Raw genomic sequence first — 440,129 nt, 5'->3', positions numbered from 1 at the left:
TGATGCTAGTACCTTGTCATCAGGGCCAGCCGGGATACGCTTAGATGGGGGTCGTCGATTTAGGAGGGTGTACGGTAAGGCGTGAGGTTTGGAGATGGAGGCGGAGGGTATAGAGACGCCCTCTATGGCCAGTTCCGCTGCTAAAAACAAAATGGAGCAGAAAAGAGCAAAACGCCAGCCAAAGATGCAAAGATGACTCTACGCATTCCAAGAGTCAATGCATGGACTGGCATTGGCACATGGACAGTGCCTGTGAATGTGCTTCCGCGCAGACCACCCCCCCTCCCACCTCCCTCCGCATAGTCATAGTAGCAGCAGCATAGCTTGCTAAGCAGTAGTCCTGAGGATGAAGAACGGTTGAAACTCGCAGCCATCCTCTTTGGGCGCAAGCGAAACGTTTCCTCTCGCTGCTATCTTGGATGTAAGATGAAACTTGTAATCATATGTTTCTATTTCTATCCTTCTCGGTCACGCCGTCGCCGGCGAAGCAGCCATTGAAGCCTCTTAGCAGTACTACTCCCAATTTCAATTCCTTTGGTCCACAGCATCAGCAAATAACCGAGGATGTGAAGCACGGAGTAGAAGGTGCCGTTATTATGGTGCAAGCAGGCGGGATGCCCCTCGAACGGAGCAGATAGAGAGAACAGACGGAAGCAATAACGGACAGCTGCCCCTCTACTCTCTCGGGGCCACTCTTCACTAAGAAGGGATGAAATCAGACAATGCCCTTGAGCCTGGTTTGGCGCACAGTAGCTGGGACGAGACCGTGTACTCCGGAGCGCTAAGAAGCCCCGGGAGCGTCTACCATTTGGTGTCTAGCGTTGCTGTGGCTCCAATTGCACAGGTCCTTTTGCAAAATCCACTGCGAGCCCACTCGGCGCCGGCGTTCTACCTGTACACTTGTACGCAGATATGCCCCAAATGACTGTTAGCATATCGCTCGCGCACTCGGCCGCCGCATTGCCAGTATCTGGGTACCTGAGTGCTGAGGCCGGTCCTTAGATTAGGATGCACAATGAGGCTCGGCGTGTATCTGGTAAAGCCGGCGACATGTCATCCGCTACGGGCTGAAATTTCCCAGCTAGTCATCTCGGCCGAACAATCTGGCGCATCTGCCGTTATCAGATTTCACTAACCCGTTCGTCAAGCTCAAGCACGGAGGAAAGAGTCCTCGAAATTGCGAGTACGCTCGAGTCCGCGGCCCTTGAGTATGTAAGAGCACGTTTGAAGGGCGCCGCCCCTCGAAGAATTGCATTGTCAAACCAGCCCAAACCCTGTGCTCCGGGGAGGGGCATCGTGAGACCGACGAGTGACGCAAATGAGAGACGACCAAAGTACAACACCACCCACCAGCGCATGTGAGCAGCAGCCTCGCACTCACCAACACCCAAATTGGTCGTCGAAATGCCAGTTGGAATGGAATAAACGACTGATTGACGAGCTGTACTTGGTGTCTTGTGGGGAGCGGGCGCGGGGCGGGCTTGTTGGTCTGACCTGTTTGCTGCGTGATGGATGGTGAGTGGGTGAGCAAGGCGTGTGTGTGTGTGTCGTAGGAATTTCGTCCGGTGCCGGGAAATTTTTTGCATCGGCAAAAGAAAGTGTGCCCCTCTATTTCGCAAAATTCCCTGCCTCTACTACGCCCGATATCTTCTTCGCGAGCTGAGAAGCTATTCTTGGAGTCTGGACGCTGGAATAGGGGCATTCCATCACTGGACACCGCTTATAAGCCGGAGCTGCCATGATTGTCAGGGCCAAGAGCGGGTAACCAATTTGTCGGGAACCGTGCTCCCTAGCGACAGCAGCACAAAGCATGATTGATGGAGCGTGCTCCGTCGAGACGGAATAGATTTGGGCCACTCTATACGTGCGACGCTGGGCATGGAGGACGACCGTTTAGGAAAAAGCCACCAACCGCGAGCCCGGATATACCCTGTTGTTTGGTGCTAGCGGACTAGTGCCATGGCAGTCGCTGGCTAATCGCAGTGCTTCTCCGCAGTCTTTGGAATTCGTGCTGTTGGTTCACAGATGTTGCCATATGGAACTTTTTAGCTGGCTTCTGCCAACGCTTCCAAGATGAGATCACGCTGGCGCCTTAGTTTATCTAGACTACTGTGTACTACTGTGGTGTGCTGTAGATCTTTGTTGCTGTTGGCAGCTGCGCTGTAGAAAGGCGGTCACGGAGACGTCGCGGGCGGCGCTGCGCTTGGCTGGTGCCCGCGTTTAGCTCTTGCCGCCACTCCCCGCTGTGCACTGCTTGCTGGCTCCATGCACTAGGTAGACACGGTACTTGCTGCTGCCACTGCTTGCAGTGCCAATGGCGCTGTACTGACAAGGTTCATTCTACTTGCTGCTGCAGCTGCTGCGCTGCCCATCCCGCCAAGACAGGTGTCCATGCGCCCTTTCCCTCTGGAGCTAAAAGAAACGCAACCCAAAGTCATGCCCTTCAAACCACTTACATCATCTGGCAGAAAGCCACACAGAGCTAGGCCTAGGGCTGGCATGTCGATGGCCGCGACAGCGATCAACAGGAGAGCGTCGATACCGTTAAGATAGCCGGCTTGCTGATCAGCCAATCCATGCGCGCATCTTCTGCGGTCGACTTTTATCCGTGACCGTGGCCGCCGATCGCTCACTGTGTGATGCGCCGCGAGGTGCACGTGTGAGCAGATTCGGCAGTGTCTGGACGACTCGTGCAGCTGCTGCCCGTACCAGTGCAGACCTCGCGACTCCGCCAAGCAGGCAGCCCGTGAAGATGAAGCGACTAAGAAAAAAAAAGAGAAGAAAAGAAAACAATGCCGATTGCTCGCACCAATGTTTTAGTTGCGGCAATCGCTGGATGCCGAGTGGAACTGCTTGAGATGCAGTAAAATGAAGGACCGTCGCGGCGCTGGAGACGGTATCAGAACGGAGCCAAAAGTGTGGCACAACCGCCGGCCAGGAGGTGTCATTGGACGAGCCGCAAACGCTCAGCACAGCGACGACGGTCGGCAACGGCGCATCAGATCAGCCGGGCGACATCATCTGATCTGAGACCGCATCGGCCGGTGGCGAGATGCTCATCCTTCCAAGATAGCCGCGACCTGTGAAACCCCGTGGAACAGGCCACCGCGTGTTTCTGAACTTACTCGCGGGTGTGTAAGTGCGCTGCGCATGTCACCGCGCCGACTGAGGGGCCGTGGAGGAAACGGAGCGCCTCCGTTAAGCATACACATACAGTACAGCAAGCCTTCCAGGAGGTACGTACCGCCACAGGCACAAGTGCCAACATGCCGCATGTGGACCACGATGCACCCCTCTCCCCCACTGCGCCACCAGGTACCATCTGCTGCTGTTCTGCTGGAACCAGTACCTTTCGACGCTCGCTCGCTTCGATGTTCTGCCCAGAGTCACCCTTGTTGTTGTTGCTTGGCGAAAGCTCGGCATCAAGGGCAGCCTCTGTATGTCCAGGCACCTTGTATAGCAGTATGCGAGCATCTCTAGCATCTCTAGTATCTCTGCATTTCCTGTTTACTGACCTGTGTTGATTGCCTGATGTCAGCCGGTGTGCAAAGGTGCTTGTACTCGCCTGGTATTGCAGGCGTGCGTCGAACAGGACAGGGAACCGGGGTTTTGCAGCAAGCTCGCCAGATTGCCTATTGATGCACATCTGTCCGTCTTGCCACCAACAGAATTTGCTCTTCTGGAAACATGCTGTGGTGCTGCGTCCAAGCATTGGCTGCTCATTTCCCCCTAGTCTCTGAATTCATGCGAAAGCCACGCGAGACACCGAGCCTCGAAACAGGTTGTGGAATGACTGTTTAGGAACGCTAATGTTTGCTGTTGCTGCTGCTAACAATGCTAGCCGTCTTTTTTTCGCTTTTTCTTTCTCTTATTTTTTCCTCTTATTATTCTTAATTAAGAAAAATTTTTGCCCCTTGTCTCTTCCTCTCGGCCGCAGGTTTCGTATGATGCTAAGAACCCAATTGTGCGTGCTAGGCGCTAGACATCTATTGCCTAGGCTCTCTTTCGCAGTATCACTGGCATCTCGGAGAAAATCGTGCGCCCTCTTCACATTCACATGGAGGCTGTGGCGGGCCAGGGGACTCTTGGTGCTAGTTCAGCCAAAGTACCCCCTACAGACTGAGTCTCAGAAAACGTTGGTACGGCTTTATGATTGGCCAGTTGACTCCAGGGAGCGCGGGCGATTAGTATTCCAATGTGCGACGAGGTGTACCGTTGATCAAGTAAAGCCCAAAATTAAGCTCCCTGAGCTGCACATGTATGTGCTCGCGCTGCTCTCCACCGGGCGACTGTCTTGCTTCAACTCTCACCGTCCCTCATCAGCTGCCCGGTGCTAGCAATGGAAATCGTGGCATCGTGACCGGATTGGGCCAACAGGTGGCGGCTCCGGCGTGTCGATCACCGACGGCTCCACCAAACAAAGCGCGTATCGGCCCTTGCCCTCCAAGACATGCAGCTAACTCGACTTCTGCCCAAAACTTGGTGTGTCGCTAGCACCACCCGTCCTGTCAGCTCTCAGTGGCCTCGCTGCCAAACCCAATTGTCCACGGAAGAAGCTGTGTGCCGTGCCAGTTCAAACGGTAGGGGTCAGACGGAGCCTGCGAAAACAGTGGTCGACTCCCGGAAGAGGGCCCCAATCGGACATCATCGACTCTGCAAAAACAGATGGCGGTTTCAAAAGCGGCACTCACATTTAATTCAGGATCAAGATGCCTCCGAATAGTCGCTGCCTACTACTCCACGCTTGTTGCGGCTCCTTCGGATTGCCGTTCTTCCTCGGTGTCGATTTTGACAATAATCAATGCAGATACGTCCTACGGAGTACTCCGTAGGATTGCGGACCGCATCAGCTTCTCTGACCCCATTGGTGCCCAGTCCAGCATCGGTAGTAACATTCTTGTTGATTACCCTACAAGGAGCGTTGCAACCATATCATTCCCAGTGCTGCTAGAGAGCACATGAGTGGGCCGGCTCAAAGCTGCAGTCGCATCGTGAACTTGCTTCAGTCGGGGTATTAGAAGATTAGTCGACGCCGTTTTCCCTTTTCTGGCATGCTGGCAGCACGGGATGGCAGGCAGTGATCTCATTGCCTAGGCAGACGAATGCTACGCTCCGCTCGGCATCACGATAATGGAAAAAGCCTCGTCCTTCCCCAGGCCCAAGATTATTGTGCTACTGCCAAGGGCGAACCTTATCATCAAGACTATTGAACTGCATGTAAAGCGTGCTCCGAAGAACCGCCATCATCCGCCCAGGCCGAGGCGCCAGGAACGCACGAGCTTTTAGCATTGCAAAGCGGAGCGGCCATGGCAGGTATCCATTCGCTTTACCCGCATCGTACCTGTGTACGATGGCGTTATCGCTTGGTGGGGCATGTGAAAGGAAAAGAGAAGCCAAGGTCGATAGCAAAGGAGAGAAGAAAAATTTTTCTTCTATAATCCATCCAGCTAGTAAAGTGACAGGTGATAAGGGCCGCAGCGACAGGTCCAGCTCGTGTGTACGATAACGCAACAGCAGTTGTCAGGGGAGTAGCCCACCTTTGGTTTGTTAACGCATGTGCTATGTGCCACCTGGCGCGCATAACATTAGTAGTGCTAGCAAGATTTTACTTGTTCCAGTAAAAGGCGGTGCGGTTTTCACGGGACAACTCGCTAGAAAAGATGAGTGCTGCGTAGAAATCCAGCCTACTTGAGGTCGTCCAAGTCTAAATCTCAGCATGCTCCAAAAGTTCCCTTTTGGCGAGAGTAAAAAATAGGTGGCGTTAGATGCGATCCTGCCTTTGGGCGAATGGCGCTTGATGCCGAGAGATCTTCCCGCATTATAACAAGTTGATCATCTCAGGTGATCTTTCTGCCTGACCTCCCACATTCCGGGGCTTTTTGCTTCTTACTTAATCAAATCGATTGGCTCAAGGGAGCCGGTGCCTGAGGTGCTGGCTCTTTCCCGGAGGCTTATGTAAGTCTAGCCTTCTCGAGACGAGGTCGTCTTCATCAGCTACCTGCAACTACACACCGCTTGATCTGGAGAAAGCTGTCAAGCTGCAATAGAATAAAATGTGGAATTCGGATCGCTCATCTAACTCTTGGCGACCTAGATTCGAGCCAAATGCCGGAGGTGTCCCTGAATAGGGATAGTATCACGATCTGTGCGGGCATCATATGGGCTCTTAGCTCTGTTTTGAATCAGCGGGTGAGAAGGCGGCCAATTGACGACGACACCATCACCGATTAACCGGCTAGACTTCCTCCCGATAGCCCGCGCAGCAGAGTAAACAGCGAGGCGAGATGCGGCCTCCGCGGCCATCTTACATCTGCTACCCTATCTGTGATTAGAAGGGAGAGAGTCAGAGCGATGCGAAATGGTAATTTACAGTTCGTGCCGGTACCTAATAATTCACATGGCCAGCATTCCCTGCAGACTCGAAAAGGGAATTCCCACATCTGACCGTGGAGTCCTGCGAGAGCCTAGGATTGATGCGCCAGCGAAGCAGACAAATCCCGCCACCCGCCACGCCCAACCCCAGATCTACCAGCATACAGGTACGAGTAGTACGAGGTATCCCGAGCTACTGCGCACGGCATTTGGCTGCCAGGCTGCCATAGCTACTGTACATGCGTACTCGTATGCCATTCGCGATGGGTCTATCTAGCTATGTACAAGCAAAGAGCCAGGACGTGGGACTATCGTTACTCCCCGATTGGCTGAGGCGAGAGAGCCGACCAGGAGTACAACGTTGCAGCAATGCCTCGATATCTCTTGTGCCTGCTGCCCCATATCCACCCTCCCTCACTCAGGACGGCGACGAACTCATCCAGCAATTATAGTAGCTTCATCTTTAGCTCTACAGAGCTCTCGCGCCTCAAGCGGACGCTAATTGCCCAGCATTGTGGCTTCGAGTCAAAATGTCTCATCCAGGCTTTGCCTTTGACACGTCCGAAGGCACCGAAGGATTAGCAGGGAGGCGGCTTATCAACCGAAGTACAAGTCGCTCCCTGTGTCGCGAAAAACCTTTTTTTTATGTGTGTATTTAAACGCGTACAAGTGCCCCCATATGGCTCGTACCTTTCCCTAGCCGCCCTATTAGAGCCTTTTTGGAAGAATTTCCTGTACGGAGGACTGACTGATTCGTCCTAGTACAGACAACGGGGCCTTGAAAACTGGACCTCGTTTTCCGGGGTTGATATCCAGCCTTGTGATTGGTGTTTGATTCTACTCCCCAGGGACTCAACCCGCGGCTTGGCAAGCTCGCGGCCAGGGCGTGCGCGGAACAAAAGAGCTAAAAGAATCACTCCGATGATGAGCCGGGAAATAGCGGGGAACGGCCATATTGCAGGCGGACGTTGGCGAAATGGACCGTCTCGAGGTTCCCCAGACTGACAAGACATTTCCTGCTGTCGGCTGACATGCTTCCCCGCAAAGACGGGTCGCTGGTCAACTGGCGTGCCATCAAGTTCTGCTTGATCCCTATGCTGGTTTTCGAGACGTAATTGCAGAGCTTTGTCGCGTGGCGCACGCTGCCGAATTCGGCATTCTCCTTTGTGAGAGGCGCGTGCTAAGAAATGATTACTGCAGGCACATGCCAATCCAGCGCTTACCTACAGGTAGTTGTCAATTCGAATCCCATGAGCTTTTATGGGATCAGCGGTATTCAACGGAGCAAAATAAGAAGCTTATTTACCGAATATACGATTTCTCATCATTAGGCCATATGCCTTGAGCTGTCTCTGAGCCAAGCGGGCAGTTACGCTATTTTGTCAATGGGAGTCGTCCCACATGCAGAGACATGGTAATGGGCCGTCCGTCCCAAGAGCAATTTGCGGCCCGATGAATCTCGCAGCCGCTTCTTGCTGAACCAACGTCGTGAACTGGTCAACACGTGGAATCCCCATGGGGTTTGATTTCAATGTGTCACAAACTCACTGCCAATTCGTCTCGGCTCCTACGTGGCGGTAGAGCTAGTACCGAGTGGTCATTCGAATGCAACGCAGGTATCTTGCCACAAAAGTTCCCAGTCTCAACTGGAAGATGGCCAAAGCTCTACCTTATGCGACATACTATGAAATACTATTTACACGGCGCCGCTTGCCCAAGCCTTCGAGTGGGCTGCCAAGACGAATTAGGTTCCAGTGCAGCAGACTTGATCGCATATCAGGGTCTGCATACATGTACATGCGCTGAAGAATTTCGGTGACGAGCCTGATGCAATGATGCATCACTCGCTGTACCTTTTCTACTTGCATCTCCACTATTAGGCTCTCGCGAAAAGATCAAAAATTCTCAGCAAAGTGAGTGGTTATGGACTGTGTGATGCCGTCCAATTCTATATGCATGAAAGTCTGCAAGCGAACAAGTCACCCCCCCAAGTCCTGCCTCGCCCTTGTCCACGCGCCATCTAGCGAACATGACATGCCACCTGTTGATCGCCGCCGACCAGGACTATCGCCGTTGATAACCTCAGCCACGCGGAGTTGGACAGGAAAACGGGCGCATGGGTGGCATCTGGCTATAACTGCAGCAGTGACCGCCCTTCTCTGCCACCACAATTTGGCCCTGGCATATTATGCAGGTGCAGCATCCTCCATTCTTAGCCATATATAGTTACTCCATGTGTACTGCACCACTATTTGATCTGCCCGCATGTTTAGACGCAGGACCGGATGGCTCAGATTCGTCGGCTGGCACTTTACCAAGACCTTAGCTGGCCTTGGTTTCGATTTTAGCAGACGTCAAAAATTCAGCAGTCATTTGGCTAAGCAGTTGAGCACAAAGTTGTGCCGAGAGTAACCATATGCAGCCAAGCACGCAATCGGCATGTTTCTACACAGGCCCCCAAGGCGGTCTCTTCTAGAGGAAATGGATCCTCACGAGGTATCACAAAAGACAGTGATGGTGTCGGGGCATTATACAGTAGAGCGTCAAAAAAATGGAACATGCAAGTAGCAGAAATTTATAACTACTGGAGCCACCGGGCCCTGCTAGTGGTATGAGTCGGCGGCAATATTCCCACCGTGCCCCTACTCAAGACCTCAAACTCGAAAGGTGGATGAGTTTTGAACTACATCCACTTGCACACTGGTTTCCGAAATGAATGATTATGCATGGGAAGTGGGCATACAGCGTCGCATTTTTCGCTGTTTTCCCTCAGTTTACGGCTGCATTGGAACGATAGGCTAAAGACCCAGGCTGCAGAAATGGAGCCAGAGATACGGTCAGGTGCGTTTTAAACGGCCTTTACGGAGTACGCCGTGCATGCTCCTCCAGCTTCCCCACATGAAAGCCTCTGCATGCTTTGGCCAGGTTGTTTATTTGCGGGTTTATTTTTATTTTATCCTCTCTTTTCTATCAATTTTGCTTCTCAAATTCGGAGTTCTGACAATGCCGCAGTGCAACTAGCAACTTTACGAGCAATCCAATCATGCCACTTTTTCATCGTGTAGATGGAACTAAGCAAGATAAGGTGGCATAGATTGCATGATACGTTTGATCTTCTCTTTTTGACTGCGTTTATATGAAGACAATAGATGATGTCCCATCCCTCCTCATATCACATCTAGCTGTTCTCATCTACTAATAGAGCGGAGCTACTAACATGTCGATAGCTCGCGGCATGTCTCAGCCTAGAGGATAATCAACAATGGGTGACGGCATACTAGTACTATTCACATAGCGTGTCTCCCCGGTATTTGGCAGACTACTACGACTACTTCGTACAAGTATGTATGTAGCGACAGCCGCTGATGGCTTGCGTCTGCACCCCGGACCTTGGCTGTCGAGGTAACATTTCCTTTTATGCGACATGGAACGCTACATTCGAGCTGTCGACTGGGGTGGCACTGCAGCCGTAAAATACCCCTTGAGGAAGGTATGAAGCCCGTTCCATGTCAAAGTGGTAACATATCCTACCCACGTCGACTCGAATTGAGGCAGTCAATTTACATTTCCTTGACTGACGTACTCAATTTAACAGAGTAGCATGTAAGGAAAATGTTCTGCAGCTTTCAAAGTGTGGCTAGTTATTCCCACCATCCTGGCACTGGAGCCCTCCTCTGTCGTGGTACCCTCTGGATAGAGCCACTGGCCTTTGCCTGATAGGGCCCTTGCATGAAGTTCTGCAAGGTAGGCATGCGGATGTGGGATTCACAGCCGCAGTTCCCGAAGCCCTTTGGAGGGTGGTAATAGGGCCAGATACTGCTCCTCCTCCTTCATGTCTATCGCTTACACGATCCAGTCGCACCGCACCTTCATCTTCGGCAAGGCATGTCTTTCGATCTTGCCACTGAGCTAGCCACTGAGACACAATACCGCTCGTAAACTTCCCCAGGAACCGAGGCACCCTTTGTTTAAACCAGTGGCTCGGACGACTCCCGACTCCTCAGCATTGTCCATTCGCGGTGTGCTCATGCGTTGCACTGAATGTGGGGATACCTGGTTTGCCTTACCCTGCGATCGCTTGACGGCTCAATTGCTGATCGCTGTTTTCTTATCTCCACCTTTATTCCCTAGAATTTAGCTGGGAGAGATTTTTCAGACCGGATACAAAGCTACAAGTTGAGTATGAAGAAAACAGAACTGAGCTGCAAAGAGCAGAGAATAGGGAGTCATCGCGATAGGGGCAGAGCTCTAAAGCGGCTGCCTGAAGCCAAACAGCTTGGCGGCGGGTCTTGAGTAGTGAGCGATAGGGCCCCGTGCTGTCTCTTTTCGTCCTCTTTTGCGCTGCCTGCTGAGCCGTTGATTCCTCAAAGAGTCCGGGGCCCGGAGTTGACCTTGCCCCAGCGGTAAATAGGTAACGATCGTCGATAGGCGCCCCTCTCTCTCTTCCCCTCCAAAGAAGAGCTATGACAACAAGGGAAATAGGGTTCTGGTCTTGCCAAAGGGTCCTTTTACCATTGCCTTATCACAGCTGGACGTCGGCGCGTTGCCACAAATAGCATGGGTGCAGCTCTGCGCATGCACCGAACACTACTTTCGTGCTTTGGAGGGAAAAACGAACTTTTGCCGCTGCTCCACCCTCCCTCGTCCCTCCCATAGAGATTGGGGAGGGGGCATGGCGGCGGCTAGGCAGGATTGCAGTAGCCCGGCCGGGCGAACACATGTATGAGAGCGAATTTGGAGGCGAGCGCGGGGTTTCGCTGTTATTTTTTGGTCTCTGGCGAAAGCGCTAAGAGAGGCTGCCGAGAAAACAACTTGGGCTGAGACCAATGTCCTTTTGCGGCCTTCGCCATTCTTTTTGTTTACTTGGTCTCCCTTGGTGGTGAGATATTTTTTTCCCTTTATCTCTCCACTTTCTACCTTCTCACCTTTCGGCTTATCTACCGCCTTGATGACGAGGTTACTACGTGTGAGTGTTTGTTTATTTTGCATGCTACTTCAAGCCACAATTAGAACAATGAGTGGATATTGTTCAGATGGAGAAGAAACTGTCTTGGAGCAAATTGGGAGAAGAAAAGAGGCTTAATGCCGAGCTAAGTGTCACAGGGTGCCTTTTTTGTTGTAAAAGAGGAGATGGAAACACAAAACAGGTGAGTGGATTTCAGCGTATCGGTGCTGTTTCGATGCTGCTGCTACGGTATCATCCCATCTTCTTCTTTTCCAAATACGAAGACGCAATATGTAGTTCGTACCCACGCAAACACGACGCTAGGATCGTGATAAGGGAGATTGCGCATTTGTCTTTTCGACTTAAGGTTGTTTTCTTCCGTCATTTCTATCAACGAGTAAATCCCGCTATACATGCCTGCTATCTTTTATCTATCTCTCTCACCCTGTAATTGCCCATCATAGTTTATCATGGCTGAGGGTATGAAGTAGAATTGCAAAAGGTCCTTAAGCGAGACATGCCGCTTTTGTTCTTTTCCTTTTGTTTCCATGCAGAGCAGAGAGGCTAGACTAGGATGGATGCTAGGACAATTGATTGAAGGGTCTAGAACAGTACACATATATTAGTAGGAGAAAAAAAAAATGAAAATAAGAAAAAATGAAAAAATAAAAAGAAAAGAAAGTAGGCGTGGGAGGAGATGTACGACAGGGTAGCAAAAGCGGCTTTTTTTTTTGTCAACCACTCATGATATGATTCGATTGATAATTTTCCCGGCGAGCGGCTAATCTGCATCGTGGGGCCTGATCCTGATCCTTCTGCTGTGCGAAGGAGTCGATGCGTCTTCTAGAACATGAAGGTGAAGAAGATGAAGGTGAGGAGGGAAATGTTGGAAGTATGTTCCCATAGGTAGCCACACTTTGACGTTCTCTTCGAGGGTTGCCCGAAAATCAACAACGTGGGAGTGATGTATTCAGAGTGATGTATTCAGAGTGATATAATTCCAAATATTTTCCCATGTGCCATTAAAAGACCACAGCTATATTTCGACAAGTCGGGCGAGAATTACTCCTTTCGTTACCGAATATACCACTGCATTGATACTCTAAATAGCACATGGTGTTAACAACCAAACAGGAACACCCGCTTTATCTAGCTAAAGACATCTCATCGCAACGATTCGCCATTGGTTGACTAGGTTGTAAGCATATTCTGTCACATTTTTCGATAAAGACTTGGACTGTTTTCTCCGAATGGATGCATAGTTGGGCGGTTAATCTGCAGAGTGCAAGTAGGCAGCATTACGACACAAGTGCATTCAACCATGTTAGCAATGTCTGCCTCTTCAGCTTGTCCCAAGGTCACGGTAGTGGGCTGCATTGTACGATATGAAAGTTGAAATAATAAAATATTAACTGCGGTACGGGGGATATCAACTAGGGTTAAGCGTCATTCCCATCCGTCTATGTAGAGGAACCTCAGGTTCAAGAAAAATTATCCACATCTCGGGACTGGTAAATAAAATAGCATTATGGGTCAAATGGTGTACACAAGCGGAGCCTTCGGATGTGCTCTGCTTTCAATACACTTGAGCACATGAATGGTCTCCTTCATCTCAGGGTGCCTGGAGGCTCTTCTCTTTCCTTTGAACTAACATAACCAACTTGTACAACGCTCATCTCATATATCACATTATATTTACAACAAAAGAGCAGCAATGGCGCCGGCGATCAGGGCAACCATGGCAGGGGCGCGGAATCCAGCGGCTCCATTCAGAACGGGAGGCTGGCCGGATTGGGCAGGCTGAGAAGGAGCAGCGCCGCTAGGGGCGACGACGGTTGTCAAGCCACCGGTAGGAAGGGGACCAGAGCCCGGGGTGATGACTGGAGAACCGGCAGCCGGAGTAGAAACAGCGTGCTGAGGCGGCGGCGGTGGGTAGTAGGCGGACTGAGCTGGGCTGGTGACGACAGGGGCAGTGGCTGACGAAGCTGCGTTGGTCAAGACGGGAGTCGAAGCAATGCCGGAGGGAGTGGGGACCGCAGCAGCAGCACAGGTGGCGCATGAGGGGATCGCAACGGGAGCCGTCTGGGTGACGATGGGGGTGACAACAATGACGTTGGGCGTCGTCTGAGGGTTGGAGCATGAGTCCTTGCCCTGGGAACAGGTGTAAGTGTTGGGCAGCGTGAAGGTAGCAGTGATCTCGGGAGCCGGTGGCACGCTGGGGAAAGCAGTAGGACTGGAGTCCTCAACCGGGCACCAAGTTGTGTAGGCAGTAACAACCTCGGTCGTGACGTGGCCAACAGGGCAGTTGGTGACGCTGGGTGGGCAAGAGGTGATGGTATACACGTTCGTCGTGGTGAAAGTCGAGGTGTAAGTCGGAGCGGCAGTGGTAGCATATGCGGGCGCGGTGGTGGTGTCCTGTTGGGTGGCGGCAGCCGAGCTGATCTCAGAGATAACGGTGGTGCTGCCATGTGGGACGCTGTAGGTAACAGTGCCATTGGCAAACCGGTGAGAGGAGGTCGTGGCCTTGTATCCGGTGGTGGCCGGTGCAGTGGTGGTGATGGCTTCGGACGTGGTAGTGGCTGCAGATGTGGAGGCGCGCACAGAGGTGCTGGTAGCGGCGGAAGTGGTGGTTGACACAGCAGAGGTGGTTGTTTGGCCAGCAGCAGCACAATCACCCTTAAGACCAGATGGGACAGAGTCAGCGCCCTTGCCGATAGGGATCAGGTTGGTACCGCAGTCCTCGTTTTTGGCGACGTGAATGTTTTGGTTGTCCCAGTCAAAGACCACATAAGCAGCTCTCAAAAAGGTGTCACCGAGAACGGGGAAGTTGTCGTCCTGAGAAACACCAAGCTTGCAGATGCCCAGGTCAGGCTGCTGCCAGATGAAATCCTTGTAGTCAACGCTGACAACGGCATCGCCAAACTTGAAGTTGACTGATCCAGGGGTGTCGATGATATCGCAGGGCACCAAGTAGTCGCCAGAGCTAGCCTCGATGTGAGCCGAAGGGAAAGCTGCGAGGATCTTTGTAAAGAGGGAGCCAGGAAGGGTGCTGACAGTGTAGCCGCTGTCGATGAGCACTGGCTGGCCGTTGGGCTGGTTGAAGACTTCAACGTCTTTTCCATCCTCGGTGGTAATGGTCATACCATCCATGTAGATCCAGTAACGAGTATAACCATCCGGAGACGAGGCGGCGGGAATGATGGGTCGCTTCACCAGGGGACCGGAAAACTTCTTGGTGTCGATACCACCATAGATGACGGAGCCTCGGTCGCTGCCAAGGCCTCGGATATCAAGACTGAAAGCTCTGCTGTTGATGAAGCCCTGCTTAGCCAAGTTGTCGATGACCAGAGGGTAAGAATTAGTCCAGCCGCTCAAGCTAGGACCAGCACCGAGGATACCAATAGAGGCAAATTCACTGTCAGTCCCAACACCGAAGACCTGCTGGTTGATTCTGGATGCTGTATTGCTAGTTAGCAAATATTGATTTTTCCTGAGTACTAATCGTTCCCATCAAAAGCTCTTCTCCTAGTAGTCTTGCTCGAAGTAGGCGCATATGATGGATTAAACAGGCCGCCTTTGACTCTTTCTCTCATATGATAATTCTTTCCAAACATGGCAAAAGAAAAATGGGAATCAGTGCATAAACTCACCGCCAAGCTGGACATAGTCGTAGCCGTAGACGAAATCAACATAGCCAGTGCCGTACTTGATACCTCCTTTGGTCTTGGTGTCGACAAAAGTCTTGGATTCGTTGTATCGGCCAAAGCTCTGGCAAAAGGTTGGGTCGGTAGCCTTGCTGCACTCGGGGTTGACCCATAGCTCGGAAGAGCCTGTATCGAAATTGACGCTCACTGCCTGCGGTGGGGTGCCGATTTCGAGTTCAATGCTGTAAAAATAACCAGTCTCCTGAGACGTTAAATCGGCGATGGCCTGGCGCCTGTGCAGGTGCTTGGAACGGGCACCCTTGGCAGCAGTAATGGAATATCGCATAATGCCGCCCTCCTCGACGTTCTTGTTGTCGTCGAGGAATTCGAGGGCCTGAGCCGCAAGCGGCCATGCCGCGAGCGCATAAAGAGTGGAACGCATGCTGTGATAGTATGCAAAGCAATGCCGGCGTAAAGAATGACCGGCAAAGAAACTGTATTAGAAGCCAAAAAAGAATGAAAGACTGAAAACCAGTTGGTCAAGAAAGGGAGTGACGTGGGTGAGAAGAAGGGAGACCTCTGAAGTAGAGGGAGCTGGCTTAGGGAGCAGCATTATGTATAATTAAAGCAGTTCCCTGTCTGCGCTTGTGTGGATAACCTGGTTCACCTTGAAGAGCGAACAGCAGCCCAAGCTACCCATGGCCATCGCGTGGGTCCCCATGCACGGATGGCTGCTTCAGCGAGCAAAACGGCCACAGGGTTGCGCCAGTACGACGGCTCTGCTTGAGTCTGTTTGGCCAAGCCGCCGGCAGTGGGTAATGGGAGCACAGAGGAAATGAAGACGACCAGGGGAAGGCGGAGAGCTCCCGCCTTTCCACCTCCTCGTTGTGGCGATAGACTAAAGAGGCGCTTGAGCGTAGCACCAGACCGAGAGGCCTCAGCTTTTTTTGCAGCTCCAATCGGCCGAGTCTTTGCTGCAGAACACGGAGGGCTCGGTAGCAGTGGATTGGCCATCTTTCTACGCTAAAGCGCCAAGCCGTGGACCTGCATTGCATGCTTGGATCATGCGCGGTGTTGCTCGTATATGCTTCTGCTTCGTATGTAAAGAAGCGGTTCAACTCCTTTTCGTGCCATTCTCAGCATCTCATCTCTTGGCCAGACCTTCAGCTTCACCGTCATTTCTCCTTGGTAGATAGAAGCAGGTGATGGCAGGCTGACAGGCTTGCTGCTCTCAAGGCTACCGAAAGAAGAGGGGGAAAATATGCTTCTTAGGGCCTTGGCGACGATCCTGAAATCAAGGAAAGATGAATGGCCCAATTATGTTCCTCCGCTAATCCCCTCTCGCATCGGTCGATATACCCGTCGATCCTTCTTGTCATTGAGGCTGTGACCACTACGCCAATTGGCGGGATGCGCAGTTAAACTCCAAGCCCATCACCCGTTCTGGCAAAGACGAGCGCCTCGTGTGGAGGAAACGAGAGAAAGCAACGCTTCGGTAGCGTTGATTGAACACGATGGGTCAGGCTAAACAATTGGGATGTGAGGACTGGAGACAGGGATCCGATATAAAGGGGGTCTGAGCTGAACACTAACAGCCGTCCGTTAATATCGCAGGGTTTCGCGTAGGAGAGCAGACGAAACGAAACAGATGGGCCGCCAAGATAAATGCGGGTGCATCCGACAGCTGAGCGGCTCTCCTGGATATTGCCGTCTGAATACGATGATGATAATCAAGCAATGAGATGAAGATGATGAATCTGCGCTGATGGTTTCTCTGCCAATGGCCGTGTTGCGGCGACAACAATGATGAGGGCAAGATGAAGAGGGGATCCGCCATGTTTCGGTTCCTGCATTAGACCAACACGCTTATCGCTTAGTTTGGGTGCTTAGTGCCCCTTTTTAGTCCTTAGCACGACTGCGCGCTGCAGGGGTGCCTAACTCTTCTGTGGTACGAGCCTGTGATTGCTGTAGAGGCCCTGTAAAGGCGCTGATACGGCGCTGATAAGGTATGCGCTGATGGGCTTGCCGCCTTTGCTTTGTAAACCACCTACGTATATCAGTCACATCATAGATCTAATCGTAAGATTGACGTCTTCATTTTATCAAATGAGCTACCCTCAGTGAGCAAATTGGCTTTAGAACACCCTCAATTACTTGTCCCTGCGGCGTCAATGGATTCAGTACGCCAAACACTCCATAAATAGATATAGGGAGGCAGCCTGTTAATCGTAGAAGCAGAGCAAAATGTGGGGTATGGAGTTACAGTGCCAGGAGTAATTTACCGTTTTAAGGTTACATGATCTGGTACAACGCTTGGCCTAGGTGTAACAGCTAAGATTGCATCGTTCCTAAGCAATTTACTTTAGCTGTAAGATTAAATCTAGAATACTGTACAGCGCGCATGGCCTGTTAGGTGCTACTTGCTGGATAAACCAGTAGTAATTAGGTACTCGCAGGAGGATTGGCACGGGCCATCTTGGTGCACGTAGCTACATTCTCCGTTCGCTTATACGCGATCCAAATCAGAGCATACAAACCGAGATAGTCGTACGTGATAAATAACCGAGCTGCCCCGACATAGTTGAGACTTATTCTGTGCACCAGTGCAGCCGCCTTTAGCCACCTTGATCTGTTTCACTCTGTAATACTGTACTGTACTTCAGCTGGGTGGATAATATAACTCATCTTGTGATTAAACATGGTCGTTCTGCTCCTCAGATTGTGCATATCTAGGGTATAGAGATAACATGTATAGAACAAGGTAGAAAATTAACTTTGCATCTTGCCGAGAGATGTTTAATGAAATCTTGGGCGTGTTAAGCGAGTAAAGTTAATATTAATCGCGAAATACATGGCTCTACAGGCTGGCTTACTTTTAGATGCATCGCATACTACCATATTTATACTTGGAGCCTGATACGTGTGGAACATGACATACAGCTCAACCCTGCACATGACTCTGCGTGTTAACTCGAAGGACATGTTTTATTTCTTTTTCTTTTGTTTCCTTCTCAAAAGATCAAAAATGGATAGGTTTGTGAAAGCTGCAAGACCAAGCAAGCTTGCACCGAATGTGACTTTTTAGGGTAGCCAGCTCTACAAGCGCTGATCTTATGCAGATGTCAGCTTGGATTCTCTGCTTTCTATTGCCTGCTAGATAAATGCGATAACTATGACTGTTATCTTATGGAAGAAAAAGGAATTGAAGAAAGGAAAAGACCTGTTTCCTTGTTTCAAATAAGCTATTTGAGAATAATATATTTCTCGTACAGTCCTCGCGCAGTCTACAAAGGTACTGGAGCATTGAGCCCGCTGTTAGATTGCATACACGTATTTAGATGCGGACAAGAAGGCCAAGCTTTTGCGGATGTACCCGTAAGCTATTCCGATCCCGTACACTTAAACCCATATTGGGTAATTTGAGCGTCACATCCTTTGCAGTGTTGGACTAGGTATTTGTTACGTATGATATAATGCGTCGCGCGGGGCGCTGTTATGTTTACTCTTTGGTGCGATTGGGCCTCCAAAGTAAGAACTGTATAGTGTGCTGACAGGCGTCTCACCAGCTACACGCAAAGCAAAGCTTTGAATGATGTCCTGGACAGTAAGAGATACTATGATTTTATCGAACCTACAGCGTACTTATATACTCTTCCATTTGTCTTATAGAGGGCTGATCTGAGGTGGAACGCCAGGGGTTTTCAGAGCCGAGGTACAAAGTACAAGCTATCAAGCTGAAAGAAAGTTATTGCTGTCTAGGTAGGTAGTCATCGAGCGGACCCAGCTTCTTCCCGGTTTTCCGTGTTATCGCAACGCGTTATCGAAGTTTACATTCATTCGGATGAATTGCAATGCCGAGGACGTCTTTGATTTGAAACCAGCAAAAATGCATCTGTCGTAATCGAAAACGAATAGTAGTCGTTTTATCAAGATGCGTGGCAACTTTCTTGTCGCTATTACGCAGTTCACAGTATTAGATAATCGGGAGGATTTAAAGTATTAGACCGATCCGCTAGGCGAATGCGAGTCCGACTTGTGAAGAACGAAAACCACAATCAAGATGAGTAATCGAGCAATGAGCCGTGTATGCCATCATTTCAAGTAGTTGAAGAAGACCAAGAAAATGACGAACATTATACTCGCGCTCGGATTTCATAGAGACGGGCGAATTATGAGTTGCGAGTTGCGAATTGCGACGCAACTACCTGGTTGACCTGATTGAGTGGGGACCATGGCATCGGCTTTATAAGGCGCATTGGTTCCTCGCTAAAAAAGAAAGATTCTGTCCGGACAGATTTCACTTCAAATCACAGTAACAATTCGACTCTTTGCTCTCTGTGAACGACTTCACACGATAACTAGAAAAATGTTTGGACTGTTTGGCACCCAATTTTCTCCCGAAAAGGATATTCCTTCGCAGGAAGGAAAAGTAATTGTTGTTACTGGAGGGTTAGTCCCGCGCCCTAATTTCTCACCTGACATTCTTCTTTTCCATTTTAGCTGCACCAGGATTGAGCCTCGACTGACACAAATGGGTGAACAGCAACGCTGGAATTGGCAAAGAGACTATTCTGCAACTATGCAAGCATTCACCGAAAAAGGTCTTTCTGGCCACCCGGAATGAGACAAAGGCGAAGGAAGCCATTGAATCCATCAACTCCCAGCTATCTCAGCCTGCCGACATTGTGTTTGTGCCACTCAATCTCAGCAGCCTGGCTTCAGTTGCCGCCGCTGCAGACACACTCAACCAGAGCACTGACCGAATCGATCTACTCTTTCTAAATGCTGGAATCATGAACCTGCCGCCAACCCAAACTGAGGACGGTTTCGACATTCAGCTTGGTACTAATCATGTTGGCCACTTTCTCCTCACCAAGCGGCTGCTCCCTCTGCTCAAGCAAACTGTAACCAAGTACAACCCTGACGTACGAATTTTATCCATCTCATCCATGGCTAACCTAGCGGCACCGTCACTCGATACCATCATTTCTGAAGACCTATGGAAAAAGGGAGGATGGACGTCATACAGCTCCTCCAAGGCCGCCAACATCCTTTTCGCTGCCGAGTTGGCCAAGCGACATCCCGAGATTACCTCCATGTCTATCCATCCTGGTATGATCAAGACGGATCTGTATAGCGACACTTTTGAAGGCAGTGCCTTCATGAGATATGGAATGGCATTAGTTGGTCCCCTGGTTTACCACGATGTGCCATATGGTGCTTTGACTCAGCTCTGGACTTCTACCGCAGAGAAGAGCAAAGTCCAGCAGGGTGGCTTTTATTCGCCGGTGGGAAAGCTGCAGAAGGGAAATTCATGGGCTAATAATGCTGATGCGCAGAAGAGGCTGTGGGAATGGACGGAGGAGAAGTTGAAGGAAAAGGGGTACTAAAAGGGCCTTTTTTCTCTTTATGTGTGTTATGCTTATGATTTTTCGTCTACGACTTTGTCAATTGCTTGCATTTGTGGCGGGTATGGCTTGCGGTATGCTAATGGTCGATTTGTTGTTTTCGTATTGTCTCACTCTTCAAGTACACGAAGTTATCGGAAATAGGCAATTGGTATATAATAGATGCAATAATAACCTCCTGTTAAAATCGAGATTAATTGATATCTCTGTGAAATCTCTCGGCCGAGTCTGACGTCTCGCGCATTTGCAAATCGCCGCGCTTATTGTTCTTGGCACTGCAGATTAATATACAGTGGGAATGATTGGCCGAATCTTTGTCCGATCTCGCCGAAAATGGCATTATTCGGAGTAACAACAGCGTCAGATCCACATATGGATATAATAGTGCGTGTGTCCTGTAAGATTCATTCATCCATCTTCAAGCAGACGATTTTTTTTTTAAATGTCATTTTTAGAGCTTGAACACTTTTATTTATAGAATTTCTGGTAATATGACTTTCCCTGACGCCATCACGGGAGGATGCCTCTGCGGTTCAATCCGTTACTCAATATCTGCGTCCAGTGAGGCGCCATGGCCGCCTCAGGTATGATGCCGAATATCATTTTGAAGTTTGAAGGAGCGCAGCTTAACATTTCTTTCATACTTTCTCTCAATCAAGTCATCGGCCTGTCAATGTACGTCTTACCTAATTCCTTCACCTCGAAGCATGTCAAGTTAATCACTCAATAGGCACAATGTGTCGCAAATGGACATCGTCCCTCATTGCTCAATTCATCATCGCTTTGCCGGCGCAGCTGAGTCCGCCATTTCACACGCAGGGAACGTATGACGAGTATGAATCATCACCTGGTCGTTATCGAGGATTTTGTAAGCGATGTGGGACATCGTTGGTTTGGCGGTCAGCAGACGATGGCAGCACTGTCGATGTGTTTCTGGGGACTGTGGACGAGAGATGGCTTGTCCATGAGGATGATGGCAAGGTTGGACAGGCACTGGGGCGGCCCAATGGAACGCAGTTTTGGATGGAGAATGCGATCCCGGGCGTGACTGATCTCATGAAGGGAGGAAACGAGTTTCTTAGAGAAGGTGAAGATGGGTGGGAGAGAAAGAAAGAGTTAAAAGAATAGAACTTTGAGGATATAGACAAAAGCAAAACTTGTATATAGATCGGTTTAAAGCGAAGAATTTGCTATGTCATTGTAAGCATATGATACTATGAAGGACTATATGCTTACGAGCGGTAATCACTAGATATAGAGATATGGGCTTGGTCAGACATTACGCATTAGATGCAACGCCTGGAGTGGTCTGGTGCGAAAAGAGAGCAGACAAATTCCATCAAATATGTTGAGAGCCGAGGTGCATGTCCATAGCTTGGTCACATGAATGAAGCTGCAAGTCAGCCACACTGTTAGGACCTGCTATAAAGTCCTATTGGAAATTGAAGAATGAAATACCTGGCTCCCTATATGAATGGGTAAAGATGATGCCGTAGCAACTAGCTCGATGTTAACTGAAACTTTCCTCTAAATGTAACCCTACAATACAACCTTTTGTTATACCAACCTTTCTTCCTATCTCTCTCGACTTTTAACCCTATTTTTACTAGTTCGTTGTACGGCATGCGTAGCATGAGAGGCCTAGACCTATCTGACAAACAAGGTAGCATTTAGCCTTAATTAACGAATCAAGCATGGTCAGTACGCTAATTGTAATTTCCCTACCAACCAACATGCAGTGAGTCACTAACACGCAAAGTACAAATCGTTCCAATCAGATATCTTTGTAATAACATTGAGGATTTATGGGTACTAGTTATATAACGCCAAATATCCGAATTTGAATGCGCCCCTGCATTGGAGAGCCATCTACCCTTATTGTAGGATCCCATCGTGCCGCGACAGCCGGAGTTAATTGACAGCCTCGTGCACTTTTGTAAAAATTGGCCAGTGACTGGCAATTTAATTGTTCTCTGTCGCAGATATGAGCAGCTATAAGAGTATTGGCATCGGGTTGTAGCAATATCTGCATATATTTAGGAAGCAGCCTATCGGATAGCTTGACCGCTGCCCTGCTATGAGAGTCTTGGAACCTCATAACCTCCTATCTATCTCACTAATATTTCCTTCCTAGAGCGTATCTCATCTACAAAGGACTATGCGTTTAATCTCAGCACTCGCGCCGCTTGTATGCGGACTCTTCCAAATGGCCTTTGGTCGGGGCACTAGTTATGATTTGGCTATCACGACAGTTTTTACGCAGCCTCCGGAATGCACCAGTGGATTGACAGAGGTGGCAACAAATACATTTATTGCGCAAAACATTATCAATCCAGTACCGGATTTGACTTTGACATCATGTTACCCAAGTCAATTTTACCAAAGTGCAATGGCTACTGCGTCGCTCCCCCCGTTTAGCCAATTGGTCTGTCCATATAGATGGGAAGTTATCCCTCTCAACTCAACTTACGCTATTTGCTGTCCGCAGTAAGTAAACTTCATATCGTGCAAAGGTCATTTGCTAATAACCCTATCAATAGTGGCTTTACACCGACACCGCTACAGATTCATGCGCAGCGCCCCGGCCTTGGTGCCATGTGTATTTCTTGGATAGGGCCGGATTTTTATATGGATGTTACGAGCTATGACAAGACAGCTCTGGCTACAACAATCTATGCAACACACACTGGCCAAGATGATATCGCGGTATGGGCAACTGCGTTTGACGGGTTTTTAGCGACTCCTGTTACAATACCGACTGGGTATGGCCCCCTAGACGAGAGTTCATTCTCTACTCCAGCTACTCCAGCTACTCCAGCTACTCCAGCTACTCCAGCCGAAAGCACGCCAGCCCCTTCTCTTACTTCGAATAAGGCCACGCTATCTTCTGCCACTGCTTCGAGCAAGAACACATCTTCTACAACTACCTCGGGCGCAAACCCGATCTCAACCAACTCAATTCTGACAATGATAATAATGGCGGTGGCGATGGTGGCGGCAGCTGTGAGCTGAAGAAAGTGTCAAGTGAACAAGTGTGTGATAGAATAGTCCAAATTGACCGAAATGAGCCACTTTCGGCGGCACCACCGACTTCTTAATAAGATCTCGATGTCCCAACCCTTCATCCAACATGTGACAGCCAAGAGAAAAGCCATTTCTCTATTTCTTACCCCGCGTCTCCCTAGCTCTTGAGCTTCTCGCAGAATCTGGGGATCGCGGACCGCCACGGCGTAGCGCGGATTGTGGCGGGGCCCATCCGGACCGAAGCTGGAGTCGTCACGGCGGACTGACAAGAGCCCGGCATCGGATAGTACGAGTGTGGAAGATGGTTAAATATATGAAGGGCCGCTCATTGTTGCTTTTAAGACCTCGGCTATAAACTCCTTAAACCGAAGACTTGACACTCACGCTTGTGTGTGTTCCTTGCAGTAGCCCTACAGATGGATCCCTTGGAGCACTTTAGCACCGCTATGGACGGATTGTCCGATAGCAGCTCTCTTAGCCCAGAACCGCATTCGTCTTCGAAGCAACCAGTACGAAGAGCGAGTAAGGCATGTCTTGCATGCAGAGCCAGAAAGGTCAGATGCGATGTGACGATACGATCACCATGTGGCAACTGTCAGTGGAATGGACAGCAGTGTGTTACACATGCCCGTCGAGCCAGGAGGTATGTATTATGGAGTTGAATGAGAAGAATAAAGAACATCTATTAACAATGCTTAGACGGAGAAAGAGACAAACACAAAGCACAACCTCGACTGAATTGAATACCATCAAGGAGTCTGTCATGAAGGATGGCGGATGTGACTTGCTGGAAGAGTTTGCAATCGATACCTCAGAAGCACCCATTTCCATGGAAGACTTGGAGCTACTAAGAGCAGACATTGAATCCGACAAATCCCCACAAGATTCGCCATTAGAAGATGTTCAAACTTTTGATCTACCAAAGTATGTCAGGCCATTGACAAGTCTACCGCCAGACGATATGACCTACCTACATAACGAAGGCGCCTTTGATCTTCCAGACGGCACACTTCAGACCACCCTACTCCGCGCTTTCTTTGAATACGTACATCCATATGTGCCGACTCTTGACTTGGATGGCTTTCTACACGCTATAGAAACACATGATGGGTCGGCAGGCCAGGTTAGCTTGCTGTTGCTTCAGGCTGTCCTGGCGGCCGGAACCGCACATGTAGAGCTGGATCATCTCAGAAATGCTGGATACCAGACGCGAAAGCAGGCCCGTACAGCTTTCATGAAGAGAGTTAGGGTAAGTTTTGTAATAAGCCTGAGTCATTTACACTGTTCAGTTACTGACACATGATTTGTTCAACAGCTTTTATACAAGTACAACTGCGAGTTGGATCAAATGGTCCTCACACAGTCTCTGTTACTCATCACCTCATGGCAGGATGCCTCTGATGAGCATGGAAAGACATGGTTCTGGATCGACGCCGCCGTTTCTCACGCTTTCGCAGCAGGACTGCACCTCGAGCCATCAGTAAACAAGCCCAACCTATCAAAGCGCAAACAGAGGCTGCGTCGACGCGTCTGGTGGTGCTGCTTCATCCGTGACCGTCTCCTATCGCTAGGCATGAAGCGTCTCCCACGAATCAAAGACGGCGACTTCCAAGTCTCCATGCTTGAAGAGGCCGACTTCCAACCGGAGCAGATTCGGAGCGACGACGACCACGCCAAGTTCGAGGCCATGTGCGTCTACGTCAAAAGCCGCAAGAAGCGCGCTGAGCTGGCACGCATGTGCGTCGCACAAGCGACTCTCTGCAGGTCGATGAGCTTCCTTTCCAGCAGCATGTACATTGCGCCCCACGACAACTTTTCCAACTTTTCTGAGACACGCAAGATAACGGCAGAGGGCGAGCAGAAATTCACCACGTATATGCGGGACCTGCTGGAGTGGAGAGACGGCTTGCCGGAGAGTGTCTCATATAGGCCCATCTCGAACAGCGACATAGGCAAGGATGGAAATACTAGCATATCATTGGACCGCGCTGTGCTACACATGATTTATTACACAGCAGTGCTGTGCCTTTATCGCTCTAGGTATATGGCACTGATTAACGACGCGAGTGCATCTACCATGGAGAAGGAGATGTGCAAGATTCACATGCAGCATTCGGCCAAGAGGATCGAAGAAATCTCCAAGAACATTTACGACCATGGCCTCGATCGACTACTCCCCAGCATGGCAGCAAACATTGCAGTCTCCGCCGCAAGTGTGTACATGCTGGAGCAAAAGGGCCAGCTTCAAGGCTGTGCAACGGAGCAGGGCTACCGTCAGAGCATGAAGCTAATGCAGTCCATGCATGATACATATGCAGGTGCTGATTTGGCCAGAGCCTCCCTGGAATGGGATGAGGAGAAGGAGGAAGAACAAGAGGCAGAGACCAATAAGGCAGAGGAGGATTATCTCGTGGTTGACCAAGATTGGCTGAAGGACATGGAGGCTGCGACATGCTGGTATGTGGCTGAGCCTTTCCGTGCGGATAGCTTTTTACAACATCCGGCAGAGGGACTGGATGTGTTTAACGAGTTTTTTGTTTGTTAAGAGGATTCTATGGGATTTATGAAGTCATTTTTTGGAGTACTGGCTAATGTTTACTGCTAATGAAGGTAAACTTGGGATCATTGCAATAATCATTTAATATACACCAGAGTTAATCTCTCGTCTTTTACAATCATATCTGAGATCTAAATGTGACCCAGGTGTATCTACCTCTTGCAATCCTTGCTTCTTCTTGCATCATCCGTTCCTGATAATTAAATTGCTGCGATATCGGGTCCCCTATCCGATGATCAATCCGCTCCGTCCTCCGTGCTACTCCGTTATCTCGACCCTCATGGAAGGCAAGAGTAAGTCATACGTGTCCATCACGGCGCATATTACGAAGTAGTTTCGGATAACCTCACAAGCAAAAATGTGGATCTCAACTCCAGTACTGGGGAAAGCCGGTTTCACATACTCATGTGAGTTGAGGTAAAAGGAGAAAGCAATGATGTGATAAGCCAACAACAGAACGCCTCCTTCTTGCTGCTATCCGAATTTCTCAGAAAATTGCCCAATTAGGCAACCGACGAACTACGCTCCGTTTTGCGCCACACGGCTTGTGCTCTATTATACAAATTAAGTGAAAGCCTGAGACACTATCTTAAATGGCTGTCCTTAGCTCCCGCTTGCGCTAAACTTTAGACATTGCCATCCTTGCCTACCACGCATTTGCTTTCCGATAGTGCCCTCTTACCCCACAGAGATGAGATGTATCGCCTCACCCGCGATACGACTTCATTGGCTGTGAGACATCTCGGACCGCCATCATCTGCAGCTGGACGTGCGGTCCGGTCGTATTTGAGTGGCGGGGTGAAATCGATCTGGGGTCAGGAGTGGAGAGCTGGAGTGAGGGGGGGGAGAAAGACCTATCTGGGAATGACTTGTGGCTTGCTTAGGTATGTTTGGTAATGTCCTTCTATTAACGATAGGAGTATGTTTCTGAGAAGCATGAGAGTGAGACAACTTCGTGTACCATGCTAGCACAACACTCTTGGCATTAGTGGCTTGCTGTTTTGTTACGGACCGCTTGCAGTCTTCTGCGGGGTGAGTTGGTTGATTCCGAAGACGGATTCGTAAGAGAGAGCCACTTGGACTTACATAAAGTGGCTTGCAGGACGCCCATTTCTATGCTCGAAGAATAGTCCTCCTACAAAATCTCCTTTCGTATCTGTCCTTAGTAGCAAGCGTTTTCACATACTATATACGATATACCATACACTATCTCACAATGGCGCCTTCAGCTGATTCAACGGCCAACGGCGTCCAGACCTTGGACTTCCAGGGCAACTTTGTCCAAATCATCAACGGCAAGAGTGCGCCAACAGCAAAAACCCGCCAGGGAATTAACCCAGCTACTCTCAAGGCGAAACCCGATGTCCCTGTAGCGACTCAGGAGGACCTCGACCGGGCAGTCGAAGCTGGCAAGGCGGCATTCAAGAAGTGGCGCAAGGTCCCCTATGAGGAGCGCAAGGCCGCCGTATTGGCATACGCAGATGCCATTGAGAAGTACCAGACCGAGTTCCGAGATTTACTCATCTCAGAACAAGGAAAGCCGGTAAGAATCCCTTATTACATAGGACTGGTTTTGTAAAACTTCTTAAGCAATCTTGCTAATTATGTGTTTTATAGATCCCTCAAGCAGATGTCGAGACAGGTGCGGCGATTGCATGGTTCAGAGGCATGGCCTCCATCGAGCTCCCCGAGGATATCATCGAGGACAATGAGAAGCACACAATTTTCACTAGATATACGCCTTTGGGTGTCGCTGCCGCCATCGTTCCCTGGAACTTCCCTCTCTTGGTAGCAGCTGGAAAAATGGCACCCGCTATCCTAACAGGAAACGTCGTCATCCTCAAGCCATCGTAAGCCGTGCCCATAATATTATAGCACTTTCAACTCTTGTCGTTCTAACATGTGTTTAGTCCTTTCACTCCCTACGGCGGTCTGAAGCTCGTTGAGTTGGCGCAGCAGTTCTTCCCTCCTGGTGTTGTTCAGTCTCTTAGCGGAGACGATAACCTTGGCCCTTGGATCACTAGCCACCCTGGCATCGACAAAATCAGCTTCACAGGCTCAACACACACAGGAAAATTGGTTATGCAGAGTGCGTCCAAGACTCTAAAGAGAGTTACTCTTGAGCTGTAAGTCTTCTGGTTCACAAGTCCTAGTCTTGGTAGGAACATAGTCTAACAGCATTGATAGTGGTGGCAATGACGCGTCCATCGTTTTCCCTGATGTGGATGTTGACAGTGTAGCAGAAAAGGCTGCTCTCTACGCCTTTGTAAACTCTGGACAGGTCTGCTTAAACATGAAGCGCATCTACGTCCACGAGTCCATCTACGAACAGTTCCGTGACGCCATGGTCAAGCACATCAAGGCCTATACCGTAGGCGACGGATCCCAGACCGGTGTCAGCCACGGTCCTGTTCAAAACTCGATGCAGTACGAGCGTGTCAAGACTTACTTTGACGATATCGAGAAGCAAGGCTGGAAGGTCGCTGTTGGCGGCAAGGTTGAGCCTTTAGCAAATGGCTACTACATTACCCCCACGGTTATTGACCGACCTCCTGAGAATTCACGAATTGTCGTGGAGGAACCTTTCGGTGAGAGAAAGAAAAGAAGACCAAACAGAGAGTATGATGCTAATAGTATTCGATTAATTAGGCCCCATCGTTCCTCTTCTCTCATGGAGCACCGAGGAAGAAGTCCTCGACCGCGCAAACAACTCAACCATGGGTCTCGGCGCCTCAGTCTGGTCCAAAGATGTTAAGAAGGCCGAGCAGTTCGGTCGCGATCTCGAAGCCGGAACCGTCTGGATCAACGGCCACTTTGAGATCAACCCGCTGGTGCCATTTGGCGGACACAAGGAGAGTGGCATCGGTTGCGAGTGGGGAGCCAACGGGATGAAGGAGTACTGCAACGTGCAGTCCATGTTTGTGAACAAATGAAGTAGACGGAGAGGCTCTCGGGTGATACATCTCTGATAATGAATATACCCTCATTCGATAGCAAATGATAGTACGCTACTAAATATATGCTCATGAACCATGAAAAAGACTCGTTCAGGCAGACTGGTTTTGACTGAAGCTGATGACTTGATACGCGTATTTCAGGATGCGCTGGTTAGGATTGCTTGGACGGATACTAAGGTGTCAGCAGAGCTAAGCGAACGACAGCTGTATTCTTTCTCAGCGAGTCAGCAACTCAAAGCTACTATCACGAGCCGCGTTCATACTACATAATGGCATACAAAGCGTGCGCAAGAGGGAACAATGGTGAGATTAATAGATTCGCTCTTATATTAATGGCATACTGCTATCTCCACAACTGTCAAATATACAAACCAAGCAGTCGCCCATTTTTTGTCTCCCAAATAAATCGTGTGCATAATTCATACTGCTAAATCAACAAGTAGCTGCCATGTCGTTTCGTCATTCGCTATAAATCAGATAAAAGCAGAGGCGTTTCTCATAAAGGTACGCCGTTACCAAGAAAAGCAACGTTTGGATCGGAATTCGCATCGGGAGCTAAGCCCGTAAAACCATCATTATTCTCGAGGCCCATTTGAGTATTAAGTGGGCTTAGAAACGTATCGGTGGATAAAGGAGGTGGTGTTAATGCTGTCTCGTTCAATGCCGACATGGCTACATAATCGACCATGAGCCACAAGGCAGATTCCAATTTCGGATCGACTTCTGGAGTTTGCGAGTCCACAAGGGCGGCGAGGGAATGATAGTTGGCATCGAATAGCATTAATTGAAGATGCTTAAGTAGCAGGTGGGATGTTAATAAGTTGAGAATATACGGGGCAGTACGGATTAAAGGATAGACTCACCATTTTCGAAGCATGGTCCCATCTCCTCCCTGTCCTTTCTAGTATTTGAATCGCCTTCTGGTAGTGGTTAAGTGTTTCTGGGTCCGTCACCTGCCCCTTCTCTTGGTCGATATGGATAGCTAAAGAGAGAATGCCACCAGCAAGGATGGAGGCATATGCGTAAAAGGAGGACTGGACGTGGCAGCCAGATGTAATGGCGTCCTCCACTAAGCTGGATATTGATCGGGCATGACTGCAGCTGATTTGGAATGAACGAGTTAAAAATTTTGGTGGCACCTTACAGTTTGATTTCTGGAGCCTCATCCGGAGAAGGAATGGATGATTAAGGAGACAGTGGGCAGTGTGAAATACAATGCGCGCAAACACGACATGTTCGAGTGACTGGAAATCCAAGGTACCATCTGGCCTGCGATACTGCTCTACGATTTGAGGAATAGGAATCGTCTCCACTTGAAGATGATGGTCGATTAGAAGTAGAAAGGTGTTTAGTAGTGTAAAATCGGACCTAGGATCCCACGGTGGCATTTCGTCCATCTCGCGCCCGTGCAAGACATATCGACAACATCGGCCCAGTGCTGTTGCAGCGAGGATCGTCTGCGTAAAAGTGCCGTTGACTGATGCTTCCGTCTCGGATTTCCAGTTGATAAGCTGATGCAATGTGGGTGTCTTCTTCCAGATGCCCCTTCTGAGTGTCTCCTCATCACTAGGCAGTTGGACATGAATATCCTCCTCGGCAATGGCGGGCGGGCGGCTTTGGCCGACTGAGACCAGTTTATCGAGAAGGTATATTGACCAAAAGGCTCTCCGATGTTCTTCCTGCTCAATTGGTGACAGAGTATTTTTCGGTTCCTTCATGAGCTGTAAGTCTTGCGCAATGCGGATAGCAAGGCCAATCTTTAACCATCCCGAACTGGTACGGCCACCTATATGAAATAAAGTTATTAAGATCAAGGTTCCCTTCTCCTTTCTTAAAATATGGCTTACATGTAAAATCGACCACTCCGAGGATATTGCTAGCTTGGGCAACCTGTAACGTCGGATTGTTCTCGACCGTTAGATGCTCATGTAGGATGGCCAGCCAAGCTTCTCTAGCATATGCCTCGGTGGCTTCGCGTATGGAACCCTGGAAATAATCGGAATCTGAGAATTTAAGGGCCGAGGCTAAAATTGCGAAGAGCAAGCACTTTGGTATAAGGCCGTAGTTAACCCTCTCTCGGAAGCTCTGCTCGTGAAAATATGAATATGGCTGGTTGTGGACGTGGAGGAAATATGCGTCGATGAGGTGAGCCATGACAGCGGGAGGCGGTGCGGTGGTAAATCTCCTACAGGAGAAGTTAGCCCATACTGTATTTCCAAAGTAGGAAATGATATTCCCATCGGTTCATGTCACGGTGACTGTAGCGAACATACATTGTACTTGATATATCGGGAACGGTGTCTGCACTTTCGGGGACGGAGGGTGGATATTGATGCTGAGGAGGCGATGGCTCTGTGAACTTTGGCGAGACTTCCTGGAAGCCAGTGGCAGCCGCAAGATCTGGGAAAGCAACCGATCCATTCTGATTCTCGCCATTCCTTTAAACGGTGTATTATGGTTAGCACCATATACTATTTGAGATGTGGCTGTCGTTCGGTGACTTGAAATGGGGAAATCGATAAGGGGTGACAAACAGAAAGCCAATCAAGCCTTGGCTGTGTAGTTGCGCCAGTTGCGATTCGATGGTGTTGATCCTATTAAGGAGTTCCGGCTATATATCCCATGATTAGGACGCAACTCCTTTACCAGAATGAATTTTCAAGGGGCCATAGCTCACATCAACAACGCCGGTGCGAGGGAAGAGAGAAGACGGTGATTTGCCCTTTGCTGCGCCATTGTTCGCAGCGACTGAAGCTGAGCTCGGGGGGTTTGTGGCCGAATAGGGTTCATAGTGACAGACGCGATCGACTCGTCGACAGTTCATGCATCTGGGCCGCTCGCCGGAACATCTAGTCTTGCGATGCCTGAAGAAGAAGAATCACACACAAAAGTCAGCCTCTGATGTATTTCCATCTTGCTCATCGAACATCCCCAGCGCCCAGCGAGAGCTGGACTGGAGACGTGTTGGTTGGTGGGTTGCGCGCACCGGCAATTCGTGCAGGCCTGGCGGATGCGGCGGATGGTGTTGACAGTTGGCGGTGGCCGCGATCGGCCATCGGACCGTTCCCATGAAGCATCGGCTGCTGTTCCGTCGGACGAGGACATGGTGTCGCCGCATGCCTCAGATTACGGAGGCGAAAAAAACCATGAATAGCGAAGTCGAGATGAGATGCAGCACGAAGAATGCTGGAATAAAAGAATGAGCGGGGTACATAATAGGTAGCGTGTGTGCATAACTGCATAATTGGCAGGCGAAGACAAGTATCGGTTACAGACCGTTTGCAGCAGGGTACCTGCCAGGGGCAGTGTCAGGCTGTCTGAGGGCTGCTGGCCAGAGTGCACAGCGCACTATTAGCGAGCAGCTGACGCAAGACCTCACTGTACCTTTAGCGCCGCTCGCTAGTACTCAGTACCTCTGAGCTGATGGCTCCTGGCCTGGATCACTAATACCCAGAGCAGCCTTTAGCGGCCTCTAGTTGCGATGGGCGCTCCCCATGGGGATTTACTCCTATTGTTATACCGCGTTTCGTCTATTATTGGATCGCTGGCTGTTAAAAATAGCTTTTGATAGCTTTGTAGCCTCGTATCGTATCGTATCGTATCGTGACTCTTCTCAGTGACTGAAAATTTTCTCCATCATCGCTCAGCGGAATAGATATTGAGGGCTGATTAGTGAACTGCAGTTCGCCATCAAGCCTATCGATTGCCTCCAGGTCAGCAACGCTTGCGCTCTGTAAATGCTACTTAACAATGACTCGGTTTGTTCCGCTGACAAACCACTAATTGCTGATATATATCCGTAGTCCGTATAGATGTCGATGTGCTGATGACATACCTGTAATAGTGTCGTATATACCCCCGTACAGTCAGCGAATTAAACCGCTGGAAAGGAGTAGGTATTCCGCTGGCCTCTGCGCAGACCTGGTTTTCTTATTCCGATTCCTAGGCTGGATTGTTGGTCGTTTTCTCGTGTTGCTGTTATCCCTCTTCTTGCATGGCATGGGACAGCATGTCATCATTGAAGGAGCGTCTTCAAATGCCCATATGGAATAAGATGCCTGTACTCTCACCCTTGTCGACTTGCTTTAGTATGAGCCACTTTGACTGTTGAGCAATCAGATGGCTCATATCGCCTCTTGAGGTCCGCTCATCGAACAGGCAGCGAGATTCTTGAAGCACCAGGAACTTCTAAATCGGGTAATACAGGCCAATACAGATGTAGCTAATCTGCATGAACTCTAACTGTCCATTAGTTGCATCTGAAGAGAATATCTCGGCGCCAGGTTCAGTTAGACAGGCATGTCTTCAGCCTAATTGACGAACCCCAATGCGAATCTTCCATCGAACCTCTATGCCGCAGATTTAGCGACGGCTTGATGGACTTGGGGACGTGATGGGCTGAACAGATGATTTATGATGATTTATGATTCAAACTCCATTTTGGAGTGTACCCTGCGATATATTAGCTTATATCCTTAAAGAAGGTATGACGCTCAGAGCCAACAGCGGCATCTTAATTTGGACAAGGGCTGCCATCCGCTTACCATCTGACATGCGCCGCGCCGTTTGGAACTTGGACTCTGAAATGCTTGAATCGCAAAAAGATGCCATTATTCAGTCTTAGGATGAAGGGAAGATATGCCGGGGTAGCAGCCGAAGGCCCCGGTACAGATCGTCAATCGTTAATCTCGCCTAGCGGACCCTGCCCAGGCTTCGCAGATAGGTAGGCGCCTCAGGGCACACCATCCTTCGAACGCGAGCCTCTGCGCGTATCATCTTGGAGATGCAATCATCAGAGAGCTCCGTTAGATGAACTCAGACATTGTTTGCCTCTTGCAGATGCGTGATTGCTGTGATGCCATTGTACCCCTCTATACTGGGTAGGACGATGGACCGGTCCGCAGAGCGGTCCGCGTGGGGCAGCGCATCCGCGGCGTATTGCCTGTGAATAGTCAACAACATGTACAATGTAGCTCCAAGAATTGACAACTTGCAGTGGTGAATGAAGAAGCTTGAAATATGCGCGGTTATAACTCCAGAGGTCCTCAGTCTCAAGCCTGCGAACTTGAGGTAGTGAGTGCAATATGGACCGCTACATGTAACCAGCGACCAGTTCCGGGCGAACGAGTCATTGGAGATGAGACGTTACACGAGACCAGGTGAAAGATTCCATGATGATGCGAGAAGATGGTAAGAGTGCGGAGAACTGAGCGAGAATAAAAATGAATTAATAACCGCTGGCTATCTTCACTTGAATTGGTAGCTCAGCCGACAATATAAATGGCCCCACATTCGAGTCAGTATACTATATTTATATCGAGAGATGTAGACACCAAATGATGAGACTTAGACTAGGTACATGTAGTTAAGCAGCTACCAAATATCTGCAAACAATTCGCGCTCTGCGCTCAATTTTATAGACTCTATAGCAATCTCTACAATCTCATAGCTGCTTATTGAACTGACAGTTACTCATAAAAAAATAAGGAAGTAAAAGAAAAATCCATTAGACCTTAAACTTCCTTGGGTCCAAGTTGCCAACGCTCGCACTCTTAGCTTCGCCATCCAAAATGTACTCTGACATCAGCTTTCCCGTCGCTGGGCCGTTTTGGATTCCCCAGCAGGTATGGCCAGCTGCAACCCATAAGCCGGGCGTGACCGTGGGCCCTATGAGAGGGCCGCTCTCCTGTCCAAAGCGTATATGTCGTGGCAGGTAGCAGGCTTGTTTGGCTTTGATTGGCGCAGTGGCCAGCACAGGGCTCACGGTGGCAAAATATGAGATGATGTCGTCGCAGTAGGCTTCGTTAAATTGAACCTGATCAGCAGTTTCTGGTAGTGGTACGTCGCTGTCGGGCTCACCTGTTGCAGGTTTAATACACCATCTTCCATCTATGGAAAGCGTGCTGTTCTTGGGCGACTTACCACATGCATATGCTTCACCAAACGGTCGAGCATAGATCTCAGGATCTACCCTGCCTTTATGCTGCCTCTTCTGCCCCATCTTTTCTCGATGTTCGGGAATAAAGTCTGAGGGTAGCTCAATGTCTGTGAATACAGCATAAGGCGTGACGTTGACATCGTAGACAACGCTATGAGCTCTTAGGCCTTCGACCTTTGAGCGAGGGAGTACTCGACCGGTCCACGGCCCAGCCGCAACAACAATATCGGTCACATCCGTAATCTTGTTGGTTTCATCTGTTGTCCGGTCTAAATACTCGACCCCTTGCACGCCTACCTTTGAGGTAATGAGTCTCGTAACCTTTGCGTTTGGTTTGATAGTGACGCCGGCCTTCTGAGCTAGCTCTGCAATTGAAGTCGTGAAGTGGTAAGGATGCACCTGAGCAGTCTCGCTAGCTCCCGGTGACCCCATTTCAGCCCATCCTCTAACCACCTCTCGGTCTATCCAATCGAGATCCGCAGGTAGCTCCTCGTCCTGGAGCAGTTCTTTGGCAGCTTCATCTTGCTTGGGAAGCTTCTCCCACGCTTTACCATTCTCATCTGCGGATCTTTGGAGCTCATTCAGCTTCTTCTTCGTCACAACTGCCTCAATGCTGCCGCATTTTAGTCTGCGATAGCCCCAGCGATTGGCTCCGTCGTGCTCAGCGGCAAGCTCTGAATGCAATCTGTATGATAGCGGAACGATGCTTGCTGGATACGCCCAGAGCCCAAGAAGACCACCAGCCTTACCCGAGGCACCAGAAGCCACTGATGGAGCGGCCTCTAGAAGCGTGATGGTGTGCGAAGCAGGGCTGAACTTGGGGTGGCGGGTCAAGTAATAGGCGGTGGTGCAGCCGATGATGCCGCCTCCTAGAGAGCTGCGGTATTAGCTATGCCGTTACAAGCTCACTAGCAAGTGTCGAACCCCTCTAAATGGGTACGAAGTATTATTATGAAGAGCAGCGCCTGTGTCTGGATGTGGCGCTGGCTTGGATGAAATGGTACATAAGCAAGAGAACAAGGAGATACATACCGACAATGACTATGTTTCTCTTTTCCTCCATGGCTGGCTACGAATCACTGCTACTTATGCCGATGTTACGCAAATGCAAACGGGAGCTCAGTTGGAGCTGTAGAGCGCACATTGAACTGCACTGGTGGGTCTGCCGGACCATGACGTAAGCCATTCTCAGCTCACATGGATGTGTAGAGAGCAGTTGAGATAAACAACAACTCGTTACAATATACCAGATGTACCGAGATGCTATGTTACGATTTTTTATTCAGTATTCTAAAGCGCCGGAAATTAATTATAAAGGTGTTAGTATCGTGTCTGGCATCATCCGGATCCTTTATAGGATTTCCCCAGCAAGAGAACCAATCAGCTGAGACCGCCAAGTTTTAGAAAGATGGTTTGTCTCTTAAACAATCTTGAAAGCTTACAGTCATAAGCCATTTAGGTTCTTGCTGATCGATTTTCTCTTTCACACCTTCTAAAAAAGGACAACCTTAATAATATAGTTCAATTTTGCGCCAGGGCAAGGGTCTTCGTGGGGCACCGAGAAGTATGTAGATATGAGTCTATCGCGGCACTTATAACCTAATACTACCCGTGCTTTAAGCTACTTGAACCCTTAATCGAATCGCAATGCCACTATAACTAATTTAGATGGCCCATAGGTAGGTGAATGATCCACAGGCAACAGGGGCCTGGACTTGAAATGACCTGATTTCTCGTTTTCGACTGGGTCGGTTACGCGCGTCACTATGATTCAGAGGCGCCCGGAAAAGACTTTTTAATTTCATAGTGGCAAATCATTGTGCTACAAACAAGCCATCAGCTAGAATGGCTTTGTAGATAGATTGGAACTCTCTTTGCTTCAAAGCGCAACTAACGCAATTGAGTATTGTGAGGGGCCAGTGGCTTACACGGAACGCGGGGAACTCATATTGCCCAGATTCACTCTTCAAAAGGATTGGAAATTATTATGTTTAAGCATTGATACTCGAAGCTATGTAAATAAGAATAGAAATAATAAAATATAGAATTAATTCCGTTTTGTAAGAGTTTAATGCGAAGTTGAAAAAAAAAAATATCTTGGCTCTGTGCGCTCCATTGCAAACTTGTCCCAAGTAATACCTAGGAAGGACTTGAAGAGACCAGTGGTTCTTTAGTAATGAGCAATTTGGACTCTTTTCAGTAAAAAATAGAAATGAAAAATGAAACATGAAAAACTTATAACCTCCTACCCAATAAGATACGAAACTGTCAATGGAAAGCCCCATTCACAACTTTCACATGAGTAAACTCTCCTGGGGAGCCTGCCTTGCACCGCATCCAGAACAGAATTTATCCCCAACTTGGCAAGCATAACCGCATTGCGTACAATATCGAGTTTTTGACTCTTGAGAAGCAAGTCCTTGTGCACTCTTTGGCCTCGCCTCCTGTGCTGGAGATGATGACAAGTAATACGCCGGGGGCGGCTGTGGAGAAGGGGCTCTGAACTGCCCTGGCTGCTGCATATTGGGCGGAGCGCTCGCTGACGCCATCATATAAGCTGGTTGCCCAGGCGCTGTCGTCAAATAGCCACCGTCTTGTGCTTGAATTGGCATCGGGTTATTGTACAACTGCTGCTGCTGTGGCGGAGGCGAGACAACCGCAGCGGCCTGGGCCTGTTGGGCAGCCTGTTGTTCTTCGGCAGACTTCTTCAGGGCTTCCTCGATGGCGCGCTGTGTTCGGCGTTCTTGTTCTTCTTCCTCGCGTCTGCGAGCATCGACCTGGTACTGTATCTCCATCTCACGCTGAGTGCTCATCATATTCTGTCTTTGGACTTCGCGCTTGGCGGCTACGCTGGATGCACCAACGAGCACGGCGGCGCCGAGGATGGGTCTTCGTCGACGTGGGAACATTATTATGGCTTGGATAAGAAGTTGTACTTGATATTAAAAGGAGGACTTGATTGTTTAATCTGAAATAGGGGACTCGATCTCTTGGGAGGGCATTATTTGAGCTTCTTATAGCTGGAACAACCCCTCAACGCCTCTGTGTATCGACACTTAGAGTTCAAGCCACTCAGTCGATAATATGAATCTATTGGGCCTCGGCTTTGGCCGGGCGAGGCAGTGACAGTTCGCTGGTCCCATTCTCCCCCACTCAATCATGGTTAATTATGTTTGTTGAAAAGTCCATGGAGTTGATACTAATGTTTCTTCCCCTTGGGGTCCGCGGCTAAGAAGCCATATCGGGCTGAGCTGACAACAATAGCAAAGCCACCGCCATAATGAGGCTGGTGGGCTTTTAGATCGTCAAAGATCGAAAACCAAAAGCTAATGCGGCGTTCTAAATAATGCCGAATCTTTAAAAGTTGCATGTGATATGGTATCGTGCAGAATGAGGGCGAGGATTGTGACTTGTTGGATGATGAGCTTTTCAGAGGTGGTAAAACAAAAGTGGTTCTTATATTCAGCTGCTGGGTTAATGTATACTCTAGAGAGAAGAAGTATATTGCTATTGCCAATGTTTCTACTACTAATATCAGCGTGTTGTATTCCCCCGTCTTCAAATTTGATGTGGAAATCACTGCTTCTAATCCTAGCAACTGCTTGCATTTACATGCAGCCAATGGTGCAAATAATTAGTTCTATATTCATGATAGTACTGATTAATAAAAGCCAAGTATTTTATGTCGGTAGAAAATTACTACAACAGGCGTTTCACAAGACTCTCACAGGGTTAGATCTAAACATTGAAGTTTATAAGACACAATAAGATAATTACGCAGGGCAAAGTTGCATAAATAAGGTATGATGACGGCTAATCTGAATGACTGCTGATCTGGTATAATGTCATCAAACGTTACATACTCGTCTATTTACAATCCACCTATTTTTCTCCATTTGTCCACTGCACGCAATCAATACAAGTTTATGACGCGGGCGCAGGCTTCTTAATCTCCTCAAGGATCTTGCTCTGGAACTTCTCAGGCTCAGTGGTGCTGGCCCATCGGTCAACAACCTTGCCATCACGGCCGATGAGGAACTTCTCAAAGTTCCACTTGACTCTCTCCAGACCAAGCAGGCCAGGCTTCTCGTGCTTCAGCCACTTGTATAGAGGGTGCGCATCGTCGCCGTTGACGTTGATCTTGCCAAAGACGGGGAAGGTAACCTTCTGGTCGAGAGAGCAGAAGTTCTGGATCTCTTCGTTGGAGCCGGGCTCTTGGCCGCCGAACTGGTTGCAGGGGAAGCCAATGATGGTGAAGTCGTCGGGGTGCTCCTTCTTGATCTCTTGGTAGACGGACTCGAGGTTCTTGTATTGGTAGGTGAAGCCGCACTTGGAAGCAGTGTTGACGACTAGAACGACCTTGCCCTTGAACTCGGACAGAGGAATTTCTTTTTCGGTGGCTAAATGGCGATGCGCAAAAATGCGCTCGTTAGCAGAAAGCTCCAATGCGTAGGGACATGTATGCCCAGATGGCGCAAGGCTGGATGGGGAGAATAGAGGGGTTGCATGTGAAACTTACCATCAAAGGCCTTGAACTCGAAGAAGTTGGTAGCGGAAGCCATGGCGGAAAACTGTCTGCGATGTGAAGATGTGTTCAGACGGTGGATGTGATGGCGATGCAAAGTCAGGGTTTCGCCGCGCTGGGCTACTGCAGAATATATAAAGCGACTCCTCTTCAAGTCATTCCACCGGTGACGTTTTGCGCTTAAGAGTGGCACTCGGCTTAGTGCTTCAAAACGGCTGGCGTCCCAGCTCCGGAGTTTCGGACCCAGCAGCCCCCGGAGTTTCGGACCAAGCAGCGCCTGGATTCGTGCGAGAGACGCGCCTGAGAATTTGGAATTTACTGGAGGGGTCATTTCTTCCGGCGGGGCAAAAACGGGCTTTGGGGGGGCAAAAGCGAGAGGTGGAAGCAAAAAAAAAAATAGAGGTTCGTTTCCTCAGCCTTACGGACCTCCGAGCCGAGGCCCAAGACTGGAGTTAGTTCATCACGTCGTTTGCGCTGAAGAATCTCAAATACGATTGTCTGTCGGATCGGAGCACTGAATTTGTCCGCTGAAAGACGATATCGAAGGCCCCGCATAAAATGATCTGACGACTCTTCATTTTCTTCCAAGCCAGGCCATCAATTTGTTCAGCAATGATGAACACTGGCATGACGCAGTGGCCGTCAAGAAACGTTTATGTCATCTTTGGCACCTTGGATAGCCGAGAAGGCTAACAGAAGCTTGACCGCTAGAAAGAGTTCCACAGGGGACTGTTTAGCGCCGCAAGTCAGGCACGGTGCGCTGTGGCGGTCACAAGTCAAGTAAGCTTGTGGGGGGCGCATCTACAATAGCCGCCCGCTGGATCTCATCGATTTAGCTCAGCCAGTGCTTCTAGAAAGCGATGGCGGAAAGAAGTTTGGGAGGTTTGGTCGTCTTTCCGATTGTAGCAAATGCTATTGTTGGAAAAGCATATCGCAGAAGTCCTGGCTCTTCGAGGTACTCGGTAGAAGGGTGATTTATGACTTGCCAGCATGCTGCGATGGACACCATAAACTTACTAGAAGTAGCTGACTGCCATTTTCTTTTTACGGGGCATTTTCGCTTTTATTGCTCACATCTAGAGCATCTACCCGTCCATTCCCCCAATCCAAACCTTCGTCCATGAAGATGGACTCAGTGACCTTCCATAAAGCTATCGCACAAGCTGTGGCCTCGGGCAGAGAGCGCAGTCAAGGCCTACTGGAAATAGGCTGCTAATATGGAGAAAATCAACCAGAAGGGATACAGTTTATAACCGCAAAAGTATCATCTATCATAACGATAATTTATGACTGATGTGGCTGAGCGTTACTGCAAATTTCGATACATAGGCGGCCTCTTTGAGATGTGTGGCCAGATCATCAGCGTGGTTCATAGCCACCAACGCACATCTACCTACACTTACTATCACTATCATCACCCTAATGATCGTCTTGTTTTAATAAGACTGCTTCTATACTGCTTTTAACATTTCTATTGCGTCTATTTGATCTGCTTGATCTACTACAGCCACTACTACTTTTTACCGCTACTACAGCTACTATCGCAATACAGCTACTATCGCTATTACAGCCCCAGCCACTATCACTAACAGCTACCGCTACTACAGCTAAACTGGCCTATAGATTTCACACTAGTCCGGCCCGATCCGTATATATTGCCATAGCTCACAGCATCCCTTGCGTCGTCAATCATCTAAACTTTCTACAAACATCTTCAGTAAATTCTTGTTCAACCCTGGCCTTCTCCTCGCTTGTGCGCAATCTTTTTATCTCCTTTTCTCCTGCATATGCTAATGCAAGAAGCGTATCACGAGTGGGAGTTTCTTTGCGTTGGTTGTACCTCGAGCAAATTATTGGTGTGTTGTTAGTTCGCTTTCCCTAGCTGCCTTGTCGGTAACCAATAGCTGCGCCGTATTCTGAGCCTCACGGCGCGTAATTCTGCCTTACATGTTGGGGCATTATTCGGCGGCAAAAAGGAAGAATCAGATCCTATATATAAAGGAAGGGCCATGTCTTGAGCAATGTTGGGCCTATTTGTAAACTAGACACCTCTGAATATGTAAAAAGTCGAATTTCAGCGCATATCATCATGAAAATACTGCTTATTGCTTGCCTCTTCAGTCTTCTCACTCCCGTACATGCAGATGGCTGGGATGATTTCTCGAACAACCTTGCAACCGACCTTGCACCCTTCTTGGCCCTCTTCGGCGAGCAAACCACGAAGCAATATCTTAGCGAAAGCATAACTTTGCTTGACTATTATATATTCTCGATAGCTCCGTTAGGAATTCTAACAGCCGTTATTTCTGCGATTCGAGTTTGCGGAAGCCCTTCGCTGCGTGCCTTTATCGGAAGAGCCCAAGAGGGAGGCGGTGACGCTGAGGCAGAATTATGTTCCTCGACGAGCCGTGACGTATGTGAGCTCTACAACAATGGTGGCATCGCGCGAGTTTTTGGCCGCCCAAAGATTCTTGAGGTCGTATATGATCCGTCCAAAAGTGCTGATGAGACAGCGGGGATATATCCGTGTCGTGAATTCGTCAGAAGACGTCCAGACGAATGGACTAGACATGATAAGTCTATTGCAGATGCGTCTGTCGCCGATGAGTCTGTCTTGGACGTGTCTGTCTTGGATGAGTCTGTCTTGGATATATCTGTGGCTGATGAGTCTGTCGCCAACATCTTTGCCCCAAATCTTTCTTTGAACATCGGCATCAAGCGACAGTCTACTGTCATGTCCTGGATAGTCGCCGTATCTGGCACAGTCTTGCAGGTTGGCGTCTTGGCCTTTGCTGTCGTTGTCACATACTGCCTAAAATGGGAGAAGGACGGCAAGCGTCCGGATTCATACGCTTGCCCGATGGCCATTGTTGGAACTCTCGTTGAATGGGGCGGTATGTTTCTTTGCGCATATCTTGTAGGTCAAACCAGCCGCAAACAAGTCTTTCATAGAAATCAACAAACCCTCGGCAAACAATCGACTTCATCCATATACTGGGTACAACCTGGAGGACAAGTACTTGGAGATCAAGTCTTTGATCCCTTCTGCTACAGCGATCACGACCAGCCTCTACTACAGTATGTCTCATCATGGAAGAAGCCATCCAGAAGCTCAGACTCGGAACTTGTATTGTGGGTTGCTGTCGGTACTACTGTCACCGGCTTTGTGATTCAGTTTATTGGGCTACGGGGCATCCACTCTGCGATATCTGTGGCTCAGCTTGGAGCGATGATGGTGATGAGTGTTGTTCGTTCTGCGCTCCGAATGCAGCGGTTAAAACCGAATGACAACTTTCTTCGCAGGTGCCCGGACGAGGTTGTTGGACACGAACTTGACTGGCTTGCTATGCATATTGGCCGAGAAGATGCTCCACTAGACTCTCCGCGTCCACGCCGTCTTCTTTGGAGATTCTGCGGTCCACGCGATGACACATATACCGTTATGAAGGAACTTCCATCCTTGACTAACGATCTAGATGTCGCTGGCAAATTACTAGCTTATCGGACTCGCCTCGCACAACTCACTCAGTCACAAACCGCATGGGCCGCAACCTCTTCGCAGCATTTTGACTCAGGGATGGTTGAAGTCCGAGAGATCTCTCAGCGTCTGGCTTTAGCCATTGAATTTATTGTCAACACAATTTGCTCAAAAAACACCAAATTCCAAGAAGAATGGAGAGGTCACACATCCATGTTCTGGAGCTTTGCCTGTGACGTTGCCTCTATTGCGCCAGGTGAATCATGCAAAAGTATAAGCCAGCACAACTTGTACTTGCAATTAGCGCGAGGAAGCTTAGAAAGCCCTTGGAGACTTCAGAATAAACTAGAGTTGGAAGGGCTTTTGGGGCTATGGGTTTGGTCACTGAAGTCCGACCCTGAGGTTGAGAAGTTGCAAGACCGGCTTACGATATCTCGGGCTACTGAAATCCCAATTCGGCGCATCGTTTCATCTAAGAAAAACATCAGGGGTGCTGGTCTGAACATATGGCTCGGCAATGAGATGCCTAGTTTCGATGTGATCTCAGTTAGCCCTGCCTCTAAGCGCTGCGACCCAAGCGCCATACAATATCAAGGCAGGGAAACGCGATTATTCGGCTGGTATGCAACAGAGCCATCGCAACGTCATGGCTCTGTCCCATTCGAAGTCTTATCAGCTTCTACAGATAGCTCTCTATTATCATTATGCGCCCAGGAAGTGTTCGGGTCATTCCTCGTGAGCATTTTTGACACCATGGATGTCGTCGAGGATATCGATATCCAAGAGGCACCATATGTCCGTCTTGAGAGTAAATTAGTATCTGAAATTATACAATTGTTCACCGATACGCGTCTAGGGTCAAGGGAAGATGCGCTATTGTGTGTCTTGCCTCCGATAATATCTCGACTCAAGATGCCCTCTACAGAAGATATTCTGGCCACAGCGAAGAGAAGAGCGAACGAGCATCGAAGACGCGGCGAGTGGTATAAAGCAGAGGTAATGCTGAAGTGGGCATGGGAGACTTGCACCAAGTCTCAGTCTCATACAAGAGATAATAACTCCCAAAATCAAGCAGACGAACTAGTGCAACAAGCAGCAATTGCACTGGGCGAGCTTTACCGGTGGGCCATGACTGTCAGTGATATGAAAAAATTTAGCTCTGATGGCATTAAATGGCTCTTGGACAGGAAAGGCCCTGAGCAAGGAATTTCTGCGGCTGTTGGAAAAATTATAGATCGTTATATTGACATTCAAAACCGGGTTGACCGCCATGATATTAATACCAGCGACGACGACAACGGCCTAACTTCAACACTGGTCCGCCTCACTCTACCCTCAAGACTCTCGATGACAACAGAAGAAAAGAGCAATGCTCTCTGTTCAGCGGCCGCGCTTGGTTGGGCAGAGGCGGTTCTTGCGCTGCTTGAACTGGGTGCACAACCAGACTCAAAGGACGAGGGCAAATATTCAAGAACAGCACTTTGTCTAGCCGCGGGATGTAATAACATCAACGCTGTAAAGGAATTGTTATTTTGGGGGGCATCTCCAACTTTGGTAGATGAACACGGAAAAACGCCTCTATTACACGCCTCGGAGGTAGGTCACGTTATCGTGACCAAAATACTGTTAGACGATCAACGTGTTGAGCCAGACGGCAAAGACGCATGGGGGGAGACATCGATTATGTTGGCGGCGTGGAACGGGCATGAAGAAATTGCCCAACTGTTGTTAAATACTGGCAAGGTTGCTGATCTAAATTCCCCTCTGCGCTACGCGGCGGAGAAAGGGCACGAGGCGATAGTTCAAATGCTACTTAAAGGCGACCAGATTAACCTGAACACACGGAACTATAAGAGAAAGACCCCTCTAATATTGGCGGCGGAGAAAGGGCATAAGCCAGTTGTTCAACTGCTGCTTAATACCGGCAAGGTTGATGTAGATGCTGAGGATAGTGACGGGAAGACCGCGCTGTTGTATGCGGAGGAGAATAGGCATCGAGATATCGTCGAGCTGCTGCAAAAGCACCTTTCACCGCCCAATTGAGGGGCAAAATAATAGGAATAACTTCTACTACCTTTATTACCTCTACAAAGCGTGGCATCTCGGAACAAGGCACAGCTAGAAGAAATGCAACGCGCCCTCAAGGAACTCCAATCGGCATCTTAAAATAGACGGAACCAATTTCGTGAGGGCGATGCTCGTTGAGACTCGTGAAAGGACCGCCACAGTGACACCTGGGGAAATTCCTGTGATCGTCCTGGCCAGCATCAGGGCATATATTGCTGACGAGAGGCGAGGGACAACAGACGTGAACACTTCACTAATAAAGATCACCGGCTCCAGGAATACGCCACCAAATATGCAAGAGCCACGCCGTTCCGTGCCGGCAGATATAACACTCAAGCTTATCAACAGCGAAATTACAACATTAAGACTATAGAATGAAGCACTACGAACGGCTATTGAAGCCTTTATGATATTTGAACACGATAAAGAGGAAGATTATATAGACTTGGAAGATCTAGATACATTCTCAGACTCAGATTGTCGCTCTATTACAGCAGAGGAGACGATTTACGTCTCGAAAAGCTGAAAGGCCGATATGTACTTTTATAATATGACTTTTTTTTAATAAATTGACGTTCTTATTCCCATATATGTGTTTTTTCTTTTTATAGTCCCTCTATAAAGCTTATAAGTGGATGTAGATGATGGTTGTAAGCTTAAGCGTACTAAAGAGTAACAGACCCACGATTGGATGACTATGTCAACTTAAAGTTTGTGAGATATGTATTCTCCTCGTGGCCGAGATTAATATCAAACAATGAGCAGCCTGTTTTTAATCAAATTCCAGCAGTCATATCCACATCATAAAACTCCTTCATCGGCTACTAACGCTTTGGAATCGGAGTTGTACCACTATGGACGCAAAGCCATAAGTAAATTTCCATTTCCATCTCCTCGTGAATCAACCAACCAATTAATTTGAAGACATTACAGTCGACGGTTACACATATTGAATCTTCATAGACTCCGATGAAAGATTGGATATCATTTGCCTTCGCTATATTCGCAGTCGTCTGGTTTTCAATCATGTTAGCCATTCGCCCGATGCAAATAATTAGCCATCAAAATTGGTGGTTTATTGCCTTTTCTATCGGGCTGCTATTCAAAATAGCTGGCCGCATAGATCACTTGCCGTCAACGAATAATACCCCTGAACTTTCCATCCTCATCTATTTCTTTATTGCCACCAGGTCAATTTTCCTAGGCGCTAGCCTATCTCATTGGCTGGCCACATCTCGAGTTTATGATGGTGATTAATATTAGGCCCATACCCAGTACGTATAAGCAACCTGGTAACTAATTTGGGATTTTCATTATACTGTACACATCAATCGCACGGTTGAATAAATTTATTGATAAATATCGATATCATGTCAGCTGCAGTCGTAATTCCACTCTCATCAAGGCTGAGGGGTGCTCATTGATAGCGGGGTCCCGCCCCACCAAAGCTCATACCTCCAGTTGACCTCACGAAAGCTGGCTTTCAGCTCATCTTCACTCTTCCAACGTCATATTTTCATCCTCCATCTATGCTCATTCCTTGTTCCAACTCCCTCACTCGGCCCTTCACATTCAATCCCCATGCCTCCAATCCAACAAGCCTCTAACCCACTCCCCAGGATCATAACCTACTACCAAACTCACCATGATTCCGCCGGCAGACCCATCTCTGTCTTACCACTACTCACCCAGCCAGGTATCTCATTAACTCACGTCATCTTAGCCGCCATTCATCTCAATGAAGATCCCAATCACATCACACTCAACGATCATCCTCCTCATCATCCTCGCTTCGAAACGCTATGGGCTGAGATGCGGATTCTTCAGGCCTCTGGAGTGAAAGTTCTGGGCATGCTCGGCGGAGCGGCTAAAGGGTCATATACACGATTAGATGGCTCTAGCGAGCAATTCGAACGATACTACGTTCCTCTTCGTGACATAATCCGTGCACGAGGTCTCGATGGCCTGGATCTAGACGTTGAAGAGGAAATGTCATTGGGCGGTATCATCAACCTCATTGATCGTTTAAGGAGTGATTTCGGCAAAGGCTTTCTTATCACTATGGCTCCCGTCGCCGCCGCCCTCCTTGACCATAGAAGTAATCTTAGTGGTTTCGACTACGAGGCCCTAGAAGTTATGCGCGGCAAGGAAATCGCATGGTACAATACTCAATTCTACTCTGGCTGGGGCGATATGAACAATCCCATCATGTATGAAATGATTCTCCGTAAAGGTTGGCCTGCCGAAAAAGTTGTGGTTGGCCTCATTACAAATCCAGAAAATGGCAATGGCTTTGTGATGTGGGAATTTCTCTCAAACGTCTTGGCTCTGCTTCGAGGACGTCATGAGCGCTTCGGCGGAGTCATGGGGTGGGAGTACTTTAATAGCCTTCCCGGTGGAAGGGAGAGGCCCTGGGAATGGGCGAGACAGATGACGTCTATTTTGAGAAACGATGTTCCCTTACCGAGCACCAATCCCCCGCCAATCAATGAGGCAACGAAGCCGGTGCTGGAGGCCGACCCTGATGCTCCCAACAATAAGCCGATCCAAGTTCCTGGCCAATTCGATTACTACTCAGATGAATCAGACGCATAAGGAAGGGATCTAACTTACATACTTTGCACTGGTCATATTTAATAATGATGTAAAAGGGAGAATACGAAAAGCTGGGTATACAGATTGCTGGTGGATATCTATGATACGTCGTAGCCCAGAGAGTGGTTGCGGCGGTAGAGGAAATGAACAAAATGAGTTTTTATTAGAGCACCATACATACATCTATAGCATTGAGCAGCTAGTGTAAAGATATGACTCTTCATCCTCCTCAGTCATTTAGATAGATAATTGGCACTCTTAAGTGATATAACATGCTGGTGCATATAGATGCCGAAAGTTACAAAAAGAAAGCATAGAAACGACCGATACTACTTAGGCGCAGGCCATCCAAGGGCTGCACTGAGCCTCAATGGTGAAGTTGTTGTATACTGGATAGCTGCCCTGTACGGCAGAAATGATGGGATCGAAAAAGTCTGAGTTGAAGCGAGCTGTTTCACATGCCGAGCATGGGCCGCTGAGGAAGCCATCATATTTGGTGGCGTATGAAAGATAGCCGACAACGTTCCGGTTTGATAGATCTGTAGCTCTGATTGTGAAGGCCTCGGGCATGACGACCCAGCTAGGCGCAGTAATGTTGGTTCCGTTGATACCAGGGATGGCGGGGTTCTGGTTGAACCACAAACTCTTGAGGCCAACATCACGAAGGGCCTTGATGAGAAGGAGTGTCATATGGGTGTCATCATCAATCTTGACACCCGCACACTCGACGTTGATGGTATAACCCTGCCCCTTGATGGGACCTCCAACACAGTTACCAGTGGTCTGATCCCAGACAAAGCTATTGATGAAAGCTCCCCAAGAGTTTTGCCAGTTAATGAAACGGGGGCTGACAGTAGAATAGACAGCGAGCTGTCCTGTATGAGGAGTAGAAGTTGGCACAGGCTGGCCGCCGCTGCTCGGAGTTGGGACAGCTGTGTGAGGTGGCTCAGAGAAAAAGGTTGTAGAAGGGGCTGCCGAAGACGTAGTCAGAGTCGAAGTCTGAGAGCCCATATCAGCTGGGCGAGGGGGAGGATGGTTGTCCCGATTGCAAACAAAGGCGCTCCAGCAGATGGCATCGTGGTTGATAGTTTTGTTGATGGCAGCGCTGACAGGACGACCACGATAAGCCCAGCAGTTGAGCATTTGGCCGCCTTCTTTAGTAGTGACGGCGCTTCCAGCTTTGAAGCCGTCAGGAGTGCCGTCTTCAATGTACGCGGTCCAGACATCACCATTGGGCATAGTGGCAGTTGCGCCTGTAGGAATCCAGGGATACCAGCCTTCTTTGAAAGGGACCTCAACAGCCATATCAGGAGCTTCAGGGTACTTGTAGGCTGAGTTGGGCCATTCGATTTCCTGGTACCAGTTCATCTGGCGAGAAGTAGACCACTCTGAATGATCAGGATTGTCTCCAATGCCACAGTCACAGAGGATGAGGTCCTCATTGTGGAATTGTTGAGCGCTGGCAGCCTTGAAAAGGCCAATAGCGCCGACGAGGCCGGTGGCGAGCTTTGGGATGACCATTATCGATGAGTTCGTCAAGACAAATGAACAGTGGTCGTACAAAGAAGGGTTGGCGAACTGTAAGTTGGCTGGGGACTAGACGAGCGTTTTCTGAACGTGAAGCTTGAGCGAGTGGTCGCGGATTGTGAAAAGAAGGTGGAGGAGATGAAAAAGAAGATATAGAGGTAGAAGATGCCTGGGTGTTTTCTCCCTCCAGAATAGACAGGAAAGTCTATTTCACCGCCAGTAGTCATCATTATAATGACTTGAGGAAGTTGAGGAAGCATCTTGGGCTATGAAGGCAAGAAGTGTGTTGAGGAGACCCCAGTGTAGAAAGAAAGAGTGTCTCGAGGCGGCAAAAACGAGCCGGTGACGTAAAATTTGAGATCATTTTAGCAGGTGAAGGCATCTTGATGCTTTCCAAAGCCATATTTGTGCATAGTAGAGGCGGTCAAAGATGCTACTACAGAGGGAAGGCGGCAGCCCAGCTCAAGATGGGTTCACCGCTCATGCTAGCCACGTACTTTATACTGTCGTACCTGATAAAAAGTGAAGAAATTATTGGAGGCTTTGAATCTAGCCACTGAATTGAATCACAAGTTTGAAAGCGATCAAATCATTTGTTGGGACATGTGCACATAGAATCAATAGGGTAGGGTAGGCATATTGTATGCCTTCGTAGCACAGGCTTTGGGAACAAGAGATAGTAATTCTAGAGTAATAAGTAGCTGAGAGATCAAAAACTGCCGTCCATATCGCTATTATCGCTGGGAAAAGTTGGTTTGGCAGGTAGTAATATGCTACTAATTTTATATGAAGGTAGTATAAAAGACGAACTCAACAGAGATACGGCTAAGTAGCCTACGGAATACTGAGGTAGGTAGGAAAAGTCAGGTGAGAATGAAAAGAAGGTAAAAGGCGGCCTCGTGCAAAGATTAGAAACTGAGGCTTAGCCAGACATCGTTTCGTAATTAAGCAGTGTGACACCCATCAAATTTTCTCACAGCGTGCAATATTATACGTTTTTGTCGTGGAGTGATCGTGAGTACATAAGCAAGTTGTCTATCTAGATGCCGCGCGCCTAAGGTACTGAACACGTGCGGCTCACAGCCAGCACGCCGCGGAACAAACGCCATGGTATCATCGCGTCTTCACCGTAAGGTCGATAAGCTATGCATCGAGGCTGCGCATTTACGTGTTCACCTCTCCTCTTGTGGCGCAACTTCATGATTTATCGGATGGCTTCTTTTGCCACGACCAACACTGTCAGCAGCATTGATTGGCCAGTAACCTCCGCCACTGGGACCGACCCGGGCGACTGAAGACCGATCAGCAGCCAAATCCCAGAACTCCGAAGCCGGTTCTCACTTAAGTAAAAGAAATTTATCATTCGCAAGAAACGAGCTAGGAAGAGGAGGGGGTAAATTATTTTCCAGAACAAGATTCACTGACAATTAGCAGGTATTGACTCAGATAGATGAAACTACCTACGAAAAGTAGATCAACATAGTGAGAGAACCAATAGCGCCAAGCGGGAAACAAAAAAAAATATATAGGGAATCTTACAGCTATAGACATAGTTAGTTTACTATTTCTACTGGCTCTACTGGCTCTACTGGCTCTACTGGCTCTACTGGCTCTACTGGCTCTACTGGCTCTACTATCTCTACTGTTTCTACCGGCTCTACTATCTCTACTGTTTCTACCATCATTAAGAATAGCTTTTAATATACTTTTAACATAGATAATCGATTTATATGGAAACGGCCGATCTTGGAGTTTGCGAGTATGAAATCTCGAAAAGTTAATTATTGCCTCAGAATTAGTTTTGGATTATCTCCAGCCTTGCTCTCCCCGCCCACAAAGTCCACATCCAGATGCCAACCACTATAAGAACGTCAAAAAAGCTGAAAACAAGACTGCCTCCAAATATGAGACTATGGTAAGTCCACGCATTCTTCTCATCCAGATGAATGACCTGGCACACTATTGCCCACGGGAGAACATATAGCAAGTTGCTTGCTAAGCTTTGATACAAATACCACTTCGGCCTTGTAGCTAGCAAAATAGTCGCAAGTTGTGTTGACATTGCGTAAAAGATATAGCACCAGTCAATTGTTCGCCACATATGGGCAGTGACATCAGCTACTTCGCTTGATCCACTAATATAAAGTGCAAACGGCCGGGCACCGAAGGCCGAGAGAAATATTGCCATAGGAACCTCGATTATTAGGGCTATCACAAGTGATCGTAGCGCAGGGTTGATGAGGCTGTAGATTTCTTTCCAGCTTGCTCTTGGCCTTCTGTTATGGATCCCATTGAGTTGTCGCCACTGTCCCCATTTATGGCCGATAAATTGGAGAGATGTTGCTTCGAGTGCCTGCACAGGAACCATAACCAAGCCCCAACGAATGGTGTTGAAAACGCCCCAAGCAGTGGCATACACCGATCCTAATGCAATAACAGTGGTGACGAGCCAAAGATATAGCGCGTTTCTAATGGCTGATTCGGTGAAACAGATGAGCCCAGGCTTTAGCAAAATCCGTAGTCCTCGAATGCTTGGAGAAGTAGATGCATGACTCTCCATTGAACGACCTTCGAGAGGATCTTGATGCTGTTTCCGGATGGCAGAGAAGCTCACAAAATAAAGAAAATAAGCCAGTCCCACAAATGCAGCTGTCAAATTACAGGCCAATTGAATGATGCCCTGCATATTGACAGTCGGTTGGAAAGAGCCGACATGGTAGCGAGAGATGATTAATAGGTCCAGAATAATATTAACAGCAAACTTGACTGAGCTGATAACCAAAGGGACATCAGGCTTATCCAAGGATCTTGTCGCTGAAGCAACGGCAGTCTCAATCGCACCGCTCAAGACCGTAAAGGAAGTGATGCGCACATAAGTCAAGCTCGCAGCACGCACTTCTTCCGGCACAAAGCTGTCGGCAAACCTTGGCGCAGCGCCGAGGAAGATTATACTCAAGATGAATCCCAGCAGAGTCTGGAATGCGATCAAAGTGTGTGTTAATTGCAGGCGTTCAGCAAGATTCCGGGATGCCTTATCCCCAATGATCACCCAGGCGGCTCTTGGAAGGCCCTCGTTGACAGCCTCAGAGGCAGTGTTCATATATGTATAGGCGTCTGTCGTAACCACCATTGAAGAATCGATATCAGCCACCCAGAGTTTCGACAGCGTCCCATAAAGGGCGGGGAGGATAAACGCTGCCACGTTGAAGACAAGCGATCCAAAATAGCGATCGCGATGCAGCGTTAGCTTCCAGGATCGTTTCTGTTCATCGATATTAATAGCTCCAGAATTGAAGACCGCCGAAGAGTTTAGAGCATCGGTCTCTTGACCTTCAGGAGTGCTGTCCCGACTATCGGTACCCATCTCTTTTCCAGACACTATTCAGCCTCACTGTATAACACTCGTATATATCGATCGTCAAGGCCAACGTAAGACAAGGCGAAGTATTGATCCAGGGTAAAACTGTATTCTAGCACACAATCATCCTAAATATACATCCTACTTTCTTCCCTCTTTATATTCCAGAGTATAGAGTAGGCCGCGCGGGGTAACACGATGAGCAGTTGCACCACCAACATATTGAGTTTCTTGGCATCTTCTTGCCGGCTTGAGATTGATTGGATACACAGCAGTAGAGCGTCTATATCCGGTTGTAGGCCGCCCACGCGAATCTGCGGAAACCATCCTATTGCGGCCTAGATTCTCTTTTAATACCACCACCCGCGTCAATTCTAGTTAGCCATTGACTTTATTTTACCTAATGATCAGTGTTTCATTTCGCTTAGCGAACTTCTTGTTAGATCTACTCAATTCTGAAGATGCTGTAAGTGCGCATTTGTGTAAACTCGAATCCAGCCTATGTTTACACCACTCTCATTATATAGCAGAAAAAAGAGGCTATTAGCTCACAACACGCAGCCACAAGAATAGTCTTCATCGTTATAAACGCATATTTGTCAAGTTCTAAAGAAAGCATCCCATTAACTTCTTTATATGCTCTCAAGGCTCTCCGGAGACCAAACATCTGCAGAATCTCCATCACGCGGTAATTCATCTTCTTCGAAGCCAATTCTCAACAAAGTGCTTCTGTCAACGAGATTTCTCTCCAACAAATATGAAGTTTTTGGCTTCCCAGATGTTGCCATACTCATGACTGCTAATAGTGTTTGTTTCCTTTTGTGTATTTTCGGTGAGGTGATTGATAAAACGCTGGCATCTGCATGGGCATTTTCGATCAAATACTTGACCACATCAAGATCACAGCGATTAGAAACTAGAGCTGCTCCTAAGGCGCTTCCATACTTACCATACTCCAGGATAGCATTTACATCAGCCTTGTTTTCAATCAACAAACGACAAACGCCAAGATTGCCCGCATAAGCTGCAGCCGCAAGGGCACTGCCATATTCGCCACATTTCAGTGAGGCATTAACATCTGCTCCGTGTTTGATCAGCAGTTGACAGACTTTCCGTGTCGAAGCCGCTGCCAGAGCGCTGCCGTATCTCCCACCTCTCAGAGATGCATTAACATCCACACCACGGTCAATTAGCAGAAGACATAGCTGCTCGCTGCCTCCATGAGCTGCCGCCGTTAAAGCACTGCCAAATATTCCGTTCTCGCTATAAAAGTCCACATTCGCACCATGGTTAAGTACATACTTGGCTACTTCAACATTTCCATCAGCTGCGGCACTTTCAAATGGATATGCGGAAGAGCATCTCGGGCCACACGGCAGGTTAAGATCCGCCCCGGCTTCTCGTAAGACCTCTATGTACTCAGTCCCCTTCCCTTTAGTTATGCTAGAGCAGACAGCTGAAGCACCTATCAGTGGAAGATTTGGATCTGCGCCTTTACCGAGGAGGAATTTGACTGTTTCGATAGAACCAAAGTTCACTGCGGCGCACAGTGCACTCTGGCTACGTGACGAGGTATCGAGCTGTCTGTTCACGTTTGAACCAAGCTCTATGAACTTACAGCACAAGTTCACCTGACCATAATATGCAGCCAACGAGAGCAAATCCATTTGATGCCGGTTGGTTTGCATAACATCTATGCCAGGAATCCAATAATCTTTCAGTAAATTGCAGAAACCCAGAATACATATTCCGAAAACTGGATTTTTGATAGGTTCAAAGTTACTACCAGGATAAATCATTCTGGGTACGTATCCTTTATCTGAGAAGTAGCGATACTGGTATCGATCTTGGAACCAGCGTCGGTACTGCTGACTGCTTTGATTAGGAGACTTATCTATTCCTAGGAATTTTTGCAGCAGATTTGATACTTCCGCTTCGAAAGGTTGAGTATTTTCGAGCGCCAAAACGTGAAGGTCCCAGTGATGTCTTATGTAATATTCAATTCCTTCTTTGTTATGAAAAACAGTTTCGTCTTGTTCGGCCTCCAACATTTTTTGGCTTGTATAGCCCTCTATTAGGCATAACAGGCAGATTTTTGCAACCAAGGAGTGAGCACACTCAATATCCCATCGATGTACTTCTTCGAAATACTCAATGACAGACGCATGGGGAAATTTCCATTGATCCAATTTTGAGTCTTTGATAACCAAATGACTGCATAGTTCAAGAAGAGTCTCCTCAGTAATCTTCGGGTCCTCATGGAGGAATGTTCCGCCAGGCTCAGCTGAGAGCCGAACTGCATCGAGAATTTCTTTGGTTCTCAGAGGTCGTCGGGCACACATGATCCACTTGACAGCGCGTTCCAGTGTTTCCCGGTCTCCGTCCTCAATGCTCTGAAATATTTCCGCATAAGCATTATTTAAAGTTTTAGGGAGCTTTCCAAGTCGAAGCTCGAGCTGATTTGCTTGACGAAGCTTTGAGAGCTGATCCATCTGTAAGTAGGCCCATCTAAACCTGTCCTCTGGTTAGTGTAATGTCATCAATAACGTTTCTTCAGATTAAAATAACTTACATCCCATTGCTTTTAGCGCAGAGAATATCTTTCACCTTGTTTTTAAGATCTTGAGAAATAGAAATCCATCTGCCCATCTTTTCTATTTCTCCAATCTTTTGCTCCACAAATTTCCGTATATCTTCCTCATTGTCAGAAGCGTCAATCTCAATTATGTTACCAACGGAGAGCCAATTCGCAATATCTTGCTCTCTGCGGCTTGAAATGAAAAATTTAACGGGGTTCTTCGCGTGTTTCACTAGCTCGACCAGAATCTCAATAAGCTGCCATCGCTCTTCTGGGTTGCACTCATCTAAACCGTCGAGAACAAGCGTAGTACTAGAGTAAAGATTGACGGATTCATATAATTGGTCTTTGCAAGTTTGAATGCCCAGCTTGACGCCATTTTTCCTACTTTCGCGATAAATCTGAAGAAGCTTCCTTTGCATTGAATTTGGATAATGAGGCGATGTAGAAAGCTGCCGGACGTAGCTGCGGAGAACTGAGATAGGCTCACTGAGATCCTCAATACCTCTTTCACAATAAAAGTAGGCGAACCCTTGAGTCTTTCTCCAATCAGGCGCATAAGATTCCGCGTGATGGGCAATAAATTGATCAATAACTGCAGAAGCAAGAAACGACTTCCCCATTCCCACTGCGCATAGTTAAATAAGGTCAGTGCAACCTATCGTTTTCATCAGCTCTAATTTGATGCTTACCAGTTCCTTGAAGCCATAAGATGGTTGAATTGCCAGCGCGCATCCATTGTTGAAACTTGTCATGGCTTAGTAGCCACTGACCTGTTTCTGGTGTTCGCATTTCGATTTTCTTCCGGTGCTGTTCTCCAAATTTGACGTCGCTAATGTAATCAAGAGCCTCTAGCATTTCTCTTATTTCCATATCCGCCAAAAGCTGTCGTACTCTGTCATCAGTTTGACCAGTTGACTCGTGAAGCTTTAGAAGAAGTTTTGTGTGGCTTTCATCTACATTGATGCTGCGTGCTATTTCGCAGCACTCGGCTATCTTCACCAGATCTGTTTGGAGTTGCATCAGCTCCGCCAGAAGCGACTTGGCTTGTCCAGGATTAGCTATCTCATTGAGTATCTCGAGAAACTCTTTTTTAATATGCCGGGCAGCATACGCAAGTAAGTCCAAGGACTTGGCATACACTGCAATAAGCCCATCCTCTAAATTGCGAAGTAATTCTGGGGCAGTATTCTCTTCCGTAAATACGGTCTCATATACTTTCCCACGCTGCAGAATGCCGATGACCTTTTCAACACAACCTAGTGCTGCGGTAGTCTCTCCAACACCGGTTACTGAAAGCTTTCATTTGTCAGCTTAGCTGTGAATGCGGGAAAGTTTTTCGGGCAGCATACTAATAAAAACGTTTTTATAATCGGCCAAATAATACCAGCTGTAGGAGAGGCGAACTGAGCTGCAACATCACCAATCATTGTAAGATAAGCTACAACAGATGCTGCCAAATCCCCTAGAGATATCTGCATCTCTTCTATCGCAATCTTCTGAGGCTTGTCTCGGTGTTTTGACTCTAGGGCTTCGACCATTGCTATAAGACTATCGCTCCATAATCGATCGCCTTTATCCTCATATTGCGATAGTAAGCCCAAATCTAGTAAAGCCTCGATCCATTGTCTTGTATCTGGAGTTACGACTTCTAGTGCTTTTGTCCACAGGCTAGATTTTGAAGCCTTTGCTAGACTTTCATTATCGGTAGACTTGCTTTGCTCAATCCCGATAACGGACATTTGCGCTGTTGCCTTAGAGTCGACCTTGGTAGTGATATCTGAGGGAAAACTCATGGACGATCCAGACAAAACAGGGCGATCAACCATGGATGGTGCCGTAGAAGATACTGCCTCTACGTCTGTCTGGCCATGGCTACGAAGCTTGACCTTGGCTTTGATACGGGACACCAAGCTGGGCTTATGTCGTGTCCCATCTGGCTCCTCATCGTCATGCTGTTTACGACCCATAATCCACGTATCGTTAGGAAAGGCAGGTCAGCTGTCAGTGACGGTGATCTTTGTGTTATTTTTGTGGCAGCACTTCAATAACACTGAGGGGTCAGGTACTGGCTCTCAGCCCATGTCCAGGCGTCTGTCAGGCGTACAGCGTCTCTTACTGGTCTAACAGCGCATAGCCACACCAGGCAGGCTGCGGCTGCAACAATAGATACTCTATTCCAATAGTTTCTTAAAAATTTTAACCCATAGTTTCTTGACGGCATTGACAGTGTGTCACTATATTTTCATGCCAGTGCGCTGCCAAAATAGCTGGTGCTTGCCAGTGTCTATGAGATGCTTCAACGTAGAGGCGGGAGATGCTCTACCCCGTATAAGATACATTTTGACCGGTCCCATACAACAAAGACGCTAAGGCGAGTTGGTGGAGTGGTCTAACACGTGCGACTCAAGATAATATCTTGATCCTTTAACAGGATTTCGCATCTCGCAAGAGGCGTGGGTTCGAATCCCACACTCGTCAGTCTTTCTTTTTTTTTCTTTCTTTTATCCTTTATACCTACGTATAACAAATAATAATCTTTTTTCGTTATTGGTTTTACTTTCATAATATGAATGGGAACCCATTTATTTATTATTCATACTCTGATGCACCAAGTTGCTTTCTCTTCTCCTACCTAGTAAAAAGACCAAAGCATAGCCTTTTTTTAATTGAGCATATAAGCGCGAGAACTACATACTGTGGTTTTCTTACAACTAGTATCCTGTCAAACATTCCATATCATCTGTGGCACAAAATAGCTGGCGGCTGTAAAGGAAAAATTGGGATAGGCAGTAGAGGTGGTAGAGGTGGTAGAGGTAGTAGAGGATAATTGATACAGTAGACGTAGTAGAACCAGCAGAACCAGCAGAACCAGCAGAACCAGCAGAACCAGCAGAACCAGCAGAACCAGCAGAACCAGCAGAACCAGTAGAACCAGTAGAACCAGTAAAATCAATAGACGCTATACTGGTATATATCACTGTAACAAAATAGAGAGACGGTTGGCCGTGAAAGCTAAGAAGTTAGCAAGGGGCAAATAAGACACTACATTATATAACCAAGAGCAGGTAATTAAAGTTAACAAGAATCGTTTACCCTCCGCTCGCACTCAGTGAATTTACGATGGCGCATAGGCAAAGTCTGGGACTACACATAATCCACTCTTAGTACGCCCAAAAGATTCTATATTGCTCAGTCGACCTTTTCAACAAGCCGCTGCAAGTCCATATCAAGGACGAACCTAAGAATCATTACATGATTAAGAATGTTAAAACAATTGTTTTCAAAAACGCCATGATGCTATCCTAACGCCCATTATCAGCGAATCCTGCCATGCTTCCCTTGCGCCTCAAGTCGCCTGCCTTAAGCTTCCGCACAACTTGATACGACCGATCCAATTCGTTCTCAACAGTACACCGTATCTTGAGCGCTGCCACCGCTGGCCACACGCTCCTCTCACCTCTTAATATCCAATAATTTAAAGTATCTTGAGTAGGTGTCTCGAGCAAGCGCACAAAGTCACTAGCTGTGACTTCGGGGACAAGCGTCATAGATGCCGCAGGCACCTGCTCATCTATCAAGAAGCGACGGATACTCGCCGGTACAAGGCGAAGCGAATCGAGCTGCCGTAAGCGGTGCCTTATTTCAAGTCCTACCATACGAACGAGGAAAGCCGAAAGCTGGGTTGTCTTGCTTCGAGTCTCCAACAGAGACGGCCCATGCATGTCAGATTGTAAAAAGGGAATCAGATAAGGTCTGGCTTGGCTGACAATGAAATGGTTCACGTTGAACAGCTCAGCAATTCGTCGAAGAGGAGAGTCGCGATCTGTGTAAGAAGCATGTGTCCAATGGCGGAAGTCGGTCGTGTTTGCCGGAGCCCAAGGAACAATGTTACCGTGAGCATCCTTACACAGAATAGTGACTTTGGAATGACCATATAAAGATGGTGAAGATGCATTCGAGGCGACAGCAGCCGTCCAAATCAACTATTATCAGTAGAATTAGTACAGAAACAGGAAAATTCGCAGTATCTATTCGACATACCACATTCGGCGCGGTGATGTAGTTCAGGAGAGTTGGAACACCAGCCCCCTGGCCATCAGTTGCCACGGTTATATTCAGCACTCTTTTGCTGCGATTATACGCCTCTTCGAATGTTAAATCGCCAACATTTGCTCTCACGCATTCTTCAAGGACGGTAACATCCAAGAAGTATCCCTCCCTCGAGAACCGCCGAATTCTCCGCATCAGAGTGTTCCATCTTGAACCCAATGATTGTTGAGCAGGAATTTGGCCGTCCTCATTTCTTCCCTTGGATGCAAAGGCGCTGAGATCAATGCCATCGCCTCGCAGAACTCCGGGGAGCTCTTCTTCGGTATGTATAGCCACTAACGCAGCGATCAACGCACCAGTCGCCGTTCCAGTGATGATTCGCGGCAAAAGGCCTCTAAGGAACAGGGCTTTGACCACTCCAAGATGGCAAAGACCAAAGATGGCACCGCCTTGAAGGACCAAAGTACTCCGTCCAAACGCCTGTCTCGTATCGTGGATGAAGTCCAACTTCATCTGATTTGTTAATGCTTTTTCATGAGCATACAGGCCAGATGCAGCACTCGTTGGAAGAGTACTTATGTCCTCCACCGATTCGGCCACTTGGGCAATATATTCTTCAATCAGGTATTTTGTCCCTGAAAAAGATCGATTATATAGTTTCGGCACGGAAATATTCCCGAGGTTGCGGACAAGACCCGAGCGAAGCAAGTTGACGAGCTGCTCATAGTTGTTTTCTTCTCGTGCGATTATTAAGGAGTCTAGGCGTTCTGTTATAAGCGCCCAATCGTAATATTTAGATGTTGGATTGTTCCTCCTATGAATGCGACCATGGTCAGTAAAAGTTTCCTTCAACTCCAATGCGCAGAGAGGCCAATGCCATACCACAGGTCAAGTCCTAGCAAGTTGTCGAGATGAAGCGCCGCCTCCTCCCAATCTTCAAACGTCTCTGCATTGCGCAGCAGCTCAAGCCACAGCTTGACGGGATTCTTTCGCGTATACCAGCTCAAGAGCTTCTTCAAGGGCGTCAGAAAGATGAGCATTGCGATAGGGAGCAACAATGAGAACGCCGTTACCTTGCGCCAGAATGTAGCCACGTCCACCACCACTCTCCATATAGACAGCACTAGCCCCATGATTGCCGAGGAACGCTTTCACGCGCAACGTCAGACCATTTCACGAGGAACGCTGCGCTGTCACTCCGTATCTGTCGGTACACGTTGCACGGTGGGTCGGTCGGTTCAGTTCACGGCGCGCCGAGTGGGAGGCCAAGCCGGCATCGTCGAGTCAACGCCGGCGGTAATGAGGTTGAAGTTGGAGCGCGTAGTACAGAGGTCTTCGGACAATGGCGTTGTTTGACTGTTCTATGAATCGGCGCAGGCGCGTTTTTGCTGCTTTGGTTGCGGTTGTCTGGTCAAACTAAAGCAAGCCCTGGGCAGCGCCACGACAATTGATTACATTGCCGGCTGGTCTTTTGCCGGTTGCCCACGGCCTGGCCGCTAAATTAAAGAGATGAGCATGTGATGGGATTGTTGAGAAGGGTATGAGATCACCCCGGGGTAGTGCACCACAGCGCCACATTTCTGGCTTAGCGCTGCTGGACACATGGCACGCTTCATGGATAGGCAGCGGATAACGTGCATTAGCATGAGGTGCCATGTGCATTAACGATATACTGCTCCATGCATCAATCGCATGCACTAAAACAGCGGTTGAAGCTTGATTTCAGTGTTTAATTCTTGGTAGCCTCCTCTGTTTAGCATCTACATGAGTATCCAAGTAAGAATACCACATCTCGAGATAAGTCCGAGAGAAAATTCCACAGCAGTCTCTTATGAAAGTGGAGGCATCGCAGGGGCCACATAATACTGTCTCAACGTTTTTGCCGGCACCGTCTTTGCCACCATCAGGTGCCTGATCACAGCAATGTTGGGAGCCGTCGTTTTGCCTAGTTTTATAATATGGAGCAAGCGAATCGACCAATGGGCCAGTTTCTGAACGTGAGATCATTCGATCTAGTCATGTTGATGCGTTACCATCAATAGGATTAGTTTGAAGGACACAAAGAATGGCAGTTAGATGCGTACAACTACACCAATGTGCAGAAAACAAGCAATTGTGACCGGAACTCGTATTTGTATCTTTTTTTGTCGCAGTGTCAATTGCCATGTAAATTAAGTTATATAAGAAAAAAGGCCCAATGAAGCCACAAGCAGTTGTTCCATCTTCTCCGGCTGCGAATCTCCCTATTAAACGTCTCAGTCATCGTCATCATCAATAACGTTTCGCCGCCTGCCCGATCTGCCAGAAGTCTCCGGTTCCACCTCATCTCCTTCCGCATCCTCGTCATCTTCAGGTTCTTTGGTTCGTTGCCTTTTAGATCTTGGGGCTTCGTCCTCGTCATCATCGTCCAAGATGTCCTCCTCTTCGTCTTCATCAGCGCCACTCTCAACCTCCTCATCACTGCCCACCAAAAAGCCATCGTCCAAGTCGTAGTCCTCATGTCGCGAGACACCCTGAGGAAGGTCATCGTCAGAGTCATATTCTGGACGCCGTCTCTTCGGTCGCGCAGAGCCAGGAGCTCCTCTCTTTCGGGCTGCGCCTGAACGGGCACCCTCCAAGCCGCCAATCGACAGGCCACCACGGCCAGATCGTCCCAGTCCACCGTCCATTTTAGCTACGGCATTCTCGCGCTTTCGCTGAGCCTTCATCCGCTCCTTCTCTGCCATCTCGGCTTGCTTCTTCTGTAACTCAGGGTCCACAGTCGTTTTGATAATCATGCCGCTGCTAGCAGACGACTTGCTAGCCAAAGCCATTCTCTCTGCCAGGACAGACAGGGCATTATCTCCCACAGCTTTGTTTGGTCTGACAGTGAACTGCTCTGTCAAGTGGCCCACCGTCATTAACAGATTGCTGCTTAATTCAGCGGCCGCAGCGTAGTAATGGCCGTCTTTTAGTTCATCGTAAGGCTGTCCCTTGCCTGGAGCCAGCGCTTTCTTCTGGATTTCATATTGTTCGCCACCAATGGAAATCGTAACAGAACCATCGCTCCACCGGTAAATATTCGTATTGCTCTTCAATTCGTTTGTGCTAACATCTCTGCGAACTCGCACAACGTGTTTTGGGTGCTCTGCCTTGGCGTTCTCAAGGTCGAACTCGGACGGCCGAAATGATTCTTCCTCGTATGGCTCGGGGAGGAATTTGACGAATTTTGGGACGCGCAGTATCCGAAGCTGGTATATCAGTTAGCTGTTTGGCCACCCAGAGACATGCACACCGATCCAAGGCACTTACCGCGTCATCAGATGGTTTTGGGACACGATGGCGATATGCCTGCACAGCCATGACGATTCTATCTTTTGTTTCATGTCGCGACTGGCTCCCATCGTAGTCTCGTGGCTCAGCCTCATCGTAAGCTCCTGGATCTGAGGCGAGTTCATCGTCGTCTAGAATGCGCCCCTGGGGCGAGGCATCTCCTTCGTCACCCTCATCTCCAAAAAGGTCATCGCCGCCCTCATCGATGGCATCGAGGGGATCCTCCGAATCAGACATTTTATCTTATTTCGAGAAGCTGTTGCCCAAAAAAGTTGTTTCTAGTGATTCTTGGGTGCAGAAGAGAGCACCGGGGTACCAATGGGTCGAATAGCGGATGGGCGATGATGAAATAGGACTGCGAGGCTGCGGCTTCGAAATCTGCTGCGCGAGGCACGCTGGAAGAGCGCGGTTCACAATTGACTGAAGCTCAGCGCCTGTGGCTGGTGAGGCTGCACCAGCCACACTTTGCGATTTATGCGCTTAGCTCTGCTTAGTCATGAAGTCTGCGGCAGAAAGTTGTGCGGATATCTCATCCAATTGGGCGTAAGGCTGGCCTAGAGTAAAATGCTGGTTGGGCTAATGCTAGGTAATAGGGTAGCAGCGCAGCATCCTGCATGCGAAGAGTTATGAGTCGATGAGAGAGGATGATACTCCTATTAAAACATGTGAAAAAGAGTATTTTTAGAAGAAGAGCAGTTGTCAAAATAAGGAATTAACCTTATTTGATAGATAGCTCAATCTCAGTCTCAATCATTACATACGGAGTTGGTTTGCAAATATAAATGCCACCTAACATACCGTAGTAAAAAAGGCTATCCTCTCAATATTTCATCAACAACTGCTGATAATCGGGTTCAACCTGGCAAAATCGCCGCTAATAGTAAAAATGTAGGCTCCAATCAGCCGCTAATGGCTGACCTGAAACCTCCACACGCCCAAGCTATTGCTAGCCAAGGGGGAAAGGCGAGATTGTGCCTTGCCCTCGCCTCATTACTCGATCCAAAATGCACTAATTCCCCGTGTCAATACGCCGCACTTCGTACTTCGTACTTTGTTATAGCGCCCGCCAGTCAACTGCTACTAAGTGCTACCTGTTAATAACGGCCTCGTCGTCACGTATTACTAGTCTAAAACTTAACCCGTCGGCGCGGCTTGGATATCTTAGCTTTTAACAACTCACTCAAAGATAATCTCTCCTTTTTTAAGCCTCCGAATTGGCCACTTTTCAAGCCCAGCAGCAGCCCAGCAAGGCAGACTGCACCAAGTCCATCCTATCTGCAGCTCTCTGGACCGGCTATCCTGCACCCCTATTTTTTTCTCTGCATAGGATCCCGTGACAAGGCTGGAGCCACCCTGACCAAGGTCCATCTGTTTACTGCACCCACCATTTTCACCCCGCCTTTTTACAATGTCCAACCTCTTTTCTGGGATGTAAGTGCTGCAGTTTGACTCTGGCTGTTGTTTTTTATTCTTGCTTTTTTGCTTTTCGTCCATTTTATCCTCCAATTTGTTGTTCAGGTACGTTCCTTGGAAATCGCAGCTGCTGCATCCCCTTCTTGGAAAACTGCCCGATTAGGCTTCATTGAGGGGAGGGGTCCTGAAACAGGCATCCCCAGCGGTGAGGGGCAAGTGTCTCGAGCAGCCTGTCCATATACCTAGGATGGCACCGTTGCCATTGAACGCTATCCACGGTAGAACCTCAGAGGGAAATCTTATCGCAAGAAAGCTTCAATGCTTGGGCTTCTCCGGATTGCTTGGGACCGTTCAATGAGGCCAGGAAGTCGAGCTGGGCACCCCGGACGGGAGAAGCTCCCAAGGGGCCACTTTTAGGCATTATCGATATCTGGGAGACAGCGCTCATTACTTGAGCCATGCTGCAACGGTATTGCTGGCGGATGCTGTATACGGAGCTTTTCTCATGGTGATAGCAGCCATGCAGTGAATGGCACTTGGCAGCTGCACTTGAAAACGCTCCTAAATCGACATGGCCTGGATGCGTCTCGCGTGCCTTATATACTCCCAAGCAGAGGAAAGGCTGCAAGACCAATCTCCACCCCTGATGCCGATTCATCATATTTCCTATTTTGTTACCCCTTTCCCACTCACCACTCACCTTTTCTATTTATAAAAGCCGTACACACACCAGCCATTCCCTGCACGCTTCGGCATCTGTATCAACTTAAACTTCATGTGAGACGCTAAGGAGATTTAAGCGAAGCTCACGCGTCTCTCTTGACCTCTGCTCTGCTAATTTGCCCATCGCGCTGACACATCACTGTCGACTTCTCGTTGATTAAGACTATAATTTACGTCTTTCCACTAACATAATCCCCTAGCAACGCTCGTTTCCGAGGCGGGCCTAAAAGCCCATCCCCATCACAAAGTTCCCAGGGCCCCCTGCCACATCCCTCATCCGACGTCGCCTCATCTCCCAAGATATCTTCAGCAAGGCTACCTGAGAGGACTCCCTCTTTTCCCATCTCAACCTCTTCTTCTCAGCCTAGTGGGATGGCCCAATCAGACGCGATGGCTACTGGCGATGATGTTATCAACTCTTACCACCTTCCGCGGCCGCTTCCGCTGTGGCTCAACTCTAACTGCGCGAAGCATATCGTCAAGGGAAACTTTATGACACTGAGCGCGCGACCAAAGACAGTTGAGCAAGGCGAGTGGGTAGCTCATCAGGGTTAGTAAACTTTATTAGTATCCATTACCATTTTCACGGTGCTCACTAACATTGCACAGTTGTCGAACACTATCGTAACCTCTGGAACTTTGTTCAGGTGGTTCACGCCAAGGAGGAGACGGGAAATACCATCTGCAACCCGACATCATGTCCTCGAATGTCTGCGGGAGCGTAAGTAGTTTAAATTCCTGCCCACCCTCAATCCGAGTGCTTCCACTCACTTCAATTGTTAGAAACCACTCTTTCACCTGGCTCAATAGCCGACGTGAGCCAGTCGAATTACCAGCTCATGAGTACATGACCCTTATGCAGCGATGGATCGCGGGCAAGATTGATGATACCGCCATCTTCCCAACTGATCCTTCTGGCGTCTCTTATTCTCACAACCCCGCCATGTCTTCTACTCCGCTGTCTCAGCTCACTAACCCTGGAGAGGGCGACTGGCCTGGCAAGCGATCTGGATTCCCAGAAAAGTTCATTGACATTTGTCAGATGATATTCCGCCAAATGTTCCGAGTGTATGCTCATCTCTACTGGGCACACTTTTCAGAACCTTACTATCACCTCAACTTGGAGAAGCAGTTGAATAGCTGCTTCTCACACTTCCTGCTAACAGCCACGGCGCTGGATATGCTAGGCAAGCAGGACCTGGAGCCGATGCAGCCTCTGATCGATCTCTGGGCAGCTAACGGGACTTTCCCTCCGGAGTCAAAGGTTTATGAGTTTGCTAACCTTCAAGCTGGCGAGCGATTGATTCAACTTGCGGGCGTTGTTCCGTAAAGGATTTTCTTTGGCATTTTGTTATATGTGTTTTTTTTTCCTGTTTGATCTATGTGCCGTTAAAAGACAGAAGAGGATATGGCCTTACTTTTGGGTACATGTAGTCACAAAATAATAGCTGTTTTGAGCGCTGAAGCGATCATCATAAACCATTCAAATTGTACGAGTAAAAATAGGCATAGGATTGGTGTAACAAGAATCATGGGAGCAGTATCGGATCCCAACATCAGTGAATCCCCTTTTGTATATATTAAGCCACTATTATAACCCTCTTCTATAGACAAGTAACATGCACAAGACAAATCCATATTCAGTTACACACTCATACTTGAACAAAGATTCATTCTACTCGATATCATGCAACTTGCTTGAAACATGGGATTCGTCAAAGCCTTCAAGACGCAATACTCCGTAGTACATCACGAATAGCATCGACACAAGGTCGTACACGCAAGGAATGCATTTAACTCAATGCAAATGCGTAACAGTATTCACCCTCAGCCATTCTTAAATAAGGTGATTTCTGTAACATTGTTTACTTGATATATCTCTTTATAAGAAATGGCCAACCGGGAGAAGAATAGTTACCTTTGCCAGAAGATCATATCGATTGGAGTTATATATACGGTACGGTATTTCTTGAGAGCTATCCTTGCTAATTCAAACGACGATAGCTATGTCTAAAGAATATAGAGGCCCTGAGAAATGCATTGAGAGAATTACTGATATACTGTTCAGAAAGTGTATGACATCCAGTATAGAGAAACACGATCCCATTAGCTCAGTAGGATAGTACAAGAGACCGATTGCAGACAGAATAAAAATAATATCTCTGACCAGATATGCTGTTTATGGTATTAAGATCCAATTTTATAAAATTAATTGCCGAAATAAGCCAGAGATGGCATCAATTGTAATAAGAAAACTTGACAAGTTGAGCGCCATCAAAGTCAAATACCAGGATATAACCATATCTTTTGACATATATACTGCAGATTTGGATGTTTCTTTCACTCTATAGAGACGTTAAACCCATGAAACCTTATAAACGTTTTTTCTATTCTCTGGTGCTCGCCTCGTAAATCACGGAAAATGATCTCTCAGATCCATCAAGAGCATCTTCAAATTGTAACGAACCTTTTTGTTTCATTAACAAAGAGAAAATAATGAGAAAACCTCCACTCTTCAGGTCAATAATATCCAAATTTAAACTACAATATGCTTATTTCTCCTTGAGTTCTCACATTCATGAATACACCAGAACTTGTACTACAAGCCGTTTTTATGGGCCATGAGGAATGAGTGAAAATGACGAACATCTCCTATACAAACCTCTGATTGGAGCACTTCCCCATGGAGCCCACAAGCATATATCTCAAGCCAATATATCAGATATTATATATCTCGTCCTTGAAGCCTCCTGCTGCCCTATAGATCTCTCCGGATGTCAAACACCCTTATCCACTATCGAATAAACTATCTATGCAAAGCCCTATCCGAGATTCACAAAAACCAATGCACTTCAATTTATCCGGTAGATCCAGTGGCAAAATTCAACACAAGAGCTAGCCAAAAAAACCAAGAAACGGGGGACACACGCACAAAAAAAAAAAACTTTCCTAATGGGCCAAGAGTTACGCAGACCCATTCGCCATCAAAGTGGCTCGAGCAGAAAAACAACCCGGCAAAAAGCACCTAATCTTGGTCCCCTCATGCAGCATCTGTCAAATATCATACGCACAAACAGACGAGGGTGCTGCTGCAGCATAAGAAAGAGAAAGAAAGAGCCGGGCCATCTGCAGCCGGGGCCCTGCAATGCCGGGTCCTCCAGTGGCGATTCGAGACGGGTCTCCTCCTCCTCCTTCCCCCATCTCGACTAATAGCCTTCCAGTTCTCCTCACATAATACATGGAGCTATTCGCAAACGTACATTGAACTATCCTGGGGCTCCTTGCTTGAGCAATGGCACACTCGAGCTTCCCACTGGCCAAGCTGAAACCATAATGCTGTCTTGCCTCGGTTTCGAGAGGACAAGGCCGTCGTTAGAAGATAGGTTGCAGGTTGATTGCCTGTTGAAAAAGTGGGAGTATCAGACCCTTGCCTTGTTTTTGCAGTAAGAAAATCCTCCTCCGAGGCATCTATCACATCTCCTTCCTCTCGAAGCCGCACTCGTCCGGATAGACCGCGGTACCCTTTGCCCAGCTGCAGAAGCCGTCATGGTCAACAAGTGGAGTCTTTCTTGGTTAATCCTAGAATGTAAGCCCGTCACCTTGCACTACTACCGACCAACGTGCATACAAGAGCTCGTACGCTCCAGACTGCCGCTTGTTGATGGTTGATGGATATATCGATATCGCCACTAAATCCACTTCGCACTGCCCATCGCCGTACATGATTACTGGTTTCAGATGGGCGGCATGATCATTTTCCTTGGCCATAAATAGACGATTATCTCTCCGTGGCGCGGGCAATCCGACTTACTAAACGCTCAGGTGAGAGGCGTGTTAATCCCTTCCCTCTCTTTGGTATAGCCTTCACGTAGGTGGACAAATGAAAAATTCGCCTTGCCCTACGCTATTTTTTCTACTTGTTATTTTATTTTCAGCTTTTAAACGCGCCAGGCAATAATTTCATGCAAGCTACTATTTTAGCACCTCGTCCAAGTTCTTTTAAGCTCACGCCCGCCGGGGACTACATCCGGCAAAGCTGAAAGAGGTTTGGGAAGTTCTTCACCGCCAGTATCATCCGCTCTAAACTCTGCTTCTTTGTAATTCACGGGCGATACCGGAAAGCTTTGGGAAAGGCAAGCAAAAACAGAAAAAAAGGAAAAAAGGAAAAAAATTCAAGTCTTCGGCAAAAGCGGGAACTGTTGCCGCAAGCGCACTTGTAACGACGATGGTCCAGATCAAGTGGTAGCAGCGCCTAGCAAGGACAAAGAGAGGCATCGGATGCCATGCATCCTTACGGAGTCAATGCTCCCCTACCCAGGCTCATACATACGTACTTGTACAGAACAGTGGTAGTATGTACATATGCAATTCGTATACGTGCCGGGTTGTCTCTCTGCGGAGCGCCGCAGGTAAAAGGAGAGCGGCGGCGATAGGTGGTGGGCGATGCTCCGGAGATGCAGTCCTCCCCCATGCCAACCCTAGTACATCAGACAAAGACGTCTAAACGTCCACTGACTGGCTATGCTGCGATCCAACCCCGGCTTCCCGCCGCCTGCGTGCAGCAGAGGCATGCAGCTGCCTGTGAGAGAGAGGCCAGGAGTTTGAGCCTCAGGCGTGCCAGGCTTGTCCAGAAAGTGCTCGCAGGCCGTGTTCAACAGTATCGCGTGTTTTCCCAGTGAGACATGGAGCTCTGTAGTGCGGAGTATGTACTCCGTACAAACAGATCCCCAATGCTCTTCCATACGAGTGTTGCTAGCAGCAGTCCCAGTAGTAGCACCATACTACTCGTACTTGTAAGTGCCGTTGACCGAAGATCATGAGTGAGACATTGATATATCAGTTCATATGACGAAGGATTGCCTTTTGACATGTGCCCATATGTGCCGTCGGAGGTGTGCCGCCTGCCGATTTCTTTCCGCCTTCTCCCAGCTTTTTGATCACACCGACTTCTCCCTCATGAGATCTTGGTACGACAGGCCACCTGCTTGCTTGATAACTTGCAGTATGTATCCATGACTCTCGTAATACTTGTTTGGAAGTTCCGTCTTCTTTGGATGAAGCAAAAAAGGGCTTCTACGCATGTTCCGCGTAGCGATCTAATATCTGTCGAGTCCATGATTGGGGGAAGCTCGTAGTTCAGTATCCATCAAGATCCATCAAGTTGATTCACCGCCGTCGATTTAGCTCACGCACTATCAGCCCTTGTGCAGACATGTTTCAGAATGATTATCCACACAAAGCTTAAAGGCGGTGATGCGAAGAGCTCAGGAGCAAGGTTGATCCTAGAGCTCGTAGCTTGAGCGTCTCTCGCCCACGTGCGTCTTCTTCGTCTTATCTTCTTTTCTTCGTTTGCTTTCCACTTCTCCAGGGTAGGGTCTACAGGCAGGACCCCCGGTCTCCATACGTATTAGCAAAAGCTCCGTCCGGGTCGCGATCCCCGTAGGCAGAGGGATGGGGCTCTCCGGCGAACGGCGCTCGGTGACTCATCTCCCTAGGGTTCCGCTTGTCTCCCGTGATGCGGACAGTGAGCGCAAAATTCGTGCTTCTGCGTCGGCGATGCGAGGAAAGATGAGATGCCCGCTTATTCTCTGCCCCTGGCTGTTCATATTCTAGCTTGGCCGGCACTGTCTCAGCGGCTCTTTCATATGCACATAAGTGCTGCTATGCTTATCATTTCTCTTCGGTAGCAAGTGTTTGGTGGTTTAGGTAAAGGCGTTCGCATCGAGGTCTTCATCTGATCGCCGCTTAGAGTGGAGCTTTGGCCGATACACTTGATCGGATGTAATCGCAATCCAGCTGCTACTAGGTAGTTTAGCTGTAGTAATTGCATTCGTCGCCTCAAAACCACGCTTCAATACTGATACCATCCATGCTCAACAGAGACTGGATTTCTCTCTGTGCCTGGCTAACAAGGCACTAATACCTTTAACCGCAGACTACTTGAGTGGAGTAGTGTTTATACTTTGCAAGACAAGAACGGAACGGCGCATAATACATAACACAAGTAGTGTTGAGGGAGACAGTGTATCAGATATCCATCCCGGAGTAGCTGGTATCAGGGATCAAAAGCAACAATCTCAAAAGTATGGTGGCTCATAACCATAAAATACGTCACTGAGCTTTTTTTTTTAACGTTTTATATCCAACGGTAGTAGAATCTTCCAAAGGACGAGTCCTGTTAGATGCCAACCAGTATAGGACATTTGCTTAATACGGTGTCCCTACAAGTAGCACTTCGTACTGTTGAGCTATAAACGTAGCTCTTACGTATGGGACCGTACTAGCAAACGGAACGCTAACGGTAGAGACAGGTACCCGTTTTGTGCTCCGTCCTTGGTGGGTGCTCGCGATGCTGACCGCACATTCGTAGCGTGCATGATAACCCCAGCTCAGCTGGGACTTTAGCGCACAATCATGAGGGCCATATCATCCCCGGGCTCTGGAATAGCTTCAGAAAGACATACCGGCAGCGTTTCTTTCGATATTTTTGGCCTCTAGCTTGCGCCAAGGAATGAAGCTGGCCCACCAATTGCTAGCCAGCGAGTCAAGACCATCTTGACTGGACTTGATATCGACGGACGACTCTAAGCCGAAGGGACTTCTGCGCAGACCGCTTGTGATCACCGCGAGCAAATTCATCAAGCTACACATACGTACGAGCTACTAGCAGACCATCTTCGCCTAGCACAAGCACTACCAGTCTGTTAGGGCTTGGCTTTCCTGCAAGGGTGACGAGTGTAGTCATTAGTAAACAGACAGACAATGTTGAGCGACGAAGCCGGCTGAGGACAGTTAGCCGTTGGTTGGGCGCTGCCGCCAATACTACCACTGGAGGAAATAGCTCTGAATGGTCAGAAGGGGAGAAAAGAGCAGAAAAAAAAATAAAAAAAATCTTCAGCCGAGCCAACCGCAGTGGATGATGGCGCCATAGACGCAAGTACGTGCTGGCCCTCCCCCACGAGTCAAACTGCTATCACGAGATAAGGAGGGCCGAGGAAAAACAGAGGGTCCTCTGGAATACCCGTCGTATCTCCTCAGCCAAGAATGAGCTGCCAAGTTGGGTACTCAGTCAAGCCTGAATTTTCGTATCCTTTTTCCCATTTGAACTTGGGGCTCGGGCTTGGGCAAATGGTGTCGAACCAACATTTGCAGGTATGTATCCACAGGAGGCGCAGTCAGAGCCTTGATGAGGGAGGTACTCTGTACATCCAACTCTGTTGATCTCCATTGGCCTTGGTCCTTGGCCCCGTGCAGAGAAGATACACAGATACGTAGTTGGACATAAGATTGGGATTTATGAATTGCATAACCGCGGCACGGGCTGAACATCAAGCCGGCTTTGTTGTCTCGCTAGAGACCGTCCAGGTGGCAGTCAATCATGCAATCGTCTATGACTGAGACATGATCCAGACAAAAAATCTCGTCTGGCACCACCGGGGAGACTTTCCCTTGTACAGCCGCAGACAGTGGGCGATATTGGGCCGGATGGCAGCCAAGGCTAAACCCCAAGTTCGCCCTCAGTCCCGGTTGAGGTTACTGGCAACAAGGCCTGAAAGACGCACCGCTGCAGTTGAAAAATGACCAGCAAACCAGATTCGAATGGAGCCAGGACGCTGTTCTGGTACGTCTTTGAAGCCACAGTCTCAATGCTCAGTGTCAAATCCGGTGAACTTGGCCATATTGATTGGTTGGCGACGCATGCACTTAGGGTCTTGTTAATTGGCCGTTCTTGACGCTTCCCACAGAACACAGCAGCTCCCCCGAGGGATTATCCAGACGGATATGATTATCTCGTCCCCCGAGACCAGGTATGGAGGCGTCCTGTCCTTCGTAACTTCGTGGAGGGCTGAAGATGCATCGGCTTGACGGCCTAAGGGGTGAGAAAGTAGTGTCGTCGATGCCTAACGAAGACGGACGCGCACGCGTCATGAGTAACCAAACAGATCGAGTGTGATAGGCGCAGCAAGAAAAACACACCGACAAAACAGACAGCGGAGAATGGTGCAAGTTGTCGGCGGGCCATGGCCGCTTCATATGCGGCCATGGCACAGTGGAGCACCAGGCGCCTCTTTGGTTGGAGGTCTTTAGGTCGACGACGCCAAAGAGAGACCAAGGCCCGTGTTAAAAATATGCACCAGCCACGAGAGCCCACTGCGAGGCAGCATGGCGCATGATGATGAGCAGGACAAGGACGAGCGAGAGCCAGAATCGTATGCTCAGTTGGAGAAGATGGGGCACAATCGATAAGCGATTATCTAATCCTTTCCACTGCGTGTCAGTGTTGTCCCCGTCCTGTTGGTGAGCTGCATTGCTAGGTAGGTATGCTCCTGTACATACATACTACCTCGCAACCCAGCAAAAGTTGTAATACTAGTACTACTAGTAGTACGCCATGTCCGTGTATTGATGGCTGCAATTGCCTGATACGTAGTGCAGGATGCGAGGCAGCGTGAAAAAGGCAAAGCGGATGACATTATCGTGTGCTCGATATTGGCTGCCCAGCTCCGGGACATCCATTAGCCTTCCAGCTCGATCCTTACTAATCCGAGTCAGTACTTGACGGTCGGCGCAAGGCAGTATGGGTGTGAAGTACCTACCTCACGTAATCAGAGGTCAGGTGCTGCGGCGCTGGCTATTCTGGCAGCCCATTACTGGTCTACTGTACGACGGGCCCAGTGGGTCTCTGCGCTCGTACCTCATCAGCTAAATTGGGCCAAGAGGTACATGCCCTACTTGTCAGCCCACCCCGTCGCCCTTCCTCGCGTCTTTCAGGTGGGCTGTCGCAGTGCATGAGGTCCAAACCACATCAGGCATGAGTGGCCTAGGCCAAACGCTGCGTCTCGCCTGATGGGTGCCATGACACCTCCCAAGCAGCCCCGGTATTTGCCTATCGATTTGATGGCCTGTGACGATACGATACGACCGATAGAGGGAGAGAGGGGGAGGGGGTTGAGAGAAACCGTGGAGAAGTGAGGGGATATGATGGCCAGACAGAGCGCGCGGCCACATCACGATGACCAAGCGACGCCGACGCCAGTGGAATAGAGGGCCGCTCCGCTGTGACTGGCCGGATTCGAGGCCATCTACTCCATCGAAGCTCTGCCAGTGGTTCACAGGCCACTACTTTGCACGCCAAAGAAGCAGGCGTTTCGCACCGTCGCCCTTAGTAGAGCGCACACTACTGGCCCGTCCCGAGCTTTTGAGTGGTCACAAGTCAGCGGGTATGGCGTCCACCCGCTGTCCGGGTCGTGCGGGAGCGAACAACGCCGTCCATTGCTCTCTTGAGTCTTGGGGAGCAGCTCATTTCTTTGGGGAAGGGGGTCGTCTGAGAGAGTTGGGTCGCAGGAGCTTGATGCCCAATCTGCCAACCTTTTCTCGGCGGCGCGAGACTAGCATGCGGGCGCCTCCCATTCGCTCTGTCTTGGATCTCATCCCGTCGTTGAGCCTATCCATCTTGGATTCTGCCTCCCGGCGTTGCGGATGGCACCCGTCATGGCCCGCCTGCCGAGTCTTGACAGGCTCAATCATGGGCCTTGGACATGACGGAAGCTCATTCGTTTCAGTACCCGCCCTGCTTTATGCGAGTCGAGCCAGAGGCAAATTTTTTCCCTTTCGCTGCTAGTAAGGCGGGTGATGGGTTGACCATGGCGTCGTGGGCTGAGCGCTGCTGAACTGACTGACTGGTCATGACGAGGACGACGCTGTTGCTTATCGATTCTTGAATCAGGGCGATCTTGGACAGCGGCAAAGTCAGTACGGTCTCCATTGCGGCGCAACCTGAGGCACGTAGAGGCGGCTTCGAGTCACAAGAGACAGCTGCCCCTAGGTCGATCAGGTGTGCGGTATGGTCATTGTGGTTGATGATGGCCATGCCGAGGCCCTACTCGAGACAGAAAAAATAGTCGAATAGTGTACGAAGTACGGGACAAGATGTTCTGCTAAGGCCCATCCCGAGTGCCACATGAGATAGAAAGAAGGGAGCCAGGGCCAGGGATCAGCCCAGCTTAGAAATGGTGTGAACTCGAAGTACATACGAGAGAGCTCAATACAAAGCAGAAAGATGGAGAGGGCTAAACATAGCGGCTATGACATACTACTGCTGCATCACATCTACCTACATACAGATGCTGCTAGCACCCTGCCTACTCATACGCACGAGTACAAGATACTGGTAGGCATGCCCACCACCGCAGCCCTAGCCAGAGAGATCCATTGTGCCATGCTCAAAGGGTATAAGGGATACTCCGTGTGTGTCCAACTCCCTACACGCACGCACTCATGGGCTTTGATAGCACTAATCGTACGGGCGCACTGCCGCTTCAGAATGGAGTGCGGAGGATTACAAGCACGGTGCTTAAAAAAATAAAAATAAAAATAAAATAAAAAATAAAACTAAAGAGGCGAGAGCCAAATCTCACGACAGGCACCCCTGTCCAAAGCTGGCCCCGAAGACCAGGCCCTGTCCAAAGCCCGTTTGAGCCCGACAGCATGATGACGAGCGCCCACGGCGCACTAATACTACTCATACTACAAGACGGAAGTAGCTGTAGCACGAAGTACCGCTATCGACAACGACCGGCTGTATTGTACTCTGTACTACGCACTCCAACTGCGGTATGGAGTAACACGTACATGCGAGCAAGGTATGTACATGTGCATTACACATACGCTTCAGAGTACATACATGGGAGCCCAAAGCGTGTACCTATTACTACACCAGCCTAATAAGTGTTCAGCCCATGGACGACAGTCTCCTCTCGCTATCGCCTTTAGCAGACCCTCCCGCGATTATCAACCCGAGGAGAATTCGACGCTGTCATCATGCCAAATCAACGTGCTTGTACGGGGATATCAGCCTAGCAGCACTATCAGCGTGTGGTACGTACCGGCCGTCGGCGCAGGCGATGAGCACGACGCCTCCTCTCCAGACGGGCAGCAGCTCTTGACTAAGACGAGATAACTAAGCAGTTCTACAGACCAATGATGGATGGATCGCAGCCATTGGCTAAACCTGACCCTCCTTCGTGCTATGGAGCACCCACCTACCCAGTTGCAGCTAGGCATTGCAACAAACATACGCCCCGCGAGTACATATAATTGAAATCCCCTCCTCCCATCTGCTGCCTTTGTTCAGTATCCCAACTTTGAATCCCATTCGACGCCCTCGGTGCTCTTGAGCCGTCTTTCGTTTCCTGTTTGTCTGTATCAGCAGCAGCAGAAAGGAGAGCCATAGAGCAGCGGCAGCAGAGGCCTCTCCCAACGCCTGTACCACGAGATTGCATTTCAGTGAGTCAGTTTCCTTGTTTTTTTTTGTGTTTTTTTTTCCCTCCTTGCCCCCTCTTCCCGGTTGGTGGACGATGACTGTTTGTCTCCTCTGCTATATCCTTGATATCATTATCAACATTATTGTTATTCTCAATATCTTTTATTGAAATAACAGTAATAAACCTCCCTCGTCCTCCCCATCATTCACCTTCCCGCTGCCTCTTATCAGCCATTTCCCTTTGATTTCTGCCTATCCGGCGTCGTCGATTTATTTTTATCTCGTCGCCGCTCTTTGCTGCACCTCCTCTCTTGCATGTTTTTTCCCACTACCACCTACTGGCCTGTCCACTCTCCCGCACTTAAACTAGCCCCCCACAAGCGCTGTCTTAGCGCTGTTCTGCTTCCCTGCCCTGCTTCCCTCCTCTCAATTCCCACTCCAAACCCAACTCCCAGCCTTTTTAGCAGCGGCCCATCTTATATCACTCGACCCTCCCGCACTTTGTGGTCTGCTCATCACCCTTCAACGCTTTGACGACTTCATGACCTGCATTTGCTCTGCATTTCGCTGCTTCTTCACCCTTCCCTCTTGGTCATAATCACCTATCACTATCACAAATCACTGCCTACGCATGCTGCCTGTGATCTTTCTTCGTCTTGACCCCGCCGCACTTCCGTCACTCTCGTCAAACAACAAATGAAAAGGCCGTCTTGATCGCCTTCGCTAACATCTCGTCTTTTGAGACTATCAGTATCAGCACTTAACGACTATTGTGCTTTTGTTCTTCCTCATTTCAGTTCTTCTTTCCCCATTTTCTTTTGCTTCATTTCTTTTTCTTTCGGGTCGTCATTTTTCTTCTTCGGTTTTTGACGTCGACCTCTGCATCCTCTCCCCTCACATTTCGGCCTTAACGCCGCTCCCACATAGCCACAAACCTCGTCACAATGAACGGCTACTATTCAGCATCTATGGCTATGGATGCGAGTCCAGAGCAGAAGTTCTTCAAGGCAGAGGACAACGGCAGCTTAGACGACAGCCTTATTGACCAGAGCGGCATTGATTCAGGACTGGATCTTTCTCCTCCCATGGACAGCAGGCGAGAGTCTTTCGGCATCGGAGGGCCTCTCTTCTCTCCCAAGACCGAAGACTGGCAGTCTGTCGATATGCAGTCGCTGCCCTCCAACAACCCCTTCTACGAGCCTCAAAGCAGCACCAACCCCTACATGCGCTTCGACCAACCCTCAGCCAACCCTTTCATCTCATCAGGCAATCCCTGGGCCATGAACGGAGGCTCCGGCACGGCCACACCTTTCCAGCGCTTCGGTGGCATGGCGACTGATTTTGACGCCAACACTTCCATTTTCCAGCAACCCATCCACGCTCCCACTCCTTTCCCCAACTCGGGCAACATGTTCGCCAACTTGGCTGATGGCCAGGCTATGCAAGATGGCCAGGCCAAGAAGATGCAAGATGGCAGCACTGCCATCCGATCTCATAATGATCTGCGACGTGGTGACGGCATCCGGAAGAAGAACGCTCGTTTCGAGATCCCCGCGGAGCGAAACTTGAGCAACATCGACCAGTTGATTGCCCAGTCCACGGATGAGCAGGAGATTAAGGAGCTTAAGCAACAGAAGCGACTGCTGCGAAACCGCCAAGCTGCGTAAGTACATTCATCGAAATTGTTAGATCCCCACATAAGCTAACCATTCTACTAGTCTCGACTCTCGACAGCGCAAGAAGCAGCACACTGAGCGCCTGGAAGATGAGAAGAAGCATTTCACCGTTGTCATCACTGACATGGAGGAGGAGCTTGCCACCCTCAAGTCCAAGGTTGAGCAGCTCACTCTCGAGAAGCAACAGTGCGTCGATTACATCGAGACCCTCGCTTTTGAAAAGGACGAGATGATCCGCACTCACACTATCGAGACTGGTGAGCTGAGGAAAAAGGTTGGTATCCTGACCGACCACGTCCAGCGCCTGGAGAGCAGCATCCCCCCCAACGCTGCTGCTAATGACTTCTCCGGCTCTTACGACGACATGGACATGGCCGGCGCCTGGGATAATGGCTTCCTCAACGACTTTACCGATGAGGTTAAGCCGCCCATGGCTATGGCCAAGAAGGATAACAACCCCTTCAACACCGACAGCGAGAAGACTTCGTCTCAAGGCGGCTTGTTATTCATGCTCTTCCTTGTCGGCGCTTTTGTCTTGTCGAGCCGCTCGATGCCCTCCATCCCCCGCGTGTCTGAGGATGTCCGAGTTGCATCAGCGAATCTCCTTGACAACGTCTTCAAGGATGCTGGCGTCAGCGCTTCCCCCAGCATGCACGCCATCGCTCCTCAGCCTTCTGCTGCCACTTGGGGCCAGCCCGTTAGCGCTAGTGTGATGGCCGGCATGGCCGCCGATGGTGTTGTCGCACCGTCCATGCTCGTAGAGCTCGGCGACAGCCTCATGCAGCCCTCACAAGAGCAAACCAACGAGCAGATCTTCTCCCTCTCTGCTGCTCAGTACAACGGTGTTAGTGACCACGACTTCCTCCGCCCTGGCAGAATGCCCAGCAAGACTCGCAAGAACCTGGCCCAGGCTCTCGCTGAGCTGCGGGATAATGCCAAGCAGCTGGGTGCCGCCGAGGTTTACACTCGCACTCTCCTCTGGGACCAGATCCCCAACGACGTCGTCCGAAACTTTGCCAGAATGGTTGTAGAATGCAACAGTGCTCAGAATGGACAACAATGCAATGAAGCGAGATCATGAAAGAATTTAAAAGACCCGGCGCGAAAGAAGAAAAAACGAAATCTCACGATGACGAATGAAAAAAATGGCTACAGTAATGACGCAGAAACCGACTTCTCCACCCTTGCTCTATTTTGTCCTTGGTTTATTTCATGTCCTTGACAAACTTTGTTACTTTCTTACTCTTCTCTTCTTACAGCCATATCCACGACTGGATGAGCTGGCCATTTTATTTGAGTTGCTCTGGGGCGGCTCCCCCCACATGCGCATTATTTGAGATTATTTGCTCACGCATTCACCACCATCTTCTTGAATTTGAACAAACCGCTTTCTCATGAAAACCATCTACTTTGGAGTCTCCCACGATTTCTTTGCGGATCTAGCGAGCGAGCAAGCGTTGCTTTTTATTGGCGATTGATTTTGATTTGGCTTCTTTTCATAGTGTTTTTCTTTTCCTTGTGTTAATATTTGGACGGCTTTTCAAACCTTATTATTTGGTTTTCTCCCCTACATTTTGGGACCCTTTCGACGATTGGCGAGATAGGACATAAGCAGACGCAGCAGCACTGCAAGCATGCTACAGGCCCCAGTCCAGTGCATGCTTGTACTACTTTTGAAAGGCATGGCTTTTCGAGTATTGGAAATCTGGGTGCGGGATGATACCTAGCACTAAAAGAACGATTTCTACGAGGCATGTCGAAACAGATTGATGACAGAATGGAATTCTACTTGATGACAACGAGGAAGAGCACCTGGAACGGGCTCTTCTGAACGACACTCTTTTGAGAACCCACCATAGGGACAAGAAATATCCCTGGATGGCTTTCCTTTGTACTTGGGCGGCATATTGGAAATAGTTTTTACTTGGAAATAGCAGCCACAAAGATGGCCTATTGGGTTTTGACGACATATTTTCTTTTCAGATAACTTTTCAAATATGAAAGCGGACAAAATGGTCCAGCTTTACTTTACATTCATCATGATTCTCGTGCTTCTCCTTTGCATTTCTGTGACTGCTTCCAAGCCTGCCTGTACGACTCTCTATACTGCTGTGCCTTGTGACTTTGTGTGCTTACTAGAGGGCTAACAACAAACAACGCCCTTACCCCGGCCGTGAGGCGCAACACAAGTTATTTTTGCTACGTAAAGTTTACAGACTGACCTGATCATACCTTCATAGATGATAGAGCCCCGTGTTATCACCATTAGAGCATAGTATATCTGGGGCAGAGACGACGAAAACAAAGAGGTGGGGTGCGTGAGACAGACCTGGAAGCGATGTGATGCAAAGCGGCCATGCACTAGTTGTGGCTTGTCTTGGACTGAAGGGGGGGCCAGATATTGGGTTGACATCACACCGCCAACGAGGCAGAGGCCTTTTAGTGCTTCTAGTCTAGGACTTGGGGGTTGGAGAAGCTGCAGACCTAAACCTTTCTCGGGAGGGTTGTGTCTCTTTGATGGAGGGATTGGACGAGATGGCCATGAAAAGCGTCCAAGTATAGCCATAGTGCCATGCGCCTGCCGTGGTGCCCGCGGTGCTACTGCTACCTCCGTGTCGTATTTGCTATGGGCTCTATTCTACCTAAATTGCACAGGGCGTCATAGCTGATGTTTTTTATGCTGGTTATTACCAGGCAGAACAGGGCGTGGCTGGCTGATACGCTGATCATTTTGCTTGTGCTGAAGGGAGAGAAGGCATCACGAGATAAGGTACATATTACGCAGTACCTACATTGTACCCGGGGAGGATGGAAAGAGTCGCTAACTTGGAACCTTCCTAATACTCCGAATACCAGCCATCAACGCAGCTTCCCTGAATCAACAACCAAGAAAATAAATAATTAATAATATAGATTTTTTTCCTCTTCTCTCTATTGAATAGATCGGATAAGCCCCTCTCTCCTCCCATCTCTCCTCTCCATTCTTCTCTTCTTCCACCCTCCACCTCCCTGCCTTTTCTTCCATCCCGCATGCCAGCCATCGCCCTCATTCGTCATAATTAGCACTAGGCCGCCAGCTGCATCCACCAATCGGCGAGCCACTCTTCATCTGCAAGAACTGATCATCTGCTCTGATCTCAGCCAATGCCATCTCAGGGTGGTCACAAACTCGGTTTTGGCGAAATAGATGAAACAGCCACACGCTGCCAATGCGTACACGCGCACATTTATCCGCTCACACGCACACATTATCCAGACGCATCCGCTTTAGTCCGGACGAATAACAGCACTTGATATGCCTCTGGAAGAGAGCGTTGGCTCTCTAGTCCCCCTGGGCCATGTTTTCTGGTCCTCTATTCCTGGCTCTTCCCGTCTTTCCGTCTTGTTGACACACGCCAAACGCCATGCTATGCCATGCCACGCCATGCCGCTACACCCCTCGGGCCGATCCTGCTGGTCTTGAGGCTAGACAGCTCTTGGACTCAAAGCCACGCTGCCACGAAAGCCCCAAGGCACCATGATACCAAAGCACCAGTTATTGTGTCTTGCTATGAGCGTGCTGCTACAATGGGTGATGGACAGACAGTCAGTCACATCTCTCGCACATACTAACCTACCTGCTTCTAAGTGAGTGATGCATATACGCATACCCGCATACATACACACATAACGCACGTACAAATAAACGTACGTACATGCATCTTGCATGCTTCGTACAGAAGCTTTACCTGTCAAGAACCAATAATACTAACAAGTCGTCTTGGTCCCTTACAGCTCCAGCAGTCATGCCACCTCCGCTGCGAAATCCCCCTTGCCCGGAACTAAGTGAGTGCCTGAAAGCCTCATCAACTGCTAGTCCTGGATATCAACGCCGTAAATGACTCAGGAATTGATACCCAAAACCCAATGACCATTGGTAAGCAAATTGACAATGGCAAGAAAACGAGAAAAAAAACTCAGAAGAGCAAGGCTCAGCAATATCTCGCGCGCAGCCCACCTGTACTAGGCCTCGATATATGGCCAACTCCACAGCAGCAGACGAGTCGTTTTCTCTTCCAGCCAATCTAGTTGCGACAGCTGAACAACACATACATACGTGCCCGCCTACATACGTACATCATGTACATGCCTGCACACATGCGTAAATGCCACCTGCATGCGCAATCAGGCATCAAAACGATCCTCCCGGCTAAGGCAAAGCTGGTAAAAGAGCCGCTGCACCAAGGCATCGCAAGACCTATGATTCCATTTGCACCAATTCTCCGAGCCACATCTGCAGCTTTCTCCTCTGCTCTCCTCTTTTCATGCTAGTAAGCCCATGAGAATTTAGCAAAATGAGTTATCAGCTCGGTGCCAGTCCTCTAGTGGCTACAAACACGCTTCGCGAACACAAGGCAGACAAACAATTGCAGGGCACACGCCTTACAGCCATACATGTTCAGACAATTACATTTCATATACACAACCAGACATCCTACCGTGCAAACAAACATACATACATGCTGCAATCGCCGCTCACCACGCCCAAGTTACACCACGCCTGTGCTACAGATGATACAGCAGCGGCACCCCGCAAATGTGAACCACAGGCGGCAGGATGGGTCATAATGCTGCTTCTTTACTCGCTGTTTAAAAAGCCACCCAGTGGGCACGGAACACAGCCGTTGGAAAAAAAGAAGAAGAAAGACCTTGGCCCACTTTCGATATCCCGTAAAGGCCGCTGGAGAAGAGAAACAAGAAGAAAAGGTGATGAAGCTCAGAGGTGGGAAGCGCTATTGAGTTCCATCGAGTGAATACGATCTGCGTGCCTGTGACTCTCCCTTACTTCTTCTTACCGTTGCTAGGATCGTATTTTTCTTTCCATATCCTACAGACACGTTAGCCCTTGACTCATCTGGGGGCATTTTGCTTTCCAGCTGGGACTGGACTGTGTAGCACATCACAATCCTTCGGAGCTCCTGGCTACAATCATGAGACTGCAGATATTCTGGGCGGAACAGTTTGAGCAGGCTGCGCGAATAGATCGCGAGAGAAGCCCAGCCACCCAGGAGTGATGCATCACAGTACACAGAGGAGCACCCACAGCTGACACGACGGATAAGTATGGGTGCGGTTTGATAACTTACCATGTATTTCCTAGTGTCTTATTGCCAGCCTTCTCCGCCAGTCGATAGTACCGGGCTGCGGTATACTGTGCTCCCAAATAAGGATTCGAATATCAGCCTCATGTGACGGACCAAAATCTGTGGAGAGGGGGAGCACGACCAGTGCCATTTTCTACTGGGCTTGCGCAACTTGCGCCTCCTTGCTTGTCCTCTCTTGCCTCATCGGTGCCCAACTTTGGGCCTGGTGAGACGTTGGGTATCAACTCCGCCTTTGTCAGCGCAGAAACCAAGCCTGAGCCAATACTGAGCCAGCCAGACTGATGACTGGCAAGCCACAGTTTGCATGTGGTGGTGCTGGCCCTGATTGAGGCTTGATCTCTTTGTTGCCATTGAGGAGGCGAAGCTATGTCATCGATATCTTGACTAATCGCAAACGTACCTTGTCCTTTTTGCAGCCATAGCCCTCCAAGTAGCACCAGGCAACTTCGTTCATAGCGTCTTGACCACTCGTCAGTATTCGAGCATATATCCGTATCAGCAGTTACATCTCATAACTCACCGGAATCGCCCAAGTTCGCTGCCGTCTCATAGTACTGTTTTCCCCGCGGTTCAGTATCTAATTAGCTCAGACGACTCCTGAAGAGGAAATGACTGCATACCTGCTTTGCGGCGATTGGATCTTTGTCGATGCCCCAGCCGTGGCGGAAGCAGTTGGCCAATTCGAAGATGGCGAGGACTAGCTCTCCCTTTGCCGCTCCTCCCTTCTTCAGACCGGCCTGGATCGCCAATTGCTCGACTGATGCAGCATTAGAGGCTGCCGCCGTTAGATAGTGGACCGCTTTCCCAGGGTCTGGCGTGCAACCCCAGCCGTGCCTATTAGAAAAAAGCACAGCGATTAGTCCGGAGCTTTTCTTCATATTCCTTGTTTCAATTGCCTGCTAATCATATGACTGTCATGTCACGTAAATCAAGGGGATGTGATATATAGAGCGTGCTCAAAGGGGACAAATGCGGGCTGAGCTGGGTCTCTTAGGATTCACTGGCGGCAGGCAGCATATCGCCACCGCGGGACAGGAGTGAAAGGGCAAATTGGAATCCGGCGATGGTAACACTCACCTGAGTGCTAGTCCATAGAGGACCTGGCTAAGCGGATTATTGGCGCCGCTCTCATCTGCAAGGCGCCCAAACAGCTTGGTTGCTTCCACAAAGTTACCCTCTTCATGCAGTCGAATCGCCTCCTGAATATCGGCATCGATCTGTTTGGACGAAACTTGTCCCGAGTGCACCGAAGCGCTTCGGCTGCGAGGGCCGTCGTCTAGACTCATGTGCGCCATACCATCTGCGGCATCTCTCGAAGGCGGCCGACTCCTCACCCGATCATTCTGCCCGGCTAACATGGTTGCCCGTTTCTCCCACTGCAGCTCTGCAGCATCTCTATCCTGCACGTCGTTTGGGACCACAATCTCCGGCAGATTCTGGGGCACATGGTCAGAAGTCTCAGGTGTGCGACTTAGGTGTAGCCTATGGGAGAGGCGTCTTGCCGCGCTCTCCTTCTTGGACTTTTGACTGGTCGAGGAGGATGCAGATGGGCTTCGTGATTGATCCGAATGGAAAAAGTCAAAGCTTCGCCTCGACTTTCGGTGCTCTCCGCTTGTTGACGAGGGCGATAGCAAGCCGTCGTTGTAGCCGAGGGCGTTTTCGTCCGCCGGCATAATCACCTGTTGCGAAACAGTGTCGGAGCGAATGAAAGTGATGTCCGGACCAGCCAGTCTTCCATCTGCATCTTGGCCTTGCTGTATAGCATCCTTCTTCTTCAGTGCATCTCGGAGCCCCATGGTTGCGGAGAAGGAGCTGTAAGTGAATTTCTGTCCGCCTCTTCTATTAATTTGATTCAAATCAAGGACAAAGACCAAGCAAAACGCAATAACAGCAGCACCAAAGCCTTGTATATCCCGTAGCTATGATGATGCAAATGAGCTAGCTGGTGATGCTTAGCCCTCGTCTGTCTGTTACCCAAAATAGATCCTCCCCCAGATAGCAAGTAGCTGTTCTCTACGTCGTAAGAGGTGAAGTTAAGCTGTGGCTGAGGCTGAGCTGAGCTGAGCTGATGCAAGTACTTTTGTAGCCACTGATATGTGGGCAGTGTCCTCTGTAGCGCCGTATTACAGCGCCAGTGCTTTCCACGCCTGGTCTCAACACCTTTTGAAACGGGATCACGAAATGGCAGGTAACAAAAGAGTTGTAACAGGAACAAAGAACTCTCGATTTTCCCGCGCGGCAAACAAAGATAGAGTCACGGGCTGCCAGGCGCTGCTTTGAACGATTGATGGATGAGGTTAAAAAAAGGCCAGGCGCCGTCCCTTTTTTGAAACAGGGCCCTTTCGCCGCCCCCTCCAAAATTCCGCATTATGGAGTCGAGAGGTGGTATTCTAGGATTGCTCCAAGTTGCCTGTTCCTTGGCGCCGCGACACCAACTTTCCCGTATTTTTATAGTACAAGAGATGATGGGCCCGAGCAAGACAAGGGGCTGAGCGCGCTTGCTGGGGAGGTATAAGAAAGAAATCAGATTTGGGAGTAAAATAAAATAAGAACTGCTTGGCTAACCCCAGCTGAGGTTATTATTCATTGAACTGATGCTGGGTTTCATTTCCTCTATTAATTCTCCAGGGGGAAGCGCTGTGGGACGGCCCTATCTGGCTATTTTGGGACGCCGATCAGTGATCTCTTTTAGAGGGCTGCCTTCGCTAAGTACCCGGTAGGTATGGGGATATTGGGCGGGGGTCTGGGGCGTATTCGATTAATAGGGGCATATAATATACATGTAATATAATCATCCATTTTGCTTTTTGATGACACGATAATATCATGGAATAAATATTTACTTTCGTTGGCCATTCTGGGGAATATTTTTCGAGCAGAGCAAGCATCGAATGAGAAGGACTTTTCATATAGTAGGCATATATATTCATTAATTTTTCTTATTCATTTACTTAATTTACTTAATTTTTTTTCTCAATCTTTTAATCCTCGTTCCTTTACTAACGTGTATTTTTCTTTCCTGACAATCAAGTCTTCTCTTCCCTTTTATCTTTTATCTTTCCTTTTTTCTTCTTTCGGCATTGTAATCGTCGTTTTATTTGCACCCCTGCAGCCGTTAAGGGAGGAGGGGAAAACATGATGTTAAAATGCTGAATAACAAGGGTATCTTAGTATAAAGCCCATTCCCAACCGACATGAGCATCATGTCTTGTCGTTGCTATAGAATTGTACTGCTTGCTAAATTAAAAAACAAGAAGGATAAAAAGAATAGAATGTTATCTCCAAAATATGAAGGCATGAAAACTGCAGAGGCGCTGAATAGTAATCGACTCGACATGTCCAAGGACGATGGCCGTCTAATCTACTTTGACTCGGTTAAAGGGGGAGATAGTCCTTTGGATTGTCAAAGTCAGAGTCATCGGAATCGGCCTCGAGGAACTCGGCCACTTCGTCAGAGTCGACATCGTCAGAATCGACTGACTCATCTTCGCTGGAGACATCCTCGGTCTCGTCGCGCTGTTTGGCCTGGTTTCGGAGGACGCTTGCCCTCTCACGATGGAGCAGCTTACATCCTCTGGTTTTACAGATACCGGTATTGCTGAAGTCTGGGCATTCAAAGACGTGGCGATCGGTGCAGTCTGCACCCTTGTCACAGTATCCACAGAATCCAAATGCCGCACACACGGGGGCACTTGGAGAGGCTTTGGAGTGAGTAAAGGGACAGTCAGGCCGGGAGCATTGTCCCTTGGCAAAGTGCAAACAATTCGGGACACGTTCTGGGGTAAGCTCATGAGAGAGATCGCAAGACTCGCCGTTGGGACACTTGCCGTCTTTCAAGAAATCCTTGCAAAGAGCGACCTTGTCAGGGTCATGGACGTATCGGCAGGCTGGGCCTTTCGAACAGGAACCTAAAAGTCACAAGTTAATGGTTAGTTGAATTCCCCATCTACGCCACTATCTCGTAGACCTGTAGCTTATGCGGTTGTTTAAACAATTACCAGTCGTTGAAAAGATTTTGCATCGTTGATCAAGTTTTTTGACCGTACCAGATCGACTGCTTGCGTTAGTATCGTGATCGTCTTCAGGACGTGAACATACCGGTGATCTTTAACTATTCTCTGCGCCACAAGGTTTCCAGTCTTTGTACGATGGAATTTGACACCAGCAATAACAGTCATCTTTGGTGTCATGGTAGGGGGGGAAGGGTCACCTGGTAACGGTTAATAATAGTGATAACAAGGATAAAAAAGAGCAATGAAAAAATTTACCAGGTGTCTTAACAAGTTTCTTCCCTCCATCTAGGACGCGGAAGCGAATACCGTTGACCGTTATTTCATTCGTCGCTGCGGGATTAGTGCTCATGCTTGTACTCGAAAATCCGTCCACTGTGGCCTGGTGGCGAAGGTATTCGCTAAATCGTTGCTTTTCCCGGCGCTTCTGCTCTTTAATCTTTCTTTGACGAGTCTCTTCGATAGCTTTGGCCCGATTTTGGCTTTCTTTTTCGTATATGTTGGCGTTGATGAGCTGGCGGTGGCGATCGTTTTTGGTTACCCAGCCCGGTGTCGTAGGAGCAGGGCTGGGGGCGGCCGAGCTCGAGGCAGATCCTGAAGCAGATGCTGAAGCGTTGAGGTGTAGTGTTCTGTTGCGGTGCGTGACGGCTGGCCGGCCGCTGTATCCTCTGGTCGGGTAAGGCGCGCTTGCTTGACGATATGTATTTCCTTTATCCAATGTCAGCTACGCTGTGCCTACTAAGCACTTTGTTAGGAGGACAAACCTCGGTGGCGCCCTGGGTGATGGGACGGCGGGACGGAGCGGTAGCTGGCTTGCTGACTTTTGTGTCGATTAATTTGGCCTAGAATGGTGAGTGCTATGAAGTCATCGCGAGATGCTCAACAGTCTTACCAGCAAGCTGACCGATGCGCGCCAACAGCTCTTTGTCTTCGTCCGACATGTTCGCTATTGGTCGTTCCCGAGTCGTGAGTTCTATGCCTAGTACAGAATCAAGATCCTCAAAGCTATGGGAGATTAATTTGCGCTGATAGTAGCTCAGCGCAGTAAATTATGTAAGGTCAAAGAAATGCAAGGCTACGTAGTGGCGGCTGATGATGTGATGAGATAAGAGCTTAATTGACTAGCAGCGAACTTAGTCATCAACGCGCGCTCCACGTCTTCGCAGTGATGCGAGGCTGAGGGAAACAAACTCTTGTGCTTAATAGTAGCAGTATTAATTTGACAGCCATCAAATACGTCAAACATTCAACACGGGCTTTTACATAATTTTCTCTTTCTTTTTCCGACGCAGCAGTTCTGTCGTTATTACCGAGTCATCATCGCCTAATCAGCATTCGTCCTCCCGATTCTTGATCCCAACAATGTCTTCGTGGGATCTGCTGGACGAAAAAGGCGAATCCGAGCTTCACAAGAGCCGGCTTCTCAATGTAGAGGAGAAGCCTTTCAAGCGCATCACCAAACGACTGTCTTCAATTTCTTCGATCGTCTCCAGCGCTATACAGTCTGATACCACAAACCAAAACGGAGGCCAGACCTCAAGCAGCGCACAGTTACAAGAAGATCTCACATTCGATTTTGCTGCCTTTGACAGCAGCATAGCCCGATTTCAATTCCTTCACGATGCAAACGAGCGAGAGCGCGAACGTTACGACGCAGACAAGCAGCGCATCCTCGCTGAATGCCAGGCGGCCCGCGAGAACAACGCGAGACTACGAGAGCAATTAGAAGATGCCAAAGCAACGTTGGCGCGGCGGAAGAAATTCGACGAGTTGGCTGAGAAGATATTGTCTAATCGACTGCTGCGGCCGCGTGAAGACCAGCTTGTTGCCCTTGAGAAATTGGAAGAAGAATGCAAAGAGCTGGAGCGCGAAAGTGAAACATACAGCGGCACATGGAAGGAGCGGAGAGACCAGTTCAACAGGATCATGGAAGAAGGAATGCTACTAAGACGGCAGATCAGGGACGAAAAGGAAGAAGTAGACAGAAGAGAAGGAATGAACGAAGGCGGAGACGATGAAGTAGAGGAGCAGCGAGACGCCCAAACGCCCGGTGTCAACCTTAGCAGCACCGAAACACCACGACCTGATGGCGAAGGGCAATTGAACGAGACAACACCCCACCCAGCAATATCTGTAGATGGACCAACGCCATCAGCAAGCTCACCCCGTCCAGACCAGCTTCGTCTTTCATCTACAGATGCCGCATCGGCTTCTCGGCTAGGAAGTAGGGCTTCGACTAGAGAAGTGTCACAACCTCCACGGCATGACCGCGATTCAGGGAGCGAAACTGGCGAAGACGTTGATATGGAGGACGAAGAGTCGGGAAATGAAGAAGGCGAAGAAGATGAGGATAATTACAAAACGTCGGCGAGGAACGGTGACAAGATGGAAGTTGATAACTAGTTTTGGACTATTGGCATGACATTGCTTTTTTCTAAAGATGGATAGAATGTTTGTATAATTAGGATACCCGGATCAAATAAAAAGAAGAACAAGGAGTATCTTTTGTCGGCGCTATTGCTAACGAGGTCCTGATGGTGTCCTCCACCAGCGTGGATGGCGCTTTATTGTATCGTGGTATTATATTTTATTAATTTTCGTCTCCCTCCCAACTGTATTCTCTTCAAGATGTCTCCGCCTTCGCCTTCTCCAATGCAGCCTTCGCGTTGGCCAGCTCCTCTGGCGTAGCCGTCTCATTCTTCTCTTCAGACGCAACAAGGTCCTCCAATTTCTCGACGGCCGCCAGGATTCGAGTTCTTAGCGGCTTAAACACGGCCTTTGTCTGTTCGACAACCATTTGCTAAAACAAAATCACTTCGTTAGCCGTCGCAAAGCAACATTATGTGTGTAGTCCAGCACCTACCTGCTGCTTCAAAATGTACGTCGCATTGCCATCCTCGTCTTCCTGTCCGCTCTTGACCTTCTCTTCTTGGGCCTTGAGCTCGGCCTCCTGCTCCTTCAGCTCCTTGTGGTAGGACGCTTCTTCTTTCAGGAGGCGGTTGACGGCGCCGGTTGCGATAGCTAGAGGAGATGGAGGAGGCATGGTGAATGGATCGAAAGAGAGAGGTCGTCGGGCGAAGTCGTGTATTGGTGGATGGTACAGGGAGAAAAGAAGCAGAGAAGAAAGCTGGCCGAAGCTCTATGATTTAAAGGCAGAATGTTTCGTCAAAAGTCAAGGATTATTCCAAGCTGCCTGCTCAAAGTTGGCTTTCAAGGTTATGGTTAACTACGTGCCTAGCAGGCAGATAGATTGATCCCTATCTTAGCTACGTGGGGTTGATGGCGGGGCAGCACCGTGTTTGGCTGTATTTAGCATCAGATCAAAAGGCGGCAAAAGTGATAAGGAGAAGGGAAACAGCAGTATATAATCAACGCGCCGAATTCCTAACGCTACCTAAAATAAAACCAAGACCAAATATTCCTCCCAAACGTTAGTCTTGAAATAGGCATCTAGGAATAAACAACGTCGAATCGTAGACATTAGTTTCATGGGCCTACATATACAGTGGTAGCTAAGAAAGTTGATTTCGTTCAAGAGTCACTAATCTCCCAGACATCCTTTTTCTAAACAACACAGCTAGCAAAATACAAAAAAAAGGAACACTAGTATAAAAAAGGGCTTGTCTTGTTTCGGCATCCAAGGCGCGATTATCCTTTTCCCTCCTTCCGTCCTGTATCCTAATTCAGAGAACCTCCAAGATCACATGGTATCTCCCCAAACGCCTTCAACTCCGCCGTGGGCGATTCGAACAAAAACAAAACCTTTCGTTGCCCAGAATGCACAGCATGGTATTTTACATTCACAAAACATGATGTATTTTTTTTTTGGTGGTGGTCAAGCAGGCGATTATGCCTCGACAGCAACCGCCGCAACACTCACAGGAGCGGCGGACTCAGGCTCGTCCTGGTTGGAGATCTCGCCTCCAGCTTCTCGCTCGGCCCAAGCGCCCCAAAGTCCGCGCTTTCCTCGGACTTTGATGGGGTCGCCAAGGCCGGAGTTCTGCTCGACCTTGATGGCATCCTTGGTAGCAAGCACCAGGCACTCAAAGAACATCTTGGTTGCTTCAGCCTTGGTGGTCTCCTTCTCAGGCAATAAGTTTTGGAAGACAACTGCTGATTTCTTCCTCTTGTCCGCATCCTCAGCGGCGTCGGGGCCAAACAGCTCTCGGAGAATGTGGACAGCATGCTTGGTGCCAGCGGACACAGCGCCGCTGTCGGCAGGGTGAATAAGAGGCATTGTTGTGTCTTCGAATCCAGGCAGTGTTGTGTCATCTCCGTCCGCGTGATCGTCGTCAAAGTGAGCTGCAGATTCGTCGGCAGGAATCTCAAGAATAGTGCCATCAGCGGCCACGCTGTTGTTACCAAAGGCGTTTCCTTCGATAGTAAAATCGGTGTCGTCACCAAGCTCGAGACGAGGAGATTTGAGGCCACCCAATTCGCTGTCTACGTCGGCAACGCCACTGTCACGCTTTCTCTTCAGGTCGTTCGCACCGCGAACCGTATCCAATGAAAGCATGCCACGAAGCTCGGGGGCCCACGACAAGCTTCTACCCTCCATCATGATAGAAGATACAAAGCCGCCGCTCTTTTGCATTTCAGCGAGAGCAAGAAGCAAGGGATCGCGGGGGAGGAATGTAGCAGGCTTGGTGATGTTTTCTCTATGGGCCTGTTGTTGTTTGATGTGGGTGCTGGACAGGGCAATTTCATCATCCGGCATCATGATGCGTTGCTTCCTGGCACGCTGTGCAGGTTTTTGGACAAGGGTGCTCTCCTCATCGTCCTGGGGCTCGTAGAGATCTGTGTGGCCATGACGAGAATACTCCTCCTCAATTTCTTTAGCAAACTGATCGTCAATATCTGATAGAGGAGATTCCGAAATTCTTTGTCGGTTGATGTCAAGCGCAGCCAGTTCGGGAATGCCAGATGCGTCGCCAGCGTTGAACTGGAAATCGTCATCGCCCATCTGGATATCGCCCTCGTCATCTGCAATCCTCACGGTACCATCCACGTCCATGCGAGTGTCGTCGGGGCCAGCGCCTTCCTTTGATCGGGGCATAATATCAAGTTCGCTGAAAACATCATCTTCGATTGACCGCGCTGCGGGGGCATCTCGACCCATTTCAATGCTTGGGCCGCCATCCATATCAAGACCAAAGTCGAGCTCGAGCTCAAGATCATCCATTGGCGCAAGTGCGTCTTCATCTAGAGTCATACCACCTTGGAGAAACTGGCTGTTGTCGAAATCTTCCTGCAAGTTGATGTCTCGAGTGTTGCTCACGCGTCCCTTCCTACCGACTTGTGTAGACGACACGTCATCAACTTGAGAAAGTAGCCATGAGGCATCAGGAGGTGGAGGTAGCTCGAGGTTATCGTATGGCGTAATACGATCGGGGAGCAGCAAAGACTCGCGATTGGTGATTTGCAAGTTGGCAGCCAGGTCATTATTACCAGTGGAACGGAACGCCTAGGGCAATTAGCTAGATGTTTGACAATTGGTGGGAGATAATAAATGGTTGGAAGGTAAAAAAGCAAAAAGAAACAAAGAGGCACTAACCATTTTAATCTTCATCATAGCTTCATTACAATCATCTAGCAAATATCGCGTTTTGCGCTGGTATATCCTGACGACACCAAGCAAAAGCTGTCCACTGAGTCGCAGAGCCATCGGCGCCTGGTTCGGCGTGATGATGGCCTCGACGCTGTCGGTGACATTGGATTGGAGAATGTGATTCTTGGAGAGCTTGCGCTCGAGGTTGGCAGACAGCCAGACACGGGCAAGAGGCCCGGTCTTCTGGAGGAGAGTCTCTGAATAGAACATGATGCTTGCGCGCGAAGCCTGTCGCACTGGCACTCGCGCTCAACCAAGCTGGTACTCGAAGAAAAAATATGCAAAAGCACGGCTAGCCAGTGAAAGGGTGCAGGCAGCGCAGCAGTGGAGGGGACAAGAGTTTGGAGCAAAGTGGAGGTGAGTAAACACGGAACAAGGGGTGCGCGTTTTGGTGGATAAACAAGTCGCCTAAACCGTGTTCGGGCCTGGCTCACGCGCGACGGTGGCCGCGCAAAATCATCAAGTCAAAAAAATCAGTCGCCAAGGGCTGAAATATCGGATCGCAGGCGAGGAAAAGCGAGCAGAGGGAGGCGACGGGGGTTGTTGGGAAGTGCAAAAATGACGAGGCGAGAGCAGAGGGTTGTGTGAAACTCTCAGGTTGGAGCGCGGAGGGGAGACGCTGCTGCGGCAATGCTAAATTGCGTGGCTGGGAGAAAAGTGGCTGGTACCGAGTCGAGCTTGCTGCCTGCGTCCATTTTCGGCGTGGCGGGCCCGGGATATTATTCTTCCGGCGCTTCTGCACGCTTTCCGCCCATCGGAAGTCGGCGAGAGTGCCACACTGCTTGCCGCTTTGGGCAGTAGCGCAGCGAGCCAAATGCTACGACAAGCACTGAATTGCAACCTCGTAGCGCACTTTTAGCTAGGCTCTGGTAGCTCCAGGGCAAGCTACCTGCAGTATCGCTCGTCATTATACATGGCAGGGTATCATCAAATATAGACCCGAGCCATTGATGGTGTTTACGTGGAAGCAATCTAGATCGCCATCTCTAATTATGTTTCATAGCAATGTACCTTTATTACTCGTTTTAGTGAGGATATCCATTAAAGGTGTCGTCGGAAAAATGCTGTAAAGTTCTTGATACTACTACAGTTGCACTACCCTCCATAAACTCCCCTGTGCACTTACACGACTCGTGACTTGGGAATGCGATTCTACAGGATCTATGTGCAACCTCTACTACTATATGGTTTTTTATTAGTTTGTGAAGAACATCGCATGTTCATCATTTTATCATTGTGCGCCTTCAATTACCCAAGTTGCTTCACTGATTATTGCTGAATCGTGCGAGCGCCTCAGCTCTCCCTGTACATATATATGCCCGGGCTACCTTATCCTGGTACTATCTTGACACATGCCACTTTCTATTCCGACACCCCGTGGCTGGGGATCTGCATGTCCCATAAGGTACAAAGTACTGCTGTATTGAGCAATGTTCCTATTTTTCTTCTTTCCTGAAAACGGCAGCAATATATGTAGCCTGTAGCACTGCTAAGTACCTACTATCTAGGTAAATAGAGCGCTCATCTTGGTTCTACAAATAGGGGTCCCATATTATCGCACTCCAATACAGAATCTACTAGCATTTCTACTTGGAATATTATAATATTATACAACATTGCACCTTGGCGGCACGGGAAACACAATTGGGCTATGCTATATTATCTCAGCATTTGCTTATTAACTCATCTCATTGGTATAGTGGCAGGCATTTGTCAGCGTGATGATGGGTATATACTCGCCTTGTAGTATGACATCGCCCGAATATCTATTTGACATGATATAAACTTCTTTCCGTCTTCCTACCTCGTCGTTTATTCTTCCAGCTCGCCCCACCCAATAGTATGCTCAACTAGCAGCGTTTAGAATACTCCTAGTAGCATTACTAGTACCAGTAGCCGCAATGCCGCTCAGGAGGTACACCTGGCGAATGAAAAGCGGGCATTGGCATTGAGTGGGCTGATTGCTCTAAAATATGATATAATACAATCATACTAATTGTTATCTTGAGTTTTGTATTCTACCCGATGGCATTGGATAGAGTTTCTAGGGAGTAATACAGCCGGTAATAAAACCCAAAGCTTGGCAGGTCGTTGCGGCCAGTCGCCATCAGTGTAAGGCGCAAAAGCCGGAGCGTTGCAGGGCCGTGGGCCGCGTAGCCCCAACTTAGCCGCGGCGCCGCTAGGCTAAAACAGAGAGTTACTTCGCGCTCCAGTACCTGCAGCCCCCTGTAGTGCTCCTTGTCCCCAGTCCCAGTGGCGAGGCTAGCGCAACTACCCATTCCATAGAGCCTTGGAAGACCACCTTTGTAATTTGCATGATTCCATTGCTGATGCTTCACCGGTCTGCACGCTGGCCTCTTGATTAGGGGATGAGGATCGTAGCCGTCAGTGTCCGCTGGAAAAAAAGACCTGGTTCATCACAACAACGCCGCAATCCGATCTCGCGAACGTATGCGCCACAGCCGACACCTGCGCATTCGGTTGTCTCCCCTCTCCTCATGAAATCGGGCTTTTGATAAAAGCTTGGCGTTGAATTTCCGGGCCCCCTTAACAACTTCGACGCCATCTTAGGGTTTACAACATGCAGCTGCCATGGGCAGGGCGCGGCGGCTCTGGCAATGAGTCTCTGCTACCAATGGCCAACTCGCCCATCATCACTGGAGATGCGGCCGATGGCGAACGGGAGGGACGAACGGCATCAAGGCTGGGACATGCCCGGACATCCTCAGCGCATGCGCGGGTAAGGCTGAAGAAACCATTTGCATTTGCCATGATGCAATTCGTTAACCAGAGAGCAGGGAGTCGCCAACGAATACTCTTCCATGACACCCAGCGAAGCTGCTGCGCAGCTGCGGACGTCCCTCACTTACGGCCTTACGCCCAACGAAGCCTTGAAGCGACTCGGCGAATATGGACCGAATGAGATACCCCACGAAGAGCCAGAGCCTCTGTGGCTCCGGTTTGCGAAGCAGTTTCAGGAGCCGTTAATTGTACTCCTGCTGGTATCCGCAGGAACCTCGCTACTCTTAGGCAACACGGACGATGCGGTTAGTATCACGGTGGCGGTAACCATTGTCGTTTCTGTGGGTTTTATCCAGGAGTATCGATCGGAGAAATCTATTGAGGCTCTCAACCACTTGGTTCCGAATCACGCACACCTTGTACGGGGCTCACCGAACAAGTCTTCTACTTTGCCGAAAATTTCCCCGTGGCCCCCCAATGTCAACGAACTTCGAGACCCGGCCGACGGTTCTGGCTTATTGACCCCAATCGAAGACATCTTGGACGCTACTTCTTTCAGAGTGTCGGCATCTCAGCTTGTACCAGGCGATTTGGTCCTGTTTACTACCGGCGATCGTATTCCTGCAGATATCCGAGTTACCAAGGCAGCTGACTTGACCATTGATGTTTCTAATCTGACAGGTGAAACAAAGCCTATTAGTATATCAACTGAGTCACGGTCTCAGGGACTCAACCAATTCTCAAAACCGTCATCACTCGCCCCAGCCACACCTTTGGATAGCAACGAAGCGGAGGGAATAAAGAATGTTGCATACATGGGCACTCTGGTTAAATCTGGACACGGCCAGGGAATCGTCTTCGCAACCGGTGGTAGCACTCACTTCGGCTCTATTGCTACAAGCGTTTCTGGAACGGAAAACCCCAGGTCGCCTTTGCAGCTATCGATGGATGAACTTGGCACACAGCTGAGCAAGGCATCATTTGTCGTAATTGGTCTGATATCGCTTGTTGGTTGGCTACAGGGGAAAAAACTACTGGAAATTTTCACCATTTCTATATCCTTGGCCGTTGCAGCTATTCCAGAAGGGTTACCCATTATTGTTACTGTTACTTTGGCTCTTGGTGTACACCGGATGGCGAAGCATCATGCTATTGTGCGCTGGATGCCCAAAGTTGAAACTCTTGGATCTGTCAACGTCGTGTGTACTGACAAGACGGGTAAGTTCTATGCCTTGACCTTCCTAAGCCACAGTGATCAAATATACTAAATTGCTGAAAATAGGTACTCTGACAACTAATCATATGACAACTGTCGAGATGTGGTGCTTTGGAGAACAAGGTCCGTTTCACGTCTCTTCGGACGCTGAGGTGGAAGAGATTAAGCCCACGCAGGCGGCTTTACATATCCTACGAATTGGTAATGTTGCCAACAACGCACGCCTGGCAAAGAATTTTGCAGAGAGCGGCGCCGCTGCAAGTGCTGTCTTAACTTCAACTCTTAGTCGCGAAGAAGCATCTACCTATACTCGATGGGTTGGCCAGCCTACGGATGTAGCCATGCTCGACTTGCTTGATAAGTTCAAAGAACATGACATACGAGATTCCGTCGGTCCACGTGTTACAGAAGTGCCCTTCAGCTCTGAGAGGAAATGGATGGGTGTTACTATCGGCAGTGAAAAAGAGTATGCATATATGAAGGGATCTATAGAGAAAGTTCTCGCCGCATGCGACACGTATTTGGAAAAGGACGGCCGGGAGATTGTACTGGACAGTGCAAGGCGTCAGGAGGCCTTGGCAGCGGCCGAGGCTATGGCCGTCAAGGGACTTCGCGTTCTCGCCTTTGCCAGTGGTCAAGTACCCAAATCTTCCAAAGCTCGCTCACCTGCACCTGATACGCGAAGCAACACCCCTGCTGCTGATGGAACTTCTACTCCAACGATTCCCCTAGGCTCTGATGATACTTACAAGGGACTCACATTTGCTGGCTTGGTTGGCATGAGGGACCCTCCAAGGCCTGGTGTGGAACGTTCTATTCGACGACTTATGCGAGGCGGTGTCAGAGTCATTATGATTACCGGCGATGCGGAGACTACAGCACTTGCGATTGGTAAACAGTTAGGAATGAGTGTTGCCGTTCCCAGCGCCCACTTGCCGGGTCAGAATGCAATCAAAGCTGTCCTCAGGGGAGATGAGATTGATAGGATGTCTGACGACGACCTTGCTCAAGCGATACAGCACACTACTATTTTTGCCAGAACCAACCCCGACCACAAAATGAAGATTATTCGCGCTCTCCAGTCTCGAGGCGACATTGTGGCCATGACGGGTGACGGTGTGAACGACGCGCCTGCCCTGAAAAAGGCAGATATTGGTATTGCTATGGGACGTCATGGAACAGATGTTGCTAAAGAGGCAGCGGATATGATCTTGACCGACGACGATTTCTCCACCATTTTACAGGCCATTGAGGAAGGCAAAGGCATATTCAACAACATTCAGAATTTCCTTACCTTCCAGCTGAGCACGAGTGCGGCTAGTTTAGCCCTGGTTTTTATCTGTACTTGCTTTGGGTTCAAGAGTCCCCTGAATGCTATGCAGATTCTTTGGATCAGTAAGTTTTCCCTTTTGCTATTTTGACCTCTGATGCCCGCGAATCGTTGACTAACGCCATGTCAGATATCATCATGGATGGACCCCCTGCGCAATCTCTTGGTGTCGAAGCAGTAGATCACGATGTGATGAACAGGCCACCGAGAAAGAGAAATGATCCAGTCCTGACCAAGAAACTGATACAGAGAGTTCTAACTTCGGCAGCCATTATCATGGTTGGCACTATGCTTACATACAAGCAGCAGATGGCCGACGGCGTCGTCACTCGCAGAGATACTACCATGACGTTTACATGCTTCGTATTCTTCGACATGTTCAACGCTCTTAGCTGCCGCTCCGAATCAAAGTCGATATTGCGTGGCGAAGTGGGATTATTATCGAATACCTTATTTAACTGGGCAGTGTCTCTGTCTATTGTTGGCCAGCTCCTTGTCATCTATCTCCCATGGCTACAGGAGGTTTTCCAAACAGAAGCTCTTTCATTGGGTGATTTAATACGACTCATCATGCTTTGCAGCACCGTGTTCTGGGCGGATGAATTACGAAAGTATTTGAAGAATGGGCGGCGGCGTTTGGGCGGCGGATACAGTCAAGCGGTATAAAAAGAGTGTGCTTAAAAAGAAAGGAAAGGAAAAGGGTCGGCGGGATTTTCAGGGTTGTTGATATACAGAGTGTCTTGTAATAAACGGAGCATGAATGACCGGGGGAGTAGAGTAGACCCCCTGTATTCCTTCACATATCATTTAGCATACGTCTTCTTGCATAGCAGTAATTTGTTAGGGTGACGATATTTTTACAATCGAAGAAAATAACGGAATAATGAGACGTATATTATATTCAGTTGCAAAATACATGTATATGGGATGAAGACCAGTCGGTGTCACTATCAAGTAGAGATGACAGCTATCAACTATACCTAGCTAACTAAACTGCAGTCTCGATGACTCTGGTAATAACTCTCGTTCCGTGAATAAAAACAATATTATATCAATTTGCAATGCATCGCACATTCAATTGGCCACATGTCTTTTATAGACAGATTACGATGCGTGGGCACTGCCCTCTGTAATTGATAGATATGTCACCTTGTTCAAGGCACCGACCCGGCCTTAGCCCCTCCACCAAAGTGTCCCCTCTATGCATGAGCTTACCTGGCTCCAGACAATAGCACCACAAGCTATAACCACCAACAATCGACCATCTGCTACCTGGTGACCTCGGGAGCGGCGCAGCTACTCCACAGCCAGGCCAGCAAACTCCAAGGCAGCTATGCGCCTCCTCGACACTCGTGCTCAGCGCCAATGTCAGCTCTCTCGAACGGCGTCCTCCACCGAACGGACAACAGCAGCCATGCTGTAGCACCTCGACGTCTTCAGAATGCCGCCAGCGAGGCCGAAATCCGCGCGACGCTCGCCGCCCTTCATGAGCGCGAATCGACCGTAACCGCGAGGCTCGATGCGCTGATTGAGTCGCAGGCCGACCTGTCTCGGGATCTAGGCAGGCTGGATCTCCTGCGGGCTGGGCTCGGCGCGCAAGTCATTGCCGCGCGCTCAATCAGCAATGAGATGCTCTCTGGAGCAGCAGACACGGCTGGGCGGCTCAGCAATCGGGTGAAAGAGCTGGATCTAGAGAAGAGCCGCGTGGAAGATACGCTGGGAGTCGTGGAACAGGTGGCAGAGCTCAAGGCGTGCGTCAATGGCGTGGTTGGCTCCATGGGAGCGCCGCAAGATTGGGAAGCGGCCGCGGGCTACATCGCTCGAGCGAGCAAGATACCAGAGGAGATAACGAAGGGAGCCTTTGCCGCCAACATCGTGCCCAGCGTTGAGGTCCCTGATGCTCCTTGGATAACGCTGGAGAATGCCAAAGAGAGCCTGTGTGGCCTCTTCCTGCGAGAGTTTGAGAAGGCAGCCTCTGAAGGAGACGGCGCCAAAGTCACGAGATTCTTTAAGCTGTTTCCTCTTATCGGGAGAGCGGATGTGGGATTGGATGTCTACGGAAAATACGTGTGTCAAGGAGTTGCGGGCACGGCGCGGGCGACGCTGAAGGACGGCATGGCTGGCCAAAACCGCAAAGAGGGCATCATCTACGCCAATTCGCTTACGAGGCTCTTCCAACACATCGCACAGATTGTCGAAGGTCATGGAGGATTGGTTGAGAGGCACTATGGCACTGGCAAGATGGTTCGCGTCATCGAGAGGATCCAGATGGAGGCGGATGTCCAGGGCGGCATCATCCTCGACACGTGGGGTGACGAACGAGGAGTCGACAAGAAATTGACTGATGTGAAGAGTTATCCGTTCTCATTCCTTGTCCAGAGTTTCTTACCTCAGCCTCCTCGAGGGGGAATCCCGAGGTTGAATTCTCCTGCGGCTGGAATGGGCAATAACCCTCGCAGCAGTGAGGACGAAGGAGTCAACATGAAAGAAGTTGATGGTCTACTGCATGAGATTTCCGTTATGCTTGCACAGTGGTCGTTTTACACTCGATTTATTTCGGCCAAATCCATGGTACGTACAACTGCTACATGACAATTTCTGGATTGATGTTGATTTTCCTAACACCGTATGTTCTAGGACACAATTGATGAAGATGCGCCTTTGAAGCTTGCAGAACTGCTCATTAAATCTAAATTATACAACAAAGTATCGTCAAAGCTAATATCGCCTTACAACGTCATGTCGACATTTTTCTTTCGTCGGTCTGTTGAAAAGGCATTTCAACTGGACGAGTATCCTAGTGGCCTATCATTGAGTCTACATAAGCCGGTTGAGGGCAACACGCCATACATAATACTCGCGGTTGATGATGTTATGTACATTGTCAATGCGGTGCTTCAGAGGTGTCTCTCTACATCACAGAAAGACGTCGTTACTTCAGTCGTTCCATCTGTTAGTCGGGTTCTAACTGGCGACTTTGTGGGTATGATACAGAGGAAAATGCGCGACGAGTCGTATCCCAAGGCCGCTGTGCAGGGTGGCTTCCCACCAGAAGATAAGATTATACAATTTATCGTTCTGATCAACAGCTTGGACATGGCCAATGAATACCTGGTCAGAATTATACATGGTCGCATTGGCTCTCCAGATGAGTCAACGCAGCATAAAGAAGAAGTTGAGGCTCAGTTGAAACAGTCATTCCCATTTGATCGCGACGTGACCGCTGTCGTTGGCGCTCTGCGCTCATTAGAGACTGCGTTCCTCGCAAAAACAAATGAGTTGTTGAACGAAGCCGTTCAAGTTCTATTTAACCAAGTTGTTAAGCTACGCTTGAGGCCAGTACTAAGCGATACATTCCGTGACGCCGACTACACACTTTCAGAAGAGGACATTGCGGAAATTGCTCAGGAGAATGACGAGTCTGAAGAAGTTGTCCTAGATCAAGTATCACGCCGCTTTGAACATGGATGGGATCAGCTCATGAAGGCCATCGGCCGCCTCATGACGCCAGGCACTTTCAGCAGCCTCATGGACATGACAGCCCGCTACCTCTCACGAATCTTGGAGAAGAGAATTCTCGGCTATGGCGGAAGGACGAGCGCATACGGCGCGATTCGAATGGAGAGGGACTTCTCAGCTATTGTGGATGTCGTCTCTCGGGGAAATTACAGTGTAAAGGAGCTATTTAGCAGAGTGATGCAGCTGCTCATGGTTGCGAATATGGAAGACGATGAGTGGGATGAGATTATGGTCCAAGATGGAGAGGATGGTATTGACTGGGTTTTGACAGAGGATGAAAAGCGAAGAGCGAGGAGTTTAGTGAGAGGATAAAGAAGGAGAGGGAAAATGTTTGCAGCACGGCATTGTTTGATTCGCATGTTTATTTAAGCCAGGCATAGATGCCCTCCAAGCTAGGATTGCTGTGATTCTCATATAAACTATATATGTATAGGTATTTAACAAGACAAGAGCATAATAGAAAGGGTGTCATATCACACTGTGCGCATAAACAGCACCTCAAAAGAGTAAATGTATCTACCTAGTATTGTAGACTCGAAACAAAATATTAAATAAGCTAAGATACCTGTCCCGTCAGTTTCTACTTCAAAGTTCAAAAATAGTGTTTGATGGAGTGGCTTGTCACCGCTCGGGGTGGCGTCGGCATCGCTAGGTTGACACGGCCGCCACATGAAAATTTCCGCCCGCCAAAATTTCATGCAGCGAAACCGGCTGAGAGCTTGCATATTAACTTCAAGCCTACATAGCAATTTTGTACAGCAACTCAGATTCCTCGAGTTATTTTTATTATCAAGATACCAAAAAAATATACATAAACACAGCTTACCAATTTTTTCCTTCATCTCAACTCAAACGACGCCTTATTATTAACATCGTTCAAACTTAAGATATCAAATTCAAGTCCCCCCACTAACCCACCAACTTCGTCATAATTTCTTCTCTGAGCAGGGCTGTTTATCGAGGCTGGCCTCGCGCACTTACAACATCTTCAGCGCCAGTCTCTAGAAGCTTCACAGCCTCTCGCAAAATATCTACCATGGAGACCAGAATAGTACGAGTTGCTCCCAGCAAGGGACAGCTCCTTGGACGGTTTGACTCATCAGATGGCGCTTCAAGCCTCGAAGAATGGCACATCTCACCAGACGCCGGAGAAGCCATCACGGTTCTCGAAGATACGGCCAAGTATCTCCGAACTAGCGATACGCCCGTAGCTTTCCCTACGGAAACAGTTTATGGCCTCGGCGCGGATGCGACTCGAAGTGGCTCTGTGAAGGGCATTTATTCTGCCAAGGGAAGACCTTCAGACAACCCGCTCATTATCCACATTTCAGATTTACACATGCTGCGGGAGCTTTTGGGGAAGAAGAGCGATGACCAAGATGCGATACCAAGCAAGTATAAAGCGTTGATAGACCGCTTCTGGCCAGGTCCTCTCACGATATTGCTGCCTAATCCAGAGTCTTCGAAGCTGGCCCCCGAGGTCACTGCAGGACTCAAGACTTTTGGTGCCAGAATGCCATCCTCCCCTTTGGCTTTGAGTCTGATCAAACTTGCCGGAGTGCCCTTGGCTGCTCCATCTGCAAATGCCTCTACCAAGCCATCACCCACTGCCGCACAGCACGTCAAGGATGACTTGGATGGACGGATTGAGATTATCCTCGATGGAGGCCCATGCCAAGTTGGTGTTGAGAGCACCGTCGTGGATGGTCTCTGCGAGCCCCCCGTGGTGCTTCGACCAGGTGGCATAAGCCTTGAAGAGCTTCGAAGCTGCCCCGGCTGGGAGAATGTTGACAAGGCTTATAAGGATCACAGTGAGGAAGGAAAATCAGCGCCGAGAGCACCGGGAATGAAATACAAGCATTACAGTCCCAAGGCGAGAGTGGTGCTCTACGAGTCTACGTACAAAGCTGGCGCCGAGGGCGTTTTGCCATCAGATTTTGAGGTTGCCAGCGCCACAGAGAATGGTAATGCGGAAAAGACGAACGGCCATTCGGCAAAGAGAATAGGCGTTATCCGGACACAGCGATGGACTTCAGGAGCTGGCCTCCAGTGTGGTCCTTTACAGCCTGCTCCCATCAACCATGAGAACCATGATGAGGAATATCTTAACCCTGCATATTCCGTATATAAGGGGGATCTCAAGAATAGCGAGGGCAAGGTCATCGGCGAGCTTTTCGATATCGACCTTGGCCAGGACGCTAAGAGAATAGCTCAGGGGCTATTCTCAGCTTTGCGAGAATTGGATCGTCGGAGTATAGACACTATTTTCGTCGACGGCATAGAGAATGAATTGGACATTGCCGCTGCTGTTATGAATCGCCTTCGTAAGGCAGCATCAGAGATACGATCATGAGCGATAAAGCGCTGGAATAGACAAAAAAAGGAAGATGCATAGATTCGTTATACCCTATCTCCTGTATATAAGCCGATCTCGTTTGAAGAAATTAAGAGAATCATGAAAAACAACATAAAACGACTAATCAACCACAAGAGCAATCCTTTTAATGTAACAGGCCGCTTTGAATAACATTAACTCCAACCAATCCCAGGTCTTTGTATTTACAGCCCTTGTCGAAGCCAGTCTGACAGCTTGGACTTTCCGAGCTGTGCCAGGTTGTTGACGCCCTGTTCGCTGAAATCGATGCGGCCCAGGGGAACATCCTGAGTGGGCGCACGGCTGACTCGCTGGACAATGATGGTAGGGTCCGTCTCCAGGATGATACCGTCGTCGACGATTTCGTCAATGGCGAGTGAGACAAGGTCGTAGTTTTCAACAATGGTCCTCTTGTCAACAGATTGCCTGATTCAGATATTAGCCATACTCTCCCAACCAATCTCGAATACCCGCAGACATTGGAAGTACTGACTTAAACAGAAGATGAAGAGAGTCGCGAAGAGCCAGTACTGTGTTGTAGAGCAGAATCTCGTTCTCGTCGGCGGCGCCAACGACGTAGAGCATGACATCGGACTCCATCTTGTACAGGACAATTCGGTTGTCATATAGGATGATATCTCCGGTCTGCTTGGCAGTCTTGTCGATAAGGCCCTTCTCGAATGCCTTTTGCGCCTTCAGGTCGGTATAAGGATGGGTAGGTATGCTTGCGCCTCCTATTAAACAAGCTCGCAGTTAGCAATGGCGCAACATGTTGCACTCAAAGGCGCAAGTTGCTAATCCCTTAATGATGCGTACCAGTAGGAGCGGCGTGGGGAGGAGAATAGTATTTGGTGAATATCCGGGAGCCATCCTCGGTGCCGAGGATGAGGACTGCCTGGACGGCAAAGAGGGTCATTCCAGGAGACATTGTGGCGGTTGGTCAATCTGATGCTCTGAGAGGTGATGATAGCGATACCAGGCAAGCTCCGACTTGGCTTTACTATCAAAAGGTGTCCCCCCAAAAAGAGCCCCAGGCCTCGGCTTAACCTTTCGCCGGGCCCCGGCGCTTAACGCGTCCCTAGCTCCAAGGTCGCGTCTAAAAAGCACTTTACGCGTCTTTAGAAGCAATTTGGCAGAAACGCGAACTCCACCGCCCTTGCCTTGCATCTGCCCCTCGTTTTTGCCGTGCGATTTGCCCAACCGCCCAGCTCCAGCAAAAAAACCCAAGCTCGTTTTGGTGACCTTCGACAACCTCAATTCCTGCTAATTGAACTGCAGAAAAGATGTCGACGCCAAACCGAAGGCAGCGGGACTCGCAGTCCGCGACGCCTCGTCGTTCTACACGGCAAGCTGAGGCCGCACAGATGGTATCGAGTCCCCTGTTCTACCAGTCCTCGCCAGCTCCAAGCCAGGGCATTGATGAGGTCATGGGAGATGTTTCTTCGCCTCTGCGGCAGATGTCGAATAGCCAAAGCACTCAGCAGGCCAGCGGACCTGCGCCGAGCTCGCCCTTGAGGCAGATGACAGATACCCAGTCAACTAATGGTGACGGCAATCGAACTCCTCGAGCCAGCGGCGGCCTTGCAGGAGGTAAGGCTCATGGTGATGCTTCTTATGGGTTCAAACCTCAAGCTTATAATTGAATCAATGCAGAATCATCTCCCATTCGATACGAACCCAGCTCCAGTCCCGGCCGAACTCCAAGGCTGCATTCGGATCTGCGAAGCGAAAGCAGTGGCCTCTTTGTTGGCTCCAGTCGGGGCACACCCTACAGACGTGGAGACATCAACTCAGATACAGTACGGACGCCACGTGCTCCTCGACGTGTCATTCTGGATGAATCTGGTCGAGTAATGCGAGAAGGCCAAGCTCCTGGATCTGATGCTGCCTCCTTTGTAAACCGAGATCCCAACACCTCTGAGGCCGATATCTTGGGTGGCCCTGGCCAGAGTCTCATTTGGGGTACTACCGTGTCCATCGATGATACTTTCTCTACTTTCAAAGACTTCTTACGGCATTTCACCCTCAAGTACCGCATGTACCGAGATGGACTTTCAGATGCCGAGGTGAATTCTTCATCTGACGCCGAATCCAAGCCCTACTGGGAGGCTCTGCAGAACATGCTACTGCTTGGTACGACTCGACTTTATCTCGATATCTCAGACTTGAACCTCTACCCACCGACACGAAAGCTATGGCATCAGATTCAAGCCTATCCCCAGGAAGTAGTTCCTGTTATGGATCAGTCTGTTCATGACCTGATGCTGGAGCTTGCCCAGGCTGAAACAATGAGAAACCGACCGTCTCAGAGCAGTGCCGGACAGCAAGCTTCTCAGCGAAGCACACAAGGCTCTGAGCCTGTATTTCCCAGCTCTGACCGACCTGATGAAGGCATCACCCCTACACCCCGCCCCCGCGATGAGGATCCTACATTGGAGGATCAGGTGGCAGCTTCACTTTACGTCGTGCGTCCGTTCGGTCTTGACAAGTTAACTAACTTGAGAGATCTGAATCCTTCTGGTAAGAGCTAGCACGGGTTATTCACTTACTTGAGACAGAAATCTAACATGTGATTCAGACATGGACCGCCTCGTTTCCATCAAGGGTCTTGTTATCCGTACCACACCTGTTATCCCCGACATGAAGGATGCATTCTTCCGTTGCAACGTCTGCAATCATTCCGTCAATGTCGGCTTGGACAGAGGCAAGATCCGAGAGCCTACCGAATGCCCACGCACGATGTGCGCCTCTAAAAACTCAATGCAGATCGTTCACAACAGATGCTCATTTGAAGACAAGCAAGTCATTAAGCTCCAAGAGACCCCAGACAGCATCCCCGCTGGACAGACACCCCATTCAGTATCTGTATGCGTCTATAACGAGCTGGTTGATTTCTGCAAGGCTGGTGACCGTGTCCAGTTGACTGGCATTTTCCGTGTTAGTCCTGTGCGGGTTAACCCACGACAAAGGGCCATCAAGAGCATCTACAAGACATATGTGGACGTCCTACACGTCCAGAAAGTCGATAAGAAGCGTCTTGGAGCTGATGCCTCTACACTTGGTGTAGAAGGTGAAGATGAGGCGGAAGCTGGAAAGAATGAGATGGAGGAGACCCGTCGCATTACGGCCGAAGATGAGCTCAAGATTCGGGAAATATCACGTCGCCCGGACATTTATGAGCTTCTCGCGCGATCGCTAGCTCCTTCAATCTACGAAATGGACGATGTCAAGAAGGGTATTCTGCTGCAGCTGTTTGGTGGAACCAACAAGACGTTCCAAAAGGGTGGCAGCCCTAAATACAGAGGCGACATCAATATCCTTCTTTGTGGTGATCCATCCACATCTAAATCGCAAATGCTTTCATACATCCACAAGATTGCCCCTCGTGGTGTATATACTAGCGGCAAGGGTTCTTCAGCCGTCGGTTTGACTGCATACGTTACTCGCGATCCCGAAACAAGACAGTTGGTCCTCGAGTCTGGTGCTCTAGTACTTTCTGATGGTGGTGTCTGCTGTATCGATGAGTTTGACAAGATGAACGAGTCCACTCGATCCGTGCTTCACGAAGTGATGGAGCAGCAGACTGTCTCAATTGCCAAAGCCGGTATCATCACTACCCTCAACGCTCGAACCAGTATCCTTGCTTCTGCCAACCCAATCGGCAGTCGCTACAACCCTGATCTGTCCGTTCCGCAAAACATCGATCTTCCACCTACCCTGCTCTCCCGTTTTGACCTCATCTATCTTATTCTCGACCGAGTTGATGATAAGGCTGATCGCCGATTGGCAAAGCATCTTCTGTCCATGTACCTGGAAGACAAGCCCCAGTCAGCGCCTACCAGCGACGATATCCTCCCCGTTGAATTCCTTACTCTGTACATCTCATACGCACGCTCCAACATTCAGCCAGTGATCTCGGATGAAGCAGCCCAAGAGCTTACTGATAGCTACGTTGCTATGCGTGCTCTCGGACAAGACGTGCGCGCCGCCGAGAAGCGCATTACAGCCACCACTCGACAGCTCGAAAGTATGATCCGTCTCGCCGAAGCTCACGCCAAGATGCGACTCTCCGAAACTGTCACCAGGGACGATGTTCAAGAAGCTTACCGCCTCATTCAATCTGCTCTCAAGACTGCCGCCACAGACTCTGAAGGAAGAATCGACATGAGCCTGCTCACAGAAGGCACTAGCTCTGCGGAACGAAAGCGCCGCAGTGATCTCAAGGACGCAGCACTGCGACTGCTCGATGAGATGACTGCTGGTGGAAATACCGTCCGATGGAGCGACGTGTCCAGGAGGTTGGCCGAATCTTCCAGCGTGCCTATTGAGCAGGCTGAGTTTAATGAGGTGATGAGGACTTTGGAGGCTGAGAATGCCATCATGGTATCTGGCGAGGGAGCGAGAAAGAGCGTTCGCAGAGTTACGGCCGTTGTTTAAGGAAATAGGATACTTGCTGGTTCTTGAGGAAAGAAAAAATTTGGTTTATTGGCTTTTGATGTTTTAAAATTTGGTATGAATTGCTTTGATGATCAGAGAAAGAGAAAAAGAGTTAGAAAGCTAGAAATAATTTAATGCGAATGTCAACGAAGACAACTTTGATATATCAAATTCACGTAAAATTGAGAAATGGTTTAATAAGTAAACAAACACTTTAAGAATATGCATTTGGTGGTTATCCTAAAAAAGAAAAAGAAAAGAAAGATAAAGAGAACACTCTCAACTCCTTGCTCAGTCCTCCGCCCTCCACGCTACTCGTCACAATTCCCATCATCTTTACAAATATAGCGACATACTTTCATGTACAACAAAGGACTGAACATGCATATTATACATCCTTGCAATCACGCCAATTAATACAAACTGTTTTGAAAGAGGTTATGTTTTTTTTACCAGTATTTCCTCTCTCGGCCCTCATATACAAAGTTGAAGGCGGCAGCCACAAACAGAGCAGAGGCAAGGACGCTGGGGCCCCAGCGGTCGTAGTATCGAGCCGCCTTACGGTTACGAATTGACCGGCTGCGGTAAAGGTAGATTCCCACGGAATATAACAGGCTGAAGATGGCTAGGAAGGTGAAGATACCAGCAATCCAAAACGCTGTGGGTGTCGGGTGATCTCCAAAGTTGAGAAGAGTTGTGGCAATAGTACCGATGTAAATGGAGTATTCGAGCTGTAGAAACATCAAATTAGTAAAGGCTCTAATAAAAGAGGATATTCACAGTTTCCACTGTCTGGCAACTTACCCATCCAAGGAATGTTCTCTCGGCGGCAAAATACACCTTGGGCTCGACGCGAACCGGAACATAGATCTTCTTGCCAGGAGGAGCGCGGAATCTCTTGGTTTGGACTCTACCGCTACCGAAGAGAGTTTCAAGTCTGGCGGATCGAGGCACTTGGGTTCCTTGGGGGTGCGGAATTACGTACTTCAAGACGCTCCAAGTCTTCGAAGCAGCAGTATGGGCCTTTGATGAAAACAATACACGGTAATAGTGCCATCCGCCAATTCTTCGGGCCTCTTCCAGCTCGTAGTTCTCGTCGTATTCATCGTCAGAATCGTAGATAGGGAAATCTTCACCTGGCATATCTACTGTTTGGCCTTCTGTATCCGTGGCAACGGCACGAAGTCTACCTCCCTGTCTGCTAGATTCGCCATTGCCAGCACCACGGCGAGCCGAAGCTAGTTCCTCATCGTCGGAATCAAGCTCCTCCTCGTCATCTGACGTGGTAGTTGTTCCAGAGATATCAGGTCTACGAATGCCAAAGTCATGGGTGACAGGCTTGCGGATATCGACGTCCATCTGAGGCATCCAGAAAGGAAGCAGGTTGATGCGGGTGGGGAACAGAGTTGCTGTACCGTGGATGAATTTGGAGAACTTGGGAACAGCTTCAACCAAATGAGATGAAATGAGCTGCCTGACCCACTCCGGCGGCTCTTGTCCTGTTTGAGTCTGGAGCTTCACTTCAAGGATAGCATAAGGGAAACGCTCAACATCTTCAGGAGGAAGCTGCGAAAATGGGTAGTCGACACCAATATCCATACGTCTCCAGTTGTCGCCAGAGCGTTTTCGGCCGTCCAGATTATCTTCTCGAACCATTGTCAACTCGGTGTCCAATGAAATTCGCACTCGGGCGTCGGCAGGCAGCTGGAAGGCAGTTCGATTATAGAAAGAGCGGCAAACAGGCTTATATCCGCGCTTCAAGACTGAATACTGGATTTCTGAGGCAAGTCTCTCGTCCTCGGCAATAACCTTTTCTGATTTCTTACCCTCCTTGCGTGCTTTCTCGAAAATGGCTGCGGGCAGCAGCTCGCCTTTCATGTAAGCATTGACATTCTTCTCCTTAATCGAAAATCGAGCCTTGACAGACTTTTCTCCAGTCCAGTCCTCTCGGTGAGTCTTGCGCTCAACGAAAATGGTCTCGGTCTTCATACCACCGTACCAACGAAGTCGGATAGCCTCTGCACCCTCTGTCTTTTTCAATCGGCCCTCGTAAAGATCCCACTTCTCGGGGTTGTCGTAGTAGATTGACGTAATTGCCTGATCTTGCTGCTCGAATTCTTTGCTGGCATTGAAAACCAAAACAGGCAAGTGCTTGAGGATAATGAGCTTCAGCTCAGTCACATTGTCAGGATGCACCCAGTATTTGGTCGTTTGTCGGATAAAGCTGGCTTGGGAGCCACCGGCGGCGCTGTCACCTTTGACGGGATTGCCTCGGGTTCGAACGAGGTCATACAGCTTAGACAGCTTGATGACGGACGCGTCGTAGTTTTCTTTGTAGAAAGGCTTGGCCTTGAGTCGAGTATCGAAGGCAGGTCGAAGATGCCATCCGGTCATTTTCTGGAGAGCGCTACAATTAGCAAGGCTAAAAGCTAATCAAAAAGAACAAAAGGTCTTCAACTTACATCGTGCTTCTTGATAATCTTATAGAAGCCGGTATAATTGAGTTGGACGAACTTGGCCAAGTCGTGGACGTCGGCAATGATGTCACTCAGATCCTCTTCCAGCAGCAAAAACTCCTCTTCACTGGGGCCCTCCTCTCCAAGGCCGCGCTCGTTCAATCGGTTTACGACCTCCTTGACCTCGCGCTCGCTGACGGCAATACGACGAGAAATCTCCATGGCCTTGACCTGCTGCTTGGTATGGACCTTCTCAAGCTCCGCCTCCAGCTTGCCCACAAAGCGCGTCTCGTCATCTTCGGTCCACTGCCTGGAGCCAGTGCCGTTGCCGGCGAGAGGGCCCGAGGCGTCCTTCAGCTCCCCCTTCAGTCCATTGTAGTCGATGTAGTACCACTGGTACTCGCGGATGATGCTTGACCGTAACTGTTCGCCGAATTTCATGACGACGACGCCTGGTCCGACCTGGGACGATTGACCTCGGGATCTCAGCGATGTCCAATTCTTGTTGATGGCCTTGAGATCTTTCGCAATCAGCATGGGGATACCGGCTAACGAGCTCCGAAAGAAGCGGTAACGAGCAACGAAAATGCAATTGGCTGGACTCGAGTCCAATCGACAGTATAAAGCAGGAAGAAGCAAAAGGGGAGGAAAAATTCAAGATCAAAATGCGACGCGATGCAGGCTTTGCCGGGCCCGTTTACCGAGAGGAACTCACCTTTCAACGGGGCAGATGATGCTGACAGCGAATGGAATGCTTGCAGAGCAAAAAAAAGCTATCGGCTGCCGGAATTTTTTCCTTATGATGCTGGAGCAGAGATAAAAGACCGTCAATGCCGTCTGAACCTTGGTCTGGAATATGACCCCACCGGCAGGCTTCTGAAGCTGCTTCCAGCGAATTACAGCAGCTAGCGGCGCAACGTGGAAGGCCCCCTGCTAGGCTAGCTACAGCGGCCCACAGCGGCCTTGGAGCGCTGAATCAAGATATCGGGTAGCGCGTGTAGGCCACGGAGTTCGGGTGGCCTGAAGCAGGTCCACTAGAGCTTCGGGTGGCCACAGGCGTGCCCCCGCTGCAGAGCTAGCCGCCAAAAAAACGCAGCGCTATTCCACAGCCGTTGCAGCCGCTGGAGCAATCGATTAAAGAGTGTGGAGAGCGTGCAGCGCTTCGTCGCTATCACTGCATGCGTCGGGCTAGGTGGGGCAAGGCGAAGAATCGATATCAATTTTTTTTTTTCCTTTGGATGACGCCAGTATAGTTCCAATAATTGGTCTACACTAAGGGTTGAGGGCAGGAATACGACAATAAGGAAGATTTGGCTAGTTTGAAAGTTTAGCGACAAGGTACGAGCCTGTTATCCCGTTTCGGCATATGCACATGCTTATTATTTTGCGTATACAATAGAATCCATAGCGAATACCCCACCATATCAAAGTCCAATCTCTCATCATGCCGTCGCCAATTGACGACTCCCTCCAAGCCCGCATATCTCCCGAGTGTCCCCAAGAGGCCCGTGATATCCTCTACCACGCATGGGGTCATGACCGAAGCGGCCTTAAGAAGCTCCTCACCGAGCGTGGCAAGGCCAGCATCCAGGATCCCAAGACTGGCGAGACCCCGCTCCATGCTGCGATCCGCGCCTGCGGCCCTGCCGACGAACCGACTGAAGGGGAGGAAGAGGAAGGTGAAGATGGAAGCGTAGAAGAGGCCAGAGAGATTATCCAAGATCTGTTCCTCAACGGTGCCATCTGGAACGATGTTGATGCCAACAACGAGACTCCCGGCTGCGTCGCCTACCGACTCGGTCGTAAGGCCTTGTATAACATCTGCGTCGATGCCGGCGTCCGCGCAGAGCTTCTATTTGCCCTAATGGACGGCTACGAAGAGCTTTCTTCCGGCGAAGAGGAAGATAACGAAGACGCCGACGAGGTCATGGAAGATCAAGAGGAAGCTGCTGCTGCCACCGCTGCCGACGAAGCAAAGGCTCAAGACGCCGAAGTCAACACCGAAGAGCCTCTGAAGTTCATTCCCCCCGATGCCAACGAAATACCCGTTACCAGCGAGGAATACTTGAAATCCAAACTCACCTACGACGACGACAAGCTCCTCGACTCCGACCTCAACGGCGTCATGATGGCCTGGGAGACTGACATCATGCGCCGCTCCGTCGCCGCCCTCATCCCCGACGCAGAGCAGGGCAAGCGCGTCCTTAACATCGGCTTCGGCATGGGAATCATTGACGGCATGTTCGCAGACCTGAAGCCGTCAAAACACCACATTATCGAGGCGCACCCGGGCGTCTTGGAGCACATTTCCAAGCCCGACTCCAAGTTCGGATCTGAATGGGAGAAGAGCGGTCCTGAAGAGGGTGCTTACAAGGTCTTTGCTGGTAAATGGCAAGATGTAGTACTCCAGCTCTTGGAGCAGGGTGAGCTTTACGACGCCATCTATTTCGATACCTTTGGAGAGGATTATTCACAGCTGCGCATGTTCTTCATGGAGCATGTCCCTGGATTGTTGGACCAGGAGGGACGGTTCAGCTTCTTCAACGGCCTTGGCGCAGACCGTAGGGTATGTTATGACGTATACACAAAAGTCGTGGAGATGCACTGCGCGGATGCTGGTCTAGATGTAGAATGGGAAGAGAGCGATGTCGACATGGCGAAACTGGACGAAGACGGCGAAGGAGAGTGGAAGGGAGTTCGACGAAGATACTGGACATTAGACAGTAAGAACCCTGCCCCTCATGATCATGACGTATTCACACGCGAATTAACTAACACCGAACAGAGTATCGACTGCCTGTATGCACTTTTATGGGTTAATGTGAACAAGATAATAGACTCCAATCAGATGCCCCCAAGTGCAATGCTTTGCTGAGATTCAACAACAAAATATTTCTATCTTAGACTCTGCCTAGGGATTATTTTTGTAGATGACATCAGGTCGGGACAGATATTTTATGTTTATTTAAAGTTTTCGGGGTGCAAGATACCGGCCAGATTGCCAGCCTTGGCTCGCTTGAGAGTCAGAGCAGCAATGAGAGCAGCTCCAACACCGCTACCATCCTCGGCCGCCAGGATCTCTACCGGGTCTTCATCCTTGGGGTTGGCCTTCTGAGGCCAGTCGAGAATTTCTCGCAGGGCTTGTGCACCACGAGCCTTGAAGTGAGGGTACTTGTTGAAGACGGATCCGTCAGCACCAACGTGGCAGGATTCGTAATTCTTCTTCTTGCAAATAGCTGCGACACCGCAGGCGGAAAGTCGGGCAGCTCGTGTTCCGATGAGCTCTGCCAGTCTTCGGATCAACTCAAGCTCAGGGACGGTGGGAGTGATGTTCAGCTTGGACTGGAAGGTATCAAAAGTCTCTTGAAGGTTCTCAAAGGGATCCCTTTCATGATTCGTTAGCGTCAGCCGGTAAACATGTAATATATCAGTAGATGGGAGCTTGCTCACTCTTCAATTCCAGACAAGAAAGATGAATCCAGAGTGTAAGGCCTGCGGAGCAATGAAATGTCCTGGTTCTCAAAGACGTGGACCTCCTTGTTATCGTGCAAGTCCACCAAGACCAATCGGAAGATCTCGCCAAGGTAGAGACCTGCAATCATCTTCTCGAATGCCTGCTGTCCCGGGCGAGGAGAGTCATTGTCGATGGAGATATCATACTTTGTGCGAGGCAATACCTTGTGCTCATTGTCAAAGGCACCCCACTCACAGTTGATAGCCATGGGGGTATCGGGGGGAAGGTTCATGTGCGCCAGCTTGGGGATGGAGCCGCAGTCTTCCATGTAAGCGGCATTGCATCCAGTTCCGAAGATACAACCAATCTTCATCTTGGTGTCGGTGTATGCGGAAGCGATCAATGTTCCTGTGGTGTCGTTGATCAAGGCTGATAGTTTAATGGGTACTCCCTATTATATTATACTTTGTAAGCCAGCGAGCTTCTTGCTTTCCTTGTCAAGCCGAAATAGGAGTTACTTACACGCTTGGCAATGGCAGCCTCGAACATGGGCACGACGTTCTCTCCTTCGACACCGGCAATGTCGAATCCCTTAGTCCAGCGCTGGAGAATACCCTCATCGATGTGGTGTTGAGTGGCTGGGTAAGAGAATGTAAAACCTAGGGGCAGCGCGTCGATTTTGGTCAAGTCACCGTGGTGAGTCTCGACGAATTGATGAAGACAGTCTGCGATGTACTCCCATAGCTCCTCGCTAGATCCGGTCTTGAGCTCCTCTGGCATACGATACTTGGACTGGATGATGTCGAATTCTGATTTGCGGTCTGTCAAGGTGATTTCACAGACACGCAGGTTGGTACCGCCCATATCGAGGGCCAAAAAGGAACCAGTCTCGTAGCCATCAGGGAAAGACATGACCCATGTTGGGTTCATTGGCTAAAGGTTGTTAGCAATTAACTTGTTACCTTTCACTCGGTCACATGAATAATTACGCACAATACTGCCACCCTCAACAGTGAGGCCTTTTTGCTAAATATTAGCATACATGATGCCCAAGATCAACATCACTACGACGCTACGCAGCAACCCATCAGCAACACATACCTTTGGCAAGCTCGCTCACGAAATGATCAGTGATTTGCTTAAGCTTCTGTGTGTCGACAGTGAAAACCTCCTCCAGCTTTCTCACTTCATCGAGAAGATCCTTAGGGATATCCGCCTTGGAACCTGGCATATCGCTAGTCAGCATGTATGCTATGAGACTCTCCATGATATCTGGCAGCCCGTATGCTTAAGGAAACGAAAGGTATAAAACGTGTAAAGCCTGTACTGATGAAAGAGATCCACTAGACCTCTAAAAAGTATTATCTTGATGGTGAATTTAAATCATGACGTTGGCTCTAGACGAGGTCTGAGCGCCTGTGTAACATCAAAATGACGTTCACGAGATGCTTGAAGCCGTTGCTTATGCTTATCTTGCAATTGCGCGTAGCTTGTAGTTAAGACGCTTAGCCATTGAAAGCTAAAATGTCTTACTCATGTCTCTCCTTTAGAGCAACCGATTATTCTCATAGCTCAATGCCTAGTAGCTATATCGGCATCAAGCTACCGGAGAAAAATCTCCTGTTCTAGGCGAGCATGGCACGATATCGGCAACAGTGGGCATCAACGAAAAGCCCAAAGCTGTACCAGAGCTCCAGGCAGCATCAATGATGAAACAGAGAGCAATAGATTGACAGAAGATTGGCAGAACAAAGTGATAACAGCTCCAGATTTCCAAATCTTGAACACTAAACGTACCCTTTCTAGAGGGAGGTGGACGGGGTCCAAGTCCGACCATTTTTACAGCTGGATCGCGGGGCCTGGCGGGGTAGTAAAAAGAGCTCCTTGGAGGATGTGCGGGTGGCAATGAAGCAACCGCTGCGAGGGAGTAAGGTTGAGTTAGGCACGAGGTAACAATGCAAAGATGAGCGTATGAAGAAAGAAGAAAAAGGAGATGCCGTTGGTCGAGAGAATAGCAGCAAGAGCACGGAGTCTAGAAGCCGGACACAGCAACGGAAGCAGATTTGGAGCTATAAAAAGTCCACCGGTTGGGCTAGTCGGGATCGAGGGGCCTGTTGGGCCACTCTTTCCGGCTCTGGTTGGCTGCTGCTCCAACTGCCTCCACGTCGTCTAGGCTTCCAAATAGCCATTATGGAGAGCAGCCTTTAGTGGCCTTCAACTGCCATCAATTGCCAGAGATAGTAGATATGAGCGTTTTTAATTTTAATTTTTTCTAGTCATCAGGTAAGTGGTTGGATATCCTATCACTATCAAACATTCTTACAATTCACAATCACAGCTGAATTCCTTTTTTTCCCCATTATTGTATCTCATCTCGCAATTCTCTTCATTAGACTCTTAACAGTGCAGATGGGAACCCCTTCAACACTGCCGGCCGGTAGATTCTGGTCGATCCCACGCAAACAAGAAGAAAACGGATGCACCGTTATCGTCATGTCTCCACTCCCTTCTCACACACCTCCGAAACAAGCTTCAGCAAGGATAAGGTACCTGCTGTGGTGTACTCCGAGCCCGGAAATTCATATTGCCGCGACGGCCCCCAGCGCGGCCTCTGGTTGGCTGGGCCCGAGCTCTCGCACCCCTGTAGCTTGTCGCTGTCGCTAATCGAATGGGCGACGTATGCTTTTTGGGGCTGCCACTAAGAGCGAAGCTGCCACAGTCTCGCGATCGAGAGTCCGACTCCCATTGCGCAGGGTACGCACAATCAATGAGTGTCGCTTCCACTCCCTCGTCAACATGAAGTCGTTATCATTCGTAGCGGCGCTTTTGGGCCTCCTGGCTGGTCCTTGCAGCGCCCTCTCTGTCGTCTCTCTACCTGCCGAGTTCAAACCCCCACCAGTCTTTAAGAACACCAACTTGGTGCATGTCGTTTCGGTCGAGAAGAGCTTTGCGAGGGAACAAATCAACGTTTTGGTTGAGAACGTTTCTAAAGAGCCTCAAGATGAATACTTCCTGCCGTTTACTGCGGATCAGATAGCTCGCCTTGGTGGCATTGAAGCGAAAGATCGCAAAGATGACAAGGTTGGACCCTTTGGAGTCGACCTAGTCGAGTATAGTTCTCAGAGGTACGCTTGCTTCATTGTATATCAATGGTCATCAGCGGGTGATCAATTATGCTTCTTGTTGCTAAATAATCATCTACAGCGATGTTCAATACTACCGCATTACACTGCCAGCACCCCTAAAGGCTGGCGCCCAGCAGACTCTCGCCATCTCTTGGTACTATCTGAAGCCATATCGCCCTCTCCCGGCCGCAATCGCTCAGGACGAACAACAGTTCTTGGTCTATGACTTTTCCCTCTACGCTGCTTCAGCATACCCAACCTTGAAGCAAAAGACTGAGGTCAAGCTGTCGACGGTTACCATCCCAGACTATACCACATTGACCAATAGCGAGGGCAAGGAGTTTCCTGAAAAGCACGGTAGCAAGCTGCTATATGGACCCTTCGATGAACAGCCCGCCGGCGCCGTCTATCCAGCCCAGGTTAGGTTCGAGTTTACCAAGCCTGTGCTCCACGTGGCGGATCTGGAGAGAGATATCGAGGTCAGCCACTGGGGTGGCAACGTGGCATTTGAGGAAAGATACAATCTGTATCACCGGGGTGCCAACCTTTCCACTCTGTTTAACCGTGTGAAGTGGGCGCAATCTCAATACTACAACCCTGCCACCTCTGCTCTGAAGGAGCTCAAGTTCCCGCTTCAAATTGGCAGCGTTGATCCCTACTTCACCGATGCCATTGGAAACGTATCAACTTCTCGATTCAGGAGCAGCAAGCGTGAGGCCATGCTGGAGCTGAAGCCCCGCTATCCTGTTTTTGGCGGCTGGAAGTACCCTTTCACCATTGGCTGGAACACCAATGCTGCCAATGTCCTGCGCAACACTGCTAGCGGAGGCCATGTGCTCAAGGTTCCATTCATCGAGGGACCAAAGCAAGCTGAGGGCGTTGAGTACGGCGAAGTCACCGTCCGCGTCCTCCTCCCTGAGGGATCTGAGTAAGCACTACCCTCGTTTTTATATATATATATATAATGCTTGGAATTGTAGCTAATTAGGAACCAGGAACGTGAAATTCTACACTAATCTCCCCGATTCGTCAATTGTTGAGACATCGGTTGGTCTTCACAAGACCTATCTCGACACCACTGGCCGAACCGCCATTGTGATCAAGGCCAAGAACCTGGTAGATGACTTCCGATTCCGAGATCTGATCATCTCGTACGACACCCCATTGGCAGGTACCCTCCAAAAGCCCCTGGTGGTGTTTGGAAGCATGCTAGCCGTTTACGCCGCAGCATGGGCAGTTGGAAAGGTGGAGGTGGGATTTTCATCCAAATAAAAATGTACCAGATTAATCTATAGCTTTTTCTTGGGTCGCCATGTTTGACGGATAAAAAAAACAAGAGCGATATTTTTAGAGGATGTGTCATTAAGTGGGCGTTTGAGTACGATTTCGACCTGGCAAATAGATGAGATTCGCTAGATCTATGGCGCACTAGATCTAAGCCCGCCAGCATTAGCAGCGTAGTATGTAGAAATTCAAGCAGACTTGTTTTTTATGTTTATGTCATCATTTTGACACCTAGCATCATTGCAAGGCGGGAATCTGTACAATGATGTTGGCGATAGTCCCTGGTGAGGTCCCCATTGGGTAATGGAGAGCTGCTGCGATGACGACATTAGCGTCCCGTCATGATGGCGCGAACTCGCATCCATCCAGAGGGCGAGCCAAGGAAAAACAGCCCCAAGAAAAGCCCAACTAAAGTGCGTGCCTCGCATAATCGTGCTAGTAGTGCTAGCAGTACATGCTAACCTCAGCATCATCAAAATACATCAGCTCAGCCAGCTCAGGCTACTAGTCTGTTGCAGCTCAGATTTGAATTCGGCAAAGGCGAGACTAACAGCAGTGAATTGGATGAGGCTGTGCCTTTTGGTTGGCTGTCGGACCTTTTGCCTTTCGGCTCTCACGCAGCTAGCATCTTACCTTCGTGTTAGAGCAATGCCCTGCGTCGTCGCCGTGCGTGCAGATGGTGGAGTGGCGCAGGGCCAAGCAGCTCGAACCGCCGACAGGGATCAGAGATCAGAAACTTGGCCACGGGAACGAGTAAGAAAAGCCACACGAGACAAGAGGATGAGCTTGGCCGAAGCTACGGGACTGATTGGCAGTGGAGGGTAGTCATAGTCATAGGTAGTCACAGCTTGGTTTGGTTTTATTTAAAGAAACGTAATGCTCGCTCCTTTGCGTTCAAAGAGGGCTCATCCATTCATCTTTTCTTTCATAAGCCAAAGCATTCTTTCACGAGAAATCTATTCTTCTTCGCTTCTACATATATACATACATAGCTTTATCTTGAAGCCAGCCAAAAGATCTATAGGAAGTCTCTCATATCGCCAATTTTAGACAAGCAAAGTCGGTATTACTTGCAAGCGATTGCGCAAAGCGACACACCAGCCTACTCTACCTACATTTTATCGTCTCTCTTACTCAACACAAACAAGATGTGCTTCTCAGTGGAACCAAAGGCCAAATACTACTACAAGGAGGAAATCATTCCTGCACGACCACACCGTGAGTCGTATCGCGACTCAAACCGCGACTCATACCGCGAGTCAGGTGTCGACTATTACCACCATCGCCATCACCATTCTTCTTCTCACCACTCGCCGCGAACGAGCCGCACGGCCGTTGACCGATACAGCAGCAGCCCCCGGGTCAGCACGTACAGCCCTCGCATCAGCTCCAGCAGCGTCAGGCGCAGCGTCGTCCCGGCGAGGGTTGTGTACAAGGAGACGACCCAGAGCCGCTACGTGTAAATCTATGTTGATTTGGCTGCCTATTAAAAAAAAAATAGAGGGAGAAAAAAAATATGATATCCGTGCAGAATTCAAATCGGTGTTATTAAGGTTTAGCGTTTTTGGGCTGAGAATAGGATATGGATGGTATGATACGAGGTATGGGACACTAGGGTAGCGGGCGGGTAATGACGGGAACGAGGCAAGCCACGGCTTCATGAGACTCTGAATGCGATGACGGCGTTGGAAACATGAATTTACTTATTTGTTCTTTTTATCTATATTTTTATGAGACGTACATGTTTGCTTATGCTAGATGGTCTAGATCACCTTTTTCAGGTGCCAGCCTTTAAATGATCCGACTGCGCATCACTTCCGCTTCTGACAGCACATGCATCAAGCCAGCGGCCACACTATTGAATGAAATGATGCCTACTTCGTCATGATTCATCCTATGATGGCGCCTCATCAGCGAATACATTTATCCAGACTTTTCAGAGCCTTTTCGATCTCCCCAAGTCAAAGCTACTGCTTGTACTCATCGCCTGCTTCTTGTATTACGATGTCGAAATGACATCATAGGCTCAGCCCATCTCAAAAGCTGGGGCATCGCAGCCTGCATCAGGCTCTCTACTGTCTTTATCAATTTAAGTGTGCATTTCACTGCTATATTTAGCTTTATTTGTGCCTTTCAAGACATTTAGGTAGACAATGTGCTTTCTCTTTGGCAATATCACCTTTCGCCGCCAAAGGCCTCGTGAATTGTGACAAGCAATCTTTTGCGACACAATGTTTATCTTTCCAGACATCCTTTCGCCAGACATGCTCCAAAATAAAATGGGGCCGGATTTCTTTGATTCAGTGCCCAGTTTGCTTTGTTTGCAATCCATTTGTTTTGCGGCATTGAAATCACAGCACTTCCCTCTCTTTGTGCTATTATCAGTTCAGGCTGGCCTCCTTAGCCATGACAGAAAACGCAACTCAAGTTGCTAAGCTTCCTCATACATATAAATATACCACTTTTCTAAGCTAGAAGGAGCCTTAGATACAGTGCTCTTGCGGATTATACTAGAACGCCACCTTCCAAGCTAAGATTGAAGATTGACCTAGAAAAATAAACACCATGTAAGTGATATCGGCCTCTTTTTCCTCTTCTCATATTATCATCCACATGATACTCTTCTTTTGGGTCGATTATTATTCTATTCTCATCATATCATTTCATCATGTCTCAAACTTCTTTTTTATCCCCCATTGCGCCGTCCCAACATGCCTTTCAATCATCTTTCGATGACACCGCTCCAGAACAACCATGGGATCGGGGACTTAATATCCAAGAGACGTGGTCTAACGCTGCTCCGATTAGGGATAAATGTGCACCGTTTCGTTCCAATACAAATACAGAGCCTCAATCCCCAAAGTCTTGGAACTATGCCTCATTCCTCAATCTATTAGACTATGTTCAGCCTGGGCTCTCACGAAAGCAGTATCGCATTATCAAGAATGATAAAGGCCTTATCGACGCATACAAGTCAGCGGGCGAAGAACGTGTGGAAATTGGCAGACAAATCTGCGAGTGGGGCAAGGATACAAAAGATGAAGCCATCGTCGATATATCTAGCAAGGTCGGCTTTCTTCTGCAAGAGATGGGCAAATTGTCAGAGCCTTATATCACTGCACTGGAAGATGCACGTGGCCATCTCAAGATCATTCGTAACATTGAGAAAATCGTTCAACCAATCCGCAACAGAAAGATCAAGGTGATAGATGAAATCCAGAAAGTCAGAACGAAAAAACCTCTTCACAGCATTAAACTGGCCGCGCTAGAGCAGGAGCTTGTTAGGGTAGAGGCTGAGAGTCTGGTTGCCGAGGCGCAGTTAACGAATATTGTAAGTGTCCGTGGTTTCCACCGGTTGGCCAGATGGGTTGCAGTTTGCTAAAAATCGTTTTTATAGACTCGCCAAAACTTCAGGGAAGCGTTTCAGATCGAATTGGCTGCTGCTATTGAGCGCGCTGAGAAAGAAGTTATTCTAGCCAAGCACGGCTTTCGCCTCCTCGAGCTCCTCGACGCTAATACAGTCGCGCCAGGAGAGCCATTCGCGCCCTACGAACATGGAGTTCAAGCTCAACAAGTGCTGATTGACGCCGAAGCTAATCTCAAGGAGTATCAGCCGGATGATAGGTACAGAGCTCCAGGAAGAAGCGAAATATTAGAAGAACATGCAGACGAAGTCGACCAGCAAGTTAATATCAGCGGCTGGGGAGGGGCATGAAACTGAATCAGATATTGAAACTTTGGTATGACTTTAACATGTAACGAAAGGTCTAGACGTCCTTCTGTTGGCGAGGAGTCTTGCAAGGGGATTCGGTAACCTGCTCGGGCTTATCTATATGGGTTGGGTGGTTTATTTATTCTTTCTTTGGGCGCTCTAAGAAGCATATCTAGTTGTATCCAACTGATACGCCAAGTTGGGTACTTTTTTACTTGTAGTAATGAACAATAGAGCTCTATTTATAGAGAGGTGTATTCAACTGATAATGTGGAGAGATGTAACAGCTTTTCATAGTAAGAGCACGGAGTATTGCATATTCGAGGATGAAGTGGTATACTATTAGAATGGGTATGCAATGCTATTTCATATCTACTACGAGGATTGAGGAATTGAAGGATTGGGCCACTGTGTAAGATGAAGTGATGTGCCCAAGAATATTTACGATATTTACCCTGTACGGACAGAGATGGCGAATATGTTTGAGCTTTGCCGACGCTCATGTATCGTGGCGCATAAATTTGAGGGGCTCGGTACTTGGGACGAGCCGTTTCCCTAACAGACCCGCAATAAAACAGCCTTGGTAAAGCTCGTGCCATCTGGGCTTTACCGCCTCTCGTATGTGCATACAGTACAGATTTGCATAGCCGCCCCGTATCTCCGGCAGCCGTTAGAGCACACCGGCACTGAAAAGCCTGCTACGAACCTCGGTCAAAGGCCCAAAACAACCGAAGTCGCCCCCTGTGAGATTGATATTCTAGGAATCTGAAAAGGACTGAAATAAACGCATCTTACCAATTAGTCCTCCCCCAGGACTGGGGCCTTCCTTTATCCTGCCGCCCGTTGAGAGACCCCCGATCCAATCTTGAGACATTTGCCCATGTTGGCTCGACGTGCACTCAGGTGGCAGAGTCTGCGTGGCCAAATCTCCTTGCCCAATCAAAGCGGTGTATGCTGGACGACTCGAGTGTACAGTTCCGCTGCTCCTGACGCTGCCTGGACACAGGGCTCCGGTAGGCCTGTAGACGGTATTACTACAGGTGCTGACAGTGCTATCCCTATCGCTGTCAATATGGGTCTGCGTGCCCCGCCCCCTCCATCGGGTCAAAACTCCTCCGCCTCCTCGCAAGCTTCCCAACCCTTCCAGCGAACTGCTCAAATTGCTCGTCATCTGAACAGCAATTCTGGTTCATCATCACAATCTCCCAAGATGTCTGGATACACCGTCCGCAAGGTGGCTGCTGCCAACACTCTGGAGCACCGCGTCTACATCGAGAAGGATGGCGTCCCCGTGTCTCCCTTCCACGACATTCCTCTCTACGCCAACCAGGAGCAGACCATCCTGAACATGGTCGTCGAGATTCCTCGATGGACCAACGGCAAGCTTGAGGTGAGCTCGCAATTACAGCAATTGATTGGATCTGGAAGGAATTGGCTGCCTTCTTGTCTTTCATCTGAGACACGAGCGCATCTAGTTTCGACCTTGCCCATCCCTTTTTTGCTGCCCCTCGTTTTAGGCACCGCTCTTTTAAGATACTGACTTTTATGGCCTCTTCTCTCATAGATCTCCAAGGAGGAGCTCCTCAACCCCATTAAGCAGGATGTCAAGAAGGGCAAGCTTCGCTTCGTCCGCAACTGCTTCCCCCACAAGGGCTACCTCTGGAACTACGGTGCCTTCCCCCAGGTATGCGACACCAAATTTCAATTGATACCCAATTCTAGCTATGCTGGCTAGGTGTCAATTTCTCTGATTTTAAAACAACAACTGACAATGTTGTGCGCTCTAGACCTGGGAAGACCCCAACACCGTCCACCCCGAGACCAAGGCCAAGGGTGACAACGACCCTCTCGATGTCTGCGAGATCGGCGAGCTTGTTGGCTACCCCGGCCAGATCAAGCAGGTCAAGGTCCTCGGTGTCATGGCCCTTCTCGACGAGGAGGAGACTGACTGGAAGGTCATTGTTATTGACGTGAACGACCCCCTGGCTCCTAAGTTGAACGATGTCGAGGACGTTGAGCGTCACCTGCCTGGCCTCCTCCGTGCCACCAACGAGTGGTTCCGTATCTACAAGATCCCTGACGGCAAGCCCGAGAACCAGTTCGCCTTCACTGGCGAGTGCAAGAACAAGGCGTATGTGTCTTCTCCTACTCGTAGAGATCCCACAAAGTGTTTTTAACTAACAAAATAACAGCTACGCCATGGATGTCATCCGCGAGTGTGGTGAGGCCTGGGAGCGCCTCATTACTGGCAAGACCCAGCCTGGCAGCGTCTCCACGTAAGTTCAAGTCCCAGCGGCCCAAATGACAGCAAATGATCGATCCAACTAACTCTTTTCTTCTCTAGCACCAACACGACTGTCGAGCACTCTCCCAGCCGCGTTGCTCCTCAGTCCCTGCCTAAGCTGCCTCCTCACGAGGAGCTCCCCCCCGCGAAGATCGACGCTTCCATTGACAAGTGGTTCTTCATCAGCGGTGCTTCTGCTTAGAAAGCATAATTTGACGATGAATACTTGTTGCTGGCTTCACATGTATCAAATGTTTAGTCTTTGATAGTGTATACCCTGCAGGCGTAAAATCTAAGCCCTGCAGTAAAAAGTACTAAAATAAAAAAAGTTTCATGACAATATATCGTACAATATCTAGTGACATCCACATTGGCCTCATCCAAACTGTATCCCTGCCCCGCGTAACGCCGTCAATGCATAAAATAGAGACAAATTTTTGTAATTTTATTCGGACAAATCAGCGGCCTTTTGTAATTGGCGCGAGTGACGGTCGACCTCCTCGACTAAACTCTTGATGTTGAATTTTGAGCAGTTGAAGTCCATTTCCTTGCCATCCTCTGCGCAAATAAGTTAGCACATTCCCAATTGACACAGCCCTTGTGTTTCTCGAAGTAAACGTACTGAATTTGACTTTTAATGAGCTATTCTCTGCAGAGTCTCTCGGGAGGAGAGCCGTATTGACGACCGTTCCATTCGCACGAACGTTTGGCGGGAGGAAAGTCAGGAACAGACGAGCAGGCTTGGCGCAGGTCGAGAAGGGGTTGAATTTGGCCGTGACCTCGGTCATAAATTTGGTAATCATCTTGCCGGTTGGATAGAGGGGAGGCCACTGCGGCGCAGAGAAGTGTAGGGCGAGAATCGAGCTTTTGTCGCTGCTGGTACGGCTTGTCGATAGTGGGCTTTGGCGGGACGATGTTGAATTTTGGTGGAGACCCGATATAAGCATATCGTTGTATAAGGTACTTTGCTGTCCACGCCGAGCCAATGATGATGACATGTTAGCTTTGAAAGTTGTCCAGCTATCAACTTTTCGGGATTCTTAATTTTTATACAACGAACTAATATTTTCTCTTGCTGCGACTTTTCAAACGACAGAGATGTCTCTAGAGGGACTACAGGAACGGCTAGCTGCCTTGCAGGAGACTACGGCGCAGCTAAGAGAACTGATCGATCGCCTGGCAAACGTGGAATTCCAACCAGGATCTGTGCCCTTGAATATCGAAGAAGAAGGCAGTGTGAGCGGAGAGCTTAGCGCAGAAGCTGGCTTGATATTGAAGAACGGCCTGGAAGACCAGCAGCTGCTATGCGAAGAGGCGAAATATCTGCGGCGAGGAGGTCATGAGAAGGAGAGGCTTGAGGATGGGATCGAGAGGGTAGGAAAGGAATTGGGCAGGTAAGGAGACCAGATATGGTTCCTATCTCCAGAGATATGGAGGCAATTTGGCACATGCTAAAATTACTCTTGTATAGCCATCGATCATCACTTCGAAAGGCACGTCTATCAGCGAAGAAGAGCTTAGAGCGAGCACAAAGGCTAGAAAGAGAGCTCATGGTACAGTCCTTCTCCGAGCCCATTTCAGAGACAGACACCTCCGCCGGCGGCAGCGCCGAACAATCACAAGTAATATCTCGACCTCTACGACCCAGCTACAATCAGAGCCGTCAACTACAGTCCAGTCTATCAGAAGAAGACCGGCAAACAGTGGGAGCAAGCAGCAACGTCACAGACGCCCTGCGACGGACACACGCCCTCATTGCGTCGGAGCTTACAAAGAGCGAGTTTGCGCACCAGACGCTGACGGAGTCGTCGGCCGCACTGAAGAAGCTGGACGAGTCGTATACTTCGCTGGATGGCATGTTGGCCAGCTCGAGGGACCTACTGGGCACGCTGCTCAAGTCTCAGAAGAGCGATACGTGGTATTTGCAGACGGCGCTGTATATGCTGATGGTGACGGGTGCGTGGCTCGTGTTTAGGAGAATCTTGTACGGACCAATGTGGTGGCTTGTGTGGTTGCCGCTACGGATTGTGTTTGGTGTTGGGTCAAAGGCTGGAAGCGCAGTCCTGCACAGTGGTAGTCGGGAGCCTGGGCAGTCTGGAAAAGCTGGAGTGGTGATTGATGGGGAGATTAAGGTGGATGGATTACCGGATGAGAGCTTGCCTACTGCGAAGGTGGGACAAGAGCCGAAAGTGGCGGAGGAGAGAGATGGTGAGGGTGATGAGTCCATGATTGAGAAAGTTGGAAAGATTGTGGATGCGGTAAATGAAGCTGATGAGTTGGGGACGATACCTGACGAAGGTGAGGATGTTCAGGATGATTTGCAAGGAAGCGAGTCTGCAGAGGTTGTTGTAGAAGATACGCGCTCAAGAGACGAGCTATAAGAAAAAAGAAAATCATGCATAATGCGAGAATTATATATTATAAAAAGAAGACTTAACATTCATAACTATATCCTAATGTTGTTAAAAGATAGGATGGTCTCTGCACCTTTTTAACTCCAATCTAAATTCCAATTTCCAAGTTGATATCTCCTTTTCTCTATTCTTTCTTTATCTCTTTAATCCTACGTCGCCTTACGACCTCTGGGGAGCAATCTGGGCAACCTCGCTGATCCAAGGTAGGCCAAGCTGGTGCATCTCAACGGCCAGCTGGAAGAGATAGTCCAGACTATATATCGACAATCCGTCAGCGCCACTTTCTCGATATGGATGATAGGAAGAAGAAAGAAGAAAAGATCACTCACCTCTCGCACTGAGTCTTTGCCTTGTGGACATTATCACCCCACACATAGACACCATGTCTCCTCACCAACACAGCATACGTATCCGGATACTCCTCCATCGCCGCCTCCAAATACTCCGTCAAGTCCTCCTCATGCGGCGTGTTCTCAATAACGGGAATCCTCAAGGTATCATGGTACCCCAAGTTGCCCACTTTACCGAACCCCTTGCCAAAGCCCTTGATCTGCTCAATGTTGTTAATCTCAAAGACCTTGCTGTTACCCTTTGCCTCGAGCAGCAGCGTGACCAGCACGGCCCAGTGGGAGTGCGTGTGGATGCAGCAGCCGGCGTTGCGGCGGGTGAAGGCGGCGAGGAAGAGGGGCGTGCACTGGGAGGGCTTGTAGACGGGAGGGGAGCGCAGGTAGGTGCGCTGCTTGAGGGAGGGTTCCTGGTCTTTGAGGGAGAGGACGTAGATGTCGGCTGGTTTCATGAGTTCTTTCTGGACGCCGGAGGGGGCGAGGTAGACGAGATTGCTGTTGGGGGGGGGATTGTTAGTTGGAGTTTGTATAGGTGTGAGATGGTATATATGAATATATGGTGAGACGCCGTTATGAAAGTCTTATACATTGTTATGTGAGTCTTATACCTTGTTCTTCTCACTTGAGATGGCACAAGGGAAGCTCATCCGCATCATCTTCATGCTCATCACCGAGCAATGAACAAGGCAATAAATCCAATTAAGGGGAGGGGCATTTACTCGTCTCTAATTGAACATCCTCCTCCCGTGCCAGTAACCCATCCCAGCGTCCAAAACTTGGCGCACAGCGAAGGGATGAGGTTGGCAGGGTGCTCGGGATCCGTGGAGGTGATGAGCTGGTCGGGGTTGTCAACGACAGTGGCGTCAGCCATTGTGAAGGATCTGTTCTGCTAAAAGGATAATAAATAATGCAGCGATGTGTAATAATAGTATTGAATGAATTATTTCTCCTTCGAAAACACAACAATTCGAGCTCTCTTTTCTAAAGCTGCCGTTGCGTCTAAGAGAGCTTTTTGCCCCTCTCAAGTTAGTGCACCTATTTTTTTCCCTGGCTGCCCCTCCATGCGCGAAAATGACGAGCTTAGCTGTGATAGGTACTAGGCAGGGAAGCAAAAAAACGTGGGCTGCTTGCTGGGAGGAGCGCAAGGGCCACCCTATCATAAAACAATCTCGATTGTTACAAGTAAGATAAGATTAGATCGGGACGTCTATACTATGGGGCAAAACACGAAGCAGCGTCTTATTCATAGAGAACAATCATCAGGATTGCCATGGTGAAAGCGCATAGGAATCTCGATAGGTGTCTGTATGTGCATCATCGCGTCTCGATTGAGAAGCGCCGTTAGACTAGTGTGCTCGTACCTCGTACCTCGTACCTGTTTTCCTGCACTTAGAATCTCTCCTAGCTTTGTGGTTGGTCGAAACCTCGCCCTAGTTACTAAGCATCGCCCTCGCTGACCGTGTTTCACCACCTCATTTCAATCTTGTAAATCAGCTCGTCTCATTGGCTCGAGTAAGAAAGGGCGAATCAAAGGATGAGATCGTCACGCGTTCGCCCGCGTTTACTGCTGCTAGGCCAGACTTTATATTATGGATGCTGCAAGAGAAGAGGGACAAAAAAGGGGACGCTCAAAAGTATCCTTTTGTTGAGAACTCTACAAAGCATAATTTTGTTTAGAACTCTGTGATACAGTTGTCTCAGACAAATATATGTATTAAGTCGGTCCTGAAATTAGCATTCAAGAACCCGCATTACACGTATCGCTGCAGGAGTTGCAGTAGTATTTGCCTAGTGCTGCAGCTCCAAGGGGCATGGGTGACTTCATTCGTCTTCACTGCCGTGCCTTCTCGCACATCACCGTTGAAAGAATGAGGAGCCAACAGTTGGTGACAGTCGCGATGAGCCGAGTCCCCATTTGCCAAAGCCGAGAGAAGGCACCGCTCGGGACTCCATCGTAACCAAGCTCCATGGTCACGAGGCCTGGGGAAGCCGAGTCCAAGGTTTTGTTGGCCAATGTTTTTGTGGAAATTGCGGTCCTATCCTCAGGACAGAGGCGGATGTCGCTGGTCTGCCCGTGCATACGACTTTCAGCTGCACAAGGAGCAGATGTTCCTCTGACCAGGGGCCGTGGTCAGCTTCACCAGCCGCAACTTGGTTAGATCCCCCTTCGGAATCTGCCCCGTATGGCACGGCCATGCACCGATCGCCAATGGAGCCCTCGTATAAGAAGGAGCCAAAGCCTTTTAGCATCCAAGGCACAGTACGAAGGCAAGAATCGGGACTGGGTCTGGCTTGTATCCTCAAGCCAAAGGGAGCGCCGCGACCCCTGGTGGCTCGAGGTCACAGGCTAGAGAGCCTAGCCTCATGGGCTAAGGGCGGCATTGTGTGGTAAGCTGTGTTTGCTTGCTTTGCTATCGAGAATTGGCTTTCCGCTGCCCTTCTGTTTTGGGTTTGCACCAGTGTAAGCCTCCCCCTTTCGTATCCATTGGCTTTGCTGTGTAAGCGGATATTGGTGACACGTTTTGATATCTGAAAGTAAAAAGGAATATGATATTAATAAACAGGGGAGCAGCACAAACTGTAGCATGAAGTGGCCAATGTTGATGTTGATGTTATTACTCACCAATGTCACCGTGTGACGAATTCCAGAGGACGATCAAATTCAAAATACGGCCTGAACTTTTGTCTTAGTCACTAGAATTAAACCACCAAGCAAGTCGTCGCTAGGATGGGCCGCCCTAGCGCTGCTTCATGCCCCTGCAGGCCTTAGCCGAATGGAACAAAACAGCCAATAAATGCTTGGATGTACACACGACTCTCGATGGTAATGTGGTATGTACTATCCTGGTGCTAGCAGTCCTAGTAGCAGCGGGGAGACAATCGGCGATGGGAGATGGGTGAGTGGCCCATGAAGAAGCTTCAACTTTATGCTGATGACATCGTCTTGAACATGGGTAAAACGAAACGTAAAGAAAAAAGGCAAAGGCAAGAGGTGGCCTCGTTCTGTCACTGCGCCGCATGAAGAAAACAGATTAGAACAAGGGAGCCAGGGTAAGAGATAGTGCACTTGCAGGCCTTCAGAGGTGGCCCGTCCCACAAGCCGCACACAGCCTCTATTGGACCCATGGCCGAGATGCCGATAAAAATCAATGACCGCATCGCACGGCGCAGGCCTCGGCGAAATGGGTCGTGATCTGAGAAATGGGAAATGGTTGGTGCAAGGCAGGAAAACAGAAGTCAGATGGGAAACCCCATTGTCGACGCCGTTGGGCAGATTCAATGCATGTAGAGCAGATCATTACGACTGAATACGAGCCAAACTCTTGTGAAGGTTGTGAACACGCAGCAACGTGGGAATGTTTTACGAGGCAAAGGGCAGCAAGAGTGCCACAGGGCAAAGCAATCTCAGGCGCCACGGCATCAACTGCCTGCACGCCCAAAGTTGGGGGTTGCGGCACGGTTTGATTGCGGCTGCTACATCGTGGCGCCACGCAATTAAAGTCGCCGCCTTGGCTTTGCGCCGCTGCCACAGAGAACGGACGTCCATTCTATCTACGCATGTTGTACTCGCAACGGTAGAAATTCGTCTGGGTCATCATAGCTGAGCTTTCGGGCCTCTTCCAATGTTTACTTGGAAGGTTACAGACTACTACAGGTACTGTGGCTACCTGCCTATGGTAGCATCGAGGGCAGCAAGTAATGCTTGGGCGGGGCCCCCTAAGACCGGCAGGTTTTTTGTCTCTCATGCACTAATTTTTGCCAGCACCAGGCCCGGCGCTGCACTAGGAGATTTCCCGTCGGTACATGACCCGTACTGTGCGCCGAAAATAACGACGGCGAGGCTTGCCGCCAATGCGTTATTGGTCTCCCAGAGCTACCACAGCTCGTTACGCGCCTGGGGCCTTGGCCTTGGGACCTCTTGGCCGCGTCCTGACCTTTTCGTCGGGTGCTCGTACTATTAAAAGGGAGATTCCCTGCTCCTCGGCGTAGAACCTTCTCTTTTTCTCCTCTCTTTCCTCTCTTTTTCTTCATCATCTCGATCGTCTTTCGACTCGTCCTTCGCTTCGGTCCATCGCTCACATTCGTTCGTGTGCTTATCCTCTACGACTTCCAGTCTCAGCCCATCTTTTTGTACACCCAACAAAAAACTTCACTTCCGTCACCATGCGTTTCTCCGTCCTTCTCTCCGGCCTCTTCGCCATCGTGGCTGCTGCCGAGACCACTGCCTCTGCCCCGGCTACCGCTGTCTCCATGAGCCCCGCTCAGGCCTCACAGCTGGCTTGTTACAACGCTTGCGCCAAGGGCGACGTCAACTGCCAGGCTCACTGCGTTTCCGTATGTTTTTGTCCTACTTCTCATGCTCTCACTTATACTTCTTCTCCCTCCTTCACTTTGAAGGCATGAGAAAAGCAAAGTGAATGAGTGGCTCAGAACTATCATGACAGGATGACTTACACTTATATCCAACAGGTCCCCTCTCCCAGCGACTCTCAGGCCAACGACACCACCAAGTGTGTCGCCAAATGCCCCCAGGGCAAGGGCACTGCCGCTGATAACAAGGCCTTCGGCGACTGCATCCAGTCGTGCATCAACGCTCACTACTTTGTCACCTCCAAGGGCACTCCTGAGGCTACTGGCGCCGCTGGTGGCAACAACGCCGCCAACTCCAACACTGACACCGCTGCTGCCCCTACGGGCACTGGTTCCTCTGAGTCTAAGGGCACTGAGACTGGCACTTCTGCCACTGGTTCTGCTGCCACCAAGACCGGCAACGGCTCAAGCACCAAGACCGGCTCTGCTGCCACCACCTCTACCACCAACGCTGCTCCCGCCATGATTGCCTCTGGTGGTGCCTTTGTTGGTGTCGTCGCTGCCCTCCTGGCTCTGTAATTTTGAGATATCCCTTGACTTTTTTGTTGTCTTTTGCTATCTTTTTAATTTCAGTTTTGGATGTAAAGGGGTTTAATTTTCATGGTTTTGAGGATTTAATGACAAGCTTGTGTGTATTTAACCACAAAACGTAATATGGATTGGTTGGATAGGGATAATACCAAAAGAGTCTGTTTGGACAATTTGACAACTTGCGATTCCAATTCTCTGTGATGTTATAAAACCTATTGCCTGATGCCATGATAGCGAACTACTCATTCTATTTCTGACACCCAAAGTCTTGCTGAGGTTGACCGGCGTTTACACTTGGACCAGCGAGCACATCGTGCAATCAATCATCTGATGTGGGGAGACTTTCTACCATGTGAGCCATGAGTTGCGGACCCTGCGCAGATCAGACTGTATGTAGACATGCGATCTACCGGGTTCTACGAAGTAATACCTAATAAGTAATTTGAGATATCATGCCTCAAAACTACTAATCCGAAGCCGTAATACATGCACTGCATAAATTAGTAATTGCTGCATGTACGCAATTTGTCTTGCATATATCGACACGTGCTGTCTGATATAATGTGCAGCTTTTGTTATACAAGGCTACCCGGCTGGGTATAAAATCATTAGCTACACGTGTATACCAGCTAATAATCCAATAGATTGAATTAAGAGTACTGATGTATGAAGTAATGCCATGATGGCTTCCTCAGTTCAGAGCTGAATTACAAACACTGGATAGCTGGGCGATTTCAGATGTTGAAGAGCCGTTCCCGAAATATTCTCGGCACATCTGCACGGGCTAGTGCCTTAGCGGTGCCTCTGTACGATTCTTTGGTGCAACTCCGTAATAATAGCGGCAAACTTAGCGGCTTGTCACATTAATGGGGCAGCTCTTGTGTGCATTAGAAATCGATCGATGTGCTAAAAATTTTAGGCTCTCCATAGTGAAGGAAAAAAAAAGTGCAGAGAAGCAACGGTATTGAAGGAGAAGAGAAAAATAACCAAAGCAACATTTAAGATCATATTCCGTGCTGCATGTAATAATACAGAAGAGCCAGTCTTTGGGTCAGCATAGTGAGCACCTAATCCGAGGTTACCTTGTTTGCGCAGCACGATATTGGACATGTGGCATCTTCTGTCCCGTCTAGCCAGGTTCCTCCACCATTTCCCCTCCTCTGTCTCACGGGTAATAAATTGATGCTACCAACTGCGTAAGATGATCAATTGATTCGGCGAAGGCATAGAAACAGGGACATTTGCATAATGAATAAATGAGATATGCTCTATTTTTCATATTGTAATGCGTATGATGGCTTTGGCCTGCTGGATTACCTCAATTGGTGTTGATTGTCTACTTCTCCAAAGAAATTCTACAGAATTCTAAAAAAAAAAAAAAAGTGATGTATAGTACTTGCAGCAGCAATCAGCAGGCCAGGCCCCACACGTGGGTTGCAGCGGCGCCAAAGGAACTCATCCGGGACTTTATTCTCGTCTGTTTCAGCGGCTCTGATTGGAGAATTGGGCTGCTTCCGATGAGTTCGGGTACGTACATTTTGCGATTTAACCCAGCCTGGCAGCTCGACCCCCGCATCAAGAACTAACTTGGCAGCTAAATTTTGGTGGTGGCCCTGGATAGCTTCTACGTGTCCTCAAGACCTGGCCGGCCGTTTCCCCAGCCTTCTTCAAGTGTCGCCGCGCGCATCTCAACTTTTTCTTCTTTTTTCCTCTTCCTTCAACCAAACTCTTGAGAATTCATCTTTCTCTTCGAGCGCTGGGACTGCTCTGTTGGCATCACTTCCTTCTCTTCTCCCCCGCACTCTCTAAGCATCCTCGTTGCGCTCTGCGCTTTGGTAGACTTTTTGCAGTGACTTTAAGCCTGTCGACCAGGTTGCACTTCTCGATATGAAGTTCAACACCGTCGCCGCCGCCGCGGCTCTGCTCGCTGGTGTCGCGTATGCCGAGGAAGTTGAAGAGTCCAAGGCTGTGCCAGAACTTCCTACCTTCACTGTAAGCTGCTTTCCCTCTTGGTGTTGAATGTGGAAACAGAATGTTTTGTTTCCAGAAGCAGCAGCAATCGCTGTTGCTTGGATGGTACTCGTAAGGCCATACTGCGAATTGCATGCTAACGACAAGACCACCAGCCCACCACCATCAAGGCAGACTTCCTTGAGCAGTTCACCGATGACTGGGAGACACGGTGGAAGCCTTCCCACGCCAAGAAGGACACCACCGCCTCCGACAAGGACAACGAGGAGGAGGAATGGGCCTATGTTGGTGAATGGTCTGTTGAGGAGCCCTTCCAGTACAAGGGTATCGAGGGCGACAAGGGACTGGTCATCAAGAACGCTGCCGCCCACCACGCCATCTCGGCCAAGTTCCCCAAGAAGATTGACAACAAGGGCAAGACCCTCGTTGTTCAGTATGAGGTGAAGCTCCAGAGTAAGTTGACACCTGGAAAGAGATTCCAATATCTGTAAAACGAAGCGATTTAAACATATGCTGACGTGCGCGTGCGCTTTCTAGACGGATTGGACTGCGGTGGTGCTTACATGAAGCTTCTGCGGGACAACAAGGCTCTCCACCAGGATGAGTTCAGCAACACTACCCCGTACGTCATCATGTTTGGTCCGGACAAGTGTGGCCACAACAACCGGGTTCACTTCATTGTCAACCACAAGAACCCCAAGACGGGCGAGTACGAGGAGAAGCACCTCAACTCCGCTCCCGCGGTCAACATTGTCAAGACCACCGAGCTTTACACCCTCATTGTCCACCCCAACAACACCTTCTCCATCCGACAGAACGGTGTTGAGACCAAGGCTGGCAGCCTCCTCGAGGACCTTACCCCCTCCATCAACCCCCCGAAGGAGATTGACGACGCCAAGGACTCCAAGCCCGAGGACTGGGTTGACGAGGCCCGTATCGCTGACCCCGAGGCCGTGAAGCCTGAGGACTGGGATGAGGAGGCTCCTTTTGAGATCGTCGACGAGGAGGCTACCAAGCCCGAGGACTGGCTTGAGAACGAGCCCACCGTCGTTGCCGACCCCGAGGCTGAGAAGCCCGAGGATTGGGATGATGAGGAGGATGGTGACTGGATCGCCCCCACCGTCCCCAACCCCAAGTGTGACGACGTCTCTGGATGCGGCCCCTGGACCAAGCCTTTGATCAAGAACCCGGACTACAAGGGCAAGTGGTCTGCTCCCTTCATTGACAACCCCGCCTACAAGGGTGTCTGGGCTCCTCGCAAGATCAAGAACCCTGACTACTACGAGGACAAGACTCCCTCCAACTTTGAGCCCATTGGCGCTGTAAGTTCAACCCATTTTCGTCTAATTCTATGGAAGCGTGTTTGCTAATTGTTTCTACGCAGATTGGTTTCGAGATCTGGACCATGACCAACGGCATCCTCTTTGACAACATCTACATTGGCCACTCCGTTGAGGATGCCGAGAAGCTGGCGGCTGAGACTTTCTTCGTCAAGCACCCCATTGAGAAGACTCTCGAGGAGGCTGACAAGCCCAAGGTTGACGACATCAAGTCTCCTTCTGACCTTGTCTTCCTCGATGACCCCGTCCTCTTCATCAAGGAGAAGCTTGACCTGTTCCTCACCATTGCCCAGCGCGACCCCATTGAGGCCATCAAGTTTGTTCCCGAGATCGCTGGTGGTATTGCCGCCGTTTTCGTTTCTCTGATTGCCATTATTGCCGTCCTGGTCAACCTTGGCGGCTCTTCTGCCCCTGCCCCCAAAAAGGCCGCTGCCACCTCCAAGGACAAGGCCAAGGACCAGTCCGAGGCTGCCGCCACTGGTGCCGACAAGGCCAAGGGCGAGGTCACCAAGCGCACCACTCGCAGCCAATCGTAAAAATCTAAAAAGGACGGCTGCTTTTCTTTTGTTGAGTGAATGGGATCAAATAGCAAGCGAGATGTGAGATGAACAAAAACAACATATCCAATATACCAGTATCTGGGACAGAACCCACAGTGAGATTTGGAAGCATAGGCAACGGAGCATGAATATTATAAAACAAACTTTGTTAAAAAAAATTGGAATCTATTGTTATTACTTGTTCCCTTTTGATTTGAGAATACTACCCAAGTGGTGCCTGTCAGATAAGATCCATGTTGCAACGGGAATCTTTTTGCAACGGCAGTAGGTATTATGGAGTACATAGGCAAGCAGTAATTATGATTGTGCAGATAAAGATTACCTCGCAGGAAGGTAAGCACCGATTACAGCCTAGGGCACGGGTTGAGGAAGGGCACCAATGCATGAGTCGAATCGAAGGAATTAGGCGCAAGCAACACGTGGTACTAGTTTTTATTCGTACAGTATTGGCATTGAGTTGAATTGATTGTTTGCTGGCTGCTGAAATCTCGTTGATGTTGACATGTTTGCTTGTGCGGAGGAGAGACCTGCTGATACCACTAATACGCGGCTAGTAGATGCTCTATACGGCTACCAGGCCATATACGGAAACCTTTCTAATAGTAATCCATCTCCCCTCAAAGGGCGCCCTTGGCCGTATCCTCGGTAGACTTGACTCTCTAGTGCACTGGAAATAAACTGACGGTGTCCATAGCTTGGGTGATGGCGTCAAGAGCACAGCTCTATCTCGTACTTTTCTCGGCAAAGGCCCCCCGTCATCGGAGCTTTTATAGCTGCAGCGTTGCCGAGCAGGATGATGATCGTAGCAACAACTAAGCTTGTCTCAGGCAATGCAGGTGAGCACACAGTAATACCGCAGCCACCAGACACCGGGTCGCCGTCAGCACGCCGGCTTATGTAACAAATGGACCTGCCCGAAGGAAACGGCGTCTGCCACGGCGTCTGGGCTGGCCAATGGCTTCGGCATGAAGCGGCATCGGCTTAACAGCATCTGTGGTAATTTGCCAGGGAATCCCACGCCGAGTGATGCGGCGCCCTACCCCACATTGGCCTTGCGGCTATCTGGGTCCTGGTTTTCCCCCCATCTTAATTCGCCTCCCCTTCCCCACGTCCGGCCGTAGCCGTGTGTAATCGCTGGTTATAACGGGGAAAGCGGGTGAGAATAAATACCACTTGGGGGGAGGACGATGCAGGGCGACGGTTTCTTTTTTCTTTTGTGCGTGTACGTACGTGATTGGATTGAGACGCATGAGAGAGACGAAGAGACTCTAGTGGACAGGAAGACAGGAAGCAAGACAACTGCCCCCGCGTACCGTCCCATCTCGTCACTACTCCAACATCTACTAATACCCATCATCACCACCTCGGCCATTGCTCCCCTTCTTTCTTCTCCCCCCTCCAATTACTAATATGCGTCGCTTCATCGCAAGCAGCGCCTCTGCTACTGCCCGCAGGCCCCTGACCGCAGCAGCCTCTCCTCGCTCAGCCATTGCCCTCTCCAAGATGGCCTCCAACTCCAAAGCATCTCAGGCCGCCACCGCTGCCCGGCGGATACACGCCACGGCGGCACAGCTGAAGCCCATGGATGCCCTCGCCTCGACGGCTACCAGCTTCCCGACCACCCACGAGCCCATTGAGGAGATCCGCAACACTCCCTACTTCATCGACAACAAGTTCGTGCAGTCCTCCACGGACAAGTACTTCGATCTGGCCGACCCGGCCACCAACCACCTTGTCACGCGTGTGCCGCAGATGACCGAGGCCGAGATGAAGGCCGTCGTTGAGTCTTCACAAAAGGCATACCTCGCCTGGAGGGACACCACTGTGCTGTTCCGCCAGCAGATCCTGTTCCGCTATGTGCAGCTGATCAAGGACAACTGGGACAGACTGGCCGCCAGCATCACGCTCGAGCAGGGCAAGACCTTTGCCGATGCCAAGGGAGATGTGCTGCGTGGTCTGCAGGTTGCTGAGGCTGCCGTTGGCGGACCTGAGCTGCTCAAGGGTGAGGTTCTGGAGGTTGCCAAGGACATGGAGACGAGAAGCTACCGTGAGCCATTAGGCGTCACTGCTGCCATCTGCCCCTTTAGTAAGTTGTTGATGTTCAAATTCGTGGTGTCTTAGACGGTATATGGCTAACAATCGTCTCTCTAGACTTCCCTGCCATGATTCCTCTCTGGTCTATCCCCATTGCCACCATCACTGGTAACACCATCATCATCAAGCCCTCAGAGCGTGACCCTGGTGCTGCCATGATCCTCGTCGAGCTTGCTGAGAAGGCTGGATTCCCTCCCGGAGTTGTCAGCGTCATCCATGGCGCTCACGACACCGTCAACTTCATCCTTGATGAGCCCGCTATCAAGGCCGTCAGCTTTGTTGGTGGCAACAAGGCTGGTGAGTACATCTACTCACGAGCTTCTGCCAACGGTAAGCGTGTCCAGGCCAACCTGGGAGCCAAGAACCACGCTGCTGTTCTCCCTGACTGCAACAAGAACCACTTCCTCAACGCCGTTACTGGTGCCGCCTTTGGTGCTGCTGGTCAGCGCTGCATGGCCCTGAGCACTCTTGTCATGGTTGGCGAGACCAAGGAGTGGCTTCCTGAGTTGGCCGAGCGCGCCAAGGCCCTCAAGGTTGATGGTGGCTTCGAGGACGGTGCCGACCTGGGCCCCGTCATCTCTCCCCAGAGCAAGGAGCGCATCGAGAGCCTGATTGCCAGCGCCGAGAAGGAGGGCGCCAAGATCCTGCTCGATGGCCGTGGCTTCAAGCCTTCCAAGTACCCCAACGGCAACTTCATTGCCCCCACCATCATCACCGACGTCACCACCGACATGACTTGCTACAAGCAGGAGATCTTTGGCCCCGTGCTGGTGTGCCTGAACGTTGACACTCTTGACGAGGCCATTGAGCTCATCAACAAGAATGAGTATGGTAACGGTGCCGCCATCTTCACCAAGTCAGGTGCTACCGCGGAGACCTTCCGAAGGAAGATTGAGCCCGGCCAGATTGGTATCAATGTGCCCATCCCCGTGCCGTTGCCCATGTTCTCCTTCACCGGAAACAAGAAGTCCATTGCTGGAGGTGGTGCCAACACATTCTATGGCCGACCCGGTATCAACTTCTACACACAGCAGAAGACGGTGACGGCGCTGTGGCAGAGTGCTGACGCCGTTGCTAACAAGGCTACGGTGAACATGCCTACGCTGCAGTAGAGGAGAGGCTAGTTGAAGTTTGTTATGATGAGAGTGGTGGGGCGGGCGTTGTCTGTATGTATGCGAATGAATGTGCGGGATAACGAATTAAAATCGTTTGCTGTGATGGAATAAAAGGGGGAAAATGGGGAGGGAGAAACCATCAGCGGTTGTCTCAGCACCATGCATGTATATTTTTTGAATGATAATGTAGTCACGACCAGATTCTGCTAGATGGCATGAAAATGTCTTTGTCGAGATGAAATAAATTTACGTTAAATCAAGTTAAAAAATCAATATGCTATGATCTCAAGATATCTATCAGCTGTGAATTTGCCATATAATGTGGCGTTGGACTCGGCTTAGTACACAAGGTGCTCACCTAAAAAAGGTGGAAGCCTAGAAATTCATGCACATGCATCATACAATTAAAAATCGAGAATAAGAAGCCATTTTTGTCGCCATGGAAATTGAAGCGATGTAAAAAACAATGTCCTCAAGCCATAAACAGCATCCAGGCATGTCACATGCCACCTGCCTCAGCAACCGCTTACAACATCGTCTCCTGCCATAAACAACCTGCATCTAAGCCCATGCTAAACACCGCTTCATCCCATCTCATCGTTTTCTTTACTTCTTCTTTCAAATGCATCCCAAATAAACATCATACTCACAAATATCAGAGAATAAGATAGATACTTACGATGGACCTTGTGCTGGTTAACCTCCCCTACCACATCTTCTGTGACATCATCTTATATCTCTCCCCCATACGCATTATCAGCTGCCGACGCACTTCTCGCCTCATTCACGAGGCTCTTATGAGAGACGAGCTCTGCGTCACCCTCATCTCGAGGCATTTCCCTCGCTCTCGGGAAGGCCGGCGACTCAGGCAGCTTCTCAGAGCCGAGGACAACGAATCTCTTGACCGTGGGAACTGGGCTGCCGTGTTTGCGCAGCTGGCGAGGCGGTATTATTACCTGGGTCGGGCAAAACCCTGCCAGATTATCAAGGTGCCTGTGCTGAAGAGCCCAACGCTGTTTCAAGGCGTGGCGCCTTGGAACCGGGTCTTGAGCCTGAATAACAGAAATACGGTATTTCACTATCAGGATCCGGTATGGACGGTGGCACCGACAGAGGGGCTGCTGGTCTACCCAGCGCCGAAGACGGGCTCCTCCGGGCCGGAATACCGGGCCCGAGATCTGGCGAATGGGGTGGAGGTCAAGGTTCCGTTTGAGATGAAGGACAAGATTGTGAGGCGGCTGCGGATTAGCCATGGCATTCTTGTGATTGAATGGTGCCCAATAGTTCCTATGAGCACCGAATCGTTTCATCGCCACTATGTAACCGTGTACGACGTCCGTCGGACTGGCTCTTGGGATGGCGTCATTCCTCAGCGGCCTGCTGCTGGCGCAGTTACACCGACCTACACCTGGGAGGTTGAATTTCGCTGTGAGTTTGAGATTCACGATCTTGGTCTCCAGGTGAATAAAGCAGATCGTTTCTTCTCAACACACAACGCTACTCATTATGCTATCTACTTATGGCAGGTTACGCCCTTTCCATCCCCCACTCTCTCGAACACCAGAGAGCCCATCGAACGGCTCATAATATGGGAGTTTGGCAATCCTTCGAAATACAGACCATCTGAAGATATATCAGGCGAGGCGCAACCAGATGAAATGTTGGGACCTCGCGTCATTCGCAAAATGACAAACCCTGACCTTGACGCATGGTCCGTTTTGCAACGCCTGACACCGTCGCTACGCACGTTGGCTCTGGACGACTGTACCTGGGATGACTCCAGAGACACTGCCTGCGGCCACATCTTCTTCACGGAGGAAGATCACAAATGGTCGGCTGGCCGGCATAGCACTCGGAACCCGCCGCGTTTCCATCTCGTAAAGACGACGGGGATACCGCTGGTTGGCGATGGACCAAGGTGGGTGGATGAATGTCGAGGTGGAAGCGATGCCAATATACAGCCTTCCCGCAGAAGCAGATGGAGGAGACATGCAACCGAGACATACAAGGAGGAGGAGGACGATGGCTATGACGACAATGGCGAGAATGCCGAAGATGCCGCCAACATAGACAGCAGCGGCAGCGGCATTATTACCACGAATACCACCTCAACAAGCTCGCTTCTGAAAACAATACCCTGGGCCAGACACTCAGAAACATGGCCCGGCCGAGCTCCTTGCTGGCGCCATGTCGACTTCCCGTACATGACCATGTCCGAAGTCTTGGACATCCCAGCCGGCATTCGCATCATTGCCCGGCAATGCTTCATGCTGGCCACCCTCTCCACATTTTCGCGGCCCAAGATAAATATCCAGGGCGTCAATGAAGATGGCCCTATACCCAGAAAGAAAAAAGGAAAAAGAAAAGCCAGAGGTTTGAGTAGTGGAGATGGCGGCTCGAGACCCTCTAGCTCCGGTTCAAACTCGTCATCTCGCCTTCAGGATGGCCAATCGGCCGCCGGGAAGCAGAGCCAAGGCGGGAAGGAGGTCCAGAAGGAGATTGAATTCTCAGTCACGGTGTGGCCTCAGATCATGAGCAAGGGATGCATTTATGGCGATGAGCGGTGGCTCATCGGGGAGGATGTGAGCGGAGACGTGACCATTCTCATGTTCTAAGTTGTTTGGGAGGGAAAGCACGCACTATTGATTAAACGAATGGTGAAACAGCTATTAACAAAACCCTCGCTGAAAAAAAAAAAAATACAAGGCAGTTGTAAAGGCAACAACAGCAGTAGCAACTAGAGATCTCATGCATAGACAGATAGACAGCGAAACAAAAAGGCATCACGTTAAAACGCACGTCTCATGCTTCCTTGGTCACGTTCCCCCCAAAACCCACATTACCAAGCCGCATTTACGTTCTCAGTCCATCTGTGGCGTCACAAACTCGTATGTTAGGGGGGCGCGGGAATTTTGGTTATTTTTAATCTGGGTGCCTTGAATTCCCCCCTTTTCTCCGTCGTTTCCATTTCATTAAGGTACCATTCTACATGCTTCTCGCTGTATCTACACCGATTCCCGAGTATGTGTATATAATATAAAAGACAGTAAAGCAGTTTACAAAAAATAACTATATTCCCCGCCTTGTTGTGGCCAGAAAAAAAAACAACAAGTGCCATGAACGATTGATCAAATCAGTTTGGAAGAGATGTCAGAATATCCCAAATGACAAAAAACAGTGTGTTGCGTTTAAAAAGCAGTGAGAGTCCTTTCCGTTCTTCTTTTGATATCCCTCCTCTTTATTCATCCTTTTCCCTTTCTCATATATGTATTTAAATTTCCGTTCTTCACAAACAACGATTCTCTTGAAATGCAAACTCCTTACTCTCTGCTTGGAGATTGCACACTAGGAGATCGCATGTTTGGAGCTTGCAAAAACCCACCATAATAAGAATCCAACCACGCGGCCGCCTGCTCGCCAGCCTCATCAATGTTCGTGTCCCAACGACCGACAGAGCCAACATAGCCGTCGGGGCGGACATTGACGATTGCGACTTCGCTGGGGCCGAGGCTTCCAAGCCACTTCTCCGTGCAGAAAGCGCCTCTTGTATCTAGTTCGGGGACGTTATCCAGATAGAACGTCCACCGGCTATCCTGCAACAGCGCGGGGAGGTCTGAAATTTCAATTTCAGACTTGGGCATGGTGGCTAGACGCATCATCAAGATTAGCAAAAAGGTATGTCATTGTATAACAGTAAAAGGGGGGGAGGGGAACCCACTGATCAAAGCAAAAGTAAACAAGTGGCTGACTACGGTATATCTCTCAGGTCGCGTATATACATCTTCAGGCGCCGGCGCTCTGGGCTGCTTCGCGTAAGATGCGCTTGCAGCAGCAGAAAGCTGGCTCACCAGAGACTTGGGCGTCGCAATAGAGCGGCAGAATGTCTCCAAGAATGGCCTTGCCTGTATCACATCCCACATAAGGAGATAGATACGGAATTGGCCAAGCATGGGGATATCAAGCTGGACGTCCACTGGGTTAGAGTCGATGTATCGCGATACCTTGGCTGGGGGCAGGAGGCATCCCGGGCGAGCAGCACCCAGAATGGCTGAATTATCCTCTGGCCGGGTAATGTTGAGAGGGCTTTCGCTGTAGTCAGCGCCAATGCCAGAGATGAATCGGACATTCGCTCTGAAGTTCTCGGCCATTTTGACGGCATCTCCTTCAGCAATTCGATTGGCATGCTCGTAGTCAAAATTGACGAGATCCAGAGCAATCTTGCGGCGTTCTACCTCGTAACTCTCAAGCAGGTTGGGCTTGGCCAATCCACGGCACGCCAAGTTCAACTTCCACGAGAGATTCCAAGAGTCGTGCATGGACGTATTCATGCCCTGTGCCGACTTGGGAGAGTGAGTGTGACTGGCATCTCCCGCAAGGAATACTCTGGTATTGTTATCCGTGAAGCGGCTGGCCACGCGTTGGCCCACTTGATATCGCCCAAACCACTCAATGTACTTCCATTCAATTTCAAAGGGAGCCATGATTTTACGAGCCTGCTGCATAACGAACTTTTGGCCAAGCTCGCGGCGGTCGGCACGAGCGCTAGCCTTGAGTTCGATGTAGAAGCGAGTCATGTTGCGCTCCCGGGGAACAATGAGGATAGAGCCGTGCTCCTCAGAGTACACGAGAGTCTTTGACCAGATGTCAGGGAAATTGGTGATGAGCTCGCCGTCCAAGACACCCCAGATGTCTGGGTGTGACATACCCACAGCCTCAACATCGGGCATGTTCTTGCGGACCTTGGAGTGTGCTCCATCGCCTGTTTGGGGGGTTCACGTTAGTAGCTAGACTGATTATAGTTTTAATTGATTCTGCTTACATCCGACGAGATAATTGGTCAAGATGGTCCTCTTATCCTGGTTGACATTGGTGTGGCATCGAACTTGAACGGGGCCAGATTTTGGAACGTAGTGGGATTCAAATGCTGTGTTCCGGCGCACTTCCTTTCCGCGCTTCCTCAGGTCGTCGACAAATATGCCCTCGACCATGCCCTGGTGAACGAGCAAGATATAGGGGTCCAGAACATCAATGACTGGAGGGTAATGCACCTCACGCCCCAGACGATGCAGAGGTGCGTCAGCTGTGCTGCGCCAAAAGGAGATGTCGAAGACTCTCACGCCGCGTTGCAGCAGCGGATCAGCCAATCGCATCTGGCGAAATGTCTCAATTGATTTGGGCTGTAAGCCATCCGCTCTGTTTTATCATTTTGATGTTAAAATAAAGAAATATTTATAATAAGAAAGGAGAGAAAGTAAAAGGGAGAGTAATAATGAGATAGGGCCAGGAAAGAAAAAAATTGGTGAAAATAGAAAAGACTTCAAAATTGTCATCTTATAACAATTTGCAGTGAAAGATGTGTAGACATAAAATATGGCACGAGCAAAGGGGGGGAAGAAGCTCTTGGATCGGGTAAAAGGATCAGGGCCAAATGGTGTAATTGAAACATACCTTCCAACAGGCGTTTGATCCGCTCTATCATCTACAACTTCAACATCAATGCCGTAACGGGCGAGGTTTGCCGCCAGCATCAAGCCCGCAGGACCAGCGCCAACTACACACACCTGGGTTGTGGTGGGTGGCTCAGGAAGGCTCCGTAGCAGAGCGAGAGGATCGGTGGCGTCCTCATCGTCGACGGCGTTTTCATAGTTTGATGGGCCTGGATCTGGTTCTTCGTCCATGCGGTTGGGACTCTGGTTCCGCGAGTTTGACGCAGGACTTACGACGCCCGGCGCCATGTTGACGGCAGACGAAGCGTCAGAAGTTATGTTCGCCAGCGCGAAAGAAGCTCTCTACACCCCGTAGCAATCGCTCCAGCCGTGTTGCTTATCGGCTGGTAGAATGCAGCAGACAGCCGAAAAGTCAAGCTCGCTCCACAGCCAGGGAACCTGGTAGTTTTTCAACAGCCGGTCAGCTGCAGGCTCGCCCAATGACGCCTTTGCCTTTTCCAAACCAGACACTCAGCACGCTGTGCCCGACGACAGCGGAAGCGATGGATAGCCCGTTTGCCTCAGCGCCTCAGGAGATGGGCTTTGATGTGTAGCGAATCGTCTCCACCACACCTCGTATGCTGCAGCGCAACCGCAACTGCAACGCAATGCAATGCACTTTTAGGATCCTCTCGGCCTCAGTCTGCTCGACTATGGCAGAGTCTCGGTGCCGTTTGGAAGAATAACAATATACGGTACAGGCTTTGTTGGGCCTGCGTTGCTTGGTCCTCAGCTTTTGCCCCCCTGGCTGCTGCGACGAATTGGATGGATACCGGGGTCTGGATCGGAGTTCTAGGGCCAGAAACTCAGGATGATGCGACAATGCACAGAAAAGCAGTCAGATAGAAAAGAAGGAAAAAATCAACAGTGAATAAAAGGTAAGATAGAGAGCCGTTGGAGAGACAAAAGCAGTCACCCGGGATCCGCCTCTGGTCTGTAGCGGCAGCGCAAAGCAGTCGATCTCAAAGGGTGTCACGCGGCGTCGTGGCAGACGCATACAGCACTCGGCAGCTCTGAGCCCATTTCCCTCGAGGAGAAGAAAAAAAGCTTCGTCCCCTTGGTTTTCTATTCCCTCTGCAGGCTCTGGCAGCGTCCGCTACTAATACTACTAGGCCGGAGGCATCAGAAGGTCCCCAGGGCAGCTTTGGGGGGGAAATTGGTAATAAATAACGGCATGGAGTACTCGCGACTCGCGCGGGCAGAGGCTCAGACGCTGTGCTCGGCCCAAGAACCAACAGCAGCAGTACAAGCCCGTGGCAGGCTCTCGTACCAGCTACTTCGTACCTAGAGCATAATGATGCCTATAAGGGCTTGGCTGCCACAGCGGCCGGGTCCAGCAGTCGGGGAGGCTGACGGAAGGAGCGACACAGCAGCGCATGGCCCCGGTAAAGCCCGACGCACGTACGGCAAAAGTGGCATGACAGACGGACGTGCTGGACTGGTGTTGAGAGCAAGATCAGCCCATTTTGCGCTGCAGAAAGTTGTCATTGGCGTTACACCATGTCCAGGCGCTTGCTTACCGATGGTCTAGCCTCAGTTTGCGCGCCGCTGATTGGCTGCCGCACCTGCGTCGGAGAAGGCAAGTGGTGCCATTTCGCAACTGGCCGCGCTTGCTCCAGAACGCGGCGGCTCCACTCTGCTCCATCCATCCAACAGAAAGGGCAGCGAGAAAAAAAAGGATGTTCGGATCTGTTTGAGATTCTAGAGACCTGTGGAAAGACCCGTCTTCGCTTTAAACTCTCCGGCGCTCTCGAACATGGCCTATGGATTATGGCCTATGGATTATTACTTAATGGCTACAGGTAAGGATCTACCTACTCCCAAACTCTGCAGCGTGTACCGGGTCCTTTGCATCCCAGCACTCTTCCGGCAGCCAACTAACACCAGCATCACTTATTGGGTCTGTCCTGTTTTGGATGGTTCTTCCCTTCTTTCCCCAAGGGTCTCCCTAGGGGTCCCAGGTCCCCTTTCCTCGATCTCCGCCGAGTCAGCAGGCTCCGATTTTTTTTAGAAGTACCAAGTGATGAAAAGTGGCATGAGCAGAAGCACAAAAGTACGGGGTACCAAGTTGTTGCGCCGTATCACTTGACTTAGTCAACCCGCCGAGTCGTCGTATGTAGCTCTCTTTAGCTTTTTTAATGCTACCTAACCATGGACAAGGGCCCCGGTATAGTCTTAGCAAAAGAGGAAAAAATAGATTAGACAAAGATAAACGACAAAAGAAAAAGACAAAAAAATGGAAAAAGTAAAAACGTCGACGCCACAGCCGCAAAACATACTTCGCAATGGACGGAGTACTCCGAGCTAGCAGCTACCTAGTACTTAGATAGTACCTGCAAGTGAGGCTTGTTGAAGCGGCCATTCCCACTCGCCTCGTGGCCCATATATGGTATGCACCTCTCATGCTTGCACCCGTAGCATCCCGCATCGCTATCTCGTCTTATCGGTGCGAAACCTACCTAGATGGTACTCGTATAGCACCAAGCATTGGACGCGCCATGGCGATCTGCCAGCCAGGATGAAATGGCCTGGCCCGATTCTGACTCGCTGCCACATCCATACCCGGCATCTCTCCCTGCCATGTCCAAGAGGCATGCAAGTAGGATACCTGATGGTGGCGATGGTACTTGTTGGTAGTACCTACTAAGCTGGCGCAAATAGTACTGACATCAGTATGGCTCAAGGTCAGTTCACAACGAAGCCCAAGGGGCCCTCGGATGGAATCATGTTAGTGCGATTGTCCCAACGACGCAGTTGATATCTCCGTGATTGGACTTGAAATTCAGCCGGCGCTGGAAAGCGGAGGTGCAGTTGGTCCAGCTTCAATTTTAGCACAGAGCTACATCCTCGTATATAACATCCCATCTGCCAATTAACCAAGTGGCCAGCCACCCAGGCGCAGATCCCTCCTCATTCACTGCCGTCAACATCGCCTGATCACAGCAATTTCAAATCGTCAGCTCAGGCCACGGTCCAGGCTACTGCTCCATGGGGGAATATATGGTTGGGTGTCACGGCCCGAAAGTACTGGCAACGCACATAAGTTTGCGGAGGTTTGCATGCCTCCGCCACGAGGCCGGCACTAGTATCTGTCACTTCTAATATTAACGGTGAATAGTAATACTACTACTACCCAGGACTCTGCAGACTTGTATTACGAAGTAGTACTGCTAAAGCTCGCTAGCCTCTCATCTCTGGCCATTGTGGAACGAGTTTCAGGTGTTGGAAACCCAGTTCTCCAGCCTCTCCAGCCAGCCCTGGCCGAATAGGGCCTGATTCGCTCAGTTAGACCATCGATAACACCAAGTTTTGGCCGTGCTTGTGACAACCAGCTTCCCCATTTAGGCCCCGGAGTCGGAGCTAATTGCTGCCGCTGGGCTGGAAAGAAGTAGTAACTGCAGTTGGATCCTCAATAACCTGCCGCCCGCTATAATTCAGCATACCAGTCTGGGCTTTGCTTCGGAGCCGATACGAATACCAGTCCGGCTGGGATCGCAAGGAGGGGAATAATCCTCCAGCTTCTGGCAGAATGATCTGACCACTTCGACCGCTCAGGACCTGCTTGACTACTGCCTCGGCAATAGATTCAGGCGCTTGTCGGGGTAGCAAGAAAGGCGCCCCCTGATCGAAGCCGGTAAAGAGCTCTGTGTTGGTAGATCCAGGATGGACTATTACAGTGCGGACCCTAGGAGCGTTGTATCGAGTTTTCAACTCAGCTGAAAGACCCTCATGGAATGCCATGGCTGCAGCCTTGGATGCGCCATAATCTACCATGTTGGGGATTGTAAGCCACGAGGCATAAGACGCCACAGTTACTACCATGCCGTGATTCTGGGCCACGATATGCGGTAAGAATGTCTGGACAACCCAGAAATGGGCCAAGGTATTGACGTCAAACGTAAATCTGACATCCGCTGGCGTGGAATCTAGAATAGTCTTGCCCCGGACGACACCGGCGTTGTTGATGATGACGCTGGGGTGGCCGACTTGACTTGTTATCTTTTCAGCAACAGCAGCCAGGTTCTCTGGCGACCTAATGTCGCAATAGAAGTGGTGGACTCTCGAAGCTGTAGTAACACGCCGTCAGCTCTGCAATGCAATGCAGCTGAGCAAAGTAGCTCGGCCCGGTTGTGACGGCCAGCTAAGACTTACAGGCTGCATATGTCATCTTTTGGACGTCCAGCACTACAACTGTGACCTTCATCTCATCCAGAAGCTTCACCATGCAGGCGCCGATGCCTGACGAGCCCCCTGTGATGAGCACAATCTCCTTTGACCAGTCATACTTGTCGTCAACCCAATTGTTTCGGACCTTGTCAGAGAGCCAACGGCCAACTCCACGCGCTACCGCGATGTAGAAGAGCTTTCTTAGCCATTGTGCTGCTTTGGGGTGCAGAATTGAGAGATCCTGACCCTTTTTGGTAAAACGAGCGAGAAGAACCAAGGGCAGCAGGAGGTTCGGGTTAAGAACAGTTCTGCGGATAAGCCTTAGAACCACGTCCAAACAAAAACCTTCACGAGGGAGGATGCCGTTGTGCATTGGCATGGTGATGGTACTAGTAAGGGCGATGGGAATATTGAGCTGATTAAAAAAAGAATGGCAATCCTAATACGACCTGTCGATACGATAGCAGTGGTATGAATGCTTAGTCAACGGCTGACGATGGTCTTTATCGGCGACTTTGGCGAATATGGCGACTTTGGCGTAGAGGTGGTAATTGCACAACTGTGGTTGGTCAAAACGCGTTGCAAACACCGTAAACATCCAACATCAACCCGCGATACGAGAAATACGAAAACATGCAATGAAGCCACGGGAAATGCAGATTTTTGCGATTCAAGGTAAACTCGTTGCTTTGGATTAAAATGGCTGCTGAAGGCCAATCTTATAAAGGTGATCAACACGGCAGAACTAAACCATCCTGGTCGTGAGTTGCGCCCATGTGCGTCTCATAGGCTATAGTTGCCGAGGCTTCTGTTTCATCACAATGCGGGGAGCATCCTACGGTTGCAGATTATGGCAATATTTTTGTTGTTGAAAGCGAATGGGCTCCAAGCGCTATATATATGTGTGTGTGTTCATCACAGAACCGAGCATCCTCTATACTCCATTCAGTGTCTTCCCCGCATGGCTATTTATGAGCTTGATCGGATGTGCGGATAAAAGTAGCAGAGAAGCAGAGAAGTCGTAGCGCCATCGCAGCCACTAAATGGTGGGGATTGTGTGTGGGAGGAACCTGGAGATGGAGTGCGGTTGGCCGAATCCCCAATAATATACTATGCCGAAAGCTGTGCCGCAATATAGGCTGGGTACAGTATGTGTAATAGCGCATTGGCCAACGGAGCACCAATTCCACTAACACCGCCTTTCGTATCGTAAAATTTCCTAATGCGTCTTGCCGATAGAAAACACGCCGCTTGAGACCCAGTTTGCCCAGAGATTCAACAAAACCACGGCGAAACAGCTGAACAATTGGACACGGCAGAGGCACCATTTGCGGATTCATTGATAATTAGTTTGATATTAGTCGGCATGACTCTTTCGGAGGCCGGCGGTCCACGATATGGTGCTCCGGCAACGGGCCCTATATAGCAGCTTAAATGAAGCCCGGTCGCCAGCTTTGATTTTAAACTTGAATATAAGATCTGCTGCTACTGCATACCACCTTGCATAGGGCGAAGAACCAATCGAGATACGTATCACAAATAACGCACGCCAAAAGCCGAGCATCTCATCTCATCTCCGGAGAATACTAGCCGGACTTTGTTAAAGAGTGGGGGAGGAAACCATCAACTAGGTGGGGGAAACTCTCTCAGTGGCTTTGCAATTGAAGGAACAATAAAATAGCCCTGGTCTTCCAACCTCATTGGCCACCATGAACACTTCACGGCTCTCTGTGCTGCTAAGGCAAACCGGATCAGTCCAGTCTCGGCTGCTGTCCTCTTCAATTCATCGCCATGCCGTGCAGCGACGAGGTCTGAGCGCTGCGGCGGGCTCAAATGCCATCCGGGATCTTCTTCAGGTATCCAGCGAGGTGTCTGATGCCATTGCACAGAACAAGCCCGTTGTTGCCTTGGAGTCAACCATTTATACCCATGGAGCCTTGGGCAAGGACCTTGCGCGGGAGCATGAGGACTTGGTGCGAAGCACTGGCGGTATCCCGGCCATTATTGCCATTGTGGATGGCGTGCCCAAAGTTGGTGTCACGACTGATGAGATTATTCGCATGATTGAGGAAGAGGGCACAGTCAAGGCTTCACGAAGAGATATTTCCTACTTGGCCGGCATGGTAAGTTTTGCGTCTTCTAGAAAAGCTACATAAAATGGTAATCGGTCAAACTGATTATGTCTACAGGGCCTTGCTGGACGCAAGATTCATGGTGGTACAACTATTGCCGGTACTATGCTTCTGGCTAGATTAGCCGGCATCCGAGTCTTTGGAACTGGTGGTCTTGGTGGTGTTCACCGTGGCGGCGAAAACTCCATGGACATTTCAGCCGATTTGACTGAGCTGGGAAGAACTCGCGTTGCCGTCATCAGCAGTGGCTGCAAGGGATTCCTTGACATCCCCCGCACATTGGAGTACCTCGAGACCCAGGGTTGCTTGGTATCGACCTTTGCAGATGGACGAAGTGGCAAGATTGACTTCCCGGCCTTCTGGGCTAGAGACAGCGGCATCAAGAGCCCCTCAGTCACATACACTGAAAAGGAGGCCGCCGCCATGATCCTGGCCCAGGAGAAGCTCAACATCGAGTCGGGCATGCTCTTTGCCAACCCCATTCCCGAGGAGTTTGGTGTCCCTGCCAAGGAAATGCAGGCACACATCGAGCAGGCCGTCGCCGAAGCGGACCAGAAGGGCTTCACCGGCAGTGCAAACACCCCTTACGTCTTGCAAAGACTCAAGGAGCTCACTGGCGAGAAGGCAGTGATTGCCAACAAGGCGCTGGTGCGATCCAACATTGTCAGGGCGACCAACGTCGCAGTGGAATTATCACGCTTGCTGAGCCAGGGAACGAGCTCGTAAGTCATTTTTATTTGGGGCCTAGTTGTATTTGTATTTTGTATTACGAAGATGGCTCTAATCGGTTAGATAGAAATTCATCAGATCATAGTGTGGCGTTTTCATCAAAAGTCGAAAATAAACCATCATCTCCTTTAAAAACAAATCCCAAAGCTGATATCCTTGTTGCTGGATCGGTCGCTGTGGACTTAAGCTGTGATTACACCAGCCTCAACGGCGGTGATGGCCAGCCGAAAGCTCATACGTCTAACCCGGCTAGTATAAGCCAGTCAATCGGCGGCGTCGGCCATAACGTTGCTCTGGCTGCTCATCGCGCGAGTCGACAAGCTCAAGTCAAGTTCAGTAGCATGGTTGGCGATGATATGTAGGCATCTTCTCTCATGTTTGAAGATCAATAAAATACGACATTGTGGCTAACATACACATAGTGCGGGTGATACGGTTCTCTCGGCTCTGGAAGCTTCCGGGCTTGATCCCACATATGTGAAGAAGCTTGACCGGAAAGAACACCCTGGAAGCCGAACCGCTCAATACGTCGCTATAAACGATGCCAACAGGAACCTCGTCATGGCCATGGCAGATATGGGCATTTTCTCGCAGCACTTGTTCCCAGAAGACTGGAAATCAACTATCAAAGCTACAGATCCCAAATGGCTTGTGGTAGATGGAAACTGGAGCCCCAAAGGCATCAGGACTTGGGTTCACTCGGCCAATGAACACGGGAGCAAAGTCGCTTTTGAGCCCGTATCGGTGGAAAAGTCCAAGAGTCTCTTCGGCCCACAGCGCGGAGTGCCACCGCTGGGCGTCTTCCCCAACCAAAGCGTTGACCTCTCTTCACCCAACATCTACGAGCTTTCAGCCATGTACTCTGCAGCCAAGGATAACGGTTATCTAGATAGCCCAGAGTGGTTCGAGGTCATCGATTCATTCGGCATGGTCGGCGCTAGAGATAAGTTTGTTCGTCTGACGTCGATGGAGCTGACTGATGCTGGCGTGCCAGTGCAGTCTATCCAGCTACTTCCCTACATCCCAACCTTAATCACAAAGCTCGGATCCAAGGGCGTTCTTTTGACAACCATTCTGGGCAAAGACGACCCGCGCCTTCGAGACCGTGAGTCCGAGGAATTTATTCTGACGAGGTCATTTAACGGAAACCCGGCAATTGGCGGTGTCTACATGCGATTATTCCCACCGGTTGAAAAAGTGGAAAACGTTGTTTCTGTAAATGGCGTGGGCGATACATTCCTCGGCGTCATGATATCAGGTCTGGCTCAAGGAGGCAGAGTAGACAAGCTGGTTGATGTGGCTCAGCGAGGTGCGGTTTACTCGCTGAAGTGCGCAGAATCTGTGAGCAAGGAGGTTTCCAAATTAGAGGGCGAGCTGGAAAAAGTTGCATTGTTGAAATAAGCGAGTTTTGTTTTGAATCACCATAATAGTAATACTATTTTAAATAGAGCAAGCTGTGTTTAGTGAAATGTTACGACTATTAAAGAGTGGTCTATGTACATGTAGCGAAGTACACATTTCAAATTTCAGCCTTGCCTAAGAAAAGCTGCGAGTCGCCCCACCACCCCACTTAGGCAAGCTTCTGTTCTGCAAGGCTGAGCTCCAGACCCAAAAAATTATTCAAAAAAAAGTTCCCAAATTTTGCAGAGCAAACTAATAACCGATACTCAGCACATCCGCATTGCGGAACAAATCAGCAAAAATGGCTCCGCCGCAGGACGAACCTTTCTCAGAGGACGAGCAGTCTGAAAGCCCCTTTTCATCAGACATTGACTCCGATGATGACTCGACAACACAGAAGAAGCCCGTGATTGCGGTGCAGGACAAGGACTCTGACGAAGAAGACTTGGAGCGATTGGTTTTCGGCAGCAAAGTCAGCTTTGGAGAAAGCCTTTTCAAGAACAATGCGTTATTCGGAGCTTCAGACGAGAAGGAGGGCAACGAATTGGAATTGGCCGATGAGGAGGCTGCTGGATTGGAAGATGTCGACGATATGGACCTGTTCATGATCGACACTGCCCCAAGCGGCGCGGCGCCTCAAGCTTCAGCTGCGCCGGCGAAGAAGAAGGGTACAGGTGAACCAGCAGCCTGGGAGGATAGCGATGATGACCGACTAGGAATCTCGCTTGCGAATCACACACGACTGCGAAAATTGCGACTGACCGAGGCCGAAGATGTTGTAAGCGGCACAGAGTACAGCAGAAGACTCCGAGAGCGCTACCTCCAACTCAATCCTATGCCTGCGTGGGCCAAGGAAGCAGACGGCCGTCCTACTAAAAGGAGACGGCGCTCATCTGCCTCTTCCGGCTCATCAGACGAGAGCGGCAACGAGTCCGACAGCGAAGTGTCTGCCCAGCCATTGGAAGAGTTCCTGCGAGATGTCAGAAGCCTGGCTGGTGCGGGTGGCCCTGCGAAGCGACGACTCAGCCCAGAAATTATCGGTATCCAGCGAACACGCGAAATTTCCGATAAGCACCTTGCGCCCGTGGAATGTCTGTCCTTCCACCCCGAGTACCCTGTTCTGCTCTCGGCCAGCACTGCCTCGGTGCTCTACTTACATCACATTGCTCCTGATGCCTACCCGGTGCCGAATCCTCGATTGACATCTGTACAAGTTAAGGGAGTCGACGTCAGAAAAGCCGAATTCTTATACCCTGGTGGCGACAAGGTCTTTATTGGTGGACGAAGGAAATACTTTCACCACTGGGACCTCAAAACTGGTGTTGTGCAGAAGACGTCGCAGATTCAGGGCCACCAGCTGGAGCACAAGACGATGGAGAGATTCAAGCTGAGCCCTTGTGGCAGATATATGGGCATCATTGGTTCATCACGCAAAGGCGGCGGTATCGTCAACATTCTCAACGTTGGTTCGCTGCAGTGGATCGCCACGGCCAGACTGTCCAGCAGACACGGTATCGCAGATTTCGCCTGGTGGAGCACTGGAAACGGCATAACAGTCCTTGGAAAAGACGGCCAGGTTGGCGAGTACAGCGTGGAGAGCAGAAGCTTCGTCGGCATCTGGCGCGATGACGGCTGCATTGGCGGCATTGTCATTGCTCTCGGCGGCCACCAGGGTCCCGAGCTCATTGGTGAAGACCGCTGGGTAGCCATTGGTTCCAACTCTGGTATCACCAACATCTACGACCGAGCCACGCTGCTCACCATGGACGGCGACAAGAACATCACAGTCAAGGAGACGCCATCCCCTACGCGCGTGTTTGAGCAGCTCGTCACGCCCATCACCGTGCTCACGTTCTCGCCCGACGGTCAGCTCCTCGCCTTCGGTAGCAGAGATAAGAAGGACGCCCTGAGGCTGGCGCACCTGCCGAGCTGCACGGTGTACAGGAATTGGCCGACGGCGCAGACTCCTCTGGGGAGAATAACGACGGTGGCGTTTGGAAGGGGGAGCGACTTGTTGGCGGTGGGTAATGACTCGGGTAAAATTAGACTGTGGGAGATTAGGAATTAGACGTTTTCATCTTGTGAATATAAAATTTAGAGCGGATTGCTTGTTGTATATTGAATGCTATCACGACCGATTTGATACTTAATTTGAATGATGTGCTTCTTGTTATTTGTTGAATATTTCCATGTCCTGTTATAGAATGACTATATTCGCCCCAAATTCATGAACGCCTTCGCCTCGCCAGTCCTATCCAGTGGTATCCAGTGGCTGTTTTGCGTTGACCTCTTTCGTTAGCTTTTTGATATTCCATTTTGATCCCAAATAAGTCACCCTCAGTTCTCCCTCGTTGAATAAATAACGCCGTTGTATTTCGTTTGCCCAAAAAATAGATTCCTTCAAACAAGCTCTGCATCCCCATGCTCAACAAGATCCTTCGCGCTCGACCACCTCATAATAAGAATATCACCGCTTGCCGCGGGAAGAATGGTATCGACATCAGTTCCTCTACCAAAAACGTCTTTATCCCGTAATAGACGAACGAATACTGCGGCATCCAGGTCCGGTGAGTCAATCATACTGACGTTGCCGGCCGTGTCGTTGAGGTTCTGCAGGCGCTGAGGGAATGAAGACAGGAAGGATGAGAGGTAGTGGTTGTGGAGGAGGGCTTGATGCCTTGTGGCATAGGCCAGTTCAGTGGGAGAGAGGCGTTGTCTTAATTCTTCGGTTGATAGGTAGTGAAGAGTGTATTTATCGATCTTGAAAACGATGTTAGATTCTTTCCGCAGCTACTATCTCTCACAAGAATTCTTCTTTTTTTCATGCTGCTTGGGAAGGGGGCTGGTTTTCACCTACTTTCGCTATTCGTGTCCTTAGATAACTTCTTACAAGAAATTTGTATCGTTCCAGCTCAGTTTGAATGACAATGAGAGCAAAGTTGGTCTTGGGGTCCATATCTCCTGTCATATCTTCGATCTTTTCAATCTGAGATTTGATCTTGGAATTGACCCGCTCGAACAAGCCATCTGTAGGCCAGCTAATCGAAAAAACGACACAGTTAGTAAAGGGCAAACGGTCATTGTATAATTTAGAGTAAAAAGTCTGGGCGATGAATATCTAGAAAAACTCACTTAAGCAGCTCTGGTGCTGATCTCTCAGCGACCCAAAGGCGCGTCAAGGCCTGCAGGTCACGAGTCTCAAGGGGGATGCCGTGAGAGGAGGGATCTACCTCTCGGAGGATATCGTCGATATCCATGGTGAGAGACTGTCGTCTGGGGGTTCTCTATCTCTATCTCTATCTCTCGGTCATGGGGTTGGCTCCTGGCGAGATTCAGTGGAGGGATCTCGAAGTAAAGCCCGATTGGCTTGCTTGAGATCGGTAGCAGTGATGGCGGCCCAGCTTTTCACCAGACTAGGCTTTGTAGTGGGGTCTAGTGTACAAGCCCGGATTTGGCACGCGCATGGCCAGTGCATGTACATGGTACAGGGCTCGCTGTTAGAGAGCGCTGTTGCCCGCTATAGCGGACGATACTCAATGCCTGGCTAAAATCTCACGCCTTACCTGTCAGCAGTAGAAGGTGTCAAGAGGACCTCAGGAACTGTTTTCAACTGTTCTCAACTCATACAGACTGCTAATAACCATGACATTCTAGTCAGCAATAACATAGCTAACCGCCATCTACTCATGCAACCACGGTGTATTCCCATCTATTTAGTTAAGCTCGTTGGGCTTCTCATGCAAATGCGGGGAGACCCAAGTACCTTCCGTACTAGGTAGTTACAAGGTGCTGTCAGTTGATTAATATTTACAATTATTTATACAAGAAAATAACTAGATTATTACTATTAAGGATTATTATTAAACATTGCCATTGGTCTTTTTATTTTTTCTCTTCATTGCTATTATTACTAGCTGTTCTTAATTACCTGTACTCATACATAAAGTCGTCTGTGAGTTGCGGCTAACATTCTGTTATCAAAGCATTCCTGTATTCCTGTATTCCAAGTAACTACAACCTGAGTTCGGCGAATTTTTCCTCCCATTTCTCGGCGATTATTCTACTTACAGACATTTATCTACGCCGCTTGTCAGACGGCTGATTTATATCAGGCGAGTTGCGCCAGAATCTTAGTAGTGGTGGGATGATGCACAAGCGATCTGTTGGGCCGAGGCAAGTCTTCCCAGTCCCCCGCGATGGCACCTCTTATAAAGAGAGACGTGCTCCTTAACCTTAGACGGGGCTATTTTTGACTTCACAACTATTGGCGAATCTTTTTTTGTTTTCATAACATACCTGCATATTCCAATCAAGGTACATAAAATAAACATATGTTTATACGCCTTCTTTTGTAACTATTCCCACCAAATCATTCATTAGTCCTCAGTAGCAATGGCAGACCAAGACGGCGATGGCCCTCAGCCCTACGCTGCGTATCTCCGGACTGTTATCCAAAAGGGCCTCTTAGCGGGTGAATTGCCCGTCGTGACAACGGATCCAAATCGGCTCGAAGAGCAGGCCAGGAAGGCGATGCCCAAAGCCGGCTTTGACTACATCTTGGGCGGAGCCGGTGAGGCCGCAACAATGGACGCCAACCGTCTTGCTTTCCGCCAGTGGAAAATCATTCCCCGCGTCCTGAAGCCCACAACGCCCCGTGATCTAAGTGTCACTCTTTTTGGCCAGAAATATGGTAAGTAAAGTTGCAATATATAAAACTCTTCTTTGTAGTTGCTGCCCTGCACGAAATATCTTTAATATATTCATGAGCTAACTTGTGAAAGACGTTCCCATTCTCTTTGCACCCATCGGCGTCCAATCGTTATTCCATAAAGACAAGGAGATCGGCGTTGCTCAAGCTTGTGCGAATTTACGCGTCCCCTTCACCTTGAGCACAGTTTCTCAATCCACATTTGAAGAAGTTGCGGCCGCAGCACCAGGAGCACCAAGATGGTTTCAACTATACTGGCCCAGCGACGAAGAGCTCACGGCTTCACTTCTCAAAAGAGCCAAGGACAACGGCTATACGGCGCTCGTCGTAACTCTCGATACTTGGACTCTTGCTTGGAGGCCAACTGACCTGGATACCGCCAATGTTCCTTTCCTAGTTGGCGTGGGAGACGCAAATGGATTTTCGGACCCAGTCTTTAGACGCAAATTTGCTGAAATGAGCGATGGAGGAACTCCAGAGGACAATATGGTGCAGGCTGCAATGTACTGGATCGGAAACACTTTCCCCGGAGTCTCCCGCTCTTGGGAAGACCTCAAGATCCTAAAGAAGCACTGGGATGGACCCATTATCCTCAAGGGAATCCTCAGCGTTGAAGACGCCGTCTTGGCGGCCGAGCATGGCATGGACGGAATTATTGTGAGTAATCATGGCGGCAGACAGATCGATGGCGCCATCGGAACTTTGGATGTCCTCCCCGAAATCGTCGACGCTGTTGGTAGCAAGTTGACCGTCATGATGGACTCTGGCATCCGAACTGGTGCCGATATTCTCAAGGCCCTAGCTCTTGGAGCCAAAGCTGTCTTGGTTGGTCGACCTGTGGTTTATGGACTGGGTATCAATGGTAAGGAGGGTGCCGAGGCAGTACTAGCTGGGTTGCTGGCTGATCTCGATTTGACCATGGGATTTACTGGAGTTCAAAACATCGGAGATTTGAATAGATCGATTTTGCGTCGGATTCAGCACTCTGGGGATATCAAATCAAGTCTCTGAACTGTATCATAAATATATTTTGACAGTTTAAGCATTTGCATTTATATAGACTGTATATGCTGATATCTTTCTCAGCGTCATCTATACAGGGATTAAATGTGCCCGGTTAAATCAGTGTTAGATAATAAATAATCAGGGATTTGTTGACATTACTTAGCAATGATTTACTTGAAGAAATATCTCGTGTAAAAATAAGGAAAGCGCTCCCTATGCTATCACTTTTCAATAGCTATTCGTCAATCATTTCCTTGTAAGTCAGAGACATGTTATCAGCTTTCGTGTAAGCCTATTGAATGCGTGGGATAAAGCAACAATGAGACGGGAATAGAAGGTATATGATAATCGAACCGATCGACTTAATTTTATTTTTAATTTAAAAAATAAAATACATGCGAAATGTTATTATCTCATAAAGATGCAGCCCCATAGAAATGCCATCCCGTCGGGGGATGGCTATATGTTGGAGCACAGTGCGGATATGCATGCAAGTCGTAAGGCTACAGCTCGCAGCTAATGCTCAAAGCTAATTCGTCAACTTGATTGTAGCTCCTGCAACACGGTCAGCCTTCTCAGCCGCGAACAACCATTCCTCTCGAGCCTCGACGGCATTGTCTCTTCAATTGCTTGGGATTACTCCGAAATCTCTTGATCTGCCAAAAGCCATGGCGGACTCTGCAGCTGAAGATGACAGCCGCTTGCAGAAACGCAGCCATGCAGAGTATGCACAGCAAGATGATTCAGGTACGATGGCTGGTCTGTCTGGGCTCAACAAGCATTGTACATGAGGCTAACGGCGTGTTTTTGAAATAGATTCTTCGTCTGATGATGATATGGGACCGCAGCTTCCTACCTCCGAGGCCCCCAAGAAGAAGCGCCGCGTCCTGCCTTACGAAAAGCTATACATTTCTGCACTACCAAAGTCCGCCCGATATTCCAAGTCATTGATGCACAAGGAGCAGGTGCTCTTCACCACATGGACCCCCCTGACCGAGTTCCTGATAACATCGTCTACCGATGGTGTCGTCAAATTCTGGAAGAAGATTGGCCAAGGCATTGAATTTGTGAAGCAGTTCAAGGCGCATAATGGCATGATCACGTCGGTCTCGGTCAGTCGAGACGGACGAAGCTTTGCAACCGCCGGCGACGACGAAACAATCAAGATTTTCGATGTCATTACGTTTGACCTGCTTTCCATGATTACCTTGAAATATGTATCCAAGTGCGTCTGCTGGGTTCACAAAAAGGGAGCCTCGTTTCCTCTATTAGCTGTGTCGGAGGAGGCCAAGCCATTGATCCACCTATACGATGGCCGAGGTGAACGAGAAGAAGCTATTCATACCATAAAAGGTCTACACAGGAGTCCTGTACATATAATGGCGTTCAACGACGAGTTCGATTGTGTTGTCTCAGCGGACGAGAACGGCATGGTCGAATACTGGCAGCCTAGCGACAACTACGAGAAGCCAAGTAACGTCTTCGAGTTCAAGAGCTCGACGAATCTGTTTGACTTCAAGAAGGCCAAATCCGTACCAACATGTCTTACAATATCACCGAACGGGAAAAGCCTGGCCACCTTTTCGTTGCCGGACCGGAAAATACGGATCTTTGACTTTGCATCAGCCAAATTGCAAAAGACTTACGACGAGTCGCTCCAAGTAGCCGAGGACATGCAGCGGGCAGGTACATCGGCACAAAAGATTGACAATGTGGAGTTTGGTAGACGGTTGGCTCAAGAGCGAGAGATTGAATCACAGACTTTGAAAAACAAGTCGAATATTATTTTTGATGAGTCAGGGAACTTTATCCTTTACGGTTCCATGGTAGGGATCAAAGTGCTCAACACATATACGAACCAAGTTGTCAAAGTGTATGGCAAGGATGAGAACTTTCGCGCTGTAAATCTGGGCATGTACCAAGGACAGCCCCAGAAGAAGGGGATAGTGTCTGTAGAGATGGGTGCTTCAAGCAACCCTCTTTTGCAAGAATCAGAAGCTCGTGATCCGATTCTCATCGCCACCGGCGTAGGCAAGCTTCGATTCTACATGTTCACGAATGAAGAGGAGATTAGCAAGTCGACACGAGACGTTCAAAACGAGAAGCCTACTGTGCTAGGAGGCAAAGACAAAGCGCAAGCTGCCAAGAAGGCTGAAACAGGAAACGCTGCCATAATTCATACTACGTATGGCGACATTCATATCCGTCTGTTTCCCGATGCTGCGCCCAAGGCAGTGGAGAACTTTGTTACGCATGCAAAGCGCGGGTACTACAACAACACAATATTCCACCGTGTGATTCGCAAGTTTATGATCCAAGGAGGCGATCCCCTTGGCGACGGCACTGGCGGGGAGAGTATCTGGGGACGAGACTTTGAGGATGAGTTTAGCAGCTTGAAACACGACAAGCCATACACAGTGAGCATGGCGAACGCAGGCCCGAATACGAATGCCAGTCAGTTCTTTATTACCACGGAGAAGACGGTGAGTTTTTGACCCACAGAGCTTGCTATGCAAGGAGAAGAGATGAGAACGCTGACAATTTTGTTTTTTATAGCCGTGGTTGGATGGCAAACACACTATTTTCGGACGTGCGACACAGGGCTTGGATGTGATACATAAGATTGAGAATACGAGGACGCATAAGGAGAAACCAGAGGAAGATATTAAGATTCTCAATATTGATGTCATGTAAATGGTTAGGGCTGGAGCGAGCAGCGATTTTGGCTTGATCTTTTTTCGATAGCACAGACGATACATACGTGCGTCTCGATAGAGAATATGAGTAATACCACGAATTATACCGCCACGTACAAAGTACAAGATGTTTCTTACAGTTGAAAATGGCAGACGGTTTACATAGTATTCTACAGTTATGCTTGCATCCAAAGCTACACAAACTGACTACACAAACTGACGTAAGTTGGACTAAATTGGATATTTGCCATTACAGCTTACTATGTGGCTCGCTCCATCTGAAATTTCGTGAGACCCAAGGACTCAGAGCTCGCCCAACCGCGACTCTGCAATTAGACACGCGTGGACGAATGAGAGCTTGTGCTTGTGGCAGAGGAACATGGAGCACCGACGTCGGCCCTTGCATCCAAGTGTGAGTAATTGAAGCACCGAAATTTTAGTGTAAGCGCCAGCCGCTGCCGGTGCAACATCGTAAGAGGAAATACTAGAGCTATTTGGCATGTGGGCGGGCGCTGGAGCTTAGTGCATGCGCGCACTTAGCACATGTAGCCCTGCTTGCACTGATTTTCTAATAAACGAAGCTCAATTTCCAAACACATGTCAATATCCTCTTTTTTCTTTCCTACATCTGATTTATACCCATTGGCTCTCTCGAGAATACAAGGAGAAGAGGAAAAGCTGGAAGTTTATTGATACTCCTTCTGGCGTCTCCCAATTAAGCCACCATCCTGTTAATCGCCTGCTATTGACGTCACCCAGCGTCTGCAACTTTTTTTTTCTTCTCTACTTCCAACCTAAATTCTAATTCTCAAATACCTTACTCTTCTCTTCCTACGGCCTATCTCTTCAATTCTTGCCCAGGAGCAATTGTTCACCATGTCTACCGTACGTGTGCTCTCTAACAACAGGCATCTTCCATTGCCAGCTTTGGGTATATGAGTGGAGTGACTCACTAAATTGCCCCTCCAGTTCTACATCGAGAATAAAAACGTCGGCAACCAGGCCGACTCAGAAGATTGGAGAAGTATGTTCCCTGTTTATTTTTAAAGGCTCCATGAATCAGGTTTTGCTAACTGAATCGTCTTCGTCTAAAATTAGTTCGAGGCTACAACCCTCTAACACCGCCCGATCTGCTACAGCATGAGATCCCACAGACAGCCGAGTCCAAGAAGGCAGTCATTGACGGCCGTAATGAAGCCGTAGCTATCGTCAATGGCAAGGACCCCAAGCAGCGATTGCTCATTGTCGTGGGTCCTTGTTCAATCCATGACCCTGCTGCTGCTCTCGCCTACTGTGATCTGCTCCTCGAAGCCAAAAAGAAGCATAAAGATGAGTTGCTCATTGTTATGCGCTCGTACCTCGAGAAGCCTCGCACGACGGTCGGCTGGAAGGGCCTCATCAACGACCCGGATATTGATGGTAGCTTCAAGATCAACAAGGGATTGCGATTGTCGCGCCAGCTCTTCGTTGATCTGACGAGCAAGGGCATGCCTATTGCAAGCGAGATGTTGGATACCATCTCCCCTCAGTTCCTGGCTGATTTGCTCAGTGTTGGTGCCATTGGTGCGCGCACAACGGAGAGCCAGCTGCACCGTGAACTGGCGAGTGGCTTGAGTTTCCCCGTCGGCTTCAAGAATGGAACTGATGGTTCACTTGGCGTCGCTATTGATGCCATGGGCGCTGTCAAGCACCCCCACCACTTCCTTTCCGTCACCAAGCCCGGGGTTGTCGCCATTGTTGGCACAACAGGTAATGATGACTGCTTCGTCATTCTGCGAGGTGGCACCAAGGGCACCAACTACGATCCCGAGAGCATCGCTGAAGCTAAAGCCGCTCTGGAGAAGAAGGGAGCACCTCCCAGACTGATGGTTGACTGCAGCCACGGCAACTCTCTAAAGAACCACAAGAACCAGCCCAAGGTTGCGAGCGTAGTCGCTGAGCAGGTGGCCAAGGGCGAGACAGCCATCATGGGCCTCATGATTGAGAGTAATATTGATGAAGGTGGGCAGTATTCCGTGGAACCAGTTGCTCCATTTAAAAACCTTGCTAACATATCTGAATAGGTAACCAAAAGGTACCTGAAGAGGGCAAATCTGGACTCAAGTATGGTGTCAGTATCACAGATGCCTGCATCAACTGGGCGGATACCGTGGAGGTGCTTGATAAGCTGGCCGAGTCTGTGAAGCAGAGAAGAAAAGTCTTGGGAGTGGAAATTTAAGCTTGAATAATGCAAGCTAGTTTCAACATCACAGTTCAACAGACCAATTGGTTGTTTGCCGCCTTGATACCATTGTATACGGAATTGCTGGCTTTGTGCGAGTTGGATATACTGGGTTCTATTTCTTCGCTATATGTTGCTGTGCTTTAAGGAGAGTCAGATATGGGTTGCATTTATTACGCTCTCTTCGAGCGTATACATACAGGATTAGCAAAAAGTTTGTAAGGTATTTCTTCTGGGCATGCTGAAGTCAGTTCAGACATTGAAAGATAGCTTGGTATTTGGCTTTTTCAAAAAGTGCAACCAAGAAAAATAAAAGTAAAAATAAAAGCAAACTACAAAATGAATCCAAGAAAAAATTGAACGTGAACGGGGCAAAAGAACAGGAGGGAGTTAATAATGCCAATTTGATGTTCATGAAGCCATCACCGCATTCCCTTTTAGGAGGCGTCACGCTATCGCGGCAAGGCTCACACTGTGCGACATTCTCGCAGCCAGCCAGGGCCCCTGCTTCATCGAGCTATAACACAGTACGGGGTAAGACTGACCACTCTATGGCGAGCAAGCGCAGCTAAGGCAATTTTCCGACGACGCAGGAACAGAGCCTCCAGCGCTCTTTATTTCTATCTCCCCCCGAAACGCCAATCGATCGCCGATTATCGTAAGGGCATCTCGCAATTCCTTCTCTTCGCTTTCCAGGCGTTTTACTGCCTTTATCAATCGTTTTTCCTTCTTCCTCTGTCATCGCTTTTGATAGCATCTTTCGGATAGCTTTGCTTCTTACGCGACTTTCATTTTCTCCAGCACAGCGACGCGCGCACCGACGACGACCATGGCGCCCTACTCGCCGCCGGACTCCCCATTGTCATCGGCAATGGAGTCTTCGTACGAGGAAGATATCCACGATGAGGAGACGATGCTGCGGCCGTCAAAGCGCCAGAAAGTTGAGGCTGGCTCGACAACTTCATCTGCCGTCATACCCGATCCGGAACACGAGCCTGTTTTGGAAGCCGATGCGCTCGAGGGCATGTCGGATATCTCATCGGACACGTCAGGCGACATTCCCAGCTCTCCTGTCAATGCCAGGCTCGAGGAAGAAGATTTCCAAGACCAGGTGACGGTTTGCGACTGGGATGGCTGTCCCGCTGGAGACCAGGGCAACATGGACAAGCTGGTCGAGCACATCCACAATTCACACATTGAGAACCGTCAGAAGAAGTACACGTGCGAGTGGCGAAGCTGCAACCGCAAGGGCTTGCCTCATGCGAGTGGTTACGCCTTAAAGGCTCACATGCGAAGCCATACGAGAGAGAAGCCATTCTACTGCTATCTACCAGGTAGGTCTTTTTGACGACAGCTGCTCCATTATCGAATATGGCCTGCGCCTTTATATACATGATTAATTACTGACAACTTGCTCAACAGAGTGCGACCGCTCCTTCACCAGATCCGATGCGCTTGCCAAACACATGCGAACCGTCCACGAAACCGAGGCTCTTCGACCGTCTGACCCGGTGCCCAAATCTATGCAATCCGGGCCAACAGGTCGGACCGGAAAGCTCAAGATCATCATCAAAACACCCCAATCACAATCTGCAGGGCAAGACGACGGAGACGATGCCAACGGTGACGTTCCTCCATCGGAATGCTTCACAGTACTCCCACCCGATCTATTCACAGAGACAGAGCTTGAGTATCCCCTTGCCAAGCTATGGCGCAAGTGCCACTGGGAAGCAACATGGGCCGAGGAGGTTGGAGAGGCGCTGAAGAACGAGTGCAAGCAGTGGGAGGACATTTACTACAAGGAGTGGCTGGAGAAGGAAATCTTGTTATCACAAGTCATCCAGAGCGAGGTGGACTGGAGCGAGCGGCGCCAGGCTATCATCTCTGGCGCTGCTGATGTGCAGCTCCCTAGCAGTTCAGAAGAGAAGGAAAAGGATGAAGGCATCACAAACGGCGTGGCTGAGGAAGCCACCGCCGCGGCTACCAGTGAAGCATAAGAACCTGAGCCTCTTTCCAGGATTGTGGTTAGTCTTGATGATTGGGATGATTATCTACAGGATTTCACGGAAAAAAAAGGTGGCGTGCATTCTAGAATGCGGCTGGGAGTTTTGGGAGTTTCTACGAGAAGGCACTCGAGGCGGGCAGAGATGCGCCACGCTGGTCTTCGTTTTACCTCTTCTATTTATTTCTTCTTTTTCTTTGTGTGTCATTGTTTCTAGATATTATTTTGGTTTCCCTTGTTTCTTTTTATTCCAGCTTTAGAAGCTCCAATTAAGCTAATGCAATAGCTGCCTCTTTGGAGTTGAAGAGATGCTTTCCAGTTGGATCTTTGTTGAATTTGTATGATGTAAGATAGAGCGATGAAAATATAAAAAAATTAATATGATATTCAAGAGCTCGTTTGTCCGCTACCAACTGTAATATCCGTGCTCTACGAATAAGTGATTAAATTGAGATAATTCTTCACTTTTGTTGAATATCGCTTCTCCATATTCGTATAGCATCAGCTCAACTTCTTAATGCAGGCACTAGTAAACGTATGTAGCTCCTCGGCGGAAATACTACCTAATAGCGCAGGGATCTTTTTCTTAAGCGCATTACCAACCAAAGCTCGCCCGCCGATTTCGCATCCCCACTATTAAGCCTTCATCGCCCAGGACCTTCAATAGATAGATTTGAAATCCTCGACTTTTTATTTGCGCAGCAGCATCATATGTGCTAATGATCTAGCAATCAATACATTTCGACGGAGAATCTACATTACTGCTTCTCTTTTCTTCTACCTGATTTTCTTTTATCCTATTATTCTCACTGTAATCCGAGGTTTAAAAGTACTCTTTTCTATTAACACGTGCCTTATCAAGATTTAAGTGCGCCACGGATCGCAAAACTCGCCACTCGGGAGATAAGCCGCTGGGAAATACATTTCTCTAAACTTGCAAACTACAACTTGAGTTGGCGAACCGGATACAAAAACAAACAGCTATAAGAATTTAATTTACCATCGCTACTCTTATTGTCGCGGAAAACTCAAAAGCGAACGGCATTGCCGTAAAAAAGCCAGCACCATGAGTGCCATTCTCTCCGCCGACGACCTCAACGACTTCATCTCTCCCGGAGTCGCCTGCATCAAACCCGTCGAGACCCTCCCAGCTCTTCCCGCGCAGCAGTCCTCCAACGAATACGAAGTCGTCCTTGACGGCCAGAATCCCTCTGCGCCCAATGCTGCCTCGGCCGCTCAGATCTCTCTCACAGACTGCCTTGCCTGCTCCGGCTGTGTCACATCCGCAGAGGCCATCCTCGTCAGTCTACAGAGCCACAGCGAAGTGATTTCAACGCTCGATGCGGCTCCGGCGCTGCGTGTGGTGGGACCAGATGCGCAAGGAAATTTCAAAGTCGACGGTCTCGAAAATGAAGATGCGAAGCTGTTCGTCGCTAGTGTAAGCTCCCAGACGAGGGCGAACCTGGCTGCTGCATGCGGGCGAGATGTGTCTGAGAGCCAGGCTGGATACATGCTGGAGAACCTATTACGAAGTCCAGAAGGGGTTGCAAAAGGAGGAAAATGGAACAATTCTTTCGAATGGGTATTGGATATTAACGTGGCGCGAGATGCGACGCTCGCGCTCGGTGCGGCCGAAGTCCTTTCATCGCCCACACCAGGCGTCTCAACGCCATCAACACCAATCCTCTCCTCGTCATGTCCCGGCTGGGTGTGCTATGCAGAAAAGACTCATCCATACGTGCTACCACATTTATCCAAAGTCAAGTCGCCACAAGCGCTTATGGGTACCATCTTGAAAACAACATTGAGCCGAAAGCTGGGAATTCCACCCGGTAGAATATGGCATGTAGCCGTCATGCCTTGCTTCGACAAGAAGCTGGAGGCTAGTCGAGAAGAGCTCACTGACGAAGTATGGGCACGCTCGGGTCTGCCTGGAAGAGGGGTTCGGGACGTCGACTGCGTCATCACGAGTAAGGAGGTTTTGATGCTCGCAGAATCAAGGGGACTCAACTTCTTTGATTTTTCAAAGTCCGCATCATCTGTCCCACCATCAATACCCTTCCCTGATGATAAAGTTCACGCTTTCTTATTCCCAAAGAAGGGTTCAAGAAATCCCTCGCGAGTTGCTGGTTCTTCTGGCGGGCTATTACACCACATTCTCCAAACCAAAGCTGCTCAGACCCCAGGCTCGGAGATTCAAATCAACCGAGGCCGCAACGTCGATGTGATTGAATATTCTATCACAATAAATGGCGAGCCTGTTTTCAAGGCTGCCCGGTATTATGGCTTCAGGAATATCCAGAATCTTGTCAGGCGTCTGAAGCCAGCTCGTCCTTCTCGTATGCCCGGCGGAAAGCCCTTTGGAAGCGCCCGTCGCCCAGCAGGAAAGGCAGCGGCTCTCGATTTTAGTTTCGTCGAAGTCATGGCATGCCCCGGAGGCTGCACCAACGGCGGTGGCCAAATCAAGGTTGATGATGCCGTTATTCTAGAAAGAAAAAATATCTCGGGAAAGCCAGGCCCACAAGAGCAGAAGGATTGGCTGGCAGAGATTGACGAAGCATATTTCTCGGGCGAAGACTCGCAGTCCAGACTCGATGGCAGTAGCCCTGAGAATACCAAGGGAAGCGTTTCCCACTCATATATAGATGATACCCTGGCGTATTGGTCCACCATGACAGGCATAGGATTGGATAGACTGGCATTCACGAGTTATCGTGAGGTGATCAGCGATGTTGGAAAGGGCTCAGCCACCGAGAGTGCCGCCCATTTAGCTGGCAAAGCTGGCGGCGGCTGGTAGGTAGCTTTCATAGGTAGAAAGTAGAAGCGCAAAAGCGTACAATGAAAACAAATAATTCAAGTCGCTCTGTTGCCACGCTGTGTAAAGCCAAATCCTCCTCTGCCACTCCCGTCCGGCCCTCTTGGTGATCGAATTGCTTGATGCTCGTCTCGACCAGCTTGTCCCCGCATAGAAGTATCGCTGCCACTGCCTTCACGGCCGCCTCGTCTGAGTGAATCTGGTCTCGGGGATGAGCTAGGGTCGAACAGCTCTCTCCTGGGGCCAGGCTGATTCGCAGGCCGCCGAGGCTCAAACTGTTGGCTGCTGGTCTCGCTGCTAACGTTGACGTTGTTGTTGTTGCTATAATTGTAACCACTGTTGTTGTTATAACCACCTCCCCGTCCTCTTCCACGACCACGGTACGCCCCTCGCCCTTCCGTTCTGGGAGGAGTGACAGTGCCCGTGCCCGGCGACGATCCGCGCGACGAGGGTGCCGACTCGCCAAAGATCTTGGCCCTGGCCTCGTCGTAGCGCCGCTGCTTCTCCTCGCGGTCTCGCTTCTGCTTTGCGCGGATTTCGTCCGGCGTCAACTGCACTTCCGGCGCCCTGGAGGCATCGTCGTCGTCGTCGAGCGATAATTGGGATAAGCCGGTAACGGGATCTTTCTTGGCGATGACGGGCTTGCGGCTTAGAACTTTGACCTGAGGTTTAAAGGTTGCAGTGAGAGGGACGCCGCCGCCTGCAGCTTCGACGTAGTGGAATGTCTCTTTCGAAGAATCGCTGTTTATCCGGAAGAGCAAAAGGAGAAATGTCAGTCAACAAAAGACAAACGAAGAATATATACAAGTTTATGAAAAGCTTTCTCCATACGCTGATTCCCATAATCTCCGGTTTGCTTCGGCGTGCTGGTGTAGCCGCTCTTGTCTGCTGAGGTTGGGCTGCGGAGCGACCTGGGCCTCTTTGCGTTCGCTTCTGTCGGCCTGGGCCTCCCAGTCCTCGTCGTCCCAGGCATTGGGAACACCGCCGGCTCTGCTCATCTTGAAATTGAGGAAGAAGGAATGGAAATATTTGCTTATAGGGCTAGAAGTGCTTGGAGAAAAGAGCGTGCTTCGAGCAGAGGGAGGAATGATGTTATATTGAGCTCGCTGTCTCTTTCTGCTATCACCGAGCCCTAGCTGAAAGAACCTGCCGTCGCAGAGCAATTCCAAAGTCCGGTCTTAATATCGTTTGTATTTTTGTGATCTCTTAGGCAGCCTGCATACTCTTTTTGCAGCTCTATAAATGTGCGCATCGATGGCCGTTGGCTGTAAGAAATCCGCTTCGTCGGGGTTTTCAGAGCGAGCTGGCCATTCGGCGCGAATGGGCTATAAAGTTCGATTTGTTTGTGTGTAGCATTTTTTTTGACGCGCAGTACCTAGAGTGTACCGAGGCTATTAGCCGCTGTGAACGCAAACTCTATGCCATTAGTGTCCCGTCAAAAGTATCTCCGAGTATCTATTTTCGGGCTTTGCTTCCATGCTAGGTCTTTCTTTTTTCGGGCTGCGGAGAGCATATTTCAGTGGGGCCGGCTTGTTTGGCGTAGGTACCTTCTTGCGGATTCGCTGCTGTTGCGTGAACCTGATGCTCGATAACCAACCGCCAAATTCGCAGATTTCAGAGGATTCGAGATTTCAAACTTGCTATACTACCAGGTATGATGATAGATTCTATGAAATATCAAATAATGGGGAAATATGTTAATACAAGCTCCTTCCAGTGTTTTGTACCAAACCGCCATGGCTGAACCATCCAGTGCCGTGGCCGCTGCAATCGCCAACGCAACCGCCAACGCAGCCAAGAGACTCAGGGAAGAAGGCGAGGCTGCCAAGAATCGTCTTTTAGACCAACAATTCCATATCAGTAAGTCTTGTCTTGTCGCCTCTTGTGTGTCCGAGTCACGCGTCTCTCGTAGCACTAACCGGAGCGATCCGCTTGTGTGTAGGTCGCTATGCCGACCCCTTGGTTCCACGAAAGACGTCAGACCCTCAGTTTTGGCCAAAGGATGTGACTCCAGAAATGGAACAAAGATGGCTGGCTATGATTAAGGAGCATCAGTCCGTTTAAGCTGTGAGATTGGGTTTGGGTTTGACAGGAAAGGGGGAATACTAATTCATTAAGCTTGCGTTTTACGATTAAATGATAATGAACGTCTCATCAGCTTGGAGCTATTTTTACAACTTGCTTCATAATTATTCTTGCATCTAAACTACTGCCAGTGACAACCGCATAATACCCGTGAAAGATGAGCACGACGCTGGCCACGCTACTTCGTATAGAACGTATAGAACGGCGAAATGGAACCTTTATAATATACGAGCAACCCTGAAATTCTTATTGAGCCCGGCATCATTGCGTATATAGCAATAGGCCAAGTCTTAGAGCCACCGGGCAATATTCGGGATGTTCGCTACGCGCGGTTGTTGTATCTTGTGTGCTCAATGTCACTTTGAGAATGGGTTAGGGGTATCATCACCCGAAGCAGGTTGCCGGGCTGGAAATCTAATTCAAACCGTACAATTTATAAGAATAAGCTCAAGCGACAACGTCCTAGGTTCAATTAACACCTATCACTATAGACAGCCAAGCGGTGTATCCGTTATATGTTCCCACGAGATGTCCTCGGTGGCAGGATGCATAACTACGAACTCGCTTGTCAAACGATGCTGCCGGGCGGTGGCTCTAGGACTCCAAGTAAAAGTGGACAAATCCACATTACGGTAGGTAGGTTTGGCGAGAAGACGAGGCTAGAAGAGGACTAGAAAATTCTGCTTGTGTTAATCGCCCAAGGCCACTTCGGCGCAAAAACGTTTTTGCATGCCTAGGAAGCCCACGTTTGAATACAAGAAATAAACTCAGGCGCCACCATCTAGCCACAGCAACCCGGCGATGACATAGACACAGTGCGGGGATCCTCATGCCATGTGTTGTTCTATGTGCATGTGCATCGCTTTTAGTTGCTCTTTGCGGAGAATGACAACGGCGATGTCCATGCAAAATGCCAATACATATACGTTATTGATCCCACGTCAGCTGATTTGCAGCGAGACGAGGCTGAGCTCTCTTCAAGCTTGTAGCCTCTTCCAGGCCCCTGCTGAAGGCTACATGTAACCCTGCGTGTTCCCCTCAGTGTTGGAGTTTACGGTGGCAAATGCATGTCTTTTCTTTTTTCCCCCTCTAATAAGCTGGGAATAGGCATCCGTGATAGAGTTGGGCGCTGTCCAGACCAACTCAGACACTTGACCAGCTGGCTCGCTAACGAATAATAAGGGAACGAAGGCAACGAATTTGTGACCAATCACAATTTCAATCTCACGACGGTGATGGTGGCAAGACTGAGTCGCGGCTGAGGGGGTGGCCAAGCACTGTATAGCATTGGATATTATAGCAGTATCAGAGGCTTGCCTTGCATGAAGCCCAACAAGACGGAAAGATACGATAGCGTGCTGAAAGCCATATTGTACGTGCTACACGGTACTCAGAAGTTAGCAGCACACCCAAATCTCGGCTTTCCTGGTCAACTATTTTCGATAGTGGTTGTCTCGGTTGAAATGGTTGGGGGTGGCGGGATGATGGAGGGATCAGTTCAACCGATTCTGGTGAAACCCCAAAAATCCCCCAGGGCCGAAAGAAAGCTGTGATACTTTCGGGCCACTGGCTCGTCTGACGAAGGGCCAGGTGGCTAGCGCCGCGAGGCTCCCTTGCCTCGTCTACTTGGTTATGAGAAATACAGCAAGGCAGTCATAACCAAGTTACACTCGAGATAGTGCTAGAGTAAAGCGGCATCCCCTTCGATGCCTTTGCAGTGAGTGCTACGGCTACTACTGATACTGTTGCTACTGCTACTACTGCGGCTTATAGCGGGTACGAGAGTGGCTTGGGAGTTGTTTTCACTGGACCTGGATCTTGGACACCATTACCAGATTACCGGGACTTATGTTGCAGCTCTTAAGCAGCACGGCATCGGCCTTGTCTTGTCTTGACTCACACCGCCACCACATCCCAGCCAGGGAGTAAAGAAGCACTACTCGTATTAGGAACGACCAGAGGCCAGGCGATGGAGAATCTCTGCGCGATAGGGGAGAAACGGTCAATAGAAGTATATCGCAGCCCCGCCTCACAGTATGTATAAAGATATTGCAGCGATGGGGCTATCTCCACTCGGTGAAGTGGAAGATGTGATGTCGCAGCAAAGCGGCAAATCACCGCATCAAGGGCTTGTGGCGTGCGTTCCGCAGATGGCAAAAACAGACAAAACAAAAAGGCAAGGCAAGGCAAAAAGCAAAAACATAGTAGGTGGTTCTCCATAGCTGCCTGGGTTGAAGGATTCCCCCTCCTGTCTCGGGAGACGCGGTAATGCGCCTCCAAAACTTTGACGGGCGGCGATGCTTGATTCGCCGTGCGGCTGGCCAAGATCTCGGAAACAAGACCCTGTCAAGTTTAGCCACCGCCTTACTGACAGCCGAGTCGGCGGTCGATTCGCTTCCACAGCGTCCACGTTCCATCTCCAGAGGAGCTCCTGTTGACGCAAGGGAGAAGACAGCGAGGCCGATGCAAGGGAGCACTACTCGTGCTACCACACTACTATACTGGAGGCAGCTAGCAGTAGGCAGCATCATACATTACTTTGTTAGAAGCATCGATTCGATGTCAAGAGTCGGTCTACGAGTATGGAGTAGTGCCGGCAGTAGCATTGATGTACTCCATACGGAGCTGAAGCTGAATCATCCATCGCCAGCTGCCAGCTGGTCGACTCAAATCCTGCGAGATATGCGAATACGAAAACACCTGTTCTGCAGATGTAAGGAGTATGTTCGAGATGCCGCCATCGCTTCGACGAAATCGCAGTTAGCCAGGCGACTATTATGGCTGGCCGCGTGGTGTGGATGACGGTCTGGCTGGCGTGGCTGAGGTTGCGAAAACGAGCTTTTGAGGCCAATCTACCTGATCGGGGACGCGGATTTCGGCCTACCATGCCGCTACCGCGCTGACGCTAGGGGGCGCTGGCAACTGGCAGAGCGCAAGCTACAGCGCTCCACCCGCCTAACCAACAGCCGCAAGCCCTCCGTTAGCAGCGGCCCACACACTGTACGGGCCCTCCTCACAGTACCTGTCCCATGTACGGAGCACTGAGGCCCGCCTAACGTAAACTAGAGCCCTGCAGCCCAGCGGCTTCTTCCTCTGGCTGGCTTTTTGCCCCAAGAGACTGTCCATTAACAATCAACTTTTTTCTCCTTTCATCATCGCCAGTCTTTGATATTGTTTTTCATCCTCCAGCATCACCACGCCTGGTGTCGACTCCCCCTTCCCGCGACCAACCTCTGGCGTGCGCGACGCCATCCGACTTCAAACGGGCCCTCCCCCGCCCATCCGTCTTAGCTCGATCGCCTCGCCGCCCTCTGTAGCCTTTTGAGATATTACGATTTCGATTATCCTCCCCCGCTTGCTCGACATGTCAGGCCCTGAAAGCGCTCATGCTGGCGGCGGCTTCGACCTTCTACGGAGGGCAACTCAAGCAATGATGTCAAAGTATGTTGGTTTTGTGTTTGTGTCTCTCTCTGCCTTGTTTCGGCCCTTTATCCCGCGCTCTGGCGGCTCCATGTCGATGCGCTGAACGCCATGGCCCCGCCATCGTAGCGGTTACTCACGATAGCCTTGCAAGCTACCAAGTAGTGGCTGTACTTTGAGAGCTATCATCGAATACCCATATCTATCTCATATTTGATGGAACATTCCCCTGTTTGGTTGTTTGTTTTGTTTTTGCTGTTTTATGGACGGGGGAAAAATCAAAGTGTATACAATGGCGACTGCTCCAAATAAGACTTTTGGTGGAGATCTGGCGCTCAAGTGGCGCTGGTCTTGGGCACAATGCAGACTGTCCGGGCTTGAAACAGCTTCAGCTTGACTATCCAGCGTCCACCCCAGGCTGCAATGTCTCGCTGCTCGACGCCATGGGTCAATCAACCTGGTATTATCGGTATCTACCGGGTTCTATTTTGCCTACGGCCCCTTTGCGGCTTAATAGCAGAGAAAGCGACGGCACTCAAGACAACGCTTATCAGACACCGCCATGACACACCGATAGTGCTTCATATCTACGACTCCTCGAGTGAACATCGAGCGGGCTTGCACATGCCAATCGAGAAAATTTCTCTTGGCCATAAAAGCGTCAAGGGTTTGGAACCAAGCTTGTCCTGGATATCACGGCTATTTTGCGGAACCAACGTCGTCATACCCTGGCGCATCAGCTACTTACTACATGCGCCTACCCACGTCACAAATCAGGGAATAGCGATACAGCTGGGAAAGCTTGTTAGTTGATCTTGTTTGGCTGTTTTACTTGGATCGACTTCCTGACTCATGGCCAACCCCTCCAACGCACAACCCCTACAGAAGTCTTATTCGAGCCCGGCCGGCCAACCTTTTCTTCGGCAGACCAAAAGAAGAAACAAATGAAGGGAAATGCCCTTTCTAGACATTTTTCTAGAATTATCTGGACGGATCGCTTGATAAGCTCAAGAGCGCCTTGGCCACCTTTTTTTTCCCCGGCCTGGTCAACCCCGCCACGACCATGCATGTTTCTGGCGTTCTTTTTCCTGCCTTGATCAAGCTTTGATATCCCCACTCGTCTAAATGACCATGCTGGAGCAATATTCGCATCGTCATTCCCCTTTTCCCTCGCGCTTGTTGCGCCCGGTGTTTGCCCATCCGGATCCGCTCTCGGAGGCTGACCATCGCTGACTACCCTCACTTTGGACGGTCCGGGCTGTCTGGCCGGCGGTCTCCGTGTTTTCCTCGTCCACTGTAATCCATCCTTCCCCCTAACGAGTTAGTGCACATCACGACTTCAATTTTCATCCACCGTTTCCTTGGCGCCTTGGGCCGCCGTGAAACTAGTGTTCCCACTTCAATACCGTTTCCCCGCGCAAGTGTCGTCTTTTTGGCCTGACCAATGCTTTGATTTTTTCCTTCTTTTTTCTATTTTTCCGTTTCAGTTCTCTTTTCTTTGTTCCGTTGACCATGCAGGGTACTGACCAACCTGCCAGAAGCGCTGCGCCTGAGGAGGATGGTACGGACCATATCGGCTACGAGACCCCTCGATCCGGCATAGCCACTCCTCATCCCGACCCTCACGATAAACGCCTGCCCGGAATCATGACCTACTTTTCCCAGGTTCGTCAAGACCTTTCTGCAAGTCAGGAAAACTTTTCTACAATGTCAATTCCAGAGAGGCGCGCGTCCTCGGACCAGAAGTCAGACCAGCAGTTGCTGGACTGCTTATCCAGAGAAATGCAGTTGCCTGAGCAAGCTGAAAGCTCTCAGCCTTACATACAATCACAGCCCATAGAAGCTCACTCCCCGCGATCCAAGTCCTTGACTGTTCGCACGCGCGATAGCCAAGAGCAGCTGAAGGGATCTACAACCTCCTTACCACCCCCCATCACTACACATTCATCCTCCTCATCTTCTTCTCTGGGGTCTGCTACTCCGGAAACAACTTTTTCGGGCGGAGAGACTAGAAGCGTCAGTTCATCTGGCACTTCGAGCCGCTCAGAACCTGTAAAGTCTTCGCAGGACCGCGAACCCTCCTCCCTTTCATCTTCTACTTTTCCTTTGTCAGATACCACCGCTGCACCAGCTCTTTGTTCCGTGTCACATATACAAGCCCATAGATCTTCTTCTTCAACTTTGCCTTTGCATCGACTCAGTGTCGGGCTTGAGGCAGCTCAAGCTCCGCCTAGCAAATGGTTTTCGCTTCAAGGACTGAAAGAGCTAACTCGTGGTCTCTTAATCAAGAGCGGCCCGCCTACCCCTACTAGAGCCCTCTCTACAGCCAACTCACAGTCAGACGGCAGGGACACTCCGAACGGATCTGGCAACGAAGGCGCCGAGACAAGTGGCACAGTAACCCCGAAGAACTCTGGCGCCGACGCTCCGGCAGCCAAGGGGAAATTGACCATCAAAATTATCGAAGCGCGGGGAATACGTAAGAGCCGTGACCCTTATGTCGTTGCCGTATTCCAACGAAGTGAGCTTATCTCTGGCGGACCCCATGCCATCGAAGAGGAGGAACAAGTGGTAGGAACACCTACCGGGCTTGGTGCCATTCCCATGAAGCGCCAAGTAAGCGACTCTGGCAGGCCCATGGCCATCCCGATGCGCAGCCGCCAGAGTAGCAATACTAGTATTAGCGACTACAGCAGTTTCCGCAACCGAACGTTTCGAACTCTATACTCAAGCCCGAAATGGGACGCAGAGGCAGTTTTGTGAGTTGTCCACTTCCCAACTGTTGGAGGATTACACTGACCGCCGATATAGCGACGTTGTCGATTCGGATATGCTGGTAGACCTCTCGGTATACGACCACGCGGCTTCTGGAGGAGAAGAGTTCTTGGGCCATGTCAACCTCGAGGCCCGAAAAGACAGCCCTGTCAAAGGGTGGTTTGCGCTGCAAGGCCACGCCAACACCACTGTCGAGAATATACCGACGGGCGAAATATTAGTCGAGGTTTCTTACCAAAGAACTGAAAAGAAGCACTTTGGCCCAAGCGATTTTGAGATTCTCAAACTCATCGGCAAGGGCACTTTTGGTCAAGTCTACCAAGTTCGAAAGAAGGATACCCAGCGAATCTATGCTATGAAAGTTTTGCAGAAGAAGGTGATTGTTCAGAAGAAGGAAGTTGCGCATACCGTGGGAGAGCGGAATATTCTTGTTCGCACAGCCACATCAGATTCACCCTTCATCGTCGGGCTCAAATTCTCCTTCCAGACGCCATCAGAACTGTACTTGGTGACTGATTACATGTCTGGCGGAGAGCTCTTCTGGCATCTCCAGAAGGAAGGTCGATTCGACGAGAAGCGAGCCAAGTTTTATATCGCCGAGCTGATCTTGGCAATCCAGCACCTTCACCAAAATGACATTGTGTATCGCGATCTTAAGCCTGAAAACATTCTTTTGGATGCAAACGGCCACATTGCCCTCTGCGATTTTGGATTGTCCAAGGCAAATCTTACAAAGAACGACACCACCAATACTTTTTGCGGAACCACGGAGTATCTCGCACCTGAAGTTTTGCTCGATGAGTCGGGATATACCAAAATGGTTGACTTTTGGTCTCTGGGCGTCTTGGTGTTTGAGATGTGCTGTGGATGGAGCCCCTTTTACGCGGAAGACACCCAGCAAATGTACAAGAACATTGCCTTTGGCAAGGTTCGGTTCCCGCGTGACACCCTTTCTCAGGAGGGTCGCAACTTTGTCAAGGGGTTGCTTAATAGAAATCCCAAACACAGACTAGGAGCAACGGACGACGCTGAAGAGCTCAAGAGGCACCCTTTCTTCAACGATATTGACTGGAACCTCCTGGCCAAGAAGCTCATTTCACCCCCATTCAAGCCCAAGTTGAAGTCGGCAACGGACGTCTCGTATTTCGACCCAGAGTTCACCACTGCATTGGATCAGAATGGATCTCTCAACGAACGCGCTGCCGCGCTGGCCCGAGGATATGCTGCCTCTACGCCTCTTTCCCCGTCGGTGCAGGCCAATTTCCATGGATTCACCTACGTGGATGAGAGCGCACTAGATGACCACATGCGCGATTTCTCGAGAAACGACGATGAGAATATGGATGATGCCCACGCGAATGGTGACGATGATTGGGATAATCTGGATGATATCGATCCCCGAGTGTCCAACCGGATGAGTGGCATCGTCAGATCTGGACACGACGAGCAAATGGTTGGAGGCTCGCATTTTGACCCGTAAATGATGTTTGATCGGACCCCAGGTACCATGGGAATGGATGTGGTGGGCTGCATGGCGTTTGTTTATTTTCCCCTGTTTTGTTTTCTTCGTGTCATGGCAATGCAGGTCGACTCTTGTCCCTGAACAAAAAAAATTGATATCCCGAGAACAACCACGACGATGTTGATACGACCGATTAATCATATGGCATCTGCATTAGGAGGGGTTGGCTGGTTTTGCATTTTGCATTGTTCCATGGCTACTACATGTGCAGGAAAGGATCCTGGAGTTCAGGTTGAGCCAAAGACATACGATGATGAATGGAATTCTTCAAAGCATCAAGACTCCCTTTCACAAAACAAGTGAAAGAGTCAGATGCAGATTCCAGATTATTAAGAAAAGAAAGAAAAAAAATTTCATGAAAGAGAAGAAGAAAGAGAAGACACAAACAAATGGTGTAACAAAAAAGGGAAACTCGGTCAGAGAGGAAATGAGAACAAGAAGAAAAAAAAGCAAATTAGCATGATTCTTTTCCTTTTTCACTTTTTATCTTTTTTGGCTGTTATTTGCATTCCAAGCCCAGTAGGATCATGCTACCTCTATATTCGTGTCTAGTTATGCGCTCTAGTCAGGATGTGGTGTAATGATGGTGAAGCCTTCTTTCTATGTGTGTCGACGCGCATGTAAATATACTTAATGGACGAAGGGAGAGGCTAACAACGAAAGAATGATGAAACACAACACATTGGCTGTCTTGGAAATGGGCTATTGTATATACTTAGTAATTGGCATTTGATGAATAATAAGACGATAATGCACCATGGTTTGGTGTTGAGAGCAGCCTGATATTGGATACTGGATACTGGATACTGGATACCTGATGAGATGACACATGGTGCTGCTTTTAGTCTAAATGTTTGTGAAATCACTCATCCGATTGGTTCCTACTAGATAGTACCTGCATATAATTTATTTCTTGCATCTTTTATGGAAAATTATGTTACATGAGCTGGGTGGTTGAAACATTGTCACGATTCGAAAGAACGTATGAGGCATTTGCATATCTTTGATTGATATTGGCATTCGGAACGATGTCCTACACGACGAGGCTGATCGATAAGGAAAAAAATGTACAATGGGATTTAAAATATCCCAGGCAAGCCGACATCTCCTTTGTTTCTGGCCATCATTCAGCCTGGCCTGAAAATTATGGATTGTCCGGTATGCCCAACTGCCTCCTCTTTGGCTCTCTTCTTGTCTTCATCCTCTAACTCTTCCTTTGTAGCATAAACCGCTGAACGTCAAGCTTTCGCACTGACGATCTAGTTCCTCTCCTTTTTCCTCCTCCCTTATTCCCATTGTCTTAAGAGACAGGGAATTCCCTCCATGGTTTAATTCAAAAATGCGTTTCGTTTTTTAGTGGTGGGGCTCCTCCTCTTCCTCAGCCTCGAGCCAGTCGGGCAGCTGAGCAGCACCGGTGGCGGACTGAGCGGAAGCATCCTGGCCCTCGATCTCAACGGCCATGGACTCGTAGGTCTTCAGGCTGTCGGCGAGGTTGGCCTCCTCGGGAGAGGCGGGGGTCTTGGGCATGGAGAAAACCTGGACCTGACCTTCGGAGTCGGTCTCCTTGACGGCGGGGATCTTGTAGGCCTTGAGCTCCTTGAGGTAGAGCTCCTGGACAAAGTCGGCTAGAAAGAGAAAAACGTTAGCAGCAATCCCGATTAGTGTCGTGTGGTTGCATATATATAAGCAGGTTTAGCTAAGCCGGGATGGTCGTTGCGGCGGAAATAGCGCAACACTTGTTGCGTTGAGATATGCGTCCCAACAAAAGACGAGCATCGTAGCGATGAGGTTGAGTGTGATGAGAGTGTTTTTAATTTGTACCAATGCGGCCAGGTAAAAGAGCGAATGGTAATTATCGGAGGTATCGGCTATAGCTGAAATGGCAACTCCTCGAATATAGTATACGTTCCACCCTCATTGTATTTCCATCGCAGCCGAAAAGTGAAGAGGTGCAAGAGGTGGTCGACAACCATCGGATGTTTAAAAGTATGCATTGGAGAGTCACATAAAGGAAAACACAAGGCGTAGTTCCATACCTCGTCGGGAGACGGTCGGGGCAATGAAGCCCCTCACCTGGACGGCATTTGCTCTGGCGGCGCGAGCAGCAACAGCGCGCTACATCAAGGAAACACGAAGCTAGTTAGCAATCAAAGCGCTTTCGGGTCATGCAGAGTAGAGCTGAAGTGTGCAGGGCTTGTTTGCATCATGCCGGGCCAGCGCATCGCATGCGGGGAGGGTGGGATGAGGCGATGATGACAAGAGGCAAGACGCTATGGAGAAAGGCCAGCGCTGGGAGGAAGAGGGTTTTTTTCTCCTCTTCCCGGCGAGGTCTCACAAACAGGAGGCGAGGACGGAAACTCACAGAGGCCCGGGACAGTTGGCTGAGCATCTTGATCTGGCTTGGGAGTTGCTCAATTGGCGGAGAAAAGGGCGGACCCGGAGGGCGAAGGAGGTTTTGGGAGAGGAGGATGGAGACAGGCTGAGGGTTTTGTGAAAATCGTGATGCCGACCTTTGGCGACTTTCTCTTTTCCCGGCTAAGGCCAGTCCGCTTCGTCACGCGGAGCGCCGGGCTTTTTTTGTTCCCTTGCTCTGCTCTTTTTTTTCCTCCTACTGTGCATTTTTTTGCTGCCTCAGGTTCTGTGGGCCCGTCCGTCTATGCTGCTGTGTCCACTGTATTTTTTTCATTTTCCCGCTAAACCCACTAATCTTCGAGCTGTTGCACCCCGCTCTACAGTGCTTGGGGAGCGCTGGAGCGCAAGGAGCGCAATCCCTACCTTGGCAAGGTGCACGTGACTCGGAAGAAGTCGCGCAAAGAGAGCTGCACGACGTCAGTCTCGATCCACACAGTTTGATGGGCCAATCTCTCGATCAAATCGAGCTATGGAGCATCGCACAGTATGTACAGGTGAAGCAATCAATTGCTCTGTCTAGAATGCGCATTCCATTCTATACTACAGCAAGTGAAGCGAATTGACTAAGTGGGTGGGAGACACTCAATCTATAAGCGCCCGGATCGATCATGCAGAGACTAGACCAGTTGGAGCTCCATCCAGCCACATCCATGCATTGCGAAGTACTTGTACTGGGTAGACCTACCTATACTGCTCTCTCACTCTGGCAGCCAAGATGTAATTCATTCATCTGTTATCAGTGACGATTCAAAAATTAGCGTTAATAAAGAATTCGGCTCAATCGAATGACCAAATATTCTCTCATGCGAAGTTTATAGTAGTGTAGAATACATGTATATATCTACACATACATATGTACGGAGTACAGTAACGATATAGTTCTCCTATATGCATGTAATTCGTTCATCCCTATGATCCAACAGCTTCGTAGACGGCCTATATCATTCACGGAATAAAAAAAATCTCAATGTCTTTTCAAGAATCAGCCTGTGAAGCAGGCATAAGATCCATCATAGAGACTTGATTCTCTTTCACCTGAGTTTAAATATTTATATCGAAGTATGAATTATCATGAAGAGTTGATTCACCTTCAATGGATACAATTAGCTTGTTCCATGTTAGCATTGCACGGGTTACTTTTCAAGGTCCATAACAACCGTCGGTATCGTCCATCTCTTCTGTTGAAAATCCGAGAGCATCAATAGGCGAAAAGAGTGATGGCCGGCAGGGAATCGATTGAGCTTCATACTTATCAAATTCTCTAGAAGAAAGATTGAATCACTATGATAATACACTTTATGAAGATCATTTTCATTAATAAAATTGTTAATTATGCTGCGTAGCAAAACGTAAGCTGCTGTGCAAACATCTCGTATACACTCTCTATATATACATGTAACCATTTTCATTTCCTGCAGTAGCGACCGATTTTCCCAAGCCATAACATTATTCATCTCAAAAACGCCGACAGACATACCACATACGTATATATATGTGTATGTGTGTATGTATTATAAATGTGGGTATAACACTAGCATCAAGCATGCCTTTCAGAACCATTCTTCGTCTTAGACCAGTATCGTATATTCCAGGTTGGCTTTTCCCTTTCTTATTATTTTTATGAAGAGTGTGCATCCTTTGGCTGCTCTCGGTTCCTGCGGAATACTGTCCATCCAAATAGAATAGAGCTCACATATAAAAGTGACATGACTCCGGCCACGACAGAGTAAGCAATGATGTAGCGAGTGGGAGCGTCGCCAAGCTGTAAGCCAAGACCGCCGTTGATGATTCCAATAATCATCAGTACTCGTCCATACCAGCAATGAAGGTGGCCAAAGATGCCGCGACGCTGAGTTTTGAGGTAGTTGACGTGGTGGATGAAGCCGAAGACGGGCTGCAGGCTGATGAGACAAACGAGAACGACTCCCAAGCCAGTGTGGGCTTGTTTGAAGAACTAATAGGCGAATCACTGTTAGTAATTGGGTAGAGAAAGATCAGGCAAAGATTGACAAGACTCACCTGGTCCTGCTGTCTGGCAACAAACACGCCGATTCCAAATCCAGCCCACATGAGCAAGAAGGCAATTGTCTGCCACGATGCGTGGATGTACCACTTTCCAATAAGGGGCATCAAGCTGGAACCGAGAGGATACAGGATGACGAAAACAACTGACATGATGACACCGTGAGCAGTGGCCAGATTTTGGTTCGCTGAATCGTCCGTGACACCAGAAATCGCACCGCTACCGTCACCATCACTGTCACCAGAGCCAGAGCCAGAGCCAGAGCCAGAGCCAGAGCTAGAAGAGCCTCCAGAGCTGCTGCCGCTGCTGCCTCCACTGGTGCTGGTACTAGATCCGTCAAAAGGGTTCGAGTCGGCGCTGACACTAGACTTGGACAGGTTGACCTGAAACAGAGCCACGTTGTCGTGCTGGTCAATATTGGCAGCCGGGTTCGTCGAATCCAAAGGATCGCCAGACTTCCACGCCGAGATCCAATTCGTCTCGCCAGTAAAGTCGCCGAGTCCTGTACATTTACTGCACTTCACATTGGCAACCATGTTGCCATCAACAACGCCGGAGCCCGCCAGGAGTTCGACGTCGCTTCTCGCTTGGTAAGTCGGCATGACGTGGTTGGCACCGGGCCTCGTGCTAAGGGTGACGTTTCCCTTGCCGTCCTGATACATGATGAACATGTGCGAGTCTGGCATGGAGGTGCCGATGCCGAGTCCGATCCATTGCCATGATGTCGGGGCCTTGAGCTGGAAGAAGATGTCGCCGGATCCTGCCTTGGCGGTGGCGTCGGGGACTCCCCATTCGAAGCAAACGCCGGTGTTGGGACAGAAGGAAGATGCTGCGGCTGAAGCAGTGCCGATATCTAGAAGTTGAAACCTTGTCAGAAATAGATGTATAGAGTAGATGTATAGACGTGAGACATACTAAGAGCGGCGGCAGCAGCAGCTACGGCCGTGGCTTTTGAGAACCACATAACTTTGGTTTATAAGATGAATAACAAAGACAAGCTAAGAAGAAAAGATAAAATAGGACAAGTCTGAAGGGGGTGCGATGAAAGGGATCAATCAAGCTTATAACAAAAACACCGCCAAGTGTTTGTTAGTGTTAGTATACAAGTACGACTTAGAGAAACAACCGTCAACAAGCTTTACACAGAGGGAACGATTAGACATTTAAAGTGTTCCAGACCCCGTCCTTAAGAGGACGATAGGAGGTGGCCTCCTACTAGGGGCGGGTGAGTTGGGGGGGGGGCGTGTGCACGTCGAGAATTCATTCATGCGCCTTTCCCCCCTGCAAGCTCGATTGCTATTTTTGCTCTCTCCAGCTCTGAGGACCCTCCAGCCTTACGGTGTATGGGCACTGCTTTCGTCACTAGACTTGCCCAATATGGGTCCTGTAATATTATAAACGCTGGCATCGCTCGAATCTCTCCGATTAGGAATCGAGACAGGCCGGGCCCCGGGCCCCAAGCGTGTAGTTTTAGTCCATGATGCTTCATGATGCTCGATGGACACATTATCTCCGGGAACATGGATGTCATGGCTGTATCATATCTCTGCCCTCGAAGGATTGCAGTTGGCATTAGGAAACGCCATTTTCTGTAGCACAAACTTCTCGCATGCATAGACATTAGCTGCCATATTAGTTTCAAGTTTCAAGCACACGCAGCCGGGTCTGGGGTTGGGTTGCACCTTGGCGGAGGGGGAAAAGCCTAGATCCTAGGTTTCAATAGCACTGCCAGACCTAGTAATTCTACAGAGTTAGCGGGGCACGCCCCATTCTGCGGTCCCAAGAGTGTGGATGGGGGTAATATGGATGTATCTAAAGCGCGGGATACTACTCCGTACTACGGCCACGAGATTTTAAGATGTGATTACAATTCTTTTCCCCCGGCCAAGGGTCATGCTTGACTTTGGCCTATTGGCACCAGTAAATGTCTCAATAAATGTAATCCAGGACGCTGGTTGGAGCAGCCGGATGCCAGGGGCGTAAAGATGGTTTACTTGGCACAGATAGTCGTGAAACAGCTTCTGTGCCAGTATCGCTAGTTCCAAGCCACAGCCGCGCACACCAATAAGGTTGATGTACTTGACGAACCCTCCTCGCCTGCATGTTGTTTTATATGATCAATCTGTCCGAATTCCTTCGCTCTCGCTTGTTCTCTTTTCCTCTATCTGTACTACTATTCTTCTCGTATCGAATAGTATCCTCGCGGAGGAACAACCTATTGGTGATCTACAACACAAGCCACCGACGGCAGCAACGGCACAAACTGGTGATAACAAACAACAAGGAACCATCTCAGACGCAGCCTTAAAGCCGACATCGTGATGCACAAGGTGATGACGAATGAGGCGCAGGGCAACTCCCAGGTGCGTTAGCTAGCGACATCGCGTGCGTCTCTTATTTTCTCTTAATTGTTTATCCCATCGCATCTTTTACCGCAATCTGTTTCCCAGTCTGTCAAACAAAAAAAAAACAGGGCCTAGTGAAATATTTCAAATACCAGAGCCTTGTTACTGCTGACGGGTTTTGACCGGCGGGGGATCTAACCCTCCGAGACGGAGCAACCCTCTAAAACACCAGATCGATCCTGGCGGGGGCCCAAAAGACTCACCAAAACGTGCCTGATTGCGTCTCAATTGTGGAATTGCCCGTTTATAATGCATTGTTAAATCATAAGGTTGCTTTTTCTTAATTTTTTGTTTCAAACTCTCCCAAGCCAGCCACTATTACAGGCGCCGACCTTGCCGTGCCGGCCTCGTGTAAGCCAAGCCCAAGCCCAAAGACAGGAACGGCACGGCACCACCTTTTGGAGAAAAGCTTCTTTTCTTTCTTATGCTTGCACTGCCTCGCTCTGCCCGACGCCAATCCCGCGCAGCTGGTCTGATATAGGCAAGGTTTAGTCACCATGGCTTTCTCGTAATCAACATAGAGCAGAACTACGTGAACCTTGAACCACGTGTGGACTTGCAAAACTAGGGAAAAGGAGACTTCGTAATGAGCCGAAAATGGCTGTTTTGGTTAGGAATACGAATCAAAAGAGGTATAATTCGAGGTTGAACGAAACGCCGGCCTGAGAATAGAGTGTCTCCTATTTTCTTCCTATGCGCATGAACTGAGCTTCCCTGCCACCATCTGCCGGCGCTAGCTCGTCTAACTCGTCATCTTTGGTCCATTAATATCTCTGGAAATGCTGCTTACATGCACTTACACGTATGGACGTTTCGAGCCATGTTATCACAGGCCACTTACACGGCCCCGTGTACAAAACGCTACGCCTCCAGATTTGGCTATACGTATTACTTTCTCGGAATTTCCCGTCTTCTCTGTATTTCATTGAAAGCTTCCATGGCGTTGCAATCGCCGTTCTCTTGCTTGTTCCACCGACTGCTTACTCTGTAATGTCCATTAATGCAAGGGGCGTATGCATTTACCATCGCCGATATTAAACAAAACACCGCGTGTAAGACGATCTGCTAGTTATATCCGGCACTACGAAGTCAACATCACCCTTGCCTGCCAGGCCATCTACGGAGCAGATCGGTAACATTATACCCTGACTTTACTATCAGCAAATCTGACAAAGATCTGCCAATGACAGAGAACGGGCACTCCGTAGTCTGTTAAGTCCGTGATCTCGCAGTTTCGGCACCTAGTTATAAGCGCCTGCGCAGAAACGCCAAAGACATAAAACTCTGCCGGCATAACTCGTGCGCGTCATCACGAATGGTGCGTTGCTGAGCATGTCGACGACGTAAGCTTCTTATTATTGCCCACCTGTCCAAAAATAGGGGCAGCGATACCAAAAGTGGCAGCTACATGCATAAGTGTCAGTAAGCCGTGGTCGATCATATCAGTACAAGTAATAGTACCAATTACTTCATTCATCTATCTGAGCTGTCAACTATAACCAGCTATCTCTCGTCTCTAAACATATCCGCCAGTATACATGTACGTAGGCAACGTTGTCTATTTTGGTTCCTTATAGGCTCCATTGATGAAACGCCTCCCCAAATGCACATCTTGCTCCCTCCTGCTACTGTGCTTTTGCAGCACTGTTTCTAATCTAAGAACGGCTTGTCAAGTAGCCCCCGCTCTCGAGCAAGCTGGATGAAGCCACAAAGCTGAATCCACCAAACATATCATCCTTGGTTGGGCTGCCAGGCCAAAAGTCTCTCGAAGTCACTGGGCTCAGTGAAAGTTCAGTGAACTCTGGTGCAAAATTCTCTGCCAGTTCAGGGTCTGTGATCATAGGCTGGATGGGTGGCTCCACCTCTCGTGCTGCCAGTTTCTTCCAATCAATCTTACGGAAGAATCTGTGATTCTTCATTGTCTGCAAGTCCTTGGGCATCACAGCGCCCAATCGTTTACCTGGATCTTTCCTTAGGAGCCTAGTGAGGATATCTTTGGCATCCATGCTAAGGTAATAGGGCAGTACGAGCTTTTGTTTGATAATGTTCTCCTGAATCTTAGCATGGTTTCCTCCCCGGAAGGGCGGGTTACCCGTCATCAAGTCGTATGCGAGAGCCCCAAATGACCACCAATCCGCGGCTTTGCCATATTTCTTCCCCTGGATCACCTCGGGGGCCATGTATTCAACGGTGCCCAAGATGGAATTGCAGCTGTCTTCCGACTGGTCGACTGCAACCTTTGACAGCCCAAAGTCCGTCAACAAAAGATGGCCCTCTGCATCAAGAAGGCAATTTTCAGGCTTAAGATCGCGGTATATCACACCAAGTGTCTGATGGAGGTGGGAAATGGCCAGAAGCATTTCAGCCATGTAAAAGGCAGCCACTGACTCGGAAAACATCTTCTCCGTATTAAGATGAGTGAACAACTCTCCTCCCTGGCCGTATTCTAGAATGAGATACAGCTTCTCTTGATCCTGAAAGGCATAAAAGAGCTTCACAACAAAGGGATGACGGTTCACGGATTCCAAAATCTGTCGTTCTGTCTTGGTTTGCTCAACCAGCTTCTTGTGGACGACCAGAGACGCCTTCTTGAACTGTTTCTGGGCGTAGAGCCTTCCTGTTGAGCGCTGCTTCACCAGTACAACTGTGCCATAGGTTCCTTTGCCAAGGCATCGAAGCGACTCGAAGTCATCAGACGTCATTTTGCGTTTTGGGTTCAGTCCACCTTCTAGGGGTTCCATGAAAGATCTCTCTCGCACACTCTCGCTCACAAAGTCATTCTCCAGGTTGACCTCATAGCTCGTCGAACCACCCGAATCGGAAAGCTCGCTGCCAGCTTCACTTCGAGCCCCATCTCGGCTCTGGGAGCGACTTGTCTGTCCAAATCCTATTCGAGAATCCAGGCGAAGGCCATTGCGAGACAAGGATGACGAACGGGACGCTGCATCGAGGCTCAGAGGGTCCATCTGCAAACGCAGCTTGGCGATTCCCGAGATGCTTGGCGATGCCGTTCCGCGCAAAATCGGGCTACAGTTGGCGCTTACAACGTCGTCGATGCGCGGACGGCCTCGACGGGCAGACAGACGTGGCGTATCACAGGCGCCATTGTCGGAATCTTCATCCCCAGATGCCACTGGCGTCACCTGGAAGCCACGAACAGTAGAGAGTGCCACTGGGGCAGTGTGCGTTGCGTGGTTGATCATCACAGGGAGTACAGAGTACAGCCCAGTATATTTAAATTTGTAGTCTTAACAAGGTGCGACGGCCAAGAGCTTCCTCACTCCCGTCGCGAATCGAGTGGCTTTCAAGGCGTGCCGCGGCGACGCTCCGGATCTACACGCTGCGCGGATTCGGTTTGACGCTGGGCCTCAGGGTGTCTCGATACACGCATCTGGTACCTGAAGAAGGACGTTGGCAAGTCAGTGGTTTCTTGTATATGCATTTGTAAGTATCCTTATTCCAAAGGGAGAAAAAGTAAAGGTGAAGCTGTGTTTGTATCACCAAAATGGTGTAGAGAAGGGAAAAAAGAAAGGAAGGGAAGGAGGGAAGCACCGGAAGAGGGAAGCGAATATTTTTAGTAATTGGATCACCAGAGCGCAAAAAGTGCTGCAGGTAGCCTCACTATCGGGCGCTCGCTATAGCCCTTGTAAGCCCTTGAAACCTTCCTTGTAGGGCCGCGGGGTACAGCGGGTACAGCACGCTGCTCCAGCATTTTCACTGGAATTACGGAGCACATGTCAGCGCCGATGAGCCTAAACCCTGTTAGGGCAAACACTTAATAGGCCAAGATGCCTTGCATTGACTTTTTTTCAAGCTTGGGGTGCCACTTAAAAAAAAAAAGTTGCGATGGAGCATTTGATCAATGGCGCGTGGAGCAAAGGAAATTCCCGCTCTATCATTGCCAGTACCTATTCATTGCATCGCCGTGATGTGAGAATCGTAATACGCCGGTGCCATGAAGGAGGCATTTGCGTGCATCCTGAATCATGATCCTCGAACATGCCTCATCTGACTTACCGGCATAAGACACAGGGGAAAGCTGCAATCTCAGCATTCCTGCACCAGGTGCTGCGCTACTCGAGCTGCGATTGGTCCATCGCCTTGCACATGCTTATTTGGCCGTGCCAATAGGTAACTAATAGATACCAATACATTATCCCGTAGCGGCTACGCCGTTCAGCTGATGGTGTGCGCTCCATCCGACAAGCTGGTCGGTGCTACTCTGCAGCTTCAAAGAGTGTGTTGACTATTTACGGGATAAAGCTCAGTGTATTTTCCCCCTCGTAAAGCCAAAATTTAATATCGATCTATTCATCCTAAATCAACATCCTGCGCTCAGTTTACCCAAGCGCATTTTCTGTCGCAACCCATGCTTACGAATACTGCTAATGATGTGACCTGACTTGTGTAAGGGGTCCATATGCAATACGACGTGGACAAGCTTGACTTGCTGCATCTGTCATCGACTCGTGGCAAACATGCTAGCTGGCTGCGTGTTACTAGACACGGCTAATCGCGGAATACCAGACATGCACTACGAAGTGCGTGGAGACTTGAAGCAACAAAAAAGCGACTCTCCTGCGCCTTGTTTCGCTTCCTTTCATGAGGTGTTGGGCGAAATTACATACATAGCTTGTCTGTTTCTCATCCAAGCCTCTTTCTTTTTCTAACCTCGAGTGATTCTGTCGTGTAAGACTCGACTGCTAGGCACGACAAGTACGACGTCATACATTCAAATACTCGCTCAAAAAAATCCCTATGGAAGAAATGATAATACATTGCAAGAAAAATAATTTATTCTCTCCAAGAAGGTGACATTAAACCTACAAATAGAAATACCAAATATGGAAGAATCTTGGTAGGCATGTCACATGTACTTGAAATTATGCTTGCATAAAAACTGAAGTTGGTTTAATGTTCATTCTTACGTAATCAAGGTCTGCCAATGAGCTGCAGTTTCAATTTTCTAGAGCTCCAAGCTTAGGCAGACTCATGTTGACTGATACAGAGCCACCAACCACTTCGCCATTTCAACGACATCCAGAGCTGCCTCGCTGTCCGGTCAATGAATATACAACTATAATCCTTAATATTTATTCCATTTCTTTGATTGATCCTTTACTTAAGCAATCATATCTATATCTCAGCTGATCCTCTCGTTATTCAACAAACAGAGCACGCTCTCGTCACAACATATCACATCCACCTTCTTCCGATTCAATTTCCAAGATGATACATCCGTCACGGCAGGCATACGTGGAGGAAGCAGAGCAAAGCACGGGCATTGCTCTGGAAGACCTCCCAGAAGACCATGACTACGAAATGAACATGGGCGATGGCGCCCCGCCTGAGAAGGCATCTGCCATCCTCAGCCAGTTTAATCGAAAACGACTTGCTGCCACCATTGCTGTCCCTACCGACGATGGCCGAGTTCGTGCCAGGTTACGAGAGATGGGAGAGCCCATGACTCTCTTCGGCGAAGGACCAGCCGATCGCCGAGACCGACTGCGAGAGCTTCTCACCATCCAAGCAGAAATGGCTGGACTTGAGAGCGGCGACATAACCATGGAGGATGCTGATGAAGCAGAAGAGGAGGAGCAAGAGGAGGAATTCTATTCGAGAGGAGGTCCCGAATTACTACAAGCCCGCATCAACATCGCAGAATTCTCGTTGCCCCGGGCAAAACGAAGGACGGCGTTTCAGAAAGCAGAATCTACAATCCCATTGCGGACACATGTCAAGTTCCGAAAGCAAATCAAGGAGCGATTACAGGCGTTTGAGCTGCAAGGAAGTCAGACTGTTGGTGAGAGGCATATAAGCATGACGAGATTCTCTCCCAACGGAGAATTGGTCGCTGTTGGTAACTGGGGCGGCCAGGTCAAGCTGATTGGGGTACCAAATTTGACAGAGAAGATGAGCTTCCGTGGACATACCAATAAAATCAGTGGCCTCTCATGGTTTCCTGGAGCTACATTGCCGGAGAGCGGAGTTTCCCCAGACTCTGTCAACCTTGCCTCCGGCGGTGCCGAGGGAATGGTTCATGTATGGTCTTTAAACCAAGACACCCCCTTGTCAAGCTTCAAGGGGCACTCGCAGAGGGTTTGCCGAGTAGAATTCCACCCATCTGGCCGATACCTCGCATCTGCTTCGGAGGATACTTCATGGCGACTCTGGGACGTGGAATCAAATGCCGAGCTTCTGCTTCAAGAGGGCCACTCTCGTGGTGTATACGCCATTAGTTTCAACACGGACGGCTCTCTGCTCGCTAGCGCAGGCTTGGATAGCATTGGAAGAATATGGGATCTACGGTCAGGACGCACTGTAATGATTCTCGACGGTCACATGGATGGACACATCAAGCCAATACACGCTTTAGACTGGAGCCCCGATGGGCACCGTGTTCTATCTGGCTCTGCTGATGGGTGGATCAAATGCTGGGACGTCCGAAAAGTACAGAGGTCTGGCGGCATTGGTGCTCATAATAGCGCTGTTTCCGACATGCGGTGGTTCAAGGGCTTGGACGACCCTCTGCTCGGAAGCCCACCGGGCCAAGACGAGAAGGGAATGCAGCTGCCGAAGAAGGCAGGAACATTTTTCGTCTCTAGCGGTTTTGATCGAAATGTGAAGATCTTCTCAGCTGATGATTGGACCTTGGTGCAAACGCTGAGCGGGCACACTGCTCCCGTTGCCAGCGTAGACTACAGCAGAGATGGACGATGGATTGTAAGTGGAGGACACGACCGCACAGTGAAGCTTTGGGGAAGAAATGACGGCGAGGCGATCTAGTCAAGATTTCTGTATTTAGATTTTGAGTGGAATAATTGGCAAATCGGAATTGATACCCAGGTTGGCAAAGCAAATAATTACATATATGAGGACAAGATGAACATACAGCATCACTTACAAGTGACCTCGTCTTGCTTAGTCATGTGAAAAGTGGCTCCAGATTAGATAAGGGGGGCCGCAATACGTACTAGGCCTAGTCCAGCCACGACCTTTGTACTCTTCTGTCGCGCCAGCGCCAAACTCCGTCATGACGTCCAAGCGACTGCGCTGAACAAAGTGAAAAGGAAATCAGGTTCATCCCTGCCGCAGAGTTCTCCATGAACTTTCACAGTCGCCGCCTCCAGTCAATTTCCAACGTGACCTAAACGTCCTCAGCAATGGCAAGCATCGACCGCTATCGCCCTCCGCGAGAGGGATATCAACCTCCTAGCGTCCAAGGGTCCGCGCGCCATGAAAGGTCGTCCCGATCGCCTCCTCGACGTCGCGAAGTCCCTCCGGCTGCGCCTACGCCCCCTCAGCACAGCGCACGTACGTCTCCTCCACGGCCGCAAGCAGCATCAAGCCAACAGACTCCGTTGCGATCCGGGGAGGAAACGCCGTTGGCGCTGCCGAACCAATGGTTTTTCACAACGGACGAGGTTCACAGCACACCCTCTATCATTGACGGAATATCTCCCTCGGAAGAGAGGCTTCGGAGGGCAAAGGGTATCAACTTCATATATCAAGCTGGCGTGATGCTCGACCTACCGCAGATTACACTATGGGTTGCCGGAGTATTCTTTCACAGATTCTTTATGCGTTTTAGCATGGTTCAAGAGAAAGGCGGCATTCATCATTACGTATGTCTCTTTACTTTTTCTCGCTCCGCGTTTTTGCGATATACGACAGACCATTCTGGTCTTCATATGGCTTCCATCTAGTTGGTGGTGATGCTAATTTTCATATAGAATATCGCCGCAACTTCTTTGTTTCTGGCAAATAAGACCGAGGAAAATTGTAGAAAAACCAAGGAAATTATCATCGCCGTTGCTAGGGTGGCTCAGAAAAACACGAAATTGATTATTGATGAGCAGAGCAAAGAGTACTGGCGATGGAGAGACAGCATCTTAACATACGAAGAAGTCATGCTGGAACAACTAGCTTTTGATCTGATGATTGACAATCCCTATCGCCATCTTTTCGAGCTTCTTGGGCAACTGGAGGTCATTCATAACAAGCATTTGCGACAAGCAGCCTGGGCATTCTGCAACGACGCATGCCTTACAGCCCTGCCGCTTTTGATTGAAGCCAGAGATGTTGCCATCAGCTCCATCTACTTTGCTTGTGCGCACACGAATCAACAGATTGATGATGTTAATGGTGAGGGCTGGTGGAAGTTCCTGAAAGGGAGCGAAGACTGCTGTACAAAGGCCATCGAGGTGATGCGTCAGTTTTACACGGAGAACCCGCTTAGAAAGCAGAACCCGTCGCTACCATCACCTGCCTTCCATCTTGAAAACACAAGGAGGCGAAATGACGATCTTTCATCCAACGCTGCAACACCGATGGAACTCGACCGAGAAAGCCACAGCCCAGCCCCAAAGACAAACGGAGGGACAGACAGACACTCGGATGGGAGGGACAAGGATCACGACTCCCTAAAGGTACCAGGTGATGGTGAATACGCACCACGATCGCCCTCCAAGAGAAAAGATACAGAAGTCGAGATGTCGGCGGAGAGTGAAAGGGCTGAAAAAAGGGCCAGACTCTCGGAAGATGAGGAAGGCGAGTTAGTGGAAGACTAAGCCTTAGAGCAGATGTGTTATCTGTATCCCTGCTATGAAGCGGGTTTGGCGTTGGGGTTATTATTACAGGCATTTTCTTTGCGACGAAACGACGAAACGGACTCAGCAAAGATATGATGTTTCTCTTTTATGTTTCAGGCAACGCTACGATCTTGAAGATGGCGTTGGGGCTCCTTTCTTTCCTTTTAATTTCCCACAGCTAATTGTATCGATCGACCTAACATGTTGGATAGAGACTGCCGCATAGGCACAATGGTATAAATGTTACGTATTCAAGTTGGAGGGCGGGTATGTTTTTTGGTTGAAGCTGGACAGTATTTGATATCCCAAATAAATACAAAGACTGAAAAAATTCGATATGTTGAGCTTGGTAAATTCAACTGAGTGTTATGTGATGCCAACTATCAAGCTGGAAGCTGGTGTCAGGTAGCCCAAAGACATCGCGGTAGCCAACATTGCAGCGCATCTTGGCCTAAACTATAACAGTGACGGTCTATCCTAGAAAATGAGGCTAGAGCTACGAAATAGGCAACCCCCGATGCTTTCAAAATAGCACAGAACATTTGACTCTTACTCAGCTGCTGCCTGGAATGCAAACGAAGCCACCTCCAATTAACGTTTCCAATTCTGCCACTCCCAGAGCTCTGACCGCCCCTAGGAGGCAGCTGCCTAGAAACTATAAAGAGTGCCATCGTCCGCCGCCATCTTTCAACTTTTTCCTTTCTTCTTTTTCCTTTCTCTAGCTCTCTTTGCCAAATGGCTTAGATCAAGTGTAGTATCTGTTCTTTTCAGTTTAATCTCTGAAATGCCTCTACTGGAGGCAACTTCGTGGTTACTCTCATTTTTGGTTCTTTGAGCGGGATGTCCCCTGTGCTTGCGCATGATGTTCTGCTCACTGTGTCCCTGGTATTACACTGCTTCCGGGTGACGCGACCTTTTCATTGCTTGTGTTGGCTTGTCCAGCGAGGTGAAGAAGAGTGTTTTATAAGGTAGTAAATGTAGATTCTATAATCATATCAAGGTCAAGATTATCAGAACATTAGTCACATAATATGGAATTAGCACAGTTGGCGTTCCTATTGTGGATAAAGTGAGGTTCTGCCTGGTGTTGGCGCGTCAAAGATGCTAGGCTGATCAGCTATGATTCCTGTACAATTCTAAGTAGAAATAGAATACAAATATCCATTTCCCTTGAAATTATCTCTCTGATTCATTTCCTATAATTTCTCTGTTCTAAAGTAAAAATACAAAGTGGAAGCTCGTCGAATTTCAGCAACATTCGTCGTCTTGAGGTCACTCAGAATTTCCCAGAAACAGTTTAGCGCGGCCTAGAGCTATGGTGCTTTGCTTCAAAAAAAGATCACCATAGCTTCCACTTAAACAAACTCTCGTCAAGCACCATCAACCAACCAAGCCTCTATACCACCGCTCTTTTTTTGCTACGGATTGTTCAGTTCGGCTTTTAGAGAGCGTTTACTTGCGATACTCCGAACACAATGGCCACTCTAGGAGGCTATCTCAACAGTGAGCACCGCGCCCCTCGTCCAACCCCGCAGGCAAGCCGCATTGATTTTGACTGACGCTTTGTTGTGCTGCAGAAAAGGTCCTGATCGTGACGGCAGACTCACGGATCCTCGTGGGAGAGCTGGCAGCATGTGATGCGTCGACAAATCTGGTATGCAAATTGTCCCCTCTCGCCCTCCAGAGCTCTTCCTGAGAGCTGCTTCTTCGGCTCCAAGACACCAGGCAGATGCTAACCACTCTATGCTATATAGGTCCTGAAAAACGCCCTGGAGAGAATTATCCGAACACCCGACGATCCAGAGCCATCAGCCGAGGTCCCTCTGGGGCTGTATCTCGTACGAGGCGACAATGTTTGCTCGATCGGCCTTGTCGACGAAACGCTAGACGACAGCATAGACTGGACACAAGTAAAGGGTTCGGTAATAGGAGGAATCAAGCACATTTAGAAGTCATCTTTTAATAACCGTCCTCTGAGATACCACGGGAAGCGAGTTTGAGGACTTGAATGAGAAAGAGAGAAGAAAGAGAAGAACCAATTAGATTTAATTTTTGTTTTGGGTACGGGGTCATTAGGCACTTGGAGCGCCTGGAGTTAGGATATACACATGAAAGCCTTTCTGCAAAGGGTACGAATTTATATGGATCATCTTTGTTAATATTATTTGTTTTACTTTGAGCTGCGATTTGCTGACATGGCTCTCTATCTAAAGATTAAACAAAGCTGCTTTAACCAAATACGCGCTGCATCCAGACCTCCTTGAAGGTGTTCTCGCCAGGAGTTCCAATTACCCGCCTAATTCTATTTCCCTTTCGAACGCTCAACCATCCCATGGTGTCACCAGGGACTTCGTCCAGAGTAACGAGCTGCGGGTCGGCATCGAGGTCATCTGTCAGATCCACCAGAGCAGCCTCACCGGGCTTGGATCTAACACGCTTGTCCAGGATGTACGATCCCTTAGTCCACTGTCCGACAGTCTCAACTCGGAGATCCTCGGGCTTCGCGGGCACCTTCCATCGAGGGTCATCGTGTGTCAACACATACCAAACTGTGAAGGGGTCATGCAGGGCCAGGGCTGGCTCGTTGCCATCACCCTCCATAGAGTCAATCTTGTTGAAGGCTCCGTTAATGAAGTGGCTGGACCATCGAGCAAGAGGGCTGCCAGCATCGATGTAAGGCTGAACCTTCTCCGCGAAGTAGTTCTTGTTGATGGCATGGCGTTCTGTGATGTCCAGTGGGCACAGAGTTACTGTAAGCCGGCGAGAGAGCTTCGCAGGGTACGGCTTGATCAAGACGCCGCTGGGAATGGGCGGCATCGTCGATGCAGGGTTGGGCGATGAAAGAGCATAGACGAGAGCGGCAGCAAGGGGATCCGCATAGGTATTAAACTCTGCTGAGGGAGTGACGTTACCGGGAACCTCGACGGCTCCGCCCATAACTACCAGCTCCTTGACCTTGAGGAACGTCTCAGGGTCTTCGGTAGCAGCCAGCGCAACGTTTGTGAGGGGGCCAACGGCGAGGATGCTGATGGTGTCTGCAGGGTTCTCTCTAAGAAGACGCAGCATCTCTTTGTGAGCGGGCTCCTTGGAAGGGGTGAAGTGTGGGTAAGATGAGGTGTGGTCATTGACATCCTCCTTATCGAAGAGAGCCTTCCAAGTTTCAGCGGGGCTCAAGTCAGTGTGTATATCATGGACGTTGTGCAATCCATCAGCGCCATCTATATAGTTGACAATAGTTAGTGTTTGTTGGAAATGGCATATATCTATGGGAGAAATACATACGGAAGTAATCAGCAGCCAAGACAGGATCCGCCAGTGAATGTTCAGCACCAGCAGCGACGATGGTCTTGTGGGCCTTCAAGGTCTCATAGCCTTCGGGGCGACCCTGAGACTTCCTCCACGCGAATTCCTTGTCTAGGACATGGTACAACGCAGCTACGTTGCGAAGGCAGCTATAATAAGAATAAGTCAGGTGATACGAAAGAATAACTAGGATCTATTCTTCATCTTCTTATCAACATACCATTGTAGAGGAACGTTGCCGTATGTGACTGAGATCATAGCCAACTCAAGCTCCTCGGGAGAGGCGCTGAGGGCCAGCAGAAGGGCCATGACATCGTCGACACCTTAAGGTAGGGTAAGTTTATATCAAATAGGGAAGGTTGAGAAATAGACTCTTACCTGGATCGGTGTCCAAAATGATCTTAGATTTGGGTGCCATTTTTGACCTTGATGGGATTAGAATGTTTTTCACGATAATGTGACAGTTTAAAGAGAAGGAGAGAAAAGGACATACAAGTTTCAATAAATAACTGCTTGAGCGCAAAAAAAGGACTGCCTCTTGAATCAAAAGAAAAGTTTGGCAAAGCCGGAAACCCCAAATCTCTCAATAATGTTCTGGGAATAAGAAAGTCTTTAATAAATCCTTTCGAGTCAACGCTCTCCATCCACAACGGCTTAACTCGCCTCTCCGCAACTAGTCTTGGCGGGGTTTTGGGGATTTTTTTTGTTCCTGCTGAGATAATCCTCACGGTACACGGAGCCCACCCCGTTTTTTTGCGACTATCAGCGGCCGGCGACGGCCGAAGAACGCCCTCTCTACTGAGCCGGGTAACTACTCTTGGTTGCTATTTTCTGTGTTGCCAATTCGAATTCGTAATTTTGACATTTCCATTTGTCTATTATTTACCACCGTTAGCCTGTTGAGCTCAATTCGGTTTGTACAGGTTTCCATGTTGGTTTGAGGTAGTATTGGCGGGGCGAGCAGATAATGGGCTTTGGGCGTAGAATTTGAAGATGCAGCAGATGGCGCAATAAATTATCTTATTTAAACAGTCATACTTTCTTATATGAAAGATTCAAAACTATAGATTATACTATACAATATTCTCGTGTCAGCATATCATATATTATGTTGTATCACTGGACCGTTACGTGTACTTCTATAAGCCTTGACGTTCCGTCTCATGAGTCAGGAGGTGCTTCTTGTTACATATCACTACCAAGAGAGCATAAATATGCAAACAGCAAGACCAAAAAGCTAGAGATAAGACAAGATGCCAGTTTAAACATTCATGATATTCAAGAGTGCAGGATATCGATGAAATCAAAGTGATTGCGCAATGCCATTCCCCAAGAGCTACAGGGTAAACCAATGCTCCCCAAATGCAGAACTAGAACCGTTACAGCTATGCAATCCTGTTGCAGGGCTAGTATTGTGTAACGGGAGCAAGGTCCCTTTGCATCGTAGCAGTATCGAATTTGCGGTACCTTGCATTTACTGTCGCGCGGCGAGGCGCAACAAGCTGATGTGGGCTTGGAATCTAATTGACAATCACCGAGCGTGCTATTGGAGCAACCGCTAACTGATGCACTCAACGGGCCCATAATTCCTGCAGGGTGAGTCGTTGATGTGCAGTGGCCAGCACTGAAGTGGAAGTTATAGTCAAACTCAGTTGACGGTGATCTCTCTCTATGCGGCCGGATTTTCTATCATTGCCGGCTGGCAGAGTGAATGCCAAGTGAAGAATAATTGGCAATACAGCACCAAACAAAAACAACTTTCCACTCTACACAATTCAATACTTTAACGCGACGCGACGCGCAGCCAAGGCACCCCATTGCAACTCTCCCTCACAGTTTCATCGCTAGCCAGCCCTCTCCGAGACATAGTTTCGAAACGCTAGGGGACTTTTCGGTCTCCAGGGCACGGCAATCTTGCCACCGAACGGCATTTTAGCGAGACGATCTGATAAAGTTCCCACGTCTCGAAGGCAGAAGCTCTCCGCATAAAGGGCCAGCAAGAAACATTCAGGTTCGGGCCCCACCGAAATTCAGTTTTCCCCCTTGGCTGAGCCACTGAGGTGCTCGGATTTAGCCCCCCCTGGTCGGCTTTTTTCTTCGCCCTTCCCGACTAGCCAGCAGCCCTGCTCCTCGTTTCCCCATTGGCGACGTTGCGGCAACAACACACCCCTGCTTTGCGTTGAAGCCACCTGGTGCTTTTCTTTTGTCGTGTCCTTAACGGCCTGTACGTTTTTTTCCCATTTCTATGCTTGTTTGCTGCCATCGATCATCAATCCCGCGTCTGGGCAATTGAGGCATTGTGGCTGGCCTTTTCACTTTTCCCTCACATCTTTCCGTGGCCGGTTTTTAACGTTTCTGCCAGCTTGCGGATTTGCGCCAGCCTTGAAGGTTTGCCGCTGCAGTCAACCTTGCTGCATCTTACCGTTAGTACAAAACGTTCCACCATCCATCAACGGTAGCACTTTCTGCAGCTATCCGACAATCGATTGAACGCTTGGACATTACGGGTTTCTAATCTCTTTTTCAGCTCGCTGTTTGTCGTACAAGCGGCCGTCGGGCTCAGGGGAGAAGCGAAAACACAGAGAGCAGCCGTTCGCTCCGTTTGTCTCGACATCGCGGCGTCGTTATCTGCCGCATCGTTCGATCTCACATTGCCCATCGATAGCAATTCAGAACGCGAAAGCAGCACATAGTCATCATGGCTGACGCAAGCATGCTTTACACCATTGGCGCCTATGCCACCTTGATTGGCCTTGGCTATGCCGTCTACCACATCTCGACACAAAAGGACAAGCAGAAGGGTGGCGTCACTATTACAAAGCCTACAAAGGTCTCTCAGCAGCCTCCAGCTCGAAAAGAAGACCGAAAAAAGAAACAGCGAATGGAAAGCTATGTGACAGAGAGCAAGTCATCTAAGCCCGAAGTTCAGAAAGAAAAGGCTCCTGATGCCAACCAAAGGCTGAACAATGATGCCGAGAAGCAGGAAGAGCTTAGCAACCGAGAGTTTGCCAGACAGCTTTCCAAGGCCAAGGAGGGTGCCAAGTTCGACAACAAGAAGGAGGCTACCAAGCAGAGAGAGAAGACTGTGAAGCAGTCCAAGGCTAACAAGTCCAAGGCTGCCCCGGCCCCAGAGGCCGTCATTTCTGCCCCGTCGTCTAACGGCGCCGACGCCGATGATGACGAGTCTCCTGTTGTTCTGTCCCCCGAGACTCGCCCCGTGGACGTCAGCGGTGTCAGTGACATGCTCGAGCCAACCTCTACTACCGGTCCTTCCGTTCTCCGTCTCACTGATACCGAGTCCAAGAAGCAGAACAAGAAGGCTGCCAAGAACCCTGAACCGGCTGAGACCAAGAAGCAGAGACAGAACAAGAAGAAGGCCGAGGCCGCCAAGGTTGCTCGTGAGGAGGCCGAGAAGGAACGCAAGGTCCTCGAGGAGAAGCAGCGCCGAACTGCTCGCATTGCCGAAGGCCGTGCTGCCAAGGATGGTTCTGAGTTCATGGCCGCCGTCAACGGAAAGAAGTCTGCCTGGGACGGCACCAATGGAACCAACGGTGCTGCCGCTAAGAAGGGAGATGCCGCTGTCTACGCACCTCTCGACACCTTTGAGAAGTCTACTCCTGCCCCCGCTGCCAAGAAGGAGACTGCCAACCAGCTAGAGAGCTCTTGGATCTCTGCTCTTCCCTCTGAGGAGGAGCAGATGGAGATGCTCAAGGAGGAGTCTGATGAGTGGAACACCGTCAAGACCAAGTCTTCCAAGAAGTCCAAGAAGGCCCCTTCAGTCGAATCCGGAGAGGAGGCCACCCAGGCCCGTCCTACGGCTCAGGTCCAGCAATCTACTGAGACCAAGGCCAAGAAGGCGGCTAAGCCTGCAGCCCCCAAGAACTTTGGAGGATCTTTCTCTGCATTGACCACTAACAACGACGATGCTGAGGAGGAGGTTGAAGAGGAGTGGGATGTCTAAAGCCCCAGATGCACGACGACGAATACAAACAGTGCATGTATTACCCGGCTGCAGGGGTCAGCCTGACGCCTATTCCCCTGCCGCTGTATACTACTCGCCGCGGGCATACCCTTAGCCGTTGGCATTTTTTCTCTATTTCTCTCTCTATCTCGCTAGTCTGTATGGATGCTATGTATGTTGGATTCGGAGGTATTCTCCAAAAAGCCTACCGGAGGAGGTAGGAAAACGAGAATGATTGACAAGGCTTTGATGCATTTATTCGACAAGGCAATTTACCAATTGGCTAGTGGTCAGGGGGATTGCGGAACCGGCTTGTTTAGCGCATAATATAAATGCCACGAGGTCGACTTTTTTCTTCTTTTTGTTCTTTTTGTACTTCTTCTTTTGCCTTTGTTATTACGAATTTGGCTGTCGAAGAGCGAGACTGGGAAAACGGTCTTGCGGCGGAGGCATAAAAAGGGAGGACACAGATGCTATGAATGAAATTACCTAGATGGATGAAGGGCGAGATATAAAGACGTGTGTATGTAAATACTGTTGGTATCAGATCTCAAAATGGGAAAAATCTACGCTTGCTATGATTGAAGGTGGTTCCCATGGGCTTGGAAGTGATTGATAGGAGGTGACATTGTTTTTGATAGGTGATGTTGTTTGTGATAGGGCCCTATGTGAATTACGACACCTTGATGGCATTTTAGTCTAGTAGTAGTGCCACTAATAGCAATACCATTGCTCATCGCCAGCAAACAATGTCATAACTGCGCCTGTGTTTGTATATATAAGCATAAATGATGCTAATTTGTTTCTCAGTACGTAATTGTGTGCACTGATTGAATACAGCATGAAGCTACAAGCAGGCGTTGTCCGCACGGTCTAATAGCATCTATGAGCAGGTAGGCCAAAAGTTTGCCCCCCAGGGCGCCTATGCCCGCATTCCACATCCGATTTGGAGCAAGGCCCGATCCAATACCTGGATGCCTGGGGGGGTGTGCAGCAAGCCACCACCTCGCTCAAAATACCCTCGTTCCCCGGACCAATGTAGCACTAAAAACAATGTCTACGGGGTAGCAATGCTACCTTGACATTCCTGCCATCCTCCCCTTTCTAAACAATGGGCGGCTGCTCCTGGGCGACTATAGCGAGGCACACACACAATCACACTCATCACACACACGCACAGGCACCCTTGGCGCTTCCCGGAGGTCCGCCTTGCTTTTTTTCGTGGCGTGCCTGTTGTGGTGGTGAGTCGGAACCGGGTGCCGTGAGCCCGTCCAGCCCAGCCAGCTTTGCAGTTATGGAGTACGGCTTTTTTCTAAAAGTGGCTTTCTAAAAGTGGCCACCGCGGGGCTTATTATCCGACTCTCCATCGAGATATAGTAGCAGTGGACTAGTATCCTGTGCCTTGAAGGGAGGGGGGCACTGCAGGGTCGTCTTACACTACTCGCTACTAATACTAACCACTGCGTATTAATACATTTGCGTACGTAGTTCTGTGTAATCGTTTCACGAGATCGAGATTCGGGCTGTGGCCTCACGTCTTCCATCATCACTACTGCCAAGAGTTGCATAAGTTGAAAAAACTTGGAGTGGATGGACGGGTGGACGTCGTCCCGAGAGGACTTTTTGTTGGCTTGCCACCTTGGCGGGACGGCCAAGTCGGCTCCCGGTGCCACCCTTTCACCACGGCTGGCTTTTTTTTTTTTTTTCCCTTTTTTGCTTCTTGATTGCGATTGATATGACAGAGTTATCGTGAGCCAGTAGGCATCGTTACTCACCTTCCCGGGGTCCCGAGGTAGCAAACTAATCCATAATTTTGTCTTCTTCTCTTCTTATTCTTTGGCTCTCATTGTTCTTATGCACGGAACGTCGGGATCAAGTGAGATATTTTCGCTGGTGTCAGCCAAGCAGGTGGGAATGCGCAGCGGGGGGGCCAGCGCACGGCCAAGACGTTTTTTGACTCGGTGACGACGACTCGTGAGGGGAAAAAAAGTCAAACATTGAAAGTCCTAGGATGTAAAGAGGAATCTTTTTTTGTCGAAATCTGCTGGATCTGTTCGCTAGCTTAGGCTCCAGGTTTTCGTCTGTGCGTCCATGTGTACATGTGGTGAGGGCGCAGTACAGTAAGGTAAGTTGACGATGGCAGATGACGACGACGTGGCATGGTATGCATGGTATTAGACGCTGCTGCCGCTGCTGTCTAGCTAGAGAGACGCAAGGGCCTGGCCTGGCCTGGCTTGACAGTCTTTATCTCTGTTTTCTTTTTGATAGATCTCTTTTTCCTTCTCCCTGGCAAGCGAGGTACCCCCAAGCTTTATTTGACCCTCTTGTGATGTCAAGAATCTGAGAGGCGCCGCCTGTGGAGAGCAAATAGAAGGTCGAGAATACCCAACATGGGAGGCTCAAGCCGCCAATGGCGGTCACGGCACGGCGCTCATACGAACGGACGGGGGTCGATAGCGCAACTTAGTTTCAGTAGCCCCGTGGCACAAGCACCAACAAGCGCAAATATTCGTTGAAGAAGAGAAGTTGCCGGGTTCGTAAAAGGCCAAAACCGCCAAATTCAATTTGCACCCCGGAACCCTGGACTAGCCACTTGCCGCTTGAGGCAATAGGGAATAATAAAGGGTACATGGGCGCTGGGCGCAATCTGGCAGCCCGAGGAGGTACCCCCACCCCCATCAGTATCAGTAATGAAACGAACGACAGGCATTATTGCCCCCCGTTCCGACTTCTCGCTTGCTGGCATTGGGTCCATTTGCTGGGTGAGGATCACAATGCTGTGCCCCCCCAGAGATCCTTATCTTACTGTGATGATGATGCGCAGCGCTCGCACGTAGTTGAAACACAGAAACAGAGGCGCTCCCAGGCCAAGTGTTTCATCAGCGAGGCCAGCTGCTCCAACCCGCCGCACGCCAAGCGCTGTAGTCGCGCGCGCGAAGACGACCAAAGGAGAATGGAAAGACAAAAGATGGGGGATTAGGCCGACGCCGTATGGAAGGACCACGGACGGAGCGCCAGTGGCTCTTAGTTGATTGGGGGACCCGTTTCTCCATGGATCTAAGCGGTGACCGCGCCCCCGAACAGGACGTATTCGCAGCACTAAGATATTGGGGGCAGGTATCCGAGCTCAGTAAAATGAGAGAAATATCACGACGTCTCCGTATCTGCCACTGGTACGGACGTGGGTAATTAGACGCTCCCGGCTCGACTCGTAATGCTTCGCAGGCCTGGCCGGGTTCCCTCTTGTGACGTGATGTGATCTGGCCTTGTCGATTGATTCGACAGAGTTTCAAATGTCTCATGATGTTCGTCTTGTCTCTATTTTCGGGCACTAAGAGAAAAAGATTAAAACCAAAAAAAAAAAAAAAAAGGTTTGCTGCAGGTATTAGCTGGTAACTCTATTGGGTCTCGACGCAAGCCTCTGGCGGCGTTTTAGGTTCCTCCGCAGAAGGGTGGACAGCAGTAAAATGAAGCCCAGGCCACATCGCCAGAAGATTGCGCCAGCTAAGCTCCCGGCGCTGCCTCTGGCATGCGCCGCTCCATGCTGGCTTGAGTCGTAGCCAGCGCTGTTTGAGGCCTTTGTGGCGAACCGTCGCGGGCTTCAGGCTAGCGGGCGTCACCACTGTCAGGCAATCATAAGGCCCTGGTCTCCCCCCTGCCATCAAGGCCTCTCTGATCCTCTGATCTGCTGTCGAAACTGCTGGTAGCGCCGCATCTTCAGCACGTTACAGCGCAGCGATCTCTCTTGCGTCGATCTGCGCCTCCCTTCTCTTCTCACACACTCTTCAAAACCTCCCTCCACGTCTTCTTTTTTTACGCGCCTCACCCCAATCCAACCCTCCTCCAAAAATAGAGAGGCCAGCCAGCTGGACTTGCTGCCCCCCCCGGTGCTTATAGAGCCTTTGGTTTTATTTTTGGCGCAGCTCTGGCCGCTGCTCGTACTGAAGCGAACCTCGTCGCTACGCATCTCCGCCCTGCCACCGTCTCGCCTCGCCTCGCCATCTCCTTTCCGCCTCTTCTCTTTCCTTTCATCTCATAACTCGCATTGTCCTGCGTCATTGCCAATTTTCCCTTTTTTGTTTCTTTCCTAATCTTTCTTTTTTCCTTATTGTGACGACTTTCAATTATTCTTTCTTTTTTCCTTCTCACGGCTTCTTTTCTCCCTCCATTTCTTACCGCACTCAGCCTCCTGGGACGTCTTGGGACTTGAAACTGTCGCAGACCCCCTACTTTCTCGACGATACTACTCGCTCCCCCACGCCTCCAATCGAATCACGAACTATCGATTCTCTCCATTCCAGTGTGCCTAACGACGACTTTCTCTTCTGGATAGCCACCTGTTTGTTATTATTGGTATTTTTCTTTGGGCTGGATCTCATTTAGCCGGATTCGCTGCGTCGGCTTATTACGATCGTTCTTTCTCTCGACACCGACTCTTTAGCACGCCATTCTACGTCCATGTTGGGGATATCAAACGCCAATTGAAAGGCATTCTACATACGGGGACGTGCCCTGTAGCCTTCCACCATGTCCTTCCCCGTCGCGCTACAGTCGGCCATCTTCTACCTGCTTGCCTGCACACCATGCGCCGAGGTACGGCATCGTCACAAGGCCAAGGGCCAGGCCAAGAAGGAGAGAGTAGAGAAGGCAAAACTAGAGACACAACAACCTGGTTTATATCGACATCCCTCACCGTTCAATACGAATCCCTACTGGCAAGAAGAAATTCGCATGGGACCTAGCTTACCAAAGAAATCAGCGAGCAAGAACTCAAGTCAACGGGGGCTGATGAGCGCGGGAGGAGAGACGACGGGAGAGATCAGTGCACTCAGCCTATCAGGGCGTACAAACACTGGCGATAGTCACACCAATTACGGAGACAGCACACTGGTGGTATCGCAGGAGGGTATTCTATCAGATGACTGGAATTCGCGACACGGATATCAACGGGAGGACGAGGAGCTATGGGGAGCAGACTGGACTGGTCACAAGCTAAAAGATGCCTTTTCCAAGGCGAGGGATTCAGCTGGAAAGCTAATTGAATCAACACTGGGCATGGATAAAGAAGTAACAGAGGAGGAGCGCCGTGCCTTTTATGCGGCCCCACGAAACCCACCTGTCAACGACCTTCACCCACCCGTCGTTAGCAGCAAACTGCCTCACAAGGAGGCTCACAAATGGATGCTGCAGCCACCTCCGTCTGCCAAGGTTATGGAAGGCAAGGTGCCTGTTAGCAGAGCCATGAGCGCTAGCAGTAGAACAAGCAACAGGACAGCTGCAAGTGGAAGGACAGCTGCAAGTGGAAGGACAGCTGCCAGCGGGGAGGAAACAAAACTATCTCGCCAACTTCAGGAAAAGCTGGTCAGGGAAAAGATGATGAAGGAAATGCCGACTGAATCCGAGCTGATCGACTCACTATTCGTTTCCCGAACCCGGAGCACCCGATCTGACTTGACACGGACACGTAGCCTGTCATTTGACGGCGGCTCCGACGAGGCATTGGATAACTCCTTTGACAAGCGAAGACGGAATAACCGCCTCAGACCCATGGCTGCTCCTCCCGGATACGAAGAATCAGAGGATGAATACGAAGATATATTCACACCTCGCATTACCAAGAGCACCAGCAACTCCAGTCAACCTGGACACGCTGCGCAACGACCAAAGCTGGAAACTATCACTAGCAGCGAAGGCAGCACCAGCCGTTCACGGTCCAAGAGATCAAGACGGCACAGGTCTACTAGGAAGAAGAATCTACCTGGAACGGGATCGCCTGTTGGAGATGACTCCGACTAAAGACGCCATATGAAAGCGTTCTTGTATTAAAGCACCGACATGCGACTGTACTAAACAAACGGCGCAATGATTTGCTTTTCTTTTGCTTTGTTCTTTGCTTTGTCTGACTTGCTAAGTTTTCTTTTATTGGTTTTTCTTTTTCCACATACATATTTTTTTGCTTCAATTAAAGCATAGCACAAATGCGGGCGCTGGGAGAGAGAGAAAGAGAGGCATGCTTTTGGGTAGTGTTTTTTTTTGTTTTGGTTTTTGGGTCTGCCCTTTTTTCTCTCTGGTGCATGTTTAAAAGGCATGGCGTATTTTGGCTTTTGGCTTTTGGCTTGTTTTTTGGTGTACTTGTAGTAGCAAAGAACAAAAAGGCGAGATTCATAGCCTACTAGAGGTGCAGTGCTAGCTTTTGCACAAGAACATTGGATTCTTTTCCACACGTACTTCTTCTTTTCCAGTTTCCTCTTACTGCTATTGGTGAAAGTGATCTCTCTTCTGTCCACGATTTGTAATCACTTAAATATTCTGTTCCGTCATGTTGGCTGTGAAGCTGTGATTACTTTGCCTAAGAGGGGGTATATCTTTGGGGCATCTATCCAGCCCAATGTGTATTTCCAAAACGCCTACCATGCAGCCTGATATTGTTCTTTTCCGTTACATTCCCTTTTCCTTCCATGCCATATTGTAGTTAAAGATGCAGACCATCCTCCTCAGTATTATCCTGGTTCTCTCCTCCCTGGGTTGTTGATTGCGCAGCACTGTCATTGGCCGGCGCATTTTGTCCTGCAGGCTGGGTATCAAACCGCACTTGGCCGTTCGATATCGTGCCAGTTTGAAACGTGCCATCCGTCCAAGCCGAATGTCTCGTCTCGCCCGACTGGCCGGCAACATCTCCATTTGTTAGCCCGTTGATAGCAGCCTCCTCAATGTCCTCGACGCCTGTGCCCGTGCTAGCTTGCACCTCATCCTGGCTCTGAAACTCCGTCCAGCTAATGCCACGATCTTCGACTTCCACGCGGATGATGGCAATGCGCTCTGCCATGTGGTCGATTACCACCTCGTTTTCCTTGATGGCGTCGATGCAGTCCTGGTCTGGCTCTGCGGCAGATGTGCTGGGGGATTCGCCCAGCGCGACGGATGTGCCTTCCGCGAAGGGCTTGAGCTGGTCGTTGGAGTATTGGAGGTGGGCGATGGAGTTGCGGATTTCGAGGACTTTGAGGTGAAGCATGCCGATGGAGAGGTCTTTGATCGCGGAGGCGAAGCGAGCTGGTGATATGGGGGTGGTGTCGGCAGACATGGTACTGGTGGAAGACTGATCTCGAGGTAGAAGCTTTGTTGTTGTTTATGAGCAGCAATAATAAAGAGTTGTTTAGATCAGACGGTTTATACGAGAGAATGTTGGATAAATGTAAGCTGAGAGAGCTGTATGTGTAGAAGTTGAGGTTATCATGGAGGGGCTGCCCATCATGCACGTTATAGTGGGGTTAATGGCTTTTAAACAGTATGGCGTACCCCTGCCAGCCTAAATCTGAGAGTGGCGCAACGCCCGTAATCTTCTATCCGATTCGGTAGAAGAATTTCTTAGTTGGATGGTGGGCAGCAACTCCAATATCTCTCTCAAAATCCTCCTCCAATTCGGGACCACGACACAGACGGGGGCCATTGCAGGCCTTTTCGGCACCTTCGGCGCGCAGTTGGCGCAATATCAAGAAACATAATTGGCAAAACGGCATTTTCCCTCGCAGCATGAATGGGCTCAGCTGCTCGAACGCTTCTTGGTCGCTGCTGAGGGTTGCGGCCCGGGGCATTTCGAGACAGGCTGGGAAGTGCTCGACCTCGACCTCGATAGCGAAGAATGGCGTAGCTACGGCATCCTCGCGATGGATATCCTGCTGCGCTTTACAGAATACCGAGAGGGGGGCGTTGAGACGGACTGAGTGGGCGGGATTGAAGGCGTGCCGGAAGCTTGATGGCGGTCGCCGGACATTCTTTGGGCCAAAGGTCATTCGAGACTATGAGGAGCTGCCCAAGGGCTACAGGGACCAAGTTGGGCTTGCCTATAGTGGAAGAGATTTGTCAGAAGCAGAGGTCGCCAAGATATTCGGTACGAAAATCGGCGGTAAACGGGCGAATCACTTGCTACGAATCTTACATGGCAGAAGAGTATCTGGAACACTGGAGGACCCTGCCTTTGCGATACATACGGCGCAATTTTCGGAAGAGGAGATTGCCAGAGCCTTGGCGTACCTGCGAAAAACGGTGCCCGTGGAAGAGATTAGGAATGCCGGTTTGAGAGCGGAGGACGAGCTGGAACAGATGGAGCAGGAAATGGAGCGGGCAGCCGAAAAGAAGGCAAAGGCGACTAAGGGTGAGGCTAAAGAGGAGGAGGAAGTTGTCTACACGCCTGATCCTATCTACGGCAGAAGCAAGATCGACGAGTTGCGAGCTCGGACCAAGGCCAAAGAGAAGGCTAGGGAGAGGGCTCTCGAAGAAGAGCGAAAGGCAAACGAAGCCGTCGAAGGCGTTTCAGGCCCATTGGCAAAGCGAGATAACCAAGTCCGGGAAATTACGAACCCCAAAGTGGCGGAGTACTACAAGGCTGCGCAGTCCGAAATGGAGGCGCCGCCGGAACTGAAGCCCTGGGAACGAATCCTGCCTTCTGCGACTGTTGTGGCTCTTGTTCTCGGATTCTTTGCTGCGGTGGCCATGGTCTATGAGGAACCGGCGCCACGGTACAGACTTTTCCAAGAGGTATCGACTGCGCACGCAACGGTCGGAGCTCTGATTGCTATCAATGCCCTGGTATATCTTGGTTGGAGGGTACCCCCGTTATGGCGTCTCTTTAACAAGTACATGATCTTTGTTGTGGCTACGGTTCGACCCGTCACGCTGTTCACCGCGGCGTTTTCGCACACCAAACTCAGTCACTTGCTGGTTAACATGGTGCCCTTGTGGTTTGTCGGAACGTACCTCCACGACGAGATTGGCCGTGCGGACTTCCTTGCTCTGTATCTTGGATGCGGCTCTGTAGGTTTCCTGGGTAGTCTGATCACGTATACGCTCAGGGGCTGGCTGACGGTCACCTCGCTGGGTGCATCGGGAGCGACGCTGGGATTGTGCTCGGCATACTTCTGGGAGCATCGCACTGATGGCTTTAAAATCTTTGGACTGCCGCAAGATGGTGTTCATGGCATTGTGTTTTTGGCGTTGATTACGGCGGTGCAATTGGCTGGTCTGGGGAAGACGGTGAAGCTAAAGGTGGACATTGCGTCGCACATTGCGGGAATTATAGCTGGTATCCTAGGGATTGAGTTCCTGAATAGGACGGAGAGGAGGAAGGCACCTGCTGAGGGGGATAAGACGGTGATTGATATCTTGTCTGGAGAGACGAAATCATCTGGAGTGGTTGATGAGAAGAAATAGATGCATGGCTTTTGATACTATATAGAACTGCACGTATTTATGTAACAACACTACTTACTTTATGAAATCATCTGAGAATCTCTGGAGGGGATTACAGTATATGGGAGCTATTAAGAGTACAATTTATTCGTGAGCTGAGTTGTGGTTCTGCAGTATGAAGGATGAGAGAGCCCTGAAGGCTGATTGCATAAGGCTGCAGATACACTAAACCTAATGAATTTTGGGTCATGGATGCTATAAAGTCTCCTACAAGCGTTTCAAAGCTGCCAGTGACTATAAGGCTGCATCTTTAAAACGAGAAAAGAAGGTATTCCAAAATTAGTGCTATTACAACACCACCTTTTCACTGTAGATCGCTTGATACGTTTCTCTCTTCTCTTGTCTCTTGTCCCTTTGGGGTGACCGCTGCAGCCCGTCGTCATCGCCAGGTTGGGTGCAGTAAAGATGGAGAGCTAGCCCCACTGAAGACCTGCTACCCTAGCTGCCCGTTAGCGCGGATGCAGTTTCCGGGCAACGACAGCGTCATAATAGACCACCTTGGCAGGAACAAGCCGTGGGGCCCCACTCTTGCGGAAAGAAGTGTGAATGTGATGTGATGAGCTGGCAGGAGCTTTGCCTTACTTTGAGGCAAGGCGAGGTGACTTATGCGAACCCAATATGACGATGTCTCTCTTTCCTTCATTGCCTTCTTTTCTTTCTCTTCTTCTCTTCCTCTCCTCCAATTTTCTCCTTTTTCGGATGAAACGCGTGCTTTGGGCAGCCTCCTTTACCAGCTCCATTTTATCCGTCCTCTCCTATTTTTGCGCTTCTGCACCTTCCTTCAGCTGCCGATAGACCGATCAATCAAGCCAATGGGGCTGACCCTTACTTAGCCCTTAAACTCTCTCCAGAAATTTGCGCGCCGGAGCTTTTCGCGTTTTGGTGAGCGGCACAAGTAGCCTTTAGGCAAACGATAGCTCGAAACCATCCTCCACACACAATAATACCACGTTTTCTGCTGCGCTGTGTATACGTACATATATTTGACGCCATTCGATTCAGCTCATTCTCCATCTGCAGACGTTGCTTTTTGACGGACCAACGCTAGCCCAAGGCGAGGCTGTGAAGAAACCTCGCTGCAAGTTACTGACGGGCATAAGCCTCAGCCCACTCTTTTCTGCCTCGCCAGAAGGGAACTCGATTGGCACATCCAGCCCCTAACGCCTGGAACGCAACGCCCCACGTTAGCGCTAAGATTGGCGCTGCACGTTCGCGTGCCGGGTTTTAGGAAGAGATTCGCTGCAAGCTGGGGTATTGGCGGTGGCCGCGCTTTCTGGCATTCTGGTCGCTGGGTCTTGGTCTGCCCACACACCCCGAGACTCCGCATCTAGACCTGCAAAACTAAAACCTTGGGACGCAAGCTGGCTCATATTCGCTCTTTCGTCCTGCATCATTACGTTACCTCGAGACCGGATATAGCTGGAAAAGCAACAGAGATCCAGGCTTAAGAGAAGAAAGCTGAGAAATCAAAATTTTTGCTTAAATACGAGATGATCTAATTTAGATCGCGGCGCACCTGAATTTTCTCTCCAGGACGACTTCGCGCGTTCTTCCTACCACCCTTCACCCTTCCCTTTCCTCTTTAGTTTTTATACAAAGGCGACTTCCGATCTAAAGAGCTATGGGTGAACCATCAAGTCCTCTATCCTCGCCTCGCGGCTCTTTCCGCGACTCTACTCCGTCGTCGCCGTCGTCACCCCTCTCGACTCTCTCAAACACGCCCTCCTTACCAGACACCTCTGTCTCTTTGGTCGACCCTTCACGACGGTATCCTTCGCCCATGTCGACGACTGCTTCGGGGGCTCAGTCTCCTATGAGATCAACAGCTACCATTAGCCTTGGCCAGCCCGTCTCTGACAACGACTCTTCAAAGAGCGCAGATGACGAGCAACCCCCGGCTAAAAGACGCAAGGTTTACCAGCCCAAGGAGCGCACAACAGAATACTTGAATTATCTGAACAAGGACGATAAAGATATGACAGCCGAAGAGAAGGCTCAAGAGAAGAGGTTAATCGCGGCGTTGCGGAAAAAGAAGAAGATCGTTGTTATTGCAGGTGCTGGCATCTCTGTATCGGCAGGTATTCCTGATTTCAGATCATCAACAGGCCTTTTCGCACGTGTCAAGAACCAACACAACTTGAAGGGATCGGGCAAGCATCTATTCGACGCGTCTGTTTATAGACATGATTCGTCTACGCAATCTTTCCATAGCATGGTTCGGGAAATGAACGAAATGACTAAAAAGGCGAACCCCACCCCATTCCATCGCTTACTAGCATCTCTGGCTCAAGAAGGACGTTTAATGCGACTCTACTCTCAAAATATTGATTGCCTGGATGCAAATATGGAACCGCTGGCTACCCAGATTCCGCTGCCTCTCAAGGCTCCCTGGCCAGCTACCATCCAGCTTCATGGTGGACTACAGAAGATGGTCTGCAGCAAATGTGGCCACTTGGAACCATTCAATGGAGAAATATTCGATGGGCCTGAGGCTCCGTTATGCAAAATGTGCGAAGAGCATGATAATCTAAGAACGTCATTTGCCGGAAAGCGGAGTCATGGGATTGGGCGCATACGGCCGCGATTCGTGCTCTATAACGAGTATAATCCAGATGAAGAGGCCATTGGAAACGTTTCGAGTGCCGATTTGAAATCCCGCCCAGATTGTGTCATTGTTGTTGGAACCACCCTCAAAGTTCCAGGCACAAGGAGGCTAGTCAGAGAGATGTGCCAGGTCACAAGAGGCCGAAGAGATGGACTCACGATATGGATCAATACGGATGCAGAGCCCAAAGATGCCTTGTTCAAAGATTGTTGGGATCTTGTTGTACGCTCCCCGTGCGACAAGGTAGCTCACCTCGCAGCCCTGCCGCCATGGGATTGCGACATTGGCAATGACTATCTTGTGTCTGCAGAGCAAGACGGCCAGAACCAGGAGCGTCTCAAGAATACCAAGCTGGAAGTTGCATTACCTCTCAGTCAAACCAATCCCAGCCATTATCATGAGCTGGATGCTATCCTCACGCCACAACCTAGCCCTAAGCTTGGTGCTAAGAGGCAGCTGAAGATTGTCCTCGGCAGAGAGCCTCCCCAAAATGCTAAACAAACCAAGGCTGCAGCGAAGCCGCGCCCTCGAAAGACAAAGCAGCCTGTTAAGCCCAAGGCTCCTCCTAAGAATTCCGTTACTGAGACCTTCAAAGCCGTCAAGAATGTCGCCAGAGGCAAAACTACAGCGAAAACTCTTGATGATCCCATTGATCTATCTTCTCAGCCGCTTTCCCTACCACCTCTAAAGTCCAAGCCTCTAAAGGCGGAAATTGACTTCTCTTACGATACTCCTCGGAGTGATTTGAGCTCTCTACCTCCCTCCACCCCTATTGCGCCCCCCAAAAACAAAGAGACGATATCTCCCAAGTCTATACCCCGCAACATGGAAAATTTAATCGATTATTGAGTGAGACGATACAGAGTCAGCTAGCATATGTATAAATGGCATTGATATGACGGCGTTTTTGTTTTTGTTTCTTTTCGACGGGATGAAAAGGAAACCTTCGGCAGGTACATAACCGGTCATTCTTGGGATTGGGTATATAAATATCACTAAGGCGGTGGATTCTGGCTGGGTTTGGAGCCCGGAGCATAAAATAATGGTAACTTATGCCTACGACTATAAAGTATCTACTATTTGAAGTAGAGGAAACTGGAATGGATGACTTATTTTTAGGGGTTTTAAGGTATCTAGCAGGCAGATAACCTAAACAGAGGTTACAGCGAAAATGAAATATTAATGCTATATTTCAAACCTGATGGATACTGTAGCTATTGCATTTGTTTAAGTGACAACGTCTGTCCCATTACCCCCTCTTTTCTTCATGCTTTGTATGGGCTCCAAAATAATCCGTCGCCATTCCATTTCTCCTGTAGTCGATCCAACTCTGCCAGCTTCTCTTCAGAGAGCAGATCCCGTCGTCCAGAGAGGAACTTCATTATACCAGGAAACACCCTTCGAGGAATGCCAGCTTCTTCGTCATCTTTCAGTAGAACTGTCACGGCTTCATCATATGATGTCGTCAAAGCATCTCTAGTAGCAGGCTCTTGCGACCACATTATTCCGACAGTACAAAAGCCCCTGTCTCTGGCCTCAACGAATCTCCCCTTGCCTTCAGGTGTGGCGCCAAGCTCCGCGAGCTTAGAAGGATTAAAGCTATGGAACATGAGGGCAGAGCGGACAGCATCTGGGTATTTGTCCATCACGGCGAGATATTTCTCGTGGGCGTCTTTGAGGTTCTGAGGGGAGAGGCGCGCGATCCGATTAGAAGACATGTTTTTAAAGCCGCCGTGGACGTTCATCGGGTCAAATCCGTTGTTGGCGTTGGCAAAGGGTATATGGACTGTGTCTGCCTTGACGGATTTTTCGACCAGTGACGGGTTGAGTAGGATTGCTCCTACGGAAGAGGCCTCAGCTTCACTGGCAGGGCCGTAGTATGTGCTGGTGAGTATGATGATGGGCTTTCCGGCAAATGGAGTGCCTGGAGGGCCGCGAGTAAAGCCAAAGATGACGTTCATGGGCTCTGGGGGAGGGGAAGCAGCGAGGAAAGCCTCAATGGCGGAATCGATGGCTGCGGGAGTGAAGATTAAGGTACGAGTCCAGATGCTAGGAGAGGGGTCGTCTTTGCTGGTTGGCGAGAGATTCAAACTGTTCAGGGGATATGCTTTCATGGTGGCGGAGACGACGACGCAGAGGCCGTGGCCAGCGCCGCAGAGGGCGTTGAAAAGCGCGAGCTCTTCACCCTTGGAGGAGGAGCTGACTTGGATGATGTCTCCTGAGGCGGTGACTACGCGGAAGCTCACGGCGTTGTCGGCCATCCAGCCTTTGAGACCGTTTTGAGAGCAGTTGCCGCCGCCGAGGAGACAGCCAATGACTCCGACGGCGTTGGAATTGGCCAAAGTGGTGAAGTACCCTTCTTGCGCAAGATATCGCATGACGTCTCCTGTGAGGGCGCCTCCTCCAATGCTCACTTGGGAGTTTTGCTTGTCCAGCTGTATGGACTTGAGGTTGGCCAAGTCCAGGTAGAGAATATTGGAGTTGATTGGGATGGCTGGATTATGGCGTCCTCCGGCAGGGACGACGGTGAGCTTGTTGAGCTTGGCGAACTTGATGGCTGAGACGACATCGTCTTCGGTGTTTGGGGTGATGATGATGGCTGGGGGGCTCTCGACGTGAGCGTCTGACCAGCGGGAGACGACTTTGGTGGCAGAGGCTTTGGGCTCGGGGATGGAGAAGGGGCAGGTGAGGAGGCTGGTGCTGTCGAATGAGGAGTCTGCCATGGTGTTTTAATTGATTTGGGTTTCTTGATTAAGGGAGAATCATGAAGATGAGATTGTTGGAGTAGTATATGTTTGGAAAGGGAGAGAGGGAGTGACGGTGAGGGCTCTTTAATGGCATGATGGGTGGCTTTATTAAAGTTACGTTGTTGAATAATATTGCCCAACTTGTTTGCCCAATTAAATAACAAGAGAACATGTTAATTGATGACGGTTTGTATAGCTTGGCGTCTGACAGCAGAAGTAGTTGCTCAGAGCTATACATTAGTAGACTTATTATTCGCTTGAGCATAAGCACTTATTTTTTTTCCGGGTATCATCAGCATACGGGTGCATTCTAATCCCGAATTGCCTAACCGTTGGCATCGCAGGATGGGCGGCAATAAGGAATTCCAAATTCGGTCTGATTACGGGTTATAGAATCGCCACATGTGTCGGGTCGCATGTTGAAGATGAAGACTATTGGTGTAAGGGAAGAATGAACGGGCCCGATTAAAGTTGGTGTACGGCAAACGGCCGCAGAATATATGTAGTTAGCTAGTTAGGCATTAGTGCTACTCGGCAAATAACAAATATTGCTGTACCATTTCTTGTTAATATAGAATGTGTTCCGATAGCAAATGTCCTTATTCTCCTAGTAAGGAAAGGAGAGATGTTTGAATAATATTTGGTACTTTTTTCTCTCATCGTCTTTACCTCCGAAAGGGCCTTACTTTTGGGCTGCTGACCAATTTTCGAATCTGACAACTCACTGCTGACTGCTTTGACTTTGATAAAAGCGATCCACGTTTAGCTATTGCATAACTATACTACTACATACATATATAGAACAATCTGTGCAGTTGCGGGTTGCATGGTGGATATGTATGGAGTACTATCCAAATGGCACAAGTCAATGATGGGGCTATTAGTACACTAACAGTTTTGAACCACTAGTTCGTGCCGTTCATGTCGTTCATGTCGTCTATATCGTCAGTAGCAGAAGCAAAAGGAGACAGAGACAAGTGGACACAAGCGGAAAGCTCCCTAGGGAGTCATACATTCCTCCTATTTTTCCAAACTCCCATATTTTCAATCTTTGTTAGATAATTTCCTGTGTCCTCAAGGTACTAGGTTACCCATGCGTCCTTTACCTAAGTTCCATACTCTTCTCGTAGCTTAAAGTCACCTGGCGAAACAAGGCGTCTGCCCAAAGGTGTCATGTCCAGAAGCGTAAGCGTTGGCTGGACCTTTTCTCCGCCTCTCATGAAGGTCGAATACGTGTGATACACATTACCATTTTTCTTCAAAAAGATACTGAATCCAGGAATATCGCCCTTGAAGGATGGCTTGAACCTAGCGTTAGACTCTTTCAGCGTCTCAAAGTTGTACTCTTTGGGAGCTACGGACTCGTCCAATGTGGCGTGGAAGTCGTAGTTGAAGTCAGAGTCGCCGCTGGAATACCATGGAAATTTCCATCCGGCAAGATTCTTGTACGCTTCTATCTTGTCAATTGGCGCGCGAGAGATGGCGACGAGGTTGGTGTCCTTTGACTTGAGATGGCGAACGTCGGGGAGCGATTCGCCCATGTGAGTACATCCAGGACATCCACGATCATCTTTGGGATCGAACATGAAGTGATAGACAATGAGTTGCTCTTGACCATCAAAGAGGTCGCTGAGAGAAACCTTCCTGTTGCCGGGGCCGTGGAAGACATACTCCTTGTCTATCTTGACCATGGGAAGCTCACGGCGCTCGGCAGCAAGAATGTCGCCTTGGTGTGTATATGCCTTTTCTTTCTCGAGAAGAGCTTTACGAGCGGCAAGCCACTCTTCACGACTGCCAACCTTTTCACATGAGCGTTAGTATAAGTAACCTGCAGATTTGAAGCTAATATGTAATTGCTTACTTTGCCCGGCATATTTTTCAATGATAAAGATAAGAGCCTATGTATTTTCTATTTTGAAGTATATGGGCGAGTATTAAGCTGGAATTAATTGAACTGAGGTTATAGCAGCTGAGCTTGATGCAGCGATTAATAAATTCTCGTACGTCTTGAAAAGCTTCCTCAATTGGCTATCTTATATATACAACAAAGTCGCCTCCATCTCGAATTGTTCACTAATCTGAATATCTTGCGTGAATCTGGAGTTGCCATTTTGCCTTTGCGCCTTGGCATCAGTTCGACGCATGTGGCGCCCGGGGCTGGCAGGCAGACCACCCAGTTCAGCCTGGTGATGTGCAAATACCAGAATAGCTTCAGGCTCCAGAGGAGGGGTTTCAACAAGATTTAGTGGTGGCGCTATCTCTGGCGATTAAAGAGGCGCTGTGCGAAGACAGTGATTGGATGATGGGAATTCAGCTTGCTAATGCTCTGTAAGGGTATAAACCAACGCAGCGCGTAAACGCAGCCCATGTAGAATCGTGAGAGTTATTATGGCCTAAAAGGCAGAATTGTCATGCCGAATCATATATGCGTGTTTGTCTATTAATAAATGTAACTTTTTTGTTCAAATGGCGTCGCAGTATCATTTAATAAACTGACCTTAGACGAGTACTAAGTGTAATGACATTTTATTCAGTGTAACAGCACTGTTCGGGTTGACTCCATCACAGAACAACCCAGATAGAGAACAGAGTGCATATAATGTTAAAACTAGGCAGACTGCTCGTGAACTTACAGTGAATTTCAGATCCAGCGGCTATGCTTCAACTAGTAAAGTTTTCTGGTATAGAGCATTTTCTGGCCACACTTACACGGGAGACCAGTGCGAGAGTTGAGCTCTCAAAGCCCCCCCACCCCAAGTATGTATCACGACTGTGTAACTCATTCTAGGCCTTTCATCGCTGGATGCAAATAAAACAGTATTGACTTTTAGACATCCTGAGCTCGATTACTTCAACAGACTGAGTTTCGTAGCTGTCTAGGAGTGAACGACTTGGATCTAATTATATAGGCTAGGGGATTCTTCATCTTTCTGTGGTGGTCATGATGCTACATAGAATCGCGGGTTGAGCTTCGAGTGCCATTTACCGCCCTAAAAGAATTCGCATGATTTATAGTAGGGCGTCAGATGATATTGGTCTGATAGCTCTTCCTTTATTGTTACAGCTATCATGCAAACACGAGGCATTCTGGAAGATCCAAAACATCACTTCAGACGCTCAAACTGATGGAGCTATCACCACAGTCGCCTCCCAACCATGATGTACCAATGCCGAAACAGGAAGACGAAGAGGAAGTCCAGGCGAAAGTCTATGCATCAGGTCTCCAATTCGCCGACATCATGATCGCTGTCTGCCTATCCTTCATGCTGGTTGGTATAGTAAGTTGGCCATGCATCAGTCCATCGTCATGAGCGCTCTGACCTAGAAATTACTCAGGACAGCAACATCATCGGAACAGCTGTGCCAGCCATCACTCGCAGTTTCGGTACGACTAGAGATATCTCATGGTATTCTTCCATTTAGTGAGTGGACATGCTCTCGCACTATCCTCCATGTCACTGATAACGAACGAGAAGTCGGCTCATGTCGGGCTGCTTCCAACTCATGTTTGGAAAACTCTACTCTTTGCTTCCCGTAAAGTTTCTAGTCCTGTCAAGCCTTGTTGCTTTCGCCGCAGGCACCTTGGTCTCGGCCCTGGCGCCAATGTCACCGGTTCTCATTGTTGGAAGAGCCCCAACGGGCCTTGCCACTGCTGGCATTATCTCGGGAGCTTTTGCGTTCGTACCGGCTTTTCCTGAGCATATTATGGCACAAAGATTGCTAACTTTGAGTCAGAATGGTCATTCACAACACACCTTTGCCAAAACGATCAACCTGCGCCGGGATTGGTGCTGCAACTGAGATTGTGGCCGTGCTTACGGCTCCTCTATACGGTGACCTTCTGACCAACAGTCTAGGTTGGCGATGGTGCTTCTTTATCCAACTGCCCATTATTGCTGGAACATGTATCGTTGTTGTTTTCTTCCTTGACTCGGATGGTTCCAGCAGAGTCGCCCCAATCCTGCGTCAACTTGACTTTCTCGGAACAGCCATACTTGTGCCGGCCATCACATCGTTACTTTTGGCCCTCCAGTGGGGAGGAACCAAGTACGAATGGTCCGACTAGCGGCCCCTCTTGCTATTATCCGTTTGCGTCGTCTAGCTTGCAGTCCTTATCTGGCATCAGAATCACTTTGGTGATAGGGCAACTCTCCCACCTCGTATCTTGCGACGGCGGAACCTGCTCTTTAGATTCTTGTTCAGCTTGTGTAACAATGCTTCCTTGAGCGTCATTGAGTACTATGTATGTCTCAGCTAGCTACGCGGACCCTTGCCATAACTGACCTTTTCACGGATGCCCATCTATTTCCAGACGGTAAAGGGGCTCTCTGCGAGCATGTCTGGTGTAATGGTTCTTCCCACGGCTGCTGGTTTGGTAATCTCAGTTGCTGTTGCGGGATATTTTACCAGCTTTCTCGGGTATTACAACCCCATTATGCTTCTGAACAGCCTTATCACCCCACCAGCAACTGGTTTGTTATCAACACTAAACCCTAGATCAAAGCTTTGGAGTTTCATCCTGTATCAAGCATTGCTGCGGTTTGGTGCTGGGATAGGCTTCCAAGGCCCTCAAGTTGCTATCCAGGCTATCTTCTCAGACTCAGACGCGTAGATTGGCATCGCCGCCATCCAGCTCGCGCAGGCTCTCGGCCCAGCACTAGCTATTACCGGAGCGCAGTCTATCTTCATGTCGAGTCTGAGTTCTCACATGCGTCGCTTTGGATTAGCAGCAGACCCAGATGACCGGGGTCTGATCGTTCGCCAAAGCTTGAGCACGGTCGAGCGTAAGCTTGTGATCTCCAGCTATAGTCTCGCGCTCAATGATGCGTTTTATCTCCCTGTTGCGCTTTCTTGTATGACCATTATCAGTGTGTTTGGAATTGAGTGGCGTTCTATTAAAACGAGTAGAGCTGAGGGTAGCAGGTCATAATGGCAGATGCTAATTTCTATAAAGTTACTCAGTGGTTGGAGCGCTTGCATAATGGTACCTGTTGGTCATAGGAAAAACTGAGTCTTAACTCTTTCCTGGTTTGGCCTTATTCGCTAACACCGTATGTATCTTATAGAGGCTTCAATCTTCGTCCTTTGATCTCCTAATAAAACCGGAAAATAAATAATAATTAGAATGGTGCATTTTATTCTATTATCTTTAAAAAATTAGCTGTCAGATTAGTGGATATTGTCGATATTAGGCTGATACTATTCTGTTGGATAGATTTAACTAGAGCCTGAATATGAGCTGTGTAGCCTCTGTCTATGTGCCCCATATGCAAGGAAGTGTTGGATGGGCACATGTAGGTACATGTGCCTAATATCATAACGACATGTAGGTAGAGTACGTACCGCAGGGCTGCCTACCTACCTTACCTACTATACCTATGAGCATCCCGTGTTAGGTACCAACTCTCACCTTCATATCTGCACATTTATGCCTAACCAACCATACTATCACAAGCTGGTATAAAAAAATGGCCAACAATCACAACGCTTCTCAAAATACGTTTGGAAATCATGCAACACTTATTCAGGGCGGCATTAGCGCAACATTTAACATTGGTATATTTTGTCTAATGTTTACAATATTAAGCACCCGCGACCTAGCTAACAAGTAATATTGTTAACAGGTTCCCAAGAGAAAGATAGTTCTTGGGTTGAAAAGATTAGCCAAACCAATCCTACTTATGATAAAAAACGGATTTTTGAGTCAAAGGGACCATTCTTATACACGTCATTTCGCTGGATTCTTGATCATGAAGATTTCAACAGGTGGCGCAATACTGAAAAGAGCGGGGTATTCTGGATTAAAGGAGATCCTGGGAAAGGGAAGACAATGCTCCTCGGTGGTTTAGTCGACAATTTTGAAGAAAATCCTGGAAGTATCAATCTTACCTATTTCTTCTGTCAGGCTACAGACTCTAGGATTAATACTGCTACTGCTGTTATCGGAGGCTTGATAGTATCATTTATTAAGCAGCACCAGGAGCTTGATTCATACATGCACGAACAGTATAAAGGCGAATTAGGTAAACTTAACGGACCTGACAAATGGTATATTCTGTGCGATATGTTTGAAAAAGTCACACAACATCCGGCTTTACCATACCCCGTCTGTGTTGTTGATGCTCTTGATGAGTGTGAACAAGAACACGGCTGCAAACAGCTTCTAAGGCTTATTATCAAAACAAGCTGCCACGTCAAGTGGCTTATTTCAAGCCGTAATATAACAGAGATAGAGAGGGAACTCCAAGCAATCGACTCCAGCCGAAGGCTGAGCCTGGAACTTAAAGAAAACGCAGAATATGTCACTAAATCTGTTGATATATATATTAATAACTCTATTCAGAATATTACTGCATTACAAGGCGATGAGGAGCTCCAGATCAGAGCGACTAATACCTTAAAAAGCAAAGCGAACGGCACCTTTTTATGGGTAGCTCTTGTCATTGAGCAATTGCGGGATACAAAGCATCGCAATGTAGAAGACGTGCTGGAAGAAATGCCAGAGGGCCTGGAGAACCTTTATAATCTGATTTTGAAACGATTAGCCAAGCAGAAAGATAAGGATGTCTACCAAATCCTACTCTCAACTGTCACCGCAGCTGAAAGACCTCTTCGCCTTGAAGAACTTCTTACATTTATAAGCTTTCAATGGAAAGACTATAAAACAACATATAGCTTACGCGATATACAAGAGATAATAATGGATTGCAAATCCTTTTTATCTATACAGGACGACGACAACGCTGTTTATTTTATCCACCAGTCGGTTAAAGACTATTTGATAGGGACTGCCTCTAAGATTATTTTCCCTTCAGGAATCGAATATCAGCACTATAAAATGTTTACAACTTCGCTAAATGCTATGTCTCGAATTCTTAAGCATAATATATATGGCCTTAAAGATCCAGGAAGCCATACAGCTACAATTTCCCCGCCTATCCCCGATCCATTAGCGCCTATAAAATACTGCTGCATATTTTGGGTCGAACATTTGTTTCGAAGCTGCGAGTCTGGGATATCTCGAGATAAAATATTTCTAAAAGATGGCAGAATTCTTCATTCCTTTCTCAAAGCCAAATACTTATGCTGGCTGGAATCCCTAGCCCTCTTGCGCAGCCTTGTACCGCAAGGGACAGATGCCATTCAAAAACTCAAGTATCTCCTTTCTGGCTATTACAAAAGTGAGGCCAATAGGCGCCACCTTGGACAAATGGAAAATCCACGCAGAGAAAGAGAAACGAACCGCCTCGGATTGCTTATTCGTAATGCCTATCAGTTCGTTCGCCGCTATAAAGACCTATATCTCGGAACGCATATTAATTATGTGTATACGTTTTTTTATTACTATGACGACTCGCACCTCAGAGCATTCATTAATGATGCTTACGAGTTCTTTCATTCATGTAAAACTTATGTGCGCAAATACCCTTTACAGTTGTATTATTCGGCTATTATATTTGAGGATACACACAGCACAATTCACACAACCTTTCAGCAGATTGTACGAGATGAATTTAAAAATACTCTTACCTTAATAAGAATGCCGCAAAAGCAATTTTCTCTAGTTCAAAACATAGAGGTTAATTGCGGGGGTATTATCGCACTTCTTTATTCACCGGACTCCTCTTTCCTTTGTGCATTATCTGTGTGTGCGATCTCACTCTTCAGAACAGATACCTACGCCTTGCAGAGAGTAATTGAACTGGACGGAGACGCAAATTTTAATAACGCATACTTGCAGCATTGGCAACATTATTTGCTTGCCTTCTCAAGTAACTCAAAACATCTGATCTCAATATCCGTTACAGGTATTGTGCAAGCATGGGTTGTCGACTGTGGGACCCAGATACAAAAATTCTCCTTGAATCTCAGTACGAGTTTGGTACAATTTCAACAAGTATCAAGTTGTATCATCCTTCAAGAAGAAGTGGTCGCTATATCATATTATGGGGATCTCGCAGCATCAACCTGTCGCACGCGATCAGGTGTTGTGAGCTCAGTCAAAATCTGGAAAATAGAAGCTGGCGAATGTATATATGTGATTGATCAGTCGCGTAAGCCAGATATTTTTCATGTAGCTTTCTCATCAAATTCAGCAATGATAGCCTTGGTTAACAGGAAAGGCGCTCAAGTTTACTCTGTCCAGACTGGGAAAAAGATAAAATTCATTAGCTGTCCTGCAAAGCCAGGAGTATATTTGGATAGAAATATGAAACACTCTCGATTTTCTTCAGATTCAAAGCTTCTGGCATTAAAGCATACCGATCGAGATATATATCTCTGGTGTACCGAGACATGGACGATGGTTCGTCATATCAGAAGCAAATTATCGGCAGGACACTTTGACCTCTCGCCTAATGCAACTATGTCTGTACTCAGCTATGGAGATGAAATATTAATTGAGAGTATGGACACAGGAGAGCCCTTACTTGATATTAAATCTCACGTTTGGGTAGAAAATCCTATTTTTTCTCCTGATTGGACCGAATCATCGCTTCTTGCATCTTACAGTGATAGCAGAGTTCAAATATGGCGGGCTTATATAAATACAAGGGATAAGTCATCTGACATACAGAATACTGCCAGCTATTTGGCGAATGTGACTATATCGCCGAAGTCTAAATTTGTAGCTGCGCGGGATTATCGAGGTAATATCGAAATATGGAGTGGAGAGAGCGGCAAGTGTATTCAAATACTCAAAGGAAATACGCCTGCCTGGCCTCATCCAGTCTTCTCGCCCAATTTGGAATTTATGGCCTGCGTCCAGGGGGCTGAAGGCGATATCCAAATTTGGCACGTTGAGACTGGGAAGCTCCTTCATCTGCTTAAAGGCCCAGGTACTCAGTGTCCTATTGTGCACACTGACTTTTCGAATGATTCAAGACATGTCATTGCAGGCTATCAGACACACCAGGTAAAAGTCTGGTGCGTAGAAGATGGCAAATGCTTGTACGAAAACAACTGCTGTGAGGGTGATGATAACGATAACAATGATGACGACGATGATGATGACGACGATGATGATGACGATATTGATTACGCTGATGATGAAAATGAATATGAAAATGAAATAACGCAAGTGGCATTCTCTCTCAGCTCAAAATATATTATGATAGTCCTTCGATCACGTTGGAAATATATGGCCCCTCCGACGATCTGTATCTGGGACTGGCGCGCAGGCCATTGCATCTCCCAAATTAAACCGGAGTGCACGTCTTCGCTCATAAAGAGTCTTAAATTTTCTTCAAATGGGACAGTCTTAGTTATGGTCACTGGGATTGAGCATTTATCCACTTCATCCACTTCATCTCTTTCAACTCTTTCACCTGGGTCCTCATCTGATTCATCTGAGTCTTTATCCTGTTCATATGAGGCAAAATTCTACGACATCACTTCTGGTGCCTACTTAGGTCATATGGATATTGGTGAAAGCAAATGCTTGCCATTTTTCGACCCAGAAAAAGACCATATAGTCTCTGACCGGTCAAGGTTCATTAAAAGGTCTTCATGGAAGCGCTGGGATACTATTCCACAACCAGGATATTCCCATATGCAGACAGTTTTCAGCCATGCACAAGAGAATTGGATTTATTTTGATGAGCATAAAGTCTTTTTAATTCCGGGAGAATATTCCACAACTGATATATACATAGCTAACTCTTTATTGGTAGTGAAAAATCATGCAGGAGAAGTTATTATGATTCAGCTTCCCAGCCGGCCCAATTTATATCAATAACAAACTAGGTATTTTAAAACTTATAGATATAATAAAACATGTTGAATAGAAAAGACCAAAACTTAGCAGTATTGGTATAATTCTAGATTTATAGTATATTTTGGCGGTCTTATGCCTCTGACCCAATGTCTAACTATAATTTGCATTATTCCAGCGAGATGTAGCGTAAGCCGCTCTGGCGGAGATTCTCCTACTGCTCATGCATCTCATCTACCCTTCTATATCGTTCGAAGAAAAAATCCCCCTTGTCATTAAATATTTGAGAGCTCAAAACGGCTATTAATCATTGTGGAATTCATTTACATAGCCAAGTAGGTTGCTTAGTAAGAGAAACGAAGGTAAAAAAATATATGTACACAAGTCCTTGGACCATTAGATGGCATAGAACAAGCTATTCCACCTTCTTCCAAAGCGCCTCCAGCTGCGCCATACGCATCCAGTCATCTGGCTGATTTGAAGCTGAGAGATCGCTCACAAAACTATTCCAATGCTGCTTTGACTGAGCTCCATAGGTCGTATTGAACCACCCAAGGCTATTACTACCATATCTGTGTCCGTCTGTGTTCCCGAAGATAGACGCCATTCCATCCATACCTTGATATTGAATGCTGAGTAAGCTATGATTCATGGCGGTTTGTTTCTTTATACTCTGCATAGTTAAAATGACCTCAATCTCTGAAACAGTTGAATGGTATATCTGAAGCCTCTGCACGCAGAATGTTCTAAACTGTTCCAGGGCTGCGTCCGATTCTTCGGATCCTGGCTCGCCTGCTTCGCAGACTTCGAGCCATAGCTCACGCATCCGCGGCGACCATATATGGCAGAGCGTTGTATCTTCTATATATTCTCCGTTCATAGGTAGTGAATCTCCCAGCGGCGTGTGCGCTACGAAATCGAGATAGCATTCCTGGCAGAACTGAGCCTCTGGATATCCCCACCATGTGGATTTACCGTAGCCCTTGATCTTGGGACAAGCAGGCACACCTGCGAAAGTCGTAACGAACTCCGAAAAGTAGGCAAAGACTCCGCGGTCAAGCATCTCTCCAAACTTGGTAATGTACTGGCCAAAGCGTGGGCTCGCAACGCAAAAGTCGCACACGTAGCCATTAGAAGCGTCGCGCTCCGACAACTGGAAGAAATGACCCAAATCTCTTGTTTGGAAGAATCCAGCAAAGCATGCCTCGCATATGTTGAACCTGTCGTCACATCCTTCCAGAGTCCACCAGTTACCGTAGATGATGCCGTCCGCTGTGCAAGGAACGAGGCTGCAAATGGTTTCTTCAGCCTTTACAAACACCTCAAAGTCCTTTCTAATAACGAGAGCAGTCTCTAGTGCCACTGCTGTTGAGATGTTTTGATCCGCCAACCCACAGCACCACAGCTCTGGGTCCAAGTCGTCGGAAAAGTGCTCAAAGCCCCTCTTGAAAGGGGTCAATGCCAATTTATCCAGGTAACACGTCTCGCAGATTTGAAAGTTTTCAATATCATGGTCTTTTATCAAGTACCACTGGATAGCATCAGACAGTAGCTGCTCGCCTGTGCACTCCGGAAGCTCAAGTCGTCGACTTGCGCCATTTATAAAGCCATTCCAGTTATTATGCTTGGACATTGGAGCAATTAATTCCAAAATGTATGGGATGCTTAGATCACAGCTCCATCTTGGACCCGGATCGGAATAAGACCCGAAATTGGACTCAAAGCTGGTTCCAACTACATAATCCTCGCAACAGGCTTCACATACGGCGAAGCCTTCGATTTCATTGCCCACCAGGCCATAGACTGTCCTGTCTTCGACGTCTTCGGTGAGTACTTGACCTGGACAAGGCTTAATTTGTAAGCGCCTGGTCATGTATTCGCGTAATGCATTCACGTTGTTTGTCAGAATAGCTTCGGGCCAAAGAATGTCCTTCACGCGAGGAACCCAAAATCGACAGACGGCAATTTTACGATCAGGCCACTCTATTTGCTTAAATTGGATTTCTAGAGATGTTCCTTTGATGTGGTCGGCGTGACATCTGGAGCATATCAAGTAATCTGCCGTATCTTCAGATGCGTCGGGGAGATAGTACCAGTCGAGTGAGTAGTTGACTTCCCTGTCTCTGGGACATACTTCGAGGACCTCCAACGGATCTCCAGTCTCTCGGATTAGATTAGGTGGTCGCGGGCCATCATCGCCATCCAGATTGTTTGAAGTGGAATCTCGCCCTTCTTGATGTAGACTTAGATCGCTCAATTCCGTAGTGAGATCGTCAAGTGGATACGGCGGAACTGGTGCGTCTGCCATGGTCATGCAATTTTTTTTTTTTTATCTTGCTCTTTTCATCGATATCCTGTGCGTGGCATCACCCGTTTTATCATACTAATCAGTAGCATAAAAAGGAGGGGAATGCGATATTTATTTGATTGAGCGCTCAGCCTCAGATGCAAATGGCGTCGTGCGGCTGAACGAATCCGCATATAGCAAGGCAGATTTAGTCGGGTTGTACAATTACGCCTAATCTGACGATGGTACATTATTACGCGTAGCTAGGCTTTATATTTCTATCTCGTTATTTTCTCCAAATCCTTTTTTTGAAAAGGTTGCATCTTATATATAGACCCAGAGTTGTATTATAACAACAATGTAATAGAGTACCATACTATACGTAATACACGATATACAAACTGGGTGTACACTGCTCTATTTATATTTCTCCGCTACGTACTTAGTAGGACGCTAAAGGAAATATAATAAATGACCTCGATAATAGGCCGCAGCTAATTCATTTAGCCGAGATTCTTGAATGAATACATGTAGTTTGAATCGCAAATACGGCAAAGAGCCATGATTTTGTGCCCCATTATGCCAGCTAGTGCTAAAGTATCTTATAATCCCAATCTACTCTCGCCGAAAAAGCTTCCTGAACTTGCCAGATATCCGATGATTCTTCTTGGTATACTCGATGCTGTGAGGCTCTGAATAAATCGTCGGTCGCCTTGTAAAACTTACTGATTCCTCTCTTGTTTTATCTTTTCCTCTTGTCGAGAGAAGACCAAGATGTCGGCCCAATCTCCAGTCGCTCTTCATATCATATTCCGTTTCTTTTTCATCAATCACAAAAGTACCCTGCTGTCGAACTCTGAATAACATTTTCCAGCTCGGAGCAACCTCATCAAGCTTACTAGAGTTGTAATCCGGGTACTTTTGGCTGATGTATAGCGCAAGATCACATCTGCAAGCCAATTCCAAGAAAGATACAATCTGCGGAATACCAAACAGATATTCCATGGCATGAGAGAAGCTCCACATCTTGAATTGTTGCGTTATAATCTCTTCAAGCTCATCGAGGGCTTCTATCTCCGCTGTATCGTCCTTTACTTCAATCGAATGAGCATAGTATAAACTGCCTAATATCCATTGCTGAAGATATGGCTTTATGTACATCAGCCGATGGAGGTGGATCAGAGATCTGATCTGACCTATATTTGCTTTGAAAAGAACTTTAACGGGATGAAAGCTACCTCCAGCGATGCTAGACAGCCTCTCGTTTATATCTGGCAAGTGTAGAAAATTGAGAACCATGTTGTGTATGAACTCAACTTTCTCAGCAAAAAGCACTTCGCCTTCAATATCAGAGACAGTGTGGATCAAATCCTTGCATTGAGCAATCAACTGCCGCTTCTTCACATCCAAAACTCTTTCTTCTGCATTGTCAACGATTGGCCATTCTCTCAAAAATGGCAGTGGTTCTCTTGAGAGGGGCTTATCATCAAAGCTGAAGAAGTAAAAGGTAATAATTGGCAGCGCTACCTTAGCGGAAGTCATGGTGAGAAAAAGTCGAGACACCCTCTCTCTATACACATCTTCAATTATGCTAAGCATGTTATTGAAGAATTTGTATAGATCATCTGGCAGCTGACCCAACCGCCGCTCCAGATCTAAGATGTCATCCTCATTGCGCAGCCCGCGTAGGAGGGAGCGAACAACCAGAAAGACCCAAAGGAACACGCCATCCGCTTTTTCTGTAATGCTCAACACAAGTCCGTCTGCTGCAATTCTATCACGTTTAAGAAGTTGGTTGAATTTATCGTTATTTTGCAGCTTGCCTTTGATGAACTTTTGGATATCCTCGCGGGTGAAATCTTGCAATTCTAGCTTCGGTTGGTTGCCCCCAAACGCATCAGAGAACTCGATCCATGGCCGGCTGGATATGCAGATTTTTATCTTATCTGATTCGCCAATCTTGTGGATAATGTCTATTACATCCGTAGGTTCGCCATCGTACTCATCGAGACCATCAATGAAAAGGCATATTCTCCATCGAACATTGTCTAGGCCGCCTAATCGTTGAAACGCCTCCGCTAACTGCTTCAAAGTCCACGGATAAGAACGTTCATAATGTGGAGCATTCCAACGATCGGCACAGACTATAGGAATCAATTCTGGCCGCTTTCCCAAGATCTGGTGAAGAAGAGCTCTAAAAAGCCCCTCTTGCGACTTCTGCATAGTAGTGCCTGGACTCCAAAAATAGTGCTTGGCAACTATAAGATCGTTGCCGTTTGCCCACTCCGTCAAGTATTGTAATGTCTTAGGGTTGTCCGTGAGAAATTTCATGAGAGTTGACTTCCCAGATCCGGCTTTCCCTGTAATCCAGTACATGCCATTGCTCTTCTGAAGCCATTTAACAAAGTTGGTCGGCTTGCTCTCATCAAAAATCCACGTTGCTGTGCCTTCATGCGCTTCACCGACTGCAAGTTCTCGTTCGTGTAATTGGTTAAAGTTCAAAGTTTGTAAGATACTCTCTCGCTTCTGTATGCCACGCCTCTCTATATCGTCTAAAATGGCATCAAACGGTCCTTGCATAACACTCATCGTGAAAGCATCCTTAATCCTGGATTCCCTATCTTTTTTAGTTGACTTGAATTCCTTTTCGGAAAATTTGTGACCGCTTTTTCTATCGTTCGAAGTTGCGGTAGACCCCATATTTGTTTGTTCTTGTTGTGAGATCGATTTAAGGTATTTCATAACCTCGGTGTATTTATCGTTAATATTTTGGAGCATGTCTTCATTTGATGTTACGACAGTTTGCAAAACCTCTCCAAGCTTCACCTGCTCTTGCCTACTGCTAGTTAGACGAAACATCGTGAGCAGCTACAATCTAAACTCTTCTCACCTAATGAGCACGATCAGATGACCAGACACTTCGCTGCGTAGTATGAGTAATCTGCTGCGAAGATCCATAAGCTCATTTTGCTTAGACAGCCTCTGAGCAGTTTTACTGATGGCATGCAAGACACCAGGCGACTTTGTGCTGCACCCATTAACAATGTCCTTGATTTCTTTGGCTATTGAAACGCATTGCTCGATGAGGTCATTCAGAGTTTTATCTGAAACAGAAACCGCTTGGCTGGTTCCCTCGGATGAATAGATGTTTTGCAGAGAAGATTCAACATCATTAGCAATTAATTCCAGCTCAGCATCTTCTTTTAATTTGCCGCTTGGGCTGTGATAGATCTGAGCGGCCTTCGTCGCCGCAATAATCGCATATTCAACAAACTGGACGGCATTTCCAGCTAACGAAATGGTATTCAGTGCGTCCATCACAAAGCCTCATGCAGCTCTAGCATGGCTTACAGTGATTATGACCTGGGCTTTGACCAAGTGCAAGCAGAACTCTCAGTAAGGTACATCCGATTAATCAAGCCAACAAAATATTAGGGCCACCGCCAAGTAACTAGAATAGTTGATTGAGGGGATAAACGAAAAGGTCATCTGTTGCGACGAAGGAACATGAAAGCTACGTAGCGGTCCAATCAGCAATGCCCTTGCATGTTGTACAAGCACGCTTCGCCACATTCGATTCAGCCGCAGCGAAACAAACATCTGCAGGGGGAGGCAGCATGGTTGCCTAGCAAATCCAGTTATCAAAAGAAAAGAGGTCACAACAGAAATATGCACGAGCCTTATACAATGTGAAATTAAAAAAAAAAAAAGAAAAGAAAAGAAAAAAAAATCTTCACTTTATGTGTGCATCGTTTGGCTCTGTAGGTTGATCTTTTCAGGCGTCTCTTTTTTTCCAATCCTCGTATATCGTGCAGCCTTAATTGAGCTCATTAATACCAGTTTCGCCTGTTGTATCCTTCTCTTTCTCTGCTTTTCCTAATATTCTTGTGAGTTGTAGCGAACTTTCACAAGTCCGTATTAAGGTTACGCTTATAGCAAGACTCAGGCAGTGTCTCTCATCATCTAGCTCTCAGGTAAAGGCAAGGCGTCAGAAGCGGGGAATTGAAAACTGATATACTAATCCATTCCGCCATCTTATACTTTGATCGCAAAGTTTTGTGTATAAGCGTCTAGTAGAGAGGCCTCCATGAAGCCATCACAGGGTCGAGCCCAAGCTCTAAACTTTACAGTCAGTTGAGCTTGAGCTGAACTTGCCACAGCTTGCCTTTAACGTTTGCGATCAGCCTGGGCTAACTCCAAAGCGATGTCCTAATCACTGGTTGTTCCCAGCTGACAATCTGATTGCTCAAATCTCATCTTTGCCGAGAGAATAGCCGCGGTCGCTTATTCCTCTCATGGTAGCGATGATTTAGACTTCGTGCGCTGCGTTTAATTAGGTTGATGTTATACGACGAGCTCCTTCAACGTAGCTTTCTGATAGGAGCAGGTGAGCCGCTCATGATACGCCCATTTCTCGAAATGGCGCGGGCCATGGTAAGCTTAACGAGAGCTCCTCCTCGGTGCTCCGATCAGCAGCAGCGAGTTGAATCACAGGAAGGACATCACAATTCTAATCCCAAAATAGTCAGAGTCTTACTCCTTATCTCCGCCAAGGCCAACGATCAGGCGGTATTTGCTATTTCCGGTTCCAACATTCGGAAGTTCAACGCCACGGCTCCGCAATAGCCGGCGCCAAATATTCTTAGTCACGGGTGAAAGAGTGAGGACGAGGTAAAATCCGCGGCCGACACATAAGGCTGCTCAACTTCCGTCCCCTCACCCGCAACCTTCTTAACGTAAGCAATTGGAGGGGTTTTGTCTGTAAGACCTAAGTCGCGATCGCGGCGTTTAACCAGTACCGATGGCACGGTCAACTGAGAGGTGGCGGCATCGGGAGCCGAAGTTGGACGCACTCTTTTGTGCATCGGCTCACACCCCCTCCACTTTACTGATCGCGATAGGGCCCTGTGGCGATCACAAGGGAGTGAGCCGAAATCAGGTGGTGATTGGCCTATGAGCTCGAACGATAGTTCGAGGAGACGGTAAATAGCAATCAAGTTAAGTGGGCAAGCTTGGCGAGACAAATCTATCGGAGGTGAAGTTGATATAGTTGACTCATAAGACAGGCTCTGCCAGCGAAAACGCCCGTAGCTCAAATGTCCATGGATAGAATATCGTTTCCCTCGTCCTTGGCCGTTTGGGTTTGTAATTCAGTTGGTAAAGGATGCAGTCTTCATCGCTTCATAGTCCAGCCACCGACAGCCCTATCAGCCATGTGCGCTGCTAGAACTCGTAAAGTCCGAGATCCAGCAAACAGCGTTATGCGGGGGAAGGAAGCCAAACAAGCCGTGCTGACAGGCAGAGCAGTGCGAGTGCGAGGAAGCCGAAGCCGAATCTCCACGGACTTTGTGGATGGGTGTGATTTGCCACGCCGTTATCCAATAGCCATTGCTCAACTTCACATTTGTTCGATTTCGTCCGAATGGAAACCTAATTAGAGCTTCTTGCTACCATGCATGCCAGGTTGTTTACTGACCTGCTTCCAGCCCGCAAAACAATTTGTTTTTACTTCCGGTGTTGCCCGTGCTATGGAGAATCTCCATGCCGGCAAGGGTGGGGCAGCCTCGGTCTTGTGATGGGCACTATGGAGCCCAGACAATAGAATCGCTACCAGTCGATCATCCACGCCCTCCACACCCTCGCTGTTTTCATGTTCCTGAAAGTGCGAGACAAGGGGGGAGTGTAGACCGTAGAACTCTAGTGAGAGCCGGCTGACCGAATCATGCAGGCACCGCAATCGGAGGGTGTATGCTTCAAGGCAACGGCATTGGCTAATCGGCGGATCGGATACAAGAAAACACCACGATTCAGAAGCCCTTCATCGTGATCAAAACACACGGGACTGGCGGAAGCCGGAGTCACGAGAACTGGTTGTAACCGGATATGGCCGTTTCATCTTTAAGAAAATTCCCCGGATGCTCTTCATTGGCAGCGACAAGCACATCTCGTGCCATTTACATGTGTAGCTGAGGAGGACGGTAGCTTATTGCAGCTTAGCAATTCTTGATCCCATTGAGTTTTGATTGCTAAGATCAAACCCCAGGTTTTGGGTGCATGTTGCCGCCTCGGTTGAAGGTCTGTTGAGTCTTGCTGGTGTGCGACTAGTAATCGATGCAATTGATTAGTAGTAAGTAGCTTTTCTTCAGACTTATACAGACTAATAGTAGATCGTCTAGAAACAGAAGAGGGACGGTAATAAGGGCTTATATGACAAATGCAAATAAAGAAGTCAATTGGCTTGAGGGTGATCAGAATGCAAATACCTAATAAGGTAGTTGTTGCTATTCTTGAGCAAAGACAAGCCACAGCCCACCTGCCAAATTACATAAGCGGAGCTTACATACTCTTGGGTCAGTCTTATCTAAAGTAAGTTTAGTGGCCTTGCTGTCTTTCTAAATGCTTAAAGTCGACTGTGGCAAACGCTTATGATGGCTTATGAAGTTATGCAAGTAGGCGTAACGGCCAGAGTCTTCAGTGAAGACATCACTGCTGTTCATAGCGGCAATGTGTAGCGGCTATGTGTTTATTGATGGGCACAGACTATGTAAACTGGTAAAGCCATAATACCAATAATAAGATTCTCTCAAGAGCCATGCTACAACGTGCTCAGAAACTCCAGGAGTTACCAACTTCATCGTTACAGGTGAAGAACGACGAGTAGAAGAGCATTTCATTTTGGCAGCAATATTAATAATTGAGTTATATTAGCAGTAAGTAATAGCTATTAGCAGAAATCTGATAAAGAAATTAAAATTTTGAACTTCAAATGCTGAATAAACTACAAGCAAGAGGTTACCACAAACAGTGGCAAGCAACAAAGAAGAAAACTACCCAAGACTGCGCAGTATCAAAATTGCTAGATAGCCAATGTCTAATGCTAATTAACATATTTCTAATTATTACTCATACAAAGCAAAATTCTTCTTTGCATTGTTTTATACCAAAGCCCTTGCAAGAGGTTCAATATGAGTCTTTTTAGGTGGAGCCTTTCAGATCACGCCGAGAGCCACAGTTCGCTGAAGGCTGCCATGTTCGGAAAGGCCCCGGCACTCGCCCCATCAAAGCTGTCGATGAGTTTTGGGGCCTCAAGCTGTCATAGCAGTTTCTTGGTGTCTCCATATTTCGGTATATAAACACCGACATTTTATGAAGACGTGTATTAATTAAGAAAAAATAGTCTTGTTTGATTGATATAATTTAGATAGTCACCATTTATTTGATTTTTTTTATAGATTATAGCCATGTGTTTTCCTTATCTATTCATACGCTCTCATATATTGTTCATGAACCCTATCTTACAAATTATGTACGCCTAATTTTATAATACATCAAGTGCTGGGGGAGTATTATCCCATCCCCAATGCTGTTGTAGCTTCGCAACTCTTTCTGCTGTTGAGTAGCCTGTTTCTCGCTGTATAGTAGCGAGGAGCTGAGCCAGTGCTGTCCTCTGCTCGTGTGTCTCAAAGCACAGTCCAGCTAGATATAAAGGCTGTACCATGTGCTGTCGAACAGGGTCATCTGGCCGGCCCAAGGATATTGCGCATATCTCATTGGCGTGCCCTTCGATTTGGGCCGATAGCTGACGATAAGCATTGAGTCGTTTAGTTACAAACTCGAGATGTGTCTCCGTGGGCTTCTGATTTAAAGGTTTGTGAAGTAAGAGAAGAAGTTGAACAAAGTGGTATAAAACCGCAGCTGTTGCACACATGGCGTTGGCATAAAACAATTCTTGAAACGCGCTTTGAAACTCCGACCTGGGTGCCATGTTGTCTGACGGTGTGGGTATATTGTTATATCGCTGTGCTATTCTTGCACAAGGTTCAAATGTATCCGGTAGTGCTGCACACCAACTTTCGAGATGTTGGGACACATCATCCCAACCATGAGATCCAATAGAAGAGTTCTGACAGCCGCTGTCGTTTTCTAGTACGCCGTTGCTTGCTGTCTTATTGCTCCCATTTTGAACAGCAATGAGTGCCAATGTCTTTAGAATTATCCAGATTAAACTTCTGCAGGCCAAGGTCTCAGTCATCTGCATCTGGAAGCCCGAATCCCCATTGTTGCAGAGCGCATTTGGCATAGTGATTCCATCAACAACACACATTGGTAGACCCGCAGCTTTCCACAGCTCAGAATTCTCCACATCGAGACGTGGTGCGGTCTGCTCAGTGTAAGAAGTAATCCAATCGATACACACAATGTTCCAAAAAGATGCTTGCCAAGCTCTTCGAGCATGTAGTCCGTATGTTCCGTTGCGACGATTGATTTCCGTACTCTCATAGAGCTGTTTAAGGTTGAAAGTGAGCAGATACTGTGCACCAGACATATGCCTATGTCGAGAGATTGTCAGCCGTTTGTTTTAAAACCAAACGCATGACGTGGAATAAAAAAGGGACCATACCTAGAAACTTCTGCAAAGCGATTATCAAGAGATTCATAGAGAAGAAACACAGATATTGCCGAGAGAAGATCATCCACGATAGTATGAGAGCCCTGGCTACTCTCCACTCGCCGCCTCTTGAACGAAGGAGATACGGCTGAATGTAAACCCAGACCCGCATCAACAGATGATGTAGATCCAGGTGATGAAGCCGGACTGCCGTCCCGCAATGTTTGGAGCAGCCTCATCATATGACCTATAGCTTTGTCATAGAAACTTGCCGCCTTATAGAACCAATCGATATGAGCCTCATTGGAGTACATTTCCAGCATTGATCGCCCTGGTGTCTGATGACTCGCCATGTATGTCTCTCGCTTCGTCTTCCCAAACTGCTTCGCTGCAATGGCAGCCAGGGCGTTTTGCAGAAGTGGGCTTCGAATTGCCTTGATGGGAACAATGTGTCCGAAGAATCTCTCAATATCAAACACGTCCAGACACGGACTAATCCGTTCTGCGAAATATCTTATCAGATATGCAGTCTCATGGTCGGCTTCAGTGGATGCGTCGGGCATTGGTGAAGATGCTTCGGTCTCCAACTTCTCTGACGTCTGTGATTTATCTGCCTCTGGATCGTATCCAGAAGCTGCATATCCTTCCAGATTGACGTCGCTGAGCCAAGAAAGAGATGGTCCTTGCAAACCACTGGCATCACTTATCAAAGAGACGGAAGGGATAAATCCACAGCAGTTGTTTCCCTCAGCAAAGTATTCGTTGGGGTCAATATCGAAAAATCTAGTGTCAAAGTCTTCATCCGAAAAGCTATCAGTCAAGATGAAGGGTGCATCAGTAATTTCTTGGTTAGCAGACAAGCTGTCATGGTTGGGTCTCCCCAGGCCAATGTCATGCAAAACATTGTCTTGAGGCTTAGCTGGAGTCGCGACTTTGGCTCCCGTTTGAATGTGAGGTTGAATTGGTGACTCAGGCTGAGACTGGGTGTGGGTAAACTCAGTGTTGCTTGAGATTGTCGAGGGCAATGGAGCTGAGTCAAGTGAGCCAGAGAATGACGACACCGAAGATGAAGCCTGAGCTGCTGGCTGTACTCTTATGGAATCGACAGGACCGCTTGCCTGCGGGCTAGCATTGGCAGAAGCAAACTTTCTTCGAAGGTTCTGGCTCTCATCGAGAAACTTTCGAAGATGATTATAGCCAGGACATGACCGGGATGATTTTTCACAACGCGCACAGCCTGGTAGTCGTTTATCGCACTGGGAAGATGTGAGAAGACCGCGCCATCCGCCTACTTAGTTGTCTGCTGTGGACACTGTACTTACTTTGACCCGCCGCTTCCTGCAGAGCGTGCAAGGCACAGTGGAAACCTCCATAGTCCCAGATCCGTAAATAACACAAGAAACAGCGACTCGAGATGCTCGCTCCCTTGATCCTAATACAGAAGAGGGTGGTCGTCGAATGAATGATGAAAATCTCGGGGCGAAACACCGAGCAGCCCCGCGTCAGTGGCTCTATAGCAGAGTTTCAGTCCAGCTCAATGTTTGCTTATCAAAGAAGAGGTTCAGCGACTACTGGTTTGGTTAAGGTGAAGGTTAGGCGGGACGCCGAGAGTTGCCTTGTTTGGAATAGCGGCACCAGGGCGCTGCTACCACCCCAGAAGAGGCAAAACTTCAAAAGTGACAGTGGTACAAAATGCGATATTGTTAGGCGAAGCATATTACTTCATTCAAAGTGGTGGACGTCACCGTAAATTCCAGCTCTCTGTGCAGCTGCTGTTGTTTCTATTCAGGACTGGCGAGGCTTCTTCTGACGCCTTTTTCTCTCATTCAACTCATCTGCGCTCATTCTCTTGCTGCGCATTCTCTCCTACGGCTCCCGAGCAGCACTGCCATCAGCTTCAGTGGGCGGAGACCTCCCAAAGTAGCAGCGGATGGTGACGGTCTCGACGCTACCCCCAAATAGTGGTGATGAGACCGAGCACCGGTGATGCTGAGCAAAACTGGATGAGGCAACTCTGACCGGCGACAACCAGGCAACACAATGAAGATCCAAAGGGTATCGAGCTCGCTCCATTTTCTCTCTCATCCCATCTCATCCCATCCCATCTCAGGGTCCAGACTTGGCCCGCCCTTCACAAGCCACATGACGCTTGCTAACAGCATCGTTCATTAGCTATTTATCTACCCGGTCAAATCGCTCCTACCTATCGAGGTGCAAATTGCAGAGATTACGAGTGAAGGATTTCGATTTGACCGGCAGTATATTCTAGTTAGGGATCCTCGATGCCACCCAACTGTCAGGCCTCATCTGGCCGAGCACCTAACCATCAAACGGGTGTACAAATTGGCGCTCTTCCAGCCATCAATCAATGATGATTGGTCAGAGTTGACTATCAAGCACACGCTTGCTCAACCAGAGTCATCGATTACTCTCCCACTCACGCCATCACCGCTGTCATGTCTGGACGCGCAGACGTATCAAGTGAGCATTTTCGGCACCGAGGCCTCATGCGTAGACATGGGAGACGGCCCGGCGGAATTCTTCACCAAGCATCTCGACATACCCACGAGATTACTATTCATCTCCGGCTCAGGCAGTCGGGAAATCCCAGGAGCCGCCTATATACCCAAACACCGACTGCCGCTCACAATCCGAGCCGCCGGCGAGCATTTCCAGCCGCAACGGATCCGCTTCGCCGATGCGGCCCCGTTCCTAGTCACATCAACGGCATCTGAAGAGAACGTCCGAGCTCGATTACCAAGAGACGACCAGCGAGAGGACGTTTTGATTCGCTTTCGTACCAATATTCACGTCGATGTGGGATCTACTGCCGCGTTCGACGAGGACTCTTGGAGAGAGCTTACCGTGTTTTCAGAAGACTCGGCTACGCCAAAGGCAGTAGTTCGCTGTGTCTTCAAAGCCCCTCGCTGTTTGAGTGTAAACGTGGATATAGAGAGAGGGACTGGATCTCCACGGAATAGGCAGGTTTACGGCTTGATAGCTAAAGACAGACGTATTAACACGGCCTATCCTCGTAAGTACTCTTGACTGCCTTTTGTTTGGAAAGCAAACGCTAATGTATCCATCAAGTCAAGCCAGTCTTTGGGAATTGGTCCTTTGCCGGCCCAAACGGAGCACTGCTTAGAGTCGGTGATGAAATACGTGTTACTGAGAGGGGGCTAAGCGACCACTTGGCTCAACAGGTAAATACAGCATGAATGCTATCTTAGCTATCGGATTTAAGGTGGAAAGGAGGGCAGGCAGTTTGAGATGTACATAGCTAAAGATACGGCTGGCGGTATCATAATTGAATGTATATATGAAGGACTCAATATCAAGAGTTTCAAATGGTCAAATCTTCCAATAATGTATACACTCGAGCCCATAGACTATACGTGCAATCGCATAACGCTCGCTAACCAGCAATTCACGGTATAACTAAGCGGAGGGGACAAATGGCAGTTTGTAAGCCATCAATTATACCGTCGGCAAAAATAGGCACCAATTGACATCTGAATGACCTAAGTAAATAATCACTGCTTCAATTGCCTGCTGTATGACATCAATTCACCTCTTCTTTCCAACACGAATACTGCTGTTGGAAGGCAGTAGAGGCGCGATTGGTGGTGAACTGTGCTAGTCCCAGATAGGCAACCTCCAGCGAGCTCGCCGGAGATGTCGTTCGTGGTGTGGGTTAGTGTTGCCAAAACACTACGATAAGCCAAGTTTAACGGTAAAGGGAAGTAAGATAAGGTAAAGATTTTGATTATTCTAGCGGGCCGGATATACGACACTACACCGTAGGGGCTTCCGACTGCGATCCGATGAGGCTAACTCTAATAAGTATATGTGTATATATAGGAGATATAATAAAGCTGTGTGCTAATAGTGATGAAAATGGACATCAGAGACAAAAGAATTTAATATCAATTCATCTTATGTTGATTAAACATCCAAGTCCTCTTTATTTTCTCAACAATAATACCAAAAACGTTGTCCTTCCCACTCCCCCATTACGAAACGACCTGCCAGCGTTTGACAATGACGGCTGTGCAAAATCTTTCCAGTGACGACGAGACGAAAGATATCGAGAATCCAGTCGAGAGTCCCAATACAGAAACGTCAGTTGAGGATGCCAATCAACAACAACTGCAAGAGGATGAACATGGTGGCGGATATGGCTGGGTTTGCGTCATATGCCAATTGATGATTACGGCGAGCACATGGGGAGTCAACGGTGTAAGTTCGCTTCTCTTTATCAAAATATATTTGATAAGTTTTAAACAAAGCACTAACATGTTTAATGACAGGCTTTCGGTGTGTACCTCACTCACTACATCTCAACAAACGCCTTCCCCGGCACGTCAGAAGTCGCCTACTCCTTCATCGGTGGCCTATCTCAGTCCCAAATCCTCATCATAGCTCCCCTCGTCACCCACGCCACTAGAATTCTCGGTACCAAGCCTCCGCTATTCATCGGAGCCGTGTTGGAAGCTGGAGCTCTGGTTGGCGCGAGCTTTGCCACGAAATCTTGGCATCTCTTCCTATCTCAAGGCTTACTATTCGGCTGGGGCTGCTCATTCTTATACATCGGCACCATTGGAATTATTCCACAGTGGTTCGCTCGGAGAAAGGGCATTGCGACTGGAATTGCAGCTGCGGGAAGTGGTCTTGGAGGACTTATATACAGTTTATCCACCGAGGCCATGATTTCCAATTTGAGCGTCGCCTGGGCTTTTCGCATCACAGCCATCTGTACCGCGTTTACAAATGTCGTTTGCATCCTATTGATAAAAGATAGGAATAAGCATATTCAGCCGATTCAGAGTGCGTTTGATTTCCGCCTCCTCAAACGACCTGCGATGCTCCTTATCCTCGCATGGATGTTCCTCAGCGTCATTGGATATACATGCGTTTTATTCTCGCTTCCTGATAATGCTACTCGGGTTGGTCTTACTGCCCACCAAGGAGCTATTTTGGGAGCGTTAGCCAATCTTGGAATGGTTATTGGTAGACCCACAGTGGGCTTCCTCAGTGACCGTTATGGCAGGTTGAACGTAGTTATGTCGGCGACCTTTCTGGCAGGAATATGGTGCTTGTGTCTCTGGACGTCGGGTACATCATATTCCACCTTGCTTGCATTTTCTATTCTAGGAGGAACAGTTATGGGAACATGCTGGCCGGTAAGTCGTTGTCTTGAATCTCACAACTAGTAGCAACTAACGCTAAGACATTATAGATGGCCGGGCCGATGCTGGCAGATGCCTTTGGAATAAAGCTTCTTCCATCTACGCTGTCTATTCTCTGGACTACTTCTGCTATTCCATCAGCATGTAAGTTACTGGTGCATCCTATCATTTGAACTCTAATCACTGATGCTAACGGCTTGTAGTTGCTGAGGCCATGGCCTTGGGACTTCGACGAACGCACAAACCCGAGTATCTCCACGTTCAGATATTTACCGGTTGTATGTTCATTGGTGCTGCGCTCTTTTTATTACCATTGAGATTTCAGAAGCGCATCAAAAACTTTACTTCGTCAGAGAAGAATTAAAACGACACGAAACCGATTCATACGAATAACATAGATTCTGTTTAGAGCTTGTCCACTGTAGAAGCACCAGAAGGTTTTATAATAGAACAAGACGATAGAAATTCTCTTACAAAGAGTACAATAGAAGGGAAACAATGAAAAGGCTAAAAGATATAGAGACAGGTACACGTTGGTCATTAATTAGAGGAGGAAACTAATGATAAAATTATCATATTCTTAGTTATTAATTCCGTATTTACATTAATACAGATGGGTATTCAATTGGAATTACAAATATTCAGATTATCTAAACGTCAAATAGTATTCCGTCACACAACAAGTTCAACAACTCAATGCCAGACCAAAGCTTCAACGTTGCATAAATCCAACTTATGCAACAAACCGTTGCACTAGTCATCTCTCCATTACAGTATACAGCCTGTGGCTTGACCCGTAAAAGCAGCACAAATGTGGCGCAATCACCAGATCTGACAGCCAGCAGCCCCGCCTTATGTCTCACAGTTTAATCGATCCGCAAGAGCAGCGTGCAGCTTCCGTTGGCGGGAATCCACAGCGGACTCCGCCAAAAAGCTCTTGGGGACAAAAGTGATCTCCGTTTTGACAACTTCTCGGTAAACCCTAAATCCAAGCTCTCAGCAAAAAAAGGGCGTGTATGCAGAGACAGAAAACAAAACAAGAACAAGACCAAAAATCTTCCCGTGCTTATTTTAACATTCCAAGCTTCAAGCCTCGTAGGGCTCTCTCGTGGTTCTTAATCCCAAAAGCGCAATTGCACCAACAGGCAAAGATCGCCTGTGATAGGTGGAACAGGCGAGGAGGCAGCCCAGTTGGCAGCTAAGATATTACTCGTCCGAAACTCTCTCCTCAGCAACACGGCACAGAGCAGCCAATAATAACTACTGAGGCGTTTGCTCTTTAGGCGAAGTAAGCGCGAACAGGCAACACCAGAATGGGGGGACCAAAGTGGCTTCATCTGCCTCGGAATTGGCGCTTAGGCCTCTGATTTGAAGGTAGCTCTTCAAAAACCTAGGTATAACTTCCCGATTTGGATGGCGATAAGGAAAAAACAAACATCGAACCATAATCTCATTCTGCTTCCCGCGGAGTGGCTCCAGGCGAGCAGCCCGCACTCCGCAATTTGTTTTATCTATCTTGTCTGCCTGTCAGCCTGCCTTGCCCAAAAGGCGGGGGAGAGGAAAGGGGGAACGGAGGCGAAGGGCAGCCAGTTAACCACAAGAGCCCGCCTGACGGAGCATAAAGAAGACAAAAAAAGATACAGCCAAAAGATGACACCGATTTGACTGCTTACAGAGGACATGTGATGTGCTTCAAGTAAATGCGATGACAGCGCTGTAGTAAATTGCGGAGTAGTCATCGCATCTTTCCTGTTCAGGATATCCGCAAAGGTGCACCTAAGCATACTGAAACAGCGGATTTTGGGTTATAAGGCAGAGAGAGGGGAGAATTCACAATTATTAACTAGCGCCTTGCTTATTTTGCTTCTCCAGCTTCCAAAATCTGTAGTAATTACAAAAACCCAAAAAGTACGGCGGAGATATCTAAGACATGCACTCTTAGCGATACCAATTTGGGAGGTGAAGGAGGGGCGTGGCCGCCTTTACTTGCCTCGTTTGCCTAATAAAGATCATCGTCTGATACCTGAGCTGATAGGGAAGTATGTCTTGGAGCATCTATTCCCTTAGTATATCCATTTCTGGGCTTCTTGATTCCTGTGACCCCCTCCCGTCCATCCCCTATTCTCGCCTGTTTCTTGCGTGGGATTTATAACACGGGGATTTATAACGTGGGGTGTACCGTAGAGAAACGGAATTACTTGGGCAAATCGAGTCATCGGTCCCCTTATAAAAACATTCTGCATTTTTTGCCTTTTGCCCTAACTTATTCTGCAATCATTGTATTCCAAACTCCTTTGCTTAATTCCGCCTGGTGCGCGAACCTGTCATGCTACAGTAGGGGGCGAAAGCAAAGGAAAGCAACGGAAAGTGAGGGCGTGCACTCGGCTTACAAACGCTGAATGTCCATGGACAAATTGCTTCCTCTAGCTCCTCTCCCCTAACGGCTACTAGGCTAGTCATGCCCTTGAGGTGTGCAAAATGTTCCAGTCATTGAAAAAGAACCCGCGATACCATATTCAGTAAAGAGGTTGGAAAATAGAGTGTAGAGAAGTTTGAAAAAAATGCTCTCTCGGCTTGAACCGCGAGAAGGTGTAATGATAATCAAAATCTTGGATGCCATCTTTAATAATGCCGGGCGTGTATGCCGGAGATCTCACCGCACCCTCTTTAGCGATCGACCTCTTATGTCCTACGGTCCTACGGTCCTACGGCCCCGCTGACGAATCGACTTTCTCGCCAGCAATAGCCCAATACGGGCCAAAACACATCTTTAATTTTTTTAATTTGTGAACAAGGCAGGGCCAGTCATAATGAAATCTGATATCTCTTGGCTGCCTAAACAATCTAAAATACTACCTTAACTCCGTGTATAGGCAGGGAGAAGACAAGGCCACACGAAAAACTTGCTCGTGATGCTACAGTAATACTACATACTGCACATAAACTGCCAGCTCATCTCACACGCCCCCATTTAGGCTAGAAAAGGATACTACTGCTGGCACATTTCCAATCAACCAAGCTAAGTTGCTATAGCAAGAGAAAAAAAAAATGTATTCACCTTTCTTTCTTCCTTCCATGTCCGCAAGTCTCGAGTCGCGTAGTGAAAGAACAGTCATCGATTTTTTCCTGTTGGGGCCTCTTTATGCGGATCTTTGCGGGCCTCAGTCACAGCACTGCCGCTATTATCGTAGGAAATCTCTGTTTCTTTCGCTGGATTTTTTTTTTCCTTGCGGGGCCCTCGTCTTTTTCCGGCAATTCTCAATTATTAAGGTAGATCGGCTAGCGTAACCGGCAGTGAGTACGTACCTTGATGGAACCCCGCTTTTCGCGAGGCCATCTGACCTCTCAAGTGGTGCCGTTGCATTTCAAATGCAAAAAATCGGTACGTACCGAGCTAAGCTTGGCTGATGCTTTGCTCATCGGGTCGCTGCCAAGGTGCCGACGCCGTCTCGTCCGAGCGGCAGAAAGGAATTCCGCTCGGGCTACACCCCAAAGCCATCCGCCATTGCCGCGGGTGTTCGGAGGTGTCAAGTGTCAAAAATGTCAATATCGATTTGCGATCAAGCGCGAAGGAAAAAAGAGAGTTTGGTTAGTTTGCACGAGGGGGCTTACTGGCGTTTTTGCGTGCACACAATCACGATTGATTTGCAATAGGAGACAGATAGTAGTGAGTTTGTAACTTGTTTGTATTTGGTTTTCGAGAAGGAAATCGCTATTCGATTTCTTCTCTGTGCACTACTCTTGGTAAGGCGGTCCACTCGACCAAAGGAAGACCAGTTCCAGGGAGCGGCCCACCGATGCTCATCCAATCCCCCTCGCATTGCCATGAATGTAATGAAAAGACGTTGAGCTGTGAATCTCTAATGGTGTATAATGATTGAACAAAGGAAAGAAAGAGTGCTAAATGTGTAAACAAACAAAAACGCCGAATGCCTTTTATATTTTCCCTCTCGGGGTATCATGATGTAGAGATATCCAGAAAGCGCCGTGCCAAGCCATGCCAATTCGCTAATGCAGATCAAAAGGTCGTAAGAATCAATTAAAGGTGTTATACAAGAAAGAGGTTGTTGTTTGCTGCTTAGTAGACTGAGATAGCAGACACCAGGCCGGCAGGTGATCGGCGGCCCAGGTAAAAGTCCTCTTCTTGGTAATATGATTCTTCGCTCTCTTGTTCTGACTTCTCAGGAAGAGGCAGCTCGGCATCGACTGGTGATGGAGGCATGGCCTCGTCGTCAGAAGACTCATCGGATTCGTGGTCAACCAGCTCCGGAGGGGAGTTTGAGTGAGATGGAGTTCGAACAAGGCCGAGATGAGCGTAGTCCTCCTCGAGGTCGTCGTCAGCCATGATCTCGTCCTCGACAACCTTGATTGTGGAGGCGGGGGTGATTGTGGTGCGGGTGTTCTCCTCCATCTCGTCGTAGTCGGATTCGTCGTCAGAGTCGACTGAAGAGTCGGAGTCGTATTCCTCCTCATCGACAGCCTCCTCTTCGATCCGATCGGCCCACTGAATGTGTCGCTTGTTGTTGTTGGCGGAGGTGCTCTTGGAGTTGCGGACAGACTGGTTGAACCATCGCTCTTGCTCTCGCTCAGCCTCAGCAAGTTCAAGCATCAGAGAGTCGAGGAGGTTAGCGTGTCCGACCAGGAGACGGAGATCGTGATCGGGTTGAGCAGCCTCGCGAGAGAGCTTTGCTCGGGCCTTGTGGGCCAGGTAGTAGGTCTGAGTGATAGACATGCTCTTCTGGGTAGCTTGTCGCAGCAATGATGATGGTGCAGACATTTTGCTTTGTGTGGAGGAGGTAGATGTATATATATTGGGTGTGTGACTCAAGGCAGCGAGATCTGTTGCAGGGATGATTGAGTTGCCTAGATGGTAGTGGGTATTGTTTGTTTGCTTGTTTGTTTGCAGTTGAGGAGTCGAGGGTATTATTATATTTAGTTGTGTTCCTGTAATGATGCTCGCTTGAATGTTCTGCTCTGATGGATGATATCGAGGCTCAAGGTCGGGGGAGTCGGCATTCTTTTAACTCGGGAGCCTCCAGCCGGGTCCAGCCATGGGGTCCAGTGAAAAAAAAAAGTCATCGGTGCTGTTTACCGGGCACGCCTGCAGTCCGGGCTAAGCGGACTTTGAGTGCGCGGGCCCGAAGAGAAGCACGACGAATGCGAGGGATGGGGGGTGTATCCGACAAGGTCCATGGACGTAAGAGTCGAGGGGAGGGGTGTGAGAGTGCGGCGTGCTTTGGCGCTGACTAAATCCGAAAGTTCAGGTTCTCCGGACGGAGGTAGCAGGTGGTCTCTTGTCTGCCCCCGGTACCCGACTGCCTGGCCGCAGCACCGTCATCGCCCAGGTACCCTCGCGGCTCGAGCTACTCGCCAGGCTCACTGCGGCGTGCGCCACGGACGGCTTCGGCATTTTGGGTGACTCCTGCCCTGCCAGCGCTGTTGCTACGGATTTTGCTGGCCGCGCTAAGCCCAAACAGGGCCTCGCACTCGCATCGCCGATTAGTCACAGCCGAACAGAATTTTCCCTTTGGCTGCTGGTTGTTTACCTCGTTAAGGCCATCTGTTAGGGCCCTTAGTGAGCTGGAAGCTTCCGCTCTACGGCATCTGGCTCAGGCTACTCGGTACGGCTTTAACAAGCACCCCTCCCCATTACTGATCACCATTGGCCAGAATGGCCGTGAGCGCCAGCCGAAAGTGGATTATGAATCACCAAAAAACGTGCCCCACCGCTCACTATCTCCCGCCCTTGCGGCACCGCTTATTAACAGCAAGCACACAATGTCCGACACTGACTGACAATTGCTCTGCATTTCTCAGCACCCAGCGCCATTGCGTAGTAATAGCCGCTCCAGCACAGTCATCCAAGCCCATCAGACTTTGCGCTAATCTGGAATCACACTCCCTTTCAAAGCGTGCCGTTTTCTTTGTAACTAGCGCCGTCTAGCGCACGCAAAGCCAGGCGTTCGCGCTCTGAACATTTGTCAGGCCCTAGAGGGTGTCTTTTTTCTGCTTTGGGCGATGCGAGTGCGAGGAGCCCATTGCCGCTTCGAGCAATTGCTGTCGTTGTCGCCAACGCGGCGCCTCTCAGCCCTTGGAGGCGCTGTCACGGCGTCACAGCATAGGCACCCCAAAGTTAATTAAAATTAAATCAATCAAGGTCAGGCCAGGTCTCAGCCTCTGGCATTCCCGTGATCTGGCCTCTTGCTGTCGCAGCCTTAGGGGCGCTGCCCAGTCAGCATGACCCCAGGTTTCAAGTCCGCAGCGCGCATTCTGTCCAGAAGCGGATATCAATTCGGCAGCCCGAGCCCGCAGCGTACGAATCTCCCTGCAGGCCGCGACAGCATCTAGATTGCACAGCCCTACATGAGCTATGCGAATCCGACGGTTGTTGGTTCATTTGTTTTAATTATTGGTATAATTAGTTTCCATTCCCACGTAATGTCTCGCGAGCCCCAGACGCCGCGTTGCGCTTGCGTCTCCCTGCTTCAGCTAACGGTGCCAAAAGATGTGATCGCCGTTCATTTCGCTTCCGTGTCCATGTCCGTAATACTGGTTGCCCGCAACAGCGTCGTACCGTTTCGGCAACCCGTTGCTGTCAATGCTGAGACAAAAGGCGGGAAGCCACATTGCTATTATTAGTCTGTCAATTGAACTCGAAGCCATGTTGCGGAACTCCGAGACTGTTTCTTTCTGCCTGTTGTAGGCAACTACATGGCGCCAGGTAACTAGCAACGGGTACTGTGTTGTATGTCCTAAGTCCGCAAGTCTATTCAGTAACTACGGGTATCCGATTTCAAATACCGAGCTAAGCCAAGCCAATCAGGCTAACGAATTGGCTGTCGTAAGTAATTTACGTGTTATTGCCAGTTGCTAACGAATTAATAGGGCTGAGTCGATGACTATGACTCCTACCGACTTAGAAAGTGGGTATCACGGCTCGGTGGGTACGTACTCAACACCTTAAATCGGAGGGGCTTGGCACAGACCATCTCAACCAAAGCGAAAAAAAAATTCAGATTGATCCATCCAGCAAGGCTGAGAATGGACAAAGATCTTGGGATCTGTTATTGCCGAAAGAGCGAAAGGGGGTGCTGAAGCACAGGCCTCGAACATGGCGCAGGGAAGGAATGCGCTGTGCAGAGTACGATCCGCCCAATGAAGCGTCGCAAACCCAGAACATTGGCTGGCTGCATTGAGACAAGACAGCAGATTCGCTGCTTTTCCCACTCCAACGCCGATAGCCTGGCAGCCGCCTTACCCTGGTCAGCACTAGCGCCAGTTGCTGACAGAGGCCGAGCAATACGCGCAAACCTCGCGCCCGAATGCCGAGTTGGGCCTAACCCTGCAATACAAAAGAGCGAACGCAACAAACGCAACACCAAATCCCCCCACCTAAAAGACCGACGTACGATGGCTGCATGCTCGTACGTCGCTGCGTTTCATTGCTTGCCGCTTTGGGTGAGACGGCCAGTTCGAGATGCGTTGCCGTCAATGCCAATCTATCTCCCGCCCGAATTCCGAAGCAATTGCACGCATATACGGTCACACGGACAGCGCAGCGCAGCCGAGGAGATGCAAAGAAAGCTCCTACTTACTGTGTTAGTACCAGGACTGGCATGATTGCTAGGTAGGGATATGTAGCGGGGCAGCTATTGGAAAAAAAGCTATTGTTCGATCAGCTCTGCCAATGCGATCTAAACTACACGCTCAGCTTGCAGCGATAGTAGCTCAATAGTCGCGATAGCACATATTTCCCTATTCAGCTGCAATTGCCTCCTACCCTTTTCGTTCAGTTCATATCAATGCTCGAGACGCACACCCCCTTCAGCCCTCCAGTTTGCGCCGCCATAGTCTAAATGAGAAAAGAAGGCTGCGGTCCTCGTGAGAAGATCTAATTAGCGGCATCTACGACCTTGTTTCATGGCATGCCAGGGTTCCCAGGCACAAGGCACGACGAGGCCATCGCAAGAGCATAGCTGCTCCTATGCACTATCCCCCATGCGGTGTTTCGTCGCGCTCCAAGCTGAATAAACGTTAAACCCGAAGGGCCGGGGTATCGGGGTGGGGGGAGGATGGATGATAAAGATGGCTTGTAGAAAAAGGGTAATGATGAATAATGAGGGTCCCAGCAAGCTGCATTACGGCTTTGGGCATTTCAAAGCGCTCCTTGAACTTTTACCGCATCAGGCATGGCCTGTAACCTTGAAGACTTTGAGTTACGCCCAGCCAAGCCAGCAAACGCTCTCCCGTCTCTTCGGGTCTGAAAAGTTCCACCAGGGCACATGGCCGTGCCGGGAACCCACAAAGGGTCGCTTTTGCTGGATTAGGTCATCTGATAATCGACCGTCAATGGTCGAGATAACCGTCTCTACCGTCAGTGGCATAGGCGTAGGCTATTGCGGCTTTCTGCTCCCATCTGCCAGCCACGGCGTCGGAGGGGTTGGAAATGGCGTTTCGCACGTGTATACCATTGCACGTGTTCAACAATGCTGCGAGTAATTGTCTGGCATAAACTCCGAAGCCGAAAAATAGAGTATTTAAAATCACTTCTGATACTTGTACACCATTTCACGTGTCCCCCCGGATTGCGAGTAATTCTACGATTATTGAGTCAGGGCTAGTCCTTGTGACGGTTCACGGTTAAGAACGGGGGAGGTGAGAGGGCAGTGCTCGTTACGGTTCTCTCCATGAATCGGAAAAAAAATATCCACACAATTGCTTTCCTAATCGCAACACTCAATTCGTGATAGTTGAAACGATTCACTGTAATTTTTTTCAATTATCAATTCGCTTAAACTGCCGAATGGTGTTTTCTCCCTCTTTCCCCTTTAGTTGATTGCTCTACATAGATTAACTGCAGTTTCAGGGTAGAGCGCTACGTCATGCCACATACCCGCGGGACGTATTACGGCATACAGTAAAAAATGGGGGGCTCCAGCGACGGCTTCTACCGCCATGCCGTCACGCATTGCCGACTGGACGGATTTTTCCATCCTCCTCTTTTTTCGTCTCGTCATTGGCAATCTCGCAGCTCGGCTCTAATGCCGTCACAATCTGGCTAAAAAGCAATTGAGATTTGCGCTAGAAGGAAAAATAAGCTGCATCTTGCAGCAAAAGAACATGCAGAGAAGGAATTTTCAACCACTGACGTGGGGGACGTCTCAATCAACCAATCCCGCTCACTCGCGCCACGGTTTTTTGCTACGCCCGACCAGAAGGGCAGCACAGACTGCCGACTAACGCTTCCGTATCGCTTTTTTCCCCCTCGATCTCGATCTCGCGAGTGACTGAATTAACTGACTGATGTAAAGGGGGTGTATTCACGACTGGCTTTACGAGGTCTGTGATCACGGTGTGTCTCCTCCCCCCGGCAAGAGTGGAAGCTTGTTCTCGTTCTCGCTCCCTTCTTTCACCCTTCCGTGAGGCTTCCATGCATCCCGACTAGTCCGCTTTCGACGAACAATGCTCGACTCGCACTCGCACACCACGATCCTTGTGGCTTCGCTGTGCGCGATTTGGCAGTCTCCGTCGCCGCGGACATACGCCTGTGCTCCGTTAATCCTTCTTCCGCATCTTCCTTCGGTAGCTAAGCAAGGCTCACCAATAGGATGCCCTGATCTTACCTCCGTTTTCGAGCCTCGCTTCTCGGCGGACGGATGTCAGGCCGACGCCGTGCAAAGCAGCCCTACATCGTGGGGTTCCGTCTGTCTCTTCACACGTGATTTACTGTGTAAGCAGGGACATACCTGATTATCTCCCTGTGCCGTCGAGTCGGCCGTCGGTGTCCCGATCCCCGGCTGCGAGAGCACATGTGCGGCTTATTAACATCTCCGACATCACATTTCACTTCTTGAGCGCGTGAATAAGCAGGCTGACATCTCTTTTGGCCTCAGCGTATGATTCTGTATACAGAGTAAAAATAACTCGCAATCCATAATTCAGCGGCATGAGCAGCGAGAGCCAGCGATCCACATGCTTGGCACGGCCCGGCAGCGATCGTGGCTCAAAGGTAATTTTAGGAGGTGGAAATAACCCCATATGCTACTCCGTACCTGTCAACACTGTGGGCCTTGATGATTTGCGTGCTTGGCATGGACGTGGAACGGACATGAGCCGAACAGACATAGTAATCAAAGTTCGTTACAAGTCATCCAGTCGGCCGGTAGCGAATCAATGTTTCCAAATGCATGAGATCGTTCCACGCCCTGCAGGAACGCTCAACCTCGGATCGTATTAGTTATCCATCATGCGATTATTAAACAGTGTGTATCCATCATATATCTGCGGTTTCTACTATTAACTCCGCACGCCCTCAAGCGAGCAGAGAAACCCATTCGATGAGGGGTTTGCTGTATCACTGTTCGAGCCGACATTTGGGTATGAGATCTCTCAGACAAAGCCCCTGGATGACACGATCATCTGAGAGAAGGCCGTCTGCTAATGCATCCGTCGCATCACCTGCACGTGTCCCGAGCCCGATACTTGAGTTCGCAAGTATCTATATCTACTTGCTTATTCACACAAGTCTTAGATAACCAACTCCCAAAACCTCGTGGCTGGAACCACCCATGTATGCTCTTATGAAACGCAAGACAGCTTTCGCTCAGGTGCATGTTCAGCCTCAGCCCGATACAATATCCGAACAACTCCGTACGAAACACATATCTTCCAGAACATCTGGTAAGGCAATAATAAAAGGAGTGATAAGAAAAGGAGAAAGAAGGCTGACTGTCAACTCAGCCCTGACCAAGGGTTGTCCTTACCACTGAGCTGGTAATGAGATCGGCGAGGCTCGCCAACTCCGATGTAGTAACGACTCTGGGGCTGCTTGAAAGGAAAGCTTGGTATTCTCAGCCCAGATCATGTACTGTACACGCCTCTCCCTTGTAAGCCTGATAACGAACGCCGAAGGCCCTGCTCATTACAAGATAGAATGTAGAAAAAGTTAATTTCCCTTCCCCAACTTATATCGCCGGCTGGTGATTGGTTGCTGGTATTATTCCCATGTACAGAACCACATGGAAAGCGTTGGCAGCTTTACAGATTCTAATATTGGTCATCCTATAATTGATCCTCCACGACATGGTCCCCCCCTGGCCATAGGGCAGAAACTCATCTCTTCCCCCTCATGGTAAAACGCATCTCACCTGTACTAGTCTTATGCGCTTCCCACTCTGTGCCATGCCTCATTCACCAAAGAGGGGAAATGAGCCCCCCAACGAAGGTGCGTGCACGCGGGAACAAAATTAACAAAGGTCGATACGATGTACGGCGCTCGTAGGATGAGGCCTAATCCAGTTAAGCCAGCATTACCATCCCCCTCATTTTTGGCTCCCGTCCCAGCGCAATGGGCCGCCCGTCTGACGGGAAGAGCATTGACCCCTGATCTGATATCCATATCACCACGCGTTTTGGGGATCCGCTTTGGGATTGGCAGCTCACCCAACAGCTTGGTAACCAGGGGGGAAGCAGGGGGAGGGCGCGCATCGCATCCTCGCTAAATGGAATCTTGGCCTCTTTATTACTCAGGCTGTCTGCTTACTTGTACATACACTGACTTGGGAGATCATGTTGTGGAGATGAGTTTTTACCAGGTGGTGTGCGATGCGCGCGCGCTGATGCACGTGGGACTTGAACTCATACACACTGACAGTTTGTTCTCTCGCGTGTCGCGGCACGTCCTCCTTGTGGTTGTGTGCTGACAGCTTCCCCCTGATCGGAAGGTACCAGACTGTTGGTAATGAACGTGGCCCATTCTTGCGGGCAACTATTCTCTTACACGGCCATTTGAAACGTATGGAGGGATAGAAGGCCTTGAGTCTCCTCTGCAGAGAGCAAAGACGGCATACAGAAATGGCAACCGTAGTAATAGCAATTAAACTCTTCACAAATATTATGATTCCATAAACCAATAGTATCATTCACGAACAAATAGTATCATTTCACAAATTAATAGTATCATTTCACAAGCTAATAGTATCATTTCACAAGCTAATAGTATCATTTCACAAGCTAATAGTATCATTTCGCAGACTTATATTATCATTTCATAAACTAATAGCATCATTTCACAAGCTAATATTCGAGTTGTGAAAAGGTGAAGAAAGAATCCGCTTGTAATTATTAACGCCCTAGTGATGGGTGAGATTATGCTCACATCTATGTCTATGTCTGAAGTTTTTGTTTCGTCTTCTTTCTCTTGCCGCCAACTTCCCTGCCTTCCTCCATCTCTAGCAATGCCTCTCGCTTCTTCTCACCAACCAGTTTCAGAGCGTCTCGGATGACTCTCGTTTCTAGGTTGACACCCTCTTCTTCCCAAGCCTCCATCTGCCTGCCGACTCGCTCTTCGATAGCCAGAACCAGTTCCACATCTCGTTGGCCGACAAATGTGACAGACTCACCCTTTCGTCCCGCACGGGCAGTACGCCCAACACGGTGGATGTAGTCATCCGGGTCTCGGGGGATATCGTAGTTCACTACCAAGCTAACTTCTTGGATATCAAGACCTCTAGCGGCTACGTCTGTAGCTACCAAGATCCTAGCTGCTGAAGCTCGGAAGCGAGCCAAGTTATCTGTTCGCTGTCTCTGGGGGAGTTTGGAGTGCAAAGATGTAACTCGGTGATCCAACAGTCGCAGCAAGTGATGTAGATAATCGGCTGTCGATGTACGATTGCAAAAAATGATGACAGACTTGTTGACGTTTGCCTCAGTAAGCAAGAAGACATGTAGATAGTGCTCCTTGTGTGTGATGGGAATTTGAACATGTCTCTGGCTCAGAGTTGCCGGGATTGCAAGCATCTGTGTATCGACCTCACAGACGAAGACTGGTGGTTTTCCGGGACGCTGCGGTAGGTCTTTGAGCGCACGCACTTCTGGTGTAATAGTAGCCGTGAAGAGAAGCGTCTGTCTTTCGGAAGCAGGTGGTAGCACTGACAGACACTCCTCAACGTCTGGCAACATACTGCCCTTGCCAGTGGCATGTAAGAGACGATCTGCTTCGTCAAGAACGACGAAACGGACTCTTCGCAAGCCACATATCGTATCTTCTCCGGATGTCCTAATATGATCTGCCAAACGCCCAGGAGTGGCAATGATAATGTGCGGTCGTTGGGCCAGCGCAATGGCTTGAGCACGCATATCAGCACCGCCAGTGACGAGGAGTATCTTGAGGCTTTGAGGGGAGGAGATGGCCTTGAATTGCTCGTAAATCTGAAGAGCAAGCTCACGCGTTGGCGTAAGGACGACGGCAAAGATAGCAGAGGGATCCTCCGCCCACTTCTGGAGAACTGGGACAGCAAAAGCGACAGTCTTTCCTGAACCCGTTCTGCTACCACCAATGCAGTCTCTTCCCTTCAAGATTTCCGGTATACAGCCCTTTTGAATGCCAGTTGGCCGTTTGATGGCTATATTCTCAAGTGACTGGACAAGCCATGGCCGCACATTCAAGGCAGAAAATGTAGTATTGGGGTCGGTTGGTGCGAGAATGGGGTTTTGCGCCTGAGATTGCGGAATAGCAGCGGGCTTGGCAGTTGGCTTGGCCTCTTCCTTCTTTGCAATGTTTCTCTTGACTCGAGAGGGCGCCGCTATGGAAGACAGCACCAGCTTTGGAGTCTTATCGTCATCGTCGTCATCGCTATCATCAAGTCCAATGTCAAGGTCGGGCGAGGTGCGACGCCGTTTCCGAGCAGCGGCATTGTCGAGGTGATCAGACTCGTCAGAGGAGTTGTCAGAATTGGATGATAGCTCCGGATCCGGAGATCGTTCTGCGTATGCGACACCGGCTGCAGGCATGTTGGGGACTTGAAGTAATGCGATTTGCGGATACACACGCAACCTTTCGTCGATACTAAAAAAAATTTGGAGATATCTAAAAAAAAGTTGAAGTTGACCATTGAAAGTGGGGCTATTGCTCTTACCGCTTTCTGTTTTAAGACTAGCCTTGAGATCCGCGTCTATATTTCCCGTGCGGAAAAGTGGCAGCGAGACTAATACTCCATAGTACTTTGTTCCTGGCGTGAATATCTTGACGATAAAAATCAGTACTACTCTGGTGAGGTATTAAGTTGTCCGGGTTAAAGAATCTATTTTTAAAACACAGTCCGATCCAACTTCAGATCCTTAATCAAGTTCCACCTCTACCGCAACCAAATTATTCGCTTCTGTCTGTTGCGTGTCATGTCGTCTCTGACGCGGGACTAGTGGCTGCGAACCAACCAGATCGGCGAGTAGACGCGCGCTTGGAGAAACGCTGGGGCTGGACGCTGATTGGCTTAAGATGGTCCAGCTCCCTGCAATGCTGCAAGCTGCGCCGCACTTGAAACAGCATCAGTCAAGCACCTGTGACCAATTTTACCTTTCAGACCAATACGATGGCTGCACAACGTTTATTTTAGCAATCCTTGTATGCAGAGCCCTGAATAGCTTGTCTGCGGCATGAGACAACCCAAGCAGCGGGCTCAGAGGGCCAGTTGTAGCAACGCCTGCAGTGCCTGAAATGCTTGGCTGCAGTGAGCAGTATTGTTCGCCCGCTCAACTGGAACCTCTCGCCCTAGATACGTTTGCCGAGAAGAGTTCTCAACTCGCCATTGGCCGAGTTTGTTGTCGTGTGTCAGACCGGCAGCCCCGTAGCGTTGATGGGATTTTCCTCGGGGCCAAAAAGCTGGAGGTGTCGAGTGAATGAGATGCAAGCCCACTCCCTCCAGCAGCTGCAGGGTTGCGGCGATGCTTGACTTGGTTAGCCACTGGTCTTACATTCCACGTGTCGACATATTCAGGGCCTTTCCAGATCACCGTCTTATACATACAAGTCAGCACGACGCACATCACAAAAGTCTGGTGCCTGGCATCTGGCTGATGGCTGCTCGACAACCAAGATCAACGGCCCTTTTGGCATTAATCTTACGACATGTTCGGTGGGGATGCGCGTTGCTGACTAGAGATTGCAATATGCCTCAGACAATACAAAGTGGTGGTAGTTAGTTGTAGGGTAAGCGAGCAACTAGCCGCGCTGGACTGCGTCGAGAACGGCCGTCAAGAGGCTTGATGTGTTGTGCCGCACACGCAAACCCTGGCTAATGCTGCCGATTCACCTGATGACCCTTGTCACTATGCACTTGACGGCCGACGATGGGCGGGCATGCTGTGGCTCTGAATCGGGAAGCCATTGGTGATACGACGTGCTGAGTTCTGCCGCATTTAATGCTCTCTCATGATATGATTTGCCCCCTGGATCTTCGTTCGTCGTGCCGTCTTTTGCCGAAGCCAGCGCACAGTTTGCCCGTCAAAATTGCTTGCTGTGATTTGGAAGCTGATTTGTCCGCCTGTCGTCCTCCCAGCTCATCTCAACGGCCAACTCGACGTTTCACCAAGCCCACAGTCTCAGAACCAGCCGCGGAAACCGGCTCAGACACACCACAGCGCGGCGGGTGCTCCACTCCTCCCTCATCTCCACTGACAGTTAGCGCTGCCAGAGCTCTGTTTGGGGGCCTTTTGGAGCCCTACGGGTGCTGTACAGTGAGCTACTGCTTCCCCACAAGGGCCCCTGGTCCCGTGGTGCTCACATCAATCCTTTGCCCAGTGCCTGGCGTCTCCGGCAATACCTACGCCGTGTTACGCCGTGCTCTAGTGGGTGAGCACAGCACGCTGCACTGTTACGGGTATTGTCATGTACCATCGCCAGACGGACGCTCTGCCACCGCCTGCGCACAGGGGCTTTCTGCCGCCATGCGCCATGCGCGGTGCCACACAACTCCGCTGGGCCGCATACGCAGCTCGAGGTAGCTACATGTAGGTACTTGCCAGGAGGTGCTGTAACCCACCTTTCTCTAAAACCTCTCCTCCCCGACACAATTAAAAGAAAAAAGTACTAGACCCGACGAGCTGGCCATAAGCTTCGTCTCCATCCAACTTCTTTTTGACAACCACCGTCTGCATCCTTTCGATCGTTTTATTCTGCAATCTTTATTCCTTCGTGCCCCCCGTCTGGCCGCGCTGCTTTTTGTCCTGCTTCGTTGACACGCACCAGCCGATTATTCCCCTCTTTAGTGGCATCCCCTCACTCGCCTTCGACTTCCCGCCAGGGCCAATAGACCGTGCATGCGAGCATTCGCCTCTTCTGCCAGCGCATCGCAAGTCATCCGCCGAAATCTGAAAACTTAGCACGGTCGTTAATCTGCACCGCTTGTGTCTTTTTCTGCCCTCGCCGAGTTCCTCGCGCTGCTTTTCATCCAACCGTCGTTGGCTGGCTTCTTTGTGCCGCGCTGCATACTCGACTTCAGAAGTGTGGTCTCTTGTGCCGCCCCAACAACCTTCAGCCTTGCAAAAGGTGCCTCCCACCCACCAACAATTCGCTCGTTTGGACATCACACAACAACCTGCCTTGACTGGCACCGCTCACCATAATGGCTGATGCGGCTTCTTCACAATCCCAGGGCAACGAGCCCGTTGCCCAACTGGTGAGTTGCATGCCCTGCGCTGTTTGGCACCCCTGGACTAGCAGAGAAGACAGCTTGACTGACCTGTTCCGCTATAGCATCCCGCCTCTTCTGCCCCCTCTGCCGCTCTCCAACCTCCTGCACCAACCCCAATGTCCGTACCGATCATGAACTCTCCAGCCCCCATTCTGCGTCCTGCCATTCCAGGAAACCGGGGCCGTGCGGCGCCCAGATTGGGACTGGCCATTCCTCCCTCACCAAACGTCAAGCCTGTGGGCAACCAGGCTATTCAACCGCCTGCTAGGCCCCCCCTACCGACTCTGCATCTGGCAACGCCCATGGGCAGCCAAGTCACACCATATGAACAGCCCCCGAGGTCGCAGGGCATTCAGCCCGGACAGTCTGCTGGCGGTGGCAGCGAGAGCAGTGCAGCGCATTCAAGGTCTGGGAGCTTTGGCCCTCTTGATGGCCGAGCAAGCAACCCCACGTCTGCGGGTTCTCAGTTCTCGGCCCTTTCATTTGCCTCGCAGTTTGGCATCCCTGTAACACGACCACAAGGAACCCCAGATCCCGTATCGGCTGTCGGTTCTATGTACTCGGAGAGAAGCGAGGGAGGTGTTTCCATGGAGAGAGATGGAAGCTTGCAGGGCCTGGAGGGCTTTGACCGACTAAGCATCGAGAAAGCGAGGAATGCCGACGTTGAGGATCTAGATGATGATGGGTGGAGGATTGCTAGCTTGGAAAAGCGAATCGTTGAGCTGGGCAATCTTGGTGAAGGCGCTGGAGGAGCTGTTACCAAGGCCATGCTTAAAGGTGGCAAGACCATCTTTGCCCTCAAGGTAATGACCTTTTAACTGAAACAATTCATCGTACCAAATGACAATGCTAACGATAGTACTAGATCATTACTACCAATCCTGATCCTGATGTCAAGAAGCAGATCGTTCGAGAATTGGGCTTCAACAAAGAATGTGCTTCTGACCACATTTGTCGCTACTACGGAGCATTCGTTGATCCCTCCACAGCCACTATTTCCATAGCAATGGAATTCTGCGAAGGTGGCTCATTGGACAGCATCTACAAAGAGGTGAAGAGACTAGGTGGTCGTACCGGTGAAAAGGTACTAGGAAAGATTGCCGAGGGTGTTTTGGGTGGCCTTACTTACCTCCACACCCGACGCATTATCCACAGAGACATTAAGCCCTCCAATATCCTGCTGTGCCGTGACGGCGCGGTCAAGCTGTGCGATTTTGGTGTCTCTGGAGATTTCGGAACCAAGGGTGAAGCCAACACTTTTATTGGCACCAGCTACTACATGGCACCAGAACGAATTACTGGCCAGTCATATACCATTACATCTGATGTATGGTCCACAGGAGTTACGCTGCTTGAAGTGGCGCAACATCGGTTCCCCTTCCCTGCAGATGGCACAGAGATGCAGCCCCGTGCAGGGTTGATTGATTTGCTCACATACATTGTGAGGCAACCCGTTCCAACCCTCAAGGACGAGCCCGACAACGATGTATACTGGAGTGACAACTTTAAATACTTTATTGAATGCTGGTATGTGCCACTTATACCACTCTTATTTAGACTTTGATGCTAACAACCCTATAGTTTGGAGAAGCAGCCTAATCGCAGAGCTAGCCCGTGGAAGATGCTGGAGCACCCCTGGATGACCGAGATGCGATCCAAGAGGGTAAATATGGTGAAATACCTTTCCTTCGTATGGGGCTGGGACGAGAAGCAGGTTAAAGGCTCTCGATAAAGGACACTACCATTGACTATCTACTACACCTTACGCACATCTCTGAAAACATTGTACACCGTTCATTGCTGTCGCACCAGCAGGCTGGCCTCGCCGCGCAGCGCATATCATAAGGGGGGGGGGAGAGGAGCAAATAAATGAGAAAAGAGTAATTGAGCATGCGAACTAATCAGATCATTGACGATAAATCGAGCTTTACTACGGTCATGAAGAGAGGGGAAATTAGTGGGTAGCAGCGGGTTTTTTGCGTACTTCAGAAAGCGAGTATGAAATCACTTTCACTATATGGGAAAAGATGATGTGTTTTTCTATGCTGCATTTCAGAGTTGTCAAGAAAAATGAGGCATCTCTCAGCTTATACATGGATATCAAAGCGCTTGCACATAGCGGTTCTTCAGGTCTTTTTTATTTCTTTTTATTCAAACTTGTCATCAATATGGCGTGTATATAAAGGAGCATGTTTAGCTGTCCTAACTACCAAAGAAAAGAATAAAAAAATATAAAATCAATACGCCAAGAGATCTCATTATAACTGTGAGCTACTAAAAATTGACGTTATTAGGATGCATTACTCTCCGGGGGGTCTCCCATGAGTTCCCGCAGCGTGACTGTAGCGTAGGCGCTTCTGCCGAGCTGGAATTTGATAACTGCAGCGATCTTAAGCGGTTTATCCACCTCCATGACTTCTTCTGCGCTTGCGGTTTCTGTTTCTTCAACCTTCTCGCTATCAGCTGCAGCGTCGCTGGCAGCAGCAGCACCCTCATCCTGTGAAGTCTGGTTGGACGCTTCGTTTTCTCCTTCTACCTTGGCCACCTTGCTTGGCCTCGCGTCATCGCCGTCCTCCCGGGAGCGCTTGTTATTGTTGGCAGTCTTACGCTCAGATCTGATGAGATCCAAGTCGGTGGGGTGCATTTGCTCTTCATCATCCGTGTAGGTCTTGAACTCAACGCTTGGCTTGGCGAGGAACCTGTTCATCAGCTTGCGGTAGCGTCCCGGTAAGCTGAACTCACGGCGCATGCGTCGCATCTTGTGAGGATCCAGGCTGCCGTTCTCTTCGCGGCCCATGAAATCCTTGTAGAATTCGCCAATCTCGTTATCTGGGTAGATGACGTCGTAGCCCGGTGTAGGGAGAACAATGTCGTAGACTGTATATTTTCCACTTGCGGCCTCCTCCTCGGTCAAAGGCCTAGCTTGGAGGGGAACATCGTCATCATCCTCGACGGTCTCGACGGGATTAATGATGTCATCACCGTCTTGATCTTGGCCGCTGACCAGGGGAGTGGCTTCGGTTTCGACAATGACAAGGTCACCCTTGATGACCTTCTCGCCAAAGAGCTCCCATCGTCTGCTCGCAGCGTGGTTCCACACGTGGGATTGGCATGCGTGGAGGTACATTGATCGTAGACCTCTGGTGATGTGGATGAGGGCTCCGACAAAGTCTCTCCTGGATTGCTTGCCTTGTCTGTTGAGGTGGCGCAGGACGCATACCTCGGCCGCGAATCTCCTGGGCATAATCTCAATGGCCTTTTCGACGTCCTTTTCCGTCCTGAACAGCATGCAGGCGAGATGACGGCTGTATTCATCTCGCTTGGCCGGCTCATTGGGGATACCCTCTGTTTCTGCCTTTTGGGCAATTTCCTCGTCATATGCAAGAATGGCATTGATGGCGCCTTCGTAGTTATCCCCCAGAATCAGCTTTCCAACCTCATGTGTTCCGATCTGGTGGGTGCCGAATCGCTGATGCCCAAAGTAGTTGATCCAGCCGTGCTCTGTCATGTGGTCCAAGGCAGATTGGACGTTGGCACGCATCAAGTCAACCTGCTCAGAGACAGGCTTGACGCTGTCTTCGCCGAGAATCTGGCAATTCTTGATAGTTATGGCAAACTCGTTGCCCAGTAGCTGTCCTAGATGGATGGGGTCCGACTTGTACTCGTAATCACCAGTCGTTATGCCCCAGAGCTTTCCATTGATGCCCGCCAGGCTTCTATCCCGCGTGTATCGGACCGAACAACGCTGGACTGTAGATGCGCGTCGATCCTTGGTGCCCGCATAATTTATGACTTGAGGCTTCACCTTCAAAATGCGTGCAATCTGGTTGACGGCATCCATGGTATCACGGTTATCTTTGAAAAGAGTAAAGTGGAGATACTCGCCAATGGGTTGATCATCTTGCTTGTTTCGGTTGCGATTGCGGCCGCCCCTACCTCTTTTCCCTCTTCGTGTGGGCACCGAGAAGGTGGCAACGATAGCACCGGCATCGCCCGTGCTGGTCTCTATCCTGGAATTGAAAATCCGTCGAATTTCTTGATGAATTTCACCTCGCTTGAACTTGTCCTCCATAGGCTCGGAGATGACAGGCTTCTTCCTTTCTGAAGGCTCAGCCTGACCCTCTCGGAACAAGTTTACGAGCTCTTGCGCAAACTTTTCGCCTGCGAGATTGGTAAGAGCTGTCACATCTTCCGCTGGGATTTCAACAATCTCCTTCTCTTGGGGTTCATCCTTGACTTCGTTGGAATCGCCATCGTTGGTGGTGTCTTGCTGCTCCTTGGGTGTATCAGCCTCCTTCACCGGCGCGGCATCTTCTACCTATCAACGGTCAGCATCAATTCTATGCATTCGGTTTGAGGCAACTAACCGGTTTGTTTTGGCCATTTAGTCCGACTTTGCGCAGATGCACAACAACGCCGTCTTTTCCAATCTCATTGACTTGGAAATCTGAGAATCTGTAGAGAATATTAACAACTAGTCCGACATCACCTATGGGGAAATCTGAGGAAGCGCGCACCTCACGCGTAAGTCGCCTATCCATGGGAATCGCAGGGGAGTGGCGCGCTGCGTAATTCCTATTGATTTGGCGTGGGACGCAGTTTGGCGCACATTGTAATGCGCTAGCTCGCTCATGATAACGGTGATGCAGCGGTAGAGATGAAAATCAGTTGAACTGAGTCTCACCTTGTGAAATTCTCACCTAGACATTATGCTCTGAGCGTTATGGGGCAGATTCTGCCGGCAATTATTATACTTCTTGCGGATCCAGCAGGCGGTGGAGACTAGAGCGCTTAAGCTTTTTGATGTCTACCTAAAGAGGTAGGCGGTATAATTGGAGCCGTATGTACATGGTCCTCAACCATCATGCTATTAGAAGCGAGCCGAATAATTCTACAAGGAAAACATTAAAACATGTATCTTTAAATATGAAAATATTATTCAACATAATATATAGAGCAGCATTGAATTATTTTTTGAGTACGATAATTAAGCTATTTGACACCACGCATTAGAACAAGCAAAGAGTATCTAGTACTGCTAGGTCCGTTATGGAAAGAGCTGCTATAGAAGTATCTCATGCCGGTAGTAATCCCCCCTGGGATATAAATTTTTTGAAAACTTCATGTTTCGTCAATAAGAAGTTACACAGATTAATCCTTGTGTGAATGTTTAGTATTATTATGTGAATGCAATACCGTGTTGAGATGAGCCTGAGAAGCACTCGCTCGCCTCGTGCTCTGTCGATATTTCATTTTTTCTAAGACAACGGATGAAATAAAGAGCTAGAATTTGAGTTCCTTCTTGGAGAAAACAAACTTGGAGGAAAAAAAAATGCCCCGACGATTAAGATGGCTCATTCCAGCTGTTCGTTTTGCTACCGAATCACGACCATCCTATGTAAACTCGGATTCAGACTCAGAACCGGAGGAGAAACGTCCTGAACATCCAGGTATGTTTTAACAAGTGACACCTGTATGATCCCTTGCTAAACTTATCAGATATTTATGACGCGCTATCGCCCGTCGGTTTGATTGATCCTGGGGGTAGGCGTTTGAGTGAACCCAAGCTGCTAGAGCTGTCTGATGATATCCGAGCTCACCTTCTTGAGGACGCTTCTCTAGGCGACGGTGCAGACATCATCAAGAGAACTCTCCGTGAGCTGGTGAGAGACGAGAGTGGTGCCATGCCTATATTGGATTTTGTTACCATTCAGAATGCTCGACTGGATAAACTTCTTTCTGATATTTTGACTCTAAGCCATCAACAAACATCGCTTCACCCTCGACCACGCATTGATACCTTGATGGCAGAAAGATTGCAGAGGCTGTGGATGGCCAGATTTCGTGAAAAATATTTCAACATTGATCAAATCCGACATCAAAACTTATCCAAGACTGGCAGGCTAAAAGACGTAATGTTCAACAATGCAGCAGCGGACAACTGGGAGTTGTGGCAAGCGGAGGACTGTAAGACACTATCGGGGCTTGAATCAAATCTTCAGTTCAAACCGGGACAGTAAGATTAACGAAACAAATATTATTTTGTTTAAGGTTAATATGCTGACAGATGCGAACACTCAGTTAGTGGTTGAACCTGGCATGTGCGTACCGAGATGGCATTGTAGGAAGTACTTGCGAAACTCCAACAAAAGGAGGATACGGGGCTTCTTCACTCCCGCTGCTGACAGGTCGGGAAGAAGTGTTATCCACGGCCACGGTTCGCTATATGCGCGAAGCAAAACTTTCTGAAACGCACGTTTCCTTAATATCTCACGTTGGTTCTCAAATACGCATCTTGAGAGGCCACCGGCTCAGAAGCCCGCTCTCACCAAAGGCAGGCATACGATATGACGGATTGTATTTTTTGATCTCCCAATAAATCTGGAACGCTTTCTAATAGAAATGCAGATACACTATTCGACAATATGGCCACAAGCAAAACCCACAGAATCGACTGCATCGCATCATTGTGACGTTGGAAAGAGTCGCGGGTCAGCCAAGTATGGCCGATCTCGCTAAAGTGCCCCGTCCATCACAGATGGATGACTGGTTGCTGTTTGAGAAACTTGAAGGCGAAATGATCCGGCAGAATCATGGCGAGCAAAGCTTCCTGGATTGGAAACTGATGAAGGCACAGGAAAGGATGGAGCAGCGGCAATGGAGACGAGCTCTAGAAGTTGGAGCTGCTCTGACCACGGCTCGGCATGCCAGGTACAGCTACGGAATGCGGGACTTGGGGATAAAGGATGAGACCTAGATCTGAGAAATGTCTCGAATCGGCTTCGCTCCTAATACAATAACTCACTTCACAGCAATTTTAACCTCCTCCGATGCTCTCCCGATTAGGATATCAAGCTCTTTTGGCCTTTGTGTCGCTTGTTACCATCAAAATGCTTATCCAAGGTATTCCAGCTTAGTAGTCTTAATACCTCTAAATCGCTATAATACGATATACCTCTCAAAAGAAAGAAACTTTTTGTGCATCGCCGGTTGACTGTGACTTTTTTCCCACTTGAAAATGATGACAAGATGAAGTACTAAATGGGGATCTAGCCATACCTAACTCGAGCATTTTAGGAGGGGCTTATTCAGTGGCGGGGCTCATACAACTGAAGAAGACTTCACTCATACATCGTATCAGCGAACTCTCATACACAAGCCGTCCACAATGGGGAAAAACGACAAAAAATCCGGCGATAAGGGCGGCGCCAAGGGAAAGGGAGCCGAGGGTAAAGAGTCTGGTGGAAAGACTAAGGGAGCCATGTCTATCAACGTTCGACACATTCTGGTATGTCCCATGAGGAAGCTCTGAAGTTGTTGTTGAATTGCAACTGGCCCTACGTCTTTGTTTATTATTTTCAACATTTTTACTTATTCTTTTTAATTGGTTTGGATTGCAAAGTGACATCATCGCTAATATACGCCAAAAGTGCGAAAAGCATGCGAGGAAGGAAGAAGCTCTTTTGAAGCTGAGCGAAGGTGTCAAATTTGACGAGGTTGCACGGACCTATTCCGAGGACAAGGCACGGCAAGGTACTTTTTTCTTCCTCTATTCTGGCGCTACATTGCCTAGCCGGTGATGTCAGAGCAAGCCTGCTGATACATTTCTCTTTTCCACTGCAGGAGGTTCTTTAGGGTGGAAGACAAAGGGGAGCCTGGATCCTACGTTTGAAGAAGTTGCTTTCTCTTTACAGCCTAGCACTACGGGCAGTCCTATCATTGGAGAGGCTAAGACACCATTTGGCTATCACATTATAATGGTAAGTTTATGATATACTACGTATTTTCATACTGGAGCTTTTCTGTGGTGTTAATACTGGACTGCTTAGGTCGAAGGGCGTAAGTAAAAGGGGAAAGAGAGTTAAAAAGAGTGCATGCATATATCACGAAATAGTGTACAAGAGAGCTAGCAATTTAGATAATTCTTTGAATTCCGTTTTTTTATTGTTCCCATCATGCAATGTGGCCATGATACAAGGCCTAGAGTACAACCCTAAAGAAAAAGTCGTCTTTTTACGCGTCCTGAAAAATCAAGATCGCACCTCTATACCCCATTAAATCAACGCCGTCCATACCCTTACTGGGAGGTCTGGAAGTAGTTCAGGATGATGGAGCGCTCCTGAGACTCCTCACCCCAGTCCTTGACAACGACGCAAGAGCAGTTGACAACCTTGCGGGCGTTGCCCTCACGGTCCAGAACGCCTAAAAATTGTAAGTAACTTGTCTTGCACCATTTTTCATCCGCTTTCTTCGGATCCAGCTGGGATATCACATACAGAGACCGGCCCACTCGCCGAGCTGCTTGCCATCGGGAACCTTGATCAGAGGGATCTTGTGCTCATTGCAGAGAGCAATGACCAGCTTCTTGTAGGCCTCCTCCTCGCAGTTCTCGTTCAGGACGCACATGTGAGCCTGGCGACGGTCGAGAGCCTTGGAGGCTTCACGGAGACCGCGGGCGAGACCGTCGTGCATGAGAGCGAGCTTGAGAACACCCTTCAGGGCGTCCAGAACGGACATCTGGCCCTTGGGGGCATCTCCAGAAACTTCGACTTCCTCGACGACCTCGGGGGCGTTGTTCTCTTCTACGTCCGACTTTTTCGCGGGTAAAAAAATTGCCTGCGTTAGCGCTATGCTTCTTCGTCTAGAGGGGGGTAATTTCGCAATCGACAAGGTCCAGCGAGGGGCTCATTTTCTCGTTGATTCGGACAGAAAGAGAGCATCGATTCGACATTGGCAATTATGCGAAACCGGGTGAGAAACTCACCATCTTGTTTGTTATTCTCGTCGGGCGATCCTCGAAGATTAATTGATGTGTGATGAACTAGTGACGGGGGTTTTTGCGTCGTGCGCGACAGTTGATAGTAGGAGTTGAGAATAACGGGGATTTGCCTAAATCCAGGTAACCGAGTGCGCCAAGAGTGCGTACCCTTAGGGCATTTTTACGCGCACGGACCACCAGGGCACACAACGCACCAACGGCACAAGGCTGGACCCATACCAGTGCCCCGTCTAATTTTTTTCTCTATCTCCGCTACACCTCTCAGCTCGAACCTCACTCTCCCACCCGAGCCAGTCAAACTTCCACAGAGGTATGTATGGCCTGAACCAACGCCAACAGCGACTTCGACATGGCGAGATGACGCCTTTTATCGTGGCTGGAGACAGCAATCATGAACGTCGGCCCGTATGAGCGGCAATGCGATGAACGCGCGATGCATCAGGCATCATGCTGTTCCGTTTGGCGCATTCACGGCTTGGCTGGCGTCTCTTGATACGCTGCCTCCCCTCCGGCAATGAGCAGGCTGAACCCTCGTCGACGGATCGCTGAGGGCACTCTCCATGTTCATAAGAGCCACCCCGAGTCTAACATGCATTGTCCATTGGTAGATACCTCATTTCCACAATCTCGACTTGAGAATCTCCGTTCAATACCGCCAAAATGGTCCGCACTTCCGTTCTCCACGACGCCCTCAACTCCATCAACAATGCCGAGAAGTCCGGCAAGCGCCAGGTCCTGATCCGACCTAGCTCCAAGGTCATTGTCAAGTTCCTCCAGGTTATGCAGCGCCACGGTACGTTATAAGATGGAATCATATGCGACTTACCCTCATCCCTTTCCATTTTTTCGGCATGATAACTAGGGCTACGATCGATACTGCACCACGGTCCAGCCCCTATAAGTTGCCGATATATTATCCTGCGGTGGATTTTCAAAAGATTTCTAAAATTCATTATCACATTAAAAGTCGCTTGAGGTCTTCCGCAACATTTCGCTAATACATTATTTTCAGGCTACATTGGCGAGTTCGAGGAGGTCGATGACCACCGCTCCGGCAAGATCGTCGTTCAGCTGAACGGCCGTCTCAACAAGACTGGTGTCATCTCCCCCCGCTACAACGTCCGTCTCGCCGACCTCGAGAAGTGGGTCGTCAAGCTGCTGCCTGCCCGTCAGTTCGGCTACGTTATCCTGACCACCTCTGCTGGTATCATGGACCACGAGGAGGCCCGCCGAAAGCACGTTGCCGGCAAGATCATCGGCTTCTTCTACTAAAAAACTGGCGATGAGAGAGAAATGAAAAAACTATTTTGAGGCATTCTCAGCGTTTCAATGGTGATCGCGGTAACAGTGATCAGCGTCCTTTGATTTATACCCGGATAGTCACTTTTTTATAGCGTACACTTGGCAATAAATCATACACGAGAGAGCCCAATCTACTTGACCCCCACAATCATATGTGATGCTCATATTGATCGTTTTTCGGTGACGTAACTTGCTTATACATCTAGCTCAAACGATTATCTATCCTTGACTATTTGAGCTGTAATATCTGAATTTCAATTGAATGCAGGAGCACAAAGCTAAAAGTCAATTTCTATGGCGTTTATAAGTCGCTGGATTACCTAACCAGAGATGTGGTTGGTGCTTGGGTAAATATACAATCAGATGCCTTTCCTCACAGCGGCCTATTAGCTTGCTTTGCTGGCCGCTGACTGGCTCCCCCTCCACTAGCGGCAGTCCCACTCACTGATGGCCCAACTCCGTACCTTGCTGGTTGCCGTCGTCGCCACTTGCACAAAAGTAAACAAACCTGGATCTTTATTTTGCTTGTTCCAGCCTCAAATCTCTTGCTGGTTTGCCATGATTTTCTAATATTTGGGATAATAAGTCGCTCGGTTGCGTTTTCCTATGGCATAATTGGCGCTATTATTTTTTTGGTTTTACGTTTTCTTGGGAGTGAGATTGTCTCAAAGCCAGACCTCAAGATGCGGCGGCGTCCGTATTTCCTTGTCGTGGCTGTTTTGCTCTTTTGTTACTGCGCATATATTATTTTCAGCTTGCCAAACGAGCAATTTGATGCCTTGGTCACTCCTCTTTCGCAGCCTCACCAACAACAAAAGCATGATCAGCATCCACTGCAAGCAGCTGCATCGTCGTCGTCAACAGCGCCAGCAAAGTCAAAGCCCACCTCGCCATCTCCAGTGATATGGGAAGACTTGCCGGTTGTGACAGGCGGGCCGAAGCCAAAAGCAGCCCCTGATGCAGCGTTACATCCGATAATCCACCTCGTCAAAGATGCGCAGAAGGAATTTTCGGAATTGAAGAAACGACAGTCTAAGTCTCTGGATGAGGCCGTCAAAGAGTATCGCAGGCGATATGGCATGCCCCCTCCTCCACACTTCGATAAGTGGTATAAATTCGCCGTAGACAACAATGTGCAATTGATTGACGAGTTCGACATGATCAATGACATGATGATACCGTTCTGGGGCCTTCAGCCCAAGACTCTTCGTGCAAGAGTGACGGAGGCGCTCGGCTACGACAATGGATTAATTGGTGTTGCCATACGAGACGGCGAAATTACACACATTGAGCATGGTTACGAGTGGCAGAGAGAAGCCACCGAAGGAATGATGGAGAAATTCAAGCAGTACTTGCCGGATATGGACTTGGCCTTCAACGTTCACGATGAACCTCGTGTGGTGGTTCCACACGAGGACTTGAATCGACTTGTTACCAAGGCCAAGAATGAAAATATAGCCTCTTTAGGTGCTAATAAGAAGCTTGTCAATAAATTTTCAAAATCATCTGACCTAAACGACGGCAAAACATTCAAAGAAACAAAGCTCTCGCGGTTTAGCACGATTCAATACCAATCTACGTGGGCGGACTCTCGTATGTCCTGTCCTCCCGATAGCCAAGCCAGGATCCTCGAAGATGAACGTGCAGACGACTTAAGCAGATACGGCATTGGCGATCTCGCCTTTATTTACAACACAACTGCCATGTCTGACATTTGCCTCACGCCATCTCTGAGCTCGACATATGGCTTTTTCGATCGTCCCAACTCTTTTAAAGTCACCCATGATCTGCTACCTATATTCTCCCAGTCCAAAATATCATCTTATGGGGATATTATATATCCATCTCCATGGTACTGGTACAAGAAAGTTGCCTACAACGAAACCAACGATATGCCGTGGGATGAGAAGGAGAGCAAGCTCTACTGGCGAGGTTCCACTACTGGAGGGTACAGTCGCAACGGCGGTTGGAGGAGGCATCACCGCCAGCACTTTGTGCAAAAGATCAACTCCAGAGAGCAAGCCAAAGTGATGGCAAACAGCGGAGGAGCCGGGAATCCCAAATGGGAGGCCAAGGGAGTCCCTCGCGGGGAGTACCAGAAGCTCATTGACGTGCATTTCTCCCACGTTGGCCAATGCGACCCTGGGGACTGTGAAGCGCAAAGAGAGTTCTTTGACGTTGTTGATCTGGTTGATCAGCAAGATGCTTGGGGATACAAATATCTGGTTGATATAGATGGCAACGCCTTCTCCGGCCGCTTCTACGCCTTCCTGCAGAGCAAAAGCTTAACATTCAAGCTTGCCTTGTTCCGCGAGTGGCACAACGAATGGCTCAAGCCGTGGGTGCATTATGTGCCTCTGAGCCTCCAGGGAGACGATTGGCTTGAAGCAGTACGCTTCATCAACGAAGACAGCGAGGGATCCGCTGAAGGACAGAAAATTGCCAAGGAGAGTCGCGAGTGGTCCAACAAGGCGGTTAGAAAAGAAGATATGGAGGCATGGTTTTTCAGAGTGCTTTTAGAGTGAGTTCCTTCTTCCCTTTGGTGTGGATTTTCCTTCTCCAGGCATTGGAAAAGATCAAGTTTTTTGTTTCGTACTAACATTCACTTTGCAGATATGGACGGGTAATTGACGATAATAGAGCCAATCTTGGGTATGATATATGATTGGGCGGCCTGAATGGGAAAGCGAGCATTATATACCAGGCGTTTATATGAAATGATACCATTATTTGTTATAGATACATACATACATACACATGTAGTATTGCATCATCAATTGGAGCAAGTACGAAGGAAAACAACAAAGTCTTTGACCGTGGCATCTTTTGTAACCTGATTATTAGTTCCATTAGCATCCATCGTCACGACAAAATATGAATGTTCTTTCTTTCACCAATTTATTACTTCGGCACATGAGAGGGTCACATAGTTTCATTAATACCGATCTATATACCTGATAGTTACCTATCCCACATGCACCAACAACGATCCCCGTATGCCCATTTCCCTCTCTGTGCTCTCCGAAGTAAAAGAAAACATCGCTTTTGAAAAGTCAATTTTCCCAAAAGATAAAAAAAGACCAAAAAAAGACTTAAATTTGATTAAAAAGCCACTCATTCAACAAGAATGAAGCAAAAACAGCTCAATATGAAAGCCTAGCCTTCCGTCAGCAAGTCTAGTCTTCATCCTCATCCTCATCACCCTCAGCATCACGATCGGCGGAAGGAGACCGCTCATGGTATTTCTCAACCGGACTGGAAGCTCCGTTACGATCAGCTTCTTCGCCCTCAGCGTCACCATCCGCATCAACATCGCCCTCCTCAATAGATCGCTCGACGCCATGATGCAGTTCTTCCTCCTCGTCCTGGTCCCAGCCCATAGGATGCCGTGCGTACATCTTCATGGCGGCCCTCATTTCCTCTGTGGGGTCATCAACCGTGAGATCCAGCTGGTCAACCACTTGCGGCTCATCGTCCTCAGCAAGACCGTAATTCGTGCGTGCAATGTTTCTGGTGCGTTGGGGACGGATAGTAGATCTCTGCATGATGGGGTAGTAGAATACAGCCTTTTGGCTGGAGTCGGTCTCTTTCTCGTTAATGGAGAGGATGATTTCATCTTCGTATTTGGTAGGGTGATCGAGCTCCGTCTCCTGAGCAGTCTCGTACGCCCTGATCCTGTTGAACTGGAAGTATCCTCCTGTGTCTCCCCTGTGGGTATACAAGTCCTCGTCATCACGGTCGGTGTCGTCGACGTCAAACTTGCGGCGGAAGCGGTCAGCATCGGAACGGGTCTGGCCAAGATAAAAATCGTAATTCATCAAGTTGGCTGGCTTGGGGTTGTTGACTGGATCATTATTATAGGCCTCTACGGCGGCCTCGAGGGCAGCTTCCTCGGCCGCCGTGCGGTCTATCGGCCTGAACAGACCGCTGCGGAGACGGTTATCATACTCGTTGGAGCTTGAGACGGGATTCGTAAGGAATTTGATAGTAACGTAAGCACCAGAGTCGGGAAACGCGTCCAGGTCGGGCACTAGAGGCAGTGCATCGACGAGCTTGAGGTGCTTCTTGGAAGGATGCTTGATGCGCTTGGGGTCCTTGAGATCCTGTTCCGCAATATCGAAGCCCTTGTCGATCTTGCGCTTGATAACCTGCGGAGAGTCGGCGGCGGGCTCTGGGCGTTTGGCGGGTCGTCGAGACTTGGCCAGCAGGGCCCTGGGGTGGTTTGCCTCGAAGCGTTTCGGGATCAGGGACGAGATGTATTCGGTTCGGCGGAGGAAAGAGACGTTCGCCTCGGCAACCTTGGGCTTACCAAGGGCAGCAATAGGTCTGAGAAGAGCTCGATCGTGCGGGTGGACGGCTAATGGCTGTGATGGCGCTTGGATTGCTGCGCAGTCATCCCAGGTCAGATCCGACTCAACGTCAAACAAACCACACAAGAATCTAATCACACTCACATCGTTCATCTCCATCAAACACGCCCGGCATTCCCACCAAGTCGAGCGGCATGCCCAGTTCTGCATCAGCCTCGATGTTGAGCGGCTGCTCTCGCGCCAGACGTGATGCAAACCCCGGCGTCGTGTACTGGCCGCTTGCGAGGCCGGTATTGGGGATATCGAGCAGCTTCGGGGGATTCGGCGGCGGAGGCAAAGCATTTGAGAAGCGGATTCGTGCGATGAAGTCCTGGTGAATCACGCGCTCGCCTGAGCGAGCTCCTGAGGACGACATCCTGTGTCCCTTTTCTCAGCTGGAATCCTCCCGGCTGGCTTGATTCGTGTGTGTGGTGGAGGGTAGGCAATTGAGGCTGTGATTATGTCCTGTTTGCTTAACAGGTTTCGGTGCCTCTATCGCCAATTGCTGCTTCAAAGGGCGATTGGAGGATGTGGCGGAGTGTCGGTGATGGATGGAGGAAGAAAAATGATAGTCGCGCGCGGCTCAAGGTGAGAGCCCTGCGAGGCTGTCAAATCTGAGGCCAAGCTCTGCGGTTCCCCACCACGCGACTTTTGTACAACCAGACGAAAACCAGCCATTTTAGAGGCAAATAAATGGCTTTGCCGACCGTAAGTATTAAAAATATAATGCTTGGAATGATATTAAAATCATAAAATTCCTTCATCTCTGAGGCGCGAAAAAGTATTTCATTAAATTAAAATATAATAGGTAGCTAGCTCTCTTAGAGAGTTCGTCTCCAAGACCTGGTTCCCATGCGATTTCGTATCAGTCATCCCTGGTCTAACCCATCCATCTACGCCTTGAAGGATTCATCGATAGGCCCTCAATCGCTTTTTTGTAATCCCTTTTGAAAGCCCATCTGTTTGCCATACGCTCATCTTTTGCATCCAGCCCACCGAGCACTCTAGCACATTGTGGGCAGTGGCAATCTGTTACATGACTAAAAGTCAACCCATTTAAAAACTCCATCTCCAATGTCCATTTTGAATCCCTAGAGGGGAGACTTCGTCTCTAAGCGGTCGATATGCAATCTGCTTACGATCGGTCCTTGTGGTATGACTTCTTGCCAACGGAAAATGGCACATAGCGATACTTGATCATGTGCTGGATTTGTCGGCGCACTGTAAGATTCCGGTTAGCATGAAAATGACAGGCATAGTATTGAAGTAAGGGCTCTTACTGGTAAGGACAAAGAGAATCAACCAGTACATAACCAACACGGGCCAGAAAACAGGCACGTCGAAGATGGAGAACCAGGTGCAGACAAATGAAATGCCAATGGCTCTGGTTGCCCAGTACCAGAACTTGAATTCGGGAAGACGTCTGATGAACGGCTTGAATTCTTCGTCTCGGTTGATTGGGAGGGTGCCGACAGAGCCATCTTCCATCTCGTTATCCAGGGCGTCGTTCGAAGGGTCGAATTTCGGCTGGAGGAAGGCCAGGAAAAGGTTCAGAAGATAGATTCCCAGGGCATAAGCAACTGATTCGTGCAAATTCTAGTTAGCTTCAATTTTCTCTTCGTATTCTCCTTCTATTCTCTCCCATAGACCTGAAAGACCATGATTGGGGATGAAGCCACGACTTACCAATGTACCATCCCTGCGCAAAGAAAATGCGTAGGAAGAACAGCAGCAAACCCACACCTGTGCCAATCCATCGGTATGTGACATATGGGGTTGACTGATCCAAGATCGCTTGATATTGCTGCTCATGGTCAGCACGTGTAAGCTCGGGAAAATGCAGCCGGGAGGCCTACTCTCTGCAACTTGGTGGTATGGGCTGTGACGGCCGCGAAAGGGGTCTGTTCGGGCTCTGGCGCATCCATCTTGGCGGGTGTAAATCAAGTCGCCTTGGAGAGGAATCAGGTCGAGGCTTTGGTGAAGATGGAGGATGAAGAAAGCGGGTTGCCGCGCCAATAATCGTACAATCCAGACAACTTAATGGGGAAAAAGAAGAAGATGGAACGCAGAAGGGCTGCTTAATCGCGAAACAAGCTGATCCGGCGTGGGGCGCAGGGCCAGCATGTGCTTTGCGTACGCTTTAATCGAATTCCGCCACGTAAGGCTTGACCCCTGGCCGGTCGCGGATACAGGCCGACGTTTTGCCGGTGCCTGCAGCAAATCCAGGTACCTACGGAGTAACAGCGTAGTTTCTCCTAGGCCCATTATATATGGCGATCTTAATAGCAAGACAACGAACGACCTAAAAGGTACGGAATACAATCATTCGTCGCTTTGCTGTTAGTTTTACGGAGAACTCGGGAGCCAAAAAGCCATAAAGCCAAAAAATTGCCTTTTTACAGATGAATAATTATATACCTACCTAACTATATATTTACAAACGAGAAAACAAACCTATATTGCCTTTTCCGCTGTGCTGTGCTGTGTGGTGTAATCTATGTGCTGTGTCGGATTGGCTATGTCTTAGCTGCAAGCAACTGTATATACTGAAATTCTCGCCGCTTAGTCTCGTCAGTGGGTCAAAACCCATCACAACAAGCGTCATTGGTCTAGGGGTTAGGATTCAACTCTTCCATTTACCAATTGAAAAGTTGAGGCCCGGATTCGAGTTCCGGATGACGCATTTTTTGCCTGCAGTAAACTTGCTTTTTTTTTTTTCCCTCCCTTTTTACACTTTCCGTTCTTAATATGTTTCTTTCTTTTCTTTTCTTTTCTTTTTTTTTTTTTTGTACAGGCTAACTCTATCGCATTGGCACATGTCTCAAGGTGAACAAAAATTGGTCTCACACTCATAAAATGATCTACCGACTCTTTTCCTTATATCTTAACATGTAAATTGGATAACAGATACATTGTGCCTGACCAAGTCCCGCAAGACTCTTGAAAGTCAGGGATAATGCATTAAATCTGCAAGAATCCCAGACCTCGACAAAGCCGTGGGTTAACGAATATATAGATTTGATTTGGTAACAGATACTATGCATTACATTAATACTGTAGTAGAAAGTCAGAGATAATACGTTGAATCTGCAATAACCCCAGTCCTCGCGAATGATGCGGAGCTTTGATAAATAATACAGCTATATTGCGACTTTAGTCCCCCCTTAACTTATTTGATAGACACGTATATATATAGGCACGCATGCCTAAGTCTTGATTATTCCCACATCTCACGTCCATTATACTGTATTCTCCTCGACATGTGTCACTTCTTCATCAAAATCATCCTTCTTCGCCCGCATCTGAGCAAGCACTGCTGCTGAGACTCCAGTTGAGGCGCCGCCACCAACCTTGGCTTCGTCGCCGTCAAAATATTTGGCGATTTCTTCCAATGGAGTATTCTAAAATAAGAAGAAAATAGCATTAGCAAATTTGAACATGGATGTAGAGAGTGCGCAACTGTACCTTTGTTTCAACCCAGAGGAAATACACGACAGTAAAAATGACACACAGGAAGACATCGTAGAACTGTCACACATTGTTGTTAGACAGGTAATTATAATTGGCAATAGAAGGAGGCTTCTATAGCACTCAGACTTACGATATAGAATCTCCATCCCTGAGACTCAATACCAACAGGATTGATGTACTGGTTGAGCACTAATCGAGTCGATTAGCAAGGAAATGGCTTCACATTTAGAGAGTGCAAGTACTTACAGTTCGTGCTGACTCCGAAAAACGTAACGTTCAGGCCCTTTGCGCGGATTTCGTAAGGCAAAATCTCAATGGGATATGCCAGAAGTAGACCTTGCCTATGCAAACCGTAAATAAGACGCAACATCTCATAAAGTACTTCGACTTACCATCCGCAATTGAATGCAGTATAGAACAAAAAGATCATCACAATCACACCCTTCGCATCGGCGCTGTCTCCTGTGATATTATACCGCGCCGAAAGTATAGTCCATAACACAAAGCATATAATCATCGATCCTGTGCTGCCCAACGCCATCTTCCTCCTACCAATCTTATCAATATTGAACGAGGCCCAAATGGCAACGATGAAATTCCAAATTTGGAGCCCGCCATTGAGACCAGCTTGCTCAGCATTCTTAGTGATGCCAATCGTCTCCAGCACAGGGACAAGATAGTACGAGACCAGGCCATTACCGCACCATTGAGAGAAAAAGCCTTGCAGGTAGCAAATGAGGGTGCGCTTGCGATTGCCTGGCGTGCGAATGAGCTCGAACCAGCCGCTCTTGGAGGAAAATTCTTGCTCTAAAGCGAGTGTTTCCTTGATCTCGGTGAAGGAAGTCTGGACGAAGTCGGTGCGTTCGCCGTTGCCATGGAATTTGACCAAGACTTCAAGGGCCTCATCGTGACGATCCTTGGCAATGAGAAAACGCGGGCTCTGGAGACAATTTTTCATGTTAAATTAGAACATCAAATAGTCTTGCTTGAAATCGACTAACCTCTGGTAATAGCCAAATGAATATGATCTGCACAATAGCCGGAAAAGCCTGAATAATGGAAGGGATGCGCCAGGCCCAGTCACTGTCGATATTAATTGTTCTGCTTCGGTCAGCTTTCTTCCAAACCTCAATCCTGATAATGGATACTGCATACCCAAAAGTTACCCACGCAGCAACAATCGATCCAAAATACCACATAGAGTTGTATACCGCAGTTATTGTGGCTCGGTGCTGCGTGTGAGCCAGCTCGGTCACTATGAGAGGTGCGCTCCCGTGGTCTATCATGACTCCAAAGCCGAGAATAAACCTTCCAGCGACAAACATTCCGACTACATAATAGCGATCACAGAGTCAGTATACTTTCTCAGTACGAAAAGGAGACAGTCTTCTCTCTCACCATCTATACTAGCGCTCTGAATCGCCACACCAATTATCGCAATGATGCTGCCAATAACGATTCCCCATCGCCTCCCTAGCTTATCTGCAATTGTAGCAGGAAAAGGAAATGGAACCACAGCTAAAAGCTGTCCCAGTCCAAAAGCCAAGTTATAGAATGCCAGGAGTGAGCCCCTGGGGTGATGAAAATAATCCTGCCACTGCTCACTCGTTTGCAGAGCGTTCATCATGGAGCCATCGTAGCCATTGACCATGGACGTCATCAAAGGCACAAGGAGCAAGAGATATAAATGTCGAAGTCCCGGCTCGCGCCACCATGTCACCTTTGGAAACTCTTTGTTGGCGAGTGTAAAGGTATTTGACGGCGGAGCCGATGATTTGAATACGTTAAAGAGCTTCATTGTCAATCACGACGTCTTATTCTCCCCAATTCTTCAAGACTGAGGGGAAAAGCTGTTAGTCGGCAACAGGGTGGGAAAAGATGGGAGGGAGGTTCATATATGCTGGTTACATCTCTGCAGTCGTGACCGGGGTCTATATATACATGAACGGATACTTGTAGCGCAGGCGATCAGGTAAACAAGGGAGGGGAAATATCTGCCATCGTCCTCTTCTTTCCGTCACGCCACTGATGGAATGAACAACCTCATGATTCTCAAGACTTGGAATTATCGACGGCGCCTACAACACCAAAGAGGCCAACTCTTAGTCCATGTAAGTGGGGGAAGGGAACGCCCTTTGTAAAATTGACTAGCCATAACATCTCTAATATTTAGCTGCAAAACCGATGCCAGAGCTGAACATTATTATGCTGGGCAAGGGATCGTCATTGTATATTCCAAGAAGAGATATGGTGTAAATGCCGAAGTCGCAGAGACTGGCGGGTTTTTACCCGGATATATTCGTTTGATGTATGTATAAGCTCATGCTCATCACAATAGGTCTTTAAGGCCCAAGAGGCCTTTTAGACGTTTAACCTTACTATTTTAGAGGGAAACACTAGCCTACCAACATCACGAAAATCTAGGGGATAAGCATTGAAAACTGGAGAGAGAATACTGAACAAGTGGAGTTTGGTGTGCTTTAGCCGGTGAGGGGAGCTTGGGGTAGCATCTGGATAGGTTCGTTCGTGTTAGCTTCTCCGATCGCCAGCTCGGCTATTTTCCCAAATGGTTTCGTAGGCGAAGAAGCACATGGGTGACGTGGAATAATACCTTGATGGTAACATTGTCATATCCGGATCACTTCCCTGTATGATATTGTTTCAAGAACTCGCGGGGTAGTAAATCGCCCGCTTTGCTAGCATTGTGGAGGTGGCGGGGAACTCCATTTCATGCTCGCATTAAGCATCAAGAATGATCTTAAGGCGTGGGGAAGTCATCCGAGATCGCCATCTTAGACTTGTCATGTGTAATAAATTCCATATCATCTTGGGAGCTGTGAAGTAAAACGGGCGTCCTTATGACCATTCATAGTCTACTTATGTTCTTAATATATTCAGACTATATATATCTACTTATGCCGACTTAGCTTTCACCACTATACTGATGAACATACCGCAAATATCTATAAAAGAAACCTTTAAATCTGAATTTCCGCTTCAGTCATGGCCACATATCTACGGACAAGTATCTACGATGGCTGGACCTTCAAGCAAGCAGATAAGCCGGATTCAGATTTTCGATCTGTCGCTCAATTCCCGACTGTCATCCATCTCGATCTATTACACCACCAGCTAATCCCAGATCCACCAAAAGACAGAAACAGCGAGCTGATCCAATGGGTTGGCGAGAAGCAATGGCTCTACAAGACCTCATTCATCTCACCGCAGGCACCATCAGGCAGCGGGAAGATATCTCACATCATGGTCTTTGATGGCCTCGATACATACGCCAAGATTAGCCTAAACGGCAAAGAGATCGCCAGAACGGCCAACATGTTTCTTCAATATCGTGTAGATGTCACAGAGACTTTGAATCCAACAGGCGAGGAAAACAATCTCGAACTTCTTTTTGATTCTGCTTTCCTAGAGGGGAAACGTCTTGAAAAAGCGCAGGGATATAAGAATTTGTTCTGGAATGGCGACTCCTGCCGAATGAATGTCCGCAAAATTGGTTGTCATTTTGGGTGGGATTGGTGAGACTCTATTGGTACTTTGACCATGATATTGTTCATCAACTGACTGTCATAAATTATAGGGCACCAACACTGCTAACATGTGGCCCATGGCGACCAATCTATCTTGAGTCGTTTATCACTCGTATCGCAGATCTCAACATCGATATTGATGTTACAGATTCGTTAGACTCTGCAGCTGTAAACGCCACACTAGAGCTACAAGGTCTTGACAACAGCGATAAGTTGGTACAAGTCAATATCAGAGGTCCAGATGGTGAAGCCATTTTCACTGGGAGTGGAAATAGCAGTGTATCCATCAAAAACCCCAAACTATGGTACCCAGTAGGATATGGAGAGCAGCCACTATACACAGTGACGGCTGCTCTGGGTGACCAGAAAGTCATTCGCAAAGTAGGCATCCGCCACCTCCGTTTAGTACAACGGCCCCTTGAAAACGGTGCTCCAGGAACAACATTCTTCTTTCAAGTAAATCAGATTCCCATATACTGCCGCGGTGCAAACTGGGTACCTGGAGATACTTTTTTGCCGAGGATTAATGCGAAACGTTATCGCCAATGGATCGAACTGGCTCTCCATGGAAACCAGAACATGATTCGCATCTGGGGCGGAGGACTCTACGAGGATGATTCATTTTACGAGATTTGTGATGAGCTTGGAATTCTCATATGGCATGATTTCCAACTTGGATGTGGTATATATCCCGTATCAGACTTCATGACCAACACAATTCGGGAAGAGGCCATCTATAACCTCAAACGATTGCGACATCACCCTTCAATAGTTTTATGGTGCGGGAACAATGAAGACCACATGTTTGCAGAATTGCATCATCTCGAGTACGACATCAACGACAAGAACCCAGACAACTGGCTAAAGACGAACTGGGCGGCACGCTGGTACTATGACAAAATGCTCCCCGAAATTTGCGCCGAGCTCGTTCCTCGTGTGCCATATCATAACTCTTCCCCCTGGGGAGGTTCATATAGCAATGATGCCACCGTTGGTGATATTCATTCTTGGAGGGTATGGATGGCTGATCAACCACGATATCCATATCAAGATTATGAAAAGCTCACCGGTCGCTTTGTGAGCGAGTTTGGCATGAAGTCCTCTCCTGCAGTTCGCAGCGTCCGTCAGCTTATAACCGATCCTGCGGAGAGACATCCTCAGTCACGCACGTTCGATAATTGGTTCTGTGCACCGGAAGACCAACGCACGCTGTCAATGTACTTGATTGATAACCAGAAACACAACCACGCTTCTTTGCCAGCATACGTATATGCTACTCAGCTTAATCAAGCTGAAGCAACCGACTATTCGTTGAGGCCATTTAGGCGCCTTTGGAAGGGTCCTGGGCAGGAGGAGTGTGCCGGCAGTCTAATATGGCAGCTCAACGACTGTTTCCCAGCAGCAAGCTGGTCTTTGGCCGACGCGTTCCTGCGTCCCAAGCTGGCTTATTTTGTTGCTAAAAGAGATTATGCACCCATTATTGTCGGCTGCGCAAGGACGACGGTTGAAACTCCTGCTGATGAATTCACTCGAGTATTCATAAAGCGGGTCACCACGGCAGATGTTTGGGCTAGCAACTGCACCGTCTCTGAAGCCAAGTTAACCGTAACGACAGCATTTTATTCCGTCTTGGATGGCAAACTGCTGGCCTCCAGGTCCGATGAAGTGACATTGCCACCAAATCGCTCTACAGAGCTACGAAAACTCAATTTCGAAGAAGACGAATGGGGAGTCAAGCAAGAATCCATCGTCGTCGCTACAAAGCTGACCAAGGACGGAGAGGTGCTGGCTCGCTACGTCAACTTCCCACAGCCATTGCGGCGTCTTGATTTAACTGCTGCGGAGGTTACCGTTACCAAAAAAGACGTCAATGTTTCTAATGGATCTTTCAAGCTTGCCGTTTTGGTCAAGAATGGCGTGGCCAAGGGTGTGGAATTGATGATTGATACTTTGGACCCGGATGTTGCAGATAGCTACACCTTCAGTGATAATGCTTTAGACCTAGTTCCGGGAGAGGAGCAGGTTGTGACTGTTACTGCTGTCGCTGATGCAAAGGTTTACATTGGCGAAGTTAGAGTGGTAGAACAACATTACGGCTCGGTAAGTTTAGAACCAGAGGTTTAACTGTGTTTGCATAGCCGGGAGTTGCTACAGCAGACCTTGGATAGACCGGTATACAAATACACTATAGATGATGAAGTCAAGTGAATCTAAATGAATTCAGTTCAGCTAGATAGTCTCTATTACGAGAGATGAATTTGATCTATGTAGATATAATTTGCTTTTTATAGTATGTAAGATGAGAGCTCTATCAGTCAACCAATCCCCTCCAGGTCTCCTCCAAAGTGGAGATAGATTGCGTGATATCCCATGTAGTTTCCTCTTTGATCCGATGTAGTAGGTCTAGTAAATGCAACTGGGAATTACGCTCTCTTAATGGGCGGCCACCTGGATTCCCAATTAGTAGCCCGTTTTGCATACCACGAGGATAATTTCTGATCTGACAAGTCAAAATTCACATGGTTTTACTCACAGTATGCTAATATATCTGCAGCATTTACTAGCGCCCCTGGATATCTACAGCCTTTATATAGGGTCAATCCACGGACGATTCCGCAGATTTGAATGGTATGCTCGACAGCTTCAGGCTGCGAGTGAAAATGAGTTAAAAGTAGTAAATAAACGACGTGAATATAAGAACTCACTGTATTCTCGCTAGAAGCGTCAACATCTGTAGAATGTTTACCTAATATGAATATTACTTTGCAGAGATGATAGAACTGCATTGCCATAGCTAGCGCGGCCAGAAATATTAGGATACATGGCCCAAAATCGAGAATATTAGCTAACAATGACTTACCATGACAAATACACGTATAATTAATCGCGAGAAATGAATTATCATCAGTCACTATGGAAAGTGGACTAAAGGAATTCGGCAACCCCTGCTGCCAATCATCCACCAACTTGATCAACATATTTTGATGCTCAATAGCTGATGTGGATACATCTGGGTCAAAATAGTGGTTAATAACTCGTGCGGTGATCCAGATGATGTTATTTGTCCAATCATCATCCGAGTCTCCATCAAATACGACGTAGTATGTTCTATCTGACGTGTCGATATTAGTCGGGCAGCAGCCACGCAGAGCAGTCAAGATCTCCTGGCGGACATATGTCCAGAACGCAGTGTGCTTGAGGCTCCCTGGTCCAAACTTATTTGCATTATGACTGAAAAGGGATAATGAGCCTCGTAAATGGCGTTGTAGATCAACTTCGGCATTGTGGTCGCTGAGCATCTCGTGCATTCGTAAAATTACCGTCGATAGCGCCAGTGCGCTCTCAGAGGCGCATGCCAAGTCTTTCAATGCGGCTATAAGTCGGCGTACACAACTGTAGTGATATTCATCTGCTACAATTGGATTAAAATTAGGATCAGAGCGACTCAGATACCGCGCTGAAAATGCAAAGATTGCATCAAGAAGCATAGGGCATTTCATAGCCAGCTGAGGCACAGATGCCGAGAAGTGGTGTCTTGGGTCGTTTAACGCCAACTGCCCGTTTAATTTGATGTTAGCTGCTTAAGAAACGTTAAAGATAAAAAAAGGTTTCAGCAAAAGACTCACCCATCCGCTTAGATGTTCAGTATAGAGATTCAATAGCCGCGCTTGTTCTGGATCCCTCAAAGCCGCCCGAGGTTGTGGTGTATATATAGGCAGATTTGAGTTTAGAGCTTCCATCAAACTTCCAACAGGAGTGTTTGTCGTTTGGCTACACGAAACGTCTTCGAATAGGAAATGAGTGGCCGGAAGCATGGATAAATGGAGCCCGCCAGGTATGATTTCGGTTGGTACGGCTGGTTGATGATCTATTTTCATGTGAGAAAGCTCAATGAAGTCTCGTCTTTGCTAGGCCGTTTCTCACCTGAGGGACTATTTTGACTTGATGTCGTGTCGTTTCCCATTTTGGGAGGGTCTCGACCAGCTTTTCGTGTCTTCAGACGTACCTGGTGAGCGAACCGCACTTCGATAGTCGGATTAGCAGCCAACAGAGACTCCATTATTGATGTACTCACCAGAAGGCGGAACATTAACCCAGATATGGTCTTCTGGAAAGACAAAATAGTCACTTTTTTCTAAGGCATTGCCATCGAGGCTGTTGGGGCGGGGTCCTTCAGAAAAGAAGCATGATCGACCAGCCTTCTCGCAACGCTTACATTCCGGTCTACGTTCATCGCCTTTGATAGATAGAGTTAGCTCAAGGGTAGGAATAGAAAATTAGACGGAAAGTAGGAAAAGATAACGTATTCATCAAGAAACAAGAGGAATCAGCCATATCGTGACGGCTAAACGTCGATGCTTAGGGTACTTGACAGTAGCTTACACTTGAGGTGACGTTTTCTACACGTTAGGCTGTCTCATATTTGGCCAGTTAATTATTGGTGAGATCCGCAAAGGTATACTCAGTGATATATAAGGGCTAGCGAGAATGTCTGCAGTTGGAAGTGGTGTGTTGAACTGAAAAGCCTTACCACCCTATTCCGTATTAGTGAAACGCATGGCAATCATGATATCTGCATTTACGTACCTGTCTTTACGCGCCTCTGATTGGTACCAGAAGCCATTGTACGCCCAAGTGAAAATGTACTCTCACAGTTTTGCTTATAAATGTACCGCCTGCTGGATCATCTCATCAATTGCTCGTGTTGAGAATCATGCGAGAAAAACAAGGCATAATGGGCTGGATGGGGCAAAGTTGGACAAAGTTGGAGATGTTCGATCTATGGGAAGACCCACGGAAGCTTCGTTCCCCGCGCGACTGCAGATTAGCGGAGATGTCGAGCCTTGTTTTAGCGCTGAGAAATCTCCAGTTGTATTTTTCTACCTAGGCAGTACTAGGAGCTGCTAATTTTGGGATTATATGCAGCTACTCCGTATATCAGGCTACCAATACGCTTACTACAGCATGCAGCTATTCGGTGTTCTGCATAAGACGGCTATACAGTGAGTATTCCTCAGGTACATGAATGAAGATACGTGGCTCTGCTGCTATGGTGCCTAACATACATGGATTTGGGATACCAATGTTAATTGCAGCAGGCTGTGCTGTCGTATTATAGGTACACGTATTCGAAATCCCAATCCTGCATGTATTTACCCGTCTAGCGACATTTAGGCTTTCGGCTTGGCTATTGAAACTTCGAGCTATAATGCAACTTCTAACCAGGGGTCTTATACGAGAAAATTCACTTTGTGAGACCCGTTTATCAAAGGATATCAAGTCAGCTTTTTTCAAGGATATTACTCAAATTCTGTAGATATTGCTGCACTATGTTTTCCATTTAGCTGGCCTTCTGGACAGTGACGTGACATGAGGTTACGTGAAAATAACTCATGATGTCGAGTCAAAGAATTGAATACATTAAAGATGAGTAATTTAAGAGAAAAAGGAAGCAAGATTTCCCCCAAACTGCTCCAGCCAACGTCGATGATATGGAGAAGAAGTCTCCGTTGAGGAAGCTCCACATTGCCATATAGGGTAGATTTGATACAGGTGAGCGCCCATTAGCGGCAAACATCGTGTTGTCTCAGACACGAGATGTGGAGAGAAGAAGAGGATCCCTGTAGGGGTAGTGCTGCAGCTCCCCAGCACGACCTGCATCGTCCGTTATAGCCCGGCCAGCTCCCAAAGGAACCCAAACAAGCTTCTAAACCAATCACCGCGCTGTCGTCATCTCGCCTCACGCTCTTTTTTGTCCTACGGCCTTGAGGGCCTGCGTCTCTGGCGCAAGGTTGATCTGTTAGCATTTAAGCCAGTCAGTTCCTTTGCGCAGTCATCAGCAGAAAAGCATACATCTTTTCAAAAAACAAACACAAAAAGCCATCGCCATCATCACCCGTAAACAATAAACAATGCGAGAGCCACCACCTGAAGACGACTGGTCTTCCTCTGGCAGCGAGTCGCCGCCACCAAGACCAGCGCCAGCTCCAGCACCGCACCAGCATCAGCAGCATCAGCAAAATCGTGCGCAAGCGGCGCCGCCGCCAGCGAGGCGCCAAAGCATCGCCAACCGCTTGCTGGGGGCGGTCCAACAGGTTCGTAGCAAGGAAAACAAAGAGAAGGCCAAGAATGAGCCGCAACCAGCGCCTGGCAAGCGGCGCCCGTCCGTCGCCGCCGCCGACAAGTCCTCTCCAATGAGTCGCATCCGCACGTGGCTGGATAACTGCAACGATCAGCACGATTATCACTGTTGCGCTGATGACGAGGACCTGGATGCCAATACCTTTAAACCCGTCTACCTCGTCGACTCAGTTGAGCGCTGCTTGGTCAAGGCGAAACCGATGGATCGCTATCTTGCTTTGAGCTATGTCTGGGCGCCGCTGGGCCAACGGCGCGGAGGGCCCAGCGAGGTGGTCCAGCTGCTCAGATCCAACATCGAAGAATACCTATCGGTTCTCCCAGAAGTAGAAATCCCTGAAACTATTCTCGATGCCATGTACCTGGCAAGGAAACTGGGCTTGCGCTACCTGTGGGTCGATCAGCTGTGCATCGTCCAAGATGATGATGTTGACAAGGATAACCATGTGCGACACATGCCCTACATCTTTGCAAATTCCTATCTTACAATCGTCGCGGCGCATGGCGATCTGTATACCGGCCTTCTTCCTATTAGCCCACGGCGGCATGCTCGCGAGGCCCGTGAAGCCAAGCCTGGCGGTAGCAATAAGGATCACAACGAGCTGCTTCGTCAATCCAAGTGGAATACTCGTGGATGGACGCTACAAGAGCTCCTCTATTCGCGACGAGTTGTCTTTTTCTTTCAGGAGGCCGTAACGTGGGAATGTCATTGCGATCTCTGGCAGAAGAACTCCACAAACATCATACCCAAACTGCGAGGGAAAAATAATCGACAAGACTGCAATAATCGCGTTTCTGAGCCCATACTTGGATTTCAGCATGCTCCATGGCCCGACTTGGACGAGTATGCTCGTATAGCCGCCGATTATAGCGCGAGAAGGGTGACGTACGTCGAAGATACTCTAAAGGCATTTTCAGGCATCACCTCCATGCTGTCCCGTACATTTTCGGATGGATTCATGTTTGGAATGCCGCTCATGTTTCTCGATATCGCTCTACTCTGGAGACCGCAGGCCTCAATACGACGGAGAGCTCCACCGCGAGCTCCCTTTTTCCCATCATGGTCTTGGATGGGATGGTGGTTTGATGGTGTGCCGGTCGATTTGATCCTGTGGAAAGCCGCAGCAGACTATGTTGAAGAGACAAGTTCGACAAAAGTAGGACCGAACTCTAAACGCTTTCAATCCCTGCAAACTTTTAGAATAAAGAGTACTGTTACCTGGAATCTTACAGACAGGGCTTCCACAGTTCCCGTGGCCAACACAGGACTGCGATACCGAGAACTCCGTTCTCGCAAAAATGCTGGTGCGCAGCTACCCCGTGGTTGGTCCAAGAGCGGATCCTCTTTCAAGCATGATAGTGACAGGGGAACACTCTTCAAATATCCTGTGCCGGTCGTCGATCCTCCCAAAGATGGATTGCACGCGCCAACTCTCTCCGAACAGACTTTCCCCGGGCCGCTCTTGTCTTTCAAAACGGTCGCTGGCTTTTTCGACGTCGATCTTGCCGATACTATGGCGCCAAAGGATCATTCGAATCCTCAGATTGCAATTGGAAACATCTGGGGCAAGTCTGGCAAATGGATTGGCGAGTTTCGAGCTCACGATTCGTGGTTGGGCGTACAGACGTCCAATTATGAAGGAGGTGAAAAGCTCGAATTCATTGCCATAAGCACCGGAATGGAACGCAAGGGCTCATTCATCTTTACACCGGAAAGATTCGAAGAGAATAAAGATGCAGACGGCATACTGGACTTTGTGAATGTGCTTTGGATTGAGAGGATCGGCACTGTTGCCTACCGACGGGGAATCGGCCATATTTTACTCAAAGCCTGGAATGCGCAAGCACGAGATCAAGTGGATATTGTTCTCGGATGAGGGTTTCCCGAGAGTTACCTTGGTATAGCTAGCGAGGTATATGTCGAGCGTGGGCGTTTAGGGGGATTTTAGTCTTGAGTCTATTCCGGCGGCGGCGGCAATGGTTATTGTTTGTTCCTGTGGCTTGATATCTGTACTTAATTTTGTGTACATGCTAATGATTTTTTATTATCCCGCTATGTACGACTGGGAAATGGTCCGTGGCTAGCAGGCGGGCAAATTGTACACAATCCTGTTCAGCGCGATGATATCTGAAATACATGCTATATATTCGTCTTCTAATACCTACGTGTATTTAGAGTCCCTGATGCCGATGTGGCTGCAAGACATGGGCTGGGTCTTTATTGTGGCTGAGGCGCTTTGATTTCGCGTCCAAGTGCTCTGGATGGCAGAAACAGTCCCGTCCATTTGGGATACTTTTTGCGTATGGCGTCACGCGCCAGAAGTTAAGATATTGACGATGCATGGCAAACTTGCATCGCATTGAGTGTTCATCACGTGGACGTTATCGCATTGAGCTTGCATCGCATTGAGTGTTCATCATGGAGACTTCGGCTCTTAAATACAAAGCATGTATGCTGCAATCGTTTCCCACGAGTTTGTATGAGTCGGTGATGAAGCACTGGATGGCATTAGCTTATGTCTGTGCCAAAGACAGATGAGAGTGCATCTGGCATTGAGATCCGATCCTACATACTATCTATCAAGTATGAGTAAGCTGGATGGTATGACAAGCACATGCCCGCCTCGTCTCACGGTGGCGCCGATGTGTTAGACAATTTGCTGTCACTTTTGGCTTATGGTTGAATGACATTTGCATAATATACACTTCATTATCTGACTAGATGCCTTTGTAATACAAATGAAGCACTTTTTGTTTATATATGTCAATCAAAGGCCTCCAAGAAATGCAAAGACGATAATCTTCCATCAATCCCAGTGACATCCACCACTCGGTACGGTATGAGGCTTCCATCGCCACTAAGCCGCCCTAGCGCCCAGCTCCCGCCTGACCAGCCCCGTCCTAGCGGCGGCCGCCCCAGGTTATCAGTAATATAGCCGACGCATCAAATCTGGACCCGGATCCTCCTTATTAACCAAAATAACGTCACGGGTTTCGTTTCCTGCCTCGATTGTCCACGCGACCCCTGCCCAATGCCTGGATTCGACGAGCGTGAGAGATACATCGCAGTCTCTCTCTGTCTCCGTCACGGTGCTTGCAATACTCAGTACCTTTGAAAAGGCTTCTTTTTCATCGAATCGGGATACGAAGGTTCAGAGTGGGAGGGAGAGAAGTGCGCTAAAGCAACTCCGATATCGAACCTCGACTCTATCGCTTTGTTATCGCGTTATCGCAAAGAATCACCCCCATTCGTACGGCTCGTCGCCCGGTCGAGGCGAACACGAAGACAAACATGGCATCGAGATTGGAATACCGGTCGCTGGCGGATGAGGAGGACCGTGAAAGGGCTTCAGATGAGGACTCAGCTCTGCTCGGCGGAGAGTTTGAGGATGGTCTAGAGGTGCCCTTTTCGTGGATCGAATATGGCATCTTCTGCTTCCTCGGCATGGCCATGCTCTGGGCCTGGTAAGAAACAACACCACAGCTCCCCCATTCCCTAACATCATAAGCTAACATCATGATTTATAGGAACATGTTCCTCGCCGCAGCCCCATACTTCGCCTCCCGCTTCGCCGGCGATCCCTGGATCGAAGCAAACTTCCAGTCCACCATCCTCACCGTCTCGACCCTCACGACCCTCGTCGTCGTGCTAATCCTCTCCAACATCCAATCCTCCGCTTCGTACCCCTTCCGAATCAACCTCGCCCTCATCGTCAACAGCGTCATCTTCGGTCTGCTCACAATCTCTACTTTCGTGTTCCTCGATGCCTCGCCTCGGCAATACTTGAGCTTCGTGCTCGCCATGGTGGGCTGCACGGCCTGGGCCGCCGGATTGATGCAAAACGGCGCGTTTGCGTTTGCTGCTGGGTTTGGACGGCCAGAGTATATGCAGGCCCTCATGGTGGGCCAGGGCGTGGCCGGTGTTCTGCCCTCCATTGCGCAGGTTGTCTCTGTGCTGGTGTTTCCTCCCAGCAAGGAAAACACGTCTGGCGAGACGGAAGGCGAATCATCTGCATTCTACTACTTCCTTGCTGCTGTCATCATATCCGTAATCACCCTCGGAGCCATCGTCCCTCTCGTCAGACGACACAACCGCATGGTAGCAGACCGTCTCTCAGAGCGCCTGGCCTCCTCCATGACCAGCATCGAAGAAGCCGAGCGTGCCACTCGAAAAGTTGTTTCCCTTCTCCATCTCCTTAAGAAGCTCTACTGGCTCGCCTTTGGCGTAGCACTAATCTTCACCATAACCATGTTCTTCCCTGTCTTTACCGTCAAGATTCTCTCTGTTCACGAGGACGGCGGCCTCATCTTCCAACCCTTTGCCTTCATCCCCATAGGCTTTCTCTTCTGGAACCTTGGCGATCTCGCGGGTCGAATCGCCACGATGCTGCCTTACTCGCTGACCAAGAGGCCGTTTCTACTCTTCGTGCTGGCAGTGGCGCGAGTCGGCTTTCTTCCGCTTTACCTGCTCTGTAACATACATGGCCGGGGCGCCATCATCCCGAGCGATTTCTTCTACCTTGTCATTGTCCAGGTTCTCTTTGGCATGACCAACGGATGGCTTTGCTCCAACATGATGATGGCGTCGGGAGAGTGGGTGGAAGAGAGTGAGCGGGAGGCTACCGGTGGATTCATGGGCTTATGCTTGGTCGCTGGCCTTGCTTCTGGAAGCCTGTTGAGCTTTATAGCGTCTGGTATCTAACAGAAATGTTCATTTGATTGACAGGCTATCATATTATAAAGGCGTTTTTTTCAATTTATTATTCATCATGGTGGTACTCATGGCATAGTTTATAGATTTCTTAAGCATTTATTCGACAACACAATCGGCTATCTAAATTTATTTTGACTTAAAGCTAATAAAACAATTCTGTAGTAGGTACGATAATAATAATGATGATAATGACACTCATCGAAATCGATTGATAGGTTTTCACTGCCGCCGTCCTGTGTTCCTTGCGATGCTGCTCTTAAACCTTTTCCATGTCCAATCCCGTCTTGTTCCCTATAATGCATCTTCATGCCACGCATACCTAGCCCTCCAACGCCATTGTAAATGCTTAAATGCCAGCTTCCGAAAGAAGCAAGATGCAGAGGAAAAAAAAAGAAATCCGTTTGCCCAAGCCAAGGCCAAATTATGACCCCAAACGTGTACATGATCCTTCAAGGATTGCACCTTAAGGGGTTGTTGTAAATAGAATCAGATAGTGTGCCTCCCGTAGCTCTTTTAAAAGACTCCAGGCCTTTGCGTAGAGCTGCAATATCCGTTTTGTGCCGGAATACCATAGTTTTCGTTCCCGTAGGCGAAGAAAGATCGTTATTTTGGCCATTAGAATTCGTATTATGTTTAGTCGTATTTTCTTCCATGAGGAGAATGACTGGCTCCCCTGTGCGCGGCTTCCCCGACCACTCAAGCGAGCAGAGCGATGGTGGATGGTAGTAAGTGTCACCGCATACAACCCAGTCGGCAGTATAGAAGCCACCATCAATAAGATCCTTCTCGGTACCACGCCAATGGCTGGACTTCCTTTCAGGGTCTTTCCAATCAAAATCACCAAAGCGAAGTTTGATTTCCTCATCGTCGCTGGGAGGAATCAGCGCAAAGCACGTACAATCACGCAGTGTCATGGCGACAATGAAGTCTAGATTCGGTATAGGTTTTAGGGGGCCTGCGTGGTCAAGACTCTTCTGGCAATTTCTTAGTGCTTGAATCGCCTTGTGATGGATAATTTTATCGAGAGCGGCCTGGATGCGCTCGTTGTTGTGTAGACTAGAAAGTTGCGGAGCTATGCGGAATGGAGATGCAACTTGCTGAGGACAGTCGGGATTTGCAAGTGTAATCGGACAGGGCTTCTTTTCGGGACAAGGAGCCTTTGTACCCGGGGACTTCAAACAGTTGCGAAGTTCTAATGCGCATTGTCTGCATCTGATGGCATTTTTGGGAGCACTGGGCGACTGTAGCAACCACTTGGGTTTGAATTCGATAAGCATAGAGCCATCAGCGCCTTTAGATAGTGTTAGTATGCAGCTGGCAGAATTTGGGGAGGCGCCACACATGATACGTGGGCATGTAACTACTCACCATTTGGCCGCATGTCCTCCACAAGAAACCCCCAAGAGGCGCGGCCAATGAATGATCCCTGAAACTTGGGCTTACGCAAGTGATTGACATCCCGAAGCATGGCATTAAGCTCATCCACAATGCTGGATTTATGCAGCACCACCAGCTCCTGGCGCACGGCATGGTCACCAAGATGCGGTTGGATCTCTCGAATGAAGAATTCCTGTTGGCGGAGATAATAGTCGGAAGATACTGGAGTACGACCAAGAGCCTGTGCTTTGGCCACTCGAAGGAGCTTGCCTATAGGATCAGAGCATCGGTTAGCCACTGGGTCTGTGTAACCACAACTTAGCGTCGAGGAACGCTTGAGAAGTTTGCCAGAACCCTTGATTTGCGTATATGTTGCCTCCTTGGGAAAAGGAAATAAGAAAAAAGGAAAAAAGTAACGTACCTTGAAACTGGGCGTCCATGCCACTATTGGGAGGCAGTTTGATCTCGAAGACGACATTGGCGGCTCCTTCACCGACCAGCCTGACGGGCTTTGTTCCTCGTGGCAGTAAGCTGACACTGATTAAAGGGTCGCACACGCTGTCGCTGTTACTGTTGCTCATATCTAACACGGGAGCCGCGTCGCGGCCTCGATCGCGGGTGCTGGCGTCTTGGGATCTGATTCGCACTCGGTCACCGCCGTCACCGTCGCGGTCGCAATCGCACTTGTGGTCGCGGCTGCGGTATAAGCTCATGGCCCGCAGCCGGACCATGTCGTCGGAGCTGATTCCCGGGATAGCCTCATCGTCGGAGTCTTCCGCAAGAGAGTCAGCATTGGATGGAGAGTCTCGGCCAGCATCGGACAGGAAGTCGTCGTCAAAGCAGTCGCCGGCAACGGAGGAGCCGTAGTTGGAGGCCGAGTCGTCGATAAACTGGGGTGGCAGCTGCAAGAAAGCTGGGTCCATGATTGGGACAAATCGTGGGCCTGTCCGTCCTGCAGGCCTGCTGCAAGGGCTGCAAGGCACTGAGTCGGAGGGTGTGGGATGGCGCGCTTCGGGCGGCCTCAGGGAGCACAAAGGCTGGATAGAGAGAGACTGTACGCTGAGCGGCGTATTCGTAGGGAGATGCTGAGGATATGAGGTACTCCGTACTCCGTAGCTAATAAGACGATTGACGGCGAGGCAAAGGAAGCGATATTGCCGTCGTTTTTGTCGTGGCTCGTGCTTCGTATATAGGGACCACTCTACTCTATTTCAAGGTCGAATGTTGAATTAAACGGCAAAGAGTGGAGAACTAAAGCGGCGACGCCGTCATTCTTGCGTGGAAGTAGATCCGCAGTCAATCTTATATCTCTATTCTGTTCGTGAGAGAGGAAGTCGAGTGATCGGCACGAGGAAATGTTGAAATAATCAAGCAGAGTTGGTAGATGAGAAAGGGGGAAGAAGGAAGTCGATGGCAGATCGCCCAGAGTTTAAAAAAAGGGATCGAGGAGGTTAAGGCCACCCGCCCGCCATGGCAAGCTTATACAGTAGTCTAGTAACCGGCCCGCCATTGACTTTGATCTGATATTACACCGCTATGCTCTTTTGGCACTGAGCCATGCACATGGAGATATTACAAGAGCGAGGCAAGGGAGGCTGGTGGCATGTGTATTCGTGGTAGGCATACAGTGGCGAGGCCAGCCGGTGATCTGAGCTCTAAATCTGACAACCGTGATCGGGATATTAGCAGCATCTGCCCTATTATCGGAGACGCCCCTGTGATGTGCGTCTGCTAGCAGCACATAGATGCAACATTCGTTTACCTCAGTATTACTTTGTACAGGAAGTGGTGGCAATGACATCTCCCTCTTGACCACGGCGTTGGAAAGAGGCTACGCCCAATGTGCGGGCGGCTGAGGTCGTATCCATTGACGTGCATTTCTCCTAGGCTCCGCAGCGCACGCTCTACTCTTTCAAGGCTACGGCGGAACCAGGAGCATGGTGATGGGTGCAGCGACTATTGCTATCTATCGTCGTTGCTGCCAATCATAACCCAAGGCTGGTCCAGCTTACACACCCAAGTGGCCTGCAGGGCTGAATCGCTTCTCAGCGGCCGAGGCTTGTTGGAAGCTGAAATCCTGACTGCCGGCCATCCTCATGAACTTCTGGCACGAACCACTTCCTTGCTCCCTGAGCTGAATGGCCAGCACCAGCTGGTACCTCGCGGCTGGCGAATTGGATCGCGAATGTCACCTCCCTTCTTTTGTCACGATGCTTGAGATGGTGGGATGATGCTACCACGCACCGCACTCGCAGTAGCGGCTGGGAGGATCACAGCTGGAGCTTGTACGTACTTGTACCCAGTTGGCATGCACTATCAGAGATCATGGTGCGCCTGACCGTGTACATGTATGCATGTATGACCCGAATGCGGCGCATCACGGGACACAACTGCAGCCTCGAGATATTTTTTGGGGTGTTTTCGCATTCCCATCTACGGGGTGGCAGTCGCACCTGCACACGTACGCACCTACAGTGCAAATATATAACACCTACCAGGTGATAGTCAATTAAATAGTAGTCGCTACTATATAGCAAGCAGTATTTCGTGAAAACAAGCTTTGAGCGCTGGCTGAGCCTCACCAGGCGACATATTTTTTTTTTTATAGGCAGCCCACCTCCTGAACACTGTCAATACGAAGTTCATGGTTATTAATGAAACTGTAGCAAATGCTCCATATTTCAGTTCGGCAGTATGAAAAATCGAATTTCGTTTAATAGGGAGTGTGCGTCACGACAGAGGCAGCTCAAAAGCCTCTCTATCACACGAAGTTTATGAAAATGGCGTTTTCTGGGGTCGTTTCTACACAAGAAGCACCGGGCAGGATCAGCACTCTGAAATGGACACCCCTTTGCCCCGGATTTACGGTCCCTGTGATGTCATTAGGGGACTTGCAACCACGCTCAGCAAAAGATCCCTTGGATTGGACCCCCGCATGAAAAATCACGTCGATATGCAGGACACAGTCCCCATAAAGCCCATGGAGCGACTGGCCAGCTCTCTAAGCCGTAGTCGGACATGTACCAAGATTGTCTGACGATTTTCCATTTGCCTGCATTGCCGAAGCTACACTCCGCAATCCTTTGCCCTTTTTTGGAACCTTCTATTCCTGTTTCTCCCTCTGCAATGCAAACTGTGCGGAATACGGGAACACCGGGGATTGCGCATAATTTCGTTCCGAAAAATGCCCTGCGTACTACCGCATATTCTGCCAATGTCCTACTTCTTCCGGCTGGTATCGTGTTAATGCCGAGTTTGGTAGAACTAGCCGACATTAAGCATCAGTGCTAATATTAGCTTGTTTCGGCTCCTTATGCGGCTTGCAAACTCAAAAAACGCGTCTTCATGGTCACATTGGGGTTGAATCTGTGACTGCCCAGGGATGGGGAGAGAAACATTGAAGACATTCTACCGTCTCCTCGCATAATTATATGCACCTTGCATGTACTTCATATTTCCAGGGAGGTGTTTTGCCACTCAATTCAGATGATCGCTTCCCCAATGCACCGTAATTTACCTGATACAGAGAGGTTGGAGGCTATTGTAGATGCAGATCGTGGAGCATCCCTCTTCCTCTACGTAGTGCTATCTGCGCACTGGGTACACGAGGGAAGAAAGCTATCTGCAGCAAATTTACCTGCCGTCGGGCAACTGATTGATAGGCTTGGCTGTCAGCTGATGAAGAGTAGTAAAGAACCGCGACGCGACACATCAGGAGACTTGCGCCGGCCACAGTGGTCCAATTCGGCTAACGCTGCCGCTGGTTCGTCCTGGGGGACTGCATACACTTAGCCCTGCATATCAATAAGCAAGTCGTCGCTGCTTATTGCATGGAGCGTTGGATTTGTGATGCTGGCCACGACGAAAAAGGGCATCAACACGCTAAAGTGGGCAGATGCAAGCTCCGACTCACGACATTTTCACGCAAAGGGCATGGATATTGGAGGCACAGTGCCATCTGCACGGCATTCGTTCGTCACTTTACAGCACAGCCGTTAGCGGATTTGCGGCGGCCAAGCCCGCCTGAAATGCCCCGCTGCTGGACGGTCTAGCGGGTTGTTTCAGCGGCCTGGAGCGCCTACCGCACATCCGTGCGTCCGCGCGATACCGAGCTCCTAGCTGGTGAAAAATTTCTGGCGCCCACTTTGCTTCGCTAAGAAAAGAACCGCAGACCTCAGCTCCTCCAACTCTTTAATAGCGTCATCTTCCATTATCTTGCTCCTACTACCTCCCGCACCACCTTTGCTCGAATACCTCCATCTCAATTCTCTCCTTGCTGCAGCCTAGTATCTTGGAGCTTCCAGCAATTACTCTCCCTCGCTTCGCTTGCCGAATCGTCGCTTTCGCATCGCTATAAAATCAATTTCAGAAATTTCAGCTAATCCCTGCTTGCCTGCAAGCCCTCCGCACGAATTGATTCCCCCACCCACAGGAAGTTGCCTCTCGCGGCCCTCGACGGCCATCGTCTGGAATCCCATGGTCTCGAGATTATAACTGCCATTTCAACATGGCTTTCAACTTCAACTGGTCGCCTTTAACGGCGGACGCTGAGTTCTACTCGCGCGCACGCGACCTGCTCACAAAGGCTCTAAACAAATCGCCCAAACCACCCATCATCGTCGATGACATCCTCGTCAGCGAATTCAACCTGGGCACCGTCCCACCAGACCTCGAGATCCTGGAAATCGGAGACCTGGCAGAAGATCGATTTCGAGGCATTTTCAAAATGTGTTATTCCGGAGACGCCTACTTGACGCTGAAGACGCGGGTTCAGGTACGTTTTCGCAGCTTTCTTGCAATATCCCCGTAATTTTTTTTTTCCCACGGAGCTCTCGCGCCACGCCAAAATGTACCCGATAATGCCCGAACCTTTCCTTGACTCGCGCCACCACAACAAGCGCATCTGAATCGCACCGCGTATTTGGATGCTTTGTTTTTGAAGAAAGCAGTCAATTCATCAGAGATGTGGCAATCAGCTGGATAAGTGTCTGGCAAGCTGTGCAGCAAGCTTGAGAATATGCCGCTACCGGGATGTGATGCGCCATTGCCGGCACTGCCGTCGATCACTTAGCTCTTTGCGTATTATACGCAAAAAAAGTACTGCAGCACGCCCTCCCTTTGGGAGCTTCACACCGGCTTGGAATGCTATTTGTCTCATGCATGAATTGTTGCATTCACAAGCAGCTTTGATTTTAATCAGCCCTTCTTCATCTTTTCTCATTTATTTCGTGCGTGGGCGGGGGCGAGACAGCATTGCATGATATGGACCAATAGATGGCTAACACGACGATGCGCAGGCCAATCCCCTCAACACCTATCTCTCCTCTAAGCCGGAATTCACCTCCCCGCAGCCACTGGCCGCGGCCTCGGGCCTCACGATCCCCCTCTCCATTACTCTGTCCGAGATCAAGTTATCGGCGTTTATCATCCTGGTCTTCTCGAAACAAAAGGGATTAACCCTGGTGTTTCGCAATGACCCACTCGAGTCTCTCAAGGTCTCTTCGACCTTTGATTCGATCCAGTTTGTGCGGGACTACCTGCAACGGACCATTGAGCAGCAGCTGCGGAATTTGATGATGGACGAGCTGCCAGCCATTATTCATCGACTGTCTCTGCAATTGTGGTGTCCTGATCAGGCCAATAAGGGCGTCGAAACTCCCAAAGAGGAGACAGACGAGGAGGGGGTCAACCCGCTATCAAGCCCACCTTTGGACCCTGTCGATGCCAATGGCAACGTGCTAGACCCCAATGACATCTCAGAAATCTCTCTGAATGGCGGGGGCGAGACGCAGTCTCTATTTTCCCAGAAAAATCTGTTACGCCTTGCCGCGCTGACAGATTCACACCGGACCTTGTCTCTTTTCACACCTGGCATACGAGACGTTGTATTTCGAGCTTGGTCAGGTTGCGCCGACCGTGCTGATCCTGCTACGCCGTCTATTTCATCTCCTAATCGAGTCCGGACGAATTCACATGCTGGCGGCACGAGTACCACCTACACATTTTCCGATACGGCAAGCTTGCACGGCTCTATACCGTCGCGGCCTTCTTTTGCAAGCGTCAATGCGTCTATGGGCTTAGGCGTCGGTAGCAATGTCCGATCAAGGACGGGCCGCAAGAAGAAGAACCGAGTGGTCAATCTCCGAAAGACCAAATCTGAGGCGGTCACTCCAGACAGCCAGTCCGAAGCCGGGGCCAATACACCCAACTCAGTTAATATTCCTCTCTCGGAGCCCATCATGGATATACCAGAAGAGGAGGAGCTACAGCTACATGATGATCCATTTACCAGCGATCCCTTCAACCACCAGACGCTCATGTCTGATATTGGCGACAACACACTTACTCTAGAAGAACTCACCTCCGCCTTGAAAGACTTGAAAATGCTGGCCGACGCTACGGCTAACAGCCGTAAGACGACCCCCGAGAAAGGCAGTCCTCGCGAGACGCCGAGTGCCAAGGGCCAAACATCGCCTGATCCCCTGGACCAAGACTGGGTCATGAAGATGGCGAGCGAAATCGCACGCCGTGTCTATGACGAAAAGCGGTCCCAGCAACGGGGCAAATGGGATGAGTCGGAGGATGCCCCACCTCCGGCATACGAGGCATCGCCGCAGTCGCCGTGCCATTGAACGGCAATTTCGAACCGAGCTGAATTAGGGCGTGGAAAGACGCGAGCATGACTGTCTCCTATGTTCTATTATTCGCTCTTTACAAGTTTTCTTTTCTACCGTCTCCACTTTACGGGGAAAGAAGAACTCTTTCCTTTGTTACATTTTTTTTTGTTTGGCAGCATTGTGCTGTTTTCACTAAAGTATGAGCATGTATACGCATTTGCATATGTATATGCACTTACACACATCAAATATTTGGGTATGTTTTACCTCGGCGTTATATGGAAGGAGGGGCAATAGGGAATGCATGGCACGCATCACAAGTAACGTACACACGGGACAAAGAGGGCAGGCAGGAAAATCAAAAAGCAGGAGCAGAAGCAAGAAGAAAGCAAAAAGATTGGCTAGGATCAAATGCCGGGTGGGAATTTCAGGGACGGTGGTGTTTCTTTTTTGGTTGCATGATTTGATACCCGGATATGCACTTTTAAACAAGACGATTGGGTCCAGTAAAAAAGTGTTTTATTTCCATGTTTTTTGAATGGTCTGCCTTTGCCTTTTTTTATGGAGCCGTCTGCAAGCAGACGTGTACGACGGTGGGATGCGTGCCTCTTTCATAAGTTTTCCTTTCTTTTTTCTTCTTTTTTTCTATTCGCTTCGTTGGCTAGCCACGCCAACCACCCACCCCATTATGACTGCCACCCCGGGCGTGTGTTGTATTGATACGTCAGAATTTGGGATCTCCAGCCCGGGATTTTTATTGGCATTGTGGGGGAAGATGGAGGCGTGCCATTTTTAATGGTGTTGATGGTGCTTATTTGCACGCCGTTTGAAGGGATTATGCCACCTTTACGACGATGCTCATGATTTGCTTTCTCATTTTTTGTTTGAGCGTTGAGCGTTCGCAAGGCATTGTATTACTAGACATGTCTTCCCTATGTCTCTTTTTCCTTTTTTCTTTTCCTTTTGGGTTTTCAGGCACGAGGGTTACGTGCCTGTGTATTAGTAGGAAACAAACCAAAAGACTGTACTATCATATTCACGTACTACTAGTAATGGGGCTACGGGACCTGGATCGAGGATCGAAATACACTAAGACAGACACAACTCCAATCTGCAGAGAATTACAATACAAATGAAGCTTGAAGCTTAACTTCTTTTGGCCCCTTTGCCTTTCCTTTTGCCACTCACATGTAAGTCGATAATGATGCTTGTATCAGGCTTTCACCGCAATTCTACGCATAGCAAGTGCACATTTACACATGTAGAGAGAGAGAATATCGATATTTTAGGTCCACATGACTAGATTTGGTGCCAAGGAGGGGTAGATTTATTTAGTTGTGCCAAACACTTATATCTCTCATATAAGTGGTAGTAGTGGGCAATACCCTAAGTTTATGTAGCTACCGCTACGACAAAGTAAAGCAGTGGGGAAGCATGTGTCATCATCACCCAACCATCTGATGTTGTTCCTTTTTTTTCTATATCAAAGACACACCTTGTGCCAATGTAGCTAGTGGATGGTAGCATTACTGATGGGTGCCTCGATTCCACTGCCTAACCCCTTCCTCCGTACCCCTCTTCTCCAACTCATCGTAGTACAAACCCAGATGATCGAGGGGGTTAAAGTAGATCCATACACTTCCACCTTTGAAAAAGCCCAAGAGTAGCTGAGTGCCCAAAGGGACAGCCAATGATCGTCCAGATGTGGCATGGTGTCAAATGCCCAGTCAGATATGGCAGGGATTCAGACTGACAAAAGCGTCTGAATCATGGCTCTTAGCTCATTCGCCCCCTCAAGTTTATGCAGCCATTTGCTGCGGCCTGCGGCATAACTTTGCTCGCCGCCAAGATTTGCTTATTTTTGTTTCCTTTAAAAATAAACAAGTAGATAATAGCCGTTAAAAAAGTGGCTCGGCGATGTGTTGGCAGCCGCTGAACCAACGAACCCAAGCTCAGAGACAGGCCGAAAAGTACGGTTCTGACGATGGCATCCTGCTTGAAACACCGACAGCCTACGCCGTCAACCTTCCGTCCGGAAGAAAAGGGGCGGGGTTCTGGTCCAAGGCTGCATAAAGCATAACGTCTTTGATGTTCTTTGGTCTTCCACGGACTTGCTCCTCGGCTTCGGTCGGGGAGAGGACTAGAATCATGAAAGCCGACGAGGACGCCTCTTACGTGAGCTTCGCACCGGCTGCGGCGATGATGGCGTTCCTCCTTTCTATGAAGTCTTCACCGCTGCCGCGTTCTCTGCCTTGAGCTTGGCCAGTTGCTCTTCCTTCTTCTTTAGCTCGGCCAGAAGCTGCTTAGCCATCTGGTCCGTCTTCAATTGCGCATCCGAAAGCTTCTTGACCTCGGCGGCCTCCGTCTCCCGACTGAACGGCTGGCCGGGCCGATTTGCGCTGGGTATCATGGCCGTTCGCTCCCAAACATCGCCGCTGTCCGGCGCGGGGAGTGGGGGCGGTGCGCGGTTCTTTCCCTTGCCCTTGCCTCCTTTGCCTCCTGCGGCCGGTTTCCATCCCTTGGGCACGGCACCAGTAGTCAAGATCTGGTAAAATGCTTCGTATGGTTCATTGAACAATTGCTCTTCGTAGCTCCAAGCCCGGACCTCGCCATTAGCGGCCACCATGGACTGCTTTTCCTCTTCGGTTCTACCGTACGGATGGAGGCGCAGATAGTGGTATAAAGTCTGAGGCTTTTCTCCCGAGTCGTTAACGTAGTATAGCTTCACTGTGATGTCAAACTCTCCCCATCCTGTCTCGTTGACGACGAATGGCTTTCCAGGTTCTCCTTCAACCACTGTTAGACGATTAGCTTGCAATGTTCTACCACGTGGAGAACAAAAGAAGAGGCACAGAGCTTACTTCGAACGTAATTCGGGATAGACTCGTGTAACTTAAACTGCACGCGCCGCAACCAATACGTGATATCGGTATCTTCCATGCCCCGTACAAAAACCTGCCATGAATGCGTGTGGTTATCAGGCGTCCCCGGTGGTCTTGGATTCGAGTCTGAGAAGGGAAGCGCCGTGCTGCCGATGACAAAAGGCCGTCGGATTTGCGTCAGCTTAACACGCTTTCCGAATTGGTTTGACGGCGCCATCTTTTCTGGCTTTGCAGCGTCAAAACGCGGTTGCGAATGTGATGGAGCTTTGCGCGTCGATGACGGTGGGGAAAAAAAGTAAAAGAACGAAAGTTGAGAGACGCACTTGTCGTTCGCAGCCTTGCAGATATGTCATTGGGGCCCACTATTTTTGTAGCCAATTATATCCGCCACTGCAGAGCTTCAGCAGTAGAGTTCCTCAGCCTTATAGGTGCTAAGCTCTTAGCTACGTGATGATTTCATCGACTCTCCGCATGGCCTGATTTTACCAGAGAGCTTACAATCTTTCAAATTTCGCTCAAACCATCCAATAAGCTCCAATAATATTCATTCATCGACCCAATTATTTGTTTCTTATACTCAGTCTATCATTGCCTCCTCATAGAAGGCTAGCAAAGCTCATTCACTCGAGCTTACGGTAGCCATGTCAGCTGCGGCCAAGAAGATTATAGTCTGTGGAGGCAATGGCTTCTTAGGGTCCCGGATCTGCAAATATGCCGTGGCTAGAGGCTGGGACGTAACATCAGTCAGGTAGGTGATCTACGCATTATACCTCATCTCATTGTCTGTAGCTTATATGCAAAACACCCCATTTTGCATGAGATCACAATTGCTCACATAAACTTTTGGCATTAAAAAGCCGCTCAGGTGAGCCAAGATGGGAAAATGTCACATCTACGGCAACTCCTCCGCCATGGGCTCACAAGGTCTCATGGGAGCGAGCCAACATTCTTGAGCCTTCAACCTATGCGCCCTTACTAAAGGGCTCTGACTACGTTGTTCACAGCATGGGTATCCTGTTAGAAGCAGACTACAAGGGAGTTGTTTCTGGCAAAGAATCGCCCATTACAGGACTTCAAAAAGCATTTGCTTCAGTTCGAGATCGAGGTGTCGACCCCATCCACAGTCAGCCTGGAGAGAGCATTAAGCCCTCCAATACCAAGGATCAACTATCGTATGAGGTCATGAATAGAGACAGCGCAATTTCGCTTGCTAAACATGCCGCTGCCGAGAACACCAGCGCCTTTTGCTTCATCTCTGCCGCAGCTGGAGCGCCAGTTCTCCCTCATCGATACATTTCTACCAAAAGAGAAGCCGAAGCGGCCATAACAAGCAATTTCCCCCAGATGCGCGGCATCTACATGCGGCCACCGTTCATGTATGATAGTTCCCGCAAGATCACCATGGGCATCGCCGCCGCTGCTGGTGCTGCGTCATTCTTCAACAGCCTAACAGGCAATGTTCTGAAAAATTTCATGGGCGCGGCTGGAACAAAGCCTCTTCAAGTGGATACAGTCGCAGAGGCTGTAGTCGAGGCGCTCGCGGATGAGACTATCAAGGGTCCCGTGGAAATTGGGCAGATCGAAGAGCTTGCTTCCAAAGGATGGAGGAAGTCAATGCTGTAAATTAAAATTCATGTATCATTAAAAGCAAATCGCTGTATATCTATATGTGCAAATTAACCCTGAAAAGAAGCAACACCTTTCATATACATTAATATTAATGTCCAACTCCCCTTTAACACTTTATATCATTGTTCCACGCTCAAAGCTGTCTCTGATTTCAGCCGTGTACTTGTTGTAGAAACGTGACAGCTTCTGGTTGAACTGTTTGTTCTTCTCGTTGATGTATGTGACATCTCCATCTTCGCCGTTCTGCGCCATCCGTTCCTTTCTCTTCTTGAGGCGGACATCTTCCGCGCGCTGAAGATCCTTGACTAAGCGGTCAATAGCTTCTTTGTCGGGTTTGTTTTGAGTAAATGATGTCGAATCCGCGGTTGAGTAGAATGTGCCGTCTTTATCCACAGCAATAAGCTCTCCATCCTCCGTCTCGACGATATCCAGACCACCAGAGGCTGCAGCCTTTTCGATGGCAGCCATCTTCTGCTTTTCGTACTTCTCCAGATCGGGGTTGATATTGCGCAGCTGCCTCTTGTATGACTTGTTGGCTTCATGGTGATAGTCTTGGAAGGCATTGTTATCGCGGTGCGCCCCCTTCTTCTTCATGCGCTTATCCCACTTTTCGCTCTCGTCCACGGTCCAATCCCAGGCTCGCTTGCGCTCGAAATCCTCTCCAGCCTCTTCGGTATCCGCCTTGAGTAGTTTATGGGATGCGATTGCATGTCTCCGATGCAAAGCAGTGAGTTCGCTCGGATTCGTAGAGAGGCGTTGTGATTCTAGACTTGCTTCTTTGAAGTTGGTTTCTGATGATTTCTTGGCGCGAGCTTGAAGGGCTTTGAATCGAGCCATGCGGTCATTGGCTTTAGAAGCGCCATCGGGCTTGGATTCTTCTGACTTGGATTCGGGCTCAGGCTCTGATTTGGATTCTGATTGGGGTTCGGATTCTGGCTCTGGCTGGGATTCTGGTTTGGATTCGAGCTCAGGCTCGGGCTTGGACTCGGGCTTGGTTGCCATTTTGGAGCGCATTATCTGATCGTCTGGCGGATAGAATTGTGTTTATTGTTTACCAAGTATCGTCGCTAAGTTATATTCCAGAAAAGTTTCAGTGATAGAATTTCTGACGTAATTTGGCTTTGTTAATTGCTGAACTGAATCTTCCAGGCGCCTCACCCTCGTATCAGCTAAATTCGGATTTACGTGGCTGCGCTTCCGGCGACACGCTCAGCAGTCTCTTTCAGGCACCGGGATAATGTCGGCTAGGTATCAGTGAACAACATCGACAGGATACTATCACGAAGAGCTGGGTAGATAACACAATTTCATATTCCGTTGCGCTTGAAATTTCTATCCAACGGTTAATCGCTTATTATAACATCGAGATCATCTAGTTGAACCAAATTCATCTGACCAGCTCAAAACAGTCAAATTTGGTCATGGCCGTGTAGCTAAATCAAAGTCACTTAGCTCCATCATCCTAACTAATTGCCATGCGGTTCTTCTAACTATCACTGCCTCATAAATAAGATTTACAATACAGTGCCGTAACTTAGATAAATAGCTATAGTAGTCGTATTATGTATTAGATACGCTTTACGTTTTTCTATTCTTATTTTCTGACTATATTATAACCTAAGGCACGAGTGCAAAGCCTGCTTGAGCTACCGCCGTAGACCCAGCAGAGATAGGCGGAAGCACAGCACGCTACGTTAGTGGGAGGTCCAGCGGGGGTCCACTGAGCGTTAGTGGAATCTGGGGTAAAATAGGTACCTCGAAAGACGCTGTAATTAGGCTCGCGTGAGCAGTACACACATGTACCGTTCTCCTAGGCAAGCGATGCAACCATATTTTGCTCACGTTGCAAATTGCTCAAAGAAGCAGAAAAATCCGTGAATGCTGAATTCAGGCTTATGGAACAGCCACGCCCATTGAACCTTTGCTCAAGATGATAAGCTCAAGATCGCCCTGGGGGCTTCGGCTAGCAAGCTCGTCTCATCGCTTTGTGGCGCACAACCAGAGGCGTTCCAAAGCCTTCGTGCGGAGAATCGACAAGAACAATGAGGTCTACTACACAATATCCAACAAGCGGCCGCCAAAGTCTCCAGACTCAATTCCTGTTCGAGATGACTTCTTTGAGATGCCAGATCTACTGCTGGATCTCGACGCCGAAGATAGCCGATTTGTTCGTCCGGTAGACGAGGCTGACGACCTACGTTTGGAGAGGAAATGGGACGTTAATCCAAAACGACTTGCCGTTCAGGATCAATTGAAGGAGCTGCAAACGCAAATCTCAGAGTCACGGCGCAAGGCTGATGATATCTTGTCGAACCCAACCAATATCTGGAGGCTCAGTCCACAAGACATTTTATCAGCAGCTCTTCGCGGCACACCAACTGTTGTCGATGAGATTCACCCACCCATGATGACCCCTGAAGCCTCCCGTGACTCGAAAGAACTCGCCTTGGGAAATGATTCTAGACTGCTTGAGACCCTTTGCCGAGAAAACGGAATCCCCTCACATGCTTTACGAGATGATCGAGTCCTTCTGGAGTGGATGTGGTTACGATATAAAAACCTCAAGCGGTCCATGGAGAATAGAAGTGAAGAGCCATTATCACCTGCTCAGCTATCAGATGCTCTGAAAGATCAGACATCTATCCTTGGTATCCGTCGGCTGGTGTTTCACTCTCTAAGATCGGTTGAGGTAGCCAAGACATATTTTCCTAAACAAAAGGGGGGCAACAATGGGCCGAATGTCCCTCACGAAATACGCAACGCTTGTTTAAGAGCTATAGCTGAACAGCCAGAGAAAGCGGCTGCACATCTGGAAACCCTGAGTTTTCTCGGAAATCTGGCCGCAAGACTGTCAGGTCATATTGGGCCTACATTAACTGGACTGGCGTTACGACTCTCAGCTGAAGCAGGAGTTGTGGGAGCGATATCTGAATGGCTACGTCGTGGATTTGCTGATAATACGTGGGAGATAAATCGTGCGTCATCGACTGATGTAGCAGAAACGCTCAAGACGTTTATTCAGCAGTTGAGCAGAGGCCTATACGCCGTTCACGACCGACAGTTACTATTTCAACTGTTTACTGGGATTGAACATGACTCTCTCTCGAATGACTCTTTCCGCTCTCTTCCTCTATACTATCTTAGCGAGCAGAGCAAGGTCTCTACAGACGAAGCATACGACATGTACGCATCATATATCATGCTTCTAGGTCACCTAGGAGCTGTGAGAACTCTCTGGAAGGAATGGTATGCTTCAAGGCCAATCGTGGAGCGCTTTTTAAAACCAGATGGCAGCTCTCAAAGACTTGAAGCCTTGTATGAGGCATCGTTACGCAGCGCTCTTCATGTGGCGGCGCCCATGAACACACAGGGCTTTCCCGACATGGAGTTGAATGAATGTGTGGCGCTGGATTATCATTCAATAGGAGCACAGGATACTACCTCATGGTTTGCCAGCGGAGCAGAATTAGCTGGGCCAATTGAGTCTAATGGCAGTGCTTCTCCGGAACTGCCGTCTTTCAATCTGCCTCTTGATGAGTGGACTACGAGAATCTACCACATTCTTCGCCAAAATCCTTTGTCAACTTAGTGATTAGCCATAAACGTTAATATGGCCATTCACATCACTAGAAAGAAGATGACCTATGCTATTTTCAATTATTCAGGCAATCTTGTTGCTCGTAGGAAGACAGGTAGCGAGCAGTTCCAAGAAACAAGACAAGCGACGACGCCATACAGGCACCTCGGATACAATAAATCCAGAGCTCATGAAACATGGCTTGTTCCAGAAGCAAAGTTTAACCGTTTGGAATGTAAAATATGAACTTCATATGACGACGACGTCTACATAGGATTGAGGCGCTCCGATCTCGCTCAGGGACACAAACTCAAATATATTACAAGAGAAAGGCAATGGGCGCCACCCCCTTATCGCACATACTTATCTTTCGTATCTAAGATATCGTTTAAATGTTTACCCATTTTCCAATCGATATGCTATCAACGCAGAGCTCGGCACATATTTCTTATCGGAACGCTTCCTATCGGCAATTGTCCATAGAAACTACAGTATGTAGATAGATTGTACGTGGGTAGGGTAATCAATACAACCGGGATTCTAGAAGCGCACGGTTATTCACCCCCTTTCGCTTCCTTGGTCAATATGAGAGGTACCGAACCCCCGTGCTGGCAATTGCTATCCACCACGGTGGGTAACGCCGGCTTCCAATCTCATCAAACTCAATGCTAGAGGCATTCTTTTCGATCCGGATGCCCGGCTGGCAGGCAGTCTGTGCGACCTTTTTTGTTTCTTGTTTCATGAAAACCCTGAATCGTTAACCCTAATCTATTTTAAACTCGCTCAGGCACCGCATTAGATAGGAGAGAGCGGCGGCATAAATTGACACACGTGTGTGACAAGTGCAGCATGGCATGTCCACCAAAAAAACAGGGAGCAAGCAATCTGGATCTGATGCTTGTTCAGGAGGGAGCAAAATTTATGCCGCGAAGCTTGGTACTAGGGGAGCATTACTCGTATGTGGACAAGCAGCATTCATTACTAGCAAAAACGGGGTTGGCAGTGTCCGGACCGATCCCGCGCAGATCCATACGGCGGGGATATTCCCCAAACTAGACCCATTTCGTTAAGATTAAGATTTTTTCTTCCCTGTTGTCTGGACAGTCGAGCTCGTTTGCATGGAGTCCAAAATAGGAGTCCAAGATGTTCGCAATAATTGAGTTGTATGAGTACAAGACAAGCGACATTCTGTGGCATTCTAGAATGGAAAGCAGAGCAGCCCCCCCGCTCGCTTGGGCTTTGATGGGAAACAGCTCCGGGGAATGGGAATCTGGCCGACTCCACAGAACAACTCCCGCCAAGGCAATAGATTTCAATTAGCAGCAGCTCGGCGAGGATGCTAGAGATACTACTTGCACGTACAGAGTACGTATTACAGTGCAAGTGCCGGGCCCCTTTCCGAGCCCGATTGAATGGTATGGCATGCATGACACGTACAAGATCAAGCAAGTAAGGAGATGGCAGCTGTATCGGCTGGTTACGAGTAAGCAGGCCATTAACCTGAGAAGCATCTCTCTGTGTAAGACATACATGCTACTAGTATGGCAGCATGGCGCATAACAGACTAACAAGAATGCACGGACATGCTTCCGATGGCCTCAGCCTGCACGGTTTTTGCATCAGCTTTCCTTGGAAGCCCAAAGTAAGATGCGGGGTGGCATCTGGTTAGGATCAAGTGGATCGACGGGTAATGAGATGCTGCCACCGCTTCTTGTTGTTCGTTTCATTTTGCCGTTTGAAGCAGTAGTTAGTGCCATCCCCATCCTGCTGCTACTATATACCGGACGAAGCCAAGCCAACAATGGAGAGTTGGGACGCAATGCAGAATATTGTTTTCGCCATCAACTGCGTGTGAGTTCTTGATTGGCAGAAACCTTCCTTGCATCCCTGTCAAAGGACCAGGCAGAGGCTCAATTGGCGGTGTTGAAAATTGGTATAAGTACATACATACAAAATGCCATGACAATGCCTCCATACGGCCGTGAAGACGGAGCCGCGGACCCAGCTGGGACTGTGGACGGTCTGGCGGTATGCCGGTAGAAACGGGCAGCGTCGCCTGTGCATATTCTCCATAGCAATGGCACTCAAGATGGAGTCGAGTCCGCCCAACAGGATCCCTGCCGACGGCAGCATTCGAGAATACGATGGGCCAATGTCAAGGGGCTCGCCATCGTGTCCGTTTTCCCACTGGAATCTCCTGATACAGGGCCTGATGGACTGATTGAGAAACGGACGATGGAATTGGCCAATCTGAACCCTGATGGCGAGGGGTGTGAAGAAAAGAAATTTTCTTGGATATCTTCTCCACACAAAAGACTCTGCGGCTACTCAAGGCAGATGAAATTGCCATGTGGGATTTTGCCATCTTGCTAACTTTTTTGTCTTCTCTCGTAATTTCTCATTTGAGGCAAGATCCAGTCAGCTGAACTTACTCAGTTTTGCATTTTCGCTTTTCTCTGCTGTGGGTGGGCCAAAGTAGCGAAATCCGACCATGGCTTCTTGGCTCTCTTTGTTCCCCATTCCCGCGGGCCTGGAGTCTGGAGAACGAGTCGCTCCAGCTCGGCGCCGAATATGGCCAGAACCGAATAAGCCGCCGGCGTGAGTGGGTAGCGCCGGGCAGCTAAACCAGGATCCAGGAGGGGGCAGACAGCGCAAAAGACAACGCTTAAGACAGCAGCTCCTGTTCTTTGTGGAGAGCCGCCGGCTATTGTGCGAGATAGACCAAGTCGTGCAAAACGATGGCTTCGATCCAGGAGAAAACAGCACTTGGGGCGATTCGGGCGTAGACCCAGGCACCAAAAAGTAAAAGCTATTAAGGACAGATGGCGCAAGAGTCAATTCCTCGTCTTACCAGCGGAATTCGGATGCTGTGGTCTGTCAGCCCTAACTGGGATATTTACCTTTTTGCTGTCTGACAGGCAGAACGCCAAGCACTCTCAAAGCTACTGTAAGATTTGAACGCTGAGATGCGCCTTGGGCATGGCGGCATTGACGGGAGAGGGACAGAGCCCCGCGCCATGCAGTCTATATTAGCATCAATAGATTTTTATAGAGCTAGCAATTGGGACAAGGGTCGGGCCAATGCCTTGAGCATCCGGGGTTTGGCCCAAGACAAGGCTTTTGTAGCAGGCCTACGGGCAGCTTGGGGTTAGTAGTGGTCAAAACCCCCCACCCAGCGAGTCAAGACTTTGGATGAAAGAGCAGTAATAGAGCACGTGTGGCACGTGTAGCACTGAATATCGCTACTAGACTAGCAGTAGAACCATGGGCCAAGAGGAGCCCAGCTGTTGGTTGGTATAGAGGCTAGCAGACGATAGTAGGAGCATGGCGAGGATTGGAGGTTTCGAAGCGAATCACGTTCGTGGAGCTGCATGCCTGGAATCTGCATCAGTGCAGCTCGGCTAATGCTCCTCGAGCGCTATTCAGCCAAGGCCACGACTTGTCGTAAACGACTAGCCATTGCAGGCGAGAAAACGGAGGGGGAAAAAAAGAATATTGTTTTGGGGTGTTTGCCAGGGGTGATGGATAATACTGACGGAACACAGCACAGGACAAGGTACAAGGCAAGGCCCTGCGTCGAACGTACAAGGAAGGACTCGTACGAGTGCTCGTGCCAGCACACAGAACAGGATTTTTCGTTTGTTGGGAAAAGTCAATCGAGCAATACGTAAACAGGCGATGTGATGGCAGAAAAGAGGAGAATTGCGAAAGTACCTGCGCAAATGAGTCGGAGTCCGTGAGCCGCGAGGCTCGGAGTACGAAATAGTATTGTTGAGGCTAGAGGGCAGGATTTTTTACGGTTACAGTGCGTCTGCGTCATGGGACATCAAGGTTAGATGGCGGGCTACCGGAGCCAGCAAAAAAAACACCGTGATGGCTCTTCAATATGCCGTATTTCTGTTACTATTCGTGTCTACTAGATGGACCCCCAAAACTCAACCTGTGACTGCTAATTGCTTCACGACACTAAAAAATAATGGATTACGAGTTACAGAGCGTGAAAAAAATTCTATTCATGCCGTTTCTCGCATCACTGTTGCGTAATCCAGTGTTGCGACAAAGTAAACCCCGTGGCCCCGAGGCCTCGGGCGCCGCACACGCTGATTGGATCGTGGCGGTGGAAATAGCGGTTTTGCTGCGCTGGTTAGCAGCGTTTGGGCCTGGAAACGTGCTCGCTGGACTGGATGACTGTGCAGGCCCAGCAGCCCATTTTTTGCGTCGTCGCCTGTACCGTCAGCTGGCGCCGTTTGTTCCGCCCAAGCAGCCCCAGAAAATATAGCAGCAAAAAACTCCACAGGGGGGGGTGATGATAGGTACATGGACAGCCTGTCATGGATATGCATGACTGAAGGTTTTTTGTCCTGTTTCACTTTTTTTGCATTTTAATTTTTATTTTTGACTTTGTGCGCAGGTACCAGGTGCTCTCACAGGGGAAGAGAAAATTTTCATCTGAGACATTGAAACAGCATGTTTGAATAGGAATGCAATGCTGCTCCGTAAAGGGCATCCGTTTCGAATTGTGTAGGTACTGGGAGCCAATGGCTGCGGGCTTGGAGGATCGCCCATCCAGCGCTGCCGTTGCAAGTACAGCGACCAGCAACGTAACGAAACGGAACTCGGGGCACAGCTGGTGCCTTGATGGCCCGTCCAGCGGCGGACCTGCCCAATTGTCTGCATGGAGTACCCGGTACCGCCGCTGCGTGCCAACTCAGGCGTGCTCCACCGGTGCATGTACCGCAATGCGACCTCGTCGTCGACCCGGGCGGGACGCATTGCTGGCGGAGTGTCGCACCGCCTGCATAAATGGCTTGTACGGACCATGTACCGGTACCAGAGGCCCCCCTGGGCTGTCCATGGCCCCGTTCCGTCGATCGCCACCAAAAGGCGCCGCACACAATCTCAGAGCCAAGGCCTTGTCCCTCCATTAGCTTCGCATCGGCGCCATCCCAAGATGCCTGCAAACTGCGCTTGCGATGCACTGCATGCGGTCGACGGGGACGCGTTGCTGCTGCCCATTGGCCTCCACCCGTGCCTGGCAGCAGTCAAGGCAGACGAGAGCTGCCGGGAATGGTAAATGTTAAATATTCGTCAGCGTCCCCGGATACGGGCGCAGCGGCTTGGAATCTCTTGCTTCTCTGCTTTTGCTAAAACGCTCACTCGCTTTTTCTAATCTTCTCTACCTATCCTTTTATGTAAAACGGGTACAATAGAGTACCTCGTGTAAAGCATTGTCTTGCTTGTCTTGCCTGTCCCGCTTCGTACCGACACAAGCCTGCTCTCTACTCAATCGTGCCACACTATCACGTCAACTCCTTCTCAGCGAGCACATCATTCGCGACTCATATTCACCAAGGCTTATTCTGTGCTACTCACTACCGTCCAAAGCCGGCTAATAAGCAACCGTCAGCTTTGCCCGCCTTTCACAGCCAAATAAGCATCCAGCCCGTCTTACAAGTTGCTGCAAGCGAGCCCAGCCCTACCATCCTTCGCTGTCCCTCTTCAAGCTCGTCAAGACCACCAATCATTCCATCGCCTTCTGTGTCCACATTTCAAGCAAAAGGACAGCATAAGAAGGGCGCAAAAAAGCTATTTTTTTTTTTCTTGTCCCAGAAAAAAAGCTTTACACAAGAGAAAAAAAAGAGCCCACATAATCAGAGTCATCGTTGCCTGGTACTATCGCGACATTGTGGAGCCGGGCGTCGACAGTGTCACCGCCGCTGTATTTCGGTACCTTGAAACTTTCGCTCAGCGGACTCCGCTTTCGGCTACCGTCTATTAATCAAATCACGACATCACAAAACGAGTCACTCACCCGTTACTTATTTCTTTCTTCCATCTCCCTTACATCGGAAACTTCACATCTCCCTTTTTCTACTTTGCTTTCCATTGCAATTCTCGATCCCGCCAACAGCCGCTCCGCCTCAATTCGGCACCACTATTTCGGAATCCCGTGCCACTTACACGAAGCCGCCCTTTATCTCACCCACCTATAACCAGCGCTACTGGGTGCCCATCATCTGACTGGCGATACCATTGCTACCCATTACCACTACTACTATATTTGGTTCTTGAGCGAACACAAGTCAACAGACTGATTCCTGTCAACTGAGCACCAGAGTGGATAACCATTGTCTGCCTGACGAATCGATCTGCGCCATCCTCCCATCCTTCCATCTACCGGATCCTGTCGATCAACGCACCCTCCTTGAGTGTGACTTCAGCCAATCCATCGCATGTGAACAAGCCGTCCCTCTCTAAATAATTACAACCTGTTCAAATCTTCGTGCTGTTCAAAATACGACTCGTCACACAACACAGCCCTACGGCAACCTGTCGGATATAAGTCAGCTTCCCAGGCCTTGATCATCTCTCCAGCTAGACAGTCCTGGTAGTTCTATTCACTTCTACGAGCTACCAGGATAACAACTTCAGCCTACGCGCTTCTACTACATCAGACGTAGTATCTTTACCATTTATAATGCCTCATCAGCGACGAAAGTCTGGACCTTACTCTACCCACTCATCTACAACAGACGTTCGAAAGGCTGTTACTGCAACTCCTGCGCAATACAAGCGACCAACCATGACCCGACGACACACCCCATCCAGTGCCCAGAAGCTGGGACGAGGCAACCGGGAGTACACCGAGGTGTATGATAACGAGAGGGAGAGCTTTCCTCAGTTTTGGTAAGGAAGCATCTCTCCTGTTGGCGATGCCATAGAACTCTGACTGACTTATCCTTGTATTACAGCATGACCTGCGAAAAGCAATTTATCCCCCATGGCGAGATGTTATACTGCTCCGAGACGTATGTTGACTCTGGTTTCGCATGATACAAATTCCACAAGTACTGACAATATTTGTTTATAGATGCCGCTGGAGCGACCAAGACTCATCTATGCAGCAGCCGTCTTCCATTCACAGCTACTTCAGTGCTGCGCATACTGCCCAGACTCACTACACTCTGGAGAAGCCCGAGCCCCGTGATATTGTGCCGCGAGCATCGCCGTCGAGGCCCAGCTCCATGCACTTTACCAACTCCCCGCCAGCAACGCCAGGCAGCACACTCAACTACCACACCTCCGCCATGTCTGCCCTGCGATCGCTAAACATGAGGCCGCCCAGCCCTACCTCACCCACAGGAAGTGGCATCTGGCCCTTCAGCCGCAGCTCGGGCAGCCCCAACAACTCGTACACGCGACACTCATCCGGCCACACTTACGACTTAGGCTACGGCAGCGCCTACTCACACGAAGCTGGCATGGAGCGACCACTACCACCACGAAACCCTGGCAGCAGCTCCAGCTCTCGGCCAAAGAGCATCGAGCTGCTGGTCCCCATGTTTTCTCGGTGATTTCGGACGCAGTGGTGTGTTTGGGAGCTTCCTTAGCGCTGCTCCTCTCCACCCCCTTGCGGATGGCATAACGGCTAGCAGCAGCAGAACCCTATCACCGCAGTGGTTAACTAGGCGGATGGGACTGGCGCATCTTAGCCACCGCTGTTGTTGGCAGATGTTGCGATAGCGCTGCAGCTCTCACCGCGCCTCTCCGCACTTTGCTCACAAGCAGCAAGCCGACGTTTGCGGGGTTGACAGGGATTCGTGTTCCAGCCGGCAAGGGGGTCTCAACACCATCAACTGACATGCGGAACGGTCCATCCTCGCATCTCGGCCCCTTATGCCTGTGCTTATGCCGCTGGTCCCCCCACGGACTGCTCTGGACCGAGTTTCCTACTCAGCTGTCGTCATTGTTTCTCATTTTCGGGCGTTGTTTTTCCAGGGAGACGAGACAAAAGTTTTGATATTACCTTTTTCGCTTTTACCCATTCTTATTACTACCACTACTAGTTATGTTTTGCTTGTCACCGCCAAAGAATGGAGGGGTTGGCTCCCCGGAGCCTTTACCAACTTTGGACGGTCTTGATTTATCCCCCTCACAGCGCTTTTTTTCCCATTCTCATTCAATATTCCCCAATTCTCTTATCAGCCGCTTTCACCGTCACCTTCCACCACATATGCGGCCGGGGCCTATCTTTGGCGTCGCTCCGCTTTCCGACTCTTATCTACGACTTTTATCTTTCCAACTCTACTTATCTCTCTTATCCCTTATCTTTTCCTCTCTCTCTCCTACTCTATTATTTTACAAAGATTTTTTATCGCCTCTAGGCACACAAAAATGAATGATATATAAGATGGAATAGATATAAAACATGGTGTGGCTATCTTAATGGACGGCGTTTTTTTTTATTATTATTTGGATCAAAAAAGAAGCATGATTTGCATGGCATGATGAATCATCTACTGGGGCATTAGACAGAACCCATAAATAAATGAAAGGTTTAATTGAAATAAAAAAATCATAATATTATTACACTTATCTGAATGAACTGTGAATCTGAGATCCAGCGTATAAACGATATCGGTAATTCCCTCCATTATCCCAACTCTATTTGTGTTACGAGACTGCATCCAACGAATCAAAGATTTGAATTCATACTATCTACCCTGTACGTGCACCCCAGTATCTCGTACCTTAGACACTGCTCCCAAATCCTTATCACGGTGGCGGCGCCATGTCTCACTCTAAGGCCGTTACACAAGCTGCAAGCATCGCGATCATGCTTTTCTTACTCCACAGCCGATAAGTGTGCCTTTGTGTTTCTTATCTTTAATAATCGTTTATCATATTTTAAACTTTTTTCTTTACACTGCACCGAGGTGGTGTTACTAATAATAAACAGGATTTTGTTGTATTATGTGTAGAGGTTGGCGAAGAGGACAGGTGTGTGTGATACGAAAGCTGTGTCGTGTAAGTAAGATGGAGGCGAATCCAACCGGTTGTTTTTTTCCTTCATCTTCTTGTATGTGTATTTGTTCTCTGTAAAGAATGAATGTCTGTAAGTATATAGATAACTAATACGAGCTGCTAAACAAAGGCGGCGTTTATATATCTACCAGTCAAGTGAGCTACTTCCAGAGCGCCAATAAGAAACTAATATATCAACCATGAATTTAGATGTTTAATTATATATCAGAGAGCATATATTAATTTTCTACGATTCATGTCTTTTCAATTTTATAACGTTTCACCTTTGTGAATCCTTCTTACAATTCCCCCTTCCTCAAAACATCAAGTACAGCGCAACACCGCTAAGCCCCAGCTCCGGAATTATCAAGAATATCGTTTTTTTTTCTTATTGGTGTGTGTGTAGCATGATGCACCACATTAATTGCCTGCATGTTACAAGAAAAGCCGGATTCGGGGTTTACGTGTCTGTGCCTGTGTCGGTGTGACACAGCAGGTCTTGCGTAAATAATTGGAGCCGAAAACAGTCGTATAACAAAGGAGAAGGAAACGGCCGCTAGCGCAAAGTTGTACAACGTGATAGATTCATGCAAATTGATCGTGAGTGTTGTCCCCTCTGGTTACCCAAATTTACTAGAGGCGAATCGAGAATGTGGTAGAACTTGGTTGATAGTATGCGTGCTGCGTCAGAATGACAACTGTCATGCGGGAGAAATCACATATTACAGAGAAGAGAGTAGATCAGAAAATGAAACTCGTATCTTGTCATTTTGAAGCCAAGGCTTGAGTCCCAATATTGTTTTTGTCATTACTTTCAACGCTAGTTTCCGAGAAATACATGAATATTGTGAGCTACTACTTCGTATAAAGAGCACAAGAGCCTGCCTGCATTTAGTATAGTTGTCCAAAAGCAGTGAGATAAAGACAACATACCAAACTCTCTCTTTACCTGTGGAAATTGAAAAGACTGAGTCTGGTGTAACCACAAGAGTCAAGTCACGTTGAGAATTCAATTCTTTGTCTGGAGGCGTTCGATATCACATCTCAACATTCAGTCAACACCTTGTCATCATATCGCATCTCACAGTCTCCCTTGTAATCAAACTAATAATTCTCTTGTTTCTTTTCTCAACATAGCCACAAACCACAAAGAGCATCTAGTAACATAACTCCAACTCCGTACAACCCCCTTTTAATTCCACCACTTCGTTCGCCTCCCCACCCACATGTAGTACCATGCCAAGACAAGTTACACAAAACAAAATCCGGAGAAACAAAACTACCAGAACCAAGATTTTGGAGGAAAGAAGTCGTTATATATGGCATAATAGCTAATAAAGAGAAAAAAGCAATCATAGCCCTCATTTGGCTTCAGTCATCAAACGTGGCTACCGCCCATGCCACCCTTATTCCCACTCCACTCCCCCCAAAAACACACTCACTCCTTTATTTTGACATGACATAAAGTAGAAAAAATCATTACAACCATCCTAAAGCAATTAATTTTTTTATATCCCGTCTATTGGTCTTGAACTCTCCATTTCTCCATATCGTCCTCGGTGCTTTGTCGTGTCATATGCCTGAAGCACGCGCGTCTGACTCTCATCGGCCTGCGAAAAGGCATAGCCACGCTGCTTACGCATACGCTGCACCTGCCGAACCTTGCGGATAGCCTTTTGAAATTGCTCCATCCTATTAAGTAAATGTTAGAGAATCATCATCTTGTCAAGTTTCAAATGGTAGATTAAAGGGAGGGGTTAAAGGGAGGGGTTAAAGGGGGCTGTGTACATACCTAGGCCGGTAGTCCTGAATATTATACTTTTGAATCTCTTGAATGTGATGGTACGTCTGTGGGAAGTACATTCGCTTGGCATACTTCCAGGCAAAATCGCGCGACAAACACAAACATGCCAGCACAAAGACTTGGAGCCAGAAGATTGGGCTGCCGTACAGCTTGGGGATAACGCCAAAGTACTCGGTTGAGATGTGGATCTTGGGCCCGACGGTACCGTATACGGCAATGAAAACCCACCAGACAGCCATGCTGCCCGGAATAGCCAGAACATGGTATTTGGTCCAATTGTTTGTTACTAGTGCCGCCTTGCCCAGGACCGTAAGGAGGACAGATCCGTATAGAGCCGTTCCCCACACCCAGTGACCGTCAGTCTGTCCCTGGTTGTCAATCACATCGCTGTACCAGATCAACTCGGCAAAGATGTAGAGGACAAGGGAGTGATAGACAGCATTGATAATCCATTGCGCAAAAACTTTGAGCTTGAACGCGGAATTCTGCTGGCCCATCATGTAGAGCTGGGGGTAGCGATCAAGCAACCGCGCAGAGATGAACTGATCCAAGATACCAATGGCAAGCGGCGGGAAAAACGTAAAGAAGACGTTGTAGAAAGACAAAGTCCATGATTCGTAAATAACTTGGCCGGAGAAAACATTCTGGAACGTATACCAAAACTGCGTCAAGTACAGAGCGATATTCTTGTAAAAGGAAAACAGAATCGTCTTGCTCACTCGCTGGTAGCTCCACGCCCCGTGAACGAGTAGCAGCTTTCGTAAATACCTAAACTGAGCAATAGCCACGTCGGCACTTCGTGCGGCCTGTAGACCTTCTTCACCGCTGATACCAACACCAATGTGTGCTGCTTGGATCATGGAAACGTCGTTTGCTCCGTCACCAATAGCGAGAAGAATTGACTGCTTTTTATGCTTCTTGACCAGCTTGACGACCAAGGCTTTCTGTAAAGGCGACACACGGCAACAGATGACAGCCTTGCACATGACGGCCAGATCAAGGAAGAGCTTGTCTAAGCCCTTTTCAAGAGCATAGGTGAGAGACTTGCCGTCAATGATGAGAGCAAGGGACTCCATTTCAATGCTACCATCGCCTTGTGTTCTAATGGCATCGAGCTTCTTCTGAATATTGTCGCGGGTTGCAGCGGCTGTCTCTTCGTTGACAATCAAGAGCACCATATCTTCACTCAGAAGCTTACAACTCATTCCGATATTGATGGCCGTTTCCTGTCGATCTCCCGTCAAAACCCAGACCTTGATGTTGGCCTGCTGAAGGGTGTGGATGGTCTCTGGTACGCCATCCTGGAGACGATCTTCGATAGCGGTGGCACCAAGGAGGTAAAAGTCATGTTCAATAATTTCCGCAGCCTTGTCCAGCTCTTCAGCTCGGTTACCACCCACAGTCGTCGCCGCTGTGTCAAAGATTTGGCGCCATTCTTGGTATTCTTGCTCGGGAACTTCACGCATAGCCAAACAAAGCGTCCTGAGACCTTCCGAGGCGTACTCTTCGAGGTGTCGCAGAGTTACTTCAACATGGGGGTTTTGGTCGTTTAGTCGTTCCAGAATGACGGTGTCGGCACCCTTGCAGTAGATTCGAACCTTTCCATCCGGACAGCGGAAGATGGCCGACATTCGCTTACGGGTCGAGTTGAATTCGCAGACGGCCAGTAATTCATATTCCTGTGACCGGCCATTCGCTTCGATAATGACGGATCTCGGTTTTCGAGCGGTAAATTTATAACCCAAGGTGACCGCTCCGGCCACCAGCGCACCTTCATCGGGAGAGGCTGCTTGGTATTTAACCTGTCCTTTCTCGTTCATTTCGGGGATAACCGTGTGGCAAGTGGCCAGCAGGGCAAGAAAATGATCAATCATTCCCGCGGTCTGATGGCCTCCTTCCAGATTGGCTTGGAGCGTCTTGAAATCAAAAATGGCTGACTCTTCGTCGTCCATACCAGTCGATCGGCGGTCTTCGGGAACCTCTTCGGCATACATAATGCCACCAATAGAGCATTGCTTGAACTCCATCTGGTTGCAGGTAAGCGTACCAGTCTTGTCTGAAAATACATACTCAACCATGCCAAGCTCCTCAACCAAACTCGAAGTTCGGCAGGTAGCCGGCGTATCATTCTTGTCGTAGTACATGTCAAGATCGTCATTGATAAGGATAGCGTGCCAGTATTTGACCAATTCTATACTAACGAAGAGAGAGATGGGAACCAAGGCAGAGAACAGCACCCAATATGTAACCATATCTTTGAAGAAGACTCCGGCTCCGGTTCCAACGCTGTCGATTTTGTCCAGGTAGAGGTATGAAATCGAGTCGCCCAAAGCGCCGCGCATCACCAAGTCTCCAATGGTACAGATGAGGCTAAGTGCCAACAGCATACCGACTAGCATGAGCACGAGCCAGTTGAGCTGTCTCTCGACCTTGGTCCGCTTAATTGGCGTCGCTGTGGCGTTTCGCATTAGCTTAGTTTCGTGACCAGTGAAAACGACGATGCCATGGATCCATGGAGTATTTCTCAAAGTGGCGCCTCGGAGGAGTAGCTGCTCAGGGTTCAACGCGAGCTCCTTCTCTCCTCCACCTGCTTGCATCGTCAATGTCGCTTCGTACGTGTAGAGGCTGCTGTTGGGCTGTTCCGACTTGATGCGCCCGCCTAGTCGGCTCAGCTCACTAGGGGATACCATTGTCGAAGTCTCCGGGAGAGCTTGCTTAATCTTCAAGTTGGTCTCGCCGTCCAGGTTTGCTGTTTCGATATAACAGAGACCTTCGGGCTCGGAACTTGCTAAGAGAACCAGATCGGCCGGAAAAGGCTCCTCAGATTCGACTCTGACTACATCACCAACTACCACTGCATTCCATTTCGTTTCCGTAAAGTTCGAACCACGTAGAACTCGCGCCAGGGAAGTATTAAGAGCGGTATCCGCCGTTCGTCTTCGGTAATCCTCCACCAATTCCTTAATAGCAGAGACCAAAAGCACAATGGCCAATGGTCCGATTGTCGTATATTTGTTCGTGGGCGAAAGACCGGGGATCTGTTGCAAAGCGGCCGTGAACAAGAAGAAGATGTTGGCAACCTTGGAAAATTGTTCAAAGAAGAATTTGGGTAGAAAGGTAGCGACGTTGTACTTGGCCGTTGAAATACTATTGCCAGTGTACTTGTTGGTGGCATTCGCAGGAGGGTTGTTGAGGTGAATGATTCTTGGTCCCAGAGTCGAGGGATCAGGTTTGCCACGGCCAAAGCCAAATTTGAAGTTGCTCATCATATTCCCCTTGGGCTGTTCCTGCTGCTGCTGTTGCGAAGGACCTCTCGCCCCAGGCTCTGTCAGAGGCAAATCCATCTCCGAATAACCCTGACCCATCCCAAGCCTATGCTTCAACTTGCCGAAAAACCCTCCTCCCAGAGTAAGCACACTGTTGCGGGCCATCGCATTGTTTCTAGCAGCTGAGGACTGCCCCGCATCCCCAGAGCCTCCTTGCTGGTATAGCATGTCATCTTCAGGATAGTCGTCGTAGTCGTCGGCGTAGCGCTGGTAGTTGTCGAGTGACGATTGGCTGAATTGCTCAGTGTGATACGGCCCTGAGTGTGCTGGGGGTTGCGCCGCCTGCGCTCCCATGGAGCCGCCTGCTTGTGGATATGACGGCGGCTCGGCTCCGACAAAGTCATCGTAGGACACAGAGGGCCGGCTCTGCGGGTCGTGATCAAGATCATAGGCTCGTGCAAGATCGTCATCGTTCAAGGCCGACCGCTGCCCTGCGCTGTACATGGGCTGCTCGTTGTCCAGGTCGAGCAAAAGGTCGTCGTTATTTGAGGGCCCGCCATGGCGTCCCATAGGTTGTCGTCCAGCCATGCAGGACAACAAGCAATGGGTTAGGCGATCGAGGTGGCGGGATAGCAACGCATGCGGGATCGATGTTGTTGGAAAGCCAGCGAGGGCGGCTTTGTCTCTTTGTCGTTCTGTGATGTCGGATTCTAGGTTGGTGGACTTGCAACTCGGGTCGAAACAAGGCCCGCGATATCGATAGCGCCTGCTCCGTCAGACCGGTGATCTGTTCCGTTCCGTGTGGCTGCACAGCCTCGTTTCGGCGCAGGCCCTTCGTACTGGATAGTGGGACGCTTGTCGAAACTCAGGGCGCTTGTACGTCAGCACCAGCAGACAGAGGCGCAGTGGGCTTCAAAAGAACTGGATTGAAGTAATAATAGCAGCAAGCAAGCGCGGATATCTAAGCTCTCAGCAAGATTTTTCGGGGGGTCCAGGAACGGCGCTGGGTTCTTACTTGCTCCCCTCTACCCCCTCCCCAGGATTCGATACGAGGCGCTGATGCTGAAAGGGGGCCGTGTTACAGTAGCTACTTTTACAGCGTCTACAGGCGTCTGCGTGCTGCTGCTCCACTACCTCAAGAACTCGGGCCCACGTTCCAGCTCCAATTCCCCCTGAGAGAGCGTCCCTTTTGCGACAAGTCTCTATGCACTGCAGCTATAGCGGCGAGGTACTTTGTGGAATGCCAGAGCTCTACAATATTCACGCGTCGAAACAGCGAGTTTCGTCACCCTTGGAATTTAAACAGTATATCGGCAATTCCCATACGGAGTACCTGGTACGAGCTAAGAGCGGCACTACGCCAATACGCCACTGTTATCCCAGCCTTGCCACAAGCATCAAACTTCCGATATCAAATACGTAAGGCTGAGAGGATAGAACTATCATCCTTTCCTTCACTCAGTCAAGAAGAAGAGTGAAATGTATTATGGATCGCCGGCTTCCTCGAAGGCCAGCGGCTCCAAGTCAGCCACTCTGGGCAACACCGGAGTATCAAAGGTACAAAAGGCCAATGTTCAGCTCTTTTCTCTTCAAAGAATGGTTCTAAAGGGCTTTCTTAGAGTAAGCTGCTGTCCAAAGCAGCAAAGAATCCATATGCGGCGTATTCAAGGTATGTATCATTCCCAAGGACAACAGAGCGCTACACTTCATTTTCTTCGAGTAGGAACTAAAGATATACATAGCTCATGTACGAAATGTAAAACCAAAATCACACAAGGCTACTCTTATTGCCAAAAGTGCGCCTTCACGACTGACTGTGAGTATATTCATCTTGTTTACTTTTTCATTATTCTTCTTCAGGCTTCTTAGGCTCACAATCATCACAGCTTGTCCCATGTGTGGAAAACCAAACAAAAAATCTAATTCCAAGGCTCCAACCATTGACGCGTATAAAAACACACTGAAATAAATGACATCACCATACTTATATACGCCAAGTAAGTCATCATTTTATTCGACACATGAATCAGCACGCCAGACATACATCTTTTCTTTGAAGAGCGGTGAGCACATCTCACCAAACACTTGTGTGTACCTACATTACATCACATCATGAAGCAGCATCCCCCGCTTCAGTATAGCATTGTCCACGCACATGAGTTTCAGGTCCCCTACATGAATCTGAAATGGTCATTAGTAGAGAAAGGCGCACTAGCAGTAAGGATATACTAGCCTGAGCCTAATGACAGCGATAAAAACGCCAATTTATGGAGGCGTGTAGCTGATTGGGCAAGTATATAATTCAGGCAAGATATAGAATCAATACGAGTAATTTATCAAGTCTAGATATATTCCCAGTTGTGAATACTTTTCATGTTCAAAGTAAAACAAGTATCATAGTGCTTCGGAAATTCATGATCAAAAAGCTCGTACCGTCATTATTTACATATTCATACTTCATTCAAAATCTCATAATCTAGCCTAAAGCACAGACCGGGGAGCACCGCCCAGTGCTTTATTCAACCACTGTGAAATTTGGCGATTAACCTCATGCCCAGCCTCCACCAAAGCCCAATGCGAAGCATTCACCTCCGTCTTCGTAAGATCAGTATAAAACGCATCCATCCCCTTAGCCATTGACGGCGGCAAAGCACTATCCCTGGTCGCCGAAATGAACAGCGCCGGCATCTTGTATTTCATCGGAGGCGCAGTCTTCGCATACTTGGCTTCCTGCTCCGAGTTAATCTCCCGCGTGCGGTACCAGTTCAGCGGGCCTCGCATCTCAGGCGGTCCGTGCAGCGAATACTGCTCAATGTAGTGCTCCAGCTCCTCCGCCTCCAAGAGCAGAGGCGGCCTCAGCTTGTCCAGGTTATCGAAAATGACGCCCTCGCTTGTACTGAAGCCTGCTTCGCCTTTGGGGCCCCGGGCGCCGAATAGAGCGAGGAAGAACTGGCGAAGTTTGTCTTTGCCTTGGATGCGGGCCTGGACGTCCGGGCCACCGAGCTGCAGCTGGTACTTGAAGTTGGGCAGGCCACCCGCAGCAATGATGTTCTCGAGGCGAACTATTTTTGTGTTTATAGGATTCAGGGGAGTGCAGACGGAGAAGACGGCCTTGATCAGCTCGGGATAGTAGTAGGCGACTCGCCAGATGATGGCACCGCCCCAATCGTGGCCACCAAGAACAATCTGGCCCTTTTCGCCGACAAACTCGCGAGCCAGCGCAACAATGTCTGCGCAAACGCTCTGGAATGAGTATTCCTTGATATCCTCGGGGGCATCGGTGCCGGCATAGCCAACCATGTTAGGGGCCACGACCTGGTAGCCCAGCGACATCAAGTAGGGGATCTGGCAGCGCCATCCGAAAGCCATATCCGGCCAGCCATGAATAAGGAAGATTGTTTCAACCTTGGGACCCTGTGGCTCGCCGAGGATATAAGAATACGTCTTGCCACGGATCTGCTTTGTCTCGTACTTGACCCGAGGGTCGTTTGGCTTCAATTTGCTGGTGTCCATCTTGTGGAATTTCCAGCACTTAAAATTGCTCTCTGAGCTATAGTCAAGAAATATTGCGTAAGAATAAAAATTAGACGGTAAAGAGATGTATGTTCACTTAGGTAAGTAACATAATACCGAATTGGTGATACAGACGGATAGACGGACTTCTCTAGTAAGGTAGTAATGAGGGGCTCCAGTACCACGAGGGCCGTCGGCAACGCTTCCAGTCTTAATAAACAAGCGTAAGACACGATAATTTTAGGTTCAATGACAAACTTTGTCTTAGCTAGTTTCAAGCAATTAAAGGAGGAGAAATCGCTGGTGATTGTCGCAGCATCCTTCGCATCCTTCGCATCACTAATAAGAGGTACAGTGTCGTTCTCCGTACTCCATCCCCACCACGGGCCTCGGCCGGCGCCCATCAGCTGCTGTGGGGCATCGTTGCAACAGGTTATATGCTCCGTGCCCCTGCAGAGACATGCCGAGGAAGTTCGTGACCGCCTAAACTGGCAAGATTAATGCGAGAGTCAATTTAGGATCAAGAGTAAGGTAACTTTTACGCAATCTTACTTGTTAAGATGCCTGTACCTGATGATGATCATCGCTAGCTCTACAGCTATGGAGCAGTACTAAATACATCCCTCTGGTATAAGCGCGTGACTCTCTATCAACGCCTAAACCACCTTCAAATATATGCAGGATGATAGCAATCAGCTGTAGTTACTTACAGCATTGCTCTGCAGCCGCGACTTCTACTTTGTAAAATAACAATTGAAATGCTCAAGCTTCATTTCTCACATAGCACATCGCTTTCTTCTCGTGCTCTTGATCCGAACGTTCTACCTACAATACATAATTGCAGCTCCTCATAGCTAACTACAAATGCTCCGGCATAGCTACGCAGGCCAATGAATAATACTACCCACAATGGGATAAAATAAAAGCAGTGGTATAAAGAAACAGACATCACTTGGCCTCCAGTAGTTTAAAGAAAAATTGGGGGGAATCATTTCGTAAAAGTCGGTCAGTAAATCACCATGTCCTCCTCAGCCTCCTCGAGGTCATCACCAGATTCGTCGTGATGCCCCTTGTGTATGTCTTGAGATACTCTTCTCTCTTGTAGATGTGGCTTGTCGGCACTGTGATGCGGGCTCCGGGCAGGGCTCTCGCGTTCAGGCGCTTTTGCGGCAGCAGGAGCAGCAGCAGGTTCATCAGGGGTCATGCTTGTTTGCCTCGTTGGGGGACCATACCGCTCAATATGCCGCTGTTTCCGAGCCTTGAATTGCTCAACTTCCTTCTCTATTGAGGTTCTCGCTCTCTGGATCTGGTCGTCGATGGTGTCTTTTTGATCTGCTGTGACCTTCCATGGTAGATAGAACTATATACTCGTTAGCATAAGCTTGAACATTAAGGAAGGAAGCTAGTACATACAATTGCAGGCTCAGATCTGGTGCGCAGGAACTTCGCCATCGCCAATCGTTTCTCATGCTTGTTCTTCATCTATAAGTCCCGAATCAGCGCCATTCCTTATATAGAAACATCCCGATATTCTTCCTATATCGCGACGCGCACAGCTCTTACCACTTCTTCGTCAAACACAATCTGCTCCGCCATGCGGATCTGATATAGCTTCTCTAGCTTCTCTGTTCTCTTCTGATCATCTTCCACTCTCTGCTTCTGCATCCGTTCTTGCTGGCGGCGCTCAATTTCCTGCCGGCGCTTCTGCTGCTGAGACGTGTTAGATGTCTGGCTGAGGGTACTCATCAAGCCGCCAAATAACCGCTTCCCCCTCTTCTTCTCCTCCTGCATCACCAGTTTTCGTCGGTCTTGAGTAGCGGCTGATGTGATTTCCCCTTCGTCGCGGTCATGGCCAGACGATAGTGGCCGCTTCGAGGCTGTGGCATCGTTATGGTCGTCATCATCGTGCTTCGCGCGCTTGGGAGAATCATCTCCGGGCCTCTCGTCCTCATATTTTCTTTTGAGTGACACTTCTTCTGTGTTCTCTGGCGCTGAGTGGTCCCCGTCTGGTCGTGGTAGTTCTGCTGCCGCCGCACTATAAGAAAGTTCCCATCGGTCAGGTTTCAAGCTTGCGACAAAGAGTAATACGCATACTTACTTCTCCGCCTCCCCAATTGTAGCCATTGTTGTCCTAATGCAGTTCACCTCATCAAAATGAGCTTGTCACAGCGACATGATATTGAAACAGGGTTGAAGCAAGAGCTGGTGCTGAATGGTTGGCTCAAGCTAGGCTGTCGAAAGGTCGAGGCTGAGTAAGAAGTCACGGAACTACTTGGGACAATTCGCCCCCACCGTGAAACGCTCCATCACATGATTGGTTAAATCCTTTCTTCCACCCATTGATTCCATCCAACGTCACTGCAAGGCTGATGAGAAATCCACACGACTTTGCCCTTGCAGCTCTAGCCTCCGAGACCTTAGATCTGCAGCATATTAAGACTGTCTCTGCCCTTTTTTCTTTCCGTTACCGTCTCATCTTCCACCCAACAACGTTCAGGGCATCACAAACTCCTCTCGCCTATCATGTCTCGCCATCACCCGTAAGTTCATTCTCCTGTCGCGATGCATCAGACAAAAAAGGCATCTCGCTAACTTCTGCTCTCTCCAGCGATCTCGTCATGTGCCGCAAGCAATCCGGCATTGCCATCGGCCGTCTCTGCGATAAATGCGACGGCAAATGCCCCGTCTGCGATTCCTACGTCCGCCCCACGACTCTCGTCCGTATCTGCGACGAGTGCAGCTTTGGCAACTACCAGAACAAGTGCGTCGTATGCGGCGGTGAAGGCATCTCAGATGCCTTTTACTGCTACGAGTGCACGCGCCTAGAGAAGGATCGCGACGGGTGCCCCAAGATTATAAACCTCGGCAGTTCAAGAACAGACGTATGTTTCTCCGCTTCTCTCGTTACACTTCCCAAGGCAGTACATTGCATATGCTAACCTTTCTCAAATACAGTTATTCTACCAAAAGAAAACGAATCGGCAGGCAAATTATTAGCCAAGCAGTGGCCCGGGTTTGGGCAGGACAGTAGCGGTGGATTATTGAAAAAAGGAAAAAAAATTATATCTATTAAATTGGAATTAATTATGGATATGATTGGAGTTTGGCGGCGCTTTGGTTACAGGGCATCATTGGCACCTTGATCGTTATTTGAACATTTCTCGTCTGGGCAAATATATGTGGCAACGGCATTCAGCAGCGCGACTCAAATCTACACACGTTCTTATAGATTGAAGGCTAGAAATGATAAAGGCATATTCATCATAATTATCGTGTCCGCCAGGACATAGGTACACGGTACAGCTAATATCAGCTATCCAAGACTAAAACTCCATCTCATGCAGAGAAGATAAAAAATAATACAAAGGAAAAATTATGTATAAGTTTGGTGTACAGTTCCAGCATCCATGCTCTTTTAAATATAGCTCACTTTAGTTCCCATTCCCACTGTTGCTGCAACTTTCGCCCATGAAGTCCTCACGAGTTGCTCTACTCGCTGCCGCGTAGCTTTGTGGCCGAGCATGATGAGTAGGCCCATAGTGAAAACCATCACTCTCATTAGTACCGCGGGATTGCCTGTGAGGGAGCTGGCAAGACTCTCGAATAGCTGTCGAAAGCGGGATAAGATTAAGGTGGCTCGGGCTGTGATAGTTAGGGGCCCTGCCGCCGCTGAAGATGCGCCGGCTTTTGATCGCGATTTTCCAGTTGGTCGTGGAGGGCGCGCGACGCCATGTTGGGGTGATCCAGGGGGGTCAGCTTTTCCTACTCCGCTAAAGCTGGGAGTCTGCTCGATACCATAGTCGCCCTCGCTGGTCTCTCGGCTGATTCGCTCCTCTTCAAGCCTTTTCCGTTCCTTCTCTTCATTTTCAGCCTTTAGCCGCTTTGCCTCGGCAATATCTTTCTGTAGTTGCTCCTCTTGCCGCTTTAGCTCTTCTCGGTCTTTTCGCTCCTGTTCCTCTTGCTCTTCTTGCAAGCTCTGCAGGGCTTGCTGGAAGGCCTCTCTGCGTTCCTCATCGAGGACAGCGCTCACATCAATGAATTCGCGAGCATAGTCCCACTCGCCGTTTTGGGGAAGAACGTGGAGAGTATAGAGCTCCAGAAGCTTCACTCGTGAATTCAGGTCTCCAGGGGTGTTCGCGCCGTTGTTTCTCCTGGCAGGGGACTGGTAACGGTTCGATGGCTTTGCAAAGTCATTCAAATCAAGATTGGGAATGTTCGATGAGGCTAGGTAGTTTTCCAGCATCTTCTGGTTAAGAGACTGGTCGCGCGCATGCGCAAGTAATAGCGTCGCCCTGTTACCGCTATGGTTAGTAGTGTGTCTTGATTTGTGGTAGTAAGCGGCAATGCTGGTTTCCAACTCACAAGTTTATCACAACGTCAGCGTCAACATCTCCTTCCAGACCGTGATATCCATTCCGGACCACTTCCTCCCAGATAGAGCCGTCTCGCACTTTGGTGCACAACGCTCTCCATTCCTGGTTGCCAAAAGCGTCTTTGCCTTCCTCAGGCTCTAGCTCGACAATTGCGTTCAGGAGTGTCAGGTATAGACTCCAGACCTTGATCCTAGTCCCTCGCGAAGACTTGGTCACTGGAGCTGGCTCGCTATCGTCAGCAGAGCTGGGAGGAGTGATGATGGGGCGCAGCGTGCTGAGGGCCTCGGGCAGTCGACGCGTCAAGAACAGGGTTGAAGCTTGTCGGTACGTCTTAGACACGGGCGAATAGCGTTTGGATCCGGACGACGATAGGGAGGAGATAGATGAGGCGAGGAGGCCATTTCCAAAAGACTCGCTACTCGACATTGCCGGGTTGAACGAGGCACTGTAAGAGCCTCCGTACGCCATGGTGGTGGAAGGGGTGCTGCGAGCACTTGAACAGCAACGCGATGAACTGGAGAAAGTAGTGGAGATGTCGGTGTCGGCGATGGCGCTCAGCTCAGGGTGGATAGATTCGCCAATTGGAGGTAAACAAGGAGCAGTAGCAGTCAGCGTTCACCAGGGTCGATGCAGCCTTATGCCCGTGTGTCGTGCAGGCCTCGCGCGAAGAAGAAATCGAGAGGCTGGCTTTATCAATAAAGAAAAGGACCAGGGAATTAAGGAGACGTCGGCCGGTGATGATTCAGCTCTTGTTTCCGTCGCGACGCTGCCAAAGGGCTTGCATGCCAGCCACTTGCGGTTTGGCTGGCGGTGGGCAGACCAGCTTTTTCCCAGCCAGTGGCAGGCCCAGGCGTTTTAGCCTCGGCACCGCTAGAAGGACAGCACCGCCGGCTCCACCGAAGCAGCGCAGGTCAGCCGAGGCCAGCTGGTAGTGGCAGCTGCTATCCGCTACCTGGCCGCACACGGGGCTTTGTATGACGTGGCAGGTACCACACTAACCTCCGCTACCCGATCTACATCGCAGGCCAACATCTGATCTCCTCTAGCAGGGATCCGCCGTCTAATTCCGGAGATGAAGAGCTGTTTCGAGAAACAGGCGATATGCATCGTGCAGCCATTCATTTTAAAGTGCCACCGCGTGACGGGATTGCATGTCTCAATCGGACTCCGATGGCGTGTGTCAGTATCACCATGCGGGGGACGAGGCAACTTCAACGACATGTGAATTACGCCTCTGGATAATACAGCTAACTTAATACTAGTGCTTCGTCTTGATACGAGGTTGTGTCACAATTATTCTAAGAATATGATTCTTCAATATTATCTTCGTAAACTTCGTACTATCATAAGCCCGCCTCCATATATATAGCCAAAACAAGAACCAAAGGAAAGACGCCTCTAGTGTACATATAAGCCCCCATATTGTATAATGCTGCTCCTCCAGTAATGCAAAACGACTTTCATGATCTACGCGTTCTTCGTGATCTTCGCGGTGATACTTCAACATCCTCTGAACTCCTTGAGACAATGATGCTGTCCTCTCTCTCAAGCAGAGTGGTTGATGCTCCCAAAAGTTGGTCTTCCCGGATCCAACCAGACTCCAATGCAAAACATGCCACATCAGCCGCGCACCCAAAAGCAGGCACATTTTTGGGTGCGTCCGGGTTCAAATACTTCCACAGCTCTGCCGTCTCTTTCTTGAATTTTGTGAGCTCTCTCTTGTCGCCTTCAAAATTCTCCACCATGTACTCGTACGTATAAGCGAGCCAGAGCACATTTGTGTAAGGAACATAAGCGTCCCAAGAAAGCGGCCCATCAATACCTTTGGCATAAGGAATGTTGTGGGCTTCGGGAGGCATCCAGTTTCGGTCAGCACGAAGTAAGAAAGACCTCATCTGCCTATAGACTTTGCACTGCGGATTGTAAGTGCTGGTGAATAGGCTGAGATCTCTCTCTAGGTCGTAGACGATGGGCGCTGCATCATCGTTTGTGAGGTCTTCTGCTCGTGAGAGTCCATAATCTAAGATTGTAATATCCAAACCAGAATAGCCAAAGAAGCCATCTGCTTTGGGGCCCCTCTGCCGAGGAGGGCGAGCTTGTTTGATGCAGAGGTTACCCTCATGCAAATCACGATGCTATCTTCAGTCAGTATTGCACGGCAATTGATGATGAACTAGAGCCTTACCTCAAACATGGCGACCTCCTCGGCTCTTGCCAGTGCAATCGTTTCCAAGAGGAAAATGTCCCACAATTGATCCACGCTGTCCAGTCCCCAGTTTTCCAGTGATTTCCCTGCATCTCCCAGTTCCACGACTAAAAAGGTGGTGTCATCCAGATACCGGCTCGGAGATGGGTAATACTGAGCTCTACCCGGATCCTCTCTCTTCATCTTCTTCTGCACAGTTTGATGCGTTTCCAGAAGCTCGGTTGACGTTCTTCCTTTCACAATGTATCGTTCTTTATAAACAGCAAATCCTGGAATGTCGGCCAGCCATTCGGATATTTGCAGCTCATTGTTGACGTCGATCTCCGAATGTGGCTCTTCGTCAACAAGGCCGGATGCTACCTGCGCCTTTGTTAAGGCTTTGATTGGTGAGGGTAGTCGTATGGCCTTGATGATGCTTGTGCCTCGTTTGTTGGTGATGCGATAAACTTCTGCGGATGAAGCTTCGGCAATCTTTTTAATCTGGTCTCCAGGAGGGCAGACGTCGCCCCAAGTGAGAACTCTCAAGGCTAGCTCTTGCGCTATTGAAGGAACAGGCCTTTCTGTCCTTGTTTTTGAGATGACATGGCGCATCCGTACCTTATCACTCTGGCGTTCTTCTTTCAGATTCATGATGGTTTCATCTTCTGAAACCTGAATTGTCTCTTCCGAAATATCTTCTTCAATGGCAATTGACTTGGCCCCTTTAGCAAACTCTCTCTTAGGCCTTCTCGTGTCCCGAACTTTGGGCTCGTCCGCCACAAACGACACATATTCTTCTGTCGCTTGTCTCCGACTCCTCCGCTTCTCAGGGCTCTCTAAGATTGAAATTTCAGAAAAGCTTGTGGTGAGGGGGACGATTTGTTCTTCAATTGGCTTCGCATCCTGCTTTGCATATTGCCTGTTGGGTGACTCTCGGACTGGGGTCTGAACCAGCTCTGCAAACATCCTTTCCGCATTGGATTTTTTGGATTGCTTTCCATATTGACGGGCTACCGTTGTGCGACGCATTTTTTCTCATTGCTTTTCTATACTGTCGTTCTTACCTGAATGAAGGTAAATGCTTCAACTCATCGGTTTCAACGTTGAAGTTGGGCTTGAAGATTACCGACTTCTCGGGTTGGCTAGGCAACAGCGGCTAGGGTCTTATGTTAGTCAGCCGGAAGCATCCGCAGGACTCCGTCACATGTGTTCACATAGCAGAGAGCCAGAGTAATTAAGCCTGCCTTGTCTAATTGCATCTATTTTTTCTTTTGTTCTATCTGGACAGATACTGGCATCACATCCATACCGACTATGCTGGCAGTCTTTACCCAGCCTGATCCTGTAGCCTAACAGCGCTAATTGCACTCCGTATGTGGTGATAATTAGCAGTAGCCCAGGCGTTGGAGAAGCTAAGCTCTTAACGGGTACATGGGGTTAGACTACAAGCGTGCAGCAAGGGTGTTACATCGAGAACAAAATGAAATATTGAGAGACTCCAATAGTATAAGATGGCGGCTAATAACTAATTGCCATGGGAGATGGCATATTCAAGTTAGTTTACAATACAGCACTCTGCTATAACCCTGCTGGGTACTTGTAAAGCTCGCCAAGCTGGACTTGCTAGTGTGTGGGATTCTGAGCCTAGAACGAAGCGCAGAGAAGCAAATGGCCGTGGGGCCCCACTCAGCCTTCGAGAACCTCCGCAAAAGATTCCACGTTGGCTGAATCGCCAACTCCAACCCCGACTCTCTCTACTCTCCCCCTCCTCCAACCTCTAGCCATTGAGCCCCAATCAGCCATGGCCGACGCGATCAAGAACATGTTTGGAGGTGCAAAGTCGGAGCAGGCCGCCGCAGGCAAGGCAGACTCTGGTAAGTCATTTCCTTCCCCACTCCCCAATTCAATTGCTTGCTTCGCGCTTTGTAATTGGACCCGAGGAGCTGCTGCTGCATTGATGGCGAGAAAGGGATACAAAGGAAAAGACAGCAAGCTGACCTCTGACAATTAGACTTTGCCGACTTTGCTGGAGCTCCCGACCCCGTCCCTGAAGCTGCTCCCGATGCTGCGACACTGACGGGAGCTACCGCGCAGCCCACCAGCGACGTCGTCTGGACGAAATGGTACAACGTCCATGAGCGCCACTCTCTGTCCGAGTTCAAGCCCGAGGGTATCATCCTTGTCATGGCCGCCTTCATCTTCCTGTTCCACATGTTTGGCACGCGCGCAAACCGCTCCAAGGCCAGGGCTTGGGTCAAGGCTCATGCCCCCACCATGAAGAGCGAGTTCGCGTCCGTCGGCTTCCGAGGCGTGCCCACGCTGGACTCCGACTTCGACGCCAACTCTTTCATCAAGGAGAAGTCGCTCTTTGAGTTCGCCTCGTACGCTACCGGCCGCCAGAATGTTGCCTTTATGGACGTCAAGATCACCCTTGCCAAGCGATTCAACCCTTTCTTGAACTACATTGAGCTGGGACTCTCCCTGGTCACTGATACTTTCCACGGCCCAGAGGATTTCGTGGAGGCTACCATCTATCCTTTTGATGGCAAGGAGGAGCTCACTCTCCCTCCTGCTGCTGGCGGTGTTGAGGCCCGTCCCAAGGACGGCAAGAGCACCTTTGACGGCTTTGTCTGGGCCATTGTCAACAAGTCCAGCATGCAGAAGCTGCGTGATGACCGATACGACGTCTCCCTGACTGCCACCAAGGATCACCCCAAGCTGCCCGAGTGGCTGTCTGTCATGAGCGAGAGCGCCGAGATTACCGAGACTTTCCTGACTGCCGATCTGATTGAGGCCGTCAAGAAGGCCGGCGACCTGTTCGACTACCTCATCATCTCTGATCAGCCCGCTGACAAGCCCACTCGTCTCGAAGAAACCACGCCTCGCAAGCGAGTGTTCCTCAAGTACCGACTCCCGTCCAACAACAACTATGACCAATTCATCCCTGTGTTCGAGCAATTCACTCGCATCCCTGACGCTCTTGTCAAGGACGCTCATTTCCGCCCCGAGGTCCTCAAGCGTGTCCGTGCCACTCGTGAGTCTATGATTGCTCAGCTCAAGAAGGCGATTGAAGAGGAGAAGAACGAGGAGCGCGCGCTTGAGAAGGAAAAGGCCAAGAAAGCCAAGCGAGATGCTGATCTCAAGGGCCTGGACGCCAAGCAGCAGAAGAAGTACCTTGAGAAGGAGAAGGAAAAGGAGCTGCGCAAATCACAGAAGAGGATGACCTCGCGAGGCTAAGTATAACAGACTTGTTGTATGTGTAGCATGACAGACATGATGTAGGATGACAACGAGGGGGTTAGGAAAATGTGGAAGTTATAATATGTACAAGTAACCTATACTATGTAATACTGGGATCTTTCTCTCGTTATTTCTTGTTTCTCCACGGGATTTGAGGTCTGGACACCGGGAGACTAAGTTGCAGTGATCCAGGGTTCAGCCAGTCATAGGAGGGCAAAAAGGAAAAGTACTTAATAATTCAAACATTTTAATGTAATTTACATATTACTCTCCTTATTGCCGTGAATGAGATGATCAGCTATAGCACAGCTGCATCTGCATTCTCCACTGTCGTCATCATTTGGTGTCCGCATCCAGCAAATCTTCAATTCTCTTGACCTTATCCTCCGCGGTCTGCTTCTTATCCGTCCTGTTGTGCCCCAGTGTTAGTAGACATCTACAATATTCTTCTCTCTCTCTTTTGTTTCCTGATTACGATACAGAAACTTACCTCGATCCAACTCTCATGGAAGACTGAACTCTCACAACGCCCTTTTCATGAACTGCCGAATGGCACTTGCCAACCACCGTCATGACCTCCTCCCAGTTACCCTCTAAGAAGAAAAAAGATATCAGCTTTTGATTATTCAAAGGAGGGTCTAATATGGACATCAGACTCACCAACAGTTGTTCCGGCAGAGTGCATCGTATATTTCAGGCCACTTGCTTTGAGCACCCGCTGGACCTGGGCGACTTCCTCTGCCACGGAGACGCTGTTTGTGCCAATCTAGCCGTGATAGTACAGTTTGTTAATGAGATGAAAGATAAATCAGAAAGGAAGTAAGCGCACAGGAATCAAGCAAAAGTCGGCATAGCACGAAGCTGGCGTCGGGATTGAGGCGTAATCCATAGCTACAGCGGTAGATCTAAAGGCTCGGCAAAATGAAATTTGTGGATGAATATGCCTCGAGGCGCCGTAAGTTCTGGGAGCGAGACGGAACATTCAATGAATTGAGAAGCTATGGAGAGTGATTTGAGGGTATGGCGATGAAGAGAGCAAGAGGTATGGGAATTAGAAAACGTATGTTGAGATGGTCGATGTTTTTAGTAGAGGGGTTTTCAATAGCTTTTTAGCGGGCTTATGAGATGCCGAGTTTATGCGTGCCTTTACGCCTTTGCAAGCAGTTGCTTCATGACGCTCCTAACAAATTCGCGATAGCGGAAAAAAATGTATAAAAGAGAAGAAGAGATTATAAATTGAAATTTTTAATTGAGGACTTAATTTCTGCAGCATCGCGACTAAAACACAAAGCCATAGGGTATAAGTGCAAACAAACTCATGTCAAATCAATATCCGAAAGGAGCTTCTTCCACGAAAAAGAATGTTAAAATTGATCGGTAATATTACCAATGGCTATGCAAGAATCTAATAATGAATGATTGAATAGTGTATCTAAAAACCCCCAGGAAGTTTAAATCTATTTCCTCCTTTTTTCCTTTTTTTTTTCTTTCTTAAAACCCCATATGTCGCAATCTAGGTTGCCTTGAAAACGCCTCGCTAAAATGCCAGAATATGTATGCTTTGTGAGAAAAAAATGACTGAATCTTTACATTCTCTCTCATATCTGAGAAACGAAGAAGAGAAAGCCAGCCTCTTTAAATCATCAACAGTGTCGCCGCAATGAACGCAATCAGAGCTCCCGTTCCGAGCTCTCGCGTCGAACTCACGCCGTCTGCGGAATTCGAGTTGCTCGAGTTGCTGGCGACACTGGTCCGGCCAGTGGCATCGTTGATTCCGTTGCTGTTATCGGCGGCCTTGACGGTTGATCCCTGGTCCCAGAAATCGACGAGGACGAAGTTGGGACGGTGGCTCCACTGCTGGTTGCACTGTTGGATGTGCAGGCCCAGGTTTCCGGTAGCGTTGGTGGCGGCGCTGTTGACAAGGTCGATGTTGGCTGTGTCGGGGATGATGATGGATCCGGTGACTTCCTGGTCCTTGAAGTGGTTAATGAGACCCATGAATCCCTTTGAGAATGCGTTGGCGGCAGTGCCGGCGTTGGAGGGTCGATCGACGGTGCAGTTGAAACCATCAAGCTCAACGACAGTAAAAGGCGTCTCGAAGACGTAGTCGAACTCAGGCAAGAGGTGTGGGCTAGTCTTGGACGCATCGATGTTGGTGATGAAAGACACGACTCGAGTGTCGTTGGCAATCATTTGCGCCAGGCTGGGCCATGCAGTCTTGGACGTCGGGGTATAACCAAACTTGTCAATACCTGACTGCTCGAAGGCACTTGCAAACATGGAAATATCCGCCTCATCAGAGTTGACCAGGAGGAGAGTAATGACATCCGAGGGATGGCCAACTACCCAGTCGTTGACGGCTGCGAGCCAATTCTCCAGAGGGCCAGCATCCAAAAGACCGCACGAGGTGTGACACAGGCGAAGTGTGTTGTTCTCATTGTGAACCTGGGCCTGGAGGAAACGAAGTCCGGCATCGAGGGCGAATGTGGCGTTCTTGAACTGGTTGCCGGCGACAGAGTTACCGGTGCTGGCGTCTCTGAGAAAGGCGCTGTCATGGGCACCCATGTAGGTGATGTCGTTATAATGGCGATCACATAGCACCGGTGAGTTGTTGCAGACTCCTGAAGAGGATGCTGAAGAAGAAGAAGCTGTTGATGACGGTGTTGCTGCTGATGACACGTCTGACGCTTCAGGCCTGGGGAAAACTGCTTGAACACCGACACTGCCAATCAAGGCAGTGGCCAGGAGGCGAGATACTGAAAAGCGCATATTGACTTTTCTTGTTATCCTCAGCCTTTGAATATCCTTTGCTTTCGCTTCTGGTCAACCCTGGTTAGTTGTCAAATACAGCGGGATGGATCAACTTTAAGGACTATCCCATGTACATACGCTAAATCCTCGAGTCAAGCTTTCGATATGCTTTAATGAGATATGGAGTATACGAAAAAGGGGAGTGGTATAAAATGAATAAGATAGGTATGTGGATATGATTTAACCTCTTTGGAGAGGTAAAGGTATAAAGTATACACCGAGATAGTATAAATGGTTCCAGTAGAGAGAGACGAGAAAGGGACAAGAAAAGGGATATAGTAAAAAAAGTTAAATCTTGAAACACTAGCCGACCATTTATTAAAGAATAATCAAGATGAAAAGAAAATAAACTCTGGTCACCAGATCTATCCCAATAAATAACCCCGGCTCAGCTTCAGTATAATTGAAGAAGAAGAGAAAATGAAAAATGAAGACTGGAAGAAATGACTAGAGAAGGAAAAGAGTAGTCTCTCCGCCCAGCCTCTAGATCGCGGCTCGGAGAGAATAACGAGCCCCCTAATGGAGCCAAGGCCTCTAGCGAAGTAAATCACTTTGCCATGATCCCTGCTCAGCCATTTTGGCAGTGCTTAGACTGCGCCTCTGAGACGTCAGCAGTGGAGCTGCGCTGAAACGGCAGAGACAAAAGCTGGTCCAGCTAAGAGAGGGGCCCTAAAAAAGAACTGCAGATCCGAAAGCTGAGGCTCTAGCCTGTGGTGCTATCCAGGGGGGAGCAAAAATACTAGGATCACAAGGCGAAAATACACACACAGTTGGAAGTAAGAGCACCAGATCTGTAGAGAGACTTGTGCATTATAGAGCATTGCTATTCGGGCAGTATGATTATATAATCATAGATTTTAACTAGGAGGTTACATGTCAATATATAGTAAAGAAGTTGGAACATTACCAGAGATGATAGAGCTGGTGGAAGCAGTATTCCATAGAAGCCGTAGAGATAATAGAGACAATAGAGACAATAGAAAATTTTCCATATAGAATGATTCTCTTCCCATGCTAATAGTGCGCATAACATTAGAGTTGTGTGTCCATAGTTGCCGAGTTCCCTATGCTTTTTGCTCTCCACTTGGCTACCGTCCAGCCGCTACCAGTATCCATGCATTTCATATTAAGGGCACCTCTAGCACCTACTAAACAGTAATACTACAAAGGCAATACTTCGTGTGATCCATATAAACGTAATAGATTGCCTCAATAAATTGTCTTGCGCCCGCTTTGGCAAGAGTTTTTTCTTGCCTTGTCCAGCATGGTTACCAGGTATCACTGCGTTTGAATTTTTATCGCGATGCAGGTTCATCCCGTGTGTTCCGCAGTAGATTCCCGCGTGTACTCGGTACTCGGAACCTGCACCTCAGTAGGGCAAGTAAAACGCCCAGCTCCAATTTCTTCAATGCAACATCCAACTCCAAAACGTGCATGGGCGCATCAAACAGTTGGCCCAGAAAAAAAGGTACATGTGCTGGTACAAGGAGTGGCACCTCGAGTAATGAGCATTGGCCCGAATAAAAAGTACCGGAACTATTTCTACTAGTATACGGCATCTCCTTTTACACATTGCCGCTGCTTTCCGAGAGAGCAATACCGAGAGAGCAATGAATCTCAGTTTCAATATTTACCAAAACATCCGATACACAGGACGACAAAAGGATGCTGTAAGACGAAACGCCAAACGTGAGGAGAGGCTGTGGTGTGTCTGTGTGCCTGTGCCTGTGCCTGTGATCGTCCGGCCACACTTCGCCTCGCTATTTTTATCTCGCTCATCGCTGATCGGGCTCCATGCTTTCAAACCAGTATTGTTGGAGAAAGCCATGTGTAAACACGGCGACCCCAAAAACAGGTCCACATTCACCACCACATTCATGCGTAAAACTATTAGCACGGCTCCTCTCAGTCTGTCGCTCTGTCGCCTTTTTGTTCTTCGCTCCCTTTATATGGGGTTATCGTTTGTAAAGTTTTAAGCTTTTTTCCCCCCAATTCTCTCTTATACGATATCGATGCTCGCCATGCTCAGCCACGATGGGGATATCTCTCGTATTGATGGCTGACAGATGCGGGGGAGCAGCTTAACAACCACTTACTCCATCAGCCTGCCGCTCTTGGAACCATCCAACTCGTCTCAAGATACTCTTCCCACGTCAAAATCTCATGACACCATTCGGTTTTTCCTATTCAGTGATAAGCCTTGCATCTCAATACTTCTCCAAATTCAGCCACTCCCGAATGTGTCACCCAAGGCATACGTAGCCCCCCTTCGTAAAGCTCTATCGTGTATTCTTGGCAATCTGCAAAGCTACGTCAAATAGTAAGCCACTTCACAGCGACCATATCAAGCTGCTTCACCGTCTCTGTAAGGACACGCGTTCAGTGGAGATTTTATCCTCGTATCAATTCCATAGCCTCAAATTTGTCCATGGCCATTTCAAATGATACCATGCTCTCGCAAGAATACAGCCGAATGGCTCTTTTTTTGCTGTTACATGCTTAGATTACTTATCTCATACAAGACAGACTCCCAATGAAGTATCTGCCAAAGAACTCGGAAATTCTCTAACTTGATCGTGTGATCCCACTTAGTCCCATTCTGGTGGCTGGTATCATCGTCATCATCCTACTGCTCTTTTACTTCTCAATTTCATCCTTTCTCCTTCAACTAAGAAAAAAAAAACTCAAAGCCGGTGCAGTTCACCATTACTCAGGGTCGCCTACTGACTCCGTCTCTGCCTCTGCCTCTGCTTTTCTCTCAGCTGCTGCCGCTGCTTCCAATTCTCGAAGCTGCTTTTGTCCCTCTTCCGTCGTGGCATCGATCAGCTCTTCTTCAAGACTGAGGATATTGGCCTAAGTTTATCAACTATTGTCAGCACCATATCTTTTATACCAATAAAATGTCTTGTCCAGCATCGGACATTAATGTCTTGACTTACCTCTCCAAAGAGACCCACGAGCTCCTCCGCCTCATCTATCTTCATATTCCCCAAAACCTTGTTGACCTCGTCCAATTCGCCTGATTCGAGGGCCTTCTTCATCTCGGGGTCAAAGCTGTCGTAGATCTTTCGAGCGGCCTGGGTATCAGCGTCGTCACTATCGGCGGGAGGGACCTTGATCTGAATGGTGGTGCCAGGCTCCACGGCGTGTAGCTGGATCTGTTCAACGCCTTCTGCTGGTTCCTTGGCCCGCTCAGCAATGATTTCTAGCGACCTGTTCTTAATTCTCATGTATGTATCCTGGACGTCCTTGTAGAAGACATCTTGTGCCTGGTGACCCTTTGTAGTGATGCGCTTGAAGAAGAGTGCTACGCCATCTTTGCCCAATGCACGGCAATACTGTAGTAACAGTGCCTGGTGAACATACTGACGAGCCAAATCATCCTTTCGCTCCAGGGCTGCGTCAAACGCAAGCACAAGCAGTCCGTCCGTCTCTTTCTCCGTCAAGATCTGCGGATTCTGAGCAAGGAACTTTAAGCTACCTGAATAGTCGTTGACGCTGATCGCACCAAATTTCTGTGCTGCTGGTGATGCCTCTATTTCGTCATCGTCATCCACCGCAACCTTGTCTGATGAAGACGACCCTGAAGCCGGCGCAGACGTAGAAAAGTTGGGATTTAGCAGCTCCACCTTGCTATCTTCCTTCTTCTCAGAGGGGCCTGATTTATTCACGTATGAGCTGTTGAATCCGTCGCGAATGTTGTCACTCGTAATCTTTTTCCCTTCTTCCTTCTCGAGTTTCTCCAGCTCGGCCGCTTGTTCTTTCTGTAGCTCCTTAATCTTATCCACATGCACTTGCATCTCTTCAAGCATTCCCGTGTACCGATCCTCGACCTTCTTCTCATCAAGAGTCTTGTTCACTTGGTCCAATAGCTGCATCAGCATTTTTGAGTATGTAGGCATGGGCTGGTCGTCGCTGAAAACACCCTCTGGTCGTGGGGGCGGCTGGTCGTCTTTGGGATCGCCAGCACTGGTCAGGACAGCCTTGAAGGCAATCTGGGCCTGGTTCCCTGCAGCGGCTTCAGAGGCATGAGCTTTCAGATTGTCCAAGAGAGAGACCACCCGGCCCAACAAAGCGCTATTGATCACCCGCTCATACTTGAGGGCTGTGATGCGATTCTTCCTCTGTTGGCGCTCCTGGTGAATCTGATTCTGCTTCGCTCGGATGAAAGACCGCTTGTCGACATTAGGGTGGACTTCGATATCAGAATCGTCGCTCACTTCAATCGCATCCTAGTGAATCGAAGCCACTGGTCAGTAAAAATTATCGGCCTAACAAGGACATCATCCAATGACTTCATACAAATCTGCTGTAATCAATAGGCATGGTGGGCTGCTCTTAGAGCTACCGGGAGCTCGTCGTATGGCTTAGCAAGCAGGATGTATCGCAAGAAAATGCAGAAAATAGGCTTCGTAGCTACGGTATCACCAGTAGATTTTGTAGGCACCGATGTATTTTTTTAACAAGAGTTGTAAGAACAGATTTCTAGGCTTTCCATTAGGTCCTGGGACACAAGAGAGGACGAAGGTGGGGCCAGTTTCTTGTCGATAGAAGTTCGCCGAAGCTTTGGCGGGGTCAGATCTCTGCCCACCTAAGGTTTATAAAGCAATGGCATATACTGCGCGTCATCCCCTACATAGTAATTACCTTTGTCAGTCTCAAGGACATAAAAATATCATCCATGGCTTAATCAATAGTTGCCTAAATCGTTCTCAGCTTTACATCATATATTCTTCAATTTTATTTTTATTTTCCAAGCAGAAAATCGTATCAAATAACGCTTTGTCATCACTTATTTTTGAATATCAAAATCATCCCTCTACTCTCGTCCAGCCAAAGAGAAAGCCATTTAGAGTGTTGAGATATAACGAGTACCAGGGGGGGAAAGAGCCCATAGAAAGATGAATTAATTTTTTATGTAGTCCTTGTTTTAAGTTGTTCCCCTTTTTTGTACCGTTCCCTTCCACGTCTTGAGAGCCAGCTCCTATGTATTATCTGCTATTCGTTCATCCCATGGTCTTCATGAAATCGTCCAAGTCGAAACTCTCTTCATACTGCTTGTTATCCCACAATTCTCCCAAATCGTCCAGCCACGCCTTTTTGCCAGGCTGCCGTAGTACATCACCAGTTTCAATATCAACCATATCCTCCTCCCTTCCATCAATACCATTCTGCGGCTTATCGGCTATGAGGCTGGGTCCTGTGTCGCCTAGATTGAACAAGTCTAGAATTTGATCCGTATCCATCGTCGCCAAGCCCGCGTTCTGCTGGTTGACAACTGTTGATGCCACATCAATCTTGAAGCGCTGGAGGCTGAGGATCTTCTCTTCCAACGTGCCACGAGTGATGAGACGATAGACGTTGACCACCTTCTTTTGGCCGATTCGGTGAGCGCGATCCATAGCCTGCAGATCCTTCTGCGGATTCCAGTCATGCTCCACGAATATGACGGTATCTGCACCTGTAAGATTCAATCCAAGACCACCCACGCTAGTCGTCAGCAAGAGCACATCATATGAAGGGTCGCTGTTGAATTTGTTGACGATATCCTGTCTCTTGTTCGCCTCCACCGATCCATCAAGTCTCAGATAGGATACAGAGGGTAGCATTTCTTTAAGCACCTTAGTCTGGACCATGTCTAACATTTCTTTCATTTGGCAGAAAATGAGGGCACGATGAGGTTTGATGGGCTGGTATAGTGGGTCGTTGGAGTCATCTCTATCGTCGCCAATACCACAATCAATCAAGAGATCTTTAAGAGCCGTGAGCTTCGGTGCATGATGAGCATCTTCGATAGATGTTCCCTGTTTCTGAAGAATCTTTTGTGTCTCGTTATAGTAATCGCTTCCTGGTTTCATAACCATGGCAGGAGAGTTGCACAGTTTTCGCATATATTGCAGAGCTTGGAAGATGTGCTGCTTGGCCTCCTTGTCCTCTCGGCCAGCCTCCGCTTGGATCTTCTTGCCCTGTTTCTTGGTAAAGTCTTCAAACAACTTCTTTTGCAGGTCGCTGAGATCGCAGTAGTAGTTCTGTAGAATCTTGGGGGGTAGGTCGTTCAAGACTTCTTCCTTGAGGCGACGGAGCAAGAAAGGAAGCACCTGTTTGTGCAGAGCCTCAATGGCTAAGGCTCCTGCCTCCTGCTCCTTGGAAGATGCTTTACTATATCGACTTGCCGCAATAGGCTTCGCAAATCGATCCAAAAACACTTTTTCAGCTCCAAGGAATCCTGGCATAAGGAAATCAAACAAAGACCAGAGTTCCAGGACGTTATTTTGGATTGGTGTGCCCGTAAGAATAAGTCGGTGGTTACTGGCCAGTCTCTTCACAGCTTGGGTGATCTTAGCTTTGGGATTCTTGATTAAGTGGCCCTCGTCCAGGACAACGTAGTTCCAGTTGTGTTTCTCCAGGATTTCGGAGTCATTTCTTGTAACGTCATAAGATGTAATAACAATATCAGTGTCGCCAAGTCTATCTTTCATAGCTTTGCGCTCTACTGGAGGCCCAACATACGCTGTAACACTAAGGAAGGGAGCATACGTCTTGATCTCCTGTTGCCAGTGACCTGACAGCGTTGGAGGGCATACAATTAGAGACGGCAGCCGCCTAACATCAGGGGCTTGCGTTTTTGCAAACTCTTCTTGCCGCTGATGATGGTCACTGGCCACAATACAGATGGTCTGCAGAGTTTTTCCGAGGCCCATGTCATCACAAAGAATGCCATGGAGGTGATATTTATTGAGGAAGTTGAGCCAGTTAACACCGTCTTGTTGGTACGAACGAAGTTCTGCCTTGATGGCCACGGGGATCTGAAACGGTTCGACTTTCTTGGGATCGAGAAGCTGGGCGATGAACGTTCGTTCTCGGTCTCGACCTTTCAGAAGCTCTTCAGACAGGCCAGGCGGATCGGGAATCCCAGCTTCGAGGGGTACCAGTTTGACTAGTGTGGCGAAAGACGTGGTAGCAATGAGACGAATTTCATTGTCAGAATCACTCATTCGACCAAGAACAGGTACGATCAAGAAGATGACATAGGGAAGAATCGCGTCGCCCATGACGGCAATCAGATGGTAGATGGCTTCAATTACACCTTGGCGGAAATTGAGATCTAGCGGGTTGCTGATTGACGGCAAGACCTTTTCTACCAACGCTGTCATTCCGTCCACGGTAATAACACTGCATATGGTAGCTAGACATTTGGCAGCCATGTACCGGAAAACCGAGAGATCAGAATGCAGGGCTTTAATGACAAGAGGCATCATTTCCATAACAAATGGGTGAAGACTCTTATCCAAGGTAGGCGTCATAGTCCGAATAACTGACATTGCGTCGACAATCTCCTGACCGAATGCCAGCTCAGCATCCCGAGCTTCTGGAGGCAAATCTGCTGTGAAGGCCTTGACTAGCGCATCTTTCATAAAGCCCTTCAAACTTGGTACAGAGTCGAACAAGGTCGCGCCGTAAGTCTTAGACAATATCTCCAAGGCTTCCTTTGCACCTCTGCGCGTGATCCTGGCAGCCTTGGCTTCCCTGGCCCACTTAGCGGCGTCTGGATGATCAACGCGGTCTTCTTCTTTCTGCATGGAGAGAATGCAGTTGGTTTTGGCAGCATGAACGGGGAACTCTGGAGTTTCAGCCACTTCCACGCAGGAAAATTTGACCAAGTTGGCGACAACTTTATCCGCGGGACCACGCCTTCCCTTTTCTGCAAATAGTTGAACAAGTTTTGCGATGGCTTCTGAGGAGCGGCTCTGGAGCTGATGATTCTCTTCCGTCTTGATGGAATCCATGATACCCTTGATGAGGGGACTGGGCTTCTTGGGCAAGAGCTTCATTGCAACCATGGCGCAAGCTGCGCCAGCCTTGATTCTAATGTCGCGGGCGTCCTTGAACGCCTTGGCTTCTTCTATAGCTGATACCGTGTTGTCACGAGCGTCAGCTAGCTGCTGACCAGCAATCAGCCGTTGGCCAGGAGGCATGAGCTTCTTGAGCCTCTCAAAGTCTTCACCCACGCATTTTTCCGCAGTTGCGATGGAAAAGGCGCTGGGACCAGCTTCAGCTTCGCCTTGAACCACGACAGGAAGGGTAGGCAGTTTGCTATGAGAGACTTTGCCATGGTCACGGAATAGATGAAGCAGTTGCTGGCAAAGGCTCCTTGCTCTCTGCACAAAGGTCACCAAATCTCTGTAGGCCGAAGGGCGATCTGATTCCACAATCCGCTGCAAATGATCCAGATAGCGGCCAGGATCTTCGGCTGTTTGGCAATTTCTCGCAAATTCGTCAATGACAAGGCAAGCAGTTAACTGTGTGGAGGAGAAGGCGGAAGTAAGGCCTGGTACAAGCAGGGCGTCGTAATCATCAAGATTTCCTGAGGGTACCAAGGACATGACGAGGCCCATGGCCTGAGCAGCCGAGACTCTTGACCGAATTAGCACATCTAAACCAACGAGATCAACGTCGCCCTGCATCATATGGCCATCCACATCATGTGTCAGGCCGGCAGGAGTGGACTCCTCGACTCTAGTAGATTTACGGCGACGTTTTATTGGTCGATCAAGGCCATCAGGCGAGGAAAGTCGTCTACCACTAGGTTGCATCGGGCCGGACGCCGAGTAGGTACCACCGGATGGCTTCTGGAATAGGCCGGCATGCATGGGGATCGGATGCCGTGATACGCCAATTGGATGCAGCGTCAATTGCATCAAATTATCAATGTGAGGAGCAAATTCGTCAGCAAGGATGGCGGGGTTCTTTGCTAATGTGCGGACAAGAGCACCCCAGAGCTGCAGGGACATGTCAAGGGTTTCCTTATCTCTCTCAACCAGGATATTCTGGAAGATGAGGCGGAGAATTCTGCCGTTGAGCCAGCCCTGTGATGTCTCGTCGCCAAGGTTTGCAAAAGTTAGAAGAGCTTTCAGTACAGCAAGCCGAACAGAAGTAATTGTATGACGTAAAAAGGGATAGAGGCGCGGAACCAGGAGAGTGAAAGATCGCTCTTCATCTTGAGCAGCAGAAGACTTCATCGACTCGAGAACTTGAGGGAAGCCACAGAGAGTAGCAAGAAGATCCATAATCCGTCCCGTACTGGCGCTCAAATCGTCACCCAAGTTAGACAAGCTCTCCCACACAATATTAGTGAGGCCATCGAGAGCTGCCGGCCGCATTGTGACAAACTCTTGAGCCATGGGTATCAGGGTGGCGGCACTGACTGAGCGAACATCGTCGTCATTGTCACCTAAGCCCTTCATGACGGCTTTGATGACACCGTCAATCATATCCCCATCTTGAAGCAGCAGGTCTTTCCTGACAGCAACAACGTATCTCAGGCCAATCATACCACCATGGCAAACAGCCCAGATTGGAGAGTCCAATTTAAGATCTTCATGCATAACCATCCGATACAGGATTCGATAGATGTCGTAAACCGATTCGGAAGGCACATGTTTGAGCACAGCACCAAGGGTTTGTCCAATTGTTTCTCTGATAGGAGCAACTGATGTATCGGAACTATAGTCGGTAAACCGGTCCAGCATCAGAACACAGCAAAGTCTGCAGGCAACATCGTTAAGCCATGCACGATTTAGCTCGTTATTGTCCTCGACTGACTTGCCCCGAACTCTGCCAGCCCCGCCACCATGAACTCGGAGAACCTCACGCAGTGCCATTGCGGCTCCGTGTCGCGTTTCCCATGCGGAATCGAAAAGATCGATCTTAAGAAAGTCGCAGAGCCGCTCGTAGGGCCACTCGGCGCCCTCCATAGACTCCTCAGCCTCGAGTTCAGATTTGATTTGCATCACTGATCCTTTGAATTCGCTGACAACTTTGGCATCTTCGTCGATATCGGCTGGGCGCTCAAGATTAAAGTAATCATTCATTTTCCCATTCTTCTTTGATTCGTGTTCTCCCGTCGGGGTGTCGTCTCCGAATCCTTCCGACCCAGCAGTTGTCGTGCGTCGTAGAGAGAGATCTCCAAAGCCGCCCTTACCCTGCGCTTTCATTGCCTCCTTCTTACGTTTCCGCTTCAGCACATTAAGTTGCCTCGAACTAAGCTGGGACTCTTCTGCGGTCTGACTCTGGGATTGCGTTCCTTCGCCTTTGTTCAGGCTATTACCATTTGAGGCGTCAAGGGGGGTTTTCGGCACCCCATCCCCTACAATAATTTCTTCGTCTTCAAATTTTCTTCCCAGCAAGCCAAGTCGACCCAGGAGTGTCTTCTTCTGGTACTCTAACCGGGCCTGGGGATCGAGAGAAGCAAGGTTGTATTCTATGCCGCCGCCGCGTAGAAGCGGCCGGCCGAATTTCAAAATGGTGTCCACATCGAGTGCCTCAAGCTTGAACACATCGTCGTCGGAAAGAACCGATGAAGCTTTGTTATCTTCCTCCTTCTTGATTGCGCCGTTTTCAGAGGAGGCCTCTTCTTTCTTGGGCTCACTTGCAACCTCTCCTGAATTAGGATCGTAGAGCGGGGCGTTCTCTACAATTTTACCGATAGCCTTGGCCGCTGTCGTCCTCGTCTCCCAATCTTTATAGCGAAGATATGGGATCACCCGTGACAGGAGATTAAAAAGCTCATCGGGGTGTTGTTTTTGCCAGTCAGCGAGCTGGTTGACTGCAGTGTCCCGAATGAGCCGGGTGCTCCCTGTCTCGAGGATACTGAAGGAATGGGTCAGTTATGGGGATTTGGGTTTTGAAGTATAGAACCATTGATAGATAGGTGATTTGAGATCATTGGGGGGGATAGAGAAACTTACGTAACTAATCGATCAAGTCTATCGAAAACGTTAGCCACAAGCTCTACTGTCAAATAAGGAGGATTGTGGGAGAAACTTACCTAGAAGTCATTGTGTCGTCGTATTAGAGTGGTATATAAAAATGGTATTTTGGGGCTCATCGCATAATGAACTAGAGGCTCTGTGCATCTGATTAGTTGGCATCACCCATGGTAGTTGGCGTGCAAGTCCGAAGACAAAGTGAGTAGAAGTAGCAGCAGCTGAGGTAGAAGCAGCTGAAATCGATGAACGCTGAAATAGAGGTAGCAGTATTGCTGGTCCAGGTTTAGGCGATCTGCCCATCTGAATTGCAGCGCATCAGGCGCATGTGCGGGAGACGCGGTTACATGCATTGTGTCGAAGCTCGTAGGCTAAGCGCAACAAAGAAACTCAAAATAGCAGCAATTGCAGGGCAGTGATGCGGCGCTAAGTCCAGCGCACACGCAGCGTGACACAGGGCTTCAAACCCACCCAGGGCCGGTATTACATGGGGGAACAGTGGTGCAAATAGTGAAATAACAGTGAGATGCAGCGAAGTTGGAATATCGGAAGCAAGTACATATTGCAGCAGCGATTTACATGATGAAGGTAGCAATCGCAGATAAGATAAGGTAGCATGTAAATCAGCGGCTAGGGTGACAGGGATGGAGGGATGGGGCGACGAAATGGGTAGTATGGCAGGACGAAATGGCGTAATGAAACACGGCGCGGCAGAGAGTGGAAGAACTTGCCTGTATAAACAATGCCGGTGCTCTGGGATCAGGCCCTAACGATGCAGCGGGATGCACCGAGAGGGCGGGAGGGTAGCCAAGTGAACAAGCTGCGGCTGAGCAAAGAGGCAGATTCAGATGCGACCGAATGCGCTGCGATGCGATGCGATCGGTGGTTTATATCGGTCAGAGCCGGCGTGGGCAGGTACCCGTCACCGTAACAAGTACCTGGCAAGGCAGCTGTGGCAGGGGGCTGGTTCGCGCAGCTCTCAATGGCGCATGCACTATTGGGCAGGAGTGCTGGAGGAGGCTGGAGGGGCCAAAAATCAAAAATAAAGAGAGCCACCCAATGATCGCGTGGGAAAGGATGGATGCGCGCAAGCGTGGAGAGCTGCTGCTACCTTGTGTGTGTGAAAACCTGAAGGCAGCAATTGAGCTAGGCCGGGTAGGTTCTGATAATAAATACCTGGCAGCTGTAAATTAGTATGCACGTACTCGGATTGCATCAAAATGCTCGAAAAAAAAAAAACCAAAGCATAGCGTAGGTAGACAGTGATGCTATCTGTACTGTACTGGACTATCAGCTGGGACACGTACGAGTAAGGTAGCGATGCAGCGCAGCGCAGCAGTGGCGCGGCGAGTCGAGCGAGTGGGCGGAATGGGTGGCGCTGTTTTTGCCTCTGTGCTGCTGCGCTCTGGGCTCGCGACGCTGGCCGATGCGACTATGGCAGAAGGTCGGGCAGGGCTGGGACGGGGAGAATTGAGTGGAGGGCAGGCCGGGCTTTCTATATGTCTATGCCTGTATTTTTATACACGCTGCCATCCCAACAGCCAACGGGCTCGCTTAATGTCCCTAATGCTTCTCTAGCGCCAATTTTTCGTGCAAAAGCGGGGCGCCTGTCTCTCATCGTTGATTCTAGGACTCAAATGGCGTAGCACCTACACAAAGTAGCGCCAGTGCGCCGGCTCCCATGTGCCCTACTGATACGGATTATTTGGCCCCAGTCAGAGCTATCGAGTAATCCCAGGCAGTGCTACTCCATACTTTGTGCCATGCGGTAGTGCATCTGCTCATTTTCTCACACGTCAATGTTTTTACTTGGATGATGAGTACAAGGTCGATACTATCCTACTCTATGGATGGATTTTGCTTTGGTTCATGAAGCTCGTGCTTCTCTCCATTCTACTAAGGATCGGAAGCAATTGCTTGGGCGAGTACAGAGAGCAAGGCTCGTCCGGCAATTAATTGCATTTACTGGCATATACAAGTGGCAGGCCATGCTGCTTCGTGAAAGCATCTCGTTCTGCAGCGTGCATTTAGGCGAGCGCATGGGAGTATCGATGCAGAGCATTCAAGTACTTGTAGCGCACCGACACGGATGCAGCTGACACATCAATAATCTCCGCTGTCATATTTAGATGCTTGTTGATGTGCTGGTCTATCGAGATAGGCTCACTGCCGACTCCGAGTGGTGCATTGACCCCGAAGTATAGGCAATGGCAGCGACAGCAGAGAAGAAATAGGCACCAAAGCATCTGGAGAGAGCCCTATTTGGGGAGGGGGGATGGCATGCCAGAATATGTTTTCCTCTCCGGCAAATATCGGGTGCCAATCCTCCGTGTCCTTATCCATCCAACTTTGGCGTTGCGGCCGGGACGCGTTCGTCGATTTGCGTCGCCTTCTCCAGGTTGGCCACCCACATACGCAATACGTAAATACGCTTGGGTGAAGAGCCATCCGTTTTCGTAAGGCTGGTGGCTCCATGCAGTTCTTGCCCCAGCCCGCAGCTCTCGATAATGGCAATTTCAGAGCATGTCACTGACCCGGTGAAAATGGCCTCTTCATCTCATCAAGCCCGGGAATACACAGGCCTAGAACGAGCGGGCGTTGTCCCCTGATCGCCCTAAGAAAAAGAAGCGCTGCGTTGCTTTCTCAGTAGCTTCTTTTCTGCATGGAGCTTTTTCCAACTTCGTATACGATTGTCAAAAAGCGCAGCCCCTTACATGCCATGTTGCAAAAATTTTCTCCGCTTGGCTTCTTGAGACATGAGCGGCATGGTTGGTTGGTGCAGACCAGATCTGACTTGTCTAGATCGACCCGTTTGGCCGTAATCTAAAATTGCCGTGAGACGCTATTGTCCCTGCTGCTCAGCAATGGTTGGTCGGACACACGCCCTCGATCCCCAACTTGTTAAGCCTGGCTTCTGCATTATCCACCTGCCTATGACGATCAGTATGCACAATGGTCTGTCCACACTTTTCTCGTGGTACTTGCTGGTACTTGGTAGCGTGGTTGTGAACTCAGATGACGGCATAGCAAATGTCAAAACACGAGGCAAGGCTGGACTTTCAAGCTCAGGGAATGTCTTGAAGCTTATAGCACCGCTATTCCTATTATCATTTCCTTTTCTTTTCTCTTCTTTTTTAAGACTGGCAAGCTATTCTTCCCGCTTGTTCCGCACGTGCCCACTGGGTAGGTAGAGTTAGTAGCCAGTGGCTTTCTCTGCTTGTACTCCACAGACAAGGAGGAATAAAAAGACTAAAGTTTATAGGGAGTTCTTTCTCATTGAATATATGCAGTATGGGCGGTAGAAGCAGTAGATTACGGTGTGCGTAACGATAGAACTATGTGCTTATGGTTGGAAGATTTCCTGTTTTTTTGCTACCTGTTTGTTCGTATGGGATTACAATATTGTATGAGGAGAGAAAAAAAAACTAAGGCGAAGAAGAAGCAAGTAGCGCGAGAATCTATTCTTTTTGGCACTTACCGAAGAAAAAACTTGCGGAAGCACGGCTCGGGATACTTCGCATTGTACTTTTACTGGAGTAGTCGAGCTTACCTACGACTAAGCAGCCATATGCGATTTACAGGACTGTACAACAGCATATCCCATTATCCACCCGCGTGAAAACTACTCAATAAAGTCTAAAGCCTCTGAAAATCATCAAACAGCATTATATTTTTTTTTTTTGGGGCCGCAATTCATCACGATTGAATGGCTGATATTTCTCTCGTTCTTGAACATTTATTGCAGGGTAGTGCGAAAACAACACTAGTGGTAGCGCTACAGTTGCAACCTAAGAGCTCTCATCGATACCTTAATTCTTAGGCGCTAATCTTAGATGGGCTGGTAGTGCAACGCGACTTCGAGCCTCTGTTTAATCGCGGGCCCAAACGAGACGCGTCGCATCGCATGCTGGTAGAGCATTTGCACTTCATTGATTTTGCGCAAACTCTCAGCAGAATCTCAAATCTGCAGCCTCCTCGTCCCTTGGATGTTGCGCACCGGCGCCCGCGCAGCCTACCATGTATATCAAGCAAATCATCATCCAGGGCTTCAAAAGGTGTGCAATCGCAACCCCGCCAAGAGACACATTGTGGTGCATGTGCTGACATATCGCCGTAGCTACAAGGACCAAACGGTCATTGAACCCTTTTCCCCCAAGACGAACGTCATCGTTGGTCGTAATGGATCGGGAAAGAGTAACTTCTTCGCGGCGATTCGCTTCGTCCTTAGCGATGCATACACGCAAATGAGCCGTGAAGAACGCCAGGGTCTTCTTCACGAAGGCTCAGGCTCGGCCGTCATGTCGGCCTATGTTGAAATTATCTTCGACAACAGCGACGATCGATTTCCGACCGGAGGCAAGGAAGTTGTGTTACGACGTACCATCGGTCTCAAGAAGGACGAATACTCAGTGGACCGCAAGGTCGTCACCAAAACAGATGTCACCAACCTGCTGGAGGCGGCAGGCTTTTCACGATCTAACCCGTACTATATTGTGCCCCAGGGCCGTGTCACTGCCTTGACAAATATGAAAGAATCTGAGCGATTGAATCTGCTTAAAGAAGTTGCGGGTACCCAAGTTTACGAAGCCCGTCGCGCCGAATCACTCAAGATCATGAATGAGACGAACAACAAGCGAGAGAAGATTGACGAGCTTCTTGAATATATCAAGGAGAGGCTGGCAGAACTGGAAGAGGAAAAAGAAGAGCTGCGTGGGTTCCAAGAGAAAGACCGAGAGAGGAAATGTCTGGAATATGCATACCACCACAGAGAGCAAACCACTGTCCAGGCCGCCCTGGAGGAAATCGACAGTGCTAGGCAGGACGGCCTTGATAACGCAGACTCAAGTCGCACCCAGTTCCTGGAAGGGGAAAAGGCCATCTCTAAGATTGATGTCGAAATTCACAAGCTACAAAGGGAATTGGAGCTTCTGCAAATTGATCGACGCCAGCAGGAGGAAGATAGACGCGATAACGCAAAGTTGCTGGCCAAGGTTGAGCTAAAAGTAAAGAATCTGAGAGAAGGACAGTCTGCCCAGGAACAAGCTCGGCAACGCCACGATTCTGAACTCGCATCTGTACAGAATGAGATTGCCACCAAGGAAAAGGAGCTGGTGCGACTGCTTCCAACATACACACAGACAAAAAACGAAGAAGATGAGGTCAGACGGCAGCTAGACACCGTTGAGGCGTCAAGATCACGTCTCTTTGCAAAGCAGAGCCGCGGCTCCAGGTTTAAGAATCGCTCTGAGCGTGATGCCTGGCTTAAGCAGGAAGTCGAAGAACTCAGCCTGACTATCAGCACCCAAAAAGCAAATAAGCTAGATGCCGATGAGGAGGTTGCTAGAGTGCAGAAGGCAATTGAGCAGGGAGAGAGAGAGGTTGCCGAGTTGCGCTCACGTTTAGCCAACTGGAGTGGAGATCGAGGCCAAGTGGTAGACCAAGCTGCCCAGGCACGAGCGACACTGGATAGGTTGAACGATGAACGAAAGCTAATTCGGCGAGAGGATGACAAACTGAACACTGTTATTTCCAACGCTAGGCAAGAGAAAGAGCATGCTGAGAGAGAATTAGCCCATGCGGTAGATGGGGCCACCGCTCGTGGTTTGGCCACCATACGTCGATTGAAGCAGGAGCAGGATATTCCCGGTGCCTATGGAACACTGGCGGACCTTCTGGATGTCAGCGATGCATACCGGTTACCCGTCGAGCAAATTGCTGGCGCCAGCTTGTTCCACTATGTCGTGGACAATGCCGATACTGCTACTTATCTTGCAGACACCATGTACAAACAGCACGGTGGTCGAGTAACATTTATGCCGCTGGCTCAGCTTCGTCCTCGCAAAGTGAACTTTCCAAATTCCAATGACGCTGTCCCTCTTTTGAGCAAGATCAACTACGACTCCAGGTTTGAAAAGGCATTCCAGCAGGTATTTGGCAAGGTTGTTGTGTGCCCTAACCTTGCTGTGGCCGCTCAGTATGCTAGGAGTCACGGTGTGGATGGTATTACCGCGGAGGGTGACACTTCTAACAAGAGAGGTGCCATGACTGGTGGTTATATCGACCCTCGAAAATCGCGCCTCGATGCTGTACGAGCCGCTAACAAATGGAGAGAAGAGTATGATCGACTTGTCGAACAATCCCGCGATATTCGCAGGCAGATTGAACTCAAAGACCAGGAGATTACTGGCGCAATGTCCGAAGTTCAGAAATTCGAGCAGAGGCTCAGACAGGCAGAAGATGGTTTCGAGCCGTTGAAGCATGAGCTTCGAAATAGGTCTTCTCACATCGAAAACGAGAGAAACCGTCTGGATGGGGCTATCAGGAGGCGAGATGCCGTTGAGAAGAACATGAGTGGATTCCTGCAAGAGGTTGCAGCCCACGAGGCTGAATTAGGAACAGACTTCAAGAAGACTCTTACGGCGGCCGAGGAACGAGAGCTTGAAGGATCAAGCCTTACAGTCCAACAACTCCAGAAGCAATGGAATGATATTAGCAACGCCCGACGAGTTCTCGAAAGGCAGAAGCAGCTGCTGGAGATTGACTTGCGGCAGAATCTCCAGATGAAGCTGGATCAGCTCAACAGCCAAGCTTTCGAAAACTCTGCCTCCGGTGGCGCATCTGGCACCCTGAAGGAAACTGAGCGAGAATTGAAGAAGGCCCAGAAAGCTTTGAAGGCCGTTGAAGCCGATTTGAACGAGACCGAGGCCAAGCTCGACGAGCTCAATACTCGCCTGGAGCAGTTTGAATCAGAAAAGATCAATCGTGAGCAGATCCAACTGGAGATTTCCACGAGAATCGAGAAGCAGCAGAAGAGAATGGAGAAGACACTGCAGCGAAAGGCTCTCTTGATTTCACAGGCAGCAGAGTGTGCAAAGAATATCCGAGAGCTGGGTGTTTTGCCCGAAGAAGCTTTTGATAAATATGAAAACATGCAAGCCAACACTGTAAGTCGTAGCACTTCATTATATCTTCTGATGAGAGGCTAACCAACTGTTTTGCTAGATCACATCAAAATTGAAGAAGGTCAACGAAGCACTGAAAAAGTATAAGCACGTCAACAAGAAGGCCTTTGAGCAGTACAACAACTTTACAACACAGCAAGAGCAGCTGATGAAGCGCCGAAAGGAATTGGACGATTCTCAAGGATCCATTGAAGAGCTCGTGGAGCACCTTGATCGACGAAAGGACGAAGCCATTGAGCGTACTTTCAAACAGGTGTCCAAGGAGTTTGCCACTATTTTCAGCAAGCTTGTCCCAGCGGGCCATGGTCGTCTGGTCATCCAGCGCAAGACAGATCGCCGCCAAGATGCCGAAGAGTCAGACGAAGAAGCCAGAGGCAGCGTTGAGAATTACATTGGTGTTGGTATTAGCGTGTCTTTCAACTCTAAGCATCTTGATGAACAGCAAAAGATTCAGCAGCTCAGTGGTGGCCAAAAGAGTAAGTGTCATACCTTTGGCGGACTCACTGCATATCCCAAACATCTATTATGTTGCCGCTAACTCTAAGATTTCCCAGGTCTGTGTGCTCTCTGCCTTATCTTTGCGCTGCAGCAAACCGAAAGCAGCCCTATGGTTATTTTCGACGAAGTTGATGCCAATTTGGATGCGCAATACCGTACTGCTGTTGCTTCGCTTCTCGAGTCCATCTCCAACGAGGCTGGCACGCAGTTTATTTGCACTACTTTCCGACCCGAGATTGTTCATATTGCAGACAAGTGCTATGGTGTTACGTTCCGCAGCAAGACGAGTTCAATCAACTGTGTTAGCACGGAAGATGCTCTCAACTTTGTTGAGGGGCAGGCTAAGCCAAACTAAAAGAATACATAGCGAGCGAGTGTTGGTATATCATAGTATGACGCTTGACTGACTGAACATCAAATACTAGCGGTATTTGACTATCTGGAAAAGAAAATCGGAAAGGGCGGAGTACGGCGTTGGGTATAGTGGACAACCCATGTGCATTTTGAAGGGCTGGTGGATATTGCTATAATTTGTACGAAAGAGATGACGCTGGCTAATGTGTGGAGGGTTCTTTGATGTTATGAAACCACTGTTTTGGTGTAGCCCTTTCACATAACAAACTTATATATAGTCGAGGTAGAGCAGGCTGACGTTTGGAGATTATACCCGGATGGTCTTGGCTGCTCTAGCCAGCTTTGATACGAAATGTTTTTATTGTTCATGTGTTGGCAATTTGACTTCAATTATATATAAGCGTTGGCGGTTTGTAAACGATGCTTCAGAGGCTAACTAACACAGCGTCTTGCGGCAACGTCAAACTATTGGTTGTATAATTTCGTAAGTTTACTACGGGTGATTTATATGCCCTACATATAGTATAAGACAACAAATAGAGCAAAGAGTGAGCTATGCACATACGCTGCGAAGCTTTTGTATAATAAAAAGTGTAAATTATACAATTGGTAATGTTACACGTAGATAGCCAAATCTAATTCTTGGCATATCTTCTTCATCATCATATATAAAAATTGCCCACCCTCTCTATATTCTTTTTCTTTTCCTTCTTTCCTTTTTACCTGTCGGCCATCATATTCCTGACACCACGGAAGTACTCTGGTGACAACTCCTTCTCCAGCTCCTCTCGCGTCAACCACTTGAAGTCTGTGTATCCAAAGGGGTTGCCCTTCAGGTCAGCCTGGCCAGCCATGATTCTTCCCTTGATGAAGAAGGTCTTCTGACCCTTCTTCTGGACCTCGCCGTTCTTGCCCATGACGGGCTCCTGGACGAGGTGGGCGACGGGAACGCGGCCGACAAGCCAGGTGTTCATGTTGACACCGGCGGCCTGATCCATTACTCTCTTGGCGCCCTATTTCACACTCCGTGTTAGTCCAGCGTAGTAAAGCATAAGCCCAGTCCTCGACATCTCTTTCTAATTCGACGTACCTCGTGGAGATTCTCATCCTTGACAACATCAGCAGGGAAGCCCCATCCATCCGGGCCCTTGACAACAAGATAAAGCGTCCTCTCCATCTGGCGATCCAGCCGCTTCACGTCGTTCTTCTTATCCGCCTCGGATAGCCTCTCCACTGGTCGCTCCACGGGAACGACATCCTCTGGCGCAATGACTTCCGCATCGTCACTGACACGCGCAGCAGCGTCCTTGAGCAGACTATTGAGCACGCTCTCCTGCGAACTCAGCTGGTCGCCAACCTTTAGCTCATCATCCCAAGCGTTGGAGCTCTTTCCGTGGTACGTTCCCAATTCCTTGGCCACTGTGCCGCCTCGCTCCTGGACTTTCAGGCTCCAGTCTAGTTGCGCCGCTGTGTCGGGCTTGAAGTATATGCTTGTAATGAAGGGCGTGTTGAGACGTTCCTCCAGACGTTTCTGGTAGAAGAAGTAGGCGTTCTCGAAAGGGTGGAGGGTTCTCGTCAGGAGGGGTGGCCGTGTCAGGACGAGGCCGGTGCGGACATCGTAAGGATAAGGTGTCTTAGTTGAAGCTGCCGGAGGAGGAGCATCAGTGACAGGGGCCTTCGTCTCTGCCGCTGCAGTCGCAGAGTAGAATCGTGTTGTCGCGCATCTGGAGCAGATTGTGGGGGATGCTGTATATACAGAGTTGATCGTCAGTCTTTTCCTGCCTCAATTGGCGGCTGCAGAAAGAGTTTCTTACATGAGAAGATGCCTCGAACGGCTCTGCTGCCTCTACTTGACGCTGCCATCATGGCGGAATGGCAAGTGGCTTCTTTGTAAAGCCAAGCACCACCTTTTGACTGTCCGTGATGTCCTTGCGCCTCGAACTTTTTTGCTCCATCCAATGCTAGTACGTACCTCACCCCACCACCGAAAGCTGGAAATGATTACATAAGTCAGTAAAAGTCCTAATTGCACTGCAAAGTGGACTTTGCTGCCTCAGGCTACAATATCTTGACGCTGCCGCGCCCCAGCTAGATAATTCCCACAGCAAAAAAACTTGTTTCACTTTTCTTTTCCCTTTTCCTTCTTCTCAAGGCACTATTACCTTATCGTCAAGTCTTGCTTTACACCCCCAAAGCGTCTTGATCATTTATCATGTGCCGAGAGAGTTCCAACGCAGTCTTTTTCGCTAGCGGCACCTTTTAATTATTTTCCCACTGGGTTCTGTTAGATAGATACTGCTGACATTTTATTACCACAAATCCAAATCTAAATGAGAGCCTTTGGCGCAAATTTCTCCTTATGCCTACTTCCTTGTTTTCCTCTTGATGTTCCACCCCGCTGTCGTACTGACCATGAATGAAGCTTCTTCCTGTCATTTTTTTCTTCTGTTTCCTGTCGCATTAACTTCGTGATATCGGAAGCAAGCATAGACAGGCACTCATCGCAGTGGATACCTCGATATTTTTCTATGCTGCTCTAGTCTTATTACCAAGACTTGGTGCACAGATAAAGCATTACGTTCCCGAGAAGAGCTACCGGCATTTCGTCCTCTTGTCGAATATATGACCGGTAAAACTCCTCGAGTCGTTAGGACCTATTGGCTAAAATTTTCTTCAGTCAGGTGTACAAACTCCCACCATATATACTGTGGTTGAAATCGATTTGAATTCAAGCTATCTCGTTCAGCTGGTTCTAAACCCTAGAATTCTCGCCCAATGAAGAATAAAAGAAAAAGCATCATGTATGAAAAGTACGATACATATTCAAGCACGATTCGCAATGCGCCGTAGCAGGATCGACAAGCGCTATCAGTATGACAAGAACTAAAAACAAATGCCCGACTCCTATTACACCTCGGTGTCCCTAAATAAAATGCACTTCGCCGTCAACGAGGCTGGGGGTATCAAACCATGATATGGACCGCCGACAAAAGCCTTAAAAACGCCAGACCAAATGCTTATTTTGCTTGTGCACCCGTGATCAGGCTTGAAGTTCGGAGATCGCCCGAGCCACCTCTTGGGTGACCCTCTTCTCCCAGATTTGTCGTCGAGATTCGTCATCAAGTGAGGACGCGTCCTTCACTTCGTCGTAAAGCTTTCGTGAGATATCACGGTTGATTGTTGCATATTGTTCTTCAGTCAACTTCTGAGCCCGCCAGTGCGGCCTCAGGGCGTTTCGGACAATTTCATTAACATTTTTCTTTTCTTCTGTCGTCATGGTATGTCTCATTGAATTCTCGTCTCCCCGCGTCGGACTGGATTCGGGTGACGTTTGATGCACACGTCGTGGCCGGGGTTGGCGAAGCTCTAGAGGTCGACTCTCGAGTCGATTCTCACTCCGGCCTTCAGTTCGAGGTTCAGGTTTTGGTGGGCGCGACTCAGAGTCGCTGTGATCGCTGCTGCTGAAGCGAGTGGGTGAGTAACTCGTGGGGGAATTTGTTGGTGAGTAGTTTGCAGGCGGGTATACCGGTTCGATGTGTGTGCTGAGGGATAGAGTTGGAGACGATGGCCGCCCGTTGAGGTTGGGTAATGGAGGTGGGGTTAGCGAAAGAGCGTGAGGGCTGCTGTAAGCAGATGGCGATGGGGAGAGGGCTGGTGAAGATGCCTCATGGAAAGGGCGCCAGCCAGAGGTTACGCCGGATGCATCATCCTCGGAGTGAGCATTTGGCTCTAGCTCCTTGAGCAGAGAGGATACAACAAGAGTTGGCTCAGCGTCGGTCTGGCCAGCGTCACTGGTTCTCAGAGAAGAGCCGTTGGCTAGTCTTCCTGTGGATGAGCTGGCCGCTGGCGGAAGTGCAGTTGAGCTTTCACCGTGCGTGGGAAGACGCCTGGTTCGTGGGCGCTTGAGTTTTCTTTCAGGTTCTTGGGTGGGCGGTTCTATAGGCGAATCCGTCACAGATCGAGCCTTGCGTTTGCGAGTGTTTGGACTGTTGGTACCCTCGGCTTCTCGAGCACGATCCAATGCACCCCAGGCCTGTCTCTCTTCCCTCGTTTCAACAGGCGGTGGCGGGGGCTGAAGGCGTTCGCTAATCCGAGGCGGTATGCTGCTCGCAAAGGACTCTCGTGCACCTAGACGCTGTGCAATGTCCATTCGTTGCTGCCACCGCTGCAGCTCCCGCCGATCTAGCTGTTGGAACCTGCGATAACGGCCAAGATCTTCATCCTCATCGTCATGGTTATCGAGGTCCAGCTCGCTTATCTCAAAGAAGCGGCCAGAGAACTGTCCCCAGGCGCCCTGCCATTCAAGGTTGCGTGCTTGGCGGCGTGCCCTCCTAAGACGAGCGCGGGTGCGGACGTGGAACCCTCGGTTAGATCGAGGAGCTGGAGGGATAGTGATTTGAGGCCTCTCGCCGTTCTCTGATGCAGCTCCTGACTCTGGCTGTTCTTCTGCCGTCTGGAACAGATGGGCACATTCCATGCAATACCAAGCACCCTCGGGGATGTAATCGAGGCCGATGCAGTGCGTGTGGTAGGCTGCATCACAGCTATCGCAAAGCAGGAGGATGTCTTCTCGCTCTGCAGAGTCGCAGATGGGGCATGGATTGGATTCTTCCTCCTCTTCTTCGGGATTCTCCCCAAGCCACTGCTGCACATCGAATTCGGCAACTTGCTTTTTATCCTCGACGTCGTAGGTTGAAATGGCGATGCCTGTAGAAATCGCCCCATGTGAGTTAGCATTTGGTACAGTGTGGTTGTGGAGGTACTTGTACACAGAGGGGCAGTAGCTGTAGCAGTAGCTGGACTTACCATCCAGACCGTTGTAGACTCGAACCGAGTGGAAAGGCTTGCGGCAGATGGGGCAAGTATTGGTCTTTTGAGCCCAGGAGCGGATGCATGCATCGTGAATTATATGGTCACAGCCATCGAGGGCAGCCACTATGTTGAGATAGTTCGAATCACTCTCAGTGGCCTCCGAAGTGGACGCAGAAGCGGTGTCGACGGCAGCCGCGTTGCTCTGTGTCGAGGACGAGGGGTGCGGCAGCGGATCCAAACATATGATACACTGGTCAGGCTCAGACATGATGCCGATTGTGATGACAGACGCCAGAAACTGATGAACACATGTAAAAGACAAACGAGGTATAAAAGTGCCTGATGGGGCAAAAGAAAAGAAAAGTAGAAAAAAGCTGTTTTTGAAACAAACGTGGGAAGCGCTGGTCTGTGGCGTGTGCTGCAGAAGAGAGCGAGAAACTGGGTTTGGTATGAAGGCTAATATGATGTATTAGTGGTGAAGTGCAATAAGGGCAGCGGTACTGCGCACGGTGGGAAAGGTACCTTTGGGGCTTTTTTTTTTTTTTTCGTGCAACGACCAGAGCAAGAGGCAGAGGATTGAAAGAGGGAGAGTTCAGCTGGAGACAGCCCAGAAAAGGCGGGCTTCTGGCGAGCTAGTGCAGGCCTGTTAGGGGTCTGAGCGGGGCCAATCAGCGAGTCTCAGCGCTGGAGGCGCCACGCCTGTTAATCACCTGTGCGATTGCTCTGGTGGTGGCGGCAGATGGCAGAATTTCAGGGCGAGAATGAGGGGGATTTTGGATCTCTGCCCGCTCTGGAGTGAACCCGTCAGAGTTTGTTCAGAGGAAGTGGGTAGGCCTGTAGCTCTCCGCCTGTAGGACTGAAAATCGTTGGAGAACTCGGTCAAAGAGGAAGAGCCGAGTATAGCTGCTCGCTACAAGCAGGGAGGTGAAATGCTTAGGAGCGCAGGTACTTTTTTTGCTCTTCTCCAATGTTCCAATTGTCTTTTGTCTTAGCATAGATGTTCTGGGATGAGTCTAGCTGCGGTACTCTTTATACCGGACCTGGAGGTAGCCTTGGGACAACAAGGTACCACCTCCAGGTACCTGCCCGTGACTGCGAGGACGTCAGACCTCGTATATTAATCAGTCAACCGGCCGGCAAGCTAATAATACGACGAATATAGAGAAATATCCGGATGGCTTAAGGCTGCCTTGGGCAACTACAGCAGCTGGTGTCTAGGAAAGGTGAATAAGAGTGGAAGAGTTCGTCATCGTCGGTGAGAGACTTTCTGCATGCCGCAGAGAGAAAAGGAAACGCAGGTAGGTATATTGCGGAGTACAGTACCTCTATGCCTGCATGTGAGTACACTCTGAGGAGTCACGGTTGTGGTAGTCACGAAAGTACAGATTTGCAGAACTCGGTATTGGAGGTACCAAGTACTACTGAGGTATTACCACCTGCACATTCCTTCGCTCCTTGCAGCTGCGGCAGCGCCTCCCTGAGCTCTACGTTTACAGAGCCTCGCGGCCCGGCTCATCAACAGTCATGAGCGAGTTGTCAGCAGAACAAAAAGATGACTGGACACGGAACGACAACTGGGCTCTAATATCTGTAGGTACCAAAGATGCTACTGTGCACTAAGTCATTAGTACAAGGTTCCCTTGGCTCCAGCGGAAACGAAATGCACTGCGCGCGGATATGCTTTCGTTGGTCTCACGTGCCGAGGCGTGGTGATGAAACATAAATCTGCAATTGGTCGCCAAAGCCATGGCCGCACGCTGACCAAGTTTTGGCGTAGTTGCGCGTAGCAGCACGGTTGGTACATGCAGGCCCTATTGATGAACATGAATGGTATTATCATTTTTATTATGGAGCAGACACTGTATGGATACGATACAGCCTACCTACTTACTCTGTAACTTGCCTTACATGGCACTAGGCGAAAAGAGCACCTGCTTCTCCGGATGTCGTAAGAAGAGGCATGGTATCGAATGCATCTCTTGATGGGAGAATTGCCCAGGTGGTACTAGTATAGGCCGGCGAGGTAGGGGCGGCGTTGTAGGAGGGCCATTGCTGCAGCGGTAGCCCCGTGAATACGGAATAGTGGTAATAGAGAGATACATGCGCGAATGGACGGGATACGGTGTTTAAATTGGGCCCGCTGAAGAAAGACAGAACAGCCTGGGAGGTTGAACGGCCAAAAGAAACATTGAAATCCGATAGCCGTGTTCCTTGTGGTTATTTGAAGTTTACTAGCCTTAGGTAGGGAGCTGGCCTCTGCCGCGGTGGTGCCCTGTAGCCTGTAACCGCGCCTAGTACTACTTGTACCTGGGAGGAGAGTCAGATTCAGTTGACAAGGGCAGAGGAATGAAAGGGCTAGTGCATGCTGATAGTTTGCTGGGATGTTGACTGAGAGATGGATATGATTTGAATTTGGCCTGGCTTTGCACTACGGACGGCAATCGGGTGTCTAACTGGGGAGCTGCGTTTCGTCTTGCCCTGATTGACTGACTAACTGCTAGTATTAAGTTATTCGTAGCGTGAACCACATGTATGTCAGTCACACTCTTCAGCCGAATGTAGTCGTTCACACGGATCGTGAAAGTGGCAATAATTTTTCTTCTTTTTCATTTGAGAAAGTTCACTATGATAAACTATAGAGGTAGAGAGGAAATAAGGGACACACAAGCTTTATTTTGGGCTACACTCTATGCTAGACACACCTATCCAGTAGGTAATAACGGCCACATATTACCCATCAGCAGCGTGGCTGCGGCCCTCCTGTGATAATGCAAGGTAGCACATACGCTTCCGTTACGAAGTGCTGTGCCATCTATCCCGCGATACCCACACACCCTGTCGCCATCGGCTCGTCATTGATCCCATGAGCCGAGTGCAAAAGCATCATACAGAATGACCATGGATGCTATATCAGATACCCCACTTCACGCTGTTCTGACGAGCTCTCGCCCTTAGCTGACAGATTTGCGAGTCAACCCACGAGGAATTCTAAAATGCATGCTTATTCTAGTTTTTCCAAATTGTCCGAGATTGTCTCTCGTAGCTCGCTTAGCACATCTTGAGTTTCAATGCGAGTCCAGCTGCGATCGGGTGATGTGCCAGTGGGACTTCGGTTACGGGCACTGCTGCGCTACAGGTTTTCCTAGCGCGCACCCTGTTAAAAGGCTACCAAGAAAGATACCTCCAATGCGGGCGGTGATTCTCGCTGCAAAACAACTGCCGCGGTGAGAACCCTTGTGACCTTCGCCGGTGGATCAAGATGAGACGAGATCGGTATGGACAAGCTGCTACACAAGTTTCGGCATTGCCAACTTCGGTGAATGATGCCGCTGTATCGTTGAATGTGACGTTGTGAGAAACCGTGCATGAGCACATCACGCACTGGCGTGTCTACGATATTCCCTAGAGCGCGCTGTTTGGTTTGCAGATTCTTCCAGTTGGGCGAGTAGTAATATTCTGCTGCTTCTCAATTCGCAGGAAATTTAGTCCAAGGGAGAATCGAAAAACGCCCTGGCTCATTCCTAGCCAAGTACAGTCACCCGTCCAGCACATCATCTTTCACAAGTCGCTCGAGGCTCTGCGTGGTCATTAATCATTCGTTATTCGGGTGTCCGAGATAATGCAATTTTCTTTTTTTTGTTCATTGCCTATCGACCGGTGTTTATGACCAAAGATCGAGCGTCGACGTTTATTTTTCGTCAGCTCGCAGTGTATGCACGCAAACAATGTCCCCCATACACCAGACCGAAAAGCAAAGCCGAATCCTTCACCATTGTACCAAGAAAACGCCTTAAACCTCAGCAATCTCCCTCAATCGTCGCAGAGTTGATCGCATAGCAGCGGCAGCGGGGGTGCTGTAGAGAGGTCAGTATTTACGCTCGAACCGTGATTTGAATTCGTAAGATCTTGGAGATCTCCGCGGTGGTGTGTAGACGTACGCAACAGTGTAGGCACCGCCAGCAATGGTTCGCTTGCAGGAGCGGCAGTTCCAGATACCGGTGGACTTTCTTCGGACAGTGACCTTACCGCAGAAAGTGCAGGTGTACTTGGCGTGCTGGGTGATTTCCATCTTCTTCACCTGCTTTCGCAGGGAGGCACCGTAACTATAGCCAGTCGCATTAGTTTCCAATTCGTCTTAGATTTATCTCCGGCCATGAAAATTGTCGTCGAGCATCTCGCGGAATATCCTAGGAGGTTGCCATGGATGGAACCTCTACATCCGATATCTCTTCATAAAGAATCGTAGATGGTAGTCGTGCAAGGTAATTGGTGACTCGTTTCGTCGAGGCTCGAAGTCGATATTTCGGGTTGGGGACAAGGCTGATGGATATCTTTCAAAGACTCACCGGGTACCATATTTACCGCTGGGACAATAAGTTAGCAGAGATTCATTTGATCAGTTTATAATATCCAAAGGAATATACGTACGTCACGCCGACCTTCTTGGTGCGCTTGGTCATCTTGACGGATTTCTGTGAGGGATGGCGAAGTTTGAGTGCTTGACTTCGGTTGCAAGCTTCTCTCACGAAAATGTGCTAGAAACCTGGAGTTGTGATTTTCCTTAGGGCACGCACGTGAGGGATGGCCAAGCGAAACCCCACTGTTATTTTTTTCTCTCACAGCGCACAATCGATAAGGATTGATAACAATCACGTGATTATTACGCTGTCCCTTTTTCGCGTGCGTTCGTCCGTGGCCTCTCTGTGTGCTTGGATTGGGCGATAAATGCGGGTTCGCTACTTTTAGTGAAAGGCAATGCCAAGGATTCCATCAGTCGAGCCTCATGGACTATTCGCAAGCGGTTGCGCCGCTGAAACGATCGAGGCATCATTGGTTTGGATGTGTCGTGCCACCTTGTTTAAGAATAGCTTTTCTGAGAAAGTTAGAATAGTACATGAAATTGAACAAGCGCATTCTTTATCTGCATTGAATCTTCAACTTGCCATTTTTTTTTTTTTTTTGGTTTCCCAATTTGTATATTGTGCAGAAGTGACAACACCAGCCAAGACAAGTGACGATATTCTGGATCACTTCTCCAGCATTAGTGATACCGACCAATTTTCTTCCCCCCTTTGCAGCATTTTAACACCTCACCATGCCATTCAAGGAGCATAATCGTGTCTATGACCTGGTCGTCTTTGGAGCTACTGGTATATGAGGCCGGAAGTATGATGGTATTTGAAGGGCAGTGAAGGCTTACATATAGCTTAGGGTATACCGGCCGCGTAGTAGCTGAATACGTTACTGCCAAGTTCCCGACCAATACAAAATGGGCCGTTGCAGGTCGCTCCGCGTCAAAGCTTCAAGCAATCGTCGACAATTGCAAAACTGCGCATTCAGATAGAAGCCCACCAGGTCAGTTATGGCCGCCTTGGAAATCTTACCATCATGACATGTCACCCGAGACAAAAGGACTAACACGGATAAAAAATTAGAAATTGAAATCGTCAATGTTGATAATAATGAAGAGATGAGTGCGTTGGCGAAGAAGACATTTGTGATGATTACAACTGTCGGCCCTTATAGCCAATATGGAGAGCAAGCGGTGAAAGCATGCGTTGAGGCCGGCACGCACTATTTTGACGCAACTGGTGAAGCAGCCTGGGTCTATAAAATGATCAAGAAATATGAAAAGGCTGCCAAAGAGAGCGGCGCTATTCTAATTCCTCAGATGGGTCTTGAGTCTGCTCCTCCAGACCTCTGTACCTGGTCTTTGGCCAACACACTTCGCAAAGAATTGGATGCCAAAACTAAAGATGTCGTACTTTCGCTTCACATTTTCAGGTAAGTTGTACTACGTTTAACTAGGAATAGTATCACATACTGAAAGCTTTCTGTCCAGAGCGGCTCCATCTGGAGGCACCATCTCTACTGTTCTTAGTTTATTCGACAATCTTACTTTGAGCGAGCTGTTGGAATCTGGAAAGCCTTTTGCTCATTCTCCCATACCTCACCCGGCCGAACCAAAAAGACGCGAGACTTCCATATGGCAGAAGATTTTTGGTATTCATCATGTCCCTAACCTCGGAACTCTAACCACGGGCTTGACCGGTACCACCGACCAGGGAGTGATAGAGCGCTCATGGGGGCTCTTGTCGGAAATTCCCAGCCGGAAAGACGAGTTTTACGGGCCGAAGTTTTATTGGGCAGAATATAGCAAACCTCGCAACTGGCTAGAAGGGATTTTAGCTCACTGGTTACTCACGATTGGAGTTCTACTTCTGTCAATAGCGCCTATCAGAGCGATAGCCAGAAAATTTGCTCCAGAACCAGGCACAGGCCCTTCCAAGGAAGACATGGACAAGGAAGAGGTTGAGTGGCGCGGCATCGCAAATCCTGATACAGAGTCGCCTGCCAACAAGCAAGCCTTTGTTCGAGCTTGGTATCATGGCAGCATGTATGTGTGTAAGTGGAAACAATCTAGTAGCCTCATTAGATCAAGGGCATGAAAGTTTTTCTTCTGACGATTGGATACATGCAGTAACGGCAATGCTTTGCAGCGAAGGTGCACGAATTGTTTTGGAGGACGACCTCGAGTTAGGCGGGGGCTTCTACACCCCGTCTTGTCTTGGACAACGCATCATCGACCGGGTGCATGAGGGGGGGCTGAAGATTGAGACACGAATCCAAGACAAATGAGCCTGAGCAGCTTACTGCACCATATTATTATGTGCTTATAGTCAGCTGAATCAATCTTGCCGATCTTGACTTTTGAACATTCAGGGTTTCCCCATGAAGATATGCTGAATAGGCACATGGCCATGGCGAATTTGAAGGCAGTATTTAGGAGGAGGAGCCCAGTGACATTGAGGTCTCGAGACGAAAGAGTTTATAGATGCATGAGTTGTCTCATGACAATACTACTTCATATATATAACTATTGATATAATTTAGCGTGGTAACACTAGATATGAATATAAATTACAGATTACAAGTTCAAATAGAAAATCGCGACTGTGTATAGAATCCCAAGCGTCGCCACTAGCACGTATCAATCTATGCCTGAACTTAAATCTTGCACCGTTACATGTAATAAAATATAATTGTTTGCAAAAAATGCTTGCTTAAATTTCAAAGGCCTCAATTTAGGTAAGATTTATTGGCGGAGCAATTTTAGAGGTTTGACTTTTGCTGTATTATATACGTGTTCTCAGGGAAAGGTTATATACCACATCTGAAGAAACATGAGAAAGTCAGATTGTTGCTATATGCATGAAACAGACGATAGTGTTTCCACGCTGTAGCTACGCGACTATAATCCGGCTAAAGGTACCGCCTGCACCATGAAGCTCTAGTGGGGCCGACCGTCCCCCTAAGTGCCCCAATTCTAGAGGATGCGGCAGACAAAATTAGCGCTCCATAGTGGGTAGTGGGCCTAGACCGCTACCGACGAATCTGGGCTGGAAAATTGGACTGGACTCCGTCATCGAGCAGCAGGTGCTGGCTGGCAGCCTCAAATCTTTCTATCCACGCAAACTTCATCATAACATCTACTGTGTGCTTGTTTGGCCAATCGCTCTCAATGCCGTCATCAGTCTTAGCACATAAGCGACATTCACATTTATGAGCAGATTAGGATATTTTATACCCGTTTTACTTACGAAACGCGATACTCTGGAGCGACTTCGTTAAGCCGCGGCAGCCCTTACTTTTGGCCCAAGTCTCTCGTTATCAGCTTCTTGCATTCGGAATGGAGTCTCCTGATGCCGCGAACACAAACGCTGGCGAGACCACGCCTCTGCTACCCGCGTCCGAAACCCCTCGACCGAAACCCGTACGAACAGTCACATTCAGCGCCAATCCCGTCAGCCGAACCATCGAGCCGGAACCTCATCGCCTCCCAAGGAGCTATGCTTCTCACAATGTAAATCTTCAGGGCAGCAGCAGCATCGTGGCCGGCCCGCCAATGCTGGCAGCACTGAACAGCAAACTCCGCCGGAGAAATAGCCATGGACCCGTCGCTGCGATTGCTTCAGTACAGGGGCTACCCAAGATTGGTCCACAGAGAAGCACGAAGAAGACCGAAAAGCTCAAACTGCTGCCCAACCCCGACTTTGGCGAGGAGGGCGAGGATGAGGAAAGTGGAAGAGATGTCTATTCTCAATATACGCGAATCAAAGATCCGACAGCGCGAAGAGATGCTGCGCGGCTTGGAAAGGCAGACCGAGATCGGCTGCCGCGTGTCACGGCGTACTGCACAGCTAACCGCTATGAGATGGATGGGCTCATGAGATTTCTCAAAGGACGAGGAAAAACTCGCGGCGCAAACCCAAAGCTTATTGACGAGTGTATATATACCCCGTACATGTACGGAAAAAGTCAGCGCAGCCAGGATCTTTCCTCGCCAACTCTGGAAAGGCGCCACTCCACGGGAGGTGAGCTAGTAGACGGCGAGGCTGGGCAGGAGGATTATAGGCACAAACACCACGATCAACAGGATTCCGGCTACGGAGAAGGGTTAATGATTGAAGATCATCGAGAGAGAGCGGGTGATCTCCCCAGCGAAGAGCTGCTGGGCCCTGCCATGCCAGAAGACCTGCCCATTAAAGATACGGTGCCTGATTTTGACATTCAGGTCCATACGCCAGAAATCTTCCTGTTCGACTACGGTGTGGTGGTAATATGGGGCATGACGGAGGTACAAGAAACCAAGCTTTTGAAGGATATTTCCAAATTTGAACTCGAGAAGCTGGCCCCTGATGACGTTGAGACGGAGCATTTCAACTTTTACTACACGAGGGAATACCAAGCGCGAATTTACAATGATTTTATCACGCTGAGGGACAAGAATAACTACATGACCAAGCTTGCTATTTCTCACGCATTAGCGCAGAGCGTCAAGGTAAGACGAGCCTACAGGACGATGGTGAAACGAGAAAGGGGAGAATCGACATGCTAATCGACTTCATTAACAGACATCACTCTTCGAAGAACTCATCGCTTCTACCATTGATACCTGCAAGGATATCCCTACTCAAATTGCCCTGACTGGTAAAATAGCCCTGAACCGGAAACAAATCAACATGCAGATTGGAGAACTCTTCATCTTGAGGATTAACATCCATCTCAACGGTTCCGTGCTGGATACTCCTGAGCTGTTCTGGGTAGAGCCTCAATTAGAACCGGTCTATCAAGCAGTGCGGAGCTATCTTGAGATGGATCAACGAGTTGGTCTGGTGACAGAGCGGCTGGATGTAATTGCCGACTTGCTGGCTGTTCTGAAAGACCAGTTGACTCACGGCCACGGCGAAATGCTCGAATGGATAGGTATGTCAGAGCCTGATTGCGAATTTACCCCTTCTTGTTATCTCTTACTTTGCTATGAGCCACGGTGATGCTGACTGATTCTGTCTAGTAATCATCTTGATTGCCATGGAGATCTTGGTGGCGGCTATTAACATTGTTGTGGATCTGTATGCTGGAGAAGCGTGATCGGGATGTTTACTGCCTTTGTTTTTTCTTCTTCTTTGGGTAGCAATTCACATGGAGCTCTGTGAGGATATTTGCTGTAATGCTTGGGATGGATATCTGCATTTATTATGATTGCAAGGAGTACAGCGGGTAGGGTCACATAGGTGAGGCGGCGTTGATATTCTGGGCGAAGCGAACTTGAGTATCGTTATAATGCAAATAAGAAATTTTACTGGGACTTGAGAATATTAATGTTCTTCTGAATATATCCATGTTAGTCTTCACAAGCATTTTTCTTGTCATATATCAAAGTAGATTGGTTTTTAGTTAGGCCATTTAATATACATGCATCCAAAGTTCCAAAATTAAAGACGCACCCCATCAATTACAGTGCCATTTAACGAAAAAAGAAAAAGAAATCAGAAGAGGCAAAAAAAAGGAAGCCCTCTTTATCTTGTACCAAAAACGCCCTCTGCACATGTCTCCGTCCCCCATCCTGTAAAGCCCGCGTAGTTGCCTCTTATATTCGTTTATTCATCGCCATCTTTCTCCTGAGTCTCCTGGTCCTCAGTATCGTAGTTGCTCATCTCTACATCTTCGTCCTGAGCCCTGGGCTTTTCCGTCTCGGGTTCGGCCTTGATGCTCTTCTTGGGAGTATCGTTATCGGCATCAGCTTCGGCCTCGGCTTCAGCTTCGACATCTGCGTCAACATCAGCGTCGGCCTCAGCCTCAGCCTCAGCTTCTGCCTCAGCCTCTGCCTCTGCCTCTGCCTCCGCCTCAGCCTCCGCCTCCGCCTCTTCTTCAGCCTCTGCTTCTGCTTCAGCTTCAGCAGCAGTCTTCTCTTCCTCCTCCCGAGCTTTCTTCAGTTCGTCGAATTTGGTTTGATATTCCTCCTTTTCGGCCTCTGGCAATTCTTCCCAGGCACGCGTAAGCTCCTCTTCGATATTTACATCGGTGTCATCCTTGTTCTTGGCTTCGAGCGCAGGTCGAGCTTCTTCACAGTAAAGCTCAAAAGGATCTTTGTATTCTTTGGTGGCCTTGGACACGCCGTTGGCACGAGATCCCTTGGCCTGGCTATTGGACTCGGAAGTCGGGGACGCGGGCTCTTTTGTAGCGCCCTGCTTCGCGTCGGCATCTGTTGGCGCGTTGGACTTGCGGTGGCCTTTCTTAATGCGCAGCGGCTTATCCTTGGGCTTTCGGGGGTTAGCATTCGCCTCAACTGGGATATCGAATGTGGTTGCCTATTTCGTTGCACTCAAATATCAACACTGAAAAAAGGTGTTTGGCGGGGGCGGAAGCCAAAAAAAGGGAGGAGTAACAAAGGCGCAGTGCTGTCGAAGGAGATGGAAAGGAATAGGAAGAGAGAGAAATCGCAACACAGAGAAAGCATATGAGAAAGACACAAGTGAATTTTACTAGAAAACATACCGTAGGAGGTGGACTGGGGCTGCCTTCGGAATCTTCGACGTTGGTGCTGGTGCGCTTGGCTAATTGTTCTAGGAGAAAAGCTCGTTCTATCCTCAGCTTTTCGACCTGGCGCTTTATGCGAGCGAGCCGCAGTCTGGCAGCATCGTTGGCCTCCTCGACCTCGTTTGTGCGATTCTTCAGCTGAACACACTTCCGCCGGTAGGCTTCCTCAACGGACGGCGGCAGCGGAGAGGGCACGCTGGCTGGCTCAATGTTAGCCTCGGCGACCAACTTTCTTTTGGCGGGCATTGTGGTTTTTTCGGCGCGGGTCGTGACGAGAAGAGCGAAGAGTGCTGATGGACAATGGTGATGCGAAGATGCGAAGATGCAGCGAGGAGCGGGATGGAGCCGGAGGAAGCGATTGACGATGCTCTCGGAAGATTCGCAGGAGACGCGGCGCAGCAGCTGATGGGGCGTGCGATGCGGCCGAAAAGGAAGATTGTACGTTGTTGAAGGGAGGAAGTAGAAACAAGAAAAAAAAAGGCTTAGAACTCACAAGGCTGGGGCGCCATGATGATAAGTCAAGGTACGTATAATCTAAGGTAGAGAGCGATGCGCTGTGCGGATGGGCAGAGGCTCAAATGTACAATGTACCTCTGGTTTGGTCACGACAGCCAATCTACGGAATGTACGCAGTACAGCGCAGCGGCTGGAGGCGTGCCAAACAGACAAGATAATTTGAGGATACGCTCCACAAGGCGCGAACAACGCGTGCAAGTCAATGGCCGGTACGGAAGAGCGCCTCAATTGGGGCTTTGCAAGTGGCGAGAGCGAGTTAGAAAGTAAACAGCAAGGAATAAAGAAAGCAATAACCAAGAAAAAGAGGGAAAATGAAAACGAAGCCGATAAGAAACGAGCAATTCTATGAGTCGTGATGACTGCAGCACATTATATACTTCATCTAAGGATGTCTCTAGTGACGGACGTGTATGTAAGAAGAAAAAAGAGGTGTACTGCGTAAGATGATGGCACCCAGCATGGTACTTTGAGGGAACGGGTGACTTTTTGGGGGTGGTGCGAGGCTGCAGCTGGGCAGGTCATGGAAGCTAAGCTGAGGCAGGGCTACAGCACCATCAGCAGCAGGGCTGTTAATCAACATGGGTCTTTGCAGCATCAACTTGTATACAACTCGACAATTTACGCGTAGAAATATGAAGCTGCAATATATAAATTTTGATACAAGTAGAGTCATCATCCATAAGCATCAGTGCCTGGAATGTCAGTGACTAAATTATGAATCTGCCTGTATGGATCAGCTCAGGTAGGCAGCTTACCAGTTTTGTGCTGATACTGTGGCAGATGCTCTACCAAGTGCCGTATGCGCATGACTTCAGAAGAGCAACTCTTCGAAATATTTCACATTCAAACCCATATCAAGACGTTCTCTTTATTCATATTTATACATGGTCCATTAGTAATATTTAAAGTCATAGCGCTTCTTCTTCCACTTTCCATCTAAGCGGGTAGCAATTCAGACAGGCATGTACTCCATATAAAAACCCCCCTATTCGACTCGATGGAGGGGCAGCGCAGCGGAATAATACCCTTTCCTAAGCGGCCATGATTGGCTAAGCACCACAAAAACTGCCCCCCAGGCTACCAGCAAACTACCCCCAAGATTTTCCCAAGGAGCTGTCCAAAGGGAACATCGCCAACTCCCCATACTTGTGTCTGGGCGGGTGCACGAAACAACACAGGCAAAATCCTCTGATTCGGCCATATTTTGCCCATCATGTCTCTCAACATCCCCAACGCGCCCAACGCGGGCCTCTTCAAGCAGGGCTACAACAAGTAAGTGCCAACCCCGCCATCGCCATCTCCATCACCGTCGATTGAAGCCTGAGCCTGGACTGTGGCTGACAAAACAATTCGCTTGCCTGTAGCTACGACTCAGAAGATGGTGCCGTCCTCCGAAATATCGACGCCTGCCGAACCATCGCCTCGACTGTCCAGACGTCGCTGGGTCCCTACGGCCGCAACAAGGTCGTCATCAACCACCTGCAGAAGATGATCCTCACCTCCGACGCCGCCACCATCCTCCGCGAGCTCGACGTTGTCCACCCCGCCGCCAAGCTCCTCGTCATGGCTTCTCAGCAGCAGGAGGCCGAGATGGGCGATGCTACCAACTTGGTCATTGTGCTGGCTGGCGAGCTGCTGAAGAAGGCAGAGGACCTGCTACGCATGGGCCTCAAGACCTCCGACATTGTCATCGGCTACGAGAAGGCCCAGAAGATTGCCCTGGAGGCTCTGGATGAGCTTTCAGTGGACAAGGTGGAGAACGTCCAAGACCTGGCTGAGCTGAGCAAGGCCCTGCGAACCGTCATCGCTAGCAAGCAAAACGGAAACGAGGACTTCCTGTCAGGCCTGGTGGCCGAGGCCGTCTTGGCTGTCCTGCCCAAGAATCCTGCCAACTTCAACGTCGACAACATCCGAGTAGTCAAGATCATGGGTGGTAGCTTGGACCAGAGCAAGGTCGTCAAGGGCATGGTCTTCCCCAAGGAGCCCAATGGTTCAATCAAGAAGGCCAGCCATGCCAAGGTCGGTGTCTTCACCTGCCCCATCGATACCAGCCAGACAGAGACCAAGGGCACCGTTCTGTTACATAACGCAAAGGAGATGATGGACTTCACCAAGGGCGAGGAGGCACAGCTGGAAACCGCGATCAAAGAACTTCACGACTCCGGCCTGCGAGTGGTCGTGTGCGGTGACCGAGTCGGCGACCTGGCCATGCACTACCTTGACCGCTACGGAATTCTCTGCATCCGAATCCTCAGCAAGTTTGAGCTGCGACGAGTTTGCCGTGTCGTCGGTGCTACACCGCTGGCTCGACTGGGCGCCCCCATGCCCGACGAGATGGGCAGCATCGATGTTGTCGAGACGATCGAGATTGGCGGTGACCGCGTTACAGTATTTAGACAAGAAGACGAAGTCACTCGCACTGCTACCATAGTCCTTCGTGGTGCTACTCAGAACCACCTTGACGACATTGAGCGAGCTGTCGATGACGGTGTCAACGTTGTCAAGGCCATCAGCAAGGACAACAGATTGGTTCCCGGAGCGGGAGCTACGGAGATTCAGCTGAGCGCAAGGATACAGGCCCAGGGTGAGAAGACACCCGGTCTGAGCCAGTACGCCATCAAGAAGTATGGCGAGGCCTTCGAGGTTATTCCCCGTACCCTGGCCGAGAGCTGTGGTCTTGATGCTACGGAGGTTCTTAGCACTCTGTACGCTGCTCACCACAAGAGCGAGAGCGGTGATGCTGGTGTTGATGTAGATAACGAGGAGGGCAACGGCATCCTGAACGCCACTAAGGAGGGTATTGTCGACCTGTTGGCGTCCAAGAACTGGGCTATTAGACTCGCTACTGAGGCTGCCCGCACCGTCCTGTCAGTCGACCAGATTATCGTGGCGAGACAGGCTGGTGGGCCTAAGCCTCCTGGCCCCAACCCTGTAAGTGTTTAAATCCCTTCCTTGATACTTTGGTCCCCATGAATATTTGCAATAGTACTAATATCTATTATAGAACTGGGATGAGGACTAAAGGAGTTGAAGTTTGTTAAAAGGTACAAAAGAGGATGGGAGGGGCATATAAAAGCATAGATAATCCCGGATCATTTTGAGGCAGGCTATGTGTAATATGATATAACGGACAAAAAGAAACAAAAATAGAAATTTAATCTGATCTCGGCGTGGTACTGCCGACGTGAATGAGAATCTAGGAACGCTAGCCGTATATGCTGATTCATCTTGCCGATCTGGCGGCTGGTAAGTCAAAAAAAAGTCTACGTGTTGATACAGAGCTGTGTGTAATTCCGCCATGATGCGGACAATTTAGCATGGACCTGGCGTTTAGACTAGGCAAATCCGCGCGGGTATGCCAGCAGCGGAATTACAGGCCTCAATGACAGAACCACCAATCAGAGCACACAGCGCCGCACTGATTCAACGCCCCTGGCAGTAGCGGACAGACCAAATGATTGCTTTTCCTAATTCCTCGTCTCTCGGTCCCTCATCCCGCGCGCTTGTGCCATGCGCAAAGGCTGAAGTCGAAAGTGGCATGTCGCTTCGACGAATCAGAGGCAACAACGCCAGGATCCTTTTTCCATCCCCCATAACGTCTTCGATTTAGCTGAACGGCAGTTGACTTGAACCTTCATTTCTTTTTTGACAATTATATCGAGCATCAATTTGTGTATTGCCTATTTCGTTTACCTGGCTAAATCTTAGCGAAGCGCTCTCATCCACAATTAGGAGCCTCATCCATTGCGGAGTTATGTTTCACAGCGAAAAAAAGAAAAGATTATATCACAGAAAGGGGCGGAATTATGTTTTTATTTACTTTTTTGGCATGATAAGATCCATGGGAGGCTTGTAAATCATGAAAACTCCATGGAGGCGTATTTGTCGTAGTTGTAATGATAGCCCCTTTCATACATGTATATATCACAACTGCCCATCCCTCAAGAAACGAAAGAAGAAAGAAGAATAAACAAAAGCAAAATATCTCCAAACTCTCAAGCTCTCATATAAAATACCCAAAAAATCAAACAAGCTCAAACATCTTCAAAATGGCCTCCAAAATCGCAATCATCATCACCAGCACCCGCACCCCCCGAATCGGCCCTCAGGTCGCCGGCCTCGTCCACAACATCCTCAAAGCCCACTCTTCAGCCTCCTCATCAACCTTCTCCATCGTCGATCTCGACACCTTCAAGCTCCCCGTCTTCGACGAGCCTGTCGTGCCCGCAAACGTCCCCGCTCGGGGCTCCTTCATCCATGACCACTCCAAGCGCTGGTCTGCGGAGATCGCCTCCCACGACGCCTACGTCCTCATCGCTCCCGAATACAACTATGGTATCGCGGGCAGCACAAAGAACGCCATCGACTACCTCAAGAACGAGTGGGACGGCAAGCCCGTGTCCATCGTCACCTACGGTATCCAGGGCGGCAAGATCGCCTCCGAGCAGATCAAGACATCGCTCGAGGGTGTTGGCCTCAGGGTCTCGGCCACGAGGCCTCAGCTTTCCTTCCCAGGAGGTGCCGGCCCTGAGGCCTTTGCCGCTGTGGGCGAGGGCAAGTTGGGAGATGCTTCCAAGAAGGAGTGGGAAGAGAAGAACAGCGAAGAGATTGTCCAGTCTTTCAAGGAGGTCTTGGATGCCCTTGCAAACCCGGTCGAGAAGAAGCAGTAAAAAATCTCGGATGGCTACGAATGTATATATTTTTAGAATGAATTATTAGCATTACCATTGCAGGATAGAAGAAATGCCAGATGTGTCTTCTTTATTTATAGACGTCCAATAAAAGGGGGAAATGAAGAAGGGGCGAATTGCTCATACTTTTTTTTTTTGCCCGTTCGATTGCCTTTCTGATTCGGGGATTCTTTGGCAAGTAGAGCAGCTATGAGAGAATCATCCAGATATATAACACGCACATGCAGTTCGGCGGAAATAAGTAAACAGTCAGTCAGTCTAGTTCGATTGCAAAACGAACTTATCAGATATAGATTCAGCGTAGAAGCACAAAACTATCTAAAATCTTTGAATAGAATCCATCTTCCATCCATTCCAGTGTTTCCTCGTGATACCATGCAAATAGAAATAGGTATGTTATACATAAAGCGCGTTTGTAATGCACAACTTGCTATCCGCCAAGTGTCCCTGAAGACTTGATACCCTCCACCATTATTCCATCCAAATCGTTCCAAGTGAAAGAAGAAGAAAAGGGAGAAGAAGAAAAAATATATAAAAACACAAATCTAAATCGAGTTGCTTCAGATGATAGCAGCAAGTAATGCACAGAAAAATTTTTTCTTCTCTCAACGGATATCGCTCAGTGTGATAACTGGCAAATCGCAAACGCCATCATCTGGCATGACAAAGCTGAACTGAAACAAGAAAATAAAGGGGGGCAAAGAAAGGGGGGAATATAGAAACAAGATAGCAAAGAACAAGCACGAAATCAACATCTCTCGTCACAAACAAGTAGAGAGAGTATGTCTTGAGGGGGTATACGTTTGTGGGGGTGAACTGGAGTGTCATAGATTTCTAGTACTCCATGGTGATGCCACCAAGTAAGTCGATAAATACGATATCTTGTGCAAGGAAATGTCGTGAATACGTCGAGATATTCGAGGGGAAATCCGAATAAGGCTTCAGGGGGAAAAAAAAATCCATGAGGTCGTCGTAGAGCTTGTGAAAGGAAAAAAAAGACAGAAAAAAAAAGTATCCCAAACGCCATGGCCATGCTGATAAACGAAAGGTACGATATTGTCATTCGTTCATGACCAGAAATAGTTGATTGAATCATGCCTCCTCTGTGATTCCGCCCTCACCACCTCCTTCTTCCCGCCATTCTCGGCTGCGCTCTGCAAGGCGCTTGATGCCGCTGATACGGCCGGCCCACAGACTCTCAATAGGGCTGCGGTTAGTAAAGGCGCGCTGGGAACTTATGACACCGATAGCTTGGAGGACTGCTTTGCGGCTATCGCGACCGAATACAGCAGGGTGGTTGATCCACTCAAGGCTGCTCTCCAGCTCAGCATCGAGGGCAGAAACTGTCGTAGCATCGATGCCAACGCCAAGCGCCAGTCCATCTGCGGACCGCGACCGTCCAAGCTGAGGAGGAGGGCCAAGCTGTGTAGGCAAGCCATTCCCTGAGGATGACGTTGCCGAAGTTGGCGACGGGCTGCGCTTCCGATCTGGTGTGCCGGATGCCGGAGACCCATCGAGGCCTGGGTGCGGTGTCGAGGGTAGCGATTTACTTGGGGGCGGCACAGGAGGCAGGCCACCCTTGCCAAGGCCCTTGAGGATGGAGCGGGTCTCGTTCAATAGTGTATGAGCACGGTCGTGTTGGCCTCGGCTGACGAGCGTCAGTGCACGCGTGAGCATGTCCGAAGTGAGCAATTCCATCCGCCTCTGAACCACGCTGGGGTGAGGAGGAATGGGTGGCGCATTCTGCCATCGGCTCTTCTGGCTGTGGCTCGCTGGCAGCATAGTAATGGCCAACAGGGACGGCCGGGGCATTGGAGCAGTGGTTCCGTCTCTCAAGATATCGCCCCAGGTGAGATCAGCTTGGATAAGTGGAACCTCTTCCACTGAAAGAGTCCTCTCTGTATCGCTATCCATCGGACCACCCAGAGCCTCCAACCCTGAGACGATATTGTCCCAAGGATCTGGAGGGAGCTGCTCCTGAGAAGATGTATCGGGAAGGATGACGAGCTGCACCAAAACGTCGCGCTTGTCGCCGAATCGAAGATCGCCAAGGGATGCCTCAGCATCTCGTCCTGTTGCTCGCTTGGTGATTTGCAGAGCGCCACTGATCTTGTGAAACTTGGCAGGTGACCCCTCAGGGAGCTTGAGCTTGAGCTTGACATTCTGGTGGGACAGGGTCTGCATGCTACCCAAGCAACCAGCCAAGCACTCTCGCAGCATCATCCAGTCCTTAACATATGTATAAGATGCTTTGGTCCTTGTTGAGAGTTCGATCATGGTGTCAGGCTTGTGGGTCATGCCCAGGCCAAAAGAGTGTATAGTGATCCTGCATAGTGGTTCTGGTTAGGATAATCTGCTCTGGAAATGGGTACATGGAGGTATAATTGAACTTACTTTGCGGCTTCTGCTCTGGAGACAACGAAGTCAACGGAATCAGCGTCAGATGTCGACGCATCGCTGATGAGCAAAATGGTGGCAATGGGGTTGTTGTGTTTTCGCTGCATTAGAAGGTCCATGGCGACATTAGCGCCCTCAACCACGTCGGCGCGATGACTCTTCTGTCCGACGGGCTTGATCGAAGACAAGACATTGGACCAGCCAGGCCATGCTTTTGTGGTCATGCCGACAAGAGGCACGCCACCACCCCCGGAGCCAAATGTAACAAGACCCATACGGTCCCTTTCGCCGAGTGTGCCAACCATGAATCTGAGAGCGTCACGGACTAGGTTGATCTTAACACCTTGCATCGACGAAGAAATAGGGACAACTACAACAACATCGATCGGGACGTGAACAGTGCTGGGAAGACGAACGGCTTTAGTCGGTACGTTAGTATACTCGGTTTGTGCTGTCGTTGCGGACTTGTGACCCCACGAAGAGGCGATGGAGGAAACACGCTGCTGACCGGCTCGGCCCCAGTCTCCATCTTCATCCGTTTCAGACATCTCGCCGCGATCCAAATCAGGGCTTCGAAGGGAAGGAGGGAAATCGACGGCGTGCAAGTCTAGCAGAGCTTGGTTCCACAATTTGAGTTGGTTTCGATTGTCGAATCTCAGATGGAACTGGGGTAGCTCGGCCACAGATAGGTTTAATGTCAGAATATTCTCATCGATAGCTCCAGTCTCCGTCACGTCGTTGAGGTGTTTCTTAATCAAAATGGATCCCTTGAGTGTGCAGCGGGTCGCTGGCTTTCGTTGAGCACCATTCTCATCCCACTGGGGCGGGAGCTTCTTTTCCTTGACACAAATGAGCATCTCAGAGAAGAGATAGCATTCCAATTCTTGCCATGACACCTTGTCCTTGCCAACTCGTAGCGTGCCGCAGAGCCTCAATTGTCCGAACCGGTTGAACTCTAAGCCATGCCAGTTATCAACACGGCTGCGTAGATTCTCCGTCATTTCTTCCAAAACATCGGCGGACTCATAAGGATAAAAGCGCGGGGCGTTTGGTGTCGGTGTCGGAGAAGGCGATACTGCGCGAGGAGGGGCAGTTTCAGTGATACCTGGGTTAACACCCATTTGCGACTGCACCGGCGAGCCGATATCCTCGGGGTCTGGTCGCCAATTGTTGTCCGGAACTTCGACCGTAACCAGGCACGTGAGCGTCTGCTGTTGGCGAGATCTGTTAATCGTAGGGAATTCGGAGCGAATAGTAACAATCGGGGGCGGAATAGGATTTCTCGTTGCTGGACGGGGGCTGCTAGGTGTCGTCTCCATTGTCTGGACATCATATTCGTGGCGCCATTGAGATCCGCTCTGCGCTGTTTCTGGATAGCCATTGGATGAAGCCATGCCGGTGCTGTCGTTGCGAGTATGCCTTGTAGATCCATAGCGATCCGAGCTGGCGTCTCTGCCATCGCGATGACTTCCCTTTCCAATACTTGAGTTCGATACCATCGGCCGCCTCTGGGCGCTGTCAACACTAGGCGGTCTCGCTGCCTGGTTCTCCCAGGTGGGCGCTGGCGTGACAGTATCAGCCCTTGACTCAGTGCCGGCAGTACGAACCATATTGCTGATTTTGTCTACGTTTGAATTAGCGGCATGATTCTGCGATTCTGTGCGTCTAGATGACGAACTGATGTCCAGGACATTGCCGCCTCGGCTGGAGTCAAGATGCAGCGGAGCATCACAGGCTGGGCAATATTGTGCCTCCATTTCACGGATGAACTCGTAGAAGCAGGCTTCGTGAGAGACATGGGAGCAAGAGAACTGTAGGATACGCTCGCCACGCAGTGTGTGCTCCAGTGGCTCCTCGCAAACTGCACATTCGCTTCCAACGAATGTCCTGTCCCGCCGCATGCGGCTTCGATCCGCGTTGCTCGACATGACGTTGTTGTCGATGCCCCCTACTCTTCTAGATGTAGCGGTGCTGGTAGTGCTTACAGACCGTCCTCGTTGGAGAGAGACGGTGCTGCGTGCTGCTGGAGAATTGTTGAAAGATTGGCCTGGATGGGGTTACGGTTAGTGACTCTGTTAAATAAAATATACGGCATAAGCTGCCATCGTCAAGTGGAGGCAAGGGGAGAGACAAAGAGGGGGGGTTTAGGGGGACGAGTCGCGGCGCATATACTATATAAGGGGGGGGGCGTATATGAAGCCGGCGTGAGAGATGAGAAGCGTACCCTCAAGATGGAACGGAGCATCCGTCGTTGCACTGCTCCCAGGCCTAAATCGAGAGCTGGACGATCTTGTTGACCGTGGACTGATGATGCCCAGATCCCCAAGAGCGTGTGACAGGTCAGAGTTCTTCCTCCGGACACCGTCGAAGTGCTGGTTCTTGTGTTTTCGGCTGAACATTGGAGAGCCACTGGGGTGGGTCACCGGCTAGAATCAATAATCGAAGTCTAAGAGCTGCGCTTGACTGCTTTTGCTTGACTGATTTTGCGTGTTTCAGCAAGTGCCTCTTTAATCTTAATCGGTGCGTACAGAATGTCGCAAGTTACTGAACATTTGACTAGTGGGGGTTTTTTTTTTTGGATCGGCGTAAGGTTGGGCGTAGCGTTTCAAGAACGCCGCGGCGAAAAGGTAAAATGTAAGAGAAGAAAAGAAGTCCTGAAGGAACGACAAACACCAGAGGTGGGGAAGAGACGAGCGTTTGTATGCAGAGCAGGTGCGGCAGACGCAACGCAAGATGAGGAAACAAGGAAAATAAAAAGAAAGGCGCTCCGTCAGATAAAGAGTAAAGTAGTAGTCGTAGTTGCGTAGCACCACTAGCAGTAGTGATGGGTTGAGGTGGGATTGGAAAGGAAAAAAGTAAGTGCACGCAGAAGTGTTTCTAGCTCCTGGTTCGACAATGGCTGGCTCTTAGACTGGTGAGAGCGGGGACCGCGTGCGCATGATGCTTGATGGCTGCAAGCCCCCAAAAGATAGCGGTGCCTAGATCGGGACGCTGGCGATTATAGCACGGGGTGAGATGAGACAGAGCTCAAGCTACCGGTCTCTGGAGGCAGCGCCGCTGACGGGCTGAAGGAATGGACGAGCGCGGCGGAAAAGAAAAGACAGAAAAGAGTGAGGAGGTGAAGAGGTGAAGAGGTGAAGAGGTAGGGAACCAGGTAACGGGAAAAAGGAAAAAGGGAAAAGTGAAGAAGATCCGAGAAAAAAGAGATTGAGGCCTGCCGTAGAAAAGGTACTTTGCAGCTACATGTATAGCGTACCATCAGGTACCAGGGAAAAGGGGGGCTTGACAATTTGCCTTCTAGTGTTCTTAGCTTGGGTACCCAGTTATCCTCGCTGCAGTCTTTTACATGCTCTTACAACCCCGGGCACTTGCTGCAGCTGATGCTGGTTCCTGCGTTACAGACCTGGTCACAACCTGTCACTATATACTATGTACGCATGCAGGTAGTATTTGCACGGAGTACTTGGTGCAGTGTGATATCAGCAGCCAAGTGTTGATGTTGCTGCTGTTGTACTCCCAACCCAGCGGCTCTTCCAGAAATGGCCATGGGCCAGGTACCTTGGTAGCGGTTGATAGCTTGCAGAAGTAGCCGCCAAGTACCGCCGTATTCTGATGGTTGGCCGTCGACGTTTAGCATGCATGCAACTGCTGTACTTCACCAACAACATACATGGCACTGGAGACGCACTCGGATGCCTCTTGCCTCTCCCTCTTTTCTTTTTTTATTTTCTTCAATGCCAGCTCGTGTCCCCAGGGCTCCATAGACCCTTCCAGTGGTATACCTGCATGCTATTACAGAGCCTGGGTTGCTGCAGATCCCGGGCCAGCACGGTCCGAGCGAGATTAAACGTACTTGTGCCTCCACACGACAATTCAGTAACGGAGGAGAAAACTGTCAGATGCCGTATCATTCAAGGTGGCAGCAGAACCTGGGCCAATAGCCAGAGTATGGGCAGGGCCCAAGCATAGAGCACAGGCATGCCATTCCATATTGCAAGCACACAAGTGGGCACGAGCACAGACAGGCAAAGGCACACACATGCGAATAATACCGTCACACAGTCGCCGCATCGCAAGGGCTGCCGATTGGGAGATGGAGGGCAGCTCAGGTCCAGGAGCGAGTGATGGACGGATTGGAATGGCCTGATTGCCTGCTCTGCATGACGGAGACTGGCCGATGCGACGACGACGAAAGCAAAAGAACTGGCATCCCATCCTTAGCCTCTGACCCAGACTCTGACCCAGACGTCGCATGGCCATGCCGCTCGCCTTGGCCGCCGGGTGCCTGGCTTCTCCTCCGCTGCTGGGAATCCCTGCCTGAATATTCATGCGAGCCCCTGTCATCGTATCCCGAACCGGACATGGTCTGCATGGTGGTGGGGAGAGCGCGCCGTTTGTTCCCAATTCTAAAATGCATTTGATCAGGGCATGCCCGACTTGACGCTAATCTTCTGCTAGCTTTTTCGTCCGCCATCAACGCTAATTTCATGCACGTCTGCAAAGATTTCTGGTGTTAATAATTTCCAACTATGCCGCCGTGCAGCACTTGGCCTCGCCCACCATTAAAGCTTTAATTTCCAGACGCCTAATAGGAATAACACCAACCAGATGCAGGATGAATATAGGATCCTTGCGTGGGGTGTCCTCGCTTGCAAAATTTGCCATAGTTGGACTTACAAATCGAGCATCAAAGCAGGACTAAATAGTTTACGAGGCACCTACGAAGTAATAGAGTGCATCAATCCTAGAGAGAGGCACGAGAGGTGAGTTGAATTTGGCGCAGGTACTTTGTCCCAGCAAGCACGAGTATGGAGCAGGTTCCTCGTGGTAACGACGCCATTATGGGGGGCTCTCTGATAATGCGCAAAAACAAGTCAGTGAACTGGTGCCCGTCCTAGCCGGTGGGCACCGTAGTCAGTGTCCTCTTACAGTATAGACGATGGGGGGAAAGTATTATGATGCAAGCACCAATAGGATTCTGCCAGAAGAGTGCCAAGGCAGTTTGTTTGGAAGCTTTTGATGCGCGTCACAGAGTCCCAGGCCGCCTTATACCGAGCAAAAAAAGCATCTCAGCCGCACGACTATTTGCCGCACTATCCAACGCCTCTGCATTCTGTTTACCAAATATTTATCGCGTATGGCGAGACCGCAATGGCTGAAGAATTATCCCAGGCTTACTTTGTACTCCGCGTAGGCTTGCCCGAAGCCTCACGGAATGGCTTCCGGCATGAGAGTTAGTGCTGGTAGCTTCAAACTTGCGTCTCAAGCCAACTATCTTAGCCTCGCGTGGCGAACTGTGGATATGGCCAGTCTCGTCGGCCTATGAGAGCACGAAGAGAAGCGGGCAATTTGCTGTTGCTTATAAAATAGCCCTGGAGACGACCGCCTTTCCAGATTCTGCATTCAATATTGCGGAGCAGCCACAGAGACGGCCCGCGGTGCGAACCCAACGAGCTATGACATTAACTCTGCCATGATCTTCCTCCAGCTGCCCATTGACTTGGAGGTGGCAATAAACGGGAGCTTGCCTTAAGACAAATAAGCCATATTCTACCTTTATAGTCTAAATATCTGTAGCGCAGAGCACTGGCGCAGTTTTTTTTTTTTTTTTTTTTTTTTTTAACATCGTCAGGCGCTAAAGCAGCAAACACACAGACGCGCGGGAGCACACAGGCGACCAGCCATTCACTTTTAGCCAGAGGACGGGGATACATGTACATTTACCCTCAATCCTTCCGATCCCAGTCTTCGGGCAAAGTCCTGCTTGCGGTGCTACTTACATACAAGTAAGATCGAGCCAGTGGGATCCAGAGATTTGGTTCTGCACGTCTCACATACCCAAATCTGTACTTGCGCTTGGAACTATCTGCGTCTTTTTCTCACCCAACCTACTAGCACACACTTGTATCTAGGTAAGGCTACTACGCAGTAGTCCGCCGATTCGCTAGTTGTGACTCGATTTCGACTGGTCGAATTGCATGGAAGGCGCCGAGTCATGGCATGATGATGATATGGCTGTTGAAACCTAATCATCTCTAACGCTGTTACAGCTATCTAGGCTCGTATATCTCTTATATCTCAAATGCCTCTAAAAGGGACTTGAACAGAGAACCTCGCTCGTTAACACCGAGAAACTAGCTTAGACATAGAGAAGGAGAGGAGGAAATAGACACTGCCATGGAGCATTGGTAGCATCCTGGCAGCTCCCTTATCGGGACTGCGCTTGTCAGTACGAGAGCGCTCATGAGCTCATGAAACTGGTATATATGCAGCTAGCATGCATGGCCTGGGGGGTTGCCGCGGATGTCTTAGCAGAGTTGCATTCTGATTCCTCGTATGCTGCGGATGCTACAGTACTCATCACTTGCTGGGTTCGTCCCAAGTCTCAATTTACGAGAACAGTACCATGGCGGTGGGAAAGTTAGGGTTGAGCAAAAACCCGGCATGTCTCGTCTTCGACTCCTCCTCCACACTCAGCTCTAAGGAATCGACCCGGTTGACTTGGCGGGCTGCACGAAGAGACAAAAAGAGAATGGACAATCTGAGAACCAAGATTATGACTAGCACTATCCATTCCACCAGCCTGGACCCGCCGGGGTCTCCAATTCCACATGTCCCAAATGAAACAAACGTGGTGTGCGGCGCCGCTGGGTCTTTTTTTCTTACTTCATCCTAGACATAGGCTGCAGTAGTGCTGCATTCTCGCATACACGTGCAGTCGTGACAAGAGAAACTAAGAACCAAAAAGACACTCGAATGCAGCTTATTGTGGCATAGCATCTGCGGCTGGCTGTGTGGCGTCTAGAGCTGGCTGAGCTACACCACTTCGATATATCTCCCCCGTGTTAGCCGCATGCATCATCTTGGCCTTGGGGGCTGCGGTGGCCATTTACGCAGCTCTGCTGTTGCTATTACTGGCAGCAGCGTCGCAGGCGGAAGCCGGCTCGGTTCTCCTGCATGGCGTGAAGCCCTTGGAGACAATTCCGCGGCGTATCAGTTGCCAAAGAGCGTCCTTGCCACCCTTCACCTTTAGCTTCACCTTCGTCCCGAGTAATGCACCCCCGTCATCCAGATACTACTTGCTGGTTGTGGCATAAAGGGACGGCATTTGTGTTGCAAGATGTCACAAAAAAGAACTCACAGCTGCGGGGGAGTTGTGACACTTCCACATATGGATCCGAATTACAGTGACTGGCGTCACTCTCAAACGATTCAGCTAGTTAGTCCACGGCAGTTCGCCACATGGCTTTGTTTATTTGCGACCCCTTCCTTTTCTGCCTTTTTGTTTTTTCCTTTTTTAATCACCATGGTGCACCGGAACATGGAAGAAACAAGCCGAGTCCATGGCTCAATGGGCCTGACCACGTCCTGGCGAATCACATTGCATGGGACCGCCAGGGAAGGCCAAAAAGGTCGCATTGGCCGTGGGACCAGGGGACTTGAGCAAGGGATCATTTGTCGAACGATATTCTGCAAGGCACCTGCCTAGGCTTTACGATAATACTGCAGAGATTTGCATAGTCTCCGGATGGACTAAGCGCCAAAGTGTGCGTACTGGTGCATTCGTCATGATGTAACACTGCTGGAAGCTTCTTGGCGTCCCAATAAACAGGAAACAGCTTGGGAAGGGTCTGCGAGCACAGCCATGGGGTCGCTAAATATTGGCTGACTGCATTGCGCGATGATATTTTCGCTTGCAGCAGCAAATCTTGCTTTTGGCGCCGCTGCCGAATGCCGCAAGGCAGAGTGCCTCGCCTTCAGTTTATAGAATCATGTCCGCCGTATCGTCTACCTTAGCGGTGGCTATGAATCGCCGTCGCCCTTTAACCGAGGCACTAGAGCCGCATTGATTGACTCGCGAGCCAAAGCTGAACAAATGCTAAACGATACAATGCCTGATATCATTCAAGCTGTACGGAGCAGTATCCCATACTTGGGTTGGCCTATTCCAGGGTAGCAGCGTCTGCGAAGCGACAGACGACTTGCATGTTCCAGACCACATCGCCGCGCTCTTGGACAAGAGGAATAGGTCAAAAGGAAGCGCTAGGCGCGTTTGCAAAACTCCCCGGCGGCCGGGGTTTAGGCAGCGATGTAAAGCCCTCTCTAACGCAAATCTGCACCTCCGACCCAAGCGGCGATAATTCTACCGTGACATCGGCTTCAACGCGTCCAACGGCCGACGGCATATCGGTCCGGTGGGTTCTCCTAACTGCCGTGGGCAGGATGTATTGCGGCCAAGAGACACTAGGTTGTCTATCAAACTTCACATCCCCCACTTCATCTCATGGCAGTAGAGTGATGTGTCATTTGGTCTGAGCATGACTCGCCATGATAGAAATCAACCACTTTCAGCAAGGGGATGAGCGCTATCCTCGCAATTCTTTCCCTAGCCCCAGTTCGAACGCGGTCAGCGGGGGAAGACAAGTAAAGAGGCACGGACTGGTCCGCCTGGCCGAACTCGTGAATCTTCAACTGACTTCAAGTCGCGCCACACCCGTTTGGCGGTTGGCGGTTGGCGGTTGGCGTCCCGCCCGGCTCCAATGTCTTCAAGCCACCAGGCTCTACCACCATCTACATACTGAGGTAGACTGAAAGGGGAGGGCTCGATTGTAAGCAAGAATTTCGAGCCGCCTGAAGAGCTGAAGTCAACGGATTCTTTCGATCTCCCCGCTATCGATCCGGCTTATATGCCGTCGATTGACTACCACCTATTAGTTCAAGTGTTCTTGCAGGCAGCTAGCCATCTACGGGCACACACAAGGCCCCTTTGCTTCAGGTTGCTCAATCGACAGTGACTACCATCGAAACGGGAACGTGCTAAAAAGAGCTCTATCTGCAAGTGGAAGATTCTTGAACAAGATCATCTGGGCTAACAGTGTCTTCAAGTTTTTCCGCCGCATGTACTGGATGTGACGCCCGCTAGCCTGCGAGAGGTTGCAGCGTTATTGCTTGGTGGTGCAGCACTTCGTATATCCTGCTTCTACTGCTTCTACTGCTTCTACTGCTTCTACTGCTTCTACTGCTTCTACTGCTTCTACTGCTTCTACTGCTTCTACTGCTTCTACTGCTTCTAGTTTCTGCTACTACCTGCTCATTTTTCTATCACCCGCAGGAAATCCTAGATAACAAAAGAGTTATAAGCTTGAAAATAATAATACGCACGAACTATTGAAGATCCAAATAGGATTCAAAAGGACACGAGTATCTAGATAGGAAGACTATAGCTAAATGGCACATAACCGTAAGAGCAATCATTTTCACATGCCATACGAATCACTCCAAAATAGCCGCCCACAGTGAGAAAACTATAATTGTTTTTTTTTTCCTCCTATATGCGTTTCTTTTTTTGGTATCATCCGCAAAGCCACTATCACATATAACAAAAAAAACTCCTTAATATATCCGGAACAGAGGAAAAAGAAAGGAAACAAAAGAACCTCCCTCTTTCTGGCCCTACATTTCACCGCCAAAAAGAACAGAAAGAGGAAAAGGAAAAAAAAAAAAAAAAAAAAATCAGAAAAAATGGAAATGTCACATCACGTCATTTGCCAAATCCTTCTCACAGTTGTTTCTTTTTCTTTCCGCAAGGGTTACAGTCACGGATCCTTTGTAAGTCGCACTACAGGCGCTTGTGATGTGACATGCATACCGTGTATTCAATGCAAGCCAAAAGCACACCGCTAAATTGACACACAAACAATGCTAGTATGATACGTGGGCGAAGAAACCTCTGATGGTGCGATATAGTCGAAGCGTTTTACACTCTCATTCTAATTGTTCCTTACGCTCTAAAGTCCCCCTCTTCCCATTCCTTCTGCCCGGGTACTAGGTAACAAATGCATAAGTACCTCAAAGGCGCGGTTTTGCAGGTACTCATGATGCCGAAACGTGAAAGAAACAATTCTCCTAGAGTTTGAAACACGATGATCTCACTTCCGGTAGCAGCTCATCATCAACTTCGTACTCGTGTAGTCCCATACTATCATCCGGTGCGTTTTATAATACAATCATCCCCAAAAAGGTCAAAATAGCGAAAATTCCTACGGGAGAGACCCGGACGAATAGTCATCCCGTCACGGAGGCCAATCTAGTAAGCCCAATTACTACTTCTTGGTATCCAAAGGAATCAATTCAAAAAGAGTTGGATACACAGCCAACGCACATTTTCAGACCGTTCGAGAACCCAGCGTAGTATTAACTTCCGCAAATCCTTTTCGTTGGTCATATATCAGCTAGGCTGAGTATGTTACTACATAGTAGGGTGTAAAATGAACCTTCGTTCCTATTGGCAGCTTGCTCCCAACTTTGAAACACCAATGCTTGTCTAATAGGAGGATTTACTGTCCCGGAAGTTTTGCAAGCAAATCATGGTAGTCTTAGCCGTAAATGTATAGCCAGTAGGGCACGTACGAGGATCATCCCAGCTCGAGTTAGATCATGTTTGAGGCTTTGGGCCAATCGGAAAAGGTAGGCCATATCCTGCGTTCACAGAAGTTGGTCAAATCAGTCTCATATTGGCGCACTTGGCGGCAACAAATTTGCTTTTTGGTCTTTTACGGCAACATGGCGGCAGTCGGCACTTTCATCTGAAAATAAACTGGCCTGAATGGTCGGAGACTTCCGCCAAGGGTGCCTTCGTAGCGTGATCCATTCTCAGTGTTAGGAGCAGAAGTGAAAGTGGTGAAGAGAGAAAAACATGTGATTTAGATTTTGATGATAGGAAGACAGAAGGAGCCTTTGTGTTTTGTCTAGCAAGCTTGCTGTCCATTCCGAGATCGGAGTATACAAAGACAGTTCCTTGCTTAGAAGCGTAGATCGTATTTAGGGTTACATAGAGAGGAGAATAGGGACAGACAGACAGACATCAATGGGGAGCAAAAGCTGGGGAAGCAACAGAAGTGCCCAACCATCCCTGGCGTTTCTGCTTAGCCTCTGCGTCGCCTTGTCTTATTCGGCCCTTTCCGTCGTTCGGCTTGCTGATATTCGGCCGCTCGGCTGTGTCAATCTCTTTGGCCTCAAATGCCTCTGCGTACCCCCTAGTCAGCATTGTTTTTCAGATCTCTTTGCAAAAGTTCCGCCGTGTCTTTCAATGATTGCTTCATGGCTTGGCTTGTGATGGCTTTGAGTTTGTCGTTCATCTACATCGGCGGTGGTTGCTGACTTGCGCTACGCTCAGTTGATATGTTATCGCAACGTGAGGTGGTAGAAGCAGTGGAAGAAAGGGATTAGAGGCAGTAGAGACAGTAGAGGCAGTAGAGGCAGTAGAGGCAGTAGAGGCAGTAGAGGCAGTAGAGGCAGTAGAGGCAGTAGAGGCAGTAGAGGCAGTAGAGGCAGTAGAGGCAATATCTGGTAGCTAGTGTTGCGCAGTATATTCCCTCAGTGCGACGCATGTGAAATTTTGTCATGAACTATACACAGTCTATATCTGTTTGGAAAGACAATATGGCTGTCCAAGTAGAAAGATTTCATAGCTGGAAGTTCCAGTGCTACGTAGTCATCTTCATGAAATATGCGTTTTAGGCCTCACGATTAGGTCAAGTAATTATTCACGGGGCGAGTAATGGATGTAGAAATACGGCAACCTCAAAAAGAAAGATTTGTTTAAAACAAAGTGATGTACATTATACTTCTATTCTTTCTGAAGCTTTGACAGAATATATCAGCTACTAAAACGCTTTTATGAAGTAATCGCTTGGTAGTCTGGTGATTCTTGTTCGCCTTGTTGTCGTCTTTCTGTCCTTAATATCGAATGTTATAGATCCGCCTGGAATAAAAACTCCCACATACCCAATTTTATACCAATTTTCGATGCTGTTGATAAACATGTATATACTCGATAGAAGAGTTTTGGAGTCATCGATGGTACACGCCAACTATCATCTGTCCACCAAAGTGACACTCTAGAGACGCATCCGAACATCTCCAATAGCAACCCAGGGACCCGGCAATATAGAATGTGTCGACATGTAGCATGCTGCTAGGCAAACGTCCCGCGTATACAAGAATAGTTGATTAATTATGAAAGTTATGATGTTTCGGGTATCATCACACGTAGCTAGCAAAGAAACGCCGCCACGGAATTTCATTTCTTCAAAAATCCCGTTCCAGATTTCGCCGCAGGCCTGTTTCGCTTCAAGAGCAAATCTTTGGAAGACTTGGTATGCTTCTTAAGTTTCGGTGCCATTCTTTCGTCGGTTTTCTTGGCCACCCGGTAAACTGTAGACTTCACCACTTCATCCTTGGGTCCAGCATCCAGGCGTGTGAGCCTCTTCTCGACTCCAGAAACCTTTCGTCTCTTTGGCCCTGAAGCGGCATCAGCAGCATCTTCGTCCTCATCTTCGCTTGAAGAATCTTCCAGGAATTCGGCAGGGAGAACAGCTGGGATGTCAGATTTCTGCACTCGCTTCCTTCCACTGCTGGTTTCAGACTTTTTGCTTTGTGACTTGACGGCGGATGCCTCTTCCTTGGCCTCATCAGCCTTCTTTCGCTCCTCGGCTTGTTTCTTGAGGAGCTCATCACGCATTTGACGTTTGCGCTTTTGTGTAGCAGCTTGTCTAGTAGGCCAGTTAGACAACAAAATAATCTCAAAATTGGTAACGGGGGAATATACTCTTTGGCTGCCTGTTGAGCGGCTTGGGTGGATTTTTTGATCTCTTCAGCTACCTTGGTAGTAGACACAGCCTCGGGAGCTTCATCATCGCTATCCTCCTCTTCCTCCTCTTCTGCTTCCGCTGTTTTAGCAGCTGAATTTGATGATGACTCAACAGGAGCTTTCACTTCATCTTCATCCTCATCGTCAAAAACCTTGAGAGTACCCTTGGTTGGCGTAGGCGCTTCTTCGTCCTTCTCCCTCACTGGTAGCTTCTTCGCGGGGCTTGACTTCGCACTTGACTTCGCACTTGATTTCTTTGTAACACCCGCTTCTATTTCTACGGGTGCTTCTTGCTGAGCTGCCCTTCTCCTGGTTTGAACGGGCATGTTGGCGATGAGATTCGACGCTGTGAAAAATTTCACTAAGTTTGGTGTCTAGTCCGACACGTCGTATACCGCGAATTGTTTGGCCAATCGCTCCAATTTCTTCAAATTCTGATTATCAATTGCGATAGGGAGCCTCTTCTCTTCCCAAATAGGTTTTCTTTTTTGGAATCGCTCTTTTCTTTTGCTTCTTCTCACTCTGATGTGGTCGATTTGTGGTTTGCTTGAGGTTCGAGTTTCAAAAAAATTTCGGTGGGGCCCTTGGGCGAGATGGCCGCCGAACTGCTAGCGCGCCTGATTGGCCGGCCGCTTAAACGAATACGTCCAAGAGCAACCTTTCAACTGCCGTCCGTCTCAACCAGATGATCATTTCATGGCCACATAAATTGCCAACGAAGATACTGCATCTGTGAACCTACGAGGCCAACACGACATTGAATTTCATATTATTTTCATCTTTTTATCAATTGATATCGTTGAGCTTCTGCTACGCTCATTGAGGGAATCCGGTGAATTATTCACTCTAACTGGCGGTAACATCAAAATTCCGACCTGGCTTCTTCATGCGACTCTCTCGATAGACATTTCATAAGAGATACGCTTCTACTTTCGATCTATATTTTTGATATCATGTTTACTTGCAGCTATTGCAAGGCTATACGGCCTTTAATAGCTTCAGCACGGTCATTGAGAGCCGCCCCCGCAGCGTATCCAATCAGGTCTCAAGCTTCGACAGTTGGCAGCCATAAGCAGGTCCGACATTATGCGGTTCCAAAGATGAAGAGAGTTGGGCCATCGCCCATCGAAGTGTTTAACTTATCTGAAATCCCCATGTCTTCTTTCGTAGCCGTCATCGAGAGAAACGGAGAGGCCTTCAAACGAGCCCCCCCTGCTGAATATTATGATTGCGTCCGAAAATTTCACGACGCAATCAGTCGGGGCTCAGATCCATGGTCTGTAGTATTGACAGGCAGTACGTATCATATCAACTCCAATTCCTCCTTTCTGTGTGATTGAATACTAATGCATTTTTGAAGAAGACGGCTTCCCCGTTGAGGTAATCCACGAAGCAGCTTGCATCATGAGGCAAATTCGTGGCCCCCGGAGTGCAGACGCATTTTCGACTGCGCTTTGGGCATCAGCCTCAGATGCCGGCTATCGGCCCTCTATACTGTCGCTTACAAGGCACCTTGTGCGATCAGGTGCTTACGGACGAATCTCCCATCTCCGAAAGGTAGAGGCGCGATTCAAGCAACTCGTCTCGACAGCAAGAGACGCTGACGCTCTTACTGTGGAGGGCGAACTCCAGTATGAACAGGGGAATTACGAAGCTGCTATCAGAGCGTTGCGACGGGCACTGCAGGTGGGGACCCCAGACTTTGAATGGAAGCATACCTGTCAACTGTGCATGGGCAAATCATTGGTCAAAACGAACAAGCATGAAGAGGCACGAGCATTATTTGAGTCACTATCCAGCATTGGTTTTGTTGAGGCGGATGTCCAGCTTGGCAAATTGCTTCGCATAAGCGACAAGGATGCTGCGGAAAGGCACTTGTTCACTGCCGCGTCCAATGGGAGGGCCGACATGTTCAGCTTACTGTCGGAAATTGCCCTTGAGAAGGCTGCAGATTCTGGAGGTGACAAGGCATCAAAAGAGGAATCCTTACGATGGGCAAAGGAGTGGTCAAAATTGGCGGACCCGCGCACAGAGTACTAACAATGCAAATCGCAAAAACACTGCCCAGGCTCAAGGATAGCGGTGAGTACGATGCGCGCTGTTGATCCGAGCTTTTCGTGTCTGTACAATTACTGCCGGCCCCAAGGGTACTGTGTGAGTCTCTCGATGCCCCCAGATACGTGTAAGATAAGCATCTGTATTTGAGCGCACTTCCATGCCATATGCAGTGGCGCGCAACACCCTGATCGACGCGAGATCCGACGCTTTGGTAGGACCATGGCACGGACGGGATGACCTTGAAATGATGCAGGGAGAGCGCAGATGGCAGATGACCCTTTGGGTAATATCGACGAACATCCATTTAGGCGAGCAAACAATCTTGTGCTAAAACAATTTACCAAATTTCCTGTAATCGACGTTTCACATTTTTTGAGTTTGGATGTCTAAACTATGAGGATAAAGAAAAGGGGGCATCCCAAGATTATCAGGACAATAAAGCGCGGACTGTATAATTCCGTACAGTTTCGATTATATGGGAAGTTATTTGCATATATGAAAGATGTTGTATTTATACGAGAATTCATTTGTACGTAATGGCGATCATTCGTCTATGTGAAACGTGGAGAGCTTGACATATAGATTTGGTGCGTGCTGCATGTAGGGTCAACACCTTGTGTCAGTAAAAGAGTTACATGCTGTTTTTTCTATGCATGCTAATTCATGTTGGAAAATGTACCTAGGTAGTATTTTGGCAATTGTTACTGCAAGATACCTGATTCTTGTGGCTTAAAGGTGGTAAACGGCTAGTTTCATCTTAAATTCCATATATTTATCTTCTTCAGGAAGACGCCTAGAAGAAAGATATTGACGGAGATACCCTTTTCATCTGCCACTTGAAACCTTATGCATGGTCCAAATCTCGATACTAGCTGAAAGCCTAAATAAACAATACAAGATCGTGAGAGTGACGGGGAGTACTGTGCTCAGAAATGAGCTACAGCTGCATGTGTCATTGTTTGAAGCACGCACGGGCTCTGTTATTGGCATGCTACCAAGAATAGAAAGGGCTACTCTGAATGTAGAAAAGTGAGGGCTTCTGGAACCCAGGTAGAAGGAGGAGGTAGACTCAGTGGTGAGCCAAACTCATGAGCTGAATGCTAATATCGGGCCTTTATGTAGCTGACATTGCAGTTTTCGTGATTATAATGTTGTTTGTATCTTTCCATTGTGATTATACTCTGGGCATCTTCCTTGGTAACATGCCATCTGCGATAAACGAGCTGCTGGACCGTGCTGCTGTGACATCGGTTCAAACCTGTCTCTAGAGTCTATTTACCAAGAAAGCGGATCGAGATTTAAGCTGATTCTCAAGATGTAAAGGTAAAGCAAGCCATGGCCGTCGACTATATCTTTATCCATCTATCTCTTCCCGCGCCATTTGGCGGTCTGTATGCACTTCTGCAGCCTCTCGGCGTTGACTATTTACACATGGCGCTGGAATGTCGATCTCTGCGGGAGGTCATCCACGCATGCTTACGTCACATGCCACGCGCAAACTGCATGCACCGTTTAAAAATAGACGTCAGCGGTATGTACTCTGTATATACTGCTACTTGGAACTTTGTTAGAATCATCACTACGTGCAGCTATTGCTAGATCGTGTAAGATTCTACTTGTATACTACTGCTGATGGCAATGCATAAAGTACTCATATACGTCACGACTTTACTTACTAGCAAGCTCACACAACTAGCCCATCCCCTGCACTTCACATTGCCTGTTCAGCTGGCTAGGGTAACGGTAAGTTCCTAGGCCCTCCAATCTTGTTTGCGCTCTCTGCTGCCTGTCGGCTGCTGATACGGATACAAGTAAGCTGAGCTGCAAGGGGCACAAGCCACGGCCCTGCGCCGGTCCACTTGGCAGCCAAGTCCTAGACTCAGGTACATAAAATAGGCCCCTTGCCTGAAGCGGTAGTAGTCTTGTATGTACATAAAGCTGTACAGTACGGAGCATTGCTCGTATAGGTGTGAAGTACCGATGTTTGCTGGCTTGAGTTGGCACGCGATGGTTGGTTGAGTGCTGCTGTGCTTTGTAAGTGCCGAGAGGATTATTAAATATCTGCATGCGCAAGCATGTGCAAGTGTCGACACAGTGAGCAATAGCTTATGCCATTGTATACGAAGGACCGTTGCTAGCAGTACTTGGTATTACTCACTGTGGGCTCCCCTTACAAGCTTACCAATAGTAATACAATGCATGCAGCAGCACTCCGTACTGTATGTAGGTACACACATGAGAGAGATTACATGCATGCACACGAGTAGCGGTATGGCCTTGCTGAGATGGCTGTGTACAGGACTGTACGAGTAAGAGGCATCGTATCGAATGCAGGTACCGATGGGCCTCGTCTCGCCCTGCAGAAGCGAGAAACATTCTTCAACACCGCCATGTCGCAGCCACTCCCACACGTGGCTGAAGAGGCCCAGACGAGATTGACTCTGGGGATGAGTCGACAGCACCCCGTCCCGTTCTCCAGATAGTTTGCGTTGTGAGACTGCCGGGCCCGCGCCTGAGCCCGCGCTCGCCGTCATTATGAGGTTTGCAATGATCTTTTGGTCATCCAGGCACAGAAACGGGCGAAGTGCGAGCCAAAAGGGGAACCAGCTCTCCACTGAGGCGCCGGCAGAGTTTGGAGCTACTGTGCCTTGGAACACAAAAGCTACTGTAGCCAATTTTGTTTACGTGACGGCGCGCATTTGTTTCGCGCCATAGTCTGGGGACTATATCGCGGGAAATGAAATAGGATCAGAATTGTCGAATTATCGAAATATTGAAACGGACGCTGCTTTGTTTTGTCTTTCAATAATTTTCTTGTGCTTCTTCCTTCTTCGCCCTTCCAAAACGTGGTGTTTTTTTCAGGGGGCAGGCCAGCCCGGCAACGGCTGGGTTTTGTGTCCACTTACCACGGTCAAAACACGGGAACAAATCTGAGATGAGAGCTGATGACACGTAAGGTACCGAGCATGGGATACAGTACTGTACATGATTCATTCACGGGACAGGAACTGAAAATACGGGGCACGTAGGGAACTTGCCCTGGCCTTGGGCATTTATAATTTTTGCCAAGTTCTGCCCTCGCGGCCCAGAATAGATGGGTTATGCATCGCATGCAGGTTAGGGCTTCTGATTTATACAGACGTCGGAGGCTTTTATGCTGCATATCCAGGTACCACGCTAGAGTTATTCCCAGATGTAATCCGACGGCATCGATTGCCCAGCCCAGAAGGGAAAAAAAAGCTTTTACGCGAGGAACTAACAGGGATTTTTCTTGGAATCAACCCAAGCCCTAGGAGAGAAAGAAGAAGCAGCCGGGCGAAGAACCAAGTGGGAATAAGAGGAGCCCGGCAAAACGAAACAGTGTGTGCAATTATGGAGCAGTACCTCGGACCTCGTACTCTACAGTGCTGCTGGCGCCGTACCTGTCATCTACAGGCCCCGATATGCTTATGGATCCCCTCGGCCCTGGTTACATGCCAGGAGTTTCCGTGGCGCCGGGTTGCTAAAATGGGACGCAGCCGTTGTCCCAGAGCCGTGGACCTCTCGGTACTTTGCGCGCAGGTACCTTTGCACCGCGCAGAGGAGAGGGTCTACTTGTGCCTGCGCACAGGGGCTGCGTACCCTGGCCCTCAAACAGATGGCTTGTACCCTTCACATTCTCCCACTTGCTCGCCTTTCTGGCTGTGTTTGTTGTCTCAATCCCTTCTAATTACTTCCAACTGTATGAAGGATGAAGGACCTGTATTGTGATGAAGATGTTCTCGCATATACAAAGTGCATGGACTCGAAAATGGTTGTGGTTGCGAGGGCTCACACGATTAAGTTTAACTTTGCCTTCCTGTTAGGTCATGCCTCGTTCAAAAACTGTAGCTCATCATGTCTGCTGTATATTATGCAGCCATCTCGGTCAGAAACGGCTGACCTGACGCTCTATAAGCAACCGTCAAAAGCATGTTTTCCATCTATTGGAACTGTCAATATAATATACTTTGGATCTAAGCGGCTCAATGCTCAAAGCAGTTCATCAGCCGCAGCTCGCAAGCTACAACATGACCCAAAAAGAATAACGTGTAATAAACGACAAGCAAACAACCAAGAAAAAGCTCCGTTTGCCCTCTTGGCCAGGCAGATTCTTTTCCCGGCTGCTCCGCCATCTATTCTCTTTTTGTTTATGTAAAACAGCCAAAACAACAAGGGACCCCTCCGGCTGGGCTGAGAGCCAAAGTTTGACACACCCCTGTCACGATGCAAGGTTGCCCTTCCCAAGATGTCCCGTCCCCTGTCCCTGCATCCACCTCTGCAGCAGAAAAAGAAAGAAAAAATCTCACCTATACCGTCGTGTACCTGCTTTTCATACGCCCGGATGCCCTTCCGCGCAAGTCTTTTTCACTAAGGCCAATGCCAGGCCCCGAACGCGTATTCCCCGAGAGCATAGATTCTGCGAGCTTTTAGTGTAGCTGTTCCCCCTCATCCTGGACTGCTTCTGTTCCTTTTTCCCTCTCGCTCTGTTTCTTCTTTTCTACTCTAGGCCATCCACCCTCCTGTGGTGCTTCTCTCTTTTTACCTCCCCATCCGGAATGCCTGATCCAAAGCCGCTGTAACACTCCTTTGCTTGCTCAATCGAATAGATGAGAGCATTACCTGGCTTTCTGCCGACCTTCGTTTGCCGTGGCTCCTGTCGCCTGTCTCAGCTATCACTTATCACAAAAAATCACAAGCCCCGGATTCCCACCATCTGCCGGACCTAGAGAAGCGCACTAGAGAACGAGCTGCAGCATCACATCGATCGCACCAACACGTCGAGAACTTTTTTGTTGGCTCTTGTCCATTGGCATCGTTGGGTTTTACTTTTTATTTTTGTCTTCCTGGCTGTGCTGGCGGTTGACGATCTGTGCGCGCCCGCATTGTCACACTCTGAATAGCCAATCGGTCACCCGCTTGGCGCAACTCTGTGTTTCAGTCCACTCTCTCATACCATTGGAATTCTTCCAAACAACAATCTTTTCTTCTTCCAACTTCCCCTCTTGGGCTGGCCACGCTCATTTTGGTCAACAATGCCTCGAATTATTCCAATTGCGCTGGGAGCGCTCACATTCATCACCACGACGGCCACGCTGTGCACACAGATTGCCATCAGTGTAAGCGTTCCTCAGTCATCACCCGGCAGAATAACATCAAGTATCGCTGCGGCATTCGAAGCTGCAATTCTCGCCCTTTTAGCATGGCTTATCGCAGCCGATATTCTACCTGCATTCCCAGGCCGATCCAAACCGCTACGGAACATTCTCTATGGCTCTAAGATTTCATCTTGCGTCGTCGCAACTGTGACCTCAATCGTCGCACTGGTATACTTAAACCAAGACGATTCAGGAGACAACCAACATCTTCTTGTCGGATCTGCAATTACACTTGCACTGGCCGTTGCTAGTCAAATCGTATATACTATTCATCAATTCTTCTCCACTTCAGACGGTAGCAAAGACGTGGAGAACGGACGATCGCGCAAGGTTAACCTCAAGACCATCAGATATAGCCAGACAATGCCTATTACAGATGAGACGAATCCCAATGAACAGCTGGAATCTCAGGGTAACCGAAGCCGCTCCAATTCGGCTGACTGCAAGTCAATGGCTGAGACTGTCGCATCATCCGTAACTTATGTGTCCCATTCGATTCGCTCCGTTTCGAGCAAATCAAAGATGCGCTCCTCAAAGGAGGGCAGCCGCTCCATGTCGGTGGATTCGACCACCAACCGGAGCACCATGGGTGACGACGCTTTTGACTCCTGGGATACATCAACGGTAGACGTACACAACCGAGAGGCTGTTATGGAAATCTCAACACCTACGCAAAGCAAGCCCCGCGGACTCGAAACCATTCCCGCCAGCCCTGTTGCTAGCCGGAGTCCATCGCCACAGTCCTTTGTCGAACTTGAACCGCCCCGTATTCAAACCCGTCGCCGAAGCCGAAGCTACAGCCCCGTGTCTATTAGACGGGAGCTTCGTGATCTGCCTGGCGCAAACAGCAGCGAGGCCCATATCCACCCTCTATTCCGATCTGACTCTCCTGACCCGCATCCTTTTGCGACGCCTGGCACTATCGTCATGGCAGCGCCAGATGCTGGACGAGTCCTTACCCGCCAGTCGAGCAACTTATCCCTCAACCGCCTCCGAAGCGACAGCCTGCCGATCGCGCCTCCTAACCTGAACAGGAACGATGGCTTTGATTCCAGGTCGCTGAGGAACTACCGGTCTGAGCTGGATCTCAGCCAACAGGCACGAGGTGATGACATGGACATGGCACCTCCTGCGCCTGAATGGCTGCGCAGAGAACTATGATTGGGCTATAGAAGGGACTATTAACGACTTAACGTATCTGAACTCTTTTCTTCTTTTCTCTTATTTATTATTCCCTCCTTTATTTTTTAACGAAACCAAACCATTTTTATCGACCTCATAGGGGACGCCAAAAACACCGGAACAAATGGAAAATATACGTTAGAAAGGATATGGATGGAACATGGCGTTGATACCATTTTGTTGTTGGCCAAAGTATTAGATGAGCGTGGCGTTGGATGCCCTTTTCATTTTCATGATCTTGCCGTTATACCTTCTCTTTCTTGGGGGATACACATAAAATATGTGTAGATATCCCTTTAGACTTCACTTCGCTTCGTCGGCAGACTATATTTAGCACAAAAAGCAAATTTACACTTTACCTCAGTACAACCGTTTACGATGTAGTTGAAGTGGGCGCAAATTGATAAGCGCTCCATGTGGCTAATGACATGTGATTTTGAGCTTCTCTTTGTGATAATTAGCCAAATCTCAAGTACCTGGAGTAGGACTAGCATTACCAATACCGCAAGAAGGCGCAAGTGGCGCTAGAATACACTCATGGGCTAATCCGAGGCTCGGGAGCCAAGTATTAGGTCTTGACTCGTTGGGGTACTTGGGTGCACATATTGCGATGCACTGGACCCGAGGTACCCTGACCAGGCAGCAGGCAGTCGTGGCGTATGTCATCAAAATGATGTTGGACTGTAGCGGCATGCAAATATGCATGTACGTGTATCTGCATGGACCTTGGGAAAACTCTAGATGCGGTATTACGCGGCCTCTGATGGCTGGAGCCTTGAGAGAATTCCATATATTAAAGAATAGCCATCTTAAAGCCTTGATGCAGCTGTTCATATGACGTTTATTGTTCGTCTTGATATGGCTGAGGATTGAGTAGTAGCAATGCTATGGCTAAAACTGTAGTACTGGCTTGTCAACGGTGAATGACAGAGACAACAATAAAGACGGGCGAATAACCATAATAGTACTAGTATAATATTGTTATAAAGCATCCATCTTAATACATACTCAACCTTTATGCTGAATATCATCCATCGTAGTCGTACACAGCACCCAAGCAAATAAATCTGCGTGCAATGCATGTGCCCCAAAAAAGCCACCGCAGAAAAGCAGCCAGCAGCTTAGTAGTCCCCAGTGGAGTCCTTCAGTGCTTTTGCCGCTCTCTCCCCACCACTAAAACTGCCACACGCTTCTCTCGCTTGACCCCACCCTCTGCAAAGCCCAGGGCCGCAGCCTGAATAACTTCCACCTCTTCCAAATCTGCCTTGACATACGATCCAGCTTATCGCCTCTGCCCTCCAGCGGCGCACCTCTCTGTCCATCTCCATCTACAGATTCTCTCTCTTCGCCCGACTCTTGCGCATTCACATCTGCTGCCCGCCTGTCACGACACTAGCGAGGCACCCCGCTCGACCTCTATCTCCCCTCCCATCCGACGCAGCCACTTCGCTGCCACACATCTGCCCATCATGAAGGTCACATTTCGAGTACGTCGCCAGCTTCAACCCGGCCTGCGCAGAGCATCACACAAGCTTTAGCATGGCTATAATGCCTCACTTTTGCCACCAGTCGATGGTTTCTTTCATGTTTTGTCGCTAACATTCATCTTTCCTCCAGGATCTCAAGCAACAAAAATTCGTCCTCGATGTAGAGCCCACAGACCAAGTACGTCTTTTGCCATCCATATCTGCGAGAACTACCCTTATTATCGCCGCTTATCGCCGTCATCGGAATCGACTGCTAACTACGATACTCTCTATTAGATCTCCGCCGTCAAGGAGAAGATTGCGGCCGAGAAGGGCTGGGACCCGAAGAGCCAGAAACTCATCTACTCAGGTTTGATATACCCTGGCTTCGCACTGTTGCGCTGCATTGGTTCTGACCTGATACAGGCAAAATCTTGAAGGATGATGATACCGTTCAGTCATACAATATTGAGGAGAAGGGATTTGTTGTATGCATGGTAAACAAGGTAAGGCCTGATATTGGAATACCATGATAGCTCTTATTCACGGTCTAACCTTTGCCAAAACAGCCCAGGCCCGCCGCCGCCGCACCCTCTGCCGCTGCAGCACCGCCGGCTACTCCTGCGCAACGAGTTCCCAGCACACCTGCTGTGCCCCCTGCCCCCTCTCAGACTTCCACCCAGGCCCCCCCTCCAGCAACACCGACTCCTAACCGCTCCGTCGAGTCGCCAGCCGGCGGTGTTTCTGGCTTGGCCATGGGTGCCGAGCGCGCCGAGGCCATCGCCAACATGGAAGCCATGGGCTTCGAGAGAACTCAAATCGAGGCAGCTATGCGTGCCGCTTTCAACAACCCCGACAGAGCTGTTGAATATCTTCTAACTGTGGGTACCATATAAAACCATTACTTGGTTGTCCTTTTCACTAACATGCTTCAAAGGGTATCCCTGAGAACGTCCAACAAGAGCAGCAACAACGAGCGAGCCAACAGCAGGCCTCTGCTGCAGCGGCAGCCACAGCCCCTGGTGGTGATGACGATGGTGGTGTTAACCTGTTTGATCTTGCTGCTCAGCGAAGAGGTGGCGGCGCCGGCGATGCCCCCGCGGCCGCTGGCGCTGGACAGGGTGACCTGGGTAATCTTGATTTCCTTCGCCACAATGCTCAGTTCCAACAGCTTCGTCAAGTTGTTCAGCAGCAGCCCCAAATGCTCGAGCCTATCCTTCAGCAGCTCGGTGCCGGCAACCCTCAGCTTGCCCAGCTGATTGCCTCAAACCCAGACCAATTCCTGCAGCTCCTTGGTGAGGATGCTGATGATGATGTTCCTCTGCCCCCCGGTGCTCAGGCCATCTCTGTTACAGAAGAGGAGCGTGATGCGATTGAGCGGGTTAGTATTCCTATCCATTATCCCTTCATCTGTATTAGTGATGAATGTCCCTGTTAACAAATTTTACAGTTATGTCGACTTGGATTCGACCGAGACCAAGCCATCCAGGCCTACTTTGCCTGCGACAAGAATGAGGAGCTTGCGGCTAACTTCCTCTTTGACCAGCCCGAGGACGATGAGCCACCGACGAACTAAGAAATCTTCGTGCGGAGCTGAGAGATTGCTGGAGCGTTTCAATTGTAATGAGCAAAGGAAAGACATGGGAGGACAAATGAAAGATTATTTTGATAATTTGGCAACATTAAGGCGTAGGATGACCTCGTGGGGCGAACGACCGTAATAATGCTGCTGCTTTTGAAAATCAAATATCATTTGCGGGCTGGATCTAGTCGAAAGAAAGAAAGCGCCGGCCCAATTTATCCAAGGCAGGACGAGAACAGACGAGACGAGACGAGATGAGGACGCGGGACGCGGGGACAGGTCATATGGAAGTTACTTACTCTGATATCGAAATTGGCAAAAAAAAAAAAAGTCGTTAAAGCAGACTTGTGTCTATATTCATTGAATTTTCTTCTTTGTTCTATGTCGTGAAGAGTATACCGATATATCTAGGACGGCAATATGCGAACAAATTGAATAGTAAGTTCTTTAGTATAGTATTGTTTTTTTATACTGAATAAATGAACGAATGAACGAATGAATCATCTTTGTTCTGTCCATAGCTAGCTAGGCACATGTAGTTCTCAAATCTCAAAGAAAACCCCAGTCCATAAAACATCTGAGGGGTATTATCGTTCCAAATCCTTAAAATATCCTTCCTTTGCCCGAGCTAAATTTCTTTCTTGCTCTAAAAAAAATAAAATAAACGCCGATACTATGCCGCAAGCAAAATTTGAGATGGTCAAGCAAATCGAATGAGAGAGCTGTAAAATGGAAAATGCCCAAATGATTCAAATCAAGCTTCCGCAGCAATGATCGGCTCGCCATTCAACCCATACTGTATAGCCTGCTTCCCCTTCTTGCCCTTCTTCTTCTTCTTCCCTGAAACGTCCTCGTCCGCAAACAGCTCCTCGCGCTTCTTGCGCATGATTTCGGCCTGTTCGTCGGCGACGCGCTTCTGCTCGGCCTCGAAGTCATCTTGGATCTTGCGCTGTTCAGCTTCGATGGACTCTACGGATTCAAACTCAATGCCCGTAAAGGCCCTGTACTCGTCAATGTCAATCCGGACCGTCTTTTCGCCTATGAGCGCGGCGTTGAGGAGGTGAGGGCAGTGGCGCTCTTCGCGGTTATATTTTAGTTTAACGTGTCGGCGTTGCTTGTTGGGGAACATCCGGGAGATCATTTCGAACTCTGTCCCAAACATGCGAAGGCCTCGGTAGAATAGCTCTGTTTCTTCATCGGTCCAAATGTTTGGCCCCTTTAATTTTGAAGTATTCATAAACGAGCTACTGGTAATGAGTCTGGTGAAGTCGTTTTCTTCTACAGTCTCCATGTCACCGCGCGCTGCTGCGGCACGGGCATGTCTATCCATGACCAGTGAGCTCTGATCAATAATGATCTGGCCATCAACGATTCGGAACTGGGGGCCAGAGGCCGGTGCTGGTGAAGACGCGGCGGTTGGTGTAGCGCTTTTGCTCTTGATTGCTGGGTCTCCTGATGTTTCTGGGGCCTCTGACCCGTCACGGCTGGTGTCGCCCATCATCTTCTTGACTTTAGATCTTACTCTCGCTTGTCGCTCTCGCTCTCGTAGTTCGTCGTGGCGGCTGAACTTTTTGCCAATATGTAAATCTTTTGTCAAGTCTGTCATTTTAAGATTCTGTAGATCCACCACTTGTGCCTCTGCGTCCTCTGGTGTTACTGAGCGCGCTCTCCTCGCTCTGGTCCGGGGTGTTGTTGCCCCATCCTGAGTAGACGCTTTGCGCTGCCTAGGCTTGGCAGTCGCGGCGCCGCTCTCGTTTTCTGATGCCTTGCGCTGACGCTTTTTTGGTCGTGCCTCGGCGTCCACATCCCCATCAGCACCCTCCGCTGTCGAGGCGGGTGCTTTCCTTCTCGTTCTTGGTTTTGGCGCCGTGGAGGGTACTGGTGTGGCTTCCTGGGCGACGGGTAGTGATGCATCCGTACCTGCTGATGTCTCGGGCGTAGTGTTTTGGATATCTTGCGTTGGGCGTGGTGGATCTCTAAGTTCTGGCGCAATGTTGTGATCTTCAACAACGGGCAGTGCCTCTCTTGGTTTATTTGCCTTCGGCGGCTCCAACCGCTGCGCATCTGTTGTCGCAGCTTCTACCGCTGTGACAGGAGAGATATTTGAGGCTTCTGGAATGCTTGGTTGTTGTGTGTCGGGCAGTTGAACGTGCTCTTGAGGTTTAAGGCTAGAGACATCCTGAGTCGACGGCTCAGATGTGATAACAGAGCTGGCTCTCGCAACATCAGAAGAGTCTGGTGAGGCGGTGTTTTCCGATTCGCTTGTGCTGGCGGTATTATTTGAATTCTCCCGAGCGTCGAGGCTTGGGCTTTCAACTACCGCGATCGATACTGCTTCCGGCTCGATGACCTCTTTCTCGGCTTCAACATCTGCAGCGGGGATCGCGGGGCGTGGTCGTGCAGATGGGATCCTTGGTTTGAAGGCAAGGCCGCCCTTCTTCTTGAACATGGAACTCATTTCGGCTTAGTGGCGTGGCATGAAACGTAAAGCGCTACCGCTGGGTTGTGTTTACTCCATTCGACATGTAGATGGCAGGAAACAAAGATGCTGCGCCGAGCTGGAAAGATAGCAAAGTTAGTCAATCCTAATCAGCCAATTTTTTTTTACAATGCGCCAAAGGATTCTTCGGATAAGCCAGAAAAGTTGGTTGCAGAAGTGGGGTGCATGACAAGCGCAGCCGGGCTTTAGCCGAAACATGCATACGATAAGCAGAAAACTCGATCAGGCTAGAGGTGCACTAGGCTTGTTTTGGCGCGCAGACGTGCCTCTTTGCTTTGCGAGGCAACTTCGAAATTTCAACTCCTGTTCGACTCTGTCTCTGCACCACCTCCTCGCTGACCGTCGCGCCCTGCCACATGAACGCTTGCGCGAGCAGTCCACGGTCGACATCAGCCTGAGAGTACTCTTTGCCTCTTCTTGTTCCCCCCTCTTCGCCCTCCTCCCTCCCTGCCGGCCCTCCCTGACGCGCCTTCTCATGCCTGTGGCAACGACACCCTCTGCCTCGCCTCGTCCATCCACGCTCGTGAAGATGGACGACAGGAAGAGACCCGCTATCAGCGGCGCTGAGGATCTGGCTCCTCCCAGCAAGAGGGTCGCCATCAATGGATCCAAGGCCAAGGACGACAACACGGATATGAAGGAAGAAACCTGGATTGAAGTAAGTGTCGCATGATCCCACTCCCCGTCCCGTCCGCCCACGAGACATCCCGGTATCGGGCTTGTATCTCCTCCTTCTCTTGGGCGTGTTGCTGTCCCGCAACCAATTCCGCTCGCCCTGTCAGCTACAGCCCTTATTGGGGGCGTCGTTGCCGGATGATAGTGCTCACCAAGCCAGTGATGTTGCTCATTGCTTAGCGAGAGCGATTAGCGGCTTCTTTGCTTCCTAAAAATCCAAGAGAAAAACAATTCAAAAACAGTAATACGCTCTGCATATCAATCCTTTTACCGCGCGCTGCATATATCATGATTCTATTCAACGCGTCATTCATTCCACGCAACGACCAATCTATAAGGAGCAACGTGGCGCTGACTGGGCATAATCAGGTGTATACAAAGGGAGCAATCTACCGGCAAATGCAAGAATACAGCCGCAAGGCAGTTACGGCCGAATCGCGCTTGGAAGAATTACATAAGAGATCTGTGCATCACGACGATCATTTGCGAATAGTCGATGCATGGTGGCGACAGGTATGTGCATTTCTACAATGCTATTTGTCGCTGTCTGACTAACCTTTGTGCATAGCTCTTAGAGGAGCTCGAATTAATAGCCGCTTCAAAAGTATCATCTACGGACAAAACTGGTACGTCTCTACTTCATGATAAGTTGGCGGAGATTGAAATGCAATTTATTTCTAACTCTCTGAAAAACAGAAGGCCCTTATCTCACAAGCGTAAATTTTAAAGATTTACATGACTTCCAAGTACACCTACAGGAAAAGGGAAAATCGATCAAAGCGAAAGCCGAAACGCTGCTCAGTCAACTCGCTGCTCAGCGGCAAAATCTTTCCCCTAAGACATCCGAGCTCGAAAGCAAAGTCGCTAGTCTTCTGGCCGCCCAGAAAGAATATTTCCTCAAGCTTGACCGATTAAGCGGAGAAAAAGAGCAACTTTCGGAGCAACTTAATGCGGCAACGTTACGATACTTTAAGGCTGAAAAGAAATTGGATCGCGCTAAAAGTGCCCAAGTCCAAAGGTTGGAACAACAAGCATTTGCTAATGCCACGCGACCTGTTACTACACCTACCGAGGGAGCTCCGGAACCTAATGAAGCAAATGGTACTGTCAACGAATTATTAGTAAAGTATGAAGAAGCCACAGCCGCCGCCGCGAAGCAAAAGGAGCAGCTGGAAACTCTTCTCGCGGACCTTAAAACTGTACAGGAGGAAAACACGAGCTTGAAATCTCGACGAGACACATTTACGGACGAAGACTACATCAGAACCGATGTCTTCAAACAGTTCAAGAGCCAGAATGAGGATCTTATCAAGCGAATAAACACCCTGGAAGCCACCAACAAGCAACTTCGCGAAGAAGCCGAAAAGCTTCAGGCAGAGCGAACGGCCTTCCGAACTCAGCTTGAGGCAGATATGAACCAAGTGGCACAGGACTATGAAGCTGACATTGCGGCGCGAGATCAGGATTTAACCCGCGTGCGATCTGCTCGGGATGAAATTCTTGCCGAAAACGTGCAGCGAAGGGCAAATGCGGAGCAAGAGAAGATCGCAATGGAGCACATCAAGGAACTAGTGGCAGCGAAGGAAGACAGGATTTCAGCGCTCGAACTGGAGCTTTCTCGTTTACAACCAACAGAAGATGAAGCAATGGGGGATGCTGGCGATGCCGAGGATATTACGGAAGCGGAACTCCGGCAAAAGTATAAGAAGCTGAAGCTGGATTTCAATTCCATCAACCTGGAACTGCCTGCAATGGAGAAGGCGTACAAGAAGATGAAGGATCTCGCTCAAAAGAAAGTGCTCGACTACGCTGCTCTGGAAGAAAAGGTGGCCATTCTTATTGCTGAAAAGAGTAAAGCCGATCAGAAATACTTCTCCGCTCGAAAGGATGCCGACAACCGAAACAGCGAAATCAGATCTCTGAGGCACCAAAGCGGAAAGACAGCTGAGATCATTGCCCAGCTGAAGGACTTTGAATCTCAGAATCGGACTTTGCTATCCAATCTGGAGAAGCAGGTGGCGGATCTAAAGCAGGCCAATGCAGCCCTTGTTTCTGAAAATAAGAAGGTGGAATCCAATAGCCTCGAGGCAGCCAGGCGAGCGGAATCAGCCGCGAAGCAAGTCGGAGAACTGAGCAATTTGGTGAAGTCGAAGGATGCATCCACATCTGTCATCAGAGAGCGAAACGCAACGCAGGAGGTCGAGGTCGAAAAGATCAAAGTCCGGCTCGAGCATATACAGAAAGATCGAGACAATTGGAAGAATAAGGCGCTGAGTAATTCATCAGAAGAAGAAGATATGCTTCGAGTACGTTTATCCCCCATGATTTTTTGTATGTGAATTCCTTTGATTCTAACATTTAATGAAAACAGACCATGGCCTTGTGCACGGTATGCCGCACCAATTTCAAGAACACCGCACTCAAAACTTGCGGCCATCTCTTCTGTAATAAGTGCGTAGATGATCGTATCAGCAACCGTATGCGAAAATGTCCTAGCTGTTCGAGAGCGTTTGACAAGATGGATGTTATGCAGGTTCACTTTTAAAATGAATTTTTAAAATGAATCTTTATTAACGTTTGGTCTTGTATCGTTCGGGAACTTGTGTTTTGTCTGTTTTGCTTTGAATTTTTGCCTTTTCCTTTTTCGCATATGATTCCACGGAGGAACGACTAGAAATTTATATCGACAACGTCACGAGATCTATCCAAATGTGTTATAGGCGCAAAGGGGAATGGGGAGTTGCTAGCGGTCGGATCCGCAGCGGAAGTTATGACATCTACCAACTATGTGTCAATTTTTGTTTTCCAAATGTTTCGAAAAAAAGGTATGGGGGTCGGCGTGTTGGACATGTAGTACCAGTGTACGTTTACGAGCAAGAAGGATATGAGGTGGGGAGAGGGGCTTCCAATCTTGTACATAATGTGAAGGATGACAGGCAGATAATAGGTCGCTGCCTAATGGCTCTACGAGGATCGAGCTGGGTTGGATAAGAGAGAAGTCGCAGGTTTGGCGCAGTTCTGACCGATTGTTTGATATGCTTTGCTTATTTTGTGCCTGCTATGTCCTGGTGCTTTATACTTCGTAGCACACGTATATACATAGTACTGAGAAAAACAAATAGATGGCTATCTGCGACTTGTTGAGCCGAAGCCTGTACTCTCATGGCGAGAGGAGCTAGAGCTTGAACCCGAGCCGGAAGAGTAAGACTGTGAACTCGACGGCCCAGCACCCCATCCCCTAGAAGCGTACCTGTCGTCCCGCCGATTGTTTCGATTTCCAGCCATGTAACCAGCCGCTGCTCCTCCAGCAAGCCCACTCCAAAATCCAGGTGTCCATCCTTGCTGAGATTGATCGGGCTTTGTTCCGGGATAAGGCGGTGGCGGATCATTTCCTGGGCCCCAGCCAGGACCCCAGCCGCCGCCGCCGCCGCCACCACCATATCCTCCCCGTCTAGGAGGGCGCTGTCTTGGGTTTGTCCCGTTACTCCATGCAGAGTATACTATCCATCCAAGAATGGCAAAGAAGATGACTGCAAATGCCCATGCGCCCAAATCGGTACCTCCTTCGCCGTCACTAAACCAGCCGCCAGTCGGATTCGAAACATGGGGATATCTCTTCTCTCCTTTGTCGCTCAATATGAGCCTGTACTCGACTCCACAGCTGCCTTTGAGGACATATGGATCATCAGGTGAAGAGTAGCCCTCACAGATGACGTCGGTGCTGCCTAGCTTGAACTCTTCTGGCACCGAAGCGGTGCAACTCCATTCTATGTCCTCGGTGCCATATGAGGAGCCCTGGTTGGTGCATCGTAAGACGTCAATTGAATAGAGATCACAGACTGCCTTTGAGGAGATGCATTTAAGTTGCGGGATTGGAGCGACCCGGCGAGATGTAGTTTTTGCGCCGTTGCCACGTAGGGTAAGAGTCCGTACTTCTGATAAGAGGATGGCGTTTTTGTTTGGTCGTGCGGCGAGAGATTGGAAGGGGAAGGCGGAAAGTAGGAAGAAGACGAGGGCCAGAGGTTCGTAGAACATGGCTGAATTTTCTTTGCGGCTGGACTTGAGAGTTTGTTGAACAGAAGTTAATGATTGTTATGCAAGTTGGAGCAGCCTTGTGGGTTACAACATGGCACAATATGCTAAGAGCTGCGATGCTGAGTGAAGATTAGAATTGAAAATAGATGGCGGAGTTTGAAAAGATTTGGGGCAGAGTTATAAAAGGCGTTGATGCCTTAGGAAAGGACACGATGTCCTGAGCGACTTGGTGTGTACGTGTGCGTGGATGTTCTCCAATGGACCAGCTCTAGAGCTCAGAAAGAGATTTAAGCATGTTTGCTCAAGCCCTTAGTAGTTTAGAGGTAGCAGCGACGAGTCAGAATGACGGCATTGGCTCCTGCTAAGTAGGTGGCGCTATTGAAGATTGCCTAATTTGTACGGAGTAGAGAAGGTGCCTTTCGCTATACTCCCAACAAACCTGCGGTCAGCGAAACTTGATATCAATTTCTTCGTCTATAAGTTCTCTTGCTCTTCCATCATTTCGTTCCCTCCTTCATATGTTGTTGTTCCTATTTCTCTTTTTACCGATTTTTTTTATTGCCACTATGGCTGCAAATGCTACCCACACAGAGGCCAGCGCCCTGGAAAACGGGTCAGCAAGCCCTTGCGAAGTCGCCTTGGGCCGTATGCTTGACGAATCCTTGCGCGACACAGCCAGCCAGCTCGATGAGAGCACTAGAATAATGATGGAGAAGCTTGATGAGATACACGATCTTTTAGGGGGGATACGCGATGATCTAAGAAAGATACGTCACCTGTCCAAGAAGATGAATACTAATCTCGATGCGTACAATAGAACGATACTTGCAACACCCATAAGACGACGGCTTCTGATAAGGAGACGTTCATCGCGAACATCAAAATCATGAGCAATGGCGTTAATACGCGCATAACTTGCTGTATGAGCTTGTTAACGAAAACTCACTTTAAGACGGACAATCGTATTGGTTCATAGCTGCTTCAGCTGTTGAGGATAAATGAGACCGCCAGGATCGAATTATACATGGTCGACAAAGCATATGAAAACACTGAAACGCTCCATGAAATCGTCTAATTTGATTTGTCGCAACCTTCGACGGGCAACGGTGAGTTTTTAATAGTGTATATTGATAGAGATTATCACTAATGAGAATTTGGTAGTATAAGCCCAAGGAAGAAAAGCGAGAGCAATGGCCGAAGAATTGGGCTCGGGCGACAAACAAGAGAGATCTGAGCTTGGCCTCAAATAATCAGGTATCATTTATCAGGCAGCTACTTTTACCAGAGGCTGAATCTTGTGCAAGATCATCAGGTACAGCGTCTGGCATCCTAGGTTGGCTATACAACACTATGCGTATTTCCATCTATCCTCGCTGCCTCATTCTATTTATCCTACTTACTACTATATCCTACTTACTGCTACGTATCTTTTAAATTATACAATATTAATATTACATGATACCCACCATTGGCCTTTACTATTCTGACTATCAAGTGTTCCTTTTACACTCCTCTGCCCAGTCTCTCATTTTGGACGGTCACTATTGAGCTCGATATATTTTCTGCCTCAAAATGATTCTTTAAAAGATAGCAGACAAGCAGTCTTTTATAATTTTTTTTTTTTTTTTTTTTTACTTTGGTGCAGTTATAACAACCCCTTTTCCTAGCCACGAGTCGATATGGGTAGACAAATATGTGGCGCAAGTCTTGAGTGTAATACAGAGCAGGTGTGGATGTGTCAGCCATGGAGATATTAGTCGTAGTATTACGCGCTAAGACAAGCTTAATCCAGATCCAAAGAGGTGAAGGGACAAGATGAAAATAACTACTTTAATGGAAATTCCATGGCGACAGAATTCCATGGAGTCTGAATGACAGAGATTCTAGGCTTACAAGCAAGAATCTCATATATTTGGTCGAGGAAGCGACCGTATAGCTTAATCTACTGTAGCTGGCTATCCAATCTCTAGACGATCTGAGATCGGGATGTTTTAGGCCGCTGTGGGTAGGGAATCCTGGCAGCGAAAGTGCGCTAAGGGGCCTCAACTGTCACTCGGCTGACTGTCCCGCCCCTTGGGCTTCTGAAAGAGGCAATATGTGGCGGTCGTGCGTATTACGAGGGACCTGGAGCACGACCGGTGGGCCAATGTAGTAGCCCCTTGCAACAGAGCTTTGGGAGCTGGGTTCAAAAATGCTGTGTCTATAACGAAGAAGAAATGGCATCTGTTGCCATAGGATGCCTTTTGCTGGCGAAGTTGAGGCATGCCTGGCTTGGAGAGAAGAAGTCAAGCGGGAAAAGACGGAGAGGCAGGCAGAGGGTAGGATTGTAGGTGGCTGGACGAGTCATGCTGCGATGGCATGTCTTGGTTACCTGAGATACAGAATACGGTGTACAAGGAGCAATAAGACAAGACAGTAAGAATCACGACGTCGTGCTAATAAGTTCCAACGGCCGGGCCCTAGCCAGAGCGGCGGCCAACGGGGCCGACCCCACGGCCATCTTAGACAGTATGAGTAGTCTCAAGTATAAGATGGTTGATGGAGTGATGGGATCGACATTTAATTGCGAGCAGTCGTGGTATTTCTCCAAGGCGGTAGATAGCTGGTATCCTCGGGAAATACCTTGTACCAAGCGTCCGAATGTCTCAGAATCAACATTATGAGTGATGCGCCACAGTGGATTATGATATAGATGTGAATCCTAGCCAATGTCTGAAGTGTGCCTCCTACATATATACAGTGTACACCCGCCACGTCCACGACTTCATCTGGGCATCAAGCCCCAATTCCTTGGAGTCGACGCTACCACGCAGCACGATGTGGGAAGCTCTTCATTCAGTTAACAAATCAGAAATAATAAATTATATGGGCCACGCTCAAGAAAATACAAAGACAGAGCAAGCCACACCAGGGTTGCGTACCCGAGGCCAGCCTCCTTCAGTCAACGTACAGTGCGCGGATGGCCAGAGGCTAGTGGAATGGAGGCGGCTCACTGCATCGTTGGGATGTGTCACTGCTTGAGCTAGAATACCAACAACTATCCCTGTCGAGAGAAGCCCGAGCAACCCAGCATGCGAGTTTTTCGGTGGCCCAGCCCCCAGACATGCTGTAGAGTGTTCTCTTCTCGCCAGGGCTGGTGGCGCCGAAGCAGACAAAAGCCAGCTGCGCCCAAGGCACGTCCCCTGGGACCATCCAACTCTGCTAGGGAGCTGCATGTATTATCTCCTGGGGGACGTGTATAAGCGGCAGTTCATTCTGACGGGAGTTTCTTACACAAAGTATTACTGCTGCTGCAAGGCTTCCTCCTGCGGCGACGAAGGACGAGCCCGTGCGTGTACGAGTCTATCGCCTTGCCCCTTGCTTTCTCTTCAATGACCTAAGCCGAACTAAGCTTTGTTGGACGCTGCCAGCGTCGCGTTGAAGATACATTTGTCAAGGGAGACATGCTATTCGCATGCAACGCATAGTATTTGGTCAACGGCAACAATAATTGAACAGCAGAGCACCGCGTTGATACACAGAGGCCGTCGTCTTTCGACGAGCTGATTATCAACTTCCACCATGGCCGACGAAAAGCCTGAAACAATCGCCCGAGAGCTGGCCTCAGAGCGCTCTTCGAGTCCAGGAAGTTCCTCTCTCGGAAGTGAGCTGATCATCGCCGAAGGTTCTCCACCAAAGGAGGAATCTGTTGATGTCAAGAAGACGGACCTTGAAGATGCCATAGAGCTAGACGTCATCACGAACCCAGACCCCGAGGGAAAGAAGAAGAAGATGTCCAAGAAGGAGAAAAAGGAGAAAAAGGAGAAGAAGGAGAAGAAGGAGAAGAAGGAGAAGAAGGAGAAGAAGGAGAAGAAGGAGAAGAAGGAGAAAAAGAAAGCAGACTCGGAAGAGTCTAAAGAAGATCCCGAGGAACCTTTTCGACACTTGCCCGACAATGAGGCCGAGATTCTTAAGCGACAGGCTCTGACGCCCGATCTGAAGCAGGGCATTGCTGCGCTTTACCGATATAGCACTGGACTCGACATCATCATCATGATAATCGGGGCCATTTGTTCCGCTGCCAATGGTGCCGCTCTACCTCTAATGACACTGCTCTTCAGTGGCCTCCAGAAGACCTTCTCCGAGTTTTCAGTAGGCCTGATCGGCAAGGGTGCGCTCAACCATGACCTTTCAAAGTATGTTCTGTACTTTGTGTATCTCGCTGTCGGCCAGTTCGTCGTCACCTACATCGCTACAGTGGGTTTCATCTACGTGGGAGAGAAAATTACCACCAGGATCCGGGAAAATTACCTCGAGAGCTGTCTAAATCAAAATATTGGGTTTTACGACAAGCTTGGCACTGGAGAAATCATCACTCGCATCACCTCCGATACCAATATTATCCAAGACGGCATCTCAGAAAAGGTTTCAGTCACCATTGGAGCCATCTCGACTTTTGTGACTGCGTTTGTCATTGCGTTTGCCACTTCTTGGAAGCTGACGCTGATTCTTTCGAGCGTCATCTTCGCTATTCTCATTAACGGAGCCTTATTTTCTGGCTACATGGTTAAGAGCAGTTCAGAGTCCATCACAGCGTTTGCCCATGGTGGCACCCTGGCCGACGAAGTACTCAGCTCCGCTAGGACTGCTGTTGCCTTTGGATTGCAGGAACGGCTGGCTAAGCAGTATGATAAACATCTAGAAAAGGCTGAGTATTATGGTTTCAGGCTTAAAGCCGCCGTTGGGATCATGATTGGTGGTATCATGCTCCTCCTCTATCTGAGCTATGCTCTGGCTTTCTGGCAAGGCAGCACGTTTCTCTTGAGAGGCGAGATGTCTCTCAATCATGTTCTGATCGTGATGATGACGGTGATGATGGGAGCTTTCAACATGAATGCCATTGCACCAAATTCCCAAGCTTTTGCTTCAGCTGTTAGCTCCGCAGGAAAGCTTTTCGACACCATTGATCGTGCTTCTCCCATCAACCCTGGAAGCGAAGAGGGCGACCGTATCGAGGCTATCCAAGGCAATATCCGGCTGGAAAATGTCAAGCATATCTATCCCTCACGCCCCGGTGTTGTGGTCATGGACGACGTTACTCTTGATATTCCTGCTGGAAAGACAACTGCCCTTGTGGGATCATCCGGATCTGGAAAGAGCACCATCATAGGCCTTATAGAACGGTTTTATAACCCCGTGGGAGGCACCATCTATCTTGACGGGAAAGACATTGCCACGCTGAACACTCGCTGGCTTCGCCGTCAGATTTCTCTAGTTAACCAAGAGCCCACACTGTTTGGAACGACGATTTTTGAAAACATCCGCCACGGCCTGATTGGAACAGAGCACGAAAATGAAAGCGAGGAAGAGCAGCGTGAGCTAGTCTTTGCTGCCGCAAAGAAATCTAACGCCCATGATTTCATCAACTCCCTTCCAGAGCGCTACGAGACTAATGTTGGCGACCGTGGTTTCCTTCTCTCTGGCGGACAGAAGCAGCGCATTGCTATCGCGCGAGCTATTGTCAGCGATCCAAAAAGTAAGCCAAGATTGGTCATTCTTTGATTCACCATTATGGATGTTGATTGCTAATACGATTTTGTGTACAGTTTTACTTCTCGACGAGGCAACATCAGCTTTGGATACAAAGTCTGAAGGCATAGTGCAGGCGGCCCTAGAGGCTGCTTCCGCTGGCCGGACTACCATCGCCATTGCTCATAGACTATCAACCATCAAGGACGCCGATAACATCGTCGTTATGTCAAAGGGCCGAATTGTAGAGCAAGGCACTCACGACGAGCTAGTAGAGAAGAAGGGCGCCTATCATAATCTGGTAGCTGCACAAGATATCGCGGCGGTTCAAGATCTCTCTCGCGACGAGCTGGATCTTATCGATGAACAACAAGAGAAGCTAATCAAGAGGCAATCAAGAATAGTGAATGCTGATGAACTGGAAAGGAACAAACTTAAACGAAGCTCCACCGTAAAGTCTCTATCAAGCATCGTTTTACGCGGACGTAGCGCTGAGAAAGAGGCAAGGTACAGCACTTGGGCTCTAGTCATGTTCATCGCCAAATTCAACCGTAATGAATGGAAGCGCATGATATCTGGTCTCATCTTTTCCATACTCTGCGGTGGTGGGCAACCTGTCTCTGCTAGTGAGCTTCTATCCCTTTTCCTATTCCCTATTCCGCTTTGTAACCACGTTTAAATGTTTGCTAACCGCTGGAATCATTAATTTTAGTCTTCTTTGCCAAAGAAATCGTCGTTCTGACAAATGCTCTCTTGCCGGATGCTAATATCAGCGAGATAAGACATGACGCAAACTTCTGGGCCATCATGTTCATCATGCTGGCTGTCAGTATGATGCTTTGCTATTCTGGGCAAGGAGTATCGCTCGCTTCATGTTCAGAGCATCTTATTCACCGCATCAGATATGAAATTTTTAGAACTTTCCTTCGACAGGATATCTCCTTTTACGATAAGAAGGAGAATTCAGCAGGTATCTTGACGGCAACGCTCTCAACCGAGGCTAATAACGTTGGCGGCCTCAGTGGTGCCACTCTGGGAACAATCCTTCTGACATTATCGACTCTTCTCTCTTCAATGGTTATGGGATTGGCCATTGGATGGAAATTGTCACTTGTTTGTACGGCGACGATCCCCGTCATGTTAGCTTGTGGCTTCTTTCGGTTTTACTTGTTGCTCCGTTTCCAGACACGAGCACAAACCGCCTATGCAGAGTCTGCCGCCTACGCCTCCGAAGCCATCTCATCAATCCGTACGGTTGCTTCCCTTACTCGCGAACAAGACATCATGCGCAAATATCGTGAGGACATTGCCATCCAGCGGCGCAAGGGTTTGAAATCTATACTCACATCGAGTGCCGTCTATGGTGCTGCCCAAGGCGCCGTCTTCCTCTGCTTTGGACTTGGATTCTGGTACGGTGGTGGCCTGCTTGCCACTCATGAGTACGATTTGTTTACCTTCTTTGTCTGCTTCATGGGCATTATCTACAGTGCCCAGTCGGCAGGAAGCTTCTTCTCGCTTGCGCCCGACATGGGCAAGGCCCATACGTCAGCCTTGTCACTGAAGAAACTCTTTGACCGGGTACCAAGAATTGATTCCTGGTCGCAAGAGGGCGAACGTCTCAGCGAGGGTGAGGTAGAAGGCACCGTTGAGTTCCGTGACGTTCACTTCCGCTACCCTACTCGGCCTGAACAAGCTGTTCTTCGAGGCCTCAACCTGACGATCAAGCCTGGCCAGTATGTTGCCTTGGTTGGTGCATCTGGGTGTGGCAAGAGCACGACTATCTCATTGCTAGAGCGCTTCTATGATCCGTTGGCAGGCGGCGTCTACGTTGATGGCAAAGATATCAGTGGCCTGAATGTTGGCGACTACCGATCATTTATTTCGCTTGTGAACCAGGAGCCAACCCTCTACTCGGGTACAATCAAAGAAAATATTCTTCTCGGTACACCAAAGGAAGATGTCTCAGATGAGCAGCTGGAGCAAGTCTGCCGCGAAGCCAACATTTACGATTTTATCATTTCGCTTCCCGACGGATTTAACACACTCGTTGGCAGCAAGGGAGGCTTACTCTCCGGCGGTCAGAAGCAGCGCATTGCCATTGCTCGAGCCCTGATACGTAACCCCAAGATCCTACTCCTTGACGAAGCCACATCGGCCCTCGATTCAGAATCCGAGGTTGTCGTTCAGGAGGCCCTAGACAGGGCTGCAGCCGGGCGTACCACGATTGCCGTTGCCCACCGCCTCAGTACGATTCAGAAGGCAGATGTCATTTACGTGATTGATCAGGGCCGTGTTGCCGAGTCTGGAACTCATCAAGAGCTTATGAGGAAGAATGGACGCTACGCCGAGTTGGTCAAGCTGCAGAGCTTGACAACGAGCTCGTGAACAGTAGCAGGGCGCTGATGGATGGATATGCTGCTAAATAATGGCACAACTGCTCATCTGCTGTTTCTGTTGTGTATATAATACGCATTGAAGAAGATTTGGATACCAATTCACAGCTGGAAGATGAAGAGGTGGATGATGCAAGTGCGTACCCTGAACTGCTGAGAATTCTTTGGGCTTGGGATAGGATATTAGGCTTGGAATGAGTATATAGATAGTAGGACACATGTACACCCCAAAAGGTATATCTAGGATTTCTTTTTCTTTTTTGTTTAACCGTACTGGGTGAAGAGAGGTAGGACGGCGGGAGATGGAGGATAACCTTTCACCTCCCCTCGTGAGACTTGTACTGCATATCAGAAACACGCCACTTGCTCTATTGATCTATAGTTTAGTTTAATAAAATCTCTATTTATGTCATGTGATGCCTATCTGAAACCAAGAGTTGACAATATTTGATATGTTTACGAGTATCTTGTTCTGAAGGCACATGTTTACGTGTCTCTTCAACTAATACCTGCTGAACAAGATACTTACCTAGGTAGGTAGAAGAGCAACATGTGATTGTGGTGCAAGTATGACGAACTGGCAAAGAGCAAAGTCAACCATGTATAGCTGATTATGTTTCACCTTTACCTGAAGAGTTGAACCTGGAACCTTTACAGAGATGTTGCGCAAAACGGTGCGCCACCTGTACCTGAAAGTGCCTATCACTACTTCGTACTAGGCCCATTAGTGATCTTCAGCCAAAGGGCTGAGTTGGAGAAAAAAAGTGCCAAAGATAGATATTATGGAGAAGGCTAATGTCGTGTCACCTGTAGTGAGATGCAGCTCTGGGTTTTTTCATCATAGGGCAGGCTGAAACTGATACAGCCATCAAAAAAGGGATCTTTGTTGCCGGTGACCCGGAGCATTACGAATCGATTTGCTCCAGATTTTTTTCTTCTCTTGCTTTCTTTTGCTATTTTCCTTGGCGACGCGAAACAGGGGTCGTGGTTGAGCCAGGCTGTGCTCTGCCTTGTTTGATTGTGGAGGGTATCTTATCTCGTTTCTTGGGTAATAGTTTTGTGCCCACTACGACTAGGTATTTACCGACCAATCGAGGCCTACACGAAGAACAAAAGGGAAAATTAGCGGCGCTGGCATTCCATATTCTTCTGCCGCATGTGGTAACGACGCGGCTCAGGTTGGCCGTAGCGGGTGGGGGTTATGGCTGGACGGCAAGCGGTGGATGAAAGATGCACGCTGCAAGTGTGGCGTGACTGGGGCCCGTCTTGTTTAGTATTGCGGTGCTGTTCCAGGTTTTTCTTCAGCAGGGGAGCCGCGTGTCGCTTGTCGTACAATGAATGAACCCGTTGAAGAGCTGAGGGTGGAGAGGAGCGCAGCCGTCAGATGCAGGAGAAGTAGAATGAATCAATGGAAGGGAAACGGGTTTGCTGCCGAGTACAGTATTTTCATTTTCACCAATTGATGTTATATTGCACATACGAGGCGTGTTTTGGCGTAGCATAAATTTCATCTACACCACGCATGTTACGTGTCGTTTTTAATTTGCGGTTTTTTTCCTGTCATTTTTCTTATACTGTACCGTAGGGTGTACCGCAGTATTGGACCAGCCGGTGAAGCTGAGGCGGAGCTCTCGGTGCCGTATTTGTACGTGTAATTGGCTGCCCTCTTTTTTTCCGCCAATTTTTCCTTCCCGAGCCATGCTCGTATAAGCCAGATTACCACATCCCATCGAGATATAATAGTCTGCAGGTGAAGGCGGTGGAGGGATTTGCTCGGAGCTAGGCGGGAGAGCAGCCGGTTTTCGCTAGCCGGAGTGGCACGGCGGCGTCAGGCCAAGCTTTTATGGCGCTATTGGCTGCATTTTGACCTGATTCTAGAGCAGTCGAGGCAGCGCGGTAGTGCGACCTACCGTCGCCTTACAGGTGCTACTGTACATTGTTTATCGTAGCGCCACCAATGGTATTTAGCTTGCAGGTGCAGAGAGCTGTTCATGCACGGTGGCGATGGCTGTTGAAAGTTTGTACTGTATTGTAGCTCACAGCTGATGCAGTGATCCACGTTAGCTGCCATATTGCCCGTATATGAGCATCTTGTTTGTGCTCTGCAGCTACAAAACATCATCAATTGAAGATGAACGTCGTCAGCCGTGAGAAGAAAAAAAATCTCTTCCATCCAATAGCTTGCGCATGTGGCTTGCGCCGGCCTCGCTACACTGTGAGATGCAATTAAACTCACCTGGCGCTATTAACGGGCTTCTTATCCCAACTAGGCCAGGGGGAGGCGCCGCTCCTCGCCTACTGGTAATGGTGTGTCTACTTGTAGCTCTCCCGTTCGCTGTGGCTTTTTTCATCTGACGATTGGACTGGAAAAAAGGAAGAGCACAAGCAAGACAGAGCAGCCTTGTAATTTCACGTAGAAGCGCTTGTTGTAGAAGTGAAGTCCAAGCACGGCATCGGCTCCAATCGACACGCCAAGGCTCGTGCGGGCTTTTTCTCCCTTCCATCTATTTTCTGCCCCTCAGCCTCTTGCCCAGCCCAATCGCAGGTGCTGCATACCCCGTACTTTCTCCCATCCTACGCACTACTGGCTGCGCTTTGGTGATAATGCCCGTGCCCACGCCGCTAGTTGCATGGACTTGGACGCTTTAGGCCCTGCTCACACCGTCGATGGCGGGGCGGTTGCTCAAACCAGAGCAGCGCGCCTGCCTTGGCAGCTTGGGCCCTGTTGCAGGCCCGCGTCGTCCCTTCCCTCTTTGCCTATCTAAGGCCCGGCTGCTGCTCCATAGCTGTTGCCAGTGTGAACTCTTGCTCCGGGCCTTTTTCCTTGCACATCTTTCCTCTTTCCATCCGCTCGTTTGATCTACATCGTTGTGCCTTCCCTGTAATTTCAACCAGCTCTTTCGCTAAGCTTGCCTTGCCTTGTCCTTCTTGCCTACCAAGGCAGGTGCTTCGTGGTGGCAATTGCCTCGAGCTTCGTTTCTCTTTCTTCCTCACTCCATTGCTCTTTTCTACATCGTTGTTACCTTCCCACGAGGGGTCTGTTCTCTGGCTCTCATATAGCGAGACAGAACAAACGGGGGGTGGTGGAGGGACAAGACACAAGAAGAGCTTCGCCGTAGGAGAGGACGCAGTTTCGGGAGTTGAGAGAGAAAAAATTGGGAACCCCTGGGTAAACCGCCAACCAAAACAGAGGAAGCATCGTTGTCGCCTTCAGCTGTTTCTGCGGGATCCAGGCGCCCATATCAATCGATTCTCCCGCTTGGCACCACGAGAACGAATTCGACTTACACGCGCTTTGGTCTAAGTCGAGCAATGGTCTATGCATCACGATAACTGGTTCCGCTGACTGAGCTTCCACCAAAACTATTGCTCAATCTCGGCTCTGACCCGATTTGTGGCGCCAGCTTCACCTTGTATAAGCTTTATCGAAAAAGAAACGGTGAAGGCTGCGTACTTCGATAGACGACAGTAATTACTACGATTTCTTCGGATACCATCTTCGGAATCATTACCATCTATCACAATGTTTAATCCACTAATATTCGCCTCTGCCGAGCGCTCCAAAACCAATACACCAACACGCCGATTGCACCAGATGCACTTCGCACTTCTCATCATCGCATTTTTAGCGACCCTCGGCTCTGCTGCCACATTACCAGAGCGTGCTTCTACTCGTATTCCCACGCTTTTAATCGATACAAGTCCGCCGCCATCTCCACAATCTTCGGAGGAATTGCTTGATATATTCCCTAGCTATATTAGCGAGCCCGTGTTACGGCACGTTGAAGAAGTGGAGAGAGGTGATAGCAACGATGCCACGCCACGCGAGAATGGAGACATGAAGAGAAGGAATGCCAAGGCAGCTCACAGCGCCACAACCACGACGCTGTCAAAGCCCACCAGTAGTGCAGTAGCATCGTTGACTCCGTTGCCAGAGCCATTTGATAATACGCCAGCTTCTGCCTTCCAAAGTTCTGGTTCAACCGACGCATGTCCCAAATTCATAACGAGTCTTCTATCAAACCCAACTTTCAAGAGCTGCTATCCGCTCTCCATGATGCTCCAGGTGAGTTTTCATATCCACTACCTTGGGGATGCATAATATGCCAAACTAGGTTTGAATTTCACTAACCCGGGTATGCTAGTCTTCGACAGGTTTCTTCCAAGCCGAAAAGTCGCTACTCAGCATAGTGCGGGTGCTAGACGCAACTTGCAAAGCTGACTCGTCGACTTGTGCAACTTTCCTCGATCAAGCCGCCACGAACCTCACCATGGCCGGTAATTGCAAGACCGAAGTTGATCAGAATCAGACTCTAGTTCTTCAGGCATACGACGGTCTGCTGGCCTACAAGACATTGTATGCAGCAACTTGTCTCCAAGATCCTACTTCGAGTCAATATTGCTTTGCAAACGCTGTCACCAATCTCAATACGCCATCAGATGCCTACCTCTACTTCTTGCCGTATGGCATAGCCTTACCTGGTAGCTCCAACCCATCGTGCAGCTTGTGCACCCAGCAGACCATGGATATATTTTACTCTGCCTCCGCAGACCGCAGCTCGCTAGTCGCCGGTGTCTACCAGGCCGCAGCCCGCCAAGTAAACACTTTGTGCGGCCCAAATTATGTCAACGGCACTCTACCACCAGCTTCATCAGGAGTCCTTGCCGTACGACCAGCCATATATACGACTACATTAGCCGCCCTTTGTGCTACACTCGTTACTCTTATTTCGGCCTTGTAAGTGACGACTCATCAGCACGCTTGTTCAAGATCGTATATATACCGATCAAGCATATTGCATATTTATACAAACGATCCTTTTATTGGATATATTTTCTCAAATTTAAACGTAATGTTTTCAACGATTTTTATACATACGACGAACAACGCATATTTTATTTTTAATATCATTTTCATGCATGCGACACCAACATCTCCTGGCCTCTACTGCCAGATTGAGGGTGCCCATTCAGCGCATTATGCTTTGATATTTTTTTTTCCCTCTTTGGTGGAGTATTGGAGATGAATAGTTTTTAGCCTTTCGAGGCTATATATATTGCATACACATATTGTTATATATTTACTGTTATCAAACGGTACCAAGATACCTAAGAACAAGAACATTCGTCGAGAGACGGACGAGGATGACTCGGCCAAATTGGCAGAATACATCTTGGATAGGTATCAACATTAAAAGAATTAGATACCACATACAAGAGAGTTGTCAACTCGTCAATAAATAAAAGCTCATTAAATTTCAATATTGAATCCAATTAAAATGACAAAACGTGTTTCCAAGCGGCACCGTTTGGAGAAGATGCAATTTACCGAGCAGATAGTGCGTAATTGTTCATTATAGCAAATTTGACCCATGACCCAAGAGTAGCTTAGGCTGAAGGAATAGACTATGAAGATGATATTGCATCAAATCATATCTATAGCTGCATGGGTGAAAGGATAATCTATGAGGACGATGCTGTGTTGAGTCACGTATTGCTGCATAGACTTCATTTTCACCGCTTGACACTCTCTTCAAAAAAATGAAGCCAAAAGCGATACCTATGCCATTGTACACACATGCCCAGGAACGTCGCCAAATATAGTAAATGGCAATACAGTACATATATATAGTGATGCTATATAGCACCAGTGATGAGATGCCACGGGAAGGATTCTCATTGACAGCTTCCCCTGTCTCGTTTCCAACTCCGGGCTAGTCCTCGCTGTTTTGGCTCGTGGGGGACACGGGAAACAAAAGGGAAGTGTCCAACCGAGCAATATACCTGTGACAGGGCCAATGAATCCTGATAGTCTATGCGACGCTGGTCCTAAAGAAACACGAGCAAACTGGTACTTTCCTCCCTTACCGACGGAGAAACGCACTACTAGCCGCGGCCACGCAAGAAGCTTCACGCGCCGACATGGTAGTCGGCTTGACGGCCTTCGCCCAACATGCAGCGATCTGGCCCAGTTTACTGAAACTGCCGCCTTCTAGAGCACTAAGGCAAAGGGGCTAATGCTAGGAAACAATGCTCCGCAAGACAAAAGCTGTTGTTTCTCGTTAACGTTACGTTAGGGCGGGTAGCACGACACTGTTCACTGGTCGACGAATGAGTGTCTGTCCTGCCAACCAGCCGCACCAGCCGCACCATAAGTGTCCCCCTCTTCGGCTAATATACTTTTGGTCCAGCACAGCCAGAGGGCTGCCAAATTGACAGGTCATCATGCCGAGTCAAGCACAAGGCATGGGGCGCACGAGTGCAGCTGGGCGCAGGGCAAAGGTCTCGTCTCAAGCCGCTATATCATGCAAGGGAAAGAAAGCCCAACCAGCTAGGCCTGGCTGAAGTGAAGCGCCCCCCTTCCTGGTGAGATAATAGTGTGCTGTCAGAGATTCCAACTTCCAGACCAGCGGTTGGTGGTATGTGAACGTGAATTTGATACATGGCAGCTAACCATCTCCCAGCCGTCCGTAACTCAAATGTGGACTTGAGAGGGAGAGCACGGAAGAGGAAGCGGGTTCCAGTGGGTGACAGCATGTCTGATGCCTGCCATGACTAGTGCTCCTGTTCAATTGCCTCTTTCTGGGACCAGCAGTTCTACTGGACGGGCTCTTGTCTTTTTGGCACGTTTGCGTGTATATGTCAAAATGAGAGCATTCAAGGTTGGTCGTCTAGGAAGGCTATTCTGCACGCAGTTTAACAAAAGTCTTGATGATTATGATGACCCGATTTTGAGTGATGACCTGGAATAGTTTTCGATAATGTATACCAATAAGCAGCCTGACAGTCTCTTTACCCAGGCAGTAAGAAAGGGGCATTTTTGGACCCCAAGGAGTTGAGAATAGGAGAAGACTGCTGCTTGCGGGCGCTGTAAGCATCTCCCACACCTCAATACTGTCTTGGATTACCAAGTCGTCGTCTCTGAGACTGGTCAGCCCACCGGCAACCGCATGAAGAAAATCTTGAAACTTCCATTCAAGTTTTAAAGCCAACTTGCTGCGCGGTTCGTTGGCTGGTTGGTGATTGGTGATTGCTTTGCTAATCCACTCAAGTAGTACTAGCATATTAGGGAGAAAATCAGACAAGGCAAAAATAATAAAAAATATCACGCAAATAGAAAAAAGAAGCTGTCAATGGGTTATAGCTAGCCATCGATAGATGAGCTATACTTTGCGTGGAGCACTCATATGTATACAGAAAGATGATGGTAGTCATAGTGTACGTAGTTTACGCAATGCTATGTCTTCATGACCCTTCGAGTCACGTCGACTTGGGTCTCAGAATGTTCAAAGCGAAGTCTCAGCTGGTCTGCGGTGAGCCAGTAGCAATGAGTATCGGTCACCGAGGCGGTATTACAAGTTTCATTAGTGCCATCCTGTGATGAGCGGCGGGCTGATATCACTAGTATTAGTACTACCACATAGAGACACGTGTGTGTGTGGTTTTATGGGTGAGACATGCGGGCACACCAGGAAAATTTTCGTGGAATGTACGGAAGGGGAGAAAGACAGCAAGCAGCCTTCACATTAGCTCCCACTTTGGATGAGGGTGTGTGAGACATGTCGATAATTCTTCATGCCGTCCTAATTTGAAGACAAGCAACTCGAGTTCACGGGTTGGCTGCCGTGGCACGCTTCTCCGCCTAGAACTCCACAGCAAAGCGGTCCCTGGCCCGTAGCCTACTCGTAAGGGCCTCTTTTTTTCGCCGGGGAAGACGGGAAGCGGGAAGCGGAAGACGGGACGATGCAACGAAGTGTTCTGGACAAGGCTACCCAGCAGAACTCGAAGAGGCCAGCCAGGGGAGGCTATATTATGCGCCCTCGGACGTACTTTTCCACTTGCAGGTTGGATTTGGATGGAGCATTGCTCCATACCTGTACTTTTGTACACCTGTGTGATGACGGGGATGGTGAGCCAGCCCGGACAAAGCAAATCCATGGGCCCGGTTCTTGGCAACTAGAGTGAATAACGCGAGCGCTAACGGGAGAATCCAGAAGGGATGCCCGTGAGCAGGAGCAGGAACAAGAGCAACTTTGCAACGAAAGCTCGTATTGACAATTCCTGCTACCAAACAGGTACCAGGCCCGTGACTCAATGTTGTCTCTGCTGGACCAAGGGTCAGGTCTAAGACACTGTCTAGCTCAGCCTTGTTGGAGCTGCAAGAGGGTGTCTCGGCCATTGCCGGAAAATAGAGCGTCGCCACTTGGCCCGCTCTTCGCACAAAGACACAGCGAGCCTGTATACTGCAGAGTTCGCGCAGTTCCCCGGAGTAGAGTGAGATTAGTTGACTGCTCATCTGCAAATAGAGAGGTTGGCTGGAGTCTGCAAAAAGCAACAAGCGCCGCGTCCAGGAGGGGCGGAGTCAACGAAGGCGGCCGACAAGCGAGAGCAAAAGAGTCAAGTTGATATCCCCATTAGGCGGATGGCATGGCTGGACGTGGTCAGCAGCTCTCTGGACCGCAAGTACATGTACCTACCTGTCATTGGCAGCTCCTGATGTGGCCCAAGAGGGTGCAGCGGGAAGAATCGATCCATTCCCAATCTGCCCTGAGTCGCGATGCCCGATACGCAGGAAAGGCCAGCGGCGGAGCTTGTCGATGCCATTCGCTCGCCGTTACTGGATGCTTCGTATAATAGCGGTGTTCCTGGAGCTATTAGATAAGCAGCCCAGCCGTCTTGAGAAAAGGCAAACGCTCCGCGGCTGATATCCACCCTTGCTCTGTACCTTATTTGCACAGGATTGCTGCTACCGTACTGGGTGCTATCAAAAGCAAAGAGCTTGGATTGGCGGTGAGAGGTCGGAGGGGAGTCCGATGACGAGACGCAAGTGCCGGTGGATGGCCAGGCAATCTGGAGTGGCAGCAAAATGCACAACCCAGGTGGGTATGGCTAGCAGTAGCACGAATCTGCACATCTGGGCACTAGGCCCGCTCCTCGCGAATAGAGGAGGCTGTCAACCAGAGGCGATCTAGCTGTCTAGGCAGTAGTACGGAGTGGTGCAGTGATGATAATGTGCTACTGCGAGTGGTTCTCGCAAGGGTCCATGGTACGATGCTGTCATGAGAAGGATCAAGATGCAGTTTCTGCTTGAGCATCATGCAGAGGGAAGTACCAAGCTTCCTATTGTCCAGCACCTACCTACTGTAGCTACTACCTAGGTAGCTACCCTATGTGGTATTCCGTGGTAGTACTCCGTAGCACCATCTCCATCAAGAGAGTCGGTAGAGGTGGCCCTATATTTAGCAGTGCTACGGTACATGCACGGTACTAATCTGGCCTGTCGTGACGTGGAAGCAGGTTCAGCTCTACGGACGATATCCGATGCTAGATGCGCAATACCAAGCCTGCCCCTGGCTTGTACAGGTACAGGTGCAGGGTTGCAGCACGTATGATCTCAGAGCAGCATTATCCGAGCAGCTCCCTAGCATCCAGTTGAAATGGCACCCAAGGCCACTGCGTACCTATTTAGGTAATATGTATTACCGAGCACCTACAGTAAAAGACCAAACACTCTAGGTAGGCATGCACTTGAGAAGAACCTCCTAGCTCGAGGTACGGCAACTTTGATTAGTGCCAAGGAGCTTGAATTCATCGCAGATGGAAGCGAACTTGGATTTTACGTACCTGACGGGAACATAACGGCCAGCGCTAAGTAGTGGGAACCTTCCCACACACCTATCCTAACTCGGCACCGCTAGTACCTAATACCCGGTTACAGGTACCAACCTGGTAGCGGTCCTACTGCCCAAGGTAGGCGAGAGCTCCAAAATGGAATCTACTCTTTCAATCTCTTGTTTTCTAATCCCCTTCTTCCTTCCATTGAGTCTGCACCCGCACCTGCATCTTCACCTGCACGAGGCAAGTGTTGTCAAGGACCTTCCAGGAGCAGGCGCTTTCTTTTACGTACGGCTGTTACAGGGACTTGTGATTCGGCTGGGCCAGACCCTGCAAGTAACGGACGATCTATCCTCCCACATGATAGACCAAAGGGGGTTAAGGGACAGGAGAGAGGTAAAAAAAAAAAAAAAGCTGAGAGCAGAATCCAACAGTTGCAAGGATCTTCCTCTATTAGAGCTTCATGGATTGCCCAACCCCCTCGTCTTCGCTTCACGTTCCTTAACGAGTGTGACTTGCACCACGGCGAATTACCATGCGCAGGCACCAACAAAAAAATCCCCATCAGGATGCCAATGCATGTGAGCGGTGGCATTAATAATATCCATGGCTCAGACACGATACGCGTTGGTGTGCTCATTCATGCATTGTGGATGCGACTCTGCAGTTCTCCAACTCTGTGAAAAATTCTTGCACATGGCATGCCTTACCACTGGCTGTCTGCGAGGCTGGCCGGGGTCACGGAAGAGGAACGCTCGCCTTGGTGTCATATTGCCAGACGGTTATCGCTTGTCTTCTCGCTGCTTCGATTTCGCGAACTGGTGGCACCAAATCCTTCGTAGCTGAGCTTTGCCGAGTTGAAGCTGGCCAAGAGCAGCACAGGCCACTTTTTCCACGCTGAAAAGAGGGCATCACATCCCATCACACCGAAAGGTGGTCCAACCGCAGAGTACTCCATGCCGAGTACAAGGCTCATGCTCGAATTCTGACCAAGGGGAGAGAGCTGTTCTCAAGCTGTGCTGCCCACCCCATGACCATCTTACCCGTACATGTACATAGTGTGCTAGGGTGCAGGGCATCCGCCAACTCGAAGAGTCCCTTCTCTCTCAGTCCTGAAGACCGGATCTCGAATGAGTCGAAGACCATCAGTCCGTGCTCTCAGAGTTAGCAGCCCGTGGCATGTCCAGATGGTTCGATTTTTACCCTCAACGCCCAGTAGTGCAGCGTAAAAAATATGCTAATGGCGATGTCGAGCATCTAGAGACTTTAAGCCGGCACTTTCATCTCCTAAGCGCATGAGGCTGACCTGGCCATACAACATTTACAGATGGATAGCCCACCTAACAAGCAGGTATATACGATCAGGGCATTTTCAGTAACCCGGTCTCCCTTGGAACTGGGCTGGCGGTTAGCACCACCAGCCGACATTTTGTACTCAAAGCCACCAACAGCCAACCAACCATCCCTGCCTTGCGTCTTGAGCTGGAACTTGGAAGTGCCAATGTTAGTCCAGCGCCGTAGCCTAGTTGCTTGGCCCATTCTCAGTGCCACATCCTCAAAAAAACAGGCTCATTGCACGGCTGCTGAAATACTTGGCGCCACATCTCCGTTGCTTGAAAGAAGGGAGAAGCATATTTGTGAATATGAGAGGTACGGAGCTAGTAGTACTAGTCGTACGGGTGCGCTGTTTAGAGCATCTTTGCCCATGATACCTACCAGTGCCTACTCTATACGTCACACATGAACGAACAGAGCTCGGCATTATCAAAGCTCGCCTAGCGGAATCAACGTGCAATAAGCCCGCAGCGGCCCCAGCGATTCGGATTCACCCACCGCCACATCAACCATGCTGTGACATGGGAGGATGCGTCTGTCTCCGCCCTGCCTGTGGGAATATAAGATCTGTCAGTTGTGACTTGTGTCCACTCCCCCCTGGTCAGCGCCAATTGGCTACCCCCGGCTGGGCCGCTCGCGCAGGTGGTCTCATTATTGTTTCTGCGGCGTGCCTGTGGAGCACCAAGTACGGGGGTTTCTCTGGAGTTTGCCCTTTTGGAGCACGTACTCGTACAGATACAAACAGAGAAAGGCTACTGTAACATGCTTCGCGTGGCCGAGTGCTCGATACATGGCGCTGGTCAAATGGCCCGAGTGCGGGCTTGCTATCGAGCATCTCTCGTCCTCCAGCCAGGCCCTGCGTGGCTTCGCCGGCCCTCTCGATAACTGGCTCTTGGCACGCCAGCATTTTACTTGCGTTTCCGTATCTCTTCTTCCGCTCTCCCCACTCCGTCCTCTCCCCGTCTACCCTTGCACTTACGGCCCTGGGGCTGTTAAAAGCTACAAGAGGTCCGAAATATCAAATACTACTAGTGGTAGTCGTCACGGCGTCGCGTTCTCTTCTATTCACCGCTTTCTTGGTCAACAAAGCTGGAGGGCGTGTTTCCTCCCCCACGAGCACATCTTTTTGATACCAGCATCGCTCAATACTCTTCTCTAGCTAAGCAACAGCGCTTGGTTACCAACTCTATCTCCTTTGGCAGCACTGTTTTAGTATACTAGCGTGCCCTTTAATCTCAGGGTTCTCCCGATCAGAGTTGGGCCCATACGGCCGGCAGCAGCCTCTTTCTTGATTCTAGTTATCGGGGCGGCGCGTCCTTTGTCTCACAAGGGACCGTAGTGCTGTAGACCTACAAGCAGTGGGCACATCGACAACCTGGATCGTACGCATGCACATGTAGGTATATCCCCCTCCCTGCTTGTGCTCCTCTCCTGCTGTGGTTGGCGTGAAGCGGAGAAACCTGGATGAACACACGGTGCCTGTCAACCATATATTGCTGCCGCCCAACGCCAGTACTGCACTCAGATTTCTCGAGGGCAGCCCAGCCGAACATCGCGCTTGTCCGGTCGCAGAATCTGAGTACAGTAGTAATAGCTGCTGTATACACACACTCCTCCTTGTGCCCCGCATCCACACACACGTACATATCCATCCGCCTCCACCCACGCCAGCAACGATCTTGGTTGCAGGCATGCAGCTTGCAGTTCCCTCTACCTGGTAAGAAGAACTCATCCCGATTGAGCCCTAGACGGAAAGAGGGTCTAGGAGATCTCTAACCAGAACCGCATTGGCTCGCGAGTGTCCGCACTTGACCAGGGTGCGCTGACTGGCCTTAATATACTAGGCCTACTACCAGCACTACTACTTTTAGCTGCCGACATTGCATTGCTACTACTATTTGTCTACACCTACCTTCAGCCGTTACTTTTCTTCCTTCTTTCTGCTGCCTGTCCTGAACAGAACTGATTATGTCTTCGGCTCCAGGGCGCGCCCAGGACAGCTTATCAGGACATCATAATCCAGCAGCAAGACTTTCGGGCTTCGCCAGTGAAATGGATGTTAGAAATCCCAACGGGCTAGAGAATATGCCTCGCATGCCAGATCATGTCGGCCTGGGTCACTATTCTGCAAACCCCGCCTTGGGAGCACAGCGATTGCCTCCTCCACAAGGCCTACTTGCAGGAGTTCCTTATGCGCAAGATACTTTTCGACCTCCCTCACAAGATCACCCTCAATATTTTCGACCCCCATCTTATCCTCACAATAATGCCGGCCCAAGCATTTCATCTCCCCTAACTTCTCCTTCACATGCCCCATACACCGGACAAGTTAATCACCAGAACTATCCGAGTCATCAGATGGCAGATACGGCCCAACCGCCTCAGATGTTTCCGCCAGTAGCGCCTGGGAGGCTCGACAGCTCCGCTGACCCTCGATTATCTCAGTTCCCCCCCAGTATGAACCACATGAACCGTCCGCTACCACCGCCACAGCCTTATAGAGAACCTGAGGGCAGAAACACGCCATCTTATGGTACGAGATACGACCAAGATACACCCATGATGGAATCAACGCTTCAGCCAGAACCTTCAAGGCCAATACCACAATCGTCATTTTACGGTTCAGACAGTACAGAAGCCACTCCAGTTCAAGTTCCCAACTTATTGAATTCGAATAAAGCCCAATTCTTGAGCGACATCAGTTTTGAGCTCAAAATGCGCCAACAGCCAAACGCAGCCCGAGCTTGCGGGTTTGGCGATAGAGATCGAAGAGTCATTGACCCGCCTCCGATTGTGGAACTCATTGTTACAAACCCGAATCTCACGCAAGAGGATGTTCGAGTCTACCTACGGTACGAGAGCTATGTCATGAGCTGTGCCATATTCGACGAATCGGGAGAGCGTGATTCCTCTTACATGCCAGAAGAATACCAGCATCAACGACGGTTGATGGGCTCTCTTGTTTCGACACCGTTCGTGGGACAGGACGAGAATGGAAAGGAGGGCTGTTTCTTCTGCTTTTCTGATCTTTCATGTCGTACTCCGGGCTCGTTTCGATTGAAATTTACACTGATGATGATAGATCCTGGTCGAGCTGGATCTGTTCGACACTTTCCCATTCTAGCAGAGATCAAGAGTGAACCGTTCAAGGTTTTCAGCGCCAAAGAATTTCCTGGCATGGTAGCCAGTAGCAGTTTAGCTAAACGTTTGAAAGAGCAGGGCTGCATCATTTCAATCAAGAAAGGAAATGACAGAGGGAGAGGCCCCAGAAATCCAGATGACCTTTCAGATAACGATGATGATGAAGACGGAGAAGCGTCACAAGGCCAGAGAAGGAGGCGGCAGATGCGAAATTAGAAATGACACTTAAGCATAATCATACATGAACGGAAATAACGAGAGCCACAGCCTAGAATTCATCTAGGTATCGGACATATTCGTCTATCGCCATAGGAGGAGGAGAAAAGAGATTTAGACGGGGAAATGACGAGAAAAGTATGTCGCTGGGCGGCCTTCGATAAACATCGGACGGCTGGGCGACTAGGTTGTTTAGCTTGGTAATTGGTTACAGCGCTTTTTTTTTTTTTTCTGATGATGATTTGCTGTTGGAGTTTCAATGGTTACTGCTATTGGCAAGGTAAACAAGCTTTTGGCGCGGAGGATATCAGAAACAGGCTAAAATTGTTCTTCTCGAGAGGCAAGCAAGGAGACATCTCGGCGATGTTACTAAAATAGACAACATTCCATTATATTCTTCATTTAAACGTCACTTCTTTGGATTTCTCTTCTCTTTTACTACAGGTAAGTTCACAGCTCGACTATCGTACATCACGGGTCACAGAGAGCAACAGGTCGCTTTAACGTACCGTGGGCAAACAGGGCGCGAAAAAGGAGGATCGGCTGCAAGCGACCGTTTCAGCCCTTTCCTTGTGCGCCAATGAGAGGAAACATCATCGTCTGATTTTTAGGACAGCGATCTTCAAACCCTAGCCAGTCACCGCAAGGGAGCAGGAGTGCAACGAGAGGGACGGCCACGTTGAGCTTTGAATGCATGTCCCAGGCACCCCGGGACACGAACCTGCTTCTTCTTCTTCTTTTTATCTCCAATGGCGCAATTGACATATGCAGTAAGCACCGTCATATACATGCATATGTATGAATTCTGTCGTCTCTCACTGGTTTACTAGTACGAAGTATATCGCACATTCAAATCAACGTGGAGTGCGGCCAAGCGTCGGCACGGGCCGGCAGCAATGCTAGTGCTAGATGCTCGCTTCTGTTGAGGTGTTCGCCCGTACCGATTAGCAGCAGGAGTACCATGTGCCAGAGCCAGCAGTTCGCACGCGGTACGACCTGGCATCATTTCTCGAAAGCATCGATTCTCCAGATACATGCTGCTACAAGCACTGCCGCGTCTTCTTCCGCGTCCTCGGAGAACAATCTATTGCCGGGAAATGCACTGAAAAGAAAAGAAAGCAGACGTTGCAACCCAGCCTCGTCGCCTTAGGCGACTCAGGGGGTGATTACAAGGCCGACGGCTCGCTTCTCTTCAGGTTCCCCGCAGAGCGCCACTGAAGTGGAATAGTTTTTGCAGCAAGCCTACCGCCTATCCCGGATGTGGACATGGACGGCAACAAAAGTTCTATAGGGCGCTGCCGCGTTGCGGGTTAGTAAGGCCCATACTTGGACAACTGCTGAAGGATCTCTCTCCAGGTGCTGGTGTTGTTTACTTACTTTATTCGTCTTACGCAGCTTACGACGAATCGTCTCAAGAGCAGCAAAAGCCTCAAGGGGGGAGAGCAAGAAAGAGCTTGCTTTTATCTCGACACGGCTACCACACAGCTTTCCTGGCTGCATCCTTACTTTCTGAGCGGCAATTGCTGCTATATCCGCTTTCTCTTTGGTGCAAACCACCCTGTTTGGAAGTAGTATTGCTGCAATTACTACGAAGAACTAGCAGACGCTTCGCGTTCGCATTGGCGTGAAAACCGTTCCCTGGCATTGCGGCGCGCCCGTGATCCTACAGTACCGTGTCCTACCATATCGTATATCGTATCGTATCACATCACACCGCATGGACGAGGGGGCTGAAAAAAGGCTGCTCCAGAGCGGAGATGCATGCTCGCTAGAGCCGCCGCCATATCAGGTCCCGGCATATCCCAGGCAATCACGTCGGCAGCGGCGACTGTTCATGCGGAGCGTCCTGTCCATCAGAACAGGGCTAAGCTTTGTGGTGGCCGCATCCGTACTCTGGTTGTGTTTTGCGGTTAATCGCCAGTATCGAACTGAGTCGCGAGAAGATGGCAAAGTCTCGCCGAGGCTGCTGCAGCAGTTTGAAGAGTCACTGGCCCAATGCCGAGGACTGGATAAGGTGCCCGGCAGGCCTGTGCCTGGTTCCAGAAAGAACAATCCGCGGTGGTCGCAAACAAATGGCCAGGCCGGAGTTGTTGTTCTGAAGAATGCGACGCTATTCGACGGCGAGGCTTTCATTCCTTACGCTGTGGACATTGTCTTTTCCAAGGGTATTATTGAAGCTGTTCACAAGACTGCGGACAACCTCAAAGTTGTTTCGAATGATGAAATCGTGGAGTACGATGTTCAAGGTCGGTATGTCACTCCGGGGCTCGTGGATATGCACTCTCATCACTTCCTCATGACCTGGCCTCTTGCCGAGATGACCGATGACACAAATGAGGTAAATCCTGATACCAAAGCATTCACTCCAAGTGTGCGTGCGATTGATGCTCTGAAAGCTTATGATGAAGGCGCTACACTGATTCTATCGGGAGGTGTCACGTCTTCGCTCCTCATTCCAGGCTCGGCAAACCTCATTGCTGGTGAAGGTGTCCCCGTCAAGAATTCACTCTACTCTGGAGAGCATTCCGAGCCCGTTGTCGAAGATATCCTTCTTGAGAGGGGAGTTCCTGTAGGTGACCGCCGTCGGTATATGAAGTTTGCTTTTGGTGAAAATCCAAAGGCAGTTTATGGGTATACTCGGTTGGGCAATGCCTGGCACTTACGGGAACATTTGCAAAAGGCCAAGGAATTAAAGGAAAAGCAGGATGATTACTGCTCTGCTGTCCTCGAGGCTCACAACTGGCGTGAAAGCCGCAAGGCTGGCTTCGTCCATCATCATGGGAAATTTCCGTTTCAACTGGATCTCGAATCAACGGTAGCTATTCTTCGAGGACAGGTAATTGTGCAGAACCATAACTATGAGCCGGAGGATATGGAGACCATGCTTCGGATCAGCCATGAGTTTGGGTACAGAGTCTCCGGGTTCCATCATGCCACCGAGGCCTGGAAAGTGCCCAATTTGCTCAAGGAGCAGGGAGACAACGTTACTGTTGCGATATTTGCAGAGTTCAGTCTATATAAATCAGAAGCATACTCTCCAAGCCTATATGCGGGACATATCCTGGATAAAAATGGCATTCCCGTAGCGTACAAGTCTGACCACAGTATTGGCTTGACAAATGCCAAGTATCTGGCTTCTCAGGCAGCCATCGGACACGCCTTCAAGCTCCCAGAAGAAAAGGCCCTTCAGTCGATTACTTCTGTGCCCGCAAAGGCAATTGATCTTGATTTCCGCATTGGATACTGCAGACCTGGCTTTGATGCAGATATTGTTGTATGGGATTCTCACCCTCTGTCAATCGGTGCAACACCTCTACAGGTCTTTGTTGATGGACGAGCCCAGTTGGACGAATCTCGAGTTGAAGAGAGCATGCACACAACTTTTACAGCGGCCCGTACTGAAGATACAAACGTCTCTTTTGAGCCACAGATGCGGTATGAAGTCTCGGATACGCAAAGAGAACAAACGTGCTCGCAAGCGTATGAGGCAGACCAGAGCTTCGTTATTGATGGCATTCAGAAGGCCTTTGTTGACAACTATCCAGAACTGGCGGCCGCAGTAGCACAGGCTGACAATGAGCCTCTCAAGCTCGTCGTTGAGGACGGAGAAGTCTCATGTTTTGGTTCAGCAGCTTCATGTACAAAAGCAGAGAATAAATTCAAGGCAAATGGAAAGAAGGTCCTCCACCTGTCTTTGCAAAATGGCCATGTCTTGCCAGGATTAACAGCCGTCACCAGAGCTTTAGGTATGACTGAAATTGCCACGGATGAAAGCACAGGAGACGGGCAAGCCCCAGGCCAGAAAATTGGAGATCCTGAGAGCGTGGTCTATGCCAAGTACGGACTTTGGCTTGACGGAAAGGAATTTGCGAGGGCGCGTCTTGGAGGAGTAACCAGAGCCATCTCACTCCCGACAGCAGATGCCTCTGGCTTCGTTCATGGCGTCAGTGTGGAATTTCTTACGAGCGGGAAGAAGAGTCTTACAAACGGGGCTATTGTTCGGGGAGATGTGGCTCTGCATTTAACACTTGGTGATGTCACTAAGCAGTCGGAGGGCACGGTCAGCAATGGGGTCTACCATCTTCGTAAGATGCTGGAGGACGGGAAAGGCAAGCATAATGAAACTGTGTATGGGCGAGTGGCGGCTGGTAAACTGCCACTCGTTGTGAACTGCAACAACAAGGTAAGATGAAGTCGAGCTGCAAATGCTTTTGAATGAATGGTGCTAGCTAACATTGCTTGATCTCGTAGTACGATATTTCTCAGTTGGTACTCATCAAAAAGGACTTTCCAGACACCAATCTTGTGATATTGGGGGGCAAGGAAGCACCATACGTGAGTATATCCCCAAAACCTCACAGCAATTACAGATTGAGAGAATCAGGTTCTAACATGGTTAACCAGGTGGCCGAAGATCTCGCTGCTGCCAACATCAGCGTGATTCTATCAGAGAACAGGGCTGCTCCCGATGTTTTCCGCGACAGCGAAGCGGTGGTTGGACCTCCTCTCACCAGAAGCGTCGCCAGCTACCTCAAGGAAGCTGGTGTCACATTTGCCTTGGCGATTTTTGAGACTGGTAAGCACTCACCCAAGACATCTATTTTCTGCTAAAAAGAAATCCTTTGGCTCACGATATATATTTGGTGATTAGCAATGCCGGTGGATTATCGCATTCATGATTTGGGCCCAGAGGCCGGCTGGGCAGCCAAGTACGCTCATATCAGTCAGGAAGATACCGTTCGGCTTGTGAGCTCTAATGTCGAGTCGATTCTGGGACTTGACAAGAGTAAGGATCTGGTTGTGTTTGAGGGCAATCCTCTCAATTATGGAGCATCTGTTGTGCTCTCATTTCATGCTAACGGGGAGACTGGCAAGCTTGAGGTTGCTACCTGCTTCCCAAGGGAGGATGAGCATGGAAGCGGTTTGTAGTGGGGAGATTTTTTAATTCTGCTAATTGAGCTTATACTTTGATTTATTGAGGAAGAATACAACCCAGCTGAATACGATAAGATAAAGACGTTATTTTCACGAGGGTTATGTGGCTATCAGTGATACCCTGGCAAGTTCATACCCTATACTAGGGGCCAGATCGCCAGACGGCAGATGTCAGATGCCCTAAGAGCTTCAAACTAGATAAGTAATCGCTTTACCATAAGAAAATGGGATTCAGCACTACCTCTTCCTGGCATTTACTTTTTCTGGCGGTTTTGCTGCTCGCTCACTCCTAGTATAAGTGTTTGTACTAGTAGTACGCATGAGAATGATCTCCTTAGTTCATCGCTAGATTGGTGGAATAAAAGAAAATTCGGCCCGCATTGGTGGCTCAAGCGTTGAAGGAACGAACCTATAGATAGTAGGTAGTATTGAATTTTACAAGTTTCAAAAGTTGACGGAAGAGAATTATAGTGCTTAGGCGTAGCATTTTTGTTGCCAGTAAGCCATGCTAGTTAGTTGATTAGTTGAGATCCGCGACAACAAAGCTCTATCGCATCCTAGGCTCATCACTCAGCATAATAGGGGCTAAAGTTCCGTAACAAAGAGCCTCAAATAATACGAATAGACTATTGGCCAAACTGGGCAGGCAGATAATAGTTCTGGAAGCGAAGTGCTTGCCGCATAAAGGCACATTAGACTAAATGGAAGCCGCATCGTGACGCTAAGACTACAGATTTGGCAGGATCAACGAAAATGCACGGCGCCGATCAAATTCCAACTTCCTAATTCGTCCTTTCTTGAGCTTCATGCCTAAAATAGGCCTGATTACTAACGCCCAGCTAATATTAGATGCGATTTGACAACGGCAGCATCTTACACACAATTACACACATTTACATGCGAAAATCGTTGACGTATCTCTCTGCTGCTATCATCACGAGTGTGGAATTATAGGCGTATCTGCTTATGGGCATATTTTGTCTGAGTGAGAACATCCTTCGGTTTGTGAGGCCATTACGGCCTTCCTATTCCATAAAAGAGAGGCAAAGAAGTTGCTGTTCCCTCGGGCCTTTTTGCTCGTCTATCTTTGTGATGTAGATGCAGGCATATGATGATATCTGGATTCCGTATAATCTGTGTGCGCAGTGGGGTTGTTCATATCAACATGTCCGAGTCTATCGTCTGCGCATCTAGTACGTGAATTCACTTTACTAGCTCTCGGTGCATAGGTATTTTAGAGGGAATATCTCTCTCTTATAAGCGCGCGCGAACCGCCGTACTCTGTACTCAACGACTGTATAATATGCGAATATCCTCGATATTCCTTACCTAGAAAAGAAAAACTCAGCGCGCACGTGTGTGCTCTTGGCGCCGTACCCAGCACCTAACAGACAGGGGAAGTTCAGCGTGGGCCCATATCAGTCGTCTGCTATGAGGAATGACATTCTCTCACCTGATTCCAAGACCAGGGGAAGAGGGGAGGAAAATGAATGGAAGTAATTGCGGGGGCTCGATATTACCACAAACATGGCCCAACGTTGATTACTATTACCGAACTACCTATACGAGTGTGCGTAGAATGCAAGCTGCGCCTTGTACAACAACCATGGCCTCCAGTGGAAAGCCTCATTTGCCTTGCCCCCCTTTGTGCTTTCGAATTGGCGGTGTTATATGAAATAGGTCCTACTAGTACGGGGGGTACACCGCTTCGTTCGGCTATTGCCCTGTTTTATTTGACTCCATTTGAAATTCTAGATGTGGAAAAAAGAAGGACGGCAATCTGTCCGAGATTGTCATCTGATATACGACGGATGGTGCCGCACTGAAACTGGTGATGCAATTGGTATTTCACCCCGGAGGAGGGGTGAGAAGCCATTTTGTGCAACTACGGGATATCAGATGCACTACTCCGCACTTTGTGTTATGGGTATATTTGAAATACTGCTTGGCAACTTGAGCTTGGCGAAAAGCTTGATGGATGGATACAGCTCTAGAGCTTATCATCTTGCCTTGTATTTGTGTTGCAGATATATGGAATGATTATTACGTCGTTGTATTTGATTTTTATGACTTTCAAAAAACTCTTAGTTACTTATCTAATCATGAGCTCCTATTAACTCGCCTGTGCCTCTTTTTCTATGTGCATGCCATAGCAAGAGCGTGAATGTGGTCAACTACCTGATCTATTGATAGTTTACCCTGCACTATTTTCACGTAGCCCGTTTGCTCAGCTCAGCGGCTGCTTACATTTGATAATACGCTCGCCATTACGCTCGTATGCTTAATCGTCGCCGCCGGCGAGTTTTGCTAGTGCTATTGGCAGTCTTACTAGCACAATACCAGAAAAAGAGAAAGGGAAAGAGTTGGCAGTCCCACAACCCCTGGTCTAGATCTTGTAATGATTTTGACACAGACTCGGCCTATTAGTACACGAGTAGTGCCACCTACGCAGAAGTATCTTATAAAACCAACCATAACTCGTAAGCCTCAAGCCAACCTTGAAGTCGTTCTACTCGGCCAAGGTAGCCAATCGGCTAGGGCGTTGCGGCCACTCAGCGCTAGTGCGTTTCAAAGGCATGCCGTTCCCACCCCTTGTCATGTAAGTATGGAGTTGGGGGCACGGCATTTTTTTTTTCCTTCTGCTCTTGAATAGGAGGACGGGTTACTATTATGGGGAGTACAGGAGTGGGAAGAGGCAGAAAAGAGAGGGGAAGATAGGAAACTAAGAAACGAAATGGAGAATGAGAGGCGAGTAGCCGCGCGTTAGTACCGGTAGACGGGAAGCGCATTGCGCCGAATCCGTATTAATTGTCTATGCTGGAGAGGCTTTAAAAACGTGTCTCAAAGAGGATGGCATTAAGATGGCAGGCGGTGATCAGGGAAAGAAATGGATTGATGAGGAGCTATGAATAGGGGAACGAACATGGCCTGTCAACAAAATATATTAACTCGCACGACTACGATTATAAGGAGGCTCATCGTATCATCATCAATACAGTATACAGTATGCGAGGACTGTCACCACTGGTGCCAGCAGTAAACCTCGCAGATACCCACGTCTCCGCGTTTCCGATAGATGCCCCCTTGTCAGTGGGTGGCGTGAAGGAATCCATCCCAGCAGAGAGTCGGATTCGGGGTATCTCGCCTTTGTAATACCCGCAAGCGCTCTGTACCTAATATCACACACTCATATGGACGTCGTCTTGCAAGTGTGCGGTTTCAGGTACGATTAAACTCACACTGCATTTGCCTGTAGGGTACTGTATACTAAGGTCGGAAGCACGCCCGGAGCTGCTGTTAGGGTCTGCCTTAGCCGCGCCCCTATCTAAAGAAAAAGCGCCCTTCTCGACGGTGTAGCCTCGGAACAAACGTATTACGGGGTATATAAAAACAGGCTGCTGGTGATAGATGATGGGCGATGGGTGGGCCCCATGCCATGTTCGGTCTAGGCCGTGGAATGTCGCTCTGGGCCAGGGATGGATTCGGTTATCACCACCGATGGCTTGTTACTCTGCTCGATTCCATCGATCCGTAATTTCAGCAGAATCAGTTGAACTGACCGGTGACGCCCTGATAGATTGATTGGCCCTCTAACTAAGACTTCTGGAAGCTGTGGACCGATGCGTGATTACTGGCAGTGCTATGGAACGACCCCTCCCCATCGATCGAAACCATGTACATGCCATACAGTATGTCATGAACATGGCCGACACTGAAGAAGAAGGATTTTCATTTCTGGAGAAGAAAAGGGGAAGACCGGAACCCGGCACATACGGATAGCAGCTGAAAGAAAAAAAGAAAGAAATATACTAAGCTTTCTTTCTGATACATGCAAGGGGCCAACACAGCTGATGTAAAGTTTTCTTTTTTCTGCAGCCACTTAAATAGTCGGCTGCAGCAAACAAACACAACAAAGTGATTGATAACCAACAGCTCACTGATAAGAGGAAAACACGGCTTGTACTACTGGACAAGTGATAATATGCATGTATGTACAGTGGTGATAGCGCTTTGAAGCCCAGCAGACGTCCAGTAAGATTCGCGCGATGCAGCT

The 440,129-nt window shown here is 49.1% G+C and overlaps 141 protein-coding genes and 2 non-coding genes across 143 annotated transcripts; 77 read left to right on the top strand and 66 right to left on the bottom strand.

Annotated features, from left to right (window-relative positions):
* Positions 1-1,003: 1,003 nt before the first annotated feature.
* Positions 1,004-1,986, bottom strand: GGI43DRAFT_21556 (uncharacterized protein). Its single transcript, XM_083200262.1, has one exon. It carries the CDS (start codon positions 1,700-1,702, stop codon positions 1,082-1,084), a length of 621 nt encoding a protein of 206 aa, XP_083066311.1. The 5' UTR covers positions 1,703-1,986; the 3' UTR covers positions 1,004-1,081.
* Positions 1,987-12,853: 10,867 nt separating this feature from the next.
* On the bottom strand, positions 12,854-15,528 carry GGI43DRAFT_21417 (aspartic peptidase domain-containing protein). Its single transcript, XM_083200252.1, has 2 exons — positions 14,968-15,528; positions 12,854-14,775 (listed from the first exon to the last, which is right to left on the bottom strand). The coding sequence occupies exons 1-2, from the start codon at positions 15,401-15,403 to the stop codon at positions 13,013-13,015; spliced, it is 2,199 nt and encodes a 732-aa protein (XP_083066310.1). The 5' UTR covers positions 15,404-15,528; the 3' UTR covers positions 12,854-13,012.
* Positions 15,529-18,826: 3,298 nt separating this feature from the next.
* Positions 18,827-20,560, top strand: GGI43DRAFT_390927 (uncharacterized protein). The gene is made up of 2 exons (XM_083204380.1): positions 18,827-19,410; positions 19,505-20,560. Exons 1-2 carry the CDS (start codon positions 19,328-19,330, stop codon positions 20,349-20,351), a joined length of 930 nt encoding a protein of 309 aa, XP_083066309.1. The 5' UTR covers positions 18,827-19,327; the 3' UTR covers positions 20,352-20,560.
* A 146-nt stretch (positions 20,561-20,706) lies between these two features.
* GGI43DRAFT_390926 (GFA family protein) lies at positions 20,707-21,793 on the top strand. The gene is made up of 3 exons (XM_083204379.1): positions 20,707-20,953; positions 21,029-21,044; positions 21,100-21,793. Exons 1-3 carry the CDS (start codon positions 20,861-20,863, stop codon positions 21,495-21,497), a joined length of 507 nt encoding a protein of 168 aa, XP_083066308.1. The 5' UTR covers positions 20,707-20,860; the 3' UTR covers positions 21,498-21,793.
* A 601-nt stretch (positions 21,794-22,394) lies between these two features.
* GGI43DRAFT_21165 (uncharacterized protein) lies at positions 22,395-23,466 on the top strand. The gene is made up of 2 exons (XM_083200217.1): positions 22,395-22,856; positions 22,910-23,466. The coding sequence occupies exons 1-2, from the start codon at positions 22,528-22,530 to the stop codon at positions 23,379-23,381; spliced, it is 801 nt and encodes a 266-aa protein (XP_083066307.1). The 5' UTR covers positions 22,395-22,527; the 3' UTR covers positions 23,382-23,466.
* Positions 23,467-23,473: 7 nt separating this feature from the next.
* Positions 23,474-26,068, top strand: GGI43DRAFT_390921 (fungal specific transcription factor domain-containing protein). The gene is made up of 2 exons (XM_083204378.1): positions 23,474-24,642; positions 24,709-26,068. Exons 1-2 carry the CDS (start codon positions 23,923-23,925, stop codon positions 25,936-25,938), a joined length of 1,950 nt encoding a protein of 649 aa, XP_083066306.1. The 5' UTR covers positions 23,474-23,922; the 3' UTR covers positions 25,939-26,068.
* A 904-nt stretch (positions 26,069-26,972) lies between these two features.
* On the top strand, positions 26,973-29,030 carry GGI43DRAFT_21169 (aldehyde dehydrogenase family protein). Its single transcript, XM_083200218.1, has 6 exons — positions 26,973-26,982; positions 27,053-27,493; positions 27,568-27,800; positions 27,861-28,076; positions 28,138-28,538; positions 28,600-29,030. The coding sequence occupies exons 2-6, from the start codon at positions 27,167-27,169 to the stop codon at positions 28,881-28,883; spliced, it is 1,461 nt and encodes a 486-aa protein (XP_083066305.1). The 5' UTR covers positions 26,973-26,982; positions 27,053-27,166; the 3' UTR covers positions 28,884-29,030.
* Positions 29,031-29,403: 373 nt separating this feature from the next.
* On the bottom strand, positions 29,404-32,012 carry GGI43DRAFT_378674 (transcription factor domain-containing protein; the record flags this gene model as incomplete). The annotated part of the gene is made up of 7 exons (XM_083202728.1): positions 29,404-29,700; positions 29,771-30,693; positions 30,755-31,092; positions 31,181-31,345; positions 31,442-31,518; positions 31,585-31,771; positions 31,894-32,012. The coding sequence occupies 7 exons, from the start codon at positions 32,010-32,012 to the stop codon at positions 29,404-29,406; spliced, it is 2,106 nt and encodes a 701-aa protein (XP_083066304.1).
* A 2,130-nt stretch (positions 32,013-34,142) lies between these two features.
* On the bottom strand, positions 34,143-36,001 carry GGI43DRAFT_21256 (FAD dependent oxidoreductase). Its single transcript, XM_083200234.1, has 3 exons — positions 35,878-36,001; positions 34,830-35,714; positions 34,143-34,766 (listed from the first exon to the last, which is right to left on the bottom strand). The coding sequence occupies exons 1-3, from the start codon at positions 35,906-35,908 to the stop codon at positions 34,414-34,416; spliced, it is 1,269 nt and encodes a 422-aa protein (XP_083066303.1). The 5' UTR covers positions 35,909-36,001; the 3' UTR covers positions 34,143-34,413.
* Positions 36,002-36,389: 388 nt separating this feature from the next.
* GGI43DRAFT_390902 (zinc ribbon domain-containing protein) lies at positions 36,390-38,003 on the bottom strand. Its single transcript, XM_083204377.1, has one exon. It carries the CDS (start codon positions 37,752-37,754, stop codon positions 37,140-37,142), a length of 615 nt encoding a protein of 204 aa, XP_083066302.1. The 5' UTR covers positions 37,755-38,003; the 3' UTR covers positions 36,390-37,139.
* Positions 38,004-38,769: 766 nt separating this feature from the next.
* On the bottom strand, positions 38,770-39,407 carry GGI43DRAFT_378671 (thioredoxin-like protein; the record flags this gene model as incomplete). Its single annotated transcript, XM_083202727.1, has 2 exons — positions 38,770-39,245; positions 39,365-39,407. 2 exons carry the CDS (start codon positions 39,405-39,407, stop codon positions 38,770-38,772), a joined length of 519 nt encoding a protein of 172 aa, XP_083066301.1.
* Positions 39,408-41,459: 2,052 nt separating this feature from the next.
* On the top strand, positions 41,460-44,891 carry GGI43DRAFT_419915 (ankyrin repeat domain-containing protein; the record flags this gene model as incomplete). Its single annotated transcript, XM_083207749.1, has 2 exons — positions 41,460-43,726; positions 44,006-44,891. The coding sequence occupies 2 exons, from the start codon at positions 41,460-41,462 to the stop codon at positions 44,889-44,891; spliced, it is 3,153 nt and encodes a 1,050-aa protein (XP_083066300.1).
* Positions 44,892-45,907: 1,016 nt separating this feature from the next.
* Positions 45,908-46,382, top strand: GGI43DRAFT_390894 (uncharacterized protein; the record flags this gene model as incomplete). Its single annotated transcript, XM_083204376.1, has 1 exon — positions 45,908-46,382. A coding segment is annotated over exon 1 (227 nt), but the record flags the coding sequence as incomplete, so codon positions are not given.
* On the top strand, positions 46,303-47,677 carry GGI43DRAFT_21107 (glycoside hydrolase superfamily). Its single transcript, XM_083200214.1, has one exon. The coding sequence runs from the start codon at positions 46,497-46,499 to the stop codon at positions 47,508-47,510; it is 1,014 nt and encodes a 337-aa protein (XP_083066298.1). The 5' UTR covers positions 46,303-46,496; the 3' UTR covers positions 47,511-47,677.
* GGI43DRAFT_21108 (uncharacterized protein) lies at positions 47,678-49,227 on the bottom strand. Its single transcript, XM_083200215.1, has one exon. The coding sequence runs from the start codon at positions 49,029-49,031 to the stop codon at positions 47,844-47,846; it is 1,188 nt and encodes a 395-aa protein (XP_083066297.1). The 5' UTR covers positions 49,032-49,227; the 3' UTR covers positions 47,678-47,843.
* A 1,513-nt stretch (positions 49,228-50,740) lies between these two features.
* Positions 50,741-52,565, bottom strand: GGI43DRAFT_390889 (uncharacterized protein). Its single transcript, XM_083204375.1, has one exon. The coding sequence runs from the start codon at positions 52,399-52,401 to the stop codon at positions 50,833-50,835; it is 1,569 nt and encodes a 522-aa protein (XP_083066296.1). The 5' UTR covers positions 52,402-52,565; the 3' UTR covers positions 50,741-50,832.
* Positions 52,566-57,064, bottom strand: GGI43DRAFT_390887 (ankyrin repeat domain-containing protein). Its single transcript, XM_083204374.1, has 4 exons — positions 56,326-57,064; positions 55,666-56,272; positions 54,968-55,601; positions 52,566-54,909 (listed from the first exon to the last, which is right to left on the bottom strand). The coding sequence occupies exons 1-4, from the start codon at positions 56,941-56,943 to the stop codon at positions 53,028-53,030; spliced, it is 3,741 nt and encodes a 1,246-aa protein (XP_083066295.1). The 5' UTR covers positions 56,944-57,064; the 3' UTR covers positions 52,566-53,027.
* Positions 57,065-57,346: 282 nt separating this feature from the next.
* On the top strand, positions 57,347-57,454 carry GGI43DRAFT_t10. The gene has a single exon. It is a non-coding gene; the product is annotated as a tRNA-Leu (tRNA).
* A 687-nt stretch (positions 57,455-58,141) lies between these two features.
* GGI43DRAFT_390886 (triacylglycerol lipase family protein) lies at positions 58,142-60,653 on the bottom strand. Its single transcript, XM_083204373.1, has 4 exons — positions 60,100-60,653; positions 59,909-60,039; positions 59,018-59,840; positions 58,142-58,959 (listed from the first exon to the last, which is right to left on the bottom strand). Exons 1-4 carry the CDS (start codon positions 60,157-60,159, stop codon positions 58,279-58,281), a joined length of 1,695 nt encoding a protein of 564 aa, XP_083066294.1. The 5' UTR covers positions 60,160-60,653; the 3' UTR covers positions 58,142-58,278.
* Positions 60,654-61,281: 628 nt separating this feature from the next.
* Positions 61,282-62,575, bottom strand: GGI43DRAFT_378664 (Paf1-complex subunit LEO1; the record flags this gene model as incomplete). Its single annotated transcript, XM_083202726.1, has 2 exons — positions 61,282-62,256; positions 62,318-62,575. 2 exons carry the CDS (start codon positions 62,573-62,575, stop codon positions 61,282-61,284), a joined length of 1,233 nt encoding a protein of 410 aa, XP_083066293.1.
* Positions 62,576-64,629: 2,054 nt separating this feature from the next.
* Positions 64,630-65,856, top strand: GGI43DRAFT_20977 (Mob1/phocein). The gene is made up of 3 exons (XM_083200183.1): positions 64,630-65,024; positions 65,084-65,195; positions 65,258-65,856. Exons 1-3 carry the CDS (start codon positions 64,847-64,849, stop codon positions 65,802-65,804), a joined length of 837 nt encoding a protein of 278 aa, XP_083066292.1. The 5' UTR covers positions 64,630-64,846; the 3' UTR covers positions 65,805-65,856.
* An 8,177-nt stretch (positions 65,857-74,033) lies between these two features.
* Positions 74,034-74,345, bottom strand: GGI43DRAFT_378662 (uncharacterized protein; the record flags this gene model as incomplete). The annotated part of the gene is made up of 1 exon (XM_083202725.1): positions 74,034-74,345. The coding sequence occupies one exon, from the start codon at positions 74,343-74,345 to the stop codon at positions 74,034-74,036; it is 312 nt and encodes a 103-aa protein (XP_083066291.1).
* A 2,236-nt stretch (positions 74,346-76,581) lies between these two features.
* GGI43DRAFT_20735 (bZIP transcription factor) lies at positions 76,582-78,787 on the top strand. Its single transcript, XM_083200146.1, has 2 exons — positions 76,582-77,400; positions 77,456-78,787. Exons 1-2 carry the CDS (start codon positions 76,682-76,684, stop codon positions 78,492-78,494), a joined length of 1,758 nt encoding a protein of 585 aa, XP_083066290.1. The 5' UTR covers positions 76,582-76,681; the 3' UTR covers positions 78,495-78,787.
* A 2,164-nt stretch (positions 78,788-80,951) lies between these two features.
* GGI43DRAFT_20572 (uncharacterized protein) lies at positions 80,952-81,625 on the top strand. Its single transcript, XM_083200124.1, has 4 exons — positions 80,952-81,100; positions 81,188-81,238; positions 81,300-81,329; positions 81,383-81,625. Exons 2-4 carry the CDS (start codon positions 81,199-81,201, stop codon positions 81,556-81,558), a joined length of 246 nt encoding a protein of 81 aa, XP_083066289.1. The 5' UTR covers positions 80,952-81,100; positions 81,188-81,198; the 3' UTR covers positions 81,559-81,625.
* Positions 81,626-82,637: 1,012 nt separating this feature from the next.
* GGI43DRAFT_378660 (tetratricopeptide repeat protein) lies at positions 82,638-84,353 on the bottom strand (the record flags this gene model as incomplete). The annotated part of the gene is made up of 5 exons (XM_083202724.1): positions 82,638-82,835; positions 82,958-83,016; positions 83,078-83,111; positions 83,178-83,391; positions 83,635-84,353. 5 exons carry the CDS (start codon positions 84,351-84,353, stop codon positions 82,638-82,640), a joined length of 1,224 nt encoding a protein of 407 aa, XP_083066288.1.
* Positions 84,354-85,459: 1,106 nt separating this feature from the next.
* Positions 85,460-87,646, bottom strand: GGI43DRAFT_390842 (uncharacterized protein). The gene is made up of 6 exons (XM_083204372.1): positions 87,460-87,646; positions 87,332-87,409; positions 86,826-87,275; positions 86,656-86,767; positions 86,556-86,611; positions 85,460-86,465 (listed from the first exon to the last, which is right to left on the bottom strand). Exons 1-6 carry the CDS (start codon positions 87,506-87,508, stop codon positions 85,933-85,935), a joined length of 1,278 nt encoding a protein of 425 aa, XP_083066287.1. The 5' UTR covers positions 87,509-87,646; the 3' UTR covers positions 85,460-85,932.
* On the top strand, positions 87,425-89,080 carry GGI43DRAFT_20476 (Tho complex subunit 7-domain-containing protein). Its single transcript, XM_083200110.1, has one exon. The coding sequence runs from the start codon at positions 87,930-87,932 to the stop codon at positions 88,968-88,970; it is 1,041 nt and encodes a 346-aa protein (XP_083066286.1). The 5' UTR covers positions 87,425-87,929; the 3' UTR covers positions 88,971-89,080.
* GGI43DRAFT_20403 (tubulin binding cofactor A) lies at positions 89,081-89,728 on the bottom strand. Its single transcript, XM_083200102.1, has 2 exons — positions 89,431-89,728; positions 89,081-89,367 (listed from the first exon to the last, which is right to left on the bottom strand). Exons 1-2 carry the CDS (start codon positions 89,608-89,610, stop codon positions 89,191-89,193), a joined length of 357 nt encoding a protein of 118 aa, XP_083066285.1. The 5' UTR covers positions 89,611-89,728; the 3' UTR covers positions 89,081-89,190.
* Positions 89,729-89,897: 169 nt separating this feature from the next.
* On the bottom strand, positions 89,898-92,639 carry GGI43DRAFT_20418 (kleisin alpha). Its single transcript, XM_083200105.1, has 2 exons — positions 92,122-92,639; positions 89,898-92,031 (listed from the first exon to the last, which is right to left on the bottom strand). The coding sequence occupies exons 1-2, from the start codon at positions 92,383-92,385 to the stop codon at positions 90,415-90,417; spliced, it is 1,881 nt and encodes a 626-aa protein (XP_083066284.1). The 5' UTR covers positions 92,386-92,639; the 3' UTR covers positions 89,898-90,414.
* Positions 92,640-94,756: 2,117 nt separating this feature from the next.
* GGI43DRAFT_419910 (uncharacterized protein) lies at positions 94,757-103,335 on the top strand (the record flags this gene model as incomplete). The annotated part of the gene is made up of 8 exons (XM_083207748.1): positions 94,757-94,915; positions 94,974-96,135; positions 96,200-97,528; positions 97,594-98,115; positions 98,824-100,034; positions 100,101-101,282; positions 101,507-101,510; positions 101,975-103,335. 8 exons carry the CDS (start codon positions 94,757-94,759, stop codon positions 103,333-103,335), a joined length of 6,930 nt encoding a protein of 2,309 aa, XP_083066283.1.
* A 103-nt stretch (positions 103,336-103,438) lies between these two features.
* Positions 103,439-104,463, bottom strand: GGI43DRAFT_20367 (coatomer subunit zeta). Its single transcript, XM_083200097.1, has 3 exons — positions 104,173-104,463; positions 103,850-104,090; positions 103,439-103,782 (listed from the first exon to the last, which is right to left on the bottom strand). The coding sequence occupies exons 1-3, from the start codon at positions 104,282-104,284 to the stop codon at positions 103,542-103,544; spliced, it is 594 nt and encodes a 197-aa protein (XP_083066282.1). The 5' UTR covers positions 104,285-104,463; the 3' UTR covers positions 103,439-103,541.
* A 33-nt stretch (positions 104,464-104,496) lies between these two features.
* Positions 104,497-107,964, top strand: GGI43DRAFT_390831 (MCM DNA helicase complex subunit MCM4). The gene is made up of 3 exons (XM_083204371.1): positions 104,497-104,946; positions 105,010-105,876; positions 105,935-107,964. Exons 1-3 carry the CDS (start codon positions 104,640-104,642, stop codon positions 107,791-107,793), a joined length of 3,033 nt encoding a protein of 1,010 aa, XP_083066281.1. The 5' UTR covers positions 104,497-104,639; the 3' UTR covers positions 107,794-107,964.
* Positions 107,965-108,242: 278 nt separating this feature from the next.
* Positions 108,243-110,786, bottom strand: GGI43DRAFT_378650 (VTC domain-containing protein; the record flags this gene model as incomplete). Its single annotated transcript, XM_083202723.1, has 3 exons — positions 108,243-108,524; positions 108,598-110,190; positions 110,256-110,786. The coding sequence occupies 3 exons, from the start codon at positions 110,784-110,786 to the stop codon at positions 108,243-108,245; spliced, it is 2,406 nt and encodes an 801-aa protein (XP_083066280.1).
* Positions 110,787-111,209: 423 nt separating this feature from the next.
* On the top strand, positions 111,210-113,395 carry GGI43DRAFT_20141 (protein-arginine N5-methyltransferase). The gene is made up of 3 exons (XM_083200072.1): positions 111,210-111,587; positions 111,649-112,972; positions 113,035-113,395. Exons 2-3 carry the CDS (start codon positions 111,694-111,696, stop codon positions 113,067-113,069), a joined length of 1,314 nt encoding a protein of 437 aa, XP_083066279.1. The 5' UTR covers positions 111,210-111,587; positions 111,649-111,693; the 3' UTR covers positions 113,070-113,395.
* GGI43DRAFT_20112 (hexokinase-domain-containing protein) lies at positions 113,168-115,935 on the bottom strand. The gene is made up of 6 exons (XM_083200070.1): positions 115,501-115,935; positions 114,805-114,927; positions 114,697-114,722; positions 114,226-114,636; positions 113,700-114,154; positions 113,168-113,634 (listed from the first exon to the last, which is right to left on the bottom strand). The coding sequence occupies exons 1-6, from the start codon at positions 115,538-115,540 to the stop codon at positions 113,211-113,213; spliced, it is 1,479 nt and encodes a 492-aa protein (XP_083066278.1). The 5' UTR covers positions 115,541-115,935; the 3' UTR covers positions 113,168-113,210.
* Positions 115,936-115,979: 44 nt separating this feature from the next.
* On the top strand, positions 115,980-118,200 carry GGI43DRAFT_20183 (dolichyl-diphosphooligosaccharide--protein glycotransferase subunit OST1). The gene is made up of 3 exons (XM_083200079.1): positions 115,980-116,828; positions 116,908-117,756; positions 117,824-118,200. Exons 1-3 carry the CDS (start codon positions 116,383-116,385, stop codon positions 118,098-118,100), a joined length of 1,572 nt encoding a protein of 523 aa, XP_083066277.1. The 5' UTR covers positions 115,980-116,382; the 3' UTR covers positions 118,101-118,200.
* Positions 118,201-118,573: 373 nt separating this feature from the next.
* Positions 118,574-118,989, top strand: GGI43DRAFT_390817 (uncharacterized protein). Its single transcript, XM_083204370.1, has one exon. The coding sequence runs from the start codon at positions 118,677-118,679 to the stop codon at positions 118,935-118,937; it is 261 nt and encodes an 86-aa protein (XP_083066276.1). The 5' UTR covers positions 118,574-118,676; the 3' UTR covers positions 118,938-118,989.
* A 12-nt stretch (positions 118,990-119,001) lies between these two features.
* Positions 119,002-120,209, top strand: GGI43DRAFT_20147 (uncharacterized protein). Its single transcript, XM_083200075.1, has 2 exons — positions 119,002-119,713; positions 119,880-120,209. Exon 1 carries the CDS (start codon positions 119,261-119,263, stop codon positions 119,573-119,575), a length of 315 nt encoding a protein of 104 aa, XP_083066275.1. The 5' UTR covers positions 119,002-119,260; the 3' UTR covers positions 119,576-119,713; positions 119,880-120,209.
* A 464-nt stretch (positions 120,210-120,673) lies between these two features.
* On the top strand, positions 120,674-122,192 carry GGI43DRAFT_390814 (Eisosome component PIL1-domain-containing protein). The gene has a single exon (XM_083204369.1). The coding sequence runs from the start codon at positions 120,781-120,783 to the stop codon at positions 121,492-121,494; it is 714 nt and encodes a 237-aa protein (XP_083066274.1). The 5' UTR covers positions 120,674-120,780; the 3' UTR covers positions 121,495-122,192.
* Positions 122,193-122,202: 10 nt separating this feature from the next.
* GGI43DRAFT_390812 (inorganic diphosphatase IPP1) lies at positions 122,203-124,448 on the top strand. The gene is made up of 5 exons (XM_083204368.1): positions 122,203-123,214; positions 123,389-123,508; positions 123,612-123,955; positions 124,017-124,100; positions 124,169-124,448. The coding sequence occupies exons 1-5, from the start codon at positions 122,705-122,707 to the stop codon at positions 124,308-124,310; spliced, it is 1,200 nt and encodes a 399-aa protein (XP_083066273.1). The 5' UTR covers positions 122,203-122,704; the 3' UTR covers positions 124,311-124,448.
* GGI43DRAFT_390811 (mitochondrial 54S ribosomal protein mL53) lies at positions 124,362-125,001 on the bottom strand. The gene is made up of 2 exons (XM_083204367.1): positions 124,731-125,001; positions 124,362-124,666 (listed from the first exon to the last, which is right to left on the bottom strand). The coding sequence occupies exons 1-2, from the start codon at positions 124,909-124,911 to the stop codon at positions 124,554-124,556; spliced, it is 294 nt and encodes a 97-aa protein (XP_083066272.1). The 5' UTR covers positions 124,912-125,001; the 3' UTR covers positions 124,362-124,553.
* GGI43DRAFT_390810 (uncharacterized protein) lies at positions 125,002-126,518 on the top strand. Its single transcript, XM_083204366.1, has 2 exons — positions 125,002-125,502; positions 125,580-126,518. Exons 1-2 carry the CDS (start codon positions 125,207-125,209, stop codon positions 126,487-126,489), a joined length of 1,206 nt encoding a protein of 401 aa, XP_083066271.1. The 5' UTR covers positions 125,002-125,206; the 3' UTR covers positions 126,490-126,518.
* Positions 126,519-126,585: 67 nt separating this feature from the next.
* On the bottom strand, positions 126,586-128,287 carry GGI43DRAFT_19938 (methylthioribulose 1-phosphate dehydratase MDE1). The gene is made up of 3 exons (XM_083200042.1): positions 127,586-128,287; positions 126,852-127,361; positions 126,586-126,775 (listed from the first exon to the last, which is right to left on the bottom strand). The coding sequence occupies exons 1-3, from the start codon at positions 127,735-127,737 to the stop codon at positions 126,682-126,684; spliced, it is 756 nt and encodes a 251-aa protein (XP_083066270.1). The 5' UTR covers positions 127,738-128,287; the 3' UTR covers positions 126,586-126,681.
* A 2,553-nt stretch (positions 128,288-130,840) lies between these two features.
* On the top strand, positions 130,841-131,946 carry GGI43DRAFT_390796 (uncharacterized protein). The gene is made up of 2 exons (XM_083204365.1): positions 130,841-131,201; positions 131,337-131,946. The coding sequence occupies exons 1-2, from the start codon at positions 131,031-131,033 to the stop codon at positions 131,754-131,756; spliced, it is 591 nt and encodes a 196-aa protein (XP_083066269.1). The 5' UTR covers positions 130,841-131,030; the 3' UTR covers positions 131,757-131,946.
* A 1,709-nt stretch (positions 131,947-133,655) lies between these two features.
* On the top strand, positions 133,656-135,615 carry GGI43DRAFT_419903 (calnexin; the record flags this gene model as incomplete). Its single annotated transcript, XM_083207747.1, has 4 exons — positions 133,656-133,760; positions 133,895-134,192; positions 134,277-135,061; positions 135,124-135,615. 4 exons carry the CDS (start codon positions 133,656-133,658, stop codon positions 135,613-135,615), a joined length of 1,680 nt encoding a protein of 559 aa, XP_083066268.1.
* A 1,031-nt stretch (positions 135,616-136,646) lies between these two features.
* On the top strand, positions 136,647-139,108 carry GGI43DRAFT_390789 (Aldehyde/histidinol dehydrogenase). Its single transcript, XM_083204364.1, has 2 exons — positions 136,647-137,725; positions 137,791-139,108. The coding sequence occupies exons 1-2, from the start codon at positions 137,050-137,052 to the stop codon at positions 138,843-138,845; spliced, it is 1,731 nt and encodes a 576-aa protein (XP_083066267.1). The 5' UTR covers positions 136,647-137,049; the 3' UTR covers positions 138,846-139,108.
* A 52-nt stretch (positions 139,109-139,160) lies between these two features.
* Positions 139,161-141,637, top strand: GGI43DRAFT_19748 (F-box protein). The gene has a single exon (XM_083200032.1). It carries the CDS (start codon positions 139,529-139,531, stop codon positions 141,461-141,463), a length of 1,935 nt encoding a protein of 644 aa, XP_083066266.1. The 5' UTR covers positions 139,161-139,528; the 3' UTR covers positions 141,464-141,637.
* Positions 141,638-142,067: 430 nt separating this feature from the next.
* GGI43DRAFT_19746 (FAD binding domain-containing protein) lies at positions 142,068-144,731 on the bottom strand. Its single transcript, XM_083200031.1, has 4 exons — positions 144,297-144,731; positions 143,668-144,041; positions 142,567-143,607; positions 142,068-142,494 (listed from the first exon to the last, which is right to left on the bottom strand). Exons 1-4 carry the CDS (start codon positions 144,581-144,583, stop codon positions 142,169-142,171), a joined length of 2,028 nt encoding a protein of 675 aa, XP_083066265.1. The 5' UTR covers positions 144,584-144,731; the 3' UTR covers positions 142,068-142,168.
* A 2,715-nt stretch (positions 144,732-147,446) lies between these two features.
* Positions 147,447-149,173, bottom strand: GGI43DRAFT_19669 (SDR family oxidoreductase). The gene is made up of 2 exons (XM_083200019.1): positions 148,487-149,173; positions 147,447-148,401 (listed from the first exon to the last, which is right to left on the bottom strand). The coding sequence occupies exons 1-2, from the start codon at positions 148,878-148,880 to the stop codon at positions 147,695-147,697; spliced, it is 1,101 nt and encodes a 366-aa protein (XP_083066264.1). The 5' UTR covers positions 148,881-149,173; the 3' UTR covers positions 147,447-147,694.
* Positions 149,174-149,613: 440 nt separating this feature from the next.
* GGI43DRAFT_419898 (Indigoidine synthase A like protein-domain-containing protein) lies at positions 149,614-154,831 on the top strand (the record flags this gene model as incomplete). Its single annotated transcript, XM_083207746.1, has 6 exons — positions 149,614-149,649; positions 150,304-150,624; positions 150,691-151,355; positions 151,430-151,720; positions 151,785-152,753; positions 153,034-154,831. The coding sequence occupies 6 exons, from the start codon at positions 149,614-149,616 to the stop codon at positions 154,829-154,831; spliced, it is 4,080 nt and encodes a 1,359-aa protein (XP_083066263.1).
* Positions 154,832-154,920: 89 nt separating this feature from the next.
* On the bottom strand, positions 154,921-156,189 carry GGI43DRAFT_390780 (DNA replication protein SLD5). The gene is made up of 3 exons (XM_083204363.1): positions 155,896-156,189; positions 155,621-155,801; positions 154,921-155,523 (listed from the first exon to the last, which is right to left on the bottom strand). Exons 1-3 carry the CDS (start codon positions 156,018-156,020, stop codon positions 155,164-155,166), a joined length of 666 nt encoding a protein of 221 aa, XP_083066262.1. The 5' UTR covers positions 156,021-156,189; the 3' UTR covers positions 154,921-155,163.
* A 462-nt stretch (positions 156,190-156,651) lies between these two features.
* Positions 156,652-158,891, top strand: GGI43DRAFT_390779 (lactate 2-monooxygenase). The gene is made up of 2 exons (XM_083204362.1): positions 156,652-157,453; positions 157,545-158,891. The coding sequence occupies exons 1-2, from the start codon at positions 157,156-157,158 to the stop codon at positions 158,480-158,482; spliced, it is 1,236 nt and encodes a 411-aa protein (XP_083066261.1). The 5' UTR covers positions 156,652-157,155; the 3' UTR covers positions 158,483-158,891.
* Positions 158,892-159,028: 137 nt separating this feature from the next.
* On the top strand, positions 159,029-161,409 carry GGI43DRAFT_390777 (WD40 repeat domain-containing peptidylprolyl isomerase). The gene is made up of 3 exons (XM_083204361.1): positions 159,029-159,223; positions 159,293-160,959; positions 161,033-161,409. The coding sequence occupies exons 1-3, from the start codon at positions 159,145-159,147 to the stop codon at positions 161,168-161,170; spliced, it is 1,884 nt and encodes a 627-aa protein (XP_083066260.1). The 5' UTR covers positions 159,029-159,144; the 3' UTR covers positions 161,171-161,409.
* Positions 161,410-161,697: 288 nt separating this feature from the next.
* Positions 161,698-163,749, top strand: GGI43DRAFT_390775 (3-deoxy-7-phosphoheptulonate synthase). Its single transcript, XM_083204360.1, has 4 exons — positions 161,698-162,057; positions 162,142-162,196; positions 162,271-163,173; positions 163,236-163,749. Exons 1-4 carry the CDS (start codon positions 162,049-162,051, stop codon positions 163,388-163,390), a joined length of 1,122 nt encoding a protein of 373 aa, XP_083066259.1. The 5' UTR covers positions 161,698-162,048; the 3' UTR covers positions 163,391-163,749.
* Positions 163,750-163,929: 180 nt separating this feature from the next.
* On the top strand, positions 163,930-165,800 carry GGI43DRAFT_390774 (C2H2-type zinc finger protein). Its single transcript, XM_083204359.1, has 2 exons — positions 163,930-164,727; positions 164,816-165,800. Exons 1-2 carry the CDS (start codon positions 164,223-164,225, stop codon positions 165,388-165,390), a joined length of 1,080 nt encoding a protein of 359 aa, XP_083066258.1. The 5' UTR covers positions 163,930-164,222; the 3' UTR covers positions 165,391-165,800.
* Positions 165,801-166,248: 448 nt separating this feature from the next.
* On the top strand, positions 166,249-168,587 carry GGI43DRAFT_19205 (iron-sulfur cluster assembly protein NAR1). The gene has a single exon (XM_083199958.1). The coding sequence runs from the start codon at positions 166,462-166,464 to the stop codon at positions 168,190-168,192; it is 1,731 nt and encodes a 576-aa protein (XP_083066257.1). The 5' UTR covers positions 166,249-166,461; the 3' UTR covers positions 168,193-168,587.
* Positions 168,221-169,862, bottom strand: GGI43DRAFT_19516 (uncharacterized protein). Its single transcript, XM_083200001.1, has 3 exons — positions 169,758-169,862; positions 169,042-169,585; positions 168,221-168,951 (listed from the first exon to the last, which is right to left on the bottom strand). The coding sequence occupies exons 2-3, from the start codon at positions 169,206-169,208 to the stop codon at positions 168,249-168,251; spliced, it is 870 nt and encodes a 289-aa protein (XP_083066256.1). The 5' UTR covers positions 169,209-169,585; positions 169,758-169,862; the 3' UTR covers positions 168,221-168,248.
* GGI43DRAFT_19207 (uncharacterized protein) lies at positions 169,436-170,468 on the top strand. Its single transcript, XM_083199959.1, has 4 exons — positions 169,436-169,862; positions 169,928-170,070; positions 170,153-170,277; positions 170,329-170,468. The coding sequence occupies exons 1-3, from the start codon at positions 169,687-169,689 to the stop codon at positions 170,272-170,274; spliced, it is 441 nt and encodes a 146-aa protein (XP_083066255.1). The 5' UTR covers positions 169,436-169,686; the 3' UTR covers positions 170,275-170,277; positions 170,329-170,468.
* Positions 170,469-174,612: 4,144 nt separating this feature from the next.
* On the top strand, positions 174,613-177,970 carry GGI43DRAFT_427218 (kinase-like domain-containing protein; the record flags this gene model as incomplete). The annotated part of the gene is made up of 2 exons (XM_083208781.1): positions 174,613-176,474; positions 176,527-177,970. The coding sequence occupies exons 1-2, from the start codon at positions 175,228-175,230 to the stop codon at positions 177,968-177,970; spliced, it is 2,691 nt and encodes an 896-aa protein (XP_083066254.1). The 5' UTR covers positions 174,613-175,227.
* A 1,083-nt stretch (positions 177,971-179,053) lies between these two features.
* Positions 179,054-180,618, bottom strand: GGI43DRAFT_19437 (F1F0 ATP synthase subunit h). The gene is made up of 4 exons (XM_083199989.1): positions 180,375-180,618; positions 180,049-180,127; positions 179,354-179,637; positions 179,054-179,079 (listed from the first exon to the last, which is right to left on the bottom strand). The coding sequence occupies exons 1-3, from the start codon at positions 180,399-180,401 to the stop codon at positions 179,366-179,368; spliced, it is 378 nt and encodes a 125-aa protein (XP_083066253.1). The 5' UTR covers positions 180,402-180,618; the 3' UTR covers positions 179,054-179,079; positions 179,354-179,365.
* Positions 180,619-181,719: 1,101 nt separating this feature from the next.
* GGI43DRAFT_19197 (cytochrome and DOMON domain-containing protein) lies at positions 181,720-183,561 on the bottom strand. Its single transcript, XM_083199957.1, has 3 exons — positions 183,363-183,561; positions 182,444-183,300; positions 181,720-182,378 (listed from the first exon to the last, which is right to left on the bottom strand). Exons 1-3 carry the CDS (start codon positions 183,409-183,411, stop codon positions 182,043-182,045), a joined length of 1,242 nt encoding a protein of 413 aa, XP_083066252.1. The 5' UTR covers positions 183,412-183,561; the 3' UTR covers positions 181,720-182,042.
* A 2,740-nt stretch (positions 183,562-186,301) lies between these two features.
* On the bottom strand, positions 186,302-188,376 carry GGI43DRAFT_390751 (kinase-like domain-containing protein). Its single transcript, XM_083204358.1, has one exon. The coding sequence runs from the start codon at positions 188,053-188,055 to the stop codon at positions 186,508-186,510; it is 1,548 nt and encodes a 515-aa protein (XP_083066251.1). The 5' UTR covers positions 188,056-188,376; the 3' UTR covers positions 186,302-186,507.
* Positions 188,377-190,081: 1,705 nt separating this feature from the next.
* On the top strand, positions 190,082-191,638 carry GGI43DRAFT_419889 (WD40-repeat-containing domain protein; the record flags this gene model as incomplete). Its single annotated transcript, XM_083207745.1, has 1 exon — positions 190,082-191,638. One exon carries the CDS (start codon positions 190,082-190,084, stop codon positions 191,636-191,638), a length of 1,557 nt encoding a protein of 518 aa, XP_083066250.1.
* A 119-nt stretch (positions 191,639-191,757) lies between these two features.
* Positions 191,758-193,921, top strand: GGI43DRAFT_390747 (cyclin-like protein). Its single transcript, XM_083204357.1, has 2 exons — positions 191,758-192,477; positions 192,586-193,921. Exons 1-2 carry the CDS (start codon positions 192,016-192,018, stop codon positions 193,420-193,422), a joined length of 1,299 nt encoding a protein of 432 aa, XP_083066249.1. The 5' UTR covers positions 191,758-192,015; the 3' UTR covers positions 193,423-193,921.
* A 664-nt stretch (positions 193,922-194,585) lies between these two features.
* GGI43DRAFT_19102 (U6 snRNA-associated Sm-like protein LSm8) lies at positions 194,586-195,490 on the top strand. Its single transcript, XM_083199946.1, has 3 exons — positions 194,586-194,946; positions 195,021-195,097; positions 195,198-195,490. The coding sequence occupies exons 1-3, from the start codon at positions 194,919-194,921 to the stop codon at positions 195,390-195,392; spliced, it is 300 nt and encodes a 99-aa protein (XP_083066248.1). The 5' UTR covers positions 194,586-194,918; the 3' UTR covers positions 195,393-195,490.
* A 182-nt stretch (positions 195,491-195,672) lies between these two features.
* Positions 195,673-197,164, bottom strand: GGI43DRAFT_378618 (Inosine/uridine-preferring nucleoside hydrolase domain-containing protein; the record flags this gene model as incomplete). The annotated part of the gene is made up of 4 exons (XM_083202722.1): positions 195,673-196,661; positions 196,726-196,895; positions 196,967-197,069; positions 197,125-197,164. 4 exons carry the CDS (start codon positions 197,162-197,164, stop codon positions 195,673-195,675), a joined length of 1,302 nt encoding a protein of 433 aa, XP_083066247.1.
* A 1,671-nt stretch (positions 197,165-198,835) lies between these two features.
* On the top strand, positions 198,836-200,535 carry GGI43DRAFT_390739 (uncharacterized protein; the record flags this gene model as incomplete). Its single annotated transcript, XM_083204356.1, has 2 exons — positions 198,836-199,169; positions 199,445-200,535. A coding segment is annotated over exon 2 (1,091 nt), but the record flags the coding sequence as incomplete, so codon positions are not given.
* A 4,419-nt stretch (positions 200,536-204,954) lies between these two features.
* GGI43DRAFT_19033 (uncharacterized protein) lies at positions 204,955-206,841 on the top strand. The gene has a single exon (XM_083199938.1). The coding sequence runs from the start codon at positions 205,235-205,237 to the stop codon at positions 206,501-206,503; it is 1,269 nt and encodes a 422-aa protein (XP_083066245.1). The 5' UTR covers positions 204,955-205,234; the 3' UTR covers positions 206,504-206,841.
* GGI43DRAFT_18945 (uncharacterized protein) lies at positions 206,842-207,948 on the bottom strand. The gene has a single exon (XM_083199935.1). The coding sequence runs from the start codon at positions 207,786-207,788 to the stop codon at positions 207,180-207,182; it is 609 nt and encodes a 202-aa protein (XP_083066244.1). The 5' UTR covers positions 207,789-207,948; the 3' UTR covers positions 206,842-207,179.
* A 1-nt stretch (position 207,949) lies between these two features.
* GGI43DRAFT_18858 (rhomboid family intramembrane serine protease) lies at positions 207,950-209,959 on the top strand. Its single transcript, XM_083199923.1, has one exon. It carries the CDS (start codon positions 208,238-208,240, stop codon positions 209,912-209,914), a length of 1,677 nt encoding a protein of 558 aa, XP_083066243.1. The 5' UTR covers positions 207,950-208,237; the 3' UTR covers positions 209,915-209,959.
* A 1,468-nt stretch (positions 209,960-211,427) lies between these two features.
* Positions 211,428-213,615, top strand: GGI43DRAFT_18854 (DHS-like NAD/FAD-binding domain-containing protein). Its single transcript, XM_083199922.1, has one exon. The coding sequence runs from the start codon at positions 211,575-211,577 to the stop codon at positions 213,405-213,407; it is 1,833 nt and encodes a 610-aa protein (XP_083066242.1). The 5' UTR covers positions 211,428-211,574; the 3' UTR covers positions 213,408-213,615.
* On the bottom strand, positions 213,416-215,816 carry GGI43DRAFT_390729 (FAD-binding oxidoreductase). Its single transcript, XM_083204355.1, has one exon. The coding sequence runs from the start codon at positions 215,279-215,281 to the stop codon at positions 213,824-213,826; it is 1,458 nt and encodes a 485-aa protein (XP_083066241.1). The 5' UTR covers positions 215,282-215,816; the 3' UTR covers positions 213,416-213,823.
* A 595-nt stretch (positions 215,817-216,411) lies between these two features.
* Positions 216,412-217,178, bottom strand: GGI43DRAFT_378611 (DUF899 domain-containing protein; the record flags this gene model as incomplete). The annotated part of the gene is made up of 2 exons (XM_083202721.1): positions 216,412-217,104; positions 217,167-217,178. 2 exons carry the CDS (start codon positions 217,176-217,178, stop codon positions 216,412-216,414), a joined length of 705 nt encoding a protein of 234 aa, XP_083066240.1.
* A 1,294-nt stretch (positions 217,179-218,472) lies between these two features.
* Positions 218,473-220,564, top strand: GGI43DRAFT_427212 (MFS general substrate transporter; the record flags this gene model as incomplete). Its single annotated transcript, XM_083208780.1, has 7 exons — positions 218,473-218,583; positions 218,642-218,727; positions 218,782-218,982; positions 219,041-219,361; positions 219,449-219,548; positions 219,618-219,878; positions 219,918-220,564. The coding sequence occupies 7 exons, from the start codon at positions 218,473-218,475 to the stop codon at positions 220,233-220,235; spliced, it is 1,398 nt and encodes a 465-aa protein (XP_083066239.1). The 3' UTR covers positions 220,236-220,564.
* A 161-nt stretch (positions 220,565-220,725) lies between these two features.
* Positions 220,726-225,167, top strand: GGI43DRAFT_390723 (WD40 repeat domain-containing protein). The gene is made up of 2 exons (XM_083204354.1): positions 220,726-220,861; positions 220,930-225,167. Exons 1-2 carry the CDS (start codon positions 220,774-220,776, stop codon positions 225,039-225,041), a joined length of 4,200 nt encoding a protein of 1,399 aa, XP_083066238.1. The 5' UTR covers positions 220,726-220,773; the 3' UTR covers positions 225,042-225,167.
* On the bottom strand, positions 225,168-227,545 carry GGI43DRAFT_390722 (uncharacterized protein). Its single transcript, XM_083204353.1, has one exon. The coding sequence runs from the start codon at positions 227,329-227,331 to the stop codon at positions 225,433-225,435; it is 1,899 nt and encodes a 632-aa protein (XP_083066237.1). The 5' UTR covers positions 227,332-227,545; the 3' UTR covers positions 225,168-225,432.
* A 243-nt stretch (positions 227,546-227,788) lies between these two features.
* GGI43DRAFT_18662 (uncharacterized protein) lies at positions 227,789-230,781 on the bottom strand. Its single transcript, XM_083199883.1, has 2 exons — positions 230,195-230,781; positions 227,789-230,140 (listed from the first exon to the last, which is right to left on the bottom strand). Exons 1-2 carry the CDS (start codon positions 230,620-230,622, stop codon positions 227,920-227,922), a joined length of 2,649 nt encoding a protein of 882 aa, XP_083066236.1. The 5' UTR covers positions 230,623-230,781; the 3' UTR covers positions 227,789-227,919.
* A 3,705-nt stretch (positions 230,782-234,486) lies between these two features.
* GGI43DRAFT_390713 (Zn(II)2Cys6 transcription factor domain-containing protein) lies at positions 234,487-237,227 on the bottom strand. The gene is made up of 3 exons (XM_083204352.1): positions 237,016-237,227; positions 235,706-236,949; positions 234,487-235,634 (listed from the first exon to the last, which is right to left on the bottom strand). The coding sequence occupies exons 1-3, from the start codon at positions 237,064-237,066 to the stop codon at positions 234,623-234,625; spliced, it is 2,307 nt and encodes a 768-aa protein (XP_083066235.1). The 5' UTR covers positions 237,067-237,227; the 3' UTR covers positions 234,487-234,622.
* Positions 237,228-237,417: 190 nt separating this feature from the next.
* Positions 237,418-239,043, top strand: GGI43DRAFT_390712 (uncharacterized protein). The gene is made up of 3 exons (XM_083204351.1): positions 237,418-237,748; positions 237,866-238,727; positions 238,784-239,043. The coding sequence occupies exons 1-3, from the start codon at positions 237,734-237,736 to the stop codon at positions 238,909-238,911; spliced, it is 1,005 nt and encodes a 334-aa protein (XP_083066234.1). The 5' UTR covers positions 237,418-237,733; the 3' UTR covers positions 238,912-239,043.
* Positions 239,044-239,734: 691 nt separating this feature from the next.
* On the top strand, positions 239,735-241,246 carry GGI43DRAFT_427211 (major facilitator superfamily domain-containing protein; the record flags this gene model as incomplete). Its single annotated transcript, XM_083208779.1, has 4 exons — positions 239,735-239,932; positions 240,004-240,876; positions 240,933-241,026; positions 241,086-241,246. The coding sequence occupies 4 exons, from the start codon at positions 239,735-239,737 to the stop codon at positions 241,244-241,246; spliced, it is 1,326 nt and encodes a 441-aa protein (XP_083066233.1).
* Positions 241,247-244,550: 3,304 nt separating this feature from the next.
* GGI43DRAFT_390706 (uncharacterized protein) lies at positions 244,551-245,897 on the bottom strand. The gene has a single exon (XM_083204350.1). The coding sequence runs from the start codon at positions 245,657-245,659 to the stop codon at positions 244,961-244,963; it is 699 nt and encodes a 232-aa protein (XP_083066232.1). The 5' UTR covers positions 245,660-245,897; the 3' UTR covers positions 244,551-244,960.
* A 7,009-nt stretch (positions 245,898-252,906) lies between these two features.
* Positions 252,907-254,915, bottom strand: GGI43DRAFT_18380 (ATP-dependent RNA helicase DBP8). The gene has a single exon (XM_083199859.1). The coding sequence runs from the start codon at positions 254,671-254,673 to the stop codon at positions 253,048-253,050; it is 1,626 nt and encodes a 541-aa protein (XP_083066231.1). The 5' UTR covers positions 254,674-254,915; the 3' UTR covers positions 252,907-253,047.
* A 2,057-nt stretch (positions 254,916-256,972) lies between these two features.
* GGI43DRAFT_18344 (kinase-like domain-containing protein) lies at positions 256,973-259,252 on the top strand. The gene is made up of 4 exons (XM_083199856.1): positions 256,973-257,336; positions 257,414-258,154; positions 258,217-258,878; positions 258,933-259,252. Exons 1-4 carry the CDS (start codon positions 257,283-257,285, stop codon positions 259,081-259,083), a joined length of 1,608 nt encoding a protein of 535 aa, XP_083066230.1. The 5' UTR covers positions 256,973-257,282; the 3' UTR covers positions 259,084-259,252.
* Positions 259,253-259,587: 335 nt separating this feature from the next.
* On the bottom strand, positions 259,588-262,063 carry GGI43DRAFT_18338 (pseudouridine synthase PUS7). Its single transcript, XM_083199855.1, has 3 exons — positions 261,869-262,063; positions 261,719-261,806; positions 259,588-261,669 (listed from the first exon to the last, which is right to left on the bottom strand). The coding sequence occupies exons 1-3, from the start codon at positions 261,982-261,984 to the stop codon at positions 259,642-259,644; spliced, it is 2,232 nt and encodes a 743-aa protein (XP_083066229.1). The 5' UTR covers positions 261,985-262,063; the 3' UTR covers positions 259,588-259,641.
* Positions 262,064-262,409: 346 nt separating this feature from the next.
* GGI43DRAFT_427205 (PUA-like domain-containing protein) lies at positions 262,410-264,358 on the top strand. The gene is made up of 3 exons (XM_083208778.1): positions 262,410-262,801; positions 262,851-263,367; positions 263,760-264,358. The coding sequence occupies exons 1-3, from the start codon at positions 262,684-262,686 to the stop codon at positions 264,106-264,108; spliced, it is 984 nt and encodes a 327-aa protein (XP_083066228.1). The 5' UTR covers positions 262,410-262,683; the 3' UTR covers positions 264,109-264,358.
* Positions 264,359-264,437: 79 nt separating this feature from the next.
* Positions 264,438-265,263, top strand: GGI43DRAFT_390675 (peptidylprolyl isomerase). The gene is made up of 3 exons (XM_083204349.1): positions 264,438-264,639; positions 264,782-264,884; positions 264,975-265,263. Exons 1-3 carry the CDS (start codon positions 264,520-264,522, stop codon positions 265,121-265,123), a joined length of 372 nt encoding a protein of 123 aa, XP_083066227.1. The 5' UTR covers positions 264,438-264,519; the 3' UTR covers positions 265,124-265,263.
* A 165-nt stretch (positions 265,264-265,428) lies between these two features.
* GGI43DRAFT_378596 (40S ribosomal protein eS12) lies at positions 265,429-266,040 on the bottom strand (the record flags this gene model as incomplete). Its single annotated transcript, XM_083202720.1, has 3 exons — positions 265,429-265,553; positions 265,628-265,943; positions 266,020-266,040. 3 exons carry the CDS (start codon positions 266,038-266,040, stop codon positions 265,429-265,431), a joined length of 462 nt encoding a protein of 153 aa, XP_083066226.1.
* Positions 266,041-266,376: 336 nt separating this feature from the next.
* GGI43DRAFT_390672 (40S ribosomal protein uS8) lies at positions 266,377-267,562 on the top strand. The gene is made up of 3 exons (XM_083204348.1): positions 266,377-266,440; positions 266,739-266,923; positions 267,143-267,562. The coding sequence occupies exons 2-3, from the start codon at positions 266,791-266,793 to the stop codon at positions 267,400-267,402; spliced, it is 393 nt and encodes a 130-aa protein (XP_083066225.1). The 5' UTR covers positions 266,377-266,440; positions 266,739-266,790; the 3' UTR covers positions 267,403-267,562.
* A 367-nt stretch (positions 267,563-267,929) lies between these two features.
* Positions 267,930-270,329, top strand: GGI43DRAFT_390669 (glycosyl transferase family 90-domain-containing protein). The gene is made up of 2 exons (XM_083204347.1): positions 267,930-269,953; positions 270,046-270,329. The coding sequence occupies exons 1-2, from the start codon at positions 268,116-268,118 to the stop codon at positions 270,095-270,097; spliced, it is 1,890 nt and encodes a 629-aa protein (XP_083066224.1). The 5' UTR covers positions 267,930-268,115; the 3' UTR covers positions 270,098-270,329.
* A 17-nt stretch (positions 270,330-270,346) lies between these two features.
* Positions 270,347-272,360, bottom strand: GGI43DRAFT_390667 (RNA polymerase II-associated). Its single transcript, XM_083204346.1, has 2 exons — positions 271,887-272,360; positions 270,347-271,816 (listed from the first exon to the last, which is right to left on the bottom strand). Exons 1-2 carry the CDS (start codon positions 272,155-272,157, stop codon positions 270,609-270,611), a joined length of 1,479 nt encoding a protein of 492 aa, XP_083066223.1. The 5' UTR covers positions 272,158-272,360; the 3' UTR covers positions 270,347-270,608.
* A 188-nt stretch (positions 272,361-272,548) lies between these two features.
* Positions 272,549-273,966, bottom strand: GGI43DRAFT_390665 (protein retrieval receptor). The gene is made up of 4 exons (XM_083204345.1): positions 273,638-273,966; positions 273,468-273,585; positions 273,062-273,361; positions 272,549-273,002 (listed from the first exon to the last, which is right to left on the bottom strand). Exons 1-4 carry the CDS (start codon positions 273,704-273,706, stop codon positions 272,917-272,919), a joined length of 573 nt encoding a protein of 190 aa, XP_083066222.1. The 5' UTR covers positions 273,707-273,966; the 3' UTR covers positions 272,549-272,916.
* A 413-nt stretch (positions 273,967-274,379) lies between these two features.
* On the top strand, positions 274,380-274,464 carry GGI43DRAFT_t11. The gene has a single exon. It is a non-coding gene; the product is annotated as a tRNA-Gly (tRNA).
* Positions 274,465-274,812: 348 nt separating this feature from the next.
* GGI43DRAFT_17836 (general substrate transporter) lies at positions 274,813-277,356 on the bottom strand. The gene is made up of 8 exons (XM_083199813.1): positions 276,651-277,356; positions 276,408-276,582; positions 276,254-276,353; positions 275,645-276,192; positions 275,499-275,593; positions 275,383-275,441; positions 275,247-275,309; positions 274,813-275,182 (listed from the first exon to the last, which is right to left on the bottom strand). The coding sequence occupies exons 1-8, from the start codon at positions 277,048-277,050 to the stop codon at positions 275,021-275,023; spliced, it is 1,602 nt and encodes a 533-aa protein (XP_083066221.1). The 5' UTR covers positions 277,051-277,356; the 3' UTR covers positions 274,813-275,020.
* A 354-nt stretch (positions 277,357-277,710) lies between these two features.
* Positions 277,711-281,122, top strand: GGI43DRAFT_17982 (beta-mannosidase). Its single transcript, XM_083199828.1, has 2 exons — positions 277,711-278,785; positions 278,848-281,122. The coding sequence occupies exons 1-2, from the start codon at positions 278,256-278,258 to the stop codon at positions 280,919-280,921; spliced, it is 2,604 nt and encodes an 867-aa protein (XP_083066220.1). The 5' UTR covers positions 277,711-278,255; the 3' UTR covers positions 280,922-281,122.
* On the bottom strand, positions 281,009-283,662 carry GGI43DRAFT_390656 (Zn(II)2Cys6 transcription factor). Its single transcript, XM_083204344.1, has 9 exons — positions 283,379-283,662; positions 283,181-283,210; positions 282,873-283,034; positions 282,722-282,820; positions 282,424-282,665; positions 281,658-282,351; positions 281,503-281,591; positions 281,331-281,445; positions 281,009-281,245 (listed from the first exon to the last, which is right to left on the bottom strand). The coding sequence occupies exons 1-9, from the start codon at positions 283,419-283,421 to the stop codon at positions 281,109-281,111; spliced, it is 1,611 nt and encodes a 536-aa protein (XP_083066219.1). The 5' UTR covers positions 283,422-283,662; the 3' UTR covers positions 281,009-281,108.
* A 435-nt stretch (positions 283,663-284,097) lies between these two features.
* GGI43DRAFT_390652 (heterokaryon incompatibility protein-domain-containing protein) lies at positions 284,098-287,487 on the top strand. Its single transcript, XM_083204343.1, has one exon. The coding sequence runs from the start codon at positions 284,710-284,712 to the stop codon at positions 286,810-286,812; it is 2,103 nt and encodes a 700-aa protein (XP_083066218.1). The 5' UTR covers positions 284,098-284,709; the 3' UTR covers positions 286,813-287,487.
* A 22-nt stretch (positions 287,488-287,509) lies between these two features.
* On the top strand, positions 287,510-289,767 carry GGI43DRAFT_17819 (nucleoside transmembrane transporter FUN26). The gene is made up of 2 exons (XM_083199808.1): positions 287,510-288,400; positions 288,464-289,767. The coding sequence occupies exons 1-2, from the start codon at positions 288,228-288,230 to the stop codon at positions 289,635-289,637; spliced, it is 1,347 nt and encodes a 448-aa protein (XP_083066217.1). The 5' UTR covers positions 287,510-288,227; the 3' UTR covers positions 289,638-289,767.
* A 100-nt stretch (positions 289,768-289,867) lies between these two features.
* On the bottom strand, positions 289,868-292,407 carry GGI43DRAFT_17939 (inositol-pentakisphosphate 2-kinase-domain-containing protein). Its single transcript, XM_083199824.1, has 3 exons — positions 291,448-292,407; positions 291,018-291,296; positions 289,868-290,940 (listed from the first exon to the last, which is right to left on the bottom strand). Exons 1-3 carry the CDS (start codon positions 291,947-291,949, stop codon positions 290,099-290,101), a joined length of 1,623 nt encoding a protein of 540 aa, XP_083066216.1. The 5' UTR covers positions 291,950-292,407; the 3' UTR covers positions 289,868-290,098.
* A 2,769-nt stretch (positions 292,408-295,176) lies between these two features.
* Positions 295,177-297,750, top strand: GGI43DRAFT_17885 (ERMES complex subunit MDM34). Its single transcript, XM_083199822.1, has 2 exons — positions 295,177-295,800; positions 296,324-297,750. The coding sequence occupies exons 1-2, from the start codon at positions 295,534-295,536 to the stop codon at positions 297,656-297,658; spliced, it is 1,602 nt and encodes a 533-aa protein (XP_083066215.1). The 5' UTR covers positions 295,177-295,533; the 3' UTR covers positions 297,659-297,750.
* A 1,857-nt stretch (positions 297,751-299,607) lies between these two features.
* On the bottom strand, positions 299,608-301,136 carry GGI43DRAFT_17987 (YEATS domain-containing protein YAF9). Its single transcript, XM_083199829.1, has 2 exons — positions 300,505-301,136; positions 299,608-300,439 (listed from the first exon to the last, which is right to left on the bottom strand). The coding sequence occupies exons 1-2, from the start codon at positions 300,740-300,742 to the stop codon at positions 299,862-299,864; spliced, it is 816 nt and encodes a 271-aa protein (XP_083066214.1). The 5' UTR covers positions 300,743-301,136; the 3' UTR covers positions 299,608-299,861.
* On the top strand, positions 300,950-302,208 carry GGI43DRAFT_17832 (ubiquinone biosynthesis protein COQ11). Its single transcript, XM_083199812.1, has 2 exons — positions 300,950-301,273; positions 301,383-302,208. Exons 1-2 carry the CDS (start codon positions 301,167-301,169, stop codon positions 302,146-302,148), a joined length of 873 nt encoding a protein of 290 aa, XP_083066213.1. The 5' UTR covers positions 300,950-301,166; the 3' UTR covers positions 302,149-302,208.
* Positions 302,209-303,314, bottom strand: GGI43DRAFT_17723 (SYF2 splicing factor-domain-containing protein). The gene has a single exon (XM_083199798.1). It carries the CDS (start codon positions 303,166-303,168, stop codon positions 302,269-302,271), a length of 900 nt encoding a protein of 299 aa, XP_083066212.1. The 5' UTR covers positions 303,169-303,314; the 3' UTR covers positions 302,209-302,268.
* Positions 303,315-303,958: 644 nt separating this feature from the next.
* Positions 303,959-306,027, top strand: GGI43DRAFT_17672 (uncharacterized protein). Its single transcript, XM_083199793.1, has one exon. The coding sequence runs from the start codon at positions 304,085-304,087 to the stop codon at positions 305,741-305,743; it is 1,659 nt and encodes a 552-aa protein (XP_083066211.1). The 5' UTR covers positions 303,959-304,084; the 3' UTR covers positions 305,744-306,027.
* Positions 306,028-306,592: 565 nt separating this feature from the next.
* On the bottom strand, positions 306,593-307,418 carry GGI43DRAFT_17662 (uncharacterized protein). Its single transcript, XM_083199790.1, has 2 exons — positions 307,262-307,418; positions 306,593-307,204 (listed from the first exon to the last, which is right to left on the bottom strand). The coding sequence occupies exon 2, from the start codon at positions 307,157-307,159 to the stop codon at positions 306,713-306,715; it is 447 nt and encodes a 148-aa protein (XP_083066210.1). The 5' UTR covers positions 307,160-307,204; positions 307,262-307,418; the 3' UTR covers positions 306,593-306,712.
* A 4,157-nt stretch (positions 307,419-311,575) lies between these two features.
* GGI43DRAFT_17630 (uncharacterized protein) lies at positions 311,576-313,139 on the top strand. Its single transcript, XM_083199785.1, has 3 exons — positions 311,576-312,418; positions 312,484-312,540; positions 312,603-313,139. Exons 1-3 carry the CDS (start codon positions 312,210-312,212, stop codon positions 313,084-313,086), a joined length of 750 nt encoding a protein of 249 aa, XP_083066209.1. The 5' UTR covers positions 311,576-312,209; the 3' UTR covers positions 313,087-313,139.
* A 2,564-nt stretch (positions 313,140-315,703) lies between these two features.
* GGI43DRAFT_17539 (aminophospholipid-translocating P4-type ATPase DRS2) lies at positions 315,704-320,639 on the bottom strand. The gene is made up of 2 exons (XM_083199773.1): positions 316,329-320,639; positions 315,704-316,228 (listed from the first exon to the last, which is right to left on the bottom strand). The coding sequence occupies exons 1-2, from the start codon at positions 320,192-320,194 to the stop codon at positions 316,045-316,047; spliced, it is 4,050 nt and encodes a 1,349-aa protein (XP_083066208.1). The 5' UTR covers positions 320,195-320,639; the 3' UTR covers positions 315,704-316,044.
* Positions 320,640-321,140: 501 nt separating this feature from the next.
* GGI43DRAFT_390632 (uncharacterized protein) lies at positions 321,141-321,952 on the top strand (the record flags this gene model as incomplete). Its single annotated transcript, XM_083204342.1, has 2 exons — positions 321,141-321,422; positions 321,493-321,952. Coding segments are annotated over exons 1-2 (298 nt in total), but the record flags the coding sequence as incomplete, so codon positions are not given.
* Positions 321,953-323,461, bottom strand: GGI43DRAFT_390631 (Alpha/Beta hydrolase protein). Its single transcript, XM_083204341.1, has one exon. It carries the CDS (start codon positions 323,117-323,119, stop codon positions 322,088-322,090), a length of 1,032 nt encoding a protein of 343 aa, XP_083066206.1. The 5' UTR covers positions 323,120-323,461; the 3' UTR covers positions 321,953-322,087.
* On the bottom strand, positions 323,462-325,396 carry GGI43DRAFT_390630 (pinin family protein). The gene is made up of 4 exons (XM_083204340.1): positions 325,218-325,396; positions 324,683-325,154; positions 324,533-324,601; positions 323,462-324,479 (listed from the first exon to the last, which is right to left on the bottom strand). The coding sequence occupies exons 1-4, from the start codon at positions 325,241-325,243 to the stop codon at positions 324,126-324,128; spliced, it is 921 nt and encodes a 306-aa protein (XP_083066205.1). The 5' UTR covers positions 325,244-325,396; the 3' UTR covers positions 323,462-324,125.
* A 65-nt stretch (positions 325,397-325,461) lies between these two features.
* On the top strand, positions 325,462-326,386 carry GGI43DRAFT_390628 (PHF5 family protein). Its single transcript, XM_083204339.1, has 3 exons — positions 325,462-325,659; positions 325,728-326,001; positions 326,075-326,386. The coding sequence occupies exons 1-3, from the start codon at positions 325,643-325,645 to the stop codon at positions 326,114-326,116; spliced, it is 333 nt and encodes a 110-aa protein (XP_083066204.1). The 5' UTR covers positions 325,462-325,642; the 3' UTR covers positions 326,117-326,386.
* Positions 326,297-328,084, bottom strand: GGI43DRAFT_17504 (uncharacterized protein). Its single transcript, XM_083199770.1, has 2 exons — positions 327,482-328,084; positions 326,297-327,411 (listed from the first exon to the last, which is right to left on the bottom strand). The coding sequence occupies exons 1-2, from the start codon at positions 327,958-327,960 to the stop codon at positions 326,535-326,537; spliced, it is 1,356 nt and encodes a 451-aa protein (XP_083066203.1). The 5' UTR covers positions 327,961-328,084; the 3' UTR covers positions 326,297-326,534.
* Positions 328,085-328,784: 700 nt separating this feature from the next.
* Positions 328,785-330,794, bottom strand: GGI43DRAFT_390625 (uncharacterized protein). The gene is made up of 2 exons (XM_083204338.1): positions 329,678-330,794; positions 328,785-329,627 (listed from the first exon to the last, which is right to left on the bottom strand). Exons 1-2 carry the CDS (start codon positions 330,704-330,706, stop codon positions 328,953-328,955), a joined length of 1,704 nt encoding a protein of 567 aa, XP_083066202.1. The 5' UTR covers positions 330,707-330,794; the 3' UTR covers positions 328,785-328,952.
* Positions 330,795-331,196: 402 nt separating this feature from the next.
* Positions 331,197-333,516, top strand: GGI43DRAFT_17466 (CCDC47 family protein). Its single transcript, XM_083199760.1, has 3 exons — positions 331,197-331,551; positions 331,689-333,341; positions 333,400-333,516. Exons 1-2 carry the CDS (start codon positions 331,479-331,481, stop codon positions 332,912-332,914), a joined length of 1,299 nt encoding a protein of 432 aa, XP_083066201.1. The 5' UTR covers positions 331,197-331,478; the 3' UTR covers positions 332,915-333,341; positions 333,400-333,516.
* GGI43DRAFT_17456 (MTH1187/YkoF-like protein) lies at positions 332,964-333,981 on the bottom strand. The gene is made up of 4 exons (XM_083199757.1): positions 333,747-333,981; positions 333,578-333,683; positions 333,408-333,510; positions 332,964-333,326 (listed from the first exon to the last, which is right to left on the bottom strand). Exons 1-4 carry the CDS (start codon positions 333,897-333,899, stop codon positions 333,254-333,256), a joined length of 435 nt encoding a protein of 144 aa, XP_083066200.1. The 5' UTR covers positions 333,900-333,981; the 3' UTR covers positions 332,964-333,253.
* Positions 333,982-334,418: 437 nt separating this feature from the next.
* On the bottom strand, positions 334,419-336,153 carry GGI43DRAFT_17332 (PLC-like phosphodiesterase). Its single transcript, XM_083199745.1, has 2 exons — positions 335,807-336,153; positions 334,419-335,736 (listed from the first exon to the last, which is right to left on the bottom strand). The coding sequence occupies exon 2, from the start codon at positions 335,684-335,686 to the stop codon at positions 334,553-334,555; it is 1,134 nt and encodes a 377-aa protein (XP_083066199.1). The 5' UTR covers positions 335,687-335,736; positions 335,807-336,153; the 3' UTR covers positions 334,419-334,552.
* A 2,248-nt stretch (positions 336,154-338,401) lies between these two features.
* GGI43DRAFT_390620 (Hsp90 co-chaperone CDC37) lies at positions 338,402-340,288 on the bottom strand. Its single transcript, XM_083204337.1, has 2 exons — positions 340,031-340,288; positions 338,402-339,960 (listed from the first exon to the last, which is right to left on the bottom strand). The coding sequence occupies exons 1-2, from the start codon at positions 340,052-340,054 to the stop codon at positions 338,551-338,553; spliced, it is 1,434 nt and encodes a 477-aa protein (XP_083066198.1). The 5' UTR covers positions 340,055-340,288; the 3' UTR covers positions 338,402-338,550.
* Positions 340,289-340,683: 395 nt separating this feature from the next.
* Positions 340,684-347,208, bottom strand: GGI43DRAFT_17336 (DNA-binding ATPase). Its single transcript, XM_083199746.1, has 3 exons — positions 346,557-347,208; positions 346,477-346,494; positions 340,684-346,378 (listed from the first exon to the last, which is right to left on the bottom strand). The coding sequence occupies exons 1-3, from the start codon at positions 346,565-346,567 to the stop codon at positions 340,735-340,737; spliced, it is 5,673 nt and encodes a 1,890-aa protein (XP_083066197.1). The 5' UTR covers positions 346,568-347,208; the 3' UTR covers positions 340,684-340,734.
* Positions 347,209-350,361: 3,153 nt separating this feature from the next.
* Positions 350,362-354,915, top strand: GGI43DRAFT_390615 (cohesin subunit SMC3). Its single transcript, XM_083204336.1, has 4 exons — positions 350,362-350,549; positions 350,612-353,438; positions 353,497-353,932; positions 354,011-354,915. The coding sequence occupies exons 1-4, from the start codon at positions 350,512-350,514 to the stop codon at positions 354,307-354,309; spliced, it is 3,600 nt and encodes a 1,199-aa protein (XP_083066196.1). The 5' UTR covers positions 350,362-350,511; the 3' UTR covers positions 354,310-354,915.
* GGI43DRAFT_390614 (mitochondrial 54S ribosomal protein mL46) lies at positions 354,884-356,316 on the bottom strand. The gene is made up of 3 exons (XM_083204335.1): positions 356,123-356,316; positions 355,399-356,054; positions 354,884-355,321 (listed from the first exon to the last, which is right to left on the bottom strand). Exons 1-3 carry the CDS (start codon positions 356,172-356,174, stop codon positions 355,028-355,030), a joined length of 1,002 nt encoding a protein of 333 aa, XP_083066195.1. The 5' UTR covers positions 356,175-356,316; the 3' UTR covers positions 354,884-355,027.
* A 730-nt stretch (positions 356,317-357,046) lies between these two features.
* On the bottom strand, positions 357,047-359,661 carry GGI43DRAFT_17232 (uncharacterized protein). The gene is made up of 2 exons (XM_083199735.1): positions 359,115-359,661; positions 357,047-359,015 (listed from the first exon to the last, which is right to left on the bottom strand). The coding sequence occupies exons 1-2, from the start codon at positions 359,386-359,388 to the stop codon at positions 357,349-357,351; spliced, it is 1,941 nt and encodes a 646-aa protein (XP_083066194.1). The 5' UTR covers positions 359,389-359,661; the 3' UTR covers positions 357,047-357,348.
* A 3,159-nt stretch (positions 359,662-362,820) lies between these two features.
* Positions 362,821-363,681, bottom strand: GGI43DRAFT_390606 (60S ribosomal protein eL43). Its single transcript, XM_083204334.1, has 4 exons — positions 363,549-363,681; positions 363,467-363,484; positions 363,059-363,223; positions 362,821-362,974 (listed from the first exon to the last, which is right to left on the bottom strand). Exons 1-4 carry the CDS (start codon positions 363,578-363,580, stop codon positions 362,911-362,913), a joined length of 279 nt encoding a protein of 92 aa, XP_083066193.1. The 5' UTR covers positions 363,581-363,681; the 3' UTR covers positions 362,821-362,910.
* A 222-nt stretch (positions 363,682-363,903) lies between these two features.
* Positions 363,904-366,068, top strand: GGI43DRAFT_390602 (Saccharopine dehydrogenase-domain-containing protein). Its single transcript, XM_083204333.1, has 5 exons — positions 363,904-364,270; positions 364,332-364,475; positions 364,556-364,904; positions 364,963-365,525; positions 365,602-366,068. The coding sequence occupies exons 1-5, from the start codon at positions 364,216-364,218 to the stop codon at positions 365,757-365,759; spliced, it is 1,269 nt and encodes a 422-aa protein (XP_083066192.1). The 5' UTR covers positions 363,904-364,215; the 3' UTR covers positions 365,760-366,068.
* A 491-nt stretch (positions 366,069-366,559) lies between these two features.
* Positions 366,560-368,820, top strand: GGI43DRAFT_390601 (RMD1 family protein). Its single transcript, XM_083204332.1, has 3 exons — positions 366,560-367,962; positions 368,036-368,387; positions 368,476-368,820. The coding sequence occupies exons 1-3, from the start codon at positions 366,811-366,813 to the stop codon at positions 368,550-368,552; spliced, it is 1,581 nt and encodes a 526-aa protein (XP_083066191.1). The 5' UTR covers positions 366,560-366,810; the 3' UTR covers positions 368,553-368,820.
* Positions 368,821-370,493, bottom strand: GGI43DRAFT_390599 (uncharacterized protein). The gene is made up of 2 exons (XM_083204331.1): positions 369,960-370,493; positions 368,821-369,772 (listed from the first exon to the last, which is right to left on the bottom strand). Exons 1-2 carry the CDS (start codon positions 370,245-370,247, stop codon positions 369,062-369,064), a joined length of 999 nt encoding a protein of 332 aa, XP_083066190.1. The 5' UTR covers positions 370,248-370,493; the 3' UTR covers positions 368,821-369,061.
* A 1,056-nt stretch (positions 370,494-371,549) lies between these two features.
* On the top strand, positions 371,550-373,706 carry GGI43DRAFT_390594 (chaperonin-containing T-complex subunit CCT8). The gene is made up of 3 exons (XM_083204330.1): positions 371,550-371,789; positions 371,882-373,448; positions 373,522-373,706. The coding sequence occupies exons 1-3, from the start codon at positions 371,731-371,733 to the stop codon at positions 373,537-373,539; spliced, it is 1,644 nt and encodes a 547-aa protein (XP_083066189.1). The 5' UTR covers positions 371,550-371,730; the 3' UTR covers positions 373,540-373,706.
* Positions 373,707-374,566: 860 nt separating this feature from the next.
* Positions 374,567-375,187, top strand: GGI43DRAFT_378561 (flavo protein-like protein; the record flags this gene model as incomplete). The annotated part of the gene is made up of 1 exon (XM_083202719.1): positions 374,567-375,187. The coding sequence occupies one exon, from the start codon at positions 374,567-374,569 to the stop codon at positions 375,185-375,187; it is 621 nt and encodes a 206-aa protein (XP_083066188.1).
* A 981-nt stretch (positions 375,188-376,168) lies between these two features.
* On the bottom strand, positions 376,169-380,303 carry GGI43DRAFT_17018 (Pleckstrin homology domain-containing protein). The gene is made up of 3 exons (XM_083199710.1): positions 379,830-380,303; positions 377,603-379,652; positions 376,169-377,534 (listed from the first exon to the last, which is right to left on the bottom strand). Exons 1-3 carry the CDS (start codon positions 380,002-380,004, stop codon positions 376,301-376,303), a joined length of 3,459 nt encoding a protein of 1,152 aa, XP_083066187.1. The 5' UTR covers positions 380,005-380,303; the 3' UTR covers positions 376,169-376,300.
* Positions 380,304-389,606: 9,303 nt separating this feature from the next.
* GGI43DRAFT_16984 (uncharacterized protein) lies at positions 389,607-390,806 on the bottom strand. The gene is made up of 2 exons (XM_083199701.1): positions 390,216-390,806; positions 389,607-390,159 (listed from the first exon to the last, which is right to left on the bottom strand). Exons 1-2 carry the CDS (start codon positions 390,581-390,583, stop codon positions 389,688-389,690), a joined length of 840 nt encoding a protein of 279 aa, XP_083066186.1. The 5' UTR covers positions 390,584-390,806; the 3' UTR covers positions 389,607-389,687.
* Positions 390,807-391,357: 551 nt separating this feature from the next.
* GGI43DRAFT_378558 (uncharacterized protein) lies at positions 391,358-392,297 on the top strand (the record flags this gene model as incomplete). Its single annotated transcript, XM_083202718.1, has 2 exons — positions 391,358-391,553; positions 391,618-392,297. 2 exons carry the CDS (start codon positions 391,358-391,360, stop codon positions 392,295-392,297), a joined length of 876 nt encoding a protein of 291 aa, XP_083066185.1.
* A 1,453-nt stretch (positions 392,298-393,750) lies between these two features.
* GGI43DRAFT_390579 (uncharacterized protein) lies at positions 393,751-394,539 on the bottom strand. Its single transcript, XM_083204329.1, has 2 exons — positions 394,442-394,539; positions 393,751-394,349 (listed from the first exon to the last, which is right to left on the bottom strand). Exon 2 carries the CDS (start codon positions 394,269-394,271, stop codon positions 394,008-394,010), a length of 264 nt encoding a protein of 87 aa, XP_083066184.1. The 5' UTR covers positions 394,272-394,349; positions 394,442-394,539; the 3' UTR covers positions 393,751-394,007.
* Positions 394,540-397,068: 2,529 nt separating this feature from the next.
* GGI43DRAFT_16951 (uncharacterized protein) lies at positions 397,069-398,898 on the top strand. Its single transcript, XM_083199693.1, has one exon. It carries the CDS (start codon positions 397,370-397,372, stop codon positions 398,651-398,653), a length of 1,284 nt encoding a protein of 427 aa, XP_083066183.1. The 5' UTR covers positions 397,069-397,369; the 3' UTR covers positions 398,654-398,898.
* Positions 398,899-400,143: 1,245 nt separating this feature from the next.
* On the top strand, positions 400,144-401,716 carry GGI43DRAFT_378556 (XPC-binding domain-containing protein; the record flags this gene model as incomplete). The annotated part of the gene is made up of 7 exons (XM_083202717.1): positions 400,144-400,161; positions 400,292-400,339; positions 400,438-400,510; positions 400,567-400,646; positions 400,710-401,021; positions 401,078-401,521; positions 401,591-401,716. The coding sequence occupies 7 exons, from the start codon at positions 400,144-400,146 to the stop codon at positions 401,714-401,716; spliced, it is 1,101 nt and encodes a 366-aa protein (XP_083066182.1).
* A 350-nt stretch (positions 401,717-402,066) lies between these two features.
* GGI43DRAFT_16916 (transcription factor TFIIIB subunit BDP1) lies at positions 402,067-404,308 on the bottom strand. Its single transcript, XM_083199683.1, has one exon. It carries the CDS (start codon positions 404,178-404,180, stop codon positions 402,477-402,479), a length of 1,704 nt encoding a protein of 567 aa, XP_083066181.1. The 5' UTR covers positions 404,181-404,308; the 3' UTR covers positions 402,067-402,476.
* A 73-nt stretch (positions 404,309-404,381) lies between these two features.
* On the top strand, positions 404,382-405,092 carry GGI43DRAFT_16900 (uncharacterized protein). Its single transcript, XM_083199681.1, has 2 exons — positions 404,382-404,880; positions 405,058-405,092. Exons 1-2 carry the CDS (start codon positions 404,419-404,421, stop codon positions 405,058-405,060), a joined length of 465 nt encoding a protein of 154 aa, XP_083066180.1. The 5' UTR covers positions 404,382-404,418; the 3' UTR covers positions 405,061-405,092.
* A 204-nt stretch (positions 405,093-405,296) lies between these two features.
* On the top strand, positions 405,297-407,442 carry GGI43DRAFT_419861 (BRE1 domain-containing protein; the record flags this gene model as incomplete). The annotated part of the gene is made up of 4 exons (XM_083207744.1): positions 405,297-405,410; positions 405,466-405,523; positions 405,594-407,203; positions 407,269-407,442. The coding sequence occupies 4 exons, from the start codon at positions 405,297-405,299 to the stop codon at positions 407,440-407,442; spliced, it is 1,956 nt and encodes a 651-aa protein (XP_083066179.1).
* A 187-nt stretch (positions 407,443-407,629) lies between these two features.
* GGI43DRAFT_16884 (uncharacterized protein) lies at positions 407,630-409,189 on the bottom strand. The gene has a single exon (XM_083199676.1). It carries the CDS (start codon positions 408,930-408,932, stop codon positions 408,024-408,026), a length of 909 nt encoding a protein of 302 aa, XP_083066178.1. The 5' UTR covers positions 408,933-409,189; the 3' UTR covers positions 407,630-408,023.
* Positions 409,190-409,191: 2 nt separating this feature from the next.
* GGI43DRAFT_16897 (uncharacterized protein) lies at positions 409,192-410,127 on the top strand. Its single transcript, XM_083199680.1, has 2 exons — positions 409,192-410,038; positions 410,094-410,127. Exon 1 carries the CDS (start codon positions 409,451-409,453, stop codon positions 409,820-409,822), a length of 372 nt encoding a protein of 123 aa, XP_083066177.1. The 5' UTR covers positions 409,192-409,450; the 3' UTR covers positions 409,823-410,038; positions 410,094-410,127.
* Positions 410,128-412,493: 2,366 nt separating this feature from the next.
* On the top strand, positions 412,494-416,825 carry GGI43DRAFT_419860 (P-loop containing nucleoside triphosphate hydrolase protein; the record flags this gene model as incomplete). Its single annotated transcript, XM_083207743.1, has 3 exons — positions 412,494-414,447; positions 414,518-415,066; positions 415,153-416,825. The coding sequence occupies 3 exons, from the start codon at positions 412,494-412,496 to the stop codon at positions 416,823-416,825; spliced, it is 4,176 nt and encodes a 1,391-aa protein (XP_083066176.1).
* A 3,432-nt stretch (positions 416,826-420,257) lies between these two features.
* On the top strand, positions 420,258-421,881 carry GGI43DRAFT_16716 (uncharacterized protein). The gene is made up of 2 exons (XM_083199646.1): positions 420,258-420,899; positions 420,979-421,881. The coding sequence occupies exons 1-2, from the start codon at positions 420,357-420,359 to the stop codon at positions 421,573-421,575; spliced, it is 1,140 nt and encodes a 379-aa protein (XP_083066175.1). The 5' UTR covers positions 420,258-420,356; the 3' UTR covers positions 421,576-421,881.
* Positions 421,882-427,173: 5,292 nt separating this feature from the next.
* GGI43DRAFT_16694 (uncharacterized protein) lies at positions 427,174-427,564 on the bottom strand. The gene has a single exon (XM_083199640.1). It carries the CDS (start codon positions 427,422-427,424, stop codon positions 427,215-427,217), a length of 210 nt encoding a protein of 69 aa, XP_083066174.1. The 5' UTR covers positions 427,425-427,564; the 3' UTR covers positions 427,174-427,214.
* Positions 427,565-429,283: 1,719 nt separating this feature from the next.
* On the top strand, positions 429,284-431,371 carry GGI43DRAFT_16638 (velvet factor-domain-containing protein). The gene is made up of 2 exons (XM_083199626.1): positions 429,284-429,500; positions 429,628-431,371. Exon 2 carries the CDS (start codon positions 429,752-429,754, stop codon positions 431,138-431,140), a length of 1,389 nt encoding a protein of 462 aa, XP_083066173.1. The 5' UTR covers positions 429,284-429,500; positions 429,628-429,751; the 3' UTR covers positions 431,141-431,371.
* Positions 431,372-432,574: 1,203 nt separating this feature from the next.
* Positions 432,575-436,199, top strand: GGI43DRAFT_16553 (carbohydrate esterase family 9 protein). The gene is made up of 4 exons (XM_083199611.1): positions 432,575-435,323; positions 435,392-435,475; positions 435,545-435,716; positions 435,792-436,199. The coding sequence occupies exons 1-4, from the start codon at positions 432,858-432,860 to the stop codon at positions 436,067-436,069; spliced, it is 3,000 nt and encodes a 999-aa protein (XP_083066172.1). The 5' UTR covers positions 432,575-432,857; the 3' UTR covers positions 436,070-436,199.
* Positions 436,200-438,147: 1,948 nt separating this feature from the next.
* Positions 438,148-439,422, top strand: GGI43DRAFT_390529 (uncharacterized protein; the record flags this gene model as incomplete). The annotated part of the gene is made up of 2 exons (XM_083204328.1): positions 438,148-438,489; positions 438,548-439,422. Coding segments are annotated over exons 1-2 (314 nt in total), but the record flags the coding sequence as incomplete, so codon positions are not given.
* Positions 439,423-440,129: the final 707 nt, after the last annotated feature.

This window comes from Trichoderma evansii, assembly GCF_050947405.1.
Source record: "Trichoderma evansii strain SZMC 28006 chromosome Unknown GGI43scaffold_1, whole genome shotgun sequence".
Taxonomy (NCBI): domain Eukaryota; kingdom Fungi; phylum Ascomycota; class Sordariomycetes; order Hypocreales; family Hypocreaceae; genus Trichoderma; species Trichoderma evansii.
The sequence above is the reverse complement of the archived record's forward strand: the minus strand, read 5'-3'. Positions and strand labels throughout refer to the sequence as shown.

What these genes read in the sequence shown, in the direction of transcription:
- GGI43DRAFT_17672 (XM_083199793.1), top strand. Translation starts at nt 304,085, where the DNA reads ATGATAAGCTCAAGATCGCCCTGGGGGCTTCGGCTAGCAAGCTCGTCT.
- GGI43DRAFT_390751 (XM_083204358.1), bottom strand. Translation starts at nt 188,055, where the DNA reads ATGATCAACCACGCAACGCACACTGCCCCAGTGGCACTCTCTACTGTT.
- GGI43DRAFT_16638 (XM_083199626.1), top strand. Translation starts at nt 429,752, where the DNA reads ATGTCTTCGGCTCCAGGGCGCGCCCAGGACAGCTTATCAGGACATCAT.
- GGI43DRAFT_390812 (XM_083204368.1), top strand. Translation starts at nt 122,705, where the DNA reads ATGTTGGCTCGACGTGCACTCAGGTGGCAGAGTCTGCGTGGCCAAATC. An exon ending in GGCGAGTGCAAGAACAAGGC is followed by an intron (nt 123,956 to 124,016) that starts GTATGTGTCTTC and finishes ACAAAATAACAG; the next exon opens with CTACGCCATGGATGTCATCC. An exon ending in CAGCCTGGCAGCGTCTCCAC is followed by an intron (nt 124,101 to 124,168) that starts GTAAGTTCAAGT and finishes TTTCTTCTCTAG; the next exon opens with CACCAACACGACTGTCGAGC.
- GGI43DRAFT_19746 (XM_083200031.1), bottom strand. Translation starts at nt 144,583, where the DNA reads ATGGCGCCGGGCGTCGTAAGTCCTGCGTCAAACTCGCGGAACCAGAGT. An exon ending in GATCAAACGCCTGTTGGAAG is followed by an intron (nt 144,042 to 144,296) that starts GTATGTTTCAAT and finishes ATGATAAAACAG; the next exon opens with AGCGGATGGCTTACAGCCCA. An exon ending in GTTTACTTTTGCTTTGATCA is followed by an intron (nt 142,495 to 142,566) that starts GTGGGTTCCCCT and finishes TGATGCGTCTAG; the next exon opens with CCACCATGCCCAAGTCTGAA.
- GGI43DRAFT_21169 (XM_083200218.1), top strand. Translation starts at nt 27,167, where the DNA reads ATGGCGCCTTCAGCTGATTCAACGGCCAACGGCGTCCAGACCTTGGAC. An exon ending in AAGAGAGTTACTCTTGAGCT is followed by an intron (nt 28,077 to 28,137) that starts GTAAGTCTTCTG and finishes CAGCATTGATAG; the next exon opens with TGGTGGCAATGACGCGTCCA. An exon ending in TGTCGTGGAGGAACCTTTCG is followed by an intron (nt 28,539 to 28,599) that starts GTGAGAGAAAGA and finishes TCGATTAATTAG; the next exon opens with GCCCCATCGTTCCTCTTCTC.
- GGI43DRAFT_390926 (XM_083204379.1), top strand. Translation starts at nt 20,861, where the DNA reads ATGACTTTCCCTGACGCCATCACGGGAGGATGCCTCTGCGGTTCAATC.
- GGI43DRAFT_17466 (XM_083199760.1), top strand. Translation starts at nt 331,479, where the DNA reads ATGGCCGACGCGATCAAGAACATGTTTGGAGGTGCAAAGTCGGAGCAG. An exon ending in CGCAGGCAAGGCAGACTCTG is followed by an intron (nt 331,552 to 331,688) that starts GTAAGTCATTTC and finishes TCTGACAATTAG; the next exon opens with ACTTTGCCGACTTTGCTGGA.
- GGI43DRAFT_390594 (XM_083204330.1), top strand. Translation starts at nt 371,731, where the DNA reads ATGTCTCTCAACATCCCCAACGCGCCCAACGCGGGCCTCTTCAAGCAG. An exon ending in TTCAAGCAGGGCTACAACAA is followed by an intron (nt 371,790 to 371,881) that starts GTAAGTGCCAAC and finishes GCTTGCCTGTAG; the next exon opens with CTACGACTCAGAAGATGGTG.
- GGI43DRAFT_390706 (XM_083204350.1), bottom strand. Translation starts at nt 245,659, where the DNA reads ATGTCTGCACCATCATCATTGCTGCGACAAGCTACCCAGAAGAGCATG.
- GGI43DRAFT_390631 (XM_083204341.1), bottom strand. Translation starts at nt 323,119, where the DNA reads ATGGACACCAGCAAATTGAAGCCAAACGACCCTCGGGTCAAGTACGAG.
- GGI43DRAFT_17885 (XM_083199822.1), top strand. Translation starts at nt 295,534, where the DNA reads ATGGCTTTCAACTTCAACTGGTCGCCTTTAACGGCGGACGCTGAGTTC. An exon ending in CGCTGAAGACGCGGGTTCAG is followed by an intron (nt 295,801 to 296,323) that starts GTACGTTTTCGC and finishes GACGATGCGCAG; the next exon opens with GCCAATCCCCTCAACACCTA.
- GGI43DRAFT_390599 (XM_083204331.1), bottom strand. Translation starts at nt 370,247, where the DNA reads ATGCCCGCCAAAAGAAAGTTGGTCGCCGAGGCTAACATTGAGCCAGCC. An exon ending in GCCCCAGTCCACCTCCTACG is followed by an intron (nt 369,773 to 369,959) that starts GTATGTTTTCTA and finishes GCAACGAAATAG; the next exon opens with GCAACCACATTCGATATCCC.
- GGI43DRAFT_19205 (XM_083199958.1), top strand. Translation starts at nt 166,462, where the DNA reads ATGAGTGCCATTCTCTCCGCCGACGACCTCAACGACTTCATCTCTCCC.
- GGI43DRAFT_390831 (XM_083204371.1), top strand. Translation starts at nt 104,640, where the DNA reads ATGTCGACGCCAAACCGAAGGCAGCGGGACTCGCAGTCCGCGACGCCT. An exon ending in CAGCGGCGGCCTTGCAGGAG is followed by an intron (nt 104,947 to 105,009) that starts GTAAGGCTCATG and finishes GAATCAATGCAG; the next exon opens with AATCATCTCCCATTCGATAC. An exon ending in GAGAGATCTGAATCCTTCTG is followed by an intron (nt 105,877 to 105,934) that starts GTAAGAGCTAGC and finishes CATGTGATTCAG; the next exon opens with ACATGGACCGCCTCGTTTCC.
- GGI43DRAFT_390667 (XM_083204346.1), bottom strand. Translation starts at nt 272,157, where the DNA reads ATGTCGTCCTCAGGAGCTCGCTCAGGCGAGCGCGTGATTCACCAGGAC. An exon ending in GTTTGATGGAGATGAACGAT is followed by an intron (nt 271,817 to 271,886) that starts GTGAGTGTGATT and finishes ATGACTGCGCAG; the next exon opens with CAATCCAAGCGCCATCACAG.
- GGI43DRAFT_390902 (XM_083204377.1), bottom strand. Translation starts at nt 37,754, where the DNA reads ATGTTCCCACGTCGACGAAGACCCATCCTCGGCGCCGCCGTGCTCGTT.
- GGI43DRAFT_390777 (XM_083204361.1), top strand. Translation starts at nt 159,145, where the DNA reads ATGGCGGACTCTGCAGCTGAAGATGACAGCCGCTTGCAGAAACGCAGC. An exon ending in TGCACAGCAAGATGATTCAG is followed by an intron (nt 159,224 to 159,292) that starts GTACGATGGCTG and finishes TTTTTGAAATAG; the next exon opens with ATTCTTCGTCTGATGATGAT. An exon ending in TTATTACCACGGAGAAGACG is followed by an intron (nt 160,960 to 161,032) that starts GTGAGTTTTTGA and finishes TGTTTTTTATAG; the next exon opens with CCGTGGTTGGATGGCAAACA.
- GGI43DRAFT_390722 (XM_083204353.1), bottom strand. Translation starts at nt 227,331, where the DNA reads ATGACCATGGCAGACGCACCAGTTCCGCCGTATCCACTTGACGATCTC.
- GGI43DRAFT_390601 (XM_083204332.1), top strand. Translation starts at nt 366,811, where the DNA reads ATGGAGTCTCCTGATGCCGCGAACACAAACGCTGGCGAGACCACGCCT. An exon ending in CATTAGCGCAGAGCGTCAAG is followed by an intron (nt 367,963 to 368,035) that starts GTAAGACGAGCC and finishes CTTCATTAACAG; the next exon opens with ACATCACTCTTCGAAGAACT. An exon ending in CGAAATGCTCGAATGGATAG is followed by an intron (nt 368,388 to 368,475) that starts GTATGTCAGAGC and finishes GATTCTGTCTAG; the next exon opens with TAATCATCTTGATTGCCATG.
- GGI43DRAFT_16900 (XM_083199681.1), top strand. Translation starts at nt 404,419, where the DNA reads ATGCATACGATAAGCAGAAAACTCGATCAGGCTAGAGGTGCACTAGGC.
- GGI43DRAFT_390779 (XM_083204362.1), top strand. Translation starts at nt 157,156, where the DNA reads ATGGCAGACCAAGACGGCGATGGCCCTCAGCCCTACGCTGCGTATCTC. An exon ending in TCTTTTTGGCCAGAAATATG is followed by an intron (nt 157,454 to 157,544) that starts GTAAGTAAAGTT and finishes AACTTGTGAAAG; the next exon opens with ACGTTCCCATTCTCTTTGCA.
- GGI43DRAFT_21556 (XM_083200262.1), bottom strand. Translation starts at nt 1,702, where the DNA reads ATGCCCCTATTCCAGCGTCCAGACTCCAAGAATAGCTTCTCAGCTCGC.
- GGI43DRAFT_17630 (XM_083199785.1), top strand. Translation starts at nt 312,210, where the DNA reads ATGCCTCATCAGCGACGAAAGTCTGGACCTTACTCTACCCACTCATCT. An exon ending in GAGAGCTTTCCTCAGTTTTG is followed by an intron (nt 312,419 to 312,483) that starts GTAAGGAAGCAT and finishes CTTGTATTACAG; the next exon opens with CATGACCTGCGAAAAGCAAT. An exon ending in ATGTTATACTGCTCCGAGAC is followed by an intron (nt 312,541 to 312,602) that starts GTATGTTGACTC and finishes ATTTGTTTATAG; the next exon opens with ATGCCGCTGGAGCGACCAAG.
- GGI43DRAFT_20735 (XM_083200146.1), top strand. Translation starts at nt 76,682, where the DNA reads ATGAACGGCTACTATTCAGCATCTATGGCTATGGATGCGAGTCCAGAG. An exon ending in CTGCGAAACCGCCAAGCTGC is followed by an intron (nt 77,401 to 77,455) that starts GTAAGTACATTC and finishes CCATTCTACTAG; the next exon opens with TCTCGACTCTCGACAGCGCA.
- GGI43DRAFT_20141 (XM_083200072.1), top strand. Translation starts at nt 111,694, where the DNA reads ATGCCGTCGCCAATTGACGACTCCCTCCAAGCCCGCATATCTCCCGAG. An exon ending in AAGATACTGGACATTAGACA is followed by an intron (nt 112,973 to 113,034) that starts GTAAGAACCCTG and finishes AACACCGAACAG; the next exon opens with AGTATCGACTGCCTGTATGC.
- GGI43DRAFT_19437 (XM_083199989.1), bottom strand. Translation starts at nt 180,401, where the DNA reads ATGCTCAGCCAACTGTCCCGGGCCTCT. An exon ending in GCCAACTGTCCCGGGCCTCT is followed by an intron (nt 180,128 to 180,374) that starts GTGAGTTTCCGT and finishes TCCTTGATGTAG; the next exon opens with CGCGCTGTTGCTGCTCGCGC. An exon ending in CCCGACCGTCTCCCGACGAG is followed by an intron (nt 179,638 to 180,048) that starts GTATGGAACTAC and finishes TTCTCTTTCTAG; the next exon opens with CCGACTTTGTCCAGGAGCTC.
- GGI43DRAFT_20147 (XM_083200075.1), top strand. Translation starts at nt 119,261, where the DNA reads ATGTGCTTCTCAGTGGAACCAAAGGCCAAATACTACTACAAGGAGGAA.
- GGI43DRAFT_20977 (XM_083200183.1), top strand. Translation starts at nt 64,847, where the DNA reads ATGGCCCAATCAGACGCGATGGCTACTGGCGATGATGTTATCAACTCT. An exon ending in CGAGTGGGTAGCTCATCAGG is followed by an intron (nt 65,025 to 65,083) that starts GTTAGTAAACTT and finishes AACATTGCACAG; the next exon opens with TTGTCGAACACTATCGTAAC. An exon ending in CCTCGAATGTCTGCGGGAGC is followed by an intron (nt 65,196 to 65,257) that starts GTAAGTAGTTTA and finishes TTCAATTGTTAG; the next exon opens with AAACCACTCTTTCACCTGGC.
- GGI43DRAFT_390620 (XM_083204337.1), bottom strand. Translation starts at nt 340,054, where the DNA reads ATGCCTATTGATTACAGCAGATTT. An exon ending in CTATTGATTACAGCAGATTT is followed by an intron (nt 339,961 to 340,030) that starts GTATGAAGTCAT and finishes TCGATTCACTAG; the next exon opens with GATGCGATTGAAGTGAGCGA.
- GGI43DRAFT_19669 (XM_083200019.1), bottom strand. Translation starts at nt 148,880, where the DNA reads ATGCCAATGCACAACGGCATCCTCCCTCGTGAAGGTTTTTGTTTGGAC. An exon ending in AAAGATGACATATGCAGCCT is followed by an intron (nt 148,402 to 148,486) that starts GTAAGTCTTAGC and finishes GTGTTACTACAG; the next exon opens with CTTCGAGAGTCCACCACTTC.
- GGI43DRAFT_20403 (XM_083200102.1), bottom strand. Translation starts at nt 89,610, where the DNA reads ATGCCTCCTCCATCTCCTCTAGCTATCGCAACCGGCGCCGTCAACCGC. An exon ending in CGTACATTTTGAAGCAGCAG is followed by an intron (nt 89,368 to 89,430) that starts GTAGGTGCTGGA and finishes ATTTTGTTTTAG; the next exon opens with CAAATGGTTGTCGAACAGAC.
- GGI43DRAFT_390602 (XM_083204333.1), top strand. Translation starts at nt 364,216, where the DNA reads ATGCCATTCAAGGAGCATAATCGTGTCTATGACCTGGTCGTCTTTGGA. An exon ending in GGTCGTCTTTGGAGCTACTG is followed by an intron (nt 364,271 to 364,331) that starts GTATATGAGGCC and finishes CATATAGCTTAG; the next exon opens with GGTATACCGGCCGCGTAGTA. An exon ending in CTTTCGCTTCACATTTTCAG is followed by an intron (nt 364,905 to 364,962) that starts GTAAGTTGTACT and finishes CTTTCTGTCCAG; the next exon opens with AGCGGCTCCATCTGGAGGCA.
- GGI43DRAFT_390606 (XM_083204334.1), bottom strand. Translation starts at nt 363,580, where the DNA reads ATGACCAAGCGCACCAAGAAGGTCGGCGTGAC. An exon ending in GGCGGTGCCTACACTGTTGC is followed by an intron (nt 362,975 to 363,058) that starts GTACGTCTACAC and finishes ACCTCTCTACAG; the next exon opens with CACCCCCGCTGCCGCTGCTA.
- GGI43DRAFT_390780 (XM_083204363.1), bottom strand. Translation starts at nt 156,020, where the DNA reads ATGGATATCGACGATATCCTCCGAGAGGTAGATCCCTCCTCTCACGGC. An exon ending in TCAGCACCAGAGCTGCTTAA is followed by an intron (nt 155,802 to 155,895) that starts GTGAGTTTTTCT and finishes TTTTTCGATTAG; the next exon opens with CTGGCCTACAGATGGCTTGT. An exon ending in TAAGGACACGAATAGCGAAA is followed by an intron (nt 155,524 to 155,620) that starts GTAGGTGAAAAC and finishes ATCGTTTTCAAG; the next exon opens with ATCGATAAATACACTCTTCA.
- GGI43DRAFT_390656 (XM_083204344.1), bottom strand. Translation starts at nt 283,421, where the DNA reads ATGGCTTCTGGTACCAATCAGAGGCGCGTAAAGACAGGTACGT. An exon ending in TAGAAAACGTCACCTCAAGT is followed by an intron (nt 283,035 to 283,180) that starts GTAAGCTACTGT and finishes TATCTATCAAAG; the next exon opens with GCGATGAACGTAGACCGGAA. An exon ending in TGCAGATATATTAGCATACT is followed by an intron (nt 281,246 to 281,330) that starts GTGAGTAAAACC and finishes TTGGGAATCCAG; the next exon opens with GTGGCCGCCCATTAAGAGAG.
- GGI43DRAFT_390713 (XM_083204352.1), bottom strand. Translation starts at nt 237,066, where the DNA reads ATGGAGGTTTCCACTGTGCCTTGCACGCTCTGCAGGAAGCGGCGGGTC. An exon ending in GCAGGAAGCGGCGGGTCAAA is followed by an intron (nt 236,950 to 237,015) that starts GTAAGTACAGTG and finishes ACATCTTCCCAG; the next exon opens with TGCGATAAACGACTACCAGG. An exon ending in CGCTTTGCAGAAGTTTCTAG is followed by an intron (nt 235,635 to 235,705) that starts GTATGGTCCCTT and finishes CTCTCGACATAG; the next exon opens with GCATATGTCTGGTGCACAGT.
- GGI43DRAFT_17456 (XM_083199757.1), bottom strand. Translation starts at nt 333,899, where the DNA reads ATGTTCCGTCTCGCTCCCAGAACTTACGGCGCCTCGAGGCATATTCAT. An exon ending in CCGACTTTTGCTTGATTCCT is followed by an intron (nt 333,684 to 333,746) that starts GTGCGCTTACTT and finishes TATCACGGCTAG; the next exon opens with ATTGGCACAAACAGCGTCTC. An exon ending in TCCATGAGAGTTGGATCGAG is followed by an intron (nt 333,327 to 333,407) that starts GTAAGTTTCTGT and finishes GGGGCACAACAG; the next exon opens with GACGGATAAGAAGCAGACCG.
- GGI43DRAFT_390615 (XM_083204336.1), top strand. Translation starts at nt 350,512, where the DNA reads ATGTATATCAAGCAAATCATCATCCAGGGCTTCAAAAG. An exon ending in AAAACATGCAAGCCAACACT is followed by an intron (nt 353,439 to 353,496) that starts GTAAGTCGTAGC and finishes CTGTTTTGCTAG; the next exon opens with ATCACATCAAAATTGAAGAA. An exon ending in GCTCAGTGGTGGCCAAAAGA is followed by an intron (nt 353,933 to 354,010) that starts GTAAGTGTCATA and finishes AAGATTTCCCAG; the next exon opens with GTCTGTGTGCTCTCTGCCTT.
- GGI43DRAFT_390774 (XM_083204359.1), top strand. Translation starts at nt 164,223, where the DNA reads ATGGCGCCCTACTCGCCGCCGGACTCCCCATTGTCATCGGCAATGGAG. An exon ending in ATTCTACTGCTATCTACCAG is followed by an intron (nt 164,728 to 164,815) that starts GTAGGTCTTTTT and finishes CTTGCTCAACAG; the next exon opens with AGTGCGACCGCTCCTTCACC.
- GGI43DRAFT_390628 (XM_083204339.1), top strand. An exon ending in TCGGCAGTTCAAGAACAGAC is followed by an intron (nt 326,002 to 326,074) that starts GTATGTTTCTCC and finishes TCTCAAATACAG; the next exon opens with TTATTCTACCAAAAGAAAAC.
- GGI43DRAFT_20367 (XM_083200097.1), bottom strand. Translation starts at nt 104,284, where the DNA reads ATGTCTCCTGGAATGACCCTCTTTGCCGTCCAGGCAGTCCTCATCCTC. An exon ending in TCCCCACGCCGCTCCTACTG is followed by an intron (nt 104,091 to 104,172) that starts GTACGCATCATT and finishes CTTGTTTAATAG; the next exon opens with GAGGCGCAAGCATACCTACC. An exon ending in TCTCTTCATCTTCTGTTTAA is followed by an intron (nt 103,783 to 103,849) that starts GTCAGTACTTCC and finishes TATCTGAATCAG; the next exon opens with GCAATCTGTTGACAAGAGGA.
- GGI43DRAFT_390886 (XM_083204373.1), bottom strand. Translation starts at nt 60,159, where the DNA reads ATGGGGCTAGTGCTGTCTATATGGAGAGTGGTGGTGGACGTGGCTACA. An exon ending in TTGCTAGGACTTGACCTGTG is followed by an intron (nt 59,841 to 59,908) that starts GTATGGCATTGG and finishes TCGCATTCATAG; the next exon opens with GAGGAACAATCCAACATCTA. An exon ending in ACATCACCGCGCCGAATGTG is followed by an intron (nt 58,960 to 59,017) that starts GTATGTCGAATA and finishes TACTGATAATAG; the next exon opens with TTGATTTGGACGGCTGCTGT.
- GGI43DRAFT_21107 (XM_083200214.1), top strand. Translation starts at nt 46,497, where the DNA reads ATGCCTCCAATCCAACAAGCCTCTAACCCACTCCCCAGGATCATAACC.
- GGI43DRAFT_390672 (XM_083204348.1), top strand. Translation starts at nt 266,791, where the DNA reads ATGGTCCGCACTTCCGTTCTCCACGACGCCCTCAACTCCATCAACAAT. An exon ending in CCAGGTTATGCAGCGCCACG is followed by an intron (nt 266,924 to 267,142) that starts GTACGTTATAAG and finishes CATTATTTTCAG; the next exon opens with GCTACATTGGCGAGTTCGAG.
- GGI43DRAFT_390614 (XM_083204335.1), bottom strand. Translation starts at nt 356,174, where the DNA reads ATGATGGCAGCGTCAAGTAGAGGCAGCAGAGCCGTTCGAGGCATCTTC. An exon ending in CGTTCGAGGCATCTTCTCAT is followed by an intron (nt 356,055 to 356,122) that starts GTAAGAAACTCT and finishes CTGTATATACAG; the next exon opens with CATCCCCCACAATCTGCTCC. An exon ending in AGGATGAGAATCTCCACGAG is followed by an intron (nt 355,322 to 355,398) that starts GTACGTCGAATT and finishes AGTGTGAAATAG; the next exon opens with GGCGCCAAGAGAGTAATGGA.
- GGI43DRAFT_19748 (XM_083200032.1), top strand. Translation starts at nt 139,529, where the DNA reads ATGGACCTTGTGCTGGTTAACCTCCCCTACCACATCTTCTGTGACATC.
- GGI43DRAFT_390630 (XM_083204340.1), bottom strand. Translation starts at nt 325,243, where the DNA reads ATGGCTACAATTGGGGAGGCGGAGAA. An exon ending in TTGTGTTTGACGAAGAAGTG is followed by an intron (nt 324,602 to 324,682) that starts GTAAGAGCTGTG and finishes CGGGACTTATAG; the next exon opens with ATGAAGAACAAGCATGAGAA. An exon ending in CCAGATCTGAGCCTGCAATT is followed by an intron (nt 324,480 to 324,532) that starts GTATGTACTAGC and finishes ACGAGTATATAG; the next exon opens with TTCTATCTACCATGGAAGGT.
- GGI43DRAFT_20418 (XM_083200105.1), bottom strand. Translation starts at nt 92,385, where the DNA reads ATGTTCTATTCAGAGACTCTCCTCCAGAAGACCGGGCCTCTTGCCCGT. An exon ending in CTATGATGAAGATTAAAATG is followed by an intron (nt 92,032 to 92,121) that starts GTTAGTGCCTCT and finishes TAATTGCCCTAG; the next exon opens with GCGTTCCGTTCCACTGGTAA.
- GGI43DRAFT_390729 (XM_083204355.1), bottom strand. Translation starts at nt 215,281, where the DNA reads ATGGCAGACTCCTCATTCGACAGCACCAGCCTCCTCACCTGCCCCTTC.
- GGI43DRAFT_21256 (XM_083200234.1), bottom strand. Translation starts at nt 35,908, where the DNA reads ATGGAGGAAAAGAGAAACATAGTCATTGTCG. An exon ending in GAGAAACATAGTCATTGTCG is followed by an intron (nt 35,715 to 35,877) that starts GTATGTATCTCC and finishes GCAGCTCTCTAG; the next exon opens with GAGGCGGCATCATCGGCTGC. An exon ending in TGGTGAAGCATATGCATGTG is followed by an intron (nt 34,767 to 34,829) that starts GTAAGTCGCCCA and finishes AACCTGCAACAG; the next exon opens with GTGAGCCCGACAGCGACGTA.
- GGI43DRAFT_21108 (XM_083200215.1), bottom strand. Translation starts at nt 49,031, where the DNA reads ATGGTCATCCCAAAGCTCGCCACCGGCCTCGTCGGCGCTATTGGCCTT.
- GGI43DRAFT_390811 (XM_083204367.1), bottom strand. Translation starts at nt 124,911, where the DNA reads ATGATTACCAAATTTATGACCGAGGTCACGGCCAAATTCAACCCCTTC. An exon ending in CTCATTAAAAGTCAAATTCA is followed by an intron (nt 124,667 to 124,730) that starts GTACGTTTACTT and finishes TTATTTGCGCAG; the next exon opens with AGGATGGCAAGGAAATGGAC.
- GGI43DRAFT_19033 (XM_083199938.1), top strand. Translation starts at nt 205,235, where the DNA reads ATGTCCTTCCCCGTCGCGCTACAGTCGGCCATCTTCTACCTGCTTGCC.
- GGI43DRAFT_16884 (XM_083199676.1), bottom strand. Translation starts at nt 408,932, where the DNA reads ATGTTCTACGAACCTCTGGCCCTCGTCTTCTTCCTACTTTCCGCCTTC.
- GGI43DRAFT_390747 (XM_083204357.1), top strand. Translation starts at nt 192,016, where the DNA reads ATGGCAAGCATCGACCGCTATCGCCCTCCGCGAGAGGGATATCAACCT. An exon ending in AAGGCGGCATTCATCATTAC is followed by an intron (nt 192,478 to 192,585) that starts GTATGTCTCTTT and finishes ATTTTCATATAG; the next exon opens with AATATCGCCGCAACTTCTTT.
- GGI43DRAFT_390842 (XM_083204372.1), bottom strand. Translation starts at nt 87,508, where the DNA reads ATGTCGGACGAAGACAAAGAGCTGTTGGCGCGCATCGGTCAGCTTGCT. An exon ending in AGAATAGTTAAAGATCACCG is followed by an intron (nt 86,612 to 86,655) that starts GTATGTTCACGT and finishes TAACGCAAGCAG; the next exon opens with TCGATCTGGTACGGTCAAAA. An exon ending in CAAAATCTTTTCAACGACTG is followed by an intron (nt 86,466 to 86,555) that starts GTAATTGTTTAA and finishes TGTGACTTTTAG; the next exon opens with GTTCCTGTTCGAAAGGCCCA.
- GGI43DRAFT_20183 (XM_083200079.1), top strand. Translation starts at nt 116,383, where the DNA reads ATGCTTTTTGGGGCTGCCACTAAGAGCGAAGCTGCCACAGTCTCGCGA. An exon ending in GTCGAGTATAGTTCTCAGAG is followed by an intron (nt 116,829 to 116,907) that starts GTACGCTTGCTT and finishes AATCATCTACAG; the next exon opens with CGATGTTCAATACTACCGCA. An exon ending in CTCCTCCCTGAGGGATCTGA is followed by an intron (nt 117,757 to 117,823) that starts GTAAGCACTACC and finishes ATTAGGAACCAG; the next exon opens with GAACGTGAAATTCTACACTA.
- GGI43DRAFT_390625 (XM_083204338.1), bottom strand. Translation starts at nt 330,706, where the DNA reads ATGCGTCGCACAACGGTAGCCCGTCAATATGGAAAGCAATCCAAAAAA. An exon ending in AGGAGGTCGCCATGTTTGAG is followed by an intron (nt 329,628 to 329,677) that starts GTAAGGCTCTAG and finishes GACTGAAGATAG; the next exon opens with CATCGTGATTTGCATGAGGG.
- GGI43DRAFT_18338 (XM_083199855.1), bottom strand. Translation starts at nt 261,984, where the DNA reads ATGAGCGAGCTAGCGCATTACAATGTGCGCCAAACTGCGTCCCACGCC. An exon ending in ATAGGCGACTTACGCGTGAG is followed by an intron (nt 261,807 to 261,868) that starts GTGCGCGCTTCC and finishes TATTCTCTACAG; the next exon opens with ATTCTCAGATTTCCAAGTCA. An exon ending in TAAATGGCCAAAACAAACCG is followed by an intron (nt 261,670 to 261,718) that starts GTTAGTTGCCTC and finishes GACCGTTGATAG; the next exon opens with GTAGAAGATGCCGCGCCGGT.
- GGI43DRAFT_17832 (XM_083199812.1), top strand. Translation starts at nt 301,167, where the DNA reads ATGTCAGCTGCGGCCAAGAAGATTATAGTCTGTGGAGGCAATGGCTTC. An exon ending in TGGGACGTAACATCAGTCAG is followed by an intron (nt 301,274 to 301,382) that starts GTAGGTGATCTA and finishes GGCATTAAAAAG; the next exon opens with CCGCTCAGGTGAGCCAAGAT.
- GGI43DRAFT_390675 (XM_083204349.1), top strand. Translation starts at nt 264,520, where the DNA reads ATGGGGAAAAACGACAAAAAATCCGGCGATAAGGGCGGCGCCAAGGGA. An exon ending in TCAACGTTCGACACATTCTG is followed by an intron (nt 264,640 to 264,781) that starts GTATGTCCCATG and finishes ATACGCCAAAAG; the next exon opens with TGCGAAAAGCATGCGAGGAA. An exon ending in CGAGGACAAGGCACGGCAAG is followed by an intron (nt 264,885 to 264,974) that starts GTACTTTTTTCT and finishes TTTCCACTGCAG; the next exon opens with GAGGTTCTTTAGGGTGGAAG.
- GGI43DRAFT_18344 (XM_083199856.1), top strand. Translation starts at nt 257,283, where the DNA reads ATGGCTGATGCGGCTTCTTCACAATCCCAGGGCAACGAGCCCGTTGCC. An exon ending in AGACCATCTTTGCCCTCAAG is followed by an intron (nt 258,155 to 258,216) that starts GTAATGACCTTT and finishes CGATAGTACTAG; the next exon opens with ATCATTACTACCAATCCTGA. An exon ending in AAATACTTTATTGAATGCTG is followed by an intron (nt 258,879 to 258,932) that starts GTATGTGCCACT and finishes ACAACCCTATAG; the next exon opens with TTTGGAGAAGCAGCCTAATC.
- GGI43DRAFT_390889 (XM_083204375.1), bottom strand. Translation starts at nt 52,401, where the DNA reads ATGGGTACCGATAGTCGGGACAGCACTCCTGAAGGTCAAGAGACCGAT.
- GGI43DRAFT_390665 (XM_083204345.1), bottom strand. Translation starts at nt 273,706, where the DNA reads ATGGATGCGCCAGAGCCCGAACAGACCCCTTTCGCGGCCGTCACAGCC. An exon ending in ATACCACCAAGTTGCAGAGA is followed by an intron (nt 273,586 to 273,637) that starts GTAGGCCTCCCG and finishes GACCATGAGCAG; the next exon opens with CAATATCAAGCGATCTTGGA. An exon ending in GATTCTCTTTGTCCTTACCA is followed by an intron (nt 273,003 to 273,061) that starts GTAAGAGCCCTT and finishes GGAATCTTACAG; the next exon opens with TGCGCCGACAAATCCAGCAC.
- GGI43DRAFT_390652 (XM_083204343.1), top strand. Translation starts at nt 284,710, where the DNA reads ATGCGAGAGCCACCACCTGAAGACGACTGGTCTTCCTCTGGCAGCGAG.
- GGI43DRAFT_17332 (XM_083199745.1), bottom strand. Translation starts at nt 335,686, where the DNA reads ATGCGCTTTTCAGTATCTCGCCTCCTGGCCACTGCCTTGATTGGCAGT.
- GGI43DRAFT_17987 (XM_083199829.1), bottom strand. Translation starts at nt 300,742, where the DNA reads ATGGCGCCGTCAAACCAATTCGGAAAGCGTGTTAAGCTGACGCAAATC. An exon ending in TATCCCGAATTACGTTCGAA is followed by an intron (nt 300,440 to 300,504) that starts GTAAGCTCTGTG and finishes ATCGTCTAACAG; the next exon opens with TGGTTGAAGGAGAACCTGGA.
- GGI43DRAFT_17819 (XM_083199808.1), top strand. Translation starts at nt 288,228, where the DNA reads ATGGCATCGAGATTGGAATACCGGTCGCTGGCGGATGAGGAGGACCGT. An exon ending in ATGGCCATGCTCTGGGCCTG is followed by an intron (nt 288,401 to 288,463) that starts GTAAGAAACAAC and finishes CATGATTTATAG; the next exon opens with GAACATGTTCCTCGCCGCAG.
- GGI43DRAFT_390775 (XM_083204360.1), top strand. An exon ending in CGACTCAGAAGATTGGAGAA is followed by an intron (nt 162,197 to 162,270) that starts GTATGTTCCCTG and finishes GTCTAAAATTAG; the next exon opens with TTCGAGGCTACAACCCTCTA. An exon ending in TGAGAGTAATATTGATGAAG is followed by an intron (nt 163,174 to 163,235) that starts GTGGGCAGTATT and finishes ATATCTGAATAG; the next exon opens with GTAACCAAAAGGTACCTGAA.
- GGI43DRAFT_17836 (XM_083199813.1), bottom strand. Translation starts at nt 277,050, where the DNA reads ATGAAGCTCTTTAACGTATTCAAATCATCGGCTCCGCCGTCAAATACC. An exon ending in ACTGCATTCAATTGCGGATG is followed by an intron (nt 275,594 to 275,644) that starts GTAAGTCGAAGT and finishes CGGTTTGCATAG; the next exon opens with GCAAGGTCTACTTCTGGCAT. An exon ending in AGGGATGGAGATTCTATATC is followed by an intron (nt 275,310 to 275,382) that starts GTAAGTCTGAGT and finishes AATGTGTGACAG; the next exon opens with TTCTACGATGTCTTCCTGTG.
- GGI43DRAFT_20476 (XM_083200110.1), top strand. Translation starts at nt 87,930, where the DNA reads ATGTCTTCGTGGGATCTGCTGGACGAAAAAGGCGAATCCGAGCTTCAC.
- GGI43DRAFT_17939 (XM_083199824.1), bottom strand. Translation starts at nt 291,949, where the DNA reads ATGGACCCAGCTTTCTTGCAGCTGCCACCCCAGTTTATCGACGACTCG. An exon ending in CATGGACGCCCAGTTTCAAG is followed by an intron (nt 291,297 to 291,447) that starts GTACGTTACTTT and finishes CTGATCCTATAG; the next exon opens with GCAAGCTCCTTCGAGTGGCC. An exon ending in GGAGGACATGCGGCCAAATG is followed by an intron (nt 290,941 to 291,017) that starts GTGAGTAGTTAC and finishes CACTATCTAAAG; the next exon opens with GCGCTGATGGCTCTATGCTT.
- GGI43DRAFT_390712 (XM_083204351.1), top strand. An exon ending in TATTAACACGGCCTATCCTC is followed by an intron (nt 238,728 to 238,783) that starts GTAAGTACTCTT and finishes GTATCCATCAAG; the next exon opens with TCAAGCCAGTCTTTGGGAAT.
- GGI43DRAFT_17723 (XM_083199798.1), bottom strand. Translation starts at nt 303,168, where the DNA reads ATGCGCTCCAAAATGGCAACCAAGCCCGAGTCCAAGCCCGAGCCTGAG.
- GGI43DRAFT_390579 (XM_083204329.1), bottom strand. Translation starts at nt 394,271, where the DNA reads ATGCTCCGTACTGTACAGCTTTATGTACATACAAGACTACTACCGCTT.
- GGI43DRAFT_390789 (XM_083204364.1), top strand. Translation starts at nt 137,050, where the DNA reads ATGCGTCGCTTCATCGCAAGCAGCGCCTCTGCTACTGCCCGCAGGCCC. An exon ending in TGCTGCCATCTGCCCCTTTA is followed by an intron (nt 137,726 to 137,790) that starts GTAAGTTGTTGA and finishes TCGTCTCTCTAG; the next exon opens with ACTTCCCTGCCATGATTCCT.
- GGI43DRAFT_390817 (XM_083204370.1), top strand. Translation starts at nt 118,677, where the DNA reads ATGAGGCTGTGCCTTTTGGTTGGCTGTCGGACCTTTTGCCTTTCGGCT.
- GGI43DRAFT_390669 (XM_083204347.1), top strand. Translation starts at nt 268,116, where the DNA reads ATGCGGCGGCGTCCGTATTTCCTTGTCGTGGCTGTTTTGCTCTTTTGT. An exon ending in TTTTTCAGAGTGCTTTTAGA is followed by an intron (nt 269,954 to 270,045) that starts GTGAGTTCCTTC and finishes TTCACTTTGCAG; the next exon opens with ATATGGACGGGTAATTGACG.
- GGI43DRAFT_20112 (XM_083200070.1), bottom strand. Translation starts at nt 115,540, where the DNA reads ATGGTCGGACTTGGACCCCGTCCACCTCCCTCTAGAAAGG. An exon ending in TCCACCTCCCTCTAGAAAGG is followed by an intron (nt 114,928 to 115,500) that starts GTACGTTTAGTG and finishes GCGATATGCCAG; the next exon opens with GTTCCAAGGCGGATATCCCT. An exon ending in AGGCTGCCATTGCCAAGCGT is followed by an intron (nt 114,155 to 114,225) that starts GTAAGTAACTCC and finishes ATAATATAATAG; the next exon opens with GGAGTACCCATTAAACTATC.
- GGI43DRAFT_390796 (XM_083204365.1), top strand. Translation starts at nt 131,031, where the DNA reads ATGCGTTTCTCCGTCCTTCTCTCCGGCCTCTTCGCCATCGTGGCTGCT. An exon ending in GCCAGGCTCACTGCGTTTCC is followed by an intron (nt 131,202 to 131,336) that starts GTATGTTTTTGT and finishes TATATCCAACAG; the next exon opens with GTCCCCTCTCCCAGCGACTC.
- GGI43DRAFT_16951 (XM_083199693.1), top strand. Translation starts at nt 397,370, where the DNA reads ATGCCTCGAATTATTCCAATTGCGCTGGGAGCGCTCACATTCATCACC.
- GGI43DRAFT_16553 (XM_083199611.1), top strand. Translation starts at nt 432,858, where the DNA reads ATGGACGAGGGGGCTGAAAAAAGGCTGCTCCAGAGCGGAGATGCATGC. An exon ending in TTGTGAACTGCAACAACAAG is followed by an intron (nt 435,324 to 435,391) that starts GTAAGATGAAGT and finishes TTGATCTCGTAG; the next exon opens with TACGATATTTCTCAGTTGGT. An exon ending in CTTGGCGATTTTTGAGACTG is followed by an intron (nt 435,717 to 435,791) that starts GTAAGCACTCAC and finishes TTTGGTGATTAG; the next exon opens with CAATGCCGGTGGATTATCGC.
- GGI43DRAFT_16984 (XM_083199701.1), bottom strand. Translation starts at nt 390,583, where the DNA reads ATGCCCGTTCAAACCAGGAGAAGGGCAGCTCAGCAAGAAGCACCCGTA. An exon ending in GCTCAACAGGCAGCCAAAGA is followed by an intron (nt 390,160 to 390,215) that starts GTATATTCCCCC and finishes CTGGCCTACTAG; the next exon opens with ACAAGCTGCTACACAAAAGC.
- GGI43DRAFT_18858 (XM_083199923.1), top strand. Translation starts at nt 208,238, where the DNA reads ATGAATGGGCTCAGCTGCTCGAACGCTTCTTGGTCGCTGCTGAGGGTT.
- GGI43DRAFT_390723 (XM_083204354.1), top strand. Translation starts at nt 220,774, where the DNA reads ATGGCCAACAATCACAACGCTTCTCAAAATACGTTTGGAAATCATGCA. An exon ending in TAGCGCAACATTTAACATTG is followed by an intron (nt 220,862 to 220,929) that starts GTATATTTTGTC and finishes TATTGTTAACAG; the next exon opens with GTTCCCAAGAGAAAGATAGT.
- GGI43DRAFT_390921 (XM_083204378.1), top strand. Translation starts at nt 23,923, where the DNA reads ATGTCTTGCATGCAGAGCCAGAAAGGTCAGATGCGATGTGACGATACG. An exon ending in CTTTCATGAAGAGAGTTAGG is followed by an intron (nt 24,643 to 24,708) that starts GTAAGTTTTGTA and finishes TTTGTTCAACAG; the next exon opens with CTTTTATACAAGTACAACTG.
- GGI43DRAFT_20572 (XM_083200124.1), top strand. Translation starts at nt 81,199, where the DNA reads ATGCCACCTCCGCTGCGAAATCCCCCTTGCCCGGAACTAA. An exon ending in TCCCCCTTGCCCGGAACTAA is followed by an intron (nt 81,239 to 81,299) that starts GTGAGTGCCTGA and finishes TAAATGACTCAG; the next exon opens with GAATTGATACCCAAAACCCA. An exon ending in CCAAAACCCAATGACCATTG is followed by an intron (nt 81,330 to 81,382) that starts GTAAGCAAATTG and finishes CAGAAGAGCAAG; the next exon opens with GCTCAGCAATATCTCGCGCG.
- GGI43DRAFT_17982 (XM_083199828.1), top strand. Translation starts at nt 278,256, where the DNA reads ATGGCCACATATCTACGGACAAGTATCTACGATGGCTGGACCTTCAAG. An exon ending in TGTCATTTTGGGTGGGATTG is followed by an intron (nt 278,786 to 278,847) that starts GTGAGACTCTAT and finishes CATAAATTATAG; the next exon opens with GGCACCAACACTGCTAACAT.
- GGI43DRAFT_390927 (XM_083204380.1), top strand. Translation starts at nt 19,328, where the DNA reads ATGTTTGGACTGTTTGGCACCCAATTTTCTCCCGAAAAGGATATTCCT. An exon ending in GTAATTGTTGTTACTGGAGG is followed by an intron (nt 19,411 to 19,504) that starts GTTAGTCCCGCG and finishes ATGGGTGAACAG; the next exon opens with CAACGCTGGAATTGGCAAAG.
- GGI43DRAFT_17539 (XM_083199773.1), bottom strand. Translation starts at nt 320,194, where the DNA reads ATGGCTGGACGACAACCTATGGGACGCCATGGCGGGCCCTCAAATAAC. An exon ending in ATTCAGGACTACCGGCCTAG is followed by an intron (nt 316,229 to 316,328) that starts GTATGTACACAG and finishes TTTACTTAATAG; the next exon opens with GATGGAGCAATTTCAAAAGG.
- GGI43DRAFT_21417 (XM_083200252.1), bottom strand. Translation starts at nt 15,403, where the DNA reads ATGCGTTCCACTCTTTATGCGCTCGCGGCATGGCCGCTTGCGGCTCAG. An exon ending in CGACTATGTCCAGCTTGGCG is followed by an intron (nt 14,776 to 14,967) that starts GTGAGTTTATGC and finishes CTAGCAATACAG; the next exon opens with CATCCAGAATCAACCAGCAG.
- GGI43DRAFT_19938 (XM_083200042.1), bottom strand. Translation starts at nt 127,737, where the DNA reads ATGGCTGACGCCACTGTCGTTGACAACCCCGACCAGCTCATCACCTCC. An exon ending in GGATGTTCAATTAGAGACGA is followed by an intron (nt 127,362 to 127,585) that starts GTAAATGCCCCT and finishes CCCCCCCAACAG; the next exon opens with CAATCTCGTCTACCTCGCCC. An exon ending in GCAAAGACTCAGTGCGAGAG is followed by an intron (nt 126,776 to 126,851) that starts GTGAGTGATCTT and finishes GTCGATATATAG; the next exon opens with TCTGGACTATCTCTTCCAGC.
- GGI43DRAFT_16694 (XM_083199640.1), bottom strand. Translation starts at nt 427,424, where the DNA reads ATGAGCCTTGTACTCGGCATGGAGTACTCTGCGGTTGGACCACCTTTC.
- GGI43DRAFT_18945 (XM_083199935.1), bottom strand. Translation starts at nt 207,788, where the DNA reads ATGTCTGCCGACACCACCCCCATATCACCAGCTCGCTTCGCCTCCGCG.
- GGI43DRAFT_390814 (XM_083204369.1), top strand. Translation starts at nt 120,781, where the DNA reads ATGTCTCAAACTTCTTTTTTATCCCCCATTGCGCCGTCCCAACATGCC.
- GGI43DRAFT_17232 (XM_083199735.1), bottom strand. Translation starts at nt 359,388, where the DNA reads ATGTCTGAGCCTGACCAGTGTATCATATGTTTGGATCCGCTGCCGCAC. An exon ending in AGTCTACAACGGTCTGGATG is followed by an intron (nt 359,016 to 359,114) that starts GTAAGTCCAGCT and finishes CGATTTCTACAG; the next exon opens with GCATCGCCATTTCAACCTAC.
- GGI43DRAFT_19197 (XM_083199957.1), bottom strand. Translation starts at nt 183,411, where the DNA reads ATGTGGTTCTCAAAAGCCACGGCCGTAGCTGCTGCTGCCGCCGCTCTT. An exon ending in TGCTGCTGCCGCCGCTCTTA is followed by an intron (nt 183,301 to 183,362) that starts GTATGTCTCACG and finishes TTCAACTTCTAG; the next exon opens with ATATCGGCACTGCTTCAGCC. An exon ending in TTGCCAGACAGCAGGACCAG is followed by an intron (nt 182,379 to 182,443) that starts GTGAGTCTTGTC and finishes TTCGCCTATTAG; the next exon opens with TTCTTCAAACAAGCCCACAC.
- GGI43DRAFT_18854 (XM_083199922.1), top strand. Translation starts at nt 211,575, where the DNA reads ATGGGTGAACCATCAAGTCCTCTATCCTCGCCTCGCGGCTCTTTCCGC.
- GGI43DRAFT_390887 (XM_083204374.1), bottom strand. Translation starts at nt 56,943, where the DNA reads ATGGGTCGTAAACAGCATGACGATGAGGAGCCAGATGGGACACGACAT. An exon ending in CTTATGGCTTCAAGGAACTG is followed by an intron (nt 55,602 to 55,665) that starts GTAAGCATCAAA and finishes AACTATGCGCAG; the next exon opens with TGGGAATGGGGAAGTCGTTT. An exon ending in TGCGCTAAAAGCAATGGGAT is followed by an intron (nt 54,910 to 54,967) that starts GTAAGTTATTTT and finishes ACCAGAGGACAG; the next exon opens with GTTTAGATGGGCCTACTTAC.
- GGI43DRAFT_21165 (XM_083200217.1), top strand. Translation starts at nt 22,528, where the DNA reads ATGCGTTTAATCTCAGCACTCGCGCCGCTTGTATGCGGACTCTTCCAA. An exon ending in TACGCTATTTGCTGTCCGCA is followed by an intron (nt 22,857 to 22,909) that starts GTAAGTAAACTT and finishes CCCTATCAATAG; the next exon opens with TGGCTTTACACCGACACCGC.
- GGI43DRAFT_19102 (XM_083199946.1), top strand. Translation starts at nt 194,919, where the DNA reads ATGGCCACTCTAGGAGGCTATCTCAACA. An exon ending in TCTAGGAGGCTATCTCAACA is followed by an intron (nt 194,947 to 195,020) that starts GTGAGCACCGCG and finishes GTTGTGCTGCAG; the next exon opens with AAAAGGTCCTGATCGTGACG. An exon ending in GTGATGCGTCGACAAATCTG is followed by an intron (nt 195,098 to 195,197) that starts GTATGCAAATTG and finishes TATGCTATATAG; the next exon opens with GTCCTGAAAAACGCCCTGGA.
- GGI43DRAFT_16916 (XM_083199683.1), bottom strand. Translation starts at nt 404,180, where the DNA reads ATGAGTTCCATGTTCAAGAAGAAGGGCGGCCTTGCCTTCAAACCAAGG.
- GGI43DRAFT_18662 (XM_083199883.1), bottom strand. Translation starts at nt 230,622, where the DNA reads ATGGACGCACTGAATACCATTTCGTTAGCTGGAAATGCCGTCCAGTTT. An exon ending in CATCTGATCGTGCTCATTAG is followed by an intron (nt 230,141 to 230,194) that starts GTGAGAAGAGTT and finishes AACTAGCAGTAG; the next exon opens with GCAAGAGCAGGTGAAGCTTG.
- GGI43DRAFT_427205 (XM_083208778.1), top strand. Translation starts at nt 262,684, where the DNA reads ATGCCCCGACGATTAAGATGGCTCATTCCAGCTGTTCGTTTTGCTACC. An exon ending in GAAACGTCCTGAACATCCAG is followed by an intron (nt 262,802 to 262,850) that starts GTATGTTTTAAC and finishes TAAACTTATCAG; the next exon opens with ATATTTATGACGCGCTATCG. An exon ending in CTTCAGTTCAAACCGGGACA is followed by an intron (nt 263,368 to 263,759) that starts GTAAGATTAACG and finishes ATAGAAATGCAG; the next exon opens with ATACACTATTCGACAATATG.
- GGI43DRAFT_18380 (XM_083199859.1), bottom strand. Translation starts at nt 254,673, where the DNA reads ATGCCTGCAGCCGGTGTCGCATACGCAGAACGATCTCCGGATCCGGAG.
- GGI43DRAFT_16897 (XM_083199680.1), top strand. Translation starts at nt 409,451, where the DNA reads ATGTTGTTGTTCCTATTTCTCTTTTTACCGATTTTTTTTATTGCCACT.
- GGI43DRAFT_17018 (XM_083199710.1), bottom strand. Translation starts at nt 380,004, where the DNA reads ATGTTCAGCCGAAAACACAAGAACCAGCACTTCGACGGTGTCCGGAGG. An exon ending in TGCTCCGTTCCATCTTGAGG is followed by an intron (nt 379,653 to 379,829) that starts GTACGCTTCTCA and finishes AACCCCATCCAG; the next exon opens with GCCAATCTTTCAACAATTCT. An exon ending in TCCAGAGCAGAAGCCGCAAA is followed by an intron (nt 377,535 to 377,602) that starts GTAAGTTCAATT and finishes ACCACTATGCAG; the next exon opens with GATCACTATACACTCTTTTG.
- GGI43DRAFT_17662 (XM_083199790.1), bottom strand. Translation starts at nt 307,159, where the DNA reads ATGCATGCCATACCATTCAATCGGGCTCGGAAAGGGGCCCGGCACTTG.
- GGI43DRAFT_16716 (XM_083199646.1), top strand. Translation starts at nt 420,357, where the DNA reads ATGTTTAATCCACTAATATTCGCCTCTGCCGAGCGCTCCAAAACCAAT. An exon ending in CGCTCTCCATGATGCTCCAG is followed by an intron (nt 420,900 to 420,978) that starts GTGAGTTTTCAT and finishes CGGGTATGCTAG; the next exon opens with TCTTCGACAGGTTTCTTCCA.
- GGI43DRAFT_19516 (XM_083200001.1), bottom strand. Translation starts at nt 169,208, where the DNA reads ATGAGCAGAGCCGGCGGTGTTCCCAATGCCTGGGACGACGAGGACTGG. An exon ending in CGGAGATTATGGGAATCAGC is followed by an intron (nt 168,952 to 169,041) that starts GTATGGAGAAAG and finishes CCGGATAAACAG; the next exon opens with CGATTCTTCGAAAGAGACAT.
- GGI43DRAFT_17504 (XM_083199770.1), bottom strand. Translation starts at nt 327,960, where the DNA reads ATGGCGTACGGAGGCTCTTACAGTGCCTCGTTCAACCCGGCAATGTCG. An exon ending in GCTGACGTTGTGATAAACTT is followed by an intron (nt 327,412 to 327,481) that starts GTGAGTTGGAAA and finishes TAGCGGTAACAG; the next exon opens with GGCGACGCTATTACTTGCGC.
- GGI43DRAFT_19207 (XM_083199959.1), top strand. Translation starts at nt 169,687, where the DNA reads ATGCTAGGTCTTTCTTTTTTCGGGCTGCGGAGAGCATATTTCAGTGGG. An exon ending in CAAACTTGCTATACTACCAG is followed by an intron (nt 169,863 to 169,927) that starts GTATGATGATAG and finishes AGCTCCTTCCAG; the next exon opens with TGTTTTGTACCAAACCGCCA. An exon ending in AGACCAACAATTCCATATCA is followed by an intron (nt 170,071 to 170,152) that starts GTAAGTCTTGTC and finishes GCTTGTGTGTAG; the next exon opens with GTCGCTATGCCGACCCCTTG.
- GGI43DRAFT_390810 (XM_083204366.1), top strand. Translation starts at nt 125,207, where the DNA reads ATGTCTCTAGAGGGACTACAGGAACGGCTAGCTGCCTTGCAGGAGACT. An exon ending in GTAGGAAAGGAATTGGGCAG is followed by an intron (nt 125,503 to 125,579) that starts GTAAGGAGACCA and finishes ACTCTTGTATAG; the next exon opens with CCATCGATCATCACTTCGAA.